Source organism: Canis lupus, chromosome 10 (genome assembly GCF_003254725.2).
Source record: "Canis lupus dingo isolate Sandy chromosome 10, ASM325472v2, whole genome shotgun sequence".
Classification (NCBI taxonomy): Eukaryota; Metazoa; Chordata; class Mammalia; order Carnivora; family Canidae; genus Canis; species Canis lupus.
Window position 1 is genome coordinate 20258219 of NC_064252.1, and position 560639 is coordinate 20818857.

At 56.7% G+C, this 560639-nt stretch overlaps 11 protein-coding genes and 3 long non-coding RNA genes across 41 annotated transcripts; 6 read left to right on the forward strand and 8 right to left on the reverse strand.

Moving 5' to 3' along the window:
• Positions 1-8229: 8229 nt before the first annotated feature.
• CERK (ceramide kinase) lies at positions 8230-49864 on the forward strand. The gene is made up of 13 exons (XM_025456265.3): positions 8230-8382; positions 25986-26099; positions 26450-26572; positions 31450-31575; positions 33106-33169; positions 35226-35371; positions 40103-40177; positions 41145-41297; positions 42957-43062; positions 43770-43846; positions 44454-44659; positions 45593-45801; positions 47389-49864. Exons 1-13 carry the CDS (start codon positions 8250-8252, stop codon positions 47459-47461), a joined length of 1605 nt encoding a protein of 534 aa, XP_025312050.1. The 5' UTR covers positions 8230-8249; the 3' UTR covers positions 47462-49864.
• A 2985-nt stretch (positions 49865-52849) lies between these two features.
• On the reverse strand, positions 52850-126479 carry GRAMD4 (GRAM domain containing 4). Of its 4 annotated transcripts, XR_004803244.2 has the most exons (20): positions 126253-126479; positions 91508-91718; positions 87365-87485; positions 70232-70352; positions 67321-67382; positions 65592-65724; positions 65453-65478; positions 64867-64958; positions 63443-63534; positions 62454-62502; positions 61363-61434; positions 61010-61053; positions 60830-60939; positions 59414-59568; positions 57727-57871; positions 56954-57047; positions 56524-56608; positions 55668-55736; positions 54496-55476; positions 52850-53635 (listed from the first exon to the last, which is right to left on the reverse strand). XR_004803244.2 is itself a non-coding variant. In XM_035696279.2 (19 exons), exons 1-19 carry the CDS (start codon positions 126279-126281, stop codon positions 55372-55374), a joined length of 1815 nt encoding a protein of 604 aa, XP_035552172.1. In that variant the 5' UTR covers positions 126282-126479; the 3' UTR covers positions 52850-55371. The 4 variants fall into 4 exon arrangements, 3 of the variants coding, with proteins under 3 accessions (XP_035552172.1, XP_025312065.1, XP_048971191.1); XM_035696279.2 differs by having other exon boundaries at positions 52850-55476; XM_025456280.3 differs by lacking the exon at positions 126253-126479 and adding an exon at positions 96904-96927 and having other exon boundaries at positions 52850-55476.
• Positions 126480-129437: 2958 nt separating this feature from the next.
• Positions 129438-152668, forward strand: LOC118350086 (uncharacterized). Of its 3 annotated transcripts, none has more exons than XR_004803247.2 (4): positions 129438-130130; positions 130760-130953; positions 142645-142813; positions 152125-152668. It is a non-coding gene; the product is annotated as an uncharacterized LOC118350086 (long non-coding RNA). The 3 variants fall into 3 exon arrangements; XR_004803245.2 differs by lacking the exon at positions 152125-152668 and adding an exon at positions 142934-146189; XR_004803246.2 differs by lacking the exons at positions 142645-142813; positions 152125-152668 and adding an exon at positions 132501-134932 and having other exon boundaries at positions 129446-130130.
• Positions 152669-154907: 2239 nt separating this feature from the next.
• CELSR1 (cadherin EGF LAG seven-pass G-type receptor 1) lies at positions 154908-288989 on the forward strand. The gene is made up of 37 exons (XM_049115060.1): positions 154908-154914; positions 155046-155175; positions 155248-158420; positions 207729-208367; positions 226350-226572; positions 229729-229844; positions 230216-230304; positions 248522-248679; positions 249659-249822; positions 250206-250331; positions 251473-251639; positions 257188-257373; positions 258583-258696; positions 259607-259781; positions 260341-260482; positions 261813-261933; positions 262622-262805; positions 263100-263201; positions 263879-263973; positions 264454-264663; positions 265950-266133; positions 267923-268066; positions 271871-272075; positions 272841-273008; positions 274548-274674; positions 276344-276544; positions 280947-281121; positions 281841-281953; positions 282302-282381; positions 283017-283143; positions 283701-283826; positions 284218-284312; positions 284582-284685; positions 284936-285085; positions 285478-285711; positions 286248-286509; positions 287253-288989. The coding sequence occupies exons 1-37, from the start codon at positions 154908-154910 to the stop codon at positions 287275-287277; spliced, it is 8841 nt and encodes a 2946-aa protein (XP_048971017.1). The 3' UTR covers positions 287278-288989.
• A 2634-nt stretch (positions 288990-291623) lies between these two features.
• TRMU (tRNA mitochondrial 2-thiouridylase) lies at positions 291624-309345 on the reverse strand. 5 transcript variants are annotated; one of them, XM_025456288.3, is made up of 11 exons: positions 309187-309345; positions 307362-307527; positions 304169-304275; positions 300999-301121; positions 297742-297914; positions 296217-296270; positions 296066-296132; positions 294417-294517; positions 293003-293147; positions 292544-292626; positions 291624-292145 (listed from the first exon to the last, which is right to left on the reverse strand). In XM_025456288.3, exons 1-11 carry the CDS (start codon positions 309266-309268, stop codon positions 291969-291971), a joined length of 1278 nt encoding a protein of 425 aa, XP_025312073.1. In that variant the 5' UTR covers positions 309269-309345; the 3' UTR covers positions 291624-291968. The 5 variants fall into 5 exon arrangements, with proteins under 5 accessions (XP_025312073.1, XP_025312096.1, XP_048971194.1 ...); XM_025456311.3 differs by lacking the exon at positions 309187-309345 and adding an exon at positions 306739-306802 and having other exon boundaries at positions 297742-297855; positions 307362-307501; XM_049115237.1 differs by lacking the exon at positions 309187-309345 and having other exon boundaries at positions 297742-297855; positions 307362-307502.
• A 3426-nt stretch (positions 309346-312771) lies between these two features.
• GTSE1 (G2 and S-phase expressed 1) lies at positions 312772-333826 on the reverse strand. Of its 2 annotated transcripts, XM_025456323.3 has the most exons (12): positions 333682-333826; positions 333242-333336; positions 326285-326342; positions 325558-326182; positions 323146-323316; positions 322360-322486; positions 320434-320820; positions 317563-317635; positions 315611-315850; positions 314387-314591; positions 313716-313928; positions 312772-313242 (listed from the first exon to the last, which is right to left on the reverse strand). In XM_025456323.3, the coding sequence occupies exons 2-12, from the start codon at positions 333261-333263 to the stop codon at positions 313159-313161; spliced, it is 2205 nt and encodes a 734-aa protein (XP_025312108.2). In that variant the 5' UTR covers positions 333264-333336; positions 333682-333826; the 3' UTR covers positions 312772-313158. The 2 variants fall into 2 exon arrangements, with proteins under 2 accessions (XP_025312108.2, XP_048971192.1); XM_049115235.1 differs by lacking the exons at positions 333242-333336; positions 333682-333826 and adding an exon at positions 329482-329607.
• Positions 333827-337117: 3291 nt separating this feature from the next.
• TTC38 (tetratricopeptide repeat domain 38) lies at positions 337118-360188 on the reverse strand. The gene is given in 15 exon segments (XM_025456333.3): positions 337118-338215; positions 340342-340415; positions 340598-340757; positions 342038-342203; positions 343857-343938; positions 345386-345424; positions 346266-346325; positions 348705-348778; positions 348781-348823; positions 351323-351398; positions 353428-353601; positions 355045-355216; positions 356579-356660; positions 359062-359139; positions 360076-360188. Coding segments are annotated over 15 exon segments (1407 nt in total). The 5' UTR covers positions 360109-360188; the 3' UTR covers positions 337118-338121.
• Positions 360189-363779: 3591 nt separating this feature from the next.
• PKDREJ (polycystin family receptor for egg jelly) lies at positions 363780-371534 on the forward strand. The gene has a single exon (XM_049115239.1). It carries the CDS (start codon positions 363802-363804, stop codon positions 370588-370590), a length of 6789 nt encoding a protein of 2262 aa, XP_048971196.1. The 5' UTR covers positions 363780-363801; the 3' UTR covers positions 370591-371534.
• A 6848-nt stretch (positions 371535-378382) lies between these two features.
• On the forward strand, positions 378383-383588 carry CDPF1 (cysteine rich DPF motif domain containing 1). 4 transcript variants are annotated; one of them, XM_035696256.1, is made up of 4 exons: positions 378383-378503; positions 378924-379036; positions 380068-380179; positions 382286-383588. In XM_035696256.1, exons 1-4 carry the CDS (start codon positions 378387-378389, stop codon positions 382430-382432), a joined length of 489 nt encoding a protein of 162 aa, XP_035552149.1. In that variant the 5' UTR covers positions 378383-378386; the 3' UTR covers positions 382433-383588. The 4 variants fall into 4 exon arrangements, with proteins under 4 accessions (XP_035552149.1, XP_035552151.1, XP_035552150.1 ...); XM_035696258.1 differs by having other exon boundaries at positions 378402-378499; XM_035696257.1 differs by having other exon boundaries at positions 378404-378517.
• A 213-nt stretch (positions 383589-383801) lies between these two features.
• On the reverse strand, positions 383802-456748 carry PPARA (peroxisome proliferator activated receptor alpha). Of its 10 annotated transcripts, XR_004803211.2 has the most exons (11): positions 455703-455843; positions 437917-438071; positions 423762-423900; positions 413505-413751; positions 402446-402606; positions 400862-401000; positions 399904-400106; positions 392979-393426; positions 390451-390840; positions 389682-389789; positions 384576-384703 (listed from the first exon to the last, which is right to left on the reverse strand). XR_004803211.2 is itself a non-coding variant. In XM_025456413.3 (9 exons), exons 3-9 carry the CDS (start codon positions 423765-423767, stop codon positions 384564-384566), a joined length of 1344 nt encoding a protein of 447 aa, XP_025312198.1. In that variant the 5' UTR covers positions 423768-423900; positions 437917-438071; positions 455703-455843; the 3' UTR covers positions 383802-384563. The 10 variants fall into 10 exon arrangements, 8 of the variants coding, with proteins under 8 accessions (XP_025312198.1, XP_025312166.1, XP_035552144.1 ...); XR_004803210.2 differs by having other exon boundaries at positions 383802-389789; XM_025456413.3 differs by lacking the exons at positions 389682-389789; positions 390451-390840 and having other exon boundaries at positions 383802-384703.
• Positions 456749-493154: 36406 nt separating this feature from the next.
• Positions 493155-524019, reverse strand: LOC112666022 (basic proline-rich protein-like). Of its 6 annotated transcripts, none has more exons than XR_007413409.1 (5): positions 522702-524019; positions 503869-503981; positions 498175-498256; positions 495825-495896; positions 493155-495521 (listed from the first exon to the last, which is right to left on the reverse strand). XR_007413409.1 is itself a non-coding variant. In XM_049115241.1 (2 exons), exons 1-2 carry the CDS (start codon positions 523473-523475, stop codon positions 521949-521951), a joined length of 873 nt encoding a protein of 290 aa, XP_048971198.1. In that variant the 5' UTR covers positions 523476-524019; the 3' UTR covers positions 516171-521948. The 6 variants fall into 6 exon arrangements, 1 of the variants encoding a protein (XP_048971198.1); XR_007413410.1 differs by having other exon boundaries at positions 493155-495062; positions 495395-495896; XR_007413413.1 differs by lacking the exon at positions 522702-524019 and adding exons at positions 512824-512901; positions 514676-515243 and having other exon boundaries at positions 493155-495896.
• LOC112666025 (uncharacterized) lies at positions 505075-512533 on the forward strand. The gene is made up of 2 exons (XR_003140672.3): positions 505075-505737; positions 505883-512533. It is a non-coding gene; the product is annotated as an uncharacterized LOC112666025 (long non-coding RNA).
• A 2873-nt stretch (positions 524020-526892) lies between the features above and the next one.
• LOC125755867 (basic proline-rich protein-like) lies at positions 526893-535468 on the reverse strand. Its single transcript, XM_049115061.1, has 3 exons — positions 535381-535468; positions 531600-535114; positions 526893-530832 (listed from the first exon to the last, which is right to left on the reverse strand). Exons 1-2 carry the CDS (start codon positions 535466-535468, stop codon positions 534084-534086), a joined length of 1119 nt encoding a protein of 372 aa, XP_048971018.1. The 3' UTR covers positions 526893-530832; positions 531600-534083.
• Positions 535469-537845: 2377 nt separating this feature from the next.
• On the reverse strand, positions 537846-542640 carry LOC112666026 (uncharacterized). Its single transcript, XR_007413414.1, has 2 exons — positions 542469-542640; positions 537846-538544 (listed from the first exon to the last, which is right to left on the reverse strand). It is a non-coding gene; the product is annotated as an uncharacterized LOC112666026 (long non-coding RNA).
• Positions 542641-560639: the final 17999 nt, after the last annotated feature.

Genomic DNA, 560639 nt, shown 5'->3' on the forward strand with positions numbered 1-560639 from the left:
TCCCACCCCCCTCCCCTTCTACAACCCTCTGTGTTTCCCAGAGTTAGGAGTCTCTCACGGTTTGTCTGCCTCTCTAGTTTGTCTTGTCCATCTTTCTGTTCTGTTGTTTGAGGATTTCTTGGATGTTTCCATAAACGAAAAAGATCTTACCATCCCTTGGGTTTCTGATGTAGGGAGAGAAAAAAATTCTTCCTCTGCCCCTCAAGGTCTTCCAGCTAAACCAAGACTTATATTTACAGGAAACAAGTTAACTGGGAAAAACCCCAAAGTCTTATTACGTGAGCATGGAGGCCCAATAAGGAAATTGGGAACTAAGAAAATGAGCCAGGCAAGCGGTTTTTACACTATTCAGATAGAGACGTAAATCTGGGAGGAATTGACAGGACAAAGAAAATTCCAAACAGAATTCGGGCTGGGGTGGTAAATTAGTAAAAAGTAGTGAGGACTGTGAGGACAGCCTCTCACAGCCTTCTCAGCCCTGGATATCTTATCTCTGGAGATAAGGATGTCTCTTCACCTCCTGCTACAGAGATGATTCCTTTCATGTGGGAGATGAATTTCCTGCTTTCAGGGCACAGAGAAGGGTCTGAGTGTCCTTGCACAGGCTGGCTCTTAAGGAACTTTTATTTTTTTATTTTTTTAATTTTTTATTTATTTATGATAGTCACACAGAGAGAGAGAGAGAGAGGCAGAGACACAGGCAGAGGGAGAAGCAGGCTCCATGCATCGGGAGCCCAACATAGGATTCGATCCCAGGTCTCCAGGATCGCGCCCTGGGCCAAAGGCAGGTGCTAAGCCGCTGCGCCACCCAGGGATCCCAGGAACTTATCTTTAAAATAATCAATAGGCCAAGGTGGCTCAGGTTGGGGGCAGCCAATCCTCAGCCCCAAGCCTGATGCGGGAGCCTGCCTGAGGAAACTTCCGGCTCAGATAAGCCAGGGCTCAAAGCCCAGCTCTGGTAGCAGACTGTACTCCCTCGGGGGCCTCAAGACCCTCATCTGCAAAACGCGGACAAATAGCTTTACCTCCAACAAGTGTGGTCCACGGGGTCCCTCCTGACACAAAGTGGGGTACCGCAGTCGATGCAGGGCTCCATGCGCTCGCTTTCCCGGCTGAGCTCGGCAGTCGCCAAGTGCACCTTCTGTTAGGACTGTGAGCCCTGCCTCTGGGTGGCCCCTGCCCTTTTGGGTTCCAGGGTCCCCCGTGCTCCTCCTGGACCTCAGCTCCCTGCCCTTCTCCCAGGAAGCCTTCCCGACCCTCTTGCTCAGGCCAGGCACCTGCAGAGCCCAGCAGAACATTCCTCCCTTCCTTGTCCGGCTCTGCTTTTGAGGTTGGTCCCTGGCACACAGTAGGGCTCAGCGTGGGCCGCCCCCGCACGTCTCTGGAGGCGCTGTCCCTCCCGGGCCTCAGCTTCCCTGCCCCTAAGGCAGTGTCCTGAGCTGACACTGTCCGCACCCCGTTCCGGGGCCCACGCCTGAAGTTCAAGTTCAGCATTTTTTCCTCCTGGGTTTCCATGTTTCTGTGTATGTGGACCGTAGGCGGTACGTCCAGGGCCGGCGTCCAGGGACGGTGTCCTCACAGCCCCACAAACTCTTTAGGGAGCCTCACCTTGGTTCCTCAGCAGCAGATGTCAACCATTCTGTAAGATCTGCTTGCGACTCCACGTTTCCCCGGATGTTTCTCCTTTCTTTTCCTTCTCCCCCTTTCTTACTGTTGTTTGTTTGTTTTGGGGACTCGGCGCCACGTTCTCTGTTGGGCTGCAGAACTTCTGGATTGAACACAGATTGTGTTTGTTTGCTCTTCATCTTTTAAGGTCCTCTTTCCTCCAGAAGGTGCTAGATATGTTTCTGTGGGTTTGGTTGAAGCGCGTTTCTCCTTCTCCTGTGCTGCACCAGGCTCCCAGGGCAGCCCCATCGGCCGCCTTGGCTCCCAAGGCCCACCTGCACCTGCGACAAGGGCCCATCCTCACCCCGCGGCTCAGGCCACTGGCTCCTGGCCTCTTCCCTCTCAAGTATTCATTGGCTTCACGCGTATAAAGACAAACATGCTGAGTGCGCCATCTCCATCTGAAAAATCATAGGTCACAGCTTCAGCTGTGTCCCTGGAAGTCCTGGGGCACAAGGTCAGGTTCTCCTTACCCCAACCCCCCACTCCACCTGACCAGGGCTTCATGGCGGTCACAGATGTCATCCAGATGGGGGTCTCCCCGGGCACCTCTCTCCAGGTCTGCAAGGCTGGACAGTGAGGACCCTTGACCACAGACCCCAGGGGAGGCAGGTTCACCTGCCAGTGCCTCAGCTCCACTCCCCACTCCCCACTCCTTCCCCAACCCCCAGCCCTCCTCTCTCCCCACTCCATCTCCTGCCTCTCCCCAGCCCCTTCCCCCACCCTATCCCCACCCCATCCTCCCCATCCCCCAATCCCATTCCCCCACCCCCTCCCCTCTACCTCACTACTGTCCACCAGATCCCACACACCGCCCCCTACAACAACCATAGTTAACTCAGACCCACCAGGCTGTCCAGATTCCCTCCAGCTACACGGGTGAGTAGGAGGGATCTCCCACCTTGAACTGCCCCAAAGTTCACCCAACAGGAGCCAGCCTTTTCCCCAGGAGAGTCTGCTATGGAACCAACCAACAGCACCCCATCGGAAACCGCAAACTGGTCTGCTCCCCATCAGAACAGCATGGTGGTGGTGCAAGGGTGGCCTTCAGGCCACTGCACCCACCCCAGCCCTGTTTCCTTCCCAGGTCCCCAGATGCCCCCTGGAAGCCCCTGACCTGGTCCCTCAGCTCACTGGGACTGTTCCCTCACTTGCGGAGCAGTATCACCTTGAGAATGAAATGAGCTGGTGCTAGCACAGTGACAGCTACCCTGCCCATGGAGGCTGGGGGAGCCCACAGGATCCAGACCAAGTCCAATCCGGGCCTTTGGGGCTAGCCCCCTTGGTGTGGCACTCCCCACAGCTCCCAGGTGTGCCCTGATCCCCGCCCCCCTTCCGTATTATTTTTGGCTGGCCCACTTCATCAGCCTTTCCTGCTCAGACCCACCCTGGGGCCACAGCCCACTCCAGCCCAGCCTCTGGCTTTCCTAGGCAGACAGGCCTGGCCTCTGGCCTCCCAGAGTTGTGTCTGGGCGGGGGCAGCGCCAGCTTCCTGCCAGAGCAGGCCAGGCAAGCCAGTCCTGCATGCCCTGGAGGGTAGAACAGACTGCCCCCTGTCCCCCCACCCAGAGTGCCCAGGGCCCTGCTGAGGATGTAGGCTGCAGCTCACATGGGTTTTCTGTTCCCACACTTCAGACTCACCCACACCCGTGTGATACTGAAGCTCGATCCCTCTACTTATAACTTGAACAGGTCAGGTTCATCTGGTGGGTCTCAGTCTTTCTGTCCGTAGAATGGGGTGGATAACTCCCATTTCCAGCAGTTACTGTCTGGGTCACGTATGCAATGCAAGGATGAATGTTGTGCAGCATTTGACTTTCCAAATGTTTGGGCCTCTTTGGGCCCAGGACATGTCTTCCAGGCGCTCAGCCTTGATAGGCTGCAGTTGGCTCCAAGGTGGAGGAGGGCAGAGGGCGGCAGGGGCAAGTGTCTTCCCACCGCACCCAGCACTATTCTGGCATCAGGTCATGTGGCTGACTTCATAGGAAGGAAGCCCAGGGAGATAAGCAGGCGGCTATCATGGTAAACAAGTCCAGGAGCTCCTGGGACACAGGCAAAGCAGGTCAGAGGCCATGGAGGAGGTGGTGCTAGAAGGAGCTGCCAGTGTCAGGTCCCTGCCACAGGCCAGCAGGGCCGGGAAGGTCTCAGGCATGGACCACTCCGTGGGCGGAATCCTCGTGGGTGTTAGGTGGCGATGCTGTGGGCCTGCATAGATCTCAGCACAGGGGGTAGGTGTTGGCCACTGCTGGGCAGGATGTCTGGCCTCGACAAGCTGGCCAGATCCGGGCTGAAGCCCATACCTGCAGCCTGGACATGGGACAGGGGCAGGTGGCCATGCAGAATCTGATGGACCAGAGCTCCACGCTGCTGGCTAGTCCATGCTCTCTGGCCTCCCAGCACCCAGGGCGTGTCTAGCCCCTGTGGAGGGCTGGGGCCAGCTGTGCACACTCCCGGCCAGGGTCAGGCTGGGGGAATCTACACTGTTCTGCAGCACCACAGGTGGACCTGGGGCCATCCAGGGGGCAGCCTGAGTGGCAGCCTCATGGGGTGAGTTCCTGAAGGCTTCAGTGACATCAAGGGAGGGCTGGGGGTGAAGGAGAAGCAGAGTGGAGGCATAACGTCCCAGGCAGACGTTATGGAAAGGGCATTGGGCCACAGCCCAGCATTGGAAAGTCAGGCCTGCCAGGACAGAGGTGAGTGAGGAAGCATCAGGGGAGCTGGGGGCTCAGCCTGAACACAGAGGGCTGGGTCGCCCTGGCCTTTTGGAGGTTCCTGTTGGCTGTTCTGCTGGTTGCCTTCACAACTAGCCCCCGGGGCCCCACCAGCATCGGGCACATGGCAGGGGCTTGGCAGCGGCTCTGGGGCCCCAGCACTGTGCTCAGAGCACTGGGCCTGTGGCCCTCACACAGGGTTTGACACCTCTCCCCCCCCACCCCTCTCCCCACGCAGCCAGCGGCAGGAAGGACATGTCTGACAACTTGGCCTTCACTTCATTTCCTTCCTTCCCTGAGCAGGAGGGGGTCCTGAAGTGGCCAGACCCAGAACTACAGGCCCCGCACGTGAGGAAGGCCACTCCACGGGGCTGCAAACCACCACACACCTGGAGGCTTAAACAGGAGACACTCATTTTCTGATAGTTCCAGTTGGGAGGCCAGGCATGCACGATCAAGGCGCTGGCACGCTGGGCTCCTCCGGGGCCTCTCTCCTTGGCTTGGAGGCTTGCCACCCTCTCCCTGCCTCCTCACAGGCCTGACCCTCTGTGTGTGAGATCCCCATCTGTATGTCCAAATTTCCTCTCCTAAGCACAGGGTCAGATGGGGTGACAGCCCGCCCCTCTGGCCTCATTCTACCTTACGCCTCTGTAGTCCCTGTCTCCAAGGACAGTGACACCTGAGGTCCCTTCTTGGGGCCCCATCAGTGCTTTGCAGTTGATGCTACGGTCTCCCCCACAGAGGTGGGTCCTGAGTCCTCTCTAGGTTCCCATCCTGGCTACAGGCCTTTAGGAGCTGCCATGCAACATTAGAGGACCTCGAAATGGATAACCTGGGAGGGGCAGAAGGAGCCTAGGCCAGGGAAGCTACAGGAGGCGGCCCTGGCGCGGAGGCTGGCATTTCTGAGGCCCTGCCCACCCACCCACACTTTCCTGCCATCCTTCTTGTGCTGCAGTGTCAAGGCTTCCAACGAAGTTTCATTCCCACATTTCCTGAGCCTCAGAACAGCAGCCGTGGGAGGAAGGCAGGGCCAGCCTTCCTTTGCCCACCCCACTGGGCTGGGGATCAGGGCTGGCTTGCCCAAGGGTGCGGCTCGGACTCACACCTCACCTCCCGCCCTCCCCTCTCCCCCTGCACCTGGCCTGAACAGGGGCTGGGCTCCTGGTGAGGGGTGAATCACAGGGAGCTGGCAGGACAAGACCTGTATTTGTGGCTACATGGTGCCAAACACTGGCACGGGGCCCGCCCTTCTGCCATCTGCAGGGAAGGCTCCTGCAGGAGGAGCCGAGGAGAAGCAGGGCTGGGTAGGGAGAGTGGAGAGTGAGGCACGTGGGTCCCTTGGGCCTCTGCAGGCGGACCTCTGTCACTGCTGAGCCCTGTGCCTTTAGGCAAGTTACACAGTTCCCCAGAGTTGCAGCTTCTTCATTGATGAATCGAGGACAGGTGCGCTCAGGTGCCAAGTACTGCAGCGCTTACTGTGTACTCGGACTATTTTCAGCGCTGGGCTACGGGGATAGATGTGCTCCCGTCCCCCTGGAGCTGGGTGGGGAGCGGCAGCTCTGAGGGCAGGCCTGGAGCCCTGCGGGGGTGAGCTGCCATGGTCCACTCAGCGGGCTGGTCGGGGAAGGCTCTCCCTGTGGATGGGGAAGGGCTGAGCTGGGCCTCTGATGAGAAGAATCTGGGGCAGCGCCTCCCACTCCTTGGGCCTGCGCAGGAGGGGAGGGTTCAGCTGTCTGCACCCCCCCACTCCCCACTTAACCCAGGCCCTTAGGAGCAAGACCTTCCCTGCCTGCCAGCCTGCAGGCCCTCTCCCATCTGTTGGTTCCTCTCTGTCCCTCACAGGCTGGCCTTGAGCGCCTGGGGCAGAGACTGTCTGGGCAACCCCCTGACCCCCCGCTGCTCTCTGCAGCCCCCAACCCAAGCAGGACACATAGTCCAGGAGGCAGTAAAGGATGGCAGCCTGTGAACCGTGCCTCTGCTCCCTGTGAGCAGGACATGCCTCTCCAGGGGTAATCTGTCCTCAGCCTGGGTGTGGGGGGCACAGGGGGACCCCTAAACCCAGATGGCCGGCTTCCCACGGGGGCTCCATCCCTTACCTGCTGAATCCCCAGTGCCTAAAGCTGTTGCCCTCAGGAGCATGGGGTGCTGACACCTGCCTCCCCAGCCTATAAGGAGAGGAGCTGCGGTGGCTTAGGGGGGTGGGCAATGGGGCTGGCTCGTCCTATGGGTGCCTGTGCAGGATGGGCAGCTTGTTTCCTAGAGGAAGGCAGGGCCGCCCAGCTCCGGGGAGGCCGAGGATTCCAGAGGCAACCCGATGCCCAAATTCAAGCCGCCCACAGGCAACGCGTTCTGATTGACGCAGGTGCCCCTCACCCACCCGAGGGCCAGGCCGGCCGCCTTCTGCGCCACCTGCCACCCGAGGACCGGACACCCTGTCCCCGCCTGTCAGAAGGACCCACCAAGGAGGTGCTGCTGGGCTCCAGGCCCGCCCAGCAACCGTGCCCAGGACCCCAAGGCCAGCGGCCAAGGGAGCCCACCTCCTGGGCCTGCACCCTGCAGACCCCCCAGGAGGAGACATCAGGGTCCGCGGGCCACTACCCTCGAGGGCCGCCCCCTCCTCGCACCCCTAGCCCCATCGCATCCCCTCAGCCGGCCTCTCCTCGGTGCCCCCCACCCTGCGGCTCCCGGACCCCCCTTCCGCCCCCTCCTCGCTCCCAGCCCGCTCCTGGGCTCCTGGGCCCCACGATCGCCTCCTCGTCCCCGCCCCCCGCGCCGGGCCCCCTCCTCGCCCCTCCCCTCCCCCTGTCCCCCACACCCCCGCTCTGGGTCTAGTCCTCGCCCCGCTGCCCCGCACCCCCTCAGCCCCGTGCCGGGGGGGCCCCCCCCCCGGGTCCCCTCCCCTCCCCTCCCCGCCCCCCGCGCCGCCCCCCTCCTCGCCCCTCCCCTCCCCCTGTCCCCCCGTCCCCCCCACCCCCGCTCGGGGTCTAGTCCTCGCCCCGCTGCCCCGCACCCCCTCAGCCCCGTGCCGGCCCCCCCCCCCGGTCCCCTCCCCTCCCCTCCCCGCCCCCCGCGCCGGGCCCCCTCCTCGCCCCTCCCCTCCCCCTGTCCCCCCCACCCCCGCTCGGGGTCTAGTCCTCGCCCCGCTGCCCCGCACCCCCTCAGCCCCGTGCCGGCCCCCCCCCGGGTCCCCTCCCCTCCCCTCCCCGCCCCCCGCGCCGCCCCCCTCCTCGCCCCTCCCCTCCCCCTGTCCCCCCGTCCCCCCCACCCCCGCTCGGGGTCTAGTCCTCGCCCCGCTGCCCCGCACCCCCTCAGCCCCGTGCCGGCCCCCCCCCGGGTCCCCTCCCCTCCCCTCCCCGCCCCCCGCGCCGCCCCCCTCCTCGCCCCTCCCCTCCCCCTGTCCCCCCGTCCCCCCCACCCCCGCTCGGGGTCTAGTCCTCGCCCCGCTGCCCCGCACCCCCTCAGCCCCGTGCCGGCCCCCCCCCCCCGGGTCCCCTCCCCTCCCCTCCCCTCCCCGCCCCCCTCCTCGCCCCTCCCCTCCCCCTGTCCCCCCCCCCCGCTCGGGGTCTAGTCCTCGCCCCGCTGCCCCGCACCCCCTCAGCCCCGCGCCGGCCCCCCTCCCCGGGTCCCCTCCCCTCCCCTCCCCTCCCCGCCCCCCGCGCCGCCCCCCTCCCGGTGCCCCGCGGCCGCCCAGCGTACGGGGTGACGCAGCGCCGCCCACCCGCGCGCCCCGCCCGCCCCGCCCGCCCCGCGCCTCCTCCTCCTCCTCCGCCGCCGCCGCCGCCGCCCGCTCCGGGGGCCCTAACGGTCCCGCGCCCCTCGGCGTGGCCCCGCGGCCGAGCAGGCGGTGCGGGCGGGCGGGCGGGCGCCGGCGGGATGGGGGCGGCGGAGCCGCTGCGCTCCGAGCTGTGGGTGAAGCGGCGGCGCTGCGCCGTGAGCCTCGACCCCGCGCGGGCGCTGCTGCGCTGGTGGCCGAGCCCGGGGCCCGGAGCCGGGGCGCCCGGCGCGGGTGAGCGTGGGGCCGGGGGGAGGCCCGGGGGGAGGCCCCGGGGGGGGAGGCCCGGGGGGGCGGGGGCCGGGGCCGGGCGCAGGGGCGAGGCGGGGCGCCGCGGACGGTCCCCTGGCGGGCGGCCCCCCAAGGACCCCTTCCGACGACACGGGGCACGGGGCGAGGTTGCACGGAGCGGTTGAGCCGAGCTCCGACGCGCTTCCGACGCGGGGGCCAGAGCCGAGGGCGGGCGGGGCGCCGCGTGGGGTGGCCCGGGGGCGCGGGTCGAGGCCCTCCCGACTCCGAGAGGTGTCATCTGGGTAAAAGCGGCGGGACACGCCCGGCCCGAGGGACCCCTTTGTCCGGGGAGGGGCTCCCTGCGCAGCTGGCCGCGGGTGGCCCAGGCCGAGGAAGGCGATGCCGCTTGCTGCTGGGGAGGAGGAGGGAGGACTACGGAGGGCGGCGCTGGCCGCGGGGAGCGGGGAGCGGGGAGCAGCCGGGCCGGGCCGGGCGCGGGGCCGGGGGCGGGGGGCGGGCGGCGGGGAGCAGCCCCGCCGGGTGCGGGCGCGGGCGCGGGGGCGGGGGCGGGCGGCGGGCGCCGCTTGGTTCCTTCGTCCCGTGCAAGTTTCTACAGACGCCGGTGGGGAGGGCTGGGCGCACGTGGCAAAGCCCCTGCCACGGTGGATGCTTTTCCCTGGAAGGGAGGCAGAGGGGCGCGGTGCAGAGGCTTGTGGGTCTGCGGACACCGCGGCGGGGTGGAGCCGAAAGCCCCCTTAGGTGGGTGCATCTGACGGGGCACCTGGAGGAACCCGCGCACACGGGAGAGAGATGGTGCAGGGGGTAGGACGGCGAGAGCCCTCGGACCGGCCAGGAGGTGGGGGGAGAGGAAGTGGGGCCAGGGGCATCCCAGGGCAGGCGGCTGGGGTGGGACTTCTCCGGGAGTCCTCGCAGCCCCTGAGGGCTTTATCCAGCTCAGCTCTCCTGCAGGATCCCTGGAGAGTGAGCAGAGGAGGTGCAAGGAAGTGCAGTAGGGAGGCTGCCAGCCCCGCCCCGGGTCTGCTTGAAGAGAGTGAGGGTCACTACCACCAGGCTTGCCGTCTGCTGAAGTCACAGTGGGCAACGCAGGGATTTACAGTTTTAATTATTGGGGGTGGCTGTTGCAGAGGACAGGAGTCACTCCTGGGCAGAGTTTGGGATGCCTTTTAAACGCTTTGGGGACAGTTGGGGCACAGCTTCCTGATGCTGAGGTTGTGAGGCTCAGCGGGTTGGAGGAGGGGTGGGCAGAGCTGAAACGGAGGCGGGGCCAAGGTCAAGGGAAGCCGGGAGCCCAGGACCAACGCTTGGTTTCCTGCTTTGGGGTCACCAGAAGCAGTGTCCCAGGAGAGCCTACCCGCAGCTGCGTGTCTGAGAGTTTCCTCCTGTGTGATCTTGCTGAGGTCCCTTTGGGAGAAATGCCTTGCCTCAGACCTCCCCCTGGGCCTCCTGGCACCACCCACCAGGGTCCCCCTCCTCCTTCTTGTCCTCTCCTGCTGCAGTGAGTGGTGTCTGGCCTGGCCCCAAGGGCGTTGAGCTGTTCTGTAAATCTCTGGGCTCAAGGATGGGGCACTTCTGTGCAGCCATCACGCTGCTATTCTGTGTCATGTTCACACACGACCCCTGCGGAGCCGCTGTTCCCATACCTTACAGCCAGGGCGACCCAGCTACGGAGAAAGTTTAAGTAACCGCGTCCCCCGTGGTCTAAAGGCGAGCTTGGTGGGTCCCAAGCCAGCCATTGGCAGTGTGGCCTCCCGAGGGCCTCAGCACCGCTTGAACCCTGGACACACCCCACTCCTGTGGGCTGCCCAGTGGGAAGTCCCTCCCTGCCTGCTTTCGGGTGGGCACCCTCCGCAGGCCACTAATGGTTTCCAGTCATCGGGCTCTGGGCGCTGCGTGGTGGCAGTGCCTGCTTTGGTCTGCTTGCTCCTGCTCCTGCTCCTGCTCCTGCTCCTGCTTGTTGCCTCGGCTGCCAGTCCCCTTCCTGAGATGGTGGTGGTTTTGCTTTTGCAAACCACCTCGCAGGCTCCTTGGTGCAGGCTCTTTGGTGCAGGCTCATCCGGAGCTTCCTGGCGGGTATGCCAAGGGCTTGGTTCCCTCCCCAGAGAGGCCAGGGCTGCTGACATTTCGTTCAATTAGCTCCCCAGGGACAGATGGGGAAGGCATGCATCGCGTGTGCCTGTCACCGGAGGTCAGAGAAGGGAGCCGGGCCAGGGCCGCCGTGTGCACTGGGTGGGGTGCGGCCACCCAGGTTATTGCATCTGACTCTCTCAGCTCGAGAACGTCACTCCTCTGTTTCCAGATGCAAGACCTGGAAACCGTGAACTGATTGCTCACAGAGGCAAGAGACACGCACCAGGGAGCTATGTTTTTAATCCAGGCACGTGCTCTTTCCCCTGTGGGTCACCGTGCCGGGAATGTGGCTCAGGGCTGCAGGGCCAAGCTGGGACCAGGAATTGGGAGGGGCAGAGTCTTCTGGTCCCCGAGAGGGCCGCCCTGCCCGAGGATGCTGTGAGAGCGGGTGCGCCTGGGTGCCAGCCTGGTCGGAAGTGAGGCCCACTGAAAACAGGAAACCCGGCAGAGGCGTCCTGGGCCAGAGTGGGTCGGGCTAGCTGAACTTGAAACGAGCTGTAGCTGTGTCTGGGTTACATCCTCAGACTCTGAAGGCCTTCTGTTAGGGTCGGGGTGGCAGGATTGTGCTTGTGTGTGCGTGTGTGTGTCTGGGTCTGGGGGAGGCGGTGGTCACCGCTGCCCAGCCTCCACCCTCCCCTTCCTTCCAGCAGCCCCCCACCCCCAATGCCCCAGGCCTGGTGCTGAGCTGCTTGGCCGGGGCGCTGCTGTGTTTATGAGGGGTATCTCTGATACTGTCTGTGCAGTGCCAAGCAAAACATACAGGACATTTAAAATCTAGAAAACACAGAAAAGCAGGCACATAGAAATCACCCTGTGTCTCACCCTTTAGCAGTGAATACCATGTGGTGTTTTTGTCTATGTAAACACACATGAAAGAAAAGCTAGGGAAACATACTGCAGAATGTTTTCCACGGTACTATTTACTCACTTGAAACGTGCCTTTTTAAAAACAGCTTTAACGTCTGACGTTGGCTCAGGTCATGATCCCAGGTCCTGAGATCAAGCCCGATCTCATCTCCTCTGGCATCTCATCCCCTTGCTCAGCGAGCAGGGAGCCTGCCTGTGCCTTCCCCTCTGCCCCTCCCTTCAGCACGGGCTCACTCTCAAACAGATAGATAAAATCTGTTTGTTTTTTTTTTTTAAAGATTTTATCTATTTATTCATGAGAGACACACAGAGGCAGAGACACAGGGAGAGGGAGAAGCAGATTCCTGAGGGGAGCCCAATGTAGGACTCGATCCCGAGACCCCGGGGTCATGACCTGAGCCAAAGGCAGATGCTCAACCACTGAGCCACCCAGGCATCCCAAATAAAATCTTAAAAAAAAAAAAAAGGTCAGCTTTATTGAGGTATGATTTGTATACAGCAAAATGCACACATTTTAAGGGTATAGTTTGGGGAGTTTTGAGAAATCTATGCACCTAAGCATCACCCCATCAAGATATAGGACGTTCGGGTCAGCCCAGAACCTTCCTCATGCTCCACCAACAGGGATGGATTTGACCTCTAATAGGATTTCCTGTAAGTGCAATCATGCAGCATGTGCCCTTGTCTCTGCCTTCTTTGTCTCAATCTTTTTGCGATTCATTGTGTATCTGTGGTTGGTTCTTCCTCGTCACGGAGTAATAGTGCATTGTATGAGAAAACCAGTGTGTTTATCCATTCACTTGATGGACTTGGAGAACATTTCCAGTGTTTGGCTGTGTGAATAAGGATGCTGATCACGTGTGTACAAGTCCTTGGGGGGGAGGCATATGCTTTTCTTTCTCTTGGATGATGTTTAGGAGTCAAAAGCTGGCATAGGAAAGCGCATGTCTTAAGACATGATTTTTCTTGGTTGTGCAGTATTTTGTGACATGATATGACAAATGCCCTTTTTAGTCATTCATGATATAAAAGTTCCTCAAAATCAGAATTGGATGGGTTGAAGATTTTCTTTTCTTTTTTTTTTTTTTTTTAAGATTTTATTTATTCATGAGAGACACAGAGACACAGAGAGAGGCAGAGACACAGGAGGAGGGAGAAGCAGGCTCCATGTCGGGAGCCTGACGTGGGACTCGATCCCAAGACTCCAGGATCAGGCCCTGGGCCGAAGGCGGCACTAAACTGCTGAGCCACTCGGGCTACCCTGAAGATTTTCATGTAAGAATAAATTAGTACAAGAAAACAGGGGACAATTTATAATTTTGGAATGTGGGAAGACCTCACTAACCAGGATGGAATCAAGGAATAAAAGAAAAATCTAGATTATTTCAATAAAAATCTTTTTTTTTTTAAAGATTTTATTTATTTATTCATGAAAGACACAGAGAGAGAGAGGCAGAGACACAGGCAGAGGGAGAAGCAGGCTCCATGCAGGGAGCCCGACGTGGGACTCGATCCCTGGTCTCCAGGATCAGGCCCTGGGCCAAAGGCGGCACTAAATTGCTGAGCCACCCAGGCTGCCCAATAAATAAAAATCTTAACAATTTTTTGGTAAGACTATAATTTTAAAAAAATGAGAATGATTTGCAACAAATATGACAGTTAAAGGGTTAAAATTACAAAAACATTTTAAACAGATAAAAATTGATCTAGGGGCACCTGGGTGGCGCTGTTAGCTGAGCCTCAGGCCCTTGATATCAGCTCAGGTCACCTCGGGGTCCTGGGATGGCCTGCCTCATCAGGCTCTGCACCACTGGCTACAGAACCTGATTAAGATTCTCTCTTTCTCTCCCTCTGCCCCTCTCTCCTCCTCTTGTGTGCAGGCTCTCTCTCTCTCTCTCAAAAAAATTTTTTTGATTTAAAAGATCCATTGCACAGAATACGTACAGGCCGTTCACAGAAGAACAGGATTCAAGGGTGGGTGACGAGCGGCTGGGTAGATGCTGAAACCAAGCAGCATAAATTGCAGAGCAGCTTGCGATGGGTGTGCGAGCTGCTTTGCTGCTTTGGGAAATTAATCTGGGAATATTTTGAAACTGTTTTTAAAAAAGGATCTATTATTTGACTCACCATCTCATATCTGATCCTTAATCTCAGGGAAAACACTAGTACTTGAGGAACTGTCTTAGTTCAGAAGGTTCGTTTGCTGGTGTTTGTTCCGGCACCGCAGATGGTGTTTGCTTGCTTCTCTCCCGATTTCTCTTTCTTCTCCGACAGCACAGGCTTGTGCACATGGACTTTCTTACGGGATGTGGTTGCTTTGTGCTTGGGTGTGCTGCTTCGTGAACGAGCAGGTCGGGCCTGCGGAAGGCGGGCTCCCTACGGTCTTACGTGGACTTCACGGTCAGCATGACCGGCCCGTGTGGACTTAATGCTTGCTCTGCCTGGACCTGCTCCTGAGGTCTGGTTCCAAGTTTGCAGTGACGTCTGATCCCCCGCCGGAGGCGGCCAGCATCTCCGACTCGAGCCGCCCTGCAGCTTCCGCGCCCGGCTCCGGGCCGGGGGGTCACGCTGCTGCCCCACTGCGTCCCCCGCCTCCTCTCGCCCGTTCCCACGGCCCGTGCTTCTCTTTCTCTGCACGCGGCTTCAGATGCCTCTTGCCGCCTCCCGCCCCGGCCTCTCCTTTGCATCTTTCTTGCCCACTGTGTCACCTCATTAGAAGGCTCCTGTGATGCTTGAACCCCAGGTGGTGGGGTCAGAAGTCTGGGAAGCACCTTGAACCCCTCTAAGGAAGGGGCCTGAGCGGGCAGCGCTGGGCGCAGCTGTACTGATGCTCTGCTGGAGAGTTCTGCAGGCGCCACTCGCTGCCCCGGGGGCGTCCTGTTGCGGGTGCCTGGCTTGCACTCCGCCTCCCTGAGCTGGCCCCATGGTACCTGCCCGACCTGCCACCTTCCGATTCAGCCCCGCTTCTGTGCCAGACTCTCCTGTTCCCGGGTTCGAATCCTACCCTCCTTCCAGGCCCAGCCCTGCTAGTACTTTGCCCTTCAGCAGACTTTGTCTTTTGCGTTTTGTATGGCTCTGTTTGCACTTCTCTGCTAGTTATTGCTCTGTGCTTTACGTTGTGAGTTTTGCTTTTGAAATTAAATTTTTTTTTAAGATTTATTTATTCATGAGAAACACAGAAGGAGGGAGGGAGAGACGCAGGCAGAGGGAGAAGCAGGCTCCAGGCAGGGAGCCAGATGTGGGACTCGATCCCGGGTCTCCAGGATCAGGCCCTGGGCTGCAGGCGGCGCTAAACTGCTGAGCCACCCAGGCTGCCCTTAAATTAAATTTTAGAATGTTTTTGTCTTCTCTACCCTGCATTCTCTTGGGAGAGCAGAATCCAGTGTCAGTTCATCCCTTTCTCTAGGAGCCCCCCACACCCCCTGGCCAAGCAGCAGGGGAGAGGGCCTGCGGGCATTGTGCTCCCACAGCCCCTGCAGGGAGAGGTGGGAGAGGGGCTCCCAGGAATCTCTTGCTGGGTTTTTGCTGTTAAACACCCTTGCTTTTCTCTGAAAGGGGAGTGGGTTTGAAACCACGGGGAGTAATTAGGAAGCGGAAGAAATTGTACAAAGCCAACAAATTCTCCACAATCCTGAAGGGTAACACCTCAAACCCTAAAGTGCCACATGCCAAATGCCCACCTGGTATACGCTGCAGAAGTCCTGTTTGTGCCCTGTTCTGAAACCACAAGTAATGCAGGCAGATGACATAAAGCTATGACCTGCACGCTCGGGTAGAGAGGAATCTCAGTGTATCGCCACAGGGAATAAATGGCAATCCTATCTACCTTTTTCAGAAAAGAATAGAATCTCCAGATTTGGGTAAGCGCCCCTGTAGGAAGAGGCACACAGCCTGGTCTTAGCAGATGTCGTAAAACAGCAGACACTCCTGTGGCGTCTCCTCAGGCGCTTGCCACCATTATTATCAGATTCCCTGATTTAGCAGTAGCCGAACATGCTCAGAAAAATTGTAATTTTTCTGAGGTCATTCAAGGTTAAGTTTTGTTACTCTAAAACATGCCCGCAAACATTTTCTTAAAGGGCTTGATAACAAATGTTTTAGGCTTTGTGGGTCACAATTCTTCAGCTCTGCTGTTTTAGCACAAAAGCAGCTACAGGCAGTATATAAATGAACTCATGTGGCTGTGTGCCAATAAAACTTTATTTATAAAAGCAGACAGCTGGCTGGATTTGGCCTGCAGCTTGCTGACCCTGCTCTAAATCATCATTTGTAGAGAGGGAATAACCATGTGATGTATTGTAAAAGCAGCTAATCCAGATGACTAAAAATATTTTGACCTTCAAAACAGGCAAGCAAACAAATCTGGTCATCTGGAAAAAACAATACTGCAATTTAGGAAACACACCCATTTGGGTTCTGGTCCCATCATGCACTGGTGTGTAAGCAGAAAGCTCACGTTCCCTCTGAGGAAGAGCATATCCATTTGCAGATTGGGCTCAGGCATCAGAATTGGACCAGTTCCTTTCTCTCTGACCAGTTTTCACACAAATCTGCCTACATCCCCCAAAGCGTGAAGTAACTTAATAATAAGAGGAATGCATTGGAGTGATGTGGCCTGTGGTGGTGTATGTTCCATAGGCACCCGGTAGAGTGTGTATTCTGCTGTTGTCGGAGAAATGTGATGGCTCCTGTTGGTTGATGATCGTGTTGGTTCTTAATATCCTTGCTGATCTGTCTAGCTGTTCTATTGATTGTTGAAGTCTCCAACTATAATTGTGGACTTCTCTATTTTGCCTTGCCTTGTAGTTGTATAAATTTTGGCTTTAGGGACGCCTGGGTGGCTCAGTGGTTGAGCGTCTGCCTTTGGCCCAGGGTGTGATCCTGGAGTCCTGGGATCGAGTCCCGCATCGGGCTCCGTGCAGGGAGCCTGCTTCTCCTCTCTCTACCTGTGTCTCTGCCTCTCTCTCTGTGTGTCTCATGAATAAATAAATAAAATCTTTAAAAAAAATAAATTTTGGCTTTATGTATTTTCCTGCTCTGTTGTTTGATGCATACATGTTCAGGATTGCTATCTCTTCATTTGGAGTTGATGCTTTTTCATTATGTAATATCCATCTCTGTGGTAGTTTTCTTTGTTCTGAGGTCTACATTATCTGTTAACAAGCCACTCCTGCCAGCCTGCTTGCTTGGTTGCTTTCTTGCATGTTTGCTTTCAGAGAGAGAGCACACACATGCATGAGTGGAGGGGGAGGGGCAGAAGGAGAAGGAGAGAAAGAGTCTCCAGTAGACTCTGAGCTGCGTGCAGAGCCTGATGTGGAGCTTGATCTCATGACCCTGAGATTATGACCTGAGCTGAAATCAAGAATTGGACTTTTAACCAGCTGAGCCACCCAGGTGCCCCAACTCCTGCTTTCTTTTGATTAATGTTTGTGTGACATGTCTTTTTCATCCTTTTACTCTCTACTTGTTCCATTGTTAGATTTGAAGTAAGTTTAGATTACATATGGTTGAATCATGTTTTTAAATCTCTGTTGTCTTTTTTTCTCACCATCACCTGCCTCCTGAGCACACAGAAGGCTCAGACTTTGACCTAGCATGTCAGGCCACACCATTGTGTTGTGGCCCACTCCTGGCCTGTCCCATCTGCTCCTTCCTGCACAGGGCCCTGGTATATGACACAGTGTCGTGGAACAGAGCCGTGCCCTTGATTGTGAACTTGCTTTTGTTCTGGTCCAGTGTCAGGCCTCCTGGGTGTCTGCGGGGGAGCCTTGGAGAGGGGCATGCTCCGACTATCTTGATGCCACCCCATTTGTGTGTGTGTGTGTGTGTGTGTGTGTGTATACTCACACACACGTGCCACCCTCATGACACATAGGAAGTCCCTCTCCCCTTGGATGCGTGGCCCATGTGTGCACTCAGGGTCATCCCGGAACTGGGAGCGGTAAAGCTGATTGACAGCAGACACTGTTTCTCAACTGAGTCATGATTGTGAAGGGAATTCACCTGAGCAGGTCATGATGGGGACTGAGGGCAGGGCATACAGAACAGACCCAACAAGGGAGACAACAGAAGGCATGGCCCTTGCCATTGCCCCTGGGTGGGTGTGTCCAGATAGCTGCAGAGCTGGTGGTCTCACTGGCATCACCTGTGACTTTCCTGGGATGTGGTGGACATTTGGTCCTCACCTTTGCTGGAGGGTTAACTGCCTCTCAACACAAATCACCCTCCTCATGAAGGGAAGCACAGGGAGCTGTACCTGTTGTCAGCAAAGCGCTTAAACTTTGAGCTGAGATTTGGCGGCAACATTTCATTCCATTTTTAGAAAGGACTTTGTTATATGAGAACATGTTTCTCAGTTGTAATGTTTGAACCAGTACCAGTGACCCTTAAAATGGATTGCTTTATTGTTATTAGAAGACGTCATGATGAGCTTAAACACACAGAGGTGTGTCTCCGTCCGTCTGAGGTCTGATGGGCAGAGTGGGTGAGGCTGGGGCAGCCAGCGCCTTCTGGCTCATGTGAGCCACATTCTAAGAATTATTTATAAAATGAGCAAAACCTAACAAAATGACCTGCCCTGCTATAGTATTTATAAGGAGATCCATACAAATGAAAGTGGAAGTCCTTCAAAATTAAAGATACGCGTGCAAGTGCACACAGTTTGCTGTATGGTTTGTGGCTGTTCCTGCGCACTGCCCGTGGCCTGTCTCGGGCCCTGGCATTGAGGTGGGCCCTTCGGGACCAGGTGCAGGCAGAACGGGGACGCCTGAGAGGAGTATGTTTTGGTCGATGGGCCAGAGCTGGTCCTGGGCCTGCTGCTCACTGTCGGTGGCCTGGGTGAGGTCTCTGACTTCCCAGAGATTGGAGATGTGTGAAGTCTCCTGTTGAGTCCGTCTGTACAGCGAGGATCCTACTTACCCTGGAGTTGTCGTGAGGATTGTACGCATGTACAATCAGATGTAGATGTAGCACAGACCTGCACTCACCAGGGCCAGGCTTGCTGCTCTCACCACACTCCCAGCATAGAGCCAGCGCATCAGCTTTACACGGTGTGAGCACGTGGGGCCCCCTGAGGATACACAGGCGGCCCTGGACACCACAGGCAGAGCCGTCCTCAGGGAGCTGGGACCTAGCAGGGAGGCAGAAAAATGACGACGTGTGTGCATGTGTGTGTGTGCACACTGTGATCACAGAGGGGGCCCGTGTGCTGAGGAGGAGGCTGGGAAGGAGGAGACCCTGGGTGAGGCAGGTAGCGGGTACGCATGTGTATGTGGGGGTGTATGTGGTGTGTGTGTGCCTGGTGTTGTGTGTGTGTCTGGTGGGATGTGCAGTATGCACGTGGGTGTTTGCTAGTGTGTCTGAGGGGTGGCAGTGGGCTCCATGTGACTGTGGCTAGAACTTCCTTTACACGCCAGCAGGTCATGTAGGGGCTGCACGTCCCCGGCAGCACCTGATAAATTCATTCCGCACTACTTTGGGATCCATAGTGCATTGGACACATGGTGGAATTTATCATCAGGGGAGAGGAGCGGTCAGAGTGAGTGTCGCATTTGAGATCAGTTTATAAAATGTTTAACGGTGTAAAATAAAAATATCGAGTATTGAAAATGTATGGTTTTCTTTTTCCAATTTGGTTGAAAATGTGCCTCTTCTGTATTTTTCTTTACTTTGCATTTGCTTAGTTTTTACAGCATCGCAAACGTGGACACTCCTTAAAATTTCAATTCTAAGCTTCAACTCCGTTGCCCTAAGCTAGACGTGTTGCCCGCATGGTGACAGCGCCAGGACGGGAGGCAGGTTCCTGTCGCGGGCAGGGGAAGGAAAGGAAGAAAGGCTCACCGCCGACCTGGGTGTCCTCCCACCCTGTGCTCTCCCCCGGCCCCGTTGTCCTGCTGTCTGTTCGCCCCCGGCCCGCGGCGATCGTCTCGGTGCCATGACCTGCCACCACACCGCCCCGGCGTCCCCTTTGAACGCAGGCGGCCCTTCTTGCACTTGGGCCCTCCCTTGCCCGTACCTGACCCTGGACATGACCGTGCCGATCCACGGCGGGAGTGTCGTCCATCCGAGCAGCGCGTCTCCCGGGTCTGTGTTGATGGCCAGCTGGGCCTGAACAGCTGTTCTCTGGGCTTCGGTGCCTGGGAAGGGGGTGACACCGTATTTCTGCGCTGGATTCCAAGTCAGGCCTTTTCAAGACCAGGAGTCGTGGAAACCGTAGCCAGGTGAAGAGAAAGAGCAGCCAGAGGGAGGGCTGCGTGTCCCCGAGGGCATGGCCGGGGGAGCCACCAGGTGAAGGTGAGCCCGGAGCCAGCCGGCGCGGCCTCCCGACGCGCGTGGGGCCGCCCGGTGCGCTGTTTGTGGGCCCTTGGGGTGAAAGGTTTTCTTAAATATCGAAGCCCGACCGGTGTCGGTTGGGCCAAGCCCGGGAGGGAACGCACGTTCTCGCAGCTCCGCTGACTCGCCCGGCAGGTCGTAGGCGTCTTTTCAGATGCCGGCTTTTGAGTTGCTGCGTGGCGGCCCTGAGCTCCGGCGTCCCCAGCAGGTGCCCGGCTCCCGGGGAGCGTGCCCGGACAGCGTGTCCCTTGTTTAAAACTTTTTTTGTCTGGTTGTGTAGTGACATATTCTTGGGAAATTCAGTTTGAGGACACAGGAAATTATACGTATATATATTTTTTAATTTTTATTTATTTATGATAGTCACACACACAGAGAGAGAGATAGGCAGAGACACAGGCAGAGGGAGAAGCAGGCTCCATGCACCGGGAGCCCGACGTGGGATTTGATCCCAGGTCTCCAGGATCGCGCCCTGGGCCAAAGGGAGACACCAAACCGCTGCGCCACCCAGGGATCCCAGGAAATTATATTGATACGAGTTATGGTCAAAGCCATCGCGAGTGAGTCAGATTTCTTGATGGTTTTGTGAACATTCTGTCACCGTCTGAAGCGAGGAGGTCAGCCAAGGCCGGGGGGCCTGGGGAGCTGGAGTGAGGTGAGGGGACAGAGCGGGGCTGGTGGGACCAGGTGGCCAAAATCACAGCGTGTCCTATGGAGAAGTCTTGGGTCTGTGTGGCAGCCCAGCGCCCCCCAGGGTGGGGAGCAGGTGGACAGTGGAGGTCAGAGGTCAGGGCGATGAGCAGGAGCAGGTGACCATGTGGCGGGGCCCGCTCTTCCAGGAGCCCGCAGTGGGGCGCAGTGGCCCCCAGACCCTCCCCCAGCTCTGCATGCACACACGTGAGCACACAACAGACACACACCCACACCCAGAGCCCCGAGAGGGTTCCCACGAGCGAGGAGCCGGGGAAGAATGGGCAGAGCGATCTGTCGGCACGCGGCAGCTCAGAGGGTGTCAGGTGGCATCGGGATGTGTGATGCTTCGTCGTCCTCTCTCATCTTGTCCGGAGGACCCCCCCATGCACCCCATTCAAGGCAGGGCTCCCTGAGCTGGGACATGCTGGCTTTCCAGCGCTCCCCTCTCAGGGTGGCTGTGGCCCCAGCAGCCGGGTTAGGTCACAACTTCCGTCCTGTTTCAGGGGTGGCGTCACCACCGTCTCAGGAGTTCTTAGAATCACCAATAGAAAGGTCATTTTAGCGTAGTGGTTCAGCATCGTAGAGAGGCTTTGTAAACGGTACCAGTGACATCGTGAATCTCTACAAGGCTGTTTTAGAATTTGGCTGAACTTGGGATGAAAATCTTGAAGTTCCGTTGGGGGCATCTGTGCTTATTTACTCAAACAGACGTTTAGAGTGTTTGCTGTATGAGGGCGGTCGTGCAGGGCACGGGGATGAGACGGGAAGGCCGCGGGGGGAGCGGGGACAGCGCTCTGGGGCCCGCACCCCAGGCTCCTGCAATGCTTTGCCGGGAGGTGGGTGGTGGGAAGGGCTCCGAAGCTGCCCCCCAGCCTGGGGTGTTGCCAACCTGTGTGGTGAGCAGCAGGGTGTCCCAGCACCATCCAGGCACCTCCCAGCACAGTGGGAGAGGCCACGAAAGATTGTGACACATTTGCCTCTGCGTGCACTGGGAGAGGGGGAGGGACGAGGGGTGCACGGTGGGGGGTGGGGTCGGGCTGGGGGTGGAGGGAAGAAGTCAGGCAGGGCTCCTGGGAGGATGGTGGGCAGATGCTGCAGGGAAGGATGTCTCTGGAAAGGGGCAGCACACTAGAAAGGATGGGTTTGGATTTTTTTTTTTAAGATTTTATTTATTCGGGCAGCCCCGGTGGCGCAGCGGTTTGGTGCCGACTGCGGCCCGGGGTGTGATCCTGGAGACCTGGGATCGAGTCCCACGTTGGGTTCCCTGCGTGGAGCCTGCTTCTCCCTCTGCCTGTGTCTCTGCCTCTCTCTCTCTCTCTCTCTCTCTCTCTCTCTGTGTGTCTCAATAAATAAATAAAATCCAAAAAAAAAAAGATATTATTTATTCATGAGAGACACAGAAGAGAGAGGCAGAGATATAGGCAGAGGGAGAAACAGGCTCCCTGTGGGGAGCCTGACGTGGGACTCGATCCCGGGACCCCGGGGTCACGCCCTGGGCTGATAGCAGGTGCAAAACCACTGAGCCACCCAGGGGTCCCCTGGGTTTGGATTTAGCAGGTTGGGCATGAGGCACCCGTGGGACAGGCACACGTGTACCTGGGACCTGGGGGTCTCCGATGTGGGAGGGTACTGGGGGGGCCTGCCTTTCCTCCGCACCCCCAGGAGTGGCCTTAGTTTCCTTCTGTGTTTTCTGTTTAAACAACAGGTCGCTAAGTGATGCCCCAGAGCGGTGGTTCTCTACTGGGGCCGGTGCCCCCAGGAGACCCTGGCCAACGCCTGCAATGTTGGGGGTGCCCTGGGCATTTGTGAGGGAGCCCCGGGTGCTGCTCAGATCCAGCAGTGGCCGGACGGCCGCAGCAGGAGAGGTGCCTGAAGGCCCTGGGCGCAGGAAGCTTTGTGGCTTCCAGCCTCGTCGTGTCCGTGGGGGTACCTGCCGATCCCAGAAGCCTGCTTCCCTAGAGAGCTTTCAGGAGGAGGTGTCAGGCGGTTACTTTTATAAGGTGAGAGGTGACTCCCGTGAGCCTGGGCCACTGCTCTGGGGCCGCGATCAGCTCGAAGGATGCGGTGATGAGGAGTAAGATCGGGGGTGAGTCTACCCGAGGGGTGCTCGGGGCGTCACAGGCCCGGGTCAGGCAGGACTATGCCCCTGATGGGGGGCTGGGGGGCGGCTGGGCTGGAGGGTGGGCCAGCCTGAGCCCTGGGCCCCCACGCCCTTGCCTGGCTGGTCCCGCCGGGGTGTGTTGCTACCAACGACTTGGCCGCCAGCCAGGTCCGCTCCGGCCTGGAAGTGACCTTTGCTCAAGGCAGGACCTCTGACTTCTCTTCTCACCACCTGCTCTTTTACAGACGGTTCTTTTTTGTTCTAGCCTCTTGTGTAGTGCGAGACGAGGCAAAATGCAGGCAAACTCTAGAGACGCTAGGCTAATCTCGGGTAGAAGTGAATGTGCCCCCCACCTGGTCCCCACCGTTAACTCTTTGCAAGGCATCCCTCTGTTTCCCGGTCCAGGGCTAATGCTCAGCGTGTCCAGCAGGTGGAGGCTGCCCGCACGGGGCCGCTGTGATTCCCCCCGGGCCCCCCTCGGAGCAGACTGGGGGAAGTGGGGGACGCTCTGTGTCCTGTGGGCCTTGCGGGCGTCTCCTCGTTCTCGGTGGAGCTCTTTGCCTCCTAGAGATGGGAGTTTGGAGGAAGAGGGCCTCCTGCTCATGAGCTGCACATGTGCAGTGAACCGAAGAGGAAATGAGTGCCCGGGCCCTGGAGGCTGGTCCTCCACTGAGCGCAGATGAGGGGGACAGAGGGGAGGACCTCTCTGACCCCCGAACTTAGGTAACTTCCTGAGATCCGTGTTAGCGTGACACCATCATCCGCATGCATGGTCGTGAAATGCAGGCTCAGCCAGTGGCTCAGGTGCTTCCCCACCCCCGGCCAGCTGAGCCCCCTCCGCGTCCCCATCCAGCAAGCCCTGCTTCCTGTGCTCCTGCAAGGGGCAGCCCCAGGCCGGGCCCTGCACTCTGTTCCTGCCAGTCCTCAGGGAGAGGGGTTTTCCCCTCCCTGCCGATCTCTGTCCCTCTTGGGAGAGGCCGGTTCTGTGTCTTCCCGCATACGTGCTCCGTGGGAAGTGATGCGCGTGTGGAATAGTACGTCCTGCTTGCACACGCTGGTCTTGTCTCACCCGAGGACCAGCGAGGGCTGGTGTAGGCTGAAGGGAGTGGGAGCCGCAGAGGTTCGCCCCAGAGCCCCTCCCTGTGTCTTGTCCCTCGTCCCGTCCTGTCCCCTACATTTCAGTTACCCAGGGGCAGACTGAGGCAGACCAGGCCTCCCTCCGCCCAGAGCCTCTGAGCTCCCGCTCACCGGTGGAGGCTTCCCCGGGCCCGCGTCCCTCCGTCCCTCCGTCCCTCCGTCCCGGCCTTCCATCCCGGTCCTTCCCTGGGCTCCTGCTTCTCGGCCAGGACACCTTCTGAGCAGCATCTGGCCCCACTCCAGTCCCTGCCCTGACCCTGAGCCCATCCCCACCGCGTCCAGCCCTGCACTGTCACCCCGACATCAGCTCGATGTGCTTCCTCTGTGACAGTTTCCCCCGGAAGGTGTGGGCAGGCGGGACTGGGTCCGCGGCGGGGATGGGGTCCGGTGCCCGGGGAGTACCCGAGTGAGCGGAGGCTGCAGGGGTTCCAGAGGCCTAGTCCCCTCACGGCTGTGTGCGATGAAACGGATTCAGGGGACCACCCGGGGGCGCTCGGGCACTGGCACAGCAGGCGGGGGTGGCATCGGGACATCTCACGTGTCCCCCTTCGGTTTGGAGGCTGTCAGGCCAGCTAGCACGGGTAGGAATTATTAACGTGCAGACTGTCTCTCAGGTGGGTTATCCTGTGAGTCAGGTGTGACTGTTGTCTTCACCTCTTACACGGTTTCTTAAGCCGCACCGTGTGAGTCCTGAGAAGCGCAGCCCTCCTAGTTATTGTAATATCGTCTCCACTGTTTCTCATCAGGCAGGCCCAAGTGTGGTAGTGACCCCCCGGGGGCCTGGGGGATCCTGACGCCTATTCTCCGCCGTCTGAGATCTCCGAGATCTCCCTGTGAGTGTTTGATCGTAAGTGGTGGATCCCTGACTCCTCCCACCGCGCTCCTGAACCATCCCTGCGGTGAGCCTGGCCTGCCACCCAGGCGGACAGACACCTGGCTCCTCCTGCAGGAGGCTGGGCCAGGGGGAGGAGGGGTGCCAGGATACATTGGTGTGGACTTGGGGGGGCTCAAAGGAGGCAGGCCAGCACCCCGGGATTGAGGAGGCTGTGGGATGGGAGCTGGTGGCAGGGAGCCTGCGGGGCTGGCAGCAGTGGGGTTGGGGGGGGGGGCGGGTAGATGGGCGCCCAGGAGGGAGGGAGAAGATGGGTGCTCAGGAGGGAGCGAGAGGACAGGCGCCCAGGAGGGAGGCCGCGGTGAGAGGCTTGGCTGAGGGCAGGGTGCCCAACAGCAGGGCCCTGAGCCACCCTGGCCACAGACGCCTGGTGCATCAGAGCCCACGCCGCCCTCCGAGGCCCACTTCTGGTTCCTCTGCAAAAGGCTCTCTTCCCCTGACCTGGCCACATCTGGCCCGGCGGGACCACCCTCCCGGCCCATCGAGGCCCGTTAAGGCCAGGGCCATCGGCATGCTTCCTTCCCCGTCTTAGAACTTGGCCTCCGCAGGCAGTGACTTCAAAACGACGAAGAAATGGAGTTGCTGAAATGCCACAGCAGGAGTCTTCCATGAGCTGCTACAAAAATAGAGCGCTTCGGCCCCATTGCAGGTCTTATAGCCAACTTGGGACTAAACCACAAATTATAACGCTCTTCTGTGTAAAAATAGATCGTAAATCCTAACGGCAGTTCGCAGATGCGCTTCCGGGAGGCAGCCGGTGCAGGGGGGGGCTCGATGTCCTGGGTCTCGCTCCCTGCCCCCCAGGCTCCGGGTTTAGTTACCACCTGCCAGCTCCCACCCCCAGCCGGGTACAAGCACAGCAGCTCCACGGGGCGGCCTCCTCCTGGGTTTCCCTGCAGTGCGCAACATGGACCACCATCCTCCCCCAGGCCCTTGCAGGCCTTTACCTCCCACATCTGTCCGGACCCCCCAGGCCTTTCCAGAGCCCCTGGCCACCCCTGGCCTCCGCCTCGGTGGGGAGCACACCTGGCAGCCCTGGGTCCTGCTCGTCCGGGATGCGCCGTGTGCTTCCTTCCCGCTTGGATCCCCGAGGCAGACTGAGGACAGACGCTGCGTCTTGAACACCTTCCCCCAAACTTAGCACAATAGCTGGCCTGAGGAGTCAGCTGAGCGGGTCATTTGAGAGGTTGGCAGTCTCTGAGGTTGGGGACTGTGGGATAAAACAGCCCATCTTCCGATAACACGGAGTTTCCAAATTCATTTAGTTCTGCATTTTTAAACTACGAATGGTTGCTTTATTTATTTATTTATTTTTTTTACTTTTGGATTCCTAAGGAGAATATTAATGCAGACCGGTCCCAGCGTCGTAGAATGTACTTCCTGTGTTCATGTGGCCTCTGTGAAGTGCATGTGACGCATGTGACGTGGTCTTTACAGATGCCTGCTCGGTGCCTATCTCAGAGATTATCACCGTGGAAGAGACGGACACTCGTGGGAAGCACTACGGTAGCGGGAAATGGCAAAAGATGGAGAAGCCCTTCGCTTTCACAGGTGAAGGCGCAAAATCCCTCCCTGTCTTCACTCATCTCACAAAGATTTGAGTGAAAGGCGACCTTTTCATCACCTGTTTGACAAGCTCAGTGTTTCTTTCCTTTTTTTTGTTTTTTTAAATTTTTTAGAAACTGCCTTCTATGATTTTTTTTCCAGGATCTACTTTTAGCTGATGTTTCGATCATCTGGTTTCTTACTTTGTTTTTTGTTTTGTTTTTTTAAACATTGGTTAAAAGAACTGAGAAATAGGTCTTTCTCCTAATGCCTGGGAAGTCCCTGGGTCAGCAGGAGGCGGGAGGGGTGCGGGGTGCGGACTGTGCCCTGACCTGCCGCCCGGTCTGTCTCTGCAGTGCACTGTGTGAAGAGAGCCCGACGCCACCGCTGGAAGTGGGCGCAGGTGACCTTCTGCTGTGCTGAGGAGCCGCTGTGTCACCTGTGGCTGCAGACCCTGCAGGAGCTGCTGGACAAGCTCAGTATGTGCATGTGTCTGTGCTCCCGGGAAGCGTGTGTGCTTTGGCCTTTGCTGTTTCTCCCACCTTCTGCACAGCTGCCTGTAACCAAGTGCAGCGTAAATCCATGTGACTTTTAAAACTTGACCAACGTACGGGTTAGAGGACCAGCCTAGCAGAGTGTGCTGCCCCCTCCGTGGCCTCCTGGGCGGGGTGTCTTGGGGCTGCGAGACCAGGCCCAGGTCCCTTGGCTGCTGAGCCTTGGTTTCTATTTCTGGGAAGCAGGGATGGTGACACCTGTAATTCAGGTGAACATGGGGAGCAAGCCAGGGAACCAGGGGGCGCGCCTCCACACGTCTGGGGTGAGCCCCCACCTCTGAGGTGCGGACGGGTTGCTGGGTAACGGGAGTCTCTGCCACTCTGTGGGAGATGGTCTGTGTCTGGAATCCTGTTTCGCACTCTTCGGTTATAATCTCAAAACATAATCGGGTCAATTCAGCACAAGCTTTAACCATAGTATGGAAACAGCATGCGAGGGGGGTGGTTTTTGGTCTTTTTCAATTAATTTGGCATCTGGATCAAAAAAGTGCATTATAACTTATTTGAAGGCAGTATTGCCCAGACACCAGCTCTGAGACGCGTCCTCGCTCCAGAAGGCTCACCTCTGCGTCTTGTTTGGGCGGCAGGACAGGTGCTTCTGTGTTTCACCACCTCATCCCGTGGGACACGACACTCCTTACCTGCCCAGTGCGTGGCTGCCGACATCACCTCGCCTGGCGCACCGTGGGCGCTCTGTCCCGCGTGTCCCTCCCGCCTTCTGTGCGAGTCTGCCCAGGAGACTGCCTTCATCTCTCGGCCTCCTCCTCGTCCTCACCTGCTCCTTTCCTGCCCCCAGCCCTCGGCCCCACCCCATCCTCTGGTCACTGCCTTGAGAATTTGTGTCTTTAGATTCCGGCTCTGAACCTGCCCCCCGTTAAATCGTGGAGGTTTACTTTCCACCTAACTGCTCTGTAGTTTGAACTCAGTGTTGTCTGTTTAATGCCTGTGCCAAGTAGCATAGACCCAGGCAAGCGCCCCAATCCCGAGCGGGCAGCCCCGGGAGCAGTCACACACTGGGGGCTCCTGAGTGACCAGCATCCACATCCAGAAACAGAACATCGCCGGGCCCTGCAGTCCTCTGCCCGCGGGGTGATCGCTGCCTGGCTCCTGAACAACTGGTGCTTCCTTTTGTGCTTCGTACTGATGCGATTATACCACAGAAGCTCCCGTGTCTGGCTTTTTGGCCCAACGTTGTGGTTGTGGAGCTTATCCATGTCACGGCGTTTGGTGTCGGCCGCCCGTCCTGTTGGTGGCATGGTCCTCCACCCGCGACGTGGGTGTGTCCGCGTTGCTGTTCACGGTCATTGGGACAGCTCCCTGCTGCGGGCTGTTACACACAGTGCCATTCTGAACATTCTGGTACATGCCTTGTGCTGGACGCATGCTTGTTCTCTTGGCTGTGTGCGTGGGAGTAGACTGGCTGGGGCACGTGGCCTGCGTGCATTCAACCTCGTAGGCGCCGTCAGACTGTCCTCCAAACCGGCAGTGCCAGCAGCACTCCCACCAGCAGGGTAGCAGAGTCCTGGTTGCCCCACATCTTGCTCACACCCTACAAGTTGTAGCTGTCCTGATGGGTGTTAGTAGTCTTGCCCTGTTAATTTGCATTTCCCTGATGGCAACTGAAGCTGAGAAATACGTTCCTATGTTTATGGCCATTTGGAAATCCTCTTTTGTAAGGAGCCTGTTCAAGTCTTCTGTCCATTTTTCTGTTGGGTTGTCTGTCTTAATGTTACATAGATATTCTTTGCATATTATGGATCCAGATCTTTTATTGGATTTACAAATTGCGGGTAACTTCTCTCGTTCTGTGGTTTGCCTTTTGACTCTCGGTGTCTGCTGATGAACAGACATCCTTGACTTCAGTGTAGTTCTGTTTCTCTTTTTCCCTCTAGTTTAATTTGGGTCCTATTTGACATCTTTGTCTACTCCAGGGCCATAAAGATATTTTCTCCTCAAAACTTTGTTTTACCTTTCACATTTAGACCCTCAGTCCATCCGGAGTTGTTTTTTGTGCGTAGTGTAGGGTGAGGGGTCAAGGGTTATTTGAATAGAGGTTCCTGCTCAACCCCCTGCTGTCCATGGGAAGGACAGTCCTTTCCCGGCTGCTCTGCAAGGCCGCTATGTTGATCTTCACTTACTGCTTCTGTGTAGAACTTGGATTGAATTTCACTCAGCATCCAATGACTTTGCTAAATTCACTTATTCATTTCAATGGATTGATGATTCTTCTGGATTTTCTTTGAGAGAATCATATCACCTGGGAATAATGACACTCCTGTTTCACGCATCTTCTTTTTCTTTCTTGACACTTCTCCCCTGAGTGGGTCCCAGCAGGGAAGGTCGTCTCAGTCCTGCTCTCAGGGGGCGATTTCCAACATTTCACTGTCAAGAATGGTATTTCTTGGGTTTTTAATAGATTAAAAAAACATATTAAGGGGACAGCTGGCAGAGCAGGTCTCTTGATCTTAAGATTGGAGTTCAAGCCCCACGCTGGGCGGAGAGATTACTTAAAAAATAGAAATGAATAAAAATTTTAAAATGAGGAAAAAAACATATTAGGGAAGATCTTTTCTAATTCCTAGCTTTCTAGACTTTGTTTTTTTCTCAAAGCATGGCTGATTGTTGAATTTGACAAATGCTTTTTGCATCTCTCAAGGCACTGGTGTGATTGTCTTCTTTTTGAGTTAATGTGTTAAGAACATTGGTTTCTCTTGTGTAAAAGCCGTTGTATTCCCATGGAACCCACTTGGGCATGACCTGTCAACTCTTTTTACGTATTTCTGGAGTTGACTGCTGATTCTTTGTTCGGGATTTCTGCGCCTTGGCTCAGGGGAGAAATAGGGCCATGCGTGAGTCTCTGGCAGCGTCCTTGTCTGGTTCTGCTATCAGGTGTTCCTGGCCCCGTGTGGGAGCTAAGAGGTGCTCCTTCCTTCTGTTCTGTGGAAGCGTTTGTATGGTATCGGGGCTGTGGTTTTCCTTAAATCCCTGGAGGCAAGTCTTTGTGAGGTTTTCATCAATGACTTTGGTTTCTTCATTAAGTATTAGAGAACTCAGATTTCCTGTTGCTTCAGCCAGCTTTGGTAAATTGTATTTTTTGAGAAAATCTGTTCATTCATCCAAGTTTACAAATTCATTTTTAAGAAGTCCTTTCACTTTCCTTGTAATATGTGCAGACTCTGGAGTCCTGTCCCCTTTCTCATTCCTGATAATTAGTGATTTGTCTTCTCTCCCTTGGTCTGTAGCAGCTTTATGAGGGAATTGTCAATTTTATGAATCTTTTCAAAGAACCAGCTTTCAGCTTTGTTGATTTTCTCTGCTGTACCTTCCCCTCAGCATTTTATTATGAAGGTTTTTAAGCATACAGAAAAATTGCAAGAACTGTACCAGAAGCACACATTCCCACCGCCTAGATTCTGCAGCGGTTGATGGTTTGCGGCCTCTGCTTTGTCAGCATCTGTGTCTCTATCCGTTTTTTAATTGTGCTCTTTGCTGAGTTTCAGAGTAAGTCCCAGATGTGGGGTCCTTCACCTTTTTTTTTTTTTAAGATTTTATTTATTTATTCATGAGAGACAGAGAGAGAGAGAAGCAGAGACACAGGCTAAGGGAGAAGCAGGCTCCCTGCGGGGAACCCGACGTGGACCCGATCCTGGATCCCAGGATCACGCCCTGAGCCGAAGGCAGATGCCCAACCGCTGAGCCACCCAGGCGTCCCATGGGGTGCTTCACCTTTAAACACCTCACAGGCACCTCATGAGCTAGAGAGTTCTGAGCTAGAACTCCCGTGCGGTGGGCTGGACAGATCGTGAGTTGAAATCAGTGGTGCTGGACATACACCCGCACAGCTGTGTCGCCCAACCCCCTGGAGACTTTTCTCCGGATCCTTCCTGTCAGTGCAGGGACAGCCACCAACCACGTGGATGGAATCACGGCACCGCGGCCCCTTCGAGGAGCGCTTTTAAGCTTTGAGATGGATGCACGTTGGTTAGTACACCAGTACTTTGTGCTTTTTTATTGCCGAATAATATTCCATCACGTAGCTAGACCACATCTGCTGCATCAGCCTCCAGATATTCAGGGTGCTTTCTCTCTGGGGCTGTCGTGAATGGCACTGCTGTGAACTTCCACATGCAGGATTTTGCCTGGATTTAGGTTTTCAGCGTTCTTGGGTGTATACTTTCTTGCTACTTTTATTAATTTGTTCCTTAAAAGTTTTTTTTTTTTTTTTTTTTTTTTTTTGAGTATCAGAATCAATTTGAAGTGGCCTCAACAGAAATGTAGGAGTTACTATAAGAACATAGGTGTGATGAGAACATAGGAACATAGGAGTTCTCTGCAGGGAACTGAACTGGGGGCTGGGGTCTGTCCGCATTTCACGGTCCATCTGTCTCTCCATCCATCCCCGTGTCGGCCTCTGGCTGTGCCTGTCTGTCTCTTCCTGTTCTCTGCAGATTCATGTTCCTTCAATCGAGGAAGGCGAGGCTGTTCCCACCTTCCAGAGTCACATTCGTAGGATGCTTCCTCGGGAGCCAGCATCCATCTCAGGCAGTATCGTAAGCCTGGGGCTGCTCATGCAGCCGCTGGTAGATACACAAAGCTCCTGCCCGTTCACACAGGCTGTCGCTTCCCTCTCCATCGACTAGGAAGCTCCTTAGCACCGTTCCGTAACTGAAACACACTTTTTACCGGGTGATACCATGTAGAGTTCTCAAACCACAGCGGTTTGGTTTTGTTCAGTAACATGGTCCTTCATGTTGAGTATTTGTTGCATCCACTGTGACTTACACGTTGTTGTTGTTTCGTAGCATCGAGACCAAAGCATCTACTGGTGTTTATTAACCCATTTGGCGGGAAAGGACAAGGCAAGCGGATATATGAGAGGAAAGTGGCCCCGTTGTTTACGCTAGCCTCCATCACCACCGAAATAATCGGTAATGTATAAATTCTCTGTTAAATATATGGGATTAAATTTGAGAATGATTCAAGTGTGGTCACTGGACAAGACTTTCGTCTTACAAGATTATTTTAAGCAAAGTGAAATGTGTCATTTTATTTTTTATTATTTGTTTTTTAAGATTTTATTTATTCATGAGAGACACAGAGAGGCAGAGACACAGGCAGAGGGAGAAGCAGGCTCCATGCAGGGAGCCCGATGCGGGACTCGAACCCGGGAGCCCAGGATCACGCCCTGGGCCGAAGGCAGATGCTCAACCGCGGAGTCACCCAGGTGTCCTGAAACATGTCGTTTTATATACGAGAATGAGAACGACACAGAATAACGAGTGTGTATTTTCGTAGCCTGGTCTTAACATAAAAAGCACTCAAGAGATACACTAGGAAGATGAAAGGGTAAAGCTCATGGACAGAAAATTCTGGCCAGAAGAAATACAAGCAATTCATGAGACTTGGAAATAATTTCACCCATAGGCGATGCTTGAAGAAACATAATGGGGCACCCTGTTTGTGGCACCAGGCTTTTAGTACAGACTCTAGAAGCTGGACGTGGAGACAGTGTCCCCCCCCACCCCGACCCTGTGCCCTGAGGCCTGTGCACACGTACTGAAGGGCCGCTGGCAGCATGGACAAAGAACCTTAAAAATGGGAGGGTTTGCCCCACATGCTGGGTTTCTCGCTCTTCCTGGGACAGCACTCGGTGCACAGGCGCACACAGATGCGCACTCCATGTTTTGTAACAGCAAATGCTGGAGCTGCGTGAACATCTGCTGACAGGAAACATGGGGACACGACTGTGCTGTGGACCCGAAGGGCAGCACGTGGGCCTGTGACCGGTCATTACCGAGAACTTTTCACTGGAAAAGAGTGGTTGTGATAAAACAAGACTGGGGTACGAGACGACACTCACTAGAGTTTCTGTTGTGCTGGTTTCTTACGTTGAGTACACAGACCGTAGGCTAACATTTTCTTTTTCTCACGTCTTGAGATATCCTAGAATTTTCTTTGTGTTTAAGTTTTATTTTATTTAGGGACACCTGGGTGGCTCAGCAGTGGAGCATCTGCCTTTGGGCATGATCCTGAAGTCCCAGGATCGAGTCCCGCATCAAGCTCCGTACATCTCTGTCTCTCTGTATGTGTCTCTCATGAATAAATAAATAAAATCTTTAAAAAATTGTTTTATTTAAATTCAATTAATTAAAAATGTCAACATAGCTTGGATAATAAGGAAAATTATTACTCTCAACTAGAAGATGTAATCTCTTTCCAAAGAGTTACTGTTTGTCGGCGCTCAGGTGCTAAGGATGTGACGTCTTAGGCAGCAGAACGTGTCCCGAGAGTGTCACCTTCCACTGAGGTCAGCGTCCCCTCTCCGAAGAGGGACTTCCTGCAGGAAACCCTCCTGAGGATTTATAGGACCTCAGAAAAGAATTGCTTGCTTTTTATTTTAAATTGGATTCTCAGATTTGAAGGCAGACTGTACAACATCATGTTATTTCTTCCCACAGTTACTGAACGTGCGAATCAGGCCAAGGAGAGTCTGTATGAGATCAACATAGACAAATACGACGGGTAAGGTTTCTTTTCCCGTGACGTGTATGTAGTGGGTGGTATCTGGCTTCACCCTTCTGTCTCACTGTGGTTCCCTCCCTGCCCTTCGTTTTATTCCGGATTGTAATTGTAGAAAAGTTAGAAACCACAGCAAAGTTCTGTCCCACCTTCTTCTATGACCTGGAGACCCCCACTGACCGTTGTCCTTCTCCGTCTTACTACCTACGTACACAGATGAACCTTTTCGGAATCCTTTGAAAGCCTGCTGCAGACATGGTCACCCTTTGTCCCTGAATATTTGCATATTTCCTAAAACCAAGGACATTCTTACAGAACCAGAACACTGTGATAATCCAGGCACGCACACGGACACAGTGCTCTTGCGTCCTCTGGGTCCCGCCGTGTGTCCCACGTTTCCTTTACGGCAGGAAGACACCTGGACCTGCCTCCCTTGGACTCTGTCGTGAGCACTCTAGTCTCAGACCTGGAGCCGTTCCGCAGCATTTCTTGGGGTGGCGGAGTTTTTGAGAGTATAGACCAGTTGTTTGTGGCGTCCTTTGGTTTTGGTGTGTCGCATGTCCCCTCTCGTTCACCCTGGTGGTGTGTGTGCTTGGCTACGTGACACCAGGGGCTGCTGTGCTCTTCTGGCCGGCCTCCCATGTGAGTCTGCGCCTGCAGCCCCGGGAGGCCGGTACCCTTGGTCCTGTGCGCAGCTGTCCCCCGGCCCCTGGCAGAGGCAGGCGCACAGGGCAGGTGCTCCGCGAAGGAGCACTCGAGCCCTGGGGAAGGGCAGCTTCCTCTGCAGCGGTGAGGTTCCAGGGAGCTCACGATCAGGTCCTGAGGACCAAGCGTGTTGGAAGGACCCTCCTGAAAGCCGTGTGGCGAGTACTGAGGTCGTGTGGCAAGTACTGAGGCCGTGGGATCAGAGCCAGGCTGAGGCAGGCTGAAGGAGGTTCTGGGCTGTGGGCAGGGCTGGCTGGACGGTGCGGAGGACAGGCACAGAGGTCAGATGGTCTCCAGCACGTCCGGGGAGAACTGACTGGTCCTGGTGACCTAATCTTACAGAAGACGTGCAGGGATTCCTCACCCAAGTGACAGTGACGTTACCAAGCCATGAGATAAGGAATTGAAGTCGGTTTTGAAGACAGCAGGGCAGCCAGCGTGGAGAACGTGAGCCGAGGGCTCAGCTGGGCGGGTCGGCCCCTGGCATCCAGGCAGTGTGAGGGTTAGGGCAGCTCCAGGGCTGCCGGTCTGACCCTAGCCTGCGCCTCACCAGTGGCGTGACTGGGGCCCACGGGGCCACCTCTGAGTGGGGCTCCTGGTCACGAGTGCCCCTGCCTCAGGGCTGTCCCGAGCTGGGGCCTCCAGTAGGCGGCTGTGCCCCCGGGACATCAGACGGTGTGAGGAGCGACCCAGAAGAGAGGTCCCGGGAAGTAGAGGCTGGTCAGTCCCCCTCGAGGACGAGTGGGGCGAAGGGCAGGCGACCGTGCCTGGAACAGCAGTGCAGGAGGTGGCAGGGAGCGTCAGCAAGGGTGGGAGCCTGGTGCCAGCTTCCAGAACCCCTGGGGGGTGTGGAGGCCCAGGTCCGGGCAGGTGGAGTGGAGGGAGAGGCTGTTTTGCTTTTGCTTTGTCTGCTTATTTCTTAGCAGTTTGGCCTGAAGAAAAGCACCTGCTTGGGGGCCGAGGAAGAGGGGGATGATGAGCAGGGCCCACGGGACACAGCGGGGCGGAGGCTCAGTCCCAGCCCTGGCCTCATGGCCTCTCGGAGCCCGGCCTCCTGTGGCCACAGCGGGAACCGGGGAGCCACTGGCAGCGGGGGAAGAAGCCCCGATGGAGGGAACGGGTGTAAGACACAGTGTAAGACACAAGTGGTGGCAGTTGTTGCAGCCCGGGGGACATGGGAGCACAGGGTGGCCGCAGGGAGCACGGGGACGCGTGCCCGGGGCCTAGGTGGGCTCCGGCTCGGCCACACAACCTGCCACCCGGTCGTCCTTCTCAGGACCACCACGACAAGCAGTGGAGAGTGAGGCATTGTGGGGACAGCGGCAGGGACCCTAACCACCCGTGTCCCCTGCAGAATCATCTGCGTCGGTGGAGACGGCATGTTCAGCGAGATCCTGCATGGCCTGATCGGCAGGACGCAGAGGAATGCTGGCGTGGACCAGAACCAGCCCAGGGCAGCGCTGGTGCCCAGCCCGCTCAGGATCGGCATCATCCCCGCAGGTGGGGTGCCCCTGCCCTGGGGCAGCAGGCTCAGCTTCCCTTCAGGGCCCTTCTGTTTCTGGAACAGTGATCTTACCCCACACGGGGGCAGATTTCCTGAGGGACAGTTTATGAACAAGTGTTTGAGGGAATCGGGTCCTCCTTCCCCGGACGTCCGCTTCCATGGGTGCTGAGAAGCCGGCAGCCGGGGGACAGTCAGCTGTTGAGGACTGACCAGCTGGCGGGGACGAGGGGACCAGGGGGCGCGGGGACCCGGAGCACATCGAGAGGGAAGGAAGCCCAGGAAGCAGGTGGTTTTCTGGAAGTGGCCTATAGCCCAGACTTGGGGGTGATGGGGGCCAGGGGCAGGTCACGCACTGGGGCGGGCGCCCTCCTGTGTCAGCTGGGGAGGGGTGTGGCTCAGGGTGGGTTGTTGTTTTTTTAAGATTTATTTATCTATTTGAGGGGGACGAGGGGGAGAGAATCTCCAGCAGACTCCCTGCCAAATGTGGAGCCTGACACGGGGCTTGATCCCATGACCCTGAGGTCACCACCTGAGCCGAAGCCAAGAATCGGACGCCCAACCGACTGCCACCCAGGCGCCCTAGCTCAGCGCCCTTTGTCTTTCTAGGAAGTACCTAGTTCTTTGAAAAATCACGGTGCTGAGCTAAGTGAAGCCTGCGCAGTGCTGGTTCGAGGCTCTGCAGACAGCGCGGCAGGGAGGAGGCACCTGTGTCCGGCGCCCCGAGTCTGCGCTGCGGCCGCTTGGTCCCGGGCTGGCTGTGTGCAGGCGTGTGTCATGTCGTTTCATTGCCAGGACGGCTCCGTGCAGGAGGTGCCAAGTCACTGGGGGTGTGGACCCGTGCCCGCCCCCCAGCCAGGAGGAGTCTGACCTCCCCCCCCCCCCACCCCACTGGCTAACGTCGTTTGTGTAGTAATCACGCGTCTTGCTTGTAGCTCCCAGCTTCTTGCCCAAGTCAGGCTTTGTCTTTCGTCTCTGCACGTGGTCTGTCCCGGGCTACCTGACGTTCAGTTTTCTCCCTGCTGAATGCTTCTTCCTCGACGTCCCGCGTGGCCGTTTGCCCACAGCAGCCCTTGTACCTCCGACATTCGGAGGAAGCGTGGGAGCTCCGTGAGGACGGATGGAGCCACTGTGTGGGTCCTGGGCCTGGGGGTCACAGAGAACGAGGTGCTGTGGCCTCTGCCCACGCAGGAGACCCCCCCCACAAGGAAACGTGGGTGTAGGAGGGTTTCCATAGCGGGCTTGCTGCGGAGGAGACGGTTCGGGGCAGCGGCTGGGGGGCTTCCCTCAGTGGGCTGTCCAGGGCCCTCTGGGAGGTGACAGGTCGGGGCCTGCCGCACTGGGACGTGGGTGTGCTGAGGGTCAGCTGGGGCGGAGCGGGTGGGAATGAGCAGGGCCCCACGTGGCAGGGGCGCCAGGAGTGGGTTAACGGGTCAGGGCGGGGGCCCAGCTCGCGGCTCAGTCCTGAGACCACTCGGTGAGCTGCAGCGGGAGGAGGCCCTGGAGGCCGGCGGGCGGTGTCGTCTGGGTGGGCTGCTAAAGCGCACTCTTGTGCCCTGCTCTGGGCGGGCCGGCCGAGCCCCGGGGAGGACGCCAGGGTCCCGAGTGGCCACGGGTTGGCCGTGGCTGGGGTGTGGCTTTGCCGCAGAGGCGACAGGAATCGATGGAGTGAGGGTGAAGGAGGCGCCGGGGACCCTGTGACAATCTCAGTAACCTGGGGGGAGCCAGGACGAGGCACCGGGGTGGGGGCGAGAGTCTGGTGGAGATTTGAGACGAGGCTCCTGGGGGCCGCAGAATCGGGGTGTGGGGTCTGGATGGCCGGGCAGCCGAGGTGGGTCGGGTGGTCCAGGGCCCAGCTGGTCCTCAGAGCTCCAGCTGTGGAGTCCCGTGCTGGGGTTTCCGAAGTTCAGGCTCTCCACTTAAGATCGAGAGGTAGGGCCGGTGTAGGGCAGGACGTGGTCCCCTCCGCTGTCCTCCTGTCTTGCCCGGCGCCGCACAGCCGCACCCCCCGCCTCGGGAGGGACGTTGCTCTGTCTGCCGGAGGCGGAGCCGGAACCATGTCCTGATGCCTGATCTGAGCCCGACCTCACGTGTCCGGCTGGGGCTTCCTTGTGGTAAGGCCTGGGCCGCACAGACGTTTGAGGAAATGATGTCATACCTGAGGGATGAGCTGTTGAAAGTTACAAGGAGGAATGGGGCCGTGGGGCGAGGAGGCCGGGCTGTTTGCGTGGACCCGTCTGCCGGCCCCTCGGCTGCGCCAGGCTGGCCCTGCGAGCTGAAGGCTCCCCGGAGCTCTGGCTCGTTCAGCCGGGGGTTCATGGTGCTCTCTGCACGGGGGCCCCGGGGCGCGGGGAGGCAGACCGCGGGCACGTGACGCAGAGGGCAGGGCGGTGGCGGGGAGGGGGGCACACCGTTGCAGACACACGGGGCTCCCGGAGGCCTTTCGCGGTGACGCTGGTGGGAGACCTGGAACCTGGTGAGGACAGCCCTGCCTTGGGGTCGTGGTGGCTCCTGCAGGGCGCAGGGAGCAAGAGGCGGGGCCGGGCTGGCAGGTGCAGGCGGAGGGTGGTGGGCCCGTGACGGGTCCTGAGCGTAGGCCGTAAGCTGAGCGATGGGCGCCTTTAAAAATCCCTGATCAGGAAGACCGGGCGCCTCGCCCTGTGCCACCCACACCCCCTTGGACCCAGCGCCTCCAGCTTCGGGACGGCAAGGTGCCCTCCGGGAGGTGGGTGGCCACCAGGGCCGCTGTGGTCATGCCGGGCGGCCTGCATGCGCAGACCTGAGCCCCGTGAAGTTCCACCTCGAGGCTCCGCTTGCTGTGGCTCCTCCGTGCGCAGCACAGCTCCAGCCTGGGGAGTTAGGGGGACCGGACGCTCCCCGCTTCGTTCTTACCCATGATCCTTTCCGGGTTCCTGCTGATGCTACGAGACCCACCTCTGTGCATGCAGGCCAGTTTAGGAGTTCCATCAGCCTGTGTCCCTGGGCATGCCAGGGGAGCCAATGGGCTCTGCAGACATTCCGGAAGGTTCTGGGGATGTGAAGAACTACCTTGGGGCATAGTCCACGATAATTAAATAGGTTTTTTTGCATTTATTGTCTCAGAAATGTGCGTGCTGGCTATCTGAGCACCGTGCATCATAAAGATGAGGGCGTGGGAGGGTCGGGGGCCACATGGGTTTTCTTAGATCCCGTTGCTCTTAATTTTTATTAAGATTTGCTCACTCCCGTGTTCTTAAATGTTCATGTAAAATTTTTTACATTTTGACTCATTTTCGGAATGAGATTTCAGCAAAGTCTTCAAGTTACAAGTAACAAAAAGAGAAAAACATATTAAAAACAGGTGTGTGTGTCTGTATGACTTACCAGCAATCAGCAGCCATATGTTTGCTTAGATGAAATAATCCAGAGCCTCCCCTCGGACACAAGCCGAGCAGATTGTTACCCTCAGACACAACACAGGTGCTTGCAATCCAACAGGTCTGCCAGGAACCTGCAGCCTTCCAGCCTCGTGGGCCATCACTTACGACCAGAGTCCTAGATTATTGTGGGGCCTGAGGGCAGGGCATCCGGACGCAGGTGGCACCCAGGCTTCGGGCCTGTTAGTGCTGGTTGTTCCCTGTGGATCGGGCTGTGCCACATCTGTGCCCCGTCTGTGCCTGTGGCAACACTGTGTTCCGGGTCCTGCCACGCACCTTATTCCTGGGAAATGCACATGAGGCCCTTCCAGCTGGTTAGCCGACGTCTTTAAAATTAAGACTGCTCAGCCCCGTCCCAGGCCCGCTGGGTCAGGATCTCGGGGGGCGGAGGGGCTCAGGAATTTCCATTATATTTATTTATTTATTTATTTATTTTTTATCTATGATAGTCACAGAGAGAGAGAGAGAGGTAGAGACATAGGCAGAGGGAGAAGCAGGCGCCATGCACCGGGAGCCCGATGTGGGATTCGATCCCAGGTCTCCAGGATCGCGCCCTGGGCCAAAGGCAGGCGCCAAACCGCTGCGCCACCCAGGGATCCCAGGAATCTCCATTATAAATAAGCAGCCCAGGAGAGTCTCTGCCCCCCAGGCTGGGGACGCTGACCTGGATTCTGACCCAGTTAGCGGGATGGAGTGAGGGACGGTCCATAGCATTGTCACCAGGCCCTGGGGATCCTGGCACTGGCCGGTGCTCTGAGGTCACCCCCCCCCCCACCCCGTTTACAGACAAGCACATCAGTGGGAGGGCTGTGCTCGGTGGGGTCCCCTCCTGTCAGGTGGCAGCTGCTGCGCCCCTGTGACCCAGGGAGGCCTCAGTGTGTGCTGTGAGCCAGGGAGCCAGTGTTGGGGTGCAGGCTCTGCGGGGCTGTTCTGGGACCTCCCCAGGTTGTCCTCATCCTGCACACACTTTCCCACTGGTGATGCCTCCGTGCTGGTGCCTATGGGTCCTGTGGCCACTGGTGTGTGCAGGGGACACAAGCACTGTGTGGAGCGCACATTTGTTGGGGCTCCACTCCCCAGGCCGGGGTTGAGGAGCAGTCTCTGAACGCCCTGCAAGGAGCTGGTTGGGATTACTGCAAGGCCGGTCTCAGCATTTCTGATGAGTTCATGTCAGTATTTCCGGTGTTGGCTTTGTACAGATGGCGAGTCCTTCCTGGGCCAACGGGAGGCGCGCAGCCTTCCGGGGGAAGCCTGCCACGATTTTAAATCATTGTATTGACATTAAGGACCTTCTTCTTCTCTTTCCTTCTTTAGGGTCAACAGACTGTGTGTGTTTTTCCACTGTTGGCACAAATGATGCGGAAACGTCGGCTTTGCACATCATCGTGGGTGAGTCCCCTCCCAGCGGACATGGGCCGTGTGAGAAGCTGCGTGCGGGCGGCAGGCTTGGGAGCTCGCTGGGCACACGCGGGTGCCCCGATCCGCAGCCACAGGCACCCTGTGCCCGCCCAGCTGCCTCAGTGTCCCCATGTGCAGGCCTGGCCGACCCTCTTTGTCGGACTCAGCCCCCTGCCCTCATCAAGACAGGCTGCCCAGACCCGAATCTGTGGTGCCCGCGATGCCCCTTGCATGTGGCGTCTACTGTGCACCTGCACACTCGGCCCGAGGGCAGGAGGCCGCCTGTGCAGCTAGTCACTGCCTCAGCCAGGAGCAGCCCTGTCCTGCCCACATGACCTCAGCCCCTGCACGGCAGGCACGTGGAGCACTCGTGTCCCTGACGCCAGGGCGGCTCACATGTTACCCAAAGCCGCACAGGTGCTGCTGACGAGTCGCCCATTTACGATGATCTAGGTAGGGTAGGATGCTGGCGCCCTCTCTTCATTGTCAAATCCCCCTTCCGTTAGCGGCACGGGACACGCTTCACGGGCCATCGTGGTTCTGTCCCTCCAGGACAGCTCTCCAAACCTGTTTTGGAAGTTTTAGTCAAATCCTGTCATTTGAAGGAAGAGCAGGTGCCTGGCGCCCCAGGAGCACAGCCTGTTGCATTGACTGCCCTTTGCCTGCTTCACATCTTAATCCTTTGGGTCTTTTTTTTTGTTTGTTTTTTAAAGATATTATTTATTTATTCATGAGAGAGACAGATTGAGAGGCAGAGACACAGGCAGAGGGAGAAGCAGGCTCCCTGCGGGACTCGATCCCGGAACCCCGGGGTCATGACCTGAGCCAAAGGCAGATGCTCACCCGCTGAGCTACCCGGGGGCCCTAATTATCTGGGTCCTTGTGTACTGGCGAGGCCCTGTCCGGGGTGGGAGGAGGCACCGTGTCGGATGGAAAGGGCACCGTCTCTCCCCCGCAGGGGACTCGCTGCCCATGGACGTGTCCTCCGTTCATCACAACAGCACGCTGCTGCGGTACTCCGTGTCCCTCCTGGGGTACGGCTTCTATGGGGACATCATCAAGGACAGCGAGAAGAAGCGGTGGATGGGGCTCATCAGATACGACTTCTCAGGTAACTCGGGGTGACGTGCGCCATCTGGGCTCAGGTGCACGGTGTCTGCGGGGCAGGTGCCCCTGGTCCCAGGAGCCGAGCACCTGGCTTCCCCACAGTCGTGGGTGCACATCTGATGGGTTTAGGGCGTCGCGGGGCAGGGTGAGCACCCTGAGGACCCCCGTCCCAGGCCACAGACCAGGTCTACCCCCTGGACAGCAGAGCGGGAACTGGTAGGAACTGGAGTCTGGCAGGATGCAGGTGTGTGGGCACCCCTGCCGCCCAGACGAACTCCTTGGCTGAGTTTGAGAAGTATCATTTATCTGGTCAGTGTCCTCTCCAGTTTGCTTTTGGGCAAATCTGTATTAAGTTGAATTGAAGGATCCCAGGTCTTAGAATCCGAGGGAGGGAAAGGGACGGTAAATTGCTGAGCTCGGGGCACTGCCGGGACCCACCTACCTTAAACCTACGCTGTGGCTTGAGAGTTAAAATGTAAGGCCCTCCAAAGAAACGTACCTACTAAAACCAGAAGTAGGAAGAGGAAGGATGGGGCAATGAGAAGAGCCGCGGGAGTGTCAGACGGGCACCATCTTCCTGACCACCCACCGCTCGCTCTGCGCCCTGGGGCCTCGTCCGGGCCCGCAGTCACCCTGCAGTAGGACCCGAGGTGTGTCCTGTCCGCATCTGCAGCCCCACCCGGGACCTGACACACCGCGGTGCTCGGAGGTAGTTCCAGAGGCAGACGGGAGGCTGATGTTTTGGGGCCCGTGGGACCTGCACATAGGGGCATCCAGGGACAGGCCGGGATGGGGCACTGCCCTGGGGAGAGAGGCTGCCCTGCAGGGGCCCAGCTGCACACCCTTTACGCTCGCCAGGAGCTGAGGTAGAGGGTTGTCCATGCAGGGGAGGGGGTAGCCAGGGAACCAGACCCCCCCCCCCCGGGGGAGCAGTGGTGGGAGGAAGGTGGTGTCCGCAGGGGACAGGTAGTTACTAAGCACGTCCCACAGGCAGGAGGCTGGGGCAGAGGGGCTTGGGGGTGTCACCATCAGGCAGATGTGATCATAGCCAGCACCAGCCCAGCATCCGACTCAGGGAACGGTGTCACTGTTACACTTGCAAGACACGGCACGGTCCCCGCTGTGGCCCAGGGCACCCTCAGGCCCCATTCACAACCTGCTGGGCTTCCTGCACTCACCTGCACTCTGGGGTAGGTCAAGGCAGGCCAAGCCAGCTCAGAGCAGAGAGCGCAGCACCATCTGGCACAGGGACCGGCCACAGCCCTCTGGGGGCAGTGCTGCCCCGACCTTGTCAGAGTCCCTCCCAGACGCCAGAGTTGTCCTGGGTGACCTTGGGTGGCCGGGCCTGGGAGTTGCCTGGAAGGCGCAAGGAGGTGGCTCTGGTGATGCTGCCCTTTGAAGCGTCTCCTTCAAGTTATGCAGACGTCAGGGGCTCTGCTGGATGCGGGCAGGCCAGGAGGAGTCACTGCTGGCAGAGACGTCCCCCGTTGAAGGCAGCCCCGGTGACCAGGCGCCCATCGTGGCCCGATCCCGTGCTGCTCCTGGCACACGGGTCTTGGAAAGCGCTGGTGGCCTGGGGGTGGCGTGTCCTGGAACAGGTGTGCTAACAGTCTGGTGGCCAGGGAGCGACACTGGGCTGCTTTGCTTCACGCTCTGTTCCCAGGTTTGAAGACCTTCCTCTCGCATCACTGCTACGAAGGGACGGTGTCTTTCCTGCCAGCACGACACACAGTGGGGTCTCCCAGGGACAGGAAACCCTGCCGGGCGGGGTAAGCACCACCTTCCGTGCGTCTCCATCGCCAATGGCGTGAAGTGGAGCCGGGCCGTTGGGGGTGCACTCTTCTCGTGGATGGACGCGGGTATCTTCCAGGTGTAAGTGGCGAGGGTGGTTCTCAGGTCCAGCAATAGCGCTGCTCGGCGGAGGGCTTCCGGGGTCACATGCACCCGAGCTCCTTCCTTCGAAGACTGAGACTATAGAGTGGGGGAGGCCGTTTTAGCCGTCGTGTTGCCGAGCAGAGCTGATGAGCTCATCCCACCGGTGTGAACACATGTCCCGCGGTGCCCAGGACCACAGAGACCGTCCGTGCTGATGACGGAGCTCGACGTCGTGGACTCACCTGTTAGCGACGGGAACAGACCCCATCGGGTCTGTGGGATGGGAACCCCTGGTGTCCGGCACCCCAGCTGGCGCTCCACTAACGAGGGGCCAAGCCGACCCGGCTCTGGGCGCACTCGAGGCCCTTTGCTGCTTAGGACGCTTAGACGTGTTAGGGCAGGACCCCTGGCCACACGGGACTGTTACAAGGTCTGATTTGGAGAATTCAAATTCAAACCGACGTGCAAGGGAAAGAGTGTGAGCTAAGTCTTTGGAACTGAGCTTGCTGTCACACAAGAAGCACGCGGTCCTCGTGTCTGTGCCCGCGTCCGCGTCCCGTCTGTACACCACCGGCAGGGTGCTGACGGCCTTGTCTTTCAGGTGCTTTGTGTGCCGGCAAAGCAAGCAGCAGCTGGAGGAGGAGCAGAAGAGGTCGCTGTACGGCTTAGAGAACACAGGTAACGTCTCTGAAGTGGACCCTGCGTGTGCAGTTTTGTACGGTTCTGAACCTGAGCGTTTGCGTCTCCCACTGCCCATGTCGGGGCGCTTGGCGCGTCTGTCTCCTGAGCTCCAGGCGGCAGCGGGTGGCTGCCAGGTGCCAGCCTGTGGAGAGGAGCGGATGGTGGTGGCGCCCACCGGGCTCTGCATCGGGGGCCCGCGAGCGTTCCTGTGACCGCCTCACGCTCCAGCCTTCCGGCCCTTCCCGGCGCTTGGGGAGGGGCACAGCCACGCTGCAAAACCTGTCTTCACGGGCACTGACATTAGACTTCCATAGAATTTTCGTATGTCACAAAATGTCATTCTTCTTGATCTTTTCCAACCATTTAAAAACGTGGAAATTACTCGTAGCTCACAGGCCACACAAAATCAGGCGGCGGGCCAGACGTGGTGACCCCTGTTCTAAATTGCCCAAGACTCCCCCCGTGAGGCCCTGTGGGCGGTGGCGGGCGGCCCAGGGTCCCGCATGTCGGTGCCAGGAGTCCGTTGCGTGGGGAATTCGTGGAGATGCTCCCGGGACCCCACTGCACGTCTGACGGCCCCGCTGCCCGCCCCTTTCTGCTTCAGAGGAGGTGGAAGAGTGGAAGGTGGTCTGCGGGAAGTTCCTGGCCATCAACGCCACCAACATGTGCTGTGCTTGTCCGCGGAGCCCCTCGGGCCTCTCCCCCGCCGCCCACCTGGGGGACGGGTCTTCCGACCTCATCCTTATCCGGAAATGCTCACGGTTCAACTTTCTGAGATTCCTCGTCAGGCACACCAACCAGTATGACCAGGTGAGTGGGGTGCTCGTCCTGTGCCCCGCGGTGGTGAGTGGCGTCCTTGCCCCAGGAATCCCCAGCTGTGTCGCCGGGAGGAGGGCCGTTCTGAGCTCTGCTTCACCCCTCCAGCTCCGGGTCTCAGCTGCTCCTGACAAAAGCTCGTTAAAAATACAGCTTCCTGGGGATTCCCAGGTGCCTCAGCCATTTAATCCCTTCAGCCCAGGGTGCGATCCTGGGGTCCCAGGATCGAGTCCCGTGTCGGGCTCCCTGCATGGAGCCTGCTTCTCCCTGTGTCTGTGTCTCTGCCTCTCTCTTTCTCTCTAATGAATAAATAAATAAAAATCTTAAAAAAAAAAAAAATACAGGCCTCCCCTCCAGCCAACCTTCCCGCAGCGGCTGGCATCCGTAGCTCATATGGGGAGACCCCAAGTCTAACAACGTCCACAGGCCTGGAGCAGCGAGTCAGTCTCTGATCTTAGTAAGATTTATGAGGGTTTTTTTTTTTTTAATTGTACTTAAAGTGTAGTCTAATGGTGTTTTTAGGGGGCTTTCCCATTTGTGCTTCCAGAAAAGGTAAACAATTCTCCAAGTTACTGCTAAGGAACCACCAGAATTCTTTTTTTTTTTATTTTTAATTGTTTACTTTTTGGGGGGGGGAGGGGCAGAGGGAGAGGGAGGGAGCATCTAAAGCCAACCCGGAGTGTGGAGCCCAACGTGTGAGGCTCCATCCCGCGACCCCGAGATCATGACCTGAGATGGAACCAAGAGTCAGACACTGAACCGACTGAGCCGCCCGGGCACCCCTTCCAGGATTCTTTATAAAGTGCCCGTCACTGTGGATGTGGTGGGAGGCAGGTGTCGGGCCTGCGTCTGCGTGCAAGCTGCCAGCGTGCGGCCCCCCGGCCCGGCCCAGTGAGCATGCACACCCTCTCCCGTATTTCTCCGTAGTTTGACTTTGCTTTTGTCGAAGTTTACCGAGTCAAGAAATTCCAGTTTACGTCGAGCCACATGGAGGAGGAGGACAGCGACCTCAAGGAGCGAGGGAAGAAGCGGTTCGGGCAGATGTGCAGCGAGCACCCATCCTGCTGCTGCTCCGTCTCCAACAGCTCATGGAACTGCGACGGGGAGATCCTGAGTAGCTCCTCCATCGAGGTCAGGTGGGTGGCGGTGGGCGCTGGCCCCGGGGCTCCGTGGGCACCGAGTCCTCCTGCCCACGGCCCGGTGCCTGCCGGGTGTCTACACGTGCATGTGTTTGTGTGTGTCCGGCCCTCCAGATGCTGCCCTCTTGCTTTGGGAGACGTGCCGGGATGCTGGCATCTCCCAGGACTCTCCAGGCCGTCCATCACGTCCCCCTGAACCCTGGCACTGGCAGCTGTCCTTGGCTCTGGTGTTTTCATTCTCTTTTCCTAATTATTTAGACAGATAAGCCGGCCACCTTCGCAGGTCCCACGTCACTGGGTCCACTGGAGCCCTGCCTGTGGCCGGGGCTGGGGGTCTGGCTCGCGGCCTCCCTGGGGGCAGGGGGTCCTCTGCAGATGTGCAGGGGCCCCTGTGTTTGGTGTGGACATCTGCCATCCGATCACGTGTGTTACACAACCAGATGAAGCGCGAGCACAAAGAAAGTGCCCCCCCCCCCCCAAAAAAACATGTAACAGGAGTCTTTACAAAAGGCTGTAGCAGGAGGCGTCGGTGTACTTTCTGGGGTTCCGTGCACCTGTCGGGGAGCTCCTAGGCTCCTCCAGGATAGCCCGCAGCCCTGCACCCGTCCACGCCCCCGTCGTCTTCAGTCACCACGTTTAGAGAACGGGCTTGTCACGGTGTGTGATCCCCACATTAAAGGGCTTTTCAGCTTTCCACGAGCTGGGGTCCCACGCACAGCGTCCAGCCTTCTGCATTGCCGGCCTCAGCCTCACTGGGCCGCACGTCTGCCCACAGCTGTTCTGTGGCCCCCGCACCTGCACCATCCGCCCAGCCCAGATCTGCAGGCCCCGGGGAACCCCTGCAGGACGGTCAGACATGCAGGGATTGGGCTTTTGTAACTTCACGAGTTAAAGACGTGGAATTACTTTTAATGCCAGTTTAAGGATTTACTAAAAAAAATAGGACACTTTGAAAATTAGGAAGAGCATTTTTCTGTCAAGTATGTCCTAGGTATCTCGGTAACATTACCAGGCCTTGAGCAGCGAGTGACTTAGTTACAGGGTTTTTATTACTGAACACCTTTGAGGAAGGTGGCTCTGCCGGTGGGGACCTGATGGCCACGCTGGCCACGGAGCCCCTCCAGTTCTCATCCTGATGCTCGTTGTGGAAGGAGGGGTCCCCAGGGCACTTCGCTCAAACAGTCTGCGCCCCAGGTTCCGATGCACCCTGGGGTGGGGCCAGGGTGGGGCCCCTCATCTGGGGTGACTGGACAACCCTGCACATCCCATACAAGGGGGGGTCACCCTGCACGGAGCCCTCCCGTGGCCCTGAAAGCTCGGAAAGCAGTCATCTAGAGATTTGTCACTCTGCCAAAGGGAGTGCTGGAAGGAGAACCGCCCAGACTGCCACTTGGCCCTCAGCCCCCTTTACAAAATAGGCCTCTCGAGAGGGTGGGCGAGTCCCCGCGGACCCCTGGCCTGGCCCTGTGGGGTTGGGCCCAGAGCCAGCCATGAGGAGACGGCCACCCTGCCTCCACCCATGACCGGCTGCAAGGCTGAGGGTCAGGGGGACATGGGCTTACACATGGCCCTTTGTCTCTGCAGGGTCCACTGCCAGCTGGTTCGCCTCTTTGCTCGCGGAATCGAGGAGAATCCTAAGGAGGAATTGGACAGCTGAGCCGCCATCACGCATCGCCTGCCTTGCTATGCTTGGGAAGTGTGAACATTATTTAAGGAAATTCCTGCAGACCGATTACGTTGATATATACATTGAAATTTAGAAATTTATTTTTGATAGTTAGATCTTGGTTTTAGAAAAAATACCTTTGTCAGCAATTTCGTGAACATACCAGGCATTTTCAGTTCTATGTGAGCCTGTGGGGTGCGTTTCCCATCACTTACTCTCAGCAAACATCAGTTGTCAGTTTGGGGGCGCTGGCTTCTTAGGTTGTCACCATGGCAGCAGCGCAGATCTTTAAGGGGCCCAGCAGTGGCTCTGTCGCAGTAACCTTGGGGACGGTGGATGTGAGGTCACACCATCTGGACGTGAGGTCTCTCCCGGCTCGTTGATCCGCTTTGCAAGACGTCCTGGAGTTGTTTTGGCATCAGGGTTTGGAAAGTAGCACATTGCCTTCGTTTCGCCTTGTGCTTGGGACACTTGCTGGAGCCTGTGTTGGGGCAGTTCCAGCGCAGTGTCCCCTGTGTCAGAACCTGGGGCACAGACCGTTTGAGTGAGAAGGACGTGGACAGGACTGACACTCTTACCTTTAGGCTCCCAGCCCGGGCTCCCACTGTGGTCGTGCTCCTGGGACAATCCAGCTGCAGCGAGAACAATCATGAGCGCTGGACACAGCATCCGTTTAAAACTTATTTATTCATGAGAGAGAGAGAGAGAGAGGCAGACACACAGGCAGAGGGAGAAGCAGGCTCCATGCAGGGAGCCCGATGCGGGACTTGATCTTGGGTCTCCAGGGTCATGCCCTGGGCCGAAGGCAGGTGCTAAACCACTGAGCCACCCGGGGTGCCCTCCGTTTGAAACTTAGAAAAGCGATGCTTTGTCGTGACATGGAGTGGGTAACAGGTGGGCTCTGGGGGGCATGACAGGAGCTGGCGTGCAAGAAGTATGAATTCACCGTGTGGGTTCCGTGTTCACCTCAACCCGATCGCCCTGGCCCTGCTGGGGGGTCCCCGAGTTCCCGGGCTGCTCCGGCGTGGGCCCCAGGTTCTACGTACGTGGTCCAGACCTGTGCTTCTCTTCACACTTAATTCTATGTATCTGTTGAAAATGTCCTTTTCCACCAGAAGAGCATACGTGGGGTCTCCACGGTTAGCGCTGCAGACTTGGTTTCTGCTGCAGCGCTGGAGCCGCAGAGGCTGGGGGCTCCTGGAGGCGGGCCCCGCTGTGGCCTTGTTTTCTTTGTATTCACGCTTAGGTCCCTGGGAGATGCATCTAAGATAGCTTTATTAGAGGTGCAAGCTGCGGCCCGAACTCTGTCCGCGAAGAGAGAGGAAGCCTGTTACAGAAGGCGACCGGCGCGCGTCGTGCCCGTAGGAGCTTGACGTTACGCAGACGCGGCTAGTCAGGGTAGCGCCAACCGACGTCTATTTTTAGAATTCGCGTGCAGTGTTTATATTTTGAAGTATACATGAAATTTCCTATTTTATCACTTAGTCCCAGCCGGGTCAGACAAGAGGGCAGCTTTAACAGTGGGTTTTTTGTTTTTCTGAAGGGGCCACATTTCTGAGTAATTAATTGGACACGTGGGTTTACTCCGTCTTGGGTGGGTGGGAAGGGTGGTGTGGGAAGTCAGTGCGCTGGCTGTTCCTGACTCTCATTGCTTGCTGCCGGTTGGAAGAAACCAAAGAAGCAGGGGCGGCAGTGCTGTGCGGGGGCAGAGGCCGCACGGCAGGCCCGAGGGTGCCGCCCAGCCCCGCGCCCCGGGGAGTGCTCCTTCACAGGGCTCCCCCAAACAGCCCTGGTCCGTCCTAAACTCCACTGCCAACTGTGGAGGAGCCCGCCAGCCCCGGTGAGCATTTTCCGGTCCCCAAGGAAGCCAGCCATGCCACGGGCTTTGTGGGCTGCCGCAGGCCCTGGGCCGTTCTCGGGGTGCGCCTGACGGTCTCAGCAGCCCCAAGGGTCCTCAGTGATCTGCGCACAGGACGGGAGGATCTTTCCGACGTTCCCACGCGGGCGAGGGGCTCCGGCCTCCAGGAAGGCCCCAGACACCTGGACTCCAAGGTCTTGGAAGGAAATCGGAACGGATGGCTGGTTGGTGAAAACTTAGGATCACCCAGAAGACTTAGTCTGCGTTTTGACTTTGTGACTCATTAGTGCAGAAACCCCACGGCGGCCGTTACGCTCTGACCCTGTTCCGGCTTATTGTCATCACCACGCGGGCACCTGTGCGGCACCTGCTGCTCGGTGGGCAGGTGTGACTGTTCTGGTCAGTCCTGTGTAACGGGCAAGTGTGGGCTGAAGGGGGGCTTCGTGTCCTTCTAATCTTGCTGGTTTCAAGATGGGAAGATGGCATATTTGCTCCGATATGTTTGAGAAGACAAAAATAAAATTACTTTGGGCAGAGTTGCTCTTTTTCTTTTCTAAATTCTTGCTATGTTCAAAGCAGAGCATGTTGTCTGAAAACACCAATGTGCGTTTTACATTATTTTAGAGCACACGTGAGCAGGGAGGGGGTGGGGCCGAGGGACCTGGAGCCCCAAGCAGACTCCCCACTGAGCACGGAGCCCAACCCCAAGACCATGACCTGAGCAGAAATCGAGAGCCGGGCACCCAGCAGACTGTGCTCCCCAGGCGCCCCCAGCTACGTAGGATTTAAAAATTAAGAATCAAATGAACGTTGGTGTAGCCACCGCCACCCTGGCCAAGAGACGGACCTGCACCCCAGAGTCCCTGCGATCCCCTTCCCTGCCCACCCTAGAGGGGCCCCCGATTTCCAGTGTACCGTACCCCTGCTTTATCCATGTGAGGGGTCAGAATAGGTCACCCCAAAGGAGGCCACTTGGGCCTAAGGATGGTTTGCGGCTGAAGACCGTCCAGAAGCAGCAAGTGCAGGGGGCGCTCGGGGTGGGGGTGGGGGGTCGGCGGGGCTGGGGCTGCACAAACCCGGACCTTTCATTACCTCCCACTGCAGATCCAGGGAAGCTCATCACCTTCAAGGCCCAAACCCTCTTCCCTCTGTCTTGTCACTTCTTGAAAAATTCGTTGCCTTTTTGTTAAGGCGGAATATGAGCCCCGGCCCAACCGCTTTTTGGGTCTTCAGGTATTTTTTTTTTAAAGATTTGATTTACTTATTCATGAGAGACACAGGGGTGGGGGGAGGGGGCAGAGACACAAGCAGAGGGCGAAGCAGGCTCCCTGTGGGGAGCCCGATGCGGGACTCGATCCCAGGACCCCAGGATCACGGCCTGAGCCGAAGACTAATGCTCACCCCCTGAGCCGCCTGAGACGCCCACCCAGGCGTCCCCCATCAGGACACTCTGCTTTCCAGTCTAGGAACACTGCGTACATTCCCATTTATACGTCCTCAGGTCTTGGGATAGTTCTCTAATTTTCCCGTACGTCTCCAAATTCTGTTTAGACTCCTAAAAACTGTATCTGGGGACTACCCTAATTGTTTCTTTGTTTTTACACGTAAATGCGATTTTTGGAGTGTGTTGTATGGAATCCTCAAAATGTGCCTCTTATTCTGGAAACTGCCGATCTGGAAGTGTCCACCGTCCTGTCACCCCAGGTGGTGGTGGAGTGGCTCCCCTCCCTCGGACCGCTCACCTAGGCGGCCCCGGCTGCACCAGCCCTGACCCCACTGCTGGCGTGACAGCAGCCCCTGGGGGGGCCCGGGCGCCCGCCCCCCACCTCTGCCTCCCAAGTCCTGGGCCCCCTGCTCCCCCGCCCCCCCCACGCTCGATGCCACCTTGGACAGTGGAGCACGGGGACGCTGCAGGAGAGGGGGCCCCCCAGCTCCCGCGTGTCTGGGGGGCAGGTTTCAGCGGACTCGGCCCTGTGTGGTGACGGCTCAGCGGTCCCATCCTTCTTAGGATTCTCCTCGATTCCGCGAGCACCCCCGCAGGCCGGGCCCCCCCCCCCAGCAGGCTGGGCTCACCCCCCCCCTGCACCCCTGCAGGCCGGGCTCCTCCCCCTCCCCACAGGCCGGGCTCCCCCCACCTCAAAGGCTGGGCTCTTCCCCCCACCCCTGCACCCCTGCAGGCCGGGCTCTCCCCCTCCACCCTGCAGGCCGGGCTCTTCCCCCCACCCCTGCACCCCTGCAGGCCAGGCTCTCCCCACCACCACCACAGGCTGGGCCTCTGTTACAGAGGCTGCGCTGAGGTCAGCTCTTCACCTGGTTTCTGCGGGTGAACCAACCACACACAGCCTTTGGCCACAGGTCTCGGGTGCAGGGGTGCCCTCCCCCCTTTACTCACGGCTGGGAGACTTGTTCACAGAAGGTCCCGACCCAGAAGCACCCGTAGGTCCCCGGGAACAGAAGCCCAACTGAACGAGGGTGCTAAGGGTTTATATCCACCGTGTCCCCCTCTGCCCCCCGCCCGCAGCCTGCGCCACAGACCTGCTGGGAGCCCGGCAGAACCAAGGCCCAGGTCCCTCGGGGGCAGCAGGCGCCCCCTGGGTGTCCCGGACGCCCCCCCGGAGTCTGCTGTGATGCATGGGCACACAGGCCTGCAAGCAAAACCAATTACAGAGACGCCCCCCACCCCCAGGAGCGGCCGACAGGGACCAGGCCTGTGCCACTCACAGTGGGGTGGGCAGGGGCCTTGGGGCAGGCGGGGCCTTCGTGGCTCGTCATGGGGGGACTGCACTCCCCGGGGGGTCACTGTGTGCCAGGTCCCCAGGGCCTGTTGTCCCCAGAAGCCAGTCGGGGCCACGTCCAGCCCCCAGGACAGTGCTCGCAACAGAGGGGTGGATGGACGCAGGACGCAAGGCCACACCTGTGAGCAGAGCTGGGCCTCCAGACCTGGTTTCTATCCAGCTCCCAGCTCGCTCCCGGGGACCCGGCCTCTGCCTCCTGGGGGCCCCCTGGGGGCTCGGGGTGTGGGAGGCCGGGCGCCCGTGGCTGCACCCAGCTCAGCTCAGTGCAGGGCCCTGGTGGTTTGGGCAGGTGGCGGGCTCCTGCCCCCCACGGTCTCCAGGGTCAGCGTCTGCGCCACGGGAACCACCGGGGACCCTCTGCCCACTTCTCTGCCACAGACCCCAGGGGGAGGCCTGCAGGAGCACCCGGTCCCAGGGGCACCCACCACTCCCAAGGAAGCCATGCCCGGGGGGACCAGGACCTGCACCCCAAGCCCGAGGCTCTGCTTCTGTCCTTTACTCGCTCCTCCATACCCCGAGTCATGGGCCTGCTGGATGCCCCGACCTGCCCTCCCACCTTCTGGAACTGGGCCCGCCGCCCCCCGGGCACCTGCCTCCCCCCTCGGCCGTCCCCGCTGGTGGCTGCGGGGCCCCTGGGCCTCCCTGACCGGTGTCCCCGCCCCGCGCCCCCGCCCCGTGCCAGCTGCCCGCCGGCCCCACCCGCCCCTGAGCACACAGCATTTCGGGTTTATTTAAATAAAAATTATAATTTATACAAGACTTCTTTAAACAAACAAAGTTTTCTTAAAAAAATGTTACGGGGGTTTTCATCGGTTCTTCATACAGTACGATCCTTTTGTTGAACAAAAGGGACACCAGGAACGATTATTTACAGATTCAAAATAGACTCAAGCTTCGGACATAAAAAATGTAACATTCATTCTAGTTCAGTGATTAGTCATAGAAATTAAACATCTGCCCAGATTTACACAATTTGAGAGAAACTACGGGCACTCAGCCGGGAGGCAGGGAGGCGGGGAGGCGGGGAGGCCACCCCCCCGCGGGCAGAGCCGGCTTCCCGGGCCCCCCGCCCCCACGTGGTCAGTTTTCATCTCCCCTTCTCCTCAGAAGGGACTCGAACCAAACCACCCGCTCTGCTGGCAAGGGCGGCCCCCCGCGGGCACACGCTGACCCCTGGCACCCACGGGCACCACCCTGCCGCCGGTCCCTGGGGCCACTCCTGGCCCACGAGAGCCAGGCCGCCGGCGCCACCTGGGGGAGCCCGAGCCGAGGCTCAGTGGGTCCTGACTCGGGTCCCCCGGGGGTCGCAGCGAGCAGTGGGTGCCGCGGTGCCCTCAGACCTCACCGGCCGGGCGGGGTGTGTGCTTCATCAGGCTGCTGGGCGGCCCCCCGGGAGCGCCACCCGGGCCCTGGCGGGTGGCTCTGGGGTCCCTGGGAAGGGGGACGTGAGCGCTGCCACCAGGTCTCACCCAAACCAGCACATCCGGATTGGAGCAAAGGTAAAAATTACATCTGAAAAATGATACAAAAATAAGAAAAACAGCTTGCTCTCTGTAAAAAATATAATCTTCTGTTTCTTCAAAAAACAACAATCTCAGTGACACCCAAAGGACTCAGGACAAGCTGAGGAACTGGAATAATCGAGTTGGAAGTGTGCTGACCGCCACTGTCTCAGCCCGTCCTTCACGGAGGTCCCAGGCCTGTCCCGGAACGAACCCAGCCCGCAGACGGGCCCCCTCCCCGGCCTCGTCTCCAGAGCCCGCTTCCCAGTGGGGCCCAGGCCGAGCAGGGCATGGGGGGCAGCTGGCTCCCGGCCCAGGTGTGTGCTGGCACGGGGCGCGCCCACCGACTCCGCCAGACGTCAGGGGTGCAGGCCGCCGGCCCCAAACCTCTGGGCTCTACACGGTCATAGCCAGTGACCTCCGGGTCCCCCGCACAGCTCACGCGGGCAGACCGGGCCCCCTGTCTGTCCCCACCCCGGGCCCCCCTGTCCCCACCCTGGGCCCCACTGATCTATCTCCACCCTGGGCCCCGCTGTCTGTCCCCACCCAGGGCCCCCTGTCTGTCTCCACCCCGGGCCCCGCTCTCTGTCCCCACACCGGGCCCCGCTCTCTGTCCCCACCCCGGGCCCCGCTGTCTGTCCCCACCCCGGGCCCCGCTGTCTGTCCCCACACCAGGCCCCACTCTCTGTCCCCACACCAGGTCCCACTGTCTGTCCCCATCCTGGGCCCCATTGTCTGTCCCCACTCCGGGGCCCGCTGTCTGTCCCCACACGGGGCCCTGCTCTCTGTCCCCATCCTGGGCCCCACTCTCTGTCCCCACCCCGGGCCCCACTGTCTGTCCCCGGGACCCCAGAGCCCCTGCTCACTGACCCAGGTGGCTGTAGCCTCAAGGCCGGCGCCAGCCAAGCCGCGGTTGATCCTCATCTGCGAGCCACCAAAGCCCCGTGTGGCCTGAGAGCCTGGCAGGTGTCCCATGGGGCTCTCCAAAGAGCAGAGTGTTAAAAAGATGTGCTTCTACCCGCCGTGCCATCCAATCCTCGCGGGTCACCAACTCCAGGCCCCGGCGGCGCGGGAGGCCGAGGCGGTAGGTGGCCTGGGCGGGGGCGGGGCCCGGGCCCAGCCAGCCTGTCGGCGCCCACGGGAGGCAGGCACAGGGCGCAGGCCACGCAGAGCCGCGCCCCCCACCCGGGCTCACCCTGGCCACACGCTGCGGAAGGCCTCGCTGGACCAAGGAGACCCAGGGTCCCGTTCGTGGTGCTGCGGAGGGGCCTCCGGGCCGCTCCTCCCTGCGTCTGTCACCCCCGGAAGAGGGACCGCAGGTGCGCCTCAGCTATGGCTTTGGTGTGGAAGGGCGGCGGCCCCTGGAGCGCTGGGTGCGCGGCTGCTGCGGGCTCTCCGTCGGGGGCAGACAGCAGCGGTCCTAGGCAGGGGCCGGGGCCGGCGGCTCCCGTGCATCATCCTTTCCACCGGCGTCCAGGGTCCCCTGCCCTCTGCGCCCCCGAGCTCGTGGGGCACGCCTCACCGTCAGAAGGGCGGGCTCCGTCTGAGGGCCCCACCCCTGCATGAAGGGGTCCGCAGAGCGCAGGGCAAACACAATAAAAACCACAGATCGAGGGGAATTATTGCAAAAGATCGGGAGAATGTCCAATTTTTTTCCACTATCAAATTGTTAAAAAAAAAACAAAAAAAAAAAAAAAGGAAAAACAAAACAAAACCCTTTCCAGCATCGTCCCGGGAGAATCAACACTAGCTGTCATTGCCAGATGCTGCCGCCGCCGTGATTTTCATGTACTGGCTGAAAATGGTCTCGAAGGCCTCGTCTCTATGCACCATGGCACCGAACACCAGCGGCTGGCGGGGAGGAGACGACCCGGTGAGGACGGGAGCGCTCCACCCCCGCACCCCGCCCCCGGGGGCCCAGCACTTGGAGGGGCAGGAGCTCCGCTGGTCTCGGGGGAGGAAAGGGGAGGAGGGGCCCTCCAGGGAGTCTCAGCGCACCCCCCCCCCCCCCGCCACCTCCCCGGCTCCCCCCCAGCACGTACTTTCTGGGTTGATGGTGTGGACACGGCGATCCCCATGCCTGAGCCCGGGAGGACGGAGAGGACCTTGTACTGAGGGACGAAGCACACTGTCACCAGGGACCCTCCTGTGCGCCTGTCCCCTGACCCCTGACCCCAGGGCATTCCCCTCCTGGGGCCACAGGCAGCAAGCCCCACGGACCCCTCGTGACCCAGGAACCAGACCTGCCGACGCCCCGTCCCACCCTTTCCCACATCCGAGTCGGGCACTGCAGGTGGGGGAGGCCCCCGGCCTGATCCCAGGGATGGCACATCTGTCTGGGGAGGGACCGCAGTCGCCGTGGCGGAGGGGGGGGGGGGGGGGCGCTCCTGATGTGCTTGTGAGCTGGGACCCAACCCCTACTGGGGCTGACCTGTGCCCCAGACACTCAGACCCTGGAGACAGGCAGCAGGTGGGTGGGCTTGGCCACCCCCTCCCAGTGAGCATGTCAGGCCTTCCCGGGCACCACCACACCCAAGGGAAACTGGGAGAGGACACACCCGAGCACCTCAGGGCTGGGGGAGCCACACCATGGTTGGGGGGGGTCAGGAGCCTGGCGCTGACCCATGAGCAGGTGGGACAGGCCCGTGGTACGTGCACAGCCTCTGACGGGGGCCTGGGGGCCTGGGGGCCCTGCATGGAGGCTTCTAGAAGGGGGGCCCTGACATGGGCAGAACCGAGGACTGCACCCCAGTCTCCTGATCCCCACTCACCCGCTGTGAACGCATCTGACTTCCAATCGAGCCCCCCCACCCCACCCCCCACTCAGTGGCCCCGCGGCCCCCCTCCTCCAGAATCCGGGAGGGGTCACGGGGAAGAGGAGGAGGGGCCCACGCTGACCTTCTGGATGTCTGTGATGTCCATCAGCTTGATGACTTTGTTTCTCTTGGAAGAACCGGATTTGGAGCTTTCGAAGCACAGGTAACTACCAGGGGGAGGAGCAGAGGCTGGACCCAGGGCTGCCCCCCTCCCCGGGCTGTGCTGCCCAGGCCCCCAGCTGTCCCCACCTCTGGCCTGGCACCAAGGATTCCACCTCAAGAGACCATTTCATAGCTTTTACAGATGGAACCAACTGCCTCATGACTCATGCTCAAAGGATGTCGAGCATCCCTGGTACGTCCAGCAAGCGCCAGGACGTCCGAAGCCGTTCCTCCAGCAAGAGGCGGTGGGGAGGCGTGGCCCAGGGCCACCGCCGGGAGTGTGGGGGACGCAGGAGCGTGGGGTGGATGGGGACATGGGGAGGGGGCGGCCGGGCCCCAGAGGCACTCACTTCTCCGTCACGTACAGAACCCCGTTGCGGATGTAGTCTGTGGGCATCTTGCGGTCCCGGTTTATGAGGCAGCAGCGCCAGCCGTTCTCGCACACTAGTGGCACAAACACGACCCGTCACCCTTCTCTCCGGTTCCAGGTGGGAACCGTCAGCACGGGCTCGTCAGACATGTGCCAACACGTCTGTCCACCCTCGGAAAACCCTGCGACAGGAAGGCAGGCGCCCTGCCCCCCCTTCCTAGGAAGCAGGTGTCGGCTACGGGGCAGGTGTCAGCTGGGACGTTCACCCTCTTGAAGAAGCGCGCGGCTGTGCAGGTGCACCGAACCATGGCCAGGGCACCCGGAGGACACATTGGCTCCCCCTCGGCCAGCAGGACGGGGCCGGACGAGGTCAAAGCTTGGCACCCCAGGGCTTTCGGCGGCAGCTGGCGGTCACACGCTGCCCGCGGGCGGTTCTAAGGACCCAGCTGCCTTGTGCCGCACGGCCCTCCTGCCAGGTCATGGTCGCAGCCAGGGCGCGGGGGCCGCAGGAAGGACCCTCAGGGCCACACCTGCTTGGGGGACACTTCTGCTGGAGAGCAGCTCTGAGCCGCTCTCTGGGGGACCCTCTGAATGCTGCTCAACACCCCCCCGGAGCTGGCCGAGTGGGCCAGGCGCACACCCCACTCCTTCTGCCTGCCCGGAGCCCTCCCGGGGCCCTGTCGCCATCGCCACTGCCGGGCCCAGCACGAGCCCCCAGCAGGCCAGGGCGGCCACAGACCAGCGCACACATACCTGCCAGTGGTCGCTCATTTTCTGTCAGGTTAAAGATTTCGTGGAAATTGCCCTTCTTGGTACCGTGAAAGCGACCGGTGTCTTCGTCCTTGTTCAGGCCGGCGGGTGCGCTGGAGACGTAGCTCCGCGAGGAGGTCGTCTGTAACTGCCGAGAGCACACGTGCCCATCAGCCGGGCCAGCCGGGGGTGGGGGCACCGGGACGCACACAGCCCCCCACCCCGCCCCACTGTGAAGGTAGATGAGCAGCGGGCCACCCGGATGCCCGGATGTGGGTGCGACCCCTCCAAGCCCCTGCCGGGGGCTGCTCCTCATCTCGCGAGCCCGGCCTCCTCCTGGGCAGAGAAGCCCCAGAGTGGTGGGGACAGCCCCGCTTCCCCCAGCGGTGACCCCACTTCAGGAGACCGAGGCTGAGCCTGCACCCCAGCACACGCCATCCAGGCCCCGGGCCACCAGGGGCTCAGAGGCCATTCTAGACGTTTCCAAAATCGGAACTGGCCGGGGGACAGGCCACAGAAAGAGACATTAAAAAGTGAAACAGAGTCACAACACAGCAACGCACTGCACCAGGCCTCGGCAGAGGCAGGGCTTCCACACAGACACCGTACCTTGTCGTGCCCTGACAGCTGCCCAGAGAGGAGACAACAGACGCACGCGTGACCAAGACAAGAGAACGAGTGGGTCCACGGGACGTGAGACCCCACACACAGGCCGAGCAGAGCTACAGGCACAGACCCTCGGCGGGGTCTCCCTCCTGGGCCCGGGAAGCCTGCGGCCTCGCGCCCACGCCTCTCTGGAGTCTGGCCAGCGCCAGGTGGTCTTAGCCGCTGGAAGGCCCTGCCCCCACCCCCCAGGACGAGGACAAGCCCCTCCTCTCCCCCCACGGCTTCGGGGTGCCAGGCTGCCCACCTCTGCACCCCTTCCCTCGGATCTCCCTGCACCTGCCTGACCGGAGCCCGTCTGCTGGCTCAGGACGACCCTGCTGTCCCGCTAAGGACCTGGGCTCCCGATAAGCTTTGTCGTCCCTGAGCCCACCTGACCCACAGCTTCCCTCCCGCCAATGGGTCACCAGACACCCTCTCCTCAGATGACGTGCATACATGGTGCTCAGCAACGCAGCGTCGCCTCCCTCAGGAAGCCTTCCTAGACCTCCCCGAAAGTCCAACGGACCCGGAACCTCCTGCACTCATCTGAGACCCGGACGGGGACACCCAGGCCAGCTCATCCTCCGTGCCAGGGCCCAGCTCCCAGGGGTCTCCCGCCGTGAATATAAATACAGCCCGATCCAGCCAGTGGGCACCAGGCAGGCCCGAGCCTCAGAGCCACGAACGGAGGCCCGGACAGCAGCTCCCAGGGCTCCCTCCTGACAAGGCCCCCAGGCTCTGGGGCGTCACGACCAGCACCCCGCACCCTGCCCACCTGGGCCCGGGGGTCAGCACAGCTCAGGCAAGTCCGTGGGAGAGTGCGAGGGGCCTTGAGGTGGGAGGGAGCCTCCATCCGCATGCCTCCCTCCTCTCCCGCACCCTGCCAGGCCCTCCGAAAGCACAGTGCCGGGCAGCGAGGAATCCCTCCCGCCTGCGTCTGTCTCGAGAGACCCCCGCCCCCAATTGGAAAGACACCAGCTTCTCCACGCCCCGGGAGCAGCAAGCGTGGGCCTGTGGCTGCTGCCCCAGCCCGAGGCCAGCCTACCCGGCGCGACACGGCGGCGCTGGAGCGCTCCTTGAGCTGTGGGTCCGTGGGCAGGCTCCTCCAGATGATGTACGGGGTGTCGTATTTGGCTCGCAGTCTCGGGCAGCGTTTGAAGATAAAGTCGATGAGGAAAAATTTGATCCCGGCGTAGAGTCCTGGGGACAGGAGACCACAGTCCTGTCCGGCCGGGCCCAGGGCCACAGGGAGCAGAGCACCAGGGCTCAGGGATGGCCTCCCAGGGCCCAGGGCTGGCCGGTGCGGGGCAGGGGGCGAGGGGGTCAAGGTGACCCAGCCAACGGGGGTCATGTTCTGCGTCTTGCCACCTGGGAGGGGCGGGCAGCTCCTGCCAATCACACCACCTCATAAACAAGCCCCTAAGTCACCACCCACGGGGGACCACCCCCAGCCTGCCTCCCTCTGACCTGGTAGGCTAGGGTCATCCTGGCAGGGGGCCCCCCTCAGCCCGGGTCAGAGAGCTCGTGTGCCGGTCTGCGCCCCGAGAAGCAGCACTGAGGGCATTTCCCCCAACGCTGCACCGTCTGCCAGCCCCGGGGGTCCCGGCAAGGCCCTGGCTGCATGCTGGGGGCGGCAGGTGCGACCCCCAGGCTCAACGCCCCAGCGCAGATCCAGCCCCCCACCCTCGCCCCCACCATGCACTGCGGATGGGCCCTGTGCCCGCACCAGCCCCACGGTGGTCAGGGATCAGGGTCCGGCCAGGGGAGGGACACAGCTTCCCGGGGTGGGCGGGCTGAGGGGTCGGGGGCAGCCTCCACCTGCCTGCACCTTCCTCCCCACCCTGCAGAGGCACTCGGCCCCATGGCCAGGGGCCCCCTGAATCCTGCCCCCTCCCTGCCCCAGAGCTCAGCCTGAACCTCCCCCCCAACCCGTGTGTGTCCCTCCCGCTTCCCTGGACGACATCACCTACCAGCCCTGGGGGGCAAACCCTGCGCCCTCCCTGACCGGCCACCACCCACTCCTGGTCCCATCTGCTCCACCCCGGCCGGCATCCTCTGCATCCTCTGCCCCATCCACTGCCCCCATGCCTCTCCCGCCCTCCAGCACTCCTCCATCCACCTGACCCCTCACAGCCCACGCCTCCCAGCTCCCCTGCTGCAGGGAGGAGGGAGGGGGGAGGGTGCAGGGATGGAAGCACAGGGTGAGCTTGTTTTAAGGAACCATCATCACACAACTCTAAGGTCTCTAATGTTGTGATGGGTTGCATTTCTCCTGAGTTTAAAGGTGAGGATCGCCAGTGAGTGCCAACAGCGGGCCTCTGGGAGGCATGTGTGCCCCGCAGACAGGCTGGTGGGATGTAGGCTGGTGCCCCCCACAGCGTCACTCCCCCCAACACCTCGCCAGCCCACACACCTCACTCCCCCCAGCCCCACATCCCACTCCCCCCAGGCGCCTCCTTACCCACGGCCAGTCCCACCAGGCGGTAGGGAAAGAAGCAGGAGGCAAGGAAGGCGGCCCACAGTGCCACATACAGCTTTTGCGTGATCTCAGGCTGGACCCACATGAACAGGCTGGAAGGGAGAGCGGGGTCAGCGGGGGACGGGGCCGCACCCCCACACCCAGCTGGGGGCCGTGACTCACTTCTTGATCTTCTCCAGGATGTCAGCCATCTTGCCAAAGAGGTTCTGTGAGGACAAGCACGGCGGTCACTCAGCCCGGGCGGGCCGCCGTCCACACGCGAGTCCACACAGCGACAGTGGGGGGACACAGAGCCCCGACGGCCGGCCCAGCCACTCGCCGCCGGTGGACCGGGGCCGCGTCCCTCCCGGGAGCTGCGGCAGGACCCCCACTTCCAGGGCACCCGCCTGCCCATCGGGGCCGCAGGCTGATGGCAGGTCAGCTGACACCAGACAGGCCTGGGTCCTGGGGAGCCGGGGGACCCCACGGGCACGGCAGGTCCAGAGACGCCCCCAGGCCGGGCCCCAGAGCAGTACCTGGGCTTTCTGGGCGACATCCAGCACGAGCTGGAACTTCTCAGACACGGTCAGGTCTTCCTTTGGAGGTTCCTGCAGCCAAAGGGAGAGAGTTTCCACCAGAGTTCAGCAGCCCAGAGGCCTCCCAGCCCCAGGAGCGGGTCCCCTCTACTGCCCCCACACAGCACAGGTGCACCGTCCTGGGGGACCCCTGCTGGGGCCTGGGGGGGGGCAGTGGCACCCCCCTCGGCCAGCGGGGAGGCGCGCCTCAATGGCTCAGCTTCCGAAACCACGCAGCCCTCCCCTCTCACTTTGCAATGAGGGAAACTGAGGCAAAGGGGGTTCCTGACCTCATCCTGAGTTCATTCAGCAAGAACCTCCCAAGGGCCTCCTGGATGCTGAGCCGCAGTAGGCACAGGCCGGCCTCCTGAGACTCCCTCCCTGACCCCCGCCTAAAGGGGCCCCCTGGGCAGCCCTGCGCCCACACCCCTACTGGGACCTGCATGCACAGCAGGGGCTCCGCCCCTTGGGTTCTGCCTGCAGCTCCACCCCGGGGGCCAGAGTCTCCTCTGCTCGGCAAGCTTCTTCCGTAAGGGCCAGACAGGAAACGCCCATAGCTCTGTGTGCCACGTGGGCTGTGCCACGGCTGCTAAGCTCGGCTGCTGCTGCCCCAACGCATCCCAGCAGTGCATAAATTAAAGGGTTTCGCTAGACGTCAACAAAATGTCATAAAACCAGACGGAGGGCCGTGGTCACAGCTTGCTGATCCCAGTCTACATGTTCTATGGTCCAGGGAGCCCCTCAGTGCCTCCCTGCAGCGTATCACGTCCCCACTGGGAAGGGTCAGAACAGGCCGGGGCAGGGAGCCTGCTTCCCATGCAGCCAAGCCTGGGCCAGCGAGGGGCACTCGGGGTGTCAGCTGGCAGGGGGTCACAGGGTGCGGGGGGGCAGCTGGCCTCTGCTCCCTGACCTCCACCTGCCAGGCAGGGCTCCCCAGGGCATCCACACAGCCGCACCTGGGGCCCTCGGGGAACCCCGGCCTCCCCACACAGTGCCAGTGGGAGGAGGCCTGAGCAGGTGGAGACAGGCGCCTTTGCCCTCCCAGGACTTACCACCGGTTCAGACACTTCAGGCACGATGCTCCACTGTATCCTCCAGCCCCTGGCAAAGAGGAGACCGTCACAGGCCTTTAACAGCTGGTGCCGTCGGAGGGTTACATGGACTCCGCAGCCCTGGGCTCCCGACGGGGCAGGGGCTTCGGAAACCCGCTGTTTGCTGCCAAGACCACCAGGGCTGCCCCTAATCCTGGCTCTCAGAATGGACCATTCAAGGTCACCCTCACGGGCCCCTCCTCCGGGGGCCCAGACGGGGAAGAGACATTTAAAAGTACACAGGGACGACACGACAGGTTTTTCAAAATAAGTCCGCAAAGCAGTAACAGCAAGTACTTTAGCTACATGGCCGGTCGGGGCACTGACGCCCCTTCCCAAGTGCATAAAGGTTTTTCTCTTTACAAATAACATTTCCAAATGAATCCACGTAAGCAGGCCGAGATTCATCTGGGAAAACCAGTGTGTGCAAACGTGAACCTCTGAGCAGTGGTTAAAGTCTGGACTGCGGGGCCCTCCTCAGGCTCCTGAGAAGCCGAGGTTTGCTGCTGGGGCCACCTGGGAATGACGGGTTTCCCACACAGCCCCCTGGACGGTGCTCACAGAGCACAGAGAAAGGACGGGGCAGGCTGCCCAGGCCGAGTGACTGCAAGGACTCTGACCCCCAGGACCTCCCAGGGCAGAAAGACTGTAGCTCCAGCATGATCCCCGGGGTGCCATCACTGGACAGGAGTGGCCTCGGTGACCCCCTGCAGGTGCCTGCCAGCCATCGAGAGGGGGAGCCACTGAGGGGCTGGATAACCACCCGCTGCTGTCTCCCACGATCCCGAAAACCACGTGGGGATGAGCATCCTCCTGGGTGATCGGGAGCCTAGCCCACCCCACGACCCCTCCCAGAACAGCAGGTGTGAGGCAGCCCCGGCTCGGGTGTGCCAGGGTTGTGCGTGCTGCAGGGACACAGCATCATTCGTACGGCAAAGCAGCTCACCTACCTGGCTATGAGGTAATTGAGGGATAACCTCAAAATTGCTAGAAATAGGAACATGGGAATGGCCCAGCCATGCCACACAGCATTCATGTACACCTGCGGGACAGAAAGCGGGTGGGAGAGAGACCGTCAGGCAACCTGACAGGCCCCATCCGTCCTCCATCCCCCCTGCCCCGCCTGGCATGCAGCCGGGCTGGGAGGTGGGATGCCCGGGGCCCCAGCATCTCCCCAAAGGAGGGGTGCCTGACAGAGAAGCCCTGGGAAGAGCTGCCGTCTCAGCAGAGGCCGCTAGCAGTGGGAGAAGCTGCTCCAGGTGTGTAGGGAGGGGGACGTCCTAGAGCAGCAGCTGCTGGACGTGGCCTGGGATGGGCATAGGAGAGCTGACCACACAGAGGTCCTCCAGCCCCAGGCACGGTTCCCCTGAGCTCACAGCAGCACCAGGACTCGGCACAGCCAAGCGAGGTGACCGGCAGGTGGCTGAGAACCCACCGCGTGCCACGTGCCAGGCAAAGTGCCGCTCGGGCCCCTTCCCTCTGCTCCCGCCTGGGCCTGGCACAGAGCTGCCAGCACAGAGCAGACACTCAGGAGGGGCAGAGCATGGAACGCCATGGGGTTTGGGCAGAGGCCTGGAAGGTGGGTCTGAATGGCAGGCGCTCTCCTGGTGAGGACAGGCAGGACCAAGGCCCCAGAGGTCACAGGGGGCCAAAGGCTCATGAAGGGTGAAAGCGAGCTAGGGCCCTGCCACAGGATCATGTGTTCTGTAAGTGTGCAAGATGCCCATCTCCCCTGGGGCTGGCACCAGGTGGTCTCAGAGCCCTCCAGAATGCAGAGGTAGGGACTCGGGGAGCTATGGCTGCACCATCTGGCCTCGGGGCCTGGTAGCCAGGTGGGTGGCCTGTGTCCTCCTCCCAGTGATGAGGGGGTCTCCTCGAGTGGGGCCGGGGACGGCTGCCACAGGACAATGCAGGCACAGCGGCCGGTCCATCTTCCCTAAACCACACCCCCTGGCCAGACCCGTGCTCTCCTGCCCTTCCCCAGGCCTGGGGGTTCGCAGAGGCCCAGCTTGGCCCCCCAAGCACTGGTGTTTGCCAGGAGCCTCCCCCAGGTACCCAGTGGGAGGAGCCTGGGGCCCCCTAGGCAGACAAGCCACCCCACCATCCTCTTCCCTGACTCGTCCAGAAAGGCAGATGGAAGTGCCGATAGAGGCCTGCGCCTGAGAACGCTGTGGGACATCTGTGCACACACGGGCCGGCCCCGGGCACCCCTGACGCCCTCGCCTGATCCTTGCAGCGACCCCATGGCTGGGCAGCAACACGGCACCCACTTTACAGAGGGAGCCACGGACATGTGTCCCTAGGGAAGCTTCAGGGGTGCCGGCCGGCTGCCTGGAGGTTAGCAGAACATGCCCACCACGCCAGGGGCACTCACGGTGAAGGCGATGGCAGACGTGTAGACGGAGTACCAGTCGGATAAGGCAGAGAGGTTCTTCACGAAGCTGGTGACGGGCTTGGCGCCGCGCTCTGGGGACAGAACAGACCGGGTGAGGCCAGCGCTCGGGCACACCCGGGAGGGCAGGTGGGCAGCTGTGTGGGGAGGGAGCCCCAGAGGACTCAGGGGCCTCTGCTGGCGCTCCTCGGCTGCTGCGGTGCTGCATGCCGTCCACTGTCCCCAGGGGACACATCAGCTGTCCACTCCCGTCCCCTCGGCCCGTGCCAGGCGGGAGAAAGGGGCAGCTGAGGGTGGCATCGCCTCGGCGCTGGCAAGCATCTGGGGAGCCACCACTTTTCAGGGGGGGTTCTAGGCCTGGAGGGAAACTGCGCCCCCCCGCTTGGGGCCGGGTGGGCAGAGCTGGCCCCAACCCGACCTGGACCAGGTGGACAGGGTGGGGCCCAGACACGCCTCCCACGCAGCCTCCTCCCTCGGGCACTCCCGGGGAACGTCCTTCTGAGCACTCCTGCCCCCCAGCCACACACAGGTGCTCACAGACGGTGTCACAGACGCGCCAGGTACTCACTTAGTCGTCTCATGTTTTCCGTCAACCTAAGAGAGGAGGAGAGGTGAGGGCCAGGACCTGGGTGCCCGCGTCCCCGACACCCCCACCGCAGAGCCCCGCTGCCCCCCAGGCCAGCCCCCACCTCCGTGAGGACCCCCACCTCCGGGCGCTGAGGGGCTCCTCGGTCTCCACGGTGCTCTCCTCGGGCTGGAACCGGAAGTCCTCCACGTACTCCCCAAACTTCTCGTAGAACCACTTCTGGACACGGGGGCACAGCCCCTGGCCGCGCCGATCTGCGGGGACGGGTCCCGGTGAGGGCGGGGGGGCGGTGCGAGGAACCCCCACGGAGGGGCGTGAACACTCGCGAGGGCGTGCTGACCGAGCCCGGACCGCTTTCCCAGCCACACGGGGCCCCGCTGTCACACCAGCCGAGCTGTGTCCTGGTGGGGGCCCCAGGGAAGGAGGCGGCCTCGGCTCACGGGCCCAAGACCGTCCCCGAGGGACCCACGTCACAGCCTCAGCAAACCCGGAGGAAACCGCAGGCGAACACTCCACAGGGAAGAGAGTCGCCCGCAGGGGGCGCTGTCCCCGCACCGTAGGGAGGGCCAGGCGGGCGCCCCAGGGCTCTGAGGGTCGGGGTTTGGGGTCCAGGGCCGCAGGCCTGGAGAAGTGGAGCTTGCGGGGCGGGGGCTGCTCACCCTACCTGGACACCCGCAGCACACGCCGGGTAGCGGGCAAACAGCCACCGTGACGCTGCGTGGCAGCGGAGGGCATGCGACATGTACCCTCCCGCCCGCGCTCCCGTGAAACCACACTACGGGTGCTGGAATGCGACATCTACTCCCTTTCCATTTTTTCCAACCATTTAAAAATGTAAAAATATTTTTAAAAACGTGAAGTCAGACGGAGGGCTGTGGTTGGCCGCCCCCCACGTCTAGGCCGGGCCCGCTGCCTGACCAGACACCTTCAGGCCAGGACCCCCTCCGCCACCGGCCGCCCCCGCTGCATACCCATCCCCGCCTCCCACCGCCCCTGTGACCACTGCCCCAGAGGGCCCTGGGCCTGGGGACCCGGAGAGTTGGGGTCTTCCCGCCCTCCACTTCCCTGACGCTCGCCAAGGGCACAGCAGCCAATCCTGTACCTGGACTGGCCTGCCAGCCTGTCCCGCACCAGAGTCCCCGGGAAGGGGCCCTCTTCCCCTCTGGAAGGCAGGACGCGTGCCCCAGGCAGAGGCTTCCCCCTGGGGGTCCCCGTTTCCTCAGGTGTGCACGCGACAGGCTTAACCCTGAGGCCCTTCCGGCGTGACTGTGAAGTCCCGGTGCAGACAGGGTGCCCACCAGTGGTCAGCCTGCGGGAATGGGCCCTAGGTTGGGAGATGGGAGGGCCAGGCCCAGCACGGGTTGGACCCCTAGGGAGATGGGCAGAAAATCCAGTTTCCTCCCAGGGCAGCTTTAGGAAGTACAAAGGCTGGGGTAGGATGCAGAACACGGCCCAGGGCGGGGAGAAAATGTGCAGAGAACGGGGCTGTGGGTCCTGACCTAGGAGGGCCTGGGCACACCTGACTACGGTGACCCCACTGCCCACTCATCCCTTGTCAGGACCACCGGGCTCTGGACCCGGGCCCCCAGGTCAGTGGCCAAGAAGCCAGTGGGACGACAATGACGACACTTCTCTATCAGGATGGGCGGGAACAGGTGCCGGGTGGTATTTTTACAGGAAAATAAAATCACGTCTTGTCGAACGACCTGTGTTTGCTACCACAGCTCGCCAACTCACAACTGGAGAGACCCAGGCCGGTCCGGGGGGAGCCGACGCCAGAGTGAGCAGGCCAGGCCGGCAGAGGAGCACCTGCTCCCCAGCACCCGTCCCGGCTGCCCCTGGGGGCTTACCTGCTCCGTTATTGACCTGGGCCTGCCCCTTCGGAGGCTGCTGAGCTGTCTGCTCCTCGGTCCTTAGAGGGGAGAAGAAGCAGGAGTCCTGTTAGTCCACAACACCGTGTGCATCGGGGCTGCGGGAAGCACAAGCACTCACGGGAGCTGGCTGCACGGAAGCGAGGTCTAGCCAGCGGGGTCCCCTGGGAGCCCCTGCTCCACGCAGGCTGTGGCGCCGCCCAGGCCACGACGCCCAAAGCACGATGGGCACACGCTTCAAAGCTCTTTTTAACAACCAAATAAAAGATGTCTCATGAATCTACGACTCTTTCCTCTATTAACACATGTGCTTCTCAACTGTTAAGTTCACAATAAACAGCCCTCATGGCAATTAACTCGCCTGCTGCTAAAAGGACATTTGCCAGCAAGCACCACGCGAGGCCACAGGCTAGGTGACCCCTGCGCTGGCCAGCTGGGCCCAGGTCCCCGCTCAGCCCATGCCAGCCACCTGCCTGGCTTCCCGCCCCTGCGGCCCCGCCACAGCGGTCAACCCGCTTCACAGGGTTCTCCTAGAGTTTCTGTCCACCTGCCAGATCCTGACTATTGATCTGACTTCCAGCTCCAGAGCCTGATGCAGCTGGCCCAGCCCCCAGGCCCTCTGCCCCCATGCCTCAGGGGGCGCTTAGGCCAGGCCGCACCCTCTCTCGTGCCACAGCCGATGCCCCGGCCTCGTTCTGTGCTGGCCCCGGGGCCACTGATGCACCACTAACTGCTCCTGGGGCTCTTGGTCCAGCAGGGACCCCAGGATGTGGGAAAAGTGGCCCCTGGCAAGCCTCTGCAGGGTCTGGGGGGCACAGAGAGGGCTCTTCCGGGACAGAGAGCAGAGCTGGGAGCCTCCGGCCTGAGCCTGCCCTTGGCTTCGGGGGATGGGGGGGTGGTTTCTGCCCTGCTCACATGGTGGGATTTCACGCCACACTCCCACGAACCGACCTGTTCTGCGGGCTTGAACCCCAGGACTGTCATCTATAGCGGGAGGCAGGATGACAAGCTGGATGGGAGACAAGCAGGGTGAGCCAGGCCTGCAGCCTCACGGAGCAATGATGGGGAAGACACAGGACAGAGGCGGAGTCCCCAGGACAGAAGCCAGGTCACGGAGGAGGGGGCCTGGCCTCCACGACCGCCCCTCCCTGTGGCCAGGTCGCTCGAACAACTGTCCATGCCCAGAGCTACCAGTGATAAACGGGGGTTTACTGGGAACAGGAGAGGAGCCCAGGGCATGTGGGAGATGCCAGGACCTGGCCCAGTGCCTAACCTTCCCAGGCGTGCATCATGGCCTCCACACCAGGATGTCTCTGCCCAGCCCAGAGGTTCTGGAAGACGCAGCTCACCTGAGAAGCACTGACACAGGCCCCCACCCAAGCCTGGGCCCAGGTGAAAGACACAGGTAGATCTGGGGTCTGGGTGACCGGTGGGGACTTTCTGGACTCCCATGCTTGTTACTCCAAGGGGATGGAGACACAGGGACAGGTGCCCCGGGGGAAGGGGGGGATGGAGACACAAGGACACAGGAGCAGGTGCCCGGGGGACAGAACTGTCCCCCCTCACATCACCCCAAATACAGACCCATCCTGGTCTGTGCGCTGGATGGACGAGACAGACTGACGAGAAGGAAAGACAGTGAGCCAGGACACCCCAGCCCACGACATTCAGGGTACACAGTCCCACCTGCCACTCCACAGAAGGTGGGAAGGGAGCAGAGTGGCCTCCGGGAAACACAGATGCCATGTGACCTCACTGACTCCGAAGAAAGGCACCTGGGTTTCTAACAACCGTGAACCCTTACGACCTACGCTAATGTCCGATAACCAACCAGACAAGCCCGGAGTGGACGGGCCTGAATTGCCTTTGTAAAGCCCTGTTCCCTGACCTCCAACCACCCTGGGTCTCTTGGCATCATCTGAGTCGGTCCCCGGCTGTACCCCTTTCCATAATGAAACGTTCACGGATTCCCACGTGAGAAGGTTCGACATCAGGTAAAGTGCAGGTCGAGGCCCACGTGCCAACGTCTAGGAAGGGGCGCCGGCCTCATAGCCAGGGCAGGATGGCAGAGGAGGGCCCGTCACTCCCCTCACAAGCCTGAGGCCCCCATCGGGAGTCCCAGGGACCCCACAACAGCCACACTGCCCTGCAGGGACAGGCAAGGCCTTACAAAGCACACGGCAGTTGTTGGAAACGCCTACAGAGCCCGAAACAAAAGACCCTTCCTCCAAAGAGAACCAGATGCCACCAACTCCTGGGAGCTGACAACCAGCGGAGAAGAGCGGACAGGAAGCCAGCATCTGGCTGTGCAACAGGAGGAGGCTTTTCCTTTCCACCAACTGAACCCCATGCAGCGAGGCACCCAGAGTGCAGGTGTCGTCAGAGCCAGAGCCAGACACGACAGTAACAATGCACTCGTCCGCCCCGGGAGAAAGCAGCGTTGGCTGGGATGTCCCAGCAGCGGCCTCGTCGGCCAGGCCACCAGCTTGCAGGCCGTGTGGACAGACAGGGAGCCTCTTGGGGTTCTGTCAGGACAGGGGGACACAGCTCTCAGAGCCTACAAACACCCTTCTGGAAGGACCCGCTTCTCGCTGGCAGCACCGTGAGGCAGCGGCCCAGCTCCTGTGGGCAGAGGCGTGGGGTGCGAGAGGCAGCCATGCACCGGGGACGGCTCCATCCCACAGCAGAGCGCCTCCAGAAGCTGGGGGCGCCTGTCACCCTCCGGGATGGCGGGGCCCTGCCAAGATGACGGGGACCATCTGTGGCGGGCAAACCCGGAGGTGACTGCATGCAGTGGGATGGCGCGGGAAGGGGCACCAGGACCCCGTGGGGGGCTCCGGGGCAAGAGAGTGTCTGAACGGGCAGTGGGGGGTCCAGGCCCCCGGCTCACCTGGCCTTCAGCACCTCCTGGACCTTCTGCTCCAGCTCTATCCGCCGCTGCCGCTCCCGGTCCAGTTCCTGCCGAAGCATCTCTGAGTTGGTTTCTTCTCTCAGCTTCCGGAGCTCCTCCTCTGTGGGGGAGAGAACTGCCAGGTGAGCGGCCCTCCGGTCCACTCTGCCCCTGCGGCAGCCGCGGTGCTGACGGAAGGCGTGGGTTCCAGCGCACTCGGACAGAGGGCCCCATCTGCGCCGGCCAGGCCATGGCAGCTTGCCCGCCCCTCTCGTGGGGGGAAGCCCTGCAGGGGCGACCGGTCACCGGGGCTCCTCTGACACGGTGGGGGCCAGAGCGGAGGTGAAGCAATGGGAGGAGTTCTTTGCTAAACAAAACAGGTGCAAATCACCTCGCCAAGTCGCCACCACCACCAGAATGCCCCAGAGGAAGGGATCCTGGTAGCCCTTGGTCACCCCACGGACATGGCCTGGACACACGCACATGCCCTGGCTGTGGTCTGGAGGCTGCCGCCACGGAGCAGAACTCCTGCCGGGGGCAGACCATCCGGGCACCACTGACCCAGAACAGCAACAGTGGGAGGACCAGCAGGGCGCTCCTGCAGTCCCGGCGGGACCAGATGGGATGAAGAGTAAGGTGGCAAGATTCCTGGGGGAAGAGCCTGTGGCAGGAGGGCCCATGAGCTGAGGGAGGAGTCAGTGGGTGGGGCGCGCAGAGCCAGACGCAGGACCTAATTCCAGGAGCAGTGCAAACCCACGGCCACGTATTTGTGGTTTTAACTGTAGCGTGTGATAAACCGAGTGATGGTCCCCAAAGAGGTCCCAGCCTAACTCCCGGGACCTGGGACCATGTGCCCTCCGTGGACAAAGCAACCCTGGAGATGTGAGCAAGTTAAGGACCTGGAGGGGCAGGGAGTATCCCGGCCCTGCATCATCACCATTAGGTAAACTCCTAAGGGGAGGCAGGGGTCAGAGGTCGGAGGGAGGAGACTGGCAGGTGCAGGGATGCGGCCTCCAGGGTAGTCGATGCAGCCCAGGATCACGGGTGGCTTCTCGGCTTCTTGAAGCCAGACAAGTCAAGGAAACAGACCCCGCCCTAGAGCCTCAGGGGGGTGGACAAAGCCCTGCCAACACGTGCCCCTCACTGTGTTGGGGCTTCTGGCCTCCAGAACTGTAAGAGAATAAACACGCTATTTTAAGCCACTCGGTCTGTGGAAATCTGGTGCAGCGGCAAGAGGGAACTCCCACAGATGCAGCCCACACGGGGCTCACATCTTAAGTGGGCGCCTCATGGCATTTGCACACGCTGGACACGCGGATCTGGAGACAGCCCACTTCAGACCCCACAGGCTCCCCGGGCCTTCCATTGCCTCCATCCTGCGCCATCCCCCGGGGGTGACCCCCTGCGAGCATCTACACAGACGCGGCCTCCCGCTTCTGAGACTGTGTGTGATGGAGAGGGGTGTATCTCAGCTCGTGCGGCCAGGACGAAATACCACAGCCTGGGGGGCGTGAACAACAGCCGTTCCGGAGGCTGGGAGTCCGGGGTCAGGGTGCCTCCCAAGCCTGGCGACAGCCGCTGTGGGATGGCCTCATGCGGCAGAGAGGGCTCGGGCGTCTCCTCTTCTCTCAAGGACACTAACCCCATCCTGGGAGCCCCATCTCCTGACCCGCCGACACCGGGGGAGAGGCCTTCAATGCACACATTTGGGGGGATCAGACAGCAGGGCGTGAGCTCAGGTGGGCTGGCCCCAGCCAGGCTCTCGGTGGGACACCTGCTGACAGGTGGCTGCCCACCCAGCTTCAGCCTTCCTTGGGTGTGAGCACGCGGCTCGGCCAGGCCTCCGGCTCACCCTGCAGCCCGTCCGCACTGCAGAGTCCACGCGCGCACACTACGTCGCGGAGCTTTTATGTGGCCCGCGCACAGCTCCAGGCTCTGACCGAGCAGCTGACCTGGAGGGAGCATCAACCACCAGGGCCCTGCCTTCTGCGCTGCTCCTGGGAAGCAAACCCTGGCCTGTGGGCACAGGACCCCAGCTGGCCTCGCAGGCAAGTCCTTCACTGCCCTGCAGCGTGACCTCCCAACTCAGTCACCCCACAAACATTTGGGCAATGACAACTGGCTTCAGACAACTTTTTCAATTCTCAAGGACTATGCCGAGTCCTGTGCAAACCCTATTACCGAACACTTGTATCACAATAAAATGCAACTGTGTCCATCTGGACATCCTAGGCCATGTCCCTCGGGCCCAAGGCTCCTGCAGATGGAGACCCAAGTCACACGGGGAATGGCTCTGCCTTGTTTCTAAACCAGGCACGCAGCAGACACCGCTCTCGCCACAGCCCCACGAAGTCATGGAGCTCATGCCCCTCCCACACTGCCTGGATGTCAGCCCTGACTTCTCAGGGTTCTCATCCTGGAGGGGTCACCACCCCCTGGGAACAGATGACCATGAAAGCGTGATGGACAGAGAAACTGCTACCTCGCTGGGCTGGGCTCGGCCCCCGCGTCCCAGTAGGACACGGGTACCCAGTGAGACACACCGACCGCTCTGCAGGGAGAGGCAGGTGCTGCGGGGATGGGCCACAGCAGCCCCCGACACGTGCCGTGGCCCAGCCACGAGCCCCCATGGAGAATATACCCTGCACAGACGCCTCTCCAGGCTGGCCGGGCTGCCGAGGGCCAACACTGTGGATCAGCCTCCTCCACAGCAGCTGCTGGAAGCTGGTGATCCCATTTCCCCTCTTTAGCAGACAGTTAGAGTCACCAAACAAATCTGCTGAGGCTGGGGCCCGCTGGGGCCTGGGCAGGACCGAAGCAGAGCGATCAGGAGCCCAGGTGGCCGCGGTCTCCTGGGTAGAGGTGCCGCACAGCCTCGGGCACCAGGACACTTGTGATGAAGAAGCAACCCAAACAAAGGCCGGCCCTCTCGGGGACACAGACAGTAAGGACAGCCGACCTGGATGGAAGCCCTGCTGGTGGAACCTTCTCTCAGCCGGGGAGTGGCGGGAGGGGGTCAGGGAGGTGCTTGGGGCGGCCGGCAGCTTCCTTTCTGGTCCTGGCTGCCTCCTCAGACCTGAACCCCCTAAATTCAGGCCAAGGTCAGTGTGACAGCCGGAGGCCCCAGACGCAGACGGGCTCACAGCACGAGTGTGCGTGAGCAGCAGGGCAGCCCCTCCCGATGGCACACAGGGGGTGGGGGGTTGCGAGGCCCAAGGTCAGAAGACCCTCCTGCCCCGAGAGCCCGTGTGTTCGGCCGTGGCCACACCTCCTGCCTGGGGAGCCCGTGGCTCGCTGGATTTCTGGATTTCGCCTCCACCAGTGAGAAGCACTCAGGTTTGTGGCTTGCCAGGGCCCACTGGCCCAGTAAATACCGGCGCGCTCGGGGCTATCCCGTGTGTCCACCCTGCCAGGGTCCACCCCACTGCAGGCGCCTGCACCCCAGCATCCTCCCATACACTGTCCGCCCCCGGGCCTCTCCCACCGCGACTCTCTGGGAGAAGGTCCTCCCCAACACGGGGGCCTGGAGGACACGCCAAGGCCGTTGGGGAGCTGTCCCCCAGCTCCCACAGCCACGGTTTCCCCCCGAGATCCCCTCCATCCTGGGGCAAAGACCTAGGCCTCGTGACCCCCCCTTTGGGGCACAGAACACGGTTCCTAAAGGGGTCGTGCGAAGGGAGCTCTGAGAGGAGGGGTGGCCTCTGCCGGGCCAGGCGGCAAGGGCAGGGCGGCCAGGGAGCCAGGTGACAGGAGGGCAGGGTCCCTGCCGGTGAGCTGCGTGCCCCCACGTCCCTCGTGGTACCAGCCAGGCCAGGCTATGGCCCAGGGGACCCGTGCCACTACCACACCCGGGACTTCCTGCCAGGACCCCCAATCCCAGGCATTCTGCTGGTCTCCGCTCCCACCCTGGTCCCTAACTGGCCCCCTTACCCCCTCCAATCTGGCTCTAACCGCAGTCAGGGGTTCCCCTGAAAGCCTAAGTCAGAATGAGTCAGGACCTGCTGCTGTCTTGCCTAAAAGTTGGCAGGGCCTTGTGATAAGATCCAAGCACCCTGCAAGTGCCCCCACTGCACCTCACCGGCTGCCTCTCTCCCTGCGCTTCCCTCATCCTTGCTCTTTGGGTTCAAGCCACCAGGACCTCCTTCTAGGTCTTCAGATGCTCAGTCTGCCCCTGCCCCAGGACCTTTGCACGTGCTGGTGCCCCCTCCCCGCCTCTCAGTCCCAAAGTCGCCGTTTCCCCGAGTAACCTCCCTGACACTCCCCACAAACTGAACATGGCCCCTCATCACATTTGCTCATGGATCTCGCTCTATCATGGGTCCTCCTCGGGGTGCTAGACGGGGATTCCTAGAGGTGACACAGGTCCACAGGGACAGGCTCAGCAAACACGACTGCTGTCGACGCCATGTCTAAGTCTATGTCCACCTGCAGGAGCCCCCAACTCGGGCCCACAGCCCCAGCTGTCTCGCTGTCGGTGACAGCCCAGGGCCCGGCCGGGCTTCAGGAGAGCCGGTGAAGACAGGTGACCCGACAGCAGGTGAGGGAGGACGCCGTGGCGGGTTCTCACATGACACACCGGCAGCGAGAGCACAAGGCCTGGCCCCGGGGGCAGCGAGGACACCCCGGCATCGAGAGGACGTCCACGCCCTGTACGGCGGGCATGCCAGCCCCACGTTCCGGGCCTTGGCCCCTCACCCCCTCACCCCCTCGCCCTCTCACCCCCTCACCCCCTTGCCCTCTCACCCCCTCACTCCCTCGCTTCCTCACCCTCTCACCCCCTCGCCCTCTCACCTCCTTACCCCCTCACTCCCTCACCCCCTCATCCCCAGACCTGGGCCATGAAGTGCCCCCACTGGCCAGGGCGGCCTCTCGCAGCCCCGCAGACGTGCTGGGCCACTTCCTGGCGAGGAGGCGAGGGGATGCGCACCTCTTCCGGGGCCTCTTTTGCTGGTGGCACAACCACAGCTCGATGAATGGAACCACCCAGCACGTTGGGGCTATTTCCCTCCCGTAAGCTCGGGCTCCCGCGCCTCTCCCCCCCCACCCCCCCCCCGCCCCCCCCCGCCCCCCCCCCCACCCCCGCGCCTGGAACGGAGCCTGGAGCCGTGATCCCACCAGCAGCGGGTGTGCCGCCCACTCCCCTCCCGGTGACATACGGAGGTCACTCACGGTGGCACAGCACTGGCCTAGGCAACACAAAGGCCATCGATCCTCCTCTCCACCCTCCACCCCCCTGAGACAGAACCAGGAGGGCCGATTTCCTGCTGAACGGAAACTGCTGAGCTAGTCATTCAAAAGGTGGCACTTCCTGCCCAACGTCCCACGGGGACGGGGACGGGGATGGGACAGGGACAGGACAAGGACAGGGACAGGGATGGAGACAGGGAAAGGGATGGAGATGGGGACAGGGATGAGGATGGAGACAGAGACAGGGATGGAGATGGGGACAGGGACAGGACAGGGACAGAGATGGGACAGGGATGGGATAGGAATGGGACAGAGATGGGATGGGGACAGGACAGAGACAGGGATGGGGCAGGACAGGGATGGGACATAGATGGGGACAGGATGGGGGTGGGACAGGGAGCTGCACGGCCTGAGGCAGCCGCCTTTGACCTAGGAGGCTCCCCTCAGCCACTCCTGCTCCGATGCTCTGACCCCAGAGCCGGGCGGTCGTCAGCCATCGCCCTGCGGAGCCTGGGCCCTGGGCCTGGACACTCGCAGCCAGCGTGTGGGGCCCCCGGTCTCACAGCAGGACCTCCTGGGCCCCTGAGCATGTGCTGACCTGGCATGGGCGGCCGGGGGCAGACAGGGCCTGTGGGAGGCAGGGAGGGCAGAACGGCCGCCCGGGGAGAGCCTGAGCCCCTGAACCTTCTAGGACCCGAGGGTGTAGCAAGAGAGCAGTCAGCACCGTGGTTCATCTGTTCCCTCCCTGAGGTTCCCCACGTGAGCCACGAGGTCACTTCCATGTGAGCAAAGCGAGGCCGCCAGGTGGGTGCCCCAGAGGGAAACCAGGGCGGCTCCCCAGGCACGCCGCCTGTCGCCACCCACGTCCCACCAGAGCAGCTAGCTGGGCTGCAGGCTGGGCGGCAGGGAGGGGGCAGGGGTGCCGTGAGCCCAGAGGGAGCCTTGGGCCCACAGGGTGTCCACGGTCTGTATGAACTTTTCTTTTCTTTTCTTTTTTTAAGATTTTATCTATTAATTTCATGTGTTTTTTAAAGAGTTTAATTATTCGAATGAGAAAAAGAGACAGAGAGCATGATGAGGGAGGGGCAGAAGGAGATGCAGACTCTCTGCTGAGCAGGGAGCCGGATGCAGGACTCGATCTGGGGACCCTGAGATCATGACCTGAGCCAACAGCAGACACTTCACCAACTGAGCTCCCTGGGCGCCCCTGCTTATTCATTTTATTTTATATAACTTATTTTTTAAAAGGTTTTTAACTTATTAATGAGAGACAGAGAGAGAGGCAGCGACACAGGCAGAGGGAGAAGCAGGCTCCATGCAGGGAGCCCGATGCGGGACTCAATCCTGGGTCTCCAGGATCACACCCCGGCTGAAGGCAGGTGCTAAACTGCTGAGCCACCTGGGCTGCCTGTTTATTCATTTTAGAGAGAGAAAGAAAGGGAACACAGGCGTGTGTTGGGAAGAAGGGGCAGAGGGGGAGAAAGTGGGGCAAGCAGTCCCCATGCCACTGGGTATGGAGCCGGACTCGGGGCTCCATCCCAGGACCCTGAGATCATGACCAGGGCTGTAATCAAGAGTCGGATGCTCAACCACTTAACTGACTGAGACCCCAGGTGCCCTCATGTTGAGTTTCTAATAAGGCTTGGTTTCCTTGTCCAAAATGCCCAGGTTCCCAACAAGCCAGCTCCCACTCACGGATGAACTTTCCAGAACCCTGACAAGGAAAAGATGGTCTGGTCATGCTTGCAGCCCGCGTCCACACAGAGGCGGCTGGCCGCTGCTTTCAAAGGGACGAGGCAAACGGGCTACAGACACGGGGCCCCGCAAGGAGGGAGACAGCAGCACGCTGTGGCAAAGCGTTTTGTGCAGTCCTCGCCCACGTGGTCTCAGCCCCAGTCTGAGAGCAGGCCAGGGGCAGGGCCAGCCCGCGGACCTGTGACTCCGGGCGCCTCCTCCCCACAGCCCACCACCACCCTGTCTCGGAGGGAGAAACACAGGACACCCTGGCTCGTGCCCACCGTGCAGCCAGACAGCATGGGCCCCAGCCCAACCCAGCACCCCAGCCTCCAGGGAAGTCACCAGGAGGAAGGAACCAGCTTCCAGGCTATTTTTAAATCTGTAAAAGTAGAGCTCTCAAGCAGGAGTCCTCTTGGCACATAATTCAACAGGCCCAGCCACAGCCAAAAATAAAAATCAAGTGACAATCCTTAAATAAAACTCCTTCCCACCGGCCGGGCCTGCAAACACAGAGACCACTGGAAAAGCTAAGCTGTTCCTGCCACCTGGCCAGGTAGGCAGCCCGCACACCTGAGGCCCCAGGCTCCGCCCCCTCACCTCCCTCCTCAGCTGCCACCTGCACTGCCCAGCCTGCAGCCTGCCAGCCCAATTCACCCCTCTGCCCATCACTGGGGACCTTTCAGAAGCTAGAACAGTGTGCTCCCCACTGTGACAAGTCAGGTTCTAAGCCAAGGACACACACCTTGACTTTCGATGACCAGCGAAGAATCACCCACTACAACTCCCTCCTCTTCCCTCAGCCTCTCTTTGGAGAAAAACCGTTCATGCTGAGCAATGCCTTGCCTTTATGGTCAAACCTCCTGACTGACGTTGGCTTCGCTCACTGCTGGGCTTCTCACCACTACAAGCCATCAACAGCCATGCCCTCCGGTAATCTGCAAGCAGCACCGCCTCAAACATCTTACCCCATCGGGAAGGGCTGCTGGGACACCGGCCTATCACGGCGTTTTAGGTGTGTCTTAGGAAACCAACCGGGGGTCTGGGTGAACAACTAGTGTGTTAAAATTTTCTCCATGTAAAAGAATAAGAAATAGGATCCGAGCCAGTGTTTTGACCCAGAAGAGCTGTCTCTCCGGAACCGACAGCCCTTTAGTTGGAAATGATGTGCTTCATTGGGCTACCTGCGGTCTGGGCTCTGGGACCCTAGGCCCAGTTCTGAAACAAAGAATGTGTGAGCACCCAGTCCTCCCATCCATGGTCCCTCTCTCTTTCCAACACAGCACTTAAGTGCCAGCAGCTGAGCCCTCCGGGTCCCAGTCCGTCCCCTGAGCAATGGGCTATGTGCTAAGCACCTGCTCCCCACACAGCACTGGGGTGGGGGCAGCCAGGGACTCCACTCCCCAGCAAGGTGAGATGTACCAGGAAGCAAATGAGGCACATACAAAACACGTACTTAAAGACCAAACACCAGACAGGATGGGAGCCAAGGAAAGATGCATCTAGAAGACCAGAGTTCTGGTAGGTACCCAGTGGGATCTTGAAGGATGTACAAAAGCATGTGTAGTAGGGCAGCCCGGGTGGCTCAGCGGCTTGGCGCCACGTTTGGCCCAGGGGCCTGATCCTGGAGACCCAGGATCGAGTCCCATGTCGGGCTCCCTGCATGGAGCCTGCTTCTTTCTCTCCCTCTCATTCTCTCTCTCTGTGTCTCTCATGAATAAATAAATAAAAATCTTAGAAAAAAAAAGGTATAGTAGAAGGAACAGTCCATTTGTGCATCCATCCATCTACTCACCTATCCATGGACCCACTTATCCATCCATCTACCCATCTACCTGCTCACTTACCCATCTATCCATCCATCGGCCCACCCATCCACTCACCCACTCATTGACCCATTCACCCACTGATCCATCCATCCAACCACCCACCCACCTATCCATCCACCCACCCACTCACTGACTCATCTACCCACCCATCCATCTATCCATCCAAACATCCATCTAATCATCCAACCATCCATCCACCCACCCACTGATCTATCCATCTAACCACCTACCTACTCACCCACTCATAGGCCCATCTATCCATCCACCCACCCATCCACTCACCCACTGACCTATCCAGCCACCCACCCACTCACTGACTCATCTATCCATCCATCCATCCATCCACCCACCCACCTACCATTGATCTATCCATCCACCCACCTACCTACTCAACCACTCATAGACCCATCCATCCACTCACCCACCCACCCGCCTACCACTGACTCATCCACCCACAGATAACATCCGCTCAGATATGCACTGAGCACTCACAGCTACCTGACCACAGGCCTAAGCTGTGGGAATCCATAGATAAGGCAGCAGCTATCTTCACCCCATCACACAAGAACCTAGCTCAGTACAAGAGATGAAATGTGCGTAAGTAAGAGTCCCCCCAAGGGCTGGAAAGTTGGGGCAACCCCACGTCAAGGACAGCCCATCTCTGCCAATTTGGCCTCATCCACACTGAGGAGAGTCCCAGCAGGAGGGGACTACCCCAGTAGGTGGCAGAGGATGGGGAAGCCATGCCACCCCGGCAGGTTCTCTCCGCACTGTACACCCGGGAGGCTCAGCTGTGCCACCTGTAAGTGGGGATCTCATCTTCCACCACTCCCCATGGACCTCAAGCCTGTCATCTTCCAAAGGGCCTGTCAGATGACACTGCCAGACACGGAGCCATCAAAATAACACAACAGTAGGCGAGTTAGAGCTTCCTCCCCAACTTCACCCCTCAGCCCAAGACTCCCACAGCCCTGGGTCCCAGGGAGCAGGCCCAGCCCTGGCAGGACCCGGGGTCTCTCCTCTGAAGCATGAGCCGGGCAGGCGGGATGCTTGGCTGGGCCCCAGGACAACACGGTCCGGGGTGGTGAGCTCCACGAGGGGCCGGGCCCAACATCCATAATGAATAATTAAGGGGCAGAGTCTCACTGGGCAATGGAGGGGACCTGGAAATATGGAATCCTGGCCTGCCCGGTGGGTCAGACAAGTCATTTTTTTCTTAGGGGCCAATTCCATTTCTTCCTAGATGAATCCTACCTGATAAGCACACCCAGTCTCACCTCTGTTAATCAGCTTAACATCACCAAATCAACAGCAGGAGGTAAGTCAAACAAACAAAAAGCCAGACCCCAGACGGGCATCTGCAGGCCCCGATCCACTATCTGACCAGCCCCACACCTAACCCTGCCGCCAGCAGGTCTCACCTCCGCCTCATCTCGTTTGGACACCACCCCGGCCCCCAAGCAGCAGGCAGCGGGCAGCTCCCCAGGCCCTTCTGTTTGTAGATGACTTTGTGGGTGAGAAAACTCTCACTCGAGGCACCCACACTGGCTGCTCAGAAAACTTCCCTTCCCTCCAAGGTCCTTCTGTTGTGTCTAGACACTCAGAGAGCTGCTTCGGGCCACAGCAGTGGACCAGCTCGCCTCCCTGAGCAGCTTCTCTAAGAAAGCCTCTCGCATGGTCACAGAGAGCCACGCTGACCCACCATGTAGTGGAGCAGGAAGGGGAGCCTGCAGGAGCGTAGGGGACCCTCTCCCCGGGGAAGGCCCTGCAAGAGCTACCATGTGCCCATTTGCGTCCTCAGGGAACCCAGACGCATCTGGCACTGGGTAGGTCTCCGTGGCCCAGTGAGGATGGTCCCTACCCCAAGGGCACAAGACCCCAGGGTGTGGCCCCTGGGAGAGCATCCTCCAGCATGGCCAGGGAGGCTTCCACAGGCCTTCCCGTCAACCCAGGAAGGAGAAACAGCTCAGCCCCACAGAACCCGCACACAGGTAGGGGAGCCTCAGGTTCAGCCTGGGTACCAGGAAGCCCCCGGCCCAAGGCCCCACGAGCATTTCCTCCAAGATCCAAATTCCACACCAAGTCACATTCTGGGAGAGCCTGCGCATGCCGTTCCTGCTGCTGGGGAACCTCCTAACCTCCTCTCCCAGGGCCTGCACCCAGCAGCAGCTGGGCGGCTGCACAGAACCCACAGCACACGGCGCCCGGGAGCTCAGAGAGCAGCAGCCACTGAAGCGCGTGTCGGGCCAAAAGAAAATGTATGATGCTTTTAATTCGTTTACGTGCTGCTTTAACGGTTTCGGGCTCCTGCCTCCAGTCACGAGCCAGAACGCACTTCCGTCTCCCGTTCTCTGCCCTATGCCATTCCTCACAGGGACACTCCTACCGTTCAGTATTTCATGACCAACAGAGCTGCCGCACACTTGGGTTATTTCCTCCTCCCCACGAAGGATCATCGGCCGCTTTCGGAGAGAAAGTACCACAGATAGTTAAATGGGATCTTACACTGGCCACTTGGGCGTTCCGCGTGAACGTCCACAGCTGGCTGCCCCCCAGGGGCTCGGTCCCCAGCCCACACCAAAGCTCCCCAACGCATCCCTCCTGCAGACGGAGGGGGGCAGGCAGGGTGGCCACGCCAGCACATGGAGGCCAGGTTACCAGCAACCGGAACATCTTGGGGTCTCCAGAGCATCGTGCATCCCAGGTACTGTGATGGAAGAAGCAGTGCAGAAAGACAGGTGCTCCTGGGCCAATTCCAGCCCGACCAGGATTTTCTGCAGTTTACTCCTCCATCCGCTGGGCTCCCACCAGACCCAGGACCTCGTGCCAGATGCTCAGGGTCGGAGAACAGGCCCCATGCACCCAGGGTGCTGTCTGGGGAGAACCACCTGTAACTATGTAACCTCTCTCTCTCTCTCTGGGTCTCTCATGAATAAATAAAATCTTAAAAAAAAAAAAAAAAAAACAGCGCCCTATCCACACAGTAGGTATAACACCGAATAGGAAGACGTCTCAGTTCCATTCTGGAGGGACGGCCAGGAGGTAATGTAAGTGTGGAGAAAGTGAGACCGGGACAAGGGTTATCTAAGGGAAGCGAAGAAAACATATACACATTTGCTTCTACAAAACAGTCACTGGAGGGATAAACTGCAAAATCAAAACACACCTGGTGGTCTATAGAGAAATGAAGTAACAAAGTACAAAGGAAGACAAACTCCATTTCTCTGACAGTACCTTGACTTTCAACCATATGAATGATTTTAAACAACTATAAAAATAAGTTTAGTTTTGAAAAGAACCATTTAGTGGCAACTGGGTGGCTCCATCACTTAAGCGTCTGCCTTCGGCTTGGGTCATGATCTCAGGGTCCTAGGATTGAGCCCCATGTGGGACTCCCTGCTCGGCAGAGAGTCTGCTTCTCCCTCTGCCCCTGCTTGTGCTCTCTTTCTCTCACTCAAATTAATAAAGATCTTTAAAGAAATAAAAAGAAGACTTCGCAATACATGTTAGCAGGACAAAATGACATTGTCCATCTCCTGACAGACGCACTGATGCTACAGCTTTGCACCTGTGACACATCTGGCCTGGACCTCACCGCAGGGGGCCATCAGACAAACCCACTCTGAGGGACCTGCACTCTTCAACACCGGGAAACACGAAGCCAGGCCGAGTGACCCCTCGGGGTCACGGAGAAGGAAGACCCAGGACAGCTGCGTGTAACGCGTGAGCAGAGACCTTCTGCTGCTAGACGTTACAGGACGTCACTGCAACACATGGCGAAGCTAGAATAAAGTCTCGGGTTAGATAACCGTCTGGCACCCACATTAATTTCCTGATATTGATAACTGGACTGTTAAGTAAGAGAACCCGCTCGCTTCCAGGAAATACACACAACACAGTCAGAGCCCGAGGAACATCGCACCCGCCGCATACGACCACCAAATAGGTCCAGAGGATAAAACATGCAGGCGGATGGAAGGAAGGATGGACAGATGGACATGAGACAGACGGGCAGACAAACATGGTAAAATGCTACTCTTGGAGACACTCTGGCTGAAAAATCCACACGAACTCCTTGTATTCTTTTTGCAACTTTCCCGTGAATCTGAAATCGAGTCCAACTAAAAAGTCAACAGAAAACAAGATTAATCTCTCAAGATCTAAAGGGACAAGAAGCAAATCAACACAACTCCGTATTGAGTTAATGATGGCGACACAAAGAGGCGCTACAAAAACACAAATACCGTGAGGTTCCGCCTACAAGGGCCCCGGAGGAGTAAGATTCTCCACGGAGGGGCCAGGGGCCACCAGGGGCAGGGGGTGGGGCCTGGCGACCTGCGGCTTCACGAGATGGCCACACGGGGGTGATGGCCGCACAGCACTGTGATGGGGTCAATGCCACCGAAGGGCACATGTTGAACCGGTTAGGATGGCAAATTTTAGATCCTACTTTACCATCATTTTTTTTTTTTTTTAAAGAAAAAAAGCCAAAATCCCCCAATCTTCATGTGAATTCAAGTTACCTGAATGAACGCAGGATGCCCCCTGGAAAGGTCTAGAAACACTGACAGTAGTGAGTACCCCAGCATCCTTAGCTTCTGAACACCACTTTTGACCTAAAGGAACAAGGTGAAATGTCTAATTCCAGGCCAGGGGACAGGAAATGTTTAAGAGGAGCCTGAGTGTGGGGTGCACCTGGGGAGCTCAGTTGGTTGAGCGTCTGACTCTTGATTACAGCTCAGGTCGTGATCTCAGGGTCCTGGGATCAAGACCCACATGGAGCTCCCTGCTAGGTGGGGCGGGGGTCTGCTTGGGATCCTCCCTCCCCCTGCCCCGCCCTCACCCCACTCTCTCTAAAATAAATAAATCTTTAAAAGAAAAAGAAAAAAAGGAGCCTGGAGCATCTTGTCACACCAGCGAGCAAGGGATTGCTCATGGAGGGTTGGTTTATGTTGAAAGGACGCAGAAGCACATGGGACGAGGCTCCCACGAGGCCCCCACTGCCCCGAGGTGGGTCCATCTGAGCACCAACGGGACAGCAGCCACAGCGACTCGGAACTGTCAACTATGTCTAAGGCCATGATCTCAGGATGACACCACAAGGCCCAACACCCTCACTGGTCACCTGTGGAGGATGCTCTAAGGAGGGAATCGGCTCATTATGTTGGAAACAGGATAATACAAGAAAAAATTCAAGCGTGTATCCTGCCTCTGCGACAGAAACCATCCCTCGGAGTTAGGTTTTCAAAAATAGGTCAGTGAGCAAATGGAGAAAGAATGGAGGGTGGAAAATGATCATTCTCTAACCACCAGGGGAATGACAGATCGAAACCATGTGGCTGGGCACAAAGAGCACCTCAGGGAAGCTGCCACCAAGGAGTCCTCCAGACGGTGCCCCGGGGGACGCAGCCACACTGGCTCAACTGGGGAGTCCACGGGGCTCGCCCCGAGCAAGGTCCAGGGTGGAGGTGCCACCACAGCCGGCCTGATTTCTTCCACAAAGAGTAGGGGACGCCCAGAACTGGAGCCACAGGAGCCCGAAGAGGCGTGCCAGCCACTCAACGTGGGGCCTCGGGCGCTGTCCCGGGATTGCTAAAGAAATGAGACCATAGGGATCCCTGGGTGGCGCAGCGGTTTGGCGCCTGCCTTTGGCCCAGGGCACGATCCTGGAAACCCGGGATCAAATCCCACGTTGGGCTCCCTGCATGGAGCCTGCTTCTCCCTCTGCCCGTGTCTCTGCCCTCTCTCTCTCTCTCTCTCTCTGTGTGACTATCATGAATAAATAAATAAAATATTTAAAAAAAAAAAAAAGAAAAAAAAAAAGAAATGAGACCATAGGGCAGCCTGGGTGGCTCGGTGGTTTAGCGCCGCCTTCGGCCCAGGGCAAGATCCTAGAGACCCGGGACCGAGTCCCATGTCGCGCTCCCTGCGCATGGAGCCTGCTTCTCCCTCTGTCTGTGTCTCTGCCCCTCTCTCTCTGTTTCTCATGAAAAAATAAATAAAATCTTTCCTTTTTTTTAAAGATTTACTTATTTGTTTATGAAAGACACACAGAGAGAGAGAGAGAGAGGGGCAGAGACACAGGCAGAGGGAGAAGCAGGCTCCATGCACCGGGAGCCCAAGGCGGGACTCGATCCCGGGACTCCAGGACCGCACCCTGGGCCAAAGGCAGGCGCCAGAACACTGAGCCATCCAGGGATCCCCAAAATAAATAAAATACTTTTTAAAAAAATAGACCATAAAGATTTACATAGTTAAAAAAAATGAGACCACTGGGGAAATGTGAGCTTAGGCTGGAGGTCTGATGATGCAAAAGGATAACCTGTTTTCAGTTGTGACATCAAATTCGTGGCTTTCATTTTTAAAATATGACAAGCTGCCGACTCAAAGTACAGATGAAGGACAGGAGGCCGGCTGGGACTGGCTTCCAAAGCCGAGGGGGGTGGGGATGGACATGGCGGTGGAGGGAACCTGCCCACCACCGGCCACCTCTTGCCAACTCTGAACGTGAGCACGTGAGATGCTGTACCTCCGTATCTGCTCGAAACATTCCACGCTCCAGAATGCCCGTAACTGCCGCCCCATGGGAGGGGGGGTGTCAAAATCGCACCATACACTTCAACGGCAGGAGCCACCAGGACCCGAGACGCTCCTTGGGCAAAGCAGTGAGGACAGGCCATGAGGACGGACTACGGATGCCAGCCATGCCGTGGCAGGGTGGATGCTTCCCTTCAACGCGGATCTGGACGGCCCAGGAGGGCGTCCCCGTGGGGCCTGACCACCCTGTCCACCCAGCAAGTACCTGCACCCCGCCTGCCCCGCCCCTGCCAGGTAACCCCGCCTACCCTCCCGGGCTGGGGCTCCCCTGTCAAGATGCTCCCGCAGGCCCTTCCCCTTGCACGGACGGCACCTGCCTCGGCTGCCTCATCAGGCCTCATGTACCACCCACACTTGGCAGGGTGATCCACAAAGGCACTTTCATAAGGCCCCACAAGCTGACTCCCCCAGCAGGGTCTGTCCAGCTCTGCTGCTGGGGGCCCCAGTCAGTACTGGTCAGGAACCACGCAACAGCCTGCCCCCCGTGCACGCAGCCTCCCTGCAGGAGCTCAGCACACCCAAGGTCACAGGCACCAAGTCACCAGGACCTAATTAGGCCAGCCCATCACCACCCGTAGCCCCGGGCTGACCCAGCCTGGCCCTGCCTGCCTGAGCCAGCTCGGCCATGACCTTGGACGTGTGGGGACACCGAGTCACTTCACAGCACTGTCCTCAGAACCACTGGTGCCCTAGGCAGGCCACCAAGGCTCCCCACCACAGCTCACACACCCACTGCCATGTGCAGGTGAGGGGCCCCATGTGGCTGCAGAGCTGGGGTTCCCCCGCCTGGAGCACAGACACCCTCAGGGTGTGGACAACAAGAGTGGTGGCTCAGGCAGGGGCACCAAGGGAGCGGTGTCTGTGGGCCAGCAGGAGCGCAGAATGCTTGGTCCTGAGCAGGGGAAGGGGAACAGAAGAGAGGGGACTGGACTGCCTGCAGGCCCTTCCTCCTGGCCTGGCAGCTCTGGGCCAGGCTCTGACCGCGCAGGGCCAGGAGGCTGCTTCTTTCTCCCTGCACCATCCCAGCAGCTCTGCTGTCCCCCTGGGGGCAGTCGTGGAAGCTCCGCGTTGTGCAGCAGGGCCACATGCATGGGCGCCAGGGCCATCTGCTGCTTTACACCTCTTCCTGGCCGGAGGGCTTGCCCTACGCAGGGTCCCTCGTCCTGGCACTGCCGCTCCTGTCTGCGGAGCAGGGGTGCAGAGGGTGGTGAGAGATCAAAGGTGAGACGTCACACAATATCATCCCTGCGAGGAACTGGCAGGTGCTTCCACAGCAGTTTCTACTATTACCACCCAAGAGGCCAGACCCCAGCCGCAGGGAGCGGGTGCTTAAACTACACCAACGGCCCAGACAGCCACGCGGACGGCCACCAGGTCACCCAGCCACCCAGCCACAGAAGCCTTAGGTGTTTCCTCCCTCCTGGATGTGAAACTAAACAGGACACGGTGTGAGAGCCCCGCCACGTTCAGAGCGGACTGCTGCAAATGCAACACACCAGATTCACTAAAGGCATCACACACCCCCGGGGGGGCCATTTATTGCTTCCCTGGGACATCCTCCCTTACCCCCGAGGGAAGACCTCGCAGCTGCAGCTGCGCAGACCAGAGCGCTAGTCTCAGTGGGACGGCAGAGGGAGCATCTGCTAGGGACATCCCCGCGGGGGCCACACCTGTCCCTACCATGAGCGAGCCTGGGGACAGCGGGCACTGGGCTTCAGCAGCCCAAACAGCCCGCAGCACCTCTGCAGGATGGCATCCCTCCCCGTCCTCCCCCAGGGGTACTCACGTAAGAAGTGTTTTTCCAATAAGGCGATTTCCAGGTGACCTTTGATCTCATTTAATCGATCAAACTCTGTCCGGTTAAAGTCCTGGACTCCTGCAGCCATGATGAGGGTCCCTGGTCCAGCCTACAAGAGAAACAGCAAGGGCTCAAGGGAGCCGCCCCAAAGCATCCTGCTTCTCGGAGCAGTGCCCAGGGGACCCCTTATCTGGGCCCCCAGAGCCCCTGGTGGACGAGGAAGGTGTAGTTGTGCAGTAAAGCCCACGTCAGTTCACCTCGGCTTTGCCTCCCGGCGGAATGGGCATCTCACACAATGTGGATATCTTTGCAGCCCAGTGAGGTCAGCTTTTAGAAATCATTTTAAAAAATTAAAACCAGAAGCGTGACGCTAAGCCTCTCGATAGTCACGCCACTCTCAGGCTGCAGAGGGAAGGAAACCATCCAAACCTGTGCTGGCCGAAGTGCCACCCTCCCGGGAGGAGGGTGAGCCCAGACACAGGACCTGACCCCTCGCACCCCGGGGCTGGAGTAACAGGCCTCCAGGCAGCGGGGAGGTAGGGTACGTCTGCAGACCAGGCTGCGTCAATCTGAAAGAATGGTGGCTCCCCAAGGTGAGCAAACTCCAAACATGGGCCTGTCCTGTTCCATGGAGGGCTAATTAAAACCACTGTCTGACGTCCCACGGGGTGCTGGGCAGGCTCCGGTTACAGTGACCAGTGCCCACTGCGGCTCGCCCAGGGGCCTGGCACAGGCGGCTGCTTGCATCCTGTTGACAGGAGGGGAAGGGGTGCAGTGCAGGCCAGCACGGCCAGGCCAGCACAGGCGCACGTGCTGGACACTCCCACGGTCACCCCGACGCTGAGACGGGCAGCCACGCACATCCCCATGAGACGGGGAAGGGGAATCTGGCTCCCAGTGTTGGTTTCCATGACCCCCTGCAGACTGGGTGAGGGTAGAATGGGAATTAGCCCAGCAGTGTCCAGGACAGACCTGGTGACCCCTCCACTACACGTGTCACCTGCTCTGAGGCCACATCTCAGGAAGGAGGAGTTGACAACGGGAAGCCAGTGAGTTCTGGGAAGACTCTCCGGCCTGTGGCTGCCCTGCCCCTGGACCTGCTGGACTTTCAGCTCCTCTGGCTCCCAGGGTGCGAGTTCCCGTGTCTACCTGCAGCCCCCGGGGGCCGGGCAGCCGTGGGCACAGGGACCGGGGGTGTGGGGTGGAAGGCAGGGTAAGTCCATCTGGTCTGCCACAGGGAGGATGGTGCGTCTGGACCTCCCGCCTGCATTGGGCTGAGCCTTCCCCTGCCCACCACACACCACGATGGCCAAGGTGGTGGCCACACAGCAGAGGGCAGAGCTGGCCAGGAAAGGCGGCTCTACACAGACGCGGAGGCAGGATGCTCAACTCCACTAGGTCTGCCTGCATCTCCCCAAAGCGAGCAGGATGCTCCCCAGGTCGCAGGACCACGTCTGAATGCACAAACCCAGGTCCTCAAAGGCTGCGGTACAGCATGATGGAACGACGTCCATCCGGGACTTGCTCCAGGGCTCCAGGAATCGCCACAGGGCCCCTCAGGGCCCTGGGTGGACTCTGCTAACAGCAGCTCGGAGCTGGAGCCTGGTGGACCGCGGGGTGGGGAGGAGCCGCTCCGGGGGCCTGACCAGCTGGCAGGGAGCACTGGGGGGCACGCTGAACCTCCTGGAGCGCGATGCTGAGCTGGGGCCTGGGGGTCTGGACTGGGGTCCTGCCTAGCAAACCCCAAGGCTGCAGTGCCACCGCCATGAAACCAGGAAAGCGGGCTGGGCCACTTCTTCCTGCTTCCTTAGAATGGTGGCCTCCAGCTCCCCACCTCTCAATCTACCCCGCGGCCCCAGGGGCAGGGCCTCGGCTCCTGGAGCAGTCTGCCCCCCATCTCCCAGGGGCCACAGGGTCTCCCATCTGCCCCCAACTCCAGGCTCTGGTCCCACCCCTGTCTCGCCTCTCCTGCCTGGGCTGTCACCGACCACCTGGTTGGCCTTGCCATCCCGTCCCCATCCCCAGTGCCCCCCGCCCTGGCCACACCCTGACGCTGGACATCATCCCTAAGTGCTGCACCCTCCCCCCCTGCACACCCACCTCTTGGGCCTCCTCAAGCCTGTCTGCCGGCCCAGGACCCTCCCCTGCCCACGCCCTTCCCCTCAACCACTGCTTCCACTTATCGCCTCCCCCCGGGACACACCGTGAGCCCAGCCAGGTGTGAAAGGACAAGTACTATGGGGTCCTCTCCTATGAGGTCCCTGGAGGAGCTGATCCAGAGATGAGAGTAGATGGTAGGCGCCAGGGGCTGGGGGCTGGGAGCTGGGGGTGGGGGTGGGTGTCAGTGTTAATGGGGATGGGATTTCCATCTGGGGTGATGAAGTTCTGGCCACAGATGGGGGTGATGGCTGCACAACACCGTAAGCACACTGAATGCCGCTGCGCTGTACCCATAACCGTGGTCCAAACAGTGAGTTTCAGGTATGTTTTACCACAATAAAAAATAAATAAGTAAAGTGCAAAGAACAAAGCCTGAGCAAAAAGATGACCAGTCTCCCTCACAGCAACAACCACAAATCAGAGCCACTCTCTTCACCCCTCGAGCTGGCAGTGGGACGGTGGCAGGTGCGGGACGTGAGCTGGGAGGACAAGCAGGGAGAGGCTAACGCATCGACGGCACATCCCAGCGCCCCCACCGCGGAGGAGCCTGGTGGGCCCTGCTCACACAGCCCCGTGTCCACCACCACTCAACCTCCCCGCAGCCTTAGACCCGACCTCAAAGTGGGGCACAGGCAGGGCCCTGCAGACCCTCTGCTCTGCCGGCCATCATCTCCACACAGAGGACTGCACTCCAGGGCACATCCAGGTCTCTACTGGCACAGCACCCAGAGCAAGGCACCTACTGCTGAGTCCTGGCTGGGTGGACAGACGGAGCAGAGGAGTCCTCTGCAGGATCCCTGTCACGCCCCATGGTGAGCTCAGACCCTCACGGAGGGATTCCTGCTGCTGAGATGCCACGGCACCCTGGGCCCAGAGACCACCACGGGAGGGCCGTGGCTCACGGTGCCTGGGCTGGCAGCGGCCAGGATGGGGAAGACACCACTTTCCTTGCAAGACAAGCCCGTGGTGCTCTGCAACAAACGGGCACCGAGAGACCCAGTGGCGGGGCCCTGGACCCCCCAACGGACCCCGAGGCTGGAGGACCAGCCCACCTGTGCCAGGGGACAGTGGCCAATGGCCAGCCAGGTTCCCCGCCCGGCTCTGCAGCGCCCGACCCACCCAATCGGGCAGCCCGGCTCCTAGGAGGCAGTGCCTGTAAATTATTCATTCCTGCCAGGAGCACACTCATAGTCCCCATTCTGTTCTAAGGCATTAATAATACAAGGAGCCAGAGAAGGCGAGCACGCACAGACCACACCTGGGAAGGAAAGCTGCTCGGATGCTCGGAGAAGACACCGAGGGGCCGCCCACCTTGGCCACGCTCACAGGGCAGGAGGGCTCGGGGCTTCTTCACTGGCAAAGGGGAAGACTCAGGCGCTGTGCCCACGATGGGCGAGTGCCCCAATCACACCAGGCCAGAGAGCCCGCCTCGCCCCTGCCCCACTCCCAGACGACGAGGCACCAGCTTCCAGAAGGCAGGGCCCCCTCAAGCTGGGTTCCTGCCGCAGCCATGCGGCCCAGTGGAGGTGTTCAGAGCATCCTTGCTGCCCCGTTAAAGACGCCCCGTGGACCAGCCCACAGTGGCCAGCTCTGTCTCCTCATGGGACGGCACAGGCCCAGCCTGGGCTCAGCCAGCTGCCGGGGGGCAAGGATGTCAGGCTGGGGTCCCTGCGTCACTTCCACACAAGAAGTCTGTCAACCACCCAGGAAATGGGTGAGGAAGGAAATCCCACAGCTGGACAGACCCGCGGTTTGGGCAAAGCTGCCCAATCCTTGATTGGGGGGACGAGCAGCTGCCCGTGAGGTCCGGAGGGGAGCAAGACCAGCACAGAGGGGAAGCCGGGGCAGGCAGGACAGGCCTGCCAACTCCATGCTCGGCTCGGCCATCTGAGGATGAAGGACGGCCCCTCGCCCCACGCCGCGGGACCCGGGGCCGAGGCCGGGCAGGGGAGGCCCGCATGGAGTACTCACAGGGTCCCTCAGCTCCTCGCTGTCCCGGGGCGAGGTCCGAGGTATTTTCAGGGGCACTTCATCCCCGCATTCGGTGTCCGAGGCATTTGGAGACTCTGCTAGATCGAGGAAGTCATCTCTCTTGTGACCTCTGAACCTGATTTTGTCCAGCCTCCTTAGCATGTTCAGCACTGAGCCCCTCTGCTTTACCTTAACATGACGGTCGGGGTCCCTGCAAGAGAAGAGAGGAGGAGGCTCGATCACTCACCCACACAGCACACCCACCAGCCTGAGCACACCCTCGGTCCTGTTCCCACGCCCTGCCCACGGCTCCCACCTTGCACCCACAAGCCACCAGCCTGGGCCCCTCCACCACTCTGACTCAGCTGGCCAGGTTCCCACCCCCGCCCCTGCCCCTGCCCCTGATCAAAGTGCCCCACCCCCCCTCCGTGGGCCCCACAAGGCAGAAGGAAGCCGAGGCTCTCAGCAGGACCTTCCCAGCCATAGAGACAGCCAGGCTGGTGCACAGGGAGGCCAGAGACCCTGGGAAAAGCTAGGGTAGAAATGCTTCAAAGAAAAGAGGAGGGCTGACCGCTCCTCAGAGGCCCTCCTCACCAGCCAACCATCAGGGACACGGTCAAAGCTGTAGCTATGCATGCTGCCCAGAAACCGCTGGAATGCTCAGCGTTAGTGTCTCAGCAAAGCCCTGGCTTTGCGTCCCCTGACTCGGCCTGGTCCCTGCTCCCCGGGACACGATCCAAGCAGCTCTGTCTCCCTAAAGCACCTTCCTGCTTGCCTGGGCAGCCCTCCCTGGCTTGCTGAGGTCTTCCACACACGGGCTGGTTCAGAGCCCAGGGCTTGCCCACCTCCGTCCCCTCCAGCCTGGAACCACCACAGCAAAGATCCAGTGTGGGGGTCACACTGGGGGGGAGGGCACGTGTGCATTGAAACTCGAATGCCCACCCGGAGCTGTAGCAGGGTGCCCCACGTCTCTGTGGGAGAGGCAAGCTGGCCCCCCAAAGCCCCCATGGGCAGAGTATGAGGGGCTTGTCTGCATGTCCAGCCAACCTCACTCTGAAGCCCCCAGCAGAAGCCACAAACCCCAACCCGAGTCCCGGTCACACAAGTCCTGGACCAGGGCTGCCAGGTCGGGGGCCTCCCACCAGCCCCAGCCCCCCAGCTTCTGCACGAGGCCCTGAGTCCCCTGCAGGAGGTAGGGGTCCCCAGACACAACTGGGCTCAGAGCCTGCTCTGCTGCTCACCACTCTTCTGGGCCTCGGCTTCCGCCTCTCGAGGAATAATGCGAGTGAGGCCACCGTGTTCTGGGAGCTCTAGATGACGCACACGGGCCCCCATACACACACCAGCATCTCCGTGCAAGGCAGGCAGGGCAGGGCCTACCCAAGATGGAATCCATCCATTTGGCCCCAGCTGTCCCAGTTGGGGAATCTCACGGAGAACCACAAAGGCAGGGAAACCACTTCCTGTTTGGGACCACACGGGCACAACAACCCTCAAAGGATGCTTAAATCACGGCCCAGGGTGTCTGCCTCCACCCTGCAAGGGCCCTCCGCTCCCCCAGCAACTTCTCCCGCCCTTCGTGGCAATGCCAACAGTGGGGCTCGCAAGAGTCTGAGCGGAATGGGCCAGAACTCGCTTTGGTCTGAGAAACAGCGGGGGCGCACAGTATGTGGAGAAGGGGGCCCCATGGTCTCCTGGGCCAGGTGCTCCTCGGAGCTCGCTTGGAACACTACAAGGTGGCCTGGTACGGCCCTACTGGCAAAAACCACAGGGCAGGGGATCCCTGGGTGGCTCAGCGGTTTCGCGCCTGCCTTTGGCCCAGGGCGCGATCCTGGAGTCCAGGGATGGAGTCCCGCATCGGGCTCCCTGCATGGAGCCTGCTTCTCCCTCTGCCTGTGTCTCTGCCTCTCTCTCTCTCTGTAACTATCATAAATACATAAAAATTAAAAATATATATATTAAAAAAAAAAAAACACAGGGCACCCAATGCCCCCAGGAGCCAGGAGAGCCCAGAAGTGCATGATGCTGGAGGGAGGGAGGGGGCTGGGGGGCCGTGGGCAGGCGTGGAAGGCTGTGGAGGGTGGTGGGGGGCCACAGGGAGCTAGGGCAGCCATGGAGGGTTGTGGGGGGCCAAGGTGGTCGTGGACAGCCATGGGGGCCGTGGGCAGCCAGGACAGCAAGCTGCTTGCATGTGGGTGGGGGCGCAGGCCGGCCACCTGGAAAAACAGCTGCTGTGAGCTCCACATAGATGAAATGGGGAAGTATATTTAAAAGAAAAGAAAAGAAAAGAAACCCAAAGAAAAGAGAACTGTGCTGACCAAGTCCCTAGAGACGGGGTAACGGTCTGTAAAGAAAAATGACAAAAATAATCACAGAGTCAAAGAGTCCAACAGTCAAGTGGACAAAAGCAAATTTTCATTTGTTTTTCCTTTTTACAGATTTATTTGTTTGAGAGAAGAGCTAGAGAGAGCCCGAGCAGGGGGGAAGAGCAGAGAGTGAGGGGGAAGCAGGCTCCCTGCTGATCAGGGAGCCTGATGCGGGACTCGATCCCAGGACCCCAGGATCACGGCCTGAGCCGAAGGCAGACGCCCAACCGACTGGACCACCAGGTGCCCCCAAATTTCCACTTGTTAAAAAAAAAAACACCGCAGTGCACCCAGGAACAGGAGTGGCCAACACAATACACGAAAGACAAGCATCCCCCCTCTGCGACCGCTCAGATAAACGGGCAAAAGCTACAGGACCTGGTACACAGACGGGCGAATTCCCGGAGCAGAGGAATTCACAGCCAGAGGAAATCTACCCACCACTGAGCAAAAACCTCCAACTTCCCTAAATAGGAAACACACGCCAGTCCATGTGGCAGGAGGCGGCAGGAACCGTGAACACGGAGACGCCCTCAGAGCCAGCGATGCTGCCTCTTGAGAGCGAACCCAGCACGTGGGGAGTGTCTCGCCCCCTCGGCGACAGGTGACCCAGCAGCATGCCACCACCCGGCCGCCCCCACGCCCAGGCACGGCGTGCTGGAACGTCACACGGCCCGCACACAGGAGGCCGGCCCCGAGAGACCAAGGCCGCCACTGGGCCCCGTTACGGCAAATAGGTGTCTAAAGAGACCAGAGGTGACAGGAGCTTGCGTGGGGTGCTCTGCAAAACTCTCTCCAGACGTCCCATGACGCGTTCCTACCGCGTCTTAAACCACAAAAATAAAAGACTGGGTACGGGAAGTGCAGCAATGTAAAACCTATTTCCTTTCATTTTCAGAAAGACCCGAGGGATCCCTCGGCATCCGGCCTCAGAGGAAAGCAGGGCGGAGGGGACGGGCCAGGCAGGGACCACGGCTGGGGCGCAGGGACACCTGGCTGACGTGTGCCCGGAGGAAAGGGCTCAGGGCTGGCCTCGCGCTGGCCAAGCTCGGTGCCTCTTGCACGGCTCTGGTTGGGTGGGTTCTCGCCATTCGGGATTCTCGACGGTCCCCGGGCCGGGGCCGCCCTCCTCCCCAGTTCAGCTCCAGCAAGCAAATGAGGTGCCAGCACACGGAGGGAGGACAAAGCACCGAGTGTCCAGCCTGGCACCATCGGAAGGCAGTGCACGCCCCGGGCCCGGCCCCACACACTCGGCTAGCCAGGGGCCGTCCTTCCAACCCTGGGCTCCCCGGGCAGGCTCCTCACGTGAGCCCGGGGGAGGGGGGTGTCCACCGGAGCAAGGGGCTCCCCGGGGCCCGTCCCTGTCCCCCTGCTCCTCCAGGCTCCTTGGGCCCCCCAAGAGGATGGCCCTCCACACTGCTGTCAGATCAGGACCAGACCCACGACTCCACCCCTGCCCAGGGACGGGTCCAGGCTGTAAAGGGGGCCACGGTGCACCCCTGTGCTGGCTGCAGCATGGCTCAGCCCCAGAACTACCACACCTCAATTACATCTGTAAAGTCTCTAAGTAAGGTCATGTTCACAAAATCCGGGGGGGGGGGGGGGGGGGGGGGGGGGGGAGGGGTGCATTCAGGGAGGACGCACCCTTTGACCCGGTTCACCCCCTGCCACCAGCTGTCAGATGTAGATGGAGGACCGGTATGGCCCACTGTCTTGGACACGGAGGAGGCCGGGTCTCAGATGCTGAGTGTGACCCAGAGCCAAGCATTCCACACGGAGCCACTCAACAGTGGGCGCCCCTCGACAAATGTCACCTGTACCCTGCACTCTGGCAGCCGCTGCTCTGCGTCCCCCAGCCCCCCCCAGATGCCCCCCAGAGCCATGCGTTCCCTCTGCAGTCTCCCACCCCCTCAGATGCCCCCCCAGAGCCGTGCATCCCCCAGCTCCCCCCACATACCCCCCCAGAGCTGTGCATTCCCCCTCTACAGCCCCCCACTCCCTCAGATGCCCCCCAAAGCCGTGCATCCCCCTGCACCCCCCAGATGCTTCCCCAGAGCTGTGCATTCCCTCTACAGCCCCCCACCCCCTCAGATGCCCCCCCAGAGCCATGCATCCCCCAGCCCCTCTCAGATGCCCCCATGGAGCCATGCATCCCCCAGCCCCCCCACATGACCCCCAGAGCTGTGCATCCCCTCTACAGCCCCCCACTCCCTCAGATGCCCCCCAGAGCCATGCATCCCCCAGCCCCTTCCAAATGCCCCCCTGGAGCCGTGCATCTCCAGCCCCACCCACTTGTCCCCCCCAGAGCTGTGCATCCCCTCTACAGCCCCCCACATCCCCCAGCCCCTACCCCAGCCCCCCCAGAGCCGTGCATCCCCCAGGCCCCCCAGATGCCCCCCAGAGCCGTGCATCCCCTCTACAGCCTCCCACATCCCCCAGCCCCTCCCAAATGCCCCCCTGGAGCCATACATCCCCAGCCCCTCCCCACTTGCCCTCCCCAGAGTTGTGCATCTCCCAGTCTCCCCCAGATGCCCCTCTGGAGCTGTGCATCCCCTCTACAGCCCCCCACCCCCGCAGATGCTCCCCAGAGCTATGCATCCCCCTGCACCTCCCCGGGGCCATGCATCCCCTCTACAGCCCCCCATCCCCTCAGAAGCCCCCCAGAGCCGTGCATCCCCCAGCCCCCCCCACTTGCCCCCCAAAGCCATGCATCCCCTCTACAGCCCCCCACCCCCTCAGATGCCCCCCAGAGCCATGCATCCCCCTGCATCCCCCAGATGCCCCCCCAGGGCCATGCATCCCCTCTACAGCCCCCCACCCCCTCAGAAGCCCCCCAGAGCCGTGCATCCCCCAGCCCCCCCCCAGAGCCGGTGTCCCCTCTGCAGCCCCCTCCCAGGCCCAGCCCAGGCAGCTCCAGTAAGCGTCCCTCCCACCCCCCCCCCACCACCGCCACCCCAGGTAACCCAGGCGCTCAGCAGGATCTGCTGCCACCAGGCCCCGCAGGCCTCGGAGGGAGCACCCTCCCTGTACCTCCGGCAGAAGCGGACGCGCGGGCACAGGAGCCCCAGCTGCGGCTACCCCAGACCCACTCGGCGCGGGGGCATTCCGCAAGGACCTTTAACCGCCTGCCACAGGGAGCGGGCGAGACGGGACGGGCAGGGTGAGGGGCACCCGGTGCCGCGGCGCAGGATGGTGGGGCTCGCCCGGCTCCAGGCAGCACCCGCCGGGCTCCACGTCCTCTGCACACAGGGCTGCGTCCAGCAGAACTGGCCCGGGACACAAAGCATGCTGCTCTGGAAACCCGCTCAATGGTTTCTGGACACACAAAGGCGGCAGTGTCTAGGGAAGCTGGACTTGGAAACCACAAAGGACTTTATTTCCCTTCCCAGCCAAGATTTTTAAAAGAGTGGTTCCTGGTCTCTGGCGCTTGCCGGGTCCCAGCCAATCTCCCTCCAGGCATGCTGCTGCCCGGCCGGGCCTCGTCCCGGGTTAGATAGTGGCTCTCCCGCTGATCCGAGGACGAACGGTGCTCACTTTCCCACAGGACGCAGCCCCGTCCCACCTTATCCCCGGGGAGTCCAGCTTCGAGCCGTGCGCCTCCCCCCGGCTTCAAGCCAGTCCCAGGGACCGCCTGGCCCTCTGCCACAGCTCCATCCTGGAAGACAGCCCCAGACCCCGCGGCCGGAGTGGCCTGGGCCGGCACCGGTGGGTTTGGAGGCTTTGCAGGGGGGAGCAGGAGGGCCGGGGTGGGGTGCAGACTCAGGGGTCCTGACCAACACTCTAAGGACCCCCAGTGCGCACACGACTGCCGTCCGGCCCTGCAGAGCACTCCCTGGGAGCCGTCTGAGGCCAGAGACTGCTGAACCGGCCCCGGCCCCATGCCAGGCTCACACCTGATGACCACAGGTTTCCCCACACACAAGGCTCATCCGGGAGCCACTTTCCTCATCCCAAATTCACCCCTCAGTCCTACTAGGCTGGGCACAGTCAGCGGGACCCCAGATGCTCAGGGCATCAATACTCAGAGGTCCTGCTGGCTTCCCTGGGAGCTCCGTTCTGGCTCCTCTGCTGCCTGCCTGCCGGACATGTCAGCTCGGTTCTGCTGGGCTGAGCGCGGACCTGGGATGGCACGTGTGCCCACCAGCTGCTCCAGCCACAGCCCTGGGAGGAGCCCTCCATCAGGCCTCACTCCACAGCCGCCCTCTGCACTCCAGGCCCCACACCGTCTGCCTCGGCACCCTGATCCCACACTCCTGTCCAGCTGGGCCTGGGGTGGGGGGCCCACAGCACCTCTCCGTGTCACAGGAAACCAGACCTTGTGGCATCCCACTGACAGCCCTGGCAGGGCGGCCCCAGCCCAGCCCTGCGGGTCCTCTGGCCACCACCTTTGTCCTGCTGCGGAGCCAACACCTCTGGTTCTGGGGTGTCTCTCATCCCAGATCCCAGAGCCTTTCTTTCCAAGTACCCACCTTAAAAGCCATCATCCCATTTGGTGTGGGGTCCTGAAATTCCAGGATCAGGATTTGCTTACGATTTGTGCCCACAGACCCCAAGGGCAGCGATGGCCCAGGTCTCCAGGTGATGCCCCAGCAGCCAATGGCCTCGGCAGGGCCGGCCTGTGCTGGGGTCACAGACCCTCATCCAGCAAACGAAGGAAAGATGCGCAAAGGTGGGGCCGCGCTGGCCGGACTCTCAGCGCCAGGAAATCCGGGGCCCTGCACCGGCTCCGGGCCACCAGGCCTCAGCTACAAAGAGCTGTCCTCCCATGGAGCCCGCAGACCAAAGGGCTGTCCACGGACTTAGCCCAGGAGCCCTGCTGGGGCTCGCAGTCCCGAAATCCATGAACACTTGTGAAAAACTTAACGCCAAGTTTTCACCAACCAGGGTGTTTCTCCGGGAAGAGGGAGGCCTGAATTTGTTTCCGTGGGCAAGTGCCCGCAGGGCTTGTCTGTCCCACAGAGGTCGGGCCAAAACCCTCCTCTGCACTGAGCCAGTGGAGGACCAATGCAGGCACAGGTCCTGCCAGCCCGGCGACCCTGACGATGGCCCGGTGGCCCTGGAGAGTAAGTCCGAGAGAACGCAAGAGCCAGGAGGACCCAGGGTGAGCTGCTACCCCCTTTTCTGTGACCTGGAGAGCCCGTGACCCTGCAGGGAGTGCAGAGATGCACACGAGACGGCTACTGCCAAGTGCACAGGCACACAGCTGCACGTGCGCTCTCACAAATGACAGAGCATCGCTGGAAAGCCGCCGTGTGGCCGGCGCCGCTCACGGACCCTCTGAGTCTCCCGGGACACCCCCTCCCTTGCCCACCGCGGCCACAAGTGGCAAACAGGTGTGGTTCACACAGGAACGCTGGCTGATAATTTTGTCTACGCTGACAAGACAGGCAAAGGTGGGGATCCCTGGGTGGCGCAGCGGTTTGGCGCCTGCCTTTGGCCCAGGGCGCGATCCTGGAGACCCGGGATCAAATCCCACGTCGGGCTCCCGGTGCATGGAGCCTGCTTCTCCCTCTGCCTGTGTCTCTGCCTCTCTCTCTTTCTCTCTGTGTGACTATCATAAATAAATAAAAATTTAAAAAAGTAAAAATAAAAAAAATAAAAATAAAAATAAAAGACAGGCAAAGAAAAAAAAAAAAAAAGACAGGCAAAGGTGCAATGGGAGGCCCGCACGGGAGCCCTACTCGGTGGCCTCGGACACGGGGACGTCCCTGCCCAACGACAGGACAGCTGCCTGGCAGCGGAACACTTCCTCGGGCTTTCTGCGCTGCTCACAGTGAGGGGCTACGCACGTCACCTGGGCCTCAGCGGTTTCTCCATCACTTTATGAAACCGAGACAACCAACAAAGTGAGAAGTGAGGCCCTGATCGGTGGCACTTAGCCATGTCTGTGGCGGGGCTGCTCCCAGCAGGGCCATCGTCAAGCCGCCAACATGACGTGCCGGCACGAGCGCAGCTGGGGCCGATGCCGCGGCCACCATGGCCCAGGATTTCCACCCTCCAGATGCGACAGTCGCATACCACCTGGGGACCAGACCGGCTCATAAAACTAGTGACACAATTCACACTTTCAATGGATTTCAATGGAATACCTTTGCTTAGAATCCATCCAAGTTTATAGACTTATTTCCATTAACGGCCAGCTCCCCACCTCCCCGCAAACGTTAGCGAAGGTGCTGCGAGCTGGCGTGAGCTCCGTACACCTGTCCCGCCCCCCACGCTGGGCCTGGCCGCAGCCGCACAGCAATGGGGCTCAGGAAACATCAGGAAGCTCAGGGCTCCCACCCCCCCTTGTTCCGCCACGGGGCTCAGGGACAGAGGCTCATGTGAAACAGGAACAAAGGTCAAAATGCAAGGGGACCCAAAACCAAGGGGACCCAAGGCCATCCTGGAAGGTGGGACCAAGACAGTGCGCCCACTGCGCAGGAAGGGGGGTGCCCGAGGGACACACCGCCCCTGAGCACCTGAGGCCGGGGTGCAGCCAGACTCAGCCCACACCCTCACCACTGCAGTCCCCTCGGGTCCCCAGAGGAGGTACCCAGACCCCCCAGGGCCCGGGACCCCGCCAGCTGGTTCCTGCTGTCTGAGGCACTCCCAGCCACCGGGTGGCCACCCCACTCTTCCCACCTCCGGTGCAGCACCACCCGCCCAGCCAGCCACGCTGCTCCCCCGCTCCATAAGGTCACCCTCCCTTGGGCGTCCTGAGTCAAGATCATCCGTCACACCGACCACAGCTGAGGGGGCGCAGTCAAGGGGGGCGGTTCCCACCGTCTACGCGGGCCCGAGAGCCCAGGGCAGGACGCCACCCGCGATGCTGTGTGACCTTGGGTGGGTTCCCCGCCGTCCCCTGCGCCCGGCCTCTGGTTCTGAAAGTCCCTCCTCGGAGGGCTGCTGGGGATCATATCCGGTCGTGCGTGAAAGGACCCCGCCTGGTGAGCAGCAGCAAGGAGGCCAAACCCCAGATCCTACTTTTCCAAAACCACATTTCACAAATGTCACTAACCCTGCACTGCTGTCATTTCACCTGTGGTGATGCTGCTGCTTGATTGATGGGAGAAGCCAAGGCAGGAGGGTCCAGGACACCGGAGCCCCCCCTCCCCAAACAACAGCCATGAGCAGCTTCCAACCCCCCACAGGCAGGAAAGGCGGGCAGGCAGGGAAAGCAAGGACCACAGGGCCCGACTCACCAAGGGACGGGGCAGGCCGGAGCCTGGGGCGGGCGGCTCAGACAGGGTGCAGCCCTAGCCAGCGCCCCATCGCCAAGGCTCAGCCCACCACTCGCCGCCACCGGGCCATGCCCTCTAACCCCAGCTGGCGACCTGCCCCAGGGATCAACAGCGGGGCTATGGAGGCAGGCCACCCGGGGCAAGCCCAGCCCTCCTGCTCCTAAAGTGGTGATAAGAGCCGCACCCAGCACCCCGCACAGGTGTGAGCCGGGCCCACCTGAGGACCCGCCTCCAGGCATCTGGGCCTCAGCCCAGACACATGTCACACAGGACCCGGAATGGAAGCCCAGGTGGGGCTGGCCACACCTGCTGTGGAGAGTTCACAGGGCCCCGACCTGGGGAGGACAAACCCCGGCACCGTGCTTTCACTGGCTCCGGGCCTCCTGTGCACCCCAAAATCTGTGCAGGGCCCCAGATCTCAGCCGGGACAGACAAGCTCCCCCGTCCCAGGTGCCATATGTCCCAGTCACAATGCTGAGAAGGAAGAAGTCCTGTTACACCAACTGACAGAAGGGGACACTGAGGCTCAGGGAAGCAGCAAAAGAGGGAAGTGGCACATCAGAAACAGAGGCCAACCTCACTGGACTCCAGAGCCTGCGCTTGCCCAAACCTCACACAGACTCAGCCATCCTACCCTCCCCAGCACATGCCTCTATTAATACCACCCTCACTGTGTGACAGCTCACAGGCCCCTCTGCCGAGGAGACGGAGCAGGAAGCCTGGCGGAGGGGCACATGGATGTTTATTTAAACAAAACGAAGCCAGCAAGAAAGCCCAATATTTAGGAGCAGGTACACAAACACCTCAGTGTCACATAAGCAAATAAAATAAGCTGCTAGAAACACACGCAAGCTCATTTCAATTTGTCTCCATCGCTCTTCGCAACCAGGACCTGGGAAGATCCAGCCAATGAGACAGCTGGTAGGAAACACCTTCCAAATTCCGGGCGCTAGGCATGACTTCCTGCCGTGGCCCTGGCCCAAGTTCCTGAAAGCAGCAAGGGGCGTGGCTTGCAGCTGTCTGAAAATAGCCTGTGCTGCAAACGTGGCTCGCCATCGAGATACGGCAACAGAGGGACGCCTGGGTGGCTCAGCGGGTGAGCATCTGCCTTTGGCTCAGGGCAGTGACCCCGGGGTTCTGGGATCAAGTCCCACATTGGGCTCCCCGCAGGGAGCCTGCTTCTCCCTCTGCCTGAGTCTCTGCCTCTCTGTGTCTCTCATAAATAAATAAATAAAAATTAAAGAAAAAAAAAAGATACGGTGACAGACAACGTGCGGGGCCGGGTGAGCCTGTTCTGCAAGGGGCTTGGCGGGCACACGGCCTGTCCCAACGTGTCAACACTGCCGTACCACAAAATGGGTGTGGCGGCTAAAACATTATTTACAGAAGCAGGTGGCAGGGGTAGGTTGGGCCTGTGGGCCATGCTCTGCTGCCCCTAGTCCTATGGTGACAGATGCTCAGTGGAACAAGAATGCTCTGAAAGAAAAAAAAAAAAGAAAAGAAAAAAAAAGGAATGCTCTGAAAGGTCATGGTACACTAACGGGGAACCTGTGCCCTCGCTAAGCACTGGGGTCACCCCCCTCCCAGTAGCCTGAGCATCACACCCGTGCGTGGGCCTCACTACCATCCCATCTTAGGGACAGGGTGAGGGGCCGCAGGTGTCACCCAGGGCGAGGCTAGGGCAGCCCGGACAGTGTCTAGGCTCCCTGGGGCCGAAGGATCTCGGTGGGGGAAACCCGCACGACTCCATCCACCCAGGCCGTGTGCCAGGGGCCCCTCCCCACATCCCTCATCTCGTGTCTGAGGCAGGGAAGCCAGAAGGAGAGCCAGCTGTGAACAGCCCCCCCCCCGTGGAAGGCACTGCCCACCTCGAAGGCCACCCCTCAGGTCTCATGGCACTGCCCCTTGCTCTGCAATGACAAAGCAGCACAATGAGAAAGCCCTCGTGACACAGGAGCTGGCCCCGGGCGCTGCCTCCCGCCTGCACACCCCAATCCATGCTACACGGCTGTGCACCGCCCCCTCCCCCACAAAGGCTCTCCAAGCACCACCGCCGACTGCCCCCTCCCCAGAGCACTCGGCTCCACCACTCCAGACCCAGCACAGCCGTCACCTGGTCACCTGGCTGTCACCTAGTCACCTGCCCATCACCTGGTCACCTGGTCACCTGGCCTTCACCTGGACATCACCTGCTTCTAGCCTGTCAGGGAAAGGTGGGTGAGGTGCACTTGAAAGACCTTCCAGGTTCCCAGGCAAATCCAGCACCAAGGTAAACACAGCTTTAAACGCCCCGAGGTGAGAAAGGCTTTTGTGTTTCTCCAAACCACCTGCCCGAGGCAACCTTGTTTTCCCAGATTTCTCTCTGCCCAGCTTAGCCCGGGGCTCCCCCAGGCCACTCCCCTGCAGACCAGGCCCTGGGATATTTATGGGATATTTATGGGCCCTCCGTGAGGTGTCAAGCGCCGCAGGCCACGTCAAGCGCCGCCGCAGGCCACAAGAGGTTTTCAGTGTTTAAGGTGGCACAGCCACACGGGGAGGAGAGGCGGACCCCACACTTCCTGCCCAGCAGGCCAAGAAAGGAATGCGGCCCAGGCTGGGACAAGCCTGCAGCAGCCTTCCCGCCACAGGCCTGTGCCACACAGCTCGTCCGGCGCCCGGATAACTGCCCAGCTCCAGGGTGGCTGCCACAGTGAGGTCTTTCCTCAGGCTGGCCTGGCAGCAGGTGGGCTCTGCAGGCCACACAAGCCAGCTGCGCGTTGGCTGCAGCACGCTGCCCTGGGGACCCGTGCCGCAGGGGTCGTGTGCAGGCGCTACCGAGGCCAGGGAGCAGGTCACACGCCGGGCTCTCAGGAGTCACAGCAACGAGCGAGTCGGTCACACGGCTGTTTAATGAGCACCTACTACGTACCAGATGCAGTGGGTGCGGGAATGCAGAGGGGGCACAGCGACCCGTCGGGTGCTTCCTAACCACGAAAAGAGGAGCCGGGGGACTGGGGCACTGGGTGCCACAGGCCAGGGAAGGCCACTCAGAGCTGCAGAAGCCCGCCTCGGGCTGCAGAGGAAGACACCCCAGGGAAAGGCAGCATTGGGCCTCACGGCAGGACAGGCAAAGGAAATGGGGGGGCGTGGGAAGCAGATTCGGGGGGAGGGGACTCGGGCAGAGGAGCCCCCGGGGGGTCTCTGCCTGCAGCAGCTGCACTGAGAGCCACGCAGACATGGGCCCATGGGCTTCCTGCCTTCCCACCTCCCCCTCCGTCCCCACCTGCCGGCCTCTGGGAGGCTGGAGTCCTGGCTCCTGCACTCCTCATCTCGGGGCCAGGCCAGCAGTAGAGATTTCTTAAACATCAGGTGCTGTGTCTCTGGGGTCCCCCTTCCACACAGGGGTGGACACTGAGGTTCAGAGGGGCTCGCAGCCATGCCTGGGTGGAAGTCCTGTCACGGCTGCCCTGTCCCCCTGGCTGGGGAACCAGGCCACCAGGCTCAGGGCTGTGCCTTCATCAGATTCCCAAGTAAACACTTGGCCTGATTTCCAGCACCAGAGCCAGAAAATAAACACCAGACTTCCAGAGGACTCAGCAATCCCACTTCTGGGGAGACACCTCGGGCTCAAAGAGATATGGATGGCTAGGTGGGTGGATGGATGGATGGATGGATGGATGAACAAAACGTGGCCTATATGTACAACGGAGTATCATTCAGCCTCCAGAACGATGGGCATCCTGACACCTGCTACCACATGCTTGGACTGTGAGGACACCACTCACGGCCAGTCCACTGCTACGGTTCCCAGGAATCACAGCACAGACACAGAATAGATGGTGGGCGCCAGAGGCGGGAGGAAGGGGATGGAGAGTCAGTAGTCATCCATGCAGACGGAGTTCCATACAGTTCCAGTTCCAGACAGTTCTGTAGACAGATGGTCACACACAAGAGAAACGTACCTAACACCACCAAGCTATACACTCAACGATGGTCACAAGGCTGTTTTATAGGCCTTATCACATCTACACGGCCTGTTATATATATCATATTATGTATATCCCAACGCGATTATATACAAACACACAAGGAGAGACACTCTGAGCAAAGTCCCCAAGATAATCAATAAATCTAATGTGATTCCCCTAAAAAAATATAAAAAGATTTTAGAGAAAGCAAAACACTAAGTCTAAGGTTTCTAAGAAAAAGTAAATAAACCAAATAACTTGGAAAATTCTGTAAATCAAGAGTGATGAGGAGTGAGCCCCACCAGGTAACAGAACATGCCACAGCCACGGCCGTTCTGCATGCGTGGTGTGTGAACAGGCAGCGGGGCCGCAGAACAAACCAGAATGTACTGAAGCCGACCCAGACCCAGACCCAGGCCCCACTGGGATCAGAATGGCTTTTCCCATCAGAGGGGAAGAGACACACTGGGGATATCCGGGTAGTGGTGCGGAACAAGGGGGCGTTGGAGCCGCACCTCACACCTTCCCCAGAGAACAGTGGAAGCAGCCCGGGGGCCAGAGGAGAGCATCCGGGACCCCGGGACTGGGCCGGGCCTTCCCAAGCCAGGCATGAAGCACGGCAAGAACACAGATCACATTCAAAACACATTCCTGCAAGGCAATAACCTCCATCAGGAGTCAAACAAATGATAATCTAGGAAAAAATGTTTGCAGCACATAATACGAAGGATTAATTTGTCTGACGTTCATAAACAGCCCAGTAGAAAAACAGGCAAAAGATGCAGACAGCTCCCAGAAAAGGCAAACAAACAGTTCTTAAAAACATATGGAAAGACAATTAATCTTCACGTATAAAGACAGAAAATCAGATCAAGATTCATCGAGAAATCCTTTTCCCTAACAGACAGACAAACAAACACGCAGCACGTGGGCGTGAGGACAAGGGAGCAGGGTCCCCTGCTTGGAGAGGGTGCACGGGGCTGTTTTGCAACATCCAGTAACGGTACAATTTCATTTCCAGGAACCTCTCACACTTGCAAAATGATGCGCGGGCAGGTCATTTCACTGCCGCGCTGTTTTTGTAACAGCAAGAAGAGGCTGGCGCACCCTCGTGTCCACCCGAGGGGGCAGCTGCAGATGGGGGCCCCCAGGGTCTGAACGAGAAGTGAGGACCCTCCCCACACACACCCTGCTGGAGAACTCGCAGCCTGTCAGTGTGCAAGCCAGCAGCCCTGGGGCACCAGGGAGAAGGGGGGAGGGGAGGAGGGGGAGGAAGGGGGAGGGGAAGGGAGGGAGGGCAGGGGGAGGCCAGGAGGGGAAGAGTGGGGAGGGAGGGGAGGAGGGAGGAAGGAGGGGGAGGGGAAAGGGCACTGGAGTCCCATCCCAAGCTTCAGCCTCTCCTGAATCCTGAACCTGCTGACTGTTCCACAGCAAACTAAGTTTCAAAACTAAATGTTTTATTTTATTTTTATATTTTTAGAATTTATTTATTCATGAGACACAGAGAGAGAGGCAGAGACACAGGCAGAAGGAGAAGCAGGCTCCATGCAGGGAGCCCGACGCAGGACTTGATCCCGGGACTCCAGGATCACGCCCTGGGCTGAAGGCAGAGGCTCAACCACTGAGCCACCCGGGCGTCCCAAAACTAAATGTTTTAAATAAAAGATAAGAATTTTAAATAAAACCAAAAAAATGAGAAGGACCTTCATTCACCACTTCAGGGAAATCTCTCCTGAGGCCAAGCCAGCGGTTCTCAGGGTATGGCCCAGGAACCCCTCAGGGGACCCACAAGATCCAAACTAAGGCGTCCCGTGGTTTCCCACGCTCGCTGTCACGCCACAGGGGACGGGCGCACTGGTGACCTTGCTGTGCCCCGTCACAGCCCCTCGGCCGCAGCTGCCAGCGCTGCTCCCTCACTAATTTCTTTTTTAGCAGGGGGCAGGGGATGGTGATTTTTTTTTTTTATTTAAATAAAACCATGCCATTTACATATACCTGTGATGGGCTTCTAGTTGGCAGTTTTTCACAACTTAATAAATACTCTTAAGTGTCTTAGTTTTACTTTGTAATCCAACCCACACAAACAAGGGCCTTCCGGTGACCTCATTAACCAAAGATTATAAAAGGTTCTGAGACCAGACGGCCTCCCCAGTGACCCCGGAGAAGGGGTGCGGGGACAGGCCAGTGGGCCCCCGACGCCACCGCCCCCTCCAGAAGCTGTGTCCACAGGCACCACTGGAGTGGACCAGGGCGGGGGGGCAGCAGGCCTGGGGGACGGGGGGCTGTGAGAGGGGGGCAGGGCCCGGGCACCGCGTGCTGGGGTCACCACGGGTCCAAGAGGAACCTCGAGGGGCAGGATAGAATGCCCTCCCCTCAGGGACGCAGACTGAGCCCAGAGCTGGGGGCGAGATGGAGGCAAGCCTCGTCCCTGGCCAGGCCCGCAGATACACCTCTCCCCTTGTCCCTCACCCCTTGGGGTTCAGGCTGGAGGCGGTCCCAAGCACACAACCTTCCCCCACCCCATGTTTACAAGCATCCTCCCTGTCTCTGGGTACCATGCACCTTTCAGGGGCCACAGAAGCCTCCTCCTCCAGGAAGCCCTCCCTGACGTCCTCCTCCGAAGGGTCCCTCGGTCCAAGCCCACCCACCCCCACCCCCGCCCTGGGGCATCTGGGTGAGCATGCACACACCAGCCCGCCCCTGTGGGTCTCAACACCCTGCCCCACTCAGACTGCAGCCCAGCAGGCAAATGAAAGCGCTTTTGGTGACCAGACCGCGGCTCTGGAGCACACAGGGGCTGCCCCCCGGGGGACAGCCTGCCTGTGAACGCAGGTGGAGCAGAAGGAAGCGGGGACAGGGAAGGAAAGAAAGAGGTTGAAGGGGAAGCAGGGACACAGGTGTGAGCACCCCGGCCAGCAGCTCCGCCCCGAGCGGCAAAGGCCCCCATGCATCTGCAAGCCCGCGGCGGACAAGGCGACCCTGCACGTGACGGACACACTCCACAGTGACCTCACGCCCCGCACTGGGAGACAAGGACCGCGTGACACCTGCGGGTGGCTCACGAGCTGGCGGGCACGCCCCGGAGACCCCAGCATCACGGCCGTGAGAAACCAGGCAGAGGACCGCGCATCCCAGGGGCCAGAGAAGAAAGGCTGTGGGGCTGAAGGGCCCCTCTCTGCGGGCCCCTCAACGGTTCTGCCACCAGCAACTTCCCGGGGCCTTTAGGGTCAGACGGGATGGGCGCTGGGTGCTCCCCCCTGGGCGCCCCTCCTCACAGCTCCCGGGGAAGGCGGCGCTGGGGCAGCCGGGCTCTCCACAATCCCCCCCCAAGAGGCGCCGCGGGGAAGAGGTCGCTCTGCCGCCAAGTGATTAAAACCCACACCTCGCCTTGACCCGCGCGGCGGAAGCTGTCAAACGGGGCTCATCTCCTTCCACGGAGAACCCAGGGGACACAGCCGGGGTGGGAAAAATCAATCCCCAGGAGCACGACCGTGAAACTCATGGCTCAGACTTTGAAAAGCCAACGGCCGTCCCCACACTCCATCACGACACACGCAGCCCCGCCATCCTGTCCCAGGCCTCGGGCCAGTGACCCAGGTTCTAAAACCTGACCCGCCCTGTGCCAGGGATTCTCCCTCAGTCACCCCACAAGGCAGTCAGCTCTGTCCCCACCCTAGCTCTGTGACAGCCAGCTCCCCAGACCCCAGCTCCCCAGACCCTGGGGCACAGCACATTCCGGCCCTTGGGGGGAGAGGGGCTGCTCACCTTCCCCTGGGCACCCCTGCACTCCTGTCCCTCACCCCATGGATCCTGTCCCCACCCACCGCTCCTGTCCCCCACCCCACTGCTCCTGTACCCCACCACTCCTGTCCCCCACCCCACGGATCCTGTCCCCACCCACCGCTCCTGTCCCCCACCCCACGGATCCTGTCCCCCACCCCACTGCTCCTGTCCCCCACCCCACTGCTCCTGTCCCCCACCGCTCCTGTCCCCCACCCCATGGATCCTGTCCCCCACCCCACTGCTCCTGTCCCCCACCCCACCCCATGGATCCTGTCCCCCGCCCACCAGTCCTGTCTCTGCCCACGGCTCCTGTCCCCCACCCCACCCCATGGATCCTGTCCCCACCCACCGCTCCTGTCCCCTAGTCCCCCACCCCACGGATCCTGTCCCCCGCCCACTGCTCCTGTCCCCCCCCACCCCACGGATCCTGTCCCCACCCACTGCTCCTGTCCCCCTCCCATGGATCCTGTGCCCACCCACTGCTCCGCCCAGCTGATGAGGGGCCAGTGCTCAGCAGCAGCTCTGGTGTCTCTCCCCCTCTAGTATCAGCAGCACCTGCCCCTCAGCAGAACTCACCGCTGGGCCACAGCCCCTGTGTCCCCGGCTGACCCTGGGGGGCCCCCACCCCAGGCAGGCCCCCACAACTCAGCCAACCAGACCCCAAAGGGGCCAGAATCCAGCAAATCAGCCCAGCAACTGTCTCTCCAAGTTGGGGAGGGAGCCACTTGAAGGGTCCCGGCGGGATGTCCCGCACCTTCTGCAACCAGGATCCTCAGGCCAGAGCCAAGGAGCGAGACAACCACCCATCCAGCTTCCAATGGCCACATTCCAGAGCAGAAGAGGCCCAAAACACCCCCCTCGAATTTCCATCCAAGTTGAACCAAAGAAAGGCCCACTGCCAAATCCTTAATTGGCTAAAACAACACAACTAATCAGAACGTGCCATTTCCACACCTGGAAGGGAACGTGTGGGAGCAGAGGGTGGATAAAAACCTACCGTGCCTGCAAACTTGCCCTCAAACAGGCCGCGTTTCTGTCCTCACTGAAACGCTGTGGGCACACCCCCTACAACGTGAGTGACACATCCTGAAGCAGAGTCCCCCAGATCCAAGGAAGGGCCCAGCTCACCGCATCATCTCATTCCCACGGGCCGCGGGGCTCCTGGGACCCGGCACCGCGTCTCTGCCCCGGCTGGGCTCTACGGCCGCCTCCTGCCGGCACCCACACCGCGTGTCCACAACCGGCACGGCCACGGGGATGCTGCCCCGTCCACCCACGGGCACCACTTCCCAGCGCCCGTCCCCGCCAAGGGGTCCAAAGGTCTGGCAGTGGATTACCAGGGGAGGGCACGGGACGCCAAAAGCAGGCGGGGAGACCTGGCTTAACCAGACTGACAGGTTGGCACAGCCGAGAAGGGTGGTTTCCCATCCAGCCTGGGGATGGCAGCTGAGTCCATCCTACAGCCTCGAGACTCTGCAACGTGGAGGCCCAAGTGGGAAAGACCAGGGGGATGACAGAGGGCCACCTGCTCAGGCCTGACCCCCAAACTGCAGGAAACAAGGTCCCATCAAGCGGCTCCCCGAGAAGACAAAGACCATCGGCAGGCAGCCCCCTCCACACACAGCACACCAGCCTGAGCCCTGGGAGCCCGGGCTCCACCCACAGAGTCCCTGAGCCTGTCACATAGGTGACCCTGTGTGGCTCCTGCCAACCACATTCACGCCTGCACAAACTGCTGGCTCTGGCCTCACCGGGGCCACCTCACCGGTAAGACTCCAAGCCCAGGTCTGTCTGCGGGGAGCTGGGCCCCTAGTCCGTGTCCTCCCGGCCAGTCCAGGGAGAGGCGACAGAGGAAACCCTGACCTCCCCTCGGAGCACTGCACCCGAGCACCACGATCCTACCAGCGCCCACAAACTGCCTTTGCGTCAAGTCGATCCACCTTGACGGTGGGTCAGCAGTTGGAGCAAGGACAGCTGGGGGTGACCAGGCCCTCTGTCAGGGATGGCAGGTTCGTGCTGACTCGCCTCGAGGCCCCTGACTGGCTCCTGCTCCTTTCCAGCTCCCTAGAAGAGCCCGTCAAGGACTCGCAGAGGGAGAAAAAGAGCACCCCGTTTAAGGACAGGAGACCAGGAGGACCCAGCTCGCCTGCTGGCCGTGGACCTCATCCATGGTCCCCACCCCCATGGGACAGAGACACCTGTCTCTGGAGCGCCGCTCAAAGGTTCTCTGGGTGCTTGTTTCTCAGCCTCCTGAAAGGTACAGGGGACCCTCACTGTTTCCTGATGACAGGACAGTCCTCAGGGCAGGGTGGGCCACGGGATGGGGACAGGGAGGGGGCAGGGGTGTCAAGGCAGGAAAGCTCCCCCCCACCCCGGAGGGCCAACCCTAGCAGAGGGCTGAGCCCACTTTCCTCTCCAGGTCCTCCACTCGGGGACCCCAGCGCCTCCGCCACACCCAGACGTTAGGGGCACTGCCTCAGTTTCCCAGAAGCACAGCCAACTCTCACCCGAAGCTACCAGGTAGGGATCCCAAGGGTGGGGAAACCCCTCAGTACAGACAGATTCACAGCCCAGGACACTGAGGTCAGAAGGGGAGTCCCCTCCGGGGCAACCACATGAAAACCCCGTCCCGGCGGCAGCTTCCCCACATCACCTCTGGGCTGTTCAGGAACCTGAGGGGCTCAGTTCTCCTTGAAGCCTCACTTCCCGGGAGGCTGCCGGGTGCATCTGTCTGCATCTGGTCTGCGGGCTGCTGGCCGGGGCGGGGCGCAGAACCCTGTTCCCTCCAAGCTTCACCGATGGCAGCCCGGCCCGGCCCCAAGGCTCCCCCCGGGGTCACGGGGGCTCCATCTCCAGCCCCGACCTGCTCCCTGCCTCAGGAGCCTGTCTCCTGTCCTGGGCCACTTCCACACCTGAGACTCCTGGAGACACCTGCCCTCCCCAGGGCTCGCCCCCGAGAAGTCCCTCACTACCCGCCCCCCCGCCCCTGCTCTGGCCCCTCCCCTCTACCCCCACACACCTGGTCCCCACACCTGTGTGCCCTCCTACCTGCCCACCTCCCACCCTCTCGGCCAGCCCAGACTACATCTACCAGTCCTTCAAGATCCGGTCACAGAGGGCGCAGGGAGGAGGGACGTGCCCGGGCGGCTGTCAAGCCCCAGGGATGAGCGGCGGCAAGGAGACTGCGGTGGCGGCCCCAGAAAGGCCTAGGCGGGGACACGAGGACTCAGGCGCAGGGAGCTGAGGCCGGGCTGGGACCACACCTGTCACAGGGCATTACCGTCAAGGACCCAGCTTGGGTTCTGTTCTGGTGGCGAGCCCCAGGGCGCCAGGGACATTGGAAATAACAGACGGGAGGGTCCCGCACGAGCACGGCGGCAGTCGAGGCAGCACAGGCCACCTGAGGGCTGGCCCTTCTCGGTTCTACGCCCGAGGCCCAGAAGGGGACACACTCAGCCCACTCTTGCTGCCTCGGGAGCTCGGCCCTAGGGCAAGCCTGGCCCCTCACCTGCCTCCCCACCAGGTGCGCCACAAAGAGGGCGCTGCTGGCAGCCCCCAGCCGACAGGCGCCCGAGCCACGTTCCCTGAGGGACAAGGGCCACGAGTGCCCCTCTGCGTCCCGACACCTCACACCAAGGCTGTGGCAGCCAGGAGCCCCCGCCGCAAGCTCTGGCTTCAAGGAGGTGTAGGGGGGTGGCCGGGCAGGGGGGAGGCCGGGCGGGGGGCCAGCCCGATTCACAAGGCCCTGCACACCTTTCTGCCGCCGCCAACGAGACAACCGTCAGCAAGGTCCCCCGGTTACTTACACAGACGTGCCACTTTCCAGCCATTGAGGGAACAGTGTGGGTAATACCGATTCCTTTTACTTTTTTGTTAAAATGGCTTCTTTTTTATAAAACCTACACGGGGAGAGTTCTCATTTAGGTTACGCTAGCGCACAGAAATAATCACGGAGTAGGGTTTATATCTCCTAATTATACAGAATTTAGGACAAAACACTGGTGTAAGTGATTCTGAAACACTTTATAAATAGGTCACAATAGGCTCTTTTGACTGCCAGGATGTTTGAGACTCACGCAGCAGAGGGAGCAGGGGGACCGGCGAGCGGCAGGCTTGGAACTCAGGGAACTCAGGGAACTCAGGGCTGCCGGGATGGGAATCCTGCCTGGGGCCTCAGCCTGCAGGTGTGGCAGGTGTGGCTCCTCCCCAGCCCCATCCAATCACAGTCGGAGCCGGAAAAGGATTCGGGAGAGAAGGTGTCCCTGGCTGTGAGTGACCCGGAGCTTTCCCGCTGCGACTCCGTGTCAGCAACTCACCTCGCTACGCTGCAGCACACGACTAAGCAGTCAATTATTCAAAAAGACACACCTGCCTAACTGAAAAGAAGGAAGCTGATCAGTCAACTGAGTGAGCAGGTGGGGGGACCGCAGCCCCAGGAGCATGCCTGCCCCGGCCCCGGGGAGCGTGGACTCGGGGTGACACGCGTCGCCCGGTCAAACATGCCGAAACGGCCTGGGCCACGTGGCGGGGACGCTGTGCAGCCACGGGCCACGGCCGCCTGGAGACGCAGGGGCGGGACACAGGCCTTTCTGGGGCGGGTAACCCGGGACAGGGTGGCAGCACCGGCCTCCTTCAGATTTGGTGAATGTTCGTAAACCAACAGAGCACGTTGGGATGCAGCAGCGAGATTCTTTTTTTTTTTTTTAAGTCCCGGATCAGAGACTCTAAGATAGAGCGGGACTGCGCGGTCACCCGCTGGGCAGAGGGGGACGCGGCTACCTGCCTGGGAGCCTGTGGGATCTGGGCACCCGGCTGCTCCAGCCATTTTTCTAAACTAGAAATCGCAGCTCCTCAGCTGCCCTCCGAGTGACACCGCCCGCCCGGCCTCTCTCCGGGCCGGTGGTCCTGGGGTTCCCTCCTCGTCTCCCCCAGCCAAGCCGCCCCAGCCAGGCCCGGCATGAGCAAGCAGCAGACACCCACCGACCCGGCAGCGGCCTGGGTCACTCACACGCGCATGGGGATGGCACCCCAGCCCCAGGAGCCCCACCTGCTCGACGGGCACCCCCACCCACCCCCAGTACCTCCTCGGCTCTCTGCCAGAAGACGAGGTGTCCTGCAGTTCCTGGGCGACTTGGGGCTGCAGCGACCACACCCCAGAGCCAACCCCTCCTGCCTCCGGGAGGAGCCCAGGGCCCGAGGCCGGTTCAGGCAGACGTGCCAAGGCCCTGGGTGACAGTGGCCTCCGGAATCACCCAGCCTCACATCTCTCTGGCTGTATGACCTTTCCTGAGATGCCTCACCTCTCTGCGCCAGGCTCGCCAGCTCTCAAACGGGGCCATTACCAGGGGAGACCGCAGGCCTGAAACCTGGGCCACCCAGGAGGTTCAGACCACTGTTCCCATCACCGGGCGGCATCTCCCCGCGAGGCTTCCCGCTGTTCGTTCCTTGGGTTCCTGCGCAGCCCCCAGCAAGGCTCAGTCCCCCTCAGTAGGCTGTGACACAGGCTTCAGGGGGAGGGACAACCCAGATTACGGACGCCTCCCTGGCCCCGCCTCCACCCCAACCCCAGGCACCGCCCACTGAGGGCAACGCCAAGGAGGAGCCAGACCCTGCGCAGCCCCCTCCTGCAGGTCCCTGCCCCACCCCCAGGCTCTGAGTGGAAGAGAGGTCACCGCAGAGGGCGCCCGCGCTGGTCTCCTTGCCCCTGCAGCTCTCGCAGGCCAGACCCAAGCCTGCGCTCAAGGAGCTCACAGTCCAGTGCGACAGACCCACCCCCTCCCATCGAGAGCCAGGTGGCAGTGGGGGTCCCATTGGGGGCTGGCAAGGTGAGTCAGGGAGGAATCTGACACCCCAGCCTCCACAAGAGGAGGTGGGGGGGGAGGCCCAACAAGGTCCATGCAGAGTGAGGGGGGCCCTTGTGCACACATGCATGGAGGGGGTGGGTCACCCCGAAAGCAGAGGTTAGGGTCCATTCAAGGCCCACAAGTGGGTAACCCTGTAAAACCCCTAAATGAACCCAAAGGTGTGGCAGGTGGGGCACAGGCCCTGGGGGCAGCAGAGCTGCTTCAGCGACTTACCAGGAGCCCTCCGACCCCGACTTAACTCATCTGCAAAGTGATGATGAAGCAAGCCCCTCCCAGGGTGAGCAACTGCCCACTCACCCTCCCCTGGGGGACCCTCAGGCAGCCCTTCCCAGGCCCCCGACCAGCCCAGCCCCCGAGCAGCTGACCGGGCTTGGGCCACGTGAAGTGAGGCCCCAACATCCAAGGCTCCCCCACCAACAGGCCTCAAGGTTTCCCCAAAGATGGGAGCCATCCCTCTAGAGGGTCAAGGAGCTGGGGCAAGGCCAGAAGGATTCCCCCCCCCCCCTGGAGCACCAGCAAGGCTGGCGGAGCTCCCCACTCATCCCTCATCCCTGCTGCGTGTCCAGCCCCTGCCCTGGGTCAGCAGGGGCTCTGCTTCAGAGGGGAGGCCCAGTCACCGGCCCCAGCCTCCTGGCTTGGCCGTGACCCAGGGAAAGGCTTCAGCACCCGCCGGGCCTGGGCCACATCCAGGCTCTCTGTCCCCTACATCTTGGGGCGAGAAAAGCCCAGCTGTGGGATGGTGTTGGGGGGGCTCAGCACCCGACGGAAGATCCCAGGGACAGAACAGGGCTATTTTAACTCCAGACACCTGCTTCCCCACCACGGGAGCATCTGAAGCCTGCCCACCGCCCGAATGCAGCAGGTGCGGCTGTGCAAGGTCAGGCACGGGGCCTCTCAGAGGAGAAACGCTCTTAGAGGCCACGTCTCCCCTTCGCAGCCTCCACACGGCCTGGCCCACCCCACACACATCCGCATGAAGCCCGCCTCACCAAACCCTCACAGCCCTCAACATTCACCTTCCTCCTTGGTGCTGTGCCATCCCCGCACATCCAGGAGGAGCCCAGGGGCCCTGTGCTCCCCCCGGCACCCTGTCGGATGGCGGTGCGGACGCCAGGCCGCCCTGAGGAGTCCCAGGTCTCCCTCCCTCTGCGCTTGCCCTGGTCAGGGTCACTGAGGCTCACCCCCCAGGGCCCACCCCCGTGGTGGTGCTCAGCTGCGGCTGACACCTGCCTGTGCCCCTCCTGACCCGCACAGACCACCTGCCGCAGGGGTGTGACCCTGGGACAGCCTGCCAGGGCAGGGCCTATGCAGCGGGGGGCATGGGGGGCAGGGTGGCCCCTCCTGCCTCGCCTTCCCTCCCTGTCCTCACTACAATCCCGCCGGCAGCTCTGCCAGCCTGGATGCCCAGGGCTTTCTGGGCTCTCTGGCGGTTGACTCATAGCTCGCTTCCTCTCCAGCAAACATGCTCAGCAGCCGCGAAGTCACTCATCTGCAGCCCCCACTGTGTGGCAGCCTGGGCTCCAGGGACCCGTACCTCTGCCTCCTTCGGGTCTACCTTCTGGTCCTGCACCTCTGGGTCCCTCCCACTATCCCTTGTCCTCACCCCCACTCCGCCACACGTGCACACTCACGCACACAGAGACGCTTACACCTTCTTCCAACTTCCTCATGGAATACTTGCGACGTGATTCACACATGTCCCTGCATTCTTCAGCACTGGCTGTTGAACAAAGTACCCCCTTCCCTCTGAGCCAGATGTGTGCAGCAGGCCCGCTATCCGCTCAACCCACAGGGCAGGGCAGGGCAGGGCCTGGCAGCAGGGACCGCTCCCCCCACCCCGCACGGTCACAAGTACTGAGTGGCTTCCTGTCCAGCCCACCCTGGCCGCTCACCTGGCACGCTGATGAAGGAAAGACATGCGCTGTCCTCCTCACCTTCCCTGTCAGACCCTGGGTGGGGACTCTGACTTTCTTCTCTGGAAGGAGCTAGAAAGGGGCTAAAGGGGCTACGGCCCCTGGACACCCACCCGGGGTGCTGAGGCCAGCATAGGACCCCAGGACACGCCCAGAGGGGCTGTGAAGGGGCGCACAGCGCAGCCTGGACCCCCCAGCACCAGCGGGCAACGTGGCTCGGACAGCCGGGCACCCCCCGCTCCAGCCCACACGGGAACCTCATGCTTCTGGGACACAGGGCGTGAGGTGGTTCACGCCCCCCATGCCACAGGGCACACCCATCGGAGTGTGGATTTTGTGGGAACCCTGTGGGTGGTTCGTTAGCCTGATTCTTTGGGGAGCGAGAGAGTCTGAGTTCAGTGATATTAAAGGTTTGTGTGTGTTTCTCACCATTCAAGTCGCTTGCGAATTTTAAATGCCAAACTCCTCAGCGGGAGGCCAACGCCAACACGCATCCTGTCTCCGCCGCAGAGCACCCCGGAGCTGGGGAGCCCTCCGCTCCCACCCACTCTGCCGTGGGCAGGACAGCCGAGGCCAGGCCCTTCACGGTCCCACCAGGCTCACCCGTGGAGCAGCAAGGGCTCCCCTCCCAGCAGACAGACGCTGCCCCGGCCTGAAGTCCCCAGGCGGCCAGGCCGGGCACCCGTGACCCCAAAACGGTTCCAGCCATCTCAGACCTCTGCCACCATCACCCCTGAACCTGCCTGTGTCTGTCGCATGGGACACACAAACCTCAACCTAGAAAGAAGGGGCAATGCGGGTGTGGCACAGCAAGGACCTGGGATGGGGCCACCCCGTAGGGGAGCCAGGCACGCAGGGAAAAGGCAGCAGGACTGTGGCCGCTGGCCCCACATCAGGTCCTAAGAGCCTCACTCCCGGGAAGGGCCACCTGGAGACGATAGCACCCCCAGCCCCACAAAGCCCCCACTCACTGAGCCCCTGGCCAGTTCCACCAGCTTCCATAGATACCACCACAGGACCAGGGAGACAAGAGCTTTGAGGAGGCCCAGCTGCGGGTAGGGCCACAGGCAGCCAGCCAAGCATCCCATAGCACCCCTCAACATGGCCCGGGGCCCGGCCCAGCTCCCACAGAGGGACAGGCACATGCTGGTACACCGACCCTGCAGACACAGCCCCAGAGCTGGTCCAGGGGAGGGCAGGATGGTAGTGGGAGGCCTCGCGGCCCTCCTTATGCCTCCTCAGGCTAAATCCCCTTCTGTCCTGCCAAGTGGGCTCCTGTGGCCTCCTGTCTCATCCCCTCCAGGGTCTCCCTGAGCCCAGCCAGGGCTGGCGCTCTGTCCCACAGCCCCCACCTGTCGCCCCTCCACCACGCGCTCCATCATGAGGCACCGCTGCCCAAAGCCTGGCCCAGAGCAGGTCCTCATCAACAGGTGAGAAGGCAGATGTGCACGCAGCCCCCGCACAGGCACCGGACGCAGGCTGGGTGGGTGGGCCGGAGCCCTCTCGGGTCCACGGCAGGAGCTCCCCGAGGGTGAGAAAACAAGACCAGCTCCTCTCAGACCCAGAACCCTCCACGTAGAGAAGAGCACAGAGACAGTGCAGACAGCCCAGTGGGCACAGCACTCCTGCCCAGCCATGCGCCACTCTGTGTGACAGTCCCCACGGGGGCCGTACTCACCCAGTGTCCTTCTTCCGAGACTCACCCAGCCTTCTTCCGAGCCTGCCCAGGGGCCACTCCTCTCCTCAGCAACCTCCCCACCCATGGCTGCACTCAGGCCTCCCCTGTCCCAGGACCTTGGCACCTGCCCCTGCCCACCCACGGGCGCCTTCTCTGCCTCCCAGCTCCCGCCTGGCTCAGACGCCTGCAACGGAAGCCCCGCTCTCTTGCCAGCAGGACCCACACGTGCCGCAGACAGACCCCACACGAAAACGGAAGCCAACACACAGCCTGGCTTCTGTCCTTTCCAGAAGGGAACCTGGTCTCAGGGCACCGCTGCTGCTCTGCAGACCACGTGCAGAGGCGTGCTTTCCTTTTCCAGGGCTGCCCCCTGCGCAGGTATGAGTTCAGAGGTGAGGAGGAGCCAGGCCCTGCCGGGCTCGTCGTCCCAGTTGCATCTGAGCTCTGAAGAGTCTGCTGGCGGCCTCTCTCCTCATGCTGCTGGGGCCAGGCCTCCGGGGTGTGTTCAAAGTCAGCCCTGCTTTCAAATTTCAAAGGGACGCCAAGTCTGTGCCCATCCCTGCCGGGCTGGCTGACCAGGCACAGCCGGGCGCTCCCGGTTCTCGTTCCCTCTCCCTGCAGGCCACAGGCCTTCTCGGAGATGAGACGCCCGGTGCCCCCCCTGCAGCCGCAGTTCTGACCACACGCCAGGGCCCCGCCGAGTGAAGGGAAGTGGACACACATGCTGCGCCCGGGCCCACGAAGCTGCCTCCTACGGCCCGGGTAACAATCCTGATCCCGCGCCGCACGCATACAGGAAAGGAACAATAAAGGAAATGGATGGTAAGTGGGGAGCCCGTTTCCCGCTGCGGGATAGAAATTTATTGATCAGCAGAGGAGGCCAGAAGGATCCACGTGGTAGCGAGCAGACTGTATCATCAGGATGAACTCACATTCCACTTAACATGGACACAGATGGTTACTCACAGAAGCAGTCAGAGACAGCGTACGTGCTCGGTTAGAAGCCTCGAGTGCGTCTCCGGCTCCGCCAGCTGACAGCACACAGAGCAACCAATCCTAAGGCAACAAGTGCACCCAGCGCCCGGGCCCCAGGGCCCCAGACCTCGCTCCAGGGGGAGGAGGGGGCCCCCGGGGGAGCGGCGGGCCGCAGGGCCGGGGCAGGACGTGTGCAGGTGGGCCCGGGGCCGCCACAGGGCCGGGGCGCAGGCCGCGCTTACACCGCCCGGGACGGGGCCACGCTGGGGCCTGGGCTCAATTAACTCAGAACGTGGAGTTCGGCGGGGGTCCTGCTGATGGAGGAAGACCCCATAGGTTAGTCTCCTGCCCAGAGGAGCTGGGGCATGACCCCCCCCAGCGGGGCCGGGCACACGGACCCCCTTCCAGAGGGCAGCGTGGACACCGCAGCCCCGAGACCGAGGTCACACAGCACAGGGGGCTGACAGCAGGTGCCGAGCGGTGGGATAAGGAGAGCGCCCCACCTGCGGCCTTCCTCCCAAGCTGCCCTCCCCCCCGCCGCCCCCCCCCCCCCCCCCCGCGCCCCCAGAGAATATCCAAATTCCAGCAGAGGAATTCCTGCTGTCTAAATAAATTCTAAAGTAAAGGAATCCTACCGCACACCGGACGCTTCCCCAGATCAGGGTCAACAGAAACAAGAAAAGTCTGAGAAACCGGCCCAGCCCGGGGAGCCTCCAGAGGCCTAAGGTGCAGGTCATCCTGGGAGGATGGGGTCCTGGGGTAGAAAACAGACTGTAGACTGAAACTAAAGCCATCTGAGTAAACCACCACTTGAGTTATAACGTGTCAACAATACTGCTGCACCCATTTTAACCATGTTTCTCGCCAACAAAACATTAACAACAGGAGAACCGGCCCCCAGGGTGAGTATGTGGAAATCTCTGACTTATCTGTGCGATTTTCTGTGTATCTAACACTGTTCTAAAAGTACAGCCTATTGAAAAGCAAACAAACGCACAGCATGCCACCCAGCAGGAGGCGGGGCGGGCGGGCTCCGGGCTCCCGGCCCCAGCGTCCCCCACTCTGCTGCCCTTGAGGTGCTCCAGAGGACACAGTGAAAGTGGGCAAGCCAGGGGGAGAGCCCCACGGACCCACTCCCACCTACAACTACCCAGCCCCAGACACCGTCCCCACGTGGCCCGCAGAAAACGAAAAGAAGGGCCTCCGCCCTCCGGCAGCTCAGAAGGCAGGGGAGTAAAACGGCAAGCAGGAGCAGGGTGACCAGCACTGGGACATGGTGGCCCGCGACGTCCTATCCCTGTGCAAAGGGGAAAGCCAGGAAGGCTCCCTGGAGGTGGCAGGTATGCTAACGGCCTGAGGCCCCCACACACAGCGGGTGGGCCACAGCCACAGAAGGGGCCGCGAGGAGCTCAGACCCCTGGTGCCCACCGAGACCGTAAGAAAGGCGGTCCAGGGCCACCCACAACTACACACCGCCACACAGATGAAAACACATCACGCTCAGTGAGAAGCGCAGACTGCGTCCTGGAGGCAGGGATGAGCAGTGAGAGACTGCTCAGGGACACGGGGTTTCTTTCTGGGTTGACGGAAATGTTCTCAAATCTAATTGCAGTGACGCTTGCACAATTCTGTTGATGCTAAAACTCGGTGAATTGCACACTTTCAATGGGTGGATTGTATGATATGTAAATTATGCCTCCAAAGATATTTAAAAAGCACACGCCTCTCTGCCTGGCCAGCCCTGCCCCCCTCCCTGTGGAAGCCCGGCCTCCCCCAATCCCACAGCTCCCCCAGCCAGGCTCCCAGGACCGGGGGCAGAGTGAGGCACACACACACACACCCGTGCTCACTGCGGGCAGTGCATCCATCCACCCCTTTGTGCCCCTAGGCTGACAGACCTGGGAGCTCCAGCAGAGAAGAGCGAAGGTAGCAGGGGAGGGGTACCTCTCTAAGCAGGGCTCAGAGGCCTCCCAACACGGGGTCGGGGTCGGGTCGGGTCGGCCAGTGGAGGGGGGGAAGACACAGTCCTGTGAGTAGGAGGTGGGGACAGGGAGGGAGAAGGAGGACGGGGCAGTCAGAACGGAGGCTGCATGCCATTCTGGGCTGGGAGGGTGCTGGGGCACAGGACGGGCTCAGATGTGCCCCCCACCTGCACTCCATGCTGGCAGGGCCGGGGTGTCCTGCCCCCATGCCGCGTGCTCAGCCCCGAGCCCCCGGCCACAGGGACGGGCTGGACGCAGCACGCCTTCCACTGAGGGTGGGGAACCTGACTGGAGAGGGCAAGCTGTTCCCCCCACCACCACCCCTGGGGCCCTCGATGGTGCCCAGCATGTTTGGTTTCTCTCACCCACAGCCTAACCTGGGTTTGGTGGCACAGAGGAGATCCCCCCCTTCACCACCCCTCGTTCTGGAGAGACAGGTAATAAGTCACCAAGCACTGTGCTTTGCGGTTTCCAAGCTCCCCCACTTCAGAGGGGAGCAACCCGGTTCCCCGTGTCATGGAGCTTTCTCCCCAGACCCGGTCTGAGCCCTGATTCCAACCACGGCCACTCAACACCAGTCAGTGCTGGGGATGGGGAGCACCTGCCACCTGCCTCCCCCATCTTTCCCCTCTCCCTCCCCCTCCTCCTCGGGGAAGCTGGCCAGGCCTTTCTGTGGATGGCACTGCGCCCTCAAACTTCTGGCTTGTGTATCTTCCCTTGTCTACAGGTGACCAAATGGAGGCCCAGAGAGGTTGAGCATCTTCCTCAAGAACACACAGCAGCAAAGATCAAGTTTTCTCTGCCGGAGACCACGAGTTCAAAGCCGGCTCTGCCCCTCACCAGCTTGGGGCCTCAGGGACACTACTTAACTTCTCTGAGCTGGGGCTTCCTCATCTGTGCGATGGAGCTAATAATAGCACCTGCCTCCAGCTGTCACAAAGATCAATCATATAAAGTGCTTAGAAGGCTGTCAGGCCGGGGTAAGGGGCGCCCTTGCTACAGGTGCATGTTGGATAACAGAAAGGCACTTCCAACCATGACTCTAAATTTACTGCTCCTATTTCCCCCAGGAACCTAGAAACGTAACTGAACTTTATACAGGAATTAGGGGGTGCGGGTGGTGGCAAAGTTAAGAGCCAAACAACTTGGGATTGCCAAGTTCCAATCCCAGCCCTGCTACTTAACTAAATGGGGGCGTAGGCCAGCCCGCCCCTCCGTGCCTCAGTTTCTCTCAATGGGGTGGAAGTGGGACAATGTGGGGAGAACTCCTGGCCCAACGTCGGCCGCTACACTGAGTGATTTCTGTTACTACAGTTTTCTCAGGCCAGTGCTTCCCGCCTTCCAGTGTGACTGCAGGGGACTTTGATCACAGGGCTTCAACACGATCACAACCCGGTTAGAACTCAGATGCCTGACACGCTGGACAGCAGCTCTCAGGGAGCTGCGGTCGTTGGTGGGGAATTACAGTCCCAAGGTCTCCACCCGGCCCCTCCGTGCAGGCCACGTGCAGGACACCAAAGGCTGGAGGAACGTGGTTTTCTCTCATTAGGGAAACCCTCATTCTCTTGCTCCATCTCTGTAAGAAAAGTCGGAGCAACCTGCCTTGAAGTTCTCAGGTTAACAGATTACATTTCTTGACCTCGCCGGCCAACTCCAAATCTGGGGCGAGGATGGGCCTTCAAACATGCTATTCGCTGAGTGACCATCACCTTCAGGGACCCAGGCCTCCTCCCGGGTCCACCGGCCACATGTGACCATCAGGGACTTGAACATCTACTCCCTCTGCGTGGGGTGTTTTCAGGACTCGGCCCAGGGTGAAGACCCCGTGCCACCAAAGAAGCCAAGGACAAAAAAAAACAGACCTCGGGCAGCCGGGGTGGCTCAGCAGTTTAGCACTGCTTTCAGCCCAGGGCGTGATCCTGGAGACCCGGGATCGAGTCCCACGTCGGGCTCCCTACATGGAACCTGCTTCTCCCTCTGCCTGTGTCTCTGTCTCTCATGAATAAATAAATAAAATCTTAAAAAAAAAAAAAAAAAACAGACCTGAATCCACACCAGTGCCAGAGAACCTGCAAGTCGCTCCCAGTTCCCCCACACCAAAGGCCTTCCCCTGAGTGCCGTGCGAGCGGCCAAATTCTCCATGAGCAGCTTCCCACAGACACCCCTGTCTGGGCTGAGCAAATAGAAGCCGCTTCCCCAGCAACTACATCTGTATTCCTCCTACTACTCACTTCCACAGCCCACGTCTCATCTCCCCCAATTCATTTCCAAATTCTTTAAGCGCAAGGATGCTGGGTTACATAGCCCGATGCCGTCAGAGCTCCCGCTGGGCAGCAGGCGCGCACAAAAATGGTCTCCTGTACTCCTGGCAACAGGTGCAGCAGAAGCCCGGAAGGGAAGGAGGCAGGAACTCAGAGATGGCCGGCCACCGGTGTCCCCCTTCGCAGCCAGCACTCGCTCTTGTTGTGCTAACAGGTGCTCCAGAAACGCTCGACAAGTCCCCCGCATGGCCGCTAGGCAGGGGCCCCCCCACCCTGACACACAGAGAGCTGAACACCAGAGGTGAGGGGCCAGAGGAAACACACCAGCGCCCCAAAAGGGCCGCCCCCAGAAAGGAGCAGCTGGCTACAGCCATGCCACTCCGGGATGGGAACCCCATTCCTTCACACAGCTCATGCAGATCCCACTTCCAGACGGAAGCACCCAAACCACAATGCGTAGAGAGCTGGAAGGGGCTCACGGGGGCCCACGGGGCGATGGGGTACCGATGGCACAACCAACACAGGGCACAGCATGGAAACACCAAGAGAGCCCCTCTGTTCTCCGATTACATGGATTCCACCAAGAACGGCCTGGGTCTGGTGCTGGTGTTGCTGTCGCTGTCACATCTGTAACATCGCTGTTACACACAGAGGATGGGCTGCAGGCTCGCAGCCTCCCCTGGCAACAGGGCTCGCTGGGATCTAATAGCACTTTGTTTCATTGTGCCTGAGCCACTATTCTATTCTGTTCTGCTGTGGAGCAAAAATGGTGATTCAGGAAAAACAGGCCTGATTCTCCTCCTCGTTTCTAGGTGGTGAAGGTGAGGCCTGGGGAGCAAGGGAGTGGAGGTCACACGGAGCTGGCAACCACTGATCTCCTGACACCCACTCCTGGCTGGACTCGACAGATAAGAGGAGGGCACGGAGGGGGGCCTTACAGGCTGGTGGCCCGGGGCGGTCCAGAGAGAGACCACCTGGTTCCTCCTCTGTGAAGGGCCCCCCCACCCACGTCCGTAGAAGACACAGAATAAACAGGCTGCCAGGGCCAGAGCCATACTGACCACAACTTTAAGACTTTCCCAACCAGTTTCCAGGAAATGCCTTTCCCAAGTGCAAACACACAGACATCACAAGGACAGGCCTGGCCCGTCCGTCCCCGGGCCGCACCACTGGGACAGCCACACCCCACACCCCATCAGCTGGGGCAGCTGAGAGGCAAGAAGGGCAGAGGAGGTGTGGCACACACCCTAAGGCCTTGAAGACCCCTGCCTCCCAGTCCCCAGCACCAAGCTGGCACCCCCACCCCCTGCCATGAGTCCAGCACTGTCCAGACTGTGGAGGTTCAAGGCTCCTGCCCCATGGCCACAAAGTGCTACAGAAGGATCAACACCACTGCCAAGGCAGGGAGAAGGCCAGGCCCCCTCCCTGGGCCAGGCAGGGGGTTTTGGAGGGTCTGCAGCGGGAAGGAGGGGCAGGTCTCCTTAGGCCCCTGATCCGAGGTGTCCCAGCTAACAACCGGCTAACAACCGTAGGACGTACTTTCATTCCAGCAGAGGGCAGGGACAAGAGCTGGAACACACGCACCGAGCTGGAAGGTGTGCCCGCAAATGGCCCTGGGACACAGTGGAGCAGTCAGGGAAAACGTCTGCCTGGGGGCAGAGGGCACCACCAGCCTCACCGGGGTGTTCTGATCTCTGCCCTGGGCGTGTCTGCCCAGTGCGAGGCCTGCAAAACCTCATCTACTCCTCTTTTCAGCCCCCCTCTCCCTTTACTGCTGGGGAAACTGAGGCACATGGAGACCCGATGCCTTCCCGCCCAAGGTCACAGAGCAGACACACGGCGGAGGCAAGACTCCCAAGTCCTCTCTTAACTAGTGCGCGGCCCTGCCCCTGCCCCTGCCCATCCTGCGGGGCCCAGACTTAAGACAACCCCGAGCTGGGCCATCATGGGGGCTGGGACCCAGCGGCCTCGCTGTTTGTGTTCGGGAGGGGCTCAAAACTCTATTTCCTCCCCAACCTGCACAGGAAACGGCAAAAAGAGACTCCCATCCCGGAAAAGATCTCCCCCAGACTGAATTTTCCCCGCCTCCCGAAATTCAGGGCTTGGCAACAGCCCCGGGAGCGACCTGGCCTCAGGATGTTTCCACGGAGGGAGGCCTGCGGCTCCTCCCGCCGCGCCCGCCGCGCCGCGGAGGAGGCCACGGAGGAGGCCACTGTCGGGGGCAGGTGCGCCGGCCCACCTGTCTCCTCCGCAGTCAGAGGGGAGGGGCCCGGGGGACCCGGGCCGCGGCTGCCTCACGCCAGCCCACCGCGCGGCCTGCAGGCGGCCCGGGTCCCGGCAGAGCCCACCGGCTGGGAGTCCCAAACAAAGGGACGGCAGGCGGGGCAGAGAGGGTGCTCGGGGCGGCGAGTGGCCCCAACTTCTTGGCGGGGTCGTCCCTGGGGTCGCGGGCGCCCTCCTCCGCCGCCTGCCCCCGGGAGCGGGTCGCCGGCCCCGGCCCCTGGGTCGGCGCCCGGCAGCGCCCCAGCCCGGCAGCGCCGCGGGTCGCCGTCGTCTCCCAGGCCGCCCGGGGTCGCGGGGCGCGCGGGGGGGCGGGGGGGCGCTGCAGCCCGCGCGGGGCCCGGGGGCGTGTGCGCGGGGCCCCAGGGCCGCGGGGGAGCCTGGCGGGGCGCGCGGGGTCGCGCTCGGCCGGCCGCGCCGGGAGCGTGTCCGTGTGTCCGCGGGGTCCGTGTGGGCGTCCGCGCGCCGCTTACCCTGCGCGGAGATCGGGGCCAACTCTCATTCACCCGCTGCCGCGGCGCCCCCTCGCCGGCCGCCCGGCCGCGCCGCACCTGCCGCCCGCCCGGGAGCCCAGCGGCGCCGGGGAGCCCGGAGGAGGCGGCCCCGCGGGTCCGGGCCACGAGCGCGGAGGCGGCGGCGGCGGCGGCGGCGGCGGCGGCGGCGGCGGCGGCGGCGGCGCCAGGTCGCGCGCTCGCGTCCCGCTGCGCGGAGTCTGCGCGCCCCCGGCCCGGCCTGCGCAGCCGCCGCCCCGCCCCTCACGCCGCCCCGCCCCGCCCCGCCCCGCGTCGGCCCCGCCCCCGGCCCGCCCCGCCCCTCCCTCTCCCTCCCTGCGCGGCCCCCGGGGACGCGCGTGCGCCGGCCGGGGGGGGGGGGGGGGAAGCGGGGGGTCCGCGCGCGCACGCCCGGTCACGCGGCGCCGCCTTTGTTTGGGTGGCCCACGTGCGTCCCCGCCACCTGCCCCCGCGCACGCGCAGCGGCTCCCCCGCGCCGAGGCCAGCCAGCCGCGGCCACGCGTTCCCGCGCTCCGGTCCCGGTCCCGGCGGAGGCCTGGGGACAGCCGCGCAGAAGCCCGCACGCCCGGCCGCCAGCGCTGCCGAGACGGGGACTGTCGCCTGCCGGCGGCCACGCGCGACCCGCATCCCGCAGGGAGGACCACGGCCCGCCCCCGGTGGGGGCCTCGCACGCCCCTAGACCCCCAGCACCTGCCGGGGGCTCCCGATCGGGCCCCTGGGCTCGCCCCGCTTTCTCCAAACCTCACCCTTGTCCCCGCGGGGAGCCCTGGCACCTCCTCCCACGCTCCCGCCCCTCCCCGGTACCACGGGGGCCAGGGCAGCCGAAGGGGGCCCCCGGGTGTGGGACCACCCCCCCCCACCCCCCAGAAGCCCGCCCCCACCCTGGCTCCAGGACCAGAGGCTGGAGTCTGGCAGGACCAGAATCTGTCTCGCAGGACAGTGCTCAGTGGACAGTGGACAGTGGAGGGAAGTACCCCCCAGAACCCTTCCCCTGAGTTGAGGGGACCCACTGTCAGCTCCCCACCCAGGTCTGACCACACATGGCTACTACTGGAGATTGGGCTGAGACAGCAGGGGGAACCCAGAGAATGCAGAAGGCCCCACGGCTGCCACCCAGCCCCCCAGGCCTCCCCTGCCTGGCGGGGTCCTCTGGGCTCTCTGCCATGTGTGGCCAGCCCTCGCCCCTGCGAGACAGAGACCTAGAACCATGGGGGTCCTACCAGCACCAGCACTGAACTCTCCTCCACCCTAGGGCCCAGCCCCCACCCCCAATCTGGGAAAGTCCCATCCCTTCCTCCAGGGGCGCTAGGTCCCTGAAGCACTCCCTGGGGCAAGATTCCAGGCCCCTTTTTTTGTACTCCCCCAGCATCCTCTGCCTGGGGAGGCAGCCCTGATGGGCCAGGGTCAGAGGCAAGCATTCGGGCAAGCTTCTAGCAGGAGACTGCCCCTCCCTGTGACTCAGTTTCCTTCCTGCTGAATAGAGAGCCAGATGACTTCAGAGTAAGGGGACTAACACAGCCTTCCTTGCTCTTAACCAGGCGTGTACCCCCCAGCCCCAAAGGCCCCAAGCCCCCAGCTCCACGATGCACCCCTTAACCAGCCTGGCCAGAAACCATCTCAGCCTCCCATGCAGCCAGAGCACCCAGGAGTCCCCACCCAGTACCGACCACCACCTCTTGCTTCCATCCCTGGGATTGTTTGCATTGTTACCCGTTACATTCTTGCCCCTCCACCCCCCAACTCACCCACAGCCCAGCTGGAGAAAGCCCCAGATTATTTATGTGTGAGTCACTCCTCCCACTCGCCCTCCCTCGTCCCCACCTCAGGACCTTGGCCCGGCCACGTGTAGTTGTCAGGGACTTGTTCACAAATGACAGAAATCAAAAACAAAAAAAAAACAAACAAACAAAAAAAACAAATGACAGAAATCCACCTCAAACTAGACCCTCCTGCCGGGTCTGCTGGGTGGCCACTCTGCGCCTGCTGCTGCCCCAGGGAGTAAAACCAGATCTGCTCCCTGTCCCCTGCGCAGGCTCAGACCTGACACCCCCCAGAGCAGGTGCTTCGTGTTCTGGGGCGTCCACACTGCCCCACTCGGTGGTGGCCCCTCAGAGCCATCCTGTCACCCCATTTACAAACGGGGACTGTCACAGGCTGACCCGCGTCCCCAGGATTAATGCGCTTAAGCCCTAACTCTCCTCCACCCCCGGACCTCAGAATATGAGAGTGTTTGGAGATGGGACCTTTATCGAGGTGATTAGGTCAAAACAAGGTCCTCAGGGTGGGCCTACCCCTGTCTGGCTGGGATCCTTAGCAGAGGAAGAGGTCAGGACACAGGCACACCCGGAGAGACCACCCTGTGAGGACCCAGGGAGAGGAGGGTTATCTGCCAGCTTGGGAGAGGGGCTCAGAAGGAACCGGCCCACCTTGTTCTCCCACTTCCAGCCTCCAGAACCCGGGGGAAATAAATCTGTTGTCCAAGCACCACCACCCCAACCCCCAAGTCTGTGGTGTTCAGGTTGAGCAAACTACTGCAAAGCCCAGGCTCAGAGCAGCCACCTCGCGCCCAGGGCCTCACCGCAGGTGGTTGGCGAGGCCCCTGCTAGCTCCAGGCCCTCAGCTCTAAACTGCCCCCAGGGGACATTGCCAAATTCTGAGCTGTGGTGGCAGCTCTGGGAAGGTGGCCCGGAGTCCCCTCTCAACCCCGGGGCCAGCTGGGCCCCCAGCACCGGTCTCCTGGCCTTACAGCCCCAGCGAGCATCCAGGCGGCAGGATGACTGGACTCAAGTGAACCCCTGGGTGACAAGCAAAAGCAGGGGATGTTGGCAGCCAAACCAAGGCATGCAGAAAGCAGGAGGGGGGGCGGGGAGGCGGGGAGGCCCCCCGGGGAACTTGCCTCACACCCCGTTGTGGTTGTGCCCGTCCCCCCACTCCCCGGAGCTCTGCACCGCTAGCACACCCTCCCCGAATCCCTCCACCCTCAGAACTTCTCCCGCGCTTCCCTTTGTGCCATGCTCTGACCGTGCCTGGCAGCACTCTCTGGGGGGGCTGGCTGCACCCCGCTCCCACCGGCCCTCACACCTGGGGCCCACCAGTGGGGCCTGGAGTCCTCACTTCATTTCTTTTTTTAACAGATTTTATTTATGTATTAGAGACAGAGAAAGCAAAGCAGGAGGAACGGCCTAGGGAGCGGGAGAAGCAGGCTCCTCGCTGAGCAGGGAGCCCGACGCGGGGGTCGATCCCAGGCCCCCGGGACCATGACCTGAGCCACCCAGGCGTCCCTGGAATCCGTACTCCAGAGCCGCCTCACCCCACCCCTACCTCCACACCAGGGCAGGTGGGACCCATACAGACCCTGCCAGGCCCACCTGCCCCCCAGCCACCCCGGCTTCTCTGACTGAAAGTCCTAGCACCCACTAGGCCACTCATGGGCACACGGCCCCCTGCTGCCCCTTCTGATTGCGTGCTGCCACCCAGGTCTGCACAGCTCCACCCTCGAGGCCTTTTTGGGCACTTGCTCAAGTGCTACTTCCTCTCTGAGATCCACCCTGACCTCCTCTCCTGCTTGCACTTTGCTCACAGCACTAAGCACTTCATCGTACACAGGGATGAGAGGAAGAGCGGACCCCCTAGACGCCCAGGCCCCGATTGCCAGAGCCAGTGGCCTTATTGCCTTACCTGCAGAAGGGACTTGGTGGATGTGAGTGAGCGAAGGACGTGGGGTTGGAGAGATGACCCCAGATTACCCACACGGGTCCAGCGTCATCGCAGACGTCCTGGTGCAATCACAGGAGGGGCCCGGAGACCTGGAGGTGCGACGACAGAGCCCAGAGCCGTAGGTGAGAGAGGCAGGGAGAGAGATGCAGAGGGCCCAGCCACCGAGGGACGCGTCTGCTCAGCCGGCCAGGGGCCTTGGCTGCCCCATCCCAGCGCCAAGACCGGGGCATGGCCCTCGCCTCTGAGGCTGTCTCCCGGGTCAGCCTGAGCTCTGTGTGCTCTGCGTGAGGACGGGGACCACAGCTGACCCCGTCCAGCCCCCCAGCCTAGGGCCTGGCCTGCAGCAGGGCCCTACCACTGCCCTCTGCAAGCCTGGGAACGGGATCGCTGGTTCTTCTCCAGCCGTCTTACCTCTCATACTCCCACAGACGTGCTCCTTTCAGGCACACCCATGTTCCAGTGCCCTCTGATTCAGGAAGCCTTCCCTGACTGCTCCTACAGGGCCACTCTGTCCATCCTGGACTCTTCTAGAAGAGCCAGCCTGCCCAGAGGTCCCTAACAGCCAGAGCCTACTGCCATAGGGGCTTCCTCATTCACCCCAGCTCTGGGCCAGAGCTCCTTGGTGTTCCCTTCCTCCTGGCCACCCTCCCCCAGGTGCCCCTTGGACACCAGCCTCAGAGCTGCTGCCCCCACGGACTCTAAGCATGGACACTCCCCCCAACATCTCTCTTGGGACCCGCTCTCCTCCCAGCTGCTGATTCTGAGCTATGGCCCCAGCCCCCGAGACCGTGAGAGCCCTGCCCACGGAAGGTCGGGACCACCGTGCACATGCCCTCGGCTCCGCGTCCTTGGACCCACCACCGGGCCCTCTGAGCCTGTTTCCTTGTCTGTGATATGAAGAAGTAAAACGCCCTCCACGAAGCTGTGGTCTCTACCACTGAAGAGGTAAGAGGCAGCCTGTAGGGGAGGCTGTGGGTGGGGGAGGCCTCAGAGGAAAGGTCTGGAACAGGATGTGCAGGGCCTGCCTGGCCATCCAGGGGCCCGAGGTTCCCCTGGTTCTGTATGTCCTGTGGGAATCGACACACGTTTAGACCTGAGTACGTGGGAGCGCCTTACACATAGTAGGTGCTCAGCCAATGTTGCGTGGAGGAGTGGTCAGAAGACACCCAGAAGCTTTTTTTTTTTTTAAGATTTTATTTATTTACTCATGAGAGACCCGGAGAGAGGCAGAGACACAGGCAGAGGGAGAAGCAGGCTCCCTGCGGGGAGCCCAATGCGGGAGGGGGGGTCTGGATCCCCAAGGTCACGCCCTGAGGCAGACACTCCAGCTCCACCGCTGAGCCACCCAGGCTTCCCCGCCCTTTATTTGCACACTCCTTTGACTTTAAAATGCTCTTGGGTCAGAGGCACCATCAGCTCAATAACAGCTTTTCAGGAAGAAATGGACCGCCCGCCGTGGGCCCAGCGCTGCTCTGAGAGGAGCTGCCTCAGGGGCTCAGAAGGGGGAGAAGGAGCAGCTCTGGGCGGGATTAGCACACAGATCAATGCAAGGTGTGAAGGGCTGGTCCCGGCCGGTGGCCCTGGGAGTCTGCCTTCTCTGCCGAGTGGGGGCCCTGCCGGAACCGTGGCTCCTTGGCGGGGCTGGGCCAGGCTCCGGAGGCCGCAGAGTGCAGACCCCCAGCCCGCCCGCCTGGGACCGGGCCTGCCGCCAAACTCCGGGTTCTGGCTGCTGAGGCCAACGGAGCGTGCCACCTCGTGGCAGCAGGCGGCAGTGCAGGGGCCGGCGCCACGTTCCCGGGGGGGCCTCCCTGGGGGTCCCCCCAACCTCCTGTCCAGGATCTCCCCCCGCAGCAGCCCTGCCTTCTGCCTCCTTGTGGCAGGAAGCTGTGTCAGCTAACCTGGACTGTCTTACCTGCTGTGTGACCCTGGCAAGACCCTCCCAGCTGTGCGCCTCAGTTTCCTACTTTGCAGAGTGGTGACTAAGCCTCCTTCCTTCTCACCCCTCACCTACTCCGCAACCATGCAGAGGCCGACATTTGTCCGACCTGGCCCTCGTAGACCTTCTTACAGGGAGGAAGATCCGTCCCTGGGGTGCCAGCCCAAGTGGTCAGTGGGGCTAGGAGCACAGAGGCAGGACCTGCCACAGCCTGGGGGCTGGGGGCTTCCTGGAGGAGGTGGTTTCAGGCCAAGGTGGACATCTGAGGGAAGGCAGGCCAGAGGGAGGAGGTGGTGGAGGGGTGACAGCCCTCTCTGTCCTTGGGCCTACGGAGCTGAGCAGGCATGGTGGGGGGTTGCTGGGGGCTTGTGAACCGAGGTGACCAGCACAGGGGAGCCCCGAGGGATTGTGAGGGTAGGCTGGTCGAGGGCCGCAGTCGGACCCTACTGGAGGTTGTTCTAAGAACAAGAGAGTAAGGTAGAGAGTGATGATCCTACGGACCAGCTCTGTCCCATGGAACTTTCTAGAATGACGGAATTACTCTGTATCTGCACAGTCCAGTGGAGTCGCCACACAAGGTCATGGAGCCCTTGAAATGTGGCTACAGGCCTACGCCGTGGGACCTCGCTGCGCAGAATATGAAAGTGCGTCAGAAAGACGTGCCCGCAAAGCCGGTGAGCACCGGGGCCTGCTGCTTCCAATCAAGGCCGGGAGATTAAGAAAATGATAGATGTCACAAAACAATGATGTAATTCCAGGAATGAAGACAAAATTGACAGGGACCCACGAAGGAATCAACATAACCTTTAAATCACAAAGAAATAGAGAGAAGGAAGGGATTAGAGGAAAGAGAGCCTGGAAGGCCGGCAGGAAAGATCTAGCATTGGACTGATGGCATTCCCCTGATGAGAAAGCCAGATCAGTGGGCCAGAGCAAACCCCAAAACCATAATTCAAGAAGGCATTCCTGAAATTTAAATTGAAAATTAAAAATAAACGGGCCTGGAATGACGAACTCTGAGATGGCCGCAAGTACAGCCACTGCATTTTAAAGAAAAAGAAAAGGAAATCCTCTGGACACCCGGATGAGAAAGTTACAAGGAAGCACGAGCAGATGGTGGGTGACTGCTGACGGCATGCATCGTGCAGAGGGCGGATTCCCAGACCCGAGGAACAACACGGGAGCCTAGGTCCAGCCCAAACGGCCTTCGGGGTCAATGCAGAGAAACTGCTCTTGGTGGCGGGTTGTTGTTCCGACGAGACTCGAGGGACGCGACCTGCTAGTGAAATAGCGCCGGAAAGTGGAAATGGAGAGACAGCAGGATAAGGGTTGATGAGCAGCACTGAGCGTGGTTTATCTTCAGAATTAAATAACCGGGGTGGCTCCTGGGGAGGAATGGAGAGGGGGTAGGAAAGGTCAGCTTGCTGCTCACCTTGCAGGTGTTAACTAGACATAAATATGTGATTTTGAATCAGATTATGGAGAAAAGGAAGAAAGAGAAGGAATCGAAGGTCAGCAGCTAATTTCATTATATTGTCTTGCTGGGGAACCAACAGACAATTGAAGAGGAAGGAAGAGAGGGAGGGAGAGAGGGGAGGCAGATGGGAGAGGGTGGTGGGACGTAGGGGTCAGGCCGCTGTCCCCCTCAAAGTGTTCCCTGGTCCTGGAGATGGCGGACCCCATCCCGCTCACACAGGGTCAAGTGCATGCCCTCTCCTCCAGCTCCCTGGCACGGGGCCCCGGCAGGGGTTGGGGGGGTCTTAGATCAGGGCCTTTGGGGTGCGGGAAATGCCAGGCGCTGGGGGCTCAAGGGGTGCCCGGCCCACTCGCCCCCTGCTAGAGGCCCCGGGGCTCTGAGTACCGGTGGGGAATGAATGGGTGCCCAGGCCCGGAAGGAGGGCAGGACCGCTTCCTGGTGCAGGAAGGTCTGTCCAGACTGAGACTTTTGATTTCTTTCTTTTTTTTTTTTTTAACTTTTTTCAGAAGAGTTAGATTTACAGAAAAATTGCAACAATTCTTCAGAGTTGTCTCGTCCCCCACACCCAGTGCCCCCAGATGTCATCCTATGGGGCCACTGCATCTCTGACAATGAGCGAATCGGTGTCAATACACCGTTGTCAACCAAAGTCTGTGCTGGGTTCAGACTGACTTTATTTCCACCTCATACACATCTGTGCTCTGAGACCCCACCTAGGACACTATGTTACAGTCATTGGTCGTGTGTCCCTGGGCTCCTCTGTGCTGTGATGGTGTCTCATTCGTTCCTCGTTGTCACCGATCTTGATGGTTCAAGGAGGACTGGGCATTTTTGTAGATGTCCCTTGACTGGGATTTTCCTGGTGTTTCTCTCGGGATTGGACTGGGGTCATGGGTTTGGGGAGGAAGGCCTCAGAAGCCCAGGGCCCCTCATCCCATCCCTTTGGGCAAGAGCTGTCAACCTGATGGGTCCCCATGATGTTGACCTCAATCACCTGGCTGAGGGTGCCTTTTTCAGGCTTCTCCAACATCATTTTCCTACTTTCTCTCATTCTGTACCCTTCGGGAGGATGTTGTAACAGTGACATTTGTCCATTCAGATTTTTCTTTTCTTTTCTTTTTAAATATTTTATTTATTCATGAGAGACACAGAAAGAGGCAGAGTCACAGGAAGAGGGAGAAGCAGGCTCCCTACAGGGACCCCGATGCAGGACTCTATCCCAAGACCCCAGGGTCACACCCTGAGCTGAAGGCGGATGCTCAACCGCTGAGCCACCCAGAAGCCCTGAATTTCTTCCCTTTTAGAGGCCGAATCATATTTCATTGTGTGGATGGACCGCATTTCGTTTACCCGTTGACGGACACTTGGGTTGTGTCCACCTTTCAGCTATTGTGAATAACGCTGCTCACGATGTACGAATATGGGCTTACGAATCTCTCTCTCTCTCTCTCTCTCTCTCTTGCTCACTCGCTCTCAAAAAAATAAAAATAAAATAATAGCCATCCTAATAAGTGTGAAGTCGTATGACTTTCCAAATTTCTTAAATTGATCATTTTTGAGTAGGTGATATGAACCGAATTTTGGGTACCCCCCATTCATATTGAGCCCCTCATGGGATTAGTGCCCTATAAGACGAGACAGAGACAGAGAGAGAGAGATCTTTCCGCCGCTGGATAGTAAGCACCGAGGAAGGGCCACATGAGGACACAGTGTGAAGGCGGCCGTCCACACCCAACGAGAGAGCCCTCACCAGGAAATGAATCCACAGCACCCTGGTCTCACACTTCCAGCCTCCAGAACCGTGTGAAACAATGTCTGGTGTTTGAGACCCCCCGGCTCCCACCCCCACCCAGACTGTGGCATTTCTGAAGGCGGCCAGGCTGACTGAGACAGTAGGTAATACAATCAGATCGTTCAATATTCAAAAGGCACAAAAGGCATCCATGGAGGGCACCTCACTCCCAGCCCCAGCCATTCCTGTGGGGAGGGAACATTTGAACCGAGACCCCGGAATGAGACAATCAGTGAGAAAAGTGTTCCAGGCAGAAAGAAGAGCCCATGCAAAGGCCCTGAGGTGGGAAAGACATTCAAGGAACTGAAAGGCAGCACAGCGACTGGAGGGGGGGGGACCAGGGTGAGCCCAAGTGGCCTGATGGGGACAGAGCCCTGCGGGGGCTTTGGAGGCCGACTGGGGTCTGATTCCCGCTCCAGGGGACGGGACACCAGGGCGCGGGACCTTTCTCTCTCTTTGTGCCCCCTTCCTCCTCTGTGAAATCAGGAGAGCGCTTGCGCCTACCTCATGGGGTAGCAAGTGCACTGGCTTCTCTAAAGCCCTCAGAACAGTACCTGGCGGGGTGAGCACCGACCCCTGAGGGCTCCGGTCAGCCCCAAGCACCTGGATGGGCCTGGACGCAGGGCTGACGAGAGGCCTGTCCTGTGCCTCCCTCGCCGGCTGGGGGAACCTTCTCTGGCAGCCCCCGCAGACCTCCTGGATGGGCAACCCTAGCCCAGAGGATGTGGGACGCAGGCGGGCAGCACGGCGGCCAGTGTGGTCACCCCAACATAAGCAGCTCGGTCAGGGCGCAGAGCCCCGCCCCCAAATCCTGGCTCAGCAGCCGCATGTCCCAGCTGGCTTTCCCAGCAAAGGAAGCAGTGGGCCGTCCACACCTAGGCCAGCACAAGCTACTGCATCCGCCGAGGCCAGGGCTCCGGGCAGCTCTGAGCAGCCGAGGCCCCCACCCGGACTGGGCTTCTGGGGGACAGGAGGAGGGGCAGGAGGCTGCGGGCAGGTGGCGGGGAGAGCACTGGAGATGCCCCAAGTTGAGGAGGGCAGGGTTGCATTTTACAGAGACCGTTCTGGCTGTTGGAGAAGGATAGATCTGGAGGGACCAGGCCAGGGTTGGGGACAGGGGACTGATTAGAGAGTTCTGGTGTTGTCCACGGGGCAGACAGTGGCCCAGACCGAGGCTCAACTTTGGGGATGGAGAGAACAGGAAAGGCCCGTGGTGCAGGCCTGGAGGCGGGGTCCCCATGGGTCTGCGGGAGACAGGGGGTGGCTGGGAGGGCAGGAGCCTGCACCACCCATGGGGCCAGGTCCAACTTCCTGCCAGCCCCCCGCCATGCAGCTGTCACCAGGACCCCAGCCGCCAGGGTCATCCTCCTGAAGGGCCAAGCCCATCCTGGTCACGTCCGTCCCTGGCTGGAAAGCCTCCACGGCCTTGGAGAGGCCATCAAAGCTAATCCACCTCAACTGGGGTCCCGTGTGAGAGGAACTCTGGGGATAGGGCAACGCCTCCCGCGGGGGGCTGTGTGATGGGACTTCATTCCCCACCTGGGTAACCCCCGGCCTCGGTGGGTATGGGAAGTGAGCTCATGCAGAGGGGGAGTGTGTGGGGAGCTGTGGCCTCAGAGGGTCCGGATGTGACAGCAAGAAGGGTCTGGGAGGGACAGGCCTGTCACTGTGTTCATTTCAATCTCACGGACCTGGTTGGGGGGCTGGGATCTTCCCATCACCCAGAGGGGAGCCGGGGCCCCCAGAGGTGAAGCTATGTGCCCGGGCCACAGCTGCTGGCACAACCTGGGCCCTTGGGTGGCTGCCCCATTCCCCAGGCCTGCCAACAGCTCCCAGGCCCCTCCGAGTCCCCGAAAGCCCCCCACAGCCCCCTAAATTCACAAAGATTTCCCAAGGTCTCGCAAGACGTCCCAGATCTTGCAAGGCCCCAGAAATTCCCAAGACCCCTGAGGTCTCCCAAGACCCCCGTGACCCCTCCAAGGCCCCTGAAGACCCATCACAGCCCTCCAAGGCTTCTCAATGCTTCCAGTCCATTCAGAACCCCCCAACTCCCCCCCCAACCTCAGCCCCTGAGGACCTGGGGGTTTCCTAAAGTCTTCCAAGACCCCAAGGCCCCCCCAAAATCCCCCAGACCCCAGATCCCCAAGGTCTCCCAAAGTGCCCTAGGCCCTCCCAACTCCCCCCGTACCTTCCCCCAGTCCTCAGGCCTCCCTCTGCATCTTCAGCCCTCCAGGAGATTCCCTCCACATTCCTTCTCCCTGGGATGTCCCGCTGGGGTTCCAGGGGGTGAATCCAAGTGGTCAGCTGCCATCACTCTGCTGTCTGTGGGTGGGCCTGGGTCCTGTGACCACAAGGCACTGTCACGTGGTGTCAGACGGGGCTGCCCGCTGCTCTGCTGCCAGCGAGGCTGGAGGAGGTCTCCCTCAGGGTCTTGAGCCACCTGCTGCCCTGGACTCCCACTCGGGCACTAGGGCTCCCCTAAACAGGAGAACAGTGCTGGGTGGGGTGCAGAGGGCTGAGGGTGGGGACTGAAGCCCTGAACAGGACTCCAGGTCCCCCTGGAGCCCCGCCCCCCAGCCTGCCCTGCCCATCAGCAGGGGAGCCAGCACCCCCAGCCACACAGCCCTCCCCTCCCAGGGTCTCCCTCTGACCTCACAGTACTGGGGCACAGCTCTGCGTCCTCTCCACCCTCCTGGTCTGGAGGCTGGGGGCTCTGCCCAAACTGCCTCTCTCCAGCTCCTGTCCCTGAACCCACCCGCCAGCTCTCCCCGAAACACACCCACAAGCCCCTCAGCTTCCCACTCTTGCCCACGGGCTGTCACCAAGAGGAGGGAGGAGGGGCCCAGACGGGCCCCACCTCTGTGGGGTAAGAGCTTGCCTGCGGCCTCCAAAGCAGCCTGGGGAACCAGGGACCTCTGAGGTCTGAAGCCCCGGCCTCCTGTCTGTAGGAGGGAAGGGCCAGACGAGGAGGCAGGAGGGTTGGGTCATCGGCTGCCACACATCTGGCGAGTCCCCTCGCCTTGCTGGTCCCCGGTGGCCTCACTGCACCCCTGGGCCCCAGGGCAAGGACAAGCAGTGGTGGGGGTGCTAAGAGCACGGACCCTGAGAGGGGCCACCTGGGCTAGAGCCCTGTGATTCTGGACAAGTTCCCAGCCTGCTGGAGCCCGAGCGTCCTCGCCTGTGAAGCGGGGCTCAGCCTCGGGACAAGTCTCAGGAGTTAGTGTTGACAAGGATTTAAAACATGCCTGGATGAGGATCCCTGGGTGGCTCAGCGGTTTAGTGCCTGCCTTCGGCACAGGGCCTGATCCTGGGGTCCTGGGATCGAGTCCCACGTCGGGCTCCCTGCATGGAGCCTGCTTCTCCCTCTGCCCCCCCATGAATAAATAAATAAATAATATATATATTTAAAAATATTTTATTTATTTATTCATGAGAGACACAGAGAGAGAGAGAGAGGCAGAGACACAGGCGCCGAGAGAGGCAGAGATGTCGGAACCATGCTGGCTGCTGTGTCTGCTGGGACCAAGGGTCTGAAGTGACTTCACCACACGGCTTGGTGGGCACTGAAACCCGCTCGGGTGACCCGCACGCTGCACCTGCCTGGCACTTCCCCGGGGTGGGGGGCGTCCATGGCACTGGCCAAGCTGGGGTCTGGGGTCTGGAGTCTGGTGGGGGGGACAGGGGTGGGTTGACGGCTTCCCCACTCCGCCCCACTCCCATACCGTGGCTGACTCCTGAGGTTGGGGCTCCGCACATCACCCGTGAGGTGAGACCCCTGGAGGCCCGGCCTACCCCCCGCCCCCCACGTGGGGCTTCTGTAGCGTCATCCCCTCCATAGGCACCAGCCCTCACCAAGGCCTGAGGCCACACTAAGGTGCTGCTGAGCGCCAGGCTGGGGCCTGGGGCCTGCCTGGGCAGGGATTCGGCCCAGTGAGCTACACCGACTCCCGGGAAGCCCGCCAACACCCACGCCAGCCTGCCTGGGCACACCCCTCCGCTGCCGGCTCTCTCTGATGCCGCCCTCAAGGCCTGGGGCAGCTGTCACCTCCTCTGGGCCGGGCCGGGGGTCTCCATGGGGTCCTCAGCCTTGGGGCTTCCTGATGAAGCAGGCAGTTGTGTGTGACAGAAAAACCCATGCAGACCAGCTTAAGCAGTAAAGGAAATGTGTTATTCGTGCCTGTGTTGCAGAGCCCAGGGTGTCCTTCAGGCACAGCTGGATCCAGGGCTCAAAGGGCTCAGTTTCTTTTGTGTTGTCCCCATCTTATGGCTGTCCCAGGCCAACATTCTCCCCTGTCAGTGGCCCCAGGTTTCCTCTGCCCAGATGTTCTAACAAAAGTTTCAGATCCAGGCCTCCTCAGCTGTGGGACAGGTGGCCAGGGTCATACGTACACCCCTGAAGTGTGAAGGGCTGGGTCAGCTCTACCTGGACCACTGACCTGGGGTCAGTGGGGAGTGGAGAAGGGGCGCAGTTAGCAGTCAAAGGAGGGATGGAGCAGGCCAAGCACCTACACAGCCATCCCCCTTGTTGCAGCGGGCTCCCCAGGGGACATCCTGCTGTTGGGCAGGAAGAGGGTCTGAGACCTCTGTCTCCCCCGTGCCATCGCCCCACATGAGGCCACCAACCGGGTAAGGGCTCTAGCACACTGGCTTTGGGTGAGGTCCTCAGGGCCACCGCACACGTTTGCTCTGCCTGGGACAGCCTGCGACCTCTCCCTCCTCCAGTGAGCACCCCCACCCCGCAGATCAGGAGCTCGGGCACCTACTTATAGACTCTCCCTCTCTCTTCCGGGCCTCCTTACCCCTCTTCCGTGCCTTCTGTCTCCTTGTCTCTCTGTGCTGCCTCCTGGAAATCTCCTCCAGACCTACGCTCCCCTTCCCTGATTCTCTCTTCAGCTGTTTACTGCATGGAGGTTAGAGTTTCAAAGAATATATTTTCATTGGTAATAGTGATTTTTGTGTTTTTCTCCAAATGTGCCTGGTCTTTCCAATTTTTAGACATATATTATTCCCTTTTTTTAAGATTTTTTTTATTTATTCATTTGAGACATACACAGAGAGGGAGAGAGAGAGCACAAGCAGGGGGAGAGGCAGAGGCAGAGCGAGAAGCAGGCTCCCAGGACCCCGAGATCAGGACCTGAGCTGAAGCCAGACGCTCAACCATCTGAGCCATCCAGGTACCCCTGTTCCCCCACCCCTTTTTTTAAATCATCTTCTTTATATCATTTTTTATGGCTTCCTCTATTTCAGACACTCAAACATTTGAAGTTCTGAGCATCTAAATCTTTGTCATGATGGTTTGTTTCCTTGGGTTTTGTCATCTTTTTATTGTGAGTTTATGTTGGATGCTGCTTTATCTGTAGGAATCCTGAAGGCCTAAACTGGGATGCTTTCCTCCAGAAAGCTTCTGTTTGCTTCTGTAAATCACAAGGGGGGACTTTTTTTTTTTTTTAAGATTTATTTATTTATTTTGTGAGAGGGAAGGGAGGGGCAGTGGGAGAGGGAGAGAGAATCTCAAGCAGACTCCCCACTGGATGCACAGCCTGATGCAGGGATGCAGGGATGCGGGACTCTATCTCGGGACCCAGAGCAGAAACCAGGAGCTGGACGCTTAACCAGCTGAGCCACCCAGGTGCCCTGGGTCTGTCTCAGTTTAGTTTCTTTCTTTCTTTCTTTCTTCCTTTCTTTCTTTCTTTCTTTTTTTCTTTCTTTCTTTTTCTTTCTTTCTTTCTTTTCTTTTCTTTATTTCTTTTCTTTCTTTCTTCTTTCTTTTCTTTCTTTCTTTCTTTCTTTCTTTCTTTCTTTCCCTTTCTTTCTTTCTTTCTTTCCCTTTCTTTCTTTCTCTTTTCTTTCTTTCTTTCTTTCTTTCTTTCTTTCTTTCTTCTTCCTTTTCTTTCTTTCTTTCTTTCTTTCTTTCTTTCTTTCTTTCTTTCTTTCTTTCTTTCCCTTTCTTTCTTTCTTTCTTTCTTTCTTTCTTTCTTTCTTTCTCTTCTTTCTTTCTTTCTTTCTTTTCTTTCTTTCTTTCTTTCTTTCTTTCTTTCTTTCTTTCTTTCTTTCTTTCTTTTCTTTCATTCTTTCTTTCAGATTTTACCTATTTATTCATGAGAGAGAGAAAGGCAGAGACACAGGCAGAGGGAGAAGCAGGCTCCCTGTGGGGAGCCCGATGCCGGACTCGGTCCCTGAGCCGAAGGCAGATGCTCAACCCCTGAGCCACCTAGAGGTCCCTCAATTTAATTTCTTACTCAGGATTTCCTTGTCCAGGGGGATAGAGTACATGTAATTTCAGGACTGCATGGGAGCAGACCTGTGATTGCAAATTCTCAATTTGTATCTTTTTAACTTAAAATGGAGTAGAGTTGACATATAATGTTCTATTAGTTTCGAGTGCACAAAATAGCAATTCAACAGTTCTATACTCACCACAGAAGTGTAGTCACCACCTGTCACCATAAACAGTTATTACAATATATTTTTTAAAGACTTCATTTATTTATTCATGAGAGACACAGAGAGAGGCAGAGACCCAGGCAGAGGGAGAAGCAGGCTTCCTGCAGGGAGCCCGATGTGGGACTCGATCCCGGGACCCTGGGGTCAGGCCCTGAGCCACAAGCAGACGCTCAATCGCTGAGCCACCCAGGCGTCCCCGGTTATTACAATATTACTGACTGTATTCCCCACACTGTACTTCTTGTCCCCGGGACTTATTTATTTTATTCTTGGAACTTTGTACCTCTTAATCACTTTCACCCATTTTGCGCCTCCCTCCAGCCCCCCTCCTCTCTGGCAACCACCCGTTTGATCTCTGCAGCTACGATTCTGCTTCTGCTTTTTAAAATCGGTTGGCTCATTTGTTTTGTTTTTAAGGTTCCACATAAAAGTGAAATTATGTGGCATTTGTCTTTCTCTGACTTCATTTAACGTAATATCTTCGAGGTCCATCCATTTGCTGGAAAGGACAAGATCTCATTGTTTCTATGGCTGAGTGATACCCCATTGTGTACGAACACACCACATCTTCTTTATCCATCTGTCCATTCATCTCCCTTGGGGGGCCACCATATCTTCTTGGATATTGTAAATAATAGACACAGGGGTGCAGAGACCTTTCTGGATGAGTGTTTTCATTTTCTTTGGGTGCATACCCAGCCGTGGATTTACTAGATCATATGGCATCTCTACTTTTATTGTTTCGAGGACCCTCCATACTGTTTGCCACAGTGGCTGCGCCAGTTTGCATTCCCACCCATGGTGCACGGGGGTTGCCTTCTCTCCACATCCTCACCAACACTTGCTATTGCTTGTTTTTTTAATCTTAGCCACCCTGACAGGTGTGAGGGGACATCTCATGTGGTTTTGGTTTGCACTTCCCTGATGATGAGGGATGTTGAACATTTCTTCATGCGTCTGTGAGCCATCTGGGTGTCTTCTTTGCAGAAACGTTTGCTCAGATCCTCTGCGATGGTTGTGAATTCTCAAGGGAAATGATCATTGTCATTAAATATCTTCTGTCTGGAGCCCTGAACCAGACGCCTGGATTTCCCAGCAACCGGAGCTAAACCGGACCAGAGAGGCTCCAGCCTGGTTCATGCAGAACCTGCGGCAGGTGAGCCATGGGTAGAGATCTCACCACGCTGGCCGTTTGCAAAGCTCTCAGAGGGGTCCTGGGCTCCGGGGTGACAGGGAGAGACAGGCTTCAAGCCAGTTCCCACTGTGCGTCCCTCAGCAGGCTGCCCGGGCTCTGTGAGCCCCTTCCATGTGGGTGAAGCTCCCCAGCAGGGGTATCAGCAAGGCAGTGGAGCTGAGCGGTGGTGAGTTCTCAGCCGGAGCTGGCAAAGGCCAAATCAAACACCCTCGCGGTGGAAGAGACAGAGATGGAGTTCTTCCCTGGGTGCGCAGCCGGAGAGCCACAGGACTGGAACCCGGGCCCAGGCTGCCCCGCCAGGTCCAGTCCTCTACCTGCCACCACCCAGCTGGCCTCCCCGGGGAGCTCTGTTGCACAGTGGGCTGCTGAGCAACGTGCCTGTCAAAGGAGTGACTCTCAAATGCTGTAATTTCTGTTTATGGAAAGACGAGAGAGCAGAAGTCTTCCGGGAATGGATGCCTGGGGCAGGTCACCTCCTCCCTGCTCCAAGGAAACCCCTGGTGGGGCTTTGGGATGCCCTCACCTCTCACAGGCCTCCTGTGTGGATGTGAGCAGACATCCTTTCAGCCTGGCTCTGCTGTCTGCACCTGCGCTTTCTGGGCACCACCTCTAGTGCATCTGGGCTAGTCCACCGATCTCCTTCCCAACCCTCGCTACTCTCCCAACCACCCCTGACCTGTCCATGTCCCTCTACAGCTCTACATCCCCAGCGCCCGTAGCATAAAGGCTAGACTCCTTAAGCAGCACCTGCCTGCCTCTGGCCTCATCCCCAACCTCTGCTCCCCACGTCTCACCCTCAGTAGTGCTGACCTGCTTATACTCTCTACCCACCCTGACACACACACACACACACACACACACACACACACACACACACACACACCGTGTTCTGTTGCCTCCAGCTAGAATTCCACATTCCCGTCTAGCTGGTGAACTCCTAGTCATGCTTCAAGGCCTGACTATCCCAGAAAGCTTTCTCAGACACCTTTCTCCCTCACAAGGGGGAGACAACACTTTCTCTCTGGATGACTGTGTCCCGCGGTTTTATCCCACAGTATTTTGACTAGCATGTGTCCAGTAGGCTGAACTCAGCAAGGGCATTGGATGGGCCCCACGTCTAGGACGGAGCTGGTTGCCAGGAGGTGCTCAGAGTGAGTGTGGCCCAGGTGAAATGTAGCACCCTCCCATCTGTACACGTGTGGTGAGGGTTTGGGGGTCACAGTGGCATCCCTCAGAGGCCAGCCTTGGGAACGCTCCGGCCTCTGCTCTAGAACAAAGGCCTCCTTTTTCTCCCAGGAGCACACTGGTCAGGAGTGACTGCTGATGAACGGAGGCTTCGGGCTTCTGCGGATAGCACTGCCCCGTTCTTTGGCCGCATGAGTGGGGCTTCCCCGCAGAGGCCCCTAGCTCAGCCCCTGCATGGCAGCCGAAGAAGTGTCCCCCCTGCGGATGACCACTTGCTGATCTCCCAGGCCCAGGACTGTGTTGTTGTTTGCAGCCGAGGAATTAAGGTTGCAGGTGGAACTGGGACTGCCAACCCACTGACCTTGAAATGGGGAGATCACCCTCCATCCTCTGGGTGGGTCCAGTCTAACCAGATCCTGAACCGTGGAGGGCAGGAGAGTGGCTTCAGGGCGCTGCGACCTGAGAAAGGCCGCTGCTGGCTGAGGCCCTGGGGGCAGGTGGTCTCATGAAGTCAGGAAAGACAAGAAAACAGGTTCCCCCCGGGAGCCCCCAAGAACGATGTGGTGCTGCTGACGATTCGATTTAACCCTCAGGAGAGTCCGTGTGTTGCTCTGAGCTGCGGAGTCTGGGGGTGTTGCTTTGTCAGCCACAGGCATCAGGTACAGACCGAGGCCTAGAGAAAAGGGAGGCGGCCAAGCCCACCGCCTGTGGCACTGCCAGGCCTCTGACTCCCTGCCCGGGGCTCCTGGCCCTGCCCGCCCGCCTCCTCGGGCCACAGGACAGAAGCCCCAGGAAACACCCGCCGTCCGTTGGGCCCAGGGCGAGGGGGGACAGAGCACACCATGGCCACTTTTTGAGGGCGCCAGCAAATGCGCAAATCTGGTGCACAGAGAAGCACATGGGCCTCGAATCCTGCAAAGCAGCCCATTAACCGGTTTTGACAAAAGTTGGAACTTGCAGGAGCCGAGGGCTCGTCCTCCTGTCCGCCCCCGCCCCCCGCCCCCGTCCGCTTGGGGGCAGGCGGCGGCGGGCCGCGGATGTGACTGGATCTGCCATCCTTAGTCCTTAGCTTCCTGGCGCCCTGGGCACCTCCCGGGTGCACCTCCTGTGTCCAGAGCCAAGCCCGGTGGCTCCTGCCTGTTCCTGGTGTCCTCACCCATCCTCTTCCTTTTGATCAGGGCAGGGGCCACGCTCCCTGACGAGCTGCAGGTCTCAGCACGCACACCGAGTTCCAGTAATGCGTGACTCATTGCCCCTGCCCCTCAGTGGGCCCTCCCCTGCCGGCAGGGCTGCTGGGCCCCGGGCCTGGCCTGCCGCCTGGGTGGGACCCAGGACACGGGCTGTGTCCCTACCTCCCCCGGGTGACTCCAGGAGCCTCCAGGGACTCAAGCCAGCTCTTTCCCTGGGGATCTCAGTGACCTCTGTATGAAAAGAGTTTCCCTTGGGGTGGAAACATGAGGGGATGCCTTTCCTCCTTGGTTGGTCTGGGCACCAGGAGCCCATTGGCATTGGTGGCTCCCCAGGGCCCAGAGGGGTCTTAGACTACCCCCCCCAGCCACCCGCAGTTGCCAGATGGCCAAAGTTCCCATGCTTCTTGGAATTTGGGGTTCCCTCGGAGTCTGGATGACCCACCCCCAGGCTCTGGGGGATGGACAGAGGTGGCCGGTTCCTTCAGACTCAGGGTCCTGGGCAAGCACCCTAGGCTGGCCGGCTCCACCTCCCCTGTCCTCTGAGCAGCTAGTTGTCCTTCCCTGCTCCTCTGGGTGACCAGAGCCAGGAGGCCTGTGTAGTGTTTCCAACACGTGCCCATGGCAGGCGGCTGGACTCTGGTGTTGAGTGCTGAGGAGCTGGGGCAAGCAGTCATTGCCTCATGACGATGGCAAAAATAGCAGTGATCTTTCAGGCACGGCTCACAGGAGCCAATCCTTCCCGGGTGTAGCGTCCTTCCCTGCAGCATGCTTTTCTCTCTCAGATGAGGACACCAAGGTCCCTCCTGGGAAGGGGACAAATGCAGGGGAGGAGGGACAGCTTGGCTCCTAGGCTTTGCCACCCTGGTGTGGAAGGAGCCTGCTTCTCCCTCTGCCTGTGTCTCTGCCTCTCTCTCTGCGTCTCTCATGAATAAATAAATAAAATCTTAAAAAAAATTTTTTTAAAGAAGCTATAATTAGGCTTTAGGAACTTTCCTTACTTTGTCTGGGTCTCCTCCATTCCCGTGGAGTCACTAATGAAATCATGCCTGCCCACGGTCACGACGTGCTCATCTCCCCTGCACCCTGAGAATGTCCCACAAGCTGAGCAAGAGAAACAAAGGAGAGGTGCCTCCCAGGTCACCCTCTTCCCTCTGAGAAGACCACGGGCAGGTGGGAACTTCCCAAGGTGGACATGGGGGCCTCTCCATCTCTGCCTCCCCATACCCCCGGGGGCGCTTCTCACTAAAAATTCAGTCTGCCCCTTGAAGGCTTTTCTGTAGACAAAACTGCTCCAAGGAAGAAGGCCCCGGCATGTGCTCCCACATGGAGTCAGAGGAAGGAGCCCGTGTGCAGGTGGGTAAGAGCCAGAGGGGTCCCGTCGCTTGGGCCCCGTCGCTAGGGAGGGCCCTGGTGGCTCTGTTTCCCCCAACCCCACTTTTACTCCAAAGGCAAGTCCTGCTGACTCCCCTCCAAACCCCAGCAGTCCCATCAGGGGGGCTGGACCCTGGACCGTGGCCGTGATCTTCCAAATCTACCTCCCATCAGCCAGAGTGATGGTTTGAAGGCTCAGGCCTGCATCCCTGTGTCTCCTGCGCTCAGCTGTCTCAGGTCTTCCCATCAGGCGCACAAAAAGAACCAAAGTCCTGGCTGCGGTCGGTGTGACCCCCCGCCCCTCACTGTCCTCCACGCACAGTGGCCTCCGACACCCCCAGCACACCCACATCTGCCTCAGGCCCTTTGCACTTGTTATCTTTCCTACGCCTACTGTGCCTCTCCTAGATGGTCCTCGGGCCCCTTCGTCACCTGGAAAGGCCTTTCCAGATCACCTCGCCTCAAAGAGCCCTCCCACTGCTCTGTCCCCATTGCTCTACTCCATTTTCTTCTCCTGGCATGGAACGTGTCCTGTGTTTACTGTCGGTATTGTCCCACACAGATGGCCTCTCCACGAGGCCTGTTGTGTTAGCCATGCCATTGAACGGACAGCGAACAGGGAATAGGAAGGAGGGAATAAATGCATGTGTGCACGCAGAAGGGAAGGAGCAGTGTACTGGTTCCCTGGAGTACCCCCTGCCTCGTGACTGCTGGTGGGGGGGAGGATCTTCCCACAGGGAAGGTGCTGGAGGTTACGGTGGACAAGCAGAGGCCACTGGCTTCTCACTCTGCCAATTCCACCTGGGACAGAAGTGCCCCTCCCTGTACCTAGCAGGGACCGAGGAAAGTCCCCCAGGAAAGTCCCCTGTAAGCCATTAATGACAATGTGCTTGGGTCACAATGTCCAAACATAAAAATAATGATTTTGGGGCGCCTGGCTGGCTGTCGATTAAGCATCTGCCTTCGGCTCAGGTCATGATCCCAGGATCTTGGGATCCAGTCCCGTGTCCTGCTCCCTGCTCAGCGGGGAGCCTGCTCTCCCCCTTTCTCTGTGCATGCACACTCTCTCTCAAATAAATAAATCTTTTATTTGTTTGTTTTTTTATTTTTTTTAAATGATTTTATTTATTTATTCATGAGAGATACACAGAGAGAGAGAGAGGCAGAGACACAGGCAGAGGGAGAAGCAGGCTCGATGCCCAGGGACTCGATCCCAGACTCCAGGATCACGCCCTGGGCCGAAGGCAGGCACTAGACCACTGAGCCACCCAGGGATCCCCATTTGGTTTTTTTTTGTTGTTTTTTTTTTTAGTTTTTATTTATTTATGATAGTCACAGAGAGAGAGAGAGGCAAAGACACAGGCAGAGGGAGAAGCAGGCTCCATGCACCGGGAGCCCGACGTGGGATTCGATCCCGGGTCTCCAGGATCGCGCCCTGGGCCAAAGGCAGGCGCTAAACCGCTGCGCCACCCAGGGATCCCTATTTGTTTGTTTTTTAAAAAAGGTTTTATTTATTCATGAGAGACACACAAAAAGAGAGAGAGAGAGAGAGGCAGAGACAGAGGCAGAGGGAGAAGCAGGCTCCCTGCAGGGAGCCCGCCCAATGTGGGACTCAATCCCAGGACCCTGGGGTCACAACCTGAGCCGAAGGCAGATGCTCAACACTAAGCCACCTGGGGGCACAAATAAAATCTTAAAAAAAATTTTTTCAAAACAGATTTTGTATGCAATTTTTAAAATTTATTTTATTAAGAAATTATTTTATTATTTTTTAAAGATTTTATTCATTTATTCATGAGAGACACAGAGAGGGAGAGGCAAAGACACAGGCAGAGGGAGAAGCAGGCTCCCTGCAAGGAGCCCGACGTGGGACCTGATCCTGGGACTCTAGGAGCACCCCCTGGGCTGAAGGCAGGCACTAAACCACTAAGCCACCCAGGGATCCCCTGTATGCAAATTTTTTAGGGGTTTTTGCGTGTAATTTTTTTGTTTTTTGCCTTTTCGTCCTCCACTTAAAAGGAAGGGAGGTCATTCAAAATAGTCAAAAGGCGGAAACAACCCACATACTCACCAGGTGATGGATGGATACGCAAACGTGGTATATTGGCCCAATGGAATATCCGGCAGCCATGACAAGAAACAAAGTCCTGATTTGTGGGGGAATCCTTGAAAACAGGATGCTCAGTGAAAGGAGCCAGTCCCAGCAGGCCACAGGTTGTAGGATCCCATTTACAGGAGATGTCCACAGAGGCAGAGAGAAGATGGGTGGCTACGGGCAGGGGGAGTGTGCAGGTTGGGGGAGACCGCTAATGGCATCAGCTTCTTTACAGGGCAATGACAACGTTCTGGAATTGGATCGTTGTGATGGTTCCACAACATTGCAAATACGCTACAGAACACGGAGTTGTAGGCCTTTAAAAGGGTGACTTTTATCCTGTGTAAAATAGAATCTTAAAAAAAAGAAAAAAAAAAGAAGGGGCCAGCCTGGGTGGCTCAGTAGTTTAGGGCCACCTTCAGCTCAGGGCGTGATCCTGGAGACCCGGGATCGAGTCCCATGTCGGGCTCCCTGCATGGAGCCTGCTTCTCCCTCTGCCTGTGTCTCTGCCTCTCTCTCTCTGTGTCTCTCATGAATAAATAAATAAAATCTATAAAAAAAAAAAAAAGAAGGGAGCTATGCTGAGGGGAAAAATAATCACGAGAGATGACATGCTTCCCCACCTTGGCTTCAAGATGTTGGTGTGTGTGACGGGAGCAGGAAATGACAGGAGCAGGTGCCTCCACCCTCCACTACCCAGCAGGCCGGCCAAGTGCTGAGTCCTCAGGGTGGCACCTGTGTCCCCCCTGCCCAAGCCGAAGCAGGCTCTCCTGGGTTCCATCCCTGCTTATGGAGGCCTTCCTTGGTTCTGGGGAGCCCCCCACGGCCTGCTCCCCTCCCCTGCAGGGGCTCGGGTACTGGACTGGGCCCTTCCTGGTCTGCCAGCACAGGTCATTCTTCAGGGGTTGGTGACCAGACCCGAGGTGTTTGAGTTCCAGCACCTGCCTCACCACCCCCCACCCCTGCCATGTGCCATGTACTCTGAGCCTCACTGTACCATGTGTCCAGCAGAAGGAGAGGGGCCCCCCCTAACCTGTGGAGAGGCCCAGGAGCCCCCGGCTGTGGTCAGGAGGCTGTGTGGCCCAGGCCGGACTCTGGGCTGTCAGGGGTAAACTCTCAGGGCTGCAGCAGCTGTGTCCGCATGGGCCTGCACTTGGGCCTCTTGCCATCTGGCCATCTGCTCCCTGATGGCGCCCTGGGGGGGCCCTGTGCAGGTAGGGAGGCGGTCACCCTGTCTTCAGTGGGGCAGCAACCGTGCTCGGCCACTAGAGGCCAGTACAGCCTGAGCGGACGCAGGTGGGCCTGCCAAGACCTGCTCAGTGTGCAGGAGGACATGGGTGGGGCCCCAGGCTCCCTGGAGTTGCCCTGGCAGCTGGGGACACAAGACCTGTGCCCGCAGTGCTTCCAGTCAGTCTGCAGAGTGGGACTTCCAGAGTCTTCCAGAACCTTCCTGCAGCCGAGGCGGGCCTGGTGCAGATGGGTCAGGTGCTGGCCTCTCAGGGAGTAACCTGAGGGAGTCAGGCTTCCAGGAGGACCTTCACCCAGGGGCCCCAAACCCTAGTCCAAAGGCCTGGGAGCCTGAAAGAGATTGCAGCATTTCTTTCTTTCTTTCTTTTTTTTTTTTTTAAGGGTAAGGCAAGAGATACTTTTTTTTTTTTTTAAGTTTCATTTATTTATTTCAGAGAGAGAGAACGAGCAGAGGGAGAGGGAGAAGCAGACTCCCTGCTGAGCAGGGAGCCTGACGTGGGACTGGATCCCAGGACCCTGAGATCATGACCTGAGCAGAAGGCAGACGCTTCACCAACTGAGCCCCCAGGTGCCCCAGGGTCTCCTCTGTGTCCCATGTTTTGACTTTTGGGATTTCTCACCCGTCAAACCCCACCAGACACGAGGGAAGAGGAGCTCAACCAACTCTGTTTGCAAGAGGTTTTTCCCTCTGAATTCCAAAAAGACAGCAAAGCGGGGTCCCAGCCCAGACTTGCTTTTCGGCTTCCACCACTGGGGCGTCTTCTTTTACCTCCTCACCATTGGAAGATTGGCTCTGGGATTCTGTGTCTGTGTGTGTAAGGAACAGATTCCAGAATTCACGTGGGTTCTGGTTTGAGCCCCTAGCAAAGAGTATTTCGAGAGGCTTTTCAGAATATGTACAACATTAGAGATTCACAGCTTCTTTTTAATTAATTAATTAATTTTACTGTATTGTATTTTTAATTTAAATTCAATTTGCCACCATGTAGTATAACACCCAGTGCTCATCCCATCAAGTGCCCCCTCCTCAGTGACCATCACCCAGTCACCCCATCCCTTCACACAGATTCACAGTTTCTGCCTTAAAATTTTTTTGTTTTATTTATTTTTTAATTTATTATTATTATTTTTTAAAAGACTTTATTTATTTATTCATGATAGACAGAGAGAGAAAGAGAGAGGCAGAGACACAGGCAGAGGGAGAAGCAGGCTCCATGCAGGGAGCCCGATGCGGAACTCGATCCCGGGACTCCAGGATCACGCCCTGGGCCAAAGGCAGGCTCTGAACCACCCAGGGATCCCCAAATTTTCTGTTTTAAAGCCCTCACTTGGGCAACCCAGGAGGCTCAGCAGTTTAGCGCCGCGTTCAGCCCAGGGCATGATCTTGGAGTCCCGGGACCGAGTCCCACGTCGGGCTCCCTGCATGGAGCCGCTTTTCCCTCTGCCTGTCTCTGTCTCTCTCTGTCTCTCTCTCTCTCCTCTCTGTGTCTTTCATGAATAAATAAATAAAATCTTTTAAAAATATATAAAGCTCTCACTTTGCGTGAAGCATCTCAGGGGCGTGTGCAAAATAAAAATGTCAATGACATTCCCTGCGCCCCTGAGCCTGTGAAGGGGCAGGAGCTCCAGAATAAAAAGCATTAGACAAGCAGCCTCTCCCGGCACAGGCATCACTGCGGACCTCCAAGTCCTTGTGCCCTCGTGTGACCCTCCTCTCCCCACTGAAGGGCCTCAGAGTCAGCGAGTGGCCTGTCGGTCCTCAGAGATGGTGGGTACCTGGGGGAAGGGAGGAGAGGCTGCTGCCTGGAGCCACCCCCAGGGGCAAGGGCAATGAGCCAGACACAGCCCCACAGATGGTGCTGTAAAGACAGGCCACCAGGCATGCGACCTCAGGTCACTTTCTGTGAACACACTGGGTGGACTGGATCTGGGCCCTAGCACAGACCCCTCTTCTCCCCCCGGGAAACTGGATGGAAGTCACAGCCTCTGCTTTCCCATGAGCAGGGGCATGGGCACGAAGCCTTCAGCCATGACCACCGAGGCCGTGAGGAGACAGCATGACCTGGTGCTCAGTGACAATGACATGGCAGCAGGAGAGGTTAGCCCCTAGGAGAGCTGCACCCATGCCAGGCCTGTGCCAGCCTCCTCACACAGTCTTTTTTTTTTTTTCTTTCTTTTTTTAGGAATCTCCATACCCAACATGGGGGCTTGAACTCGTAACCCTGAGATCAAGAGTGGCACGGTCCGTGGACTGAGCTGGTCAGGGACCCCTCTGCAGCCTCAATAATCCTCCAACAAAGCAAGGAATCTAGACTCCTCTTGTCTCCAGCATCTCCTCCAGACTCAGGCCCTGGAGAAGGTCACACAGTGACTTAGTGGCAGAAACATCACTCCTCCAAGATGCCAGCCCTTTGGGATGCGTGCTGTTCCGCTCAAGTAGCTGGAGTCCTTGCGTCATATCACCGGCTGTAGCCCATTTTTACCCCCATCCCTGTTCTTCCACATTGTGGACATAGTACGCATGCATATGGGAAGGTGTGGAAAGCACGTGTGCAGAGTTCGACGCATGATCCTAAAGCCTACGCCCAGCACCCCTCCTGTGGAGGAGTGGACATGTCCTGCTCCCCAGGGCCCCTCCTGACCTGGTTCAAGCCATCCCCTTGCCGTCCCTGAATCTTTCCCCTGTTGGTGTACATTCCTAAACACGCAGTTTGGCCCTGCTCCTGACCCGCGTGTGACTGGAACCGTGGTGTCTCTCGGCCTTTCCCGGGACACCACGTTAGCAAGATCTGTCCCGTGTGTTCCATTGTCCTTCCCGGTCCCTGGGACCAGGAAGTGGCGCCCAGCAGTCCTTGCGGTTACCTTGCAGCCCACAGGTGTCTTATTCCAGGAAGGCATGCCCACACCCAAACTCGTTCACTGTATCTGAATTTTCAAAAACCAGCAAGCACAGTGCAACAGAACCTTTTGTTTATATAAACCCAACCCAACCTACCTAAAGTCCTATTGAGAGACGTGTACTGTGGGGTTCTCTCCAGCCTGAGATCCCCCGGTCCCCCCTCACCCTGGCCTGGAGCTTTCCACTGCAAAGCTCTAGGCTCCCCGTCTTCCCTGCCCTCCCGCCCTAAAACTCCTGCCCTTTGATCCTCCCCAGACAAGACGAAGGTCAGACCCAGGATGTCCTGGTCAGTCACCCCTGAGGGGTAGAGGTTTCTCCTTCCTTCCCCTCCCTCCATGCACACATTTCCCGAAAGGGCTTGCCAGTGGAAACTCCCAGATTAAAAGATTCTAAAGCAAATCTACCTTTAAGGCTAATAATAACCTCTTTAAGTCGTTGCTAATGGGAAGAAAATGCTCATATTTGGCTTTAGCCTAAAGACACCGAAAACCCTGCAACTTTGAGCCACATTGCTTAAGTGTTTTTTGCTCCCCTTCCCCCCACCTGCAAACTCAGCTTGGAAACGTGGAGGCTGGCACCTCCTGTGTGCTAAAGACCTGCTTGAATCGTCTCTCACCCCGTCTTTGATCTTTCTGCCAGGCCGACCCAGCGGAGCCTTCCAGGATGGGGAGACTCCCCCCGGGCGGAGGGACTGGAGTGGGGTCCAGGCGCCCCGAGCTCTACAGAGCAGGAGGGCATCTTCCCAGCCAGGGGTGGCACAGTCCTGAGGCCCCAAGGCGGGTGGGGGGCGCTGGGATGTCCCACAGCCCTAACCCTTGCCCTCCAACCGGGTCCGCTTGGGGCGGGGGGCGTCCGCTTAGTTCTGAAGCCCGCACCCCAATGTGTGTCCCGCACAGGCTGAGGCGCGGAGGGCAGTCCCCAAGCTGCCTCCCTCCGGGTCTCCGCCCCCCCACCCCCATCCCCCCGGGGGCGAGGAGGCGGTGGAAGGGGCAGGCGCCCGCAGGTGGCTCTCGGCTTGGGAGGAGCCGGAGGCCCCGGGACCGCACCGCGCGTCTCCAACGTCCCCACTCCACATCCCAAATGTCACCCCGGGCTGTTCTCCTCTTCCTTTCAAAGTTGCGCTTTCAGCCCGGTGGCACCCGAACCCGGTCGGTTGCCGGTTACGTTTCAAGGTCCAGGGAAGTTCTGTCGGTGAAGCACCGCGGTCTCCGGCGTCGCGCTGCGCGTGCCGCACCGTCCCCGCCCGGGCGCTCCCGGGCACCTCCCGGCACCTCCCGGGCACCCCCCGGGTCCACCTGCGCGGCGGCCGGGGCGGCGGTCTCCGCGGGTCGCTTCTGCCCGCGTGGCGGGGGGGCCGCGGGAGGGGCCGGGGGGCCCGGGCCGCGCCCCCGGGACCCGCGGAGCCGCCGCCCCGCCGGTGGCGGCCGCCGGGGGGCCCCCCTGCCCCGCCTTTCCCGGCCCGGCTCCCTCGGCCCCGCCCCCCGGGGAGGCCGGCAGGGGAGTGGGCCCAGCCTCCAGCCCCCGCCCGGCTGCGCCCCCGCGTCTCCATAGCGATCCTCCCGGCGCGCACCTCGGGGCCGGCTCCCCCCCGGGCTGAACAATACGCGGCGGGGCCGGGGGCGGGGCCCAGCGGGCCGGGGCGGGGAGAGCGCGGCCGAGGGGGCGCGGGCCGAGCGCACGGCCCAGGCAGCGGCCGCGGGGTCCGAGCGGCGCGCTGCGGCCCAGCCCGCCCCGGAGCGCTGCCCCCGCCCCGCCCGGGCCCGCCCCGCTCCCCACGCCGCCCGGCGGAGCGCGCGGGGGCCACCTGGAGCCGCCCGAGCCGCGGCCGCCGCAGGTTGATGCGCGGCGCCCTCCCGGGACGCGCGGAGGAGCCATCTTGAAACCAACTTCGCAAACTTTGGCAAAGTGCGCTCGAGGTGGAAGCTGCGGGGCAGAGCGGGCGCGCGGCCCCCGGAGTCCCCGCCGCGGCCCCCGGGGAGGCAGGGCGCGGGCCGCCCCGCGGGCCCGGGGCGCGCGCAGGAGCCGTCCCCCGGCCGCGCCGGGTGCATGCGGGGCCGCTCCGGGTGCATGGATTGTGCTCGGGCGCCCGGCTCGGGCTCGGGCTCGGGCTCCGGCTCCGGGCCATGGCGCCGCCGCCGCCGCCCGCGCTGCCCGCGCTGCTGCTCCTGGCCGCGGCCGCCGCCCTCCCGGCGCTGGGGCTGCGAGCGGCCGCCTGGGAGCTGCGCGCGCCCGGCGGCGCCCGCGCCTTCGCCCCGGGTGCGGGCTGGGCCCCCGCGCCGGCCGCCGCGCGCACCCCGCGGGCGCTGCGGGAGCCGCCGGACGGGAGCGCCGACGGGCGGGGGCGCCTGGGGGGGCGCCCGCTGCCGCTGCCGCTGCCGCTGCCGGTCCGCCCGGGGGCCCGCTCGAGGGTGCGCGCACACGACCCGGGGTGCGGCGCCCGGGAGCGGCGCGGAGCGGCCCCCCGCGCGGAGCTGAGCGCTGCGCTCCCCGGCCCGCCGCCCGGCGCGGTGCTCCGCTTCCCGGCCCCCGGCGGCGGGGCCACGCTGCCCCGGGCGCTCGCGGCCCCGACCCGGCTCCCCGCCTGCAGCGGCCCGCGGCCGGGGCGCTCGGCCCGCCTGCGCCTGCGCCTGCGCCTGCTGTGCGCTCCGCGGCGCGGGGCCGGCGAGGTCCGGGTGGGGAGCCGGCCGCCGAGCCATGCGCAGGGCCGGCCCCAGGGCCGGGGGGCGCGGAGGGCGCGGCGCGGCGCGGGCGGCAGCACCGCCCCTCAGTTCCCGCTGCCCAGCTACCAGGTGTCGGTGCCCGAGAACGAGCCTGCGGGCACCGCGGTCATCGAGCTGCGCGCGCACGACCCCGACGAGGGCGAGGCGGGGCGCCTGAGCTACCAGATGGAGGCCCTGTTCGACGAGCGCTCCAACGGCTACTTCCTCATCGACGCGGCCACGGGCGCCGTGAGCACGGCCCGCGCGCTGGACCGCGAGACCAAGGACACGCACGTGCTCAAGGTGAGCGCGCTGGACCACGGCTGGCCGCGGCGCTCGGCCGCCACCTACCTCACCGTCACGGTCAGCGACACCAACGACCACAGCCCGGCCTTCGAGCAGTCCGAGTACCGCGAGCGCGTGCGTGAGAACCTGGAGGTGGGCTACGAGGTGCTGACCATCCGCGCCACCGACGGCGACGCGCCCTCCAACGCCAACATGCGCTACCGCCTGCTGGAGGGCGCCGAGGGCGTCTTCGAGATCGACGCGCGCTCGGGCGTGGTGCGCACCCGGGCGCCGGTGGACCGGGAGGAGGCGGCCGCCTACCAGCTGCTGGTGGAGGCCAACGACCAGGGCCGCAACCCGGGCCCGCTCAGCGCCACCGCCACCGTGCACATCGTGGTGGAGGATGAGAATGACAACTACCCCCAGTTTGGCGAGAAGCGCTACGTGGTCCAGGTGCCCGAGGACGTGGCGGTCAACACACCTGTCCTGCGCGTGCGGGCCACCGACCGCGACCAGGGCCAGAACGCGGCCATCCACTACAGCATCGTCAGCGGGAACCTGAAGGGCCAGTTCTACCTGCACTCCCTGAGCGGCAGCCTGGACGTGATCAACCCGCTGGACTTCGAGGCCGTCCGGGAGTACACGCTCCGCATCAAGGCCCAGGACGGCGGCCGGCCTCCCCTCATCAATTCCTCGGGGCTGGTCTTGGTGCAGGTGCTGGACGTCAACGACAACGCCCCCATCTTTGTGAGCAGCCCTTTCCAGGCAGCTGTGCTGGAAAACGTGCCTCTGGGCCACTCAGTGCTGCACATCCAGGCGGTGGACGCGGACGCAGGTGAGAACGCCCGGCTGCGCTATCGCCTGGTGGACACGGCGTCCAGCTCCTTGGGCAGTGGGGGTCCCGGGACCGAGGACCCCGGCTCTCCTCCGGACTTCCCGTTCCAGATCCACAACAGCTCCGGCTGGATCACCGTGTGCGCGGAGCTGGACCGCGAGGAGATAGAGCACTATAGCTTTGGGGTGGAGGCCGTCGACCACGGCTCCCCGCCCATGAGCTCCTCTGCCAGTGTGTCCATCACGGTGCTGGATGTAAACGACAATGACCCGGTGTTCACCCAGCCCGTATACGAGCTGCGTCTGAATGAGGACGCGGCCGTGGGGAGCAGCGTGCTGACCCTGCGGGCCCGCGACCGAGATGCCAACAGCGTGATCACCTACCAGCTCACAGGTGGCAACACCCGCAACCGCTTCGCCCTCAGCAGCCAGAGTGGCGGCGGCCTCATCACCCTGGCCCTGCCACTGGACTACAAGCAGGAGCGGCAGTACGTCCTGGCGGTGACCGCGTCCGACGGCACCCGCTCGCACACCGCGCAGGTCTTCATCAACGTCACCGACGCCAATACCCACCGGCCGGTCTTCCAGAGCTCGCACTACACCGTGAGCGTCAGCGAGGACCGCCCGGTGGGCACCTCCATTGCCACCATCAGTGCCACCGACGAGGACACGGGTGAGAATGCGCGCATCACCTATGTGCTGGAGGACCCCGTTCCGCAGTTCCGCATCGACCCAGACACTGGCACCATCTACACCATGACCGAGCTGGACTATGAGGACCAGGCCGCCTACACACTGGCCATCACCGCTCGGGACAATGGCATCCCTCAGAAGTCCGACACCACCTCCCTGGAGATCCTCATCCTCGACGCCAATGACAACGCCCCCCGGTTCCTGCGGGATTTCTACCAGGGGTCCGTCTTTGAGGATGCACCCCCATCAACCAGCGTCCTCCAGGTCTCTGCTACCGATCGGGACTCGGGCCCCAATGGCCGCCTGCTGTACACCTTCCAGGGTGGGGACGACGGTGATGGGGACTTCTACATCGAGCCCACGTCCGGTGTGATCCGGACGCAGCGCCGGCTGGATCGGGAGAATGTGGCTGTGTACAACCTCCGTGCCCTGGCCGTGGACCGGGGGAGCCCAGCACCCCTTAGCGCCTCAGTGGAAATCCAGGTGAGCGTCCTGGACATCAATGACAACCCCCCTGTGTTTGAGAGGGACGAACTGGAGCTGTTTGTGGAGGAGAACAGCCCGGTGGGGTCAGTGGTGGCAAAGATCCGTGCCAACGACCCTGATGAGGGTCCCAACGCCCAGATCATGTATCAGATCGTGGAGGGCAACGTGCCGGAGGTCTTCCAGCTGGACCTGCTGAGCGGGGACCTGCGCGCCCTGGCTGAGCTGGACTTCGAGGTGCGGCGGGAGTACGTCCTGGTGGTGCAGGCCACCTCGGCCCCGCTGGTCAGCCGGGCCACGGTGCACATCCGCCTGCTGGACCAGAACGACAACCCGCCCGTGCTGCCCGATTTCCAGATCCTCTTCAACAACTACGTCACCAACAAGTCCAACAGCTTCCCCACCGGCGTGATCGGCCGCATCCCGGCCCACGACCCGGACCTCTCCGACAGCCTCAACTACACCTTCCTGCAGGGCAACGAGCTGCAGCTGCTGCTGCTCGACCCGGCCACCGGCGAGCTGCAGCTTAGCCGCGACTTGGACAACAACCGGCCACTGGAGGCGCTCATGGAGGTGTCCGTTTCCGGTGAGTGGCCCCCAGGGCTCCCGCTCGGCCGCCTGGGGAGCCGCAGGGATCTGCGGGGGCAGGGGGGGCGCCTGACGTGCCGGGGCACATCGGGGCAGGGCCCAGGCAACTCTGGGGCTTTGTGGCCTCCGGTGTGATGGTTGGTGCCGCGAGCTGGGGGCGTGCTCCCCACCGAGGCCAAGGGAGTGGGAGGGGTACGGCCCTGCTTCCCTCAGCATTTTTGCCGGGAGCGGGCCTGGGCTGCTTCAGGTTCAAGACCCGGGCATTTTGGGCGCCTTCCTCAGCACGCTGAGGCTCTGGCTTGTGCCATTAAAACGTGCTCTCCGGGGTTATCGGAGTCGTCTTGGTTTGCTTGGCGATGCTCTGCAGTCAGCCGTCTGCCTGTCTGGCAAGATCAAAGGTCACTGCCCGCCCCTTGTGCTGGTTGGAAATTGCTGGATGGTTCCCTGAGTCACCCCGTAATATGACTGGAGTTGATTCCCGCGGTGTCTCTTTTCCTGTCTCCTCCAGATAATAACAATGCGGCTCATGTGTGCCCGTCTGTCTGGGAGCTCTTTGAAAAGCATAGCCTCGTTTGATCTTGGCTTCTGCTCCTGGACACGGGCTTATAATTTGGGTGTTACGGAGAGGCCTGCCCAGTTTGGTGGTGGAGCCGGTGTGGGAATCCGGCTGGCCCGCTCTGGGACTGGAGGTGAGCAGGAGAGGTGGTCTCAGCCCAGTGGGCTAATGCTCGGCAGCAAAGCGTTGATCCTCCATGCTGTAGGCTCCCGTGTGCCTGGCAGGGCCTGCAGGGCCAGGGAGAGGGCACAGGTCGAGGGTGTGGGAATTGGGGGACACAGCGGCTCCTTAAGGGGGCCTGTTTGAGGATGTGGTCAGCTGGTGCAGGCCGGTGATCTTAATCATGAGACCAAACCATCACCAACAAAAGCTTGGAGCCCGGGGGTTGAGTCAATTGTCTCGGTTGACTCTTTTGAACAATAAGTTATTAGGGCACAGTATCACGGTGGGAGCCCTTCAAGAATTAAAAAGTTGATTTTCTGATTTGTTTTGTTTTCATGGGTGGCTATCACTCATGATACGCCAAGAGTGGCAAACAGGTTCCAGCTTCAGTTGTTTGCTCATAAGATCCAGGACTTACAGGTCCAGTTTTGGAGTGATGCAATCCTTCACCGTGGATTTTGGCGGCACAGTCTCTCTGCAGGTGAACATGTTAGGTTTTGTGAGGTTGTGAATATGAGTAGAGAATATGGAAGAGGCCCGTGGGGTAGATTGTTAACCAGGTTATGGGTATTCCAAGCAACGACCAATTACAAAAAAAGTCTCTTTCCTAAATTCCATTTGCATTTCTTGAAGTTTTTTTTTTTTTTTTCCCTTATGCTACTTTATCTGCTAGATGAAACGGGGTGGAAAATACCCCGTGTAGAAATGACTTGGCAACATCACGGGGTTTTGGTTTCATAGGGGACACATGGGGCTTTAGTGGGAATGGTGGATGCGGAAGCAGGGATGTGGTGTGCATCCGAAGCATCAGGAATGCGCCCCCCCCCCTCATGGCAGCCGGATAACAGGGCTTAGGCTGGATTTCGTTCACAAGAGGGTAGTTACTGAGGGCTGCTTGCCTTCCTGGAGGGCCCACGGCTGGTCGTGAGGACCACAGTCGAAGGCGGGCTGGGGATCTGCGCTCCGTAGGGGACTGTCTTGGTGACCGGGTGCTGGGCTCTGACCCTGTGGTGACGAAGGCTTGTGCCATTCAGGCACTGGGCCTCAGGGGTGGGGCTCCCCAAGAATAAATGGTTACCTTTCCCTGGGTTCTAATTAGACAGCAACAGTTTTATAAACTCTTGCACTGCTGACACTTATTCCTCTGGTAACTGGGCGGTGAGCAGTGTTATGCTTCTTGCTGGAGAGAAAATGCTCGAGGAATTCGTTGCTAAGCTGACTGTTCCAGCGCCAAGTCCTTGCTCAGTGCTGACTCCTTGCTGGGGTTTGAAGTGGGCACCTTGGGAAGCTCTGCAGCCCTCAGACCACTTGCCTGCTACTGAATGTTCCGGAGAAGCAAAGGCTGTAAACTCTCAAATCTGTGATTCCAAACAGCAGAGCATTGTGTAGAAACGACACAGAACAAAAAGATCTATCTTTGAAGGAGGTAGAGTGGATTCTTAGATTTTGTGAAGAAACAATGGGGAAAGCTGTTGTTTGGGACTCACACCCTGTTTTCATTGAAGTGTTATTGGCTTTTCCGAATTTACAGCCCTGCCCTAAAGCCTCCAAGATGACATGCGTTATTACTGCCCTGGGGGTGCTGGATGGAGGAGTGGATTCTGTGGGAGCCAGGCCAGGAAGGGCTGTGTGCACCCAGCAGAGGAGCCTGTTGTGAAGGTGCACACTGGGAAGGGCCTGAGGTGGCCAGGCATGGGAGAGCTGCAGAGTGAGGAGGGCCTACGGGCCTAAGGGGGCCTACGGAGGAGAGGGCCTGCACGGGGCGGGGGGGGGGGGGGGTGGGGGTGGGGCTGCAGGGAGGACCTGAAGGGGGTAGGGCTGCCGGGAGGGCCTGCTTGGGCAGGGTCTACAGAGGAGAGGGACTGCAGGTGGGGAGAGCCTGCAGGGGGGGAGGACCTGTAGGGAGGAGGGCCTGCAGCGGGGAGGGCCAGCCTCCTGGGGGTGGTTGGGGAGGTCTTCTTTGGGAGTGCTTACAGGAGGGAGTTCCCTGCCTGGGGGGGCCTGGATGGCCTTTCCTTTTGCCAGGTTAGGGGTTTTATTTAGCCCAAGCATTTTGACTGTGAGTAGGTAGTTGGTTTACAGAGCCGCTGAAGAGCAGAACACCATTTGAAAATGCTTTTGAATTAGGAAATAGTCACATTCAAATAACTGCCATTTTTGGAGGACATCCAGCGATACAAAATGCTTATTTTTTGACATGGCAGTTTTTGAACGAGGTTTAAAATTCTGTGATTGGGACCTTCTTATGGACGTTTTATAAAAATCGTGTTTGCATTTTTTTTTTGTTTGCATTTTTCAAAGTGGTCCAGCTGCTAACCCAGCAGGACCCTTCAAGCACTGAATAATTTTCTCTAATCTTTCTAGATGTCAGCTTTTACTAAGGTCTACATTTATAATCCGGCCAGAACATGTGTGTGCCTGTGGGGTTAGGGCAGGACGTGGCCCTCGGTGGGAAATGAGCCTGCGTTTGTGGGCGTTGCAGATCCGCGGATGTGGGACTAGAACGTGTGGGGTAGCGAGTCATTCAGACACGCCGGGAAATAGTGCAACGTGGTGAAATGAGGTTGAGCAAACCCGGGGCGCCGGGGTGGCTCAGTGGGGTGAACGTCAGACTCTTGATCTCGGCTCAGGTCTTGATCTTGGGGTCCTGAGATCAAGCCCTGCGTCAGGCTCCGTGCTGAGCGTGGAGCCTCCTTAAAAAATATAAAGGTCGAGCAAGCTTTCCGTCGTTGACCTTGGTGGGGAGTATATGGCATGAAGTCGCCGAGGCCTCGTGAAGCTTTAGAAAGTATTTGCCTGGTTAAGATACAGGGTATGGCGGGGAATTCTCGACAGGTGATTGCAGACAAGGAAGTAGAGAGGGGGCTACCGTGCCAGGCTGTGTCTGCCGCTTAGTGTTAGGGTCCCTCACCGTGAGATGAGGAAAGGCTGGAGCTGCTGAAGCCGTGTGAGCCGTGGAGCCGACTCCCCGATGACACCCCACGCCCCGGGAGGGTTGGGTGCTTCTCACAGCTGCTAGCATCGAGGGCTTCCCCGTAACTCCGGGGGTAGCCACTTGCTAGCATACTTTCAGAAACAAAAGAGTGTTTGTCCCTTTACTGAGCACCCACTGTATGCCGGCCCCGGGAGCCAGCGTGGCCCTGCTCTCCAGGGAGTTCGGGGGGCGCCGATGAGCCAGTACACGCGGTGAACACACAACTGCCATCAAGGAGGGGGAGATGCAGGAGGAGGTGAGCAGGGTGTGGGGGGGAGCCCCCTGAACCGCACAGGGCTGACTCGGGGGGCAGGGCTCGGTGGCTGGTGGGGGAGATCTCGCTGGAGGCTCGGGTGTGTCTGAGCTGCCCATGGGGAGGTGGCTCCTTGCAGTGAGCTCGGAGGCCGGGGGAGGCGTGGGGGTGGCTGAGGAGCGTGGGTGGACAAGGTGGGGTCTGTGAGGTTAGATGGTGAGACGCGGGGGCAATGACAGGCTTGATCAGCCCACTGCTTCGCGCACCAGGGCCTCCCCAGGTGCGACCTGCCTGCACATGGCATGATCCTGCCCGGTGCAGGGCCCTGGAGGCTTGACGGCACATCCAGGGCAGCCCCGGGATTTGAACCCGGATGGTGGCTTCCAAGCCATGTTCTCTCAGGCTGTGCTTTCCAGAACAAACCAGCTCCAGGAGCACGAGGGTGAGATGAGGGAGGTACCCCTTCGGAGCTGGGGGTCCTTGCAGGGGAGGCCGACTTTGGGAGGGGGGGCACGAGACCATGTATGGTTATGGCACCTCTGACCATTGTCACTAGGATGGCTGGACACATAGGTCTGGGCAGGAGAGACCAGCTGGAGTCCTGGCCAGAGGTGGTCAGCATGGCCTCAGGGTGATAGGACAGTTGTTGCTGGGGGTGGTCAGTGACCAGTCTGCAGGAGCGTGAGGGCATTTGGGCAGGGGATGCGTGTGACAGGAATGGGACCCCGGTGTGGCCTCGAGGAGCCATGGCCCCCGTGGCCTCTGGGCAGTGATGGCTCTGCTCAGGAATAACCACACACAAGGGGACAACGGGAGGGTCAGGGCTCCGGGGGCTGTGGGGTCCCAAAGTGGATCACTTATGGGGGCTGGGTAGCCAGCCTGGGGACAGAGATGTAACTTGAATTAACCAAAGGGAGGTCCTTGGTGGCCCCCGTGAGAGCTGAGTGGTGGGGCTGGGGAGCCCCTCGGAGGAGCAGAGGACAAGCCTATGGGGCTGAGGGCAGGTGGGGTGACCACAGGGACACGGAGCCTGCAGTGACCCAGGCTCAGATGAGGGTCTGGAGGACCTGACCGGTTAACACAGCACCATACAGGCCTTCTGGTCCTTCTACCTACCTGTGCAGGTACTCACCTAGTGCAGGCACCAGACCTTCCAGGGGCACCAGGGGTGAGGACTAAGCCTCAGTGGCCAAGCTGAGTGTAGACAGGGCTGCTGGGGACGGTCCCTTCTACTTCTCTTTGACTCGCAGGACCTGTGATGGGGGAGCAGAGGGTCAGGGGAGGATGGCAGGGGACCAAGGCCACAGTGATGCACAGGAGGGCCAAGGCCACAGAGATGCACAGGAGGGCCAGGGCATCCTATCTCAGCACCGATTACGTGGTGACCTGAAGTCTCCTTGTGGTCCCACCTACCACCCAGAGCGACAGGGAGATTGTTATTTAAATGTAGGAAAGGCTGCAGGCAGGTGAACCCCTTGGAAGGACGGGGGGGGGGGGGGGGGGGGGGGGGGGGGGGGGGGGGGGGGACGGGACAGAGCTCCTGTATGGAAATAGACTGGGGTGTTGGTGTGCTGGGGACGCCCAAGCTCCGTCCATGGCCCCAGCCACTGCTGGAAAGACGTGCACACCTGCCCATGTGACAGCCCCAAGCAGAAAGCCGTCAAGGAAGCGGGTCGGGACGGTGGCTGCCTGGGCCTGGCAGCCTCGTCCATGCCCCGAGGGGCGTGTTGTGTGGCATGGGGCCACGGGCCTCCACCCTGCCAGCACTCGGATGCAAACAGAAGTAGATTTTATCGTGTAGGGCTGGGCGTGTGGAAAATATTCCCGAATCTGGCATGATTCTTCTCTGCTCGCAGCCTTGGGGGTAATAGTTCTCTGGTGTTTCTGCTCCTCCTGTAACCTGAACACACAGGTTCGTAGGAAAGCCGTAGGATTCCTGCACCCTGGGGGTGGGTGGGTGGGGGGTAAGTGAGCCCTGCTCCCTGAGTGTTTGGGGAGGGTCACTGGGGTGGCCTGAGGAAGCATGGAAGGTGTGGGGTCTCAGGGTGTAAGGGGCAGGGAACTGGCCTTGAGTTTGTGGGGGATGACAGGGACCCCCCTCTGCGTCTCCCCTGTGAGTCTGCTGGGCTGCTCTGTCTACACTGTGGGTGCTGTGCCCTGGCTGTCGGTTATTCATGGACTGAGCCCGAGGGGCCTAGAGGGAGGGTCCCCCTGCAGAGACCGCAGGGGACCAGGGGAGGCCAGCACAGAAGACAGGACGCCCCTTAGGCCCCACTCTGGGTCCCTCCGGGCCTTGCTGGGGCCGTGGCCCCGGGGGAAGAGGTCTGCTCCCCTGGCTGTGTTCTCGTGCTTTTGCTTCAGATAAGAACTTGTGAAGACCTTGGTGATCTGTTCCCCTTTCTGGGTGTGAACATTCCAGAGCTGGGAAAAGCCCGTCAGCAGCCCTTCATCGTTCTATCACTCCAGTGAGCGTCTCCTGATGTCCTGGAGATGGGCCAGGGTTTCTCTTAAACGCACACACAGACGTGTACACACATGTGCACACAGAGACATACATGCACACATGCAGTGAACACAGGTACACAGACACACATACATGCAAAACACAATCGTGCACACATACAGACATACATGCACACATATGCATACATGTGGACACATATGTAGACATAGATATAGACACGTGCACAGACGCACAAATACATATGCACAGACACTCATGTATGCATACACGTGAACATACACCTAGACGCAGGTACACACAGAACACAAATACACATGTGCATGGACAGACACACATGCACACACATATGCATACATGTGGACACACGTAAACACATATGCATACAGGTGGACCTACACCTCGGTATAGGTACACACACAAATACGCACATGTGCACGTACAGACATGCATGCACACACATATACATACATGTGGACACATGTAAACACATGCATGTAGGTAGACATACATCTAGACACAGGCACGCACAAATATGCACATGTGCATGCAGAGACATGCATGCACATGCATACGTGTGGACACATATAGACATGTAGACACAGGTACACGTATATGCACAAATACACATAGATGCACATACACATATGTACGCACACACATAGTTTAACCACTTTGGAGGCGGATCGTGTGTGTAAGCCTTCCTTCCAGCCACCCTGACACACCCCAGCAACCTTCGCCGTAGTGAGAGGGTCGTGTTGGGGCCGGGACATCGTGGACCGTGGACTGTGGCCCTCCCATGAAAGGGGTCACAGAAGCCTTTAGCTTGTAGGGTCACCCAGTGGACATCATGATGTCAAGGGTGCCAGGTGTGTGGCGGGTCACCCCCTGTGGCTGCTGGGATGTACCCTGCGGCGGCTCCTCCATCGCGGAGGACAAGCCCAGGTTTCTGCTTCAACCCTGTGGGCTGGGGGAGAGTCCCTCCACCTTCCAGGTGGGAAACGGGTGGGAAAGGACACACGCCCTGCTTTGTGGTTGTGGAAGTGTGAGAGGTGAGCGGAGCCCGCCCAGCCGCTGGCCCTGTCACCAGCCCTGTCACCAGCCCTGTCGGATTCACAGGCCCGGCTCATAGCTGCCGCGGAGCTGACTGCGCAGGTTTGCTCTCCAGGGATGTTCAGATTGTTCCCGACTCTCCACGGTGGCCCAGGGGTGGGGGGCTTCCTGGCCTTGAGGGACCCCACTGGCTTTCCCAGGCCTCCCCCCAGGGCACCCTCTGTCTGCACATGGAGCTGCACATGGCTGTGTGCCTCAGTTTCCCCCCTGCACAGGCTGGCCGGCACCATCCACAGGGTGTGGGGATGCCGTGCTGTCGGGACACGGAGGGACGGGCTGGCCTTCTCCACCCGGTCCCTTTGCTGCGGCCTGACTTTTCCCTCTGGCTGCTGGTTGAGCAGGTGCGAGGACGGCCTCCTGCACCGCCTGGTGGAGGCCTTTCCTCCTCTGAGCCCGTCTGTCCTTTCTGCCTCCCCTGCTGCTCCAGCACGCCAGGACGGTACAGGAGGCCTGTCGCCTTGGAGGGGAATGCAGGCGACTCCGATGGAGGGGAGCTTGGTGCTGTGACGCACTGCCCCCCACCCCCCCGCCTCTTCCCCCAGAGGCAGAGGCCATGTGTCTTGCAGGATGTTAGGACCACAACTGTTTTGAACAAGCCTTGGTCAGGGACTTCAGGTGCCTGTGATAACTTGAGGGGACAGTGTGGTCCAGCCACGGGTGGCCTTGGGGTGGCCTCCTGCCAGTAGGCCAGTGAGCCCTGCTCTCAGAAGGCAATAGCTGCGGGAGTCCCACTGAGGCCCTGAGCTGTTGGACCAGCCTGTGTGGCCCTGTGATGCCGCGTCGCAGCCCTGCCCTGTCCTCCGGCCGCCCCTCACCTGTTGTCTCGTTTCTGCTGAGAGTGTGCAGACTTTCGGTCCCTCCATGGCACTGTGCTGCCTCCACTCCTCTGGCCCTACCCTCTGCCCCCCTCCTCCTCTCCACTTTGAGGTCAAGTGGTCAGTGCCTGACCTCTGCGGACCTGGGGGGATACTGGTCTCAGAGCCAGGACGATGCCCCAAGAGGCCACCCAAGGGTCATCTAAGGGCCCCATCACTACACTGCTTGGGGCTGTGGACCATCCCCCCCCCCCCCACAGCCCCACCTTGTCATCTCTACAGAATCCAGAGACTTCCCATTTTATAGGCAAAGACATAGGCTGCAGAGCCCCTAGCAGTAGGCAGTCAGGCTCCCGTTTTGTGGTCCGGGTCTCTAACCACAGGTGACCCCACCGTGGGCCAGTGGCTAAGCCCTGCAAGGAGGAGCAATGTGGAACGGCAGCCCTGGGGATGCAGGTGTGGGGTGACCCCAAACAGGAGGGCTGTGGGTCATGTGTGCATCATGCCTGATTCCACGGGAGCCCTCCAGGTGAGCAGGGATGCAGCCGCTGCACGATGAGGGCAAGGGGGTCCTGGCAGCTGTCCCGGAGTCTTCGTGGGGCCTCCAGAGCTGTATCATAGGAAACTGTGGAGTGTGGGACCTATGTGCACAGGTGCGGGGAGGGGCCTGAACCTGTGCGGTGGTCAGAGTCAGAGGCAGCGGGGAGGTGGACAGCGCCGGGGGCTCACGCTGAACTCGCTGATGTGCCCTTGGGGCCCTCCAGCTTCGAGAGCACAGATTGTGCTGGCCAAGACCGGCCTTCCTTCCTTCCTTCCTTCCTTCCTTCCTTCCTTCCTTCCTTCCTTCCTTCCTTCCTCTCTCCCTCTCTCCATCAATCAGAATTTTTCCTTCTTTTTCAATTGTTTCAACTTCTAGTTCTGTATTTTTGGGGGGAGGGGTTTAAAAAATACCGAATCTAAGTGATACTTGGTTAAGGTAAACTTACAGCAGCTAGTTCAAACAAAGTCATATGCTGTGTTAGCGTTCAGAGATAAGAACTCTCTTGCAGGGTAATAAACTTTTATCAGCAAGTTGACTGTCAAAGGATGGTTTTCACAGAGTAAGGTTGTTCAAGCTGCCGTGCAGCCCCACTTTGGAGACAGCCACATGTGGCCGTGGTCCCCGCAGCTGTCCCTGGCTGCTTTGTGACACATCTCTGGTGTCGGAAAGAGCATGAGGTTTCCCTGGCGGTGAAGCCCAGGTGGCACCCTGGGTGCTGATTGCTAACACTGGTCAAGTTAGCCCCCTCTGGGCCTCAGTGACCACTGAGATGAGATGGTGGGAGGGTCATCACCCAGGACCCTCATCCTGACTCCGACCCTGTAATCGTTTTATAGACGAAGGATCAGAGAAAAACAGAAACCCAGCCTGAAGGTGTGGCTGTGTCTTGGGAAAACTTTTTCTTGCCATGAACATTGCAGCTGCTGAGAAATTACCTCATTTAAAAGCTATCATGAAGTATTTGCGAATCATGGATCTGGTAAGGGGTTACTATCTAGAATACCTAAAGAACCCCTACAACTCAACAAGAGAGAAACCACCCGATTAAAAGATGGACAAAGGACTTGGTTTTTCCAATGAAGACGAACACGTGGGCAACAAGCACATGAAAAAGATGCTCAACATCACTCCTCCTCAGGAAAATGCAAACCAGAACCATAATGAGACACCACCTCACACCTTTAGGGTGGCGATCATAAAAGCAAAACAGAGCAGAAAATAAGGGATGGCTACGATGGGGAGAAATTTGACCCTCACTCCCTGTTAGTGGGGATGTAAAATGGCGCAGTTACCATGGAAGACAGTATGGCGCTTCCTCAAAAAACTACACATTGAATGGCCAGAGGATCCAGGAATCCCACTTCTGGGTATAGACACAGAAGAAGTGAAAGCAGAGCCTGGATCAGGTACTTGCAACAACAAGGTACTCACAGCAACGTGGTTCGTGATAGTCAGAAGGTGGAGGCACCCAAGTGTCCATGGGCAGATGAATGGATGAGCAGAAATGGCATATTCCTACAATGGGATTTTAGTCCCATTTTAGTCAGCTTTGAAAGGGAGGGAGATTGGGACCCGTGCTACAACATGGATGAAAAATTAAGACATTGTGCCCCGTGAAATAAGCCAGGCATGAAAGGACACGTATCGTAGGAGATAATGAGGTTCCTAGGGTGGCCGCGTTCACAGAGACCCGAGGTAGGATGGTGGGCCCCAGGGCTGGGGGAGGGAGGGGGCAGTGAGTGCCTAAAGGGGACAGGGTTTCAGTTCTGCAACATGAAGAGTCCTGGAGACTGATGGAGGTGATGGTCGCACCGCAGCGTGAATATGCTTAAAGCCACCAACTGTTCAAATGTTTTAAAATCTTCAATTTTGTTTGTATTTTACTACAATAAAAAAGTGCTAATAAAACCGTTCTGATCACTTAGGTGCTGGACGTGTGGGAGCAGGTGCCTCTGCCTGTGGTTTCGGGCACATTGTTTGCACCGGAGCTCAGTGGCTCAGCCCGTCCCCCTATTGTCCTGTCCGGGGCCCTCATTCTGTGCATTTCCAGACTCTCCACTGGTGTCCTGACATCGTAAACAGCAAAAGGGGTGGGTGCTTTAGTGTAACTTTGGTGTCTGAACATGTGTGAAATCTCTTTGGTGTTTGACTAGGTATTCGAAGCTGCAAGATGAACATGTACCTTGTTCTAGAAGCCCGGGGTGAGAAGAAGGGTCCTCGGGGCCCTGGGCACGCAGGTGACCCCAGTGCCTTGCAGCCCAGCCTGGGAGGGAGGCCGATGATGGGCTCGGGGCTGGAGATTCAGGCCCGACCCCACTGCTCAGGGAGCACAGGGGGGGCTCTGCTGTCACCAACCCCACCCTGCCCCTCAGCCCCCTCTCCTCGTGACCGGGTCAGCCTGCAGGCCTAGGCGGATTTTTATTGGCAATTTTAACATGTTTAAACAGTTGGGCTTGAACTTTCTCCGCTTTCATTTTTATTGAGATGAAATTCTCCGTGTCACAGCACACAGCTCCGTGGCATTTGGTGCATTCCCACTGATATGCTGCCCCCGCCTCTGTCCCCGCCTCTGTCCCCAAGCATTTGTGTCACACCTAAAGGGAAACCTGGACCCATCCTGGCCACTCCCCATCTCCCTGCTCCAAACCTGGGAGGCACCAGTTTTCTGTCTCTGTGGACTGGCCTGTTCTGGAGATTTCTGATCAGAATCACACACTGTGTAGGCTTTTGCATCTGGCTGTTTCCACCGAGCGCCTTGCTTGGGGGTTTGCCCGCCTGGTGGCCCACGTCACTGCTTCACTGCCATCTACGTCGGCTCTTGCAAGCTAGCGACGTGAGGGTGTCCTCTGCTGTCCCAGACTGCCAGAGGACAGGTGACTGTCACCAGAGCTGCTAGAGCAACCTCGGAAAACCGGAATATTCCGTGGCACAGGTTGGGGGGGTAGTCATTTGAGAGGACTGGACACAGTGTTAGCTCCGTGACGATGGCCTGAGAGGTGAGGAGGGACCCTCGGAGCATCACAAGCGTGCACTGTCTCTGTCTGTAACTTCCTAGCTCCTGGGAGGGGAGGTGGCCTGAGTGAGGAGTTCCAGAGTCTTCTGTGTGACTCTGCCCTGTTTTTTTTTTTTTAAGTTTTTTTTTTTTTTCAATTTTTATTTATTTATGATAGAGAGAGAGAGAGAGAGAGAGGCAGAGGGAGAAGCAGGCTCCATGCACCAGGAGCCTGATGTGGGATTCAATCCCGGGTCTCCAGGATGGCGCCCTGGGCCAAAGGCAGGCACCAAACCGCTGTGCCACCCAGGGATCCCACTCTGCCCTGTTTTTAAGATGGGATGCGGGGGGAGCTTACTTCCGTGTAAGCACCCTGGTCAGCCAGTGGACGTGGCAAGTCAGGGGGACCCTGCAGGTGAGGACGGTGGGGAGATGCTTCTCAGGGAGCCCAGGAGCAATGAGGGTCCTCGGTGGGTGTTACTGAACGGTGGGAGGTGTGGACCTGGGTGTTGGTGAGTGGCCCCAATTAGGGGCTTGCAAGCTGCAGCTTCTGGGGAGGGAGGTGAGCTCACTGGTGCTGAGCAGAATTATCTTTGGGGCTCGGGGGCTGGGGTCTGCAAGGTGGTACGGCCAGGGGTCAGGTCTGCGGCGGCGATGAGGGCGGCGTCTTGGGATTGCTTTTGGCTGAGCTGTGTCAGGTCCCTGCTGGGCATCTCCTTGGCCCCTTGTTCCTTCTGGAGCTTGTGTACAGAGAGGGTTTGAGGTTTGGATTTGTGTGTGATGTGAAGGCACGTAACCCAAGCTCCTGCTCTGCGCACCTTCTGGAAGGGTCTTCCTCACCTACAGATCTTTATAGGCTGCCACCTGGCTTGATGCAGGGTTCCCCGGGAGCCAAAGGGGCTGTGACGGGATGGATGTCAGGTTCAGTGAGGGGCCAGGGCTGGTTCTGTTTGGCCCCATTCCTCAAGGTGACAGGCTTGCTGTGTCAGCTTCCTGGGGCTGTAACATGCACCACAAACCGGTGGCTTAGGACAACAGGAATTTATTCTCTCACTGTTTGGGAGGCCAGAAATCTGAAATCAAGGTGTCGGCGGGGCAGCCTTGGGAGGGAGGGCTCTGCAAGAGGCCCCTTCCTGCCTCCTTGGCTGGCCCCGGGTCCCCCCATGCTTCTCTTGTCAAGTGGCCACCTCCCTGCGTGTGGACTGTGCGCCCTCTCCCGTGTAAGGACACCTGTCCTACTGAATTACCGGCTCAGCTACTCCCCACTCTGACCCCGTCTCCATTTATATCTTTTTTTTTTTTTAAAGTAGAAGCCGCACCCAGCATGGAGCCCAACACGGGGCTTGACCCTGAGGTCAAGACTTGAGCTTAGATCAACAGACACTTAACCGACTGAGCCACCTGGGCGCCCCCTTAATTTAAATCTTCATTATCACCCGCAAAGGCCCTATTTCCAAAACGGGTCACACATCGCAGGTGCTGCAGGTTAGGACTTCAACGTAACATGTTTGGGGGCCACAGCTTAACCCACCACAGCACCTGCCTTCACCTTTAGGTGGTGGCTCTGATGCCTTTGTGTTCAGTGGGACGTCGGAGTTCTGCTTTGTCCCTGGGACCCACAGTTTGGCCCGCTGAGCACCCGAAGCACTGCCTCGGTCTCCCTTACTGTGATGTCACGTGGCCCATCCGGATGCTGTGCCTCTGTCCTCTTTTCCCCTCGGGCTCCTCCCGTGAGACCCAATAGCGCACAGGCCGAGGCTCCCCTTGGGTCGTGTTCACACAGGCCCCCCACTCCCTGTGTCACTCGAGGGGTACGAGCGGCGTTGGGCTGAGCGCTCCTGCCTCTGGGCATCCCTTGGGAAGGAGCAGGGTGCAGAGCCCGTGTGGCATGAGCAACGGCACAGGGGTGCGTGGGGCACTGAGGCACGGTCTGAAGCGATGACAGCGCGGCCTGCCTTTGCCTTTTGTGCCTCACTGCCGAGTGACACGGCTGTGGGAGGCACCTTTTCAATTTAGCTCTCTCCCCTAAGCATGGAAAATTCTCTAACGTATAATTCAGAGTTCCCCAGATCTTCAAAGAGGAGAGAATGGAAAATATGAAAGTTTATTGTTCTGAGCGATTTCCTATGCATCCGGCACGTGGCTGTCAGGGGTCAGGGGTGTGTATGTGTGCAGGGCAGGAAGTCCAGCCATGAGTTATAGCGTGTTTGCCAGGGCGCTGCACTATGCAGCCAGATGCCTGAGAAAGTGGGACAGAGGCTGGGGCAGCGGCTGGGGCTGGGGCAGGGGCCGGGGCTGGAGCTGGGGCAGGGGCAGGGGCTGGGGCTGGGGCTGGGACAGGGGCTGGGACTGGGACGGGCTGGGGCAGGGGCAGGGGCTGGAGCTGGAGCAGGGCCTGGGGCAGGGAGGGGCAGGGGCTGGGGTTGGGGCTGGGGCAGGGATAGGGGTAGAGGTAGGGGCTAGGGGAGGGGCAGGGGCTGGGGCAGGGCTGGGACTGGGACTGGGACAGGGGCAGGGCAAGGGCTGGGGCTGAGGCAGCGGCAGGGGCAGGGGCAGGGGCTGTGTGGCTGGGGCAGCGGCAGGGGCTGGGGCTGTGGCTGGGGCAGGGATGGGCTGGGGCAGGGCTCCCGGGGGTGGGGGACACTGCTCAGGGACTGGGTTCTACACCCCGGCCGCGCTGCTTACCACCAGATAGAAAGTGACAAGTGCTAGATGAGTCTGTTTGGGGGGAAAACCAGGAGGCAGGAAGCCGAAGGCTTTAGGGTCATGACAGCTGTCCGAGAGTCCCCGGTTTGGCCTGGGAAAGCCATTGTTTGTGGCTGGGATTCTGTTTTCCCTTCACTGGTTGGTACTGCCCAGTGGCCTGGTGTGTTTTGACCAGAAGTGAATTTGGAACATCGTGAAAACGGGCTGGCTCCTTTCCCTGCAGCTGGGGAAGTGAGGCAGGGGAGCCCACAGAGGGGTCCCCCCCACCCTGCTCTGTGCCATGGGCCATTGGGGGGAGCCCACCTGGTCCAGGACACTCTGGATTCTTCTTCCACAGAAATGGTGTCTCCACATCTGAGCTCCAGGAAGCTGAGCACCGCAGCCTCCGAGTCTTTCCCTTACAACCGCTGCTTGGGGAAACCAAGAGGAGCATCCTGTGGCGGGCCCAGCCACGACATGGGTTTGGGGGGGATCCCGGGGGTCAGCGGCAGGTGGATTTCAGAAGTAGGGAGGGATGAGCAGTGGTTAGCGCCACAGCATCCTGTCCCGGCTCTTGGGTGTTGCCCTTGTGAACCGGTGAGAGCCCGAGAGAGGGGCCTCTGCTGCCAGGGGAGCGAGGGAGCACAGGGCAGTGGGATGGCTGGGAACCCCATGGGGGGGTGTTGACGTGGCCAGAAGGAGCTTTTTTTTTTCTTTTAAAGATTTTATTTATTTATTCGTTCATGAGAGACACAGAAAGAGGCAGAGACACAGGCAGAGGGAGAAACAGGCTCCATGCAGGGAGCCCGATGCGGGACTCGATCCCAGGACCCCGGGGTCATGCCCTGAGCCCAAGGCAGATGCTCAACCACTGAGCGACCGGAAGGGGCTTTGAAAGTGTGTTCTGTCCTGTTTGGCTTGATGAGATGAGACTGGTGTAGATGCTGCCAGAGGCTGGGGTCCTATGGGGTCGTGTGGGTCGGCTCCACATACCCTTAGCTGTCAGTAGCCGCGTCCAGGATCGCGGTCCAGCCCATCCAGCTGCCTGTGGTTCCGATGCCTGGGGGCAGGCTACGTGTGGGCTACAGTTTGCTGCACACAAAATGCACCCACTGAGCCATCTTGAGTGGACAAGACGGTGGCATTGAGGACCTTCACACAATCTGCACAAGCGTTGATTCCGTGTAGTTGCAGAACTTTCTCCTCCCCCCCAAACTGTATGCTTTTTGGTTTACCTTGTTGTTACCTGAAGAGATCTTGTCAAATGAGACTTATCTGTGGCAACGGATCGGGCCTGGTTGCCTTTAGCAGCAAGGTGGGTGGCGGTCCGGCGAGGGGAGGCAAGTGTCCACACTCATCCTCAGGGGGTGTGTGGTGGGGGGGGGCGGGGGCGGGGGCTGGCGGGCGGCCCATAGCCAGGGCCCAGGTCGGTGTGCCCGCCTGCAGGGGCACGGAGCCCGGAGCTTCTGCCTTGAGAGCTGGAAACACAGTCTTCGGGTCTTTGCCTTGATGCCATGTGTGCCCCGTCTAGGTGGGCACTAGAGTTAGTGCCGGGGCCCGAGGGGCTTCGGGATGTGGGACTGCAGTCCTAGAATGCGGGAGTCCTGGGCAAGGCAGGCCGGGTGGGTCCCCTTGCTGTTACCTAGGCAGACAGTCCCCTGGAGCCTTGGGCCTGCAGTCCTGGCTGTGCCCAGCTGTGCCTGGCTGGCGCTGGCCGGGCCCCGTCCTGACCCGCCAGCCCGTCTGCTGTCCCTGCGGCTGGCCCTCCGTCCATGGTCCCTAAGTGTGGCTCCGCCCCCATCTTCCTCACCTCCTGCCCCCTCACCTGGACCCGACAGATGTGTCTGGGCCTGAGGCTTCATTCAGCCCTCCCCTTCTGTTTCTACATGGAATCCTGTCCCCGCCGCCCGTCTGACTTCCCAGAGCCTCGGCCGCCGCTCTAGACTCGGCCCCGAGGTCCCGAGGTCATGTTGTGTCCCAGACCGGGGCTGCTGCCGAGTGAGTTCCTGCGCCAAGAGCCCATCTAGGTCGCCCGGGACCCTTCCCTCGGGGCACCTGCTCATGGGACAGATGCCCGGTGGCAGTGTGCAGCTCGTGATGCCGCCCCTGCGGGCCCTGCGGCCTCCTGGGCGTCTTGTGGGCGGCCTGCTCCCCGCCGCCTGGCTCACCCCGCGTCAAGGGCTCACCCTGCCCTGGCAGCCCTGTCCAAGCCAGGTGTCCTTCCTGTGAACTTCTGGCACCCATCAGCGTCCTACAGCTTGGCATGTCCGCCCACTGGCTTGCTCGGTAACACCTATGCTCACCGCCCAGGTGGGTGAGGCCAGTCGGGGCGAGCGCATGTCCGGAGGGGAGGGTTTAGTACTTCACCCAGGAAAGTCTGATCCTGCGACGCGTTCCCTATTGTCTCCTGCTTTTCGGACACAAGCTTTATTTACTAGACGAACGGGGCGGCGTCCCCTGGGGACACAGTCACCTGAGGGATTTCAAGGAGAAAGGGATCAGGAAGGGAGTTGGGGGTGGAGGAGCAGAAGGGGAGCCAGCTCCCACCTCTCTCACTTTCTCTGCCTTTGTGCCGTGGGCACACGTGCTGTCACCTTCCGGGGCTTGTCCCTGCCACCCAGGGCTCAGACTAGGTCAGCCGAACTCTAGGAAATCAGATTTCAAAATGAATCCACTCCAACACGGTGCCCTCGGGGTGGCGGGCCAAGGGGTCCTGTGCGACCTCCGAGGAGATGCAGAGCCGAGACCTAAGTGTGGAGGTGCCTGTGCGGCCCCCCCCGCCCCCTGGGGTGGGGCCTGTGACAGTGACCCTGAGTTCTGAAGCAGCACAGGCTCCACGTGTGGGGTTTGCGTGGATGCCGGGAGGCCCAGAGCGGCCGGGTGCTCACCTGCTGGGCTCGGGGACTGCGGGTGCAGGCAGGCATCCCTGGGTGGGTGGGGGCTCCGGGCTTTTCCTGCAGGGACTTGCACTTGCCGGAGGCGTGGGGATGACTCAGAGAGGTGGTGCTGAGCTGCGAGCTCCCCACGCCTGTGGCAGAGGGACTTCTACACCGGGAGGGGGACCACAGGGTCGGCTACCATCTGGGGACACGGACAGGGAGGGAGAGTATCCATTGTCCTGCCTCCCACAGGGACCTGGTGACAGGCGCCCTTGTGGCGTCCTTGAGCCGTGTCCCCCTAGTTCTGGTTCTGACTGGCTGGCAGCCGGAGGGGCAGGGCCCTGGGCCTCCGGGATCAGAACGCGGTTGGACCTCAGCTTTGGGGCCTCTTGGACGGCACACAGGGGCCTGTTTCAGTGTGGGGGCGGCAGCATCACGCAGGTTAGCAGTTCACCTGTGGCCGACTAGGACAGGCGGGATCCGTGATGGCCCGCTCAGCAGGCTCACTGGCCGGCCCCTGGCACTGTCACATCGTGGTGTTGGTGCCTCCCCCCACCTCGTGGTGCTGTGGGGGCCCAGCTGGGTGGGGCAGGTGTGCAGTCAAGGTCAGAGGCAGTTCCATTCTCAGGGACTCGTGTTCGCTGGTGGCTGGGAGCTGGGAGAAAGGTGGATGTGCCGAGGGAAACATTGGGACAAACTGAGTGGGACATTTGCGGGGTCTTTATATGGCTTCAGTCTCCAAGCCCATATCCGAAGGAGCATTCGTTGAGGGATCTGTGTGCCGGTGAGTTCGGGCCGGCCGGACTGATGGAGCGGATGGAGGGGCTGCTGCCCTCGGGAGGTGCGCTCCAGGCTGCAGCCCCCCCCAGCTGGTGTGTGGAGCAGCCCCCCGGGCCGGGTCTCACTGTGGCGAATCCCCCCGATGGCCTTTGCTCCTGACGATGTAGGGCGAAGGATGGGCGTTGGGTCACCTCCGTGTTGGTGGAGACGGTGTAGTGTGGACGAGGATGCGGGCTGCCCTGGGCTTCCCCAGAAACCTGAGTCAGGAGCCTCCGCGAGGGGCTGGTTTCAAGTGGGGATTTTATCTCCTCGAGGGTTTACACGCTGCTTTGCCCACGACTGTGATCACGGACACAGTGCCCGTTGCCCTGTCTGATGCACGGAGGACTAAGATGTGCAGTTGGACGCTTCCGTGCCCCGAGTGCCTCCCTCCTGGACGTGGGGGCCCCGGGCTGAGGGCTGGTCTATGCCAGCTCGGGGACCTCGGGACGGAAATGACTTGTACTTCCCCGAAGGCAACAGGATGCCAAGCGTGTCATGGCAGAAATAGCTGATGTTGGGAAGAAAAGGGGAGGAATCCGTCACTCCACAGTTATGTGGCCCAGGCAGGGGGACGCGCTCATTCAGCGCCTGGGCTGAATTTCCAGAAGGGAGGCGGGTAATTGGGTCTAATTATCCGGAGACGCTCGCAGGGCTGGGAGCGCCCGGCCACGGAGGGCACCCGGGTCCCTGACCCTCCGTCTGGCCGCCGTCCCGTCCCCTCTCCGTGTGCCCTCAGTGTCACCCCGGGCTGCCCTGTTATGCCGTGGGGGCCCCCAGGGACCGTGGCCCTGCAGGGTGTCTGCCCCTCTGCCCCAAGCGTCCCAGGCCCTGGCATCTAGAGCTTTCGATGCTCACAGATGCCCCGCCCATGGGGCAGACGTGGTCAGTGTTTTTTGTATGAACGGTCGAAAGCGTGCCAGAGAGCAGAGTTAACGTCGTGTCATAAAATAGAGCAGAAGGAGAGGTTTGCTCCGTGCCCTGCTTGCCTGGGGGAGCCGTGACTCTGTGACAGATGCCGTCCCGGGGGGATTCGGGAGTCGTGTGTGTCCGGGTGCGGCCGCGTGGACTCAGAGCCGCGGGGTGGTCCTCAGGCAGCGCCCACCTGTGCTCATCGCCTGCGGTTTTTTTCCTCCGTATTAATCACATTTCTAGCCCATCTTCAGTGCCTGGGTAGAAACAAAACCAGAAAAACCGCTGAGCAGACATGCTGCAAAGAAACCCAGCGTTGGATATTTTTAATTTTCTTAAAGCTTTATGACGGGGTATTAATAGAAGTTGCTTTTCAGAATCAGAAATGTTTTTGGTTCGTTTGCAACGATGAGCACGATCATTCTAGAAAATTCTGGCAGTGCAGAAAAGCATAAAGGGGAAAGCAGGAACTCGCCCCAAACTCCAAGCCCAGAGCGAGTCCTCATTGACCTTCTGGTTTGTTTCGAGTCGCAGTTTTTCTTTCTTTCTTTCTTTCTTTCTTTCTTTCTTTCTTTCTTTCTTTCTTTCTTTCTTTCTTTCTTTCTTTCTTTCTCTTTCTTAATTTATTTATGATAGACATAGAGAGAGAGGCAGAGACACAGGCAGAGGGAGAAGCAGGCTCCATGCCGGGAGCCCGACGCAGGACTCGATCCCGGGACTCCAGGATCGTGCCCTGGGCCCAAGGCAGACGCTAAACCGCTGAGCCACCCAGGGGTCCCCCTCAAGTCGCAGTTTTTCCTCTGCTCTTTCAGACCTTTCACGCGGCCGGTGGCTTTCTGGTTCTCAGAAAATGACCCTCAGAAAGTGACCGTGTGGCTCATCCTGGAGGGGCCTCATGCCTCCCTGCGGGCCCTGGTGGGCAGGGTCATCGTGGTGATGGTGCGCCCTGAGCTCTGTGGCCCTCACACCACGGGGCCGTCCCTTTGTCCCGGGACAGGGCACCCTGACGCCTGTTTGTGTGTCCAGCTCAGTTTAATTACCTGGGAGGGGATGCCCTGGGAGGGGGGGCTGCAGTCCCCTTAGGATGAGCCCAGCAGCCGAGGGCTCCTTTTCCTTAAATGTTGAGGCTTGGATCCCTCGCTCTGAAGAGGTCGTTAGTGTGTTTCCCACCAGGAGACGGTAGCTTGGGGATCCCTGATGGCTCAGCGGTTAAGCATCTGCCTTCAGCCCAGGGTGTAGTCCTGGAGTCCCAGGATCGAGTCCCACATCAGGCTCCCTGCATGGAGACTGCTTCTCCCTCTGCCTATGTCTCTGCCTCTCTCTGTGTGTCTCTCATGAATAAATAAATAAAATCTTAAAAAAAAAAAGAAAGGAGACCACAGCTTCTGTGGCTTCACCTTGATGGGCCAGGGACTGACGGCTGAGCTGCATCCTCATGCACTGGCCTCCAGCCCCTCCTCCTGTGCTGCAGGGACAGGGGATACTGCTGACTGCCCAGGGCTGGAGGGGGGTGCCAGCCGCAGGGACAGGGTGCCTGGGAGCTGTTTCATGTTAGAATGATGCCTTTATTTTTTTAAAGATTTATTTATTTATTTATTTATTTATTTATTTATTTATTCATGAGACACAGAGAGAGGCAGAGACAGAGGCAGAGAGAGAAGCAGGCTCCCTGCGGGGACCCCAATGTGGGACTCGATCCCAGGACCCTCGATCACGCCCTGGACCAAAGGCAGATGCTCAACTGCTGAGCCACCCGGATGCCCCAGAACGATGCCTTTAAAATGGAGCAGCGTAGATGGCTGGACGCTGTGCTGTCCTGCCTGGACAGAGGCTGCGGTGGCAAGAGTGACAGCAAATGAAACCGAGAGAGCCCCTGTGTTCGGGAGCCTTCCAGGGACGCAGAGGCTGCCTCTGTGCTCGCTGCGGCCCGTGCGGCAGGGGAGGCAGGTGGGACTGCACAGATGGCTGACACCCAGCAGGCCTGCCCCATGGTCGCCTCTGTGTCCCGGGTCTCCTGACGCAGGGACAGCTCAGCTTCCAGGGCACACTCACACACTGCAGGGGCTTCCTGGCATCACCCGCGGGGCGTGTGCTGTTTCTACGTCGTTGAACATCCTCGGTCCTAGGATCAGATGTTTCTAAATTTCAGCCCAAATGAGGCTCGCGTGGGTCCTGGAGGGAAAGCAGCCCTGGAGCTGGGGCGGGCGGGAGAGACGCGGCGGGCAGCTGCGCAGGAGGGGGGCCCACGGTGAGGGGTGTCGGGGACACTCGGAATTTGGCAAGTAAGCGACATCCTTTGGGGAAGAGGAGCCTGTGCATGTGAGAAATGCCACAGGACAAGGCTCTTCCGGGAGGGGTGTGGAGGGTTGGGGGGGGCGGCGGGGCTGGTGACACCAGCAGGTGACAATGTGGCAGAGAACGCGGAGCCCCCTACTCTGACCCTGCGGGTGCCCGCTGCCCATTGCTGCATGCACGGGTACTTGTGAGCCTCAGCGGGTGCATCTGGCCCGCCTGCCAGAAGCTTCCATCCAAGAGGCCAGTCAGCTCCCAAGGTCAGCTCACGCTGCGGCCAGAGCTGCGAGGTGACATTCGGGCGACAGTAGGGTGGAAGGGGCTCCGGTCGGGGGCCAAGCGGGTTTCCGTGTCAGGGCTGTTGTCTCCGCAGTGCCCGTGGGGCACTGTGGGTGTCGGGGCAGAGAAGACGGAGGGCCCTGCCCCGAGCTCCCTTTCCCTTCCTGCGGGGGAGCTGAGGGTGGGCTGCATGCAGCAGGGTTCTGGCCGAGGGGAAGGCCACCGAGGAAGTGGACGGGACGGCAGGACCTCGGGCCCCGGGAGTTAGGAGCTGTGCTTTCCAGAGGAGGCTTCCCAGGGGCCTCGTCCTGAGGCTGGGAGACTCCCCTGGCTGCCCACCTGGGCCGGGGCCTGGTCATACAGGCGCTGTGTCCCCAGCACCGTGCTGGCACATTGCAGGGCCCCCCATGGTGGCCAGGAGGGCTGCTGGTCATCCGGGGCATGGCTGGTGGGCACCCAGAATTGGATGCAACGTGAGTGAAGTGCCAAAGGCTCTAGGGCGTGTCCCAGCAGCCCCACAAGGGGCGCCCATCCCCGGGGTGCTGGTGGTTGTGGAGGGCCCGCGGGCCAGGAGTCCGCCTGGACACTCGCTATACGCTGAGCACCGCCTGGGCGTCAGGGCCACGGGGGCAAGTCCCCCAGCATGGGCATTCCGAGGAGCCCACGGCCAGGGGACAGGTAGACAGATGGACACAGTGCAAGACAGTGTGTTGAGGTGGAAGGAAGGTACTGGGAGGTGGGCCCGTTCATTTCTCCATTGGGTCAACCAGCACATCTATTGAGCACCTACTGTGTGCCAAGCTGTGTTCTGTCCTAAGGACTTGGTGGAGAGTGGAGCACATCTCACGCCCCTTCACGGCCCTTGGTGCAGACCCTAGCTGACTCCCTAGCACTACAGGGGAGGGTGGGGTGCCGGGGGGAGTGCAGCCAGCCTGTTTGGGGGCAGGGAGGGCCCAGAATGCAGCCCCTGAGGCCTGAGTGGTGGGCGATAAGTGGGGAGAAGGGTCGGGACAGGCCATTTGGACTGAGGTGCAGTGAGTGGCCTGGTAAGGGTCTATACCCCCCTGCAGGATGTGGGGGGACTTGGGGGACCCAGTCTGTGCGAGTGGGGGCCACGCAGGAGGCTGGTGAGTGAGCAGGGCTGGCGGCAGCGTCGGGTGGCGCTGTCAGCATGGGGACCCTTCGCCACCCCAGAGTGCCAGTTTGTCCACCTAAGGGGAGGCGACTCCTGGTGTCCCCTTGGGCTGCAGTGGGTCCTGGGGAGCTGGTCAGAGGCCCACTGGCAGGCCATTCTGGGGTCCCCGGCCGCTTCCCTGAGGTCTCCATTGGCGTTGGATTCTGTTTCCAGTGCTTAGAAGCTGTACTCACACCCGTGGTGCATCCAAATGGTGCACGGTGCATCTCTTGCAAGATCCTGTTCCTGAACAAGAGATGGTGGCATCTGTCCACATGTGGACGGTGGCACAGAGATTGGGAGGTCAGAACACAGCTCCTGATTCTGGCCTGTCCGTGTGCTGTCAGCTTGGCTAGGCTGCTGTGCTTCACTGGAAGCTGCGCCCACAAGTGGTTCTAGGAACATCCACCCCCCCCCCCAAGTGGTCTTGGAAGAGAGTGAGCATTCCAGGAGGCAGGACACCTCTCTGGTCTCACTGGGACCTGGGTGGGGGGGAGACAGAAGGGCTTCACTGGTGCCTGGCTAGCAGGCTCCTTGCTGGTATCAGATCTGTGAAGGGAAGCGTAGAGCTGGGGTCTGGAGGATGGAGCGGAGCAAAGACATTCTGAGGAGGAAGGACGGGCTTCCTGCCTGGAGTCTGAGGGTGGGAGGCTGTCGGGACAACTGCTCTTCCAGGTGCCAGGTGCTCAGGGATGCTCAGAGGCGCTGCCCCTGGGGGAAGCTTTACTGGTCCTTCCAGAACCAGCACTCAGCCATGTCTTTTGGGTAGGGGGGAAGGATGTGAAAGATTTATTTTATTTTATTTTAATTTTTAAAAGATTTTATGTATTCCTGATAGAGGGAAGCAGAGACACAGGCAGAAGGAGAAGCAGGCTCCATGTAGGAAGTCCAATGTGGGACTTGATCCCAGACCTCAGGATCACACCCTGAGCCAAAGGCAGATGCCCAACCGCTGAGCCACCCAGGTGTCCTGAGATTTATTTTATTTTTAAAAAATACCTAAAAATCGGGCAGCCCCGGTGGCTCAGCGGTTTGGCGCCGCCTTCAGCCCAGGGTGTGATCCTGGAGACCCTGGATCCAGTCCCACGTCGGGCTCCCTGCATGGAGCCTGCTTCTCCCTCTGCCTGTGTCTCTGCCTCTCTCTCCTCTCTGTGTATTCTCATGAATAAATAAATAAAATCTTAAAAAAATACCTAAAAATCCTGCTAATCAAAAATAGTAAAACAACCTTGTAAAAATTAAATGATCAGAGATGCAGAGTAATTGGGTGCCTGGGTGGCTCAGTTGGTAAAGGTCTGCCTTTGGCTCAGGTCATGATCCTGGGGTCCTGGAAATGAGTCCAGCATCGGCTCCCAGCATCAGGCTCCCTGCTCAGCAGGGGGGCCTTCTCCCTCCACCCCTCCCCCACTCGTTCTCTCACTCATTCTCTCTCTTTCTTTCTTTCTTTCTTTCTTTCTTTCTTTCTTTCTTTCTTTCTTCTTTCTTTTTTTTTAAGATTTTATTTATTTATTCATGAGAGACACACAGAGAGAGAGAGAGAGAGAAACAGAGACATAGGCAGAGGGAGAAGCAGACTCCATGCAGGGAGCCCGACGTGAGACTCGATCCCCAGGACTAGCATCACGCCCTGAGCCGGAAGGCAGATGCTTAACTGCTGAGCCACCCAGGCGTCCCACTCATTCTCTTTCAAATAAAGACAATCTTTTTTTTTTTTTTTTTAAAGATTGCATTTATTTATTCGGGGAGAGAGGCAGAGACACAGGCAGAGGGAGAAGCAGGCTCCGTGCAGGGAGCCTGATGCGGGACTCGATCCCAGGACCCCGGGATCACACCCTGAGCCAAAGGCAGATACTCAACCGCTGAGGCCCCCAGGCGTCCCTAAATAGATAAAATCTTAAAAAAAAAAAAAGTAGAGTAGAAAACTAGCACTTTCTGCATACCCTCCATATGTTCTTCTCTGGATATAAACCTGTGTAGCATTTCTGCATTTCCCACGCACCCCGAGTGCAGCATCCTTTGTAAATGTGTTGCATGGACTTTCCATTCCAGCCCCGGAAGCTCCACCTTGCTCTTCTCAATCCTTGTGACACTGGCCACCATGTGGGTATATCCAGGTTCCCATTTTCTCAAAGGGTGTTGCAGCAAACATTTAGAGAGAGAGAGAGAGTGTGTGTGTGTGTTTCACTTTGAGGCTATTCTGAATAACAAATTTCTCAAGATACAATTATTGGTGCCAAAATTCTGCTCACTGTGTTCTGATAACCTTGGTCACAGTGCCTTTGGGAAGTTTGTACTGATTTATACCCGAATGAGTGGTGTTTGAAAACCCTCGGTGTTTATACTGTCACTGCGAAGAGAAGTTTCTCATCTTTTCTGATTCTACAGGCAAAAAACAAATGTCTTCTTTTCTTGATTTGTGTCTTTCTTTAGGGCAAAGGAGCAGTGTTTCACGTTCATCTGTCATCCCTAATCCTTCTGAGAATTGGCAATTGACTTTCCTAGTTAGATTGTTTTTCTTTTATTGATGTAAACTATTCTTTACATATACAGGAATATGTATTGATTTACAGTTACTCTGTAATTAAAATACATCCTTCTGTTTTTTAACATGTTGCAAATATCTTTTTGCAATTTTGTATTTTTCTTGTAGTTGATGGCATCCTTTCACAATCCCACCATGTGGGTCCTAATGGTTTTGTTGTAAATCCAGCCTTTTCATTGGTGGCTCCTGGGTGGCCTGGGACAACATGCTCAACCTCTTTGGGCCCATTTCTGTTTTTTAAAACAGCTGACCTCGTAGGGTTGCTTGTGGATTAGATGAAGGAGTGATAGAGATGTCCAGCCATTAGCACCTTGCCTAGCCTCTGGTCCCTTGGCTGCTCCTTATTGGGAGCTGACCCAACTCGACCTGCCGTTGGTCAAGTTCACCCGTTAGGTTATCTCCACAGATGATCCCACCGTCATGGGGTAATGGGAACAAAGGGGAGCCCCTGCCTGCCTCCCCACCCAGAGAGCCACAAGAAGCAGACAGAGCCTGGCCGCAGTTCCTGGTCTGCAGCTAAGTGTCCTCTAGCTGCCCAGTGGTGTCTGGCCTGAAAGGGCCGCTGGAAGCAGATGCTGAATCTTCTAGCACAGGGCCCAGCTGACCTCCTGGCAGCGGGAAACCCCTGACGACTGATTAAATACCACCAGAACACAGGCAGGGGAGATTCTTGGGTGCAGAGCTCCATTCCCAGGGGTGAGGTCCTGTCCCTGCGAGGGCCAGAGGCTGCCGTGTGTTGTTAGTAGAGCTGGTGCATCCAGAGCCACTTATGTCACCAGGAAAGAGCCTCTTGGGGACAGCGATGGGAGAGTGTCCTGGAGTTGCCTCCGGAGTGGCAGGTCCAGTGAGAGTCCTTCAGATGCTAATAACCAAGTGCCCTGGGGTGCAGGTTGCCAAGGGGGCTCTGAGAAAGGTACCTAACTGCTCACGGTGTGCATGCCTGCACAGCTCACGCTCCACGTGAGGTATTTGAAAGTCACCCCTCCGACGGAGCATGCCTCCTGTAAAAGACATCCCCTTCCTGACTTGGCCTCGGGTTGTCGAGTATTTAAAGTTAAGAGGGCAAAAGTCAGAGAGAGGTGGGAGATTGTGGGAATGTGGGGATGGGTCATGGGGTTTGATGTCACTTACCCGGTGCCCTCGGGTTTATCACATAACCTCTCAGAACCTTGATTGTCTAGTGTAACAGCAGGGACCATGGTTCTTATGTCACAGGTGTTTGCAAAGTTCCTAGCAAAGGATTGGCCACGTTCCCATGCCATCAGGGCTCCGGGAGAGTCACCCTTGTCACTAGCGATTTCTAGAGCTTGTTGCCCAATAAAATACCCTGTTCCCTATGGGGTGCTTTTCTGCATAGTGTTAGAAAATGTAAGGAACTTGCCCTGCTCCCTCAGATTAGAGGCGGGTCACTAATCCCTCTGGCTTTGGGTGCCTCCGCTGGTACTTCCCCGGATGATGATGACCATATGATCTGTCTGTATCTTCTCTTCAAGTCAAGGAACCTTGCGATTATGCCAGAAAGGATTTAACAAATACTCCATAATTCTTTATGCGGAACTATACCCCGAGTTAACGGAAAAGATGCATTCAGCTATTTCTCACTGGAGGTGTTCAGATATCCAAGGTTGATGTTGGTTTTAAAATAACATCTCAAAAACAAACAAAAAATAAAATAACATCTCAGGGGCCCCTGGGTGGCTCCATTGGTGAAGCGTCTGCTTTCAGCTCAGGTCATGGTCCCAGGGTCCTGGGATGGAGCCCTGCATGGGGTTCCCTGCTCAGCAGAGCCTGCTTCTTCCTCTCCCTCTGCACTCCCCGTGCTTGCACTCTCTGTTAAATGAATAAATAAATAAATAAATAAGATCTTAAAAAACACACAACATTTCAGGGGCGCCTGGGTGGCTCATTCGGTGGAGTGCCTGACTCTTGATCTCAGGGTTGTGAGTTCAAGCCCCACGGTGGGTGTGGAGCCCACTTAAAAAAGTATCTTTTTTTTTTAATTTTTTAATTTTAATTTTAATTTTATTTATGATAGTCACAGAGAGAGAGAGAGAGAGGCAGAGACATAGGCAGAGGGAGAAGCAGGCCCCATGCACCAGGAGCCCGATGTGGGATTCGATCCCGGGTCTCCAGGATCGTGCCCTGGGCCAAAGGCAGGCGCCAAACCGCTGCGCCCCCAGGGATCCCAAAAAAGTATCTTAAAAGTAATAAAATGACATTTCAGTTCTACCGTTGTAGGGAGTCTTAACACTGGTGTTAGGTATGTGGCCTGAGAACGCCTGGTGGTGGTCGGCCCTCGGTGCACACAGGGCCACCTCGTCCTGTGTAACAAGTGGGGGTTGCTGGCGCCCTGGGCACCCCTGCTTCCTGGGCCAGCTCCCAGTGTCTCGGACACCAGGTGGGGGGCTTGTCAGGGTCACGGTGCACTGGCATGCCTTCACTCCCGTCGCCTGGAACACAGACCAGGGCATGCTTCTAAAGTACAGCTTCCAGAAAAGAGTGCCGGAGCGCCCGCAGAGTCATTGTTGCAAATTCCCCTTAAAGATCTAGAAGCACAGGTGTGGGCCGCCCAGGGCCTCTGTTCTTTTGTGACTAGTTATGGCGTCATTTACACCCCCTTTGGAAGCCCGAGCCCGCGTCACTTCATCACTTCGCCAGTGGCCTTTGTGCTGGGCTCCCATTCAGCCCGCCCAGCCATCTGAATAGGCGCTGAGCCGCCGCTGTCATTGTCCCCCGGGTTACTCATCAACCGTTCCCGTGGTTACCGCCTCGGTGAATGTGACCCCGGCCCCGGGGGAGGGGCCCCACTCCGTATAAAAGGGCACCTCCAGCCTGAGATGAAACCCTGCACCCGGGTTCTGCTGCTGTGATCTGAGAACTTTCCTTGTGTGCGTCCCCCGGGGTCCGGGAGCCCCGTGTTCCTGTTAGAGCCGCGCTGTGGGCCTGGGGGGCGGCGGGGTGGTCCCCGGAGGAGAGGGAGGGGGCTCTGCTCTAGAAGGGGATTGAGTCAGGGCACCTGTCGCCCAGGGGGCCTGAGAGGCCGAAACAGAGGAGGCGGGTGAGCGCAGGGGGGCGGACTCGCCAGCTTAGAAGTTCCAGTGCAGGGGCGCCTGGGGGACTCCGTGGTGGCGGGCGTGACCCCGGGGTCCTGGGATGAGTCCCATGTCGGGCTCCCCGCAGGGGGCCTGCTTCTCTCTCTGCCTGGGCATCTGCCTCTCTCTCTGGGTCTCTTGTGAATAAATGAAGAAAATCTTAAAAAAAAAAAATTCCAGTGGAAGGAGCACCTTGTGCTTGTGTTTGGGGGAGGGGGGGTCCCCATTCTCACTGTTGTAACAAAGTCCTGAGAGTATCTCTGAGACGGCCGTCTTTGCGCGTCTATACCACTGCTTCCCGAAAATAGACACGGCCAAGTGGATTAGCTGCGAGGGAGCGCATGGGGCGTTCACATTTTGATCAGATCACCAACTTGTCTTCTAAACACCTGTCGCCGGTTGACATCCTTGCTGCAGAGGCGTGTTAGTGCGTGAATTCCCCAGGCTTGACATTGTCACTGAGATGTTTGCCCGTCTGCTGGCTGGAAAATAGCCCATTGTTCACTTTTTACCTTTCTCGGGTTCCTTTGAAGGGGAGCTTTTCCCCCAGTGTGTGTTGACCATCAGTGTTCCTTCTGTGGTCAGTTCCTGGTCCTTTTCTAGGTGGTTTCTGGTTGGGGTTGAGCATCCCCACCCCAGGGTCACAGAAGTGGCCTGTGTTTTAGTTCAGTGTTTTCCAGCCTTATCTCCCTGCCATGCCTGGCTCTGTTGTGGGTGAGAGGGTGTGGGGCGAACATTGGTTTTCCCAACTGTCTCAGCACTTTTATTTGCAGACTCCATGCCCCTCCCTTTATCACAAACAACATTGTGCCACCACAGTGTCCCGTGTAGCCGTTCCTGCCCCACACCACCCACACTGTCTGAGTTACAGGTACATTATAGCATGTTCCAAAAGCCAGTTGTTTTTTTTCCATAATTTTCTTGGCCATGCTTATGGATTTTCTCTTCTATGTGAGCTTAATACTTACTTTATAAGTAATATAATTTTAATTCTATTGAATTAAAAAAATCTCCTGGGAATTTTTTAAAAGATATATTTATTTATTTGAGAGAAAGAAAGCAAGGAGAGGCGCAGAGGGAGAGAGAATCTCAAGCAGACTCTCCTCTGAGCGCAGAGCCCTGAGTGGGCTTGATCTCAGGAGCTAGAGATAATGACCTGAGCTGAAAACAAGAGTTGGATGCTCAACAGACTGAGCCAGCTAGGTACCCCTTCCCCTGGGAATTTTGGTGAGAATGACATTGTGTTTGTGGATTATTTTGTGCAGTGGATTGAATAGCGGTCCTCCCGAAAGATACATGTACCTTAGAACCCGTGGATGTGACCCTACTCGGAAAAGGGTCTGTGCAGATACAGGTTAGCTAAGGATTTCGAGATGAGATTTTCTTGATGTAGAGCGGGCCCTAAATCCAATGACAAGTGGATTGAGAAGAGGAAGGGAGGGGGCCCAGAGAGAAGAAGGACCCCTGAGGGTAGAGGCAGAGATTGGGTGGTGCAATGCCAAGCCAAGGAACCCAAGGAACCCAAGGACTGCTGGCTACCGCCAAGGCTGGAAGAGGCAGGGAGCAGATTCTCCTTCAGAGAGTCCAGAAGGAGCCAGCCCTGCCAAGCCAGCACCTTGATTTCAGACTTCTGGCCTCCCCAGCTGTGAGAGAGTAATCTTCCATCCTGTGATGCCACAAATTTGTGGTAATTTGTGATAGCACTTCTAGGAAACTAATACACTTCGGAGCGGTTTCTTTACAGTGTTTTTCTTTTTAGGAACATGGTGCATTTCTTCATTCCTTAATATCTTTTGTTGTAGTTAAAACCAATCATGTTTTCCACATACATCTTTCATTTCAGGCTCATTTCTAGGGATTTTATAGGGTTTGCTGCTGTTGCAGTTAAGGACTGCTTGTTTTCAGTTGCATTTTCTGACTGGCTTTTGCTGGGTGTTGAAAAGTAATGAATTTTTGTATTGTGATTTTGCATCCAACCACCTTCTCAAGCTCTCTCTCTCTTTTTTAAGATTTTATTTACTTATTCACGAGAGACACAGAGAAAGAGACAGAGACACAGGCAGAGGGAGAAGTAGGCTCCCCATGGGGAACCCCATGTGGGACTTGATCCCAAGACTCCAGGATCATGCCCTGAGCCAAAGTCAGATGCTCAACTGCTGAGGGACCCAGACGTCCCTCAAGCTCTCTTATTAATTAAAATAATTTCTCAATCTATTTCTCTTGGAGAGCTGTCGTGTTGACTCCACATAATGTAGCTTTTGTTTCTATCTTTCAGCTCTTTTATCTCTTCCTCCTCCCCTTTTTTTCCATTTTATTTCCTGGTCAGGTGGACTTTACCCTCTCAGACCCCATGCAGACCCTGTTTGTTCACAAGCAGGGTTAGGACCTCCTGGCATGAAGTCCAATAGTGAGCTCTTGAGCAGAGAGACGTGCTGTTGCTAGTTGTTGGTGATTGGCTAGCTCAGTTCTGACAGCTTGTGAAAATTTAGGTCATTCATTTTCTCAGTCAATATTTATTTAGTTTCTTCTGTTTGCCAAAGTTTGTTTTAGATGCCAGGTATATTGTAATATTGTATTAGAAGTCTTAGCCAATGCAGTAATACAAGAAAAAAAAAAAAACCCCGATATAAACAAACAACACTGCTTTATTATAAATGATAACACTGTTATTATACACAGATGATATAGTTACATACAAGGAAAACCCAAAAGAATATGCAAATAAATGATTAAAATAATATGTGAGTTCGGCAGGATTTTTAAAAATTTTTTATTTTATTTTATTTTTTGAGTCCGGCAGGATTGCTGGATACTTGAATAATATGCAAAATTAAATGTGTTTCTGTGTGCCAGCAATAAATGGAAAATGAAATGAAATGCATTATTTTCGTTTTTGTTTTGTTTTGTTTTGTTTTATTTATTTATGATAGTCACAGAGAGAGAAAGAGGCAGAGACACAGGCAGAGGGAGAAGCAGGCTCCATGCACCGGGAGCCCGATGTGGGACTCGATCCCGGGTCTCCAGGATCGTGCCCTGGGCCAAAGGCAGGCGCCAAACCGCTGCGCCACCCAGGGATCCCCCCATTATTTTCAATAGCATGAAAAGATCATATAACCAAAAATACATCTAATAAAAGTAAAATGTTGTGAGAAATTCAGGAAGACTTAAATAAATTGTGGCGGGGGAGTCGTTAGGCATTTTCGTGGATTAGAAGTCTTAATACTATAAAGATGTCATTTCTCCCCAGACTGTTGTACCAATTTAGTGCATTACTAACCAAAACCCATATAAGTTTTACATGTTGTACAACTGTATGTGATTTTTATGTGTAAATAACATTGGGTGAGAAGAGCCAAGGCAATCTTGAAGAAAACAAGGTGGGGGGACCGGGTCTGCTGGATGCCAAGGCTTATTAGAAAGTCACTGTAGGTAAGAGGGTCTGTCAGTGGCCAAGGATGGCCAGATAAGCCAGCAGAGTTGAGTAGAGAGCCCAGAAAACAGACTCCACATGTTTAAAAGCACAATGGATTGGAGTGCCTGGCTGGCTCAACTGTGAGGGCATGCTAGACTCTTGATCTCAGAGTTGTGAGTTCAAACCTCATGTTGGGCGTGGAGCCTACTTAAAAAAAATTTAAAAAGTACAGCTGGTCAAGTAACAAGGAATAAATGAATAAATCAGAGCTGAATTACACTCCATGAGGATAGTCTACGCCTGCCTTTTTTTCTGAATTTCATTCATTCTGAATATTCTCTTTTGACCTGTCTTCCAATTTACTTTCTCAACTACTAGGTATAATCTATTCTTTTTTTATTTTAAGATTTTATTTTTTAGGTAATCCCTCATTCTTTTATGGGTCTGTTCCTTGTGGTCTTGGTGCCTGCTGATTTTTGCTCAACTTGTCTTATCTCTTTGTATGCGTGGTTATTTTTATGTGCTGGACATTGTGTTTTCATAATTGTTTGTAGAAATGATATGAAGCTTATGATGTTGTTGTCTTCTTTTAGAGAGATTTATGTTGGGTCCTGGCAGGTGCCAGGAGTGCTAATGACCTGGGGTCACCACCCTTTAGTAGAGATTGGCTCCTGGCACCAGTTGTAGTTAACAGTTGCCAGACCCGGCGTGGTGACTGGTCAGGGATGTTCTTCAATGCCTGGCCCTTCTGTGGGTGAGCCAGAGACGTGTAAGTTTTCTGTACACTGTTGCCCCTCACCCCTTCTTTCAGAATATGCCATGTAGCTTAGTTTGTAGGTGTCATCATTAATTATGTTGTTTGCATGGGAAATGGGGTCTGGGCTGCAGAGTTATACAACCTGTTGCAAATGGAGGCTTTGTGCAAGAAGCACTGCTTTTGGGAATGCAGTATATGTGCTAAGTTGCAAATATTGATAGCCTATTAGCCAATGAAATTGTGCTGGAGCCTGCACTCTTTTTCTACCTGAGTGAGGTCTTTTCTTCTAATACAGCAAGAAGAGATTTGTGAGGCCCTGTAACTGTATACAGGTCAAGGGGACACAGAGATGAAGCTGTATGTTGCCATATCTTAGACATACCCTATGTGTTTCTGTCTATGGAAATAGGTCCCATCTTTTGTAGCAGAGTTCCCAAGGCACTGACTTTGTGGAATTATAAAACCAATCTCCTCCAGCATGGAGTATCTCAGGAGGGGTCTTGTTTCTGAGACCCCTTCCGCCCATCCTGCATGTGCCCTCTCCTAAGGAGGCAGCTCTGGAAATGGGCACCACTCTTCTCCTTCATAACCAAGATGCTGCTGGAAGATGGAAGAGTCCCCTTAGGATGTAACTCGCGAGGGCAGCTGTGGGGTAGATATAGGTTTCCACATGCAAATGTAGGTATTAGGCTCAGCGCAGCTCTGCCAGAGGAGCCCAGTGTGGGAGGGACCAGCAGTTCCCACACCTGCAGGCAAGGGGCCCACACGGTGGTTGTGCATGACTATCCCAGGCACCTGGGCACCCAGATGTCAGAAGATCACCCTTGCCCAGCTTACCACTCTGCCCCTGAACAGGTGGTAGAGGAATCAGTCCCCAGTGGTCATGAGAGTGCGTACACAGAGGGACGGGCTTCTGTGTGGCCATGCTGCCCAGCACGCCTGACTGGCTGCAATGATTTGGCTCAGTCTGTTCCCTTATATACTTTTCTTTCCCCCAGAGAAAATTTAAATATTTTCCATATTCACTCTGCCTGCCTTTTAATCCTTCCTCCTGTTACCGAGAGCCCGTTACTAATGCAGAAGAAAATACATCGATGTAAGTACAATACAGGCTGTTGGTTTTGAAAACCAAGGGGTCAGTTGTAGGGAAGAGAGAAGGAAAGAGGTAATTTTCACCCGTGGCTGGAGTTAGGCCTGGAAGACTGTGGGGAATTACAACAGGACTGTGTTTTTGAGTGAAATTACTTAAGCTCCTTGTTGCTTGCTTATATACATGACAGCCGACATGTTTCAATGCAGAGTTTTATAATGGGAAGAACTTCTGTTTTGAAATGGGGCTAGCCTGTGAGTGTGGAGGTCTCTGGAGGCACCTCGCACGCAGGTCAGCATCATTCGTGGAATGAATAGGGGGTGTGTGCACTCCAGGATCGCCTGGAGCCTGGGGAGCATCCTGGAGTGGACATTGGCTTTGGCCATCGTGGGTTGCAGCGGCCCCACCATTCCTTCCTCCCTTCTGCCTCTTGAGTTGTCTAGTGCAGTGTCACAACATGTGTACACTATCACTCTGCCTTACCTGACTTGCTTGCAAATATTTCTTTTTTAAGATTTAAAAAAAAATTTATTTATTCATGAGAGACCCAGAGAGAGAGGCTGAGACACAGGCAGAGAGAGAAGCAGGCTCCATGCAGGGAGCCCAGCGTGGGACTTGATCCCAGGACCCCGGGGTCACAACCTGAGCTGAAGCAGATGCTCAACCACTGAGCCACCCAGGTGCCCCACTTGCAAATATTTTATTGAAAATACGGTAACTATATTTTTTCTCCTTTTTGCTATTTTACAAAAACATCTCTTCTTTTAAAAAAGATTTTATTTATTTATTCATGAGAAACACACACAGAGAGAGTCAGAGACACAGGCAGAGGGAGAAGCAGGCTCCCTGCAGGGAACCCCACGTGGGACTTGATCCTGGGACTCCGGGATCATGCCCTGAGCTGAAGACAGGCGTTCAACTGCTGAGCCACGCAGGCGTCCCAAGAAAAACATCTTTAAAGAAACCTTTCTGGTTGGGTTTCTTCATTATTCCTCAAATGGGAGCAGTTTTGTTCTCCCCCCACCCCACAAGACAGTTGGTGATGCCAGGAGACATTTTGGCTGTCACAGTATGGTGGGGTGTGTGTGTGAGTGTGTGTGTGTGTGTGTGTGTGTGCACTTCTGGCATCTCATGGGCAGAGGTGAGGGATGCTGCTCAGCATCCTTTGATGCAGAGGACAGTCCCGTGCAGCAAAGAATGATCCAGTCCAAATGTGCACAGTGCTGAGGTGGAGAATCCACCGAGGGTGGATTTCAGCAGAACCCCTTCGTGTGCCAGGGGCGTGTCTTGACTCAGCTGTGTCAGACTTGCCAGAGGCACAAACTCCCTGCATGTGGGTTTGGTGGGCAGCACTGGCCGGGGCCCCTGCTTGGATGTGGGTTTGCATTTTGGCGCGTCATTAACCAGCCAAGTGACCTTGGGTGAGCCATTTAACCTGCTGACCTTTTGGGGCCTGGTCTATAAAACAAGAGAAATGGAAGCTGCCCAACAGGATCCCCGAAGGACTCGGATGGCGCTTGGAGCCGGGTCGAGCTGGGCTGGTCGTCTGCGTGGATGGGGTTGTCGATGGGGACGGTGATGAGACAGGAAACTGGACCTGACAGTGACCAGAGACAGGGCCTGCAGGACATGGGTGTGGATTCTTCTGTTGTTTAAAAGTGAACCCCAGGCCCCAACATCTGCAGGCTGCAGCTGGCACCATGTGAAGCCGCTGTTTCTGGAGCCCCGTTTGGCTCAAAGCTCCCGGGGCCCCTGGCATGGGAGATCTCTTCTCAGCTCCTGTCTCATCACCCATGAACTCGTGTGGGGGCCCCTGTGAGTCTGAGGGCATGTGCCGCGTGGACCCAGGGAGCCCTGCACGTCTGAGGGGCGGTTCTCGGTCTCATGTGGCCAGCTGAGCCCTGCAGGGTGGGAGGCTGAGCCCGCCAGGGGAGGGAAGGGCCTGCTCTCATGCTGAGCAGGCCCGAAAGCTGTTCTCAGGGGCTTGTGAGAGAGAACCCCAGGCCTGCGGAGGCCTGGGCTGGGGAGCATCCGAACTTAGGGGGCTGAGGCAGCAAGGGGACCTCAGAAGCTGAGCAGTGGCTGCCCCTCTAATTAGAAAGGCCGTGACGGCCACTCCATACCTGCAGAGGCCGCGGTGCCTGGAGCTTAGGCCCGACCTGCCATCAGGACAGCCTTCCCAGCAGTGGTGATACATGGCATCTTGCTCTGCCCCAAGATCAGGAGTGGGGGGAACTGGGGCCTTGGGTTAATAGTTAGAAGTCCTACGTCAGAAGGCACACCTCCCACCCCCACAGTGGGGCCGGGAAGGGGACCCCGAGATAATCACTGGCGGGCACTTTTGGTGTGAAGTTGAGGAATTGGGAAAAGCAGCGACTTGGGTAACAATTCTGAGCAAAGAGGAGGCACTCAGGCATCCCGGAGACGGTTGCAAACTGAAAACACTCACTCTAGAAGAACCCAACTCACTGGCCATGTTAGGTCAGTGTCCACCTGGCAGGGAAGTGGCCTGGCCCTGCTGTGGGGTGGGGGCACTTCCAGGGATCTGGGCTGATATATCCCTTCCTGCCACCATGACCCCGGGTGTCACATGCTGGAAAGTGCCACTGAAGCGTGCAGGAGCAGTCTCCTGTCTTCAGCAGCTAGCGCTGTTCCTGGAAGCCTGCCTGCTGTGGGGCCGGGGGAGGCCTTGCTCCTTCTGGGTCCTTGGGTGAGGCGTGTGGGGCTGCCCCGGAGTCCCACCTTGGTGCCAGGCGCAGCCTCATCGGCACACTTGCCCTTCTCAGATGCTGCCTGCGGGGTTGGGGACTTGGCCAGTTAACACTACGTCCCCTCACGGTCCCACAGGTCTACATGTGTGTGTGCATGCACACAGGCAGGCAGGTGCACATGCACATACGTGCACACACAATTCGCTGGGGCCTCTGTGGATGTTCCACATGCTGTGTTTTCCGTCTGCCACACTTTGGTCCCTGTGGATGACTGGCACGGGCAGAGGCTCGGGGGCAGGAAAGGCTGGGCTCCTTCTCGGACTCTGCAGCCACGTCTCCCCACAGCTGTGCCTCAGCCTCCCGGGCCATGTTTGGGTCCCTGCCAGCCACCCCCTTGAAGCTGACTAGGGAGGGCATGGGCCTGTGGTGTAGCTCTGCTGTGAGTGCCTCTGGGAGAGAGCACGCACGGCCCCTGCTCGTCGTCACCAGGGGCGGTGACATTACAGGGACGGTACCAGCCTGGGGCCTGTGCTGGACACAAGCCTTCACCCAGCTGCCCTTCCCTGCCTGCTGGGCCCTGTCCTCCTGCAGATGAAGCTCAGGATGGCCTCTCCCCCTGCCAGCACTCCTCCTCCCCTCCCCCAGTACCCTGACACCCCTCCCCCACTCCCCCAGCACCCCACACCCCTCTCCACACTCCCCCAGCACCTCATACCCCTCCCCCACTCCCCAGCACCCCACACCCCTCCCTCACTCCCCCAGCACCCCACACCTCTCCCTCCATACCACCATTCTTACCCTGAATGTTCCCCCAGGGCACTTTCCACACCCTGATTGTGGCCCCATCTGTCAGGCTAAGGAGGACAAGACTGGGGTTTTCCTCCTGGCAACCCTAGATCTGGGCCTGGCACACAGACGGCTGCAAATATTTGAATTAATGAGTGATAACGATTCTAATTAGTTAATTTGAGTTTAGGTTGCAGATTACAATCTTTAAGAAGATTTATTATACTAAATAATTTCTAATTATAAATAAGTTTGTAAATGTGGTTCCCTGTGGTAATTCCTGAGTGAACTTATATACCCTTTTCAGGACCCTTGGGGTGCCATACCTGGGAAATCCACTTCGTTACTTGTAAGTCATCTTTTAATCATTTAATAACAGGATATCTGATATTAGACTAATCTCTTCATCTGCTCAGACCCACGCTAAAGGCGCCAGAACAAACTCGGAGCTAGCGTTCTCCCGCAGAACCTCGGAAGTGTGTGTTCTGTGAGTGTATGTGTGTGTGTGTGTGAGCATGTCTGCGTGGGACTGTGCAGTGTATGAGTGCAGAGTGTGTGGATGTGTGTGAGCATGTCTGTGTGTGAGCATGCAGTGTGTAGTGCGTGCGTGGGTCATGTGCAGTTTATGAGTGTGGATGTGTGCGCAGTGTATGAGTGCATAGTGTGGATGTGGATGCTCTGTGTATTGTGAATGTGTATGTGTGTGAGTGATGTGTAGTGTGTGTATCTGAGTGTGGAGCGTGTATAGTATGAGTGTGGAGTGTGTGGACACGTGTGTGCATGTAGGGTGGGAATATGTAGTATGAGCGTGTGAGTGCGTAGTGTGAGAGTGTGTGAGGGTGCGGTGCGTGTGTTGGGGCGTGAGGGAGGCACTGTGGCCATGCATACAGTAGGTGCTCAGTGGCCAGCCAGGTGGCCTGCAAGGGTGGGGAGTGGAGGTGAGACCGGCGGCCTTCGGGTATGGGGTGACAGGTGGAGGTGCGACACTGGGGCCAGCGGCCTGGGCCGTGTGCATGACTCCGGAGAGAACCTGCTCCCCGACTTGTGCTGGGAGCGGAGTCCGTGGGCCACAGTCGCGCGAAGGGGCAACAGAGGGGCGGTTCCACGTTCTCCGGTTCCGGCACCTTCCCTGGGGCTGCGCGGAGCCCAGCGAGCTGCCCGTCCTGGATCCTGGAGACGTGGCTTGTTCCCGATCGTGAGCCGCTCCGATCCGGGCACGTCATGAAGGGCAAGGTGTCAGTGGGCCAGATGTCATCCTGGGCTTCCCTGGAGGTGTCCCCCCGCGGCTCCCCGGATCATGAGCCTCCCTGCCCCCGCTCCAGGCAGCCTCACCCCCCACCCCCGACTGGAGCTGCCAGAAGCCTTGGATCCGCGCCCCCTGCCTGCAGAGGGGCCTCCAGCTCATTAATTTCAGGGGGTGGGAGTTGGGGGGCGGCTACAAAGGCCACGGGCGGGGTGGGGGGGGAACCACCGAACCAATAGGAGGAAGGAGGCTCTTCTCCCGCCAGAACCACACGTGAGGTGGGAAGCTGCTTTGTCCTGCTGTGTGAATACTGGGGCTGATTTCACCATCTGGATGTTGGGAGGGGGCCCAAGAGACGTCATTAAAAGACTCCACTGAAGAAACCCACGTAGGACAGAATGACGAGAAGAAAAGGCGTAGCTCACGTGCACGTTTTCTCCATTTGCTGCAAGATGAACACGCACCCGGAGGGTGGTGTAACTTCCCTGTGCTTCCTCCACAGACTTCCTGGCCAGTCCTCTAAACCACGGTGTCTTACCCTGCCAGCGTCGTGCTAAATCAGACTCTTCAAATTTAGGATAGGAATTTCCTTAGCAAATATTTAACCAGGACAAAAAAAAAAAAATTCCTTGCTTTTCTGTTCTCAGCTCTTGTGATGTAAGTTGCAGATTAATAGACGTCTAGGCCAATATTTGATCTTTTCTGCAGAAGAAAGTGATTTGTCAGGTCTTCACTCGACTGCAGGGAAGGGTTCCCGGGGAGCAGAGATGACCTGCTGCTGTTGGTGGGTGGCCAGGGTGGCCGTTTGGTCCCCAGGTGCAGAGAGCATTCACTCCGGCCTCTCCCACCGGGCGGGGACGCTGCGTCCTGGCCGGAGCAGGTGTCACGGAGAGTGGCCGAGAGGGCCTTCCCAGGGTGAGGGCAGCTGCCCTCTGCCCCGGGGGAGTCCTGGGCTGGCCCTGGCCTCTGACTTGAGGGGGTCAGGGGGTTAATATAGCCTCACAGTGCTATTTGCATGTCAAAGAGGTCTCAGTAAAATTATTCTGGAAGGGACTTCAGGGCCCCTGAGCCCGGAGACATTTGGAGACCAAGAGTGTGAGTGTGGCCCTTCTATCCCTGTCAGATGCTGTGCAGTCTCCTAAGGAAGGCTAAGCCTGTGGCAGGCAGCTACTACCACAGGCCGGGCTGTAGGCGAGGGCCCTGTGCCCTCCGGGGCTGAGCAGCCAGGTGGGGGGCTGGCGGGGGGCATGTATACGTCAGGTCCCCTGACCTGCTCTCCACCACCTCAGCTGGCCCACCAGCACCTCCCGTTCTCTTCCCCATCCCCTGGGCCTCTGGATTGAAGGCCCTCGGGGCTCTTTCCCACAGGCGTGTCAGAGCTGGGCCAGGTCTGGAACCCACAAGTGCATCGGAACTGGGCCGGGGTCTGGGAGCCCACGGGCGGGTTGGAGCCGGTTGTTGGGGGGGTTTTAGGAGCCCGGGGCGGTCTGATTCCTGTGTTGCTCTGGGCTCTCTGTGCTCACTCGTCCTTACCTGGAAGCAAGGAAGCAGTGTCTGATGCCGTTGGTTCCACTTGCCTTTGTTGTTGCACATTTGCACTTAAATAGGTACAAATTATTGGTATTAGACATCCTTACAGCTCCCTCTCCTCATTAAGCCTCTGCAGTTAATAATTATTTTCTCTCTGTAAAGTGTTCGTGTAAAACATCAGGGAGCCACGTGGAGGCTGCGAGGCCTCCTCCCGCTGCCGTGGCAGGAAGATTGCAACCTGCATCCCCATCACTGGAGGACCTGATGCCCCCAGCGCAGCCCCTGAGCCTCTCTGGACCCCACGTCCCTCGTCCCCGGGGGTGTGGAATCCACTGGTGTGTGGCTCTCTCAGTCCTCGCAGACCTCTAGGGAGCAGGAGATCCCATCACCCCGGTTTTACTGGTGAGGAAACTGAGGCAAGGGGATGTTCAGAAACCTGCCCAAGGTCACAGAGGTGCGTGGCAGAGCAGGACTGTCTCAACAGTGACTGTCAGCGCCAGGTGGATGCGTGGGGCCCTTCAGCGGTGTGTGACCCAGGTGTCACATGAAGAGCACTCTGGCCTCCTGTGTTGGTGGCAGCCGTGTTGGTGGCAGCCGACCCCACCCGCCGGGACTCGAGGGGAAAGGCACACAGGTCTCGCCCGTCGGTGAGGGGGTTGGCACAGTACCTGCGGCCGTTTATTCAAGCCATCAAGCCCGGGACAGGGAAAACCTCACGTCCTTCCTGAGCTTCTCACAGTGTCCCCATTGGAGCCAGAAACTCCTCTGCCTCTCTCCTTTCACACACATGACCCTCCTCGCCACCCCGTCCCCATCTAAAGAATTTGTACTGTTTCGAAGAGTTCAAATATAGGAAATGTGATCACAAATGCATGCGTGTTTGATATAAAGAACAACGGACACATGTTACGTATTTGATTGTGGGTTCTTTCTGTGGCTGTGTACAGTCATATGTGCACCATATTCCGGATTTGGGGTCCCATAACCATCTGATCCCAAGGGTTTCAGATGAAGGATTCTGGACCTGTCTCGTTCCGTTGTGGGCGTTTCTGGCATTTGTATAAACGGGACCATCCTGTGTTTCCTCATCAGCAGCCCGCCTTTCCTTAGCGCCTGTTCTGGTGTCCCCAGCTTGTGGTCAGGTCGCTTGCACCATTGCATGGCGTACAATCCTATGAACATACAGTTCTCTTTTTTCTTTAAAAGATTTTATTTATTCATGAGAGACACATAAGAGGCAGAGACACCGGCACAGGGAGAAGCAGGCTCCCTGTGGGGAGCCTGATATGGGGACTTGATCCCAGGACCCTGAGATCATGACCTGAGCCAAAGGGAGATGCTCAACCGCTGAGCCCCCCCTAGGGGCCTCTGAACATAGGGTTCTTAGTACACCTGTCCTGCTGCGCATGTATTCTTGTGTGCATCTCCTGGCATGTGACGCATGGCTTCCCCTGGAGTATATTGGGAATTGCTGGCTGTCGGGCATGGGAATGTTCCCCACCCTTAGCTAACTCCCGGTGTTTTGCAGGGTGGTTGGACCAATTCCCCTTTGCACCAGCAATGGACAAAACTTCCTCTCCTTGCTCGTCCTTGGCATCAATTGTTGGTGCCTGGCTTCTTAATTTTTGCCAGTCTGGTGAATGTAAAATTGCATCTCCTTGTGGTTTCAGTTTGCATTTCTCAGATTACTAATGACATTGAGCATCTTTTTATTTGTTTCAGGGTCAGCTATGTTCCAGTCTGTGGATTGTCTCATCGTTAAATTTTAAATCGAAGTTTTGGCAAAGTACCTGTTGTTAATGTCAAAATTAAACATTTTTCTTTTATGTTAGTGTTTTATGTATCTTAAGAAATCCTTACGAGGGATGCCTGGTGGCTCAGCCATTGAACATCTGCCTTCGGCTCAGGGTGTGATCCAGGGTCCTGGGATCGAGTCCTGCATCGTGCTCCCAGAGGGAGCCTGCTTCTCTCTCTGCCTGTGTCTCTGTCTCTCCCTCTGTGTGTCTCATGAATAAATAAATAAAACCTTTAAAAAAAAATCCTTACCGACCTCAAGATCACAAACATAATTTTGCAGGATCTCTTCTAAAATTAGGTTTGCCTTCACATTTAAGTCTTTAATTCACTGGAATTTATTTTTGTGTTCGGTGTGAGGTAGGGATCCAATTTCATCTCGTCCTCCGTATAGAGAAGCCGTGGTCTCGGGACCCCTTATGGAATAGGTCCAGGCTCCCTGTTGCCAGCTCAACGTGTCAGGTTTCCATGTGTGTGCGGGAGTGTTCTGGGCTCTCTCTTGCCTGTGCGTCTGTTGGTTTGCTCTGTGCCAATACTCTGGTTGCTGTAGATGAAGACAAGTCCTGCCTCTCAATAGAACTCGTCCCCTCCCTTTCTTCAGTCCCATTGTGGGACTCGATCCCAGGACCCCATGATCACGCCCTGAGCCAAAGGCAGATACTCCATCCCTAAGCCACCCAGGAGTCCCTGCTGTTGGGCCTTTATGGACGCCCTTCGTTGGTTTAAGGAAGCACTGGTCTCTCTTGTGTTTGCCAAGAGCCTTTATTGTGAAGGGTTATAGAACCATAGTTATCTTTTCCTCTACTTACTGAGATGCAAATATGCTTTCTATAAAAGGTGTGGTGTTGTGTTAACACATTTTCCCCTAGTGCTAAATTCCTGAGATAAGTGCAGTTTGGTCTTGATAGGTCGCCTTGTCTCATATATTATTAGATTTACTTGACCTTTTCCTTTGCAAAGAGGTGTTGCATTTGTGCTCTCGAGAGACTGGGCCTGTTCATTCTTCCTCGTGCTCTCCTTGTCTTATCTTGGCATCGAGGTTACAGCCGCCTCACTGAGTGAGGGGATCGTCTGCTGCTGCTGCTGCCACAAATTGCCATGGACTTGGTGGCTTGAGACAAGCCCACATTTATTCCCTTGCAGTTGGAAGGATGGAGGTCCTATGCTGGCCTCCCTGGGGTAGAACCGAGGTGTGGCAGGGCTGGGCTCCTTGTCGAGGCCTTCGGGGACCTGCGGGCACCCTTGTTCCTGGGCTGGCGGCTCTTCCTCTTCAAGCCGGCCTGGCATCTCTCTGGCCCCATGCTGTCTGCAGCTCACTCTCTCTCCCACCTCCCTCTCTACTTGGGAGGGCCCGGTGGTGATGTGGGGGGCCCACCTGCAAAATCGGAGCTGCTCCCCCTATGGTAAGGTCAGCTCATCAGCAACTTTAACCCTTCTCCATGCCTAGCATTCTGGCAGGTTCCAGGCTCTAGGACCCTCCCCTCTGGGGTGGAGGGCACTGTTTTGCCTGCCACACATGGCCTTGGTAAGATTGACAACATGAAGTGTCCTGCCCGCCTGTGCCTTGGAGCTGCCACCAGGGTCTGCATCTGCTGCCCAGACGCAGCCTTGGCTCTTGCTTCTTTTGAGCTTCCCAGGAGATGGCGGGGACAGCATGGGCTCGGCCATCAGAGGATGTTTCCCCCCGAACTGAAGAGCATGATGCTCCCAGAGCCAGGCCCAGATTGCAGTCCCCCACTGCCCTGGGCGGCGGCTCTGGCCTTCCTGTTCCGGGGGGACTGCAGGGCTCGGGACTTGGGGAGCCTTAAACTTGGTCGCCCGTGGTGCCCAGGGACAGTCAGAGTTTCGGAGGCATGGCCGGTGAGCCCAAGGGTCGAGGGCCAGATGTGAGGCCGGTGCAATGTGTTGGGGACACAGAAACGTCCAGTATTAAATGAAGCTAAGGGAGCATTCTCAAAGCAATACTCGCAGGCGTGTGTGTGCAGAACCCCAGCTCAGGACAGGAGCATAGAAGGAGGAGTGGCACATGTGTGCACCTGCTCACAAGCACACCCACCCACCTGCGGGGAGGCCGGGGTCACCCGCCACTCTGACCGGCCAGGGGGCTGGCAAGGAGCTCGAGGCGGGGTCTGTCCAGCTGGGTGGTGGATGGCACAGAGCCTGGGATGATCCAGACTGGCTCCTGCCCCGCCCAAGTGGGTGGGGTGGCGGTTGGCCGCTTGTGGGCAGCAGGGTGGGCGCAGCAGCAGGGTGGGCGCAGGCGCCTGGGCTCCGCGGCCACCAGGCCGGTTGTGCTGCTGTGTTTGTTAGAAACCTCGTCTTTAGTGCCCATGGCTGTCTTGGGCTGACGGCCGCTCCTTGATGTGTCCAGGCCCGGAGACTGTGGGGCTGTCCCTGGGCAGGTGCAGGGACCACGTTATCTTGCTGGAGGGTGTCGTTTGAGAACACGTAGGAGCTCACTAGCTCTTTCAGATCCCTTCTGGACTTTAATCTTTGCCTCAGGGGACTCTGCGGGTTTTCCTGGAATGGGACCCGAGGGTGGCTAGTGCCAGGCTCCAGCAGAGAAGAGTGAGGCTGGACCGGCTTCCTGCTGGCCCTGCTGACCGAGGGAGGCCCCGGGCCGGCCTGGCAGCCGCGGAGCACTAAACCCCGAGCCCAGCTGCTTCCCGCGTTCCTGGTTCTCACCAGAGGAAGAATCCAGAAACCTTTGTGTGGCTTCCCCAAGCGAGCTGGACTGGGTGTGACCTGTCCCCAGCAGACATCCACAGTGTCTGGAGCGCTTGGGGTTGGAGCAGCTGGGTGGGGTGCCGCGGGCCCTGGTGGCGGAGGCCGTGAGGTCTGCCTGGGAGCGGGCGCCCCTGCATCGCCCATCTCTCCTGGTCCTAGCACCGCCCGTTTCAGGCCGGGTGACCACCACGCATCCCAGCCAGGGGTTCAGCGCGGCCAGACTCCTAGACCCCCGTCCAGCAGAGGTTCCTCCACATTGCGCAGCCTGCCCTAGACATAAAGTGAAGGGCAGGCACGACAGATGTTTCCTGGGGAACCTCTCCGTGTGGCCCCGGCGAAGCCCGGGGTGCCTTACCACGGCTGCGAGCCTCGGGCGAGGCTCCTTTCGCAGTATTTGGTTACTCCATCCCGGCAGTAACCGAGCGTTTCCACGGGAGAGGGCTCCTTCCAGCCAGCGGGCCCGGGGGCGACACCCAAGGGCCCCTCCGTGGACAGGGCAGCGGTGCAGTATCTTCGCTGGTCGAGTGCCCGCTGGGCCCGACACTGGCGTTGGCCCCGCCATCCCCCGTCACGCACGTCCCCCTGCTCCCATGATGTGAGCCTGCATCCCGAGATGCAGGTTCTAGGTTTGGCTCTTGTGGTCCTGAGAGAAGCCAGACGCCCTCCAGGTAGCGGATCAAAACAACGCACCTGCTGTCTGCCCTCAGTCTGGCCTCGAGAAAATGGCAAACCCCACGGAGGGAGGAATGCTGCTAGAAACCACTTCAAAGTCTCCTGGCTTTGGGTGGGAGCCCTGAGCGGGCCCTCCCTACCTGTTGGGAGGTGTCAGGCGGGGGCAGGATGAGGGACCGGCGGGCGGCCTTTGTCTCAAACCGGCTGGACAGCAATCAGCGCCCTGGGGATCCAGCCGCAGCTGGCATCGCGGGCGGTGCCCATCAGGCCTGGCTGGGCGTCGCCAGTAGAAACTGGAGGTGTCTCCCTGAGACTAGGGGTGCATTGGGGTGGAGTGGCAGAGAGCCACGGCGAGTGGCCTTGTTCCATCCTGGCACCGGCTTTGTCCTTAGCTGCCTGTCCACGAGGCCCCAGGTGTTCAGAAATTGCCCTCTCCTCCTCTATGTGCTCAGCAGACCCTCCTAGGCCAGGACCACAGTCCCCTGGGCCCTCCAGCCACCGTCCGCAGGGCTTGACCCCAGGCAATCTGGGCCTGGTGACCTCGGCTGGGCTTGATGGTCAGCCTCTCTGGTCTTCAGGGTCCTCATCTGTGGAGGACCAGCAGGGGGGAAGGTGTTAGCTGATTTGGGGGTGCTGCAAAGCTGGCTTGTAGCTGTTGTCCACAGCCACAGACGAGATGCCCGCGGCACCAGCTGGCAAGAGCCCCAGGCAAGGTCCGTCTCTTCCAGGGTGAAAACGGGCTTTGAAATGATAAACCTGCTGTGTAGGCTCTTGTAGGGGAAATAAGATGATACAGGAAAGTATAGAGAGGAAGGTAAAAATCACCTAATGTCAGCAACCCGGCACATTCCTAGGACCTGACAGCCGTTCCTCAAACTGTCCAGGGACGTCTGAGAAGGTGCCCCAGCTCGGGGGAGCCAAGGAGACATGACAACTGTCTTGTGGGGTCCTGCAGAGGGTCCTGGCCCTGGGAAAGGGCAGCAGGCAAAACTGGGGAAGTGACGTGATACCGTTGGTTATAGGGGAGACGTGGTGCTGAGGATGCGGGAACTCCGTACCGTTCCCCCCAGGGTTCCCATAAAGCTGGAACTGATCTAAAATGCAAATGTATTGGGGATCCCTGGGTGGCTCCGCGGTTTGGCGCCGGCCTTTGGTCCATGATGTGATCCTGGGGTCACAGGATCGAGTCCCGTGTTAGGCTCCCGGCATGGAGCCTGCTTCTCCCTCTGCCTGTGTCTCTGCCCCCCTCTCTCTCTCTGTGTCTGTCATGAATAAATAAATAATAATCTTTAAAAAAATTACAAATGTATTTAAAACAAATTCAGGGACCCGGGCGAAATCCCTGTCAACCTTGCGGACGCGTTGCCATCCCTGCCGATAGCTCTCGGGCTCGGGGACAAAAGCATTTTCTCATCCATGAGGAAAAGCGACTCACTTTCCCCCCAGTAGCACGGCCCCCCGTCGGATCTGTCCTGTCGGATCTGTCCCACCGCCTTGGTTTGCGGGCCCTGCTCCCTGGTCGGGAAGGCCCGCTTCGTTTCCGTGGCACCCATGGGTGGGCAGCCAGGCCCGTATGTCCATGGAGGCCCAGAGATCCAGCCCGGATGACGTAGGTCCGACGCGAAGCCGTTGTCTCCCGGGACGTGGGGTGTCCGGGATGAGCCCTGGTCTCAAAGAAGTTGGCAGAGGAGTCCTAGGAGGGGGCACGTTTTGTGTTCCCGACCATCGGCGTTAGTTTCTGTGCCGTGTGGTCGCGGTGTCCCCGAGGGGAGCCGCCCGTCCCTGTAAGATCCCTGTTCCTGGGCGATCCCCCGCGCCCTGCCCTCCTGGCAGCCTGCGGGAGGCTGGTGGTTTAAGGCAAAAAGGATATTTCATAATGACAGCCACAGGGAAGCAGGCAGGTCCTCTATCCTGGATAATTATCCTGGGCCTCCGGGAAGAAAGAAAGGCATCGCCGGACCAAGAGCTTACGTGGGAACCTGCAGACGCTGACGCTGTGTGTGCAGAAGGTTCTCAGTCTTCATGGGCTCCCGGGGGAGAGATGTGAACAAAAGAAACAGGTCATGCGGCTCCCGGGCGGGAAGGTAGGAGAGCACGGGGGCGGGGGGCATGGAGGGAGGGCCCGTGTGACGGGACCCGGGTGGCCGAGGGAGGGCTCAGCAGCCGACAAGGAGGGCAGCGCTGTGGGAAGGAGACAGGGGTGCAAAGGTCCTGGGGCAGGAAGAGGGAGCCGCGTGGCAGGGCGGTGGAGGGTGATGGGAACAGGTCACAGAGGACCCACCACCAGAGGGGGTACGAGGTGTGGGTTTTATTCTGGAAGCCACTGGGGGCCCACCGGGGACTGGTGTGACGAGGTGGGCGTTTTAGGGTGCCTGCAGTGTGAGGACCACGGTGGGGGGCAACCGAGGCAGCCGCAGGTCCCGTCCGTGTTCCGGGGAGGGGAATAAACACTCTCCGTGGTGGGGAACGGGCTGCGTGGCGGGGACGGAGGGAGAGGACAGCACTCTGCCACTGGCTTCTCCCCACTGCCTGGCCCGGGCCTGTGGAACGTGAGCTGCCAGGTGCTGTGCTGGGGCTCCGCGGACGCCGTAGGCAGAGCGCCCTCACCTTGCGGCTCCCGCACCGACGCCCCACACCCGCGCTGCTTCCACTTACGGATCCCGCCCCATTGGGCTTTCACGAGTCCCGGGTGGAACGTTTGCCGCGGTCGGTCGGCGGAGAGCCGGCAGCGTGGGGCGTGGGGAGCAGCTGCATTTTCCTGTTTGGACGAGAGTTGTGACCCGGGGTCCCTTCCGAAGTGGCTCGTGGTGCTCCAGGGCCTGAGAGGGACAGTCCCCATGTACACAAGCTCGGGTGCATCACACCCCCGGGATTTGGGGCTTTGTGCCTCCGCGGGGACTGTGCTGGGGTCACAGCGACAAGGTGGCCCCTGGGTTCTTGTCAGTGGTCCCGATGTTCCAGAAACAAGTGGGGAGGGGTCCCTCCCGTGGCTCCTGCGCCCTGGGGGGGCACCCAGGAGGGTAGGAGGGGGTCCAGCCAAGGTTCACTGGCCTACACAGATGGCCTGTGCCCCGTGGACCCAGGGGTGCCCGCGTGTGGAAGGGGGCACAGGGGGTGGGGAGCAGGTTGGGGAGGGTTGGTCAGGGCTGCAGGGACTTGGAATCTGAGCCAAGGATATGAACTTTGCCAGGTTTTCTCAGGGTCCCCTTGCACATTTGGGATGGGGTCTGGGGGGGGAAGGTGACGGCCCCTGGGTGGGGTGGCTGCACCTGTCAGGGGTGCCTGGAAGGCAGATGATGGTGCCAGCCCATGGTGAGCCCCTGTGGCCCCCCTTGGGCCGCTCTCTGACCCTGGGGTCCAACGATGATGGGCTCAGCTTCATAACCCGGATACCCCACCCATTCCCGTCTCATGATCCTGAGTGCCGCGTGTCGTGCTTTGCTTCCCTGTGTGGGCTGAGGTACACCTTGTCTCCTGCGTGTCTTCCCAGAGCAGCGTTTGCTGAGCGTCTCCTGTGTGCCGGGCGCGTAGGGATGAATAGGGTACAATTTTGGGAAAAAAAATCAACGTGGTGTTGACCAAGGCCATACCTGGATGGCACCGTCCTGGACACTGTGGGGTCTGAGCGGGGCTGGGGATGGTGCGATCAGAGTGGGGTCTCCCGGTGTCTGGAACAGGTGCAGAGGGGGTCAAATGGGGCTCCACATCCCCACGTGTGAGGTGGGGGACGGGGAGGCACCAGGCTGGGTTGTGGGTGGTCCTGGGGTGTCCTGCTGAGTGCTGGGGGGTCTGGGGGGTCCTTTGGAGCAAGGCAGGCTCAATGGGAGCTGTCCTTTGGGCAGCTGGGGTGTGGAGGGAGAAGGACGGGGTCTGGGAAGCCGGGGTCAAGGAGGTGGCCACCGGTAGGGACGGGCGCGGGGACTTGGGAGGGTTTGGGAGGCTGAGGCTCAGTTCTGTCCTGCTGAGCGCATCCGAGGCCGTTCCCGGGTGGGGCTGGGAACACCCAGGACCCCGAGTGACCCTGACCCTCCTTGTGTCCACAGACGGCATCCACAGTGTGGCGGCACTCTGCACCCTGCGCGTCACCATCATCACGGATGACATGCTGACCAACAGCATCACCGTGCGCCTGGAGAACATGTCGCAGGAGAAGTTCCTGTCCCCGCTGCTGTCCCTCTTTGTGGAAGGGGTGGCCACGGTGCTGTCCACCACCAAGGACGACGTCTTCGTCTTCAACATCCAGAACGACACGGACGTCAGCTCCAACATCCTGAACGTGACCTTCTCGGCCTTGCTCCCTGGCGGCGTCCGTGACAAGTTTTTCCCGTCGGAGGACCTGCAGGAGCAGATCTACCTGAACCGGACGCTGCTGACCGCCGTGTCCACCCAGCGCGTGCTGCCCTTCGACGACAACATCTGCCTGCGGGAGCCCTGCGAGAACTACATGAAGTGCGTGTCCGTGCTCAAGTTTGACAGCTCGGCGCCGTTCATCAGCTCCACCACCGTGCTCTTCCGGCCCATCCACCCCATCACGGGGCTGCGCTGCCGCTGCCCGCCCGGCTTCACGGGCGACTACTGCGAGACGGAGATCGACCTGTGCTACTCCAGCCCCTGCGGCGCGCACGGCCGCTGCCACAGCCGCGAGGGCGGCTACACCTGCGAGTGTCTGGAGGACTTCACCGGTACGTGGGGCTCCCCGGGGCCGGGCGGGCAGGGGGCCAGCGGGTTCCGGCCGCCTTTCTCCGTCCGCCCTCCCTCCCCGGGTGGTGGCCAAGGGCCCGGTGCGGGTGTGGCCTCGTCGTGATGCAGGGACTGGCAGGAGGGTGGCATATCCCTCATGGTGCACAAGGTGGGCATCTCCCCCAGCGTCCCAAGGTCCCTGTGGATCCTGTGTGAATTGGAGTCACCCTCTTTTTTTAATATTTTATTTTTTCATGAGAGACACACAGAGAGAGGTAGAGACACAGGCAGAGGGAGAAGCAGGCTCCATGCAGGGAGCCCAATGGGGGACTTGATCCCGGGACTCCAGGATCACACCCTGGGCTGAAGGCAGATGCTCAACCACTGAGCCACCCAGGTGTCCCTGGAGTCACCCTCTTGATGAGGAAGATTATAATGTAAGAGCCACTAAAAACCCACATGCATGAAGCGACACACGCTCCTTTAAGTGGCTTTGCACTGGAAGCACTTCATTCGGGCGCTCGGGTTTAATGGGCTGTCGCAGCCAGTATCACTGGGGGTAGAAGTCCTGAGCCGTTAATCACTGGGGTCTGGGAAGACGGTGCTCACACCCTCTTGTCACTACAGAGATTACTCATCTTCTTTGCCCTGAACACATGCTTGCCTTGAGACGTCCTGACATATTGCGAAGACAAATGGCTCCAAGGGCTGCCAGGGATTGTGCTTGAGAACATGTAGCCGGAGCAGCCCGTTTGGAAGATAAATTCCAGGGGAGCCCGGGTGGCTCAGTTGGTGAAGTGTCTGCCTTCAGCTAAGGTCATGATCTCAGGTCCTGGGGTCGCGTCCCACGTCGGGCTCCCTGCTCAGCAGGGCATCTCCTCATCCTTCTCCCCCTGGTGCTCCCCCTGCTTGTGCTCTCTCTCTCTCTCAAATAAACAAATAAAATCTTGAAAGAAAGAAAGAGAGAAAGAGAGAGAAAGAAAGGAAGAAAGGAAGAAAAAGAAAAAGGGGAAAAAGAAATGCACACCGGCCCAATGGCAGCCGTCCGGCGTTCGGGAAAGCCGTCTGGCACCAGGTGGGGCCTCCCTCGTACCGGAGGTGCCTCTGCGATTCTAACGTGGACCGCAGCCTGGTTTTCCTGTTGAGTATAAACAGCTGAGAAATTGTTCTCTGCTTGTGTGGGACGAGCCCTGAGTTCACCGAGCTTAGAACAGGGGTTTAGGGTATCAGCTGGTATTTATGAAGCAGGAAGAGAGCATAGCCCGGGGGCTGGGGGGGACAGTGCTCTGCATCAGAGGAGGAGGAAGAGAGGCCGTTTGGCAGCCCAAGGACCTGGGGGTGTGCGCCCCGGCTTGCTCGTCTGAGCCCCAGCCTGGCCACCATCCTGCGGTGCCGCGCGGCGAGAAGGCAGCCGGTGGCCTGCCCCGTGTCCTCCCCTCCCCCTGCCCGTCTGAGGCTGGCCGTCCGTCTGCCTGTTGCCGTCTGTCTCTCTGAGTGTTAGCCTGAATTCCTGGCTACACCGGGGTGTGGTGGGGAGTGGTGAGGAAGGAAGGTAAGGAGACCCCTGCCCCCCCTCAGTTCCTGCCTCCGTGTCAGGGCCCTGGCTGTGCCCCCGAGGCCTGTACCCACCCCCCGCCCTGAGTCGTAGTGGACGCTCCCTGGAGCTTCAGCACGTGGTGGTGGCCCGTCCCTGCCTCTCCTTCCTTCGCGGCAGTGAGCTGGCATCTCGGCCCCTTCTGCTGTCCCCCGTGAGCTGCTGTCCCCTGTCCACCCCCTGCACACACATGTGGCCTCGACGGGGTGTGCTTCCTCCCATGAACCCTGCTTCAGATGGAGAACCACTGGCCCCCAGACCCTGGGAAAGGGCTACGTGCTCTGGAGACTCAGTTGGTAAACAGTGCCTCCCTTGCTCCGTAAGTATTAATTGAGTGCCTACTGTATGTCTGACCAATGCACACGTCAGAGCTGCCCCTGTCCAGTCGGGTGGGCCACCCATGGTTGTCTGTGCAGCTGGCCCTGTCAGTGGTCACAACGCGTGGCATTGGGGACCTGGGTGGGGGACAGGCCCTCAGGCACCCTCCACACTCCGGTGGAGTCCTAGGCTGGGGTGTCCGGAGGTGGAGGAGACCAGCCTCACATCAGGGGCACAGCAGTGGGCCTGGGTTCCAGAGGTCCTGGATGTAAGTCTGGGTAAACTGAGGCTGCTGGGGCCCGTGGAGCCCTGTTTCCCTCCTAAGGGGGTTCAACCCGCGGGGTAGAAGGGACTTCCCGAGTTCTCCAATTTTGTTTTCATCATGAGGGTTATTGCTCGAGAGGTAATGACCAGGATTGGCCCGGTGTGTCATCACCAGGGAACCCGCCGAGATGTCGTGATTGGCATGGGACCCGTCTGAGCATCTCTGGCACTAAAAGCATCCCTGTGTTTCCCTTGGAGATACAGACGGGCTCAGATGGATTGTTTCTGCTCAGTCCCCCTTCCCCTGCGTCTCCCTTTCTGCCTTTGAAGCCCTCCTCCTCTTGCGGCCGGTAATTGCGCTCATTTGCTGGTGCTGAAGGCGGCCCTGTCGTCGGGAGGGTTTTATTACCCGCTCCCCGGTAAGCCGAGCCCCGGCTGCGGCGGGCGGCTGGAAGCGGCCCAGGGCCCCCGGAACACCCCGGCTTCCTGTGCCGCCCCCGACGGGAGACGGGCCCGCTAATCCAGGAAGAGCTCCCTGCATCGGGTGCTGGGGAGACACCCGGCAGCTCCCCTGCGCTTCTTAAATCCACAGGCCTCCGAGGACAGCCCGGCCCCAGGGACGGACCCCGTCGTCACCGGGAGGCGGCCTCACCCCGGGAGCAGCAGGACAGGGCGGCTCGAGGGGCCGTGGACGCTGTCCTGGTTTCCTCCCAGCTTGGCAGATGCCCCTGAGCGAGCTGGCCCCTGCTCTGGGAAGGTTCTGGAAAGTTTCCCGACATCCTTGGTGCCGTGTTTCTGTGTTGGTTGCTCTGCTGACACATTGGGTGTGATTCCCTTATTTCTGTGTCTCTCAGGACAGCGGTAGCTTGGGGCTAATACTCATGAGCCTTCAGCGAGCTGTGCTGTTCTAGAGGATTCCACGTGCATTAGCCCAGTTCCTGCATCAACATTAGGCCCCGTTTATTCATGCAGAGGCTCAGGTGCGGAACAGAACAGTGGCTTCTGGCCCAATGGTTCTCACTGGGCAGTTCTGCCCCTGGGGACACCTGGCACCCAAGGACATTTTTAAAAATATCTATATTTTTTATTTTAGAGAGAGGGATTTCCAGAGAGAGCGTGAGCAGAGGGGATGGAGGGAGAGAGAATCGTAGACTCTGCACTAAGTGTGGAGCCTGAGGTGGGGCTCGATCCCATGACCCTGGTCATGACCTGAGCTGAAGTCAGGAGAACACTCAACCTATTGAGCCACCCAGGCGCCCCCACCCCGGATATATTTGGCTGTAACAGCCGGGGGTGGGGTGCTGGTGGGTGGGTGCCAGGTGCTCAGCATCCCACAGCACCCAGGACAGCCCCACACGGAGCACAGTCCTGCTGCGTGTGCGCGTGTACATGCGTGCTGGAGCGAGGGGCCCCACTACCACCAGCTGTGCGTGGAGGCAGGATTCCAACCCAGTGCTCTGCTCCTGGGCTCCTGCTCGCCCACCCTGTGGCCTCTTCCAGGCCGGCACGGTGGGCTTCCCCATTTACCTGCACACCTGACGTGGTGGTGCTCGCTGGCGGCAGCTGTGGCGGTGACCGAGCGCTCCAGCCCCTTCCCACAGCCCCATGAGGAGGGGACAGTTGTCATCCAGCTTTAGGAATTCCAAGGAGCAGAGCTACATGGGGGACCTGGGATCTCCGTCCTGAGCTCATGTGCTGCAGGGGCCAGGCTCGTCCACCCCCTGCCCCTCCTCCCCGAGCTCACAGGGGTTCCCCTCTTGCACCCCATGACTAATGAGCAACCAAGTCCCAACCATTGTGCCTCCACGTCCCATGCCCACCTCTACACACCTGAGGGCTGTGGCCTCAGCCCTGCCTCTCCCGCCCGGGAGCTGCTCTCCGTGGGGCGCCCAGAGAGGCCACAGAGGCCAGTTGGAAGGGCACTGGGTCACAGCGGTGCCGCCCAAGCCCTCCCAGGGTCCCCCCACCGTCCCCCCCGCCCCCTGCTCTCAGGCCTGGGCCCACCTCTCTGCAACGGCCCTTTGCTCACCTTCTGAAAACAGCATGCTGCTCTCACTGTGGTCCCTGCCTGTCGCGTGCACATTCTCCATGTCTTCCCGAATGTCACCTTGCTGCCACCACTGGTCTCCCTCAGCAGCCCCCCACCATGTCTGCTTGGTGTCGTCTGCTCCCTCCCCAGTGCCAGGCACACAGAAGGTGCTTTGTAAGTGCTCGTCCACATATGAAGGGGTCAGGGTCTAACTGGCCCGGCCTAGACGTCCTGGGGATGCTTTTGCTCCTGTTGTCACTGAGCTGGAGGGGACAGGAGGGTCCCTTCTAGGGGAGGAGGTGAGGTATTTATGACTCTGCCCTGCTGGCCGAGCCCCTGCTCTCACCGCAGCTGCGTGCTAACGCGTGCTCCCAGGCTTCTCACGGACGAGTGCCTTCTCGCTATGGAGAACTGCAAGGTGATTTATGGTCACAGATGAATGGCTGCCCATGGGGTGCATTCCTGAGGGCGCAGCAACTCTGATATCCCGGGGGTGGGGGGTTCCTGGACGCTCAGCACTCCGCCTGTTGGAGGGGAGGCCGGCGGTGGCCGTGCCTGGGCCAAGACATTTGGGGTACTGCCCCCCACCGTCGGTCGCTCTGGCCGAGTCTTCTTAGGGTCCTGTTTATTCTGGAGTGTATGATTTTATTTTTTTAAATATTTTTTTTTTAATTTTTTTATTTATTTATGATAGTCACAGAGAGAGAGAGAGGCAGAGACACAGGCAGAGGGAGAAGCAGGCTCCATGCACCGGGAGCCCGACGTGGGAATCGATCCCGGGTCTCCAGGATCGCGCCCTGGGCCAAAGGCAGGCGCCAAACCGCTGCGCCACCCAGGGATCCCTGATTTTATTTTTTTAAAGATTTTTATTTATTTATTCATAGAGACACTGAGAGAGAGAGAGGCAGAGACACAGGCAGAGGGAGAAGCAGGCTCCATGCAGAGAGCCTGACGTGGGACTTAATCCAGGGTCTCCAGGATCACGCCCTGGGCTGCAGGCGGCGCTAAACCGTTGCGCCATCGGGGCTGCCCTGATTTTATTTTAACTTTTTTTTAAAGATTTATTTATTTGTCTATTCATGAGAGACCCAGAGAGAGAGGCAGAGACACAGGCAGAGGGAGAAGCAGTCTCCACGCAGGGAGCCCGATGTGGGACTCAAATCCGGGACTCTGTGATCACACCCTGAGCCCAAGGCAGATGCTCACCTGCCGAGCCACCCAGGTGCCCCTGGAGCATATGATGTTAGATCCCTGGGCCACTCGACTGGATTCAGAGGGTGTTTCAGCGAAGGCTGGAGAGTAGCCCTGCCTCTGAGCATGAAGCACACAGCTGTCCCCGGGCTTCAGCGTCCGTGCAGCTGGACACCGCAGAAGAACAGGTGCTCCCCAGCTGAGATTCAGCTGGTTTGGGGGCCAGTGGGTCAGCGTCACTTAGGAGAGTCTCAGTGATACTTGGTTACGGTTTGTGCTAACTGCCCCTGGGTGGACTGTCCCAGTTGTCCTGTGCAAGGGTCTTCCGGTGACCAGGACCGTCCTCCGTGGTGGCCTCCCCAGGACTGGGGACCCTGACTGTCCCTCGTGGGAAACTTCAGGCCAGGACATTATGTATGAGTCCAAGGTCCGAGAAACTGCTGGTATAACAACTTAATCATCTTCTCTGTGAAGGAGAATATTTAAAACCAATTCTGGCATGGCTCAGATTGTGTCATTTAAAAAATGCACAGTACTCCCAACTGCACGTTTTGTCTTGCATTCTCTTCTAAGAGTCATGAAATTTCCATCATCATGTGGCACACGAGCGTGCTGCACGGTCCCGGGCCGGGGCCCGCGCCTCTGTGTGAGCTGCGGTGTCCCCCCTGCACAGAGGGGCATCCACCCATGGCCCACGCTGGCCACGGTGCGCGGGGCTGCAGGTCCCCCTTGAGGATTCCATCAGCAGGGTAGGTTTGGTCCTTAGACCAGAGGGGTCGTCGTCCTTCGAAAGGAAAACCATTGCCTGGCCTGTAATGAGATCTCGGAGCAGAAGTGGGGTCCTCTGTCGGGAAGGGGTGCTCTTCGGGTGGCCGGGGTCGCGGCAAGGTTTGCGCTCTCCAGAGCCTCTTCATCCTCTGTCGCATCTGTGTCTAGATTCCAGCTGAGGATCTCCAGCGTTTCGTTCAGACGTTCTTGTGAAGCTGGGAGTCATCGCACTTTGGGGTGACTTTATTTTCCTTAAAATAGTGCACTGAGGGGATGCCCGGATGGCTCAGTGGTTGAGTGTCTGCCTTCAGCCCAGGGTGTGACCCCGGGGTCCTGGGATCGAGTCCTACATCCAGCTCCCTGCATGGAGCCTGCTTCTCCCTCTGCCTGTGTCTCTGCCTCTCTCTCTCTCTGTGTCTCTTGTGAATAAATAAATAAAATCTTTAAAAAAAATTCATGCACTGAGACTGCAGCGTGGGTAGGTTTAGGCAGGAATCTCCTGTTCTCCATGAAATCCATAGTGTCCTCCTCCTCTCCTGGGCCGAGTGGCCTTAGGGGGTGAGGACGATCCTCAGACCAACCCTGGAGGCCCCCGTGGGCGCCCGTTAGCTTCCCGGGGGCCGCTGCGCAGAGGCGCTCACACTGGGGGGCGCAGAACCACGGGGATGCGTTGTTTTCACAGTGTTGTCGCCACGGGTCTGGCACCGAGGTGTGGCCCGCCTGCACTCCCTCTGGAGGCACTTCTGGTGCCTGGGGGCCTGTGGCGTTCCTAAACTTGGAGGTGCTTCTCCCTGGCCCTCCCCTGTGTGTGTCCTGGGTCTGCATCCCAGTTTCCCACTCTTTGAAGGACAGAGGTCATTGGCTAAGGACCCTCTGTCTGGCAGAAGTTCATTTTAACCTGATCATGTCCACAGAGACCTATTTCCAAATAAGATCGCAGTCATAGGTGCCCGGGGTCAGGACCTGAACATACGATTTTGGTGGTGGTGGGGGGGACATAGTTCCCCACGCCTCAGGGTTTCTGGTTGTCTGCAGTGGTGGCCACCTCTTGTCAACCTGCTTGTTGAGACTCCGCTGGCCCCAGAGGACACTCCTGGGCGGGTGTCAGGCTCCTGTGGTTTGTTTTCCTCTTAGAGACCTCAACCCGGGAACACGGGAGCCACAGTCCCTCCTGGTGGCTTCCAGGTGGACAGGGGAGCCGGTCACGGGCATGAGCTGGTGAGGAGCAAAAGCGTAAACCAGCACGTCCAGCGGCGGGCAGCGGCGTGGCCCGAGCAGGTGCCTCCTGCGGCCGAGCCCCCCTGTGCCATCACAGCGCCCCTCTGGGGTCAGGTCACGCCAGCCCCCCTGCGGGTCAGCCCCCGTGGGAGTGCCTTTGGACAGCTGCAGAGGCCGGGCTCGCCGGGTCGCCCCTGGCCAGGGTCCCGCAGCTGCTGCACTAAGTCCCACAAACGAGTGGCTTAAAGGTGCAGGTTTATTCTCTCATGGGTCCCCCTGGAGGCTCAGGGGGAGGATCTCCTCTTCCAGCATCTAGAGGCTGCCCGGACTCCTCGGCTCCTCCTTCCCCTCATTCCAGCCCCTGTCTCCATCATCCTGTCTCCCGCTACTGACCCTTGGCCCTCTGTGCCCCCCCCGCCCCATCTCGTGGGGACCCTTGTGATCACCGCAGCCCCCCGTGATCCAGCACGGCCTCCCCACTCGAGCTCCCCCTTTGAACCACAGGACATCTTTGGGGGATTCCATCATTGTGCTGCCCATACTCCTGCCCCCCCCCCCCCCCCGCAGCACCTGGCACCCACTTGGCACCCAGTAGACATTTGTGGCAGGGATGAGTGAGCGAGGCCTTTGCCATGGCAGCCCCACGGGGGGGCTGTCTCCCGCTGTCTGGGGACACAGGGCTGAGGGCCATCGGGAGTTGCTAGCTAGTCGGCTTGTGTCCCTGGCCTGAGAGTGGTCTCTGGCCGCATCCTGCCGGTGTGAGCCCATCGCGGGGGTGGACAGACGGCCCTGGGGGCCAGATGGCCAGGCAGGACTCATCCGATGGGGCTGCCGGACACCCCTGGAGGGAGGGCTTCATGTTAGCTGGGCTCCCTGGGGTTCTGCTGACTCCGAGCCATGAATAAAGAAAATGTCTTCTTTCTGGACATTGATTTGCCCCAAGAAACCAGCCACCTCCCCAGCACCACGCAGGATGTGGAATTCGAACCATCTGGGGGCTGAGCTGCTGTGTGTAAGGATGACAGAGGTTTCAGTTAGCATTCCAGCTGAGTTTGGACACGTTGCTGTTTGAGAACTGGCACAGTTTCCCTGCAAGCTGATAAAGTGGTGGGGACCCCCTCCCGGCCTTGAGGCGTACAGCTGCCAGCGTCACCTTCCACCACTGGTTCCACGCCCGGGTCTGCAGGATCGTGCCTGACCCTCAGCCCTCCCTCCATCCCTCCCCAGCCGCTCGCTGCTCTGCTTGGGCTGGGTCCTGCACCTCTGCACCGCCCCCTGGGTGTGGCGCCCCATTCATCCCCACCTGCACAGCCTCTCTCTAGGAGACCTCCCCAGGCCCGCCATCCCTCACACCCTCGGGTGTCCCTGTGCCCTTAGACCTAAATCATATCCTGTGTCCGAGATGTCATCTTGGAGCTGGTTCTTGACACATTGCAAGACAGCCTTGTCTTGACAGCCTTGACAAGGCTGTCCCAGGGCCTCCCTGAGCAACGTCTCCCAAAGCTGGGGGGGGCCTCCCAAGACGATGTTTCCAGGCCGTGTAGCTACCCCAACACCTGGAGGGAGGCAGTTGCAGAGGCCCAGACGGGCACTCGGGGAGCCCCGGACGCAGACTGGGGCTTCTTGGCATGTGTTCAGGCCCCAGGGCATTGTGAAGACTGTGTACCCCCCAGGACCGGGCGGGGGTGGGGGGCTTGGCTGGGGCCCAGGCTGCCAGGCTCTGCCTCATTCTGGGTCCTGGCACCTCCGAAGCTGCCACCAGTATCCTTCTGAGCCCCCATCCCCGGCCCCTCCCCTGGCTTGGAAAGGACTGTGACTTTGCTTTGGCGGGGGTGAGGGTTGGGGGGATGGTAAGTGCCGTGTGAAGGAGCCGAGAGGGGGATCTGGGCACTCGGGTCCTGGTGGTCACCCCCGCTGAGCCTGCCTGCTGACCATGTGTAAGTGCCCAGTGCCCTCTGGTCGGCCTCTCCCACCAGCCTGGGCAGCCAAGATCTGGGAAGTGCACCTGCATTGTGTGTTCATTCAGCGCCTCCTGTGTCCTCGGCCACTGCCAGCCAGGGCCCCACGAGGACCTGGGGGGGACAGAGGGCACTCTGTGGTCAGCAGCTGCGGGTCCACTGAGCCTCAGGGAGATGCTCGCAGGCTCTCGGGCTGCGGTTTGAGAACTGGCATGGGTCTCTGGGGGATGGAACCGGGCCGGTCCCCTCGGAGCGCGATTAGGACTGGCTCAAGCTCCGGGAGCTTCCCTGGGGGGCTTTAAGCAGCAGGAGTGTGTTCTGGACAGTGTCCGAGGCCAGAATTCTGAAATTGACGGTGTCCCATCCCGCTGACGGCTCTGGGGAGGGTCCTTCCTTGTCTCCTGCAGCTCCGGGTGGCCTCAGGTGGCCCTGGGCTGTGGCCACACCGCTCCAATCTGCCTTCGTCCTCGCACGTGTGGTGTGGACATGGGATTGCTGGGGTCTCTCATCTCAGGACCGTTAATTTGATCCCATCTTTGCCGTGTGAAGCAGTGGTCACAGGTTCTGGGAATTAGGACAGGGACGGAACTTTCCGGGCCACCGCTTAGCTGACTTCAGGGTTGCCTCTTTCCTGGGCCCCTTGTGGGTGTGAGGAAAGGGAGGGTGGGGGGAGCATCCCTTTTCTGAAAGGTGGGGTCCTTGAGTGTGCCCCGGGGCTGGGACTGGCTGGGACTGGCTGGGACTGGCTGGGACTGGCTGCGCCGCACTGGGCCACGCGCCTGCTGGAACCTTCCGTTTCAGGCACCAGGAGCTGAAAATGCACACCGATTATTCCGGTTAGCCGGGTTTCCGCCTCCGATGTGTAGGTGACTCCCGTGAGCAAAGCCAAAGCTGTGGATAAACCAGAATCATTTTGTTCTTTCCTGCTGGAATGCATTTTTTAAATTTAGATTTTAAAAAATGGGTGTGTCTGGGGTTCTGGGAAATTGCTTCAGAGACAATAATGAAGTCATTTGAGACGGCCCAGAGAACGCCCCGACCTGGACAAGCCTGCAGTGGTCTGGTTTCCGGCTTCCCCTCCCTCCCGGTGGGTGAGGGCATCAGGGAGGGGGGCCGGCAGGTGTCCGGGCTCCCCGCAGAGGCCTTTTCTGGCAGCCTTGCCTCCTGGGGGGGGGAGGCTCCAGGGCAGAGCCGGTCACTGAGGACGGGGATGTGAGAAAAGTCCCAACAGTGGAGGGGGGGTGTGTGGAGAAGGACTGGGGGTGGGGCTGGGGGTGGACAGGTGAGGCCTCCAGTCTCAATAAGTCTATTAATATAACAGGGAGTCACGGGGTGCCTGGGTGGCTTCGGCTCAGGTTGTGATCCTGGGGTTCTGGGATCGAGTCCTGCATCTCCCTCCGCCTGTGTCTCTGCTTCTTTCTGTGTGTCTCTCATGAATAAATAAGTAAAATCTTTAAAAAAATAACAGGGAGTCACAGTACCTTGGGCCAGGTGCTCAGCTCAGAGCTCTACAGAACCAGCTCATTTCACCTTGACACCACCCCCCTAGGGTGCTAGGGATTGCTCCAGGGCAAGACAGAAATCCTGCCTACAGTGGGGAAACTGAGGCACCGCCCAGGAGCTTGCTCTCGGGGAAGCTCTATCCCTGGCAGCGGTGCTCGGGGGTTTGGTGGAGGGCAGGGCTGAGGCCCTGGGTGGGCGGAAGGATGGATGGGCAAATTTTCCCAGTGTCTAACCATTTCTGATGTCCCCTCCCGTTTTCAGAGACCCTGAAGCGTCCCCTGTCCCTTGTCTCCCATCTCTGTGCTTTCCCTGGTGATGACGCTTCTGATGTGAACCACGCTGTTGGATCGTGTCTTTTCGTTAAGACGCTAGACCCCTTTTGGGACCCTGACATCCGCTGAGGACGGATCGAGGGGCTTGGGGGTGGTTCCGGTTCGGTGTCCTTGTGTCTGAGGACCTGACCCTGACGCTGCCCCACTCTCTCCTGACGCTCTGCCCTCTGTGTGCCTCATTGATCTCCAATTGTGCCTAAACTTCACGCTTCAACGTGCCTTTTATGCTTCGCACCCGATGCCTCCTTTCCTCGCCACCTTTGGAAGTTCTGGTTTTTCTAGTTCCAGGCACTTAGCTATTTCTTAGGATTAGGAGGGACTTGTCCCTTTATTAATTGAACAACCTAAGTCATGGAATGTGCGCACGCCTTCCCATCCTGGGCCCATCCCCAGCCCTGCTCCAATCCTGAGGGTCTCCGTCTGGCCGTGCCCCCGCTTTCCCCTCTGGCTGGGACCCTGTCGTCCCTCTGGCTCCGTCCCCAAGCAGCCCCGGGCAGGTTCTGAAGCCCGTTCTTGGCAGGTGCGGGTGTGGATTCACATCAGCATCTCCCTGGTTCCAGCCCTGCCCCTCCTCTCCCATCCTGCCATGACGGTAACACGCCTGTGCACACACACATCCTCCACATTGCACACACACCACACATGCACACATCACATAATACACACACGTACACAACACATGCATGTCCCCTGCATCACATACACACCACACGCACCTCACACATGCACACATCACATACCACAGAAAATCACACCCCATGCACACAGGCACACATTGAGTACCACACACACCTATACAACACATGCATGTCCCCTGCATGACACGCACACCACACATGCGTGCATGTGCACATATACCTACCACACACACCACATCTCACATGCACACCACACATACCACACACACATCACACCACGCATGTATACACTCCACATACATACCCAGGACCCCAGTAGGTGTGTCATACCACACCTACTCATACCACACACACCACACTCACACACATACACCGCACTCCTATGCCATTTGCTTTCCCTGTCTTGCACACCCACCGGTTCTCTATATAGTGAAGTCAAGGTGCTCAGCTACCCCTTCCTTGTTCACAGACCTCCTGCCCAACCCTGGTGTCCCAATGGCCAGGACTCAGGCCCTCCTGTCCTCTGCTTGTGGGCCCTTTCTGGGGCCCAGTGGTCACCCAGTCGCTTGCATCACGAACCCCCGACCCTCAGGCTGAGCCCAGCTTGCAAGTTCACACACCCCGGCACCATCTCTTTCTTCTATTTGCCATATCTTTAAGGAATGTTTTCATTACATACAAAAATTGGTATGTGTCCTACACTGTGCCAGGCCTCAGTTTCCTCGTCTGCAAAACAGTGATGTAGAAGAGTCCCCGTACCTGGTGCTGTGGAGATGAGAGCAGTAATGAAGCAAGTGAGGGGCAGGAGGCCCCCCTGCCGTCTGTAGCCCTGTGTTCTTAGCAGTCACCTTCCAGGTGAGCCCTGGGCTCCAGCTCTCTCAAGCTGAGGCTTCTCCAGGGATTTCATTGCCCCCTCAGACAGAGGGTCTGTGGCCCTGACACCGAGGGCTGGGGGCCCTGGGCCAGCATGCAGGGTCCCCTCCCTCCCAGCCCCAAGCCTGGTGTGAGACTGGCATCCCGTCATGGGCGGACCTCGGCTCCTGGGAGCTTCTGTTTCATAGTTAAGAATGGTTTCTGGCGGGGGGCAGGGGGTTCTTTTCCAAAATTTCTGCTTGGGGTTCTGCATTTGTGGCTGTGACCAGGAGGCTGAGCCCTGCGTCCCTTCCCTGCAGGGACCTTGTGGTGTCATACATTATTGAGCAAGGCTATCAGTTTGCTCAGGGAAACCTGATCCTTGGTGTGGGGGTGGAGCTGTCAGTTGTCTTGGGGGGGGGGCGGTGCACAGGAGGAGAGAGTCACCCCGGAGTTGGAATGGCCCAGAGCAAGCATTTGACTCGAAGCAGGATGTTAGGATGAGAGAAGCCCAGACTTAGTTTGAGTAAGAATTCCCAGAAGAGGGAAGCTGAAGTTAACTCCGCATAGGAAGCATGTCTGAGAACCCTTGGATTTTCATTTTAATAGTTGTTTTTCACAAGAGCTGTATCAAAAGTCTAAGATATGGGGCTCACTAAGTTCGATCCAAGTGAGTTACTTAAAGTAAGGTGATTTTTAGAATTAAAAACTATCTTTTTTTGGTAAATATATTACTTATTCACAAGACACAGAGAGGCAGAGACACAGGCAGAGGGAGAAGCAGGCTCCCTGCGGGGACCCCGAGGTGGGACTCGATCCCAGGACTCCGGGGTCATGACCTGAGTTGAAGGCAGACGCTCAACCACTGAGCCTCCAGGCGCCCCAGAATTAAAAAACTCTCTTATTACATCTCTTCTGAGCTCCGTGCTCACTGATGTCAAGTGGGTAGCTTGAAATCAGCTCTGGGGGGAGCGTGCACACCACAGAAATGGGACATACTACAAGCAGGGCTCCCCCCACCAGGGCTGGCTCCTAGGACTTACCGACACCCCCGCTGCATGGCACATGCATTGAAGACAACGCGCTAGTGGATTATCAGGTAGTGTAAACAGGCCACAGTGGCCGCTGTGGGAAGCGCCCTCAGGTGACCCCAGGTCTCTGAGTGGGGGTCCTAGACCCCAGACAGGGAAAGCTTTCCAGGCTCACCCAGGTTGTCTGAAACCCCCGAACACTCCGAGTTCTCTAGAGAAGATGTGTTTAAACTATAAAAGCAATTCTTGGTTCATTACATCAACATTTTCCCAACACTGTTTGAATCAAATATATGAATTATGTAGGTTTTATAATTTTGTGCAAGCATTAATCACTGGCTTGGACCTGGGAAAATCCTGGCATTTTATGACTTCATTTCACGAGCATGTGCTGCGTACCTGCTGTGTGCTGGGCATTTGTCGGGCGCCCCCTCTGTGTCTGGCACCCTCTGTGTGCTGGACATTCTTAGGCTTGGCTCCAGCAGCCCCCGCCCCCGCCCTGGAGCCTAGGGAGACGGCTGGTGCCACCCTGGAGCCGGAACACGCTCTCTAGAAGGAAGCTTCCAGGCCCTTTAGCATCTGTCACAGGCACCCTTGGACCTGGTCAGGCGGACGGGTGAAGCTAAGGGGAGCATGCCTGAGACGGGGCTGCATCCAAGTACAGGGAAGCCACCCCCAGAGGCCGGAGAGAGGCCAGGCCCCGAGGAGGACAGTCACCTTCGGTTATCGTTGTTGGTGGTGCACACCCACCAAGAATGTTGGGGCCCCGTGTGGTCGGAGTGTGGGGTGTGCAGGGGCAGGTGTGGTGTGCGTGGGGGCTGGGGGTATGGCTAAGGGCCAGGCCCCGGGGCGGAGGGGGGTCTTTATGGAGCATTGAATGGCTTCTAAGCTGGTACCTGGCAAGGCCAGCATCCTGAAAGGCTCTCTCGGGCGTTATGTGAAGCCCAAGTAGGATAGTAAGTCAGTGGGCACTGGCCTGGGTTCAGGCGTCCGTGGCAAGGATGCTGTGTCTGTGTGGACGGGGGGCTGCGTAGCTGGGGGGGCGGGCGGCAGTGGAGGTGAGCGATGTGGGACTCCGGGAGGTGGCTGGGGGTCCTTGATGGGGATGAAGAGGAGGAGTGGGGGTGACTCTGGGCTTGCATCCCCTGGACGGATGGTGGGACCTTCCCCTAGTGAGGGGACCCCGAGGACAACAGCCTTGGCAAAAGGAAGATGGGGTCTGAGGTCTGGGCTTCCTGGGGCAGTGGTTGGGTTGTTTGGGTGGGGCCCCGAGGAGAGGGCCTGAGCCTGGCCGTGGGGGTGAGGAGCTGGCCCCATGTGGGTGCTGCACCCCTTACTGGCCTTTGGACGAGCCTGGGGGAGAGCCCTCCTGAGGGCAGAGGAGCCAGGGCTGAGCGTCACCCAGGAGCCAGGGGCGCAGCTCCGCAGAGTCAGATGCTGCTTCCCTCTGGGCGCTCTTCACTGAGGCCAAAATTTACTGCGATCGTGGTTTTAGGACAAGCACAGAGGACTGCCATGGGTCAGGTAGTGTCCCTCCCACATTCATGTCCAGAACCTCAGAACGTGTCATCCTTTCAAAACAGGGTCTTTCGAGATGTATTAGCTGAGGCTCTTAGGATGAAATCATTCTGGATTTGGGGTCTCCCTCACTCCAGGGATGGGGTGTCCTTGTGAGAGAAAGGAGGGGGGATTTGGGACACGGAGCAGATGTGCGTGTGAAGATGGAGGCAGACACTGGAGGGACGTGGCCACCAGCCTGGGAACCGCGGGAACCACGGGAAACAGAAGGACCTGGAAGGATTGGGACCCTCCCCTGGAGCCTCCGAGGAAGCCAGCCCTGCCCACACCTTAATTCTGGACTTCTGGCCTCCAGAACTAGGAGAGAACACATTCCTGTTGTTTATGCCACCAAATTTGTTGTAATTTGTCCCAGCAGCCCTAGGAGACTAATAGGATTGGAAATGAAACAAAACAAAACAAAAACATTATGGTTAAAACATCAAAACAAACAGCTCCATGGAGACTTAGCTTTATTTACAGCTTATTTATCCATTTTTATTTTTTTAAAATACTTTATTTATTTATTTGTGAGACACACAGAGAGAGGCAGAGACACAGGCAGAGGGAGAAGCAGGCTCCCTGCGGGGAGCCTGACGGGGACTCGATCCCGGGACCCTGGGGTCACGCCCTGGGCTAAAGGCAGCTCAGCTCAAGCGCTGAGCCCCCCAGACTCCCCATATTTACAGCTTATTTAAAACAGCACGATCTTCAAGAGAGGGACAGGGATAAGCCCCTGGTCTGTGTTTCGACCTTTCTGTGACAGCCAGACGGTCTGAACCCGCAAGTCCCCGCGTGGCCATCCTTCCTGTTCCTTCTGAGGAAGGGAGTGTCCCTGCAGCCACGGAAAACTGCTCTGGAAGGAGGAACACAGACCACGCAGAGCCCGGGAGGGGCGACAGGGGCGTCGGCTTCAGGTTCATCCAGGTGGACGTGGGACAGTCTGGACCACAGCCCGCATGGCTGGTTCTGGAACGCTGGGGCGGGGTGCCGTGGGAAGGGCCGTGCCAGGCCTCCCTTTGTTTGCCGTCACGGTTTGGGGAGCACACCCCGCCCCGTCCCCTCGCGGCGGCTCTATTCCAGGATACGCTGTACTTGGCCCCTGACAGGCCAAGCTGGAACTCGGAGAGCAAACACTGCCAAATGTCATGCACATTTTTGGAGCAGAGATTAGAGAAATTGAAGTGTATGAAGGACAAACACACCTTAAGCTAAGCATTTAAGATGAACGCAGAGAATTTGAGAAGGCCTCGGGCCATCCACCTGGAGGAGGCCAGGAGCGCTGCTGTGGGAGTGGAGGCGGGGGGGAGGGCGTGATTGTGTGAGCAGGTGTGCAGCTCAGTGTGAGTGCAGGGGCGCATGTGTGGGTACATGTGTGGAGGTGCAGCGTGTGTGATGTTGAGTGTGCATGTGCATGCGTGCACTTGTGAGCATGTGTGTGCACATGAGCCCAAGCCTGCCTGGCACAGTGGCAGGGCCACCTGGGGGGGTGTCGGTGTCCATGGAGGGTGGAGCTGCGAGGGGGTCTGGGCGGGTCCATGGGCTTCTAGCCCTTTCCTTTCACTTCCCAGCAGCGTGGGAGCCAAGCCTCCCTGGGGGCGCCCTGCCCCGGGGAACAGCCTCCTTACATTGCCCAGGGGGTCGGAGGAGGAGACCCCACTTGACCTGTGCCTGGCCCTGGGGGCCTTAGCTTGGGGAGGGGGTCACTGGCCTGCTGCCCCACACGTCGTGGGATTCAGGGAGACATCAGCAGCGTCGAGCCCCCCCACCCCCTGTGTTTGACGGTCTCAGACTGGAGCCACCTCTGCCAAGCGAGTTGCACTTCCTCAGTCTGTGGAACTGGGGGTGAGCATTGGGGGTATGCGGGGAAGGAGAGAGAAAGCGCCCGTCTTCCAGGAGCGCCACTGGTTTCGGATGCTGGCGGCAGGTCCGTTTCTCCTGTGGCCCCAACATAAGCTCCTCCGAGTAACCGCAAGGCTTTCCTGGGGGCGGCCGTGGAGGTCAGCAGAGGTCAGCTCAGGATGGACAGCTGCCTCCCTGAGGGTCCCCCCAGTTGGTGAGCATCCCAGCGGATGTGGTCTGAGTGCCCTGGGTCTGACAGGCCTCTGGGGCAGAAGCAGTCTCTGGGGAAGCTTCCGGAACCCTGCTGTCACCGAGGTTTAGGCTTCTGCCCTTGGAGAGCTTCTAGGCCAGCAGGAGGGCCTGACGGAATTACAAATGGGGGGGCCCAGCATTGGGCGGGCTGCGGGGGGCTCGTGCATGAGAGGCAGCGGGGCAGGGGGGCTGGGGTGCAGGGCGCTCCTGTGTGCTCCCCAGTCTCCCTCTGTTCTGACTGCACAGCCACCGCCCCAGGCGTGGGTGTGGGAGGGCGCGTGAGGATCCCGGTTAGTGTCACCATTTCCAGGTGATTCCCTCCCAAGAGAGGGGTGTCCATCCCTGCATGTTACTCTGCCCCCCAGAGTGCGGGGACCCGGTAGGGCAAGGCAGGGATGGGGCCCCCTGCAGAAGAGCCCCCGGGGGTGCTTCCCAGGACCCGTCCTGCGATTACCCACTGGGAGCAGGGGTGCCACCGCTCCGGACAACGGTGTCTCCGTCCTCAGAACCCCCGGGTCCTGCAGCGTCTACACGGCATTTAACCCTTGGCCCGGTCTCGCAGCTCCTCAGGCAGCGGCGCCGGCGGCCCAGGTTCCGGGGTCCGGGGTAACCTCTCCCTGTCTGTCTCATCCCCCAGGAGAGCACTGCGAGGTGAGCACGCGCTCGGGCCGCTGTGCCAACGGGGTGTGCAAGAACGGAGGCACCTGCGTCAACCTGCTCATCGGCGGCTTCCACTGCGTGTGCCCTCCCGGCGAGTTCGAGAGGCCCTACTGCGAGGTGACCACCAGGAGCTTCCCGCCCCGGTCTTTTGTCACCTTCCGAGGCCTGAGGCAGCGTTTCCACTTCACTGTTTCCCTCACGTGAGTGTGGCGCCACCAGAGCTCCTGTCCTTGGAGCGTTGCGTGTCCGCGCATCGTGTCTCTCTGCCTGGGTCTTGCAGCGGCCCCACCGGCCGATCTGGGGGTTCTGAGCTCAAAAATGAATAATTTCAGGGGGTACCTGGGTGGCTTAGTCGGTGGGGCGTCCAACTACTGATCTTGGGTGTCGATCTCTGGGATGTGGGTTTAAGCTTCGCGTTGGGTGTGGAACTACTTAAAAAAAAATGAATTTCAGGACAGCGGGGTGAGAGCCGCTTCCTTTGACTGTAAAAATAGTTCTGAGGCTAGGGTCACCTGGGTCACCTGGAGGCCCATGGTTTTGAGGTTGTTGCTGTTTTATTTTGACCCTCCGTCCGTGGCTCCCCCATGTCCTGTAGAACAGCCAGTGAGGGGCCCTGTCTGGGGCGCGCTGTGAGGGCGTGGGGCAGCAGAGGACGGACGTGCCCAGCTTTCCTGGTGCCCCCCCATGACCCACCCGTTCCCCTGGCTGTAGTGCAGACACGTGGTGGCAGCCTTCGACGTGGACTGCTCAGCTGGGCCGCACTGCCGGGCCCTGGATCCTGGCTCTTTCCCTGCTCAGAAAGGGCTCTGCCCTCAGCCCACACGTCTTGCACTCAGAAGGCCCACCCCGTGGACGCAGCCTCCGAAACCAGGGCTCTGCCGTGGGATTCCTCTTGGCCACTCTCTGCCCCGTGTGGCCTGATGTTTAGAACATTGTGCTTCTGTGGGCGCCTGCCCCCTGAATCAGAGGTGTTTTATGTCTTCTGACAAACGTATCCCTGGCGTGTGATGGGCGTTCGTCTGGGGCATGTGATCTTGACGTCCGTGTAGCCGCGGCGACCCACCACCTGGGCGTGGCTGGCAGTCCTCACTCACATGCTGTGACCATTGCCAGCGAGTAAGCCGCGGGAGGGGGTCCCAGTGGGAGGCTGACCTACAGGTGACCAGAAGTCCTGGTGCCGGAGGTGGGCAGGCCCCGGGGCACACCTGTCGGAAACCGACAGGAAGTCTGTTGGCTCCAGACTTAGAAACTAAAATATAAAGCATTTTTAAAATAGATTTTATTTATTCATGAGACACAGAGAGAAAGAGAGAGAGAGAGAGAGAGGCAGAGACACAGGCAGAGGAGAAGCAGGCTCCATGCAGGGAGCCCGACGTGGGACTTGATCCCGGGTCTCTAGGATCATGCCCTGGGCTGAAGGCGGCGCTAAACCACTGAGCCACTCAGGCTGCCCTAAAGCGTTTAATTAAACGTCCAAGGGTCATAATGTGATGTCCACTTGCTTGCCCGATTTAGTATTTTTAGGTGATTTCATCTGACGGCAGGATACGGGGCAGTTTCCCGTGTGTGTGGCCGTGGCTGGGACATCAGGGCACAGTTAAATCAGTGAGCAGTGCTTTAGGAAGTGACTTCAAAGGCAAACATTGTGAAAAATCCTCCCCAAATCCTCCCAAAACGTGAGCAGAAGAGCAGCTCCTCTGTGGGGACTGGTAGCTTGGGGACGGGGCCCTGGGGGCCTCCTGCAGGTGCCTGGCGGGGAGAGCTGGGCTGGGCACCGGCAGGAAACTTCTGTTTCAGGTGATTTCATTCACGGTGGACTCTCCTCGCTCTGGTTCCTGTTTGCCCAGTGCTTGGGCTCCCTCGCGGCCCTGTGCACCCACAGCCGCCCCCATCCTGTGTGCTCTGCTTTCCTGGTCCCCTCGCCAAGTCTTGGTCTCTGTTTCTAGTCTTTCCTCTTCTTCTTGCCTGTCTGGACCCTCCCCTTGGCCCTGGGTCCCCTGTTAGGGCTCCGTGTCCAGCACGGACCTCTGGGTGCCTACCCTAGGGTGGCAGGTGGGGGGTGGCCACGCGGGACCATTTGGCACCAACATGCGGTACCAGCTCCAACCGTGGTCCAAAGAGGAGGCCACAGCAGTGCAGCCTCCCAGCGAGCGGCCGTCTAAATCATAGAAATGTCCATTTTAAGGCCCTTGAAGGAAAGGCTGGGGTCACATCCTCTTGACAGTCTCTGGGTGCATGAAAACAGATGAACCAACCCCAAATCCAAAGGAATAATTTCCCCCACGACCGGCCCCCTCGGGAAACAGTCCCTGTTCATAGAGGAGACTCTCCAGGTTCTATGTGACTAGGGCGTCCGGGGTTGTGGCTGTGACTCAGGGAGCCCCTGGGCCAGTGCAGCTGGCCTTCCTGGGACCATGGGGCTGGGCGGAGGATCTCTGAGAATAGGTATCTCTTGTTGAAATAAGTGGCTCTTCATGTGTCAGATGCTTGAGGTCTGTCAGGTCTGCTCGTTTTCATGGATCTGCTCTTTGAATCGTGCTCTTTCATCTATCCATTTATTCAGGACGTCATCATTAAGTGCTTCTACGGGCCAGCCCCTGTTGTGGGCCCCAGGTTGTGGTGGCGAATGAGAGTCCCTCCCCTTAAGGACCACAGGTTCTTGTACACAAATGGATAAGCAGGAGAATTTCAGAAATAGACTTGAGTGATGTGATAGAGTCGATGGGGTGGGGGCACGACGTGGATCAAACGAGTTACAGAAAGTGCAATTAGTGTCTTCCTGAGAGATCTGCAGAGCCAGGGAGGCTTGTTCCTGGCAGAGGGGGCAGCAAGTGCAAAGGCCCTGGGGTGGGGTGGGGAGGCGTGTAGTATTTGGGAGCAGAGGGACCTCGTGTAAAGGCCCCGAGATAGTCATCAACACAGCCTCCCTGCGTGGGGGGTACGGCATCCCCGAGCCCTGGTGAACGTGAGTGGGGACCTGTTTCCAGTCGCAGAAGATGCACTGCATGTGTTTCTGTCCAGACATCTCTGATGGGCTCAGTGGCTCATAGGACACCGTTCAGATGTCATCTTTTCAGTTTCTACAGGGCCGTGGAAACCAGATTCCTCTGGAATCTGGTTTCCTATTTCCAGAAAAGAACATCGCTAAGCAGGTTTTATGGGCTGTCAACTCCCGATGAGAACAATGAGTGCCCGGGGACGCTCATGAGAGTCCTCCCTACGTTTGGCCCCACGCGCTCGGCCGCTGGTGGCTGGGCCTGTCGCGTCTGGGCAGCCCCCATTTCTGCTCTCGCCGTCTGCAGACCCTCTGGTCCGGGGTCACCCCTCCTGTGACGTGCTTCTGCTTGGCCCCGCAGGTTTGCCACCCAGGAGAGGAACGCCCTGCTGCTGTATAACGGCCGCTTCAACGAGAAGCATGACTTCATTGCCCTGGAGATTGTGAGCGAGCAGGTGCAGCTCACCTTCTCAGCAGGTGGGACCCCCTTGCCAAGCAGGAACAGCTCTCTGAGCCCTTCCCGGACACCTTGTTGGGTGGAAACCCCCCCTCCAGTCCTACGGGTGCTCACCCACCAGTCCCCTAATTCCACTGGGAACCTGTCCCGGGGGGCGAGTGGGGGGGTGCAATCTGGAACGCACAGAGGTGTTCACGGCAGTGTCCTTTACAACGCCGAAGATACCGAAGACACAGCTCAAATTTCCAAATGGGGAATCATTGTGACCTCTGTAGACTAAAACTATTTTAAAAGCCATTAAACACATGATGCGCATTGTCAGAAGAGAACGTTTATCCAGACTCCTTAGTGGCCCGCTGACGTGTTCTCTCTGGACCTCCCCCGCCTGCAGGTGAGACGACAACCACAGTGACACCGCAGGTTCCCGGGGGCGTGAGCGACGGTCGTTGGCACTCGGTGCAGGTGCAGTACTACAACAAGGTAGGAGGGGCGCCCCCCACGCCGCTTCTCGCCAGCCTGCGTGGCCACTGGCAGGGCCCTGGCTGCTTTTCTGTCTTAAGCCGTCCACACTCTGAAACATAAAAAAGTACCCACGCTGGCTGGAAAAGTTAACGTAGGCAACGCGGGGTGGCTGAGGGGCTGCATAAATGTGTCCCTGATCCCTGTGTGGGGCTGGGGAGATTCAGGGACTCCGGGGAGTCACCCTGCGGCGGAGGAAGACATGGAAGGCGTTTATTCCTTGCGGCTGCCTTGGCTCCGGCCATCCCTGGTGGTTGTGCATTCAGCTCCAGAATTATCCGCTCAGACTCGATGTGACCCGAGCGTCAGAGGAAATGGTGTGATGAAGGTGTGGGCACTTTTGGTTTCATCTTTTCTTGCTGTGTTCTGGCTCGTAAGGAAGCAAGTACTTTCAGCAGAACGTCCCATTTTTCCTCACTGTGGTTTTTGCTCACGGCTCTTCTCTTCCCTGGGGAGCCCTGGGGTGCCTCCCGCCGGGGGTGCGGGGGGCAACGGCCTTCTCTGGGGCACAGGTAAGGAGATTGTGCTCCTGTGACCTGGAGGGTGAGGAGCACCCGAGGACAGGGTGATGCCGTGTGCCCTTGTGTCCCAGTGGCAGGGGGCACACCCCCTCGGAGCTCAGGTACTGTTCCATCTGCCTGAATCTTCTCTGGCCAGCAGGACCGACGCGTGGGCAGAGCCACGCTCCCGGGTGTCCCTGTTCATGCAGGCTGGGTAGCTTTCCCGCATCCAGCGGGAAGGATGAGGACGCAGAATGGAGGCAGAGCACCTGTGAGGCTTGAGCCCCTCCTGGCCCAAGGATGGGGACCTGGGGTCAGTGGTTTTCTGGCCCAGACACATCCGGGCACACGCCCTTGAGTGAAGAGGGGGAGTAGTAAGAGCTACTGTAGCTCCTCTGGCCTCCCCGCTGTTCCGGGGCCAGGTGCTGCCACCTTGCAAGGACATCCCACCCCACGGCGTTGCCCCTGCACCCCTCTGAGCCAGCCCTGTGTGCCCCAGGCTCTTGCCACTGCGCTGTTCCCGGGGCTGGACACCAGCAGTCAGCACTCTCCAGTGGCTGAGTGCCAGGTAGGGTGCCAGCCTGTCGGCTGAGGCCGAGGGGACCCTACGGAGACCACGCTCTGCCAGGAAAGCAAAGAAAGCACACGCAGTGACTGTTCCTCCCTGCTTGTGTGGGAACCACCTCCCCGGGCCGGGCTGCAGGCTCTGGGCTGCAGGACCTGGGTTGGCCTCAGCGTCCCCATCCAGGTGCCTGCACGGAGCGGGTTCCAGAATCATCCAATGGCCCAAGCAACAGTTGAGCAGGGTCGGGACCCCTGATTGGGCCATCCCTGCTCCTAGTACCTTGTCCTCAGCCACCGCCTGCCTGCCGGCCACGACCCTCCGCGTAGCACCCCAGGTCAGGTCCCTCTGCGGCATCCCTGGACTGTCCCAGAGGAGGGAGCCCCCATGGGGGCCGCGCAGAGGTGCATCCCTGTGGTCGCCACTTCCGTGCCCAGGGCCAGCCTTTCAGCCGCTGCGCCAGGCCTTCAGGCGGGATTAGGCCCATCCTGCCCCGGGGTCAGCTCCTTCCTTTCTTGCCCGAGATCATTCGATGGAAGAAACTCGGCCGTGTTCGCGTGTCTTCAAGCCTCTGTTCCGGAGTTTTGCGGGTCACGCAGTCGGGCAGGGTCCTGCGGGGGCGGGAGGGGGTCCTGTTGTTTCCACGTGACTCTTCATCTCCGCCCGAGGCCCTTCTTCCCCAGCGGCAGCGATGCTCCTGGGTGAGGCAGGCAGGGCTCCGCAGGTTGCAGGCCCGTTTGCAGGTGGCGGGGAGGGCTGCTGGCCCCAAGGCGGGAAGCCCCGGAAAAAGGAGCAAAGGCGACTCGGGGAAAGGTCCCTGAGGGCGGCTGGCTGTGCCCTCGAACCTCGTCCGTGCCGACTGTGGGCCTAAGTGTGGATCCACCTGCCTGGGCTCCTGAGCACCTGGGCCCTGCGCCCTCACCTGCGCCCTGTGTGCCAGACGACATATGTGAAGAATTCAGGGCAGGGAGTGAGGGATGAATGGTGCAGTCAGAGGCCCCCTCCTGCGTCCCTCCCTGCGCTCACCTGCCACCTCTGCTCTGCCTCCCGTGCCCTCCCTGACCCGTTTCTCCAAGGTGTGCCCTGCTCTGCGTTTCTTGCATCAGTGTGGGAACCCCTGGGGCCCGTGACCCTCCCTAAGTGTGCGGGGGCCTGGGGCTGCCTTATCAGGCAGGGTCCTCCCCGGAAACAGGGAGCCCTCCAACAGGGTGGTCCCAGCAGGGCTTATTCCCAAAATAAGGGGCATCCACGGGGGCCCATGTGTGACTCGGGTCTGGTGGCAGCAGCAGGGCCGTGACCGTCTGCAGGTCTGGAGGAACAAGGGTAGGGCTGAACCCACAAAGACCGAGTCGTGAAGAGAAGCTGCGGGTGTGGAACAGTGACCTTCGGTGGAGGCCCCCCCCGCCCCGACGGCTCGCCCTGCCCTCCCTCCCGTCTCCTGTTGGGCTCCCATTGGCCAGAGCCAGCCAGAAGACAGACACAGTGAGCCCTGGATACGTTCCACGTGGGTCAGCCTCCCGTGCAGGGCGCAGGGCAAAGTCCGATGACTTTTCTCTCCTTGATGACACCGGGGATGAGATCCATGCGATTTGCCTTCCATGAAGGCAAGACACATGAGAGCTGGGCTTTTTTCTGGGAAGGTGTTTTCAAAAGCACATGTGCATTTTTTCTGAGGCTGTTTTGCAGCATAAATATTCGCACCCCCCAACGTGCAGAAGAGTGAGCGAGCCCAGTGGGGAAGGTTTGCCTTTCCCACTTGGAACTCAGGATTGGTTGTGGGGTGGCCGTGGGGCAGGGCGTGGGGCAGCGCTCCCTATGGAAACAGCTCTCACGTAGGCGGCTCGTCTTTTGTTCTTCCTGGAGAGGATTCCGTGAATGGGGGTTCCTCACTCCCTGAGCACCTGCTGTGTGCCCGGTGCTGCTCTCATGCTGGGCATCTGCAGGGATCAGGCCCCTCGCCTTGTCCCAGAATCTCTCAGCCCAGGGCTGGGGGCAGAGTCACATCATCGATGAGATGTTTAGTAAGATCCTGGGGAAACAAGGATCTTACTCGTGACTACCGTGGCTGTGGCATCAGGGAGTGTCCGCCCAAGCCAGCCGTGCCTGCTAGGAGTCTGCAGAGTGACGTCCCGACTGCTGGGCAGACGTGGACGTGCCAGGGAGGGGTGCTCCTGGGACGCACTGGGGCTCGGAGATGATGGGTGGTGAAGGTGGTGTGTGAGGCTGGGCCAGCTCGACTGGGATTTCGACGTTGGGTGAAGAAGGGATTTAGGAGGAGGTGAGGTACATTACGCAGGTGTGTCCACCTCGGCACTGTTGACACACCATCAGTGGTGGCTCATTCTTTGTTCCGGGGGCCTGTCCTGTGTGCTATAGGATGTTGAGCAGTGTCCCTGGCTTCTGGCTGTTAGGTGCCAGCAATAGCACCCCCAGTTATGACAACCAGAATTATCCCCAGAGACACCTCAGTGGGGGACACACGTGCCTGGACGAGGTAGTGGAGACCCTCGTGATGGGCCTGGCTGCACAAGCCTCCATGGGCTTGACCTGTTCTTGCTTGGGGCGTTCTGAGATGATGTGGGCTGCCTTTGCCAAGCGCTGAAAGTATTTTCATAAAGACAAGGGGAGCTCTAGCTGAACAGAAAGTCTCCCTCCAGCACCAGCATCCTCTGCTTCTAATTGGGCGGAGCAGCCAGGTGCTTGACATTTCCAGGACCTTGGGACAAGGGGCTGCCCGGTGCAGGCCGTCCTTGGGAGCTACTCTGCCTAGCCTGGGGCACTTCAGACCCTGGGTTTCTTCAAGTCCCTCCTAACCTCTTGGGTCTGAGCCACACATTAAACTCCAGGTGTCCCGAGGGAAGTGGGCAATGTGTAGGGCAGTGCAGAGGAATGACCCCATACACCACACTCTGGGGTTGGGGGAGGTCCCCCTCTGCTTCGCTGAGTGTTCCAGAAAGCTCCAGGGCTTCTGCCCATAGTCTCATCTCAGGCTGGGTTTTCTGTTTTTGTTTTTGTCATTTTTTAGGATTTATTTATTTCAGAGAGAGAGAGAGAGAGAGCATGCACACGTGCGTGTGCACACAATCAGGGGGGCAGAGGCAGAAGGATAGAGAGAAACTCTAGTAGACTGTGCTGAGCACAGAGGTTGACATGGGGCTCGATCTCACGACCCTTAGATCACGACCTGAGCTGAAACCAAGAGTCCGATGCCTAACCGACTGGCCATCTGGGTGCCCCATTGTCTCAGGCTGGTTTTGATGGAAGCCTTCCTGGGGTCAGTCCTACAGACCCCTGTGCTTAAATGGGTGTGTGGTCCTAAGGCTGTGGCTGCCTGGTCCTCCTGGTCACTCCCTGCAGCCCTTTCCTAATGCCATGGTCATTCATGGAAACATGGAGCATTTATTGAGTGTCTACTGCATGCCAGGCACAGAAGTCATCAAACCATTGCCACGTGGGAGCTCCTGTTCCAGAGTAGAGGGAGGGAGGGGGGAAGGAGAGGGAGGAGGAGGAGGAGCAGAGGTGTGTACCACCTTTGAGCTGATTCTTCTGGACAAATAGGCCTGCATGACCTTGACCTCTCTCCTCCCCACTCCTCCCCCAAGCACTGGGCCGGACAAGGGAGGTGTGTGGGCTGTGCTGTTGTTTGTGATAGAGCCCCCAAGAGCCTATCCTTGTGAGATGCGTCCAGAAAGATGGAAAATAAATGGCTCTTAGTAGAGTGACAGGCACGTACGTGTTTCCAACATCACACAAATGGCAGCATTTGTAATTATCGTTTTTATAGAAGGGGATGGATTATTCTTTTGTAGAGTCCAGCCTACAGGAACGGGGAAGGTATTCAGTAGAATGGAGGGTTGTTCATGCAACGCGATGTTGTGCAGCCCTGAAAAGTAATGAGGTCGAGCTCTGGGTGCTGATGTGGAAAGATCGCTAAGAATGTTGTTCATGGGTGTAACAAGCACACCGAAGACCAGGTTGTAGACCATATACGTTTTTTTTTTAAAGATTTATTTATTTATTTATTTGAGAGAGAGAGAGCACACACGCACGAGAGAGCGCGAGCAAGGGGAGAGGCAGAGGCAGAGGGAGAGAGAGGATCCCAAGCAGAACCCCCCTTCCAGCGAAGAGCCTGACAGGGGCTCAATCTCACGACCCTGAGATCGTGACTGAGCCAAAATCAAGAGTCGGGATGCTTGACTGACTGAGCCACCCAGGTGCCCCACGCCATATAGTTTTTAATTTCAAATTGAAAACTTTCAAAAAAGTTGCAAAATTGAAACAAGAACTCATATTCCCTTTGCCCAGATGCCCGACTGTTGACATTTTTCCACCTTTGCTTTATTATTCTCTATCCTCCTCCCCCCCCCCTCCCCGCCCCGTATGTGTCCTCCTCGCATTGCACCTGCCGGTCTGAGCTCCTTCAGTGGTCACACCTGTGTCAGGTGTCACTGTGCTGAATGTCGGCCATGTTCTAATTCCATCACACTCTCCACATGTACTGGTTGGCTTTCTGCTGTAACAAGGAGTTCTCTCTTCTTTCTATTTATTTATATTACTATGGTTTCACAAATTCCTCTTTTATTTGATGGAGCGTAACTTTTTGTTTTCATCAATTTGATGTTCAGATTGTTTCCTATTTGGCCCATGTCTCAGACTTGGCTAAAGGGACGCAGGTGTAAGTGCCAGCTGTATATAGCTCCGGCCTTTTGGCACCACCATTGTTTTTATTAGCACTCCTTTGCTTTTTTGGCAGAAAAAGACATTCCAGGTCTATTTTCTACTATTTCTGCCCCAGCCACGGAATCAGCCATTTATCTACAAAACTCTGGATTTTTTTTTTTTTTCAATGAATGGCATTTAGAAACCAAGATCCAGGTGCCAGGTGTGCTCGTTGCTGCTGGGGCCTCTCACTCACCATCTCCCTCACTGGGCAGAGCTCGGACATGTATGTGTGTGTGAGTGTGTGTGTGCATAGACATGTACGCACCTGATGAAGTTCATATTTCTTTCATCCCTACTTCTTGAAAACCTTGATTTCCATCCCAACATGACAGGGTCATTCTGGTTTTTCTTTTTTCATGTTTATGACTCTTTTCTCTCAGTGAGAAACTTGTTGCTGTTATTCTCAATATGGCTATTTACTTTTTCACCTTACTGTTATTTAAACAGTGTGCTGGCCCACTGGGGCCATTGACTTGCAAGCCATTCTCTCTGTGGGCCTGACTCTACCAGTGACTCCCACAGGTGCTGGGAACAAGGGGCCTTAACAGAGATATGGCTGACGTATTAAATTATTCAGAAAATAGAGGAAGAAAAGAAGGAAGTTTGTCTAAAGTTTGTTATAAATTTAGGGGCAATGAAAATACAAAATACGTGGGACGCAGCTAAAGCTGTGCTGAGAGGAAAAGTCATAGCACTAAAAATACTCTGAGGAAGAAAAGGAAAGTCTCAAATCAGAAATCTTAAGCTTCCACCTTAAGAACCTCTAAAAATAAGAGTAAAATGAAGTCAAAGCAGGCAAGCAGAAGGAAGGAAATAATAAAGATAAGAATAGAAACCAGAGGAGTTGGAAAAAAATACAGAAAATCAATGAAACAGCTTTGGAAAGATCAGTAAAACTGGTAAACTTCTAGGAAGACTGACGAGGAAAGAAAGACAACACAGTTCCCAATGTCAGGAAGAAAATGGGATTTCCCTATAGACCCTGCGGGCAGCAGGGGTAGCAGAGGAATTTCACACACAACCCTACATATGTGCATTTAAGGCCCAGATGAAATGGTCCAATTTCTCAAAAACACAAGCTGCCACAATCCACCCAATAAGTAAATAATCGAATGATCACTTTGGTGTTAAGGAAATGGAATTTGTTTTTTATTTATTTATTTATTTATTTATTTATTTATTTATTTATTAAGATTTTATTTATTCGTGAGACACACACAGAGAGAGGCAGAGACACAGGCAGAGGGAGAAGCAGGCTCCTCGAGGGGAGCCCGATGCGGGACTCGATCCTGGGACTCTGGGACCATGCCCTGAGTTGAAGGCACACCCTCAACCACTGAGCCACCTTGGTGCCCTGGAATTTGTCATTTAAAAACTCCCGAAAGTCAACTCTCGAGGCCCAGATGGTTTCACTGGAGAATTCAACCAAATGTTTAAAGAATGACACCAATTCTATACAGTCCCTTCCAGAGAAATAGAAGAAGAAGGGATGCTTCCCAGGTCCCTGGGCCGTTAGTGGTGCCCTGGTATAAAAACCAGATGACGACCGCACAGAGAGGTGCCTGGGTGGCTCAGTTACCCCACTTGTGCTCTTTCTCTCTCTGTCAAATAAATAAATAAAATCTTAAAAATAAACGCACAAAAAAAAAAAAAAACGCACAGAAGAAGAAAAACCAGGGGCTGGGTCCCTCGGGACTCCGTGCAGCTCATGTCCCCCGCCGAAGCCTGTACACGCGTGTTCACTACAGCCCCCGCCTGGAAGCAGCCCAGTGGCCCCCGTGGGCAAATGGTGAGACGGGCCGTGGCGCGTCCGTCTCCAGGAGCAGGGGCTGAGACTCGGGTGCTCGCAGCAGAGACACATGCTGAGTGATAAAAGCCAGCCTCCCGAGCTTACGTGCTGCGTGATTCCATTTATAAAACATCCTTGAGGTGACGAGATGACAGACTTGGAGAAGAACGAGTCAGTGGTTTTCTGGGGTCGAGGGGAGGGCAGGAGGGATGTAGGCGTGACTGTGGAAGGACAACAGGTGGGGTCCCAGTGGGAATGGAATGTTCTCCGTCCTGCCGTGTCAGCGTCCCCACCAGGTTGTCACACCTGTGACACTCCCACCGTTTTTTTTTTTTTTTTTTTTAAATATTTTATTTATTTATTTAGGATAGTCACAGAGAGAGAGAGAGAGAGAGGCAGAGACACAGGCAGAGGGAGAAGCAGGCTCCATGCACCGGGAGCCTGACGTGGGATTCGATCCTGGGTCTCCAGGATCGCGCCCTGGGCCAAAGGCAGGCGCCAAACCGCTGCGCCACCCAGGGATCCCACTCCCACCGTTTTTGCAGGATGTTTCCCGTTGGTGGAAACGGGGTAAAGGCACCTGGGATCTCTGTTATTTTTTATTTTGCAATTGCAGGCACATCTAAAATTATTTAAAAATAAAAGGCTTAATTAGAGGAACTTTGAAAGGTTTATAAATATGTGCTGGGGTCACTTCAGTGGCTCAGTCGGTGAAGGGTGTGCCTTCGGCTCAGGTCATTATCTCGGGGGGTCCTGGGATCAAGTCCCACGTCGGGCTCCCCGCTCATCGGGGGGTCTGCTTCCCCCTCTCCCTCTGACCCTCCCCTCGCCCATGCTTTCTTTGTCTGTCTTTCAATTAAATAAATAAAATCTTAAAAAAAAGAAAAGAGAAAAAAAAAACATGTGCTGACATATGCATATTTTTTATGAAGGGTACCCCCTCCCAAAAAAAAACCCAAATCCATCAACAGCATGTATCAGAAACCTTCTGCGAGGTCAGAAACCACCCCAAAGTGTAATGTCTTAAAACGTCAGATATTTATCATTCCTTATGATTCTGGGACAGGAGCGTCGTCGTGGCTCTTTTGTGAACAGTCTGCCGCGTGGTGGACAACTGCGGGCAGGAAGAGGACGCAAAAGACGTCCCTCGTGTTCACTTTGTAGCTTTCTGTGATCTTTCTGTGTTTTATATTTTTTCACGAGTTCAGCAGGACTCACCTGGGAGACAGGACCGTGAACCAATTTTGTTTTCTTCCTTTCAACCTTCTGCTAAAGAGCCCATTCGATCTACAGAATGTTCGAGACAAAGAAGCTATACTTTTTAACGTTTAGGGAAGCTTTTGCCGCATCCACCAAGCCTTTCTGGGACGGGAGGGGTCCCGCGGGCTTTGCCCCTGCCCCGACGCAGAGCTGCAGGCACAGGGGTTTGAGAGTTACCGCCCGGGCCTCCGGGCCGCAGCGCCAGCGCGCTCGTTTCTCCCCGGCGGCGGCATTTCCCCGGGATGCAGCCACTTTCTCCAGGACGGGAATGACCTCTGTTGTGTCTGCGCCAGCGGGTAGGGGACAAACACCCAATATCCACGCTCTCATGACCCGCGGCATAGCATTCACCCGCCGCGTCCGAGGGCAGTGTCTGCAACCGCGTTAGCCTTCATCTGGGCCTGGAAGGTTCGGTGCCTCCCTGGGAACCCAGCAGGCGGAGAGGACTAAGCCCGTGAGCGGCCTCTACGGGGATCCGGGCTGGCGGTCCCCAAGGGAGGCAGGGGCCCCGGCCCGTGGGCGGCCGGGGGCTGGAGCTCACATGCTTCCTGTCCAAACTCGGCCTCATCAGATGCTAGACGGCCACCTGCTGTGGAAACCTAATTTTTGGCCGGGACTCACGCAGCCGCGCCCTGGGGCCTTGGTGTTCCACGGCCTGGTTGTGGAAAGTCAGCCTCGGGCCTGGGCTCCGGTCTGGACGCTGTCGCTATCCTGCACCTGCCGCCTGCCTCACACCCCCCATCCTTTCCAGCTTTCTGGGGGGCCCCACCCTGGGGACGAGGACATTTACTGACCATGGTCCTCACATCCACCCCTAGTGGAGGAGGAAACTGAGTCACAGAGCAAGGCCATGGGGGCCAGGGCTGGGCCAAGCTGGGGCCACTGGGTCTCACCCACTCGTGGGCTCCGCGGATCCAAGGGCTAACCCGGATTCCCAGACGCTGGGGGGAGCCCAGGGCCTGTGAGGCTTTGTGCTGTTGTCCAGTCTCTGGGGATGGAGTGGGGTCTGTTAGGGTCCCAGCTGGCGTAGGCAGGGCCTCGCAGGAGTGTGCACCCACGTGTGTGGGCACAGGCATACTGGGGAATGTGTGTAGTCACACGTGTGAGTGTGTAAGCCTGCACGTCTCCTATAAGCCTTTCTGCCTTTATCTGAAGAGGCTTTTTGCAAGGGTGACCCCGTGGGCCATACATCATTGCAGCCTGGGGTGACTGGCCCTCCAGGAGCTGTGCGTCCTGGGAGGGGGGGTGTTGAGCGCAGGGGCGGCCTCTGGGAACCCAGGGGCCCCTCCCTCCCAGGCTCTGGGTGCCTCTGCCGGTGCGCGGGCCCCAGGGGCTGCTGCCCCACCTCTGGTGCAGCGTAGGTAGCCGACCGTCAGATCTGGAGACCCCACGCGTGGAGGGATTGAGCTTCTCATCGGTGCCTGGATGTCCCCTCAGTTTGCCTTGAGCAGAGCGTCCAAGAGAAGGAAGTCACCCCAAGTTTCTGCATGAACTTCCGGAACCCCTATTTTGAGCTCTTCATTGGATAAAAGACCCCCCTCTGAGCAAATCTGCATAAATCCCTGGTTCCCAGAAAAGCTGGGGAGCCTGCTGGCCAAGCCGGCCATGGAGGGGGAACCCGACCCCCGCCAGCAGCGACAGCCGCCAAGGCTCCCGGCCCCTCATAGACCCCAGGAGCTTTTGTCTGCTGGAGGGCTGGGCCAGTGAGGGGCTGGCGCCGTGCCCCGTGGACCTCTTCCAGAATGAAAGTCATCCCCACGGAGATGACTGGGGCCTGCGGAGACGCTCTTTGTATCCAGGGCCAGCCCTCGGCCCCGACGGTCCTCCGTGTGTTCCGCATCCACCAGAAGAGCACAGGGCCCCTCTTCTACCCGTGGCCAGAGTTGCTCGTGAACTGGGATCAGCCACCTTGCCGGAGAAACAGAAGATGCTGGTGGTGTAAATTAAAAAAAAAAAACCTCTATAAAGTGAGCAGTTGGTTCTGACTCTTGTTGAAAATCTTTTCTTTTTAATGCCCCCAAATAACAAGAGTCTGCTGGTGCCGTCCAGTGTATTCTGGGGCCACTCTCTGTTCAAGCCCTGGAGAAGAGCCAGTCGCTTCCCCAAAGACACGGTGACGTGCAAGCTGCAAATTGCTCATTTTTTTTTCCTCTAAAGACATAGAACTTTTTAAAAAAACTACGGGAAAATATTAAGACAACAGAAATACAGGGAGAACAGCCATTTGCACTTTTTTTTGTGTTTTCCTTACCATCTTTTTAGCAACAACAGGGCAACAGCGGACTTTTGTGCAATGTTCCCCTTGTGCCCAATGTGGTGCCGAGCCTTCATGCACATTATGTGTTTATTTGATCCTACAAGGGAGGTGCTATTTTTATCCATTTTACAGATGAGTCTGGCGGGCAAGGAAGTCAGGTGACTTTCCTAAGTGGGGTCAGGATGTGACTTCTTGGCCTCCAGGAGGCGACACTTGACGGAGGCTGTGGACCCTGCTGTCCTGTGTTGCCTGTCGGCCTTAGGCTTTCACCGCTGGGCCTCATGTTGGCGTGGCAGCCGGACCGGCCGCACCAGCTTCAGGCTCCCTGCAAAGAGGTTCAGATCCACTTTTGTTTTGCTCCCAAATGCCTCCACCGTGGTTGCTGTGAGCTTCCCCACTCTAGAAGAGGCTGCCCCGGCTCCGAGCACTAAGGATCCTGCACCAGCAGTGAGGACTAGGGAGCTCCTGCCCACTCCGCCGCGGCTGTGTGCAGGAACTTGGCCTAGTCTTAGGCGTCCGAGTTCAGAACTGTCTGCCCCACCTGTGGCCAGTAAGGGGCCTGGCCTGAGGGCCCAGGCCGGTGTGCTTGCAGCCCAGCCTGTTGCTGCCTTACACTAAGACGGATGCTGTGTCCTCAGGATATAGGTTTCTAACGTCTTTATGGGAAAAAAAAAAAATCAAGAAAAATTTTTTTTCAAATTCTCCCTGTTAAGCTTGAGAAGTAAATACTTTTGCAATTAATTTTGGGGAACTCTGAGCTTCTGCTGGCAATCCAGTTGACTTTTTACCCCAGCCCCCTGATGGTCAGTGCAGGTGACATGGAACAGGGGAACGAGCTGTTGCTCTAGAACCGTCTGCAGGCGCTGGCCATACGCACCAGCTCCCCACGGAGGGGCAGCCCGGTTCTCGGTGAGCGAGCCATTTTATCCTCCTGGAGACACGGACTCGTGGGCTGAGTTCCCAAGATGCGTGGCCAGTTTCACCATTTGGGGAAGCCCGTCGAGTCAGTGTAGTGCTTGGGGTTCCTCCGGCATTTACCGTGTGGCAGATCGGGGGTGCAGGTGAGCCTGCCATGCGTGGCGTCCGTTCCTTGTGCCCGACGGGGGCCAAGCCTTGTCCCGGGATCTGGTAGGAGTGGGCAGGTGGGGGTCCTGCAGCAGGGACTTGGTTTGCAGGGTGGGAAAAGCAAGGCAAGTCCGGATGAGAAATATCAAGTAGCCTAAGTGCCTTGAGACAGACCAGAGGGGTGAGGCGACGGCAAGCGGTTAGACACCCAGGTTCCGCAACCCGCCTTTCCCTTGTTCCTCCTCTTCCCCTTCCTTGTGTGACGTTGGCGGGGAGTCCCTGCAAATAAGGAGGCTCCTTACGAATCTGCCGTGGATCCTGGGAGCCTGGTCTGGATGTTATCCTCTCAACCGCGTCCGCCAACATGCTTCGAAGAAAGGCCGTGCCTGCTTCCAAGGGAGGGCTGGTCACCTGTGTGCGGGGCTCGGCGAGGTCTGGGCCACGTTTCCTGGGGCGGCGGTCGTCGCCCAGCAGGCTGTGCCCCCCAGACCCTCACGTCCAGTCTGAACCTCACTGTGTTTGAGAAGTGACAGCGCGGTACGTGTTCGAGGCTGCATGTTGACTCTTGAAGACATTCCAAAAGTCCAGCCGTGTGCGAATTCTTTGATACAAATTCTAATTGAGCTTTTCTGACACGGAGCACGAATCCGTTTATTTCCCAAGACTTGCGGCTCCCGGTGTCTGGTTTCCAGGAGCCCCCTGCATCCAGCACTTGAAACCGAACCCCATCGGCTTCCTCGATGAGGAATTGTTTGCAGCGGGGTAAAAGGCCATAGAAATGTGAGTACTTCGTGAGGACCAAACGCTTTTGTGCACATGAGAAAATCTCCACCCGCTGCTTTAGAGCGCCTGAACGGGAGATCGGGGGGGGGGGGGGGCGGGTCTGCACGTAGAGAAGAAAAGTGAAGGAAGGTAAAGAGGGACAGGCCCTAAGCAATGACTTCTGATTGACTTACTGAGAATCAGGAATCTGGATCGGTTCAGAGTTGCAAAGCTTTTTTGCTTTTGGGTCCCTCCCCAAAGCACATGGCATCTTCTCGGTGTTTCTCAGTGGGTGGCAGGGGTGCTCATGCTGGGGTTTGTCCTTGCTGGCCCCCATCCACCTGCCCGGTGGCGGGGTCTGCTCAGGGCCTGTGCACTCGATGGGTGCAGGCGTCACCATCCATGTGCAGGCCCTGCCGGCTGGCTCGGGCCTCCTGTGTGCCTGCTTTGCTCGGACCTGGGGCGTCCAGGCCTGGCGGCTACAGGTGCAGGATCCCCCGGGCCCGGGCGGCTGCCTCACTGGGCCGGCAGAGACCGAAGAGGAGAGATGTGGCGACCCAAGCCTTCGCCCTGCCCGTGTCCAGCCCCCTTCCAACGTGAGAACTGTTGCCATGTGACCCCTTTAGTTCCCGTATCTTTTTTCTTTTGTGCCAATGCATGGCAAGCCTTCACAATTCTTAAGAATATTAGAGACCGTTGGTTTTGTCTTGTTCTTCATCTCGTTCCTCTGTACCCGTGCCAGCAGAGCCCCAGCGAGCTCTCTCTCATTCGCCTGTGCCAAATCCCCGCGTCCGTGCTCTGAATGAGCAGCTTAAGCTGCTCTCTCCTCTTCAAACACGAGAGGTGGGGCGCACGGAAGCAAGCCTGGTGCTGCCACGGTCCTCCGGTTTCTGCCCCGCCGGGGCTCCTTCTCCGTGCTGGCCGAGCGGGCTAAGACGCCCTTTGTCTTCTTTCGGCAAGAACAGATGACCTGACCCCAAGTCCGGCACACCTGCTGGTGTCTTCGTCTTCTCGCTTCCGCATCCTGATGGGGCTGCCTGTGCAGTGACGTGCACGCCTCCCACCCTGGCCAAGGGCTCCCCGTCTCCTCTGGTGTTTTGTTGCCGGTGATGATCTCGGCAGGAAGGCCACACGGTGTATTTTATCCCTGTTTTCCAGATCACCACGGGAGGGGGCTTCCCGATGGTTACCAGGGACAGGGCCACAGGGCCCGAGGATGGCGGGTGCCCCCCCAGACAACTGAAATTCACATAACGTAGAACGAACTGTTCGTTGTCAAGTGAACAACTCAGGGCCATTTAGTGGGTTCGCAAGATGGAGCCACCGCCACCTCCATCCAGATCGGAGGTCTGTCTGGCACCCTCAGAGAAGACTCTGCAGCCACCGGCAGTGCCTCCTGATTTCCCCCCGGGGAGGCCCCCGAAACCACCATCTATGGATCTGCCTGTTGTGGACACTTCACATAAAAAAATCTGCAACATGGACCTTTCGTGTCGGGGCTGCTTTCGCTCAGCGTCACCTTCTGGAGGTTCATTGCGCTATAACCAGTTGTCGGTGCTTCGTACTTTGTAAAGGCCGGATCGGAATGTTCTGGAATGGACGGGCCACATTTTGTTCACCCAGCCTCTGCAGACACACATTGGGGTGGTTTCCACCTTCTCGTTATTGTCGACGGTGCTGCTGTGAACATCCGGGAGCAGGTATTAGTGGGGGTCTCTGTCCTCAGTTTCTGGCGTCTGCCCAGCAGGGGCACTGCCGGGTCCTGCGGTAACTCTGACCCCTTCCTGTGTCTCTGGCCCCTGCCTGTGGATGTCCTGCGGAGCCTGAGAAGGGATGGGACGGTGGGGGCCTCTGAGGAGCAGGGTTTCCCCGGGTACTCCACTGTGGCTCTGCTATTGGTCGGTCCCCTTAGTTTCTGATCTGAGGATGTTTGGCTTCGTGGCCAGAAGGGCCCTTGGGCCGGGGAGAAGCTGGTGTTGGACGATGTTTATCAGACTCTTGTCTGTTTTCCTAAAAGGTGCTCTTGCTACTTTGATGCCAGGCTCCACAGTGGGCCTGAGCTCAGCTGGTGCTACTCTATTTTTTTTTTTTTTTAAGATTTTATTTATTTATTCATGAGAGACACACACAGAGAGAGAGAGGCAGAGAGACAGGCAGAGGGAGAAGCAGGCTCCATGCAAGGAGCCTGATGCGGGACTTGATCTCAGGAGCTGGTGCTACTCTAAATGCACATGTTGATTTATTCCGGGGGCTTTTGCCTCCAGTTGTTCCTCCCTTGCTGGTTTTTTTTTTTGATGATGAGCAATGGCAGTCTTGCAAACAGCAGCTCTGCTTCATTAGAGTGTAAATGGCTTTTATGCCCTCGGAGAAGTCTCCCACCCATCCCCAAAAATGCAAATTATAAGTTGTAAAGATAATGCAGGACTCACACAGCCTGGGGACAGCTCTTCCCCCAGGATGGCACCTAGCACTTAAGCAGCCCGTAATAGGCACTTGCGCGTGTTTTTCCAAAGCAGGCTGCTGCAACAGAGCGAGAAGCAGATTATTTTTTCTACTCCTCTAACTGTTGCTTAACCGAAGGTGAAATCATTAAGGATATTGCTTATCAAATCTCGTGATCCCATCAGAGGATGTAAAAGGACATCAAGAAGATTAGAGGGAGGGATCCCTGGGTGGCGCAGCGGTTTGGCGCCTGCCTTTGGCCCAGGGCGCAATCCTGGAGGCCCAGGGCACGATCCTGGATACCCGGGATCGAGTCCCACGTCGGGCTCCCGGTGCATGGAGCCTGCTTCTCCCTCTGCCTATGTCTCTGCCTCTCTCTCTCTCTCTCTCTCTGTGTGTGACTATCGTAAATAAATAAAAAAAAAAAAAAAAGAAGAAGAAGATTAGAGGGACTCCCTGGTGGCCTAGCGGTTGAGCATCTGCCCTCGAGTCCCGAGTCCCGCATCGGGCTCCCTGCAGGGAGCCCGCTTCTTCCTCCGCCTGTGTCTCTGCTTCTCTCTCTGTGCCTCTTATGAATAAATAAATAACATCTTTAAAAATAAAATAAGATTATGCAGGAGCTGGGAGGGTACTGGGTGACATGGTAAAATCCCTCTTGGATTTATCAAAGAAGGGTTCCCGGGAGAACCATGTGTCCTATTGATGTCACTCTCGAGGTCCCTGGAACAGAGAGAGGACAGGTATTCTGAGAGCCTTCTCTTGTGGGCAGAGAAGCCGAGGTTCAGCGATGGGCATTGTCCAGTCAGATGGTTGACCAGGAGGGAGTGGAAGGCTCAGCAGGCGGGTCATTATGTATGGTGGTGCAGGCAGTGCACCGCACAACTTGGGGGGAGGGCAGACATTGCCAGGGTTGATGAGGCAGCCGCTGGTGTCACACAGTTTGGCCACCTGGCTGAGCTCCTGTTACCAGCAGCTCCTTGTCCTGCCTCCCAGCCCAGTGTTCTCGATCGAATGGGTACTTCTTTACTCCTCTGAAGACCTCAAGATTTCTTTTTAAAGGAACTGTGCAGTGGTTATTTCCCTATTAAAAGGCGTGGAGATGATGTAATTAAATTCTGTGTTTTTACAACTCCCTGTTGCCAGTACTATCAGAAAGAAGTGTAAAATCTCACCGTGTTACACACTCGAGTAGACCCCAGAGCCCTCAAGTGGGGGCACTGAGGCTGTTGTTTTTAGAGGCGATGAGAAGGGCTGCTGGGGCCAGGAGAGCACATCCTCTCTAGGGAGGAAGGAGCCCTGTGCGCCGTGTGCTGACTGTGAGGCCCAGTGGCCCTTTGCACGCGCCACCCAGGTGAATCCAAGCCACCCCATGGAGGGCGGGTCTTGCGATCAGGTTGGACAAATGGGGCAGGGAGTCCAGCCGCCTGGCCCAGCCAGAGCCAGCTCTCGGCTGCCTGCTACATTTCTGGAACTTTGAGACCTGCGTGCTCCTGTTGTGTGGTGGCACGCACAGACTCCCAGGCTTGTGCTGGGGGGATGCCTGCAGCCTGTCTGGGTGGGTGTGCTCTGTGTCCTCAAGGGTCAGGAGACATGGGGGGTGCCGGAGATGGGGTGCGGCTGCCTGGGAGTTACTGTCGTTGATCACTAACCTCAGCCCCCTTGGGGAAGGAACCTGCTTCTTCTAGAAGTGAGCTGGCTATACCCCAAGTCACCAATTCCAGAAGAATTCTTTATATATATATAGTTTTATTTATTTGAGAGAGAGCGAGCATGAGCAGTGGGGAGAGGCAGAGGGAGAAGCAGACTCCCCACCAAGCAGAGAGCCCGATGTGGGGCTCAATCCCAGGACCTTGAGGTCATGACCTGAGCTGAAGGCAGATGCTTCACCGACAGAGCCTCCCAGGCACCCCGTCCAGAGGAATTCTTATGACCCGGCCCCGGGCGGGGAGGCTGTGCCGGTGAGGCCCTCAGGAACGGCCGAGGGGGCAAGCTTAGGGGGCGAGTGGGGGCTTGATCTTGGGGGCACCAAGGGTGGTTGACTTCAGGCCAGTAAAGGGGACAGGAGGGTCATTCCAGGACAAGGACAGGCCTCGGCCCAGGAGTGACTGGGAGCCCCCGGGGGCCCACACTCTAGGAGCACGGAGGGATGCGCAGGACCTAGTCAGGAGGTGTGTGGCCCGCGGTCCAGCCAGCGCTTGGCTCACAGGCAGAAGCGCATGTTCGGAAGGAGGCGTCTCAGGAGGCATCTCAGCACCTTGGCGTCGGCTGCTGTAACAGATTAGCACACCTGGGGGGCTTGGGATGCAGAACTTTGTTCCATCACGGTCATGGAGGCCAGAAGTCCGAGATGCAGGTGGCAGCGGGGCCGAGCTGCCCCCAGGGGGCTCCGAGGAGGGGGGCCTTCCTTGTGTCTCCAGATGCTGGTGGCACAGGCCGTCCCTGGGGCCCCTTGGCCTGGCACGTGTCACTCTGCCTGCCTCCGAGGCCGCATGGCCCTCTCCCCGCGGGTCTGTGTCCGGGCCTGCCTTGTGAGGTCACCAGGGTCCAGCCTGCTGCCGTGGGCTCCTGTCCTAGCTGATTACATTTGCAGACCATTTATTTCCAAGTAAGATCACATTTTGAGGTTCTGGGAGGAACATAAATTGTAGGGGTACCCGGGGCAGCTGGTTTGGGGAATCGATTTAAAACAGAGCTGTCTGCCTGTGGCTTTCCCACGTCCTCAGCGCCCGTGGGTGGGAGGCACGTGTTGGTACCAGCAGTTCTGCCTCGGGCGCTTGTAGCCAACATGCTGACGCCTTCTGTGTTTTCTCTTCCCACAGCCCAACATCGGCCGCCTGGGCCTGCCCCACGGGCCGTCTGGAGAGAAGGTGGCCGTGGTGACCGTGGACGACTGTGACACGGCCGTGGCTGTGCGCTTTGGCAGCCTCGTCGGGAACTACAGCTGCGCTGCCCAGGGCACGCAGAGCGGCTCCAAGAAGTGAGCATTGCGGGAGGGGAGGCCCCAGCAGCCACCCCCGGTGACTGTTGCTCCCAGCGGGTCGTCTGGAGCAGGACCCGGATGCAGGGCGCCTTGGGCACAGCACCCTGGCAGCCCCAATCCAGGCTGGAATCAGAGTCCCTCCTCTCGCTCGGGGTACCCCCGGTCTGACATGTTAGAACCTTCTAGAATAAGTCCTCTTTTCACTTCTGTCAAAGTAATGGCCAGGCCAACCCCGCAGTTGTGACAGCTAGCTTGCTGACCCTAGACACCATGGGGTCGCTGACCTCCATCCATCAGGCACGGGTCCCTGCGGCCCAGCATTGGGGTCAGTAAACCTCCCCCTGTTAGATCTAACTCAGAAATAAGACCACCGCCACCGACAGCTGTCACGCCAGCCTCAACGGCCAGAGCAGAGGCTCCGTTCCTACTCAGTAAGCTTTTGAAGTGGTGGTTAGTCCGATCCAGGCCGAGCATCTGGAGCAGCCGTGGTGCCCATTTTACTGGCAAGGAGGCTGTGTGTGGCCTGGAGGGATTGGCACCCTTACCCAAGGCCACGCGGCGGCTCACGGGGATCTGGGGCTGTGGTTTGCTGTGAGCTGGGCGAGGTCATCGGAGGTGGCGGGGGGTAGTGCCACAGTTTGGTGTTGGCTCGTGCCCGCCGGGCTGCTCGTACTGCTTGGGTTGGACTGCCCCCGGCAATGGGCGGGACTCAGTCTGTCCGGATCCGACGCGAGTTCGAGGAGTCCAGGGCACAGCCTTGCACCTGAAAGTGGAAGCCAGTGTAGCCCTAGAATAGGACCTGCCTTTTGTGTTCTGACCCGTTGGCCACCTACCTCCCTGTTCGGTTCCTGAGGTTCAAGGTGATGGGGTGTCTGGTGGCGCAGGCCACTGTGACGTTACGGCAGCATCAGGACCCCCGATGCTGCCTCTGGTCCCCCCAGACACAGAGGTCAGAGAGCTGGCTTTGTCTCCCCAGGTCCCTGGATCTGACAGGCCCTCTGCTCCTGGGAGGCGTCCCCAACCTGCCTGAGGACTTCCCGGTGCACAACCGGCAGTTCGTGGGCTGCATGCGGAACCTGTCTGTGGACGGGAAAAACGTGGACATGGCCAGCTTCATTGCCAACAACGGCACCAGGGCAGGTATGGCCTGACCGCCGGGGCCCAGGGGAGGGCCCCCTCCACATCCCGGGCTACCCAGCTCTGGGCCTCTAGGACGGGAGCCCTGGCTCTCGGATGTGCTGCTCTTGGGGCCTGGGCGTCCCGCAGTGTGGGGTGCGGTGCGGGGCAGACGCTCGATGCCACGGTCTTGAGCGTGTTACCAGACGACCTGGCCAGCTGGCGGAACGGGCAGCGCGTCCTGTGCCATTTCAGGTCTGCCGATCTTACTGCTGCCAGAGGGTCCCTTCCCTCGGGGCTGTGGCTCACTGGGCCATCTCCCCACCCCGTGGGTCGGTGTTAGGACTCAGTCCCCCCGACCGAGTGTTTCCTCTTCTGCGACCGTGCTGTGTGCTCTGTGTTCCCAGGCTGCGCTGCCCAGAGGAACTTCTGCGACGGGACCTGGTGTCAGAACGGGGGCACTTGTGTCAGCAGGTGGAACATGTACCTGTGCGAGTGTCCGCTCCGGTTCGGTGGGAAGAACTGTGAGCAAGGTGAGGGCCTGCGTGCCCACCTGACCCCGGGGGCTTCGGAGACCCCAATCTTGGGTGTCAGGGCTCATGTGGGTCTGCATGTCCAGAGCCACAGCCTCTGATGGTGTGTGTGTGGCTGCAGGCGTGGGCCCCCGGTGGGGGGTTGGAGCACACGCAGAGCCCGGCTGGGGTGAGATGCTGGGGCGGGTGTGCAGGAAGCTCGGCTGCACAGGGGGCCGCAGCCGGGTGGACACGTGCCCACGCCCAGAGTTCCTGTTATGGAGGCCGCGAGGCCCAGCGTGGCTGTGCCAGAGAAAACAGATGCCCACGTTGGGGTCACAAGAGCAGGAAACAGATGGCCCGGGGTGTATGAGGCCCAGCTCGTGTGCCCTGTGCTGTTGACTGGGGTAGCTCGTGTTTAAAGCCTCGGATGACGACTGTGCCGTCCTGCCTGGAGGACGTACGTGGTCTGGAGACAGTGAGGCCTGTCAGGCACCTGGTTTGTCCAAGTGTCACAGGCTGCATGGGGCTATCGATCACCCACTGCCACCTTCCTGGTCCCCCCCAAACATCTTGGAGCCCTTGGCTGGTCAGCGGCCTCCCCACCTCCATGCCCATCGTGCAGTGGCCTGTGTGCCTGGGGGTCGGAGCCCTCCCCAGACACAGATGTGGGGCTGAGTGGAGGTGCCGGGACTTGTGTGCAGTACTCACAACAGGTCACACTGTCCCACCAGGAGACCCTGCTGCTGCTCCTGGGCTCCCCACCTGGGGGTGGGACAGGCAGGTTGAGCTCACAGGGCCCCCCAGCACCCCGTCCGCTGAGCCCCAGGATACTGAGCCACCGTGCTCTGCCTTCTGTCCAGCCTGGGAGCCCTGTGTCATGCCCTGGGCAGGGCTGAGAACCCCCCAGCCTCAACCTCCCTCCCCAGGAAGGTGGCAGGAGCCCCAGAGGGTGGGCCTCTTCTGTAAGCCTGTGGGTCTGGACTCAGAACACCAGATACTGCACGTGTGGAAGTCTGACACTGGGCTTTGTACTGAAATGAAAAAGGCCCGGGAATTTTTCCGTCCCTTCTCCCCCGGAGCCTGTCCTGCTCCCCTGCAGCTGAGAAAGGTTCTCAGAGGCACGTCTGATGTGCGGGGCTCTGCGTTTCTGCGTCCACAGTCATGCCTCACCCCCAGCGCTTCAGTGGGGAGAGCATTGTGTCCTGGAGTGACCTGGACATCACCATCTCCGTGCCCTGGTACCTGGGGCTCATGTTCCGGACCAGGAAGGAGGACGGCGTGCTGATGGAGGCCACGGCAGGTGTGTCGTCCCGGCTGCATCTGCAGGTAGGGGGAAGCACGTCCCATACCTGTCACCGCACCGCCCGGGCGGCTGTGGGGCCCGCGTGCACTGAGTGGTGCAGCCAGAGCTCCCGGGCAGCTCCGCCCTGGCTGCATGGGCTCCCGGGGCACACGGGCCCGGCGGGGACCCTCCCTCTGCCCGCACCGGCCCGGCGGGGTCCCCGGTGTGAGGAAGAAAGGAAACACGAGCCTGCGTTCCCAGCCGGCCGCACAATCTCGCCATTCATAGCAGGGAAGAGTGCAGGGACTCCGGTGTGCCTCTACGATTCCCACAGGGAGGCTTGATTCCAGCACTTTCTTTCTTCCTTTATCACTGAGATGGAGTACGTGCGGGGCTGGCTGGACCCAGTAGTCCGGCTCCTCGGCTGCAGGACCTAGCCAGGGTGTGTCTTAGGCAGCAGCTGTGGCCTCCGGGCGTGTCGGAGCCGCAGGAGGCGGTGAGCACCCGCGGGTGGGGACGGGGGTCCCGAACTGGAGATGGGCTGTGGCCGCCTGCTGGGGGTGCCGCACACGGGCTGGCACCCCGAGGTTACGCTCTGCCCAGAGGTTCCTGAAAGTCCTCCTGAACTTTGAATCTCCTTAGGCTTGTGCTCTGTGAATCTTTTTGGAGTTTTCCGTTTTGTTTAACTTAAAACGTGGGACAGGCAGTAGAGATCCTAAAAACCTTTAAAACATGATTTTAATGTGCTGAATTCCCTAACTTTTGCTCCACAAATAGCTCCCCCTTGCATCTTCCCAGCTCCGCAGAGATTTCATTTGGAGAAACAAGGGGAGTTCCTGCCGGTGGTGAGAGTCCCCCGGTGACCCCGTTGGGCACGGCGCCCACCTCCTACCCTCGCTCTGGCCTGGGGTTTCACTGTATTTGAGGGTCCAGGAGACTCGGAGCCCGGGGAGCCCGGGGGCCACCTGCTACCTGCCGTCTCCACATGCTTTCTGTCTGCAGGGTGGGTGCAGGGGTGCAGCAGGTTCCTGAGCAGACCCTCCCCCTCAGCCCCTGTGGGACCTGGGATTAGAAGGAATTCCGTAACTAGGTTGTTTTTCCTGCCTTTCTTTGGGAGTTTCTTTCAAGTATGTGCGTGTGTGTGTCTGCATGTGAGTGTGATGGAGGACCTGGGGGCCGTGGCCACAGTGGCACTGACCCCATTTGCATGGGTCAATCCACACAGAGTGTCCCCTGGACCAGCCTCCCCTTCTGCCTTGGGGCCGGGCCACCCCGAGCACACCGCGGGCCTGCCCGGTGTGGTGGCTCCCCTGGTGTGTGTGTGGGTCCTCTCGGAGCTGTCATTCCTTCCCAATGCTTCTGGCCCGGGGGCTCTTCTGCCCATTTGCGGACTGGACTCGGTTCCCAGGAGGAGCAGGCTGTGCTGAGGTCATGGAAGGTCAGACGTGAGAGGGACCCCGTGGAGCGATCCCTCCAATCTCTTTGCTTGAGGGAAGCGCAGAGACTGAGCTTTGGGCTCCGGGGTTTCCTTGTCACCTGGGCTTTGCGGTGTCCACAGGATCCCTTTCTATTGCCCCTGTGGGCTGTCTGCCTGGAAACACTTGCGAGAGCCAGGGGCAGAAGTGGGCAGTGGGGGGCAGGGCAGCAGGCGGGCACCAAGGGGCAGGGGTAGCAGGCGGGCAGCAGGGGACAGGGGTAGTAGGTGGGCACCAAGGGCAGGGGCAGCAGGCGGGCAGCAGGGGACAGGGGCAGCAGGTGGGCATTGAGAGGTAGGGGCAGCAGGCGGGCAGTGGGGGACAGGGGCAGTAGGTGGGCAGTGGGGACAAGGGCAGCAGGTGGGCACCAAGGGGCAGGGGCAGCAGGCAGGCATTGAGGGGCAGGGGCAGCAGGCAGGCATCGAGGGGCAGGGGTAGCAGGCGGGCAATGGGGGGCAGGGCAGCGGGTGGGCAGCAGGGTGCAGGGGCAGCGAGCGGGCATCGAGGGGCAGGGGCAGCAGGCGGGCACCAAGGCAGTGGCCAGCGCCCCCTGTGACCTCCATGCCACTGGTCAGTGGGGGCAGGACCCCGAGGGCGCCCAGTGGGCGCGCAGTCCCCAGACTTGCCGACAGATCCGCGGGGACAGGGCCCCAGGGGGTGGTGACTAAGCCTGCACAGCAGGGGGCTGGGACTCGGAGCTCCAGCCGAGGCCTCTCTCCCCTCACCTGCCCTGCTCCCCTGTGTCACTGCTCAGCAGCACCTCCAGTGCCGGCCCATTCAGGTCCTACTGGAGGTACAGTCCGTGCGCCCCATAATTACAGCTGTCCTCGGGTTTCCCTTATTAACGTGAGATTTCATAGGGTTGCCGCCGTCCTGGGGCTAGCTCTGGGCCAGGATTTGGCAAGCACAGTTCTGCCTCGGGATGGTATTTTTCTCTGTGGTTATTTTACTCTTGGAACAAATTAAATTGGCTGTTTTTGATTCAGGTGATGAACTTACACGTTGTCATTTGGCAGTGGGGTCTCTAGGAAAAAAGTACGCCTTTGGGAGGAGAAACACTGAAAGCTACAAACTCCCATATTGCTTGAGTAATTACGTTATGGGTAGCTAATCCAAAATATTTGTGTTTTTTTTTTTTTTTTTTTTTTTTTTGCCAGAGACCATAGCCAGCTCCTCCACGTGGAAGGCTGGGTGGCGAGACCGGTGGCCTTGGGGGGAGTCCTTCAGACTCCAGTGGCCACCCAGAAGGCCACTTCAGGGCCTGAAGGCCGGTCAGCTGGGCGTTACAGGAATGTTCTGGGTTATTTCCATGTGGTGTGTATGAATGCAGGCCTCCTGCAGGCCTCGTGAGCTCTGTGGGGCAGCAGTGTAGGTGTTCCTGGCTCCCGAGGCAGGCCAGATGCGCTTCGCCGTCATCCTGCAGCTCACACAATTTGGGTGGTGGCTCTCCGGCGCCCTTGCTCCGCCTGCATTGTCAAGGGGGATCTCCTGGCCATTGTTGAACGTCCTTCTTAAATCCCGTGACAGACCTGAGGGGGCAAAGCAGTCACTGCACGTGCGCCTGGGATTCATTCTGTTGCCTTTGTCTGCAGACACATGTCATTTTTATTGTTGATCCACTGGCCTTGGGGTTTCGTTGGCAAGGATGGTGAAAGAGCACAGCCAGGGGATTAAGGAGGTTGCCTTAAACTTCTGTGGACAGAAGGAGACAGAGCATAGAAAGGTGCAAAATCCCCTTCTTGATTTCACTCTCCATTAAGACTAAAACCCAAAACACATTACTAGTTGCATTGTCTTTATAATCAGTTAAAAATACCTTCTATTTTTCCATCATGATTTCTTTTTTTGATCCATGGGGTATTTAGAAGTATGCTTCAGGGCACCTCGGTGGCTCAGTCGGTTGAGCGTCTGACTTTTGATTTCAGCTCAGGCCGTGATCTTGGGGTCTTAAGATCGAGCCCCAAGTTAGACTCTGCCCTGGGCATGGAGCATGCTTGGATTTCTCTCTCTCCCTCTGCCCCTCTCCCCACTCGAGCCCACGCATACTCTCTCTCTCTCTCTCTCAAAACAAAAGTAGTATGTTTTTTAAAAAATATTTATTAGAGAGAGTGCACACACATGCAAGTGGGGTGGGGGAGGACAGAGGGCAAGAATCTTGAGCAGACTCCTCTCTGAGTGTGGAGCCCAAGCGGGGCTCGATCCCACGACCCTGAGATCATGACCTGAGCCAACATCCAGAGTCAGATGCTTGATGGACTGAGCCACCCAGGTGCCCCTAGAAGTATGTTTCTGAGTCAGCAAACAGGTGGCATTTTCTAGCAAATCATTCTGTTGTTGATTCTAGCATAGGTACAGGTCAGAGAAGGCTTTGCTGTGTGATTTCAGACCTTTGACATGCGTGAGGCTTGCTTCACAGCCCATCACTTCGTATTTGTGAATGTCTCACCAATACCTTGAAAGAATGTGTGTTCTGCGGTCGCGTTCTATAGTGTTCTGTATACGTCAAGTAGGTGAAGTTCGCTAATTATTGGGGTGTTCAGACCTCTTATATCATTATTGATTTTTTTTTTTTGTTTCTCTGCTCAGTTACTGAGAGAGAGGAGTTTAAAAAGTTTGCAGCCCCCATTGTGGGGATTTAGCTCTTGCCCCTTTTCGTGTTCTCAAGTTTTGCTTTGTACATTTTGAGTCTGTGTTATTAGATGCATACAGATTTAGAATTGTTGTATTTTCCTGGACAAGCAACTCTGTCATCGTTAGGAAAATCAATTTTATCTCTGGAATCTCTTTGTTTACTTTCAAGTCTACTTTGTCTCGTTTGTAGAGCTACACCGGATTTCCTTTGGTTGGTGTTTACATGATGTACCCTTTTCTGGCCTTGGACTTTCAACACTTCTGAATCCTTATATTTTAGGTGTGTCTCTTTTAAGCAGTGCATTAATAGTTGTTGTTGTTTTCTTAACCTATTCTTTTACTTGAAGCAATCTTTCAACATGAGCATCTTAGGTTAGTTGCAGTGCTGTTTCCTCATCCTCTTACATGTCTTTATACTGGGTAGCTTGAGTCTTATCTCCCAAAATAGAACATTTATCCACAAAAATAAGAGTCACCTGTATCTGTTTCCTCGAAAGTTCTCTGGTTCTCGTTGTTCTCAGGTCTGTCTGCTGATTCTGTTTTATGGATTCCCTGGGTGGGAGGGGGGTTGGTGGTCTGTTTCCATTCACTCTTTCTTGCATCTCTTGGTTTTCACGCACACGGTCTTGTCTCCTCCAGTCCTGGGTTATTTTTGGCTGAGTGCTGAACATCATATTGAAAACCCAGTGAGAATTTAAAACTAGAATAATGGTGTCCCTGCCCCTCATGTTTCTTCCAGCAGGCACCCCCACACACTTTGGATGGGCTCTGAATTCCAGTTTTTATCATCCCAGCCCCAGGAGCCTGGAAAGCTTTGCTCAGCTTCCAGGCTCAGCTGTGTCTTCCAGAACCAGCTGACAACCCACAGTGGAAGCAAACATCAAACTCGCTTCTACAGATTTTCATTTCCTACCTGGTTGTGGCTCCATAACTCTGCCTTGAGTCGTTCTGATGCCTTTTAGTGTTCGTCTCGTGTTTCTAGCTGTTCTCAGGAGGAGGGTTACTCCAAACTACCCAGTCCTTTGTTAGGACAAGATCTTGCCATTACTCCTGGCTATGTTTTCTTAAAACATGAATGTCTTGGGCCAATTACTTTGCCAGTGTTTGTTTTTCTGTACATGTATGTAAATGTGGTGGCCCGAATCCTGTCTCATAAAAGTGGAATGTATGCCTTCAAAAATAAGAGCTCAGTACTCACCTGAATCTGTGGTTGTTCAGTTCCCAGTAATTAAGTCCAATGGGCTTTATCTCACCTTCCCTCTGTCCACATCTGACACTTCTTGCCACAGGACAAGGCATATAATTCTGCAGAGTGATATGGGCAACAATTAGAAATTAAACTTGGCCTCATTTTTAGGTCTGTCTTTGGCCCAGTGCCCTGTGGGGAGTCTTGTTTGTGTGGCTTTGTTGTTGAAGTGACCGCAAAGCGTCTTCTGTTCTGTCATCATCACATCAACTGGTAGGTCTGGCTCTCCTTGTCCTACAGATCCTAAACAACTATGTCCAGTTTGAGGTGTTCCATGGTCCCTCCGACGTGGCATCCATGAGTTTGTCCAGGTCACGTGTGACTGATGGGGAGTGGCACCACCTGTTGATAGAACTGAAGAGCGCCAAGGAGGGCAAAGACATCAAGTACCTGGCGGTCATGACCTTGGACTATGGGTTGGACCAGGTGAGTTGGCACCTGTGCCCTCTTTGGAACAGGACACTTTTACAGAGTGACCCCTCCACATGCCAGGACCTAGCAGAGCTCTAAAGGTTTCAGGGACATGCATTCTGGGCCCCCCTGAGTTTGGGTCTCACGCACCTGATACTGTGGTCCCTAGAATCTGTAGCTCATCCCCTTTCTGGGTGGTCAGCTCCTGGACTCAGGAACTGGACTCAAGGACCAGACTTTGTCTAGCTGTGTGTCCCCTCATGGTGCCATTAGCACCTTTAGCTGTGTTTTTTTTTTTTTCTTTTTTAAAGATTTTATTTATTTATTCATGAGAAAGGCAGAGAGAGGCGCAGAGACACAGGCAGAGGGAGAAGCAGGCTCCCTGTGGGGAGCCCAATGCGGGACTCAATCCCGGGGCTCCAGGATTACACCCTGAGCCAAAGGCAGACGCTCAACCCCTGAGCCGCCAGGTGTCCCAGCTGTGGTTTCTTTTAGCAGAGCTGTCCCGAGTAACTACAGTGTGCTCGGTGCCATGCCCCTGGGATACAGAGATACGGTATGAGCCGTGGGTACCAGAGGGGCCGCGGGACAACAGGCAGGTGCACCTGTCCCGACGGGCAAGTGGCCTTCCAGGCAGGGCTCCCTCACAGCGTGCTTGGCCAGCCACACTGGATATCCACGGTTTGCAGGCAGTAACCAGAGGCCTTTTTTCTGGGACACTTCAGGGGCTCCTGGTGATTCTCATGCCCTTGGAGTCTAGGCTCATCTCACACTTGGTTCTGAGAATAAATAAATAGCTGCTGTGTTCCACGTGCAGCCTTCCAGGGCCTGAGGGTCTAGCGGGGACTTTCTCAGATTCCTGCCACAGTGGACGTATTTTACATTTGCTGCTGTCTCCCCGGTTCACCTGTGTTTTCCTGGAGTGGCTCAGTTGTGGCACCCGTTACGGAGGTGGCAGGTTGCCTGTGTGTCCCTGCAGCTGACCACCTCGGTTGTGCTGGCACGTGGATGTGTGTCCTGTGACCCGGTTCCCAATCCTGCCTGTCACACGCAGACGGTGGTATTCTCTGCCGGGAAGGCTGTGCCCGGGTCCCCCTTCTGTTTGGAGGCCCGAATGCCCTCAGGCTGTGGCAGAGTGACCATGTTTTAGCTTTTGAGCATGTTCTTCCCAGATGTGTCCAGCATAGTAGATGTAGCCCCCCCAACCCCCGTCTCCTTGCACAGGACACAGTGCAGATCGGGAACCAGCTTCCAGGCTTGAAGATGAGAAGCATCGTGGTGGGTGGCGTGTCTGAAGACAAGGTCACCGTGCACCGCGGGTTCCGGGGCTGCATGCAGGTATGGCAAGCTGGGGTGCCCACCCCTCGCGGGTGGCTCAGGGGCTGCCCACACCACGCTCGGTGCCCTTGGCCAGCCTGCTGGTTTCCAGCAAATGAATAATGTGTCTCACAGCCAACCCAACCTTAGCAGATCCGGCTTCCAACTTAGACCCATCCTGCACATGATCCCCCACAGCATGCCCATCCTCCCCACAGTCCCCCAGCGCATCCCCGTCACCATGCCCCAGTCGGCCACTTGCAGCTCTGCCTTTGTGTTGTCTGGGATGTGCCCCTCACTGTCTCCCCGCCCCCCACCCCCTGGCCCACTGCCATGCTCACCTGAATGGATGCCACACTTGTCCCCTGGAGCAGGCGTTCCAGCAGCAGCTGGAGTGAGCTGTTTATCAAGTAGCTCTGCGCGTGTCCCCCGGCCTCCCACTGCAGAGAAGTTAACTCGCCACGTGCCGCCCCCTTCACCGTCCCCAGCCTCCCCGGTGACCCCTTCTACCTCTCCACCACCATCCAGCATGGACCATGCTGTGTGGCCCCACGTGGTGTTGGGCAGGTGGCCCCTCTGCCGGGATGCCCTCCTCCCAGGAGCCACCTCGCCTGCCTTCATCAGTAGCCAGGCTCTCCCACGACCTTCACTTACTTCTTCCTGACGCCAACCATGGGATTATTGGGATGTGGACGAGGAAAAAAAAAATATCCTCGTTTCCAGCAACTGGTCTACCTGCCTGGAGCGTACACCTGAAGCTGGCAGGAGCAACCCTACCCTTCCCCATGCCTGTCCCGGCTCTGCACATAAAGGAGGCATTGCTTTCTGGTGACCAGAGAGAACTGGGGGCTCACCTAACCCCCGGTTACCTTTTGGGGTCCCTCCAACCCCACGACATCGGGCTGAATCCGGCTGCCCCTTTTTAACTCAGGGGGTGAGGATGGGGGAGACGTCCACCAACATCGCCATGCTGAACATGAATGACGCCCTGAAGGTCAGGGTGAAGGACGGCTGTGACGTGGAGGACCCGTGCACCTCCAGCCCCTGCCCTCAGCACAGCCGCTGCCACAACGCCTGGGACGGCTACTCCTGCGTCTGTGACAAAGGTGGGAGCCCCGCGCCCGCACCCCCTTGTCGCGAAGCCCGCCAGCAGGTGGCCGTGCTCTGGTGTTGGGAAGAATCGGGGAGACCTAAGCTGGGGCCGCCCCCTCGGTGCTGTGGGTCTGCAGAGGCCTGAGCCATGTTGGGGCCCGCTCCTCAAAATGCATTACCATGTCTCATCCTCATTTGGGACACGGGGGACACTCCAGGCTTTATCCTCAGGGCACGTGATGAGGTGTGGGAAGGAATTCATGAAAAATCCACACTTTCAAAGAGTGTACTTTGAGGGGTCGCCCCTGAATTCTGAGGTGCTGTGATGCTGCTCTGCTGGTCTCTGCCCACCGTGTGACCTGGGGTGGCCGGGGCACCCTGACCCACAGAGGGGCTGTGCTCCCCGTGACGCTGAGCGCCCCCACCCCCTCCATCCATGGCGGTGGAGTGCGGGACGGTGAAGATCCAGGCTGCTGGAGATGTGTCCGCCTCGGGGCTCGGGCTCGGGGTGGGGGGACCCGTGATGTCGCAGGAGGATTTCAGGGTGGTGCTCATGCTGGCCTGTCCCCACAGGGTACTTTGGAAGGAAGTGCGTGGACGTGTGCCACCTGAACCCCTGCCAGCACGTCTCGGCCTGCGTCCACAAGCCCGGCTCCCCGCGGGGCTATGTGTGCGAGTGCGGGTCCAGCCACCACGGGCAGTACTGCCAGAACAAGTAAGGGGCCCCCCTTTCAGAGCCCGGCCACCGCTCCTCCCCTAACGGGTTTTCTCCTCCCAGTCACTTTGCGCAAAGATATGTGTCATTGTGGTTCCTGCGGGCATGTTTTTTTTTTTTTTTTTTTCCCAAATTGGTCATGAAGTGAGTAAGAATCTCACGGAGCGTCTCGAACTCAACCCGTCTGAGTGTTTTTGCACGCCGGAAACCCAGAGCATACTCGTACATCTGGGGCCACGCACGGAGCAGGGGGGATGCTGGGATGCAGGGACCTGCCCCACAAGCCTGGAGCAGAGCATGGGCCCGTGGCAGCCCAGCAGAAACACGGCAGCATTGAGTGTGGGCCTCCGAGGGTCCCGGCTGCCGCGTGGGGCTCGGGAGGAGCCGGTGGCGGAGGAAGCTGGTCCAGGGGTGGCCGGGAGGCTGACAGTGTCCCCAGGGGCTGGCACTGCAGGTGCAGAGGGCTGAGTCGGCAGTAGGGAGAAGGGGGGCCCCAAAGCCCTGGGGCCCCCCCTGCTGCAAAGGCAGATCCACAGACAGGTGACCGGAGCACTTCTGCTACAGTCATTTTTATGCCCCTGCTGTGTATACCATCAGTGCTTAATAATTGCTTGCCAGGTGAGCGAGGGAGCAGGAGAGGTTGACTGCTGGGCGGTGGGGGGTTGGCATGCACTCACTGCGGCAGTAAACCCAGGGCGGCACATTGTCTGGAGGAGCCTGAAGGATTTGGTTGGGTTGAGGGTGTGCATCCCACAGGTGCTGGGTGTCTGCAGGTGACAGCGACAGGCAGCGGCCCGAGCCTGGGAGGGGCGAGCCTGACCTCGTGACTTTCAGGGTCACACACCTCAGGGTGTGTGGGGCCCTCGAGGGCAAGACTGGGTCTGTGTCATGATTCTGAAGCCACCGGGCCCAGCCCATGGCTGCAGGATGCTGAGCGCAGTCCGTGAGCCAGGCACCATCGTGCGGGGGCTGGGACAGGGTGAACCCAGATGAGTGCAGTCCCCACCGTGTGGAACGTGGTAAGGTTGTGCTAACAGGAAGCCCAGGTTGGGGTACTCACCTGGGCTTTCCAGGCAGAAGGAAAACATGAGCAAACCAATTATTTTAGAACTAAGTTTTGTAGTAGATGCTCTCCAGACCTGGGGTCCCTCGAGTCTGGGGTTGTCAGGGGTCATGGGAGAGGGGGACCAGCAGGGGGGACCCGAGGCCACTCCAGGGGGACAGAGGGGCCAGAAGCAAGCCAGCTAAGGCTCCCGGCCCCCAACTGTCCTCCTCTGGCTCCGAGGACAGTTACGCACACCTTCCCTCTGCTGTCCTGTGTCCCCAACAGGATTGACCTTCCGTGTCCCAAAGGCTGGTGGGGGAACCCCGTGTGCGGACCTTGCCACTGTGCCGTCAGCAAAGGCTTCGATCCCGACTGTAACAAGACCAACGGACAGTGCCAATGCAAGGTGAGCCCGCCTGCGTCCTCACCCCCATAGGCACCGTCCCCACCCCCGGCTCAGGCGGCCAGCCCTGAGGGTTGACTGCATCCCTACCCTCACAGGCACCTCCTCCTGCCAGGTACTAACACACATGGTCAGACCCCCTGTGGGGACGGTTCCATGTCCCTGCCTGACAGGAGCCTGGACACTGGCCGTGGCTCTGCCCAATGCACAGCCCATCCCACTGTTCGGCAGGGGACCCTTGAGTCGCCTGGCCAGGGCCGTGTGGCCAGTAAACGTCCGAGATGGGCACAAACCCAGGACTTTGCAACCCTAAGCCCATGCTCCTGACTGTCACCCTGACCTGCCCAGTGGTAGACCTTCAGGTGGCTTCTGACTTCTCACAATAAAATAGCCTGCAAGGGCCATCGTTGTACATAAATCTCCATTCGAATCCAATCTTTTTTGGGACAGATCCGCGGGTGGTCCACAAGTATTGGCTAGGAAGTTGGAGGGGTACTTTCCTGGACAGTGCACCTGCCCGGTCTGGCACGGCAGGCGCCCAGGAAGCCAGCGCAGAGGGGTGTGGGTGGAGGGCAACGGGCAGAGGCCCCGGAGCCGAGCCGAGCCGTAACCGGGACGTGCTCGGGAGCCTCCCGCGGGAGCAGAGCCTCCGCCCGCACCCGGAGCCCATGTGCCACTCTGGCTCCCACAGGAGAATTACTACAGGCCCCCGGATCAGGACGCCTGCCTGCCGTGCGACTGCTTCCCGCACGGCTCCCACAGCCGCGCCTGTGACATGGACACCGGGCAGTGTGTCTGCAAGTCCGGCGTCATCGGCCGCCAGTGCAACCGCTGTGACAACCCTTTCGCTGAGGTCACCACGCTCGGCTGTGAAGGTCCGAGGGGCCCCATGATCCCTTTAGGCCACATCGCAGGGACAGTGTGCTGGGCTCGTGCGTGCGTGCCCGTGTCTGCGTGTGTGTCAGACCTCACGGTCTGACGGTGTCCACTGGGCCTTCTGCTGGTGGTCGCGGGTCAGAGCCTGGGTCACCCCCTCCCCACCTAACACCGATGAGAGAAGATGCAGGCGTCCGGTTCTTGGTGGGGGCGGGGTACGCGGAGAGCCCTGCGTCTCTGTGGGCACGGCCGTGCCTGGCTGAGCAGCCTTCCTTCCCCACCCCGTACCCCAGTGATCTACAACGGATGTCCCCGCGCTTTTGAGGCTGGCATCTGGTGGCCGCAGACCAAGTTTGGGCAGCCAGCAGCGGTGCCGTGTCCCAAGGGCTCCGTGGGTAAGTACCGTGGCCTGTGGCATCCATTCCAGGCAGGCAGTCGGTCGAGGCGTGGGGGAGACTTGGCCGAGGCATCAGAACTCACGGGATGTCCTGTGTCAACAAAAGTTTTTACCGGAGTGTTGGGGGAAAATTAGACCTTTTCCTTAATAATAAATGACAAAACCCGGAAAGGCCATAATGCAAATGTTACTACGAGCTTAGTGGCCGGGACTCAGGCTGCTTCACTGTTCCCAGCGTGGGGTTCTCTTTGTAAAGTGGGGGTGGTAGCTGCGTCCGCGCCCCGAGGGGTGTCCGGAGGTCCAGGGAGACGACAAACCGAAGCACACGACTGCGAGTCGGATTCGTGGCAGACGCGCAGGCCTCACGGATGTTCAACGACAGAGCCCGTTTCTGTTTTTGTGGGCGTGCTCACATGTTTGCTCACAGTCCCCGGGCGGCTCGGGCCTCACGGTGCAAGTCAGGCAGCTGCAGACGTGGCCTCGGACGCACGGGGAGAGAGCTTGCATGGGCTTCGTGGCCGCAGGGCCTGGCTGGCCCGGGGCTGGCCGAGGGGCAGGCCTCATGCCTGGGGATCGCATCTCAACCGAACACACCGGGCGTCGGCGCACACAGATGGACGAGCATCATTAGCGACTGGGGTGTCAGGGTCCCCTGTCCCTTCCATTGTTCCCTAGGAAACGCAGTCCGACACTGCAGTGGGGAGAAGGGCTGGCTGCCGGCGGAGCTCTTTAACTGCACCACTGTCTCCTTCCTGGAGCTCAAAGCCATGGTAGGCCCGTGCCTTAGGGACCCGCGTGCGTGCGGGGGGGCGGGGGTTAGGGAGGGGGCAGGTGGCAGAGGGATCCTGAGGCCAGGGGCTGGGCCGACTCCGGAACATCGCGCATATCTGTTCCGGGCGCCCCCCGCAGGGCGCAGCTGCTTTTCCCCCCGCCAGGACCGGCCCTGCATCTGGATCTGGAAACATGGGGTCCCCCATATTCTGGACCCACTGCCCCCAAGCTTGCCCTTTGTCACCACAGGTTTCTCTCCAGCTTCTTCCCTGGTGTCTCTTTTTGGCGCTCTCCAGCCTGGCAGCCCCGCCCGGTTGGTGCCCTAGGGAACAGCCAAAGTTCACTTTTGCTTTGGGGTTTTTTAAAGTCCTCGTCCGACAAGGACGTTTCTACCGGAACGTTAGGGATTTCTGAGTAACAGGAAGGGGCATGGCAGCCGCGGTCGGGGCGCAGACCTGTCATTTGCTCCTCCTGCGCAGAACGAGAAGCTGAGCCGTAATGAGACGCGCATCGACGGCGACGGGTCGCTGCGGCTGGCCAAGGCCCTGCGGAACGCCACGCAGCACACGGCCGCGCTCTTTGGCAACGACGTGCGGACGGCCTACCAGCTGCTGGCCCGCGTCCTCCTGCACGAGAGTGGCCAGCAGGGCTTCGAGCTGGCGGCCACGCGGGACGCCGACTTCCACCAGGTGAGGGTAGGCGGCCCTGGGGAGGCCCCACGGGCTGAGGCTGAGCTGTGGCCCGGGGGTCCCGAGGGGGCGCGAGGGGCGGCCGGAGGTCCGTGCTCAGCTGTGCAAGATCGCTGCAGCCCGTACCCTCAGCTCCTCAGACGGGAGCTTCCGTCTCTGCACCCGCGCCAGGTCAGCACCGTGACCAGAGAGACTGGTTGCAAGGGCTAGGGGCGTTTGGGCGAGGGCACGGATGAGTCACGGTCTTGGTGGTGGGGACAGCCTGGTCACTGACAACAGACCATTAGTACTGGCCGGCGTTCCGTGTGGTTTACGTGAACTAGCCACTCACTCCCCACACGTCCTGGGATGTAGCATGGGTACTGCCCCATTGGTGGTACAGGTTAGGAAACTGAGGCAGAGAGAGCCCAGGGCATGTAGCTTGTAAGGAGGCTCCAGAGTCTCTGCTCCCACCTCGGGGTCCTGCTTTCAGAGACCTTGACGTTTCCTGCAGAGGCCATCATGTTTTGTGTTTAAGTAATCGGCCCCAAAGAAATGTTCAGAATGGTTGGTGAGGAGAGATGCTCATTCGTCCTGATGTTTGTGAACTGCTGGGCAGTGAGCAGTATTGCCCCATGCTTTTTCTGGACTCCTCTCCAGGCCTCCCCCTGCACCCAGAAACCCCTGGGGAGCCTTCCCCTCCACACAGAGAGACCCCCGGGGAGCCTTCCCTTCCATGCAGAGACCCCCGGGGAGCCTCCCCCTCCACACAGAGACCCCCAGGGAACGTCTCTATCTACACTGAGGCAGGTTCCCCTGGGATTCCATTTCAGTCCAGACCTGAGTTTGGGCTGATGGAGTTTATTCCCATTTTTGATTCTTTACAAACAGAAATTCTCCTCCCAGTTTTCATGTTAGAGCCCCTGTGGATAGCTCCATTTGCATAAACCTTGAGATTGCGGGGGGAGGAGTCAAGAGCGTGACCTCAGGGTAGCCCGCAGTGTGTCCTTGGGCTGTGGTCAGCAGAGGGGCAGCGGTGCGGTTGGGGTTCTGATGTAACCGTGCCTTCTCCCCCTCGCATCTCCGAGTGTATGTGGGCTTCTCCCTGACATGTGGGTGGCTCCAGCCTCTGAAATAGGAAACACCCAGGATCTTCCCCCCCGCCCCCTGTCTGATCCCACCTGCCTGGTCTCGGGATGCTCGGGATGCTTGAGGCTCTCCAGAGTCTGGTGTGCCCCCTGCCCATCAGCTCGGCCTCCTCGGGCCTGCTCACTCACCAGCTGAGCGCCATCTGTCTGTCTGACCAGGACGTGGTGCGCACGGGCAGTGCCCTCCTGGCCCCGGACACCCAGGCCGCGTGGGAGCAGATCCAGCGGAGCGAGGGGGGCGCGGTGCAGCTGCTGAGGGGCTTTGAGGCCTACTTCGGCAACATGGTGCGCAACGTGCGGAGGACCTACCTGAGGCCCTTCGTCATCGTCACTGCCAACATGAGTAAGGGCGTGAGCCGGCTGGGCTGGGGGCCATGGGTGTGCTCCAGGTTCGGGCCCTAGGTGCAGGTCTGGGTGTGGCCCCTCCTGGGGCCGACTGTAGGAAGGGGTCACCGGCTCTGGCCTCTGTTTCTGTGTCTGCAGATAGGGAGACAGGACCCTCCTTGTCCAGCCTTTCAGAGATGAGCCAGGGAGACACACACCTCACTCCCAGGCCAAGAGTCCGGGCCAGATTCAGCTTGGCCCTGGCGGTCTGCAGGCCCCCCAGCTCGCGGGTGTGAGGCTGTGGGGAAGCGGGCTTGGGGTCTGGCTGCAGGTCCAGCCCTCCCGGCTCAGAGAGGCACAGAGCCCGGGAAGGACAAGGGACAGGCTGGCCAGGTACCTGGGCGGTGTCCCCTCCCTGAGTCAGGGGCTGAAGGTCGAGCAGATACCTGGTGACCCAGGTCACCCCAGCGCCCAGGATGTGCCACTCTGAGGTCCAGGGGTTTAAATGGTCGGGTTCCTTCATGGGGAGGAAGCCCCAGATGGTTCAACCAACCCCCACCCCACCACCCGGACAGAGTGGGCAGTCCCTGGGGTGGAGTGGGGGCCCCTCCCATAAGTGAGGGCCCTTGCTTTCTCCTCTTGCACGTGGTTACTAGGCACCCAGGTTGGGGGCGCTTGGGCGGCACTGGGGGACGGCTTTATGCATTTCCATCACTGGGAGGGCCTGAGCCCTAACCTGGAAGCAGTATCCCTAATATGACCCCTGGGGCTGACTGGGGAGGGGCCCCCACATGGCGACCCAAAGATGTGCACGTCCTAGGCCCTTCCTGAGCACCCCCACCCTGGCCTGCCCTGTGCTGGGGGGGGTGGGGTGGGCTCAGCACCCATCATCACTGGGGGGCACAAAAAAATGACCACACCGGGCATTCTTCTGCCCTGGAGGAGGATCTGTGGAGCTGACCTCAGGGCTGGACAGGCTACACCCTCGTACCTTCTGGAACATTCAGGTGGTTCTTAGCTGAGTATCTTGCCTGCCACTGCCTGCAGCCCCTGTGGCGTGTCCCTGCTGCTCTGTCTGGGAGCATCCTTCCTGCACTGGGGTGGGAACCCAGCCCTTGCTCGTGTGGGTGGCTTGTGGGCACCCTTCATACTGGGGGGTGTGAAACCAGTCTGCTCAGTGGGGTGACTGGTGTCACTCTGCGGCATGTGGGGGTGACTGCTGGCCTCTCCACCACCAGGCTCCTTAGAGCAGTGGAGGTCAGTGCCAACGTTGGGGGGGACCGACAGCCTCAGGCTTGACAGTGTCCCCCCCACAGTAGCCCCTGGGGTCAGTCCCAGCACCTGCTCAGGTTCTGGCAGAGGCAGGGAGAGAGTTACTGCTTCTCTGGCCGCCCCTTTCTCACACCCCAGCCAGACGGTTCCCGAAGCCACCGCGATTTCTCACTTCATGCTCAGGGCTAAAGCAGTGTGACTCTTGGCAGGTCTCGAGAACATGGAAGAGTAGAAGTATATTCTGTTTGAAAGGTGGTCAGGGGCAGCCCGGTGGCTCAGTGGTTTAGTACCGCCTTCAGCCCAGGGCGTGATCCTGGAGACCCGGGATCGAGTCCCACGTCTGGCTCCCTGCATGGAGCCTGCTTCTCCCTCTGCCTGTGTCTCTGCCTCTCTCTCTCTCTGTGTCTCTCATGAATAAATAAATTTTTAAGAATCTAAAAAAAAAAAAAGCGGTGGTCGGTGAGGGCAGTGGCTCTGGTTGGTCTGGAAACCAGAGGTGGTTGGGGGAAGCTGACAAGGGCGACCTGTCCCCACAGTTCTGGCCGTCGACATCTTCGACACGTTCAACTTCACGGGCGCCAGGGTGCCGCGCTTTGAGGACATCCGTGACGAGTTCCCAAAGGAGCTGGAGTCCTCGGTGTTCTTCTCGGCTGACTTCTTCAAACCACCTGAGAGCAAAGGTGAAGCCCCGTAGGCCGCTCGGCTGCCCTCGGGAGGTGGGGGGCCCCCCGGAGGTCCTACAATAGTAAGCAGAGCGGTTCTCAGTAGCAGAGCGTGTTCGGGGGAGGGGGTGCGTGTCGCATGCCTACCCTGAACGCAGGGCCCGCTGGGGGCGGTGGCTGGCGCCACATCCAAGTGGCGGTGGCGAGTCATTCTTGCAAGTCCTTGGCTGACTCATGACCTGACAAACGAGAGCGCTTAAATCGTGTGCGCTAGTCTTCCCCGACGTGCAGGGGAAAGCTGTCTCTACGTGTCTGTGACATTTTAGAATCCCCCATAAACAAGCTAGTTCTTTATTCCTGGGGTAGGACTATATTACCAAGTGGCTTAAACATTTGGAATTTTCTTAAAGCATAGTGTTTTTCACAGATCCACTCCAGCTACTGAAAATGTCTCAAAATAACGGACGCTTGAAAACGTAAAATTCTAAAAAAAAAAAAAAAAAAAGAAAGAAAGAAAAGAAAACGTAAAATTCTCTAATGGACAATTTAAAGTTTGAAACATTTTTTTTTTTAAGATTTATTTCTTTATTCATGAGAGACAGGGAGAGGCAGAGGGAGAAACAGGCTCTCTGCAGGGAGATGTGGGACTCGATCCTGGATCCTAGGATCATGACCTGAGCCGAAGGCAGGCGCTCCACCGCTGAGCCACCCAGGCGTCCCTGAAACATTTTTTTTTTTGGAAATTAGTTTTGTCGGTTCTGTGGCCTTATTATCCTTACTCTGATGTAGGATCCACCTGGACGCTGACCTCATCTTTCAAACTGTAACCTGGGGTCAGTGTGGGCTTCCAGCGTTCGGCAGGGTTTGTTCCAACTGTCGTCGGGAGAGGTGGACGTGTGGTGCCTGCACACGTTGCTTCTTATCCTGACCTAGAAGCAGCCTCTTTCTCTGACGCTGTCAGTGTCTCTGCTTCTGAACGGACCACTGGGTCGTCCTCCATCTCCAAGCCTGTGGCATCAGGAGTGGACACCCAGGAGCCCAGTCTGCTTTAGAAGGTCCCATGAGAGAAGCTTCTGGCGGCGGCTGCCCTGCTGTCCTTGGGACAGCCGCTGGCCGACGTTCGGGCCCCCTCAGCCCCGTACGTGGTGTTTCATTCAACTTGCCGGTTAGCCAGCACCATCGCCCCGTAGGGGACCCCACCAGTTCTTTTACTGATGAAAAGACTCAGGCCCCTGGCTTCTGTCACCTAACCCCCCTCCAATTTTCCCAAACACCTGACTCCTCACGTGGCAGGGGAGCAGAGGAAAAGCATCCAAGCCTCCAGCTGAAAATCAGAGCACGATCTGGGTAGACGAACTTACAGGAGGTAGAGGGGGTGCCTCTGGCCCCCCAGCCCCTCGGAATCCCACCACCGGCTGTGTCCCTCCTGGAGGACCTGCGTCTCTTCCCCACGTATGGAACGGTGACCCAGAGCCCCGGGGCTTCACTCCGAGGGCTCGCCTCTGCTGGCCTCTCACCCACCCCCTTGGGCATGGCCAGGCCTGTGCAAACACTGACCTTCCCACCTTGGCCCAAATCCTTCTTTGCCCTGACTGTCCCGTACACGGGCTTTCATCCCAGCCCTGGACTCCGGCCCCTCTTCTCCCCGTGACCTGGCATGCCCTTGGCCCAGATGGCATATGCGTCTTGCCTGCTTTACTGGGGTGAGGTGCTCCTGGATGCCTTATCCACGGGGAGCCCTCGGGACCTACTTACTAGCTGGCAGGTTCCTTGGGGATGCAGTGAAGCCAGTTGAGCCGTGGATGAAGCTAAGGCTTTGGACGTGGCCATTCACTGGGGCCCGGAGCAACACTGGGAAGGGGCAGGCTCTGGGCTGTGAGAGCTTCCAAGAGGCCACCATGACCCGGGACACTGTCCAGTGTGCCCACTGCTCCCTCTAGTGCCATGTGACGCTGCCCGGAGGCTGCAGCTCTGCTGGAGGAGGAGGATGGAGCCTTGGCCAGCGGCTGCTGGGAGTCAGACCGTCTGTTGCTTCCAGAAGCAACCAGATGAGAGGCAGCAGGACCGGGGGGCACTGAGTCAGCACCTCATTTGGCCCCCACTCTTTGGGACCGTCCAGGAGCCAAGTACCCATAAATGTCCTTGCTGGGTGGGAATAGTTGCTTCCGTCCATGTCAAGTCTGAGCCCTGGGGGGCATCTGGCCCACAGGCGGAGGACTGGGCAGGGTCGCCCTGGTGGAGGAGCACCTGGCCGTCTCACTCAGAAAAGCCTGCAGCTGCACTGCCTCCCCCCAGAGGAGGAGCTGGGGGCAGGCCAGTTAGGTGACTGGCGTCCCAAAGCAGGTGGGCTGGGAGGCAATGCCCTGCAGCCGCCCCATCAAGGAGCCCCAGCTGCTCCCCCCGCCCCACCACAGTTACCTTCCAGAAAGCCTCAGTGCAAACCTTGGAAACAGTGACCCCTGAGACACTTAGAGCCTCTTGCCCTGCCTAACCCCAAAGCCAGGGCCGCTGACCAGCCTTTGGTGGTGTTGACCCGTCATCGGCCCTGAGCAGGGCCAGGAGGACGTTGAAGGTGCGCGTGCCCACGTCAGAGGGGCGGACACCGGTTGGTCAGATGGCATTTTGCTGGGATCGGTTAGCTGTCCTGAGCTGGGCCTTTCAGTGTGCGGTGTCCCCCTGCGTGGTGGGGGCGCGGGCAGAGAGGACAGCCGCCCCCACTGCACCCCCCAGCCCCCCGCAGGCTTGTCTCCCGGGCCCCGCCCCTCCCACAACCCCTGTCCCTCCCTGGAGCACGTGCTTGCCAATGCAGCTCGGCGCTGCGTGGTCTGGATTCTCCCAGAGGTGACTTGTGGACGACGTGCCACCAGGGGCATTTTGTCGGATGTTGAGAATGCGGTGAGGGTGGCCAGGCCCCCTCCTGTGACCATGCATGGACACAGGGATGGGGGAAAGCCTCAGCCTCCCAGCACCCGTGGTTACGTGCCCAGTGGCAAGATGTCTTAAGCATCCACACCCCAGTGTGTGTACTTCGGGGGCTGCTCCTGGCCTCTTGCGTCGCTAGAGCACGAACAGCTTCAAACACTCCCATGATTCACGTGGCATAAAAGCACGAGAAGTAAACCCACAGGAGGGGCCCCCTGTCCCTCTCGCATGCTCCCGCTCCTGGGGCAGCCCGCGTGGGCCCCCTGCCTGCGGTGATGGAATCAGCCTGTGGGCCCGTGAGCGCTGCTGCTTTTTCCTGAATCGTGGGGAGGTGCCCGGAACATGCTCCATCCTGAGCACGGCCGGGTGAGAGTTTGGCAACGTCTGCTCCATCCCTGGTGTTGTGTGGGTGCTGCCACCGTCATCCCCAGCACTGGTCTGTCCCCACCAGACACCCACCCCCAGCGGCCGGAAGCCCCTCTTCTGCCTCTGTGTTCCCCGGTGCTCCCGTACGTGGGGTCACGCGGGATTGAGCGTCTTCCACGGAGCACGGCGTGGTCGGGGCTCGTCCGAGTTGGGGCAGGTGGTGGTGCTTCCTCCGTCTTTAAGGCCAGATCGTGTCCCACCGCGTGGACAGAGCGCGTCTGTCATCCGTCGGTCGGTTGACGGCCCGCTGGGGCCGTTGTGGGTCGCGCTGCTGGGAACGCGGGTGTGCAGGTGTCTCCCGGAACCCCTGCCTCAGCGTGGGGCACGCACCCAGAAGGGTTGGGGCGTCCCGTGGGGGCTCGCTGCGTAGTCTCCTGAGGGAGCACCTGCCGTTTCCCGCAGAACCGCTGTGACTTCAGGAGGCACCTGCCCTAGGACGCAGGCCCCCACCCTCACGCCCCGCTTGCCTTGCAGAGAGCCCCACGGTGAGGCCGGCCGCTCGGAAGGCCGCACCACAGACGGCGCCCCCGGGGCCTGGCGCCCACAGGGAGGCCCCATTCAGGAGGCAGAAGAGGCACCCCGACGAGCCCGGCCGCTTCGCCGTGGCCCTCGTCATCATCTACCGGACCCTGGGCCAGCTCCTGCCCGAGCGCTATGACCCTGACCGCCGCAGCCTCCGGTAAGGCCCGTTTCTAGATAATTCCAGGGGGCTTTCCTGAGTCACATCCCCACCGCCCATGCGTCTGTATGAGGACTTCACACTGTGACCCTGGCCCCCGGATGCAGCCCCCTGCCCTGAGCTCCCTTGGACGAGGGTCTGGCTTCGGGCCCCACCTTCCCTGCTGTCGCTGCCAGGCTGCCCCCACCCTGCATGCGCCCTGCTCGGCCTCCACGGACACTGTTGCCACCCGGGCCAGTGGTGTCATCCCGCGTGGAGGGGCCGCCCCTACCCCATGCACCCCGGGCTGCCCCCCTAGCTGCCAGGTCCACACGGGCTGGAGAACACTGCCCCGGGGATGGCAGGGCCCCAGCAGAGCTGGGCGCCCCCCGGAGCCTCACTGGTCGGCCTTCCAGACCTTCTCCACACTCGTCCCTGGGCCTGTGGTCCTCAAGTTCACCCTTCTCCGCGGCCGGCTGAGACTCGGCCATGAGCTCTATTTACTCCGGCCCTCTGGTGGCTTCGAGGCTTTCCGCGGTTTGTGGATCACGCGCTGCGACACCTTGACGCACGTGCCTCCTTTCTCTTCGTTTTTACGTTTCTGAAGTCTGGAAACCTGGGGGTGACCAGTCCCCCGCGCCCTCCCCGTCAATGACAGAGCCGCCGCCACGGCCCGGGCCCTTCTCGGGAGCAGCATCTGCCCCGGGTGCTCGGGCGTCCGCGCATGGGTTTAGACGAGTGCCCGCTAAGAGCATCCTTCCCTGCGTTCTCACCTCTCCACCCCAGGCTGCCTAATCGGCCTGTCATTAACACGCCAGTGGTGAGCGCGGTGGTGTACAGTGAGGGGGCCCCACTCCCCAGCCCCCTGGAGAGGCCCGTCCTGGTGGAGCACGTCCTGCTGGAGACAGAGGAGCGCACCAAGCCTGTCTGCGTGTTCTGGAACCACTCCATCACGTAAGGGAGAAGCCAGGAGGGAGCGATGGCACCCCCACGCCCCCCCTGGAGCTCTGCGTTTGGGCATGGGGTCTTTGCTGCAGCCCCCAGCACTCCAGTGTCTCATGGGGTGTTTGTTTGTGGTCTCTTGTGCCCCTTCCGGGCTCTCGTGGGGCAGGAGGCTCGTCCTGAGGGTGTCTAGGGCCCCTACACAGAGTTCCACAATAAATACGTACATATCTATGTACACACGTATGCACACACACATACGGGCACTCAGAGGTCCCTGGAGAAGGTCGACATGGAGACAGGGCCGGGGATGCAGCAGCATTCCACCATCAGACGAGGTGGGGCTTGTCCTGTGCACACAGGACGCAGGACTCGGACACTGGCCCGGGGCCCTTCCGTGGACAGTGTGTGTGTGTGTGGGGGGGTCTCTTTAACAAACGGGGGTCTTTGGCCTCTGCCACCTGCCCGTGAGTTCAGCCCAGTGGCTGCTGGGGCTGGTTTCGCCCCTCCGAGGCCTGGCCCGCACCCCCCTGCTTGAAGCTAGGATGGTGTCTTGCGCGTCTGAGAGTTTGTGCTCTCACATCGTGCTTCAAAATAGACCGAGGAGATGTCCACCAAGTGGGGTTCCAGCTGCACACCGTGCTGGGAGCTGGCACCCGGGGGAGTGTGCAGACGCCTGGCTGCAGGGGCTCCTGCTGGGAAGCAGGCTTGGCTGGGCAGAGATCTTGCAGCTCTTTTATTTTCCAAATTCTGGTTAATGAGCACGCAGCATTGTGTCTGGAGGATAATAGACACTCGGCTTACAAAAGAGAGAAAGAAGGACCCACTTTCAGGCATGAGGGAAGCGTGAAGGTCTGTTTGGCATGCGCGAGGCACGGCTGTGTCTCACAGGCGCCCGATTGGATCCCAGCAATTAGCTATTGCTCTAATTATCCTCTCTGTTCTCCTCGGTGCCTGTCCTCCCCAGATCTTAGAGCTCTTGGCAGACGCGTATTAGCCTTCACACCCCATTTTACAGATGAGTAAACTGAGGATCAGAGAGCAGGTACTTGATTTTCCCAGAGCCCCGGAGGGCAGGGCTCTCTCCGAGCCTGAGCCACACCCGTGGCAGCTTGTCATTTGGGGCTCCCGTCAGGGAAAGGGGAGCGATAATTGGGCCCTGCTTCCAGGCAGTTGCCATAAAACCTTGTGCAACCTGAAGATGAAAGCGGAAAATGAACGTGAGATATTCTTTCTCAAAACACCTCGACTCAAAAGAGAGACTAAGTACAAAGCAGCCACTTTCACAACCGACGGATGTTTCTGACAAAAGGGGCGTGCGGTCGACCCGAGACGTCCCCGTTTAAGTTTTACTGCGAGATGACACATAAACCGTGAGCTTCAGAGGGTTGCCTGGGGCCACTCCCCTGGCCACGAAAGGGGGAAGGGCGTGCACACAGGTCCAAGGGCTCCTGTCCTCATAGCGGGCGACAGACAGGAGTGCAGTGTCTTAGGGACGCCGCACCACCCCCGGGTGGAAGGGGTCCTCTCACACCTGCCTTCTTTCTGCAGCATTGGGGGAGCAGGAGGGTGGTCAGCCAAGGGCTGCGAGCTGCTGTCCCGGAACCGGACCCACGTCGCCTGCCGGTGCAGCCACACGACCAGCTTTGCGGTGCTCATGGACGTCTCCAGGCGCGAGGTGGGCACGGCCCCCGTGGGCAGCCCTGCCCTCCCGGCACAGTGTGTCCAGGGATGAGGCCCCTTTGGAGAGTCGGCCTGGCCCCAAACCTGCCCCCTCAATAAACCGAATCCACGGTTGCAAGCTGTGTTCGGGGGGCTTGGCCACAATCTGCCAGGATCACAACCCCTTTTCAGAGAGGCTGGGTTGTAAATGAAAACGCCACGGCGGCGAGACCCTGAGCCTCAGACAGAAAAGAAAGCCCCGGAATATGCACCTCACTTCAAAGCAGGATTCCCGTGCTGTGTCTACCCCACTTTAAATTTTAAGGGGCAGCAGAGCCGGCTGGCCAGAACAAAGGGAGTGTCGCCTGTTAGTGCCACACACGCTGGCCCAGAGACACAAAAGGGGGGGCTCGGTCAGGAGCCACCGAGGCCGACGGCTAATGTTTAACCTCTGGCTCTCCCCCCCCACCCCCCCGCCGAGCCTGGGAACGAGAGCTGGCCCCTGTGAGCCCGCGGGGGGCAGGGTGAATAGGGCAGTGGGCCCCCCGCGAGGGCAGCCTGGGCATGGACATGTGCGGACGCTGGTGTCTGACACCCAGAACAGAGGCCCGTAGGCCTCACCTGTCACCTGTTTTTTCAGGCCTGGGATGTGTCCCGGGAGGCCAGGCCCTTGTCCCTCCCAGAGCGTCTCTGGTGTGCCGGTTTCTGTAACATTGCTGGGAGGGTGACACCCCGAGTTGCTGATGGCAGCCAGGGTGACAAGAGGAAAGGGTTTGCTCCTGGGCCTTGCCCTGATTGCAGAGCTCCCGGGGGCAGGTGGCACTTCTGAGCCAGTAGCACCAGGTTCTGACCTGGAGGGGGGTAGTTATTAGTGGCCTCAGGTCCACGTAGGGGCAGGATTAGGGTCCTCCCCTACCCAGCGAGCTGGGCGGGCCATGAGCGACTCTCAGGCAGAGAAAGCTGGAACTCAGGGAGAAGAAATCAAACTAGAATAGGATTCGCTGCTCCCTGCCCCGGTGCCTCCAAGCCAGAGCTCCCAGCAGCAGGTGCAGCTCCGGGGCCCCCAGAGTGTGGAAGGAAAAAACCTCAAGCTCTCGGCCTCCCCGTCCCAGCCCCCTCCTGGCTCCCAGCCTTTCCCAGGGGAGCCCGGCTCACAGTCCTACGTGAGTCATGAGCTCAGAACAACGCTTTCTGGGAGTCGCTGGAGAACCGATGCTGGTTGTTCCCTAAATTCTGCGGGGTCCTGGGTTCTGTTTTGCAGAAGGAGACAGTAGGACCCCTGTGCAGCTGTCAGAGTCTTTTTGAAGTCCCTGTCGGCTCAGGATTTGGGGCAGGCAGGCCCAGCATCTCCTTGGTAGTAGTATTCACGTGTGAGGTTTTATAGTTTTTTTTATGGCAGCAGTATGCACAGAACACAAATTCTACACCTTGGCCACGTGTCCGCAGATGGGCTGTTCCCAGTGCGGGGCAGCCACCACCGCCACTCTCTCCAGGACTTTTTTTTTTATTCCCCCCCCAACAACTCATTTGGTTTTTGTGGTTGGTTTTGGGCAGCCTGAGAGCCGTGTCACGGTCACATTGGCTCCTGCCCTAATAAGCTTGATGTCCCTGTGCCTTCACTGTGCAAAAGCTCCATGCCACCGAGGCCCTTATGCCCTCCTGCCTTGCCCTCCCGCCGCCCGCAGCACGGAGAAGTCCTGCCCCTGAAGATCGTCACCTACGCTGCCGTGTCGCTGTCGCTGGCCGCCCTGCTGGTGGCCTTCGTCCTCCTCGCGCTGCTGCGGACGCTGCGCTCCAACCTGCACAGCATCCACAAGAACCTCATCGGGGCGCTCTTCTTCTCGCAGCTGGTCTTCGTGATCGGGATCACCCAGACGGGAAACCCGGTGAGGCCCCCCACCGCCCCTTCCCCAGGATGTGCGTGCAGCCCCGCAGACCTTTCTCCTGGGCGGAGGCAGCGGCGCCTTGGGTTTCACACGTAACCTTCCAAGGGCGCGAGTGGGGGTGACGTGGTGGAGACGCTAACGGAGTAGGCCGGCCTTGAGCGGGGAGAGGAGGGTGAGAGGCTGGCGGGGCTGCTGTGGGATACGGGCGCTCTGCGCCCCTGACAGGTCTTGGGGAAGGAGGGAGGGGCGGGCTGATGGCCTGGCGAGGTCCTCAGGGAGCGGGCGGGGACCGGCCTTGGAGGTGAGGTGGTGGTGCAGCCGCGAGACGGGGAAGAACAGGACACTGGGGAAGCTGGGAGGTCTGGCTTTGGCAGTGCCTGGCTGGGGGCGAGGAGATTTCCCGTTATTACGAAGGGGATTTGCAAAACAGTACGGTCACAGCACGCTGATGGAGGGCGTGGGGGCATGGGCGGGGGGGGGGGGGCGGGCAGGCCGTGCGCCCCAGGCAGTATGCACACGCTTGGGCTCACTGAGTCCCCCCGGAGCCCTGGAGGGGGGAGCGTCCCTTCTCACAGGTGAGGCGCCCAGGACCAGCGAGATTGAGGGACTGCCCAAGGCACACGTTTCTGTGTGTGTCCCCTTGTGTGACCATCACAAAATGGGCACCCCAGTCCCCCAGGGAGCTGAGAGACCAGCTGCCCAGCACACGTGCGTACGTGGGGACTCCCGGAAGTCCGGAGGTCACTCTCACCTAATCCTCGTCTCTCCCGAGGTGAGCGACGGGCTCTTGGTGGGCCTTTCCGGTGCTGCCACCGTGTGCTGTTGACATAGCTGTCATTTCTTCCTTCCTCGTGCAGCAAGGACCTTCTGATGGTCACTGTGCTACCCCCACCAATGACCCAAATCCAGGAGGCCTTCCCGTCCCTGCCCGTGGAGCCCCCACTCCTGGCGCAGACACGCATGGTGGTTCATGAGTGTCACGTGCCAGAGTGGTGCCAGGGTGGCAGGGGGCGCAGCTGTGCCTGGTCAGGGAAGGACCGAAGGACCGACCTTCCAGTGGGAGGGGTCCAGCATGAGTCGGGACAGGTTGGGGAATCCGGTCACCCAGAGCCCAGGGGGCCCCGGCCTGGCAGCGTTGTACCAAGGAGAACCACGAGCGGGCCTGCACGTTGGGAAGATGACTGAGGTCAGAAGGGCGGCCAGGGTGGCATCTTCCTAGGTCCACAGGGTGGAGGAGAGGCCTGGAACCAAAGCCGGGACGGCGGGCATGAGAAGGACAGGAGTCGGTGCCAGGTGGGCATGGGGGGGTGCCTCAGGGCTCCAGAAGGGGGGTGCGTAGGTGAGGACGCCTCTGAGTGAGATGAAAACTGGGACGGGTGACTGGCCAAGCCCGAGAGGAAGTGGCATAAAACGACAAAGAGGGAATGTTCTGGCTAGGTCCTCAGGGCCCTGGCACACTTGAGCTCCTCCTCCTCGGGTGTTGCAGGCAGCGGGAGCCCCTCCGGACCCTCTGGTGTGGCCAGACTCCTCAGGAGGAGGGCGGTAGGCGGAGGCGAGGGGACACAGGCAGACACCTTGAGAGCCAGCCTTGGGGGCTTCTGAGCCGGGACTGGCCTGGCAGAGGATGGACCCCCAAGGGCAGACCTCCTCCTCACCGCCCTCGGGGTGCTCTCTGCGGCGCGGGCCCGGGAGGGGGTGGGGGGGAGGAAGGGGGCCTTCCCCCATGTGGTGCCGGGCAGGTGCGCTTCTCCCTGCGTGTCCTCAGCACATCAGACAGGTGAAGGCGCCCGGTGGGAAGCCGCATGACTCGTCTCAAAGGCCTTCAAGGGTGTCCTTGAGTGGTCCCAGCGGGGGACCGCAGAGTCCGCAGCGTGCCACCCCTTGCCGCTAAATCCCCAGAGTGGCACTGACTCCTCCGCTGCCCGCGACGCAGCTGCCGAGCTCCAAGGGAAGGAATGCTGGCCGCGTGGGATTCTAGGGACTTGGCACCTTGCCTGGGTTTTCTGTGAACCCACAGTCCTATCTATGGGGCAGGTTTTTCATCTCCGAGATCACTGGCAGGTTGAAATGACTTATTATGCATTAGCATTTTGCGTTTGTTCCGTTTTTGGAAAAGGTAGTACGTGTCATGCAAAAGTCTGTGTGTGTGCAGCCCCATTAAGTTTTTTTAAAGATTTTATTTATTTATTCATTAGAGATACACAGAGAGAGAGAGAGAGAGAGGCAGAGACACAGGCAGAGGGAGAAGCAGGCTCCACGCAGGGAGCCCGATGCGGGACTCGATCCCGGGTCTCCAGGATCAGGCCCTGGGCCAAGGCGGCGCTAAACCGCTGACCTGCCCAGGGATCCCCCCGTTAAGTTTTAAAGTGTATCTCTAACACTTCTTTTTTTTTCAAAAGTGGTTTTGTGGGTTTACTTTTCACATGACTGAAGGCAGCAAGCTGGCCAGCCTCCTCCTTGTTGTCCCCTGTCCCAGCCACCGTGCTTTGCATGCGGGGCCCCTGGGGGTGTCTGCTGTGGGGCTTCCCCACCCCAGGCTCACCCTTCGCTTCCCCATCGGCAAGGGCAGCCCCCCGCCTCCCGACTCCGCCGAGGCCGAGGCAGAGGGCAGTTGTCCAGGCATCACGTGAGACGCTGTCCTTTCTTCCACTTGAGTTCCTGGTTTGCACTGTGCTGGCCAGGTGCTCCCGCATCTCTGGGCCCCGTTTCTGGGGAGAACCCGGCCTGTGCAGGTTGACACGGCAGCAGGTGGCTCCGCTCCCCCCAGGGTTCACTGGCCTGGCACCTGAGCAGAGCAGCCCCCAGCCTGGGTCAGGGTGGCGGCCCTGTGTCCTGCATGCCTGTGTCCGTTGGATGGGGTGGGGGTATCTCCTTGGCAGGGACACCGACACCCTGGGACATTGCGCTGATGCTAAGGCAACCGGGATTGCATAGGTCCTCTCAGGAATGGGGCGGGACTATGGGTGTGGCTCGAGGGAGGGACAGGTGTGGGGCGGGGCCTAGGGAGGGGTGGGACCAGGAGGAGCAGGGGTTGGCTGTGCTCTGGGGAGGGGCGGGGCCTACTTATGGGTGTGACCAGGAGGGTGGGACCTGGATGTAGGGGTAGTTAGGAGTGGGGGTGCAGGGCAGGAGGGGCAGGGCCTGGATGTGGGTGTAGCCAGGAGGGGCTGGACTGTAGGTGTGACCAGGGTGTAGGTGTGACCAGGAGGGGCAGGGCCTGGATGTAGGTGTAGCCAGGAGGAGCTGGAATGTGGGTGTGACCGTGAGGGGTGGGACCTGGATGTGGGGGCCTAGGAGTGGGGGTGGAGCCGGGGCCAGGAGTGGCAGGTGCTGGCTGGGGTGTGGGGGGTCAGCAGGGCAGGGCTGGGGCTTTCTCCTCCCTCCCGTCTCAGTGCCCCCCTTTCCCCAGCGCCTGCCCAGCGTTTTGGGACCTTGGAGGTGCCCCTGCTCACACCTCCCGCTGGGCAGCCTGGGGAGCCCTGGCCAGCGTGGCCCCTGCCAGGAGGCCCGCGTGAGGCCGCCCTAGACCAAGGCCCGGAGCTCTGGGAGGTCTGGCCTTCGGCTCCTCACGCTGGAGTCACACTGATGGCCTCAGGCTGGACTCCATGGGGCTGCACAGTGTCCCCAGCCTCTCGCGGTCGCTGCCTTCCTCCTGTTCCCGGGGACACGGGGCTGGCCCTCCAAGGCCTGCAGAGGGTGGGACGCTGGCCCTCGGCTGCCCCGTGGCAGCTGGGTTTCCCTCCGGGCACCTGGGCAGCGGCGGCAGGTGCGGCCGTGGCACTGAGGACAGAGCAGATGCTCCGCCCCTGTCTTCTCCGCAGGAGGCGCGGGGCTCTTTTAGGTCCACGCAGGTTGGATGGGGGGGGGGGTGGGAAGCAGGAGGCACCGCCGTCCCTCTGGCCACACCTGCTGGACCCCGGAGACCACACCAGGGTCCAGGGGTGGGTGGACGGCAGGACCACAGCTTGGGGCCCGCCCCCTGAGCCACTGCCTCCGCTATTTCCTTCACCTTCGAATGCCTGCAGCTAAGGATTCGGAACCATGACCCGGAAATACAAGTTTCCAGCTTCTAATGGAAACACTAGCGGCTCTGCCTACACCTCCCCCCCGCCCCGCCCAGCTGCGCTCTCCCCGGGCACGGGTCCGGGTTGGGGAGGGTCCCTGGGGAGGACCACACCGGTCCACACCGCGAGCCTGAGACGTGTGACTCATGGCCCAGCCATTCTTGGGTGAATCTCACAGAAAAACCCGGCTCACTGCGGTTCCCCTTCTCAGACCCACGTAGCCTCAGGTTTGCAGAGCGGTCGGATTTGGTCCCTTCTGTCCGCACCCTGCGGCCGTTTGTCCGGTGCCCCGCGGCGGTGTGGGCTCAGCCGGCGCTGAGCGAGCCTCCCCCTCACAGTTCCTGTGCACGGTGATCGCCATCGGCCTGCACTACGTCTACATGAGCACCTTCGCGTGGACCTTCGTGGAGAGCCTGCACGTGTACCGCATGCTGACCGAGGTGCGCAACATCGACGCCGGCCCCATGAGGTTCTACTATGTCGTGGGCTGGGGCATCCCGGCCATCATCACAGGTGAGGACGCCACCCCGCTGGGGTGGCCTGGACGGAGCCAACCCCCGCCTGGGGAATCTGCATGATGGGGCTCAATGGGAGCCCACGACAGGGGGACCCGCACCCCTGGGCCCAGGCAGACACGCTCTCCGGCCTCCTCTGTCCCTGGCACCCGGCGTGACTGGCCCAGCAGAGGCAGCCCGCCCCTGGCACTTGTGTCTGTTCACACGAGCGTGATCATTCAGTGCCTGCTGGGGAGATGCATACCCTGAGAGCCGGGGGTGGGTTCTGTCTGTGGCACTTAACGCCAACCCTTAGAGTCTAGCCCACCGTGTGGATTGATCGGGGGCGGGGGGGCGTGTGCACGATCATGTGGTGTGTGTGTGTGTTCTGTGCGTGTGGTTGTGGTCTGTGTGTGGTGTGTGTACCTGCTGTGTAGCATGTGGTCTGTGTATCATGTATGTGGCACGTGTGGGGGTGGAGGGGGTTGGTGTGTGCTCTGTGTGTAGTGTGCACGGGTGTATGTGGTGTACGTCCTGTATACAGCGAGTGTGCTTTGTATGTGGCGTATGTGGTGTGTGCGTGGTTTGTAGCGTGTGAGGGTGGAGGTTGCTGTGTGGTCCGGACGTGCTGCGTGTGTCCGGTCCCCGTGGTCCGCGTGTGGAGTGTGTGTGGGGCTGGGAAGGCCCACCCATGGCCTCTCCCGGGGCGAGGCCCTCACCCCCCGCCCTGTCGTCCAGGATTGGCGGTGGGCCTGGACCCCCAGGGCTACGGAAACCCGGACTTCTGCTGGCTGTCCCTTCGGGACACCCTGATCTGGAGCTTCGTCGGGCCCGTTGGAACGGTTATCATTGTGAGTCTGGGAGCAGCGCCCACGATTCCGGGGATGTGGGAAGCCGGGTGCGTGGGCTGGACGGGGCCTGGGAGCCAGCGGGGTCCCTGGCTCCCCATAGCTCCCGATCTGTGGTGCTGAGGCCTCGCCCCGAGACCCGCGCGTCTGGCTCCAGGTCTGCACCTCGGACCCGCGAGGCGTCCGCGTCCTCGGGAGGCGCCCGGCGGGCAGGCGGGGCGTGCGGGGCCCTCTCCCTCCAGCCACACCGCCAGTCGCGGGCAAAGACCCTCAGAAGCGTTTGGCCTTCAAAGGTCTGCTGTGGCGGTACTGAGGAGCTGCCCCGACGTGGCTTTTAAAACTGTTTTTCAGGTCAACACAGTCATTTTCGTCCTGTCTGCGAAGGTCTCCTGCCAAAGAAAGCACCACTATTATGAAAGGAAGGGAGTCGTGTAAGTTGGTGCCCACGCTGACCGGCGGTGGTGGGAGCCCAGTGTGGGTTTGCACGCCCAGCAGAGCCACCTGCAAGTGCCCGTCTCCTCGCAGCCAGGCCCTTGGCCGCCCCCCAGCTTGGCCCCTGGGGTGATGACACCCATGGACAGGTCCGCAGGCTGCAGTGGGGAGAAGCCAGGAGTGCCGGGGCACGGTGCGCGGGGGAAGGAGGGGGCCGGCCACGCGGGGCCTCGGGGCATCTTGGCTGTGGGACCCGCGGCGGGGCTCTGCCCCCCAGAGACGTTAGGGGGTAGGGTCTGCAGCATTCGGGGTAGATTTGCCGAAGGGAGCAGGCTTGGTTGAGCTCTGTCCTCCTCATCTGCCGGGTGTTAACAGATGGGGACAGAACAGGCCGGGGCGGTGACAGCCGGGTGTGGGGAGGAGCCGGGGTCCCCGGAAGCCGCGCTGTGGAGTCAGGCAGGGCCTGCAGGGTGGGGGTCGGGGGTACTGGAACTTTCCCGGTTGCTGGTGATGCCGCAGGCCTGGAGAATCGTCTAGGTGCTTCGGAAAGGTTTGGGGAAGGAAGGGAGGGGTGGATACGTGGGCGGGCAGGTGTGGGGGGGCGGGCACCCAGAGTCTCTGGCGCCCCTGGCAGCTCCCTGCTGCGGACCGCCTTCCTCCTGCTGCTGCTCGTCGCCGCCACCTGGCTGCTGGGGCTGCTGGCCGTGAACAGCGACGCGCTGGCCTTCCACTACCTCTTCGCCGTCTGCAGCTGCTTACAGGTGGGCAGCTGGCCCCATGACCTGGCGGCCCATGTTGGGCCAGCCTCGGGAGGTCACGGGTCATCGTGCCACCTGCTGTCTGAAAGGTCCCGGGAGGGTCACGGGGGTGCCCCAGTGTGATGCCCCACAGCTCATGGTCCTACCCCCAGCGAGCAGGCTCCGCCCGGGGCCTTCCCAGGCACCCCCGGGACCCCCACCCCTGGCTCAGCCAACACAGGGGCTCCTCCTCCCCCGCAGGTCAGAGGGCGTCCCTGTCGTGTCTGCAGGGAGGGTGCTGGCCATTTGCCGTTCACACCACCAGCTTCCCAGCATGTGATAGAACGTTGGGGACCAGGTGGCCCGAGGGCTGTGGCCTGGGATGAGGCCCCGCTGGCCCCCGGCACGCTGGCTGCCCTGCCTGTGTCCTCCCCTGAGCCAGCAGAAGCCTCAGGGGGGCCTAGCGTGGGCCCCAGCGGCGGGGCTGGCTCTGGGCACTGAGCTGTGGGGCATCCACAGCCACGGGACCCTGGCTGCTGCCTGGGCCCGGTGCCTGCACTGAGCAGCGCCCCCACCCCCAGGGTCTCTTCGTCCTCCTGTTCCACTGCGTGCTCAACAGGGAGGTCCGGAAGCACCTGAAGGGGGCACTTGCCGGGAAGAAGCTGCACCCGGACGACTCGGCCACCACGAGGGCCACCCTGCTGACCGTAGGCGCTGCCCAGGGACCCCATGGTGGGGGGGTGTGGGTTTCTAGGTCAAGCATTAGAGCAGCTGTATGGCCTCCGTGTCCCCCACAAAGGGGCATCGAGCCAGATGCCATTCCCGACGTCCTGGGAAGAGAGCAGAGTTCAGGACTCGGGGTCTGCCATCGTCACGGCCCCATCTCCCACGGTCTCTGGGGACAAGGCAGCCGCAGGCTAGGACCCCACACCCGCCGCTGCGGCCATGAAGGAAGCTGCAGGGGGGCTGGGGAGGTGCTCTCCGCTAGGGGTGCCATTGGGGTGCTGGGCCCGGGGCTTGCAGTGGGGACAGAGCTGTCCTCTGCACCGGGTGGCCTCTGCTCTGCCTGTAACCGTGTCCCCCCCACCCCCGCCCCAGCGCTCCCTCAACTGCAACCACAGCTACAGCGAGGAGCCCAACATGTTCCGCACGGCCCTGGGCGAATCCACTGCCTCGCTGGACAGCACTGTCAGGTCAGGCCCCAGCGGGCGCCCTAGGGTGTCCCCGGGTGGGGGAGGCCCAGCCCTCAGGGCGAATGCCGGCTGCCTGGCCAGCTGGGAAGGCCTCGCTCTTCTAGGTGGCGTGTGGTTCCCCACGCATTCCCAGGGTCTTTCTCGGCAGCGAACCTTCCAGAGCTTCATGGGGCCATCTTGGCACCTGCAAAAGGTGCCCGGGGAGGCTGGGTGACCATGTCACACCACCCCGAGTGATGGTGCTGAGCCCACCCTCCTACCCTCTGCAGGGACGAAGGGGCCCAGAAGCTCAGCGTGTCCTCCGGGCCAGCACGGGGGGGCCATGGGGAGCCGGATTCGTCCTTTGTCCCCAGGACTACCAAGAGGCATCACGGTACATGTCCCCTGGAAGGCGGTCCCCCAGCAACCTGGGCGTCTCCCTCCTGGGGGCTACGCTGCCAGCTTCTTGTTGGCTCCTGTCTGGCCCGTGGGCCTCCCGGTCACTGGACGTTCAGCCTCGGGGGAGTCTGCGGCCACATCCCATTCAGGGGGTCAGCGGGGAAGCGACAGCTCCCCGGGGCCCGGGCCCAGCTCGCCACCCTCCGCCCTTGGCCAGAGCCCGCGTCCTCCTGTCCACCCTGCAGGCCACGACTCCGACTCGGATAGCGAGCTGTCCCTGGATGAGCAGAGCAGCTCATACGCCTCCTCCCACTCGTCAGACAGTGAGGACGATGGGGTGGAGGCTGAGGACAAATGGGACTCAGCTCGGGGCCCTGTCCACAGCACCCCCAAAGGTGAGCAGGTGGGAGGTGCTGGCGGGGGGAAGGCCCTGTGCGCAGCATCTACAAGCAGAGGCGGGGGCGCCTTGGGGCGTCTCTGGGGACCCTCACTGCAAGGGCCCCCTCACAAAGCTGGGGCTGCTGGGGGAGCCAGCGTCGAGGCTCTGGGGTGTCAGGGTGCAATGGGGGGATTGTCGCCAGGGCCCCCGCTGCCAGGAGCCACTCTCTCTAGCGGGTTCCCCACCTGGAGGGTGGCACCCTGTCAGGCCTGCAGCTCTGGGAGCAGGGGGGTCAGGGCCATGCAGGGGCGGCTCCCCGCGGAGGGAACCAGGGCACCTCTTCGGGGGTGCGGCTCCAAGCTGCGCACGGAGCCTCCCTGCTTGTTGACGGCCGCCCTTGTGCCTCAGTGGATGCCACAGCCAACCACGTCCCGGCCGGCTGGCCCGACGAGAGCCTGGCGGGGAGCGACAGCGAGGAGCCTGGAGACCAGCCGCGCCTGAAGGTGGAGACGAAGGTCAGCGTGGAGCTACACCTGGATGAGCAGGGCAATCACTGCGGCGAGCGCCCCCCGGACCAGGGGAGCAGCGGCCCGCCCAGGCCTTCCGGGGTGCTCCCCAGCCAGCCGCCTGAGCAGAGGAAAGGTGCTGTGGGAGTGGTGGGGGTGCCGCGTGTCCCAGGAAGCCTCTGGGGGGGGGGCGGCGCAGTGGGGTCGAGGTGGGATACATGTGGGGGCAGGACAGGGTGAGGTGTGTTAGGGGGGCAGGATCGAGGCAGGATGCATGTGGGGGCAAGACTAGGTGTTGGGCGGGTTAGGGGGTAGGGTCGAGGCGGGATGCAGGTGGGGTGGGGGTGGGGCGCAGGTGGGGCGCAGGTGGGGGCAGGATGGGGTGCCAGTGGGTTACGGGCTGGGGTCAAGGCCGCATGCAGGTGGGGTGAGAGTGGGGTTCAGTCGGAGCAGGTGCAGGTGGGTCAGGATCCCTGATCCGTCCGGGTCCTGGAGACGTGTTTGGGGTGGGGCCCCACACGGGTGACCATTGGACCTGCCCCTTGGTGCTGAGACCCAAGGAGGGAAGAGCGGGGGCTGAGGGGTGCCCCGGTGGGCCCCAGGGGTCAGCCTCCCCGAGTGCCCGCCTTGGGCAGCGTCAGCCTGAACATGGCCTCTTGTCCCCACTTGCAGGCATCTTGAAAAACAAAGCCACCTACCCGCCACCGCTGACCGAGAAGACGCTCAAGTCCCGGCTCCGGGAGAAGCTGGCTGAGTGCGAGCAGAGCCCCGTGTCGTCACGCTCGTCCTCCCTGGGCTCGAGTGACGGGGCCCGCGCCCCCGATGGCACCATCACCGTCAAGAGCCCGCGCCGGGAGCCGGGCCGCGAGCACCTCAACGGGGTGGCCATGAACGTGCGGGCGGGCAGCGCCCAGGCCGCCGGCTCCGACTCTGAGTGAGTAGCCTCGGCCTCGGCTGCAGGGCAGCAGGAGCGGCCCCCAGCCAGCTCCTCCGGGGTCCCGTCCGGGGACAGGCGTCCTGCCCAGAGCGGGGCGGTGGTCAGGAGCGGGGGGCTGCGCCGGGGGCCGCGGGGGGCTTCAGGAGGAGGCGGCCAGACAGCCCGCGGACCTCCGACGGGGGGTGTGAGGGCTACACTGGCCGAAGCCCGAAGTCCTGCTGAGCCCCGAAGCCCTAGGACTTAAGACCGTGTGGACTAAGCACTTTGTAAGGACCTCGGTCCAGGTGGTGACTGCCCCGTGTCATGGTCGAGGGCATCGAGGCTCTGGGCCCTCCCGCCCAGAACCAGGGTGCGGTCTTGGCTCCGGGCAGTCTGTGGGCCTCTGCCCGCAGCTCCTCTGTCCTATGGACTAGTCAGGGGGGAGCAGAGGGTCGGAGCCAGGTCTTCCAGAAGGTTTTTAAAGCTGAGTGGGGTCGCTAACCCTGATGCCCGGTGCTCGGCGGCAGGGCTGGCTGTGCGGGTGCCTGGGTGGGCCCAGCCCTGGGTGTCCTGGTGGCCAGGGCTGCCCCGTCCTGCCTGGCATAGCTGTGCCCACACGTGAGCTGCCCCCCTCTGAGCCCCCTGAGTGTGGGGGGGTCTGCGTTGCGTGACCGCCAACCCGGCCCAGCTGCTGGCTTCACGCGTCACAGGGGGTGTCCTTGCTGACCTCTGCCTGCCTGACGGCTTCTTCCCACGCACAGAGGCAGTAATGAGACTTCAATCTGAACCATCAGGAAACCGTGAGACAAGCCCATCGCCGCCAGGCAGGCCTCTGTGCTGCATCGATGCACCCCTGGACCTTGGAACCCAAGGGGCTGGTGGTGGGGGTTCCTGTGGTGGCGGCCCCGTGACTGGTGTGACTCACGGTGCAGACACAAAGCCCTGGGCTGCCCCCGGGGGCTCGGGGCACAGCTGACTCGCGACAAGTGCCAAAGGCCATAGGCACGAGGAAGCGTGGACTCCCGGGCCGGCTCAGCGCGATCCCGACCGCAGACAGAGCCAAGGCTGCGCGCTGGCTGGGCCCGAAACCACCAGGCCCGGCTTGCTGGGGTTCGGAGGTGCCAGGCAGAGGCTGCAGACGGAGGTCCCGCGGCCATGCCTCCCCGTAGCACAGGCCCTGGTCGTGCCCCGCGTGGCCCTTTGCGGAGACATCCCTCGTCTTAAAGCAAATCCCTTCTCTTGTTGAAAAGGCGTAGCTGCTTCTCTGTGTCCTCGTGAGGGACGCGGGGAGGGGAAGCCGGGTAGGTTTGCGTTCGTGCTGTCGATACCATGAGATCATGGGGTGCGCTCGCGCTTTTTTTTTTCTGAGGACGATCGCACCGTTGTTGTACTTGAATGTGGCGTGCACCGAGGCAATTGGGGTCCCAGCAGATCAGTGGGGCGCGGGGGCGAGGTCGTCCCGGAACAGAGGCTCCTGCCGCGCCGCCGCCTGAGTTCGCAGCCTGGTTTCTGAGACGCGCGCCCTGAGTGCCAGGCCGCCTCCACCTGCTGGATCCGAGACGGGCAGCCTGGGGCTGGCCCCGAGGAGCGAGGCCGGTGGGGGCTGCAGGTGACCCCACCCCGTTCCGGCTCTCCGCCACAGGGCCGCCTGGCCCCCTTCCCAGTCCGTGTGGTCCCACAGGTGGGGACGTTTTGTGCCCCGGCTCCTGTTCCCGGTGGGATTCGGCTGCGCTCACGGGCCCCGATTCAGGAGGTGTGAGTCTTGGGCGTGTCACATCCCTTCCTGCCAATTTTCCAGCCCTTTCAGACTCGGGTGGGGGCTGGGGGCCTCCAGGCAGGCTGGGGCCTAACCCCCGGGACCGGCCAATTACTTCATTTTGCTTCAAATGGCCAATTGTGCGAAGCAACAAAGGCCCCACCACGCTTCCCAGTGGTTCCCAGGCGGGCTTTGGAAGCTCCAGCGAGCGGCGGCTGCGCCCGTCCCACTGCAGGCGGCTGGCACGGTGGCCGGGGCTGCGGGACGGGGCCCAGGACATGGCGCGGCTCCTGCCAGCGTCGCCTTTGTTCCTCAGATCAGAGCCCAAGTAAATCTTTAGTGCAGCTGCTTCCAAACACGGGAAACCACAGAACAGGATGGAGGTGGAGTAAGATGCGGAGATTTCCACCCGGGCTCCGAGGCCGCGCTCCGCACGCTGGAATGAGCTGTGAATGTGCCTTAGCCACGAGCGGCTCCTGACGGCGGGGGAGCCTCTTCCAGCGCCTGTACCCTGAGCAGACCTGCCCCTTGGGGTGCGGCTCTCAATCTGATCAGAATTGTTACCAAAAAACGTATGTCAGTTTTATTGAGACAGGAAAAAGTGTAAACATATTTTTGTGACTTAAGACTTTATGAAAGATGAGACACTGGAGATTTTTTTAACAAATGTCTATTTATTAATGTTCGGAACACTGGAATTACAACACGAAAGAAGAGTCTGCAATAAATTAAGATTTCTCAATCGGCTTCTGCTGTGCTGCTTCCCTCTCCGCGCCTGCCTCCCGGAGCCAGCGGCACAGGGGCTGTAGACTGCAGGCGGAGGACAGGCCCAGGGAAGGAGCTGTACTGGAACTTTCTATCCGTTCTCCTGACGCGGTCACGGTCGGGATGGGCAGGCCCTGTCTGGGGTTTCCCAAGATCTGGCTCTCGCTCTCACCGCAGGCCCTTCCCTCACAATCAGGGGACGTCGGGGAGGGGTGCGGCCTGGCAGCTGGGTGCCCCTCTGGGAAATGGGGGCAGGGGACACGTGTCCCACTCCTCAGCCCCAGCCCCTTGGACCTCCCTGGGGTGTCCCGAAGGCCACCTGGGGATACAGCCTGGACAGGGCCATGGAAAGGCCAGACGGCTGCTGCTGAGTCTGGTGCAGTGTACGACGTGACCTTCCACGGCCGGTGGCCCTGGGGACATGTGGAGGGAGGGTGGTGAGGGGTTCGTGCCCTGCCCCCAGCTCTCCCCAGGGGCCGTGGGTGGCACTGGGCTGGCTGCCCTTCCTCCCTGAGGTTCCAGCTGGTTCTCAAGGTCGGCCCTGTGCGGAGTGGGCTGGGCGCTGTGGGGCCTCCCCAGCAGGGCTCATGGCTGACACCCGTCTCCCTCCCGGGCAAGGGGCCCAGCCACCAGTCAGGGAGTCAGCACCGAGGCTGAGGCCGGGGAGGCTCTCTACGCCCCGGTGGGGGCCTCAGGCTCTGCCTCCGCTGGCAGCCGGCCCCCCAGCCAGAGTGCCCCCAGGGCCGCCTCCTGTGTCTGGATCACGGCCCGGGGCCCCAGATGTGACCCAGGATGTGCTGGCCCCTCCCCACCTCTTCTAGCCCCGGAAGCCTCCTGCTGGGGGGGAGACCCGGGGCGCTGGCCTGGGGAGCAGGCCACAGGGAGGGGCTGCGGCTCCGGGGCTGGCACTGCTCCCTTGTTGGAATGGCGTAGATGGCAGATGCTTTGCTCTGGGCGCAGCCCCCGCACCTGATCATCACCGGGAGAGCCTGTCCACCCCTGCCCAGGCCCCACTAAGCCAGCAGCGAGGCCCACCAGCACGGCCTGGCCCAGGCCGCAGGGCTGTGGTACCGGGTCGAGGCCGGCCTCCCTCCCTGGCTGCCAAAGCGCGCCACATCCTGACAGCAGGACCCCCTCGGACAGAGGCCTTAATCAGCCAGCCCTCCCGCCGCCCAGTCTGACTTCCCACACCTAGCCCTTGTCCCTGCGGCCGTATCCAACCCCACGGCCCACCTGGTCTCCCCTTCCCTCCCACCCGCCTGTCCCCAAGAGGGATTTTCTGCCCAAAACCTCCAAGTCTCCCTCTACTGTAGCGCTCTGGGGCCTGTGACCTGCCTTTGGGGGGGGGGGGGGCTTAGGTCACTGGCACCCAGACCCCAGGGCCCTGTCACCACCGGAGGCCCTGAAGGTGGGGCCCATGAGACAACCTTCCCAGGTGCTCCTCTAGCAACCCTGTTGCTAACTCTGGTCTAGAACATTCTACCCCCAGGTGACAGAGAACCACACTTCCAGCCCCCAGAGGCCCTGAAGCACTAAGAATGTGCTGGGTGTGAGGCTAGTGAGAGATGGGAGCCCAAGCTCTGTCCCAGCACCCAGAGCAGGTACCTGGCTGGGCCCTCGGGGCAAAGTACTAGAAAGCCTGGAGGGGGTGCTGACCACAGCCCGCCCCCACCTTCAGGGCAGGGAGCTGGAGGCAGTGGAGCGCAAGGACTGCCTCCCCTGGAAAGGCCAATTTCCTGCCTGACCCAGGTGACAACCCCTCCCACGGCCTGCCCGCACTGAGGACAAGGGAGAAGCAGAGCCCGGGACTTGCATACCGCGCCCTCCCCCCCCACCCCCGCAGGCCAGGCTGCTGCCCAGCAGAGCCTTGTGGCCACATACACCCAGGGATGGTCACGCCGGGACTCCACGGCGAGCAAAATACCCTGAAACAGACCAAAGGGTGCTGCCCACGCAGCACAGCTGGCTCGAACTTCATTCTCCGAGTGGCTCCTGGCCTGACCTGCACCCTCACCACAAAGTATACACAAGCACACACACCCAGGCTGTGGTCTGAGCATGTCCCCCAACGGTCATATGGGGAATCCCTAAATCTCCAGGATGACGGTGTGAAGAGAGGCGGCCTCTGGGAGGCACTGAGGTCGTGAGGGTGGAGCCCTGGCCAACGGCACTGTGTTCTTGGAAAAGGTCCCCTAAGACCCTTCGTCCTTCTGGCCGTCTGCGAACCACAGGGGGGTCTGGCCCACCACGCCAGCGCCCCGACCTCGTGCTTCCAGTCTGCACCGCCGTGAGAGGCTGTGTGTAAGCTGCCCCACTGGAGGGGACAGAGGCACCCGCTCCGGCCACCAGCCCCCTCCTCACTGGGATGAAGCCCCTCAGTCCTCCTGTTTCCCATGTGATCGCAGCCAGGACACCGGGCACTGTGCGGGGAAGGGGTGGCCTCTGCGCAGCCACCTGTAGGAGGCCCCGAGGCTGGCCCCCTTGTGCACCTGCAGTGTCCCACCATCACTCGCCCACTGCCACAGGTGAGGCACTGTGGGAACGGGGGGCTGTGTCCCTGCCTGTTGGCACCTGAGGCCTCCGTCCCCCAGGAGACCCCCATCAGACTCTGTCCCAGACAACGGTTTTATTGGATGCTGTCCCCGAGGCCTCCTTTGCAGGCCCCCTGCGTGCATGCAGGTGGGAAACCTTCCCTGAGGCATGAAAGAGCAACACTATAAATGGGGCACTTAGGGCCCAACCCTAGCCAGTAAGTCCTTCTGGCCAGAGCACCAACTTGGAGAAGACAGGGTTGGCCTCTCTAGGGCTCTCCCTGGCTCTAGACGCTTTCTGGAACCTTGGCCAGCCCGGATAGAACTGGGGCGGCAGAGCCAGCCCAGCTCCCCCCAACCCCTCCAGCCCAGGCTCCACAACTCCGCGTCTGACCCCCGGGTGCTCAGCAGCAGCTTGGCCTCTGTCAGAGCGCGGGGCCCAGCCCTGGGCCGCTGCCCGGGCCGTTGCTCGGGCCGTCACTGGGGCCCTCGGTGGCCACTCTGGACTTGCTCTTGCCCTTCTGGAGTACGTAGGCAGACGGCCCCAAGCGCAGGATCTTCCCACTGCCCAGACACTCATCCCCTTTGTAAAAGACGGCAAACTAAAAAGGAAAGAAGCCCAGGTCACAGCAGCGGGGCCCAGCCAGGCCCACCAGCCAGGATGCGGGTCCGTAGCTGCTGGGCTGGAGGGGGGCGGGGGGCGGCGGAGGGCAGGCCAAGACGGGGCAGCCAGGCCCTCCCAGTAGCCAAGCAGGACCAGGCATCACTGGTGTGGCTGGGAGGGGCAGGCTGGGCACAGAGCTGGCTCGGCTCCCACCCACTCCACCCCTCAGCCCCCCACCCCGCGAACCGGGTGCTCCAGTGGGGAGAAGGGCAGCCATCCCTCCCAGGCATGAAACCCGCCGGCCAGAGCCCTCTCAGCCACACGGGCACTGACGAGGGACAGCCGAGCAGGTGCCAAAGCCCATCTTGTGCACAAGGCCGGGCTCGCCCCACTCACCTGTCCCAGGGCCAGGGCCCGCACAGCCTTCACAGCTGTCACCCACACCGTGCCGTCTTGATTGAGGGTCAGCACACAGGGCACTGTGAAGAGGGGAGGGGGTCCTTGGAGGGGGCACTGGCCTTTCCATGCATGGCCAGTCCCAGGTCTCGCACACCCAGCCCCGGGGGCAGGGGGAGCACCAGGCAGCGGGGGCAAGAGCTTCTCCGGGAAGCTAGGGGCAGGGGCCATGGGGGGCTCAGCGCCACCTGCTGCCCGGCCTGCCATACCTGCACCTCTGGAGCTGACCAGGGAGGCCACTCTGGGCCTCAGAGCCGCCCGGTGCAGGCTCCTCGGGAAGGCAGGTGAAGAGGGGGTTCTGAACATGTTATGCAATCCGAGCCAGGGGGACATTCCGCCCCAAGTCCAATGATGCTCCTACACTGGGGCTCCTCTGAAGGGACCCTCCCGCTCAGTCACCTAGCGCCATCTGGTGGCGGAACCGGAAGTGGCACTCCATCATTTTGTCCCGGACCAGGGCGGCAGGCGGCTCCTCCGCAATCCAGTGCACGCGGTTGGTCCGCAGCAGGTCCCTGTAGAGAGCCGGGTGGTCTGTCCGGGGTGCCTGCGGAGCGGATCGCGCGGGTCAGGACCCCGAAGCCCCTGGCAGAAGGGCCCCCACCCCGAGCCAGGCCACCGTGCTTCGTCAGCAGCAACCCTAACAGCATGCTCACTGCTGGCTGCAGTATCTGCCACAGAAATGCGACGGCCCATCCCCCAGCGTTCTGGTCCCCACTCTGCACAGGAGGGAAAGTGTCTCGTCACAGCACTCTGCCGGTGAGCTCCAGGCTCAAGTCTCCCCACCTGCCGGGCATGGGCCCACCATGCAGCTGGCCTGTCTCAGAAAGGTCACCGCAGGAAGCCCATCAAACACCGAGTGGCTGGGGAGGAAGGGACAGGGCCGGCTCCCAGGGGGCTGTGCTGAGGCCATCTGCCTCTGAGGCTCCTGTCCCCAGGCCCCAGCCAGGGATACCCACATGCGGACGTCAGCTGATGACATATTGGTCTTCTCAGAGCAAAAGAGACCACTGAAATTTTACACTAAAATCACTTTAATTCATGCATGAGCACAATCCCTGTTATGCCTACAGCTCTTCTTGGAAGGACATGCCCCAGAATCAGCAGGCCGGGTCTGCTGGCCTCTCACTGCCTGTGTCTAAGACAAGGTCCTTCAGCTTTGTGACAGAGCACGGGATGGCATCCAGGTCTCTTAAGCCAGGGCCTCTCAACCTTGGTATGACGGGTCTGAGACCACATCATTCTGTCAGGGAGTAGGGGCTCTCCTCTCCTGTGGGATGTCAGCAGCACTCCTGGCCTCCACCCATCAGATACTGTAGGGATACCGCCAAGTGTTCCGGGGTACAGGGCAAACTCCCCCCCCCTTGGCGAAGCCCTGCTCTAGAGCCCAGGGATGGTGTCCTAGGTCACAGTTGTTCAGGGCCCCATGGGGGCACACAAACCAGTTTGGCACTGGCTCGGCCACTTCCAACTGTTCAGCAATGACTTGCAGGAGCCAATGATGTGCAAGCCCTGTCCTAAGCACTACAGGGCCTTCAGCCTCTTTTGTAAAGTCAGAAAAATAATCCGTATTCCCAGCAATTAACATCACGTTTACTAGTGTGGCCAACATACAGTAAGACCCTGATAAGTACCTTCAACAAAATCCTTCTGGTACCTTGGGCCAATCCCAGGAGGACGCAGAGGAAAGGCAAGGATGGTCCATCAATCACTGTTGCTCTGTAGGACTTCACCAGCCCTGCCTGGTCTCACAAACACTGCTGGTTCTGCCAAAAACAGACCTCCGTCACCTGCCTAAAAGGCGAGCCCAACTCACCACAAACACGTCGCCCTTGGTGCCGTCCTTCTCCACCACATACCAGGGCTCGCGGAGACCACCTATCTTGGCTCTCTGGCCCAAAGTATACAGGAACCAACCTACGGGAATACAGTGTCTCAGTGGGTTGGCACCAGCTCCATCTCAAACACCACACCCCTCTTAACTGGGAGGAGAGGATGAGGGGCAGCAGTCTGGAGGCTCTGCCGACCACTGAGAGGTAGCCCGGAGGGGCTGTGTTCTCCTGCCGTGAGCATTAGTCCTGGCCAAGCCAATGAGCTTGTCCCATCCCTTGTTCAGGTCAGGTGAGGCTGTCCCCCGCACCCCGAAAGGAGCAATTCCAGCTGCCAGACCACCTAAACCAGGAGCAGCACAGTTCCTTTAGAACGTGGACTGGGCACTGCTCGAACCCATGAGTCCCTGCCTGCTGAGTGTCCACTACTGGCCCCTCCAACATATGAACCACACTGGGGCCGTGGCATCGGGCTGCCCCCGCTTCTCTGCACATCCCCAACCCCGCAACAAATATCACAAGACCAGATGGCTAAGTCCTGCCCTCCCTAATGGCATTAGTACAGACAGGAACAACCTGAGGGATCACAGTGCCCTGAGCCAGACTGCCGGAGGTGCTGGGAGCAGCCGGCAGGCCTGTCCCCAGCAAGGCTGTCACCTCCTCTGTCTCAGGAACACATGGCTTCTCCGCTTGGCTCCCCAGGAGCCTGTGACATCCTGGCCCAGCTCCCTCAACAGGACAGAGGAGCCATCTTCCCAAATTGTCTGTGCATGAGCCAGCAGCACCCCAAGAGCTAGCAGAGTGACAGCATGGCCACCTCGTCTGGGTGTGGTCCCTGCACTGAGGACCGTCAGCCCAGCCAGCCCAGGAGAGTGAGCTGCAGCTGTGCAAGCCCTTCGGACCACTGTTCGTGAGCCACGGAGGAGACAGGGGCCAGTAGGGCCAGAAGCCAAAGCATCCACAGGAAGGTCCAAGGTGGGGGGATTCCAAAGAACCACTTGTGGCCCTGTCCGTGTGTGAGCACCAGCCCCTGTCCCTCCAGCAGGCCAGACACAATCAGGGTCAAGCCCTACCTGGTCCCCAGTCCCTGAGGATGCCCCGAGGACACAGACCCACCAGCAGGATCCCAACACCTGACCTCCCGCCAGGCTGTGAACGCCGGAGCCTGACTTGTCTATTGGAGCCTCCGTACACCAACCCAGTGCAAACTCCCAGTGCTCCCAAAATTGTCTGTGCATGAGCCAGCAGCACCCCAAGGGCAACACCCCTGCCTTATGGGGAAACCCTCTGATCCGTTTCTTTGTCCTAGAGCTGGAAGTTCACACTCTGAATTCAATCAAATGAGCTTCTCTCATCAGGGTGGACTTTTCTGTTCTAATATTTTCTTTTTACACGAAAGATAATTCTATTTACAGGGACACAACACATCACTCAGAGAGTAGCGTCTTTCTGAAGTGGAAGGCATCCCTCTTTATTAGCTGCAATGCTTCACAGAGACCACACATAACACTCGCAGCCAGCCGCCCCCACGTTCCCTCGTGCCCCTGTGCCCCGGTGCACGGGAGGGTTCAGAGCTGACACTTGCCCCACGACTCAGGAAGTTTATGACGAGAAACATCCTGAGGTTGTGTCTCACCTTTGTGTGTTCCCAGAACTTTATTGTCTTCAATAGAAATAAATTTACCAGGTCGAGGCTGTAGATACTAAAAGACAAGCACGTCCTTACTAAGGGATCCAAGTCCACAGCAGAAACGTGGCTCCATTCTTTTGCATCAAAGAATACTTACCTGAAGAATGAAATTTTCAAAATTTCTTTTACCAACGAAACAGATGCCCATGCTCTGAAACAAAAGGAAAATTGACTGTGAGGTTAAGAAAGAGGCAGGAGGTTCCTGCATGAAAACTAGCACCCAGGCCTCCCCGGGCCTTGCCACCTGCCCTGAGCCTCCCGGGCTGCAGGCCTGGCTCTCCTCAGCCAGCACCCACAGACATCAGCCATGCCCACAAACGGACCTCGAGGGGTTTTAGAACATCTCAAACTCCCAGGGGCTACTTAAGGCCCCCAAGCCTGGACCTGGTGAGTGAGCTAGCAGGGTGACAGCATGGCCACCTCGTCTGGGTGTGGTCCCTGCACTGAGGACCGTCAGCCCAGCCGGCCCAGGAGAGTGAGCTGCAGCTGTGCAAGCCCTTCGGACCACTGTTCGTGAGCCACGGAGGAGACGGGGGCCAGTAGGGCCAGAAGCCAAAGCATCCACAGGAAGGTCCGAGGAAAGAGAGGGCTCCCTCCAGGTGATCTCCTCTAGCCCAGAAGACGAGCAGGAACGTGTGCTCCTGTCACATGGCTCTCTCACCTGCTCTCTGCTTGTGTCTGAGACGTGGCTCCCTCACCTCCCACCACAGAGCCACACCCAGAAACTGAACAGGTAAACAGAGGAACAGAGATGATGGGTAAACGGATGCATGGAAGATCTTCCTTGGGAACAATGACTTGCTGATGAAAAGCACGTGCTCATTCCCAGGAAGACAAAAACAAAGCAGCCTCAGCTAATGGTGACCCAACCCGAGGTGGCCCGACCAGACCGAGCACACCAGGACCATCTCCTAGCACTAGACGTCTGCCACACTGGCTTCACTCTCGTTCCAATGTCCAGGCTCTCCTTGCCTCTGGGCCTTTGCACACGCTCTTCCCACTATCAGAACTATCTCCCCACAATCCTCTCGGTGACACTAAATCTTATCATCCTGAGGTCTCAGGTTGAATTAAATGTTAATTCCTCAGAGCCTGTCTTAGGGTCTAGGCTGATCTAGTTAGAGTTCACTGACGTCTCCTACACATGTTCTAATTTCCCCATGACATGTTTCATGTCTGTCTCCCTTTCCTGTGAGCTCCATTAAGGCAGGACCGAGGGAACCATGTGCTCCTCACCCTATCCTCAGGGGCAAGCACAGCCCCCAGTACAGGAAGGCCCTCGAAGAGGAGAGGCTGGATGAGTGCGTGAAAATGGCAGATCTGCGTGCGAGTAGTGACAGAGCCCGAGATCAGGGCGTCTTAGGGCCCGGTCCCCAATGCCCTGCCTTCCCCTGGCAGGCTGGGCCAAGAGCACTCCAATGAGCCAGCCAGGCTGCTGTGAAAGCTGCCCACCCGAGTGGGGCCAGGGAGACGGAAGGGAGAAGTCGAGTGCACCTCCTACGGCGCATGTGCCCCGGGGTATGACCTGATGTTGCATCCTGGGGAGGAAGCACCCAGCCAGGGCACCGCGTCTCCACAGATCGTGGCCACGGCGCGGCAAGTGTACCTCACTTTGGTCCTACCTCCTTTTTCTGAAGCACGTGATGGAGTCTATTCTCAGCAGCTATTTTCTTGACAAAATCTTTCGTTAGCCCCCCCAGAGGGAAGAGGGTTCTCCGCAGAGCATCTTGGGAAACCTGGCTGAGAAAGAAGGTCTGGTCTTTAAAGCTGTCAGCTGCTTGAAGAAGTTTTACCGCTGCCAAGAGTAAAGAACAGAAGACGTTGCGGGAATAAACATAACGGCACTTGGCTCTGAATCACGTCTTTCCATTAGATTACCCCCGGTCTGTCAGAAGCAGAAATCAATACTTAAAAGCAGACCGCCAGGAAAACAAACAACACCCATGCTTGAGGGGAGAAAAGGTCCCACCCCGAATTGATCGGCCATTAAGAATAATTTTACGTGATCGGGAAACTTATTCCAGTTCCCACCCGGGTTATGGTATCTCACCGATCAAACAGCGCACAGCCCTGCGCGTAGAGGTGATGTGACACAGGCCTGAGACACACACAGCCGGGCGGGAGAAAGCAGGACGAGAGGACCCCCAGAGAGCCCCAGGAAGGGGACGGAGGGGGGTCAGCCGTGCTGCTCCCCACTGCCCCCCCACCGCCCCAGGCCCAGCTCCAGTCTCAGCGCCTCTGAGCCGTTTCCTTTCCCAAGCAAGCGGGCTCTGTTCAGAGGCACGTGGACATCCACCAGAAGCTCCTCCAGGACCTCTCGACGCCCTGCACCATACAGAACCGCCTCTGGCTAAGGCCACAGCACAGAGGTGTCCCTGACCTTGAGCCCATGACACCATCAGAGGAGGCCCGGCACCACTGCCGGGCCATATCGGACCTGCCTGGTCTGTGCCAGGACTGCCACGATGCAAGCACCAGGCTGCTCACGCTCGCTCACACATTCACGCTACACGAAAGGAAAAGCAGGGAAAGCTACACGAATTCTCAGGACCAGATGCAATGCTGGGAGAGGCTGCTGCACATCACCCTTGGGGCACTACACATGTGCCTGTTGGCCTGGCACGGTCATGGGGAGAACACAGGCTCTGTGGAGGGCACATTCTCCACCTGGGACCTCAAATGTGATTCTCACTTTAGCTGTGGGCGGTTCGATTATCCCCATTTTACAGACGAGGACACTAAGGTTGAGATCAGTGAGGAGGCTCAACAGAACAGTGCACCTGCGGCCTAAGTCCTGGTCCAAAATGTGCTATGTGCAGAGCAACACGAGCAGTCAAAATATGACAACCAGCCAGCCAGTCACCAGGCAGGCAGACTCGTCTACCCAGGGCTGCTTTTTGTTTCAGAAGGAAGCCCGGTCAGGCTGCGCACGGAAGCCTCAGGACACCCGGAGCTGCTGGGTTCTCCTCACGGTTCCCAGTCATTTAAAACAGACTCCAAATCTATTTTTTAAAAGGAGGGCAGCAATCCTAAACACAGAAAGAAACACAGGAGGATGTGCCAGTGCCAAGGACTCCATTCACGCACCCTTGCAATCCATCTGCGGTCAGGCCAGCACTGAGCCCACTTTGCGCAGTGAGGCCTCATCCTCGCCAGGCCTGGGCCCAGGAGCGCTGGCTCTGGGGGCCGACCAACCCAGGCCGGGCTCTCTGCTGCCCCGTGTGCTCAGCCCCCGTGTGCACTCTGCCCCAGGACCCGGACCCAGGCGCAGACCAAGAGGCTCCAGTCCAGGTCTCCAGGGCAACTAAGAATTAAATAAAAAGCTCCAATGTGCCTAGAAAACACGCTGAGGACAAAGACACGCTTGTATTATTACAACAACGCCACATTAAAATTACTCAACAAAACACACGTCAAAGCAATCAGAGAAGTTTCAGAGCGCCCAAGGCCTCACATAAAGGTCCAGACAGGTCTGGAAGGCAAACCATTTTCTAGGAGATAAGCAAAAATGTCTATTCAATATGGAAATAATTCCTTTGGCTACTCAGGACCCTTAAGTCCATGTTTACTTGGTGAATTGTGCTGTGGAGTTCCCAAGCAGCAGGACTTTGCGTTCTTCCCGACAGAGACGCTTCTGGGGAGAGTGGTGCCTGGGGGTGTGAAAGGTGGCCTCTGGAGCAACGGAGAGGGGGCGCCGAGGAAACCTGTCCTCTCTCTTGTCTGGATTGGAGGCCCTAGCAGCAGGCACAGTGGCTACAGGCACCCGAGGGAGACCCTCCCAACAAGGGAGGGAGTGCTATCCCTGTCTGCGTTCAAGTCGGGAAGGTCCTATGCACACCCTCTGCTGTGAATGGGGGAGGGATTAGGACAAAACCAGGGCAGCCAAGCACCCGCCAGCCCCCTCAGGGCTCACATAATACAGCAGACTACCACATGATCGCTGTGGCCTTCCTACCAGCTCGGTGCCATGCAGGACAGAATGGGCGCGGGGCCGGGCACACAGAAAGAGCACAACTGTAGACCTGGATGGACCTGGGCGGAGATCCAGCTCTGCTGCCCAAGGCCCCCCGGTCAATGGCTCCCTGCCTCGGTCCCCTCACCTGCCAGCTAGACAAGCAAACCCAGCTCTGCTCTCAGAGGGGCCAAGTGCCTGGGCTTTGGGGAAAGAGGGCAGGTGCTGCAAGGCAGGCAGGCAGCAGGTCACACTGTGAAAATGCCAGCCTTTCAGCAATCCCACAACGAAGGAATCTTCTTGCTCAAGCGTGGCTCTGAGCCCCTGTTCTGTCTCTCCCTTTGCAATGACATGAATTCCTCTTTTCTACACACGAGTGTATACCAGGACCAGCCAGCAGCATCCCTGATGACAGCTGGGCATTCTTCTAGAAAGGTGAAACCTGGCTCCCTCCAATGATAATAAACCCGATTTGTGTACACAATCTCTGCAAACACATCTTCCACCGGGCCTGAATGTCAGGCAGGCCCCAGCACCTGGGTCACACTGAGGTATGCGCACTTAGTCTTGAGCCCTCGAGAACCTGATGGTAAGTGACAGGGCCTCTGAGTCCTCCAACAATCAACACGTACTTCATCAAATATCATGGGAATCTTCGAGCCACTCGCAGGGTGAAAAGACCTGGGTAATAAACCACATATACAGGTTCCAGCCAGGCCTCAGCCAGGCGTCCAACCAGCACTTCCCCTGGTGCCCGGCCCCAGGATCCATGGGGAGATGGCCCTCCTGGTAACTGCTTTTCGAAACCAGCAAGCTGGTCTGGAACACATCAAGACCCAGCAGGTGTGCTGGGATGATGACCCACTGCCACACTTCAAAGTTAAGTTCCTCTGTGCACTAAGGTCTGACCCGGGCACGTTCACTTACCATTTCTAACTTCAAATCGATTTCTGAAAAGCCCTTCTGGCCTCCTAATGTGCTTCTGCTGAAAGACTTCCTCATCTTCCAGTGAGGTTCTGGCATAGTGACCTGTGGCGACAGCATCTGCTCCTGGGAAGTTTTTAAAAACACAAGATCAAACTTGAGACTCGCATTTGCTGACCATGGCCACCTCAGGCTCGGGTGTCTCAGGAACGTGCAGACACCAAGCCTTGAGCTGGACGGTCTCCACCGATGGTCCACCTCCCACTCAAACAGGGGAGCCAGAGCGCAGAGACCGCCCTGCCCCGGACATTCTGGTCTACAAGTGGCCTTGAACTCTCCACTTACACGGATACAACCTTGCTACAAGGTTTCACTCCAACTATACCAACCTTTCAAAAGTTAGTATCTATCCGCTCCTTGACTCTAGCTTAGAAACACAGATATGCACACAAAGACTTGGAAAATTGAGGGATCCCTGGGTGGCGCAGCGGTTTGGCGCCTGCCTTTGGCCCAGGGCGCGATCCCGAAGACCCGGGATCGAATCCCACGTCGGGCTCCCGGTGCCTGGAGCCTGTTTCTCCCTCTGCCTGTGTCTCTGCCTGTCTCTCTCTGTGACTATCATAAATAAATAAAAATTAAAAAAAAAAAAAGACTTGGAAAATTGAAAACACCAAAACGTTCAACTCCAGGAGAATATGAAGTTAAAATGCCATTGCCATTAAGAACAGCATCACTTACGAAGATAAATTTTTCATGACATTGTTAAGTAAGGAAAAAGTACGTAATACTACGATCCCATTTTATTTAGCATACAGAAAAAGATTAAGAATAGGGAAAAGCCCATTCCTTTGATTCTGGGAATTGAAATGATAGACGTGTCTCCCTATTTTCACTCTGTGGTAGTTTTAATTTTCACCGCAGTGAAGGACCATGCAGCATATTCCATTTCTTCTCTCCACATTACACAAAAAAGCGAAATAACCTACCAAGGCACATATCAGTTCATAATCTTTCTTGTAAACATTCCAGATATTCAGTATCACAAAAGACTTTTTTAGGGAGGGGCAGCAAACTGAGTCCCTCCCTCTCCGACTAGACCAGCTCAGAGTAAGACAAAAGAAGCAATGAGAATTAACCGTTGAGGGCGCCTGGCCAGCTCAGTCAGAGGAGGGTGCAGGTCCTGATCTCAAGGGTCATGAGTTCAAGCCCCATGCTGGACACAGAGGCTTACTTAAAAAAATAAGTAAATAAACATTTTACCTATTAAAAAAAGAGGGGGGCAGCCCCGGTGGCGCAGCGGTTTAGCAACGCCTGCAGCCCAGGGCGTGATCCTGGAGACCCTGGATCGAGTCTGTCAGGCTCTCTGCATGGAGCCTGCTTATCCCTCTGCCTGTGACTCTCTCTCTCTCTCTCTCTGTGTCTCTATGACTAAATAAATAAAATCTTTAAAAAAATAAAAAAATTTAAAAAAATGAAAAAATTTAAAAAAAGGAAAGTTCTAGTAATACTGGTCTGACGTGGAAGCCATCAGCTACAACTAGAACAAGCAGAAACCACCTCTGTACAGGACCGGGCTCTCCAGTTTGCCATCCTGCATTCCCTGCCCTGAGGCAAATTCTTAGTGATAGAGTTAAAAAAAAGAAAAATTAACTGTTGTATATGGACTACCTGAGAAAGCACATTTGGGACCTCACTGAATCTACTTCCTTCAAGAACTACTTACATGAACCGGTCACCCCCTTCCCGAATAAACGAGATAACACAAGCCCCCTGACATGGCCCACCAGGGCAGACACCCGTGTTTCCTGAAACCCCCAACCATCAGGGGACACCAGACTGTAGGCAGCTGAAGCCCCAGACCCACTCCTCATCTCAGATAAAGATGGATTATTGAACCTAGTCAGCAAACTCAGAATCACCTCTACTCATGTTCAGTTCTGCTATTAAGTCATTCAAATGCATCCAGACTTCTGGAGCCTTTGTTGCGCAGGTTTCACTGTGGCCTGTGAAGCAGGGTCTTGTCACCTCTTTAGCTGCAGGGCCCTGTGTGCTGTGGGCCTGCTTAGGCCACGGTGGCAGTGCTGACAGGACACTACTGCACCACTGGCAATGGACAGTCACATTAATAACCTCTGGGCACGTAGCCAGACATGGCAGGGTGAGCCACAAGGGACAGAAGCAACAGAAAGGCCAGAATCCAGAATTTTGGAGATGGCAGGGCACAGAAGTCAGCTTGCAGGCTTTATGGCAGCGCAGCAGTAGACACCACAGGCAGCCCAAGCGAGCAAGGTGGCCACACAAAGGAACAAGGATGCCCCTATGGGCAGATGGAGAAGAGGAAGGAGAACCATCAGAACAAAGTCTGCAGGCCAGTTGTCTGCGGGTAGCAGGGCCTCAATGGGCTTTCCGAATAGACCACTAAGGGATGCCTGGGTGGTTTAGGTCATGACCCCGGGGTCCTGGGATCCAGCCCCGCATGGCATCGGGCTTCCTGCTCAGTGGGGAGTCTACATCTCCCTCCCTCTCCCTCTGCCCCCCAACTCATGCTCTCTCTCTCACTCTGTTCTGTCAAATAAAAAAAATCTCAAAAAACAAAGCAAAACACTAAAATGTGGCTTCAAATCCAGGGAAAGAGAGGCCCAGAATCCAGAATAAGACACAGACACAGACTTCTTCTCAGGGCAGAGCAGAAAGCCACCCTGGGAAACAAGATAAAGTCTCAGGAGGACTAGCCAAAAGGAGGACTACTAGCAAGAAACAAACGCCGACCTTCCTGAGCTCTAAATAGGGCTCGTGAAATCTCCGCTAAGTATAACCATGCCGGAAATGGAGCTGCTCAAGCAAAGCTGGACCTGCAGGCAAGGTCCGGTGGCCCCAATCTTCGGCTCTCTGCCCGTGACCCCTGCGTTTCCTCAGGACGTTTGGTGCTCTGAACCTACAACACGGTCCCCACACCTGTGAGGTCCACAATGAAGACACACTCCCTCCTCCCTGTGACCCTGTCATTTGCATATTGCCAGAAAGTTCTTTCTTACTCAAAGAAATACAGATTATGGTTTTCACTACTTCCTTTCCTTCTGAAGATGAAACTATTTACCAGAACTTGGCTCCTGGCTATCTCTGAAAACCTTATGATTTTAAAAAGATTAAATGGAAATAGCAGAACAACTTACCGAGATTATCCACGGCATAATGGAAAAAACAACTGAATTTGATGTGCTTGTTGCAAACTATGTCAGGATTGGGAGTCCTTCCTTTTTCATATTCACTTAAAAAATCACTGGAATAGAAAAAAAGATTTTCATTTCTAAGCGTGAAACATTCCTCAAAAAAAAAAATCTGTAGGGGCACCTGGGCGGCTCAGTCAGTTGAGTGCCCAGCTCTTGATTCTAGCTCAGGTCATGATCTCAGAGTCGTAGGATTGAGCCCCACATCAGGCTCAGCAGTGGAACACAGTCTGGCTGGGATTCTCTCTCTCCCTCTGCCCCTCCCCCTACCCCATGTGAGCTCACGCTTTTTTAAAAAAATATTTTATTTATTTATTTGTTCATGAGAGACACAGAGACAGAGAGAGAGAGAGAGAGAGACAGAGAGGGAGAGAAAGAGAGGCAGAGACACAGGCAGAGGGAGAAGCAGGCTCCATGCAGGGAGCCCGATGCGGGACTTGATCCCGGGACTCCAGAATCACACCCTGGGCCAAAGGCAGGCACTAAACCACTGAGCCACCCAGGGATCCCCATCAAATAAATAAAATCTTTAAAACTATATTGGTTAAATTACTTAGTTTCTACTTGTCTTACCAAAGCTATAATTTTCTGTAAAATAGGAGAGCTTCAAGAGACAGCCACTGTCAGTGTTTTCATGAAGCATTTGTGTAAAGCCAGCCACTTTCCACTAAAATCTATAATAATGTACAGACCTGGATATAAAGCTCACCTGCCACTCAGACTCAGCAACCATTCCGTCTCCCCAGAGGCTCACAGGATGTGTAGGGAGGGGATGGGACTGACTCACTCAACTCCAGCCTCCCCTGACTTCATCAACAGAGGAAGGCGTGGGTGAAGAGCATGCTGGAGTGAGAGCAGGAATACAATGATCCAGAGCTGCAATTTGGGGCTGTATTAGTCATTCCACATTCCTGGCCTAGGGACCCAGGGCAGTGGGCAAATAAATGCCAGCAAATACTTCTCCAATGTGACTGACATACCTCTGAGGACCAGCTTCCAGGACACCAAGCATCCTAGTGTACTGGACCCCTGCTCTAACAGGCTGAATGACTAGACATGGGAGGAGGATGGCTCGGCAGCAAGTTCATAGTCTCAGAATCCACTTTAGGAGGATTATGGTGTCTGTTCCAGGAGTTTAAAGTGAGTATTAACGGGTGAGGGGTGCCCAGCTGGCTCAGTTGGAGGAGCATGCAACTCTCAATCTTAGGGTCGGGGGTTTAAGCTTCGCATTGGGCGTACAGATCAGTTAAAAATAAAATATTTTATTTTATTTTTTAAAAAGATTTTATTTATTTATGAGAGAGAGAGAGAGAGAGAGAGAGAGAAAGAGAGGGGCAGAGACACAGGCAGAGGGAGAAGCAGGCTCCATACAGGAAGCCTGATGTGGGACTCGCTACCGGGACCCCAGGATCATGCCCTGGACCGAAGGCAGGTGCTAAACCACTGAGCCACCCAGGGATCCCAAAATAAAATCTTTTAAAAAGCAAAAGTTAAAGGGTGTACTTTGAGTATCTGTGATCATTTTTCATTGAACCTAAAGCTTTTCGCTCTACAATGGTTACAAACAACAATGCTGACGCTGACCGAGAGGGTGAATGTACGCGGAGTCATAGGCCACATGTGCAGCTTCAACTCCAGCAGGCAATGCCAAACTGTGTTCCTACCACTTCTCAATCCTCTCAGAAAGGGAGAATACTTGTATGGCTCCTTATTTCAATTGTTTAACTGTCAGAAAGTTGTCAAGAGGTTCATGAGAATCCAGGCTTTACTCTCGCTGTGTGTTCACAGCCACCAGAACGTTTTCTAAGAAGTGCTGAATGAACGTGAAAGAGGCTGAACGTTTCCACTGGCTGATGAAAATCATGTTAACCGTTTCCCAAACCGCTTCACAGAAGACAGGTCAGTGGCATCAGTAAAAACCACGGAGCACAGCCTGCTCGGTGAGGGGACAAACCCTGCCTGCACCCCACCAGGGAGACAGCAAGAGGAAAGAACATCTGCACTCTGAGCCCTGAAGGCCAAATGGGCCTTGAACAGAAGAATTCAGAAATCTCTGAGCTAGAGAGTGCTATCAGAGCAAGGAGCGTTCGGAACGATGAGATCACGGAGCACAATCGCAACTCTCCCCACGGGCGACCAGGATGAAACTAGGGCAGAGGGCAGACTGGTCAAAGCCCACCCGGGCTCAGTTAAATGTGAGTCAACCTCCAAAAGATCACATTCACTCACATACTTGCCAAACCTCGTAGTCAAGGGTGAGGTTTAAATTCACCTGGATTTCTTGCTATCACCTTAAACCTTGCAGTACTCAAAGGAACCCCCAAAGCAGCTTTCCCTGCCCACCCAGATTTGATGGTGAAGCTCTCCCTGACTATCTCTCTCCTGCCTCCTACACTCACTCTCGTCAGTCACCAGCCCCACAGCACCGCTTCCAAGTGAGACCCGAGAGCCTCCATCAGAATGAACGGAAACCCTCTCTACTTCACTGTTATTCTCAAGAGCAAATCAAACCTCACCTCTTCCATGAAGCCTTCCGTCAGGAAGTCTGCTCCATATGACACATTTCTCCCTCCTCCGAACCTGCAGCATTTTTATGAAGTCACTGGTACTTCCCACACACCGCTCCCCAGTTACCTCTTTTGAAGGAAACGTGCTCCTCCCCGCCAGGCTGCAAACCCCTACAGAATAGGAGCCATAGCTTATCCATCTTTATGTCCCCAAATGCACTGTGCCCAGTACAGAGCAAGCACTTAGAGGTCACCTTTAGTATTATGTCAGATTTTTAAAGTCTTTGTGTTTTGTGTTTTCCTGAGGCGTGCTTCCTTTCTCCAGAAGCCCCTACCTGCTGACCTGCACAGGCATTACTGCTGTGTGGTCAGGGAAGACCTAGCCTTAGCTCTCCCACCCTAAGTTAGCAGCAGAAACAATGCAAGGCTGCTCATAAACCATTAAAGAGACTTCAAGCAGGTGGCATAATAAATAAGAGGCCGGGTACTCTGGATCCTCCCATACACGGTCTCTGGCACCACGGCCAACAGCCTGGGCTGCATGTCACTTGCCTGGCCGCCATGGCAGTCCCTCCCTTGGAAAAGCGGCACAGGCCACCAGGAAGCCTTCTGCGCCTCTGAACGGGACCCACCTGAACACGTCATTCCAGTACTCCTTCACATAGGACACCTGATGGAACGGGATGTCTAGAATCTGGCAGACCCTGTAGGCATCTTCACAGTCTCTGTCAGCAGTGCAAACTCCGTGTTCATCCAGCGAGTCCCAGTTCTTCATGAATACCCCTGTCACTTGGTAGCCTGGGGGAGACAGCAGGCACCAATCAGAGTCCATAATCAGCCCAGGATGAAAAGGCAGGAGTTCCTGAGCTCCCAGGAGCTCCCAGACACACCCCACTCGGCACCACCACCCGTGGGTTCTCCCGGCAGTGCCTGCATTGCTATGCGGCCTTTGGAGTGACTCCCATCTCCGTGCCAGCCGCCGGACTTGGGGGCCGGCCGATGGGCCCAGAGGCTCCCTCCCTAAGCTCCCACAACGCTCTGTAAACACCTCTGTCATCACGGTGCGCTGCTGGACGGCAACTGTTTGCCCGCGTCCCCCAGGTGAGCTAGAAGGCGTGTTTTCATCTTTGTGTCCCTGCCCCGTGTCTGCACAACGCCTAGCACACAGGAGAGGCTCCGCAAAGGAGTGCTGACAGAAGACCAGGAAGTCAACACTTTTCAAAGCAAACAAAAACCACCATTCAGTTATGGGAAAAGTAAACGAATTTCAAAAGTTGTTGCCAGTCATCATCTACAACATAGACTTTTAAGTCATCACACAAGAAGACAATTAAAATCTGGACTATTTTATTACAAAAGCAATACTATGTATCTCTTGATCTATTTTTTTCCTCTTTTTTAAAAAAAGAGTTTGCTTATTTGAGAGAGAGCGAGTACACGCACAAGCGAGGGGAAAGAGAGAAGCGGACTCCCCCTGCTGAGGAGGGAGCCCGATGTGGGGCTCAGTCCCAGGACCCCGGGAACATGGCCTATGCTGAAGCCAGATCCCTGATAGATGGAGCCATACAGGCACCTTTTCCCTCTTCTAACAAAGTAGCCAACCAACTACCAGCAGGACCAGCTCTTAACTTTGCATCATCTTAGAGGACTACTCAGGTGCCTACCCTGCAGGAGAAATGTTTCTTTTTTTTTTTTTTTTTAAGATTTTATCTATTTATTTATTCATGATAGACAGAGAGAGAGAGAGAGAGGCAGAGACACAGGCAGAGGGAGAAGCAGGCTCCATGCACCGGGAGCCCGACGTGGGATTCGATCCCGGGTCTCCAAGATCGCGCCCTGGGCCAAAGGCAGGCGCCAAACCGCTGCGCCACCCAGGGATCCCCAGGAGAAATGTTGTTTAATGTTTCTTCACGTGTAGCCTCAATGCAACAAAAGCCAAGATATTTGACTAAGAGGTTTTAAGTCAGTACTCCAAAGCCCAGAGATTCAGGAGTTAAACCCTCTGTCCCAGTGCCCTGCACGGAACGGGAGCTAAACCAGTGCTTGTAGGAGAGAGAACCCCACATGTGGCTTTAAAAATCCACTCTTCTGGGCAGCCCCGACGGCGCAGCGGTGTGGCGCCGCCCTCAGCCCAGCGTGATCCTGGGGACCCGGGATCGAGCCCTGCCTCGGGCTCCCTGCGTGGAGCCTGCTTCTCCCTCTGCCTGTGTCCCTGCCTGTGTCCCTGCCTCTCCCTCTCTCTGTCTCTCATGAATGCATAAAGCCTGGGATCCCTGGGTGGCTCAGTGGTTTCGCGCTGCCTTCAGCCCTGTGTGCAGGGCGCCGGGGCTCGGGGGGAAGGCAGCGCGCGGACATTCCGGGCGCGTCTCGCCGCGGGGCCCGGCAGGACCAGGACCGCCCCCCCGCACTGCCCGGGGAGCCGGGCGCGGCCGCAGGCCCCGAGGAGGGGCCGCTCACCTCTCCGCCTCAGCAGCAGCGCGGCCACTGCGCTGTCCACCCCCCCGGACAGGGCGCACACGACGTGCCGCGCCGCCTGCATCCGCTCGCCGCTGACCTCCCGCAACCTCAGCTGCCGCTTCCGCGCCGCACCGGAAGTCCCGCCCCCGCCGCCGCGGCGACGCCGACGCAGACGCTGCCCGGCCGGAAACGTGCGTTCGCGCACGGCCCTCCCCTCCTCCCGGGCTTCCGCTCCCGAGGCCCCGCCCACGCGTCCTGCGCGCGCACCCCTGCTCGGGCTCGCTGCTGCGGCTGCGCGCGCCCGCGGCCGGGGGCGGGGCCGGCATCCGCTTCCGGGGCTCCCGGCAGACGCGCTGGCCGCGGGCGAGGGCGCGAAGGTCGTCTGGGGGTGTGGCGGGGAGCTGGGTTCTAGGAAGGGGGACCTTTAGGCGGGACAGCGAAGTGACCGCATCTAAGTTTAGGAAGGTTTTTCATGGCTGCCCTGTGCAGAGGACGAGCTGGGAGCCTGGTGTGCAGCCCTTGGGGGACGGGTGCATTTGCAGGTAGACTGTGCAGCCGTTGTCCTCGTCCTGCGGAATATTCCCGGGGGGAAGTGGCCTTCCAGGTCAGCTCCAGCGGGTCAGGTGCCTTGGGCCGTCATCCACCTGCAGATGCATCTGAATGAGCGCGCATTTGGGGGAGGGGGAGACAGCAGAACCCGGACCTATTCACTGGGGAGGAGAGGGGATTGTAGGAGGCCCAGATGGAAAACCTGGACGGAGCGGGGCCGGTTCGAGGCCGGGGACGGGACGGCGGGGGGGCTGGCGGAATGAAGGGGTGGTCAGAGCCCAGCGCTAAGGCACCGCTCAGATCCGGAGGGCCCCAGCGCCCAAGGGACTGAGATCTGGGTGCACACCAGGGGCTTTGGTCCGCACAAGCAAAATCAGGCATCCTTGAAATCAGCAGCTCTCAACTTTCTTCCTTTCAGAGCCAGTGTCACATTTTTTACAGGGTGGCCCGCAGGATGCACCAACCTACACATAGAAAGCATTAAAAGAAGCCTTCTGTGATCAGTTTTTATCTTTGCCATGTGCCATGGACTCTATTATAATTTCCCATTTGGTTCTTTTTTTGGGGTTCTATTTCATTTTTAAGAACTGCTAGTGCAGTCCACTAAATTGATTTCATGTAGAGTCTGAACCATGGCTTGAAAGTGTGAAGGAGGAGATGCCACAGCCAATGGGAATACATGGGAATCAGGCCAGTAACACACACACACACACACACACACACACACACAAAGCTTCAGGTTAAAATTGTGCTAGTTTCTTAACAGTTTCTTAGACTGACAGTGGATCAGATGTTTAAACATGGATAATTATTAAGGCAAGCTGTTTTCCTGAGGACAGGGATACTTTAAGGGTCTGGAGAGAAATGAGGAAGGCCCCAAGTCTCCATTTCTAGAAGAGAAGCAGGACCTGCCTGCTGAGAGTCATGGCCATTGGTGCAAGAGCAGACACAGGGTGAGCTCCCCTGACAGAAGGGAGGGTCACAGGGCCCCATCAGGAAACAGAAGAATGACTGCTTTTTCTGAAGAATAAGAATTATCCAACAAAACCTCCAATGAGAGTATCTATTTCATCTCACACTTCCGAGAAGAGAGGAGTAGATGCAGTATCTGGCCGCCTGGCCTTTGGCAAATTTTGGGGTGAACGTGTGGTTGAGTCTGTGGCAGTGGCCAAGCTAAGGCCATTGGACATTCTGGTTCAGTCTAGAGGACTGAGTGTGGGATGGTTTAAGCAATGGGAAGACCAATGATGTCCCAAGTGCCATCTGCCAACAAGGATGTGAGGTATGTAGATTTCAGAGATATGCACCAGGAAATTAATGAAACACTGGAGGGTGGCCCTCTAGTGGCAGCCAAGGGATCTCACACTACTGTGCAGAGAGCACCTGTCTCCAGGGCCACACACTGCACTCTTCAGTGGTGAGTGGTGCACTTGGGGCCCAGAAGCCGAAAGAGGAAGAGAGCTTGGGGAACATTTTGCCAGAATAAGCAGCTTCAGCAAGTCAGGAGGACGAAGCCAGAAAGGAAAAAGGATGATGCACATAGGGTGGGAAATGCTGCCTTATCCAACACATGCTCTTGGGGTGGGGGGGCGGGGGGAGTATCTCCCACTTGTTTGAGAATTAAAATCTTACTACTTCTGTCCCTGCCTGGGCACAGCAAGGAGCAGCTTGAATTGCAAGAAGAGTTTGACTGCTCCAGGGGCAGCCTGAGGGAGGGGTTAGGCCTTGGAGGAGGAGAGCCAGGGAGCAGGCCCAGCTCATCCCCAGTTTGGATGAGATGTGGCCAGCGCCCCACTGGATGGCCATATATTAGCTAAGGTTTGATGTCCCTCCCTCACTAAACTGTCAAGCCCCCAGAAGGCAGGGGGGGTGCGGGAGCTTTACTCCCCACTGCATCCCTGGGAGAATGCAGCCTGCCTACCGTCCTCTCCGTCAACATGTGGGCTGCCTGGTGGGCTCAGTAAGAAGAGCGAGTGATTCTTGGTCTCGGGGTCGTGAGTTCCAGCAGCCCCCCGCCCCGGGTGTGGAGAGGACTTAAAAAAGAATAAAATGTGAGTAACGTGAATGAATCAATTCAATTTCAGGTTTTGGGGTTTCTGCTGTGAACTGAGAGACCACACCAGACATCAGAGGACCTTTGCATTAATCCTGGATTCTAGAATCTCACCGCCCACAGGAATAGAGATGAGGGAGGAGGTGTGGGCTGCTGTGATTCCAGTAGGTTCTCTGCTCCCCCTGGCCAGGGAGTGTACCTAGAGCAAGGTGCCCTGCTTCCAGAGTCTTACTGGAGTTTACACATTCCCACTTCCGAGCATTCCTACCTTTAAATGTGAAGCCTTTATCTGCAGGTGCAGCGATGCTATCCATGACACATGCTTGCTTTTTCTAGATAGCACAGGACTCGCTATTAACCAGAGAAAGCTCAAAGCACAGCCCCAGCACTCTTCCTTCAGCCCTGTGTGGACCGGGGCTTCCTGGGCTCGGGCAGGAAACTCCAGGTGGGAGCCCCAAAAGCAGGTCCCATGACTACTGTCTGCTGTGAGGCCGCTGGACTAAGACAAATTTTCTCAAAAACTGAGGTATCAATACACATCAGTGGCTTCCAGGCCAGCTAGTTTTTATATTACATTAGAACGGCTTCAGGCAGGGATTGTGCTTTCCAGTGGCCCTTAGCTCCCTCTACCAGAGGGGCCCCTGCTCTGGGCATTCCTCAGACACAGCCATCACCCCACCCGGCCCCAGGTCTCACACCTCTCCCTCTGCCTGGCCCCCGCCTCTCTGGAGCAGCCTCTCCTCTGGGTGTGGCCCTGAATGTGCGCTGGAAGTGCAGGTTACTAGGCCTGCTGCAGACCTGGGTGGTGGGGCCTGGGGTCTGCATTTAAGACAATTTTTCTTTAAAAAAAAAAAAAAAAGACAATTTTTCTTCATACTTAATTTTGAAAATCACTTATGGAAACAGTTTGGATAACCTAAATCCGATAATAATAAAAATAGTTAACGCATGTTTAAAAATCAAGATAACCTTAAAAACCAAGCTGTGCTTCAATACGTTTTCATTTATTTTACAATTTAACTTAAAATCTAGAATATTTAACTTTTCATACAAACTTAATTTTAAAAATAGTCAATTGCTTTTTACATACAAAAGATTCAAAACAAAATTCTTCATCTGGAGCGATTACAACTCCATGCTCCTGCTGGGTCCTCAGGGCAGAGAAGGGGTAGTTGCCAGGCAGCAGTGGTCTCAGGAGCCCAAAACCCCAGTCCTACCGCACACCCCCCCCCCCCAGGCACAGTACCACTACTGAGGTCTGATATTTCCCCCCAGTACAATTTCTCCTAAAATTTATTTCTAAGGGTTGAAAACCACCTTAGGACTGGCCATTCTCTTAACAAAGAGTAAAATGTAAAGGACTATTCTACTCAGAACTTGAGAAGTGGAGAATCCACGTTTTCCTTGTCAGCCTCGGGACTCAGCTGGATCAGAGGAGAAGCCAAGTCTATCAGCTGCAAAAGAGAAGAGACAGGAGGTGAGTGGCATGGCCATGTTGCCCCTGCCGGCTGCCCGTAAGCTCCCCGAGGACCCGGCTGCCCACGAGCCCTCTCTGACGTGGCTCAGGCCCGCTGACATTGCAACCGTCACGTCTAAGAATTTGTAAAGAGGAAATGCCACACAGAAGACCTGAGTTCTTGCAACATGTGTGCTCCCGTCACACAGTAGGCACCAAGGGACCCTAGGGTGGAGGCAATGCAACCCCCGGCCTCAGAGATCTCTGGGCTTCCCGGGCAGGATTCCTTAGCAGGACTGGGTGCTGCTCAAACGTCACGCCACCAAGGGAGTGTGCCGTGAGCCATATCACTTTAGAAGCCCCACTGGCCACTCTCAAGGGTCCCCGGGAGGTGCCCTGGGATGAGGACCAAACCCAGAACTGAGACCACCCGAGGCCGAGGTCAACACAGAACCTCCTGCTGCTTCTCACCTGTGCCACCTCATGGCGAGGCTTGGACACCGTGTTTTTGTTCATGTCTGGAGTGTTTATCAGCAGGTCGATCAGAGGTCTACTCTCAGATCCTGGAGCTGCATTTGCTTCTGGAGTATTGCCAAAGTCAATGAGAGGGTGGTCGACGAGAGCTGTGCTTTCAGCTTTCGGAGTGATGGCAAGTTGATCCAGGTTGATGTCCACGAGAAGAGTCTGGACGAGAACATAAGTTTAAAGGCACTTGTAGCATCTTTCTGTCAACCACGTTGAGGAAACCTAGGAAACCCAAGGAAGGGTGGGCCTCTCGGGGGGAAGGGCTGGCTGTGGTGTGCCCGTGCTGACAGAGTTGTCTCCACTCTGGCCACCCCCCACAGAACTCCCACCCACGTCCACCTCCCTCTGGAGCTGGAGCTCCAGGATGGCCACGTCCAACAGCCCACCCTGGAGCTCCTAGAGACCCTCCCACTGTGCCTTCCTACTTCCTGTCCTCTGAGCCCTGGCCTTCTGATCAAACAGGGGTTGGGGTGTGGCTTCCGTCCCCATTAGAGGTGGGAGAGCCTCACTCCATCTCTGGCATGGCTAGCAGCAGAGGCCCTGGGGCAACGGGCCATGGCACCGAGTGAGCACACGGCTCTGGGGGCAGATTCCGTTCACCAGGACCGCACAAGTACCTCACTAGCAGGCCTATCTCCAGGTGGCGGGGCCACATCCAGCACTACTTCTGAGCTGATACTTTTTGAAAAAGTAAAGTCACTCTTTTCTGGAGAAAAGTTAAGTGCCTGTGGCACAGCCAACAGAGGGGAGGAAGGCTTGTCAGGTGATGAGTCCTCATGCTCAGAGGCAGCCTCACTCTGGCGTTCCCTCGTTAGTGCAGCTCTGCCGGAGACAAAGACGAAAACCTCATGAGGGGACTTCTCGAAGTGTTAGCTCTAGGATTCCCATTCTAGAGGTGGCATGTCATCCGGAGGGACGCAGGCTGGCTTTCCTCCCAGCTCCACCCGTGACAGCGCTGAGCGTGAGCAAGTCCCCTTTGGACCTCAAGCTTCCTCGTGAATTAAAATAAATGGACTGAATGGTCTCTAAGGTCCTTTAGGCTTTAAAAGTTTAGCAGCCTGCTGACAACATGGGCCCCTTTCCTGGGGGTCTGGTAAGAGGACAAATACATACTTCACACTCAGGCAGTAAGAAGAGATGCTCTGAAGAAAATCAAGCAGGGAAATGGAATAGAGTGACTGGGTGGGGAGGTGAGGCTTTCTGGAAAGGCCCCTGAGGTTGGCCCTCGAACATGGACTGCAATTGTGGAGGGGTGGCGCGCTCCAGGCGGAGAGGATGGCCAGGACAGCCCCGTCCACCGTGTGGTGAGGGGATAGCGTGGCCGGAGCAGAGGGACGCGGGAGGGGCGGGTGAGGTGGGAGAGGCAGGTGGAACAGCTGCTCAGAGCCTGTTTCTCAGGAAGCCTGAGTGTGGTCAGCCCTGGCCAAGACCCTAGCAGCCAGACTATGGGTCTCTCCCTGGTACTGGGTCGCAAAGACTGAACCAGACCCCTGAGCTCTGGATCTGAGTGGATCTACAGACCCTCTCCCCAAAGGCTCCTCCCCACGAGAGGCCGTGGCCCAACACAGGGCCATCAGGGCAGGTGCTCCCCTGCTTGCCCAGGCCAGCAGCCACCCGGGGTAGGATGCTCAGTGAGGACTGTGATGGCAGAGCAAGCAGGTGCCCTCTTTGCTTCGGAGAGCCACCGACGGCTCCTGTGGCTGTCGTTGAGCAGACGTGATGAACCTCGGCCTGGCTGGTTCTGGGCTCGCTCACCAGACGAGGCAAAATTCTGGCGCAAGAACTACCCGGGGTGTTGGGAATCGGAGACAAAGTTATTGCAGGGTTTAACAAACTCTTACCTCACAGAAGATTTTTTCTGGGGCTCAGAAGAAAGCTGCCAAGCAGACATACATGGAGGCAAAGCCAGAGCTCTGGGCATGGTTTTGGGGGTCACCGGCGGAAGGCCAGAGAGCCGACGCCTGGCAGGTGTGGGCAGGGCTGACATGTACTTCGTACTCACAGGGGTCCTCGTACCGCCTGCAAGGCTTTGTGAGGCCACCATTGATGAGCGTCTAGCAGGAGTGCTATGCACAACTACCCTGGAAAAACAAAATTGGAGTCTTCAGCAGACATGACCGGAAAAAAAAAAAAAACATTCAGCCAATATGCTAATATGGTAAAAAGTCCTGATTTCAACGTAGAAGAGTCAAGCCCGCAAGGCCTGTTGGAGGTCTGCTCTGGGAAGAAAGGGCTGCCGCCAGCCCCCAGGGAGGCCCCGGTGTGGGCTTCTGGCTCCTCGATGAGTGGCCTCTCCATCCTTCTCGCAGGTTCTGATCAAATGTGATGGGCCCTTCCAGGTGGTGCCGGACAGACGCATGGAACGAGAGGTTCCAAGGACATCTGAAAGTCACCTTCTAATGGCGTCGGTATTTCTATAAGGAAATGCAGACCCCCCAGTGGGGCCTGCCTGGGCTCGCAAGCACGTTCACACACCCCAGGGGTAGCACACATGAGTAAATCAGGGTACCTGCTGCTTATTTCTCACACATCCCTCCTTCCACCCTTGGTGATACATGTGGCTTCAACAGCAAGTGAATCCCGCCCATCTGTGTGGAGCCAGCTGCTTATTTTAAAATAAAGGAGTCGAGGACATCCTACCAACATGCAGCCCACAGGAGGGCTGTGGATCACTCAAGACAATCTTTATGTGCTTCAAAAGAGTCTGAAAACAAACTTTAATATTAACTGAAGAACAAAATCACTCCAAGGGCAGGAGGGTGGGGTGCTCTAAGTCAAGCAGCCGTTCTCTGCAAGGTTCTGGAACCACTGCTGAACTCCAGCGAGAACAGATAAAAACACAAACAAATATAATCTTCAAGGTAACCCTGGGAGGTAGGAACCACTGTCCCGTTATACAGGTGAGAGGACTGAGGCCCAGGGGTAAAGTAAGGCAGGCAGTGGCCATCTGGCTGTGGGTGTGGGAGACTCTCCGCATGGCTAATGCTGTAAGGGGAACATCCGATCCCACCCATGAGGTTCCTCCCAAGTTTACACTCAAGTAAATGAAAGCCCAGGGCCACGGACAGATTCACAGAGTGCAGGCTGGTCTGTGGCAGAGCCAGCATTAGGGCCCCCATGCTGGTGTCTTATCTCCCAGCCCATCCCAGCCCCATGCAAAGCAGCACTCCCATCCCAGCTGCACCCTAGCCCCAGATACGCTACTGCCCAGCCTGAGCATGTTCACTTTTGTCCCCACTCCCAGCTGACATGCAGAACGAAGGAGTGCTGGGACAGGGCCCCTCTGACCCCAGCAGGTGGCAGTAACGGTGGTCACTGGCCCAGGCCTCGCGTGCATGCATGCGCGTGTCCTGACTGTAGTACCTGCTGTGGTGAGTGTGCACCACCCCTCCCTCACCCTGCACAGGTGAGGAAAGCAGGTCAGGGACGTCCAGACACTTACACTAGGTCACAGACCAGGGATGGTGGAGCAGGGATTCAAAACCCAGTCTAGAGGGATTTTGCCCGTGGCACAAACGAGAGTCCCCTTTTAAGAGTTGTGAGGGTGGGTGTTGCCACCACCCCAGGTCGGGCCTGAGGATCGGCATGTCACGACACAGGCGACAAGTCTGTGACTATCACAAGGCGAATGTAAAGGGACACTGGCCCTCGGGAGCTCAGGCCACAACCCAACAGACCGGGGCTCAGGCCACATGTGGTCAGGCTGTGGGTCACCACATGTGCTTGAGAAGCCTCTGGGTGATGAGCAGGTCCCTCCTTAAGAGTAAAACCGAGGGTGGTCGGGGCTCCTCACCTTCCCGCCGACGTGCAGGACTGCGGCCTCTGTGCCCGATGGGACTTGGGCGTTGTGCCATCTCGGGGCTCACCTGAGACAGGAGAGGATGTGCGTGTGGTCAGTCACACGTGCAGCAAGTGACAAAGCCGCCAGCCAGGCAGCTCCCCTCACACACTGAGGGCCTGACGGCAGGGCCCTGTTCACACTGTGCCCGTGTCCCCTCCACAAGGACAGCTGGTGTCATCACCAGCACTCGCAACCACACAGGGAACACACTGCCACAGTCGCAGGGCTGTGCGCTCTGAACAGTGTGCGGGCTCGCCAGCCTCGCCAGCACTGACTATGGGAACAGTGTGACCCAGGGAGACAGCCCTGTCCCAGACACTGTGAAGGAAGGAGAATCCATTTCAGAAGAGCTGGAGGTGCGTGAAGGGGCCGGAACTGGCAGCAGAGGGTAGCTGCTGAGCAGTGGTGGGACTGGTAGGACTGGTACATATCCCGTGGCCTCTGCAGCTCGACAAGACCTGCACACAACGCAGCTGGAGGAAAGGTGGCCAGAGGCACGCCATGGCTTTGGGCACCTGGCAAGAAAGGAAGCAAACACGGCGGAACAGAGCGTGAGCCACGGGCTGCCCTCGAAGCAGCCATTCCAGCAAACACACTGAGCTCCCTGCCGTGGATCCTAAATATGGGCTCCAGCCGTGGCTTCTCCCTCGGCGTCCACACTCACACATTCAACTGCCTGCTCAACATGGCACACGGAGCCCTGCGGCACCCCACACTCAACGGGTCCAAACTGGGCCCGGGGGCTGTGCCGGGGCTGCTCTTCCTCCAGCCCTCGCCTGATGGTCGGGTGCCCCGCAGAGGCCCCTCCACGCTGCCGCACGCTCTTCCATCTCCCAGGTCTGTCACCCCTCCCCAGACCATGATCTCTCTCCCCATCACAGCAGGGCTTCCGCCTGGCTCCCCCAGCTTCCATTCATGCCTGAGGGGAGGGATCTGCGAGGCCGGCAGCCCTGCCCCATAGAATCCCTCCGCACCACTCCTGTCCCGAGGCTCTAGGGGAGCTGGCCTGTGGCTGCCCGTCAGCCCTCACCTCTTCTTCCCCTTCCCCTCGTTCACTAACTTGGCTGAGGTTGCTAGTGTTTGTTCGACATCCACTCTCCTCTCCTTAGTAAGAAACTAGCGAGGCGGGAAGACAGCACGTCTTAGCATCCCTGGCAGGTTAGCAGTCACACGACCAAGGCCTGAGCGATGGGACATAGGTGAAAGTGGCCGATACAACTTCCAGTAAGTACTGTTGCTCCTCCTCACCTAGCCCATCCCTGCTGCTGACTGGTGAGAAGGCTGGCGCTGCAGCAGCCAGACAAGAGCGTGAGGAAGAGGAACTAATCACGGCAGAACAAGACAGAGGAAGCCCGGGCTCTCTAAAGGAGGCTTCAGGGCCATAAAGGCTGCCTGTGCCAGATGTCGCTGCTGGAACACTTCGGAACAGTCAGGCTGCCTGGGAAGCACATCTTCTTGAGGGCAGCTACAACCACCTTTTCCCTTGAGTCTGCTCTGTACAGCCTTCTACATTTTACACACTTTTTAGATTAACGTACCAGACAGCATGCCGGCACAGGCAGGGAAAGGCCAAGCCAGCCGGACTGGCTGGGGAGTGGAGTGGAATGGAGGCTGCTGGAATTTGAGGGGCAGAGCTAGATAGGTGGGAGCTATAGAGGCAGAGCTCCAGACATGGGAAGGGAGCCCCAGTCCCTGGCTGTGCAGGAAACAGCAGTGAGCGCGCAGTGAGACTCTGAAGGCCAAGATGAAGATGGCCACCGGGGACAACTGCCACTGCTCGCACACGGCTGGGCAACCCCCATGTCCCACTGGCCAGAATGGAGACCTAGGAAGCACAAGGCATGCTCAGCAGGGACCCGGGCAGGCCACGTGTTGGAAGGGGGGCCGCCCTGTCCCGAGGGTAAAGGCTACAGACACCTGCCCCATCAAAGCTTCAAAAGAATCCTCAAAAGGATCAAGTTGACCCTCAACTTAAATGCCTTCCAGGGCGAAATTCAGCTCCTTCAAGCAGGACAACAAAGCCCAGATATTCAAAAATTCTGAACTTACACCATCTGACAGAGGATCAAATAAACAAGTGAAACAGGAAAATGTGACCATCACCTGGGAAAAAGTCACTAGAAATGGACCCCAATATGACAGGGAAGACGGCGTTAGAAGAAACAGAGGTTGAAACAACCAACATAAATATGTTCAAGAATTTAAACAAACACTGTTAGGACAAAGATGGGGAAACTACAATGTCAGAAACAAAAAATTAACCAGATGGTCTTCACTGCAGATTAGACACACCACCGAGAAAGTCTGGACCTGAAACGTCCTTTTCTTGAAACAGAAGAAAAGGTGGGGAAACCAGGCCTTCATGACGTACAAAACCACGAGAGGCAATACTTGTAATTAGACTCCCAGGAAATGAGGGGAGGCAAGAAAAAAAAAATCTGAAGAAAGAATAGCCAAGTTTATTTTTTCCAGAATTAATACGAGTATTAACCCTCAGATCAAAGCAGCTCACAAACCCATAAGAAGGATAAACCCAAAGAAAGCCACTTCGAAATTCATAATAATCAAAATGCTGAAAAGAGTAAGAAACAGGAATTCCTGAGAGCAGTGCAGGATCGGTGACAGGACCTTGAGATAAGAATGCCACCGAGTTCTTGCCTGAAATGGTACAAGCTAGAAGATGCTAGAACCACACGTTTAAAGTGCTCTAAGGAAAAAGAAAGCCAAAACACCAGCATCACCAAAACAAACACTTCTGGAAAACCTTACATAGAATCTCTTCAATATTTTAAAAACATGAGAAATGAATGACCCACTCCTTACCAGTAGAAAACCTCGGTATCTTAAATTGACTTGTCGGCGTGGGCATGGCCCACGTCCTGCACTGAAGGTAGGAGTCACGCCTTCTTGTACTCCTGGCTGTGTTCCCCTGAGAAGGCTGAGACCAGCTGGAGCTGGAGCAGGAGCTAGGCCCCGGGCCTCTCTGTTCCGGCGTCCCGGCTCTGCTGACAGCCGCTGGGCTGGGTGCCTTGGCTGGCTCCGCCGTTCCCCCAGCCGCCGTGGCCCACTTGCTCTGCCTGCAGGATGCACCCGCAGGGCCTGTCTGCAGAGGCTGCCGAGGCGTGGCGAGTCCCGCTCTGCCTGACTGGCTGGGGTTGGATGGCAGCGGGGGACTACCCGCAGGAACACTTGCAGGTTCACTTGACCTAGCTGGAAGAGGAGACACAAAATCTGGTTATCGCTCAAGTTTATGTTGTTATTAAATTATGAAGTTACTTAACACCTAAGGAGTTTTCAAGTGAAGATTATTTTGACCATGATGATTTCCATATGAGAAAAACAGGACCCGTGAGCAACATTCTGTATGCCCATCAGGTAACGTCCTCAAACACAGGACAGGCTAAGTTGCGCACAGCTTAGCTGAGTGTGCTCTAAGGTACTGACTCTAGACACAATTACCAAGATGTATGTATGTAACTACACGTGATTTCAATCTCTCCCGTCTTCCCTGATTTTGTCAACAGCAGACATTCTACCCTGAGTGGCCAGAAGTGGACAGTGTCGTCACATGCCCCACCCCCTGGTCAGGGTGCAGGGGAGGACCGGAAGAGAAGGGGCAGTCATTCCTGGCCGGTTCCTTCAAATGCTAGGCGGTTGGGCCATAGCAATCATGGGCACTATTTAAAACAGAAAGAAGATAGACGTGGGTGAAAAGTACTCAGGTGCCGCTATGCCCCACACAGACGTCAGTCCCGGGAGGACTCCTGCAGAAAAACTCGAAGAGAAAGGCTGACGCCATAGCATTCCGGCTTCAGTGCTCCTCCCCAACGCTGTCCTGTCTGACCTAGCCATCCCCGACTACGCACACACACCATAAGGCCCACTCAACGCCCGTCTCAGCCCTTATCGGAGGTAGGAACGCAGCAATCCCCAAATCGTGCCCATGTCCTGCACCACTGCAGCCACCGACTTCACCGCCCCTCATATCACAGAACTTCCTTTCCCCACTCAGGGCCCGTGTGTCAGAGAGGCCAGGACAGGCCTTGGAGGACTCCTAGAGCCCGTGACAGCACTGCAGAGGGAGGCACCGTCCTGCGGTCTGTCCGCTGATGGAAACTTCAGTTCTCTTCACCACCACTGGGCAGTCGGGGCTGCACATATCATCAGTCTAATTCCAGACTTAACACTTTTCACAGTTTGCGAACAAACTCCACACACATGTCCACAGCAAACAGCACAGGCCTGAGCAGGGAGTCCTGAGGGGCTGGAAGGGCTCTTCCCTGGAGGGAAGACTGGAGGGCTCCCCCTCTACCACTAGATGGCGCCCTCGGCCCGCTAAGACGACCACATAGTCCGAATTGAATCCGGTTTGGGTGTGGGGATTAAATAAACGCCAAGTTTAAAAGGGTCACGTGCCCTAAATTATTTGGAACAGTCCTATTTTTAAAACCTGTGTCTGATTACATGTCCACAGGCTGGTCTCAGCGTCCTTGTGCGTCCCAGGCACCCGGAGCCTAACACCAGCTCTGGCACTGCAAGCCGCCCTCAACTAAGCCCCTGCTAAGAGCGCCTCTCCTCAGAGGACTGGGAGCATGGTGAGGGCAGGGACCCTGACACAGTGGCCCCCCTCCCCCCTCCACACCACAGCAAACCCTCCAGAACCTTCTGCAGAGTCTAAGTGAGAGTGGGCACACAGTTGTGGTCCAGGGCACAGGTGGGTCCGAGGGCGGAGAGCCCCACCGGCCTTACCTCTGCCGGCTGCCGGAGAAGCACACACGTTGGAAATCACAGCTGAAACGGACCCTGAGGAAGAGGACTTTCTCGAAAGACTGCCAGCACAACCAGGTCGTTTCAACAGGGTTTTCTTCAGGCCCAACTGAAACAAAATGTTTAAAAAAAAAAAAAAAAGAGTCACCAAAGAGTTCATTATCCACCTGTTACTTTTTTATGCAAAAATAGTGTTTTAAAATAATTTTTAATAATTTAATAATTGTCATCTTGAATTCAAAGGAAAAGTCCAAGCCGTCCTGCTCAAGTGCAGTCTTCAAAGCCCTGCATAGAAACACCTGGGAACTTGCGGAAATGCAGGCTTCTGGGCTCTATCTTCCCACCCCCCCACCCCCGCCTCCCTAAAGGAGTCCACAGCTGTAGGGCACAGTTTCTAGCGATTTTAACAAGTACATCAGCGGTTCTTACAGCTCAGTTTAACCACAACACCAGAAAATAAACAGCAAAGCCGAGGGCGATCATCTGTGAGCTGTGTGTCCGAGCCCTGACATCCCATCTCGTCTGTGAGGGAAGCGGGGAGCAGCACAGACACACAGACGCGCAGAGAGGCTGACCTTCCTCAGCCCATGGAGCCCTGGCGCGCACCAGGCCGCATTCTCTGCCTTTCATCAAGCCGCCTCTCACGGATGCCACTTCAACCTTTCTAAAACTTGATTTTCATCAAAGACACATTACGTGTATACATCGCTGCTCCTTCATTCCCTTTGTTCACAGGCCATGCCCACCCGCAGCCCTGGTGAGACCCACCTTGTTTGGAACGGGGAGCGATCGCTTGCCTTGGACCAAGTGGCTTCCACCAGCTGGCATGCCGGCAAGCTCTTGGGCAGCACTGGATTTGTCCGGGGGCACATCCCTGTGGGATTCCTTTTCATTTAGGATTTTCATACCCGAAGGACTAGCTGGTATCCTTTTCATAGCCTGAAAATTTTAATATGAAATGTGAAAACTGCCCTCTTTAGTAAAGTACAGACACACCAAAGCTTCGATTTAGAGCAACTGCAGGCACCGTCTTCCCCATGCTATACACATTCCTCGACTCAGCAACCAGATTGAAGCAAATATAGCAGTTCACTTCCGCCACCAAATTACCATGGACAAAAATGACGGCACTTGCTTTCTCATTAAAAACAGTAAAATAATATCGAGCCAGATCATTAACAGGAGAGAGATCCTCTAAAGCTATTCCTCAATCAGGATTATTTAAGGATGATAATGAGGAAACTGGTTCTAGTAACAAAAATTTTTAAATGCTGTATGGAGAGGAATCACTCATTAAAAGGTCGTTCCTGGGATCCCTGGGTGGCGCAGCGGTTTGGCGCCTGCCTTTGGCCCGGGGCGTGATCCTGGAGACCCGGGATCGAATCCCACATCGGGCTCCCGGTGCATGGAGCCTGCTTCTCCCTCTGCCTGTGTCTCTGCCTCTCTGTCTCTCTCTGTGTGACTATCATGAATAAATAAATAAAATCTTAAAAAATAAATAAATAAATAAATAAATAAATAGGTCATTCCTTCTAGCAGGGATGCTGCTCAGTTATAATAAATCTTGGAAGAGTACTGAAAGGCATTTTTCTTTGGACAGCAGAGTCAAAGAATAAATTTCTAACATATATAGATACAAGGGCATTCATGAAACCAACCTATGCTTATATAAATAACCCTCTATAACGAGGACAGCTAATAAGAAGCAATAGCAGCTCATAAAGTCACAGGACTGAAACAGTTAATTTTCTTTTTTCTTTATAGCACTTTTTAAATTGAGATATACCTCATGTAACATAAAACTCACGATTTAGAAGTATACAGGTCAGTGGTTTTTAGCACGGTCACAGCATCAATCTGAGAACATTTTTGTTGTCCCTGAAGGAAACTGCTAGCCCTTAGCAGTCGCTCTGCACCCCTCAACCTCCCCACCTAGCTGGCCACTAACCCACTCCCCTCTCTACAGTTTCCCTATCATGGTCCCTTCCTGTAAATGGAAGCACACAATATGTGACCTTTTGTGTCTGGCTGCTTTCACTAACCAGGTTTTCAAGGGTCATCCACATTATACTATGTATTAATATCGAGTTTCTTTATTGCCCGAGTCCACCTGTTGTCACACACACAAATCCCTGCCTGGGTCCACACAGTACAATAAGATCCACGTCACTTGCATTCTAGAGACATCGCTTTTAGAAATGTACATCCAAATGGTCTCCAGCAAAAGGAGTTTGTATGATTAAAGGAATGGCTCCAAAAAAAAAAAAAAAAAAAAAGGAATGGCTCCAGCTACTTAGGGGAAGTGATGGCCAGCGTGCCTCCTGTCCAGGTTTCAGTGTGGCAGACAAGCTTTAAGCTCAGATCAGTTCTGGGTTCTGAGAGCGGGGAGTCAGTTTGGGAGATGTGCTTGTAGAGGGAAAAGAAGCTCCCAGGCCCTTGCTGGGTGGTTTGCACTGACCCAGACCTTCCTCAGTAACTGGTTCAGACAATGGAGGCCTGGGGCCCCGGTTAGCATCAGAACTGAGAAACAGCACACGGAGGCTCCAACCTGTCTGCCTCTCCTCAGAATAGGAGCTTCCTCCCCTAAGCAGAGATGTATCAGCAAAGCTTGGAAGTAGCTGCCCTCTGGCACCTTCCCCTACCCTAGTGCCCTGCCCCGTGAACCTCCAGGAACCCCAGTGCCTCAGAGTTGGCTAGCCGTACCCCCAAAGGCCCGCCTGTCCACTGCTACTTCCAAGGACAGCTCATCTGTTTAATTCCTGGGAGGAAAGTGATCTAAACAAATTCACAGTTACTCAAGATGACTAGGTGGCTATTCCAGGAGGGGAATTTTTGGAAGTTGCTTGTCAATGCAAATGAAGTCCCTAATGAGTAGAAAATCCAGTGTTGTAACAAGCAAACGGAAAAATTTCAAATGGCATTTAGGAGGAGGTGTTCTTAAGGCATCACAACAGGAAGGCAGCCCTTGCCCCCGCATATCCACCCCAAGCCCAGCTCTCATGCTGTTCCTGCTCTGAAAGGACTTGCCATTCCTACGCTTCTGAGCCCTCAGCACAACTACATTTGCAATAACAGCTTCTCCCCGTAACAGTTTCCATCAGAACCATAAACGGAGAGGGCTAAAATGCCAGGGAGCACCGAGCTCTCCAGACAGACGTGTTGGTATGTGGATGTGTCTACCTGCTCTGGGGCCACATGAATGTTTTTCCCTCTAAAAGACAAAGCTCGGGGTGGCACCAATTTGCTGATGACCCTTTTCTGAGTCCCCGCCTGGTGTGGAGGGTGAGCAGTTCTTGGTTTCACAGGCAGAGAAGGGCAGGGTGACCGTGGGGGTCCCTGTGTCCGGGCGAGGCTAGTCTGGACAGGAGCGCTTGGCAGGGCCATGCCTGAGGGGATCTGGTTTCCCGAAAGTGGCAGTCCCCCCAAGGGGCTGTCTGACAGGTAATATGTCTCCCTCTTAAGCGACTTGGGGCTTTTCTTCATTTCATTTTCTTTCTCAAACAGGTCTATTTTTAATTTTGATTCCTGTATAAATCTTTCCACACCCTGGCTCCAAAGGTCTTCAGCTGTGACCTCTTGGGCTGCTTTGTTTTTGCTTTTGCTTTCTATCTGTAAGGCCAATAAGTGAGCTTCTTTATACACTTCCACAAATTTCTCCCCAGTGAGAGGACTCCAGGTGAAGTGACTTTCCGAAGCTGGCAAAAGAGGTTCTTTGGGAATCTGATGATTTAATTCCAAGCTGGCAGCAACGCATCTTTCTTTATGCCCAACGGGTCCAAAGAAGACTTCCTCATCTTCATTTGCACTATTTTAAATAAAAGGATTATTACTGACATTGGCATTTAAATGAAAGACTTTATTGAATGTGGTTAAACCCAAGGCAAAGGAAGAAAACAGCTCTGTTTACCTTGAAGAAGACAATGAAAGATCAAAGTCAAATTTTTCATCAGCCAAGAGAAGAATGTCTGTGGGGAAAGAGTTCAGCATTATTTGAGGGTTGGGGCTAACAAAGAGAAAACATTACCAGTCTCTACAGCTATAAAAACAATGACAAAACCTCATCCCCTTATCATTATTTATTAATTTATTTTAAAGATTTTATTTATTTATTCATGATAGAGAGAGAGAGAGAGAGGCAGAGACACAGGCAGAGGGAGAAGCAGGCTCCATACCGGGAGCCCAATGTGGGACTTGATCCAGGGACTCCAGGATCGTGCCCTGGGCCAAAGGCAGGTGCTAAACCGCTGAGCCAGCCAGGAATCCCCTATTTATTTATTTTAAAGATTTTATTTATTTTTTAGACAGTGAGCACAGCAGAGGGAGAGGGAGAGAGAGAAAGGGAGAAGCAGACTCTCCACTGAGCAGAGAGCCTGACGTGGGGCTTGATTTGAGGCCCCGGGATCACGACCCGGGCTGAAAGCAGACACTTAACTGACTGAGCCCCCCAGGTGTCCCCTTATCATTATTTTATTTTATGATTTTATTTATTCATAAAAGACACAGAGAGAGAGGCAGAGACACAGGCAGAGGGAGAAGCAGGCTCCCCGCTAGGAGCCCGATGTGGGACTTGTTCCCAGGATTCTGGGACCACACCCTGAGCCAAAGGCAGGTACTAAACCACTGAGCCACCCAGGCATCCCCCTTATCACTATCTTAATAGTCACATCATCATAGAGGGCTCTAGATTATCTAAATTTTTTTGTTTTCTTTTTAAAATAGCATCAGTAATTCTGTTTGCTAAGCTGACCCATAAATCCAAGTCCTTATCTTAAAAATATTATCTAAAATGCAATCACCAAGTCATTCAACTAGTTTTTCAAGGCTAGATAAGTCATCTTCAGGTACAGACCATTTTCAAAAGACCACCTGCTTCACGTCCGTCCGACTTAACTTCCTGGCTTACAGACTACGTAACACCTGTTTTTGTTTCAAAAACAAATCCAGAATTATTCAAATGCACAGTTGGGACTCCATAGGAATTTGCTGACGAGCAACTCCTCTTAGAGCCCACCTTGAAACCCCAGATGGAACTGCATTTTGTACCCCTTATCCACACTTCCACTACAGTCCCTTTACCAGCCCCGCCTGGAGGCCTGACTCCCTCTAACAAACCTCAGCCCCCCACCCCACCCCACCCCACCCCACCACCCATTAGTGGATTTCTTTCATGGGGCAACTGCTCCCTCCCCTAGCTCCAACACCCCATCCACACCCATTTTTCTCTAGGGCCTCCCCATCACCTAGACCTGACCTCTGTCATGGTGCTGTCTTGCTGTTCCTTAAATGTCCCTTTACCCTTCTGAAGCTCCAACTAGATTGTAAGGTCCTCCAAGCCAGAAAATGTCTAATGCTCTCACAAATTCCCTTAATGTCCAGCTAGGGGCCTGGATACTTGACAAATAATTATCGATAAATGCTGAACAGTTATTCCATACCGTAAAGCTTATACAGCACTTTAACAAATCATGTCTTATTTGATCCTAATAAACAATACAGCATACTTATTAAAATTATGAAAATTTAAAATATACTAATATCCTAATTAGATTCTAAATAGTCACTTCAATTATTCTTAATTACCCAATAAAGAAAAAAATAGAAAGCACAAATGCACAAATGAAATAAAGAGAAATAACCAGAGAGAGAGAGAGGGAATTAAGAGATTCATAATCTAGTCTGCTCAACTCCATGCACATAAACCCAAGAACTTGGCTGAAATGCATAATTTTCTAGAAAACACTATTTTTGTATTTAAATTACTTAAGTTGATTTATTTATAAAACTGACTCCAGAAGAGAGAAAAAAACTTAATAGTTCAATTACCACAAAAAACTGCACAAATTTATTCAAGAGCTATTGTCCTCAAAAAAAGCACAAGTTCCAGATAGTTTCACAGGATAATTCTGACAAATCTTTCAAGAATGTATCATTCCGAAACTATTTAGACTGCTCCACAGGATACAAAAAGAAACCTTTCCACTTACTTCTACAAAGCAAGCATAACCATACCTAAAACCTCTAGAATTAGCTCAATAAAGAAAGCTACAGACCAGGTTCATAACATAAATCCTAAATAGGATTATTAGCTAACAGAATCACCAACACATTAAACGAAAAATATATCATGACTAGGTCAAGTTTGTTTCAGGACTTCAGGACTGTAGGATGACTTACTCTGACATAATCTAATAACGTAATTGTTATATTGCTAGATCTAAAAGGAAAACCCTACATCATTTCCATCTATGCTAATAAGACATGAAAAAATGCAACATACCTTGTGGATCTTAAAAGCCCTTCATAAAAAGTAATAGATACATAACAGGTACATTTGGTCATACAAGGAAGTATCTATCTCCAGCCAAAAGCCTAAATTAGGTTTAATGGGATATGATCAGAAGCAGTCCTTCTAAAGTCAGGAGCAAATGTACCTCATCAGTCAGGACAGGCTAACTTACGCTGAAGTAACAACAAGCCCTGAACCTCAAGTAGTGTATTTCTCACTCTTAATCTACATCTGCTGAGGCTTGGGCCCTGCTCCACATCCTCCTCACTGCACAACACAGGCTGATGAAGCCTGGTCTTTGTGCTAAAGAAACTCCATACTAGTTCCTACAGACTCAGAAGTGACACATATCATCACAGCATTCCCATTTCACTGGCCACCTTTCAAGTCCCTTGAGCCAAATCCAAATTCAAGTGGGTGGGCAAGTACAATTCCAACATTTACCCAGGAGGAAAAAAAAAAAAGTAGAAAGAAGGAGAAAAAAAGTGGAAATACTGATAAACAGCACCCAAAACCACTATCTCTGTGTAAATTAACTTGCAAACCAGCATGAGGCTTACTGGAAATCTAAAGAGGAAATTCCATGAAAGCCGGGCACATGGCCATGATGTCTGCTGTCACGACAGCCGGGATGCTGTTCTGAGTACACCAACCAATAAGAGACAAGGGGAAAAATCTGGAGGTAAGAGTATCACAGTGCACAGATGCTCTGACTACAGATGCAAGAAAACCAAATGAATACTATTACAAGCAGTGAAAGGATAAAAGCAGATGCCTGAGAACAAAGCCTAACAAAAGATTAGGTAGGACAAAAATACCTATAAATAAACCTAACAACACGCTCCTGAGGCTCGCGTTCTGGTTGTTAGGAAACCACCAAGGAGTTTGAGAGCATGGAGGCCGCGCGCCCTCCCTCGACGGCAGGGAGGTTCGTGGTGGTCGGCGGAGGCATCGCGGGTGTCACCTGTGCTGAGCAGGGAGAAATACAACATGGTGGTTTTGAAGAATCAGAGTGTGATTTAAGAAGATTCTTTCAAGACGCTTAAAGTGAGAGAGAGGTTGTAGCCAGAGGAAAATGATGAAAAAAAATGGCAACCTTTTTTTTTTTTTAAGTAAGTTGGCTGACTGGAAAACTCTGTGGAGGTTCCTCAAAGAGTTAAAAATAGATCTGACCTACGACCCAGCAATTGCACTGCTGGGGATTTACCCCAAAGATACAAATGCAGTGAAATGCCAGGACACCTGCACCCCGATGTTTATAGCAGCAATGGCCACGATAGCCAAACTGTGGAGGAGCCTCGGTGTCCCATCGAAAGATGAATGGATAAAGAAGATGTGGTCTCTGTATACAATGGAATATTACTCAGCCATTAGAAACGACAAATACCCACCATTTGCTTCGACCTGGATGGAACTGGAGGGTATTATGCTGAGTGAAGTAAGTGAATCGGAGAAGGACAAACAGTGTATGTTCTCATTCATTTGGGGAATATAAATTATAGTGAAAGGGAATATAAGGGAAGGGAGAAGAAATGTGTGGGAAATATCAGAAAGGGAGACAGAACATAAAGACTCCTAACTCTGGGAAACGAACTAGGGGTGGTGGAAGAGGAGGAGGGCGGGGGGTGGGGGTGAATGGGTGACGGGCACTGAGGGGGCACTTGACGGGATGAGCACTGGGTGTTATTCTGTATGTTGGTAAATTGAACACCAATAAAAAATTAATTTATTAAAAAAAATAAAAAATAAAAAAAAATAAACCTAACAAGATATACGCAAGATGGATATAAAGAAAACTTAGTATATCATAAAAGTAGCACATCAATTAAAGGGGGAAACAGTGTATTCAATAAATGATATTTTCCCTCAGGGGAAAAATATATAAAGGGAACAAGAAGGGGTGCCTGGGTGGCTCAGTGGGTTGAGTGACTAACTCTAGATTTCAGCTCAGGTCAGGATCTCAGGGTTGTGAACTTGAGTAGGCACTGCACTCAATGTGGCATCAGCTTGAGATTCTCTTTCCTTCTCCCTCTGCCTCTCCCCCGACTTATGCGCACACACTAGCTCACTCAAAAGAAATAAATCTTTAAAATAAAATTAAAAAAAAAAGAACAAGAAAAAACCATGAGGAAATTATTTTATAATCTAGGGAAAAGAAGTCTAACTATGACGCCAAACTGGACGCCATAAAAAACTGATGGTACGATATGTAAAAAACAATTTTAAATCTCTGCATGGCAAAAATCACCTCAAGCAAAGTTAAAAAAACAATAAGCAGGGAAAAATATTTGCAGCTCACATCTCAAAGGGCTCATTTATGAACAGTGCCTACAAACTGCTAAGAAAACAACAAATGATGTAATGGGAGAACTAACAAAGGATATAAACAGATAAAATAACTGATAAAACAAAAATAACCCCAGGATTCCACTTTTCACCTATCAGATTGTCACAAAGAGGTGGTAAAACGTGGGCAAGGTTGTGGGGAAAGGGACGACTCATACACTGCTGGGGAAGGCATCACTTAGTCTAGCTGTCCTGAGAGTCCCCAGGCAACACCTACAAAATAGAGAAGTACACATGTCCTCTGGCCCAGCAAGGAGACTTGCGTGAGTACATCCCACAGACAGTCATGGTGCTGTTGGGTGCAGCAGCATTTGAAAAAGCAAGACACTGGACACAAACTAATGTACACCCACAGCAGATGGGAGAAATTATAGTCCCCTCACCAAGATGGACCACTACAGAGGTACAAGAGAACAGGAACAGTGCATGCGTTGATATACAAGGATCAAGATAAATCGGTGCCAAAACCAAGATGGAGCACAGGGTTCCATCTGCTATGAAAAAAGGGGCAATTGGCTGACAATGTACACGTATTGGCCTGGAAGATCAAACAGACCAAAGGCACTGATGGCCTTTGGGGGGGCAGCTAGGTGGCTGAGGGAGAGGCTGCAGGAAGTGGAAACAGGTAGGGGCCAGATCCTGGAGGGTTTGCAAGCCATGACAAGGAGCTTCTATTTTATCAAAGTGCAAGAGGAAGCTATGGAAGGTTTTAAGCATAAGAGTTATGATCTAACTTGTGTTTTTAAAAAGTTACCCTAGCTGCTGTGTAGAGTATCAGCAAAGAAGAAGGTGTGTCTATTGAAATCACAAATGCAGAAGTAGGTGGAAGTGAGTTAATGCACAAGTAGGTGGAGGTGAGTTAATGTGGCTGAAGCACAAGGCAGTGGCATCTGGTGGGTGGAGTTGTCAAGAGGCAGATGGATCAAAATATATTCTGAAGGTGGAAATAGCCGTAAAGAATGGCTGAAGGGGGATCCCTGGGTGGCGCAGTGGTTTAGCGCCTGCCTTTGGCCCAGGGCGCGATCCTGGAGACCCGGGATCGAATCCCACGTCGGGCTCCCGGTGCATGGAGCCTGCTTCTCCCTCTGCCTATGTCTCTGCCTCTCTCTCTCTCTCTCTCTGTGTGACTATCATAAAAAAAAAAAAAAAAAAAAAGAATGGCTGAAGGAACATGGCCACTTCACAACTTAGCTGAGTACACGGAGGGGCCATTTACTTCCATGAGAGGGCAAAGAGCAGGCTAAGAATGGGGTGGGAGGGGGAGCACATTGAGCATGAAGGGGAAGATGCCAAAGAGGCTGGTGGATATACGAATCCAGAGCTCTGAGCAAAGGCTGTGCTCAAGACAAAACGTGGGCACCACTACAAAACAGATGGAGTTTAAAGCTGCGGGAATATCTAAAGGCCCTGGGGTGGGGGTGGGGGTGTACCAAGAGACCCCAGACCAAGTCCTGGGGAGGATTAGCTTCAGAAGACAACAGAGGAAGAGGAGCCTGCAAAGGGATGGATAAACCAGCCAGAGAGGTGGAAGGACTTGCATCTGTATGCCAATGATGAGCAGGAGCAAAAGGACCGGCACAAAATAAGGCTACGACGGGGAGGGGGTGACATTAGGGGTGAAGTCCTCCAGAGCAGCAGCAGGGATTCTGCATGCACACTGAAGGGACTGGTACTTGAAAGGGAGGAAACAACAGGAAGGAGAAAGGATGCAGCAGCATTTACCTTTCTAGATACAATGAACAAGTGATCAAACTGGCAAAGCTTGGGGGGGGGGCGGCTTCAGTGTTAGGGATACCCAGTCCCCCCGCCTTTCCGAGGTGGTGAGGAGCAAAGGATACGAGGATGTCAAAAGGCTTTAGGGGAGTAAGAGTATATGGCCTTACACTCATTTTCCTGAGGCTGCATTCTCACGCTGACGCTCAAGCCAGACAGGAGAGTCACGGGGATCCTGCACAAACTCTTAGCGAGCAGAAACCAGCAAACGAACACAAAGAGAAAACATCACATCCGACCCCTCCGGTATCTGGGTGCTCTCGGCACTGGCTGAACACAGCAAGACGGGGTGGGAAGAGTCTAGAACTGGGTGGGAGGGAGGAGGGGGGGGAGGCAGAAAACTGGAAACTAAGGACACTAGATGGATGCAAACCCCTTGAAGACGTGGACGGTGAGCTCGGCCCACACCTTCACCGAACCATCTCCCTGGACCACGGCGCTGCGGCCGCACGCACGTACCGTCCTCCTTGGGAACATCCATCTCTGCTTCTCCTGGCTGCCGGAAGGGCCCTCCGAGGTGTCCTCCTTCCACGGGGAGGGCTGTCAGGGAGCCACTGCGGGGAGGACCGGGCCAGTAGGTGAGCAGGTGTCGGGGCCCAGCCCCCCACCACCCCACCCCCAGGTCCGCCGCGCCCGGGTCAAGGCCGGGCGGGGGCACAGGGCGCAGGCGGCTGCGGCCAGGTCACGGAGGGCAGTGGCGGTCGGAGGCCTCGGGAGCTGCAGGCCGGGACCCTCCGCGTCCACCCCCCAGCCCCCCCGGGGCCTCGCGCCCCCAGGCCAGGCGCTCCGGGGGCCCGATCAGCCCTGAACCCCGCGGACAGGCACAACGGAATCCCCCGCGCTCGGGGCAGCCCCGACCGGATGCGCGAGGGAACCCCGCGACCGTCCGCCCGACCTACCGGCGACCCCCAGCCGAGCGACGGCGACACCGGGCGACCCCTCCCCAGCCCCGGGATTTAAATGTGGCGCGGCGGCGCGGCGCCGGCCTCCGATAGGCCGGTTTGAAGGCGCTCCGCGACGTCACCGCGCCCGGTGCATCCTGGGGGCTGCGGGCGGAGCCGCGGGGAGGAGGGGCGCGGCGCGCGTGCGCACTGGCTCCGCGCGCGCGGCTGGGCTGCGCATGCGCAGGGTCAGGCTGGCTCCCGCTGGGTTCCGCGGGCGTCGCCCGAGTGTGTCCCGCAGGCTCGGCGTCACGCGCGGAGGGACACGGTTCCGATGCCACCTCTTTATCTGTGAAGCTACAGACTTCATTTCCTAGCTAGGGCATCGATGGGAAGGCCGAGCGACGTCCGTGCACCTGTCTGCTTTGTAAAGCAGCGCGCGCCGCTTGCTGATGCGGGCGGAAGGCGGGGGCCCTGCCCCGGGGAGCGCACGGGGTGACCCGCTGTGTGCCCCTGCAGCAGGGGAAGCCAAGCTGAGTGGTGGCCTGAGCATGGCCAGAGGTGGCACAGAAGCCTGCCCTGGGCTTCAGGGCTGCTGGGGAGCTGGGTGCGTCCTGCGGGCAATTGGGGTGCGTTGGAGGGGTGCGTGGGGTCCTGTGGGGGGGGGGTCTGCACGGGACAATGCACACGTTGGAGCAAGATCCCTGATCTGAGCGGCACAGAGGACTGACTGGCGAGAGGGTCAATCAGCGGCAGCTTGAGATTGACCTCACTTGAGCCTTAGACTGGGAGCCAGGTATAATACCCACCCCATGGCCTGGGGTAGGGGGGATGAGGGGCGCCGTTCAGGACACAGTGTCCCTAAGCCCTTGCTCTAGGCATCCGGGACTGGTGGTTGTAGGGGGAGGTAGGAAGGAGGAGCCTGGGATGCCCCCATACGGTCTGCTCTGGGAAGGTCTGAACTCCAGAGGGAGAGCACCATTTTCAGAGGATAATGAGCTCTTTATTTGGGGGCAGGTTGGGTGGAGAGTTGTCCAGGGGGCAGTCATCCTGGGCCCAGGACCTATGCCAAGAAGCCTTCCAGGCTGGCGGGCATCTGGACTCCCGTGTCTCTGGTTTCACAGCATCCACACCAGTCACCCCATGTTGTTCTGGCCCTTCTCCACTTTTTATTTTTTTAAAGATTTTATTTATTTATTCGTGAGAGACACAGAGAGAGAGAGGCAGAGACACAGGCAGAGGGAGAGGCAGGCTCCATGCAGGGAGCCCGATGTAGGACTCGATCCCCAGGACTCCAGGATCACGCCCTGAGCTGAAGGCAGACGCTCAACCACTGAGCCACCAGGTGCCCCTCTCCACTTCTGATCCGGCTCCCCATGAGACTGAACCCCCAAAAGGCAAGGTGTGGGTCTCATCACTTGATGTCTCCCAACTTCACCCAGCCCACCGATGGGCCTCAGGCAAGAGTTGAGAGAGTGGGAGCTGGATACTGAAGAGGCAGGAGGTGGGTAGTGGGGCCGGGGGGAGTCTAGCAGCTTGGAAGGAGCCCAGCCTACCCTCTGCTTCCCCTTTGTCTTGTCCTGGCATCACCAACAACCTCTTTTCTATCAAAGGGCTCCCTCTATAGCCTTTGGCTTCCCATGGTATTCCCATGTGCTGGGTCCTTTGGACCCTGCCTTTCCCGCCTGAGTCTGTTCATGGGGTCTCTTCTGAATTCCATTGTCTTTTTTTTTTTTTTTTAAGATTTGTCTGTTTTATTTTTTTAAACATTTTTTAAAGGATTTTTATTTATTTATTCATGATAGACATAGAGAGAGGCAGAGACACAGGCAGAGGGAGAAGCAGGCTCCATGCCATGAGCCCGACGTGGGACTTGATCCTGGGACTCCAGGACTGCGCCCTGGGCCAAAGGCAGGCACTAAACCGCTGAGCCACCCGGGGATCCCAAGATTTGTTTGTTTTAAAGAGAGGACACAGGAGCAGGAGGAGGAGCAGGAGAGGGAGAGAATCTCAAGCAGACTCCACGCTGAGCATGGAGCCTGATGCAAGACTCCTCTCACAACCCTAAGATCATGACCCAAGCTAAAACCAAGAGTCGGACACCTACCCACCTGTGCTACCCAGGCACCCCAATGAATGGTCTTTAGCTCAGATTCCTGCTTAACTAGGGAAGAAAGGGGCAGCCCAGGTGGCTCAGCAGTTTAGCGCTGCCTTCAGCTCAGGGCATGATCCTGGAGACTTGGGATGGAGTCCCATGTCAGGCTCCCTGCATGGAGCCCGCTTCTCCCTCTGCCTGTGTCTCTTTCTCTCTCTTTCTCTCTCTCTCTCTCTCTCTCTCTCTCTCTCTCTGTGTGTCTTTATGAATTAAAAACAACAACAACAAAAAATCTTTAAAAGCTAGGGAAGAAAGGTGGTGCCAAGCAGACCCATGTGCAAATCCCAGCAGCAGGTATCCATCAGAGCCTTTGGGTTGTAAGAAACAAAATCAGCTTCAGGATGGCTTTAGAAAGAGGAGAATTTACTGGTTCGAGGGACCGGGAAGTCCAGGAACGAGGGGCTCGCAGAGGGCACCGGGTCAGGTCATCTTCTCCCAGCTGCCTCTCTGGGGTCCTGCTGATCCTCAGGCAGCCTGGCTTTGCTGCGCCCACCAGCCCGGGAGCTCCCAGCTTCCCTCCACTTACCAGGGCCTCTTGAAGACTAGCTGGTTTGGTGCTGCCCGTGCCCAGTCAAGGGTCTGAAGGCCTACGCCTGCCTGACTCAACCATGGGCTTGTTGCAACCCAAGCTGGGGAGTGGGGGTGGGGGGGGGTGGCAATACATGGCCCAGGTCCCCACAGCCCTGTGGATGCCGCTGGGGGTGAGGGTCCCCAACAGCCACTCCCTGTTCCTCTCCCTGTATCACGTCAGCACATCGGAGGTGCTTGGTATCTGCACCGATGATTAATAGCTTGTTGCTAACTCTCAACAGTCCCTTCATCCGTCTGTCCTATCCCTGCCTGACAGATTCATTTCTTCCTGCCCCCTTGATGCATCCATTAATGAGTTCATTCACCGACATCCACTGACAGGTCCTCAGTGCAGGCTGTGTGCTGGGTGGTGCTGGGGTAGATGCCATCCCTGACCTGAGGAGGTCACAGCAAGCATGGGTGCCAAGTGCTGCCAGGCAGAGGGGGCACCGTTGCCAGCCTGCAGCGGGTGAGGGGAGGGCTTCCCTTTCCTGGTCATGTGTTACTTAGAACCAGGAGAGGGGAGGGCACATGGAGGGGACAGCTCAGGATGGGAGAAGCACCCCCTCACACACCCAGAATATGTCCCTAGCTCCTGGGTAGGGACAGCACCTGTCTCAAAATCCTATTGTAATCACCCATTTACCATCCTCACTCCCAGGTTCAAGGAGAAGCCTGCCTCTTGCCCAGGCCTGGCACGTGGGAGATGAAAGGTACCACCAGCAATAGTCACAAGAACCAATTAGCTGATTTATTTTAATCTTGGAAATGTGTCTATAATCAATTTGGAGGCATCTGCTGCCCCCTGCCTGAGTCCCTGCCTAATTTCAGCTTTACACTGAAGGAACCTGAGGAGGGCCGGGATCACCCCTCACCAGCACATTCCAGTGAAATCAGCAGCTTGCCCAGGAGTGTCATTGAGGCCAGGTTGAGAAGACGGAGAAATATAAAATTGGCTCAGATCTCGTTAAAGCTACATGGCTCAGTACTTTGGTTTTTGCCACAGCAGGGCAAACCTGAGCTCAATCCACACCCCGCACAAAGTGTGCCAGGTTCGTGCACACACACTCGCATGATTGAAGTCACAGTTGGCATAGGAAACCATAGACCCCATGTCCCTTAATTGGCACCACCAAAGCTCCCCGGGAGCTCGCAGACCTCTCCAGGGACACCAGAGGGCCCCCCACATGCTTCATGGGGGGCAGTGGATGCAGCAGCTGGGGAGCCCAAGGTGAATCTCCACTAGCTGTGACCCTGGACAAGTCACTTGCCTCCCTGTGGGTGCTCTCACCCCAAAGATGGGACAACACATCTAGAATATGATGAGAACAAAAGGAGAGGGTTCATCTCAGGGCCGCCAGGGGGCGTCCCCAAGAGCTGTGTGGAAGACCTCCCCCAGCCAACCCTGCCTTCTAACTCTTGAACACCAGGAGGTGTAAGTCCCCTGGGAAGATATGGTTTGCCTGGCAAGTGGTAAGAGCACTGCGCACGCGGGTTCTAGCTGCTTGACTGTGCACCCTGGCCCTTCATGAGGATTACAAGATGCTGAATCCTGTGTCGGGTTGATTTGGGTCTCCACGTCCTGTAACACCGCTGGTTACAGGCTTTCTGCTTAAATTACTCTTAAATTAAGTTCTGCAAATGATTCAACAGACCTAACATGCCCTAGCTGCTTCTACCCCTGGGAGTCGGGGGCAGCGGATGGGACTCTGGGGAGGGGGCCCCGGCCCAGCTCACTGCAGGAGGTGGACAGCAGCAGCCTTTCGGATGAGCCGCTGGGTCAGGGGTGAGCCAGGCTTCAAGGCATCACGCTCCATCAGGAGGCTCCTGTGGAAACAGGGACAGAGTCTGTCGTGGAACCCCTAGAAAGAGGGTGGTCCGCTGGTCCCTGGGCCCCAAGGCAGGACAGGCAACTCGGGCTGGGGCTGAGATGGGCAGAGGGAGGACAGGAGGGACACAGCCCAGCAGCAGGAGACCTGGGCTTGGAGGGGGGACCAGGGAGACGGTGCACTGGGGGGCCAGGAATGGGGCGGTTGAGGATGAGAAGGCAGGGACCCCAGTGCAACACTGGGACGCCCAGTGTTTGGAGAACATGTCAACACTCTCCAAGACACACAGCTGGGTGAGCACATAACTATGGCCTCATCTGCCTCGGGAAGTTGGGGGTGGGGGAGCGTCCTCCCATCAGACAAGAGGGCAGAGCCTTTCTGTGGGGGTGGGGGGTGGAGGGGAAGCCACACCTGGGCTAACTCCAAAGGCAAGTGGCAGGAGACAAGGTATGGAGAAACCCAAGTTTAAACAAAGCAACTATTGTTTAAGGCAAAGACCCTAAACAATTGATAACAGTGATTCTGTGGTGTGAGGGTGGGGGTTAAAGGGCTAGGCCACACTTGGGGTGGGGACACCATGGGGGTTGCAGGGTTTCCACCTTGGAGGGGAGGGGAGTGAGCTTCCTGTCAATGACAGGAGGGCACCTGGAAGCATGCCTGTCACCCTGACAGCAGCAGGTTCTCCGGGGTTAGCATCTGCTCTAGGCCCCCTGCACGGCTTGTCCCCCCATGGGCCGACCCCCTGCTGCACAGCACCCTCCGCCCAGCTTGGAGGGTATCCTCCACCCACCCATGGCATGCCCCACCCTGCGCCTGCCCTGGCTTCCCGGCTCCCCAGCTCCTGCCCTCCACCTGCCTCTCTGTCCAAAGGGCTCACCTTCCTGACAACCTGAGATGCCAACTGGCACCCACACTCTGGCCTGGAGCTCTCCAAGCGATGTGACCACTAAAGAAAGGTGTGCGGCTTCGGTGTGTGGCCGTGGAGGGGCGAACGGTGAGGGGCGTGTGTCCAAGATGCTTCAGAGTTTTAACCAACTCTAGAGCATCCAGAGTGCACACGTCTCATTAGTGCTGAGAACACCTGCACTGCTTGGTCTGCCAATGCTGCTGGGGCGGCTGGGTCTCCCCAGCGCGGACCACCTGAGCCTGCGCTTAGACCCTGGGGCTTTCCGCTTGCCCTCAAGGGCTCAGCTAAGGGCAACCCTGGACTTAGACCTGCACCTTCACTGGGTCTCCCAATACCTCTTCTACCCACCAGGCACCCCACAGCCCCTTCCCCCTTTATTGTTGCTGTTCCAATGGGGTGCAGGGGACCCATGAGGAGGGGTCACGTCTCACCCCAGGAGCTGGACATGCAGGACAAGGTGAGCTGGGGTGTGGGAGCTCTCAGGCTGCTGGTGAGGGCTGGGCTTTGCAGAACTTGCTTCTTGGGGTTCCCCTGCCCCAACATCCCTAACCCTCCAGCCCCTCCTCCTAACCAGACCACCAGGCCTGGTAAAATCTGCTGGTTTGGGGGCCTGCTCTCAACTGTCTCTTCATCAGGGCACCCTTCCTCCCTGACTGCCAACCAGCTCAGCCTCCACCACAGCCTCCAGAGCAACCTGCCCTGCCCCACCCCCATGGCAACTTGACGTGTGTGTGTGTGTGTGTGTGTGTGTGTGTGTGTGTATGCGTGCGCGTGTGTGTAAGAGATTGCTGCTACGGTTCCCACATGAGAGGTAAGCTCCACATGCCAGGCCCTGGGTCTGCCTGCCGCACCCCACCCCCCACTCCTGGAGCCCAGCCCACCCCATGAGAAAGGGTGTCTCCAGCAGAGGGTGCGGCACGTGTAAAGGCCCGGGCCTCTGGAAGAGCAGGATGGGTTGGGTCCCGATAGCTCAGCATGGCTAGACTGAGGGGACGGCTGGGGGGAGGCGGGGCAAGGGGACAGGCCTGGGGGTGGGATGGATCCCTCTGGTCAAGCTGAGCGTGTGAACAGGGAAGACCAAGCACCCCACAGCCTCACGGCCTCAAAGGTGGGAACCTCCGCGCATGCTGGGAGCCCGTGGGGGGGACCCCCGCGTGAGAGGCAGCTGTGCTCAGAGATGTCCCCGCACGCAGCGTGGATATGAGGGAGCAACTCACCGCGCCACGTTCCTGTGGACGCCAGAAGTGCATTTTAAGGCTGCCTGGATCAGCAGCTGGTTGAAGACGTCTCTCTGAAAGGTCGGGCAGGCGGGTTAGGCCCCGGTAACGTGGGACGAGGGATGGGAGCCCCCATGCCGCCGTGGGCAGGCCTGTCCTCGGGGACCACCATCCCGGGAGTGTGCACGACGACACCCCCACACGAGAGCGCCCACCCCAGGAGAGGCTGCTGGAGCCCAGCCTTCGGGAGGCTCACCTGGGCTTTGCTGCCTCCAATCTGCACGATCTGGTAGCGGATGGGCAGGAGCAGCTCCACGACACGGTCGGGGTTCCCCTTCTCAGCCTCCACCAGGGCCTGGCACAGGGGCAGCCCCACGTCACGGGCCAGGAGGTGCTGGCAGTTTTCCCCGGGGGACCTGCCAGCCCGAGAAGGTGCCCTTGGTTACCTGGGGTGCCTCACTGCCTCCCTTCCTGACCCTGGCGTCCCGAGGGATGGGGCCGCTCCTCCTCAGCCTGGCATCCCTGGCTCTGTGCCCAACACACGGCAGGTGCTCTGGGCAGGGAGCCCACGAAGGAGCAGCACCCAGGGGTCTCTTGACCGCGGCTTGAATGACCCTGTCGGCGGGGCTGAGCTCTGCTGTTCACCTGGCCTCAGGCAGGCCCTCCAACATCTGGCCTCAGTTTGCTCATTTGGAAAGTGTGGGTGACGGTGCCAACGTCACAGGGTTGTCAGGAGGACCGCACACAACGTGGGCAAAGGCCCGGTGGTGGAGTTGGCACCCATGCTGGGGCAAATGGCTATCTCTGCTGGCCTGCAGGTGGCGCCTGAGCCGGGTCATGGGGACTGCGGGCGTGCGGTGGCACCTGTTCCAAGCCTGTCTTAAAAGCACAGGTCAAATACTCGAGGGCTCGGTGGGCTCCTCGGGCCTCCCCTGCAGTGACATGACTGCCGTCTAACCGTGGACACCTCACCTGAGCTGCCTTCCCAACCGAGGCCCACAGCTCCTGCAGCACAGCTCCGGGAGGCAGGGTGGGGCAGGCAGTGGCGGTGGCCAGCTGAAGCATGGCCCCAGGACAGGACACCAGGGCTCATGGCTCCCACGGCTCCAGCATGGGAGCCCTCCAGGTGGGAGTCGAGGCGTGGCTGCATCCCTGGTGGCCCATGCCTCAGAGGACTTGCTTCCCTGGCCTCCCTCTGTGTTCAAAACTGGCTCCCACCAATGCCGGGAACTGTGCCAGGGAGGTGTGTCACCATGACCCTGCACCTCACTCTCTTGCCAATCTGTCTCAGCAGGCACTGTCCCCAGTTTTCAGATGAGAAGACTGAGGCTCAGGGCAGAGAAGCACTCTGTCCAGGATCTCAGATGGTAAGCAGCGGGCCTTTCTGGCTCCAGGCCCTCACCGTGCCCCTGTGAGAGGCTGCACCCAGGACATTGAGGCTCCCACCCTCCAGCGGGGGGATGGAGAGGCAACTCTGTCTCTTAGGGGAACAACGACTGTGCCCTTGTGGGATATATCCAGCTGGGAGCACACACCTGTGGGTGCATGTAACGCAGCAGACATCCCCATGGGTGTGCTCACCAGTGGGGCCTCCACCCCCAGCCTCCCTGGCCGGTAGGGGCCGGGACTGAGCAGACCTCAGCATGCCCCCAGCACCCTGTTGCCCTCCCAGCAGAGCCCTGGCCCCTCGGCGTACTCGCTGGCATCCTGCAGGGTGCTCAGAAGCTCCTGTGTGGTCTGGGTATCCCCAGCTCCCAGGGAGGCCATCAGGAAGTGCGCATCATTGAACAGCAGGATGTGGTCACGGCTGTGCTTCTGGGTCACGGGCAGGATGTCCTGCCACCGCTCACCCACGGACACTCCTGAGGACAAGGGGAAGAAACCCATAGGTCTGGTCTCCTGGGTGACCGTGGCCTGCACACGGGCCTCCCGTTTTCCCCACACCCCACAGCGGCCCTCGTGTTCCAGGAGAGGAAGCAGGTGGGTGAGCGGGGCTGGCAAGTGGCCTCTGGCCTTACACTGACACCTCTGGGCCCAGCTTATGTTAACTTTGTCTGATTATAAAAGCAATAGATTCATATGTAGAAAACAAACAAAAAACAAGTGAAGGACATTGAAGTTTCTGGCCCCTTTGGACAAACCCCAAAACCATTTTTAAAATTCTTCCCGTGATTACCGTTGGCATGGCACCTGACACATAATAGGCGCTCGATAACATCCCTGGAGTTAATAAATAATTCTCTCACATTTCCGTCTCGACTTCTCAGCTCCTCAGTACCTGCCCTCCCCCTCCTGAGTCTTCGAAGTCATTACCTCCATCCTACTTCTCGGGGGGCACCTCCCACGGTAGAGACATTGCCCTTGACATCGGACAGGTCTCTGGAGTCTCCACTCTGGATGGTGAGGGAGCGAGTGGCCTCTCCCTTCCATCCGCGTGCCCCTGGCACCACCACTGTGCCTCCCAGCCTCTCCTGACACGAGTGCGGAGGTGTGAGGCCTCGGGGTCCCTCACAGTTCCAGGTGGCCTCACACTCTGCCTCTGCAGGTGGAGGGTTCACTGGGTCGTAGGGCAAAGGGACTCCACCTTCTTTCCTTGACAAACAGGCTGCCTTCTGGCTGAGCTCAGCCCTACGGCCCAGAGGCAGAAGGGAGCCCGCCCAGACCTGCTCCCGGAGGCTCCCGCAGACCTGGATGACAGCCAGACCCTTTACCCTGCCTTTCCCACACGTGGGCTCCAGCTGCCCGCCTCTCATCCTTGACCACACCAACCCTGCTCTTTGGTCACTCATCCCGTAACAGGCCGCTGGTTTCCGTGTCCTGGGAGCACTGGACAGGCTGTTCTCTGCACATACCATCCTTTCCCACCTCTGCCTCGCAGAACCCTACACATGCTCCCATGTCTCACATTTCACCCCCTTAGGAAGCCTTCCTGGAACCCTCTGGAAACAGCTTGCCCCGCCCAGGCCTCATCCCCACACTGTCCCACTGGCGCAGGCCCTAAAGTGAACACAGGTTTGGCTCCATTGGGCCTGAGGGAGAGCAGAGAAGCTTCTGGCACCCGGGCTGCTGGCTGGAAACACCAGAGCTGTGGTCAACCTTATCCAGGCTGCCTGAAGAGCCAGTGGTGACAATGTTGAGAAACCTCTCTCTGAAATCCCAGGGGGTTGAGAAACTGTCACTTCTCTGATTCTAGGAAAAGAAGCAGCACCCAGAGATAGATGGTCAGCAGCAACCTGCACCCTGCAGGTCTGGTGCGCAGGCGGCGGGAATGGCCTGGATTCTGAGCATGCCCGCCCAGAGGTGATGGGAAGTGGGAGAAAGGGGAGTGGTGGCTTCAGGCTGGTGGGGAGGCAGCACAGAGCTGGTACCCAAGGCCACGGACAGACAGGCCACTCGGGCCTGCAGCAGGACCTGGAGCTCTTGCCGGGCTTTGGGCCCAGGCCAGAGCCCCTTCCCCTGGTTCTGCGGGAGGGGAGAGGGCCAAGGAGCCCGAGGGGGATGCACAGATCAGCTACCTTCCATCTGCAGCCGGTACAGCATGGAGCAGCTGTCCACCACATCCAGCATGGTTCCGCTGGCCTTCAAGCTGGGGAGGACCTGGGAGACAAGGGTGGGCAGGCAGGAGAGGGCCCACAGAGATGAGCCAGTGCAGGGCCTGCACAGAGCCCGGCCTCAGCACACAGGGTCCATCGCCATCCCCCCTCCACCTCAACTAGCAGGACCATCCCATCGCCCAGGGCTTGGGCCACTCCAGGCGCCAGACCCGGCATCTGTCACCTGCCGACCTGGGCCTCAGATCACGCTGGTGGGAGGCCGTGTCTCCTGCTCCTGGTTCAGTGTTCAGCTGGCCTGTCCCTCGTGGCACTTGGGGAGCCACCCTCCTTTGTCACCCCACAATCCTAACACAACTCCAAGGGAGGACTCAACCGAAACTTTACTGGGTGCACCCTTGGATTTAGTACCCAGGCCCCAAGCATTGTTGTGACCCTGGTCTTCTATTATAATAGCATGCATGGTGGTTCCCAGGAGCTGTGAGTCAGGCTTCTTTTTTCCTTTTTAAAGATTTTATTTATTTATTCATGAGAGACACAGAGAGAGAGGCAGAGACACAGGCAGAGGGAGAAGCAGGCTCCCTGCAGGGAGCCCGATGTGGGACTCAATCCAGGGTCTCCAGGATCACGCCCTGGGCTGAAGGTAGGTGCTAAACCACTGAGCCACCCAGGCATCCTGGCTTCTTTTTTCTTAAAAGCTGCCTAGGGATCCCTCTGCCTGTGTCTCTGCCTCTGCCTCTCTCTCTCTGTGTCTCTCGTGAATAAATAAAATCTTAAAAAAAAAAAAAAACCTGCTTGGGGTGGAGGAGGGGGAATGGGAGTCATGCTTGGAGGGCATGGAGCTGCAGTCTTTTCCGGAGACAGACGGTGGTGACGGTGATTGGCCTCCCGCACCATAGAACCATACTCTCAAAAGTGATCACAGTGCAAATTCTGTGTGTATTTTACTAAAATAAAAAATTCCTGTGGGCACATCAGTAATTCTACCAAAGAGAAGCCATCCAAGATGACTAGAGTAGGGCGCCTAGGTGGCTCAGGGTTAAGCATCTGCCTTCAGCTCAGGTCATGATCCTGGGGTCCTGGGTCCTGGGATTGAATTCGGCTTGGGACTTCCTGCTCCCTGGGGAGTCTGCTTCTCCATCTCTCCCCCCCCCCCCCAGCTTATGCATTCTCTCTCTCAAATAAATAAATAAAATCTTTAAAAAATAATAAAATAAAACAAAATGACTAGGGGTATGTCCGGGATTTCAGAAAGGACCAGCTTAGATGTGTCCCCTACCAGCACCCATGGCGAACAGAGTCACTGGGTGTCTTCACCCCGTCCCGGTTACAGCAACCACTCAGGGCAAGAATGAACCCCACGAGGTCTTACACAAGAAGTGAGCTCTTGCTACAGCTGTTGTTTCTGGCTGAGATGATACTAATGGCTCAAATATCTGCTAGACACTAAAAGGCAAATTTTGCAATCAAATTCAGTGCAAACGTAGACTTACATGGTTATCGTAAATGGTCAAGGCGGCCTCGTATTCGCCCTGGAAAAAATCAAGTTCCCATGATGAACATGTGGCTGAGGTCCAACAGGATTGAGAAATGAGCCGAAAAGCCAATCCCCACCCTGCCCCCAACCCCAGCACCCTCCACGGGGGATGCACAGTGCCACCTGAGGGTCTTAGGATGGCCGAGCAGAACCACCTGTGCTTGGGCTCCGGGCCCCCCAACATGGGAGGCAGTGCCCGCCTCTGCCACCAAGGGGACGGTTTCTGTGGAAGCATTAATTTCCCCGTCGTGCTTATCAAACTGTTAGAAGCTTTCTCACGTAGTTCTTCTAGTCTTTTCCCTCCCTTTCTTTTCTTTACTGTTTAGTGCGGGCCACTGCTTCCCTCCAGACACTGCAGGCCCTCACCTTCCAAGCATCTCTCCTTGGACTTTTAGGGAGCATGTAGGTTTTCTCTATGATAAGCGCCACTGAAGCAGCTCCCTCATAAATGGGACCCAGTGGCAGAAGCAGTGAGGTCAAGGGTGCCCCTCCCCACCCCTGCTCCCACTGGGACAAAGCCTTTGGAGGGTCTCATGGCTCCTTCAGGTACAATCTGGGGTGGAGGGGGGCTAGCTGTTCACTCCAGCAGCAGAGAACACTCAGCCTAAGTTGTCTCCATAGATGACATACAAGACACATGATGTCCATGTACAGACAGTGAAAAATGCTTAACGTAGCTTAAGCCTGAAAAGCTATTTGAAAACATTAATGTTCTATCACATCCAGGTGCTATTCAAATGTGCGAACACAAAATATAATCCCCAGGACCCAGTAAAACGTAGAAAGATAGTTATTTCTCTGACATATTTATAGGATAAGACAGCTGGCCGTCTCACCTTTTCAATCAGATACAGAGCCCAGTGCCAATAATTATGACAAGCAAGCATATCAGAGTCCTGGGGAAAGAACAAGAGAATTAGAGAAAAATCTGACCGCCTGTGGGGGAAAACAGTTCCTGGGGGTGGTTTTGTGGCCCCTCTGTGAGGGCAGGAAACATTCCCCGGGCCAGCTCTGGGGGACGGTGCCTCGTGTGCCTGCATTACCAGGGAGTCTGAGACCAGGGGAGGCCGGTGATACATTAGCCCCGCAGCCGGAGCCGACACAGAGGCTCCCCTGCTCCCTGCTCCATGGGCTTCGACCCCCGTTATTCGTGGAGTAGAGAAAATGGGTGATCAATCCATCCCAGAAACAGGTGTGGAGGCCCACTGGGTGTCCACGTCCCAGTAAAGCCATGAGGATCAACGAGCCTAGGGCTAGACTCCTGCAAGTAAGGGGCGGGGGGCAAATCTGACATCTGGACAGTTACTACCGGCACGCTTAGGCCCCCTCCTTCTATGAGGCTACTGCAGAAGCTTCCTCCTCTGCCTGGACACTACCTTCCGTTCCTGGAAAGAATGACTGGCAATACTTCCTCCGTGGCCCGCATTCACCTTCCACCCATGCTTGAGGACACCCAGATGCCTGCGTCTCCTCTTCCTCACGGGCCCCAGCAGGCCTTGGCGTCTTTGCTCAATCTGGTCCTGGGCTGGGATGCCCTCCATCTCCCCCATCCCTCACCTGGCAAACCCCTACATCCTTCAATACTCAGCTCAGGGGTTGCCTCCTTCAGGAAGCCTTCCCTGACCACACCCCCCTCAAGTCCAATGGGGTTTGATGTCTCCTGTGAGTTCCCACATCCCTGAGAGTGGCTCTAGCACGGTGTGTTTCACAGTGCTCTGGGGAGCGGCTCACTCCACTGGACCGGGCCTTTTGAGGACAAAGAAGTCGGGGGGGGGGGACTCTCGGCGGGGTCTGCAGGGTGGGATCTTGACTGACCTCCAGGATGGGGCAGGAGGAGGAGGAAAAGAAGCCCAGGCCACACCATCTACCCCAGGGTTCTCCTGCCAGCCCGAGGCTGCCCAGAGCTGTGGCAGGGGACAGATGCAGACGCCAGGAGCCTGACACCCCTCGGGAGGTGAGCCGGCCAGCCTGGGTCTCTCATTTCACACACGTCTAGAACCAACAGCAATGGGAACTCATCTGGGGCCAAGGGCTTCACAGTCATTGAAAGTGGACCAATGAGGAACCAAGGCTCAGAGGGACCACTTCTTGCCCCAGCGTCCAGCCCGGCCTCCAGCACCCAGTAAAGTCGCAGCATCTGGGGAAGGGACATGAATGGAATGCCCCAGAAGGCCCTGGCCAGGCATTCCCTGGCCTCCCCCAGATCTGCCCGGGCAAGCCCCTGGCCCTCTGGCAGCATGGTAGGGCCACGTGGTTGCTCCTCCAACCCCAGACCCAACACTCTGGCAAGAACTAGGAGCATCTGCCTCAGGGTGGGGGGGCTGAGGGCAGGGTTTCACCCCACTGCCCCCGCCCCAAGCTCTGGCTCAGGTTGCCCCCATGCCTCTCCCATCCCCAGGGTTCATGGGTCCTCACAACAATCTGTGTGTGAACCTCACAGGATCACAGTTCTCACACCTGTTCACCTGCTCTACCTAATTCCACTCCCACTTCCCACTGGGATGTCCTAGGCCAGGGAGCAGCTCAGAGGAACGCAGGAGCTGTGCCAGTCCCCTGCTCCCTGCCTGATTCCTGGTCTCTTTATGGTTCCCTCAGGCACAGAGCACCTGCTGCTCGGTGCCAGGTGGAGACTCAGCGCCTTGGCCAGCGGGACCTTGGGAAGCCCACCACGGCACAGACTAGGGCGGGGCAGCAGACCACACCTGGACAGGTGGCTAGGCTGTGTGCCCTAGGACAAGCGATGCACACAGAGGAAGGGGTAGCCACCAGAGCCGCTCCCCAGGAGTTGCACCCTGAGCCAGCTGACTGGTGGGGGCAAGAGGGACAGCTCAGGGACCATATGGTTCTCACCGGTGCCCGGACTCTTGAGCCCCCAGTAATTTTCTGATCTGTTTCTTTACACCAAATGCCGCCAACCCAAAACCTACTGTATAATCAACTGCAAAACACTGGCAGGGGCACCTGGGTGGCTCAGTGTCTGCCTTCAACTCAGGTCATGGTCCTGCATCAGGGAGCCTGCTTCTCCCTCTGCCTGTGTCTCTGCCTCTCTATGTCTTTCATGAGTAAATAAATAAAATATTAAAAACAAAAAAAAAAGCTGGCAGGTTTGGGGGAGCAATGTGGCTCCCAGGGGACTGTGGCTTGACAGAGGCTCCTCTAAGCAGAACACAAGTTTGCCCAAAACTAAGCGGCACCCTGGAACCCCCATCCATAAAGCCTGGGCTTAACTCAAGGGGATGGATGGGATCTTCCAGGCCCGTCGACAAGAATCATACCTTCCAGTGGGTTTCTGAGCGCTGCATAAACTCCAACCCATCCTTGATTTCTGCTTTCATCTCGTGAATATGGCAATGGTGTGCACCGACCATGCGTCCGTGGGGTTAATAGACAAAGCCTACAAGGGGAGGGGGTGGGAGATGATTGGAGATAATGTGGATTAGTCAGGCTGCCCAGCGACGGGTCATCTCCAAGTCACGCAGGGACGAGACGACGGGCCGGAGCTGGATGGGCGAGCATGGGGCGGGTGCAGGTGTGGGGACTGTGCTCTGCCTCAAAACAATAACGACCCCAAAGTCCAGCCGTGCTGACCATCTACACAAGGCTACTGGGGAGGAGACCCCTGCCCATTTCAAAGGTGAGGGACTGAGCTCAGGGAGGCTAAATGACTCGCTCAAGAGCCCTCAAAGCTGGCTCTTTCCTAAGCCAGGGCTCATCCTCTGGGCCTCATCCACGGCCTCCAGCCCACAGCTGAGCCACCTGCAACACGCCAACTAGCCTCTCTGGGCCTTCCTTCCGGGGCCGCTGTGGAGGTGAAGTGGACAAGATACGTACGAATGCTGAGCAGACTGCCAAGTGCTCTGCGGGCTTCTGGCTGCCCCCACGGACGACCACGCATCCATGAATGGCCTTCTGGGCTCGTTCTGATGTTATTACTATTAATCACATGCCCAGTGAGCTTGACAGTGACCGGCAAAGCAGGCGGGACACATGTAGGATTCCTACCGCATTGTAGCTTTCTCCTTCTCATCCCTCATATGCAGCTCATGTTTACTGGGCCCCTCCTAAGTGCCAGGACAGAGCAGTTGAGGCTCCAAGTAGCCCATGACCAATCCACATGGGCCCAGGTCCCCCACACCAGGCCACAGCCTCCCTCAGCCCCACTGTCCCAGTACCCCAAGCCTTTCCCAGAGGCAAGGTCCCTGGCCTGGCAGGGACCCCCTGCTGTGGGGTTTATGCTGACCTGTTGTCCCCAGCAAGCCCTGCGACTCTGCTCCCACCCACTGCTTACACGGGCCTGCCCAGTCCACATGGAGACGCTCTAGGAAAGACCGTGTTCTGTGGGATGATGAGCACCTGCAGAGCCCTGCAGGACCAGGACACTCAGGGAGACTGCAGGAGCACAGCTGAACAGGCCCAGGGAGGGGACACCCTGAGAAGGCCCAGGAGGGGACATCTACCAGGTGAGCTGCTCTCATGCAGGGCGGAGGTTAGGGCTGCAGCCCTGGGCAAAGAGCAGCCCCCACCTACTCCCCAGATGAAGGCCCCACCCTCTGTGAAAGGCTCCTGACCAGCTTCCTCCCAAGTCTCCCTGGATCAGAGTCACGAGACACAGTGGGACCCCCCAGCCTTTGCCCCCAGGGACTCCCCCGCCCCCCTCCACCCTAAGCCTCAGCCTATCCAGTGACTCCAAGTTTCAGGAGTGCTGAGGCAGTGCTTCCCCTGCCAGCTACCCTTTGCTCTTCCTGCCCCTGGGGTTTGGTTTGCAGACACTAAGCCCACACCACGCCTGCATCACCTCCCTGAGGCCTCTCCAGACTCCAGCGGGGCTGGGTGCAGAGCACCCACGCTGTCCAGGAGGCCTGGCAGTCACTGTCACAGCCACATGGAGCCCAGTAAACCATGAAGCATCCTCCTGCACTCAAGCCTGGGCTCCATCTCCATAACCAGAACAGATTTCAGAAAACTCATGGCCCCCTGGGCCCTCAAAGGGGCAGGGGTCCTGGGGGCCAGCTGGGGCAATGTCTCAGGGAGGAGCACTGGCTGGGATGCTGGGAAGCCAGGTCTGGTCCAGGCAGCCTCAGGGATGGTGGGGTGGTCAGGCGGTCCGGGTATGCACCTGCTCTGCCCTCCCCGAGCCCTGTGGACTTGAGCAGAACTCCAGCCTGGGCCTCCCTCTGAGCCGTGACCCCCTTGTCAGGACAATGGGAGATTAGTGCCTCGTGGTACAGGGGATGAGCAGATGAGAGCGGGTGTATATCAGGTGCCAACACGGAGCCAGGCACCCCCGTGTTCCTGACAGTCCCTCCCCTGGTCTCAGTTTCCACTCCTGTCGGGGAGGACTGAGGACAGGGACTCCAAAGGCCACAGAAGACACCCTGTGCCCCCATCCACTGCTGCGGCTTACCGCTTGGTCCTGGGCCCACGATGCACCTCAGTACCAGCCAGCGTACCAGGCGAGCATGGCGCAAGGGCCTGGGCCGACGGGAAGTACTTGGTGAAACCACACTCCTCTGCTCCCTTCACCCTCCCTCCCTCTGGAAGGAGGCAGAGGTCCAGAGAAGGGCTGGCTGGCAGGAGCCCAACCCCAGGTCAGGGCCCACCTGGAAGCAACCTTTGTTGGCAATCACGGGGCAGCTCCCCGAAGCTCTGAACTGAGACAAACAGAGCTGGGGGAGCCTGGAGCTGCCTCCCGTGGAGCCCCTGAGGGTGAGGTGAACACAGCCTCCCTGGGTCTCACTCCCCTTCCTGGCCGTGGAGGCAGTTTGCAGAGCCAGCCTGGAGGGGCGGCCGCTCTCGCTGGTAAGGAGAGTCTTCCCCAGCATCCCCGTGTGTGCTCTGCCCCCCACCGACTCCCCTCCCTGAGGGGTCAGCACCCGGGTTAGGGCCCACTGACCTCTTTGGCAAGCTTCTCTGCCTTATCGTAGAAGTTGGTTTCCATTAATCCAAAAGAATAGATGCCTTTCACGTAGCTAGAAAGAGAAAAAAAGTCTTCAGGAAAGTGGACTGTTCAACCCTCAGTATGGGCTGAAATTGTGTCCCCCCAAATGATGCTTGAACACATGCCCTAACTTGGAATTAGGGTGTTTGCAGATGTGGTCGAGATGAGGGTGAGCCCTAAATCCAATGACCGGTGTCCTTACAAGAGAAAGGAGAGGAGGGCTTGGACACACACACACACACACACACACACACACACACACACACGGGATGGAGCCACACGACCCAGCAGCTGGATGCTTCTGACCAGTGAGGCCCATTTTGACCATCATCATCTGCACAATCATCCAAACCCCAAACCCTGTCTCTATAGCAAGCCCTCTGCAAGTCACACCCTACCCCCTAAGATGTCAACACACCGCCTCCACTGGGGATGCCAAGGGCCCCCTCCTTCCTGTCCGGCTGGTGGTACCCACCTAGAGGCGCAGCCCAGGCCACCTCCCTGGGAAGCCACAGTGAGCACAGGCAGGCGGTGGCTTCTCTGCGGGCAGCACTGTGCACGCCCCCGGCCCAGCCTGGCCTGCCTCACTGGACAGGTCCCCCCCAGACCCCAGCTCCTAGAGGCCAGGACCCCGTCTGTCCAGCTCACTGTTGGCCCAGCCCAGGGTGAGCCTAAAGACACTCCACTGAATAAATGCACACTACCATTTCCCATCTTCCCATCTGCGATCCCTGGCACAGAGTGCCAGGGTGAAAGAGGCATTCTTTCCTGGGGTTTTGCGGCATTGTGGGAAAGCAAGATAGAGCAAGAGAGTTCCTATTTGTGATTCAGACATTATCTTTACAACCATGTATACAAAGTCTAGCTCTCGTTATTCACAGAAGCGCACTGGCTTCCAGACTTTGCTGTCAAATATTTATTTCTTTTAAATATTTCAATATTTCTTTAAATATTTATTGGAGTCATTTAACCTTCAGCATTTACACACGTATGGAATGCTCATGGTGTGCCCGGGATTGTTAGGCTTTGATGATGGTTAATCTCATGTATCAACTTGCCTGGGCTATAGTATCCAGTTGTTTGGTCAGACACCACCTGGAGGCTTTCATGAAGGTATTTTGTGAATGTGATTAACATTTAAATCTGTAGACTTTGGGTAAAGCACATTACCCTCCATGATATGGTGGGCCTCATCTAATCAGTTGAAGACTTAACAGAAAGGAGTGAGGTCCCCAGAAGAGGGAAATCTGCCTCCAGATCGCAACACAGAAAGCCTGCCTGACTCCCCAGACTGCTGGCCTGGCCTGTGGATTTCAGACTTCCTTGCCAGTCCCAGTAACTTCATGAGCCAATTCCTTAAAATCAATCCATCTCCCCCGACATATATGTAAATGATACAGCCACAGATATTGATACCCTCTTGGTCCTGTGTCTGTAAAAAACCCTGACTAATACAGCTCTCCAATCCACGAGTCCCGCTGACCTTCACAGCCTTCCTGTGATTAAGAGGAATGGAGGCCATTCTGTGTGGGGGTCACTCAGATACTCCGGGCCTCTCTCTCTTCCTGAGCATACAGCAGAGATGCACTTCCTGGCCTCCTGTGGGTGGGTGACCAGCTCTGACCAATAACTTGGGAGTGGCAGAGTGTCCCTTCCTCCCTGAGGCTTGCCACTGTGAGTCCCCCCGGAGTCTTCTCTCTTTCAGTGACCTGCTTGATCATCTGGGACCCTGATGTAGGAGGGAGACAATGACAGGGGTGCAGAGCCCTCAACTCTCCCATGATGGGCGTGGAGTATATGTGAGAAATGAGCCTTTGGAGAATCAGAGCTAGAGGATGTTTGTTACTGTGGCAATAACTACCCTGCACTGACTAATACACATGGTACTGCCTCATTCACAGGATGGGATGGGATAAGAGCAAAGAAAAAGATCTTTTCACCTTCTAGAACTAGGAGAATAGCCACAGTAGACTCACTATTTTTAGGGCAGGGCTAGGACAGATACCATGAAGAAGAGAGAGAACAAGAAAGAAACGAGGTGATCTCCAACTGGTACGTACCTGCTCAGAGGGATGCTGGGTGTCCAGAAGGGATAAATTCGAGCCACAGAATCTCGCATCTGTTCCTGGTAGCCCAGGTAAAAATAAGCATCGTGGGAAAATTTTAGGGCTAACATGTCTGTTGGGTGGTCCCAGAGGATCTGTTCCCATAGTTCACAGGCTCCAGGAAAGTTTCTGAAAGCAAAGGGATTTATCAGGAACACTGGACATGTAGTTCATCCACATGGGGTGTGCAAAAGGCATCGTTTCTTGCCAGAGTCTGAACTGGTTAAATATATATATATATATATTTATATACACACACACACATAGAGAGTCGGGGGAGAGAAGAGGAGACCGAGAGTGATAGAAGGGGAGGCATGCCTGGGTGGCTCAGTCGGTAAAGCAGTGTCTGCCTTCTGCTCAGCTCATGACCCCAGTGTCCTGGGATCAAGTTCCGCATCAGGCTCCCTGCTCGGGGGGAGTCGGCTTCTCTCTCTCCCTCTGCCTCTCCTCACTGCTTGTGTGTGTTCGTGTGTGTGTGTGTGTGCACATGTGCACACTCGTGTGTATGTCTGCGTGTGTGCACTCTCAAATAAATAAATGAAATCTTTTTTATGAATTAAAATAATTTGGGGGTCCCTGGGTGGCTCAGCAGTTTAGCGCCTGCCTTTGGCCCAGGGCGTGATCCTGGAGTCCCAGGATCGAGTCCCATGTCGGGCTCCCGGCATGGAGCCTGCCTCTCCCTCTCCCTCTGCCTGTGTCTCTGCCTCTCTCTATGTCTATCATAAATAAATAAAATCTTTAAAAAAAAAGAATTAAAATAATTTAAACAAAGAAAGGGAGAGAGGAAGAGAGCATATCTTACACACAGCCACACACAAAAGCTTCTGTGTTACACTGTGGCTCAGAAAATTGGAAAACCAGTGGGGAAGTTTTACTGCGGAATTCAAACAAACAAAAAAACTGGTTTAACAAGTTGCCAAAGACAATTTCCCCTGAGAACTAGCCTGCTGCAGGAAGTCCAGGGAGTCCACAAGGTGGAAACCCACTCCCCCCACCCCTCCCAGTGCTGACACCCTGCATAGCTCCGCAGGAAGGCCCAAGCAGAACCTGGTTAGGTCACCTAGCTGTGCGGGGCACACGTCCCGGCCTGAGCAGACCCAGAGGCTGTTCCGGAGATGGGCTCCAGGGTCACAACACCCCCACACAGGGTGATGGCTGTAGGACGATGTAGGACGATGTAGGGTCACAACACCCCCACACAGGACGATGGCTGTAGGGAGGCAGGGGGCCACCCGGAAGGCTCTGAGCAGGTGCTCATAGGGGTGTGTTGGGGCAAGGAGCAGAGGGTGAGGGCTTGCTTCTCTCTTCTTTCAAATACTTCTGTAATGTGCTCCTAGTATTTCTATAACAAACGTGAGAACCCATTCATTTAAGGCTGTAAAGTAGGTTGCTTTGAACGTGAGATCAGAAATCCTAGCCAACCGTTTCCTCCTCCTGCGGTCAGGTGAAGACAGAGCAGCAGGCAGGGAGATGGCCATGGGAGGCAGGGCAGGAGCACCCCCAGACCCTCTTCCCCGTGGCACCGGCCCGCGTGGTCTCAGGGCACCAGCCCCCCGCCGGCCAGCCCCTCACCCCTTGGCAAAGGTCTCCACTGCAGACACGTGCAGCCGCTCCCGCTGCGTCAGTGGCTGGGTTTGGGAAACCTCCACCATGGTCTTCACGGCCAGGTCCAGCTCTCTGTCCAGCCTCACAGAGCTTCCAGTGCCGACCAGCACGAGCCCGTTGGAGATGGCGTGGCCCATTGCTGGCAAAAGGTGGGAGAGCAACTGGTGATTCACAGGGTCCCGCCCCATCCCATCCCATCTGCCCCCCGTCCCCTGAGTGTGAAATGGATACCCCCCATCTCAGGAGGGGAGGCCAGACGGCTGGTGGGCTGTGCAGGGCCCCCAACAGAGTTCAGAGCTCGGCCTGGACCCTCACCACACACATGGAGAAGCAGCAACCCCTGAAGCATGCTGCCCTCCACCAATATTTTTCTAACAAGGGCACTGTGGTGAGTGTCAATGTCTGGAGCATCTTTCCCCCCCATTCACTGGGTGAACTGGTTAGGGCTGTCTGTGGGCTCCCTCCTCCACTCCTAATTGCCCCCAGCAGCTGACATTAGAGCCTCCAGGGAGGTGTTCAACAGGCACTCCAGTGTAGGCGGCTGGTCCCTGGAGCAGAGTGGTTCTGAGCCACTCTCCTGCATGGAGAGTGGGGTGGGCTGTGGGAGGGTATGCCTGTGGCCCGTGTAGCAACCTTGCTGGCTGCAGACCCCCAGGCCCTACTTGAGCTTCCTAGGCTCCAGCCTGACAGAGGCAGGGTGTCTGGCAGCACCTGGAATGTAGCCACTGGCCCAGGCCTGAGACCAAGGAAGGAATGAACTATAGTGTTGGGACCACGCATGTGGCCCCTGCTTCTTTCCTGGGGCCTGAGGTCTGCTCAGAGAGTCTGAGCTTGCTCTTGGCTCCTGGTCCCCCATAGGCAGAGCTCAGCTTCCTTCATTCACCATTCTGTGCTCCCTGTCCTCAGCAGGACAGGGAAAGGGGTGGTGGTTGCTGCCCTTTCCTCCTCAGCCCTTCCAGGCCTGGAACCTCACCCCACGTGGGGCCTCCCTCGTGGGCTGACTTCCCTATGCCCAGAGCATACATGGCTCGTCTGTGATGCCAGCCTCTGTCACGAGGCCTCAACGGCCCGATGCTCCAGCCTAGGCCTCACTGGTGCCCTGAAAGGCTGCAGTAAGCCACCTCTTGGGTTCCAGAAGCAGGTCCAGGATACGGAATGCCTTATTGATCCCAGCCACTCAACTACCAGCTGGGTGGTTTGGGATACATTTCTCATTCCCTTTCCTCCTCTGAGAGATGGGGTCAGTGTCCTCCTCATAAAATTGACAAACAATGAGGGAAACAACTAAAAAGATGCCTCCTGTGGAGCCTGGTATCTCTAAGAAAGCAGCTGTTATTCCAAGCCCAACAGTTGCCATCATCTTCCTGCCCTCCCTCCATGCAAATGCCAGCCTGGTCACGGCCACCAGCCTGCCCTCCCCATGCCAGCCTGAATCGGTCAGGGAACCGGAGAGGGGTTGGACCCATGAGACGGTGCTCAACTCAAGGACAGCATCACTCACCGAAGGTTGGATCTGCTGCTCTGAGCTTTGACAGGCAGCCCTCAATGCCACCAAGACTTTTGTCATTAGTCCATGTTACATACTGAAACAGAAAAGGCAAAACAAAGCTGTCTTCAGAGTGTCCTTCGTTCGTGTTAAGGAAGGCGTGTGTCTCGATCTGGATTTTCTCTCCAGATAATTCAATATTTCACAGCCTGAACTTCAAAGGGCCACACCTGAGTTGATCTCAGGTGGAGAGACTGAACACTCATAACTGAAGGCACATCTTCTAGAGCTGGTCATCTGATCACTGTTTTCAGAAAAAAAAAACATCTAAAGGAAGCTTCTTCCTGACAGGTCACCTGCCCTTTAGCCATAAGATGGGCCTTGAAACCAGGCACCACAGTAGGAACCTTCCTATTTTTTATTAATTCCTTCCAAAAAAGAACTTTCCTAAACATTTATGACAAAAAGTTAGGGAGAGGCATGAAGCCCAATAATCAAACCTGATCTCATCCCATTGCCATTTGGGACAATTTGGTAGATCTGTTTCTAATTCTTTCTTCAAAGATGCTTATTTTGGGGGCGGGGTGCCTGGGTGGCTCGGTCAGTTAAGCGTCTGACTCTTGATCTCAGCTCAGGTCTTGATCTCAGGGTCGCGAGTTCTGGCCCCGTGTTGGTCAAAAGAAAATGCTCACTTTTTAAAGAATCCTAAAACCATAATAATGTACTGGATTTTAAAACGTGTCCTATCAGATGTCTAATCTACATCTACACAGAACTAGCAGAGTGTGCTTTACTAAGTCACGGGGAGGTGACGCAGACTCAGAGGACGCCCGCTCTAACACGGGGTGGCACAGAGGCGCTGATACATTGGACAGGATACACACAAGAGGTGTGGGGGTGGAGGTGGACAGTGCTACATGGAGGAACCCGGCTATGTAACAAATCGAGGGCTTTACCAAGGCCAGAAGGTGCAGGAAGCACCCAAACAGAGCTCACATGCACAGTGGAGTCCTTCGGCAAGCTAGCAGCATTGCACCGGTTGTTTCTCGCACTTAGATTTCTAGAAGCTGGGGATCCCTGGGTGGTGCTGCGGTTTGGCGCCTGCCTTTGGCCCAGGGCGCAATCCTGGAGACCCGGGATCGAATCCCACGTCGGGCTCCCGGTGCATGGAGCCTGCTTCTCCCTCTGCCTATGTCTCTGCCTCTCTCTCTCTCTGTGTCTGACTATCATAAATAAATTAAAAAAAAAAAAAAAGATTTCTAGAAGCTTTCTCAGTCCTTACATTGTGGATGGAGTTAGAAGGCAGTGTTCCCATTGCTCATGATAAAGACCAACTCTAGTTTTCCATCGGCATATACAGACCCAGGCTCATTCTACTCCTCCTCTATCTGAGTGCATGAGCCAGCTCAGCTCCCTGGGCCTCCATTTCCCCATCCATCAAACAGAGTAGTTGGACCTTACCTTGGAGGCCCTCCTAGTTCTAAAACTATAGGATCCTTCATTGGTGTTAGAAATTAGTGGTAATGGGCTAGAGGATCTTGGAACAGCCATAGGTAAGAGTAACATATTCAAATGTTAGCTCCAGTACAGGGCCTCAGGCCCAAAGTGGAGGCGGCCCATATCAAACCCTCAGCAGGCGACAGCAGGGGATGCCTAGGGAGGGTCAACATCCTCATAAACATCCCACTGCTATCTGCCTGCTGCAGGGGCACCTCTCAGCTGTGCCATGGGTTGGCAAAGATGCTTCCAACACGTTCCTGTACACCAGGGCCCAGAGTACATAAATTCCACTCTAACCCATTGCTAAATTCATCGTGCAATTGAACACTTTCCAAGCTGTTGGCTGTGGGGCTTCAAAGATTCCCTACTATACCCAAGTTTATCAGGAGATTTGTGTTGCCATGGGGCTGACAGGCTTCCCTGCTTATAAAACAGGAGTGCTGATAAATGTGAAAAGCTTTAGAAGTTTCGAGTACCGTGGCTGCTCATGGTCATCATACAGCAGCTTTACTTGGAGAGTACATCAGAGGCCACACACGTCTGGCTGAAAAGCTAAGCAAGCTGTGTTAGATGAAAGTGTGGAGCACTGCCACATGCTTGATTAAGTACCATTTATTTTGTGGCATAAATAAATCTCACTGTTAGGTGTGCCAGGATATCTAAAAGTGAAAAATACATTAATTAATTAAGCATTAATTAATACATTAATTAAAAGTATTCAGTTATTGGGATCCCTGGATGGCGCAGCGGTTTGGTGCCTGCCTTTGGCCCAGGGCGCGATCCTGGAGACCTGGGATCGAATCCCACGTCGGGCTCCCGGTGCATGGAGCCTGCTTCTCCCTCTGCCTGTGTCTCTGCCTCTCTCTCTCTCTGTGACTATCACAAATAAATAAATAAATACCTTAAAAAAAAATTAAAAAAAAAAGTATTCAGTTATTTAAAAAAACCACATCACGGGCCTTAAGAGCAGAAACCACTGCATTGCTCGACAGGCCTACCTGGGTCAGGATAGCGTCGAACAGCTTGCAGGCCTCGTTGCTTGTGGTTGAGAGTGGGAGCCCGGCATCCTTCCATGCCTAAACACAGCGACAAGGGAAAAGCCATGGCGTCCTCCAAACATGAACATGAACCCCAACCCCCAAGCACGGGAGATCTCCAAATGCGGAAGATCAATCATGTGGCTTGGGTTTGCAGAAGCCCCAGCCTTGTGGGGTTGGCATGGACTCTCAGATTTCATAGGACGGTGCAGAGCACGTGAAGCTGAGCCCTGGGTGGGGGAGCCTGATGTAAATCCCAGGGGTCTCTAAATAGCTGTGTCCCTCCTGGCAACATCTGCCATCAGACCCTTGGCTGGGCCCACATGGGGCTCTGGAGGGTGTATGGGGCAAACACTCAGCACATGGCAGGTCCTGATGAGGCTTGAAGGGAGGTCTGGGCGGGCAGGAAAGATGCATAGTGCTAGGAGGTGGTCTTTCCATCTGGCTGGCAAAATGGACCCTATCTGACTGCCAAGATGGACCTTATCTGCATCTGGCAGGCAAGATGCACCGTATCTGCTGACTCCGGAAACAACTCCTCTCTTCTCAACTTCATCACATGATTCAGACTGTTCACTCTTAGGGCTGCCCTTGGCGGGGGGGGGGGCGGGGGGGGGGCGGGGGCACAGACCTGCGACTTCCACTCCCCCAGCACAGACTGCCTATTGCATGACCTGGAGGAGGGGGCAAGTCCCCCGAACTCCACCTTCCTCATCTGCAAAATGGGTTCAGGCTCCTCACCCCTGGAGGGTCCGAAGCAGATGCCCCGCTGCGCCATGCCAGAGCTAACGCTTCTTAGGTCCCGGGGTCCCACGGGAGGGTGCTCGGGCCCCTTCCTGCCCCCAGGACGCGCTCCCGGCCCCCACCGCCGGCTCCCCGGCTGACCCCGGGTCCCGCGCGGGTCGGTGCTGCCCGGCCGCGGGCGTCAGGCCATCCCGGGGCCGCGGGGCCGGGCCGGGCTCGGCCTCCACGTACCTGGCAGTCGCGCAGCGGAGCGGGGGCGGCCATGGCGACGCGAGGGTGGCGGGGTCCGGGGTGGCGGCCCGGGGCGCCCCCGCAGCAGTCCGGGCGCGGGGCGGGGCGGGGCGGGGCGGACACGGGGGCGGGGCCGCCACGCCCCCCGCCAGCTCATTGGTCAGCGGCGCCGGCCCCGCCCCCGGGCGCTCCGAGGAGGCCGCGCCGACCCCGCCCCGCCGGGGCCCGAGGGGAGCGCAGCGGTGGGGGCCTCGGTGGGCGCACCTGCCTTCCTCTCGCGTCAGACTCACAGCCCGGCGGCGGGGCTGGAGCGGGGCGGCGGGGCCGGAGCGGGGCGAGGGATTCGCTCACCGTCCCAACTCCTTCCCCACCCCCGCGGGGACCTTGTTGGGGACGCAGCTGCGGAGTCCTTGGGAGGCAGGGGAGCCCTAGGGCAGAGGTCACTTGCAAGCTCTTCCCAGTCCCACTTTCAAGCCTTGAGCGCACACATGCGTCGAGGGCATGTCTTGAATGGCGCTCACAACTACAGTCTGTAGGAGAAAATCTGCAGTAGGATCCCATTAGGTCACGTTTGCTAATATGCAAAACAATACATTGCGGAGGGACTGGGTCCTATGTAAAGAAAGTGAATAGATTACTGGGTCCCAGGAAAGAAACTCGAGGCAATAGCAAGAACTGAACTCGGACCAAGGAGTGCCTGCTCCGGTGGTGCTAAGGACTCTGACCTTGGACTGCATTGCCATGGCTCTGTCTGCTTAGTGGGGATGTGGGCACATGAATACTCTTTGCTATTTTTCATATCTTCTTTTTCATATCTTAGTTTTATTTTGTTTTTTAAAGATTGTATTTATTTATTCATGAGAGACACACAGAGAGAGAGGCAGAGACACAGGCGGAGGGAGAAGCACACTTCCAGGGGGGAGCCGGATGTGGGACTTGATCCCAGGACCGCAGGATCACACCCTGAGCAGAAGGCAGATGCTCAACCAATGAGCCCCCCAGGAACCCCCATCTTTTTATTTTAATATTCCCATTCCCCTCTGCCTGTTGTGCCACTTCCCTGCTCTGTCCGCAAAATTTGTGCAGGGTTTTATGTGGTTGTTCCCACCAGGCACCACTGACACTGCACTTGTCCAGGTCAGGTTCCAAATCCAGAAGCTGCCTGGGCCACCTCTTCGACCTCCCCTTCCTCATCTTCAGCTGTTCTGACACAGCAGGCCACACTGCTTCTTTCTTGAATCCCCTTTTCCCTTGGCTTCCAGAGCGTCACACACTCTTGGTTTTCTTCCTCCCCCACTGCCACGCTGCTTCTCTGGCTCTTTGTCAGTCACACCTCTAAATACTGGAGGAGATCAGAGTCCATCTCCTTCTCCACCTATGCCTCCTCCCTACATGCCCTCTGATGACCCCAATCTGAGTTTTCAGCCCTGACCTTCCTTGTTGTCTTAACTCAGATTGCTAAAACAAAATAGCATAGACTGGGGCAGAGTAGGGGGGTGGTATTTGAACAGTGAGCATTTATTTCTCACAGCTGGAACCAAAAGTCCAAGGTCAAGGTGCCAGCATGATCCGGTTCTTGGTAAGGGCCGTTTCCCTTGTTTGCAGATGGCTGCCTTCTTATGTCCTCACATGGCCTTTCCTTGGTGTGTGCACTCAGAGAGAAAGAGAGAGAGTGGATAAGAAAATAAAACTCTATTAAATGTTGCCTACAGGGGTGCCTGGCCAGCTCAGTCGGTTAAGCGCTCAGCTCACGTCATTATCACAGAGTCCTGGGACAGAGCCCTGCCTGGAGCCCCACATCAGGCTCCCTGCTCAGTGGGGAGTCTGCTTCTCCCTCTCCCCCTCCCTCTGCTTGTGTGCTCTCTATCTCACTCTTTCTATCTCAAATAAATAAATAAAATCTTGAAAAAAAAATGTTGCCTCCAAAAGACCACTTTAGATATAAAGACATAAATAAGTTGAAAGTAAGTGAATGAAAAAATATATGTATATGCCATAGAGACAGTAAGCATAAAAGGCTAGTATGGCTATTTTATTTTCCAGTTTCTTTTTGAGATACAATCAACATATAATTTGGCATTTGAATATAAGGTAAAATAGACTTCAAAACAAAGATTATGGGGATGACTGGGTGGCTCAGCGGTTGAGTGCTTCCCATGCCCAGGGCGTAATCTGGGGTCCCAGGATCGAGTCCCGCATCGGGCTCCCTGCATGGGGCCTGCTTCTCCCTCTGCCTGTGTCTCTGCCTCTCTCTTCTTTCTATGTCTATCATGAATTAAAAAAAAAAAAAAAGATAAAAAACAAAACAAAACAAAAAACCCCACAAAGATTATTAGTAGAGATAAACAGAGACATTTCATAATGAGGAAAGGACCAATTCATTGAGACATAATCACAAACATGTATGTCTAATAGAGCCTCAAAATATATGAAGCAAAAATTGACAGAATTAAGGGTAAAATTGACAGGATTAAAGAGTAAAATAGGGATCCCTGGGTGGCGCAGCAGTTTGGCTCCTGCCTTTGGCCCAGGGCGCAATCCTGGAGACCCGGGATCGAATCCCATGTCGGGCTCCCGGTGCATGGAGCCTGTTTCTTCCTCTGCCTATGTCTCTGCCTCTCTCTCTCTCTGTGACTATCATAAATAAATAAAAATTTTAAAAAAGAGTAAAATAGACCATTTCGTAGTCATAATAGAAGAGATTAACACCCTTTCAGCAACTGATAGAAAAACTAGACAAATATCCAGAAAAGACATGGAAGATCCGGGGTTCAATACCAACTATCTTGATTGAGTTTGACATTTTTAGGATCACCCACCCAACAACGGTAGAACATGCAGTGTTTTCAAGTGCTTGAGGACAATACATCAAGGCAGACCACACTAGTCTATGACCTTTCCAACAAGTCTCAATAAATGTAAAGGGATCAAATCATATTGAATATGTTAGAAATCAATAACCATAAGATTTCTTTTTTTTTTTTTTAAGATTTTATTTATTCATGAGAGACACACAGAGAGGGGGAGAGACACAGCCAGAGGGAGAAGCAGGATCCCTGCCTGGAGCAGGATGTGGGACTCTATCCCAGGACCCTGGGATCTCACCCCGAGCCAAGGCAGATGCTCAACCATTGAGCCACCCAGGTGCCCCAAGAACCATAAGATTTCACACAAACTCCAAATATCTGGAAATTAAAGAAGACATTTTAATTCCCAGGTCAAAACCCAAACCGGGGAAGAGTAGAGATGTGTTAAATGGAAGGCTAACAAACACCACAGATAAGCAGGAGACAGGCAGGCAGTGTTTGCAGGGGCATTTACAGCATTAAATGCTTCTATTTATAAAACAAAGGTCTAAAAGCAGTGACTCGGGGTTTCCATCTAAGAAAGTAGGAAAACCAAAGCAAAGTTAGAAACCCGAAGTCAGAGCTCCCTGGGCTCTCAGGGAGGACCAGTCCCTCTCGGTTTCCCTGCAGGCGGTTGGTCCGGAACCAGGCCGTGTTATTGCACGGCCACTCGCGGAGGCAGCCCCGCCTCGGGTGTGGGGGGAGGGGCGGGCACCCCGGAAGCCCATCCCATTCGCCCCTGCAGGGTCGCTGCAGGGTCGTGACCCCGCTGCCCGCACTCCCCACCCCCACCCCCCCGCGGCAGTTGGCTGGACGCGCGGCCTGTGGCGGCGGCGGCGGCAGCAGCGGCGGCTCCCAGGTCTCCGGGGAAGGCGGCTCCATGCGGCCCGGGCCCGCGCTCCTCTTCCTGGGCCTGGGCCTGAGCCTGGGCCTGGGCCTGGGCCTGGGCCTGCACCTGGGCCTCGGCCTGGGCCTGCACCTGGACCGCGGCGGCCTCCCGCAGCCTCCGGCCCCTCCCCGGGCCCCGGCCGCCGTCTTGCTCCCCGGGCGGCACGGAGCCGGGACCCGCGGCCCTGCGCAGGGAGACGCGGCCGCGCTGCGCACCTGGAGGGGCGCCCTGGGCCCCGGGGAGCCGACCGGCAGCGCCCGCCTCCGCCTGCGGCCCCGCGGGGCCTGGCCTGGCACCGGCCGCTGCTGCCTGCCCCGCAGCCCCGCGCGCCGCCTGTGCGTCCAGGTGCGCGCCCTGCTGCGCGCCCACCTGGCCTCGGCACCCGCGCGGGTGCACCTGCAGCCGTGCACCTTTGGGCCGCAGCTGGGCTGGGCCTCGGCCCCGAGGCGCCTCCGCCGAGCGGCCCCCGAGCCGGCCACCGACGGCCCGCGTCCCTACCCCAGCCTCGTGGCCAAGACCAGGTGCCCCACGGACGGGCCCACCACGCCTGTTGCTCTAGAAGCTGTCAACTTGGCCGGGCCCGCAGCCGGCGAGTCTTCGGTGCCCTGCAAGTTACTGGCACAGGAGCCCTGCATTGTCCCCGAGGTAAAGATCACTAGGAACCAAGAAGGTGTTCCTATGCTGGTGAAGAGGAACAAAGAGGGCATCCTCAACGTCACTTTTAAGTACTACTGCCCGGCCACCTCATATATTCTTCCACAGTGGCAAGTCTTTTCCGTTTCCTCCGCATCTGAGGTACCAGACTGGAGTAACCCTTTGGATGTACCAGAGCTGCAATCGGGGATAAATCCCGTATATCTGTATATCCCCCCAAAGTCTTTAGCTTGGGGGATGTATGTGTTTAATTTCTCACTGATCTTTTACGTAGAGAGAAACAGAACAATTGCGGCAGTGGGCTCGGATATCATCTATGTTAACATCACCAAAAGTGACCTACAGGCAGTCATTGCTGAGAATCCCAACATAACGATTAACTTCACAGACACGCTTCTTCTGAATGGATCAGGTTCCTCTGACCCCGACTCTGACAATCCTTTAGAGGGACTCATTTTCTCTTGGTACTGTACCACAGAGCCAAAACAGTACCGGGGAGATAAAATCACAGTGATGAGCAACAAAGTCTGTTTCCCACATTATACTAATCTGAGGTGGCCAAGGGCCTCTGGCCCTGTCTTAACAATTCCACCAGGAACACTTAAAGGTGGAGGTGTCTATTTTTTCAGACTGGTGATCCGAAAGGGTGGTAGGAAAGGCTTTGTCGACAGAACGGTACACGTGCTCAAAGGACCTGCACCTGTAGCCAGCATTTCATGCATTGAAAATTGTGATGCGGTTTTGGTTATTTCGGATAGATTTTCTTTGTTTCTAAATTGTACGAATTGTTCATCAAGTCTTGATCTCTATGAATGGTCACTTCTGTCGTCTAACGGTAGTCAGGTACCATTTGATTGGGTGAGACACACCACAACAGGGAAGACTAGTGCTTATTTGACTCTTAAAGCTTTTGTTTTTAGGAATTTTTCTGAAGCTCAGTTTTGGATTTCTGGGCATATAGCAAGTTGGAGTGGGCATGACTTGCATTTCAGGCACTCCTTTATTATTAACCGTGTCCCTCAAATTGGACACTGCACCATTGATCCACCTAAAGGAGTTTCATTTATTACCAAGTTTGTCATCCAATGTCAGAATTTTAAGGACAATAACATCCCTCTTACATACAAAATAATTGTTTCTGATTTGCATGGGTTTGGTCAGATCAGTTCTGTAAAAGAGAACAGTTTGGGGGCCATCCTGTATTTGGGGAATCAGTCCACAGCACCCCCTTCCTTTCTCCCTGTTGGCATGTTGGCGAATCATTATGCCATGAAGATATACGTTCAGGTGTATGACTCTCTAGGAGCTTTTTCTCAGGTGACTTTGTACTCCACTGTACACTCTCCAACGGACGAATTTTCAGCAAAGGATGTGCTCGACCAGTTATTCAATTTCACCATGGGAACGAATTCATCACTATCTGCTTTGCTTCGAAACAGGGAATTTTTACCTGCAGGTTATTTAATATTTATCGCAGCTTCTGTCTTGAACAGCTTAAAACCTGAATTGACTTTGCAAGCTGACAAAGCCAGACTCCAAGAATACCTTGTCAACCAGACTTTCGTTCTTCCCAATAGCACTTTGGTGGAAATTAGCCAAGTGGTCATGAGCATTGCTAAATTAACTCAGACCACCTCTGGATGCACCCTAATGACTCAGAAGCTTGCCACGGTGAGGATCTGGCAAGCAAACCAAGCCCTACAACAGTCTCGACAGAGGGATGCACACCGCCACTCTGAGCAAATAGAGATCATGAGCACTGGGATATTAACAACCTTGTCTAACATCATTAAAATGATTGTTAACTATGAAGTGGTTGACGAGCCTTTCTACGAGATGGAACTCCTAGCAGACACAATACTGGACAGCAAAGTGCCGGGGAATGAGACCACTGCGCTGACGGCTTCCAGCTTAAACATGTACCTCAGAAAGACCGAGAAGTGGGATGTCACCAATGCCTTCGGCAATAAGCTAACCAGTCGAAATTACTTTAACCCGACGCTCAACGTGAGCAGTGTTCCTAGTCTGCCTGCAAATGCCCCAATTTCCATCATGTTTTGTGAGTTTGTAGACGATCCCTTTCCTTGGCTGAAGTATCAGGAAAACTACTCTGTGGAGGTGGTTGGATTCAGAATGACAGGAACCACACCAAGTGGCAGTGTGACAGAGATCGTGCCTGACATAGCGGAAGTGTACATCACCAGAAAAAACTTGAGCTTTGCGGCTTTTAATCTCACCATGGGCCCCAGCAATGAGCCTGGTAAAGTCGAGGAGTCCTTGAAAAGGACAACAGGGGAGTTTAGCTTTGAGGTGGACAGCAGTGTAGTCAAGGAGGTGCTGGTTCACATTGTGACGGAAGTGACCGTGATTTTCACCGTACTGGTATATGCCGGCAGTCAAATCACCCCCAGTGCTCTGGTCGCCACCTTCTTCGTGCCCTATGACATCCCTCCTGTGGCCAACCAAAGTGACCTGTTTGACTCAGCCTGTACGGTTAAGGAGGCCCGCGTGGTTTGCATTCCACCGTCCCTGCTGCAAGTCATAGCTCAGCGAAGCGGCTCGACCGAGTGTGCCATGATCATAGTTCTGCAGGCGCCTCGTTTCGTCATGGTACCCAGTGTAAAGCTGGTGAGAATTGCTCTCTTCGGTGCTTACTGCTTAGACATGTATGGGATCCAGAGTGATTGGAGAGAAGATACCTGTGTTCTCGGAGAGAAGACCACCTGGCGCCGAGTGCACTGCATCTGCAAACACTCAGGGAGGGCCCGGCGGCAGCTGGACGCAATAAGAAAAGCCGGCAAGCACCTGCAAACCCACTTTTTGACGGCCAAGGTGATCGTGATCCCTAATGCCGTAGATCTGCGGTTGGAGGTCATCAAGAACGTTACCCAGAACCCTGTGACACTCTTCACTGTACTTTTCATTATGCTCATGTACCTAATTCTAGCTTTCTGGGCCTTGCATCGGGATGGAATGGATCGGTTTCTTCGGCATCAAGTGATAATTATACTCGATAATGATCCTTATGATAAGGTATGTTACCTCATCACTATTTTTACGGGAAGCCGTTGTAGGTCTGGGACCAGGGCCAATGTCTTCATCCAACTTAAGGGAACCGAAGGTGACAGCGATGTGCATTGTTTGAGCCATCCATATTTTACAACCCTCCGCCGGGGAAACATCAACTCTTTCCTCCTAACCACGAAAAGTGACCTGGGAGACATCCATTCCATTCGTGTGTGGCACAACAATGAGGGCAGAGCTCCCAGTTGGTATCTGAGCAGAATCAAAGTGGAAAACGTGTTCAGCAGACAAATCTGGCTGTTCATGTGCCGAAGATGGTTTTCTATTGACACCTCTTTGGACAGAACATTTCCTGTGACCCACCCAGACCAGCCTCTGAACAAAATGGACTTTTTCCTGATAGATTCGATATACAAGCTGGGGAGAAATCACACGTGGTTCTCTATTTTCTCTAGTGTCGTGGCCAGGCCATTCAATAGGCTGCAGAGACTGTCCTGCTGTTTGGCGATGCTCATGGCGTCCCTTCTGTGCAATATCATGTTCTTTAATCTCAATCCAGAAGATGAAACGGAGCCGGAGGAGAGAAGGTACATCAGGTCAATGATGATAGGCCTGGAAAGTGTCTTAATTACAATCCCGGTGCAACTATTGGTCGATTTTCTGTTCACCTACTCCCAGAGGGAACCTCGTGTGGCTCTAGAAGAGTCAGCTCCCCGGAAGAATTCTTTGGTGCCAACGAGCGAACACTGGGAGGAATATCTGGAAAAGTGGCATGCTCTGGAAATGGTGGACGCACAGACCAAGGTGGCTTTGAAGCTGCCACCCGGGAAAAGCGCCAGACCTCAGGAGGCTTCGGCCAAGGACCCCCCCGTGGCACTGCACCCGCATAAGAAAGGACAGAGCAAGGTCTCAGGCCCCCAGAAGAAAAAAACCAAAGCCAGTAACCAGAACGCAAAAGACAATAAAAATCAAAATGCCCAACCTGTCACTATGACAGAGCCGTCTCTGATAGTGAGCCATCACCTCGAAATTGACAAGAAGTGCAGGGTCAATCTGCCTTGGTATTGCGTGTACCTAGCGTGGGTCCTGATTTTCATCACGTCCAGCATAGCTTCCTTCTTCATTGTGTTTTATGGGCTGACCTATGGCTATGATAAGTCGATAGAATGGCTCTTTGCATCGTTCTGTTCCTTCTGTCTGTCCGTCTTTCTGGTGCAGCCGTCTAAAATCGTATTCTTGTCAGCCCTCAGAGGAAATTGGCGCAAGTACTGTAAAAATCTCTCGTGGACAAGCGGGTACTGCTACACCGAGATCAAGCTGCACAGCAGGAGCTTCAGCCCCGAAGAACTGGAGAAGCGACACGAGCAGATCCTGCAGCTCCGAAACTCCAGGATGTACCAGCCTCTGACCGAAGACGAAATCAGAATATTCCAAAGAAAGAAGAGAATCAAGAGGAGGGCGTTCCTGTTTCTGAGTTACATCCTGACTCACTTCATCTTTCTCGCCCTCCTGCTGAGTCTCCTTGCCCTCCTGCGCCACACAGACAGCTTCTACTATAACCAGTTCATTCGCGATCAGTTCTCCGTGGATCTCAGCTCGGTGACCAAGCTGGCAGACATCTACAGGTGGCTGAACAGCGTGCTGGTGCCTCTGTTCCACAACGAACAGGATCCAACATATCTACCCGATAGCTCCTCTAAAATCCTGGGTCTCCCCCTGCTGAGGCAGGTGAGGGCAAAACCTGGTGACAAACTCTGCCCGCCTGCCAAAAGCTTTGCGCACACTGGCATGGAGCAAGAGATCCGCTGTCATCCCAGCTATGGCACCGACCTGGAAGACACGAGAAACTACACTGACCTTTGGAATACAGTGACTAAGAGGGCAGTGGACAAGAATACCAACGGGTTTACCTACAAGCCCCCAGAGAAGGTGTGGGCATATTTCTCCCATGGACTCTTACACACCTATGGGTCCGGAGGCTACGCCTTCTATTTTTTCCCCAAGCAGCAGCAGTTTAATTCCACGGTGAGGCTCAGGAACCTGCAGAGCAGCAACTGGCTTGACGAGAAGACATGGGCCGTGCTTCTGGAGCTGACCACCTTCAACCCAGACATCAGCCTGTTCTGTAGCATTTCGGTCATTTTCGAGGTGTCTCAGTTAGGAGTTGTAAACACAAGCATATCCGTGCACTCCTTTTCGCTTGCTGACTTCAACAGGGAAACTTCAGCCGAAATCTACTTGTATGTGGCCATTCTCATCTTTTTTTTAGCCTACGTTTTCGACGAGGTCTACGTCATCTTGCAAGAAAGGGCCTCCTACGTGAGAAGCGTGTACAATCTGCTCAACTTTGCTTTAAAATGCATATTTACCGTGCTCATCGTGCTTTTCTTCCAGAAGAACTTCTTGGCCACTGGCATAATCCGGTCTTACTTGTCGAACCCTGACGATTTCATTCCCTTTCATTCGGTTTCTCAAGTAGATCACGTCATGAGGATCATTTTGGGTTTCCTGTTATTTCTGACCATCTTGAAGACCCTCAGGTATTCCAGATTCTTTTACGATGTGCGCTTGGCCCAGAGGGCCATTCAGACTGCCCTTCCTGGCATTTGCCACATGGCGCTTGTGGTGTCCGTGTACTGCTTCGTGTACATGGCCTTTGGCTACCTGGTGTTCGGTCAACACGAGTGGAACTACAGCAACTTGGTTCACGCCACACAGACAATATTTTCCTATTGCGTCTCAGCATTTCAGAACACGGAATTCTCCAACAACAGGGTTCTGGGGGTCCTGTTCCTCTCATCTTTCATGCTGGTGATGATCTGCATACTGATCAACTTATTTCAGGCAGTGATTTTGTCTGCCTATGAGGAAATGAAGCAGCCCGTGTATGAGGAACCGTCAGACGAAGCGGAAGCCATGACCTATCTGTGTCGCAAGCTGAGAGCTATATTTAGGTTTCTGACCTTCCAACCTAAGGACGAAGATGAACCAGAGTTCTTTGTTGACATGCTGTATGGACAGCCAGAGAAGAACAGCCGCCGGTATCTGGGGCTGAAGACCAGAAACATTAATGGGAAGAAAATGGTTTATCTTGTTGTGTGATGAGTGACAGGGTTGAGAACCAAGGGCAAGAGTTCCCCCAGATGCTCATTCTGTGGGTATAGGTAATGTTCAGTGGCTCAGTGGTGCTCTCTACCCATGCCCTTCAAAATGCACACCCCTACTTTTGGAAGTGTCTCCACTTTTGGCCTCTGCTCTTGAGTGTTGGAATGTAGGGCAGTTCTGCGACATGGGAGCCAGGGGCTAATTCCTCCTCTATAGGGGAATTAGGTGTCTTGGGAGCCCATAGCAGGTTAGAGTATTAGAGACCCAGAGCTGAGAGAGAGAGAGAACTCAAGCCCCCCCTCCCCCGCCCCCCGCCGCCTCCACCTTACCAGGGCAAAGCATTCTCCCTGGGACTGAGAGCCAAGAGCTTGTGGCTCATCAGCCCCTCTAGGAGTTCCTTTTCCAGATCTGGAGCACCCTTCCCAGCACTGCCCCCACCAGGCCTCCCCTCTTCCACACCCCCAACACAATCCAGCTGGGCCAGGCCTGGAGGGACCTTGTGGGGAATTCCGAGATTTGTGCTCCTGCTTTTGAATTCAAGGATGGGCGCTGAGGGTCAGCAGCTTCCCATCTACTCCTTAGGGCTATTGCAAGTTAAAGGTGTAAAATTTAATAACATATTCCAGTCATTAGACATGAATTTTGTTAAACAACAAAAAAACATGTGTGGGGTGGGGGGGGAAGGAGTGGGTTCATGTTGAAAGATAGTAAACGTTCTATATGTTGACTAAAACAGTATATCCATCCAGGACTTGGGCTTTGGGTTATTAACAGCATGGTGGATTATTTCCGAATAATACAGAAAATGTGTTTTTTTGTTTGTTTGTTTGTTTAAGAGAAATATGGGCTCATAATTCTTATTGTTCTGCCCAGAAGCATGTTCATTTATGTAGATGCCACTTTAAACTTTATCAGAATTAAATGTGAGATTTCTTCTGTGAGACTTGCCGTGATTTCTGCGTGAGGGGCATATATACAGGTGGCTCCTGCCCTCCACATTGAGAGCCAGTGAAAGGGGACGACTCAATCAGGTGGGCGACAACTTTGTCCCAAGCACTTCTTACTCACTTGATGCCCCCGCGGTCCTCAGCTCTACTGGAATGGCTCACAGGCGCGCACACACATTCCATCCCAGTCACACAGTAGGATCCGAAGGTCAGGTTTGGATTTGTTAAGTCCCCTGGTGGGGAGGTCATGGGAGTCGCTGGGTCCATTCTGGCCCACTGGCCTCAGCTGGAGTTCACATTCATAGATGTCACCTCCTTTACCACCCAGCTTCTGAACAGATTGAGAAAAAGTAAACATGATGGCCAAATAATTATTTTTTACATTTAGAGGCCAGTTGGGCTCCAGATAGGTAGATGTCCTTGCTTATGGAATCCCAGGATGAGAATGTGAGCCCCGGCCACAGGAAGCCTGAACCATCCTCCCCTGAGAGCTTGGAAGACCCACACAGGTGAGGCAGAGATTCATGCTCCATGGATGGGTGCTCTCAGACACTCCCAAATTAGCAATCAGCTGAAGCCTCGGCCCCTCTCCAGGCTTCAGGTAGACTGGTCGGTCTCCCTTCCCAGGAAGAGTGCTCTGGGGGTGAACGTACCCCATGACCCAGAGCTGTGCATTGGGAAAGAGCGAGTTACAGGGCCCGAGTGGGCAGGCCCAGCTGGAGAGGCCTCAGGCCCAGGAAGGGGACCTGGCCCTCCTGGTACCAACACGGATGCTGTCTGAGGACCAGGGAGGCAGCTCTAGGTCCTACGAAGGAGACCAGGCTTTTAACTTCTGGTTACGATGAGAAGTCTGGGAGTCACAGGACTTTCCCAAGCATAATGGGAAAGAAGAGAGTGCCAGGGGCCTTCTAATCCAATAGAGCAATGATAACTATTATCTAGTTAAGAAATATAGGGATGCCTGGGTGGCTCAGTGTCTGCCTTCGGCTCAGGGCGTGATCCCGGGGTCCTGGGATTGAGTCCCATATCGGGCTCCCCACAGGGAGCCTGCTTCTACCTCTACCTGTGTCTCTGCCTTGCTCTCTGTGTCTCTCGTGAATAAATAAATAAAATCTAAAAAAAAAAAAAAAAAAAAAAAAGATGTAGAAATGCCAATGACAATATTACCAGGAAAACAGAATAACAAGTGAGACAAAAATGCAGGTTCTTTTGAAGGCCATTTTATTATTATTATGACTTTACTCTCATGCGCAGAAAACAAAAGTTGAAGTAGTTCTAGATTTTTTCCTCCTGTTGGACTGTGGCTGCTTCCTTGCACAGGAGGAAAAATCTCCATCCACATTGGTTTATCTGAGGACCCAGTGCAATTCAGGCAGCAAAACTGCAACTCAGCGATTTTATGTATTATTTTTTTTTTAAGATTTTATTTAAGAGAGAGCGAGGGAGAGGGACAAGCAGCCTCTGCACAGAGTGTGGAGCCCAAAGTGGGGCTCGATGAGCTCAAGACCCCGAGATCGTGACCCGAGTAGAAATCAGGAGTCAGACACTTAACCGGCTGAGCACCCAGGTGCCCCACAACTCAGCAATTTGAAAGCTGTTTCTAAAAATCCTTCTGTTCTCATCCTAGACTAATGTGACAGTTCTGAACACCCAGGTGTGTGCACCCAATAGGAAACCAAGATGAACCTTCTCAGATTTGTTCTCACTTTAGCCCCTTACCAGCTCAGGATTTCAAGAGTCCTACATGCAGAGACATCTCTCCATCTGCAGCTACTGGGGAGCTTCATCCATCTCAGACTCTTTGGTTAGTTATGAAAACTTGCTTTTTTGAGGCCTGCAAAGTGTTTGTTTTACTGTTAGAAATTTACTTAAAAACGATACATCACAAAAGGTATTTTGTCTACGGGTGGCCAGAACAGGTCTCTAAATGAAACCCCCGGGACGCCTAGGTAGCTCAGCGGTTTAGCGTCTGCCTTTGGCCCAGGGCATGATCCCGGAGTCTCAGGATCGAGTCCCGTGTGGGGCTCCTTGCATGGAGCCTGCTTCTCCCTCTGCCTGTGTCTCTGCCTCTCTCTCTCCCTCTCTCTCTCTCTCTGTGTGTCTCTCATGAATGAATAAATAAAACCTTTAAAAAAATAAATAAATGCAACCTCCTCCACCACTCCATGGGGAACCAAACCTCCCCCTGAGCCAGAAGGGAGCTCTGGCGTGGTGTGTGGCAGGTGGGTGTCCACGCATCACGCAGGGCTTCCCTGGGGGCTGGTGAGCCTGTCGTTCTATTTTGTGGAGATTCGTCTTGCTGGGCACTTAGGAGGTATGGCCTTCTCTCTATGTATATTGTACTTTTAAAAGTTTTCTTTTAAAAAAAATAAAAATAAAAAAATAAAAAATAAAAAACTCAGGCCTGCTCCTGAAATTTTATTAAAACTAAAAGCAAAATGCAATCTTTTAGACCTTAATTTTCCTGGCAGAGGTGGAGACAGGGATGAATAGGATTATTCTCAAGGGCGGAATGAGGTGCGTGAAGAGTGAATCTTCCACACCAGCACCCTTTTGTTGCTGCCAGCAATGCTTTGCTTTAGAGTCTAGTCTGCAGTCAATGCTTTTTTTTTTTTTTTCTTCCCATCTTCAGGCTTCCTTTCTCAGTCTTCACCGAGATACACAATGTGCACTATTTGTTCAGGATTGTGACTTTTAAAAGTTATTCTTTTAAGACCACATTGATACACAGTTCGTAAGAACTGCCACAACATATGGGTAATTATCTTCCCCAGCAAGCAACTCCTAACATGGGGGGAGGGTGGCACCAGGAGATACTATAAGTCTCCATATGTCTAAATATTTAAAGGTTATAAAACAAGCTACAAACTATTACATAAAATAAGTTATATCTACCTACCTTGACAAATACACCTATGTAATGACAAAAAAATATTATACATAACACAATGGTTTTCCTAGAACTACAAATTGGCAAAATACCAAAGATAACCAAATTATCATTGTGGACCTCTGGGTGTTCTTCTGATGGGCCACCAGTGCTTGGATGAGCAAAAAGACATTCCCGATCAATCTGTAAAGTCTTACATATGTATTCCATAAAGCTTTGTTCTCTTGCCTTCGTTTCAGAAAAATCATTATATTGATAATAATAAAGATTTTCACATGATTGTTCTATGGATGATATGCCACACTAGACAACTTTTCCTGAGTCATCAGAGTGTCCATACTGTTTCTGATTATCTCAGTTGGGAGAAAATTCATTCTGCAGAGGGGGTAGCAACTGGAATTGTCAATAAAATTTGTAAAGCTTTAGGTTTAGAATCAAATCACCAGTGTTGATGTCCTGTCTGAACATTGCAAAGAGTGCATATAAAAAACTCCCACAAAATTTTTCCTTCCCTGATTTAAATTTTGCCCTCATTTCACTACCACCACTGTTCCTTACAATTTACCTCAGTCCACAGGGTGTTTATGTTTTTCTATTTTCACATTTTTCAGTGCTGGGATATCATAAAAGTGGCAACCGTGGCAGGCCTTTCGTGTTGCTCAAATTCCTCTTCGGTAGAAACTCTGCCTCGATCTAAAGTGGCCAGAAAATAGTCTCTATAGAAATGAGTTCTAGGATTATTTGTACATGAATCTTCTCATTCAGGCCCCAGCAAGTGTTTCGGTTCCCTAGTTCTAATTTCCCTATATTGAATGTGAATGTCATTTTGGTGGTTTCGTTTTGTTTGTTTGTTTTAAAGATTTTATTTATTGATGAGAGACACAGAGACATAGGCAGAAGAAGAAGCAGGCTCCCTGCAGGGAGCCTGATGTGGGACTTGATCCCAGAACACCTGGGATCACGCCCTGAGCTGAAGGCAGACTCTCAACCACTGAGCCACCCACGTGCCCCACATTTTGGTGTTTTTTAAAAAAAATTTAGGCCAGTTTTAGGCTCACATCAAACTTGGGCAGAAGCTACAGAAATTTTCCATAGAACCCTGACCCCCGCGCAGGCACAGCCCCCTCCCCCATCATCAACCTCCCCCAGGTGGCTCATTTGTTACAACTGGTGAATCTACATGGTTGACTTCAGGGCTCACTCTATGTCCCACGTTCTATGAATTTGGACAAATGTATAATGATATGTATCCACCATCATAGTGGCATGCAGAGTAGTTTTACTGTCCTGATAGTCCTCATCATCCCACCTATTCATCCCTCCCCTCTAACATGGGGCAAACATTGATTTTTTTTTTTTTTAACTGTCTCCCGTTTTGCCTTTCCCAGAATGTCACATAGTGAGAATTGTATAACAAGTAAGCTTTTCAGACTGGCTGCTTTCACTTAAGAATATGCATTTAAGTTTCCTTCATGGCTCGGTAGCTCCTCTCTTTTTAGTTTCGAGTAAGATTCCATTGCCTGGATGGATCACAGTTTACTTATCGATTCGCCCACTAAAGGACATCTTGGTTGCTTCCAAGTTTTGGCAATTATGAATAAAGCTGCTATGATGGCACACCTGGGTGGCTCAGCCAGTAAAGCATCTGCCTTTGGCTCAGGTCATGATCCTGGGATCTTCTGGGATCGAGCCCCACAGCAGGCTTCTTGCTCAGCAAGGAGTTTGCTTCTCCCCTCTCCCCCTGCCATTCCACCCGCTTGTTCTCTCTAATAATATTTAATGTCTAATGTCAAGGAGCCTCTTTTTTTTTTTTTTTTTTTAAGGATCCTTGAGGGGAGCCTGACGTGGGACTCAATCCCATGACCTTGGGATCACCACCTGAGCCAAAGGCAGATGCTCAACCACTAAGCCACCCAGGTGCCCCCAAATAAAGAAATCTTTAAAAAAAAAAAGCTGAAAAGAACATCCACATGCAGGTTTTTGTGTGAACATAAGTTCTAACTCCTTTGGATGAATACCAAGGGGTGCAATTGCTGGATTATATGGTGAGAATATGTTTAGTTCTGTAATAAAATGCCAAGCCATCTTCCAAAACAGCTGTACCATTTTGTATTCCTGCCAGCCATGAAGGAGAGTTCCTGTTGCTTCACATCCTCCTCAGCAGTTGCTGTTGGCAGCATTTGGATTTTGGCCATTCTAATAGGTATGGAGTGGTAGCTCATTATTTTAATCCACATTTCCTTGATGACATAGGATGTGGAGCATCTTTTCATATGCTTATTTGTCACCTGTATATTTTCTTTGGTGAGATGTCTGTTCAGGTCTTTGGCTGATTTTTAAATCAGGTTGGTTGTTTTGAGTTTTAAGAGTCATTCGTACATTTTGGAAAATAGCCCTTTACCATATACATCCCCCCCCCCCCCATTCTGTGGCTTGTCTTTTCGTTGTCTTGATACAGCACTTATTTTACACCCAGTTTCTCTTTTTTAAAAAGATTATCATATTTTTATTCTTCTTGACAAGTGGTTTATTGTATTTCCCAAGATTCATCTGTAAATATTTAGTTTCTTTTAGCAAACCATTTTTTGAGACATTTTGAGATATTTTTAATCCTTTCAGATTTTTTTTTCTTCTACTAAAAACTGTGGACAGCTCAAATTCAAAATTAATTTTGTTTTCTGCCAAAGACCGTGATTATTTGCTCTTTGAATATTTTGCTTAGCTTTTCTAACTTGTCTAGCCTACCGGCTTTAAGAGTATTCATGAGACCACAGTCATGTATCTGAGAAGTTGCAGGTCATATATGAAAAGCTTGGCGGGGCGGGGGGAGTGGGGCTCCCTGGGTGGCTCAGCAGTTTAGTGCTGCCTTGGCCCAGGGCCTGATTCTGGGGTCCCCCAATCCAGTCCCACGTCGGGCTCCCTGCATGGAGTCTGCTTCTCCCTCCTCCTGTGTCTCTGCCTCTTTCTCTCTCTCTATGTCTATGATAAATAAATAAATAAATCTTTAAAAAAGAAAAGAAAAGAAAAGAAAAGAAAAGAAAAGAAAAGAAAAGAAAAGAAAAGAAAAAAAAAGAAAAGAAAAGAAAAGAAAAGCTTCGGGCTCAGCGGTTTAGCACCTGCCTTTGGCCCAGGGCATGACCCTGGAGACCCAGGATGGAGTCCCACATCGGGCTCCCTGGATGGAGCCTGCCTCTCTCTCTCTCTCTGTGTCTCATGAAATAAATAAAATCTTAAAAAAAAAATGCTTCGTCCAGTTGGTCCATCTTTGGGCAGATCCAGAAAAAACCAATTTCAACAGTATATGTAATCTTGGAATCAATCCAAAGAATGCTATCGCTGTTAGGCACCCAGGGCTCATATCTGCAAGTTAAAAAGTCTAGAGCGCTTGCTAAAATCCCCAGGGTCCAAGTCCAGGTCCAGGTCCAGGATTAGTTGTTATTCCCAGGATTACTAAAATGCCTCAGATACTCCTGATTTCTCAGTTCCCCAAGGGAGGAAGCCCCAGACCGCAGGCCTGCTGGCTTCTGAGGCTGCGCAGGGCTTCGCGGGTGCAGGGGGGCCTGGGGGGGCCTGGAGGCGAGCAGGGGAGGCTGGGGCAGGGACACCCCGGGGCCAGCGCAGGGCGGGGCTCGGCAGGGCAGCTCCCCTCCGGCGTCTGCGGGGGTCGCGGGCAAGGGCGGGGCGCGTTGTGAACCCATCTGGTCCGCCGCCCGGGGTGGACGGGGCCGCTCCCGCCGGTCCCGATGGGGTGCGGGGCACACGGAGCCGGCGAGCTGGGACCGGGTCGCGCCAGCCCCGGCGCGGGGACACACTACAGCGACACCCAGCACCGCGCTGCGGCCGGAGGAAGACCCGCCCCTCCCCCAGCCCGGGGCCGTCGGGGGCGGGGCCGTCGGGGGGCGGGGCCGGGGCTGCGCACGCGCCGTGGGGCGGTGCCGGCGGGAGGCGGGTCGCGCATGCGCCGTGGGCCGAGGGCCGCGTGGTGCGCACCTGCTGGCCGGGATTGGGCGGCGGAGGCTTCAGGCCCCGGGGGCGGACCCGGACGTGCGCAGGCGGCGGGGCCACTGAGGCAGGCAGGACTGCGCGGGTGAAACAGCGGCGGCGGGAGGCGGCCGGGGCGCGGCCCCCGAAGCCCGAGGGGAGGGAGAAGGCAACACGGCCGGGGGCCCGGGGCCTGACCCGCCGGACAGCGGCTGGAACCCCCGTGGGGACGTGGGGGAGCCCGCGGCCGTTGCCCCCGCCCTGTGTGCGCCCTGGGCATGGACGCCCGGGTCGGGGTGCCGGCTGGAGTGTGTTGGGGAGCCCCCTAGGTTTGAAGCCAGCAGCCAGCCTTGTGTTGAAGCTTGTCCTGCTGGCTCTGCACCTGTGCACCGGGGGTCCTTGTCCGTAGGGGGTGCCCTGGGTCTTGGGGGTCAGAAGCAAGCAGTGGGAGGCCTGGAGACTGCGCAGCGCTTGGTTCTCAGGGGGCCATGCCCTGTGTCTTGGGCTTGCAGATGGAGGGTGAGGCCGGGCGCCGGCCCCTGGGCGTGTTTAAGTGCCAGCTCTGTGCCCTGACAGCGCCGTACAGCTACGTGGGGCAGAAGCCCCCTGACACCCACTCTGTCGTGTGAGTACACCTGGCTCCTTGGGCTGCTGGCCCAGGAGGCCCCAGGCTGGCGGTCCCTGAGTCTGACACCTGGGTGGTGCTTTATTAGGCCCTGGACGCTGCAGGGGGGCCCTGCGGAGGCACAGGACAAGGCCCTCACCCCTTCCTCCCCTTCCTCCCCACTCCACCCGGAGCCCAACACCTGCTCCCGCTGTGGGGTAGAAGCACTGTCCCTGAGGGAGTGAAAGGCCCCGGGGCAGCCCTTTCCTTTGGGGCTGAGCCTTGTTGCCATTCCTCCTGGTTCCCGTGGACGTACTTTCTGAGTGGAAAGCCTGTCCACCCCCCTTGCACGGGTGGAAGTGAGTCCAAAGGACCAGCTTCTTGTAAATTTGCCCAGAGCCGACCTTGAGTAGAGCCAGTGGGTCCTGGGATTTGAATCATGACCTTTAACTTGTCCTTCATCAAATGCCGTGTCATGAGGAAGCTGACCAGTACGTTGCTCACCCATTGTGTTACTCAGTGGGGCAGGTGGCAGGGGCCAGGGCTTTCTCCTGGGTGGGTTCCTCTGCTTACCAGGAACCTGGGCTGTCATCACAGAATCCCGTTGGTCTCCTTTGATGTGCAGGGTGAGGCCAGGACCTGACACACAGTGTTGGGCGCCCTGGTTCTCCCTGTGTGGGGGAGCGGGTGGCTTGAGAGTAGGTGTCCGCATGCTAGGAGTGTAGGGATGAGCCCTGTGCCCCGTGCACCCGTCCTAGTGGGGCAGGTAGGGGGTGGGGCCTTGCTTTGCACTGACCTGACTTTTGGTGGGTGAGGAGTGGTTCTCCCAACGCAGCTGTCAGAGCCGAGAGCAGCTCCGATTTCCATTCCAACCTGCTCCCCGATTGCTTGCTCTTTTGTTACTACCCGGTGGCACAGGGGGACCAGCCCCTCCTCCTGTGAGCCCACCCAGGCATGCAGGCCCTGGTGAGGTCCATTCCATGCTACTGCCAAGCTTCAGGCAACGGAGGTTCAGGCCGTTCTGACCTCTGGCGTCACTTACCATCCTGCAGCCTCCTGGAGGAGAGTTACGTCATGAAGGACCCATTCACCCCAGACAAGGACAGATTCCTGGTCCTCGGCTCTCGATGCAGTTTATGCAGCCGGCTGGTGTGCGTGAGCCCGGTGGGTAAGCTGTGTGGGCCAGGGCTGCCTCCCCTCCCTCCCTTCCTCTGGCTGGGACCCTGCACACGGCCGTGGGAAAGGTGACATGTGAGCCTTTCCCAAGGACGGCTTGAGTATCAGCCCCTTCTTGCCTCGGTGATCGTAGGAGCCCCCCAAGTCACATGGGGGGGCAGCTGGTCCACCTGGTTATGGGTAGGACCTGCAGAGGTGAGGAGACAGGCAGAAGGGCGAGCTGGGGTCGGTCGAAGGGTCTCCGTGTTGGCTGTGGAGTGGGTGTGGACAGTTCTGGCCCTCCCCACCGTGCCTGTGGCCACTGGCTGCTCTCTGTGGGACGGTGACCTTCTTCCTACTTGTTCTTGGAGGGACCTTCCCCAGGAAGGAACTGTGCTTTCTCGAGCATTCATTGTGGGCCAGGCCCTGTGCTTGGGGCCTGGTGCACCAGTGCAGGATCCTTTATTCCTGCCCTGAACGTAGCTGTGCAAACCAGTGTTGGCCCCATATCATAGGTGAGGACTCGGAGGTTCAGGGAGGCTGAGTAGGCCCAGGCCACCAGGGGAGTGAGCCTACTGTTGAAAACCCCAGGGATGGGCGGTGGTGTGGCCGTGTGGCTGAGCAGCGTGGCTGCTGTAACCCCAGTGACCCAGCGGTACAGTAGTCCCTGGGCACTCTGCGAGGGGGCAAGGTGCGGGCAAGGCTGCTGTCACAGGCCAGGTTTAAACATCAGCCTCTGTCCCTGAAGGGGCAGAATGACAAGATTGGGCAGGGTGGGAGGAAGCTGCAGCAAGGCAGAGGCCTGGGTGTTCAAGGACATGGGTGGCTGATGGGTGGCTGGGAGGACTCAGCGGGAGAGAAGCAGCTGGGAAATAAGACTGCAAAGGGAAGCTGGGCCAGGGAGGGGGAGAAGCCTTGAATGCCACACTTACACTTTTGGGCCGTACTTGGTGAGCAGAGGAGAGGGTGCTCCAGGTGGTATCCGAGGTCTCCAGCATTGTTGGATGAAGTGCTTGGCTGGTGGCAAGTGAGTCCCCTCTCTTACATGGGAACAGATCTCTTCTGAGCACCGCAGGAAGGACAGCCTTGTCTTAGCCGAGGCACACTCTGAGCTGCTGGAACCCAGAGCCCCCAAAATACAGTGGCCTGATGATAACAGTTTTCCCTTACTTTTTGTACATGTGAGAATCCAGAGCAGGTGGTGCCGCCTGGAAAGGCACTGCTGCCATTCTCAGCACACAGCATCCACTGAGGCTGAGGAGGCTGCTGCAGCTCCCACCATCACACCTGTGCTCCCACCAGCAGGAAGAGACGGGGAGCACATGCCCATCCCTTCAAAGGGCATGCCCGGGAGGTGACGCAGAGCTGCCAGCGACACAGACCCAGCCATGTGGCCACACCCAGTTGCAGAAGGGTCTGGGAAAGTCGTCTGTGGATGGGGCCCTGGGCAGTGGGTCTCAGGGGTTGAGTGGCAGAGGATGGGCACAAGGGAGGGTGGCCCCCATTGCACAGATCTGACCTCCCGCCCAAACCAGCAACCTGCCTTTGGCCTTTATGGTGTGTGTGGCTGCCCCCAGCCCGGTGGTCGCCGAACCCTTGCCCACTACTGATAACCAGGGAGGGGATGTCGGGTCTCTGACTCTCTAGGTCTGGGCTCTGCTGCTGCTATGCATTGTTATCACTTCACCCGTGATGGAGCCGGGCAGTCCCCAGGGCCCTTCCACGCCATCCTGGCCCTACCACCCTGGTCGACCCGGGCCTGCTCTCTGACACCTTCACTAGTCTCACTGGGTGATGCTCACCTGCTCAGAACCCCCGACGCCCCACTGTCTGTGGGGTCTGATAGAGGTCGGCTCTCTGCTCCCCGGCAGCCCTCTATGGTCTTTCCTCTTAGGTGATGACCATTCTTGGAGGTGGCTGGCCAGGCCCTGGGCCCTGCTGTCCCCTGTGCCGTTCTGGCCCTGGCCGCCCCATCCTGGCCACCCCCTGCCCAGCTGACCCCACCCCCCCACTCCCCACCGGCTCCTGTACATGGCCAAGGGCTGGCCTCGGAGAAGCCTGCACTGCGCTCCCCGCTCTGGTACTTAGCCCGCATCCTTCCCCGGCCTCTTTCAGGAATGCAGTTTATTCTACTCCAAGAGATTTTGCCTCCCCTGTGTCCGGGACAACATGGACGCCTTCCCTCAGGAAATCCGGCAAGACTTGGAGAAAAGGAAAGCTCCATCGAAAAGGCCTGCCAGCCAGCCTGGCTCTCGGACGTGAGTGCGGCCAGGTGTGGGGGTGGCAGCGGCACCTCTCATGGAGCCCCTGGGCAGCCAGGCCTCTGCACCCGCGGCAGGGATGGGGCTGTACGGGAGCTGTCATGGCAGCCTCATCCCGGGGCGGGCAGGAGCAGCGTCTGCAGAGAGCAGGGGCCCAGCCTGCAGTAGGAAGGGGCCCGGGAGGTGGGCAGAGAAGGCCGTCGGGGGGCAGGCCTCGCGCGTCCAAGAGCCTCCTCGATGCCGAGACCACAGGGCGGGAACTGACGAAGGTCTAGACACCGGCACCGAGGGAAGCCGAGGCTGGGCCGGCTGGGCCTTCCGCCCCCCTCCCCGGACCTGGACCTCTAGGCCGCCCCTCCAGGTCATCCCCTGGCTTCTGTGTACCCGGGGCCAGGCCTGGAGGGCCCTGTGCGGATTCATCAGATCCAGGAATTGCCTCCAGTGACGTGCTGCTCCCCTTGGCCCTGAGGACACAGGAGCGAAGGGACAAAGCCCACTGTCCTGGTCCAGTGTGGGGAGGACCTCTGGTCGCGCTGGGGGTCGTGCCACCCGTGCTGACACGGAGGCAGGAGGGCTGGAGTGAAGACGCGTGCCTTCCCCATCCCGGGGAGTGGAGTCCACGCAGTGAAGACGTCACTCAGTGGGATGGTTCACAGGGAGGTGACCTGCGGGAAGGTGCCTGAGGGGTGTGGGCAGCTGCACTTGGTGATTAGGGGGCCTGGGGCCGGTGGAATTTTACTTCACACCTTCATGATACCTGGATAATGTTTTAAATCTTGACCATGTGTTAGATTCATAATTAAAAACCCAAAGAACCAGTTAATGTTTTGAAACATTTGCAAGACAGATGTTCCCCTTGGCACTCGGACCTGGCGTGCGTGGCTGGGGGTTGGGCGTTGCCACTTGCAGTCTCCTCTGTTTCCGCGGGCTCTGGCCCCAGCCCCAGGCCCAATCCCATTCCCAGGCACAGGGATGCTTTCCCTCCGCCCTCCTGCAGGGCCTCGGAACTTGAGCTGCTCGCTTGCCCCTCTCCACGGGAGACTCAGCACTGGCCCTGGGGCACTCCTTCCCCACGGGCACCCGTCCCCGGGGGCTCCCGCGGCCCCCACCTCGGCAGTGGGTGAGGGGAGAACGAATAAAGAGCTTTTATCAGCCAATCTGCGCACTGGGTTTTATTTCCAGACGCTTCCCCTGCATCACTGCAGGCAAATGGCTGTCATCCTGCGGCCACACTGTCCCAGGTCCATGCTGTGCCTTTGCCTAGAGGCGAAGACCCCTGCGGGCGGGGCCACGCTGGGCTGAGGGCAGACGCTGCTGACGGGGATTTTCACTACATATTTGCCTCCCAGCATCACTCAGAACTCACCGACTGATTTTAAAAAATAGTTTTATTTTTTAAAACCATTAAGGCAACACTGTACCCTGAAATTAACTCCTTACATTCATCAGTCTTACAGCAGGACATTCCAGATACGTACATTCCCATCAACTCAGGACTTGGATCAACAGATGTGATCAGTTCAACCTCCTAGCAGGAAACAGAATAAGACCGAAGATTTCTTGAAATTAAAGTCCTAGTCCTCTAATTGCTCGGAATCGCTATTGGTTAACGTGACTCGGGACGTTGCATTTGCTCTTCTGAGCCCACCCCTGCTCCCTGAGGCTCCAGAGGCCCCCCCAGACCCCGACCCTGACTGAGACACCAGAACCCGCTCTAAAGGATCTCTCTGGAGCTGCCCCCGTTTAGCATGAAGACGAGGGGTCTGTCATCTGAGTATAAGGCACCTAAGTGGTAATGAGGGACACACCAAGATCTTGCCTTGGAAACCTGCACCCGTTGGATGTTCTGACACGTGTTGGCCAAATGCCCTCCCCTCGTCCTTGGGGACCCTGGGGGTAGCACACGGGGACCCCAAGAACACATTCCACCAGGATACTACGAACGAGCCGTGGGAGCCTGGCGGGGCCTGTGGTTTCCGTTGTGTGCTTCTCGGGGGGGGGGGAGGGCGGGGGGTGCTGTCCAAGGGCTACAGAGAACCCGATGTGCAAATACCCTGTCAGAAGGTTTTGGATTGCCTGAGTTCTTTGGTAATAACCCACAGGTGACAATTCCCTGAAGCGCAGACGGCGGCTTACCACCCGGGAAGAGTTTGGGTCTTCAGGACGCTGCGCGAGCACTTCGTGACTTCAGACCTGGGGCTCTGGCCTCCCGGCTTTGAGGGGGTGCGGGGGACGGTGCAACAGGCTTGCTTGTGCTTCCTGCGTGTGACGCCTGATGAAGGGGACAGATTTACACAGGGAAATGAATTCTGCGTGGCTCGGGAGAGATGAAAAGCCATGTCTGTGTGCGCGTGTGTGCCCGTGTGCACACACGTGTGCCACTGCACGTCGGCTGTTCTAGCCCAGCGTCCTTCGTGTTTCCAGTAGGTTCCAAGAGCCAGGCTACTAAGAGTATATGTCAACTGATTTTAAAAGAACCCAAACCTTTGTTATTAGATGCGTGATTATAAGTTAGTAAAATATTTATTCTAAAATTTTTCTTGAACTTGAATCACAGTATTTAAGATACAGTGATCAACATGGTTCTTTTCACCGCACAGTGTAGGAAAATGACACTCAAATACAAATACTGTGATCTTACTGAGAAGGGTACCGAGTGGTATTCACGTATTGTGAGGTACATTTTGTTTGTTTGTTTTTAAGAAAAAAAGGAACAGACCGTCTGTGCTTTTTAAAAGATGGTTTTCCAAAAGTGAATGATTTCTTACTTTGGAAGGATTGATCACTCACTGGTCTTCAGGGCTTGAAGCTTGACTCCTCCCCCCCTCCTTGCCTTGCACGGGCCATGCTGAGGCCAAATGACCCCCTTGGGGCCAGGAACCCTCACATCCAAGCTCACGGGGAGGGCAGGTCTGCACTTGGGTCTGCTGGATGCTGCGGTTCCTCGAATCAGCCAAGTTCAGAGGCTGAGTGTGGGGAGAAGGGGGAGGGGGGAGGAGGCTAGTACATTCCCTTCTCTGGAGAAGCACTTGGGGACGTTCTTCACATTTGACCCGAATTAGCAAACATTTTAAATGAAAAAAACCTGATCCAAAGTCTTAACCCTATCTCTGATGTGTTAAAAAAAAAAAAAAGAAAGAAAAGAAAAACAAAAAGAAAAAAGAAAAAACAGTTTCTTAGTTTTTTTTTTTTTTTTAATGCAAATAGTGCATTGAACAGCTACAGGCCATTAGAGTCCTTGACGTTCTCCACTCCTTCCATCAAGATGTGACCCCGAACATGGATGCAGTTTGGTCTGTTCCATTTGGCAAAGAACTCCAAAAGGATGTGGCTGTTTGAGCTTCAGCTGGGCTGCACTGTATGGTCACCTCCCCAACCCCCGGTTTCCGAGAGGTGGGGTTGTCATCGGTGGCACCCGTCTCGTCTGTGTCTCAGACTGAAATGTCGAGAAGCAGATGGTGAGCTGAGAGCCCCCCGCAGGCCCTAGGAGGCGGCCCGGGCAACGCACGCTGGCCTCCAGCCTGTCCCTCACTGTCCTAATGCGTGGGCCACTCCCGCTGCTCTTAGGGGCCTCAGCCCCCTCCGCGGAGACTGAAGACACCCCCTGCACGCCACAAAACCAGCAAAATGGATGGAATTCCGTAATTTGTTTAATGCATGATGATTCACTTTTTTTTTTTTCCCTTATAAAACTTCCAATACCACCTCTAGTTTGCATTGTGGTTTCCAGAGAAATGTAGTGGATCTCCTATATCCTGAGTCAGACGGAAAGTCACTGCTATTCTTCTTACTCTGGTGCATTTTACAGGCTGTGGGGGTCAAGGATCATTTCCCTGAATTCTATTAAAATGGCACCTAAATATATAACTATATATATCCCAGCAAAACCGTCGACCTCCACCTTCGGAGCCTGGCAAGAATCCTTCATCCCAGGGGAACCCTATAAATCAGCTTGGACCAGGAGTAAAGAGAAGCTGGGCCACTTTCACAGGAGCAGAGCAAGTACAGAGAGCCTGGCTTTGGAGCCGCCCAGTGCCTGGCAGCGCCAACGCCATAAAGACTTTATATGTGGGGAAAACCCAGGAAGCCCTCAGCTGGTGGCAGCGGTCTCAGTTTGTGACTTCCACGGACAGCAGAATGTCCTCGCCATCCTGAGTGGACCCCACTGCCGAGAACTTCAAAGGAAGGCTCTAAGCAAGGGAGCCTTCCGGGGACACCTGCGGTGGGGGGTTGACGGACACCTTCACCCTCTTGACACGAGTTTGCAAGACATTCCAGAGACAGGTGTGGCCGCCGGGTCAAGACAAAAAACCCTCCATCCTGTGTCCAGCGGTTAGGTATCAAATGTGCTTGGTGCCACTGGGGTTTGAAGAAGTGGGGGGGGGCATGAGGCAGAAGTGCCTGGAGGCAGCATGGGGGCACAGGTGCATCTACTGGTAGGGAGCCCTTGGAAGAGTCACGGCCCGGCCGCGTGTGCCCGGAGGCATCTCCTTCCAGCCTCTTCTGGCTGGGGTCCCTCTACGAACAGGCTTAGGGAGCCAGCTGAAGGGCAGGGGAGGCCCTCCACACGTGGGTCACTGCAGGAGGTGGCCGCTCCACTTCTCCGAGACCTCGGTCATGCTGGAACGCAACTCCCACAACATGCATTATCTTTGAGGCTCCCTTGAAACAACGAAAGTGCCTCTAAGAAGTCCTACGGCCTTCCACTAGTCGGTGTGTAACCAGACAAAGGTGTGTAGCTTCTGAGTCTTAACCATAAACGATCGGACGGGAGACGCTCCAGAAGGACCCCGAGTGTTCCACGCACCTTAATTTTAGCTGTGCTTTTCGATGTATCTTACTGAGGTAGCTGTTATGCTGGAGATTTGGGGAAACAGTAGTTGCAAAATTATTAGCTTACTTATCATCATACATTGAACAAAGGAGTTTACTTGTGCCTGGAGCTTCTGCTTGGATCCTAGGATGCTGCCTTGTCTCCGGAACCACCGCAGGATCCTGGAGGCCGCTCGTTTCCTCGGAGCTTCACGCAGCCCAGTGTAGGAAATGCATCCGCAATGCAGAGAGAGACGTTCTCGCTCTTAAAAGGAAGAGAGTCCCTCTGAAAGAGGGGCAGCCCTCCCATGGGTACCCGAAGGCACCGTGCACCGGATTCTCCTCCTGGACCTCACATTCTTACTGACACACGTACACCTACTCTTTAGGTGCTTTAGAGGCATCTCATCCACGAGTGACAGGAAGGCCACAGGGGAAGCTGAGAGCAAGGCGGGAAAAGAGGAGCAGGTGACTGGCACTGCGGTGATACCCAAAGTGCTCCTGCCTCCCGCTCGCGCTGACGCAATTGCAAGCATCCTAGTTTTGTCGATGCTGGGCTTCACCAAAGCGGCCACCGGTGTGGGCAGCCCTCAGGGTGGCAGGGGCAAAATTCCGAGTGTGGGACACCCGACTGGAAAGGCCCAGGAGGAGGAGGGGAGAAGGAGGAGAAGGGATGCTGAGGGATGGGGAGGGAGAGGGCCGGCTGGCTTCCTGGATTTGTCCTTGTCAGCCCTTGCAGACAAAGGCTGTTGGTAATTTTGGGGTCTCGCAGGCGTTTGGCACTTGGTGGCTACAAACAGGGACTTGTTGGAAGAGCGTCAAGGTGGTGACAAGGGGGCTGCCCCCATGTGCTGAGTTCCCCAGCAAAGGAGGGGCTCCATGCTCCGGTCTGAGGCTTCTCGAACCTGTTCTGCTGTATCTACTGCACTCTATGCTGACGTCTACTGAAACCCAGCGGGCAAGAGGGGCGCTTTAACGGGTCCCTCCTGGAAATGCTATGGTATTTTCAACTGGTGAATAGTTCGTCCATATCTGACTGTCGGTGGCCTGAGAAATCTTTGTTTAGGTGGCTCAGATATTCTGTGTGGCAAACAGTGACTATTATTTAAAATGAACGGGAATCTGTGATTTTTGTACTTATCCATAAAAGTGAACCAACTCAAGTGACTTTCGAGCTGAGGTCTCTGCAGCCTCCCTCATGGCCTCACCAGGATCCTGGCTGGTAGCCTCTCTGGGCCCCAGGAGAGCCAAATGCTCACTAATACTCGGAATGCAGAACCTGGGCCTTCCGCAGACTGGCTGTCCCCGCAGAATGCATGAAATAAGGAGCTTTTAAAAATAAGTTTTATGAAAACAGAGACAGTGAGTCTGGAGCCTGGGTCTCGAGGGTCACCTTCCGAGGCCACATCCGTGAATGGCATCTGTCTGGGGCCATGTGAGGAGAGACAGGCCAGTGGTGGCATGGACGGGACACAGACCTGGTGCAGGTCAAGCCACGGCCCTCCAGGCTCACCAGCCCAAGAGGTGGAGAAGAACAATGACACACGTGTGCCCTCCCTCTGACCTTGGATGATCTCTTGACTGCTGTTGTTCACGTGTGGAAATACTTCTGTTTGCTTCCAACAGATCCTCTGACTGGATCATGCAACAAAGAATGAAAACGACCAGTAAGGTTTAATTTTGAAAAGCATGTGCCTGTGGTCACGTTCGCCTTTCCGAGGTGAAGGCCCACTGTTTTACCGTTCTCTGTCCCGTTGCATTTCCATGACGCTGATCTTGGGAACTTTATTGACTTCAACCCTAATCATTCTTCAAGAGCAAATCACAGCAACATTACAGAGTCAAGTTTTCTAGAGACGGAGGGGACAGCGCCCTGTGGGGTCAGGTCCTAAGAGCTGCTGCGAGGCAGGGGGTCAGAGGCAGGTGGCCTGGGACCCCCACCCCTGCACTTCAGGGACCCCGGTCGGCCCAGCCTGGAGGGTGGGGCTGCTGCACCTCCTCTGACAGGACATGTACCTACCATGGTGGACAGAAAGAGTCTGGACAATCACCACCATCAGCACTGCTTTTGTAACTAGACCCAGGTTAAGAAATGATCTTTAAGGCTGAAGCAAATATTTCAGATGTTGGGAAAACCACCCTCCACACGTAATTGGAAAACTGTCACATGAAGGAACTCTATGCCTGCCCTTCTCATTCTCCACATGGTCCCCCTGCCCCCGGGCCCACACTATAAAGGCCCGTGTGCCTCATCTTTTACACTCCCAGGAGCAGCTACCACCACCGAGGGTTAAAAAAATAAAGCTGCGTATTTTAAAAAGCAACACAGGAAAAGACCAAGGAGCTGCCTTGACACATGGGGCCCAAAGACACGTTGGCAACCAACCTGTCGGTTTGCCCCCCGCCCCAAGAAAACACTATCATGGCCCCCAAACAACCTGACTCGGTTGGTTCAGATTTGATAGGAGACAGAGGTCAGAGGGTCGGAGAGCTGACACAGTCTCCGTTTGTCTTGCTCCTGCTGACCACGGGACCACAGACACCAGCTGGAGAAAACAAGCAGAGCGTCAAGTCCGGGGGGGGGGGGGGGGAGTCTTGAGACTCAGTTTTCTGGGATCTTCTAGACAAACCTAGAAACAGGCCCTCCTGCCTATTAAGTCACAACCCCCAACACAGTGAAAACCGACCGACTGTTGCATTTGGATAGCTTATCAAATAATCCTTGGAAATTTCAAATCCTCTGATTAAGAAACAGCATGTTAAAAAAAAAAAAAAAAAGAAACAGCATGTTGTCTTTCTTCAAATTCAGGAAACAGAATTAAAGTCTCCCCAATAAATATTTTGCTGCTTTTAAAAAATAACCTAACCTTTGGATTCATCTAGATTTACAGGATTATAAAAGTTAAAAAGTGCTGATTAGTTTCCAAAACGATACAAAGGAGCGCAAGAGTCAACAGGTGGCAGAAAGAGAAGACAGACCACGTATTTCAAGGTCACCAGTTAATTCAAGGCTACACGGCTAATGTGATATAAAGAAATCTGCATGGATTAACATCAAGTGAGTTAAAATCAGACTGCTGGGCATCATTCCCCTTAATTTTCCAAGAACTGCCTATCAGCTACCTGTCACCGGCGTTTCGACACTTGGCACGCTCTTACAAGTACTGATGTGAAAAAGAAAGAAATGTGGTCTAGGTTTCCGGTTACCTAGGGCTCATCCGTCCCATTCTCTAAGGTGAAAATGGTGGAATTTGTGCAAAGCAGGCATTGCTCCCAGTTTTCATTTGTAGTGCTGTCGACTTTAAAAGTCCTCGAAGAGCTGCTTGTCGTGCGGTTCGCTCTCAAGCCGTCAGTACATGTCCCTGTAGATTTCCTGCAGCAGGGGGTGCAGGGCTGCGTCCGACTCCGTCTTTTTGATGACCTGCACCAGCTGTGCGTGCTCGGTGACCAGCTGCCGGAGGTCTGCCATTTTTTGAAGGAGTTTTGGGAAGAGAAAGATGTTGTCCGGGTGGTTGGTCTGCAGGTGAAGTTTGAGCACATGCACAATGCCCTCCTGCATTTTTTCAATGTGTCCCACGTTTAGAAGGCCGGGGCGATCTATTCTCAAAAGAAATAAGAGACGGTTGTGATAAACCTCCCACGGACACCTCCTAACTGTTTATGGGTTCGGGAGACCAAACATTCTTACTCTTACACTGCCTTCCAATAACGTTGACTCGGCGGGAAGACAGACCTCGATTCTTCCAAAGTCACTGGGCCTAATGCGCAGACAGGACAAATACTCGATCCTAAGTATTTTTGTACTCCCTTAAGTCGACCAGCTATCCTACACCATGGCCCTTTCATTTTGGATTTCCTTGATGACCACCAATTAGGGGAAAAAACCCAAAACATAGGAGTAATCAGACATTCTGATGACGATTAAAACAACCAGTTTTGTATAATATGAAATGAAATACATCTTGAATCAAAACTAGATATTCAGTTTTAAGTTCTCCACCACTGTTTTAAGGATTGCGTTAGACTGGGTTTTGTGGTAAAAAGCACTCGTTAGGGGAACAGATGCTAGGAATCTTCCAATATGAATCTGCTGCATAGACAGTGGAGTGAGATGTGAGTGGTAGATGCTACCTCGATGGGGTGCTGACGAGCCCCAGGAATGCCTGAGATCCGGTGCAGGCAGTTCAACGTGTACACCACACGCCCTCCCTGGGGCAGCTCAACCGCAGGCACCAGACCTCCTGGGACAGAGGAATGCACACGTCCTGGGCACACGGGTCTTTGGTCTAGAGTATTCCCTGTCCCCACTGCCATCCAATAGGCAGTGCTCTCTTTAAGGCCCCACTCCTTACTAGGGTTGTTAAAAGTGCTGCTAAGGATGTGGACTTTTTCATTGCTTTTTCTGGGGTTGTAAAATGAATATAATTACTAACTTTTTAAAAGGAGAGATTAAAAAAACAAAGTGAATTCCCCTCGTAAGGTTTAAGGTATACCACACCAGACACTTTTCTGTACATAGGATTGATATATGATTTTTTTTTTTGAGAGAGAGAGAAATGGAGAACATGTGCGGTGAGACTCCCCACTCAGTGCAGGGCCCAATGTGGGGCTGGATCTCACGACCTTGAGATCATGACCTGAGCTGAAATCAAGAGTCACATGCTTAACTGACTGAGCTGACCGGGCGCCCCGGGATTGATAAGCGATTATAACTTCTTTTAGAAAACTCTGCTCGTACTACCTATAAATGGTTGTGCGCTTGCTTTTTACTCACAGCACTACATCTCGAGCATACAAAGGACAATGTAGATTATGTACAACTGTTTTTGCATTTTACATTTTTTGCCAGAGCAGAAGGACTCCCTCCACCTGACTGGGGGCAGCTGAACAGTAACAGGAACAGGCCTTGTGGGGCTTCCAGCGTCTGGGCGTCTGTGGCCAGCCTCAGCCCTGCAAGTCAGCAAACCGTGCAGGACAGTACAGCTTCTGGCAGTTTGCGGCAGTGGTCGGTGGTCACCCCCCTTGGCCTCCCTGGGGGCTGGGTGAGGTCAGCTGAGTTTACGGTATAGGGATGACCTTCTTATACCAGGACAGGGTTATTTAAAGGAACATGACACTGAGCCAAAATTCTGGGAGCTGCAGAGCCAGCTTCCTTGCAGAGAGGCCCAGATTTTCCTTCACTGGGATCCATTTCCTTTGGCAAAGCAAACTGCAAACACTGCCAGTGAGCTACTGATATTTTTCATTATGAAATGGAATAAATATACCAATGGTGAAATAAACTGCACTAACATCTGTACGGCCCTTTATAGAATACTGCCTATAATACGGATATAACACTATAATAATAGAATTATATAACAGTAACATGATACACTGTACATTGTAACATAATTCTTTCTAATATATATTAAATATATTAGATAAAACTATATTACCATTACACCTAATATATTATGTTTGATATGATTATATTATGATTACAAATAGAATATTACATATACAACATAATTATGAATGGGACATATTCATTTACTGCACAACTATGTGTTTATATATAATAATGTATGCTGTTATGTGATATGATAGGATATAAATCTCACTGAATTCCAATCGGCGGCGATGTAGGGGCATAGACGCCCTCCCATCTGCCAGCGCATGCTCCACTGTGCATGATGCACGTGTGCACCAAGAGGCTGCAGGTGACACGGCGCTGGGTTACGTCAACGACTTACCTCCACAGCAAATGATAGCAGCCACAAAAAGGGAGATGTCGCTGTCATCTAGCTCCAGTGCATTGAACTTCATCGCAAAATCAAACTTTGGTTCCATGATATCACAGAACGGTTTCCTTAGGCTCTTTAGGAACTCACGAGTTATAAAGCCATTTCCATAGGCTACCAGCATCCCGTCTTTATTCATCACAGAAGACAGCATCGCAAATATGGCCTCATACACTCCATATTTCAGTAGAGTGACCTGATCATTCAAGTCCAAGTTCGCGAAGCCAGGGATGGACTTGGCGAACTCCGTGAGCTCCGTGACGGTCTCCACAGATGTGCACTGGCAGCAGTGGAAGATGCGCACCTCTGCCTCCTTGTTCTGGATGCCATTGGCCACCAGCTTGGCCACCAGAGTCTTCTCAGCCATGCACAACGTCTCCATGTCATGTATGACAAAGGGCTGCAAAGAAAGACATGGAAGTGAGCCAGGTAACTGCTGGTAGGCTGTCCTCTTAATTATCGGTGAGCTGATCAGCAGCCACTGTCTGCAGATCACCTGCAGAGAAGCGAAATGTGAACAAAACGCAGTCTCTGTCCTGAAGTAACCTCAGAATTGGCTGGGGACACAAAGACATTCGGAGAGAACTAACGGCATATATCAGTAAGACAGTAATCATCGTTGCCTCACACCAAGTGGGGATTTCATCGCCGTGAAAGTGAAGTCCTGATTTCAGCAATATAGCTAAGAAGAGAGTATTCGCAAAGCACTTTGAATATTTTATAATATTCTCTGAACTCCTAAATACTACTGCGATGGCCCTAATTATAGTAATTTTAAAATTTTATCACCAAAGTACAGGTGACACACAGTGTCATGTGAGTTTCAGGTGCCCAACATACCGATTTAGCAGGTCTACACATCACGCAGTGCCCGCTCCAACGGAGTGGAGTCACCAGACAACGTAACTACGACGCCGCTGACAACAGTCCCCATGCTGTCCTTTTCATTCCCAGGGCTTATTTATTTTATAACTAAAAAAAATCTGTGCTTTCACCTCTTTCGCTCATCCCGCAAGAATTCTCAATTTTACCATTTTATGAACTTTGGAGGTAACCATCGTTATCTGACATTGACTGCCATGTGACTAGGTTTGGGGAGTAAACATACAGAACTCAGAAAGTTGGCATTTGCGTAGCAATCAGCAAACAAGCATTGTTAAGCCCTTGCTCTTTAGGGATAAACTGGGAAAAACCTGAAGCACCCTCGTTTCCCTGTGTGTAAGACTAAAATCTTCATTTTGGTGCTCTGTGTTCTGGAAGAAGCACCGAACCGCAGTGCTGGCAACTTCCATGTTGCCTTACCATTTGCTTCTAAGCCCACGGGTCCTGCCATTTTCTAAGGATCCAGTTGGAGGAAAGAAGAGACTGTTGGCCATATTATTTGAAGCCAGCATGCCCGGAAGGGATTATATATCTGGTGGGGCACAGGAGAACGGACATAAATGTTTTGTGCTGTTGGCCAAAACACACACCGGATCTGTGTGCAGAGCAGAAGAAATGCCAGGCTCTGAGGGATCTCTCTGACTTATAATATGTTCTACCAATCAGTAACAAGGCGGGCCAAAGTATTATTTTCCATTTCTACCAGGATAGTTTTTTTTTTAAGATTTTATTTATTTATTCATTTTTTAAAAATATTTTATTTATTTATTCCTGAGAGACAGAGAGAGAGAGAGAGAGAGAGAGGGAGGGAGGGAGAGGCAGAGACACAGGCAGAGGGAGAAGCAGGCTCCCTGCAAGGAGTCAGATGTGGGACTCGAATGTGGGAACCACTCGAATCTGGGATCGCACCCTGAGTCAAAGGCAGACACCCAACCGCTGAGCCACCCAGGCGTCCCTCTACCAGGATACTTAAATGTGGAATGCATAAGCAGCTCGTTATTTTAAGCCTCACTCTGCCAATGGGCAAAATACATCACCAACCCTGTATGTGGCCCCGTGGCATGATGTGGTCCCTATTTCTGGGCCCCCAAGAGCATCTGGAAGAACCATAGCCCAAAACCACCTGCAGGGCACCTGGAGGGCGTACTTATCTCAGAAGCAAGGCAGATGTGTTGGCACATGGCAAGGGGTTGTCTCTGAAATGTTTAAACAAAATCAGAATTTGCAATACAGGGTTGGACAAAACAATAATTTGATTCTACATCTGAAGAAAGGGGATACTCTAAAAATTACCCACGAAAAAAAATAAAATAAAATAAAAATAAAAATTACCCACGAACGAGTGAAAACATTCTGAATACAAAAGCCTGAGTCCTGAATATCTCAAGTGTGACTGAGGAACACTAAAGTTGTCTCCCTCCAAAGACTGGAAGAAGCAGGCCACGTTACCATTGTTCGGGGGCAGTTCTGCTTCACTTGAAGTAGCTCAGAGCAAAGGCATGAACATTCTAGGGTGGACGGGAGGGATGCTCTTGAAGGATACATAGCAGTAACCCTTCGATTCCAGTAAACACGCTAGTAGGCCACCTTGGCTGTATCACTGGCTTTGTAAAAAAGTACATAAAAGCATTAAAAACAAAGGTTGTGTGGCCCGAAGACATCTGGGAAATGCTGAGTTCTGTGAAGTTAGGGCCTCCGAAAACCTCGACCGCAGCACGGATGCACCGCGAAGCTTCAGCAACAGGCCAGGCCAGGCAGCGGTGCCCCAAGTGTGTGATCACAGAGGACTTGCATCCTTCACTAGAGTATCTTGCAGGACTGGCCACAGAATTTGCAGGATTCAGAGCAAAATGAAAACATGGGGCCTGTCATTCAAAAATGATGAAGAAAAAAAAAGAAAAAAAAACAAAAATGATGAAGAATTTCAAGAGAGTGACAGCGGGGCGTTAAATGCCAACGTGAGGCCCAGGCCTCGTGAAACAGGACACACACCCATGAAACCCGCCCAGGACTAGTTTTATGTGAAACATACTCTCGTAAATGGGGATGCGACTGGTACAAATACTTTGTTTTACTTTTATAAAATTATCACTTGGATTTTAAGAAGGCAGGGCCTCATTAACAGACAAAATTAGAAACCATCTGAATTCAAAACCAGTGCTAACATTAAGAAACCAACGTTTATGGAAGCTCAAGAGAAAATGCATATACTAACACACTTGATAAACACTGTTGATAAGACTATTTTTAAGAATCCATGCTGCTTATATTTAACTATGGAATGCGCCTTTTATACTTAAGTTTGGAAATGAATGTATCTGACATCACAGGTGGTCATTGTAGATAAATAAAGCATGTTGTCACGAGTTTAAACAGCACGAGGGAGAAAGCTACCCAGCCTCCCCCACAAATTATGCCCCACCGAGACCAGAAGGTTCCCCTAACTGACAACTATCACTGCACTCACACCTGACGCTGCTCTGTATGTGTTAATGACAATACTGACAAGAACTCGTCTTCACATACATCTAAATAGTATTTTCCACATAAAGTCAGGCAGCACCATCTTTCAGGAAGAATTTAATTGTGATTGGTAGAATTGCTTTGGATGAAACCATTTAATAAGCTTCTGGTTAGGTTTTACTACACATTTCTAGAAACAGTATAAAATATTAAGTATATTTTTCAATCTTAAGGCAACTGAAGTCATGGGTATACTATTTCAACAGAACACAGTGGGCAAAACCCCACCATGGGGTGAATCATTTCAGGATGGTGCCCAGAAGGCCCCTTGTCCTGAAGATTTCAAAATGCTGAGAGTAATGTGGGAAGCCTTCTTTTTTTTGGGGGGGGGGGGGTAAGCCTTCTCAAAACAAGTGTTAGAGTCTATTCTCAGCCACATGCCAAAAATTCATCCCCTTGCTTCATTCATTCTTCTCAGATAAGACACTTGACTCTGTTACTGGCTTTCTGCAACGGACTCATGGTTTTGTCTAAAATTCACTTATCTTCTCAGAGGACACAGATTTTCCATAACTGAAGACACTCAAAGACTCTGAAGATTATTCCTGACAATTCCGAGCTCTCTGTTTATCTCTGAGACAAACATACGCTGTCCCCTTCATTTGAATGAAGTTGTGACATGTTTGTGACATTACAAAGTAGCAGTAGTACTACTATATGACTGTCGCACAAATAGCGCTAAATAATTGTTTTTTTTTTTTTTAATCTGAACACCCTCCCCTGGGTTCCAGAGGCGCAACGAGCTTCTAAAGCCAGAAGCAAGCTGGAGCAGGGGCGGGCGTGCAGTGCACCTGCACGGGGCTGCGGCCTGGGCCCTTGGCTGCAAACCTCACATAAGAGGTGCAGACTTCAGCGCTCCTCACCGTCTCATTGCCTGTGGCCTCCTGGAATGTCTTCCTGTGACATTCTTAACACCTCACATGTCAACACACCAACTTTCTAAGACACTGTTGAAAAGCATGACTTTTGGAAGCCAAGTTCAGATGGGACTGGTGAGCCTGTCCTCTGTGTGTCAGCTCAGCTTCCACCCCTGCCGTCCTCGAGTCAAGGGCCAACCAGGGACCTGACGAGCAATATCTAGGTGATTAGGGGCCTGATAGGCTCTGCCCAGGTGACTTGGGACCCTGGCCGTCTCCTGGCCTCTGGTTCTGAAATCTCAAGTGCTCAAACCAGCCCATGACCAGACAGAAACATTCACTGTCCCTCCCATCACTCCCTGCCCTCAGCTAAAACCCATCTTTTCCCCAAAATAATGGAATCTACGTGCTTCCAGCAGCTTCATTCCTCCTCCAACACCGTTTCCCCACCACCATCCCATAGCATCCCTCTCCTGGCTCACCGAGCCTCCTAACCAGTTCTAGGCGAGCTGCAGGTCTTGTGTTACATGATCTAGAGGCCATGGAAAATAGGAAAACAGAGGCTGTGTCCTGCACTGGGAGCTCCAGGCTCCCCAGAAGTGCCTCATTGGGCTGGGTGGGGAGACGGGGGAGGGACATGACCTCATCATGCAGAGATCTGGGGAGGTGGTCGCAGGCGTAGAGAGCACAATCATGGGAACACAGGCCACACCTGCATGCTGCCTTTCAGACTGGCCCGCAGTCTCTGGTTCGGAGGTGGAGGGCAGGAGCAGGCACTTGTCCCCTAGCAGTACACGCTGATTTCTGTCCTCCTGTGCCCCTCCATCGCCCCGTGTACGGTGAAGCCCAAGCCTTGATTTTGAGTCTCTTATTTATTTCCTTAAGACCAAAATACAGGGACACCTGGGTGGCTCAGGGGTTGAGCATCTGCCTTCAGCTCAGGGCATGACCCCGGGGTCCTGGGATCGAGTCCCACATCAGGCTCCCTGCATGGAGCCTGCTTCTCCCTCTGCCTGTGTCTCTGCCTCTCTCTCTCTATGTCTCATGAATAAATAAATAAAATCTTAAAAAAAAAAAAGACCAAAATACAGATTCCTCCCCAAGAGGAACTGCTCAGATGGTATCAGCTGGGGCCAAGGGCAATGGGGGTCCTTCTGAGAGCGTGTGGATCTCAGTGGGGTATGCAGAAGGATACTCCATGGGAACGAAATTAATATTAAGAGTGTTTGGTTAAGAGTAAAGTCGACTTTTAAGGTCCCTTTAAATTCTAAAAACCCAAGACAGAAAGAGAAGATCTCAAAGAGATCAGAATTTTGGGTTACTATAATATGGGGCTCTCCTAATCATTTCCAGGAGAGAAATTCAAAGTTAAAAGGTTACTTTGCTTTCACCCGTGTGATCCAGAAAGGGTCTAATTTATAAAAGCCCCTGGGGCCTCCCAGCATGGGTGTGGCTTTACCAATTTAATAGAGTTTGCTCTAGCCCTTCTGTAATGTCTCAGCCTATTTAATTGGAGAATTTTACTGAAGAATTAAAGACTCAGTAAAAGAGAGGTTTGGTTTGTTCATGAAAGTAAGTAGCTTGTGAAATACTTCATTTTCCTGTGACTAAAATTCCAGCTTGTAATTCCCAATCAGGCTTGGTTTAAGCTACTCATTAGTACGAATTAAACCTGTTTCGCCATGCTTGTAGGAAAAAGGCAAAATATCTTCATTAGCCAACCTTGGGCCGGCTCCTCTTTGAAGCAGCTCTGAGATTAGTTCTGCACCGGACACAGAGACTGTGCTGACTGCGGGGTGGGGAACCGGTCACGGGTTGTGGGGCCAGGTGGCAGGGTGCAGGGCTGGGGGCGAGTGGCAGGGCAGGGGGCCGAGTGTTCTGCAGAAAAGGCCCAGAACTGTCCAGAGATGACAATAAAGTCTCTGTAAACAAACAGCCCTTTCTAAACCCAGAGATGTCCTTGCCTTTTCAGTGAAGACATAGGAGTGAGGGGTGAGGGGTCGCGGGGCAGTGGGGGTCAGAGAGGAGGAAGGAGATTTAGGGCAAGGATGCTAGAACACATGCTGAATAGAAGAAAATGCTTTCATTTTCTGACATGAAAATAGAGATTTAAGAAAATATAGGGGTTCCTTGGGTGGCTCAGCGGTTTGGTGCCTGCCTTTGGCCCGGGGCGTGATCCTGTGGTCCTAGGATCAAGTCCCGTGTCGGGCTCCCTGTATGGAGCCTGCTTCTCCCTCTGCCTGTGTCTCTGCCTCTCTCTCTCTATGTCTATTGTAAATAAATAAATAAATCTTTAAAAACAGAAAAAGAAAAAATAGAGGTTTTTAAAAAATGTACCTAAGAAAGATCACTAAGCTATTAACCAGAATTTTTTTTTTTTTTTTTTTTGTGCATTAATTACAGAGTCATCATAGTGACCTGGCTGCTAGGAGCTCTGAGGCGGAGCGAACCCAGAGGATGGGGTTGCTGAGAAGCTGCGGCCTCTGGACTGCTGCTTGCATCCACTGCCCAGGGCACAGACACCGCTGCCTCCTCAGCCCTCCCCGAGGCTCCAGCTACCCTGCAGCCCAGAAGCCACCTCTGGCCAGATGAGAAGCAGCAGCGAGGACACCTACCGGGTTGTTGCTGGCCTTCCCTGCGAGGATGACCCGGGCTTTGACTTTGTTCATGTTGAAGTTCTTGAGGTAGGCCTCGTAAATTCTCTTGGCCAGGGACTTGAGATCTGCTGTCTCTGCGTCTTCTGGGTCCTGTTCACAGGTGAGAATTTCCGCTTTCAGTTTTGCTTTTTCTGATCGTGGCATTCTTCCAAAGCGGATGGCTGGAGACACGGGAGAGAACGGGAGCAGAGGTGAGGTCTCTGGCGTGCGGCAGTGACGGGCCCGGTGGAGTGCATGCCCCGGGAATCAACCATGGACGAAAAGCCACCCCTCAGGACTAGCCAATGTTCTGCTCTGGGGAGAGGAAAAGAAAACCCAACCCTCCTTCAATCCTGGGGTTTTTCCAAAGGCCAAAAGGAAAGGCAACACCGTCACTCATTTGGGCAACAGGATTGGCTGGAGGTCATTTACTGTCATTATGTCCAAAACTGACCCTTAGTTCAGGGAGATGGGAGTGACCCCTAGGGCGAGTTCAGGTGACACCTTTCTTTTTTGTCCAGATGATAGACATGCACCTGCTAGGAACTAGTCATTTAGACTTGCCTTTGCATCGCCATTGGCATGTTCTAAAATGACAGGACAGGTTCAGAATAATGACATCCGCAATGGGGGACGGTGTTTACAAAACATGTGCTCCGTGCAGATGCTGTGACCAATCTGGCCACCCAGGGGTTTGCAATGGGTCCGAAAGCCTTCAATGGAAGTCTTACCGTGTGGAGGGTCTCAGAGGAGTTCCAGGAGCTCTGCTGCATCTCGGCTGTGTGACTTTTCCCTTCTTAGGCTATTCTGGTCGCAAAATGATCTGGGCCCTAAGTGGTGTTGCCGTGCATTCACTCAGAATGCAGTCGGCGGCGACCAGACACGGGAGGTAAGCTGAGGCATGGGGCTGGGGAACACGCTAGACAACCTTACCTACCATTATGGGACATCCCGACCGAAAGGCACTTGTGGAAACGACAATATTGGCACTTATTCCGGTTCTTTTTCTGAATTTTGCAGCTGCGGTCACATTTGTCATAGGCCAGCTTCAGCCGGATGGTTCGCCGGAAGAAACCCTGTGGGATGGATGCACGGTTGGGGGGGGCCACGGATGCCAGGGAGTCAATGTCGTGGCTCTACTCACGTTTCCTGTCGCTCACGTATTGTACTTTGCAAGAGGCCCGAAATTAGTAAAATCGTTCTAAGTGGTCTGCCTTAATTGGGACAAACTGAAAAATTTAAATTTCATGACATGTAAAATGAAGAACTAACAGAACGAAGCAAATTTCGAAGTAGTTTCAAGGCATCCTTGTCTGGCTTGGGAAGACACAATTATAGTCTCCCAGAGTCACCAAGTCCCGTTCTGACTCGTATAAGTGTCACCTTCCCCCTCCTACGCATGTCCAGGTTTCTAGGCATTTTTTGTAAGAGAATATGAACTCCCTAAAAAGGCAAAAATGATAATATACCGTACTAAAAGGAGGCCAACCATTTGTAAATAATGTTCTCACTTTACCAAAGCATCTTAAACTCTTCCCAGTAAGAAGCTTCGGTGTTTCGTCTGTGTAAACACCAAAACGTAACAAAAGGAACTCGGGCCCGCCAGCTAGGACACGCCACTTTGCAAGTAGCTTTTTTTTTTTTTTTTTACAGGTTCATGGTCAGAGGCTTGTGAAGGCCCCTGCGTTTGCTTTGGTTCCTTTTCCCATTTGCTTCCCACTCATTCCCGCACATTTCGGGTGGCACAGGTCCGGCAGGCCTGCAGGAGGGAGACAGCAATTTCTTGGGGGGGGGGGGGGGACAGGAGGGGAGATTGAAGCCTCCCAAGCTGGATGTCCAGGTCTGTAAAGTGGGACGGCCAGAGAAGGCACAGGGTCATGAGGGGGTGGAAAAGAGGGTTCTAACATCAGCAGACAGAGCCGGCCCCACCAGCGTGGCCCTTTCCGCCGCGGTCCAGGCCTCCAGGACCAGCCCGGGCTCAGGTGCAGCATCAGCGTGTCCAGGATGCACGTCGTGTCTGCACCAGGAAAGGCCATGGCATCTTCCAGAAGTCAATCAGCTGTCTCAGCGCACACACGGGAAGGGGATTCCTGACTCACCAAACACTGAGAGTCCTAGATCCCCCACATGTCAAGTACAGGAAGTACTAAAACTGAGCATACAGAAAATTCTAGAAGCGTGATGCGGGGTCCTGATATCCCTGATTGCCACGAGGATTGCTGCCCACCTCACCCAAGAGGAATGAAAGGAAGTGGGCTCCCGGACCCCAGATTCAAATAAAGAGCTCGTCTCTCTGTCCTGGGGCCTCTGTTCCTAAAAATGCACTTCTTCGGGTTATTTAGCGGGCAGGCCCGGCAATCTGCCACGGCCCCTCGGGAGGGAGAAATGAACACCCAACTGAGGCCAGTCTCTTATCTATGACGTCTGGCGGGTCTCGTGGGTCACGAGGAAAATCCGTGTTTGACATGAAAGGAAGCATGCGTGGCCCGTGGGGCAGGGCCCAGCCGCTCGGCCAGCGTACCTTGCAGCCTTCGCACGCGTGGACTCCGTAATGGTAGCCCGAGGCTCTGTCCCCGCAGATTCTGCATTCAATGTTCAAGGCTACGCTGGAAGGTTCCTCGGCACCACCGGGAGCCGCCGGGTGCGTGACCGACGAGGGGCTGGGAGCTGGTGAGAGCGTGTCTGAGGACAGAGGACAGAGACTGATGAGCACTGCAAGCGTAGTCAGGGACTTCCACACCGGGTTTGCGAGGCCACGACTGCACATGGGGTAGTCGGTGAGGAGGCACCTGCTAGTGGGCAGAGCTCCCATCCGGGCCTGGGCTGCCCCCCCACCCCAGGTTCTGGACCCGCACCCCATCGGTCTCCCCACCCCCCACTGGACGTGGCCTACACGCAGTTTGTTACTTTGCTTCCCTACAGCTCTTTTGCAATTGTCAACTTGGCAGATGACACCAGAACACAGGATTAAAGAATCCATGTGGGCGACACCGAAAGCAAAAATCCGTGAAAGATTAAAAAAAAAAAAGTTGGACTTTCTTAAAATTAAAAACTCCTTTGTGCTCTGCAAAGGACACTGGCAAGAGGATGAAAAACAAAGACAAGCCACAGACAGGGAGAAAATATTCGCAAAGCACACAGCTAATAGAAGATTTGTATCCAAAATACCCAGAGAAGTCTTAAAACTCAACAATAAAACAAACAACTCAATTAAAAAGTGGGCAGAGGATTCCAACAGACACTTCACTGAAGAATGGTAACAAATTAGCATGTGAGAAGATGCTCCCATCACTGGTGGCCAGGAACTTGTAAATTAAAATGAGGCATCGTCATGCAGCTGTGAGACTGGCTAAAAAAAAACAGGGTGCCTGGGGGGCTAGGCGGTTAAGGGTCTGCCTTCGGCCCAGGTCATGATCCTGGGGGTCCAGGGATTGAGTCTCGTGTCAGGCTCCCTGTTCAGTGGATAGCCTGCTTCTCCCTCTCCCTCTGCCACTCCTCCTGCTTGTGCACTCTCTCTTGCTCACTCAAGTAAATAAATAAATCTTTAAAAAAATTAAATTAATTGAATTAAATTAAATTAAACAACCAACCAACCAACTAACAATACCCCATGCTGGCAAGGATAAGCAGTAACAGGTGGCTGGTGGGAATGCAGAATGGTGCAGCCACATTGGAAGACAGTGTGGCAAAACAGTCCTCAAGGAATTATAGCCCTAAGTATGTACCCAAGGGATCTGAAAACTAAGTTCACACAAAAACCTACACATGAATGTCTATATCAGCTTTAGTGCTAATCTCCCCAAATCAGAAGCAACCAAGATACCTTTCGATAGGTGAAAGGATAAAAAAATCAAAAAGCCAGTCTGAGAAGGTTATAAACTATATGATCTAAATATCTGGCGTTTTGGGAAAGCTGAATTATAGATTTGGTACAAAGGTAAGTTGCTGCAGGAGCCTGGGAGGCAGGCTGAGCAGGTGCAACAGAGGTTTTTGGAGATGAAACAATACATATGAAACATCACAGTGAAGACAACACTATGCATTTGTCAAAACCCACAGAGCTTTACAGCCCAGAGCGAGCCTTAATGTGCGCAAATACACAAAAATCATTTGGGAGGTGTGGAGAAGACCTGATCTAAGGAAACTTGGAAACGAGTGGCTGGCATCTATGGGACCAAAGGCAAAGGAGCTGCATGTAAGCACGGGGTGTCAGCTGTCGAAGTGGCCCCGACAGGGGCACAGGTTATCCACCCTGATGCTACCAAATGTAGACTGGAGACAATGAACTGAAGGAAAAGTGGCATGGGAGCCAGGCCTCTCACTGCTGGAGTGTGAGCCTGCAGATCCGCTAGGAGAGGCGAGGATGACCCACGTGGTGGTGGGTTAGAGCTGCAGGCATCAGCCCAGTAAACAGAGATACAAATCACTATGTACAGAAATATTTATAGACCTGTGTGTATACAAGGGTCAGCACACACACATATCTCTTTGCTGCATCAGCTAGGAAAGCCTAAAAGAAAAGATACTCCAGCAGCAACCCGAAATGACAAGGGAACAAGCAGCCAGAACTCTGATAAGGCTGGATATAGTTCTATGAGCACCACTCCCAGTGAAAGCCTCAGAATTTATAGGCCACCAGGTAAAGTACTCAAAAGTGTCTTGCCCCAGCATTGAAGCAAATGTACCTGTAGAATCAACACTGTTACAGTTCCATCTAACGTAAGACCTGAAAGGTCAACCGTTTCCCAAGTAACTTAACTGCATTCCAGAACAAAACTCAGAAGCATTTACGGGAATACACAAATAGCCATCAGGAACAAAGTGCACAACGTATGGCATTCAATAAAAAAATGTACAGGGCACCTGGGTGGCTCAGTTGGTTACGTGTCTGACTGTTGATTTTGGCTCAGGTCACAATTTCAAGGACAGGTTCTACCCTGGGTGAGGAGTCTGCTTGAGATTCTCTCTCTCCTTCTCCCTCTCTGTCCCTCCCTCCCTACCCCTGCTCATGTGTGCATGCTCGCTCTCTCTAAAATATATATATATATGAAACATGCAAAGAAGCAGAAAAACATGACTCATGATGAGGAGAAAAATCAGTGAACTAAAACTGACTCAGAACTAACACAGATGAAAAAAAAAAAAAAAAAGAACTAACACAGATGGGGATCCCTGGGTGGCGCAGCGGTTTGGCTCCTGCCTTTGGCCCAGGGCGCGATCCTGGAGACCTGGGATCGAGTCCCACGTCAGGCTCCCGGTGCATGGAGCCTGCTTCTTCCTCTGCCTATGTCTCTGCCCGGGACTCCAGGTTCGCGCCCTGGGGCAAAGGCAGGCGCTAAACTGCTGAGCCACCCAGGGATTCCCCACAGATGCAATTCTTAACAGAATTTTAACAAGTTAAGTCCGATGATGTATGAAAAAGACAAAACATTACGATCAAGTAGGATTTACCCTGGGAATACAAGGTTGACTTAACCTTCAAAAATCAAATAGTGTAATTCACTGTATCAACCAACTAAAAAAAAATAAAAGCCATTTGATCATCCTATTAGATGAAGGAAGAGTATTTGACAAAATCCAACATCTATTTCTGATAAAAACTCACAGAAAACTAGGAATAGGAGAAGTTCCTTAACCTAGGAAAGGGAATCTACGAAAAGCAGTTATTGTCATACTTAGTGGTGAAACTCTGAGATCAGGTAAGGCACAAGTGTCTCCCCTTGTTCAATGCTGTACTGGAGGTGCTAGCCAGTGAAATAAGGCAAGAAAAAGAAATAAAGGGGACTCCTAGGTGGCTCAGTGGTTTACCATCTGCCTTTGGCTCAGGGCGTGATCCCGGGGTCCTGGGATCAAGTCCCACATTGGACTCCCCACGGGGAGCCTGCTTATCCCTCTTCCTGTGTCTCTGCCTCTTGCTCTGTGTCTCTCATGAATAAATAAATCCTAAAGAAAAAAAATAAAGGCATCCAGCTTAAAAAGGAAGAAGAAGCAAAACTATCTTCATGTACAGATGACATAATTATCTGTGCAGAAAATTCTAAAAAAAAATCTATAAAATATGAAACACTTAACAGTAAATCTGACCAAAAAAAATATGAAAGACCTGTGCACTCAAAACTAGAAAAGACTGGAGGGAGGAATTAATGAAGAGCTATCTAACAGGAAAGAAATTCATGGCCCAGAAGTCTCAGTGCTGTTAAGATGTCATTCTCCCCACATTGATCTTTTGATTTAAGAAATCCCAATCAAAATCTTAGCAGGCTTTTTTGGTAGAAATTGAAAAATGGATTCTAAAATTAACAGAATAGGGCAGCCCCGGTGGCACAGTGGTTTGGTGCCGCCTGCAGCCTGGGGCGTGATCCTGGAGACCCGGGATCGAGTCCCGCATCGGGCTTCCTGCATGGGGCCTGCTTCTCCCTCTGCCTGTGTCTCTGCCTCTCTCTCTCTCTCTAAATGAATAAATAAATAAAATCTTTAAATAAATAAATAAATAAATAAATAAATAAATAAATAAAATTAACAAAATACCCAAAACATCTTCAGAAAAGAAGGATAAAGTTAAAGAATTTAATGCTACTTGACTTCAGTTCTTATTATAAAGCTACAATCAGCAGAAATTAGTGACACAAGTGTCAAATGAGACAAACCCACCAGTGGAACTGTAGTAGGCCCAAGCAGGGAGTCCATTGATTTCTGACAAAGATATAAAGGCCATACAGTGGAGACAGCAGTCTTTTTAATAAAGTATGTTACAACATTTACAAATGAAAAAGAAAAAGAGAAAAGAAATGAATTTTCATTCATATATGAAAATCAACTCAATAGATCTAGGACATAAATGTAAAACCTAAAAAATATAAAACTTGTAGAAGAAAGTAACCTCGGGTCAGGCAACGATTTATTAAATAGGACCCAGAAAGCAGGACCCACGAAAGAAAAACATTGATGGATTGCACTTCATCAAAATTAAGGACTTCTGTGCTTTGAAAAACACTGGTAAGGAAAAGAAAAGCCAAGCTACAGACTAGAAGAAACTATTTAGAAGTCACACATCCAATGAAACACTTGTATCCAGATATATTGAACACTTCTCAACTGTCAAGAGCATGGAAAGCCACTCAGCTTAAAATGGGCAAAAGATGGGATTCCTGGGTGGCTCAGTGGTTTAGCGCCTGCCTTCGGCCCTGGGCGTGATCCTGGAGTCCTGTGATCAAGTCTCACATCAGGCTCCCTGCGTGCGGCCTGCTTCTCCCTCTGCCTGTGTCTCTGCCTCTCTCTGTGTGTCTTTCACGAATAAATAAAATCTTTAATAAAAATGGGCAAAAGATATGAACAGAAATGTCACCAAAGAAGATGTGTACATATAAGAGGTACAGACTTGGAGTTATCACATAAACAAGTCATGAGGATGAAACGTACAGCATTGGAAACAGTCTGCACTATCATAATCACGTTGTACGGTGACAGATGGTGACTGCATATTGTGGTGAGTGCTGTGTAATGCACAGGATTGTAAACTCGCTGTGTTGTATATCTGAAACTAATACACTGTGTGTCAATCATACCTCAATAAAAACATTTTTAAAAAAGAAGATATTTGGTGGGGGCATCTGGGTGGCCAGGCAGTTAAGCATCTGTCTTCAGCTCAGGTCATGATCTTGGGGTCATGGGCTAGAGTCCCGTGTTGGGCTTCCTGCTCAGGGTGGAGGAGGTCTGCTTCTCCTTCTGTCTCTTCCCCTGCTCATGCTCTCTCTCAAATAAATAAAATCTTTAAATAAATTTTTAAAAAATTAAAAAGAAGATACCTGGCAAAAGAGCCTCAGCATCATTAGGCCTCAGGTAAATGCCAACGAAAGCCACCACCGTGACAGGCCATTACATACCTATTAGGACGGCTAAAACCCAGAAGACTGACCATATCTAATGTTGATAGAGGGTGTGCATGAGTTGGAACTCCCATGCACGCTGGTGGGAACATAATCTACCTTGTGTCCCAGCCATTCAGTCCTGGGCATTTACCAGAGAGAAGTGAAAACACATGGTCACACAGAGACTTGTATGCGAATGTTCCCAGCAGCATTATTTCTGACACTCAATACCTGGAAGCAATTCAAATGTTCATCAACAGGTGCATGAATAAATAAACCGTGGTGGAGCCATGGATACAACGGATAAAAAACCTAAACGACCGATATGTGCTTCGATGCAGATGAAATCTCAAAATAATTTTGCAGAGTGAAAGAAACCAGACTGAAAAGAACACCTACTGCATTATTCTTTTTATATAAAAGAATATAGGAAATTCTAGGAAAAAGGCACCTGGGTGGTTCAGTGGTTGAGCATCTGCCTTTGGCTCAGGTCGTGATTCTGGGGTCTTGGGATCGAGTCCCGCAACAGGCTCCCCACAGGGAGCCTGCTTCTCCCTCTGCCTGTGTCTCTGCCTCTCTCTCTGTGTCTCTCATGAATAAATAAATAAAATCTTAATAAATAAATAAAATCTTAATTTTTTTTAAATTCTGGGAGATACAAACAGATCCATAATAATAGAAAGATTGGTGTTGCTCAGGGGAGGGAGACCCAGGGGTGGGGAAGAGGGTTTATAAAAAGGTATATAAGTAAATTTGGAAGTGATGGGTTATTTTTTAAAAAGATTCTATTGGGATGCCTGGGTGACTCAGGCATCTGCCTTCGGCTCAGGGCGTGATCCCAGAGTCTCAGGATCGAATCCCACTTCGGGTTCCCTGCGTGGAGCCTGCTTCTCCCTCTGTCTATGTCTCTGCTTCTCTCTCTCTGTGTCTCTCATGAATAAATAAATAAAATATTTTTAAAAAGATTCTATTTATTTATTGGAAAGGGAGGGATCCCTGGGTGGCACAGCGGTTTGGCACCTGCCTTTGGCCCAGGGCGCGATCCTGGAGACCCTGGATCGAATCCCACATCAGGCTCCCGGTGCATGGAGCCTGCTTCTCCCTCTGCCTATGTCTCTGCCTCTCTCTCTCTCTCTGTGTGACTATCATAAATAAATAAAAATTAAAAAAAAAGATTATTTATTGGAAAGGAAAAGAGAGAATAAGCAGGGGGAGCGGCAGGCAGAGGGAGGGGGGAAGCAGGCTCCCTGCTGAGCAGGGAACTCGGCGCTGGACTTGGTCCCAGGACCAGAGATCATGACCTGAGCTGAAGGCAGACATTTCACCGACTGAGCCACCCAGGTGCCCCTGGAGGTGATGGGTTTTGTCACTATTTTCATTGTGGTGATGGCTTCACACTCAAAATGTGTGTGTGTGTGTGTGCGTGTGTACGCATCAAGTTGTACACTTGAACTACGAGCGGGTTTTTGTGCACCAGCCAAGTCGTTTGGAAGAATGGGGGCTGGGGATGGATCAGCCACGCCAGCAGCCTCACCCATCTGTTCCCCTGGGTGTCAACTTTAAAGTGAACACATTTCAAAAGAAAATAGAATAGAAAAGAAAAATAAAATAAAATAAAGTGAACACATTTCATTGACGGCCCTTCCACGGAAGCAATTTACATAATGCAGAAATATCCCCCGAGGGTTGGAAAATCTCATTTACAAATAAGCGGTAATCTTCGCTCTCAAATTAGCTAGTGACACCAGCCCTGGAGAATCTGGAAGGGAAACGAAGCAAGGTTTTAAGCAAGGTTTTAAGAAGCAAGAGATAATTCCAAATGACCAAAAGGACCAGCAACAATGGTAAGAAGTTAGAAGGACTTCAAACGCTGAGTGCACACCCGGGCCCTGAAAGCCAGGGCCCAGAGTTTGGGGGGTGCCCCTAGTGCGTTTCGCTGTGAGCCCTTCTGGTAAGTTCCCCCGCTTTGGTTTTTGCCACAAAGTTCCCTGGAATTCCCTGAAGACCAGTGTGGAACCCTCTCCCCCCAAACCCTTGCCCTCTCCTCATTTAGATGCAAAGTGCGTATCAGGCCCTGAACTCGGGTCCAGTGTAGGTTTTGATGAAGCCTATGGACTCGGGGCTAGTTGACGTGTCCCTTCCAAGTCTCAGTTGTGTCAGAGCTTTCAGATGGCTTGGGAATACATGTTGGGTTATAGTTCTTGGCAATGACTGAAAAGACACTAACTAGTTCTAGAATGGCGACCTTAAAACAAATTGGGGGAAGGTAATTTCAGACCCCTCCTGTTTGAAGGTGAGGATTTGGGAGAGAGGAAGTCCAGGCTGTGGACTCTGCCTTCCGGAGAAGGTGGGAGGGCATCTGAACACTCTTCCTGTCCATGGCGAGAACTTTCCAGAGGCTTTACCACTGTACCCACCCTGCTCATGCAAGATCTTTGTTTGAGAAGGACCCTGAGAGTGTGTGTGACCTGGAGGAAAGTGTATCCTTGAATTCTTTCATTATAAAATGGACTATACGGGATGCCTGAGTGGCTCAGTGGTTGAGCGTCTGCCTTGGGCTCAGTGCATGATCCCGGGGTCCTGGGATTGAGTCCTGCATCAGTCTCCCCGCAGGGAGCCTGCTTCTCCCTTTGCCTGTGTCTCTGCCTTTCCTCTCATGAATAAAGAAAATCTTTAAAAAAATAAAATAAAATGGACTCTATGTTTTCCAAAGAAGGGGGAAAACTGCCTTCTTTAGAAAAAGAAACAAATGACAGGATGAGCACTGGGTGTTATACCATATGTGGGCAAATCGAACTCCAATAAAAAAAATAAACAAAAAAAAAAAGGAGAGAACAAATAGACACAGATAAATCTTCTCAAATCCAGAAGAAATAACACATTTCTGAGAGTCAATATAAACACAAATAGTATCCAAAAACAACTAACCAGCATGCCGTGTATCTGTAACGTGGGGAATAAAAGACCCATTGGAAGATGAGAGTTGGGTTTTGATTCTGGGTTTTCTCCTACTCTGGGCTTGTCCTCTCCAGCATGTCCCCATGTCCTGAGGTCTGTCTTCCCTACTCTTTCTTCAAATAAACAGAACGATGAACTCAAACATTGCTCTTGGGACTCAGGGAGAGGAGGTGCATGCGGTGACTAACACGGTGCCTGGCAGCCTGGGCTGTCGCTGCCCCGACACCAGCTCAGGTGGGCCTCAGGGCGACCTCCAGATGCTCTGCAAGGTGGTCCCACACCACAGCACACCACATTGTTTCTGGAAGCTCCTATCACCCTGGATGCTGGCTTCTTTCCCTCGAAGCTCCTTCCCTCCCTAACATGGCATGAGAAAGACAGTCAAGACTTGAACCATTTATGAAGGTCTGTTGGGGTCGCTACAAAGGCTGCTTGGTCAGGTAGGCCACAGAGTCCATTAACGTGTCACCTCCTCTGGGTCTCACATGGATCGTGCAATCCTTGATTTACTAGGTTGAGGACACTGCTGCCAAAAAGGATGTTCGTACGGAGAACATGGCTTTAGAGCCCGCTGGGGGGCATGGGGTCAAGTCTTGGTACGGTTTCTTTCTAGCTGTGTGACCGGGCCATGTTACCTAATACCTGTGAGTTTATTTCCACTTGTAAAACGACAACAGTCTTCTCACTGAGTTTTTACGAGGATTAGGTGAGGCTTTGTACAAGATGCTTTTTCCTTCTGCCAGGAATGCTCCTTCCTGCTGCTTGTAGTTTTCTTTGAAGTGTTTCAAACATACAGGGAAAATATGCAGTATAACACCCACGCCCAGGTTTGCAAATGGTAATGTTTTGTCACACTGTTTCCTGCCTTTTGTCTAAAGCGCAACCCACGGGAGCGAACATCTCTGCAGGACTCTTTCCCCGGTGCCACCAGGTGACCGGCATCGTAAAGCTGGCATGAGCTTTGCCAGGTGTGCGTGTCCACATCCACCGACCACATTCGGTGCTGTTGGGTGTTGGAGACGTTACATGAATGGAATTATATCGAATACATCCTTAAGCTTGTTTATTTTCATTCAGTGTTGTTTTTGCAGATTCATGTTGTTACAGGTGGAGCTGATTCACTCTTTTAAGTTACTCTAAAGCATTCTGCTGCAGGAAGCTTTCATGATTTATCTGCTCCCCTTGTGTCCTAACCATCCCCACCACGTGTGTTACTGCGATGCCCACAGCGCCACACACATTGCTGCCCTGCATCCACTACCCCAAATACGGCTGCCATGCATGCATCTCCTTTTAAGCGATGTTGGTCCCCAGTGGCCCTGCTGGGTTTGGGTGGGTGCACCTTGCACTCCTCTCTCTATAGAGGTTTCATCAGTGTACACCGCTTCCAGCAGAGCATGAACCTTTCCTGCCCACTGTCACTAACGTAAGTGCCCAGTCCTGAAAATCGTCTTCCTGGAGCAGGAAAAAGTGAGAAGATGGTTGGTGGAAATGGGCTCCAGGTGAAGGACCTGACACACGGGAGAGCCACGGAGGGCAAAGAACGCAGAGGCCTTTCACTGACGTGGAGAACACCCTCCCTGGGGTCCCCAGAGAGTCCTGATATTCCGTGCTCAGAGTTGAAAACCATACGCCCTCTTCACTACCAAGCACAAGCTGCCAACCCAGACCCAGCACCTTCAGTCCTGACCCGAGACCCACTCCCACCACGAAGCCTGTGAGTCAGGCCCACCCCAGATGGGCAATCGAGGGCACAGTTCGCACCACATTCTCCCGGCCTGGCTTCAACGTTGCCTGGAATGAAGTGTTCCATGATTTCTTCTCAGACATGGCGAGGCTACCTGGGTGGACCCCATGTTTTATTTCTTTGTATTTGCCCTGGTGATGCTTGCTGCAGTTCTCTCTTTTTTTTTTTTATTTTTTTTTATTTAAGATTTTACTTCTTTATTTTGAGAGAGAGTGAGTGAGCACGGGGAAGGAGCAGAGGGAGAGGGAGAGAAACTCAAGCAGACTCCCTGGTGAATGCAGAGCTCAGCATGGGGCTCGATCCCAGGACCCTGAGATCATGACCTGAGCCAAAACCAAGAGCTGGATGCTCAACCGGCTGAGCCACCCTGGAGCCCCTTCATTGTAATTCTTGATGCAGTGTAGAAAATAGGGAGATAATTCATATATACTTCCAGATAAAAAATAAAAAATCATCCTTTTTATTATAACAGAAGTCTCTGCTTTAAAGAAATAGAAACTCAGAATTTTTAGAAATGGAGCTGACCGCCTTAACTAAATTTCAAGCGTCATTCACGTATAGTTTTTAAAAGTGGGCATACATAGGGCAGCCCGGGTGGCTCAGTGGTTTAGCACCACCTTTGGCCCAGGGCAGGATCCTGGAGACCTAGGATCGAGTCCCACGTCGGGCTCCCTGCAGGGAGCCTGCTTCTCCCTCTGTCTGTGTCTCTGCCTCTCTCCTTCTCTCTCTCTCTGTGCCTCTCATGAATAAATAAAATAAAATCTTAAGAAACAAAAAGTTTAAAAAATAAAGAAATAAAAGCGGGCATACTGTGAGACACAATGTTTCCAGAGACGCCTCCAGGCCCAGTGGACTGGATGTTGTGCTTTATCATGTCTAAAGAGTTCACTGCACAAAGATGTGGCTTCTTTGCCAGCTAAAGAGAACAATTTTCTCTGCAGGAAAAACAACAACAACCACAACAAAAACATTTCTAAATAAGGTTTTTTAGGATCCAGCACACTCACCTGTGATAACAGATCCATCTGATCCCGGGCCACTTCCTAAATACTGGTATTCTGTAAAACTAAAACTTCCAGAACTATCCTCACCAATGGACTGAGAAATCTCTTGGATGTTTCCCATTTCTTGTAGAAATTCTTCAGATAACGGGCTTTCCAGGTCATCAGCCTCAAGGGGGGAGAGGGGGCAAATCGGGCTTTCTGTGTCTACCATCTTGACTGGATGGTTCTGGAAATGTAGCTGAGCCCCAACCTGGGAGGAGAGAGAAGTGACCAGTAAGACATAGAAGAACACTGGTTTTCCTTCAGTGAGGACATCACTTACTGACAACGACATGCCGAGTTCATAATCTAAGAAGGAACACGGTTGACCACCTTATCTCAGTGTGCCTCTCGATAAGAGTACTCAGAACATGAAAATCTGGGGACGCCTCTGTGGCTCAGTGGTTGAGCGTCTGCCTTCGGCCCAGGGCGTGATCCCAGGGTCCCAGGATCAAGGCCCACATTGAGCTCCCTGCAAGGAGCCTGCTTCTCCTTCTGCCTGTGTCTCTGCCTCTCTCTCTGTGTCTCTCATGAATAAATAAATAAAATCTTTAAAAAAAACCAAGAAAATGAAAATCTTTAAACACAAAATGCTTAAGGAGGCAAAGCCGATCTTGCTAGAATCATTCACCTGCTCACGAGTGCACACTGCACGCTCAGCCCAGCCCACTGTATCTGAGCTGGACAGAAACGGCAGTGGACACAGAGTCCTTGCCTTCCTAGGACATCTGTTTTGGTGGGGCCACAATTAGCAAATAAACAAATGCACGTGTGGAATGAGTGTCCGGTGGCAATCCGACAGCACAGTAAGAGTGGATGCAGAACGGACACAGCCTTAGTGAGGGACACTGCCTTGCCCATTTGGGGACAGCAGAACCTGAGAGGGTGAGCTGCGCTGAGGTCTCAGGGGAGAATGTTCCAGCCAACAAAAGCAAGCACAGAAGCCCCATGATGGAAGCCTTCTAGGAACAAGCAGGCCAGGGTGGCTCAATTGAGGGGCATGGGAGAGCAGGAGGGACAAGTCGTCAGCACACACCCTGGTATAGTATCATGTTTGCCTTGTACCCATGGGGTAACTCGTGTAGGTCAGACTGAGCGAGCAAACAAACAGTACTCTCCGGGTGGGTACTGTTAGGAGCTGAACTGTATCTCTCCAGAATTCGTATTGGAATTGGAATCCCAACCCCAGGACCTCAGAATGTGGCGATATTTGGAGAGAGGGTCTTGAAGAGGCACTTATGTTAAAATGAGGCCTTTAGAGCAGGCCCTGATCCATCTGATGGGTGCCCTTATAGAGGGAGGAAATTGGGACACACAAAAAGAGACACCAGATGTGTGTGTGCAGGTGGACAGGTGCATGACAGGTCCACCTGCCTGAACTGCCCTCCCATCTCTGTCCTCCTGGGCTCTCGCCCTGGGCCCACCCATGGGCCCGGCAGCCATGCATCATTCAGTGACATTTAGTTTCTAGAGCTGCTTTCCCATATGAATGGCCACAGTGAAGTCCACGGCCCCCGGCACCCAGAGGACCCAGGGAGGTGTATTGCTGCCAACAGCCAAGGATCACGAAGCCGCTACCACCACATCGTGACCACCAGATGCCAGGCTCTCCCAGCCGAGTGAGAAAACTATTCCAAAGCAAATCCACGGAACGTGCTCTTATAAAACATTTTCACATTTCGGCCCTAGTTACAGTAAACATCTTTAAGTGCAAAGATGAAGGGATGTTTTGACTTCCTTTAGAAATGAAAAATGGGGACAATTCACACATTTTTGTGAAAGTCACATCCCATGCTTAGAATTCAGACAATAAGTTATGCTTGACAGTAACACACAGGAGAGATAAAAGTGAATCATTAGCCTTTCATAAGATTTAAAAGGCTTTCTATCTAATATATATATAATCAGGCTGTGAATCTGTGTGTTTTTTCTATTCTGCATTATATCTTTCAAAATTATTTTTATTTTTTATATTTTATTTAAATTCAATTTGCCAACATATAGTATAACAGCCAGTGGTCATCTCCTCATTCTGCATTATATCAGAAGGAAGATTTCTTCAAATGGCAAGCAAGACAGTGGGGTAAATATTACTTAAGATATTTTTTCACCATGAACAAAAGGTTAAAAACTGCAGTCACTAACGTAAAATAATAACCATAAAGTTCAGCCTAGTAAGTATCAGATAGCTGGACAGAGACTGTGCTGTCAGTGGGGCTGGGACCAGCCCCTCATCAGATTCCCAGCGCTACATGGGAAAATGCATGTGCACAGCTGCCTTTTTTTTTCTTTTCTGCAAATACGTATTTTTTCTTTTTAATTCATGAGAAATACAGAGAGAGAGCCAGAGACACAGGCAGAGGGGGGAGCCTGATGTGGGACTTGATCCCAGGACCCCAGGATCACACCCTGAGCTGAAGACAGACGCGCAACCACTGAGCCACCCAGGTGTCCAAACACCTTTATCTTTAAAGGTGCAAGAAGAGGGGGCGCCTGGGCGGCTCAGTTGGTTGAGTGTTTGACTCTTGGTCTCAGCTCAGATCATGATCTCAGGGTCCTGAGATTGAGCCCCGAGTCGGGCTCTGCGCTCAGCAAGGAGTCTGCTTCAGATCCTCTCTCGGCCCCTCCCTCTTGTGCTCGCTCTAAAATACATAATGAGTCTTCAACCGCTGAGCCACCCAGCCGTCCCTTTTCTGCAAATATTCTATCTTCCAAGCAGGAGCGTCAAAGCTGGAAGAATTGATCATCAACTATAAAAAGATGTCAAGTTCCTTGTCATTATATTCAGGGAGCTCAAATGCTCTTATCATTTTACTTTTCAGTTGCTTTTAAAGCATAGCTGAGATTTATTTAGGGAAATGTTGGTCTTACTGTCTATGGAGAGCTAACAAGATAAAATCCCTCTGCGGAGTGAGGCAACACTGTCCTGAACTCTGGCCAGAGGACTGGTGCTTGCACAGATCACTGAGCACACTGGCCCTGTCTCGCTTCCGGCCAGGGCAGATAAGGCCCGGCTCCCTTTGAAGGCGTCCCCAGGTAGGCAGCTGGGGCTGCCCAGGCACACCTGCCCTGTGGCTCTGGGCATGCTCTGGCTCCCGGCCTCCCCCTCCCGCGGCCGTGGCTTCTGCTCAAGCAGCAGAAATAACACAGCAAGTCTGGCTCTAAAGTCCACATAGCACGGCCACTGCCCAGTTCCTCGAGGAGAGCAAACCAGGCGCCAGGGGCTGTGTCCTCCGCCCCAGGTGCTCTGGAGGGACAGACGGGCGCAACAAATGACCTCGTTCCTCAGCAGCTCCCAGTCTGGCCGAGGAGGCGAGATGAAACGGCCACAGGAAAAGCAGAGAACGGCAGCAGGACTCCAGAGGGCCTCCTGTTCCCTAGATCAGAGAGGCTCCGACGGAGGCCGAGAGCCAGCTCCCAGCGAGGTGCATGTGCCGTGTAATCCTTCTCGAACCCGAGGCCTGCGGGGGCCCTAAACACATCTTTGCTTTCCCGTCCAATGTCACTGCTGGAGCTGCAACTTGTTGTTTCAGAAACTCAAGTGTAAGCTGATGAAATTCATTTATCAGTCACAATATTCCTGTGAGCAGAGTGTGCAAAAACTATAGGACATAAAAGAAGGAAGGAGGGAAGGAAGGAAGGAAGGAAGGAAGGAAGGAAGGAAGGAAGGAAGGAAGGAAGGAAGGAAGGAAGGAAGGAAGGAAGGAAGGAAGGGAGAGAGACCATCACCATTCTGTGTCACGGAGGGCAGGTGAAGCACGGGAGGATTTGACATTAATTCACGAGCTTTACCGCACGCATGGTGTTCTCCAAACCCCCAACCCTTCCACAGCATCACTTTTTAAAAGATCAGGATGAAATGAGGTGCTGAGGGCACCACGAGCTCTTACTCTGGGAAGCCGAGCAGGGCTCGGCCCACCGGCCTCTGGGTTCCCGCGGCACCTCAGCCCTATTCTGACTCCGCTCTGATCAGAGGCCCGGAGAACTTTCCGCACCTGCCTGGGGGGCAGAGGATGCATTTAGCTAATCTCCGTATCCGTGCTTCTGGCACGGTCCTTACGGTGCAGGCGGCAGCCTGTGTGGACTCCTGAGGCTCCGCGAAGACCCCACAGCATGTGCCCCTGCCAGCGACCCCACAGGGACTCGGTGAGAGGGCTGGGGGCCCCCGCTATGCTGTCAACCACCCCTGGCATGGGCTGCTCTGGATCTAGAACAGAAGTCAGAGTGGTTCTGCATTGGGAAAGGATCAGATATTTGCACAGTGAAGTATGATCGCCTGAGGGGCTTAAAAACAACGCGCACTAGAGGAAAAAGAAATCTAAGCCTCGTAGTGAACAACAGAAGTTCCAAGTCGGCAGGAAAGAGCATGTGTTGGTCAGGGGTGGGGGAGCCGGTCAGGGATTGGGGGAGTGGGTCAGGGGTGGGGTGAGCAGGTCAGGGGTGGGGGAGCGGGTCAAGGATTGGGGGGAGCGGGTCAGGGGTGGGGGGAGCAGGTCAGGGGTGGGGGAGCAGGTCAGGGGTGGGGGGAGCGGGGCTGCCACCGTGGGCTCCTTTACACCGAGGGAGAGGCCTGGGTACGGACCGTGGGGTAAAGGCCTGTATGGATGATAATCAGTTTGACTCTGCACCTTAGAAGCGACAGAGAACATGGGGGAATGTCCTGTGCTAACATAAAGTCGGCACTTTGAAGAAAAGGCAAAGAACTTTTCTCGTTTCATCAAATGATTGCGATCAGAGACCATGGAGGAAGCACCTCCTCGTTGGCTCCCGGGGCTGTTACTGCGTCTGACTCACCCCTGCGCCCAGTTTCTTGAACCCGCGAGGCCTTCCGTAAATATTTTCAGAAATTAAACATTAAATAACAGCTTGATACTGTCCCAACCGTCAAAATATTTTTATATGCTATGGGATCGGATACTCAAGAGAAAGAACCGATGGAGCTGGGGCTTGAATTTTCCCCACTCGGGACTTGTATTGGACACAAAGGGATTCAAATACAAACACTGGACTTTTACTGCTACGACTTGTCTTCTGTGATCGATCCTGATTTATTACACTGTAAAACTCCCTTGAAGTACACTTGATGTGCCTACTAATGCCGCCTTATAGAAACCTGTTTATGTTTCCCTTTGCTAAATTAAGTCTGATAAGACTTCACCAAGGGTTTGAAAGGTAAAGGATGGGATTTTTGTCAAAAGAGTACCATTTACACGGCAGATGAGAGTCCGCCAACCGTAATTTGCTACCTTGTCGGATTCTTGATACTTTTCTGTATACCTATTACTTAGTATTTAGAGATTCAGCTCAATTCGTTGGGCTAGGATTTAACATAACATTTCAAAATAAACAAAGAAATGCCGCAAAGCTCTCTGTACTTTCACCGGGCATCAGAAGTTCATAGAAATTGATTACCCGCAGCCACCTGCATAATGATTAATGTGCTTCCAAAGTCAGCTCGGAAAATGCCTCGGACGTTGGAAACAGAAGACTTGAGCACCAGAGTGTGGAGGAACCCGGGACTCGGTGTTTTAATGCATTAAGCCAAAGGCGAGGTAATTACAAGTAGTTTGCACGCCACACAGATTTATCTGGGAACATCTAAGATCTTCCCCAACGACGCCTAAGGCATCGGTGTTTTGTAACCAAAAGAACTTGGCGAGTGAAAGTGGGTGAGGAGCACAGTGTTGCAGGGAACCTGAGTCTCTGCACCTTTATCTTTATTTTTTTAAATTTATTTTTAAAAGATTTTATTTATTGATTCATGAGAGACACAGAGAGAGGCAGAGACACAGGCAGAGGGAGAAGCAGGCTCCATGTGGGGAGCCCGATGCAGGACTCGATCCTGGGACCCCAGGGTCACGCCCTGAGCCAAAGGCAGACGCTCAACCGCTGAGCCACCCAGGCGTCCCAACACCTTTATCTTTAAAGGTGCAAGAAGAGGGGGCGCCTGGGTGGCTCATTTGGTTGTTTGACTCTTGGTCTCGGCTCAGATCACCATCTCAGGGTTCTGAGATTGAGCCCCGAGTTGGGCTCTGCGCTCGGCAGGGAGTCTGCTTCAGATTCTGTCTCTCTCGGCCCCTCCCACTTGTGCTCCATCTAAATTACGTAAATGAATCTTTAAATGAACAACAAGAACAAAAAAAGGTGCAAGAAGAATCTTCCCAAGAAAACTCCTGAAAACTTCCAAGAAAACTCTTGCCGGTTTTACACAAGGTTTACACTGTATGATAGTATCTAACTTCACTTCACACCCAGCAAGCCTTTCCCATTTTCCAGAAACAAGACTTCTTATTTTTAAATATAATCTTATCCTTGTTGGTGGTGAAATTAAAATAACAAGAAAGCTGTAACTTCGGACACATCGTGCACCTGTCGCAATGAAATCTGAGCCCAAGTGCTTGTCGCAAGACTCGGTAGCCAACGGAGATGAGGTTCGTGTTGACCACACAAACGCGCTGCTCTGATGCAGACGGAAGCCCAGTGGTGAGGGCGGCTCCGAAGCAGGTGCCCACCAGACAGCAGAGACGCGACAGTGGCCGAGGGCCTCGCCAGGGACAAAACCGAATGATGACATTCAGGAACAAGGAAGGCCCTGCCTGGTTATGGCAGAGTGACATCAGACATGCAGCAGCAACCTCTGTAAGGCTGAGCCTTCCTTTCTGGGTGAAACCGATGGTCACTTTGGGTTGGGAGACCATGTTTTATGAACATCCTGTAACACGTGAATGTCCACCTGAGCTAGTGACTTGCTTAACCCTGAGGAGACACTGGAAAAGGCAACCTTGGCCCTGGAGGGACCCACGGCCCCAGGGCAGAGGGTGTGGGGCCGGGAAGAGGACACAGAGGGACACGGTAATACTGGCTGAGCACCACCTCGGGCAGGGCCCCAGGAACAGCCATACGTGCTAAGTTCCCCCAACTGGGCAGGGCAGGTGGTGTCCATCCCATTTCCAGAGGAGGAACCCAGCAGTTAGGGGGCTAAATAGCTTGCCCAGTAGTAGGTGAGGAGAAACAAACAAACGATTACAGAGGCAATAACATAGGGAATCCTGGGGTGGGGTGGGGGCGCAGGGCGTCCAGAACGTGCCTTGAAGGAAGGGACGCCCAAGTTGAACGCTGAAAGATGATTAGAGAGAAATCCAGAAAATAATGATAGGAAAGAGGGGAAGGGGCATCTCCAAGCCTAAAGCATCATCAATAAGCTGCTGCGAATGGTGGCACGATCTGCACTGAGACTCGTCATTGCTGTGCTACCGCATAACAAACAACCCTGCAATGTAGGGGCTTGACACACCGCCCACACACGTGCTCACAATTCTGCAGGTCAGCGGTTTGGGCCACGCTGCTGGGCGGGCCATCGGGCGGCTCACCCACGGCCGGATGGTGTGTGGAGATTGGAGCTGGCTGCTGCCTGAGCCTTTCTCAGAGGCCTGCCCAGCCGGGTTCAGAGTCTTCGGGAGCGCAGCATCCCGAGGGCTGAGTGTGGGAACTGTAAGACCACACTTGCGAGTCATTTGGCGTTACTTCTGTCCCATGCTGTGGCCCAAGGCAGGCTCAGATCCAAAGGGCGAATGAGCCCTACCTCTAATGGGGGTGGGGGGGCACGAAGATTTTGTGACCATTGTTGACGCAGCACAAGGGGCAGTGGGAGGGATGGATGGGAGAAGCAGGAGAGGTGCGCGGCCCAGCCCGGCCTGAGCATCACTGCTGGTGGTGGGCAGGGGTGTAGTCCTCAGCCCCTGAGCAACGGGAGTCAGGGCGGGGTGCTGGGCAGCAGTGGGGCCCAGCAACATCTGCATTGGGACGCCCCGGCAGCAGGGTGGCACCTGGCTTTGAGGGACACAGGACGAGAAGTAGCCAGAGTCCTTATGAGACTGTTGAGACCATCCCCAGGAGAGGTGTCAGTGCCCCCAGGAGGGAGGACCAGAAGGACACCAGGGCTCACACTGGTGGCGCACGGCAGCAGGGATGCGGGGCAGAGTCGAGGGGAGACCTAGGCTCTGGCCGAGGTAACTGGGAGGGCAAGGTGACGTCCGTGGAACCCAGGCCGGAGGGGAAGGGCAGGTTCCCAGGGGGAGGGGGCCGCGGCCCATGGAAAGGCAGTCGTAAGGCAGCTGCAGAGTTTGTGAGGGACACACGGGTTCCACTCCTCGGGCCTCCCCGCCTTCTCGGGGAGTCGCAGCGCAGCGGGCAGCGTTCACCTCTACGGTTCTCAGCAGCAGCGAGAGAGGATGCAAGTCTCCCTCTCAGGGCACAGGGCAGCGCTGTGTGTGACCCTGAATACGTTACCACGTTTCTTAGAGCCTCGCTTTCCATACCTGGAGTCGGGGCACTTCGGCAGGTTGTTCTGAGTGGTTGCAGAAGGATGGGCACCCTGTCCTTCCCCCAGACAATATCGTCCCCGGAGGCAAGACCAGGCCTCATTCGAGTGTACGCACAAAACACACCCTTGAGCTAAACACAAAGGGAAGGGGAGAGCCCTGCCGGTAACCAAGAACAAACGTCTGGGACCTGTGAAGGACTTCGCGTCACTCAAACCAATGACGCGGTCGGGAGCAGATCACACCTGGTGAGCAGCGGCATCCAGCCCTACGAGGGTGTTTCCGACCCACCAACCCTGCAGCCTCTAGATTCTCAGACAGACACGCAAGGCTAGTTTCAAAGAAAGTCCCTTTCTCTTTAACTTCCAGGGGACAAGTCAATGGAAGTCCATATTTACTCAAGATCAAGAGTAACCAAGTGGAAAGATAATTACCTCTGGGGTAATTCTATATCCTGGAGGTTAATTTTGGTTTTACGATTTCAGGAAGCTGATAAAAAGACATGCCCATTCTCAAAACTTTCTCCTGGGACTTTCTCCTTCATTTTCAGAAGGCCACGGTGTTGCGTTTTGCCTGAGCAGACAAGTTCTGGAGGCACCTCGACTTCTTCCAAGTCCAGCGAAAGGCGACATGGGAAGAGGACAGGGTCAACAGTAGAGTTCTGAACTAAGGGAACACCAAGGAAAAACGCTTCTCACTCTATTTATAAAGTTACAGGAAACGGTAAATGCCAGGGGTTTCTGATGAGGGCACAGCCTCTCCAGCAATGCTCTGAGCGCCCAGCACCCACTCGCCCGTGGAACCATCTAAGAACTCATCATCAGTTCCTTCTACACACACAAGAATGATTTTTCCAATATGGGCCAACCTTTAAAAAAAATTTTTTTTTGAAGATATTATTTATTTATTCGTGGGAGACACAGAGAGAGAGGCAGAGACATGGGCAGATGGAGAAGCAGGCTCCTTGCGGGGAGCCCGATGCAGGACTCGATCCCAGGACCCCGGGGTCACGCCCTGAGCTGAAGGCAGACACTCAACCACTGAGCCACCAAGGGGTCCCCATGGGTCAACTTTCCCCATGGGTCAAGGTGAGAACCGTTATGACAACTTCGTAAATGACTCTACGTAACAAAGTCAGGAGATGTGTCTTCAGGGTTTTCCGCCGTCAGATTTTCCAACTAAACTGAACAACGGGTGCCGGCTCATTCCTCATTCTGTGTTCTGCTCTATGGCAAAGTAGACCAAAATAAGAAAAAAGCCCAAATCTGGGATAGTTCCTCCTCCATGGGATGGAGGAAAAGGAAATGCTTCTCCTCTGCATTGGTTCTAGTTACATGGGATATTAGAATTATGTTTCTTCTGTCACCAAGATGTCGTGTGTCTACTTTATCGGTCTGTGCATGGCCTGTAATGGGCACGTAGGACACAGCTGACAAGGACACCACTCGTCCTCGAGTTGGGAGGGGGGTTAGAAGATAAAAGGTGTTGACCACCAACCACCCCCGAAATACCAGGCCCACGGAGGGCTCTGGGAAGAGAGACCCTGCAGACCACAGAGGAGAAACCGGGTGACCACACGCAGAAAGCAAACAGGAGCTGCGCTTTCCAGAACTTATTTCCAATATAAAGCTTAAACTCAGCCCAATGCCTGGGAAGCATATGCTTGGAGTCTGTCAACACCGCCACCATACTCAGTCAGTGGAGGGTCCAACTCTTGTGTTGGCCCAGGTTGTGATCTCAGGGTTGTGAGATCAAACCCCACGTCAGGCTCCGCGCTCAGCGCAGAGTCACCTTGAGATTCTTTCGCCCTCTGCCCCTCCCCCACTCATGCACTTGCACCTCTCTAAAATAAATAAATAAATCTTTAAAAAAAACCACAAAAATCAAAAAACAAACTCACCACCATAGCTTGGAGTTGGGCACCACAGAGCAAATGTCCTCAGAGGCTCTGAGCGCCACTCCCTTGTTGGTAAAGAGACGAGCATGTGGAGAGGAGGTGGTGGATCGTACGGTTTAATACGCTCATGTCCCAATCCTCGCTGAAACCACAGCAGAGAAATTAAAATAAAAAACAAAAGGTGTAAGTGGATGAAGTGCAGGAGGGAGGTGACAACAGAAGTATTTGGAGGCTGGAGAGTAGGGGGAGGAAGGCTTTAGAAAGGAGGAGGTAAACCAGCGTCGGGAGACCAAGACTGTGAGGCCCACCCTGCAGAGTGTGGGGTGTTGAGGTACCAGGTGCACCAGTGGGGGGCAGCCCGACCCACAGGCCCGCCCCACATTCCTCTGGGGGGGTCTCCCGCCCCCCACCTGCCCCCACTGCAGGGGTCTGAAATATCTCATATAGGAAGGTCTTCCCCCGAGAGGGAACACCTGCAGACACCTGCCAAGGGCAGGCCCTGTCCGCTCCCAGCCTGCACTCTGCAGCAGGGCTGCCTCCACCGTCCCCACCCTCTGCTCAGGAGCCCAGCCAGCTACGAAGCCCCTCATTTTCCCGTGGAAGGAGACAAGCCCAAGATGGCAGACTGTTTGCCAGGAAGGCCTCTGACAGGGAAGAAAGAGAGCTAACCAACCAACAGCTACGGAAAGATCGACGTGGAGAAACAGAATACAGGAGGAAGAAAGAACAAAACCAGAGGAACTGGTATTAATTTCCCTGGACAGATAAGACACTGCCCTTGTGGAACAAGAACATGCCATAAAAAGGAACAGAGAACAGAAGCTCTCTTGGGAATTAAAAAACCTGCCATCGTGGGGATGCCAGGGGGGCTTAGCAGTTGAGCGTCTGCCTTTGGCTCAGGGCATGATCCTGGGTCCCGGGATCGAGTCCCGCATCGGGCTCCCCGCATGGAGCCTGCTTCTCCCTCAGCCTGTGTCTCTGCCTCTCTCTGTGTGTGCTTCATGAATAAATAAATAAAATCTTTACCCCCCTCCTGCCATCACACACTTAATCAAGAAAGGTAGGGTGGAGGCCTCTCTGTGTGGCAGAAAGAAGTGAGAAGCAGGAAAGGGTAGCTGACAACGGAGAGGGCCAGGAGGTGGTCTGCAGGCCCGGCCAACAGCGGGAGGCCTGGGTGAGGGCAGTGAGCACAGGAAAGTGGCAGCGGATGAGCTCGAGAACATTGCGCAGAAATGAAGGCAGTGGCAGCGCCCACCAGGTCCGCCACAGGTCACCGGGAGGCTCCAGTACATACTGGGGACAAAGAGAAGCTTTTGGAAGCTTACGAGAGGCTTTTGGAAGCAGGAGGACACGTCATATGCAAAGGATCAACTACCAGGTGCTTCTGGGTTTCTCAAGCAAGCGCTGGAGGCAGAAGCACAACCAGCTCTTGGATGCCAAAGTGAAATCGCTTCCAAGTCGTTACTAAATATTCAGATAAGTCATCCATCAGTGGGCGGGCAGAAAAGTTCCTATATATTCTCTTCGTATGGTAGCTGTGTCTCTGGGCCTCCTGCCTCTCTCCCTCCGTAATGCTTGCTACGGGCCTCGTTCTGGAGGGAATTCTTGGTGAAGATGGTTCTTGTTTACAGAGGTCTGGAGTTGGACTCTGGAGCAGTGGCGTTTCCAGCTGTCTAACTCGTAGTGGGGCAGCAAACATTGCTCGTACCCCTCAGGTCAGCACAGTTCTACAGACCCCTGTGGGCCAACTTTATGACCGGGTCATCGTCGGCCATTATGCAGACACGACACCACTGTCAAGTAGACATTCTGACGACGTGGATGACGGCAGGAACGCTTCCAGAATCCTTATCGCATGCCAAGACTGGATGAACGCACCTCAGTCTTCAAACAGCCCCACAGAGTGGGCACTCTTGATATGCTTACTCTCCCGATGAGAGAACTGCAGGACAGAGAGGTGGCGGTGACACGCTCAGGGTCACGCCACCAGTGGAGTCGCAGTTCAAACCCAGCCAGGCAGGCAGTTTCTTCATCCAAGCACCACGCAACTGTCCTCTTTGGAACGTCTCCCAGAGCTCATGTGCACGGCTTCCAATCTCACCACCAGCAATTTAGAGATGTGACAACTTGGTTCCGGGTTACCTGCAAGGGCTTCCCTTCCCAGTTCACCTGTGCCGGGCACACGCTCCACTGTGTCAACGTCATCCTTTGCTAGAGTCCTTATTTAGAGGTGAGAAAAAACAACAATCCAGCATCTCTCTAATTTTTTTTTTAAATAAAGACTGGAGGGGCACCTGGGTGGCTCATTCAGTTAAAGCGTCCATCTGACTCTTGCCCCAGGTCATGATCTTAAGGTCCTGGGATCGAGCCCCACAAAGGGCTTCACGCTCAGTGTGGAGTCTGCTTGGGATTCTCTTTATCCCTCTCTCTCTCTATCCCACCCTCCTGCTCTCGCTCTCTCTCCCTAAAATAAATAAATCTTAAAAAAATTAAAGACTAGAAGTTTCAACCAGAGGCAAAATGAAATGTGAGGCCTACTGGAATCCCCACTATTAGGGCTGCTTAAATGTTTGCATAGCTAGTGGAGAACTGCCCCCTTGGCCAGCGGATGGAGACTCGTCTGTAAGTATCTTCACGTGGGGACACTTGAGGCTCCGAGGAAGACCTCAGAGCCAAGGCTTCAGTGCTAGTGCTGACTAGGGCCCAGTCGCTTTGTTCTGTTTTTAAAATCGGCTTTATTAATGCAGCATAAGGGGCCTACGATAATCTGTACATAACTAAAGTATGCAGTTTGATAAGTTTTTTTTTTAATAATTTTCTTTTTTTTTAAATTTTTTTTTAAATTTATTTATGATAGTCACACACAGAGAGAGAGAGAGAGAGAGGCAGAGACACAGGCAGAGGGAGAAGCAGGCTCCATGCACCGGGAGCCTGACGTGGGATTCGATCCTGGGTCTCCAGGATCGCGCCCTGGGCCAAAGGCAGGCACTAAACCGCTGCGCCACCCAGGGATCCGTTTGATAAGTTTTGACCTATGGATACACCTGTGAAACCACCACCATAATCCAGATAACAAACATATCCATCATGCCCAAAAGCTTCCTTGTGCCCTCCTGTAATGTCTCCTCCTGTCCTCCACATTCCCGTCCCACTGACCCGCATCTTCTAGAGTTTTATACAAATGGAATTATACAGGATATGCCCATTTTGTCTGGCTTCTTTCACTCAGCATAATTACTTTGAGATTTGTCCATGTTGTCATGCATATCAATAGTTCATTTTTTTATTGCAAGGTAACATCCCAATATATGGCTAGCCACAGTTTGATTATCCATTTACCAGTGATGGATATTTGCATCGTTTCCAAGTTTCGGTTATTATAAATAAAGTAGCTCATGAACACTCACGTACAGTCTCTGGATGGACATACGCTTTCTTTTCTTTGGCTAAATACCTGGTCACGGAATTGCTGGGTCATACAGCAGGTGTTTGGTTAACTTTTTAAGAAACTGCCAATGTGTTTTCCAAAGGGTGTGTGTTGTTTTAGATTCCCTCCAGTGGTGTAGGAGAGCTTCAGTCCCTCCACACCACAGCCAACACTTAGTACGAACGGTCCTTTTCATCTGAGCCATTCTAAAGGGTAGGTCATGGTATCATACCATCACTGTGAAAGCCGTGGACATTAGCACAGGGACTGTGGGCTTAATTTGCACTCCCCCGATGACTAATGATATGGAGTATTTTCACACTGCTGTCCATACACCTTCTTTGGTGAAATGTCTGTTAAATCTCTTGTCCATTTATAAAACTGGGTTATTTTTCTTATAGGTGAATTTTCAAGAGGTTTTTTTTTCTGTATTCTGGATATAAGTCTTTTATCAGGTTTATGCTTTATAAAAATTTTTTTTCTCAGTCTATAAATTGTGTTTTCATTCTCCTAAAGCTGTCCTTTGAAGAGCAAAAGTTTCATTATGATGAAGTCCAATTTCTCAACTTTTTATTTTACAGATCGTGCTATTGGCGTCATATTTACAAAATCTTTGTCCAACACAAGGTCATAAAGATTTTCTCCTGTGCTTATTTTAGAAGTTTCATATTTTACATTTAGATCTATAATCTACTTTGGGTTAATTTTTGTATACAGTGTGAGATACGGATCAAAGTTCACTTTGAGCATACAGACAGTCAATTGTGCTGGCACAGTTTGTTGAAAAGACTGTCTCAACAGATTTCTTGACAGAATTACCTTTGCACCTTTGTAAAAAAATCAGTTGGTTTTATTAGTAATGATTGTAGACTTTTATCTAATATTGTTTCTAGGGGATCCCTGGGTGGCTCAGTGGTTTAGCACCTGCCTTCGGCCCAGGGCATGATCCTGGAATCCCAGGATCGAATCCCACATCAGCCTCCCTGCATTGAGCCTGCTTCTCCCCCTGCCTGTGCCTCTGTCTCTTTCTCTCTCATGAATAAATTAATAAAATCTTTAAAAAATATTTTTCTCTATATATTAAATAATCATATGGGTTTTTTTTTCATTCTGTTAAAATTGTAAATTACATGAGTTTTTTACTGTCAAACCATCCTTGCATTCCTGGGCTGACCCCACTTGGTTATCATCTCACATTCTTTTTATATATTGTTGAATTCAATGTCCTAAAATTTTGTTTGGAATTCTTATATCTATGTTCACAAAGGATATTAGGCTTTAGTTTTCTTTACTTGTAATACCTTTGTCTAGTTTTGGTATCAGACAATGCTGGTAGAATTTGAGTGGAATTCATATTATTTATTCCTTAGATATTTGGTAGACTCTACTAGTGAAGCCATCTGAGCTCAGAGTCTCTTGGAGGGAGGGTTTTTAAATACAAATCATATTTATTTAATAGATGTATGGCTTGTCAGGTGATCTATTTCTTCATGAGTTCAGTTTTGGAAGTAATTTGTCCTTTTCATCTGAGTTGTCAAATGTACTGGCATAAAGTCATTTACAAATCCTCTTGTTATCCTTTTGATACCTACAGAATCTGCAGTGGTGTTGCCCCCTCGTTCCAGATAAATATTTGTCATTTGTGTCTTTTCTTTATTTTCTAGATCAGCTAGGCTATAGCTTTATCAATTTTATTTATCTTCTCAAAGAACCAGCTTTGTGTTTCATTGGTATTCTCTACTGCATTTTTGTTTTCTTTCTTTTTTAAAAATGATTTTATTTATTTACTTGACAGAAAGCAAAGAAGCCCAAGCAGGGGGAGCAGCAGAAGGAGAAGGAGAAGCAAGCTCCCCACTGAGCAGGGAGCCCAATGCAAGACTCAATCTCAGAACCCTGGGATCATGACCAGAGTGGAACGCAGCCACTTAACTGACTGAGCCACCCAGGTGACCCCATTTTGGTTTTCTATTCACCAATTTCCACTCTGATCTTTATTATTCCCCTTTTTCTGCTTACATTTGATTTAATTTGCTTTTTGTTTTCTAGTTTCTTAAGATCGTTGAGTCCTTTCTTCTTTTCTAATGTTTAGCGCTATAAATTTCCACCTGAGTACTGCTACAGCAGGATCCCACAAATTTCCATAGGTTGCTTTTATTTACATTCAGCCCAAAGTAATTTCTAGTTTCTTTTTTTGATTTCTTTATCAACCCACGGATTATTGAGAAATGTGTCATTTAGTTCCCAAATATTTCTTGGTTGTCCAATCACGTTTATATTATTGATTTCTACCTTAATTCCATTATAGTCAGAGAATCTAATTTGTGTGACTTGAATATTTAAATTTATTGAAACTTGTTTTATGGCCCAGAATATGATGTATCTCAGTAAACGTTCTACACGTGTTTGAAAACAGTGTCTATTCCACTATGGTTGGGTGGAATGTTCTACATATAAATGTCAATTAGATCAAGTTGATGTTCAAATCTTCTGTATCTTTGCTGCTATTCTCTATATTTGTTCTATGAATGATCTCTGACTTTAACTGCATATTTGTCTATTTCTCCTTGCAGTTCTCAGTTTTTGCTTCATGTACTTTAAAGCTCTGTTATTAGAGGCATAAATGTTTACAATTGTTAAATCATTCCAGTGATTTGACCTCATTTTCAAATATTTTTTCTGTCCCTCACTTTTATTCAGGGTCTCCAATTATACATATATTAAGCTTCTGTTGTACTGTTCACTGATGTTGTTCTCATTTTTTTAAATTCTTTTTTTTTCTCTGTGTGTGTCATTTTATTTACCAATGCTAGGCCTTCAAGTTCACGAATCTTTTCTTTTGCAATGTCTACTCTGCTATTAATCCTACCTGGTGTATTTTTAACCTCAGATAGTGTAGTTTTCACTATAAAGTTCAATTCAGGGGATCCCTGGGTGGCGCAGCGGTTTGGCGCCTGCCTTTGGCCCAGGGCGCGATCCTGGAGACCCGGGATCGAATCCCACGTCGGGCTTCCGGTGCATGGAGCCTGCTTCTCCCTCTGCCTATGTCTCTGCCTCTCTCTCTTTCTCTCTCTGTGGCTATCATAAATAAATAAAAATTAAAAAAAATAAATAAAGTTCAATTCATATCTTTTGTTATATCTACTTAACTTTTTGAATACCTAAAATAGAGTCATAATAACTATCTTCACATAATTCTCTGGTAAATCTAATATCTTTTTGAGTTCCAGATAGATTTCAATTCATTGGTATTTTCCCTCCTGATTATGCACCTTCCTTTCTTGCTTCTTGGCATATCTAGTAATCTTTCAGGTATTTTGATTTCAGTTTATTCAGTGCTACATAGTTTTATATTCCTATAAATACTCTTGAGCTTTATTCTAAGATGCAGTTAATTTATTTGGGAAAAGCCTGATTCTTTTGTGTCTTATTTTTGAATTTGTTAGGTAGGGCCACAGCAGTATGTGTTCTAGTGTAATTATCCCCCACTACCAAGACAAGATCCTTCTGAGTACCCTATCCAATTCCCTTTGAAGTCTGAGGTTTTCCGGACTGGCAGGTGAAAGAGGCTCTCTTCCCGGCCCCTTGGAAATGCCAGGCACTATTCCTAGCCCAGTGTGAGTGCTGGGCACTGTTCCCATTCATCCTCTTGGATGGTTCTTTCCCTGGCCTCCAGTAGTGCTGCTCACATGCACGCACCAATCAGCACCTCAGCAGATCTATGGAGTTCTCTCTATGTATCTCTCTATGTATGGCTTTCTCCTCTGGTACTTTGCCATGGGAATGCTAGACATTTCAGTTTCTCTGGACTCTCAGCTACGCCTCCTCACCTAAGGGATGTTCCTCCCCAGCACGGCCTGCCAGATCTTGAGTCACACCTCTCACCTTTGCTATTTCCCCCTCACAACATCAGTGCCATTCATTGCCTGATTCCAATGTCTTGAAAAACATTGCTTCATATAATTTGTTTGGACTTTTCATAGTCTCAGGCAGGAGGGTAAATTAGTCCCTGCTATTCCACTTTGGACAACAGAGCCAATCAGTTTTCAGCCATGGAATAAATGAATTGATTATAAGGCCATAGTCAGGACTTCTTCATTCTAAAAAATCCATGTCCCCTTTTGATAAATAGAAATATCTCATATCCTCTTTTAATATTGTTTTGAGTTTTTAAGTAAATTAATTACTAGACTCTACTTTGAAAATCCACCTCTTCCACAGAGATCCTGCCAAGCCTCCTTGGGTCTATACCTGAGATTCTGCTATAACTCCTTGGGTAAGTACCCATGATTCTGACATATCTCCTGGATTTACTTGAGGTCCTGATACAGCTTCCAGGATTTTGGAACATCTCCTTCCCCTCACATACACTCAAATCCCTGCTTAGACTCAAATACTAAGATCTAAAAATCCATATTTATCAAGAATAATTAGGATTGTTCAGAATTCATTTTTAATCTTGCAGGGCATAGTACTTTCAAAATTTCACATACCACATTGTTGTCACTTCTGACATAACGTTAAGATTAACAAGTGCTGAATAAATAGGGAGGGCAGGACACTAATGGGCTATTAAACAGATTATTTTTTTAAAATGTACTAAAGGGATCACAAAATGATAAAAGGATTCATCCACTAGGAAGATATGACAACCCTAAATATATATGTACTGAACAGTCAAACCTTAAAACATGTGAAGCAAAAACTGGTAGTGCTGGCAGGAGAAACAGATGCCTCCACCATTATAGTGGGGACTCGAACTTCCCTCTTAGCAATTAAAAGGATTGCATTAGAGGAAGCCAGGAAGGTTATAGATCTGAGAAACATCATTGACCAGTAAGCTCTGAGTCACATACATAGAACACTCCATCCAACAACAGCAGAATAAACTATTTTTTTTTAAGCACCCATAGAACACTCACCAAGATAGATCACATCCTGGACTAGTAAACAAACTTCAACAAACTCAAAAGAATTGAGAGCTTACGGTACGTATTTTCTAATCACAATGGAATCAAAGTAGAAATTGAAAACAGACAATTCGAAAATCTCTAAGTATTTGAAAATTAATCAATACACTTCTGAGTAAACCAGAGGTCAAGAGAAAGTTGCAAAGGAAACTTAAAAATACATAGACCTGAATGAAAGAGAAAAATATCAAAATACATTAGATGAAGTGAAAGCAGTGCTGTGAGGGCAATTTATAGTACTAAATGCTTACAACAGAGAAGCTGAAAGGCTCAAAATCAATTATCTAAGTTCATACTTCAAGAAACTCAAAAAATAATAGCAAAATAAGCGCAAAGCAAGCAGAAGGAAGAACATAATAAAGGTAAGAACAGCAATCAAAGAGATTAAAATCAGGGAAACCATAGAGAAAAGCAATGAAACAAAAGGCTAATTCTTTGACTAAGAAATCAATAAAATTGATAAACCCCTAGAAAGACTGACAAAAATCAAAAAGACCAGAAAAAAATCAGATATCAGAAATGAAACAGGATATCATTACAGACCCTGCAACAAGTTAAAGGTTAACAAGAGACTGGTATAAATAATTTCAGGCTCATAAAATCAACAACTTGGAAAGAATGGGTCAATTCCTCGAAAACTACAAACTATCAAAACTTAAGCAAAATGAAAAAGACAATCTTAATAGATCTATAACCATTTAAAAATTGAATTTGTGATTTAAAAAGAAATCCTGAAAAAATAAATTTCCAGGCCCAGTTGGTTTTACTAGAAAATTCTGTCAAACATTTTTTTTTAAAGATTTTATCTTTGGAGCACCTGGGTGGCTCAATTGTTAAGCATCCAACTCTCGGTTTCAGCTCAGGTCATGATCTCAGGGTCCTCAGGGTCCCTGTGTTGAGCTCTGTGCTCAGTGGGGAGTCTGCTCAAAGATTCTCTCCCTCTCCCTTTGTCCCTCCCCCCACTCACACACTCTCTCTCAAAATAAGTAAAGAAATCTTAAAAAAAAAAAAAAAAGAAGATTTTAAATAACCTCCACATCCAATGTGGGGCTTGAACTTACAACCCCAAGATCAAAAGTCGCATGCTCTACTGACTAAGCCAGCCAGACACTCCTCTGTCAAACATTTAAAAAAGAATTAACACCACACCAATTTCCTACAATCTCTTCCAAAATATAGAGGAGAAAATTCATTTTCATGAAGCCAATATTACTCTGATACCAAAACCAGCAAAGACAGTACAACAATAGCAATAGACAAAAAGCTGCAGACCAATAAATACTATTTGTGATCTTAGACATTGAAATTGTCAATAAAACATTAGCAAGTCAAATCCAAAAATACATAACAAGAATTATACACAATGATCAAGTGAGATTTATTCCAGGAATGCAAGGCTGGTTTAACATTTGTAAACCACTCATTGTAACTCACCATATCAACAAACTAAAGAAGAAAAATCATATGATCATATTAACTAATGCAGAAAATGTATTTTATAAAATCTAACCCTCATTAATAAAAAATTCTCACCAAGTTTGGAATACAGAAGACCGATTTCAACTTGATAAAGAATATCTACAAAAACCCAACATCCTCCTTAATGATGGAAGCTGAGTGCTTTTCCCCAAAGACTAGGAACAAGGCAAGGATGTCCACTCACACTACATTTGTTCGACATAGTGCTGGAGGTTCTAGCCACTATAATAAGGCAAGAAGAGGAAATAAAAGGCATATGAAATGAAAGGAAGAAATAAAACAGTTCTTACCTGCTGATGACATAATTGTCTAGGTAGAAAATCCCTAGGAACCTATGAAAAACCTCTTGGAACTATAAAGTGAGTTCTTCAAGGTTGCAAGATCAACACATAAAAATAAACTATATATCTATCTAGTAACAATACATGCAGAAGTGAAATTATAAACAATGCCACTACAGTCACTCCAAAGAAAATAAAACACTTAAATATAAGCTTAGCAAAACATACACAGGATCTGTATACTGAAAATTAAAGTGCTGATGAAAAAAATAATCAAAGAAGATCTAAATAAAGAAGAAACATACCATATTCATGGAATTGGAGACTCAACAATAAAGATATTAATTCTCCCCAAATTATGGGTTTAATATAATTCTATCAAAAACCCAGCAAGATATTTTGTAGACATAGACAGGCTTACTCTTAAATTTAAATGGAAAGGCACATGCCCTAGCAAGGCTAAGATAATCATGAAAAAGAAGTATAAAGTGTGAGACATGACTCTACTTAATATTAAGACCCAGTCAGTAATCAACACAGTGTAGTATTGGTGAAGGGACAGACACATAGACCAAGGGAACAGACTAGGAAGCCCTGAAATAGACCCACACAAATATACCAAACTTTTGACAAAAATAAAACAATTCAATAGAGGAATGCCAGCCTTTTAACAAATGGTGCTGGAGTAAGTGGACATCCATTTAAAAAGAGAAAAGAAAAAGAATGTCAATCCAAATCTCAAACCTAAGTCTTACACAAGAATTAACTCAAGGTGGATCATGGACTTAAATGTAGCATCATATAAATCATAAAACTTTTAGGAAAAAATGCATCAGAAAAATTTCAGGATCTACAGCTACCTAAAATGTTCTTAGGCTTGATACCAGAAGTGTGATCCCTAAGGAAATTGATCCTCATCAAAATGGAAAATATTTGGTCTGTAAAAGATTCTGTGAAGAGCATTCTGGGTGAAAATATCTGCAAATTGCATATCTGACAGAGAACAAGTATCTTGAATATATAAAATAACAATAAAACTTAACAATAAAAAAATAAAAATCTAACTAGAAAATGAGTAAAAGACAGGAAGAGGGGTTTTATCAAAGAAGATGAGCAGATGGCAAAACATGCACATGAAAAGATGCTTCGCATCATTAGCCACCAGGGATTTGCAGACAAAAACCACAATGAGATATCTCTGCACACCTATCAGAATGGCTAAAATAAAAAATAGCACCAACACCAAATGCTGGTAAGGATGCAGACAAACAGGATCACTCAGATATTGCTGGAGGGAACAAAAAACAGTATAGCCACTTTGGAAAACAATTGGCCATTTCTTATAAAGCTAAACATACAACTACCATATGATTCAGCAGTTACACTCCTGGACACTTATCTCAGTGAAACGAAAACTTATGTCACACAAAACCCTGTATACACACCAAAAGTGGCGAAAGAAAAAAAATAAGTTTGATATCAAAACTTGAAATCTTTGTGTTATAAACACCACCAGCAAGAACATGAAGACAACTCACCAAATGGGAAAACAGATTTGTAGATCGATCATCGAAGACATTTGTATCCAGAACATATAAAGAACTCTTACAACTCAACAGTAAAAAGACAAAATATCCCAACTTAAATAAGGGCAAAGAATTGGATTAGACATTTCTCCAAAGAAAATGTTACAAATGGCCAAACAATGGTGAGCTAGCACTCCACACCTGCTAGGATGGCTCTTTCATCAACAAGACAATCACAAGACTTGGTGAAGACACGGAGAAACCGGAATCCTTATACACTGCTGGTGAGACTGTAAAATGATGTAGCTCCTTGGAAAAACACTTTGGCAGTTCTTTGGGAAAGTCAGCAGAGTCACCATGTGACCCAGGGATAATTCCACTTTTAGAACAATGAAGACCTACGTGTACATGAAACTTGTATCTAAAGTGTTCCTGGGAGCCTCATGCATCACAGCCCACGTGAAAAGTATCCAAGTGTTCATCAACTGATTATAGGATACATAAAAGGCACTATACACAATGTACTACATTATCTATATAGTACTTTTGGCAATAAAAAGAACTGAGGCATGATTGATGGTATTCCACGAAGGACCCTGGGAAATATTATGCTTCAGGGAAAAAGCCAGTCACAAAGGACCACATATTGTAGGATTCCATTTCCGCAAAATGTCCAGTGTGTGCAAAGTATAGAGACAGAGAGTGGATCTGCAGTTGTCCAGGGCTAGACGGGGCACGGCGGGGGCAGGGGAGAGGAAACGGGGTGACTGCTGATGGGGACTGGGGACGTGATTCCTCTCAGGGGCGATGAGAATGTCCTAAAATTAGATTGTGGTAAATGGTGCTGCAATCCCATAAGCAGAATGAAAACCATGGAATGTTTTGCACACTCAAGCCAGTGTTGTATGATACGTAAACTGCATCTCAGTGGAGCTGTTGCAAACAAAAACAGAAACCCTGACCACGAATGCTCACAGCAGTTTTACGCATCATAACCCATACCCGGGAACTACCCGGATGTCCTTCGGTGGGTGCATGGTCCAGAAACTGCAGAACGTCTGTACCATGGAACACACCATGGCAATAACAAGCAGTGACACCCAACAACCTGGACAGATCTCATGGGAATCGTGGTGAGTAGAAAAAAAAAAAAAAAAAAAAAAAGCCAATTCCCAGAGGTTACATACCCCAGGACGCACCGTATAACATTCCTGAAATGACAGAGTGATGGAAATGGAGGCGACGGGATTGCCAGAGACGAGGAAGAGGCAGGGGTGGGAGGGATCCGCGTGGCTGTATCCGTGGGAGGCCCCCCTGGGTAATAAAAGCATCCTGTATCTTGGCCATGTCACCGCTGAGACTCCCACTGATCCCCTGATTCTGATGCTGCACTATTGTGTTGCAAGAGGAAACCGGGTGAAGTGTACTGGGGCTCTCTTTGTATTATTTCTTACACCTCTCTGTGCATCTACAATGATCTCAAAAATTTTTTTCTTTTCATTTTAATAGAGTTCTAAAAGGGACGTAAGTTAGGAGTGATCACTTGAAGAGGATGTGAGCTAGAGCTCCTCTTTTCTGATCTGCAGCTCTCAGAATCCAAACAGGGCTATAAATGTAGCTGGGACATCTAACGTGCATACCATCTTTTGTGTTTGTTTGCTTTTTTTTTTTTTTTTTTTACTTTTTATTTGGAAATAACTTCACTTGCAGGAAGCTGCACCTACACAAAAAATTAGCCCAAAGAACACTACATACCCTTCACCTCTATCCCATTATGATGATGTCTCTACCAACCCGCCTTGTCCTTCGCTTGTCTTCACGGGTGAGGGGCCACAGAACGTGTGCGTGCACACGCGTGTGAAGCATGGCCCATCTCCCTCAATACTGAGCGACGTGTGCGTTCACTGAGAATCAGGATATTCTCTTTTATCACCCAGTACACTTATCAATTGCAGTTCATTTCACAGACTTTACTCCGTGATTCATGGTCAAAGTTTGTCGGCTGGCCGGCTTATGCCCTGGAGAGCATTTCCCCGCCCCTACAGGATCTGGTCTGGGGTCAGGTACCCCGATCTGTGGTCATTTCTTTTTCACCTGAGTCACCTCCGCAGCTTCTTGTCTCGGATGATATTACATTTCCCTCTCTCCTCCTGTTTTTGAGCGGAACATAGAAGCGGCGTGAATACCTGCTTTTGGTACTAAGGTCCCTCTCGCTAGGCCTCCGTGGAGGGGACAGGCGCACTGTCCCAGGCCACCTTCGGAAGCTGGGACCTTCCGCAGGCTCGAGCCTCTCTGGCAACTTCCAGGCCTTCAGTTTGTCAGTGCGCCAGCTGGAAAGGCTTGTCCAACTTGGAACTGGAGGTTCCCAGGGCTACATAGCTTCGATTCCTATTCACCGGCACACCGAAGGCCGAAAACATAATTATTCTGTATATTCCCAAACAAGAAGGGAGGGGAAAAAACACAAATGAAACCCACCTCACGCTGTTGGGAAGCAGCTGGACACAATTCAGACCTTTAGCTCACACGTGTCACGGTGAACCCAGGACCTTCGCCGGCGCAGAACAAATGCTTTACTAACGGAACGAGAATACAACGTCCGCAGACACGAATGCTAAGGGCACAGGAGCATTCTGTTGAAGGGGAAAAAAATGCAATTTTCTGCTATAAAGTAAAGCTCTGCATGAAAATAAGAGAACGAGGAGACCTAAAGGGTTTATTCATAAGACCCAGCGCTGGGGATTTGAAGCGGGGGCCAGTCCTGTTTCTGGGGTAATTGCTTCTGCGCTTGCGCCGGGCGCTGGAACCTGTCAGAGCAACGATGCTTTATATGCAGAAGGCTGCGCGCGGCCACCCTGCCAGCAAGAGGCCACATCTGAGGCCAAGAGCAGCTGTCACCGTGCCTTGCACCCAGCACGCCCTGATGTAACCTTGCTCTTTTACGTCTGCACAGAGCTACAGCCTTGGGTCCTCTGGACTGTCTGCCTTGTTTGCTGTTTGTTTTGAGAGCCCACATGCGTTCTTCTCAAGTCACTTGCACCCATCCCGTCTCCAGCCCAGTGCAGGCACCGCTCCCCCTGCCCGGACCCCTGCAACAGCCTCCCTAAGGGCCCCCTCGCCACCTGTCTCCCTCCCCGCAGGATCTCACTGCCAGGTGCGTCCTCCAGGACAGCCCTGATCATACCCCCCGCCCCACCCCCCCACTGCCTCCGGGTTCCAAATACCTGCTTTTGCAGGTAAGGGGACAGACCAAAGACAAGCATCGTTCAAGGGCACGTGGCTACTCGGAGGCAGGGCTGGACCCCAAGTTGGGGTTTCCCTGACCCGCCAGAGGTGCAGGGCTCCCCCCTGACCCATGCCACCTTGCTGGCCGGAGCAGCATACCCTCAGGCCCTCTGGAAGCCCCGTCAGCCTCAGGACCCGCCTGCAGCTTCTGTCCGTGGTCCTGGTGACAGCAAGGGGGAGCCTCTAACAGCTCAAAGTGTCCCACCCTCGCACTCAGAGGTCCCCTCCCCCGAGGCTGCTTTCGCACAGAGTACCACCTGACCATGCCCTCAAGGTCTCCACAGTGACCTGCTGCCACCTGTCCTCTGGGACCTCATGTCCTTTTCCTCCTCCTCTCCTCCACATTCCTCTACAGTCACACTTCCTCGTGTTCTTCCTCTCACTCTGCCAGGATACTTCCCATTCTGGTGTCTGCTCAGCCACCCTCACCTTCCATTCCTTCCTCAAACGTCACCTTCTCAGCCTGGCCACCCCTGGCCAGCCCCGGCCACCCTCCCTGGTGCTCTTGACCCGCTCGCCTGCTCCACACGTGTTTCCCCTACACTAAGCATCCTCTAGCACACCAAGCCACGTCTGCAGTCACCGTGCTCATCACCCATCTGACCCTGTCGGAGCCAGCTCTGAAAGGGGATTTTGTGGGTGTTTGCTCGTTCGTGTATCCACAGTGCTTAGACCCACACCTGACATAAAGGAGGAGTGGAGTAAATATTTGATCTTGAAGGAATCAATCTTTCCTTCCCTTCCCTTTCCAAACCCTGCATTCTGGCCAAAATAAACCATGCATCATTTGCTAGAATTGACTCAGGTTTACCAGCTTCTATACCTTATCCTGGTTCTTTGGCTGGAATGCCTCCCATCCTCACACATTTTAGGGGAAGCTCAAATACCAATTCTTTCCAAAAGCCTTCCCAGACCCTCCTGTCTGTCCTCCACACCCCCACAGCTCACGTCCCAGGTACTGACTACTGCCATCCTGCCCAAAGGATCTGGAACTTAAGGTAAAGTTCATGTCTGCCACTGTCCTCTACTATACAAGGCAAGTATCAAATAAAGATCAACTGAATGAATCTAACATTCGTACTAAATTATGAACATTATTCCCTTGCTTACCAAAAAAACCCTCAAATCATTTTAAGGAACTAGCCTATAAAAGGAACACCACACCACCAGTGTCTCTAGGGCAAAGGGTTGGTGTGGAGCTTTTCTAAAGAAACAAGGAGAACGCAACTTATAGTGACAAGAATGCTAAGGGAACAAGATTAATCTGTTTAAGAAAAAAAAAAAAAAGGAAACTTCTGCTGTAAAGTTCATGAAATGCACCATATGACATCCTGGGAGGGGGTGTACCTGGGGGTCTCAAGGCCATTTAAACTGTGTTTAAACAGTGAGTCCACACTGTTCAGCTGACACCTGCAAGATTCCTACATGTGCTTGGTTTCAGATAGCGCTACCCTTCCATGGCACATGAAGCCTCTCAAAGGGAACCAATGCCTTCCCAATACTGCATGTCTCCTCCATGAACATGGTATAACCATTTATTCATTCGAGCTATGTCCAATTTTTGTCAGTAATGCCACTGGTTTTCTGAGTGGAGGTCTTGCACACTTTTTCCTAGATTTATTCTTAGGTATATGATATATACATTATAAATTTGACTTTCAATTAATACACTTTATTATTTAGAGTGGTTTTAGGTTTACATTAAAACCGAGTGGAAAGTACAAAGAATTTCCATAGTATGCCCGCAACACACACACACCCTAAACAATTTTCCTGTTAGTAACATCCTGGTACTTTTGTTACCACTGATAAGTAACATCACTATGTTATTATTAACTAAAGTCTATGGTTTAAATTAGGGTTTACTTTTCTTATTGTACATTCTTTGGGTTTTGACAAATGTATGACATGTATCACTATGATAGTATCATACTGAGTAGTTTCACTGCCTAAAAGTCCTCTATACTTTGCCTAGTCATCCCTTTCTTCCCCCAGCCCCTGGTATACCACTGATCCTTTTACCCCTCTGCAGTTTTGCCTTTTTCAGAATGTCATATGGTTGGAATTATACAGCATGGAAGCTTTTGATTTGACTTCTTTCAGGTTTATGATTTTTACATTTTTTTTTTAGAGAGGGAGAGAGGTGGGAAGAAGAGGGAGAGAGAGAATCGCAAGCAGACTCAGGCTCACAACCGTGAGATCATGACCTGAGCCAAAATCAATAGTTGGACGCTCAACTGACTGAGCCACCCAGGTGCTCCTCAGGTATGTGACATTTTTTTTTAATAATAATAATGCCAGTGGTATCATTTTGCCAAAACGTTTTCCAAAGTGGCTGCACCATTTTATGTTCCTATCATAAGTGTAGGAGAGTCCTTGTTCCACATCTTCAGCCATAGTTGTCAGTCTTTTAAATTTTAATTTCAGTCACTCTAGTTGGTGTATGGTGATATCTCTCTACTTCTTCACTGCTATCTACTGCTGTCAATCTCCATTTCCCTAATGATGATGATGCCAAACATCTTTTCATGTGCTTACTTGCCATCTGATGCCCCTTGTTGAAGAGTCTGTTCAAATATTTTGCTCATTTTTGCTTTAATTCTTAATTGGGGGGCAGCCTGAATGGCTCAGCAGTTTAGCGCTGCCTTCAGCCCAGGTCACAATCCTGAAGACCAGGGATCGAGTCCCACATCAGGTTCCCCACATGGAGCCTGCTTCTCCCTCTTCCTGTGTCTCTGCCTCTCTCTCTGTCTCTCATGAATAAATAAATAAAATCTTTTTTAAAAACTCTTAATTGGTTTGTCTTCTTATTGAATTGTAAGAACTCTATAGATTTCAGATATAAGTCCTTTGATAAATGCTTTGCAAATATTTTCTCCAGGTCTGTGGCTTTCCTTTTCATTTTCTTGTGTCTTTTGATGAGCAAAAGTTTATAATTTTGGTGAAATCCAACTTATTATTTTTCATAGTTCATGCTTTTTGAATCATATATAAGAAATCTTTGCCAAACCCCAAATCACTAAGATTTCTTCCATATTTTCTTTTTGGAGTTGCAGAGTTTTCACTCTTACAATTCGATCTATGACACATTTCAAGTTCCTCTCACCCTCCACCACCTCCTCCTCTTCTTTAATATGGTGTTTGATAAGAGTCAAGATTTGTTCTTTTGCATATTGTTATTCAATTGTTCCAGCACTGTTGAAAAGATTATTTCCCCCATTGAAATGACTTAGCACTTTGTTGAAAATCAACTGACCATACACATAAAATTTATTTCTGAACTTGCTATTCTGTTCCATTTGTCTATTTTCATATCAATACCACACTGTCTTGATTACTGTAGCTCAATAATAATCATTAAAATCAGGGAGTCTAAGTTTTCCAACTGTATTCTCTTTCAAGGTTGTTTTAGTTGCTCTAGGTCCTTTACATTCCTATATAATTTTAGAATCAAGTTGTTAAAAAGGCTTGCCAAAAAGGTTTGCCAAGATTCGATTTTGATCACTTTGAATATGTTGATTGCTTTAGGAATAATTACCATCTTAACAATATTGAGTCTTCTGATTCAAGAGCATGGTATAACTTGCCATTTTTTTAGGTCTAGGTCTTCAAAAATTTCTCTCAGCAATGTTTTGTAGATTTCATTGCACACTGCATGCATTTTTATCCCCAAGCATTTCATATTTTTCTGGTGCCTGGTTACTTCTCAAATATTAAACTAACCTTGTATTCCTGGGCGAGTGGGGGAGATCAACTTTTAGCATGCTGAAGACATCTTTTCATTGTCTTCTGGATGAGAAAATTATCTCTGCTTTTAGTTGAGAAATCTGAGAATTTGGTTAAGAAATGATTTCTGACTTGTTGCTCTTCTGAAAGTAATGTTTTTTTTTAATTGTTTTTAACCTCTAGCTTCTTTTAAGATATCTCTGTTTTGTTTTTTAGCCATTGAACTATAGTGTGTAGACATGGATTTTTTTGGTTTTGTCTTTAATTCTGCCTGCAATTCTGCAGGATTCTTGAATTTGTGAATTTGTGACCTGATATCTTTCATCAGTATTAGAGAGACTTCAGTATCAGTACCAGTATCACTGCAAATATTGCTTCTGCTCCATCCTCTCTTACTTGGCCTCCTACGATTCCAATTATATATACAACAGAGTTCTCTATATTTGTGTTCCATCCTCTTTTCTCTTTGTGCTTCATTTTAGATATTTTTTGACCTATCTTTAATTCCACAATTCTTCCAACAGTTGTTCCTACTCTGCTATTACATCTATCTACAGAATACATAGTTTCAGTTCTTGTATTTTTTACTCCTGTAATTTCTACTTGGGTATTTTTCAAATCAAAATCCTTTCTAGGGCAGCCCCAGTGGCACAGCAGTTTAGTGCTGCCTGCAGCCCGGGGTATGATCCTGGAGACCTGGGACTGAGTCCCGTGTCGGGCTCCCTGCATGGAGCCTGCTTCTCTCTCTGCCTGTGTCTCTGCCTCTCTTTCACTCTCTCTGAATAAATAAATAAATAAATCTTTTAAAAAAATCCTTTCTAAATATATAATTTCGAGTGCTCTACCAAAATTCCCAACCTTGTTGTTTACCTTGAATAAAGTAAGCAAGTTATTTTAAAGTTTATATCTTATAAGCCTAATATTTAGAGTCTTGTGGGTCTGTTTCTATCATCTATCATTTCTCTGGTTCATGAGGTCTTCTCTCCTCACATGCTTGGTTGGTTTTGTGTGTGCCATTCTGTACAAACAGTCATGCCTGACCATGAAAAGGATCATGTGGGCAAAAATTGTGTAAAGTGATTTTACTAATCAATAGTGAAAATTACCACCATGCCCTTTAAAAGTTTTTGGCAAAACATTAAAAACTCTTTCATTATCACTTGTAAATGAACAGAGGAACAAAAAATACAATAAAAAACTAATATGGACTTAGTACAGTACATAGTCCTGTACTTATGTACTTAGTACAGTAATTTAAAACATTAGAAACACTGAAATCCGAGTGTTTCATTTCCTTGCAAAAAACTCACCAAGAGTAGCATGATCTGTGCTTGCCTTCCTCTCATGGTATAACTCACAATTTGGAGTGAGCATCTTTTCTATGCTTTCATAAACTGTTCAACTCCTAAGTTGGGCTGGCTTCCAGCATTTATCTCATGTTCAATGTTGTGAAGTATCGTGGAGACCTCCTCTCATGTGAAGTGTTGTGCTAGGATCACCTTTTCTGGGACCTCTCCATCTTTCCGTATGTGGATAAGTCACTTTTACCAGGTGCCTCTGGCTGCCCATCCAGTCTTCCAATGGCAGCAACCCCACTGCCGGCTGTTTGTCGTGTGACTCCATTTATGTTTGATTCTAATCTTACTCTCAGCATTGCCGCCATTCTTTTATCTGCTGTACCTTTTTCTTCATTGCACCTGCACCGGTCCTCACTGGAGTTTTTCCAGGGCTAGAAAACTTCACTTGGGTTTGTTGCTGGGAGACGAGGGGTCGCCTGTGTGTGAACTGAATGACAGATGCACAGGGCCAATCATAGGCCGATTTTGAGATGAAAGACGGGATTGACCGCTGATTCTCATACACATCTGTTATCTGTATAGTGATTTGAGGACTTCCCGCAGACACTTGGTTCTGGCACCTGGTCAGGAACACCTGAGCCATGTTGTATGGAGCCTAGTGGTATTTAACTAACTGTGGTCATTGGAATTCCTGCATATGCAACTTCAAAGTGATGACTACCTATTTTTGAGAATTTGTTCCTAGAAATAGAGGCCTGGGATGATGCTTTGTTCCTGCTGGCATCTGCCAGGGTCCCAGCAATCTGGGACCACCTTCACCCGGCCTCAAGGATTGAGATGAGTTAGAACTGGGCTCAGCTCGGGAGCAAGCTGATCGATTTCCAGGTCACCTGTATTTCTATAGAGCAGCTTTTTGGGTCCCAACCCAAAGTCTGGGATGTTTTCCAGGGTTTTCTATCATAGGATATTTTTTTAAGATTGTATTTATTCATTCATGAGAGATACAGAGAGAGACAGAGACATAGGCAGAGGGGGAAGCAGGCTCCCCACAGGGAGCCTAATGCAGGACTTGAAGCCAGGACACTGAGATCATGACCTGAGCTGAAGACAGATGCTCAACCACTGAGCCACCCAGGTGTCCCTCTTATAGGTTTTATATCCCAAGTTTAAGTTCTTAGCCTTAGAGACATGTTATTTAGCTTGGTCACTGCTTCATCCATAAATTGGCCAACATAGAGGTACAAAACGACCCCAAACGTCAAGTGTCCATCTTCTCCAGACCTCAGCCAATGGCCTCGCATATCTTTAAAGATTTTGTCCACCTTTTCTAGTTGACTTCCAAACTACTGAGCCATTATCAAAAATGAAGCCCCCAACTTAACATTTTCAAACCACTTAATAGTTGTGAATACCAGCTCTACGGATTGAAAGAGCTGTTTTTCTCTTTATTTTTTTATTTCCAGACCTACCGAGTATTTCCGTACCCTTAAAAAAAAACTCCATAGACTGGCATATGACAACATTTCCTTAAGGTTTTCTTCATATTTCAGGCAATCTTACTCAAATAACATTTTTCTAATAACATTTGAGAACAGAAAAATTGTCATCTTTTCAACAAGCACAAGGCCATAGATCATTAAGTAGAGAGGGAGGCTTTGTTCATTCAACAGATATTTTTAGGAGCCTTCTATACCATGTTCTAGGTACTGCGAGTACAGGAGTATAGGAGCGAGGAAAACCGATAGCTATCCCCGACCCCATGGAGTTACCATTCTAGGAAGGGGAGGCCGATGAGAAGCCAGCAAATAGAGCATCTCCTACGTTGGATGGAGACAAGGCAGGCAGAAGGGGCTGCAGTTAGAAATATGGGGTCAAAAATAAAAATAAAAATAAATTTAAAAAAAGAAATATGGGGTCAGAGAAGACCTCCGCAGGGCGCCTGGGGGGCTCAGGCAGTTGGGCGTCTGCCTTCAGCTTAGGTCATGATCCCAGAGTCCTGGGATGGAGTCCCATGTTGGGCTCCCTGCTCAGCAGGGAGTCTGCTTCTCCCTCCTCCCCTCCCCTGCTCATGCTCTCTCTCTCTCTCTCTCTCTCTCTCTCTCACACACACACACCCACACACACACACACTCTTAAAAAAAGAAAAGAAAAAAATCTCCCCATGTGGGGACTGAGCACAATTAGGATGTCCTTCCTTCCTGCAAACAGGGACAAGGAGCTGGAGAGTCCCATGGGGTCAGGACCCCCGGAACTCCAGCACACTCCACTGCTCACACCCTCAGCAGCAGCAGCAGCAGGAGCTTTGCCCCTGGCATCGGCCTAGCGGAGGGAAAGAAGGAAGCCACCACGCTCTACCACTCACAGTGCTATTACCCGCATCCCTCTAAAACTGTCCCCGCTGTGTGGCTGGGAGACCTCCCCTTCCCCAACCACCTAATGCACCTGCAACTCTGGCTCTGGTCCTAGTTTTTTTCTTTTCTTTCTTTTTTTTTTTTTTTTTTAAGATTTTATTTATTCATTCATGAGAGACACCCAGAGAGAGAGGCAAAGACACAGGCAGAGGAAGAAGCAGGCTCCCTGAGGGGAGCCCCATGTGGGACTTGATCCCAGGACCCTGGGATCATGACCTGGGCCGAAGGCAGATGCTCAACCACTGAGCCACCCAGGCATCCCTGGTCCTAGCTTTTCATCTCTGATACTATAGATTTGTCTTGAGTTGACAGAGCCTGGACAAGAAGCAGGTCACTCACACCTGAGGATGAACAGGAGAGACAGTGATGCCACGATCACAGGACCATGGTGTGGTGCCAAGTAATGGCCCCTGAAGATGTCCACACTCCAGGCCTGGAGCCTACGGATATGTGACCTTGCACAGCGGGGGGGAGGTGCTCTGCAGGTATGATGGAGAGCACCTCATGGGTTGGTTTGTGTGCCCCCTGGCAAAAGATCCGTCCACATCCTACCTCCAGTATTTCAGAATGTGACCTTATGGGAAACAGGGTATTCACAGATATAGTTACGATGAGGTCATTCGGGAGTGGGGTGCACCCTTAATCTAATACAAATGCTGTTTTTTTTTTAATTTTTATTAATTTATGATAGTCACAGAGAGAGAGAGAGAGAGAGAGAGAGAGGCAGAGACACAGGCAGAGGCAGAAGCAGGCTCCATGCACCGGGAGCCCGATGTGGGATTTGATCCCGGGTCTCCAGGATTGCGCCCCAGGCCAAAGGCAGGCACCAAACCACTGTGCCATCCAGGGATCCCTACAAATGCTGTTTTTATAAAAAGTGGGGGCATCTGGACACAGACACACCCACGGAGACCACCGTGTGATGACAGACGCAGAGACTGGACTGATGTGTCTATAACCCAAAGAATGCCAAGCTGGACAGCCACGGCCACAAGTAAGGCAAAGGCAAGGAAGGGCTCCACCCAGAGTCTCAGGGGGGCTCACCCTGGATCACCTGGGGGGCCGATCGAGTCTCCTGAGCCCTGATAAGCCAGGAGAACTCTCTCCGGCTGGGATGAGGCCGAAGGGGAGGTCAGAGAGATTCAGAGTATGAGGACAATTCAACCCGTGTTGCTGATTTCAACCATGAAAGGGCTCGAGCGGAGGGATATGGGCAGACTCTCAAAGCTAAGAACCACCTCCAGCTGACAGCCAGCAAGGACACAGGGAATGTGGAAGCTTCCAAAACTCACCCAATTGTACAGGTGGACAGGCTGAGTTTTACTGCATGTTCAGTATCCCTTAGGAAACCTGGCTTAAGAAAAAAACCCGACCTCAAGCCCATCTCAGTTGCCTGATTTTTAGGTTAGAAAAAATACTTTTTAGGCAGAAAGAGGGAAGCCTGGCACTGGAACCAGCCCAACACACCGCCAAGCCCACAGAAGGCGGCCAGGACTATTTCCCAGGCCAGCCCTGCTCCCACCTGCTGTAACAGGGCTCATGACAGCCCCGGGCCAGATACAGGTGCCTCTTTCCCCACAGCCACGAGGCCAGAAGCCTCCCTGCCTCCCTCGAGGGCCTGGACATCACCCATCATCTGTAACCCTAGGAACGGGGCTTGCATTGGTCTACGGAATAATATGCCTTGTTCACTGCTCTCAAACCCAATGGTGTCAAGCTAACGGCACACGATCCAGCTCCTGTCCCATCAGGTTTGCGTTTCGGGGAGCCCTTATCATCCTTATTTGATTAAGACAGACTTGCTGCTCAGAGGGCTTATCTATTTTTAATACTGGAAGTGCAAGCCGCAAAGGGAAGTCAGACCCCGTAACTAAGCGTACGGTGCCTCATGCATTTAGGTCACTAGATGCAGAATTAGAGTTAATATTCACCTCAGATTTAAATTCTGCTGGAATAAGTGGGTCAAAAGGATTTCACTTGAGCACTTACTGCCTTCAAGATAATCATCGGCACAACCAAGACGGCTTCGGAAATCTCTCGGATAATTGTTTTCCCTCTTGCCTCCTTCCTGACTTCCTTCTTTCAACGAAAGGAGATACTGAATTTTAAAAACAAATATTTATCGAGTCACCCATTCAGTCCACTGTGTAGACTCTGGCATTATTTGCTTTGGGACCTGCCTCCCCTCTCAGCCTGGGAGCCCTCCTCGTCACGGAACGCAGCACTTCCTATAAGGGCAGGTAACCATTCGTGTTCTTTCCCCTGCTTCCCCAGCGCCTAGAACACCGCCTGGCACAACGTAGGCCCTCAGTAAATATTTGTCCAATAAACCGCCTGAGCTTGGAAATCAAGACCGAAGCACCCAGCAAACAGTTGCTGTGGTGAGGGTGGAACGTGTCAGGTCGGAGAGCCTTCCAGCTGCCGTAGGGTTGCCGTGTCTGCAGGACCAAACCCTGTGTCTGGTCTGGGGGAGGGTGCTGGGGGCGTGATGAAGGAGGTGGCACTTGGTTGAACCCCGAGGGACCCTCATTGGAGGGTGGCCCGCCAGGAGCGCGGCTTACCAGGCTGGTCACACGGCCCAAATCAGCGGCACCTTGGGGACGGTGCTGAGCGGATGGGGAGTGAGGCAGCTGTGGCTACAGGCACCAGGCGTCCGCGTCTCACGGGGCAGTGACTTCCATCGGGGCCGCCACAACGACCAACATGTAACGCGTGTGTGTGTGCGTGCTCTGGAGGACAATCAGCGGGCAGCTTAGCCCTTGCATGAGAGGGATCCAAGCCGGGCAGGTCATTCAGGGAGGCTTCCAGAAGGCAGGGGCTTCAAGCTCAGATCTCCAGGGTAGGGGCTCGGGTCAGGGTCACGGGGGTCCCAGGCACCAGGAGAGGAGCTGGTGCTGCAGGAGGAACGTCGGCCCCAGAGCGTGCAGGCTGGGCCTTCCTGTCCACACGGACGCAGGTAAGCCAGGCCGGGTGAGTCAGGGTTAAACCTCGCAGTTGGAGTGAGCCAAGAAGCATCCAGAGCTCTTACCACGTGGCGGGAGTGAGCGTCTAAGGAAAGCACTGACATCCGCCTCACGGGTGGACGGGAAGCCGAGATGTGGGCCTGTGGGTCCATCAAGGCCCAGGGAGCCTGGCTGGTCCTGCTCTAGGGCCCAAGCACAAGGCCCGTCCTGGGCCGCTCTGGTGGGGGGGGGGGGTGTCCTGAAGGGACAGGGGCAGGCCAGGGGGCCTGAGGTCATGGCCACGAGGGCCAAGCACACGGGCCTCCCAGGGAGGAGGCAAGGCTCGCCTCCTGGCCTGGCTGCTGGGCCAGAGAGGGGTGCCAAGGGCTCTGGGGGTGGGGGGTGGGGGTGGTCAGCAAGTGAGCCTCTGCTTCCCTGGCCCTGGGTAGCGGCCCCAGGTGAGCACAGGTGCCGGTGGAAGCGGCGTGGTGGTGGCAGGCAGGGGACAGGCTGGTACTTCCAGCCAGGATGTCACTTTTCATCCTCGAAAGGGCAGTTCCTGTACTGAGCCCTAAGTCTGAGCTCCTGCCCTTGCCCTTCACAGCCCTCCTTCTCAGAGACCACCAGGCATCTTCCAGAAATAGCTTCCAGAGGGGGACTCGCGCCGCCCAGAAGGCCCACCCATGGCCGCACTGGAAGGTGGGCCTCCACACTCCTGTCCTCTGGGGCTGGGACTAGCCACAGACGCGGCTATCTTCCTGGCAGTCGTCTTCCTTCCAGATTCTTGCTTCTTTATGGCCCTGTGCCCCGTGAGCACCAGAGATTACCCGCCGTCCTTGATGCGGTTAAACATTCACCTCCCCCTAGACTTCTGACCTGGGCGCTAAGGGCCAACTTGGTCAGATTCATCCAGGCGCAGGGAACGGAGCAGAGGAAGGCCGATCCTTTTTGGTCGCCGGGGTAACAATAAAAACCGCCCTTCCCTCTTCCTATACTGACCCCCTGCTACCCACCCCCTCCCCACAGTCTCCCCACGCGGAGCCTGGGGCTTCCACAGGATCACTACGGCTCTTCACAGACAACGTCCTGCTGGAACCTTCCAGCTGAGGCCAGCTGTAGCCTCAGCCGGGAACTGTGGCCTTCCTCTCTGGGGTGGCCTCTCCTCCTCTCACTACCAGTTCCCCTCACTCCCTCTCCCAAGTCTAGAACCTCCCTTCTCGGCCCCTGACAGATGCTCCAGCATTCCCACCAGCGCCGGCACAAGAGCCCCTTTCACCCTGTTTATGCTGGTCTTTCGGGGAACGTTGGCCTCAAATGCTTCTAAGCATTCGGTGCCTTTCTCCTCACGCCTCTCATTGTTCGGAGCCTTCTTCTTGGGGTGTGGGTCCCCCACGAAGCCCACGCTGGCAGCACCCTGGCGAGGCCAAACCTGTTCCCCAGCTCCCAAGACTCCTCGCTTTGTACAAATACAAAGTACAAGTACAACAACGGAACGTCTTCCTTTTTCTAGAAAACCCCCTCCGCAGAGAAAACCCCCTCCGCACGTGCGTGTTTCTAAGGAAAGGAGGGAAGAAGGTGGTTTCTGAGCCTGTGTGCACTCAGGGCTGAGTGCTATGCAGCGTCAGGGGAGCCCCGCAGGCCCAGGAGGAAGGCCCCTGCCTGGACCCGGTGACAGTGACAGAGGAGGGGGCGTCTTCCAAGTGGAGAAGGCAGGCAGTCATGACATGCCAGCAGAGGCCTCCCAGCGCAGACCCGGAATCCGAGGGCGGCACGGCAGTTCAGATGCTGCTCTATCTGCCTCCATCGTAGATCACCTCCACGCACCAAGAGATGATCCGGTTTCAGCTGAACTTCAAATTTCTCTGAACAATTTTCCTTTTATACATCATTTGCATTAATCCCACCCCCAGTTGCATGGAGAGAAAACCAGAAATGGAAAGTGGGTGCATAGTGAATGGATAAGACTCTGGCCCGGTTATCAAGCTGTCCCATAAAGTGAGCCAAAAGAAGACTGAAGAATTTGTCAAATTTCTTCAAAATCCTAGCAAGGGGGAACGCTCAGCCTGTCGGCAGCCTAACACACATCAACCTGACCGATGATGAAAGTTGCTGGAGATGCTTCTAAAAATTCTCCTGGCAAAAGAAAATCCCACCTGGGGGGCACCTGGGTGGCTCAGTGGTTGAGCATCTGCCTTTGGTCCAGCGTGTGATCCTGGGGTTCTGGGATTGAGTCCCATATCGGGCTCCCCGCAGGGAGCCTGCTTCTCCCTCTGCCTCTCTCTCTCTCTTAAAGAAGAGATCTTAAAGAAAAATCTTAAAGAAAAAAATCCCATTGAACATAGAGGTAATATAAGACATCTGGCTTACAGACAATGAAGATCTGATGGTAGATTGATCCTGTCTTTTACAAGCCACGTTGCTTAATTGTAAATCTGCATTTAAGTAGTCACGTCGGGCTGACAACTAACTTCTTTAGAATAATTCAGAAAGGACACACCCACATGTCAACCTCTACATAACTGGGTCCCTTTTACTGGAGCTTGGCAACTTGTCACCTTGGTGTGGTTATCACATAACCGCAGACTCGTTCAGTTACAAATGGCTGCAAGAAAACTTGGGGCCTCACTCACTCTTAAAAATGGAAAAAAAAAAAAAAAAAAGGAACTACAACATACTGTTCACTTATAATTTCGAATCACCCATAGAAGCTTCATAATCCTTGAGGCAGTCATTCTGCATCTGCTTTCCTAACTTTGACTATTCAAAGCAATGCCTTCCTAAAAGTTTACTTGGGGTCTCTAAGCTAAAAGTGTAAAGCAAGTACACCAGACTAGAAACTGTCACTCCTCTTTATTCACAAATCTCTTAAACTAGAGCAAAAAACAGAAGCAGTCAGATGGGTGCAGCTTCCTGCAACATAGAGACATGTAGCGAGCACTTTCTCTAACTGCCCCTGTGCCTATCTCATCCTCACAACTGGAGTATCACTTGGACCCCTGCCCTATCAGAGATAAATGCTCCTAAACTCACACTGGTGTAAAGATACCCCTTTCCTAATGAGCCAGTTGTTTGGAATCTGAATCCGTGATCTTGCAGAAAAAATAACATTCTATTTAATTAGATTCTCAGGCCAGCTCATAAAAAGTCCATCTGATACATAATATGCCCCAAACCTGGTGATAATCTCAGTCCGAATCATTTCAACTACAACTACCGCCTTTATGATAGGGGTGCGGTGGGCACTGCCCACAGAGGTCCAGCCTGGGTGCAGCAGCTCCCCTGTGTCATTGTGACAGTGAGGGTGGTCTCACCATCCCAGGTGGAAGGGAAGCCGCAACATGCCAAGGGGGCGTGGTGGGCAGGCCTGCTGTCTGCACTTTTAAGCCAGCCCCCACCCACATTTGTGGACGGTAGAAAACAGAGGCCCACCAATCAACACTTGTCGAACTGAATTCCGCTCATCACTTTGGTCAATGAACATCTGCAAGGATGGACGCAGGATATGAGACCAGTGGGGCAGCCATGGACGAGACACACTCTGCTCTCAGTGAGTCAGACTCCGTCAGAGAAAGGCAGACAAGAAGCTGTGATGGAGGGCAGCACCTAGGAGCTGCTCAGCAAAGTCATGCCCAAGTCCAGGAGGACTTCACCCTCCAAGGATGAGAAACAGTCCTTCCGGTGATCCAGGAATAGCGGAGTAAGGACCAACGCACAGTGTATGAGCACCACAACGGAGGGCACACCTGCGTTCAGAGAAAGCACGAAACGCTCATGACAGTTTTGATGTTTATGCTTTCAAAAACAGGGGACAGGGATCCCTGGGTGGTGCAGCGGTTTGGCGCCTGCCTTTGGCCCGGGGTGCGATCCTGGAGACCCGGGATCGAATCCCACATCGGGCTCCCAGTGCATGGAGCCTGCTTCTCCCTCTGCCTGTGTCTCTGCCTCTCTGTCTCTCTCTGTGTGACTATCATGAATAAATAAATAAAATCTTTAAAAAAAACAAAAACAAAACAAAAACAGGGGACAAAAATCTGGATGTATGGGGGGAGGATGTTTCTTTCAAAGAGGCTTTGAAGATTCATAAAATGGCCAGGACAAAAATATTATAGGGATCAGCTCTGTGGCTCACTGAGAAGCACAGGCCAGGGTGTGGCTTCTTAAGACACCTCTGGGGCTCTGCACAGGTTTTCACATTTTACAAAGAATCTTCATGCAAGTCTCCACTTTTGAGCTTGACAAGCCCTCAGAAAGGTGAAATGGAAAGGAACTCCGTTCCGTGATGAGAAGAGAGCAGTCTGGAGCAATGTATGAAGACCGCAGGCCCGGCAGGCAGCGGCTATGGAACAAAAATCCAAATCTCAACGTTAACAACCCAGTGCACTTCCACTGTATCACGCTGCTTCCCTGATGCAAACTGAAATGTTCGAATGCGTTTTCTTTTACGACATGCTGACATCAAAACAAATGCAGCTGAACCTCAAAAATAATTGTAACAAGGCTGACCTAGTGAGGAGTAAATTCTTCACTTTCTGGAGTGCAGAAACTCTTCCAGGCACCATAATATCACAACTACAAGATGCTACCTAATTAAATACTCCGAGGCAAAGAACAAGCACACCTCCTGATAACGACAACCATCAGACTGGGTCACATATGATTATCCACAGAACCGGTTGGAAAAATCACATGCATGTGTTCCTCTCCATAAGAAGCTCATGGCACATCAGCGTTAGGAATCCTTGGAAGAAACAAGGTCTTTCAAATATGGTCCCCTGGGACTTCTAGGGCCTCTCCTGTTTGGTCCTTACTTTGAAATGATCTTAACACCAAGCTGGCAATTAGAGTTCACCAGCTGGGGCACCCGGGTGGCTCAGTGGTTGCACATCTGCCTTCCGCTCAGGTCGTGATCCTGGGGTCCCGGGATCGAGTCCCACATCGAGTTCCCCACAGGGAGCCTGCTTCTCCCTCTGCCTGTGCCTCTGCCTCTCTCTCTCTGTCTCTCATGAATAAATAAATAAAACCTTAAAAAAAAAAAAAAAGTTCACCACCTCATTCTCCCTAACCACATGACCTGGCCTTGGAGGTGAACTCGCTTGTTCCATGTCACTAACAAGGCGGAAGGAACAGGTACTGCAAATGTCTATGCTGCACACAGAAACTATGCCTTTCTTTAGGATGTCTATGAAACAGGGAAGACTGACTCAATATCCAGCCCACCAAAACCAGAAAGAGAAACAGAGGCCCTCATGTTCACAAAACAGCAGAAATTATACAGGCCACATCCCCTCCCACAGCACTGCAACAAAGTTAGTACAAATGTTCAACAGTAGCACCAGCCACTTGGAAGTTGAGACACTCATGCTATTCTCCTTTAAGAATATTTTATTTACACGCAGAGACTGTGGGAGAGGCAAAAGAGAAAAGAGAATAGGGGGTGCTTAAAACCTGTTTACACTAAGCTGAGAAACATTTAGTTTTTTTAAAGGTTTCTTAAGGAAACAGAGATACAGCATACAAGAAAAAAAGTGCTAGTTATCAAACACTAAATAGCAAGATGTTTTGGTAAAAAGAGTTTCCCTCTCTATACTCCAGTTTCATCTTTTGGGATGAGGAGGACAATCTTTTTTTTTTTTTTTTTTTTGTATCCTGGTACAAAATCAGCTTCACAAGCAGATCCATGGTTGTCCTGCTCCATACTGAGCACCTCAGCCCACAGCAGCTACTTGATAAATAGCTGCAGAATGAATGAACATATATCACTCACAATTATATGTATAAACACACAAACGCACTAAGGGATTAGCTAAATAATGACTCTACCCAAACACAATGGGATATTACATAGACATTTAAGATGATGAAGCACAAACACATTTATTTCACATGGCAAGATTTTTCATTACCCAACAGTCAATGAAGCAGAAGCAGATTACAAAATGGTTTCTATGGAAAAAACATGCCTTTCCTTCTCCTCTCTCTTTTTCGCATGCACAATGTTTAAAAATCTGTTTGCAAGTCTGATAGACAGGAGCTAGTAAAAACTATTTCGTGATTATGGGATGTCTCTCGTGATATGTCTAAGATCTGAGAAAAGAGAGAAAACCATTTTCTCCACGGCCCATTAATCCGCTTTTGCTTCAAAGTTGAACAGAAGTGTGTCCCATCAGCCTGTCTGGCCCCTGGAGGACAGTGACGTCTCCCATCCGGCTGCTTCTCCGGGCCTGTCCCTGCCCTGCATGATGACAGTTCCGGACCTGACCTACTACCCCAGCAAGCTATCTGCTTGATATTCAAGTCAGCATGAAAAGCTTCCGTGCTGCTCGGTCCCTGCCACCACCTGTAACTTTGGTGTCTGTCAAAGAACAGGTTTCCACGAGGTGGAACTGACTGGCTACACAGGAATGAAACTCTTGGTGAAACGGAGACGAGAACCTACCACTTAGCAGCACCCACCTTCACCGGACTTCCAAGGCTCTGGAAGTAGACGCAACTTTGCACCGCAAAGTAATAACCAATCCCCACACGTCGAGTTCGCAGGGCCCCAGAAGGAAGCGCTTAAGCACTGGGGTCTGGAATCACAACGGATCAAGCCTTGTACTTACCTGTGGCGGCCCGGCCGACCTCTGAGCTCGCCTCACCGGGAGCCCAGGCCGAGGCAGGGCCGGTCCCTTCCCTGCAGCCTTGGCAGTTCGGAGGTAAAGGAGGAAACGGTTACAATATGTCCTCTGGATTCTCCCCAACTCTCCACCACCTTGGAAGAGGAAAGTCACGGTGACCCTACTTGAGCGGCAATGGGAAACCCTGCGCCCCCCTCCCGGGCGGCTCCCCCCGCTCCCCCGCCCCGCCCCGCGCGCCCTCTCCCCCGCGGCCCCGCAGCCGCGCAGCCCCGCAGGGACCCAGGGCGCCCGCAAGGTCCGGCGCATTACGCAGCCACGGACTTTTCTTAGAAAGACGCGGACGCGGACATTCGGGGCGCGCCGTCCCAACTTTAACTCGGGGAGGCGAGGAAGGCGAGGGCCTGCAGCCGGGCGCGCCGGTCCGTCGGGGGCGGGGTTGGGGAGCCCCCCGCCTCCGGAGCGCCCCCGGGAGACCTGGGCGCGGGCGGCGCGCGGGGGCCGCAGGGCAGGGCTGGGGGCGAGCGCGGCCGGGGCCCTGGGGTCGGCGGGGGGTGGGCCGCGCCCGGGCGCACAGGGCGGCAGCGCCTCCGAGCTGCTCCCGTGCGGCCGCGGCCCCGGGTGCGTCTGTCCCGGCCTCGGCGACCCGGCCGCGGGGACCCCGGGCGGGGACGCCCCAAGCCGACCGCGCCGGGGGAAGGGCGCGCCCCAGGACCCCGCGCGGGGGCCTTCCCTGTGCGCCCGGCGTCCCCGAGGTCCCGGGCGCTCGCGGGGCGGCCGAGGGGGGGGGCGGCCCCCGGGGACCCCCGCGCCCGACCCCGCGCCCCGCGCCTCGGGCCCCGCGCATGCGCCGCCCGGCCCGGCCCGGCCCGGCCCCTCCCCGCCGCCGCCGCCCGGCGCCCCGAGAACCCGAGGCCCGGCTCGCGGACCCCCGCGCGCGCCCGCCCCCCGCCCCGGGCACCTGGGGCCGCTCCGCCGCCTGCGGTCCGCCGGGCGAGCGCGCGAGGGAGGCAGCGCCGGGCTGGGCGCGAGCTGCCGCCGCCGCCGCCCCCGCCCCCGCCCCCGCCGCGGGGCCGCCGCGTCCCCTGCCCATGCCCGGCGCCGCCTCCCGGCCCGTGCCAGCCGCGCCCCCCGCGGCACGCGCCGCCCCCGGCCCCCCGCCCTCCCCCCCGCCCCGGCCGCGCCGCGCGGGCAGCTCGCACGGGTGGCCGCCGGAAGCCCCGCCCCGCCCCGCGCCCCGCGCCCCCCGCCCCCGGGAGCCCCGGCGGGACACACCCCCCTGGCGGCGGCGCCCGGTTGGCTGGCGGCGGGGCCGGGGGCGGGGCCGCGTCTCCCAGGCCCCCCCCTCGCGCGGGCGGGCGGCCGCGACGGTGGGGAAACTGAGGCCGGGGAAGCGGAGGGGCTGCGGAGGTGCGGGGCTGGCGGGACGGCGCGTGCAGCCCCGAGGCCGCGGGACCCTGGGGGTTCCCGCCCGGCCCCCAGGCCGCACCGGCGAGGCCCCGTCCCCCCGAGCCCTGCCCGGGGCTGAGGACCAGCGGGGCCCTCGGGGCGCGGGGGGCGCGAGTGGGGGCACGCGGGGAAGACCCCCCCCACGGAGCCCAGGATGCAAAAGAAGGAGAAAGAGAACGCGCGCTGAGAGGACGCGTGGACAGGTGGCCGAGGTGCCCGGGCGGGGACCCAGAGGGTGAAGGGCAGCGGGGACAGGGTCGGGACCTGATGCCAACTCGGACCACCCGCCCCGCACCCGCACCCACCCCCACCCCCACGCCCACCCCCGGGCCGCCCGAGAGCCGAGCCCCCTCCCGCCGTGCGTCAGGGGCGAGGGGCTGACTTTGTGCCCAGTCGAGGCGCTGGGCCTCTGCCAGCGCAGGGGGAGGTCGCGGCCGGGCAGCCAATGGCAAGGAGCAGGGGAGAGAGCTGCAAAGCTGCTCTGTTTGCGCGACGGCGCCCGGAATGCACAAAGCCCCCGGTGCCAACCCATCAGGACACCCCTCCCTCCCTCGGAACGAAATGTGTGCTATGCCAGCCTTCCTCCCTGCCCTCCCGCTGCTCCTGCCACTGTTCTATTTGTAGCGGCCAGCGCCCAGGAGGACCTGCTCCGGGCAGGAAACCCAGCTCCAAACAAATCCCCGGGTTGCGCAGCGACTCTGAAGCGCAGGCCGTACCTGACCCTTTCACTCGTGTCTCTTACCACCCCCCCCCCCCGCCCCCCCGTGGATTGGCCCCTACCGTGGTGAACTTTGGCCTCCCCTGCAGGCACCCACATAGCCTTCCCACTCACACGCCGGCAAGCCCAACTTTTATTGCACATCCTAGCAATAACCAGTATTTGTATTACGTTCCGTTCTCAGGGTGATCCGTACATTAGTTATATCGCAGCTAAGACAGAGGTTGGGCAGGCAACAGTGTGTGCCATTCACGCCCCAACGAGCCCGGTACTGGGCTGGGTGTCGGGCTATAGCGGTGAGGGAAGTACGGAGCCTGTGTCCTCATGAGGACATCCAGGTTCAAAGATGTCATCTGACATACTCCAGATCCTGGGCTGTGAAGAGCCAAGAGTCCAAATGCAGGGGGAAGGGGAGGGGGGTGGCTTCTCTTCCCAGATACACTGGGATGGTTTGCCGTAAGCCCAGTGCATCCAGGCGATTGGAAAGACCTGGTAAAAATCCTCTCGAATGAGGACAAAGGAGGCTTGTATAGGGGTCAACGGAGTCGTGTGGAGACCTAGCAGACATGGAGAAATTAGATTCTTGGATGCTTGGGGCTCTCAAGGTTTTAGGAGGGAAAATTTGTTTTTCGTGCATGTGTCCAAAGTTTTGAACATAGCCTTTCAGCCAGCCATCCCCGCCCCACCCTGCCCCGTCCAGGTAGACAGGAGAAGGATGCTCAGAACTCCTGGGGGAATCCATGAAACAGCTCCAAGGGTGCTGCTCCCCTCCAGGGTGGGGGCATGGGTTTCTCTTTGCCATGAAGAACCTGTCACATGCCCAGCATAGGAGAAACTATCACAAAAAACACCCTCCCCGCCAGCTCCTGGAAGTCTCTCCCTCCCTCTCTTCTTACCTGGACCAGAGACAGCTTCCTGTACAGGACTGAGCAGGAATCTATAGTTTTGGTGACAAATTAATGCTTTTGATGGTATGTCTGACCACCTGGGTCCCTCTGGAGCTTTAATAAATACGAAAAGCATTTGGGGGTACATGTGTCTTAGTTCATGGATTCCATCTATTTGGGGCTCATGCATCTGTTTCAGCATTTCTAATCACGTTTCCTAATCGTGAAGATGTTCGGAGACGTCATCACTATTGTACCCACATGATGATCGGGAGACCAAGGCACAGAGAGGCCACTTGCTGCACCAGGTCAAGAGGCCAGTTGCAGAGCCCAGGCCTGGGGGCGGGTCTGTGGCACCCATACCTGCTCCTGGATGCACCCACCCGCTCAGTCTCACCAGGGCTGCCCAGGCTCTGCCCCTGGCCCCTGGGGGAGAATCCCGATGCTGGGACATTCCTAGAGGAGGGGTAGCTGGAGGCACCTGCCTCTAGACACTAGGCTGTAGGTTGGACAGTGAACTTGTAAGACGGTGATGTCAGCTGCCTGTGTTCAGAGAGAAGGTGAGATCTGACTGCCGCCCTGAGCCCCGCAGGGGAGGAAGCAGGTCCCACGGGTCTGGGGGGCCAGGCCAGAGTCTATTTGCCCTGCAGCTTAGGTAAGCCCTTTTCAGGAACCGATGCCTCCAGGTCACTTGTTTGCCCTTTGCTGATCTGCAAAGCCTCTGATGAGATAGATTTTGTGCTTCCAGGGTGTCATCAGCCCGGGCAGTGGCCTCTGATCTCCTGAAAGCCTGCCCTCAGGTCAGGTGGTAGAAATCAATGGGGGCAGGGAACACAGGCTGAGAAACGGGAGAGTTCGCTGTTGGCAAGGACAGAGCTGCCCTGTGGCCCACAGCTGGACCTCGGTGGGGGCGGATGAAGGGCATGTGCGCAGCTGCCATCCTAGGAGTGACAGCAAAACCTCCTGGGCCCAGATAACAAAGTCTTGTCATGGAGCAAGGGCATGGAACTCGCGAGAACCCTGCAAGGCAGCAAGGTTCATCTCCATTTTACAGATGAAGGAACCGAGGCCCAGAAATGACATCATTTGGCTGAGATCACCAAGAGGGAGCAAGATCCAGGCTGTCAGAGTCCAAAACCTTGGGCACAGCCCCAGGGGACCCCCCCAGAGGTCCGGCATCTGTCTGGTCCAGAAGCCAGTGCTCTCCTGGCCTAGTAACAGAGCTACTCTGGCAGGCACGGGAACATGGGGTTAAGGACCATCAGTCCTGACCCCAGCGCTATGGGGCGGCCACAGTACATGCAGAAGCCTGTGGCAGAAGAGAGGGCCCACGGTCAAGGGGAGAGAGTGGAAATGGTCTGAGATGGGCAAAGGTGGCCCAGTGGGGACTTCAGCTTGATTCCCTCAGATGAGTAATAAGTAAGAAATGATGCATGCTAACCAACTGTTATGACTGAAGCAGAGGTGGTGGTGGTGGTGGTGGATAAAGCTATGAGCTCACATGAGGTCTGCAGGTTCTGGAACCTTCTGCAGGCCCAGCAACTGATGCTGTCGTATACATTCTACCACTTTGGTAATTCACCTGTCCCCAGCCAAAATTGACAGACCGGTGGTCATCCTTGGGAAGCCCAGGACAGTCCCCTCCCTTCCCAAGAGCAGGATCTCCCCCTCACCAGTATGTGCTAGTCCATCCCCAGGGGCTGCGTCACTGATGTCTTGGTCCAGTTGAGACACGGGCTCCGAGCTTCAGGACCCATGTGACCTCATAGGTGAGAGCCTCACGGTAAAGCATGATGTGCAGATGAATCTGGTCCATAAAGGATATTCCACTCTGCTGGAGGCGGGGTCTGCAATGATCTGTCCCAGGAAGGGGTCCCAGCTGTGAACTGTACTGTCCCGAGTAGCCAAGGTCAGGGGGGCTGCACACTTAAGACAGTCTGTTGACTCCCCAAATGCCTAGTAAATACAGGTGTGTATATATGCACAACACTGCCTCTGCCTGGGACACCCCCAATTTCCCTCATGAGATTAGCAGACAGAACCTGGGATTATGAATCAAATAGACCTGGACTCAAAACCTGGCTGTACCTTTGATCTTGGATAAACGACTTGACCTCTTGATTGAACTTCCTCATCTATAAAATGGGGTGGTGATGCTTATGCCATGGGCCCCGGGGAGAGAATTAGCAGGGAGCATGTAGGAAGTGCAAGGACAGGACCTGATTGGTGAGTCATAGTCGAGATTTGGTGACCACCTGGCTGAGGGCTCTGCCGAGGGTCACCTCCTCCAGGAAGCCTTCTTGGCATTCATCCCACCGGCAAAGCCACCCTCCTCCTCGGGTAGCCACCACCTCCCATGTGGCTTTTGTCTAGCGAAGCACTGTCTTAAAAGGCGCCTCTCCCCCTGCCTACCTCGCCACTCAGGTGAGCTGGTGCCGAGTGAAGCCTCAAACCTGTCTGACAGCAGGTGAAGTGCCTATTTGTTGCTTGCTCGTGGGATCCTCAGGTCTACCCTGGCTTTTGCCTTTGACAGGTGAGTCTTTCCAGCTCATCGAGGCAGCGTGAACTTGCGCCCGGGTAGTCTGCACCCCTGGGCCTGGCTGCGAGCCTCCAGAGAGAGTTCCTTGGAGCAGGGCTGGCCTCCCCCAGCTCTCAGCTCCCAGTTGCCCCACGCAGGAGCTGGAACACACGAGGCCCCGTAAATGTGTGAGGGAACGGCCAGGATGGTCCATCTGCACCTGTCGGCCTCGGCTTTCGCTAAGATGAGGGAGTGGACCGTGTCCTCTGCGGGGACAGGCCGGGTGTGCCAAAGGTTCCGGGTCTGTGGCAAGATGGGGAAGCGAGGCAAGGACCCTGTGGTGGTTTCTGTAGAGCTTCAGCCGGTCAATTTAAAGAAATATCCTTTCTTCCCCACAAATGATGTCCTTTACACCCATGTGTTATTATTGAAAAATGCCTTTTTAAAAAAATATTTTATTTATTTATTCCTGAGAGACACAGAGAGAGAGACAGAGACACAGGCAGAGGGAGAAGTGGGCTCCCTGAGGGGAGCCCAATGTGGGACTCAATCCCGGGACCCCAGGGTCAGGTCCTGGGCCAAGGGCAGATGCTCAACTGCTGAGCCACCCAGGTGCCCCCCAAAAATGCCTTTTCTTAATAAGAATGTCTTAGATGAAGGGCTGATCCCTGGCAGGGATTGGCGTGTTTTGGCTCAGCAGCCCCCGGGTCAGTCCCCAAAGCCGTTGGGATTGTTGTCGCTTTGGCCAGCCCAAAGTCCAGGACCTGCTGGCCCCGACGAGCTCTGTTGACTGATAAACACACAGCACGTTGCGAAGGCCTCCTGACATCTTTCCAGTCTTCTATGCCCGGCTAGCTCTCTCCTCCAGATTTACTTATGATATTTATTTGCAAGTCAACATTCTGGTTTGTGTTGAGACTTGCAGCGTGGAATACACAATCCTACGTGAGGGCCTCATTTTCATCTTTGATGAATCCAGGGAGCAGGGTGTGGGTGGCTGCCTTGGGAGCCTGCAGGAGCTACACCCAGTGGGGGCCGGGCTCACATGCCATCGGGCATCCGGGGGTGGGGGGAGCCCAGCCTGGGGGTTGGGGAGAGGCTCCCTCTGCCCAGGAGCCTGGGGTGTGCAGGAAAGGGAGCCGGCTGGGGGCAGAATGGAGGCTGAGTTACACACGTGTGCGAAGGCAATCCCTGGAAAAATCTCTAGAAGGTGACGGCGACGTGGGGCAGGACACCAGACCAGCAGCCTGGCAGGCAGGCGGCGGTCTGTGGCGGCTGGTGGGGAACACTGACCCGGAGGTGCGGACTTAAACCCATCACTTCATTTCTCCAGGTGGAAGCAAGTGGTAGTGCTGAGTTTAATTTTATTTTTAAATTTTTTTAATTTTGTAAAAGTTTTAAATAATTTTTTTAGATTTTATTTATTTATTCCTGAGAGACACACACAAACACAGAGAGGCAGAGACACAGGCAGAGAGAGAAGCAGGCTCCCTGCAGGGAGCCCGATGCAGGACTCAATCTCAGGACCCTGGGATCACGAACTGAGCCGAAGGCAGATGCTCAAGCTGAGCCACCCAGGCGCCCCTGAGTTTAATTTTAAAACCACTCCCCCCCCACCCAGAAAACACTCTCTACACACTCCTGTGATGGCTAAGTGGGTGCCCAGGACAGTACTTTCCAAACAGGACCCCAGTGCCGGTTTCCTCGGACAAGTGAGGCAGGCTCTGGGCTCCTGCAGAGTTGCTGGAAAGTTCCCTTGGTCCCGAGTCCCTGGTGTGTGGCCCTCAGGCCTCTGGCTTCACCCGAGGGAGTGTCTCCACTAGAAGCCCAGTACCTTGGCTTCTGTCCTCACGTGCACTTCCCCACCAAGGTCAAGGCCCAAACTCTCCAGACTGGCAAACAGCCTGAGGGCAAAAGTGGCTGCTACACACTGACCGCCCCCTCTCCGTTCCTGCTCCTCCCCCCCCCCCCCCCCAACTTGGCCTGGAGGTTCTCCACTCTTTGGGCCACTTTTAGAGGTTTTTAACATCCTCTGTAAGCGATTTCTTAAATACAAAATATTTTACTTATTTCTAGAGAGAGAGCGGGTCCTAATAACCTAGTCTGCATTTAAGCGGACACAGAACCTTGAATCGTTCTTTCAATCACTGGTGACACTTATTTGTCTTCTGGTTCAGATGTGAAGGCGGGGACCTGGCCGCCCCTGATGCCGTGTGCCCACACCTTGCCTGGCATGGGGGCAGGGGTCACTTGGTAATCAGGGATTGTTGAGCATGTCCCTTAAGAGCCGTGCTGGTCCCAACGGTTCACTCTCTTCCTTCCTGGGCAGAGGGTTGGGGGCCGAGCCCCCTCCCTGCCTGGCTGCCTAGAGAGGGCGTGTGTGACACACCGCCGGCCGGGCACAGGGCACTTGGTACTCAGCACTTCCCAGCCTCAAGCAGGCCTGCAGGCGGCTGTTCCCCTCTCGGCTCCCAGCTGTGGAAACTGAGGCTTGAACAGCTGAGCCGCCCCCTGAGACGCAAACCTGGGAGCTCCAGGCCCGGCCCCCCTGCCCGACGGCTCACGTGTCCTTGCTTTTTCCACTGCGCCCACCACTCCCCTCCCGGGCGCTGTGACCTTGGACGGCCAGACCGCCCAGCGTCCATTCCTGACTGTAAACTGAGAGGCTGGGCGGGCTGATCTCAAGGGGCCCTGCCAGCTGGGGACTCTGAGTTGTACTTGGGGGCGTGACTGGGACATGCCCCAGGAGCCAGCTGCCAGTGCCCACGAGGGACGCATTTTTTCCTGCCCTGCTGGGGGAAAGCGGACACATGACTCTCTGGGCTGAGCACTTGCAGTGAATTATGATCAGTGGGGCTCGTGCTCCGTGCTCTGGAAATGTGTTCAGGACCAATCTCCAGGCCTGGTATCAACGGAGCTCGTGGCCTGGGGGGAATCAGCTCCCCTTTTCTGCTAGAAACTCCCGGGCCAAGGCAGGTCAGCAGAAAGAGCCACCTACCTCTGCCTTCTGCAAAGAGGGAGTAGACGGGCTGCTCTGTGTCCTGTCCCCATCACATCCCAGGGAAGGGACCCTGCCTGTGGCCCCCCCACCTTCCAGTGCTCTTCTAGAGGCTCCTCCAGTCACTTACTGCTTTGGTCTAAAAATAGGCTCTGGCTTCTTGTGGGAACAGAAGAGGTGATAGGTCCTGCCCTAGATGAAGAGGTCATGGATGGGGTGTGCTTGGGCAGGTGAACAGGACAGCGGGCAGCCGGGGTGGCTGCCCCACATGTCCCCACCAGGCTCCGCGTGGGAGGGAACCAGGCGGCCAGGTCCCACCCAGACCTGGGCCTCCTTGCCCAGTCGCCTCTGACCCCTTTGGAAGGGACCCCGAAAGGTCAGCCGGTGGCCGGGCAGAGAGGGGTGGCTCTTGGTAGGACCTGAGATCCAACTGGAGCTTTCTGGGCTGAGGGAAAGGGCAGGACCCCATGGAATCCTCGGACCTCTGGCTTCACCCCCGGGACCGGATACATGCCTTGTGGGTGACACAGGGCTCACCCTGAGAGGCTCCATGTTCCCAACACCCTTTGGTTCAGGGCGACAAAGTCATGCTGAGAGTCTGAGCTCCGGTCCCACCTCTGCAGGGGGAAAGTGGCTCATGCCCTGGGCCCTCAGCGTCTGGGCTTCCTGGTGGGGGCTCCTGAGGCTGCCCCGGGGGGCACTGCCAGAGTCAGAGGTCGTGAAGATCTAAGCGGCCCCGGCAGGAGGCCCCAACCCTGACTCCTCCCCCATCGGCTGGCTCGGCCCTTTCCATGGGTCCTCCTGTCTCACTTTCCCTACCTGCCAGCTGCTAGCCACCAGGCTCTGTCCCACCCCTGCCAGGGCTTGCCCAGGGTCACATCCCCATCTCTCTCTCCAGCCTCTCCAGTTGCAATCTGATGTGTCACACTAGCTTTCCCTAGTGTGGCCAGGGCACCACCTCTTCCAGGAAGTCCTCCCTGATCTCCCCTGCCCCTGCGGCACTGTTTCCTCCTCTGGGCTCCATCAGCCTGAGCGCCTCTGCTCATCTTCCTGGGTCATACCTGTCTGTCCACTAGTCCATCTCCACCAGACTGGAAGCTTCCTGGGAGTTAGGATCCTATCTGAGGTTATTAATACAAACAACAACAGAAATGATGATACAAAAAATAAAAAAAAAAGAAATGATGATACAAAAAAATTACCCCTTTTTCAGGTTTCTTACCTCCTACACATTTAGATTTCACAACACCCAGCTATTTTGTGCATAAAGCTCTCTAGTGATTGTGTTTCTCCACACTGTAGTGATATCTTAGAGGGAAATATAGCACATACATGCTCTGTAGTTTTGCTTGTATTTTTTTAAGATTTATTTTTATTTATTTATGATAGACAGACAGAGAGAGAGAGAGAGAGAGAGAGAGAGGCAGAGACACAGGCAGAGGGAGAAGCAGGTTCCATGCCGGGAGCCCGATGCGGGACTCAATCCCGGGACTCCAGGATCGCGCCCTGGACCAAAGGCAGGTGCTTGTTTTTATTACGATGTGCATGCTACTTACTGCATTTGAACACACTTTTAGTTTGTTTTACGTAGTAATTTTTTTGTTTTATTTTACAATACACGTAACATAGAATTTCCCATTATGAAGTATATGGTTCGCTGTGTGACCATTACCATGGTCCGTCTCCTTGGCTCTTGCCCAGCTGAACCTCTGTCCCACTAAATGCTACCCCCCACACACACATCCTCTTTGGGATTTTCAGTTGCTGTAAGAGATTTAGGAACACTTGGTGGAATCAGAATGAGATATGTAGCTTGGATAGCATCCCATCAAACGTTAACGTCCCGCTGTGAAGCACCGTGGTGGTTGTGTAGGATGGCCATGCTCAAAGATTTGGGTTTCATGACTCCTTTGTACTCTTAAAACTTATTGAGAACTCCAGGACACCTGGGTGGCTCAACGGCTAAGTGTCTGCCTTCAGCCCAAGGTGTGATCCCGGGGTTCTGGGATCGAGTCCAGCATTGGGCTCCCTGCGTGGAGCCTGCTTCTCCCTCTGCTGTGTCTCTGCCTCTCTCTCTCTCTGTCTCATGAATAAATAAATAAAATTTAAAAAAAAGATTTTTAACTTAATCACCCCTGCGAAGTCCCTTTTGTCACATAAGGTAACTTATTCACGTTCTGGGTATTGGGACGTGGACATCTTGCAGGGGCTGGGCGGTTGTTTTATGCCACCACAGTGGTCAAAAGCATGGCCACTGGAACAGACTGACTCTGCCATTTGTGGTGCGACAGGTGAATCACTTCGCCTCTCTGTGCCTCAGTCTCCCCATCGTAAAGAGGGAATACTGATAGTCCTGCCTCATCAGGCGGTTGGAAGAATCAGTGAGGTGGGGCGGGGCTCGAGAAGTGCCGGGTGGAGGCTTCCATCTGTGTGGCCCTCGGGATGCCCAGGGGTCGTCAGGCTTTACTGCATGTGGGCCTGGGGACAGGGGCCTTGGCGGCCCCTTTGCAGCCCAGCAACCCCGTCTTGACATGTCTCCAGGCAGCCTCCTACCACCCCGCTCCTGGGTGGGTGGTGCATATGCCGCCCTGGACGGGAGGCCAGCCTGTGCCCGGAGCCCACGTGCCCAGCCTCCGGAGGAGCTTCCCGGGCCCTGGGCCTCCTCGTGTGGGTGGCACTGCAACCACAAGCCCCAGGGACATGTCCCGGCTCAACACCCCTCTCCCCATTATGCAGGCGAGGAGATGGAGGCCCAGAGCGGGACCAGCCAGCTGAGGAGGTCTCGCTGTGGCCGGGCCCCCACTGCCTGGCTCACTGCTGTTTCCACCGTACCTTCTGGCAAACGCCGCATGATGTGGGTCGTGGCAATGTTTCTGGAACCTCCAAGTAGCTGAGGGGGGCCTGAGCCCCTAGGACTGAGCACCTGTCTGTCACCCCTTCCTGAATGCAGTGTTTGTTGCACACGCAGACGGGGCTTGGGTTCAGCCTGGCGGTGGGGGGTGGGGGCTGGGAGCTGGGGCGCGCCCACCTCAGTACCACCAGGCCTTTCCTTGGATTTCACAGATTTACAGGAAAGAGACTTGAGTTTCCTGCAGTGTCGTGTCCTCCAATTCAGGGAGGTCAGAGGCTCTGAATGTGCGCTCATTGGATAATGAGTCATCCATTGGTCAACTGGTTGACTAGAGATGGAAGCTGAATCTCTCCCCACTGCCTCTCTCAAAGCTTCCATTTGTCTCTGTTAACGTATAAATGGAAGGGGTTTTTATTTCAAAACAATAACAAGAGCCTTGGCCTCTGCTGTGTGACCTGAGGGTACCTGCCCCCCCAGGGTGGGCACAGCCAGCCCCCAGCTGCGGGTCGAGCTGCCCCTGGAAGCCAGGCGGTGCACCTGAGGGAGCTCATCCAGCTGGGGCGAGCTGAGAGCCCCCCAATGTGTGTATATGTGTGTGTGCATGTGCATGCAAGTGGCCGTGCACACGCATGTGCCACCTGGGGGACTGTGTGGCGCATACCTGAGTGCAAACATGCACGTGAGTGTCTGCGTGTGTGCATGTGCATCCGTATGCACGCAAGCCCGTGTGCATGAGCAGACACACACGTGTGCACGTGTGTGTTTGCCTCTGTGGGAGCTCCGGTCAGTGGGCCTGTGCACGGATTCGTGTGAGGTGTGCATTCACACCCATGTGTGTGAGCCCGTTTGTGCACATTCACGTCTTTGTGTGTGCACACCGGGGGGTGCTCCATGCACTGGCAGGGGCGGTGCTGGGGGAGGTCGAGGCGGGGCGGAGGTGGGCGCCGTCCTGCCCTCCGCTCCCCGGGGCTGCTCACATCAGAAGCCCTCGTTCCCGCTCTGCAAAGCCAAAGTCGGCGCGGCAGGAAGCTTCTAGGCCCGGGCTGCCAGCACCTTTGACCATCTCTGTTGCTCATTTCCCAGCTTCCCACTTGAGGGCACCTTGCCTGCGGCTCCCTGGTTTCTGGCCCATTCTAGGAGCGGCTGCCACACGGTCCCGGGAGAGCTCCATCCTCCAGCTGCACAGGGAAGCGTCCCCAGCGGCGAGAGTGCCAGGTGCGGCTGCTCCAGGCCAGCCTCTGGGGGATGCCCTGCGCTGGTGACGAGCCCCCCCACCCCGGGCACCGAGCTCACGCCTGGCCCTTCCCCCCCGCCACCCCCACCCAGCTCCGGGGGGCTGCTTTTGAAGGCCCCGCCGCAATGCGAACAGAACAGCCCTGAGTTTCTCTATCATTTGCTTCACCGGAAACAAAGCCAGAATTGTAAGCGCTTTGTGGGAAAGGGCAGCAGCTTGTGCGGCACAAAGAATTTATTTTTTCCCTCCTGCTCTGAGCCCTATCCGCAGGCCCGTGGCTGCTGGGAACGGGGAAGCTCCTTCTGGGAGAAGGCTGGGGCAGGTGGTGGGGGTGGTGCCTTGGGGGCGTCTGTTCTGTCCTCAGAGGCCAAGTGGGCGCTCACGCAAACCCCAGCACCCCCGCCGGGGGGTTCAACATCCCCAAACCCCGCTGCCCCTGCACAGGCCCCGGCCCCAGCTGGGCTGCTCAGGAGTGCCTCTCATCACCTCCTCGTCTTGCTGAGCCACCGGCAGCCCCCCGACCCGCACCCCTCCTCTGAAAGCACCTCTGATCCATCTCTGCTGTCTAACCTGTTCTGGAATCTTCTGTGTTGCGCAGGAAACAGTCTGTTCTCACCCTGACGTGCCGCCCCGGGGCAGGGGGCAGGAGGTGGCATGCAGGGGATTGAGAGGGCAGGGGGCACCCGGGGAGGAGGAGGGCCAGAAGGAGGGTGACCCCGAGGAGACGAGAGGATAGCCGGGCAGGGAGGAGCCCACGAAGGCTTGGTCCCCACGTGAAGCTGGGAGCTGGGGTCAGGAAAGGTCACCCTGGGAGGAACTTTCCAGGTGGAGGAGACAGTGCTATGAGGCCTGGGGCCTGTGCGAGGCTGGCAGCCACCGGGCAGGGCAGGGGCAGGTTTGGGCTTTACAGAGCTCAGGTGAGGACCGTCAGGGAGCAGGGCGCCTGACGCGGGGGACAAGAGGCAGGGAGGGCACTCTGGACAGAGCAGGCGGCAAAGGGCCAGGGGAGGAAGGCCCAGAGCGGGCTGCAGGAGAGCCAGCCCCTTCAGTCCCCACAGGCCCTACGCATGGTGCCAGGGCCTCAAGCTGCAGGTAGGGACACAGGCAGAGGGGCCACAGCGCTGGGATTAGAGGGGGGCTCCCGGGCAGCCCCTCTGCCTCCCACCCACCCTGGAGAGCTGGGGGTGTCCTGGGCTCATGTGACCCCCTAGCTACCCCACACCTGGGGCCCCGGTCTGACAGCCAACACAGCCCGGGGCTGGCCCAGTCCTGAGAGCCGCGACCTACCACGCAGGAGAGGGCTTGGCATGGGCAAGGAGTCCTGGCTGCCGGCCCTGGCCGGCCCTGACCTTGACCTGCCCTTTGGACTCATGTGGCCATGTCACACAGACACCGAGTGAGGCCCTAGGCCCGGTGGCTCCAGGGAAGGCTGTTCCCGTAACAGTCTGCCCGCATGACCTCCCCACCCCACTGCTCCCCTGACCCCGAGCATCTCCAGCCCCCCAGCCAGGCCCTGGCCGGCAGCCAGCTGTTGGCCAAACGGCTCCACCACGAGGCCGGGTCTGTGGTGTGTGTGCCCCCAGGGCTGTGAGAGGCCCAGGTCCTCCTGACCCACCCTCACCTCCAGCCTCCCCAGGTGCCCGGGACCCCCCAGCCGCAGTCAGATAGAGGGCTACTGCTCACAGCACCACCCAGCACAGACCAATGTCAACCCAGCACAGAGAATGCCAACTACAAGTTGAAACCCCAGGTCGGTCCTGGTTGGAGGTCAACAGACCGAGGTGTGGAGCCCCTCTGAGGGGGAACACTCGGTGCACCCCCTCCCCGTGTGCAGCCCCAGAGGTCAGGGCAGAGGGTGTGTAAATGTCGCTGTCCTGAGAGGGTGGCTGCCGACCACCAGGCCACCCACGGGTCTGGATCCTGCTGCCGGGCCAGAGGCCTCGGGTGCCAGACACACACAGGCCAGATGCTGACGGGCACCCCCAGCTCAGGCACCTTGGCCTAGCTTCCCAGCCTGCCTGGAGCTGGTCGTGGGTGTGAAAGCATGACCCAGAAGCCACACGAAGATGCTTCTGGCATGGGCCCTATCCTGGCCACCCTGCCCACTGGGGCCACTTCACACCCTCAGCTCCTGTCATGGGCCATGCCTCCTAGATTCGGGACCTGGTCCTGGCCCCCAAAACCACAGTCATGCTGAACAGCAACTTCTAGAAGCATCTAAGCCCCAAATCACGTACCCCTGCAGTTCCAACGGGCCTGTCCTAGGACCTTTGCACTTTTGCTCCCACTGTCCTCTCTGCCTGAAGCACCCTCCATCCCAATACTAGAGGCGCTCATCCTCCAAGAGGCTTCCCTGGACCCCAGCAGAGGGGAAGCCGTGCCCTGCACCCCCTGGTGAAAGGTTAGTCCCCGAAGCCGGCCCCCACGCCAGGCACGGGAAGCTGCTGGCTGGCCGGCTGGCCGGTGGTCTGGGCCGTGGGGTGGGGGCGCAGCCCCTTCAGAGCCAGGTCTGCAGGCCCGGGGAGCAGCGGGAAGGAGGATGAAGCCACAGGGCCCCACAGCACCTGGGGCCGGGGGAGGGGAGCGGGGGACTGCGGCTGGACCCTGCCAAGCGCCACGGGCCGGGGCTCCCCCTAGCGGCCGGGCCCTGCCTGGAGCAACCCCCCCAACCCCACCAGCTCCCATGGCCTCCCAGCAGCTGCAAGGCCACCAGCACTTCCAAAACACACACCTGATCTGTAACGAACCTGTAAAGCCTTCACTCGCTCCCCATGGCCCTCCAGGACCCCAGGGCCTTCACGGCCTCCCCACTCAGCTCTCACCTCCAGGCCCCGGGCCTGCCAGGTGTCCCCTCACCTGTGGACACCACCCGCTTCTATCTTGGCTCTTTGTCCCTGAAGACTCGGGTCACATCACCTCCTCCAGGAAGCCTTCCAGACTCCCAAGCCAGTAAGGGCACGCCTCCCACGGCCCCTGTGTGCTCTCCGCAGCCGCTCTCTCCCTGTGAGAGGTAGTGTCTCCCAGATAGAGCTGCACTGTCCCGGTTCGGGCTGGACAGACAGACAGACTGTCTTGCTCCGGGGGTGGCGTGGAGTACGGAGGCTCACATCCATCCGGAGGCCGGAAGCACTGGCTGTGAGTGACCCAGCGTGACCTCAGGGGCTGCTCCTCCCTAGCTTCAGGCTCTTGACCTGTGACACGGGAGCCGTCTCCGCGCGTGGGGGTCGCAGGTGCTTCCAACCACCCCCCCCCCCCCCCCCGCACCGTGTGACCTTGGGGTGACCTCGCCTCACCTCCTGGCTGTGAAAACACCCAGAGCCTGAGAGCAAGGGGGCTGACTAGGGGCAGGAGCACCTAGCTCCCTGGGCCGAGTAGCTGGGACAAGGTGGGCCCTGGGGGAGTGGGGATGACCGGTCAGGAGCCAGCAGACCCGCTTCCGGCCATCGCCTGCCCATCTGCCCTGTGAAGCTCACCGGGCCCCGGAGCTGACTGCCCCTCAAGACCCTCCTGCGGGGCTGGGTCCTGCCCCTGTTGCCAGGCCTGGGTGTCCGCCTAGCAGCCCAGCTGGGCCTGGAGCTGACCGCAGAGATAGCACAGGGGGGGCCTGCCCCAGGGGAGAGTGGGAGGGCGCAACCACAAGGCTTCCCGGGTGCTCTTCCCAGCTGCAGGCGGGCTCAGAGCCCCTCTAGCTGGGCAGGGTCTGGGTGACACTCGACCATGTGGACAGGTGGCCATCGGGGATGAGCGCACCTCATGGGGCCCAGGGCGCCCCCCATTCCCCGTGGCTTGGTTTTCCCCCCGTCCCTTTCCCTGCTCCACTGACTGAGGAATTTGTCCACCAAGCACCTCCTTGGCCCCGTCTAAGGGGCCCCATATGGTCCAGCCGATTCCAGGATGGGCCAGTCCCTGCCAGGGGGTCGGAGGGGACAGGGAATATGGTGCGGGGGGCACGAGGGGAAGGGAAAGGAGCCACACGTGTGGTCTGGGGCCAGAGACCCCGGCGACTTAGCACTGAGGGACAAGGGACACGTGGGGCTTGTCCCCAGTAGCTGATGCACAGAAGCGTCACTGGGCCACCTTGCGCTGGGCTGTGGCTGGTCACTGTAGCCGAGGCACCCCACCTACTCCCGTCACCCCCACCAGGCCTCCCCGAGTGCACGTGGGCTGGGGGCCTGGCTGAGAGTTCCCACTCACCCTGGGGCTGCCACTGGGGAGCCTCGGGGGCCTGGGAGGGCTGCTGCCCGCGGCTCCCAGCCTTCTAAGGCTGTGGTCAGGGAGGTGGGACAGCGTGGAGAGCCAGGGGTGGGCATGGGGGGGCCCTCCGCAGCTGGGTGCCCGGCCTCCCCACCCTTGCTTTGGGCCCGACCCAGACCTGTGCTCAGGGAGCTGCTCAGAGACGGCTGTGCCACCGCTGGAAGTGCTTGGGAGGATGGGGGCACGGCACGGTGGCCACTAGCCCAGCCTGGGGGTGGGAGAGCGCCCCAAAGGGCCTTAGGTCCCCACTGTATGGGGACAAGCAAAAGGGGAGGGCCGGCTGGGCGGGGCTCTCCCCAGGGGGGCTGCTGGGCTAACGGCAGGGGTCGGGGTGCTGGGGAGCTGGCGGTCGGGTGTGGCCCGAGGGCACAACATGGGATGGTGGCCCAGGCAGGGGACTGGTCACAGGGAAGCAGTGACCACCGTGCAAGAGGGCTGAGGGCCACGGGGGACACGGGAGCAGGGGAGCCGGCTTTCTCCCTGGAAAGTCTCCTGCAGGCCTAGCCAGGGGAGAGGCCGGAGCCTGGGGGTGGGGAGGGCTGTGGGGCAGCCAAGTGGGGGTGCTCCTCAGGGGGCCTGCGGGCCGCAGTCTGGGGGACAGGATGAGGTGTGGGGCAGCACCGGGGCCACCCGCCTGCATCACTCACCAGGGTCCTCCAGGCTCAGGCCCCCCGCAGGCCTGCAGGAGCTCTGTGTCATGTTCTCAGAGTCGGCCTCAAGTCTGGGGCCGGGGATCCCCCACATGATCCACCCTAGCTGGAGGTGTCACTTTGGGTCACCCCAGTGTCCTCATTTGCCCAGTGGGTGCTGTCCAGCCCATGGGGGGGGGTCACACGGGCTGTCCAGGGCCCAGTACAGGGGGCCGGAGTGGCAGGGTAGGCAGGGAGTGCCACCAGCCCGTGCCGGGGAGGCCCCCTGGAGGAGGCAGCTGGGGCTGGGAGATAGAGGGGAAGCAGGCCACGGCCCAGGGGCACCACGAGGCCAGGGTCAGGGAGGAGTGGACATTGGCTTCTGGAGGACCAGGACCTCACCTCCTCCTCCTGGGGCCCTCCACCTCTTTCGCAGCAGCAGAACACACAGAGCTCCTGCCCACCTCTGGGCCTCTCTTCTTTCCTTCCCTCGATGAACTCCTACTCATCCTTCAAAGCCCAACAAAAATGTCCCCTCATGGGTCTGTCTATCTGACAGAAGCCCTGAATGCCAACTTTGTGTGGGCCCAGGACACAAGGGGAAAGGGCTCGAGCTCGGGGGCACCGCCTTCCCGCGTGGACTTCACGTCGGGGCCGGGCTGATTAGCACCTGTCCTTGTGGGTCCCACCCTCTGGGACTCCCCAGGGTGGCACTCAGGATGGCAGCACGGAGATGCCGAGTTTGAAGGTGGGGGAGTAGGGAGGGGCAAAGGGAGGTGCTTCGGAGCAGGGAGGGGAGCCCCGGGCCAGGCTCTGGGCACCCCGTCCCCCAGCAGGCAGGTGTGCGGGCTGACGCCATGGGGCCTCTGCTGGCTCCTCCTGGGCTCAGCCTGCTTGCCGCCCCCCGGGGATCAGAGAAGAACGAAGAGATTTCCCGAGGAGGGTCGGGGAGTGGGATGGGGGTGCGGCCTTCTCTGCCTTGTCAGGAGGAGCCTGCCCGAGAGGGGTGTTACGGGGAAGAAGGCAGGCGGCACAAAAGGGCAGCGTCCTCAAGACGCCCTTTGACCCAACCATGCCTGACACTGGACCAGCTCCTGGACTTTTGGTTGCCTCAGCCTATAAACCCCCCTGGGCCTACACCAGTTTGGCTTGGGTTTCTTTTTCTTTTTTTAAAGATTTTATTTATTTATTCACAAGAGACACAGAGGGAGAGGCAGGGACACAGGCAGAGGGAGAAGCAGGCTCCCTGCAGGGAGCCCAATGGGGGGACTCGATCCCAGGACTCCGGGGTCATGACCTGAGTCGAAGGCAGACGCTCCACCCCTAAGCCCCCCAGGTACCCCTTGGCTTGGGTTTCTATCACCTGAAACTACAGCTTCCTGATTCATTCTGAGACTGGTTCTAGGAACGACCTGCCCTTTCGGGCATCAGTGGTCCCCAGTGCCCACAGAGGGTTCCTCAGCCTTCCTTTACATCAGCGCACCATGTAGCGACTCCCCAGAGGCCCCCATAACCTACACATATGATCAGAGTGTGAGGGCGGGGCCCCTCATCCCTTTCCCTGCTCTGTAGCTAGCAGACTCCTATGCATCCTATAAAACCCAACTCAGGACTTCCCTGCCCGGAGAAGCCACCGTGAACCCTCCTCCACTGAGCCCTGCTGTTTCTCCTGGGCCTGCAAAGCCCCCGCAGCCCTTCCCCCAAGCCTGTTGTGTGGCTGCTGCCCGACCCAGGTCTGTCTCCCCGCCGGAGAGAACTGCATGAAGGACAGTTTGGACAGTGGCACCAGCAAGGTGGTGAGCGTCCTGTTCGGGCACGTCTGCAGTTGAGGCCGCCCTGGACCGTGAACTGCTCCCGCCGCCCCCTCCCAGCCATCCGTAGTGCCCGGTGCAGGACCAGGGAATGTCTGGGTACAAGACTGCTGCCAGGAAGGCTCCCCAGAGGTGGAGAGGCCGGACCCTGGCCTCTGGGGCAGCTGGTTGAGGCAAAACCAGGCCTGCCCGTGTTTGTGCAAGTACACCCACGGCCCCAGGCACCATGTGCGTCTGCCAGGCTGTGGGACCTTGGGCAGACTTCTCATCATTAAGAAGTGTGTGTTGGGGAGACGGACACCCACAAAAGGGTCGGATGACACGGCAGTGCCAGGCTTGTGGCAACAGAGGCTGGGGGTATAATGGAAGGCTCAGGGGACGGGGACGGGGAGAAGAAGCAGGAGGGGTGTGCTCGGCAGAGGGCCCCCCCCGTGAGAAGGGGCTGGGCACCATGCACTCCAGGGTGGCAGGGGCCACTGTGGCCGCAGGCAGGGGGTCAGCCTTGCTGCAAGTGAGCTCCCAGGTGGGACGTCACCAGGTGACGTCTGGCCCCCCTCTGGGAGGCAGGCCCCGTGTTGGGCAGGACGGTGGTCTGGCCTCAGCCTCCCCCAGAACTGCCGGGCCCAGGCCCAGTGAGGTCACATAACCTATGGCCTCGGCCTCCCCCCAGGACCACCAGGCCCAGGCCCAGTGAGGTCACACAGCCCGTGGCCTCAGCCTCCCCCGAGGACACTGGGCCCAGGCCCAGTGAGGTCACACAGCCCGTGGCCTCAGCCTCCCCCCAGGACACTGGGCGCGGGCCCAGTGAGGTCACACAGCCCATGGCCTCGGCCTCCCCTCAGGACCTCCGGGCCCAGGCCCAGTGAGGTTGCACAGCCTGTGACCTCCCCCAGGACTGCTGGGCCTGGACCCAGTGAGGTCACACAGCCCGTGGCCTCCACCTCCCCCCAGGACCGCAGGGCCCGGGCCCAGTGAGGTCACACAGCCCGCGGCCTCCCAGAGAAGGCTACCCAGCTGAGCCCTGGCCTGGCCGTTAGGGTCTCTGGGAGCAGCTGAGCCCACCCGATGTGGCCCAGCTCCCATTCTGCTACCCTCACAGCCACCAGGCTCCCCCCAGGCCGGCAGCCGCCCCCGCCCCCGCCCACTGCCAATGGGGCAATCTCACCTGTCGGGCCACCTGGGCCTCACCGGGCCATGGGCCAGCTGGGCTGGAAGGGCCTCGGTCTCTCATGCGCACGTGTACCCAGCTCCTACCAGCTGCCAGGGGTGGCACTTGCCCAACTGCCCATGGCCATTCCCACACTCCCTGCCCACTATGCCACCGGTCTGTCCTGGTGAGTCTGCAACTTTGGGGGGTGGGCCTCTGTGAGGCTGAGGGATTTCTCAAGGATTCCCTTGGGATGGGGCTCCCAGAAGCCCTAGGGGGGCGCTGACTGCCCAGGGGCACCAAGCAGTGACCATGTAAGTAACGGCAATCAGTGTTCACTGCTCAGCATGTCCATGCTGGGCTCAAGGGACACAGAGGGGAAAGGGGGACCCATGTCCCCAAGACACTGCACTGTGTGACCCCAGACGTGATGCTGACGTCTCTGGGTCTCAGTGTCCCTGTCCCAGGCATGGAGATGGGAAATCTGATTCAGCCCCTGTTGTGGGATCAGATGAGACCACACCCCCGCCCCCGCTCCCCTGCCCCCCGCCTTGTGCCACCTGGCAGGTGGTGGATAACAGGGGCTTCCCTCCTAGACCTTTTCCTGCCATCTCAGACCCTGAGAGCTGTGACCTCGGGCCACAGGGCCTCCTGCGTGGAAGGGATGGCCAGCCTCACCCACCCAGGGCTAGCTTCTGGTCCATAGAGGGGGAAACTGAGGCTCAGTGATGTGGCCCGATGCCACATGTGGGGGTGAGTCCAGACAGACACGGGGCTGGGCTTCAGCCCTGGAGTCAGACCCCCCCAACCCCGCACAGTGCAGGGGAGGGGCAAAGGGTGGCGGTCCTTCTGGGGCTGGAAGGGGGGCCTCCTGCGTCCCTCCCTCCCCTGCCAGCCACCAGATCGCTGACCCCCCACCCCAAGGTGTTTGAGGGGAGAAGGGGCCCTGCCTCCCTTGGTGGTGGCCCGGCTGGTGCTGCCTCTGCCCCACGTCCATCCCAGCCCTGGTCCCACGTTGGTGATCCTACAGCCTGGTGGGCCTTGGGGCTTCAGGGACTGTGGCCTCCCCGATCCCCCCAACAGAAGCCAGGCCCCAGGGCCACCAGGCTAGCACCGCCCATCTCTGGCTCACGTGGCACGGTTTACTGGGACCGGGTGCCACCTGGTGGTCACCCCAGACGGCAGGCCGGACAGCGCCATCCCACAGAATCAAGTTCAGGCCCTGGTGGTTGTGCAAGCAGGGAACCGAGGCTCTGGGAGCGCTCCGGGAGGGACAGAGGCCCAGGCTCCCGACGGCAGGCCATGCCCGGGCCCCTGGCGGGGGTGGCGCTGGGTCACAGCGGCTGCAGGCCCGTGGGGACCCCAGCCTCGCCCGGCAGGGGCTTCAGGCGCAGGGGGTCTTGCACAGGCCCCAGCCAGTGGGTCTGGCCTGCGGCTCCGGCCAAGCCAAAGCCCTGCCCGCTGTCCCAGGCAGCCTCCCAGAGCCTGCTGCCCGCCACACCCTAGCGGGACACCGGCTCACCTGTGACCTCGAGTCCACAGGAGCGGGTCTGGGCGGCACAGGCCACCTCGCCTGGCTGCCCCCTGGTACTTCACGGTCTGCCTCAGCCAGAGACACGTGGCGGCTTCCCCTCCTCGGGGTGAAGGCCTCGCCTGAGCACAGAAGCACCTGGAACTGGGGGTTCCGGCCCTGAGCCTGCCCGGGGCCCCTCAGAACACTACGGCTCACTGGCTCTAAACCCCATCCCAGCCCCCTCCCACCCCCCAGCCTGGTCCCTGGGGAGCCTGCTGCTGTTCACAGGCCGGGCCTGATGCCCGTGGGAACGCGTGGGAGCTCGGCTTCTGACCCCGAGGGCCCAGGGCGAGTGAGCAAGGAAGCCTGAGGGCCTCTTGGATGCCCCTTGGGCAGGACACTTAGGGAGCGGGGCAGGAGGGGGGTGGTGTATAGGCCTGGCCTCCAGCCCACGCGGGGTCCCCAAGTCCTCACACGTGGCATGTCCTCACCCTCACCTGCTCCGGGCCTGTTCCCAGCCTGGCCCCTCTCAGTGACTGCCCGCCTGTCAACAGCCGAGGCTGAGGTCACCCGGTCCCCCTCCAGGTCCATCGCATGGTGTCACCTCCCAGTGGTTCTCCCAAGGTGCCCCTTGGTCGCCACAATGGTCCAAGTGTATCTGCTCTGGCCTGAGCCTGGTGGCTGCCACCTCTTGGGGCCCTCTCTCCTCTCGGTGGCCACAGGGAGATGCAGAGTTGCCGGGCCAGGTTGGGCTACAGCTCGCTGTGGTGGCCCCTGTTCTGGGGAACGGCCACTGGTGTGACTTGACCGGCTTGGTGGGTGTGGTAAGGCCTGAGAAACTGTGGGTTAAACTAAGTCTAAGAGCCTGTGTCCTCCATGCAGGCCTTGTCAGAGCCTTCAGGAGCTCCCCAATTCCAAGAGAGGACACTGTTGGCAGCTGCTCTGGATGTACTTATGCAGGAAGCCCCCTGGGTCCATGTGCATCTCAAGGCCCTTTCAGGAGGCAGCCAGCTCCCTCCTCAGCCTGGGTCCCCGGGGTCCCCAGGTGCTGCTCCCTGCCGCCCACCTGCCCTACTCCTCTCCCACCATTCTCCCTTGTGGTCCTGGGCTCCACCCCAACAGACCATATGCTCACTCCAATTTGTTCCTTCACTTGGTGGGTCTTTATGGGGCACCAGCAGTGTGCCAGGCAACAGGCTAGGTGCTGGGGATCCTGCAGGGGTGAGAAACCATGAGTCCCTGGAGCCTCCGCCTGGGGGGCGGGGGTGGGGGTGGGGGCAGGAAGCCATAGAACATGGGGGTGGGGGCTGCTGAGAAAGCGGGAGCAGTCTGAGCTGGGAGCACACTGGACATCCCCCGGGCCTGGGTGTCCTCCCAGGAGCCCCAATGGTTTCCCCGAACAGCAGCGCTGGACAAGGCCGCAGTGGGGCCCTGATGGGTCAGGACGTCACGGAACAGGCACGATGGCACGGGCATCATTCAGGCGACAGCATGGCCCTGTCCCCTCCGGGCCCATCTCAGCCCCCCTGCTGCCCAGGATCCGACATGGCAACGGGGCTGCTCCCCACCCAGCCACCCTTCTAGAGAGAGAGAGGCCCAGCCCGGCACCTCCCCCGGCTCCACGGGGACTCCCCAGACCCCCAGGGCCCAGGCCGCTCTGGCCCTTCAGACCCTGCCCACTCCAGGAGGCAGCAACACCAGGGAGACCCAACTGGGCTAAGCAACACTGGGTGGCATTAGGGCCCCTCCTCCCTTCCTGCGGGGAGCCTGGCCCAGTGCCTGGGGACAGCCGTGGCCCGAACTCCACAGCTGCCTCGGAGCCCTGCACTTGGAGGGCGCCCGTGCCCCTCACGGGTCTGCTCAGGCTGTGGCTGTCCCAGCGAGGGGCGGGGGTGGTGATACTGAGGGCTCACAGTGCCCGGGAACGGGACCAGCTGTGTCACCTGGGGCTCGGCGACCTCGGCGAGCAGGCTGTGGGGGGGTAGCGCCCGGAGCCGGAGGGGCTGGCGGGGGCCAGAGGAGCAGGAGCATCCCCAGCCCGCCCCCCCACCCCCATTGACCTTGAACCTGCCGCTGCCACACAGGGCCCTGGAGGGGAGGGGAGCCCCTTCCCGGCAGCAGCCACGCTCTCCTGCCGCCACACGGTGTCGCTGCGGGGAAGCCGCGGTCCGAGGGGGGAAGGGGGGCAGCAGCTGGCCCGGGCTCTGGCTGCCTGGAAGGGAAGGGGGACCCTGCGGGGGCTGGCGGCAGGCCGAGAGAGAGGGGGGCCTCCCCTCCGCGGTGGGGCAGTGCGGCCACCGTGCTCGAAGGAGGGGGACCCAGGGCTGGAGAGGGGGTCAGGGCAGGTTCCCTTTCTGGGTCCTTCCTTTGCAAGACAGATTACAGCACATGCTGTATGACGGGGGGCAGAGGGGGTAATTACCCGAATGTCACCCAGGTCGGGTTGGGGCTCACAGAGGTCACCTGAACACCGTGCATCAGCACAGGCTCGCTGTCCGCGCCGGATACATGCGCTGTGCTCAAAAGCTCCCGTTAGGCCATTTGGCTTTTACAAAGACCTGTGTTAGGACCTGTTTTCGCTAACTGAAAAAAATCTGACCAGAACTTCTGTTTTTACAGGAAAAAAAGGGGGGAGGGGAGAAAGAGCATTTGCACTGGTTTTACAGCGAGCTGGTGCAGACGCGGAGCGTGCCCTGAGCAGCAGGACAGCGAGCGGCCCCCTGGCCCCGGCCTGGGACCCCCTCGGCCCCACCCACCGCCCTGGCACCCCCTCAGCACCAGCCACCACCGCTCCGAACCACGCCACGTCCGGGAGCATCTGTGCTCTGTCTCGAGTTATTTTGTGCATCCGAGTCTAGGAGGGCTGATTTATTAGGTCTGGGAACAAATTTTTTTTTTTTCATGTAAATGAATGGCACCGGCTTCTTTGCTTTCTGCCACTGGGGCTTCAGGAAGTTTTCCTGGGGAACGCTCTACTTTGTGATGGGGGTGGGGGGACCGGTGTTTATTTTTCCTTAGGATTTTAAAGGAAACTGAAATGGCTTTTGGGCTCCTGGCGGCATGTGACAGGCCAGCCCTGCCCCTTGACCCTGAGAAGGAGGCCCCCCCGTGAGGCTGGGCCTCGGCCACCTTACCTGGTCCTGGCCCCAGGTGACCGCCCCACCTCGCAGAGCCAGGCCTGCGGGGGGGGGGGGGGGGGGGGGGGGGGGGGGCAGTCCTTTGACCAGGCCGCCCCAGGCCACAGCCGGTGGGAGCCACAGCCCAGGACAGGCAGCAGGTGGCGCCAGACGTCCAGCCGCAGGGGGGACTCGGGCCCTCCCACCTCGCCATGCCCCCCCTGCTCACCCCCTCCGCCCCCCCCGTGGCACTCCGGCTCACATGCACACATTTAGGAGCATCCTGACCCCCGTCTCCAGGGACAGCCAGGTGGCAGGGGAGAGGCTGGAAGGTGGCTGGCTGGAATGTGGGGAGGGACACTGGGTGATCCAGGTAAATCTCCAGGAAGCGACCCCGACGACAGGGCTGGGTCCAGGGCTCCCTGGGGGCCTCCCAGCCCCCCATCTGTCCACCAGGAATGGCTGCTGCATGTCCCTGGCTGCTCCCCGCTGGGCTGTGGACTCCAACCCCAAGGCTGGGCACAGCGGAGCTGCCGGGAGGAAAGGGCGAACGAGGGGCTTAGACACAGACCACTGTGGTCAGACGTGGTGCCTGAGCCGCAACATGCGGCGGAGGGGGCTGTGCCTTCAGAGCAGGAGGGGTCCAGGTGAGAAGACGCACAGGCAAGAGCACGGGCTGGATAAAGGGATTAGGATCCCCAAGAAGCTCTGGGGGCGGAGGGAATGAGGTGCTCAGAGGGCAGGGACAGAGAGGACGCTCAGGGGACCCAGTGGCCAGGCCCTGCCAGACTGACGATGGGTGAGGAGGGAAGTGGACAGTGCCCAGGCTTGTCAGCCACCCTGGTGCCAGGGAGTGACAGGGGAAGGGAAGAAGTCCCCCCCCCCCCGCCCGCGGAAAGCCTTCTCTGCCTCCAGTTGCACCAGCTCAGACGGCCCCTGGCGTCGGACGCCTTCCGCCCGGGCGCCCGCTGTCCCTGAGACGGCGAAGTGGAACCTCCTCGGGCGCGCAAGCCGCACTTGGGCTCGAGCTGCAGAACCCCAGCCAAGATGACAGCTAGGGGACAGTGGAGTGGGGGGGCCCGGGGCACCCAGAGGAGGGTCCTGCCGAGCCCTGGCTGCTGCACGCGTGACCAGGAAGGGCCCCCCTTAGCCAGCCCCGCTGGGCCCCTGGCTGGGTCTGGAGCCTCCCCTGGTCCCTGGCCCAGGGTCTCGACCCTGGATCACGGAGGACCGTCCGAGTCTTCGCTGTCCTCCTGTCGGGCTGGCGCATTTGAGGGCCGCCTTGGTGTCCAGTCCCGTGTGCCCTGTGTGGCCGGCAAGAGCCAGCGGGGGGTAGCCTCTCACAGGGGGCGGTGGGCAGACTCGGGGGGCTGGGAAGGTGGTGCCTCATAGGGTCGGGGCCAGGCATCACGGGCGAGGGGCAGGGTGTGGACTCCCCAAGGGGTGCACTCGTGCTCTGTCAGGCGCGGACGGGCCTCTGCTAACCCCCAGACTTTGGACCTGGGGGGACGGGGCTGCAGCGGCCGTTGGCGTGAGGCTCGAGGCCTCCGGGAGAAACAGGGTGAACACTGGGAAGGCAGTTGGCCCAAGGATGGACACCTGAATAAGGGCTCCCCCAGAAGCCGTCCCGAGGGAGCCGGGCACAGGATGGGGAGCTCCCGGGCTGAGACAGAGCAGCAGGTGTTGAAGTGGCCTTGGAGGCTGGGCCCTGGCCTGTGCCTGCAGCTGCTGATCAGCGTCCACGCCCCCGGCAAGGAGTTCTCGGAGGTCTCTTCGCAGGAGGGGGGCTGAGTGACATGTCTGGGGCCTGGGGTCCAGGACGGAACCCTCTGGAAGGGCCCACAGGCTGCTGGATGGCAGGCCGGGAGTACCTCCTGGCCACGGCTCCACAGTCACGTCATGCACACCCCTTCCCGGCCGATGCGCCCCACGACAGCGCCCACAGGCGCACGCCCTCCATCACCCAGTCCCGGGGCTTTGGGAATGAACAGGGCACGACTCCAGATTCTCATCAGAACAGCTTTTATTGAAGCCGAGGTGTGCATGCTGCAGCCTCCCGCCCACCTGGCCCGTGGCCCGGGGCCCCCGGAGTCACCTGCTGGGCATGGGGGCGGCCCTCCCGTGGGGACGTGTCGCTGGGCTCCTCGGGGAAGGCAGTAGGTTGTATAGTTATCTTCCGAGGGGGCAACATCACTGCCCTGAAACCACACAACCTACTACCTCACCCCGCCGGTGCCCGGGGTGCGGGAGGGTCCGCTGTCCCGCCCCTGCCCCATGCCCAGCCCCGGTCCCTGCCTGGCGGTTGGTGGCCACCAGAGCTGAGCCGGAAGGCTGGGCAGGCGCAGGGCAGGAGGGATAGTGCAGATGGCACACGTGGCACAGCCCACTCCATCCCCCTGCAAGCTGTGGGGGGCGGCATGTAGGAGCCCGTGTCCCCAGGGCCACGGTGCTCACAGAGCCTCCCCTAACATCCTGCCTGCAGTGCTGAGCGGCAGGGACGGGGCAGCCTCGGCCCCCCTCCGTGGAGGTGCCATTGCTGACCAGAGGCCTGACGCTGAGCTGGGCAGGCTGGGGAGGGCGCTGGGGGGTGTGCTGAGGTTCCCCCTGGGGGTCTGCCCTGCAACCCCAGCCTCGTCCTAAGTCCACGGCTGCTCCTCCCGATGCCCACTGCTGGCCATGGGGATGGAGCCAAGGCCACAGTCCATACGCAGGGGGTGGGAGGGTGGGGAGCGGAGGCAGGCAGGGCAAAAACTGTCCCCTCAGTCCCCCCCAGCTCTCAGGACAGTGTAGGGGGACAGAAGGGTCGACTCTGAGCCCTCCCCTGCCCTGCACGCCTCACACAGTACCGTCTGCAATCCTCATTCGTCCCCATTTCGCAGAGGAGGAAAGTGAAGCCCAGGGAGGTCAAAAGACCTGCCCAAGGTCACACAGTGAGTGGAACCTCGGCCTGCCAGACCTAGTGCGCAGCAGCCACTGCCCCCGCCCCCGCGGCTGCTGCCCCTCCCCAACTGCACCTACATCCCTCCCCAGCCAGGGTCCTAGGTGCTGTCCATCGGCGATATTACAGCCACTTCAGGAAAGACAGTAGATTGTATAGTTACCCAGAGCAGGGCAGAGCCCCAAACTATACAACCTACTACCTCACCCCAAAGGGCCGTTGGTCATGGCACACGGACGGACGTCGTGGCTTCCAGAGGCGCCTCCTGGAGTGGGGGGGGGCTGCAGGGCCAAAGGGCACGGGGAGCCGGGCAGGCAGGTGGGCAGAGGCCCTGGGCTGTAACCCCCGGAGCAGCCACGAAGGCGGGAGAAAACCACAAACCCAAACCCGAGGGAAAAAAAGAGAGAGATGTAGGGAGGGAGGGGCCAGGCCTTGCGGGAACTGTTGCAATGGCTGGATCACCCCCGTTGGGACAGGAGGGGCCGTTATGTTCCCACGGGTAGTCTCCTGCCTTGGCGACACCGGGAGGAAGGCCACTGTTTGCTGGAAGCCAACGTGTGTCTAAAAAGGCGCTGCAAGTGTCCCCCTGGCTACCCAGCCCCTCTCCGGCTGCCCCAGGACCCACTGGGGGCCTTAGGGCCTGCTCCCTCCACCCGCTGGACAGGCAGTGATGCCCTGCACATGCGCTCTGCTCAGCCTGCTGCCGCCCAGAGTGACCTGAGCGTCCCCACCTCAGCAGAGGCCACAGGACACTCTTCTTTCAGAAAAGGGACCTGACTCCTCTGGGGAAGGCACCTGGGGCAGAACTGGAGAGACCCTGGCAGGCTCTGCACTCAGGGCTCGAGGGCACAGCCAGCCTGGATCAGTGTCCACCACGGCCACCACCTTCCTGGGGGGACCCTGAGGCAGAGCTGGTGACATAGATGCCACTCTCAACCCATCTGATAGGTGAGCACACCAGGGCCCAGAGACATAGCATCACCTTCACACCGTCACAGCTGGCAGAGCCGAGATGAGGACAGTCTGCTTTCCGCCTAGTGAAGTAGTCCGAGTGCTCTGAGCTCCCCAGCCCCCAGCCCTCCTTCCATACCCCCCACGACACCCCCAGCAGGCTGCCTCCTCTGGGCAGGCCCCAGGCTGGGCAGTGCCGCAAGGTCCTTGACGATGGGCCGGGGGGTGGGGTCCTGGGCCCCCTGTCGGGGTCGGGGAGGGGGTCTGCTCTTGGGCCGTGCTGGGCGGGGCCTTGCCCACTGCTGCAGAGGGAGGTCTCATGCCCAGGCCCATAGGCAGGGGCAGCTGCCGCTCCCTGAACGAGCCCCGGGCATCCTGGAGCCCACCCAGCAGCTCTGTGAGGTGAGTGACTGTTAGACTCATTACTGGGGGGAAAACTGGGCCAAGGACCTGGCTCCCGGCCCAGGGGTCCCCCATGAACGCCCAGGGGACTCTGGGGGAGGGACCCTATGCCTGACCCAATCTCTGGGCTTCAGACTTAGCTGCTGAGACCCTTATGCCTGCACACTGCAGGGCCCTCCTGGCTCTGACCTCTGGTGCCAGCAGGGGGAGGGTGGCACGAGGCAGGGGGGGAGCCCTGCAGGTGGAGCTGGCTGCAAAGCCAGGCTGGCCTCCTCGCTGTGCTTCTCTGGGCGCATCTCATGCCCTCGAGGGCTTAGATTTCCTCACCGAGACATGGGGTCAGTGCAGGAGCTAGCCCTCAGGGCGTCTGGGTAGCACCAGGCCACCCTTAACCAGGGCTGGAATCCACGTGTGTGCCACTGCGCAGACTCTGACACCCCTTGCCTTGCAATCTGCACCTGCCTGTCCTCCCTAGGCCTGGGCTTTTGCTCCGAAGCCTTCCGTGCTAACCCCAGGAGGGCCCCAGCCCCAGCTGGAGACACAGACTGTACATCAGGCCAGCCCATGTGCTGGGCCCCCCAGGGTGGGGAGAGACGGGGAGAGAAGGGGAGGCTAGAAGGAGACACACACCGTGCTCCGCACTGGCTGTCACCACAAGCACCCCCTCCCGCGGCCTCCAGCTCAGCCTGGGACAGGCCCATGTGCCCTGGTTTCCTTCACTGGGCCTTTGTTCTTGTTCTAGGCTAGACTCACCGTGCGGCATCTCATGTCGAGGATCGGTCCTGGGTGCGTTAGGACTGCATACGAGCGCTGGTTCACGGCTGGGCAGAGAAGGGGCTACCTCGAGCACTGCTGGCCCCAAAGGGCCCTGAAGGCAAGCAGGGCACCTGGACGGTGGGCCCCAGGGACAGAAGAGTCCTCACGTGCAGAGCAGGTCGGGGCTGAGCACTCCTCTTTCATTCAGACTCTGCAACAGAGCACATCACATCTCCTTTGGGCCACGGCCAGTCATGGTGGAGGCCAGAGGGAACCGTCAAAGGGGACGGTGTCACGAGTGCAGCATGTGCACATTGTGGGCATCACTGGGGGAACCTGCTGAAGGGTGGCAGGAGGAGGAGAGACACAGCTGAGGGCAGAGGACACAGCCTGGGCAGAGGTTTGGCGGTGGGACCATTAGATCTCTGCCTAGGGACCCCCATGTCTGGTGGCAGGACCTGGAGACGAACAGGAGGGACACAGCTCTGACCACATCCCTCCTTGCTCTGAAGTCTCCGGAGCAAGGACGGTCGGAGAGGCGTGCGGTGGTGCCAGGGGCCATCTGGGCCATCCTGCGAGCCCCCCTGGGGTGCACCCACACTGAGGCTGGGGCAGCAGACCCGCTCACCCGTCTCCCGCAGGATGGCAGGGCGAGGACCCTGTGGGCTCAGGCCGGGCGGGAAAGAGCAGGCCAGACTGTGGGGGTGCACTCACTGAGAGGAAGGCCAACTGTGGACAGGAGCCCCCAGATCAGCACCACTTCTTGACCTGTTCGGGATTTATAAAAAAAGTAACCAGCGTCAGGATTGGGAGAGGCCTCAGCCATGCCAGAAGCCATGCCAGAGCTCTGTGTCTCCTCCCCAGACGTGCCCCACCAGCCCGCGAATCCCATGCTCCCTGCAGGGGCCTGGAGAGGAGCCTCCGTGGCCACCTTGGGCTGCACAGCTCTGGCTCAGAGACGACGGAGACCCGGGCCTTGTCTTTGGATGGTCAGGGCCGCTGATGTCCCAGTGCTGGGTGGCTAATGCCACATCAAGCTGCACGGACGCTCTGGGGCCTGGAGTTAGGAGGACCCAGGAGTGGGGAGACAAGCTCCCCGCTTTACAGAGAAGGCTCTGGCCAGGCCAAGGCTCTTGCCCCGTGGCAAGCAAGGCCTGGGATCCTCCCGAGGGCAGAAATCCCAAGGAAGGGGCTCCCAAGACCTGCCCGGAGGCCTCAGCCAGGGCTCGCTTGATCGATCGTGACCCCACCTAGCTCTGGCCCATTCCAGCCAGATGCCCACCCAGGACTTGCAGGACGGAGGGGAGACGGCAACACGGATCCTCAAAATAAAGGACACGGGTGTAAGACACGCACACGGCGGAGCGCTGACCACCTGCAGGGCATGGAAGCTGAACTCGGGATGCTGCACGTGGGGCCCGACCCACGGGACCTGTGCCTCTGCTTCTTCCCACCGAGTCCCTGCCCGGTGCCGGCCCCCCAACCCTCCTCAGCCCGTCTCTGTCCTCTGCCAAGGGCGACCACCCCAGCTGTTCCAGCTTCCTGCCCACGAGGGCCCTGTCTCCTGTCTGGACACTGGGGAGGCCCCCAAGGGGCGTCCCAGCTCTGCCCCAGCTCAGGGACCAGCCGTACTCTCTGGGGCCCCAGGCCTCCTGCCCGGAAGACCCAGCACTGCGGCAGGTGGTGTGGCAGGTGGGAGAGGTGCCCGTGGTCGTCGGCGGCGTTCCTCTCTCCCGGGGGCCTGGGCGGGTTCCCTGCACACCTGCTGCATTATTTCTCTCGGTGACCAGGAAGCAGAGATCGTGACCCCCAGCAGGGTCCCCACTCTGGCTTTGCCTATACCAAGAAGGGGTTCACGCAAAATGTGGTTTTCTTTAGCCAACAACACGGGTTTTTTGGGAGGTGAGGGTGAGGACTTCCATTTCTGGGTCTCTGGCCCATCTGCGGAGACATTTCTGAGTGAGTGGGGTACGGCCCCGACTTGGGGTGTCCGAGGTGGAGGGGCAGATTTGCTGGGCCTTACCTGCCCCACATTCCCAGGGACCAGCACAGGCCTAGGCCTGGGGAGGACCCTCTTTTTCTTGGGGGAGATGGCAGGAATCCTGAGACAGAGCCAAGGGGACCCTTCCCAGTCAGTCCAGATGACGGCTGGCAGGGGTGGCAGTAACGCCCCATGGAAGGGGCTCCCCGAGCAGGGCCGCCGGGGCGTGAGAACTCGGCAGTCGCCCTGCCAGCCACCAGACCCGGTCCTGCAGTGTCCGCCTGCGGGCAGGGCGCTGGGCAGCCCCGGGTGGGAGGAGCCAGGCCAGCCGGGGACAGGTGTGTGGGAGGCCTTAGTGGGCAGGTGGCCCTTTCAGGGCCGGGTGGATGTCTGGAGTGAGAGAGGCAGACAGACGGTGTCACCCCGCAGTCACCTTGGGCTTGGCTCGGGGCCACCGAGAGCCGGGAACCCCCCCTCCGGGGCCGCCCCCCACTGCCGCCCCGATTGGGTTTCTCCCCATAAAGCGGCCAGTGTTTCTGCTCGGCAAGCCGTGCCAACAATGGAGTCTGGGAAAAAGACGTGGGGGTGGCATCCGGGGGCCCTCGGCGGGGGACGGGTCTCCCTGAAAACGCAGCCCATAAAGCTAAGGAGGTAGCAGCCTGATCGACTCAGGCCGGGGCCGTGTGCCCACCGTGGGCCTGGCACGGCCAGGAGGCGGGGAGACTCCCACCCCGGAGCGCATGATCTACACGGCGCCCAAACTCAGCAACTGAGACAAATACTGTCAAGTTCTTAAAAACCAACACAAAAACATCCACGGTGTAAAAACCTCAAACCTGAAGACAGAACGGACCTGGGTGCTGACTTCTCCTGCCTCGGGCCCCAGCAGCACCAGCCCAGGGCCCCGCTGCCCCCAGCAGCACACCTCAGGGTTGGAGTAGCCAAACCGGATCGGGAATCCAAATTTCTCTGGCGCGAGGCTCCTCCCAGAGCCCCACGTACCCCTGGGTGCTTCAAGCCATGCGGGTGGGGAACTGGCACCTCCAGACCAGAGCCCCCGCGCCAGCCCCCCACGGGTCTGGACAGACCCCAGCGCTCCGTGTCTTGGGGCCCGAAGTGTTCCCTTGTGCACCCTCCCTATGCAGCTGCCCACCCCCCACCACGATAGGCACCTCCACAGCCTGTGTCCGACGCTCCAGCTCCCCGCTTTCCTGTGCCCAGGGACCTCCGGGCTGGCCTAGTGAACGCCGCTCCCCAGGGTCGGGGCCAGGCCCGCAGGGGTGCCTGGAGCCCAGAGAAAGGCCAGGCACACAGGTGGCAGCCCTTGGGGAGCCAGGGCACAGGCTCCAGCCGGGTAGGCTGACACACCGGCATCCGTGGGGGCCACGGGCCTGGGGGAGGAAGGGACACCTGGCTCCGAGGTCCCCTGGGTCAGGGTTCCAACCTCTGCTGTGGCTCCAAGCAATGATAAGCATTGGGCGAGCCAGCACCTCTGGCCTCAGCTGCCCTTGCAAGTGGGACAAGGATGCCGGGGCCATCAGGAGGATGCTGGGGGTGCCTCCGTGCCTGGGACAGGTGTCCGCGGGGGTGGGGGGAGCTGGGACTCCCAAGGGAGAGGCAAGCACGCAGAGCCCTCTGTGATCCCGTGGGCATCTCCGCATGGTGTTCATCGTTGGGCAGCAGCACTAACCTCAAGGGCGAGCGTGCATCTGAAATGTTCTCCATTTAGGCTGCAGCCTGGGTTGCGAGACGAGTGGCGGCGGGCACGGGAGGGCACCAGATGCACACCTGTCATTAACAACGTCTGGCAGGGACCCCGCCCCAGCTGCAGCAGTCCCCCCAGACGGTCATTCTGCCGAGGGGCTCCACGTTCCCCCAGGAGCTGGTGCGTCTGGCCTGGCGCGTGGCCACCACCTGGTCCCAAGGGCTTTCCTGGGGGGAGCCAGGGTATGAGTAAACCTCACTTCATGGTGACAGAACGTTCTCTCTGGGAACCGCAAGGAGAGCGCATCTGGGAAGGGCCTGGGGCAGCGTCCAGCAAGCCTCCCCACCTCAAGGGCCGGGCTGGGCCACAGGTGTCTGGGGAGGCCCCAGCCGGCTCCACGCGTGCTCTACTGGGTGTCCCCTGACGGGGTGGAGGTGACCCTCAGCCATGGCCAGGGCTGCCCCCGCTCAGCCTGACACAACTCCCTGGGAAACGGCTTTAGCCCCTTTAAAAGGCACATGCTGTCCTCGAACGCCACTCCCGGCCACTCCTGGGGCCAGACAAGGAAATTTCTATGATCCCCCTCTAGGAGGCAGGCGGCCCCTCGAGGACCTCGTCGCCCTAGGGTCCGCGAGCCCTGCCCGCTGCTCCCTGCCACCTGCCAGGCGGCTGTGGCCCCACTGCCCGGGGCTGGCTCCAGAGACGGCGGCGTGTCCTCTGGCCGCTCCGCGGGTCCCTGCGGCCGAGACTCCCGGGATGCTGCGCGGCCTCCGCCTGCGGCGCCGTGGGGGCTACTACCCCGCTCCCTGGGCGCGCGCAGAGCAGGAGCCGAGCCGGAGGCTGGAGGCGGGGGCTGCTCCCAGCCCTGGGAGGTGCTCCAGGAAGTGGGGCCTGCGGACACAGGACGGCGCAGGGCGCGGCGGGGCCCGGCCACGGGGATGAGGAGGCTCCGCTGGCTCCAGCCCGTGAAGCCGGCTGCGAGCGGCCCTCGGCCGGGGCTCACGTCCAGGAGGCCCCGTCCCGCGCCCTGAGGACAGGCCCGAGCCGCGTCCAGCCCGGAGCGCAGGCCTGAGCTGGGTCCTCTCCCCGCGGGGCCGGAAGGGAGCGGGTCCTGCTGCCGGGGTCCGGGAGCCCCCCCCCGGGGCCGCGTCATTTCCAGAACTGTCCGAGCAGCTCGGTGGCTGCCAAGGACTCCCTCCAGGAGCATGGCTTTAATTACAGCTCCTCTGGGCTCTGCTCGCAGCATCTCCGTCTGCTCGGCAGGGAAGCCCGGGGGGCGGCGAGGGGGCCGGGCCGGGTGAAGGGCCGGGGTTCCCGGCTGCCTTGCCAAGACGCGCCGGTGCCAAGCCCAGGGCGGCCGCGGCCAAGGCCGGGCTGGGGCGGGGGCCGCTGCTGGGCTCCGTCCAGGCCACTCGGGGCAGCCGGGCGGGCAGTGGTCTCCCTCCTCCCGCCGCCCGCCGCCGCCCGCCGCCCGCCGCCCGCCGCCGCCCGCCGGCCTCACACAAAATGGCGGAGGGCTGCCGCGGCCATTTTGTGCAGCCCGGGAAGACAAAGGCCGCGGCGGCGGGGCGGGAAGGAGGACCGTCCACTCCTGAAGCGCGGCCTCCCGCCGGGCGCGCAGGTCCAGGAGGGCCTGGCCAGAGGCGGGCGGCAGTGCCTTCTCCGGAGCCTGCCTCCTGCCCCCGCCCCCCGAGCTCCCTCACCCCTTGGGGGAGCCCGGGTGGTCCTGGGGACGACCTCCCGCCCAGGGCTCACTCGAGGCCGCACTCGAGGGGACACGGAGACGCAGGGCTGAACGGAGGCGCCTGCAGGACGAAAATCCTCCTGTGCCCCAGACCCTCAAAGGGCGGTCTTCACCGGCCGCCGGCAGGGTGGCCCCTGAGCAGATGGCCCGAGGGCTGCCCTGCATTCCAGGGACATCCCAGCACATCCAGCCTGCGGGCCGGGCTGGCAGCCTGTGCCCACCCGCCGCCGGCAGGCGCACGGACAGCTGGCAGGACCGGCCATGCCAGGGCAGTGCCAGGGGACACCGGGCAGGGCGGCTCCAGGGACGCCGGGCCGCACCCCTTCCCGAGCTCCTGTGGCACCAGAGGCCCTGCCTGATGGGGGCCCCAAGCCGGCCACGTCTCAAGCCTCAAGGGCCCTGTTCTGAATCTGCCGGGTGACAGCCCACCCCTGGTCTGTGTCCCTCTGGGGACACAAGGAACTGTCCCAGCAAACACCCGCCAGACCAGAAGCCTCCCTGGAGCACAGCGTGCTCGGCGACCGGGAGGCACCAAGAGCCCGTGTCTCTCTGACTCTGCCCTGCCCGTGGTCTCCACGTCTTTGGGCTCACTCAGAACCCCAGACGTGCGGCAGCGACCAGCAGGACTGCTCTGGGGGCCTCGGGTCCAGCCACAGGCCGCCCCTCCCCGCCTGCGCCCAGTGAAAACCCGAGGTTGAACCAATCCCACTTTACAGACCAGCAGACTAAGACCAGGGGGTCGTCAGGGCCTGGCTCTGGCCGAGGCCGGTGCGCGGCTCCTGAAGGGCACTGGGTCCAGGGAGAGCCCAGGCCCACGTCAAGTTACAGGAGAGAGTGGAATCGGGAGGGAAGCCCAGCCCTTCCTGCCGTGGGGACGCACGTGGTCTGGAGGGCAGGTGCCACGGTCCCTCTTGCTTGTGTGACCACAGCTGTCCTGACAACCAGCTGAGCATGACAAGGTGCTGTCCTCACTGAGGACCGCTCCTCGGGGCAGCTTCTCCTCGGGAGCCACCCCAAGGGGATGAGAAGGACTCACTGCCCTGGTTCAAGTCCCCACTTGCCCGAGATGGCTGCAAACGTGCATACCACTGCCAGGGCATATGCTTCCTATTGAAAATGGGGCAAATGCAAACAGCCTGCACCGGCCACGTGCCGGGCACCAGCCTGAGCCCACCGTGCTGAGTGCCAGTCAGTCCCCATTACGGCCAGACCTGCAGAGCACGAACAACCACAGAGAGGCTAAGTTACTCTCCCCCACACGCAGCCAAGACAGCCGTCATCCCGTCCTGTGCTCCAGGCACAAGGGAACAGAAACCCACAGACGTCTCCATTTACTGAGCCAGGTGACTCGGTTGCTAAGGGCTGGACCCCTCTGTGCTAGGTGACCCAGGCAAGCCCCACATCAGAGACCTTCCCTCTCTCTTCCTCGAGATGACAGCAAGGCCATTCTGGGTCCCCCGGGTCTCCAAGGCCAGCCAGGCGAAATGGACTCGTGTTCTCAGACAAGAGCAGCTCGGATCCAGGCGTGCTGGAGCCGACAGGAGCTCGTGCTTCCCCACCCAGAGCTGGCCTGCTGACCCTCCAGCTCCACGGTCAGCGGAGAATAAGGCCTCCAACCGGGGAGATGCCCGAGGCCAAGTGTCCAGCCGAGCGCAGACAGGGGAGGGAACCCAGGGCAGCACAGATGGCAGCCCCAAGCACTGTCAGCCCCACCGGTCTGGGAGCCTCTTGGTTTCATTCCAGCGAGAAGACTCCTCACCCCGGGCACCATTCCATGGAGGCCCTGAGCTGGAGGCCCCGTCCCCAGCCTCCTGTCCACCCCCCCCACCCCACCCCGCTGGAGGCTGCCTTTCAGGACCCAGCAGCCCAACATGGCAGAAAGGCCACCCGCTCCTGGATCCCAGACGCATTTCTGCCCCTGAGCTGGCTGGGGCCAGGCCCCGACCCCGCCGCCCCTTGACCTCCCGGAGCATATGCTCCCCCGGGGCACCCACCCAGCAAGGCCGTCAGCAGAGCGATGGCTCTTAGAGGAGGGGCGTCCGGCTCAGGGCCTGGCACACTCACAGGCACCGAATCGAAGGTGGCCATGTCGGGGGGCAGCTGGCAGGGCAGGCCCTCCTTGCCACCGGCCCGAGAGGGTTCGCCTGGCGCCTCTCCCCGCACGTTTCAGCATTAACTATCCCCAGCCAGAGTGCTGCTCAGACTCGGCGAGCAAGCACTGAGCGATGCCCATCATTCCGCACCTTGTCAACATTCTCACTGGGACAAAAAGACCGAGTGCAGAGTGTTCTCAAGGCCCTAATTTCTATCTGGTAAATAAAGGCTGTGCTATCTGGGCACCGGGCATTAGAATGAACTGCTGCCCTCCTCGGCCGTGGGCACCACACACGGGTCAGCCTCGGAGCAGTGGCTCTGCCGTGGGGCGTCAGGCCCGTCCACACCAACCTCTGAGGAACAGGGCAGCCTGTCTGTCCACACCGTCTGTCCACAGGAACCTGGGGTGCTGGGGACGGCGGGGCCACATCCCTTCAGAGAACCAGCTGCCACTGGGTGCTGAGCAGAGGCGCGCGGCTCCTGTCCTACCGGGCGTGGGGGAGGCAGCAGGGGCTTAGCACGGCCAAGGCCCCAGAGATGGAGGGAGCCTCCCCTGAGCAGACCTCTCCCCACCCCGGGCCACATCCAGGCCGACTTCAAGGACAACAATACTGAGTCAGTTCAGACACAGATCCCACCAACCGAGTCACTGCTCCCCATAAACCTCTGGCATCTCCCAGCTCAGCATCCCGAAGGGGCTCCATCATCCCGATGACCCTCCGGGACCACAGATGAGGCCAGAGCCGAGCTCTTCACGGCCCCTGGCCTCCGTTTCTGGCTGCACAGAATGGAGACGATTGGCTGCACCTTGCTGGTCCGCTGGGCCGTGGGAGGGCATGTGTGCACGCAGGAGGGGTGGTCCTCCCCTCTGGCCCTGAGCATGTTCTCACACCTGTGGCAACTGGGCTGTACGGTCATCCTGCTGCCTGAGGACAGAGTAAGCACCTACTGCATGCACTGGCCTTGTCTTCTGTCCACCGCACGGTATGGGGAATACGGGTCCTGCCCTGGGAGAGTCCCCCCACCCCCAGGCCTGTCCTCCACCCAGGCAATTCCCCACCTGTCCTGGGCCTCGGCGGCTATGCACGGACCCCGTTCCCCTGGCCCCAGAGCCCTTCTAGCACCCCAGGTGGGCTGGCCCTGCCTCCTTGGACCCCCACGCGTTCCTGGGGACGCACCCCTGTGGCCTCCGCTCAGGGCTTGGAGGCAGGACCCAGCTGCACATACTGGTGCCTGCCCTGCAGGAGGGTGTACCTCCGGGGGCTTTGGGGGATTTCACAGTGGACCCCCAGGAAAGAACCTAGATGGCTTTGGGCAGAGCCCCGCGGGCCCTGGGGACATCTGGGACCAGCTGCACCCTCAGGTCCATTTCCCCAGCGACAGCACCCCCAAGCTCCTTGGCCCTCTGCTCAATGTCGTCTCTTACCCGTGCCGTGCCCTGCCCTGCTTTCTCTCTGCCTCTACTCTGTTCTTCCCCTTCCCCTGTTACCCGCCCTGGGTCCCCTTTTCCCTCTGTCCCATGGCCTTTGTGGGCCTCCCCCTCTCCCCAACCCAGTTCCACCCCCACCCTGGGCACCGGCTGGGGTAGGCTCTGCGTGCAGACACAAAAGCCCTGGAGGCAGCATCTGCAGAGTCTTGCGGGCAAGCTGGACCTGTAAACACATGAGGCCCAGATGGCAGAGGGCTCCTGAGCCCAGACGCAACAGCCTGGGGTCCTCTCCACATGGACCTGGGGGGCAGGTCTGCCCTGGCCATGGCAACAGCGGGGGAGGGGAGGGGAGGGGAGGGGACGCCTGTCTGGCCCACATGGCCCCACCGACTCCCCAGGAGCCTAGCATCAGCCAAGTGGGCCCTGCCGCCTGCATGGGGCGCCGGGCTCTCAGGGGAGGAGCAGGGTGTGTGCAGGGGGCTCCGAGCACAACAGGCCGCCATTAGGGCCATGGGGCTGCCGGGAGAGGGAGTGGCAGGCCAAGGGCCTTCTCACCTGCTGAGCCCCTGAGCTCTGTGCACTCCAAAGATACTCCCGAGCAGTCCCCAGCAGCTGGCCCGAGCTCTCCCACCGTGGACTCCCGAGACAGATGGCTCCTTGCAAAAGGAGCTTCACGCAACTTCTGTGCAGAAGGGAGCCACAAACACGGGCCTGAGTCCAGCTTCCTGGGGTAAGAGACCTGGGCAAGCCCCTGACTTCTGGCAGAACTTGGTCCCTCAGCTACAGAAAGAGGCTGGAGGCAGGTCAGGGCCGAGGCTGGAGCAGACCCAGCGGAGCCTGTGCAAATGTGCGGGCAGTGCCCAGCTGGCTCCTCGGTGCTCTGCAAGCCCTGTGGGTGTGTGCATGTGTGTGTCCCATCCCCAGGGTGGTACCTGGGGAGGGAGCAGGGAGCCCTGACTTGCAAGATTAGAAATGCTGCACTGACCTGAGGGAGGCACGGTCGTCTGAGCTTCAGGGCTCTGCTGCAGAACAGGGTGGCTGGAAGAAGGTATGAGTCCTGGAAGGAGAGACAGAGAGAGAGACACCGGGTCTCAGGAAGGAGACCCCAACTGCGCGGGCATGCAGCACCCGCCCACCCTGCCCTGAGACCCTGGGAGGCCACTGCAAGGACCCCAAGGGCCATGAAGCTGCTGCATCGGTGTGACTTCACGCCCAAAACACTGGCAAGGACACACCCCAGTTTTCTGGGGGCATCCATCCCCAGGGGGCCGCAGCTGGCGGCAGGTGTAGGGGCAGGACCCGGAGCCAGAGAGACGCAGGTTCAAAATCAGACTCGGCGAGGCCTCATGGCTTGGCCGGGGCCCCTCGCTGCCTCTCTCCCAACCAAGGCATTTAGGGTTGGGGAGAATCAGATGACGCAGTGTGGGAGGCGTTCAGGAGGATGAGAGAAACACAGCTGTGCTGAGCGTGAGCGCGCACCCTCCCCGCCCCCTGCCCTCGCCCAGGGCCTCAGGGTGTCAGGGAGCGTAGGCACCAGGCGGCTCTCTCGGCATCCCCAGCATGACCGTTGCAGATGGTGCTCCCTGAACACTACTTCCTGCAAAGGACAGTCTTTTCCTCTTTGCTTGGGCTGCTAGGATGCTCAGCGCTGAATTCACAGGTCTTCACCAACAACCGGAGACTTCTATGTGACATGGCTTCTTTTAGGGCTACCTTCAATTTTCCCTTTGCCCTAATTTCCTGTTTATTTTTATTTTCTGCATTGTCTATATTGCTCTAAACTCTAACAGAGGTATATGTATTTTTATATTTGTGTGTATTTATTTATTTATTTATTTATTTATTTATTTATTTATGTGACAGAACATAATATCTAACATCTCGGTCCCCTGTCCACCCATATGATCAGTGGGGGCTATGTGTGTACGCTTCATCTTGCAAGTAGTGGATTAGGACTGATCCTAAGCCAGAACCCCCACTTCTTGGCCAGAAGAGGCTCCCTCTTCTGCTCCTACTGATACCTGGTGGGGCCAGGGCACACAGGAAGAGGTCGGGATGCCTCTTTTGCAAATGCAAAAACAGAATCCCAGGGAGAAGCCATGGTTTCCCCAAGACCACACAGCAGTGAAGGCCCGGTAGGTCTGTGACCGAGGAGGTCTGACCTGGAAACTGCGGCTTCGTCCCCTGCCCTGATGTGGGCATTCCCGTGAGCCCTCAGGGTTGGCGAGGCTGCCCCCAGGCTGACCCCGGCGATGGAGGTGCTGTCCTTGGACATTGCAAAAGGCACGGACAGAGAGCCTCCGGCTCTGCTGCCCCACACGGCACCTGCTATGGGCAGGAGGCTCCCCACCCTGTTGTTGTGCAAATGGACCATGACCCCCACACAGAGCTGCTCAGATCTTCAGATCAGGGTGCAGACCTCCCCCTACTTGGGTGTCTCCCCAAGGTCATGAAACTAACCCGTGGCCATAGCAGGCCTGGGTTCCTGGGATACGGAGCCTCTCCTTGCTGCCTCAGAGATGCAGTCAACTAGGCCCCTGGCCACACAAGCCCCCAGTCTGCCTCGACCCACCATCTCATCTCACTTATTAGCACCAGCACACGTAAACCCGAAATAATGAATGTAGGGAACTGGACCGTGCTGAGCTCGGCAGAGGGAGGGGCCAGAAAAGCACCACGGTGGCCAAACACCGGGAGGGTCTCCTGCCTTTCAGTGAAGCATAAACCACTGTGCTTCCTGGGTGCCCACCGTGTGCAAGACTTGTGTCCCGTCCCCTGGCCCTCTCAGTGAAGCCACGAATGCTCTGGGATTTATTGTGTGTCCCCAACACTCCCCCAGGAGGAACTGCCGCCCCAGCCTTACGGACGAGCAGACCGAGGCTCTGTAGGAGCCTGTCCAGGAGGACGGCTCACAGCTGGGGGGCTGGGCGTGCCCATCCCTTGGCACCACCGCAGGTGGCAATGGCCCAGAGCTCGCTCAGGAGAGTCTCTGTGCCAAACTCGGCCCTCCCTGATTCCATCTGCTTGGAGGGGGCGAATCAGAGCACTCAGGCCGCAGGGCAGACAGAGGACGCACTGAGAGGCGATGGCACACAGCAGGCCAGGGAATCCTTGGCTCTGCTCCTCACTCCTGGTCCTGGAGCAGGGTCTCATTCACCTGCCCAGGGCCAAGCTAATCCCTCAGGAACTCTGGGCAGGGTGGGCCTGGCTGCAGACTGGGGTCTGCAGGGCTGGTGCTGGGCTCTTTTGAAAGATGGGCTTGTGTTCCCTTCCTGGCCAGGCCGCCCACCTCCCGGGCTGCCTCCCTGCCCTGGCCCAGGGCAAAGACCATCTACCTGGGCTAGGTGGTCCTGGAGTGTCTCCCGAAGTCCACGATGGGTTCTGGCTCCTTGGGAGTGGTCTGGGAGGGCTCACGTTCTGGAAGACACAAGGTGACCAAGGAGTCAGCGGCACAGGCCTGCTGGCACATGGCCTTGGGAGGGAAGGGGGCTCGCTGTGACCCTCCCCTGCCTCTCATTCACCCTGCACAACCGCCTGCAGATGGGCCCAGCCCACCACTCACAGCAGGCAAGGCGCCCAGGTGCCCGGGTTACAGAACCAAGGAAAGCCTCGTCTGACCGCCCTCCTCCCAGCCCTGACCTGGACTCCCACCTGAAACCAAACCCCAACCACTGGCTTCCTTAAATCCCAGCCATGCACATCTCCAGTGTCTGCAGGGGAAGGGAGCTGACGGCGTGTGGCACCTGGTGCCACACCACGGGGTGGCCCTTTGCAGTGCCTCAACCCCCTAGCTCCAGACCCACATTGGCTCCTACCCTTCCCTGGGCCCCGAATGTCCTCCTGCTGTCAAAGGCCTCGTTCCTACCCATCCTTTAGGTCCCTCTTCCAGGGATGCCACCTGGGTCACAGACCTCCCCCGCTCTGGTGGTAGCCAGGCTGGGGGTCCCCTGAAATTAGCTCATGGATTCTTATGCTGCCTGTCCCTGCCAAGGCTGGCAGCTCGGCAGCAGCAGTGACCAGCTCCTACGCAGCTGCGTGCACCGTGGCCTAGCACAGTGCCCGGCACCCAGGAGGCACCCAGGATGACGGGGAAGCGCCCCCCTACTATTGGAACAATGTCTCTAGACAGGACTCCGGGTCTTTTCCCAATGAGCCAGCAAGAGAACAGCCCGAGACCGACGGAGCGGGAACACCAGGCCCTGAGGTCCTGATGGCGTCTGCCCGGTGACTCCCAGGCGGGGCTCTTGCTCCTGCCCTGCCTCCGGCTCAGGCTTGCATCTGGGGTCCAGGCTTCCCCAAAGCAGGACTGGCTCCCTGCGCGTGAGGACAGAACGGCAGACCCGGACCCAGGCCCGACTCACCGCAGAGAGGAACCAGGCTGGGCTGCCTCTGGCCTAGGCCGAGCGGGAACGGGTAGCTGGGAGGAAGGCACTGAGGCTCCCCTTCCGCACCGTCTGTGAGCGCCCCCGGGGTCCTGACCACACCCATGCAAGGTGGAAGGCTCCCGCAGATCCCCAGGGGCAAGCAGGCTCGGTCAGGAAAGCAACCTTCCCCGGACCCATCACCCGGACCCGTCCCACCCGAAGCAGGAGTCCCTGGCGCTGAGTCACCCAGTTGTCACCGGCTGGCTCACAGCCCTCCCTGTCAGGCCTCTGCCTGGGGCTCATAAGGGCCCGGAAGCAGGAGGGGACCTACAGGTAGGTCCCCGGATGTGCTTGGACTCCCAGCCCCCAAATGCTGGGTGGAACCCCAACAACACCCCTGAAGATGGGGGCCTACAGGAATGTGAGCCCGACGCGCTGTCTGTACACAGTGTGGACTCAGGGCCCCGAGTCACACAGTGCTGGGTTCTAATCCTGCTTCCCCTCTCACTGCCTAGAGCCTCTCTCACCCTTAGACTCCCTAGCTGCAGGACGGGGCTTCTGGGATGGAGCACCTCACCACCTCATTTTATAGGAGGGAAGCATCCCCGAGAAGGGACTGCCCGGAGGCAGCACAGCCCTGGCCTGGCCGGCTGGGACGCCCCTGCCCCTGACCCCCGCCTCTCCTCCCAGCACAACGGAGCCCCGGCGTGCACGGGTGTTTAATGACCCCAGGCCCATCTGCCTGAGCCCGTAGGATGGGCAGGTCAGGAAGTCCCCTGAGCGAGGGCGTCTCTGATGCCCTCACCTGGAGTTGATGGGACAGCACACCGGGGCCTGCCCAGGAAAGAAGCACCCCAAAGAAGTACGCACCCACTCCTCTGGACTGCGAGCTCGGCCCGGTTGGGGCTCACCAAGGGCGGCTACCATGGGCGTCACACTGTGGTGCCCACAGGCCCAGCAGCCAAGGGAGCCCTCCTTTTTGCCAACAGCTCAATGCAACTAGCTGGTGTTAGGAGCAGAAGGCAGGCTTCCGGGGGGCTGGGGGAGATGAAGACAAGACGTGGCCACCCCACACCTGCTCTGGACACACGAGGGGTATGGAAAAATTCTGTCTTGACGTCCTGATGGGTGAGCAGAGCTCCAGCTTCGGGAGCAGGTTTGGCTCTGGGATCCACGCCCAATCCCCATAGGACACGGGAGCCACACGTGGCCACGGATGGAAACGTCCCAAGGACAGCTGCCCCGGGCGGGTGATGCGAAGGCTGGGTGCCCCTTCCAACTTCAGAGCAGCACTGAGAATGCTCTCCCCCGGGGCCTTCTGCTACCCCCATATCCTTGCACCCACTCTCCCAGTGACGGCCCAGAACAGCCAGGCTACGTGTCCACCTGTCCTTCCTCAACAGACCAGCCCACATGGTGTGCGGCGTGGGGAGGGAGGCCAGGGGCCCCCGCCTGTCTCAGGGCCAGTAATGAACTTGGGCCCCCAAGTCCCAGAAGTCACAAGGCAGGTTGGGGGAAGCACAGGGATGGTGCAGACCCACTGGCTCTGCATGCTGGGCGGCTCTGGGCACAAGATCGCCCTCTCCTGCCGTTTCCACCCACGCCGTGCAAGAGCCTGCCCACCTCCTAGAGCTGTGGCACCGCCGCTGACAGAAGTAGAGGCCCCACGCCCAGGCCTGGCTCACAAGGATGCCTACCATCGCTGCCCGCCGGGGGGCCTAGAACCACCCAGGGGCCCGGCACGGGGGCCCGTCCCCTCTCAGAGCCTGTGCCCCGTGGGATGGTCACTTGGATGACGGGGTCGGCAGCTTTTTCCCACACAGTTCTGGCCTCTGGAAAGACTGTGGCACAATGAGGCTGGTGCCTGACTGGTCAGAACCAACACCGGGCCCCAGCAGGATGTCTCAGAGGTCCATCCCCGCCCACCCTGGTCCCCTCCTTGCCCATGCCCATGTCCCGGTCTCCAGAACATTCCTGAGTATCTGCAGGGTAGCCCAGGGGCCTCTTCCAGCTCTGGACAAGCCCCTTCACCTCTCTGGGCCTCAGGTTCCCCACCTGTTAGGGACAACGACACATACCTCTTCGAACTCAAGCAAGATTAGGGATAATACCTGCTCCATGCCCAGGCCCAACGGGGCTCACTGGACTGCATGCCCACTGCTACTGTCCCCCAGGGTGCTTCGAGGACATGTGCGAACTTGCTCTGGGCCTTTATCTTGGAGAAACTCCTTCTTGATCTCTTATCTTACCAGGGACCAAGTCGCCTGGGGCGTGGGTCCTGAGTGGACACCGTGGGGCAGGAGCTCTGAGCCCCCAGCAGGAACCTTGATGTGGGCCACGCTGCAGGGCCCAGAGCCACAGGAGCACGGACCCCCAGGGGGCTCAGCCTGCCTCGTCCATACTTCTCTTTGAGATTAAATTGGGCCCCTCCGAGGTCACGTGTAGGAGAAACATCCTCCCTGCAAGGGCTAGTTGCTAATGAGTCATGCACAGAGCACACCCTCGATTTATGTGCAGAAACGCCCTGCGGAGGACTGAGGCCTGGCCCTGGGGTCATGCCACGTCCGATTCCCAACGCCTCAGATACTCAAAGCAGGTTGGGAGGTGTCAGAAGTAGGCTGCAAGGGACGGCCTGGGTGGCTCAGGGGTTTAGCGTCTGCCTTCGGCTCAGGGCATGATCCCAGGATCAAGTCCTGTATCGGGCTCCGCGCAGGGCGCCTGCTTCTCCCTCTGCCTGTGTCTCATGAATGAATAAATAAAAACTTAAAAAAAAGAAGTAGGCTGTGAGCTTGTGGGCCTCTGCACCCTTCTGCCAGAGTCGGCCAGATGCACAAGAGAGGGGTGCAGCTCTGCAGCTTCATTTGGGTCAACGTGGCTCCAGCAGGGACTCGGGGAGCCAACGGCTACCACGGCAGGTGAGGTCACAGGCAGGCTCACATTCCCGGGGATGCGGCATCTAGTGGCAGAGCTGCTGGCACCTGGGGCGGAGCCTGGGCTGCAGGGCCCACCAGGCCACGGAGGATCCCCCGGGCTGCGTGGCCTGCAGGAGCCTGGCCTCTCGGAGCCCCGGGTTTTGCATCTTAAAAGCCGACATTTACGGCTACTGGACAAAGCTGACGTCGGAGAACAAACAAACGTGAAGCCCCCAACAGCTCGGCCTGCACACGCACCAGGGCTCCCGCCAGGCAGCTGCCCACACCACACAGGTGACCGACCTGGGTCTAGAAAAGCGAGTCCCCACCAGATGTGTGGCCGTTCACACTCCCATCTTGAGCTCCACCAAGTCGGGGGGCATCGCACGGGATGTGGATGCCTCTAACGGGAAAGGAACAGGCCCCAGCACCCACGTGACAAGAGTCCTGCTCTCCACAGGCGTCTGTTCCAGACGTCAGACTGCAAACACTCAGGGTGCGAAGGGAGATGTCAGGGCGGGCTCTGTCCCACCGCGGCACTGCAACCACCATCGGCTTTGAGGGGCCCCTCCATGCTCCCCGTTCTCAGTGCCCCCCCCGCCCCCAAAATTGCCTCTGCTCCTTTTCAAGGGGCCAGACGTACCCTAGTGATGGTGCCGCCCTCACTGCAACCTCCTGCTCTTTCCCTAAACGTGTCTCTTTTAGGGGGAGAATGTGCAGCGAGAATTTGGGTGGGTCAGGGTCACTCCGGTCGGGCAGCTTAGTTTTGTGATTTAAATGAGTTTTTTTCTTCACTCAGTAAGATCTGGACAACTGAGAAAAGGAGAAAGAGGCGGCCAACAGGCCTCCTCTGCTGAGCCCAGGCTGCGCGGACTCCCCTCCCCAGAGGGGCCCCCACACGCGCCAAGGTGTTCCCACCTGGCAGTGGCTCCCACTGGCGCATCTGCTGAGCGGCCACATGACATCCCCACATGCTACCTGACCCAGACTCCCCACCCCGGGCAGCGACCGGCCGCTCCGTTTCTCACAGAGAGGCTTCATGCATAGATCTCTCCCCTTCCCCGGGGGAGGTCCCCCAGAAGTGGGGTCCCCACTCAGAGCCCAGGAGCACTTTCACACACCCAAGGCAGCAGCTCCAACCTGGCCCCTTGGAACCTTCTGGAGACCCCCCAAAATGTCCAAGGTGGTAGGGGAATGGAGGCTGAGAGTGGGGACAGTAGCCTGAGGTCACACAGCAGGCCAACCGTCCAGCTGGGGGGGACCGAGACCCCTGCCCACCGGTCAGCGTGATCTCCCCGACACACACTTCGTAAAAGGCCTTAACGGACGCTGCCTCAGACCTGCCCTGGCTGGACAAAGACACCAGGGCCCTGGGAAGGGTCTGGGCACCAATGCCCTTGCACACCACAGACCTGTGACAATGAATGGCAGGAAAGAAGAGGGGTGCGGTGGGTGCTACAGAGGGTCTGGGCAGCTCACAGCCAAGGGAGAGGAGGCAAGAGGACTTCCTGGAGGAGGAGGACCCCCATAAGCCACAGCAGGCAACAGGGCCGTGCCAGAAATTCATGAACTGGAAATGTTCGACCTAGATTAACAGAGCGGGCCGCCACTCACCAAGGACCTGAGGGGCCGACAGTCCACCTTTCACAGCCACTGAGTGCCTTCTAGGGCACCTCTCACAGCTGATCTTCCCGAATGAACCCCCGCCCCCCAACAAAGCAGCAGCTGTGGGTTTCCCATAGCCTGGAGTTACCTAGAGCCCTCCCTCCGTGGGCTGCAGGTGCTCAGGGCTCCGGCCCATCCAGTCCATCCGGCGCTGCCACACTGTCCCCGACGAGGTGGGCTCACAAGCCCCTCATGTTAGTCCTGAAAGGAAACACAACGACGGAGGTTAAGAAAGGAAGCTCTGCCCCCTTGTTTCTCTGAGCGCCTTGGCCCCCGGGCGCCGTGGCCAGCCTAGTGGCTCATGGCACCGTACTGACTGCGGGTTCCCAGCCTTCCCTTCTTCCGTTTCAGCCTCTGGATCCCGTTTCGTTCATTCATGAAACGTTTCCCAAGAGCCCAGCCTGGGCCAGGCTGGTGGTTCTGGCCCCTCCTTCTGGGGACGCTCCATCTCCCAGGGCAGACACAAGCCATGAAGTTGTTGCCCAAGCTCGGAGCTATGGGACTACAGGGCGGTGGGCAGGTGGGGAGCTAGGAGGGCTCCCAGGAGGAGGCGATGCCGTGCTGCAGTCCACCGAGGCGGGAGGATGGCAAGGTGCAGGGGCCAGAGCAGGCTGTTGGGAGCCTCTCCAGTCCCAGGAAGGAGAGACTGGGCTCCAGCCTGGAGCTGGATAGGAGCCCCACAGGGTGGAAGTCAGGGCAGAGGCCTGCACGGTGGTCACACGTCCTGGTCACACGTCCCTGCACAAGACAGGGACACACCAGGCAGCGGCAGGACCTGGGTACGGACTGTGTGTGGCAGGGAGGGGAGCCAACGACGACCCTGCAGGTGAGTGGCAGGTGAGATCCCCCGGGAACTACAGAGGGGAGCAGGGGACAGCTGAGGTCATAGCAGAGGGACTCCCCCAGTGGGGGCTGCCCAGTCAGGCCTCAAAGGGCGCACTGTCCAGGCAGCCTGCCTGGGCCGGCCCCGGCCTCCCTCGCACCCGGGCCAGGGTGGCGAGCTATGTCCTCATTTGGTTTTAGAGCCACGTGGCTCCGGAGCCAGAGAAACGCACCTCCTTGCTTCTGCCCAACTCCGTGGCCCCAGCCCCCACGCCCCACGGCACCAGGACGGAGAGGGCACGGCCTCCACCCTGACCCGTCACCCTTCTCGTGGGCTGGCCTGTCTGGCTTGGGCTCCTCCGTGTGGGGGCTCGGCCTCCCGGCTGGCAGCTTCACTGCTCTGTGAGGTCGCCCCAGATAGCAGACATCAGGGCTCAGCACACAGAGGGGCTCTGTCCCCAGGACACAAAGCAGAGCTTGGGTGCTGGGCGGCGCCCGCTGGCCTCACCACCTCCCCCACCAGCGGGTCTCTGGGGGCACCAGGGACGGAGATGGGAGGGGAGGTGGAGACCAGAGGAGCCGGCCTGCCTGCCATAAATCACCACGCCAGGCTTTATAATTATCTGGGCACTTAAGCTCCTCTTTCTTCTCTTCCCCCTTTCCCTGGGGAAATTTCCTTCATTTCCTACATTATCCCGGTCTCCCCGCATGTCTAAATCACCCTCAGCCACGCCACAGCCTACTTCTGCAAGCTGGTTCCCCGGCCTACTTCCACCAGGGAGGGCAGGCTGGATGGCTCCCAGCATGCCACCGTCCAAACCCACATCCCCTTCCTGCCCGGGACAGAAAGCTAGAAATGCCACCATGCCCAACCTTCGAGCTGTGCTGACTGTCCCCGCTGTCCATCGGCTGCCGCTCCCGCCCTCGAGATCTGTCGGCAAAGCCAGGCGGCCATGGGCTTCCCCGGGAAGGCAGGCCCAACATGGAGTGAGGTCCCGGCTGAAGAAGCTGCGATGCCACTGCACCGGCTCCCCTGGCCTTTCCAGCACCCAGTTCCCGATGACCGTGACAACAGCTTTCCCCGGGGCCGGGCTGGGCGAGCGTCACCCCGCCGGGGTCTGTGGCAATCTGGCAGGTGCGGCCCGCTTCGTTCTCAGTGAGGATGCCGCGGGGGAGCAGTTCTGATGCTACCACCACTACTGTTGGTCCAGCCCGACCCCAAATCTCACCGAACCCCCACGTGCCCGCAACAGGACTGTGTTCCTCTCCCCATGTCACAGGTGAGAACACTGAGGCCCAAGGAGGAGCGAAGTCTGCCCGAATCCTTCCCGGCTGCTGCGAAGGCCTGCCGCTTCCGAGGCTCTGCTCTGGGCACGTAAGCTGGAAAGTGGCCCCGCAGGACAGCAGCAGGGCCCAGTAGAAGGCAGGTGGGGCAGGGGTCCTCAGAGGGTCCCCCATCATCTCCGGGACAACTCCCACCTCAGGAGAGGCAGAGGGGAGGGCAGCACCTCCTCCAGGGCTTCAGGCTGGGGCCGGGGGCCGCCGTGGACCAGCCCTGGGCAAGCATTTCAAAGTCAACAAGAGGCAATGTTCTCCTAGGCCTCCCTCCCGGGGGGATGAGCCAGCCGGGTTTTTTTTTAAATCTGGATCTCATTTTCTGCCCACATTTCTGACCTCCGGAAGCCTCCCGGGTACTTTTCCAGAGCTCTCTGGACTCTGTCACGGGCACGTTTCATGCCTCTGCTCACCGCATTCACAGCCAGGTCACTGGGCACCCCACAGATGCCAGGTGGAGCCTGCGGGCACAGCTGCCCGGGCCTTCCCAAGCCCTGGGCCCACAGGCTCCAACTGGCGCTCCAACAGCCATCTCTGCTCAGATTCCATGACTCCTTCCCTTGAAAAAAAAAAATTCCTCTTCGAAAACAAACAAAAGCCCCAGAATGGTGACCCCGGGAGAGCTGGCTGTGCTTCCGCTTCATTTTCGGTTTTGTTCCGGCCTCCTGTTTGGCACAGCCAAGCACCTGGAGAAACCGTTGAACCCTCTAGCTTTTACAGATGGGTAAACTGAGGCCCAGACGGAGGAAGGGGCTTCCTGAGAGCTGCACACATGGTGATTCTATGGCTCAGCCAGGATGGAGCCGGTGGGGGGCTCTGGGCAAGGAAGCACAGGGTGTGAGCCCACAGCCGGCCAAGGTAAGAGCAGCCACGGCCCTGCGTGGGGTGGGGGACGTGGCGCATCGTCGCAGGCCCCGTGGACCCTCTCTCCACCCAGTGGTCCCGTGGCCCAGGGCACTGAAGGCTGGCGCTCAGTATGTGCGAAAGCAAACTCAGGGAGAAGCCGTGAACCTCAAGGAAAGCAGGCTGGCTCTAATGGAAACCAGTCAGCGGGCCAAATGCAGCAGGAACCCCCCCCCCCCCCCCCCGTGGTTTCCATGGGGACGGAGCCCAGGAGGTGGAGCTCTGGCTCAGCGGCCGCAGCAGATGTGGCCTGTGCAGGGCTGGCGGGAGGGGCGGCGCTCGCCTGGCAGCAGGGCCCTGGGACGTGGCAGGCCCGGGCTGGAGGCTATGATGAGCCCAGGGCTGAATCCGCCGCCTCCGGGAGGCCTCCTGGATTCCTTGGGCGGGCGCTAGGTGCTCCTGGCAAACTTTCTGCTCCCCATGCAGCTGGGCCCAGCACCCCCCACCAGCACCAACAGGCCCGGGCCTCCTGGAGGGCGCCCATGTTTGCTAAGTGAGGTCCCTGAGCCTGTGAGCGAGGGACGGACAGGACGCCGTGTCCTGGCTCTCGCCCTCTAGCAGAGGACCCAGGACTTGACAAGAGCGGCCTGATCCAGTCACTGGATGGTGCTGACGCCTGCTGGACCCCGAGCCAGGGCCTGCCCAGAGCAGGCTCCCTAGCCTCTCTGAGAGGGGCCCTCGAGAATCGGACGAGCTCTGAGCAATGTTGGGGCACAACTCACAGGATCGGGGACACAAGTGCCACAGGGGGCCACATGGACGGACACGGCAGGCTTCCTCCAACAACGTGACCCCGTCCCGTTTGCCTGCAGAGAGCTGCTTTCACGGGAGCTTATCCCGGCCTGTACGTGGTACTTCAGCACCTCTGCCCAGCCCTGACCTGAGGGATCCCCCCTCCAGCTGAGACCACTGCCGCGGAGCAGGCCTCACAGGTGCCGATAGCCCACCTTGTCCACCTCAGCACAAGGTATGAGTATCTCCATGAGAAAGGGGTCCAGGCCCGTCAGGTGCACAGCATTGTCTACAGCCAGCCCCCACGTGAAGAACCTGCAAAAAACCCCCGGCTGGTCACCTACACCACAGGCTCCCGGCCCAGTGCAAGGCTGTGAATTTGGCACAGGGAAGAAAGGGCCATTTTAAGAACATGAAAGGCTCCAAAACGGTCTTGCCTGTTCCAGGTTCTCACAGTATCTCCCAAAGGCTTTTATCCCCAGTGTTTGAGGGCAGAAAGCCGTAGGCCACCTGGGCCCGCTACCTGGTACGACTCCCTGCTGCAGGAGCACTGAGAGCAAGGATGACATCCTGGCTCACCCGTTCCTAGTGCCTGCTGCCGCGCCGCGCACCGTCCAGGGCCAGCCAGCACCCAGAGCCACAGAGGCCTGAAGCCTTCGCCCCAGCAGGGCATGGGGGCTTTGCGGGCCCTACCAGCAGGCCCCAGATGCTGGGGTACCGGCAACCCAGCCAGAGACGGGTCCTTGGGAGACCCCTCAGAACCAGCACGACATGACCCCTGGGAGGGAAGCAATGGAGGCAATCTTGGCTCTCTCCTCGGGCAGAAGAACTCCAACCTGGCCCTGCGTGTCTGGGAACCCACCAAGGTCAGCATCCATGACCCCATACATAACAGAAAGGGGTCTTCCATCCAGCTGTTCTCACTAGCGTGGGGACGGCGTGGGGAGAGCATAGGGCCTGCACCCAGAGACCTGCTTCAGCTCCAGGCTGTTACTCCCAAGCTGTGTGGCTCTGGCGATGCTCCCTAGCCTCTCTGAGCCTTGGTTTTCTCACACAGCAAACCGCTAACACCTTCCACATGGGCAGGGCCCGCAGCCATCCTGTCTGCACCACATTCCAGCCCCAAAGCAGCGCGGGCACACGCTGGCTCTGACAGGACGTTAGATGAAGTAGAATGAGGCCGACTGCATCATAAAATGGATGTTTAAAAAAGCAGGGGGGGAGGGTAAATCAAAGTATGCAGCCCTGAGCATGGCGCTTAATAGGTCAACAAAGGATTGGTCCCCCAAACCCCAAGAAACCAGGTCATGCGTGTGGCCTTGGACGTGCGCTGACCCTCCCTTGGGGCAGCCGATCCTTTCCCCCGTGGTATCCCGAAGGCCGTGCTGGCCTGCCACGCTGCCTGGGCCAAGAGGGCCTCCCCAAGGAGCTGCTTCCCAGAGCCACCGCCGGCACTGCCACGTGGGGTGGGCAGCCCCGGGGCTCGGCCATTTGAGCACGACTGCATTTTGGAGCACGGGGCTCACCTCTGGCGCTGGAGCGCCCAGGACTGAGGCCCACCCATCAGGTGCCGAGCGCCTCCAAAGTTCTTGGCAACAGGCGACTTAATATTCGGGTGACCCTAACCACAGAGGCTCAGGCTGGAGGGCACCTTCTCTGCCCCGCGTCAGGCCCCACGGCGCTGCGGCTGCAGGCAGCCACCTCCATGTCGCGTGTGCCTGTGCATGGCCAGCAGGTTGGGGGCCACCTGCCTGATGCCACATGCCACGCTCAGGTGAAGGTCTTCGTCCCATCGAGCTGAGAGAAGCTGCACAACCGGGAGGCTCTGGCGGGTGAGAACGGCGGGAACTCCTCTTGCCTCCAGGACCCCTCCGCCCACGCCTGGGCCGGAAGTGCGGGCACACCCAGTGCAGGAATCCTGGGGCAGGGCCGGGCTCCCAGGAAACTGGGCCAGAGGTTCCCCAGCACGTGCTCCCCCGGCGGCTCCACTCTCAGGGTCTGTGGGCCTGGCCTCTACCTCCCTACTGGCCCCTCGAGAAACCCAGGAGCCAGAGTCCTGAGGACCAGAGGCTGGGGACCCTTTCCCAGGGCCCACCCGCTGCTCCCCATCAAGGAGGGATGAATGGTGAGTGACATCACCACGGATGCCACGAGAAACCTGTGGTGGGATTGATCTCCTTGCTTTATGGACAGGGAAACTGAGGCTGGGAGGCTGGGATGGGTAGGCAGCTCACCTGAGAGGCCAGGCCTCTGGTCTCCACCTAAGAGGCGGCCCCACTGAGGGGACACATGAACCACCCGGGCCTCCCAGACAGGCTCTCATCTGTCTGACCGTTTCCCGAGTCTGATGCGGCCACGTTGACTTTAAAGACAGAGAACCGAGGCCCGTGGTAAATACCACTCTCATCAAGGCTTTTTGGGATCAAAGATGTGCTGGGCATTCACCAGCCTCATCAGATGCCCCCGATGCCCACCAGGTCCCACGAGGTAGCTGGGCTGCTAAAGCTTCTGGGTGGCCGCTCGGCGGCCCGAGCCCCCCACGCAGGTGCACACGTGCACACACGCAGCCCTGCCCGGGAAGACTAGCCCTGCTGGCCGCTTCTTGCAGGAGGGCCGCCCGCGCACCAACCGGCCCACCCGGGCCTTCCGGCCGCTCCCCTGCCTCGGCCGCCTTCCCGGATCCTGTTCTGGGCCTGCCCGCGCCGCCATTTCCTCTCCCAGGCCCACAGGCTCACTTCCACTCCTCAGAGTTTGCAAATGGCCGGTGCCTGGAACAGCCCGCCCCTCCAAGGAGAGCGCACCGTGCCTGGCCAGGTCCCAGCGCGTAGGCAGCCTGGCCAAAGGGCCTTCCTTCACCTCCCAGGAGCCTGGCAGCTGGGTGCCCTGTCCGACCAGCTCTGGCCGGCCCTGGGCTGCGGAAGATGACCCCTGGGGCGGGGGGGCGGGGGTGCCTGGCAGGCGTCCTGGGGTGGCCCTCGGGCTCCGCGGCTCAGTGCCCCAAGCAGGCATGGTGCCTCCAAATGCCCATGCACCTCTGCAAACCACCGACGTACCAGGCAAAGCACAGGACACTACGCGTGTGTGCACGTCACATGCACATGCCGTGGCACACAGGCCCCGGCCGAGGCACACCGTCCACACCTGGCCACCGCGTGGACACGCAGCACGAACACGGGCTCTGGAGGCCCAGGTCTGAATCCCACCCCGATCATCATCAGCTGGTTCAATCTGGGGACCCAGCTTCAGGCTCAGTGCCTCCCCGGGGCCGAATGGAGCCCGCGTTAGCCCCCGCCTGGCAGGCATTTCTGAGACTCAGCGATGAACCAAGGCTTCCCAGCAGGTGCGGGGCACTCTGTAAGGGCCGGGGGGCCACGCTAAGTGCATTCCATGTGTTTCTACGAGGCCGGGACACTTACTGCCCCCATTTTACAGATGGGGAAACCGGGGGCCCGGAGCGCGGAAATGACTTGCCTTCCATCAACACGGCCAGGAAATAAAACCGACCCAATGTGAAGCCCGGCCTCAATGCCGGAGCTCCTGCTGGTCTGCGCTCTGCTTTGCCGCCTGAGCGGGGTGGCTGGCTCTGGCTCCCAGGGCGGCGGCTGCTCTGCTCTGCCTACTCTTTGAGAGCGCCCAGCCCAGCGCCGTGTTCTCGGGGCTGCTAGTAAATACAGGTCTGATGCCAAGACTGGGGTCAATAGGCTGAAAGACTAAACGGGAAAGGAGGGAGTGGTTAAAAAAAAAAAAAAAGAATCCAAGAGCAGAACCGCTAGGGAAAGCGGCTCCCATGAGCCCTGGCAAATTTCATCAACTTTTCGGTCTTCCTGTTTTCCCAAACATCTCCACCAACAGGTACGTGCTTTAAAATACACAGGCCGCAATAAAGCACTTGCATCCACACACGGAAGGGGTCTCTGGAGCTTGCAGGAGTCGGCAGAGGGAGGCGCCCGGGTCTGGTTCAGGTGCAGCCATAAGCCCTGAGTGCAGGCTACCGGCCTGGGTGCAGGAAGGTGGCCCCAGAGGCTGAGCAGGGCACAGAAAGTAGGCATCCGGGATTCAGGACAAGCAGAAGCAATCACTTCAAAATGAGGGGAGGGGTGGCGTGCGGTGGGGAATCACCCTCCGAACGGATTACATCATAACGTGAGCAAATTCACAAAATAAACAGTTGCCGTGTGCAAATTATTGTGGCTGTAAAACTTCTCTGTCCTCACGCATGATGATAGCCAATAAATTCTGCACCTTGTTATCTCGGTGAGATAATTTTTTTTTTAAGTTTACAGCTACTTTTTGTCATTTACCTGTTGAATGTTTTTATTTTTATTTTTTTTGGAGGCAGGAGGAGGAGGGGTATATTTACACGCACCTTTAAACCACACAAAATATTTGTCATCTGATTTTTCATAAACATCTCAAAACGATTTTACGTAAGCCGACACAGAACAGCGAGAGATTTAATGAAGATCTCAAAGATCTCAAATCCCAAACCCCACAATTTTGGATTTAAATCTAGGGGTAATGCTGTCCAAGCTGCCAAACAGCATAAAAATTGGTAATTAATTAAAACATTTCAGGTCCTCTAACGTAGGGCATTCGGAGCCTTCAAAGGCAAAGATGTAAACGACATTTAAATTCTAATCTAATGAAAGTGATGGTTGCTCCTCTACCGAGTTGTTCAGGGGACGGACGAGAGGATCCCAGGACTGTTTTCTACACAAATGCAACTTGTTTATTTTGACCTCAGGTCTTTGAAATTGTCAACTCCACAATTGAAATATGCTGTGTGTTCCAACAAGGACCCAGCAGTCGTAATGACAGACCAGCCCATCTGTGCTGTGAGAATGTATAATTTCAGTCTATAGTGGAATTTATATAGAAGCAATGATGTGAAAACTGCTATGCGTGGTACTTTCTTTAAAAAAAAAAAAAAAAAAGAAAGAAAAAAAAAAAACCTGCCGAGAAGTACCGAGTGCCATGGAGAACGCTGATATTTTGTCTGAATCACAACACAAAAGATTCTACGGCATTTTCCTGATTTGGGGGGGAAGCAGAATGTCACAGCCCAAGTTAAAAAACAAATATGGTAACTGGTCACATATAAGCATCCCAGCTCTATAAGGTGTGTGCTGGAAAATGTATTATCCGTAGACATTACATCCATTAGGTGAACATGATCTCGGTGGAAATTACTAATTTAGAATGAAAATGCTCATTTATGGAAATTAATTGATTTTATGCTACTTGCCCTTACCTCCAAAAAGACGACGACGAAGTCGTGTTCGGGAAATGTGACCATCATTTCGGGATTTAGGATTAAAGGCCTGTGCACCTACACGAATTCGACCAAAAAAATAAAATTTTTGGAAATGAGGCACAGGCAGCTATTAAAGCATAAATTCTTTAAACATGAGGGCCCCTCCTTTTCCCCTACCCACCTCTCCACACTCTGGACTCTTTCACTTTAGAATTTATGACACTCTGTTTTTTTCCTATTACTTGTATTTTGTCACCAATGTTTTATTTGGTGCTTGCTAAATATTTGGGTACAACGATCTTCCAGCTTGCAGCAGCAGAATGTGGCTGTCACAATCATGAAAATGTTTTAATTATCTCTGCTCTATACGCCTGTCTCTGCAGCCCCAAACCTCCAGTATCGACTGCTGTCTAATCTACGAACAAAAGCAGCCGTGATAGTCCTTGTGTGAGCTGAGCTCACTTTCATGTTTGGTGGTATCTGCCCCGGCCGGCTGCTCAGACCCACACAGACAGGGCCCAACGCCTCCGAATTAGGAAAACAAAGATGTATTTACGTGAGAATTTTCTTCTCGGTTGCAATTTAGAACTTTCTGGGCCCGATTTTCCATATTCCATAAATCAAGACCCTTGCTACCCTCAGACATGGGGGGAAAACCAGGCTGAATCTGTGGGCGCTTTTGTCAGCCTGGCAGAGGATGGAGTTAAGTCAGAGCTGAACTCTGTAAAATCCACCTTTTAAATGAAAAGGTTCAGCCTTTCTGAAGGGTCAGGGACCAGCCTGAGAAACTCGGACAACCACGGAGCTCAGCTTTGGGACCCCGGCAGCAGCGTGGTCTGGGGGCGCAAAGGTCTTCGAGGGACTCCCACCTCCCTGCCACCGCTGGCCCCGGTTCAGGCCCTGGACAGCCCAGTGTCTCGGCCCACAGTCCTGCAGATGGGAACCCGGGACGGCATCTGGCACAGGCTGGCCCCGGACCACTCGGGGCCCCCGAGGGTCTGTGTGCTGGACGTGCCCACGTGCACCCCAAGCACCGCCTGTGGGCAGGGTGGTTATGAGCTGGGCATGGCACCGTTAGGCGGAATCCCCGGGCTTAAATAAGTGTTTAAAAAAACAAAGCACAAAACAACCTAAAAGATTTTCCCCATACTGAGCCGGGAGCCGAAAAGAGCCTTCTTTTTTCTCCCGGCCACCCCCCCCCCTCCCTGCCGCCGTCACCCGAAATAAAATAAAACGAAAGGGAGAAAAGAACTGCATCCCTAAACTGTGGACATGGCAGCATTAAAGATGCCGGATAAAATAAAAGGGCCTCTGTTTCTCAATGCAGAACCCACCCTCCCGTGTGCCAGCCCAGCCTTGCCTGCCGAGGAGTTTGCTGGGAGGAGCATGGGCGCCTTGGTGTTTTTCCCTCTGTCACTCCTGGCACCACCAAAAATTAAAATAATAATATTAACAACAACAGTAATAATAATAACGAGGCGCCCCACGACAAACCAATCTGAGTGAGCGGGAACGAGCAGGCCGTGCCTATTAATACCTCCTGAAACACTCGTTCCAATGATAATTGAACACACGGCTACTGTGAAATAACAAACATTCATTTTTATTGTGATTCCCAAAGCCTAGAGCTTTGGATCTTAAAAATAAATGGGCTTGGCTTCTGCATTTTCCCTGCAGTTTTTGGAAAGGCTTATTACTTCACTGAAGATTGGGTGTGGGGGGGGGTCGGAAATAGAATTTTGAATTTCGGATAACCAATTAGAGGCAAGGAAACGTAACAGGCACCAGCACAAGATGGCAGAGCCATCGGCTTGTCTCCAGCCGGGGAGAAGGGAAGAAGGTGACTTACCCAAGGTGCAGGAGGCTGAGGAGCTTTCTCCAACGCAAGGACGTGCCCACGGTGCCCCCTGGCCAGGCCGGGCACCGCGGGGGGTGGGGGGTCCCGCCGGCCAGCAGGCCGTCCCCAGGTGCCAGCCCCACGCCGCCGGGCCCGCAGGCGTCCTGCTCTCCCTGGCCACCCTCGGCCATCGCTGCCCCGGTCTCGGCCGCCGCGGCCTGGGCCTCGGCCACCCCGGCCCCCGGAGGCAGGGCTGCCAGGAGCCAAGTGGTGCTGGGGGAGGCTCTGCTGCCAGCCCAGGAGGACGAGGAAAATGCTACTTTTGTCTCCTGCTCTCATCTGGCACTGGCTGCCCGGGGAGGGGGGGCCAGAGGCGGCCGCTGCGGCTCGGCCCCGCCCACCGGGAATTTTTGAAAGATGCTCCTGGGTGCCGGGAGGATGGCAGACGTGGCAGAGGCGGGTGGGCCGGACCCCCGAACCCACCACCAGGCAGGGGGAGGCGGGAGAGGGCGGAGGCGGCAGGCGCGGCTGGCCACTCAGCGGCCGGCCCGAGGAGGCCGGGGAGCTGGCCCGGCCCAGGCCCGGCCCAGGCGCCAGCCCTCCCCGGGGCCAGGCGGCGCGGCCTGGGCGCCATGTTGCTCCGGAGTCCGGGCGGCCCGGGTCCGCTCCGGGCATAGAGGCCGCATTGTTCCCGCGCTGGCCCGAGGAGGAGCGGGGCGGCGGCGGCCAGCGCCCGGCGGGCTCCCCGGCGGGGGGGCCCCCCCAACAGCTCCCTGGGCCCCCGGCCTCCCCGCGAGCCCGTTCCAGCGGATGCCCCCCCGGGGGGGCCGTGCCATCCGGGCCCGGAGTCCGCGCCAGGGCTCGGGGTCGGCCTTGTGTCCGCGTGGCCGCCCGACCCTGTGCCACACCAGCTCCCGGGCCTCAGTTTCCCCATCCACAGAAGGAACGGGGGATAGAACAGCTCCTACCGCTGGGGGCTACCGGATGACAGAGTGAAAGATGCACACAGAGGGGAGGGCACCCAGGAGCTGCTGGCCTTGCCCGCGAGGGCACAGGCATCCAGAGCCCAGGCCGGCCCCACACCTTCTCAGCCGCCACCAAAGCCAATCCTGGCCACCCACTCGGCCTCAAGGTGGAGAGAGCCCGGCCCTGGCCCTTGCCCCGTCAGCGGCCTGAGGGGTTCACGTGGTGCTTTTATTTGGAGACTGATCACATTTGGCTGTCCCCTGCTGGAGGCATCCGGGCCACATCCGTGTGGCCACACCGTCTGCTCGCGTCTGTCCCTCAGCCCTTTATGTGGCCAGGCCCCGTGCCCCTGCGGCGGCTGAGCCGCAGGGCTGTGCGTGTGACACGGGGGCTCCCCCGGCCGGCGGCCCCGGCCAGCAGGGCCGGCCCTGCAGGGAGTGGCCGGGCTGGGCCTGCAGTCCCGCTCGCAAGCCTTCCTGTCGGTGATGACTGGGGTCAGGGGCCGTCTGGACGCCCGAGCAGCGGGGGACGGGAGCCCAGGTTCCGATGCAGTCGTGCCCGCGGAGGAGGGGGGCCGGCACGGCAACTGAGCAACAAGGAGGCCGCCCAGGAGGGGCCCTCCGGTCCTCGGGCTCTGGTCTCACGCACACCACCACGTGACCAGCCCGCCAGCTGATGCCAGAGACAAAGCAGGTAGGATTCCGATGCCACGCGCCTGACCAGGAACGCCGGGAATTCCATTCCAGGAACGGCTTGGCACAGCTGCCAACAGCCGGGCCCCCGGGAGGAGAGGGTCCCCCCACGCTCCACGGGGAAGGCCGCTGGAAACCAGGTGGCCATTTTGGGGCTGGCCCCTGACAGAGGACACCAGGCGGTAGCTGGGTCATGGCCGGGAGGCGGCGGGTGGCGCGACCCCGACACACACTGCACCCTCGCACACGCGATCACGCAGCAGAAGCGGCCTCTGCTGTGCCAGCCGGCCGCCCGGGAGGTAACGGCCTCCAGCCCAGCGTGGGGCTCAGGACACAGCACCTCCGGCAGGTGGCAGGGCCCGATCAGGCCCTTCTGGGCTGGAACCCTCCGGCGTGAGGTTTGGCAGCATCGCCGCTGTGTCAGCCAGGGCCAGCATCCCCAGACACAAGTCCTCCTCCTGGCAGGGCGGGGAGGGCTCCACAGGTGACACGCGCTGCCCGTGACATGCTCAGGACACACGCAAGTTCCCGCGGGCCAGAAGCCCAGGCGGCTCCGGGTGACGTGATGTGCACCCGCTGTGCACCCGCACGCCACTCGCACCAGCGTCTCTCTGCTAAAAAGCGTAAGGGAGACTGAAGCCCGGCACCATCATTTTATTATAATTTAAAATGTAATTATAAAAGGCTGATTTGAATGTAAATATCGCCGTTAAACACATGTAAGACGAATCGAGATTTAAGAGCCCCAAATCAGCAGGTAAATATTTCAGCTAAATGCTCGTCCTGCCATCTGAGATCCCAGAATCAAGAAAGGGCGTTTCACCGAAAAAACCCAGCCCCAGCGTTAGGAGCCAAAGGCATCAGGCACAGCGTTCCTTTTTTACTCTTAAGGGAAAATTCTATCACTGCTTAAAAAAAAAAAAAAAAGAAGAAGAAGAGGAAGGCTGTTTCACTTTGTAAATGCCATGCACACATTTCCAACCACAATAATAATCATTGCCTCTGCTGCTCACATGTCTACTCAGAGAACCAACCTCTCAGCCGCCGCCGACGGAGCAGCAGGCCCGGCTGGCGGCTCAAGGGCTGGATTACTGGAGCCACGCGGGTTTCTGACCCGTCCGGAATCCGGCGCAAACAAGCCTGCCATCCAGAATCTCAGAGTGAGACCCTAAGGCGTTTACTTCTGAAACTGCCCCCACTGCGTGAATAAAAGCCTGTGTCAGAGGGTTTTTTTCTGCCTCATGACACACCGTTCCAGTCTTTTCCACCTCGATTTTACCAAATCCACCCGTGGCCTTAGATGCTGTTTCGGTCACCCCCAAAAGAGTGCTCTCTTCATTGCATTTTGGGGGGGAGGGGGTGGGGGTGGGCAGGTTAAACAGGCCACAGCTAAGCGGCTCCAGGATAAAAAAAAAAAAAAAACAAAAAAACAAAAAAACAAAAAAACCAAAAAGCAAAAAACAAAACAAAAAAACCCAAACAACCAAAAACAGAAACCGCATAAAAGCAGCTTTAAAAAACGAAACCTCATTTTTGAAAGCCAAACATCATCATCTGCCAACAAAGACTTCTGGGTGAAGGAGAAGCTTGGCGGGGAGGGGACTCTCATCCCTCACCCCGAATGGGGCCACTCCCTCCCCTGTCCTCACCCACTTCGCAGGGGTGTCCAGACTGAGGACCCCCTTAGCTGGCAGGGATCCCAGGCCGATTATCCACCGCAGCCTTCCCAACGTCCCAACGCCAGGAGGATACTGAACTCACTTCGGGCCCCAGCTGGATCAGCTCCTCTGAGTCCCTGACGTGAGCCTGGGAGCCGGGCCCTGCTTCTCAGGGTGCCTTCCTGGCCGCACCAAGGCCAGGCCATGGATTTAGCAGGAATCGGGGTTGAACGCTATCTACCGCGGCAGAGCGGGCAAGAGGGAGATGGCTGGTGGATAATAAGCCTCAGAGTGGAATTCTGTTCATTTTGGTAATTCAGAAAACATCCATCCGGTGCTAGCTCTGCGCCCGTTTGTCAGGAGTTACAAACACACCCTCTCTCCAGCCGGGGAGGGTATTTGAGGGTTGGTGTGTGGCTTAACCACGGCAGGCCAGGCTCTCTGATAACCTGCACACGGCACCCAAATGCATCGGACAATGGGCTCTGGGAGGAGCCAAGGGCCCCAGAGAGTCACAAATACCATCCGAAATCGCCCTCGATGGTGCGGTCACCTCTTATGGTCTGGGTTTTCCTCACTTCCATTCTAAGAGGGACTACCTGCCCTCCCCCTCACCCCCCAGCAGACAAAAGCCCATCGGGCCTGGCCCATCCAGGTCACCATCTCAAACCTGAAACCTGGCTACCTTTCTGGTGCCTGCAAACGCACCCCCGCAGTCTTGCGAAAGAGATCACAGAAGGAAAAAATTAAACTTGAGAAAGTTTAGCCTCCACTCAACAAAGAAAGCCAGACGTTCCCACTGAATTTCCCAAGAACCACGGGTCAGGGGACTTTCTTTTCTCCCTTTCTATAAATCTCCATCCCTGACTGGGTTCTCAGGGCCTGTGATACCCAGAAACTCGAGCTCCACCATCCCAGCCAACGGGACACTGGTCAGCCCTGGAAATAAGTATTTCATATAAAAGATCCATTGTCTTTGCTCAGAGACAGTTGTTGCGTTTTCTCTTTCCTCTGCTCCATAACATCAGCAAGCCAGGCCGATGCCCGGGCTCCTTTCTTGTCCCAATAGCATGTTTTGAGAAAGGGCAGTCTTGCTGGGTCTTCTTGAATCATCAGCTAAGAGGTAAGAGTCTCCTCGACGAAGCGTTCTGGTCAACGTACGCTTGTATTCGGCCAAAGAGCAATTAGCTCACCAGTGGTGAAACGCCCCTACCACATTGCCACCCGAGTTGCCAGCTGGTGTGGCCACTCTAGACGCCCAAGTGGTGATGTCCTGCCCTCAATTTTAACCCCCACCCCACCCCTGGACCCTGAAGAGGTGAGAGGCACAGGTCAGACCCCGTGGTCAGCACCCGAGTGGGCTCCTCAAGTGCCATTCTGGGGGTGGGGGGAGTCTACTCCTTCCTCGGTGACCACGTCCCAGGACCTCACGAGGCCTTGCTCCCATCTAGTATACCCAGTGCATCCCAGCCAAGTCCCTGTGACAAGGGAAGCCCTGGCTTTGCAAGCTCCTGGCATTCCACCCGATAGAAAATATCAAAGTTCACCTTGCACCATTGCCTGCAGGACAGGGGGGCCGCAGGCGTGGAGGGTAAACTCATAGGCATCCTTTGCAGTGAAACCAAAACCGGACTGTTTCTTAGAAACTCAAAAGTATAATAATCTCTAGCAATAAACATGGCGATTACCATGTACAACAGCAGCACGCTTTATGGCATCCCTGCCACGTGCCAGGAACTGTGCTTCGCGGGAAGAACGCAGGCTGGACACTCCAAATGACCCTCCGAGGTTGGTGCCAGGGCTCAGAGTACAGGCCCAGGGCGGTGAGGGGCCTTGTCCCTGGTCACACAGGGAGCCAGGAGCAGGAGCCGGGTTGGGAGCTGCCCGACGTGAGCCAGGACACCCCTGGTCCGTGGGGTTCCTACGACAATATTCTCCATTCTCCCCAAACATGCAAGTCCACCCTCTAAGCCCAACGAAAATCCAGCATGATGGTTATAAGACGTTTTCCTGGCTGGCCTGCAAGGGCCTCCCTCCCTCCCCAAACACGGTCCCTCACTAGGGGCACACGTGGGTTTCCCTGGACACCGGGGAGGACTCGCTCAGGAACAGTGCCTGTCAGGGTAGGCAAAGCCCTGGGGACCCTCCCTGAGCCCCAGGGACGGCCTTCCAGGCAGGCCTCATCCACACCAGGGCAGAGAAGGCCCCAGAATCCTCCCAAGGATAGGAGCAAGCGAGCCCGGTTCACCGACTGCCCCATCAAGGGTGCAAATCACACAGACCCAAAAAGTGATCCTGCCGCAGCTCCCTGCTGTTCCTGCTGAGCAAAGCAAACTGCCACCTACACCTGCTCAGGTGGTGAGAGGAACTTGACCACAGTTAGGGCCCCTTCGCCACACTGCCTGTGCTGAGCTGCCGGGCCCCACCAGCACCCTGAAGACCCCTCACCCAGGATCTGGGGCTTCAAGTGGCCAAAGGCTGGGCATGACTCGGCCCCAAGCACAGGCGAGGAAAGACCCGGAGGCTGGCCCTGGTTTAAAACAAAAGCAGACACTCCAGGGTCATTTCCCACTAGCCCACCCCAGTCCATAAGACCCTGTCCCCCTGCTCCACACATTCTTCCTATTAAATCCAGAAGTGACAAACCCAAGACAAGGCACCAGTTCCTTCTCAGAACCTCGACTCTGCTGTGCATGTCCTCAAAAATAAATGTTGCCTGGATGGGATATCCCGACACAGTAAGAAGCCCCAGGGGGCTCAAGTCTCCACTAGGACTGGGCTGGCTCCAAGTACGAAGGACAAAGGCAGGACAGGACAGCGTTGGTGCCCGGGCAGTGCTTCCATCCGGGGTGTGGGGGTGGGGTGGGGGGCGGCACTGTTTACTAGGGACTCCCCACCCATCACACTCCAGGGGCACACTCTGGCCGGGGACATGGGCCTCCGGAGCCGGGAACTCCCCACTAAGGGACCCTGGGGGTGCTTCCCTAGATTCTCAGGCCCTCAGGCCTTTCCCTGCTCCCATCGGCCCAGGGAGAAGAAGCCAGGGCTGCCCCTCGTTGGGCATCAGCAGAATGCCACACCTTCCTGCCCATCACGAGGTATGTCAGAGGTCATCCCTGCACCCGGGTAAAACATCTCCCGAGTTCTGCAGGCGACGGTCAGCTGGAACTTGAGCTTCTTCCGATTTCTAACCGGGTCACTGCCAATGCCAAGCGACAGCTCCCGGCTCGAGTGGCAACGACTTCAGCAGCTGCACCCCCGTTCCCGAGATGCCTCCTGAATGTCCCACCCGGGATTCAGGTCTGCTAACTGCCTCTGATACAGGAGTCATAAATAAAAATTGAAAATGGGGGAGGTGGGGAGGTTGCAGGGGGTGTGGGGGGGGCAGCAGGTAGCGGCAGGGTGTGCTCTGTAGCACCGAAGCAAACTTTCGGCCTCTGCGCGTGGGTTGGCTAGGTCTTGCTGAAATGGTCTCCTCGTTCCTCTGGGTTCCTCCCTGGGCTCTAGGGAAACAGGCAGCCTGGGGAGAGGTTGTCATGAGGCAGGCCTGGGCCACTCAGGCCCCTGTCCACGTTCCCGGAAACACGGCCTTTAGGTGCCAGCTCACAACTCTGGGGCGTTATGGAAACAGCACCCCCACCCCCAGCCCATTATTTTGTGGTCAAAGCACCCATTAAGGCTCTCCAAACCACATCAATAAGATGGGGAGAGCAAAGGGGAAATCGCACCTGTGATACGATGGTATTAAAAAGTGGGCTTAATCCCGCCGCTGGCCTCCTCTCCCTGCCCGCCCCCACCCCGGGATGGGTTTCACTTTAACAGGATAGGTACACACGAGTACAAACATGCATTTTAAAATCCCAAATGGCCAGGACCAACGAACTAAAATAAAACGAAGATGGTGCTGGCCTGCAGAGACCGCCCTGGCTTCTGAAACCCAACTTTGAAGAAATTAATTTCGGCGTTACCTTACAACCCTGTAATTACGGCAAACGCGCATTCCTTCACCCATTTCTTGCTTCCCACAAACTCCCCCAGGGCCGCCGGCTGGGCCTGTGTGTGAGCCACCTATAAAGGGGGATTTATTACGAAAAGTTATGAGTTGTTTTTCGTTTTATGCCACCATAAACAAAAGCCTCCACACAAGGGCCTTTCACTCAACCGGCCCAGTGGCGGCCAACGCTTGACTGCGGGCCCCGAAATCGGCTCTCCATAAATGCTTGACCAGCAGAAAAATAAAATAAGAATAAAATAAATAAAGTAAAATAAATAAAAGAAGCAGCGCTTTCGCTGGTTTAGAAAGGGAATAGAAAGAGGTCTATTTTTTCAAAAAGGGATTGTAGCTCCCAGATAATCCTTCCAAACACATCAAACCTACACACAGACGCTTTCTTTTTTTTCCCCCCCATTCAGCCGGAGGTGCCTGCTAACGCTGTTTTCCGTGTTCAGCCAGATTCTCTCCCGCAAATGGGGCGCACACACCTGAGATCTGAAACTGTATTTCACAAATAACAAGTTCCTGCATTTTGATGACGGCCGGCCGTGGAGGTGTCGCCAAGCTGGCCAGGCTTCGGGCTCCAGGGCAACCTCCCCGGTCGGGTGGGTCGGTCGGTCGGTCGGTCGGTGGGGTCGGCGGAAGGCCTGCCCGACTGGCTCTTCTTAGAAATCCCTTCATTAATATTTAAATAGTCACTAAGTAGCGAAAGTGAGAGATGCACTTACCATCCTCAGGAGTCGCCGGGAACGCAACGCGGCGGTGACCCGGGACACGCAGGTCGACCGCCCTGCCCTTGGCGGAGGGACGCGCCGGGACGCGGAGGGCGCTGCGCTGTCCTGCCCGCTCGGCCCCGGCCCCGGCCCCGGCCCCGGCCCCGGGCGTGCGCCCCGTCCCCGCGCCGGCCTCCTCCGCGCGCGCGGAGCCACCTCCCGCAACTCCGGGCAGGGCGGCACGGCTGGGGGGCGCGGGCGGCCGGGCGAGGCGCGCGCCAGGCCTCGCCGCCCCTGCCCTCCCGACGCGGGCCGGCCCGAGAGGAGCCAGCGGACCCGGCCGGGGAGCGCCGGCAGCACCGGGTCCCCGCGGCCGCGCCTCGCGCCCCGGGGGACCTTTGTCCGGGGCGAAACCGAAAGCGCGCCGGGCCGGGGGGCGCCCACGCCCTGCGGCGGGGGTCCGGGCCGGGGCGCCCCGCGACTTTCTCCAAGTTCCCGTGCTCCCGGGCGGGCGGGCGGCGCGGGCCCCAACTTGCGGAGCCGGGCCGTCGGGCGCGCTGCGGGCTGCGGGCTGCGGGCGGGCGCGGGGCTGCGCGGGGCGGCGCGGGGCGGCGGGCGGCGCGGCCCGGGCACAATGGGCGCCGCCGGGCGGGCGCGGGGACGGCGCGGGCCCGGCTGCCGCGCGGCCGCTCGTCTGGCGCGGCCCGGGCGCCGAATGCGGCGGCGGCGGCGGCTTGGCACAGACGCGCCGCGCGCCCGGTGCATGCTAATGGCCGGCGGCCGCGCCATGAATTATTCAGCAGCGGCGCGGAGAGGGCGAGCGCGGCGCGGAGGGCGGCCCGGCCCGCGCGTCCCCCGCCGCTGCGAAGCCGCCGCGGCGACTTCCCAAACTTTCCCCGGTCGGCACCGAGGATGCGGCCCCCGCGGCGCCTCCGTCCCCGCCCGAGCGCGCCGGCCGCGCTTCCCACGTTGCCGCCTATTTTATGTCTTTTGTCTCGGAGTTGGCACCTGTCCCAGAGAGCGCGTTTCCCTGCCCACCCCTTCGCCGCCGGATCGGGGCGGGGGAGGGGGTACGGGGGACCCGGAGAGGAGGGGACGCGGAGGTGGGGGGGAAGCAAGGCGCCTACGGGCCCCGCAGCCGGGAGAGACCTCCCGGGGACGGCGGCCGTGCCCGCGCGCCCGGGCGCCTCTGTTCCGCGGGGAGGTCAAGGCTTCGGCTGTGCCCGGAATACCAACGAGGCCTCCGGGGCCCCCTGGCCGTGCCCGCTGCGGGCGAGGACGGGCCGCGGCCCCTCCCCGGATCGCCCCCCCCCCGCCCGCCCCCGCTGCCGCTGCCGCTGCCGCTCCCGCTCCGCCGCGCACCCTCCTCCCGGGCCCGGCGCGCGCGGGCGGGGCGGGCGGCGCGAGCAGCGGATTCGCCGCCCGAGCCCCGCGCCTCGCCCCGCAGCCCCGCGTGCGCGCCCCCGCGGGCACGCCGACCCGGGCGCTCCCCGCCGCGCGCCCCCGGCCCGCGGCCCCGCCCGCCAGCCGGCGCGTCCGGGGGGCACCGCGCCGCGAGGACCCCGCCGGCCTCCGGCTCCGCGCCCCGGGGCTGCGCGGCTGCGGGGGCGGGGGGCGGGCGGCGCGAGCCCCGGCCCCTGCTCGCCGGGCCGCCCTGGCACCGAGGCGGCGGCCGGAGCGCGCTGGGCCGCTGCGTTCCGAGGCGCCGGCTGCCATGATTGCGGGCAGCGGGGCGCGCGCGCAGGCTCGGGCCGAGCTCGGGGACCCCGGGCGGACCGACGGCCTCCGGCCTGCGCGCGGACCCTGTGCGAGGGTGGCCGGCTCGGCTCCGCAGGGGCCGGCGTGTGCCCCGGAGCTCTAGACGAGGTCCCCGGTCGGGGCTCGCGGCTCCGGCGGCGGCGGGCTTCCCGCAGGGCAGGGTGCGCGCCAGGGCGACCCCGCGGTGGCTCTGCGGACCGCGCGGGTCCGGCGGAGGGAGGGGCGCCTGGCCAGGGGCGATGGGGGGGCGGGGGGCGCACCGAGCCCGGAGACCGAGGGGGCGCGCAAGGTGCCTGGCGGAGGGGGGTGCCCTCTGGGTGCCGGGAAGGCGTGGGATGGCGGGGGCACGGTGCCCAGGGCCGCTGCCCAGCTCCGAGCTCGCGCTCTTCCTTCCCCGCAGAAGCAACTTCCTGCTCCCCTGGCCCGGGGCGGAGGAGCTGCGGGGAGAAGTTCTAGGCCGCAGCTTCGCGCTCTCCGCGCCCGCCCGCACTGCAACAGCCCGGGGCCCGCGCGGCTCCGGCCCGCGCCCCGCCCGGGGGTCGCGACACCGCTTATAACGCCAAGGAGGCCGCCGCGGCTTCTGCCGGCTCTGCGGGGGCGCCTGAGTGGTTTCCCCGCAGACAGGCCGGCCTGGGCCCCTGGCGCTCCGGGACGACACCGGGTCATCATGCCCGGACCCCTCTCCCTGTGCCCCTGTGCGGGCATGCCCTCTCCCAGAGCCAGATGGACCTGGCTGTCCCCGGACGCCCGCGACGGGGGCCCAAGAGGAACAAGGCCTCCTGGGTCCCATCCCAATGTCTCTCTGTGCCTGTCTCCCTCCCCCCCCCGCCCCCCCCCAGCCGGCCTTGGCATTCTAACCAGTGTCCCTTGACGTCACATCTCGCCATTTCTGTCAACCAATTGAAACTTGCTCGTTGTCATAAAAATATATATACTTTTTATGCCATTGGTACATTCAAAAGTTCCTCGTGTGCCCTGCTTCCCAGGAAACTCCATTCTATATTGGATTGGACTGCCCAGAAAGAGGGAACCGGCTGCCCGAGGCAGGGCTGGGCTTGGGCAGCTGGGGCAGCCTTGCCAGGGCCTGGGCTGCCCACTGACCCACCTCGGAAGTTCCCTAGATCCCTGTGACCTTGACCTTGAATTGTGACTGGACCCCCCACACACACACTCACACACACACACACCACAAACATGGTTTTGTGGAGGGGGGGCGGGCAAAAGTCTGAGATATATTAATATTAAGGAATCTTCCGAAATTGCTTCCCCGGGTGCTAAGCTCTTACGTTGGCCTCTTTCTAGGGACCACTTTTCTCATTTCTGTGAGAAAATTCGAGTTTTATAAAATGGAGTAGAAATGTTTTCCAGTTCATCTTTTCATTGAAATGCTGACCAACTTTCACTTTTCACAGCTGCTGACAACCAGCCTAGCAGAGGCAGCCCAAGCAGGGGTGACTTCACAACGGGGTGGGTTTCACCCTTTCCCCGAGGAAGTTCCAGGGTGGTCAAGGACTGGGGCGTCCAGAGCTGGAAGCCCAGGAATTCTGTGCTTCTCCTTCCTCAGAAAAGGATGCCCTTGTAGCAGCTTGAGACTCGGGTATGCTGTGCCCGTGTTCTAGCAATACAGCAGAGCAAGCTCTCCTGTCTAGCACAGTCCTGTATAATTTTCTTCCTTATTACAATTTCCAGCCCCAGACCAGGGCTGTGGGATAAGAGAACACGTTCCTGCGGGCTGGGGATGCGTAGGGCAGTCCCAAAGAGCTGCCCAGAGCCCATCACCTCCCTCTTCCCCGGGCCACACCGAGCAATATCCCAAGCACCAACTGGCATTATACACCCTGCCTGTCCCCCCATCTCTACTATATGGTTCAACTGCTTTAAAAAACACATTAGACATTCTGTGGCTTAACAACTTTGTGGACTTCAGAACAACAAAATGCTTTTAGAGACCGGCTGAATGCAGAGATCTAAACACACTATGTCTCAGGCCCTTTTAATACCACACCTTGTTTTTCCAAAATAATGAGCAAGCTCCGTAATGATCGAACGGGGATTTCGAAAATAAATATATGGTTACTATTTTCACATAAAACCGATCCCAAGTGCAAACCCTAGAGATGTGCATACCTTTGTGATAACGTTCACATGCACGCACGCACACAAATACTACATCCAACAACTACACTCTAATCTATTTATAATCACTTCCCTAAACACTATAAATATTATAACTAATGTGATATATGTTTTGTGATTAAATTGGTGGATTAAAACACTGAATTTAAAAAGCCACAAAGAAAAAGAGATTATCTTACATTATGCCACTTACAACTTTTGTTCCTTTGGCACAAATACAAATTTGACAACTGTATCATTATTGAAGGCGAGGAGCAAATGCTAGCATATTAGCTTTGTAATTTTCACCTGAAATCATTGTATAATCATGCCGACTTGCTAACCTTTTTATTAGCTGATTTTTTTTTTCTTGCTCTCACACACAGTAATAAGTTAATTTAATGCCACTTTCCTCCTCCCAATTTTTATTTGGTAAAACAAGGAACTGGGTGAGTCAGAACAATATTTGAGAACACACACCTTTTTTTTTTTATCCCCCGCTACACTTGGCAAGCATTTACATATAATTTGGTTGCAAATTCAGAAATCAAATTCTCCTTTATTCAAGGAAAATAATAGCACTCAGGTAATTCCATTGGGCATTATGCAGGTTGGTTTTACGAGGTCTTTTTCCAACTTGCTATCAAACTACGTTATTCAGAGTAAATAATATTAAAAAGCGTGTTCAAATTATCGAAAAGGAAACCTGGAAGATTTACTTTGTTGGTGAGTGCTACGGCGGACAGTTTTCCTGGAAGAACTCGGGCTTGTGCCTGCGGACCACACCACGCCTGAGGTCAGATCTCGAAAAAATAAGTCCTAGGAAGGCTCTTGATAGATCCGGATGTTTACAGTATCAGCCTTATACAGTTATTTTTTCCTGATTTATCCCAAGATCTGCCTGATGGGAATGCAGTTGGTGACTTCCTGCTCTGCCCCTGAGCCCCCGTGTCCCCGGCTCAGCCTCCGGCCTCAGACCAGCCTAGGAAGGCCGCGGACACTCCAGTTTACTATCTCTATTTCTCAGCTCAGCGGCTTGTAACAGTTAAAAAATGTCAGTATCCAAGGCATTCCAAGGACTTAGTAAACAGATGCATTTAATCTAATTAAAGCAAGCAGGATGCGTGTGAGTGAAAACTTACATTTTCACTTGGGTTTTGAACGTTCGACTTGCACACTCATTCAGCTTGCACACTCAAGAATAATGATGTTTGCAGAGCTGGCCCAATGAGCTTGAGATTGTCAGAGCGTGGCGGCTCCTGGGTAAGATGCCCCTTCCTCAGTCATCCCACACAATGTGCTTTTGAGGAGCTGCTAGGAGGCTCTGGGTGCTGCGTGTAAAGGCAAACCAGGCTTATGATTTTTTTCTTTTTTATTTTCTTCTTCTTCTTCTTCTTCTTCTTCTTCTTCTTCTTCTTCTTCTTCTTCTTCTTCTTTCTCCTCCTCCTCCTCCTCCTCCTCCTCCTCCTCTTCGTCTTCTTCTTTTTGTTGTTGTTGTTCTTGTTGCTTTTGTCTCAAAGTAGTTTGCCGGTGTGGGATTCCATTTCGATCTGCCTATTTTGTCATAACTTGCACCCCTACTTTATGAAGGCTTCGTTTGTACTCTCGGTGATTTGCGCACAAACCCATTGGCATCAATTTCCTTTGGGTAAGCTTTTTTTTTTTTTTTTCTTTTTCCTCTTGCGGAGCTAAGTTGAGGAAGGGACAAGGGGGGAAAGAAGCCTGCTAGTGTCACTACAGGTAAAACAAGGGAAAGATCGAGTTAGGGTCTCGGGCTGGGTAAGTAAATGCGAGCAAGCACCCCGGAAAGGGTTCCTTCTTGCCAACATAATGAAGCATTTTCAAAAATCTTTTGCTTTAGTTCACCCCATTTCATGTCTAACCTTGACATTAGTTCACTAGCAACTGAAATAAAACTCTGGCCATAGGACAAGCATGTTTGAGGAAGAAAGCAGAGGCCAGACCTCTACATTAGCAGCCACCTCCCCCACCAAAACAAAACAAAAACAAAACAAAAAAAAAACAGCATGCCGGCAGACCATTTCTGTATCTTTCCTTTAAAAAATGTGTGTGTGTGCGCGCGTGTGTGTGTGTGTGTGTAGAGAGAGACAGAGAGGGAACAGACTTAGTGTGCCTGCCCTGAGGATGATCAGTAGCATGCCCCATGCTCCCTCCTGACCGATGGGTAGTAACTCCCTACCCATGTATTCACAGGTCTGTTTAGGAATCTGTGAGCAGCTATTTTGTCATTTTAGAAGTCCACACATTCACCTTTCATGATGTGTTACCTGTCTATGTATATTAAAAAAAAGTCTAACAACCCTGAAAGCACTCGTAAGAGGTTAATTTTTCTCAAATAAAAGGAAAGTGTAAAACAACCAGAAGTTTGCAATAAATATTAGTGTTCGATCACATATACATATATATATGACTATGCCTTATATAATATTGACATGCTGGTATCAAAAATTTCCTCTTACAGATGAGGAATTGCACTGAATCTTTTTCATACTGAAGTAGTAACAACACAAATCAGAAGAAATGAATTAAGGATGACAGGCCAATACCTCTAGTTATACATGCATTACCAAATGCCAAAGTGAGGTTCTCAGCATTCTACAAGGAATGACAAAAAGCACAGAACAAAATAAGGTTTTTAAAAATCAAAATTAACTCTCAAAGAGAAGTGAGCACTGAATTTATTTCAGTTGTTCAATTCTGCAATCTCTAAAATGGAATCATCATTAATTAGGAAATGGACATTTTCCTAAAGAATTTAGTGGCCACGTATAGCAAATTTATATTAGCAATTAAAAACAGATTGGAATTTAGAATTTAAGTTTCCAGTGAAAGAGTTACCTATTTCTGCAAAAATGAAAAGACAGAAAATCTGAAAAGAATTTCTCCCCCCCATATTCAAGGAATGCCTTCATTTCACAGTTGAAAAGCCTTGATTTATTTGAAATTTTTTTTATTTGAAATATTTTTGCATCTTATCAATCCTTTGTATGGAGCCTGAAATCGTTATTATTTCAATAATTACGTAGTCTTTTTGAATCACATCTAAGCAGACTTTAGCTATTTAACATTTAAAGCAATTTTAAACTTTAAAAACTGTCAAATGTTTATTTTTAAATTTTTAAAAATACTGCTGAAAGTCAGTTCAATTTTTTTTTCTCCCCCACAAATGAAATGAGAACTTTGGTATCATTTCTTACCCATACAGTTCCTCAGGGAGCTAGGTAAATTATAAGCCCTTAGAATGAAGAAGAAAAAAAGAAAAGAAATAAATCCTGATTTAGAACTCAAAAGGTTCATTGTTAAATTGCAAAGGACAGCAGGAACGCTTTTTAAAATCAAGATTTCACAGATCTGCTCTTTAAAATGATTGCAAAGAACCCAAGCTGCCTGCAAAGTGATCACATGCAGAATGAAGGATTTTTGAGGAGACAATTTCAAGTTCAGTTTGAAATCTGACCGTGGTGTGGTGGTCTTACTGAAATACTCTCGTTTTATTTTCTTAAAATCGAATATGATTTCACCCACATAGTCAAGTGATTTGCTTCATACATAACAGCAGTTTCATTTTTTTCTGAATGTGTCTACATATCGTAGCTTTTAGATCTGATTACCACAAAGACAAGGTTAAGGCTGGATTTTTCATACGTGCCCTTTCCACCAAAAGTAAAGAAATGTTTTAGCTAAATTTATCACTTCAAGACAAGATAATATTTAATGGCTGTGAAGAAAAATACTCAACAAGAAAGCTGATGCTTTTGTTCTGTTTTGTTTCTTGCTATTTATAGAGCAACTTTTGGTGTAATTCCTAATATTCAAAGGACACAAAGTTCATTCCTCTTAACCAAAAGAAAGTGATAATGTAAGCAATCAGGTAAGGGGTGGCATTGATCTTGAAAATAAGAGTTGATGTAATTTTCAGACGAGGAACATGTATTTTAAGAATCTATTTCAAAATAAAGGGAGACGTGCACAGGCTCGGTTCTCCCCGAGGCTCCCAGGAAGCAATTTTTCACCACAACCAAGGGCTCATGCCTTTGCTAATATCTTTGCATTAACCAGGTTCTCAACTCCGTGTTTTAAATTTGCTATGCGATTCTCCTCCCAGTGTGGCCCCTTCTGCATCTCCTTGTCTAGGAGGAGTCACTGCCGCCTCCTTGCTGCACACCGACAGCCCCCAAATTGACAGTCTCTCACACGTAGGACGCCGGAAACTTCTAGGAGGGCTCCGAGGCTCACTGGGAAACCTCTCTCGCTGGGGGAAGAAAAAAAAAAAAAAACTTCTCAACGCACACCTGGATCTACAGATTTGGAAAAACTAACCAGCTGTGGCCAAAAACCAAAACACTCAACCACCCGAACACAGTCTGCAAGAAACACAGAGCCCTTTGACGCCACGCAAAGACTTGTAAATAAAATAGCTCCAAGGCAGACAGGCTGAATGAGCCTCTTAAGACAGCCAGTTGGTGCCTCAAAATTTAAAATTAGAACGTTAAATGTTAACAACACGAGGATATCCTGGGATGTGTGTGTGCGCGCATGTGCACGCACTTGCCTGTGTGTGTGTGTGTGTACATGCGTGTGTATGTGTATACAGGAATACAAGTTTTTGCCACCCTATGGCTTAGAGCTGATTCGAGGTCCTCCTGGAGAGCCCCTAACCAGGCAATGGGGTGGCCCCACCCGCATTCTCTTTGGGCCACTTCCCTTTTCATCCCACACGTGCAAACACCCAAAGCCAGTGAAAACATAACCTTGCCGTAGATAACAAGGGCCGATCTCAGATACAGAAAGGCTTTGCCTGGAATAAAAAATTGTGATTTGTGGGTGGCAAAGCAAGCTGACCTCATTCTCTGTCATTAGGACAAAAGTGGCAAGGCCAGTGTTCGGGAATGAGGCAAGGGGCCGGGCTTGAGGTGGACTCTGCACCGGCAGGTCTGGGAGCCACGTGGCCTGGATTCTCCTGAGAGAAGGTCACCTTCTGTGGGCTGGGCTGGGGTTCGGGCACCCCCAGACCCTTACCCTAGCCAGGCTGGGCACGGCTGCAGACAGAGCCTGGACTTGGACTCTGGGATTAACCTTCACAGCTCTCAAGTGTCTATGCCAGAAGTAGTAGGGTCTCCAAGCCGTCATACTGGATCCCCCAAACTGGGGGCCGTCTTGGTGTCATGTCCAGAGGCCTCAAGAGGATGAGGATGTTCTTTACCTTGCCCAATTCTCACCATGCTTGGCCCACACGTCCTTCTTATAGCTAATGCAGAGGGTTTCAATATGGTTCAGGTCAACAGAAACACCCAGAGCATGTAGTCTGTGCCAGGCACCACATGAGTCACTAGGAATTTCAATCATAAAACAGCAGCCTTATAGCAAAGGGCTTTTCCTACACTTGATAATATTTCAAGTGCATACAGCAGGCGCTTCATAATTTATACAGTCTTCTCCCCTGTCTCTGTCTCATGGGATCCTCACAACCTAAGAGGAAGACAAAACAAGAATCATCATACCTCCCTGTAGGCCAGGGAAACTGAGGCTCCAGTGGGTGGAACAGTGACTTGGCTGATATTGCACAGATTCTTTCTTTCTTTCTTTCTTTCTTTCTTTCTTTCTTTCTTTCTTTCTTTCTTCTTTCTTTCTTTCTTTCCTTTCTTTCTTTCTTTCTTTCTTTCTTTCTTTCTTTCTTTCTTTCTTTCTTTCTCCTTTCTTTCTTTCTTTTCCAACGTCACCACCCACCTCTTCCTACTCGTACACACATAGGCTTATTTTATAGGTAAGAACCGTTCCCAGGAAAAACAGAGCCCCATTGAAATCTGGGTCCCAGAACTGCCTTAAGCTGGCCGGGTTTGGCGATCCCCCACCCTTGCAGCCAGATTCGGTCATCCGAGGCGTGCACCCCTCCCAGCCAGGTGCATCCTGATCTCCCCCTCAAATCTGGGCTGGGATGAGTCTACCTCCGGTGTAAAATCACAGACACAAGCTTGCCGCCGGGCCTGCCAGAGTCCTTGTAACAAAGCAGCCTCGTCTGAGCTCAGGGGTTGTGATGCTTTCTACCATCCTTTCTGCTGGGGACAGGGATGGGGCCGGGGGGGCAGCACCCTGAGAGCAGGATCTCCCCAGCCAAGCAACCAGGGTGGCTCCAAGCCCCACCTGAGCCTTGCTCTCTGCTTTCTGCCCTCTATGAACCTGGCAGGCCCATGCCAGGCTTTTCAATATAAAAGGCCAAGCAGGTGACCAGGATGCCTTCGGGAAAATCTCCAGGTCTCACATCAGCAAAGACCCCTGACGACTGGCTCAGGCCTGCGGAGAGGCTCACTGCGGCAGTTCTCTCCTGGAGGGGTGGCCAGGGGCCTGGGCCTAGACATCAGCATTCTGCAGTTGCAAACGAAGGGTGATCAGATGAGACCCTATTGCCTCTCAGAACAGAGGAAGGACAGGTAGGTGCTGTGGTGGTGGAGGACCAGCAGTGAGGAAGGGGATAAAGAAAGAGGAAATGGGGTTCTTTAGGGAATGGTACTAGGGAAGGGGAGACTAGCAGGGATATCTCCAGGGGGCTTCCCTTTCTGGCAGAGATCTGCACCACATATAGAAATTTACCACAACACCTGCCTGGCGGCCAGCTCACATGCACTCTCAGCTCCTCACATGCACCCTCTCCACCTCAGCTTGGTCCCCACCACAGGCATGGCCTGCAACTCCAGAACACCAAATCTTCTCGAATGTTCCACAAACAAACGTAGGACTTAAAAGAGTCTCCCTAGCAAAGCCAAACGAATACAACTACGAAATTGATGAGGAGTAGGCCTGAGGGCTCTGCAGACCGAGCAAGAACCAGAAGCCATTCTGCTCCCTGATGGCAAACCCTTCCATGACTCCTTTCTGCACCTAAGTACAAGAGAAAGTACTTTTTAAAAAACAGACAAAAATCTTTAATAAAGAAAAAGGTTATAAGGAGCTAAATCTCAAAAGCTTTTTGGGATAAAAATTATAACCTTGGGGACAGCTGGGTGGCTCGGGAGTTGAGCATCTACCTTTGGCTCAGGGCGTGATCCTGGGGTCCTGGGATCGAGTCCCACATCTGGCTCCCCCCCACAGGAGCCTGCTTCTCCCTCTGCCTATATCTCTGCCTCTCTCTGTGTGTCTCTCATGAATAAATAAATAAAATATTTTTAAAAAATTATAACCTTGTCTGGAACTTGAGGGAAAGAGAAAGAACACAGGGACACGGAATGGCCAAGACCTGACTTTAGGGTCAACTGCCTTAATAACAGGTCAGCATCTCCAGCCTTACCGAAGCTACCCATGGACCCGGCAGGTGCTGAGGCCCGCTGGGGGACAGAGCTCACGAGGTGAGCCGGGAAGGGTCAGAAGGCTCCTATTTTCCCTCATAGGGGACTCAGAATTCCAGCTTCCTGGATCTCCGATTGTTTCCCATCTGCCGGATTCCCAGCAGAAATAAAGAGCAAGAAAGAAAAACAAGGCACAGTAAACCTCTCTCTCTCTGCACTTAGCCTAAAGGGCCCTGCCTCGAGGTGCCTCCTGCTGGGGTGCTGGGGCCCTTCCCCAGGGGGACAGGTACCCACATGGCCGTGGTGGCGGCCTGGGGTCTGTCCGCGGACCAGGCTCGTCGGCCCCGGGGGCGTCTGGTGCAGCCCCGGGGGCCAGAGTCCGGGCTGCGCGGGGTCCAGGACCACGTCCCGGCTCCGAGGCAGGGAGGCCCGCGCGCGCCTCCACCAGGCAGCCCCCGGGCTCGCAGCGCAGGACGGCGGGCGGGGTCCGCGGGCCGGGCCGGGCCGGGGCGGGGCGGGGCGGGGCGGCGGAGGGTCTGGGGCCTGGGGCCCGGGGCCTGGGGTCCGCCTCCGGCGCTCTAGAGCTGCGCCTGAAGTCTGAGCCTGCGGCGGGTCCACGAGGGCCGGGGATCGGGTCCGCTAGGGCAGGGCGGGGCCCGGGGTCCGAACCGAGGTCTGCAGCCTGAGTCGGAGGCGGCGGCCGGGTCTGCGGAGGGCAGAGGTCGGGGTCCAAGCCGGGGGCGAGGGTCCTAGTCCGAGTCCTGAGCCGAGCTGGGGACCGGGATCCGGGTGGGAGTCCGCGTCGGGGATCCGGGGTCTGGGTCCGCCTCCGGGTCCGAGCAGGGGCGGAGTGCGGGGTCCGGGGTCCGCCTCGGGATGCAGGGCCGGGTCGGAGCAGGAGCCGGGTCTGGGGTCCGGGGTCCGGGGTCCGGGGTCCGCCTCGGGGTGCAGGGCCGGGTCTGGGGTCCGGGGTCCGGGGTCCGCCTGCGGGGCCGGGTCGGAGCAGGAGCCGGGTCCGGGGTCCGGGGTCCGGGGTCCGCCTCGGGATGCAGGGCCGGGGCCCCGGGTCGGCCTGCGGGGCGGCACCGGCTGGGGGCAGGGCCCGGGGTCCGCGGCGGCGGCGGCGGCGGCACGCGCCCCAATTAGCCGCGGCGGGCGGCGGGGCGGCCCCACTGAGGGCGAACAAAGGGCGCGACCCCGGGGTCAGGGAGTCGCGGGCCGGGCGGCCGCCGCTTTGTTCGCCCGCCCTGTTTACTTTGCCGAAGTAAAGCGCACAATATATTGACTAAAGCGGATTAGAGGGTCGCGCCCCGGAGGCCGGCGGGACCTCCCAGCCGGGCGCCTCCCGGGCCGGCCGGGCCTACCGCGCGCAGACCCCTGCCCGCCGCCGGCCCCACCCGCAGGGGCAGCCGGGGAAACTGAGGCTGCGCCCGTCCGGCCCGGGCGGGGGGGCGGGCAGGAGCGCGGGCTGGGGCCTGGAGGGGGGACTCTGCGCACCGCCGGCGGGTCCTGGGGCTCACCTGCGCCGCAGGTCTGGGCCGCTGGAGCGGGTGGCTCTGAGCGCGCCCCAGGGCCTCCTAGGCCGACGGGGCGGGGGTGGGGGCGCATTGCGTTACTTCCCAGACCGCTGCGCCGCAAAGATCCCATCTACCCTTCCCAACGCTGCTGGTCCTGGAAATGCATTTTACGGGGAAGAAAATGACACTTGCTTGAAGGCTAAGCGTATTTTAGATGGAAACGTGGACAGATTTTTCCGCATCACAAAATCCCGTAGCATTGTGGTTAAAAAAGAAAATGCTCGCCTCGTGTCTTGACACAAGAGAGGCTCCCATGCATCTCCAGCTGTGAATCAGCAGGTGACTTAAGACTGCAGGATAATATTTTGAGATATGGAAGTCCTGCAAAGTACAGCTGGGGGAGAAAAAGTATTTTCTTTCTTTTTTTCAAAGGCAAATAATGAGTATAAATAAACCAAGATTTCCACCCGAAGACCGCAATTTATCATCTGGCATGATGAATCCAAAATCTATATACTTCTCCAGATAGGAACTTGAAGAACCTTTTAAATTGCCAAGCAGTAGAAGCAGAAAGCACAAACCCCCAATCAAGCACCGAGTCTAACCATAGGTGGTTAGACCAAATATCAGACCAAGTATCCAAGAAGACCAAGGATGCCTTTTTTTTTTTTCTTCCTGATGCTATTGCTAAAGAGACAAAAATACTTCTTAAATCCACACAAAGCCTTAGTTGAGATTTTTATGCACTGGCTGTGCAAGTATACATGTTTGGTTAGCAAACCCATGTAGTGTTTGATTAATAAGCTATCAAGGTATAAATCTTTTATAAGAAACGAATAATATTTACTCACTATGCATATTTGTTGGTCTAACGAATATTTCTGCTACATGCTATCTATCCACAACGACTAAAGGAAAATATGCCATTTGTCTGTATTTCTACTCACTAGCCTTCAAAAATTACTTCTTTTCTGCTTATAAAAATACCATGTGTTTAGAGAAAGGACAAAAAAGTCTAAAGCCTGGATAATTTAAAGACAGATATTTAAGGTAGATATCATTTAAGCAGTAGGCACAAAATATAAATAATTCAAGTATAAAATACACGGAAAAAGGGAAATTAACCGATATGTCATTATTCAGAAATAATATTCTGGCTTTCCTTCCCAACAGTAAACATGTGCCTACAATTACATAATTTACATACATATTTAGTTTTTGTGAAATGTTGTATCCATTCATCCCCATGCTGTCACAAACTCTTTGTCGGCAGCATTTTAACAGGGACACGCTATTGCATTATTTTGTTACGTGATAATTTACGCCACCATTCCCTATTATTCCAAATTTCATTTCTTGCTAATATTTCTCTGCTGTAACTAACCCTACACCAGCAGCCTTGCCTGTAAAGTCTGTCTGCAATGCGGGTTATTAATAAATCTCTGATGATCTGCTGTGAGGGTGTGGAAGGGTGCATTCTTCCAAAGGGGGATTAAGGCAGACCCCATAGACTCTATTTTTTCCTATCAGAAATGAACTTGGAAATTCTCAAATGCCCCCCGATCATGGTCCCCCCAGAAAGCAACTTGGGAGTCAGTTTGTCCCCCTCAGGAGGCCTGACGGATTTGAGGGACCAGCCAAGGCACATACCTGATTGCGACACGGCGTTTGGCAGCGGTGCCCTTGCACTAAAGGGCTGGCCGATTTCTGCCTACCAAGCTACTTGGCACTAACCGCCAACCGCATGGTGGGTTTAAGTCGGGACCATACCTCTGAACACCTTGGAAACATGTTCTCAACAGTTCGGTCGAAACTTTGCGTGTCTAAGAGGTGATTTGCCCCAAGTGGCTTTCTTTGCCGAGAATCCAGAACCCAGGCCTGCTCTTTCACCCCTTTCCCCATCCGGTCCTCTGCCCTCTCTCCCTGTCCTGCATGGAGAAGGCCTAGCTTAGCTCTTCCCCATCGCTGCAGCATGGGCCTTGCAAGGGGCCGTATCTTAGGCCACTCACCCCCATCCTCCAACACCCCGAGGAGTCAGTCCCAGCTCCGCCATGGAGCCGGATCGGCGGTTTGTCTGGCCTGCCCCGACGTGGCTCCCAGAACAGCAGGGGAAGAAGGCTGGGAGCCACGGAGGCCAAGGTCTTTTCGGGGAACACCAGGGCCTGCACGGGGCCTGCTTGAAGGAGGTGGCCCGTGGGCCAGGGAGGAGCTGACCCAAAGTACAGGAATGTACAGAGGACCCAGGCACGGAGCAGAGAAGTCCTGGGGTTATTTCCGAACATAGGTGCCTGCAAGACCTGACACGGTGGCAGTAAAGAAAGCCTGGAAGGAAATCCCGGAAAAATATGACAGAGCTTTCATGGGGGGTGGGGGTGAGGGGCTGGACAATTTTTTCCCTTACGTGCATTTTTCTGTATTTTCCAAGTTTTCTGCGATGAGCGTGTATTGCTTTCATACTCAGAGAAGGATCGTATTACCGATGCAACTATATTTATCATAAGTCAAGTAGATGTAATTCATTATAAGAATGAAATGAATTACTGTTAAATATGTATGAGTTTCACATAAACGGTAATAATCATATATTGCCAGAGAAGTTACTAAGATGATAATGGCCATTCACGTGTCTCTAGCACTTTACCCTTTAGAAAAACACTTGCAAACAGAAAATGAAACTGGGCAGCTTTGCTGTGCAAATATTGGCTGCCGTTGCAATATTTCTGCAACGGCCCTTGACAGTGGGCTCAGATGGACACCATTCTGCTCCTTTGAAATCTGGGAAACAGGCTTGGAGAAGCAAAGAGCCCCAGGACTGGAAGGGAGGCTTGGAGTCTCCCATGTGTCCACAGCAGCTTCCCTACCTCGTTCTGGTACCTTCCTGCGAGGGAGACAATCTCCCCAGGGATCGGCTGTGTTTCCCGTTATTCCAATTTTTTTTTTTTTTTCCCATTACTGGAGGTGGTGCCAGCGGCCAGGGCGGAACCACAATTAGTGAAGATTTTGTTGGGTTTGTTTTAAAATAATGGTATTTGCACAGAGTCTGTTGATCACTTGCGAGGTATGGGTCACCCTGGGAAGTAAGTGGCTGGCCGAGGTGTGCTGGTGGCTCAGCGGGCAAGGACTGTTTTTGTCACAGGGAGATGTTAGAGTCGACTGCCACACTCCCCCTGGGAAGGAAAAAACATGCATAGGATGATGACTCACATACATGTCTGTGGAACCTCTGGGGCTGGAGTCCACCCCAGAAGAGCTCATCACGCCCATGTGGGAAGACGCCTTTTCTTATCTTATTTTTCAAAAAAGGGGGCCATTTCCAGCCCTTGATAACAACGGTTGGGAACAAATCTACAAATCAAATGTATTTGATCTTAAGTATCTTTCTTTCACATCGAGTTAAAAGGCGAACCAGCATGCTGTCTTCTACTCTAAAAGGCAATTTCTAAATTTGGATTTTGGGGAAAAAAAAAATTTGTACTCCAGCTTGAAAATCCAATGGCTCTCAGAAAGCAAGTAAGACACACCACTCTTTGTGCTAAAATCATCTTAACTGGTTTAAAATACATCAGAACAAAATGATGTGAGCTGAACATATGTCTTCCATCACTTGTTTTCGGGAGGCAGAAGTTGGACGAGCTGTAGCACGTGGACCAGAGAGTGGTCCGGAGAGTGGACTGGGCCCGGATTTGGCACACGGTGATTTTTAACATAGTGGTGTCAGCAAGCCTAGGCTTTTTACATTCCAAAGACACCTTCACTTTCAGACAAGGATTACATTATTTTTAAAAATAATAATTATTATAAAATGTAATCAACAGGTAAGATGAGTAAATTGGAGACATTTATGTTCTCCAAGGAAAACGTCTGGCACTTGGGTTTTTTAAGCTGTGGGTAGATGGGCACATTTTCAAAAGACCTTTTATTTTCCTTCTCCTCGCACAGGGCACAGCAAACCATCCCTGCCTTCTAAAATAAAAACACATGCCGCTTTAATTTAGCAAAGAAAATTCAAAATGCAGAATCTCTGCAGAGGTAATTCTTAATTAAAAAGAGACTGTTCCCTGTGCTCTATACCTTTTGGAGGGCAGGTACCTCCTCCACGTGTTAATAATTTAACTGTCAAATCACAACAAACAGCTAATTCCATCTTGGAGCTGCTAAGATTGCAAGCTAGGAGGGAGATTTCAGTTATAACTACCAAGGTACAAATGCTGATGGAAGTCCTGCTTTCTGAGTATCCCCAGACAGGGCTGGGACATGACTAATTTATTTTATCTTATTCATCATCTATGCACAGGATTAAAATATTTATATCAGTCTGTTCCCTTTAAGATGAACAGTGCAGGCGCCAGCTTCAGGGCCACTCCTTAATTTTTCACAGTTTTGGCTTTTCATTGTTTGCAGCAGTGCACGGCCCTTGCACGGGGAACACTCTCAAATGCCGATGGGATCTTTAAGTGGGGAGCCGGCCACACGCGGCTATCCTAACTCAGGCGAAAAATCTCTCCTCGAGCTGCACAAATGCCGCATAGCCACAGCGAGGAAGCTGTTCCGACACCTCTTTCCCAAGAGATGCCAAGGGAATCATGCAGGCCTGAGCTCTGCTTCTAGAAGGAGCTCGCCTCTGGCCAGGGTGGCTGATGGAAACCAAAGCTTAGTAAGGATGCCCCAGCTGGGCAGCCAGGTAGGCAACGGGTAGCAGGGGGTTAATAGGGGAGTAGGGAGGGGTGCAAACAAAAGGCCACGGGCAGAGATGGGAAACCAGCAGGCGAAACCGGGCTGCAGGGCCCAGCCCGGCCAGGCGCAGACACAGGGAGCTCTGTGTGCCTGCCCCGCTGCCCGGCACTGTGACTAACCGCCCCACTATTGTACCCTGAAGCCAGCCCTTTGTACCGTCCCCCTGGTGTCTGGGAGCACAGCCGAAGAAGCCCTTTCCAGCAGTCCCCCCTCATCCTGGAAGCTTGCAGCCCCAACACCCATTCTTTCAGCTCTCGGGGATGCTGGGGGCCTGACTAGCCACTGCAAGCGTCCTTGACCCTGGCCAAGAAGGGCCGCCAGCAGAAAAGAAGCAGAAAAACCAGTCTCCCCAACTCTGGGGTGGGGTGGGGAGGGCATGGGGACCTGCTAGACCTGCACTGCCCAATACAGCGGTCCCTCACCGCATGCCACATGTGGCCACTGAGCCTTTGAAACTCGGGGAGTCCATCCAAACTGAGATGTGTGTGTAAAATACACTCTGGTTTTAAAGACTCAATATAAAAAAAAGAGAGAGAGAGAGAAAAACCTCATTGATAATTTCATATTAATTATATACTGAAAAAAATTATATACTGAAATAGACTACTTTGAATATATGTTAGATAAAATAAATTGTGTTTTTAGAGTGAATTTCACCTGTTTATTTTTATTTTTTTAAAAATGTGGCTGCTCAAACATGTCAAATTACAGATGTGGCTCTGTTTGCAGCTCATGTTATGTTTCCACCACCCAGAGCTGCGCTAGGCTGTGAATGGGCCCCGAAGCCTGCTCCCTCCCAAGGAGACAATGGCTGGGAGATGCCGAGGCTCCTGGCCCAGTGACAGCCCCCTCGCTCAAGGACAGGCATACCAGGCTCTTGTGGCCACACCTGACCTCAGCCTCGTGCTCACCTGTCTCCAGAACTGAGTATCCCGCACTCATGTGCCTGAGAACCCTTTGTAAAACACATACGTGTGCATAGGAACGAACACACCCACACACAGACCAGGGCCCTGGCTCCTCTTCACAGCTGGCCATGTCAACTTGTCCCAGCTGGCCTTCGGAGAAGCCAGATTCGCAGGGCACCCAGGTGGCCCCCAAAGGCCCCCTGGAGTCAGACATCTGACCCTTTGTCCTGGGACAGACTGGACCAGCCCAGGGCTTCATTATGACTTTCACGGACCCCAACACATTTGTTTTCATGGCTCCTTCATCTGCACATATTAAAAATGGTATCTTATGACTGCATTGGTATGAAGGCAAATATAATCCAGGCTGAATTCGTCATTATATATTCATAATTATTATAGTCATTTTTTTTCTTCTGAGTTTAAAAAACATTAAAATTAAAACGTATCCATGGGCAGGCACTGTCCCTCTCCAGACCACCATATCCCCAAGCTCCTGCCATGGCCCCCCACGTAGCATCCTCACCCTAGGAGATGCCTGGGCCTCTCCTTCTGCATTTGGAGCTCGCCTGCTGTTCCTCCAGGGACCAGATCACCTTCCTCACTCTAGAATCCATTCCTTAAGTCCTGCTCTGAACGCAGGCTGTGTGAAGCCCCCACCAGACGCCAGAAAACTTTCCCTATTATTTTTTAAACGCAAAAATCGGTCGCGAGAAATGTGGGGGATCCCAGGATGGCTGAAGGCCCCAAGTCAGGGAGAACTGAGACACATGCCTCAGCGCTGTGCCTGAGCACCCTGCTCGGCGCCGAGAGACAAAGCCACCAGGCCACCAAGTGCAGGTGATGGTGGCAGGGGAGGTGGCTGCTCCTGCCCACGCGGCCACCACATGCCCCATGACCTCCCATCCTCACACCCGAGCACTGGGCCCAGCTTCTGGCCGGGGAGGCCCACGGGGCCTGGCCTTGCAGCAGCTCCCAGAAAAAGGCATCTGGCGCCCTCACCATGCGCCCTCCCTGGGTGGCCGAGGTGCCAGGCCCGGGGCTGGACGCTGCTGGGGAAGGACCGGGTGCAGGAGATGGTTAAAAGTCTGCATCCTTTTTGCATCCGCCTCCAGAGGAAGCGCTGCTTTTTTTTTTTTTTTCCCTCCCAAGCAGGAGGAGGAAAAAAAAAAAAGCTGAGAGCAGCAATTTGCAGGCCTTGGGATGTTTTTCTCCTTGACAGCCCCGGGCCCCGCCTCGCGGCTCGGGCCTTCCTCCGGCCACAGCCCGCCCGGGCCCCATGCACACGGCCTCCCCGCGGAGCCCGGCCCGGAGGGAGGGAGGGAGGCCCCGGCCGGTGGCGGCGGCGCCTGGCACTGCCCGGCTTTGTGCCCCCCGCCCCCGCCCCCCAGCCCTCCGGGCCCGCCCGCCGCGCGGTGCCCACCCTGCGCCCACCCGGGGTGCCCTCACCTTGCGGGGCCTTGGTCCGGCTGGCGCCCGGGGCGCCCGGCCACGTCCTCGGCGCCGCCTCCGCTCGCCCCACCCCGCTGCCCGCGCTCGGCGGCGAGCCTGGCACCGTGCCAGCTGCCTGGGAGCCCGGCCCGGGCAGGGGAACTTTCCGGCGAGGGCGTGTGCGGGGAGGGCTGCGGGGCGCGGGGTGCCCGCGGGGGAGAGGCCCAGATGCCCGGCGGCCGCCCCCGCCCCGGCCGGGCCCCCTCTCCCGAGGCCCATAAAGGCACAGACAACACGGGCGCTTTAGTCAAAACAGTCATGTGCAGGAGCCGGCAAACAAACAAAAGCTCTTATTTATTTATTTAGTTCACACACTCAGATAAGGAGACGCCTTTTGTGCACATAATTTCACACACACCAGAGAGGAGGCGATGCCACGATGCTCCCCGCAGCCCCCGGGGCCGGACAGCCCGCCCGGCCTTAGGAATAATTGCATCGCCCGGCGCGGGCATTTCCATATTTAAATTGGGCAGCAGCGTATGATTAATTAAGAAGGAAAAAGGCAAAAAGGAAGAAAAGCAGTGGGGGCGGGGAGCCGGACATTCTGGGCAGCTCCGGGTGCCAAGGTGCCCGCTGCAGCTTAACTCCTCCCATGCCAGGCCCAGGCCCAGGCCCTGGTGGGAGTGGCTGCAGTCCGCGGCCAGGAGGGAAGGCCCACCGTGTCCTCTGCACACTCCCAGCCTTGGGGTGCACACCCTGGCCTGCCTTTGTGTGGCGAGGGCCACCCCAGCCGCCTGCCCCGGGGAACATTGTGTCCTTATTCAGAGCAACGTTGCGGAGCTCGGGTCTACATGTGCCGGGGCTGGGGAAAGAGACATCCCTAAGGCCCTGGGTGGGTGGCTGGACCAGGTAAAGCAGCTGCCAGTCTGGCTGGGACAGACGGACGCCCCTGCCCTTTGCCATCCACATGTTCACCCTATTGACATGCAAGCTGCAATTGGGCCCTGCGGCCTGCTCAGGCCCCCAGATCCCTCCACGTTCACCCAAGGTCCCTGCCAGAGGCTGCCTATGGCCCTTCTGTCCCTGAGAACAGCCTGCCTGTCCTGGGAAAGGGGCAGAGGGCCCACCACCCTTCTGCAAAGAATCAAGGGCTGTGGTTAAGTGAGAGCCAGGGAGGTCTGTATTCCTAGAGGCAGGTGGCAGGCCCCGCAGAGACCTGGATTTAGGGTCTAGCTATCACCAAAGGTCAGCTGCCCCTTGCCAGCTGAATGGCCTTGAGCAAGTTACCAGCCTCTCTGGGGCTCAGTTTACCAACCTGTAAAATTGGGATAATCTTGCCCACTCTGCCTGCCCTGAGGGCTTGGGGTGAGGATAAGCAGCTCCTGGTTGAGTAGAGAACCCGCCTGAGCTCCCAGGAGTTCCCTGGTTGCGGTAGGCGAAGGGTGAGGCCGGTAGGGCCTCTGGCGGGACTTTGCTCAGAGCAGCAACAAACCCAGAACTGTCCGAATCCACATTGCATCTATGAAGTTAAAGACCTAGAGCCGGGACACCAGCCTGGGTTAACCAGTTGTGTCCCATCTAATGCTGTAAACCCTTCAAAACGGAGTCTGGCCCCGCTGTGGTCAGAGGAAGATGGAGGAAGGGGCCACAAGCCAAGGAATGCGGGAGCCTCCAGAAGGCAGTGGCCCTGCCAACACCTTGACTTTCCCCCATGAGTCATTTCAGACTTCCAGCCTCCACCGCTGCACACTAATGAACTTGCACTAGTTTGAGCCACTACATCAGTGAATTTTCTTATGGCAGAAGTAGGAAACCAATATGCCACCTCCCCTCGTCCCCCACGAGTCCAGATGCCTCTGAAGGAGCCTGTCTACTTATCCACTCCTTACACGTTGCTCATCTGCGGTGGGCAGTGCTGGGCTGGGTTCGTAGACCTTGTCCCCGCCCTTAGGGGACTTCGGTCAAGTGACCAGATGTCCTGCAGGGCCCTGCTGTGCTAAGGGGGCTATAACCTCCACCTCCTGGCTGTGCTCTTCCTCCCCATCCCCATCCTCCTCCCTCTCTACTCTCTCCTCCTCCTGCTTCTCCACACCACCATTTATTGAGCATTGCCCAAGAGCGGGCACCATGCTAAGCACAATCCTATTCCCTTCCCAGCCTGATAGGCTTAGTGACTGAAGCAGCCTGGACTTTGAAATCCTGCCCACAGTTTGGCGGGATGAGGGGCCATCTTCTACTTCGTTGTCAGCAATGTGTCCTTCTCACAACAGAAGTCCTTGGGCCGGTGCCTCTGCGCCCTGGGCCCGGGGTCCTCATCTGTAAAGGAGGCTGATGACAGCCCCTCCTGGGGTGGCCGTGAATGTGATCAGTTGGCACTTCATGGTGCAGGAGGGTGCTCAGTACCACCCAGGCAAGTCGGCCACAGGAGGACTGGGGTTTCTCTAAAAAGAACAACTAAGATGCCAGGCAGGGAAGTCCTCTCAGTACTGCCACTGCCAGGGGGCTGGCGGCTCAGGCCCTGGCCAACCTGAAAATTGCAGAGACACCCCAAGGGGCTTCTGGGACCTGAGAGCCTTCACTCCCCTAGGAAATGTGCCCACAGGCCTTCCCCAAAGTGCCATTTATAACAGAAAGAACTGGGACTAGCCCGTGTCCGATAACGAGGGTTGTTAAAAAAATAAATAAATAAAAACTGTATCCAATAGAATATTAGCCATTACAAATCAACTGGCAGATAGTATCTTCTAACTTAGGAAAGAGTTGTGATAAAATATTTGGCGAAACAAACAGAAGATAAAACGATACATATTATATAACGAGAGGCTAAGATGCTGATGTTGTTTCAACTCACAGCAGTTTTGAAGGTGGGCAAAGCCCTCCGGCCAGCTATTTCTGAGCGCAGTTTCACAGGTGATTGGAAATATTTTTCTTCTTTTTGTGAGGATTTGAAATGTTCTAAAATTAGTGTGTGACATCAGTGATGGAAAAGAGAATCGATGCAGGAGAGGAGTCACGCTCCTTCAAGGGAGCTGCCTGTGGGTCCTATCGGGCCTCGGCACGTGGCGTGAGCACGTGCCAGGAGCGCGGCCAGCTTTGTGGGCTTGCGATCTATCGGCCCCAGGGGGGCCCAGGCTCAGGAAGGGCGCACCCTCAGCTTGAGGCTCTGTTGTCGCCATTCTGACATTCTGGGCCATTTCGAATAAGGGCCCCACGTTGTAATTTTGCACTGCACTCTGCAAATTACACAGCCAGCTCTGGCAAAGGAACCTGAGGCCTCCAGATGCCTCAACTTTGCTCTCCAGTTTCCTGAGTGCAGCGGCCAGCCTTTTGTACTATGTTTGTTTAACATCCCACTCAGTGACTCCTTCTTCTTCTTCTCCTTGCCACACAGGCTCTTGGCAAGCGTGAAAAACACGCATGCACTCCTTGCAGTGCTTCTTCTGGGGACTGCAATTAGCACCTCACCAATTTTTGAGGACCATCTTACCAGGTGTGTGTTTCCCCCGGTAAAACCAGGTGCCTCAGACCCAGAGCCACTGCTGTAGGCCTGCCCTCCATCCGGTCCTAACAGTAAAGGTGCCAGGATATTGACAAAGCTTCTGCAGAAACACCACCCAGATAGGTAGTGAGCTGCTCAACTCTGGAGGCATTCAACCAAGACTGCATGGCTGCCAGCAGGAGCTATGCAGAAAACACCTTCTCTGGATGGGGAGTTAGCCCAGAGGACCTCACGCCGGTGTTGTAATTGCACAGGGCATCCAGCAGCTTCTCAAGTTATGGCCTGTGTCATACCCACCCTGGATCCACAGTGATCAGCACAGGGCCGTAGGCACGGCGGGGGGCGGGTGGGGAAGGCTCAGTGATGCTTTCTTTTAGTTTAAGGAAAGAAACAAAGAGAGTGGGGAGAGGCAAGCAATTGGGAGCTGCCGGGAAGTGGAGGGAGAGCTCCCTGAGTGGCCGAGGAAGCAGGGGGTTTGTGAGGAGGCCACCAGCATGGTCTACCTGGACTACAGTCAGATACAGCACAGGGCGGGGGAGGGGGGTTACTGAGCCCCTACTGTGTGCTAGGGCCAGGCGAGGTGCACACAAGGATCCCCATCCTCCCCACAAGTCTGCCCAGTCAGAACTTGGACTGAGCCCCATTTCATAAGCGAGGAAGTTGAGGATAGGGGAGACGAGGCCAGTCCCCCAGGGCCTCCACGCAGCATGAGGCAGTGCTGGGGGTCAGGCGCGGGCCTGGCTCTCTGCAGCCCGCCCTTCTGTGCAGCACCAGACTCAGGTTTGCGTACCTGGTGGTGGCTCTATGCCCTGGGACAGAAAGAAAGTTCAAGTTCAGATTCCCTCTGCATCCTGTCTCAGCTTCACTGTCAGGGCTCTGCGGGCACAACCTCACAGGGCAGGGAGGCTCCTTGGAGGATTTGGGGGTGGGGCAGTTCCGTTACCAGATTTAAAGGAGGATTTTAACTCAAATCAGCTCAATTAGGGATGCCCGGGTGGCTCAGAGGTTAAGTGCCTGTCTTTGGCTCAGGTGTGATCCTGGAGTCCTGGGATCGAGTCCCATGTCAGGTTCCCTGCACGGAGCCTGCTTTCTCTCTGCCTGTGTCTCTGCCTCTCTGTGTGTGTGTGTGTCTCTCATGGATAAATAAATAAAAGCTTTAAAAAAACCCAGTTCAATTAAGCAGATCTGTTCTGGAAAAGGCAAGCCAGCTCCAGTAGCCCGGAGATGCCTCTGAGATGTGGGGTAAATGGGGTGCAAGTTGCCTCTCCTCCTCTCTGATGTCCAGATCTATGGGGCTTCCTCATCAGAGATGGGGCTGGGGTTGGGGTTACTGGGAATACTGCCTCCTTTTAACACTAACCAGCTCATGTGTACAAGGGGTTGCAAAGTGGGGGTTTACAGGCTGGGTTCAACCCAGGATATGCTATATTTTCAAATTTTGGACATTCCATGAGCAAATATGGATTTCCTTCTCCTAAAGAGTCTGAAGCTCTGGAACCATAGGCCTTTACCTTCTTGGCAGCAACCAGTAGGCCTGGGGTTCCTGTTCCATTAGTCCCTGAAAAATCTCCACCATGCCCCACCTGGCCTGCCTGAACCCTGCAGGCTGCCCATTCGAGGCCCCTGCTGGGATGTCCAGGGTACTGGGAGTGGTGACCTGCCCAATCTCCAGCTGGCCCAGGCCTTCTCACTCCTGCATGAGTGCCCTACCCGCGGCCCCTGCAGCCTCTCACTGAGGACCTTGTGGTCTGGGAGCCCTGGGAATGGAGGTGTGGTCAGCGATAGTCTCTAAGAGGTTGGGGACCTGGCCACTGCCTAGAACGAGGCCACCCAGGCAGTCCCTGCTATGGCTGGGGGTGGGGGGCATTCAGTCAAACTCCAGGCCCAGACCCAGGGCAGGAGTCTGAAATTTTTGAAGCTCTGTCACCACCCTGGTGGGGTCCCTTCCCTACTCCATAGGTGTCCCTCAGGGATCAGGACACTCACAGGTCCGTCTCAGGCAAAAGGACAAACGTGTGGAAGGACGGGCTGGAAGGGCTGCTGGATCTGGGCTTGTGGGCAAAGGCAAGGGGTTGGAGGAGACACCAGTGTCCCACTCCTTCTCCCCAGGGACAACATCCCACAGGGCCTTGACACCCTCTCTTCCACGGGCCTGACCACAGCTGCCAAGCTGTGTGCCCAGGATGGGCCACGGGGGCTTGGCGCTTCAGCTACCCTGGCCCTGCTGCCCCAGGCAGAGCAGAGAGGCAGGTTGTGTCTGGGGCTCCTCCCAGGAGGGCCCCCGAGAATGGGCACAGGGCAGCTGCCCAGGCAAGCGGGGTGGCTCAGGAGCCCTGAGGTCGCAGCCCTGATGGGGCATCTGTGCAGGAGCTGCCCCCCGCCCCCCTGCTGTCGGGGCTCCCTCTCTCCGCAGGCCCCGCTCTGAGTGCGGAGGCCCTGGGCAGAACCCCCCTGAGAGAGCGGACACCTGAGAGGTGGAGGGGCACCCCCCTTCTTCCCTCAGCCAAAGGGGCAGCGTGCAAGGAAGCAGAGGAGAGGAGGAAGCCAGAGCGCTCCTCTGTCTCCTTTAAGAGCCCGGATGCCGCCGCCCAGCCCAGCCGCCCGGAGGGAACATGTCGGGAAGGATTCCCTTCCCTTCGCAACTTCCCAGGCTTTGTTCGGAGCAGGCCCGGAGGGCACCCCGGTGGGCGACGCGCTCCCGCGGCCGCGGCGCCCCCTCCCGGCGGAGCCCCGCCCCCCACCGGGCCTGGACCCCGGGCCGCTGCGCAGTCGGCGGCGCGCAGGGGGGGCGAGGCGGGGAGCGCGCTTACCGGGTCACCGCGGTCAAGTTCACGTCCGGCCCCTGGACTGTCCGAGGTCCCCGCGCGGCCCGGCGGATCTAGGCCGCGACAGGCGGCGTCCCGGGTCCCCGCCGCCCCCCGGGCCTCGGGCGCCGCTGTCACCCCGGCCTGGCGACCCCAACTTTCCGCGGGTGGCGGAGCTGGAAGTTTCCGGGCTTCGCGGGCGCTGGGCTCGGTTTCAGCAGCGACGTCTGAGCTTGGCAACAAAGAGGGAAGGCAGGCCCCGGAGAGGGGAGGAAAGAAAGCACGACGGTGCCGAGGGGGCTGGCTACTTAGAGATCCCGGCCACTTGAATTTGCGCCCAGGAGCTGTTTGAGGTTGTTTTTTTTTCTCGGGGGGTAAACAACCTCCCCACTCTGGAGGGGGCTCCTTGCCCTTGCTCTGGTCCCGTTGCCCAGGCACCCTGCTCTGGCACCTACAACCCACTCCAAAGTGTCCTGGGCAAATCTGGGGGTGGGGGGGAGAGCGGGCATCTGGAGAGGCAGGCCCAATATGCTTCCTGTAACAGAAGAGCCCTGAGACCAAGTCCCCAGGGCAGCAGCAGCCCCCCGGGCTCAGTCTCGCCCCCTCAGCAACGGGGGTGGGTCAGCCCCTGCGGGAAGCCCCCATGTGTCCCTGTCCTGAGAACCGAGGGACACCTGGGCCCCGTGGCATCGGGGAGAGGACCTGGGAGAGGCCTTTCTGCTCCCAGCCGGCACCCAGCAGCTAACGCAGGACCCCGTTCCTGCCTTGCAGGCAGATGTTTCGTGTGCAAGGCCCAGACCTGACCTGGAAGCTCTACCTGCCTTTTACAGGAGCATCTGACTGGCTGCCTCTACCTTCTGCCCTCCTGCTCTGTGTGGCTCAGAACTGTCCCAGGGCCGGGTCCTGCAGACATATCTGGGCTGGGGGAGGCAGCTGAGTGGCCTCAGGCCTGGAACCTGCACACTGGTCAGGCCCACTCCCTCCAGGGCCCCGTGAGCACTGGAACAGGAGCTGCTGGGGCACAGAGCACCCAGCTGCCAATCAGCATTGGGACGCCCCTGCCCTGCCTGCCCTGTTTACCTGTTTGTCCATCCTTCCTTGCAAGGCCTGTTTATAGAGAAAATATTCTGTCCCAGGCCTGCTACTCCAAAGTGCCAGGAATTGCTGGGAGAAGTGGGGTGGATGGTTTGTTTGTTAAAGAAAAATGAGCAAAGGGGGCTGTAGTGAGGAGGGTGGGGGGAGGAATATGTTGTCTGTTGTCCTGCGAAGGTGAGAGGTGCCCGCAGCACTGGAGCCTCTCTGTGAAGCGGATATCTTCCCTTCCAATGGCTTCTCCAACATGAGCCTGTCTGCAGTTGGTCCTGCATTTCCTCACACTGTTTGTGGAAGGGGCTGCAGCCCCCAGGAACCCCCAGTGCTGCTGTCCATCCACCTGGAAACTGCTAGAACTTGACATGGGGCCGGGGACACAGGGGCAGTGGAAGTGCATACATTGTGCTTAGGGTTGGCTGGAGTGGCATGTGGAGCTGGTCTTCAGAGCTGCAGCCCCCCCCCGCTCAACTTGCACACATGGGCTGCCAGTTTCTCCCCGGAGCCACAGGCCTCCCCTGGGGGGGAAGAATCCACCTGCCAAGGAAGCCTAAGATCCTTTCCCAAAGCAGGTGCAATGCAGTTTCTTCGCCGGAGTAAGTGTGAGCGTTGGCTTTTCCCCGTTTCTCTCTGAGACCTAGGCTGGCCAGCCACACCCACTCCAGCAAAGCCATGGGAGTGCCACCAAAGCTCGGTGGCAGGGTGTGACATTTCACAGGAACATGCCGTAGGTGTCCCTCGCTTTACATGAAAGCTCCTGGTGAAGCGGCCCGGCCCTTTCCCTGGGGAGCAGGGAAGGAAGCCCGCCTGCTCTCTCCCCTGGCATCTTCCCTGGTGACTCCACTCCTTGCTTTGTATTTCCACGACTAGAAAAATCTATAAGCACTGCACATCTTCCTGAAGCTCGGAGCCATTTGTTTTCTGGTGCTCACTTTGTCCTCAAAGCAACTGTCACCCTAACTCCATTGAAACCTGTCCGGACCTTACAGGGCAGGCTTCATGGGGCTGTGTCCGGGACAGCTGGTCTACGCCCAGATGCTCCCTGGTCCCCATCGTAAAATTCAGAATCCTTTTTGAACAAAGGGGCCCCATGGGTCCTGGATCCTTAGTTTGGCTGCTGGTTGACAGTGTCACAAAGTAAACAAAACACATACCAAAACAAAAACAACTATGACTTTTATGTTTCTTTTACTTAATTCTGCTTATAGAAATAATTCCTGATTCTATGTAAACAAGATAAGAACGTTCTCACCAAAGATCATTGTGTTTAGAAAAAAAAAAAAAAACATCATTGTGTTTAGGAAAAATGTTCACCTTGAAGAAGCAGGAAGCTATGAGAAAGAGAAGAGTTCTGAGAATCAGAATCATGCTGGTTCAGTCCCCAGCTCAGCCACAGGGGCCTCTAGAGCAGGGCCTCGGTTCCCTGGGCTGGGGGTGGGGGACACAGCTCCCACCTGCGGTAGTTCTGAGGATCCAGGATGATGGGAGAAGTTAGCAGAAGATCTGGCACATAGAAGGTACTCAGTCAAAAGTACCCTTGATCCTCATGGTTCTCATTTGATGTGAAGGCTCAGGTACAGTCTGACAGCTTTTAATGTAAGTATCTACTTTTTTAAAAAATTTTTTATTCTTTTTAAAGATCTTATTTATTTATTCATGAGAGACACAGAGAGAGAGAGATGCAGAGACACAGGCAGAGGGAGAAGTAGGCTCCATGCAGGGAGCCCGATGTGGAACTCGATCCCAGGTCTCCAGAATCATGCCCTGGGCCGAAGGTGGTGCTAAACCACTGAGCCACCCAGGCTGCTCTCTATCTACTTTTAATATAATTTTATCTCTTCTCATTAAAAAGCAATACAACAGTAGGGGTGCCTGGCTGGCTGAGTTGATGGAGCTTGTGACTCTGGATCTCTAGGTTGTGAGTTTGAGCCCCATGTTGGGTGTAGAGATTACCTAAACAAAATAAAATCTTAAAAAAAAAAAAAAACAGCGGTTATAGAAAGTTTAAAGAACATAAAGGGGGATGCCTGGGTGGCTCAGTGGTTGAGCATCTGCCTTTGGCTCAGGTCGCGATCCCGGGGTCCTGGGATGGAGTCTCACATTGGGCTCCCCTCAGGGAGTCTGCTTCTCCCTCTGCCTGTGTCTGTGTGTCTCATGAATAAATAAATAAAATCTTAAAAAATAAAAATAAGGGCAGCCCCGGTGGCTCAGCGGTTTAGCGCCATCTTCAGCCTGGGGTGTGATCCTGGAGGCCTGGGATCGAGTCCTAAGTCGGGCTCCCTGCATGGAGCCTGCTTCTCCCTCTGCCTCTCTCTCTCTCTCTCTCTCTCTCTCTTTCTCTCTCTGTCTGCCATGAATAAATAAGTGAAATCTTTAAAAAAATAAAAAATAAATTAAAAATAAAAATAAAAGAACATACAGGGAAGGAAGGAAGGAAAGGGAAAAAATTTCCCTCCTGGTCCCTTTACTCCAAAGCCTTTGGCCATTCACTGTATATTTTATTTCTTTACAGTTCTATCAATAGACATACAAATACATTTGTAAACCTTTTATTTCTTTTACCTCATCAACTGATTTTTAAATGGGAACCCAGGGGAGGCCCCTGGGGAGAATCGAGGCAGACCTGAGGCCTCACGGGCTCTGAACAGAGTCTAAGTGGCAGCTTCACACGCAGGTACAAGCCGGGTCTCCACTGCCTCCTGTTCCTAAGGACCATCAACTGTGACATTTACAGTTGTGAAAGTGCTGAGTGATAAAAATGCTACATCACAAAGTGTCCTGAACCTGCTGTTGCCTCCTCATCTTTCCCATTTGTGACTTGGTTTAAAAAAAAAAAATTTTTTTTAACAGTTTCAGTCTCTTATTTTTAATTTCCACAGTCTGTTATAGAATCTGCTCACTGGGGAAGGGAAATGAAACCGAATCGATCAGGCCTCCTCCTCAGAACCTTTGTGAGGCCAACTGGCTGGAGGGAGGGGGCCTGAGGTTGGTGGGGTGGGGGGGTGAGGCTAGGGTCCCTCGGGGGGCTAGTTGTGACGCTGGGGTCCCCGCAGCTCCACGTGTAGGCAGAGCCCAGTTTGCAGAAAAGCTCACGTTTCAGGGCTGAGCCCAGCTGACAGGTCCCCTGAATGTGCCGAAGACTATAAATTGCACAGGAACCCAGAGCAGACAACGGGCACAGGAGAAGCACAGCCCCTGACCCCCAAACCCACGCTGCATTAATGAGCTATTTGGGGCCTAGAAGCTCCTGGGAAATGAAGCTTGAATCCAGTGAAAATTCAGACCTGGAGTTAATTCTGGGCTCCACCAGCCACCTGCTGGGTGACCTACGGTAGGCAATCTCTCCTCCTCTTGGATTCCCCAAATTTGGAGAGAGTGGTGATGGTAAACAATAGCCCTAACCTCCTGGGGGTGGGTGGGTGGGCAAGAGACGCACCCACCAGTCCCTGAAGCTTTTTTTTTTTTTTTAAGATTTTATTTATTCATGAGAGACAGAGAGAGAGAGAGAGAGAGAGAGAGGCAGAGACACAGGCAGAGGGAGAAGCAGGCCCCATGGGGAGCCCGATGCAGGACTCGATCCCAGTTCCCCGGGCAGGACTCGATCCCAGTTCCCCGGGATCACGCCCTGAGCCGAAGGCAGATGCTCAACTGCTGAGGTACCCAGGTGCCCCAGTCCCTGCAGCTCTCACCAAGAGGACTCCCTCCAGCCAGGAAAGTGGCCTGGGAGTCGGGCTCAGGAGGCAAAGACACTGGCCTGCTATAGCAGGAGAAAAGGAAAAGAGGTTTGTTCTTATCTGTTTACATAAGGGAAAAGGTTTGTTACAGAAAATTTGGAAATACAGAAAAGCACAAGACAGAAAACAGAAATTACCTGTGAGATAATTACTAGGCACATTTCATTGAAAGTCCTGGTATGGACTCCAAGCCAGCTACGTATATGTGTTGATATATGTGTGTGTGCATGATTATACTATAGGTCATTTCAGAAATCCTTTTATTTAATATGTTGTAAGCACTTCATGTCATTAAATATCAATCTCTCTAGGATTTGGAAAATACCAATAATTTTAAAATTAAATTGAATTAAAATTTATTGAAGTGCAGTTTCCATTCGGTGAGATCTCTTTCACTTTTGCCATTGGAAGAGCTTTTTTTTTTTTTAAGATTTTATTTATTTATTCATGAGAGACAGAGGGAGAGAGAGAGAGAGAGAGAGAGAGAGAGAGAGGCAGAGACACAGGCAGAGGGAGAAGCAAGAACCCTGCAGGAGCCTGATGCAGGACTCGATCCCGGACCCTGGCATCACACTCTTGAGTAGAAGGCAGATGCTCAACTGCTAAGCCACCCAGGTGTCCCTGTTGGATGAGCTTTGACAAATGTCTACCTCCATGTCACCAGCATCACAAGAGAGAAAACACTATCACCCTAAAGTGTCCCAATGTGCCTCCCAGGCCCCAGCCACCACCGATCTGATTCATATCACTATAGATTCATTTTACCTTCATTGTATCTGGTATAAAGGGGATCACAGAGTAAGAGCTCTTTAAAAATATATTTTTTATTTATTTTATATTTTGGGATGCAGGGCAGAGGGAGAGGGAAAGAAAGAATCCCAAGCAGGCTCCACATCCTGGGAGGGGTTCTATGTGGGACTTGATCTCACAACCCTGAGACCATGACCCGAGCCAAAATCAAGAGTCAGACACTCGGCCGACTGAGCTGCATCCATGTTTTCCCCCACTTGCTTCTCGTCTTAAGGATGGGCATCACGATCCCTATTGTTCAGATGCGACAGCTGAGGGTTACAAAGATGAAGTGACCGGCCAGAGGCTGCACGGCTGGTGAGGGACAGAAGTGGGAGGGAACCCCAACCTCTGAATCCTGATGCTTCCCTTCGCCTATATCAGAAACACTTGAAATTTTCCCACAAAGATTTCCATGAAAATCGGACTGTGGGCTGAGAGATGAAAGGCAGCCTCGTGTTAATTAGTCTGGCTTTGATTTGGCTCATGCACTGAGCTTGGGTGTGTGTGACTATCTCTGTGTTTTCTCACACGCACACACGCTCACTGGCAGTCTACACCCACCAGTGTCAGTGGTGGTCCGGTCCACATGATCCAATCCAGATTCCCCTTCCAAACTGCCTTCAGATCCCGGAGCCACCGGGGCTCCTGACTTTATAGTCGAGGCACATTCTGGCCCCAAACAGGGAGCTCTGGCTTGGCTTCCACACATCCACTCAGCAGACTTGGCCCAAAGGACGTCTGGTTATTTCCCCAAATCAAATCTCCCCTTGAGGACAAAGATCAGGCTGCTGGGCGGATTCAAAGCAATGATCCATTCTGAACGGCTGCTTCCAAAGAGATGGCACAGCCAAGTCTGGAGGTGGCTGAGCCCTGGCGCTCAGCCAGTGCCCAGCAGAGGACAAGGGAAATGGAAGTGCTCCTAGGAGCACAGGCACCCAAGATATTTGTGGAGGGCTCTGGGGCTGCTCTGGGGGCATGGAAACAGCCCAGCATTGAAACCAATAACGGAGTTTGATTCTGTTCACTTATTAATTGGCTCCTATGTGTCTGACGGGGCCATGCTCATTACCTTATTTAATCCTCAACAACCAAATATTGTCATCCTCATTTTACAGATGTGAAACTAAGGCTCAGAGAGTTTAAGAAACTTGCCCCAGGTCACGCAGCAGCAGGACTCCGCCTCAACATGCCTACTCTCTGCAGGCGTGAGGGCCTGGCCTCTCTTTGAAGTTAAGAGAGGTCTGTGCCCCTGTGTGTGTGGCTAGCAGGCGGGCCCTAAGGCTAGCTCAGGGGAACCCAGAGGATTCTCCAGGGCTTGAAAGAGCGCGAGTGGTCCAGACTCTCCTTGTTCCTCCCTAAATCCTGTTCAGGTCGCTGAGGGACTTCCTTCCTGGGACCACACCCAGGCCCACCTGGCGGCTGGGTGGACCCCTAACACCCTGTTCTTGTCCCTCTGTAAGAATGTGGGTGTTGTTCCCCGAGTTAGAGCAAAGAGTCGCCCTCCTCTCAGCCCTGGGTCTGAGGCCTCCTGGCTCCTGACACCAGGAGGCCCAAGGAGGCCTTTGTCCATGGGAGAAGAGATCAGGAAAGGAAGGGCCCATTCCCTCAGAAAACATGTGTTTTCTGTTTACAGAGGGGCCTGTCCAGTTCCCATGCTTTGTTCTTTAATATGGAGCCAAAAAAAAAAAAAAAAAAGAAAAGAAAAGAAAAGAAAAAAACAGCCGATGTGCAGCTTCCTTTCCGAGGTACATGTAGAGGCTGGAAAATCTGGATTGTTACAGGCACGCTGCCCTGGGCCTGGAGCTGGGCTGCGCCGGGGCCTGGCGTCCCGTGTGCTGCCAACGTGCAGCCTCACCTTCCCTTACCCACCTGGAAAGCCACGTGGAAGCCACAATGGCCCCTGAGCGTCCTAGGAGAGCAGAGGGTGGAGAGGAGAGGCAGGCAGCCTCGAAGGAACCGGGGTTTGGGTTTCTTCAACACCGAGTTTGTGGCTGTTGAGAGTATCCCCGGGAGCCCTCAACTCAGGCTCCCCAGCCTTGTGCCACCGGCGCGGCTGCCTCGCGCCCAGCACCCGGCCATCCTGGAATCCCCTACTTCCCCACGCCCTCTCTGGACAAAGAATCTCTTTTCCCATCGCCGGAGCAAAAGGACCCCCTGGAGCAGGTGGGTGCTGGCTTGGCACATCTCCAGGCTTCCGGGAAGAGCTCAGGGGTGCTGGGCGCCTGCAGGGTGGGGAGTGGGGCACCCCGCCGGGGAGGAGAGGCAGCGGTGAGCTAAGGGAGGTAACCGAGGGAGGAAGCCGCGCTCCCGGGAGCCGGGTTTGCAGTGTCAGAGCCCGAGATGCAGAACCGGAGATGCGGAGCCAGAGGCGGGCTGTGGGCAAGCAGCTCTGTGCCCTGGGTCGCCCCCCGCCTCCGTGAGAGCGGGGCTGCCCTCCCTGCCCTCCCGGCGCTTGGAGGAGTCACGAGGTGCCACGAGGGCCTCTGCGCCCCGCTTCCCCGGCGGCCGCTCGGGGGCTGTGCTGGGCGGTGGAACTTGGAAGCGGCGCCGCAGCCCCAGCATCCCCTCCCGCGCAGCCCTGCAGTCAGGCTCCGGGGCTCGGGGCCGCTGCGCCCGCCCGCCCGCCGCGCCTGCGCGCCCCTGCACGCCCCTGCACGCCCTGCCGCGCGTCCCCGAGGCCCCGCCCCCGCCTTGATCGCCGCCCCCCCCCCCGCCCCCCCCCAGCCGGGCCCGGACCGCGCGGCCTCCGCAGCCCGAGCACCTGGGCGGGCACTAGGAGCGCTGCAGGAAGTGCGCGCGGGCCCTCCCCGGGGAGCCGCGCCCTTCCGCGGCGGGGCCCTCTGCCTCGGCCCTCCCGCCCGGCCTTGGCCTTGGCCTTGGCCGCCGCCCGCCCTTCCGTCCCGCTCCGGAAGCCGGCCCCGCGCGACGGGCGGCGCGGACGCAGCGCGGCGGCGAGGGGGCGGGGCCTGCGCGCGGCCGGCTCCGGAAGCCCGGGAGGAGGCGCGGCCCGCAAAGGCGCGAAGGCGGCGGCGCGGCCGAGGGGGCGGGGCCGGGGCGGGGCCTCGGCGAGCCTGGGGGCGGGGCCTCCGCGCGGCCCTCTCCGACCGCCCAGCCTGCGGGCCGTGAGGACGTAGCGGCGCAGCCCGGGGGGCGGGGTTGGGGCGGAGTCTCACGCCATCGGGGGCGGGGCCTGGCGGGGGCGGGGCCTGGCGGGGCCCGAGCCGCGGGGGTGGATTGGGTTTCCGCGTCCCGCCCTTCCCGCCCTTCCCGCCCTTCCCGCCCTTCCCGCTCTTCCCGCTCTTCCCGCCACCCTCCTGCAGCCTGGCCCGGCCTCCGCGGCCAAGCCAGAGATGTTTCAGCTAAATTTCTCGTCTGATTATGATTTTCATCAACTTTAGGCTTACATTTTTTTTTTAAGTTTTACAATGTTCTTTTTCCCACCTCCCTAATCGGATAACGAAACGACTCAACAGTACAAAATTTGGAAAATCCAGGAGAGCCCAAATAAAAAATGAGAAAGCTTTCAGAGTCTAACATCCCAAAAACTGTGACCGAGAGCTCCTCTTTTTTTTTTTTTTTTTTGATTAATAGATTTTTTCCATAATCGGGAGAGCACTGTGCATACACTTGTGGAAGCCTTAGTAATAACTATTTTTCTTTTGACTGTAAAAGTCATGCGTGTGTATTGCAGAAAATTTGGAAAATTGAAAAAATATGAAGAAGGAAATAAAGATGACCTGATGATCCGCCACACAAGGTTACCAGTGCTAACATTTTGGCATTTGTCCTTCCTGTTTTTGCAGAATTACACCTGCGTTTGAAAAGCATAATTGGGACTGTAGTGTGAACTTTGTTTTACAACTTTCTCCTTTTATGCACAGCGGTATTGTAAATGTCCTCACATCCCTATGCACATCTATGATGTTGGTAATCACACAGCCCTATGTTGGGAGCTCCTTATTTGACTTGACCTACATGTTATGATCAGACACCATTGTTCCCACCTCTGTCTGGCATCCTCCTCTTAGGATGAACTACCTGGTAGCTAAATCTCTGTGCAAAGATCAGGAAAAGTCCTCTTGCAAATCCTTTTAGATGCCCAGTCGCTAAGTCAAAGCTTATAATCACGAATCTTTCTTGTATACCTCTTTTTCTCTTTACATGTTTTTCATAACTAAGTAGTAAATGAATGACCCAAGGATAATCTCTCATATCCAAGATGCATAAAAAAAAAACGCAGCTCAACAGCAACAAACCCAATTAAGAAGTGGGGAAAGGATTTGCATGGACTTTGCTGCAGAGATGATATTCAAATGACTGATAAACACATGAAAAGATGCTCAGCATCGCTAATCATGGGGGAAATGCAAAGCAAAATCACAATGAAATGCCACTTCACACTTACTAAGGTGGCTATTATTGAAAAACAAAACCAAAAACAAAACCCAGAAAATAACAAGCATTGGTGAGGATGTGAAGAAATTGCAGCCCTCACGCGTTCTAGTAGGAATGTAGCCCAGTTGTGGTGGAGAACAACATTGGTTCCTTGAAACATTAAACACAGAGTTATAGGACTCCTTTTTTTTTTTTTTTTTTTTTTTTTTTTTTTTAAAACTCTTTTTTTTTTATTTTTTATTTATTTATGATAGTCATACAGAGAGAGAGAGAGGCAGAGACACAGGCAGAGGGAGAAGCAGGCTCCATGCACCGGGAGCCCGATGTGGGATTCGATCCCGGGTCTCCAGGATCGCGCCCTGGGCCAAGGGCAGGCGCCAAACCGCTGCGCCACCCAGGGATCCCAGTTATAGGACTCCTATGTATACACCCAAAAGAACTGCAAGCAGGGATTCTAGGCAGATAGTTACACATCCACGTTCCTAAGTTACAGTATCCTAGACAAAAAGTGGAAATAGCCCAAATGTCCGTCAACAGATGAATGGAGAAACCTCGTAAATAAATACAGTGCTGGGGCAGCCCAGGTGGCTCAGCGGTTTAGCGCCGCCTTCAGTCCAGGGTGTGATCCTGGAGACCCGGGATAGGGTCCCGCGTTGGGCTCCCTGCATGGAGCCTGCTTCTCTCTCTGCCTCTGTCTCTGCCTCTCTCTGTGTTTCTCATGAATAAATAAATAAAATATTAAAAAAATAAAATAATAAAATAAAATAAAATAAAATAAAATAAAATAAATACAGTGGAATGTTACTCAGTCCGACACCTGCTACAGCATGGATGAAGCTTAAAAGCATATGCACCCCATGAAATAAGCCGGGCACTAAAGGAAAAATATTGTATGATTCCACTTATGTGAGCTACCTAGAGTAGTCGAATTCATAGAGACAGAAGAACAGTGGTTATGAAGGTCTGGGGGGCAGAGGGAAGGATGAGGAGTTACTGTGTCATAGATACAGAGTTTCGGTTTGGGAGGATGGAAAGCTCTGGAATGGTTGGTGGTGATGGTCAAACAACAATTGTGAGCGTGCTTAATGCGAATGTACCTTAATACCACGGAATGGTGAGTGGTAAATTTTATGTGGTGTACATCTTACCACAAAAGATATTTTTGGGAGGTGGAGGGAAGGCAGGGGAGGAATCTCTCCTGGATTCTGGTTCCAAGGATGCCTGGATAGGACAAGACCTACCCCCATGTGGCCAGCTCCTTATGGATGACCCTGCCAGGTGGTGGGGGACAGCCCTTCCCGGGAAACGGGGGCCAAGCCAGGCCTTACACCTACAGCATTTTCCATGATAATTTCCAAGCTGGAAGACAGAAACTTGCTTTGGGGAAGCAGTGAGTCACCATGGATCTTTATCTGAACTTGGCCTTTTCTTTCTGGGCCATTGAATGCACACACACACCTGCACACACACACACACACACACACACACACACATGCACATTTTTGTCTTGATTGCAAATCAAGCGAATAATACACATTTGCTGTTGACAATTTTGCAAACACAGAAAAGCACCCATGAGAAAATAATAAATACATGGAATCCCAACTCAGAGAAGCCTCAATTGACTTTTGAGTGTCTGTTGACCTAGCTTTCTTCTCTATTCATAATATGTACCTGAAATCACTGTCATCGTATTTCATGTTTTATAATCTGCACTTTGGTACACAATGAACAATTCACCTTGTCTTTACGGGTATTTCTATATCCCACATTTTAGAGATATTCTGTTTGCAGAATAATCTATCATTCGGACATCCCATATACAACGTCTGTAGCTAATTTTCCATTGTTAGCCGCTAAGATGATTTATAAATGT

Coding starts and splice junctions, on each gene's coding strand:
- CERK (XM_025456265.3), top strand. CDS start 8,250: ATGGGGGCGGCGGAGCCGCTGCGCTCCGAGCTGTGGGTGAAGCGGCGG. Junction 8,383..25,985: donor AGCCGGGGCGCCCGGCGCGG/GTGAGCGTGGGG, acceptor TGGTCTTTACAG/ATGCCTGCTCGGTGCCTATC. Junction 31,576..33,105: donor CATCACCACCGAAATAATCG/GTAATGTATAAA, acceptor TTCTTCCCACAG/TTACTGAACGTGCGAATCAG.
- GRAMD4 (XM_035696279.2), bottom strand. CDS start 126,281: ATGAGAGTTGGCCCCGATCTCCGCGCAGG. Junction 67,383..70,231: donor CAGGAGGTGCTGAAGGCCAG/GTGAGCCGGGGG, acceptor CTCCCCTCTAAG/GACCGAGGAGCAGACAGCTC. Junction 62,503..63,442: donor CTCAATTACCTCATAGCCAG/GTAGGTGAGCTG, acceptor CCTCTTTGCCAG/GGGCTGGAGGATACAGTGGA.
- CELSR1 (XM_049115060.1), top strand. Junction 272,076..272,840: donor CCTGACCGCCGCAGCCTCCG/GTAAGGCCCGTT, acceptor TCTCCACCCCAG/GCTGCCTAATCGGCCTGTCA. Junction 286,510..287,252: donor GCCGCCGGCTCCGACTCTGA/GTGAGTAGCCTC, acceptor TCCCACGCACAG/AGGCAGTAATGAGACTTCAA.
- TRMU (XM_025456288.3), bottom strand. CDS start 309,268: ATGCAGGCGGCGCGGCACGTCGTGTGCGCCCTGTCCGGGGGGGTGGAC. Junction 296,133..296,216: donor TTGAAAATTTCATTCTTCAG/GTAAGTATTCTT, acceptor CTTGTCTTTTAG/TATCTACAGCCTCGACCTGG. Junction 293,148..294,416: donor CCAAGGGCGACGTGTTTGTG/GTGAGTTGGGCT, acceptor TCCGCTCCGCAG/GCACCCCGGACAGACCACCC.
- GTSE1 (XM_025456323.3), bottom strand. CDS start 333,263: ATGGATGTTCCCAAGGAGGACG. Junction 326,183..326,284: donor CTTTCATTGTCTTCTTCAAG/GTAAACAGAGCT, acceptor TATTTAAAATAG/TGCAAATGAAGATGAGGAAG. Junction 317,636..320,433: donor GATACCGAGGTTTTCTACTG/GTAAGGAGTGGG, acceptor CTCCTGTCTCAG/GTGAGCCCCGAGATGGCACA.
- PKDREJ (XM_049115239.1), top strand. CDS start 363,802: ATGCGGCCCGGGCCCGCGCTCCTCTTCCTGGGCCTGGGCCTGAGCCTG.
- CDPF1 (XM_035696256.1), top strand. CDS start 378,387: ATGCGCCGTGGGCCGAGGGCCGCGTGGTGCGCACCTGCTGGCCGGGAT. Junction 378,504..378,923: donor CGGCGGGGCCACTGAGGCAG/GCAGGACTGCGC, acceptor TTGGGCTTGCAG/ATGGAGGGTGAGGCCGGGCG. Junction 380,180..382,285: donor GGCTGGTGTGCGTGAGCCCG/GTGGGTAAGCTG, acceptor GGCCTCTTTCAG/GAATGCAGTTTATTCTACTC.
- PPARA (XM_025456381.3), bottom strand. Junction 400,107..400,861: donor GGTCGGGATGTCCCATAATG/GTAGGTAAGGTT, acceptor CCGTGTCTCCAG/CCATCCGCTTTGGAAGAATG. Junction 390,841..392,978: donor TGCTATCATTTGCTGTGGAG/GTAAGTCGTTGA, acceptor TTTTGAGAATAG/ATCGCCCCGGCCTTCTAAAC.
- LOC112666022 (XM_049115241.1), bottom strand. CDS start 523,475: ATGGCGCGGCCGCCGGCCATTAGCATGCACCGGGCGCGCGGCGCGTCT. Junction 522,048..522,701: donor CCCGGCGACTCCTGAGGATG/GTAAGTGCATCT, acceptor CCCCCTTTATAG/GTGGCTCACACACAGGCCCA.
- LOC125755867 (XM_049115061.1), bottom strand. CDS start 535,468: ATGCGCCCCCACCCCCGCCCCGTCGGCCTAGGAGGCCCTGGGGCGCGC. Junction 535,115..535,380: donor GGCCCAGACCTGCGGCGCAG/GTGAGCCCCAGG, acceptor ACTTCGGCAAAG/TAAACAGGGCGGGCGAACAA.